Here is a 570447-nt window from a genome sequence, read left to right on the forward strand (position 1 = left end):
ACTAGGAAGATCTCCTAGTCTTTGACCAACTGTTTACTTTCTAAGCTTACTCTCGGATCCATAAATTACAGCCAGTTCGAACACTGTCTAGGTATAAGTTAGTTTAGTGTTTTGAATAATTTCTCTGTTATTCCATATAAATTTATTCAAATGGCTGGGACAATAATAGCTTTACTTATTCTTTTTTTATTTCTATATTTAATCTACATTTAAACAATTTTTCTATGCATGTCATAGAAAAGTTGTCGCATTAATTAATTTAATTTAACTTTTGAATATATGCAACAGATTTATTTAAGAAGATAATATCATTAGAGTAAACAGCTAATCATCATGGTAATTCTTTATTTAACTTAAATCCAACGAATGCTTCACATTTGAGGGAACTGTTAAAGAAACGTTAGCCTGATTTTTAAGCAAAGAACGAAGTGCTCTCTCCAGTGTGTTACTAGGGGCACACACACACACACGCACAACACGAAATAATAAAAATGAACGACCTGGTGACACCTTGTCCGTATAGAAGCCAGTGCTGACATGAAAAGCAATGACTCACTCTTCATGAATCAAAGTACGTGAAGGTGAAGGGTCACTGACTAATGTCGGTATCCTATAAACCAGTATTTCATTAACCTTTGACCTTCCGATTGAATGAAACATCGGATAGAAGGATCAATGCAGATAAGTGCAATCAGGACCGATAACTTTATAGCAGAAGAAAAACTTCACTTATGCAATAGTCCAGGTGGTGATTCCTTTTGTAAACTACGCGAAGAGAGGATTTAGGTCTTTATCCTCTTTTGCTTTCCGTAGGTAATCGAAATGTTACATGAAACGAACTTAGAATTCAATAACTGTTATCCTTAATGAGACTTGTCAAGAATAAACTAAAATATTTCATCTGTAGATTACATTAGGATTCTGGAATCTAACTCATATCCCACTCGTAGTGCTAATACTTTCACACTTTTCGTTGGTGGGATTATTACAATACGAAACAGCCGGAGACGGGGAGCCGAGTTCTTACGTGAAATCTTCTTACAATGTGGCATCAAAGCATACAAAAAACTGTGTGCTTTGATGCACAGCGAGTTGCGTAGCCAGTGGGATAATGCAATAGTTTTCACCTTCACGTCTGTTGTAATTGAGACTCTCTGAATAAATGTGTGATAATCTTTTATTTCTCTTTCATCTTGTCTTTTTTTTTCCCCTACGAAATAAGCAGGAAAGTGTGGAGGAAGATTATATGTCAAGTCTGCATGACAAAGCAAGACCACTTATTTTATTCTGCAAGATCAAGTACTTGATCTTGCAGATACTTCGCTTTAAACACTAATTCAAGTATTCACTAATTAAAGTATGGACGGCAAGTCTACGTTTGGTAAATGAGTCCTCCAAAATTCGATCTTTCCTAAGTTGAAAGAGTGAAATGATTCACCAACATTCATGAGGTTTCTCGTGAAGTAACCAAACAAGCACATCAATTCTTCTATAGTTTTCTACAGTTTTATAGTGCGATTAGCATCTTCTTTATCAGAAACACAATGACTAAAACTCAACGGTCTTTATGGGAACCAACCATGACAATCATCTCACACAATGCAGAGGGCCTTTCCTCTGTAAAAGATCTTATTGCAAAAATGTGATATTTTATGTCTACAGGAGACACACAAAGGACCGCAACAAGTCAGATTTAAATTACTGGAATGAAGCTCATAAAAGAAATACCACATGAAAAGTATGGAAGGGCTCTCTTCACTCGGCAGGAGCTCCAGGTTACAGGATGCCTAATCACAAACCAAATTAACATAGAAATCCTTGGAATAGATCTGGATAACATCAGTGTTTTTTTTTTTCTCAGTATATAAACCACCTAGTATAATCTTTTGCTTTTGAAATGTCCCAGTACTTGACACAAAAGAAATCTGTTATTATTATTATTATTATAGTCGACTTTAACAGTCATAGCACACAGTGGGGTTATAGTGAAACAAATGGGATGGAGAGTTAGTTGAACAGTTGGGTGAAGGTAATCAAATGAATCTTATATACGATCCTAAACAGCCATCATCGTTTAGTGAAAGATGGAAAAGAGGTTATAATCCAGACCTTGGATTTGTTAGTAATAGAATAGCTAATCTTTGCACTAAACAGGTACTTGAACAGGTCCCAAGTTCACAACATAGATCAATAATGCTGCAAGTTTTCCCACCAGTCCGACTTTAGGAGTTCCCACTTAGAAAACATTTTAATTTTAAAAAAGCTAACTGGAAACAGTTCTCAAGAGAATTAGACATAAACCTGACCAACATTTCACCCAAACCAGAAAATCATGGAAAGTTCATCAAAGCTATTAGACGGTCTGCTCCCAGGCACATCCCAAGAGGTTGTAGAACATGTTACATTCCAGGTTTTACAGAGCACAATGTGGAAATATATGAAAGATATTGTGACCTATATGATAAAGATCCATTTTCATCAGAAACAATTGATGCAGGAGCAGCAATATAAGCAGCAATGTCCTGAAAAAAGAAGTCAACAATAGGCAGAGGAAATTAAAAGCTTAGATATGAAGCACAGCAGCAGGAAAGCCTGGCTCTTACTCAAAAAATGATCTGGTGATCCTACAAGAGCAGCAACCGAAATTAATATAAATGCAAACCAAATTGCAACTCAGCTATCTCTGAATAGCAAAGCAAGTACCGAAGGAAAATGCCTAAAGATTACTGTATATTAAAAAAAGTTAGGGATTCAGAAAATAATCTCTTCGAAGACCATTTACTAAAGAGGAACTAGAAAATGCCCTAAAAGCCTTAAAACCAGGAAAAGCTGCCAGTATTGATGATATCAGAAACGAGATACTAAGGAATCCAGGAGAAAAGGCAACAGAGTGGTTGTTGGAATTTTTCAGCTTTTGTTGGAAATTTACTAAAATACCCAGCATATAGAGGCAAACGAAAGTAACACCTATCCTGAAACCGGGTAAACTTGCTGAGGATCCAAAGAGCTACAGGCCTATAGCTCTCCTATGCACAACACTGAAGCTGTATGAGAGGTTAATCTTGAACAGACTAAGTCTATTTCTGGACAAAGTGCTGATAAAAGAACTTAGGATTTAGACCAGGAAGATCATGCACTGGACAAGTATTAGACTTAACACAGTTTATTGAGGACGGCTTTGAAAGGGGGTTAGCAACAGGAACTGTATTTATAGATTTGACAGCAGCATATGACACACTAAATCTTACAAAGCTTATAATTAAAATTTACAGTGACAAACAACTATCGGTTAGTGGAGATATTTAGGTCGCTGCTGTTCAGCAGGAGATTCTTTGTTGATTTTCAAGGGAAAAAAAAAGAGCAGATGGAGTATCCAGAAAAATGGTATACCTCTTGAAGAGGAGGAAGAATATATACAGTATATATATATATATATGCAGATGACCGGGCAATATATGCAGATTATATGCGTTCTTATATGCAGATGCCCGGTCATCTGCATATAAGGTTCTTATATGCAGATGACCGGGCAATAGCTTATCAAGCAAAATCATTTGATGACATTGAGAAGCAGCTCACGCAAGAGCTAGAAACCCTTACAGTTTACTGTAAGGAAAACCAACTGAAACCAAATCCCAGTAAAACCCCAAAGTGTCGTTTCTATCTCAATAATAGGGAGGCGAGGAGAGAGTTGAATATAGAATGGAATGGTGTTGAAACTGATCAATTATCCAAATCCAACTTACCTAGGTGTTACACTAGATAGGACCTTAAATAATAAACGGCACATAGAGAAGAGCAGCTAAAACAAGCAGCTAAAACTCAAACAAGTAATAATATTCTGGGCCGAGTAACATCATCTCGGTGGGATGCAAATCCACAAGTACTGCACACCTCTGCACTGGCGCTCTGCTTTTCGACAGCCGAGTATGCTAGCCCTGTTTGGGAAAGATCATCACATGTCAAAATTATTGATAAGGTTCTTAATGAAACATGTCGGCACATTACCGGCTGCCTTAAGCCTACAAAAATTGACCATCTATACTTACTGTGTCTGGTATTGCATCTCCTCACATCAGAAAGACTGCACAGAGTAGATATGAGCGGAAACAACAACTAAATGATGAACGGCATCCTTTATATGGACATGTTGCCGTACATAAGAGGCTAAGATCAAGGAAAAGGTTTTATTCACTCAGTGGAACCGTTGGTTGATTCCATAAAAGCTACAAGGTTAACAATGTGTCAAGAACAATCTCCAGTGGCTCTGAACTTAAACTAATCTCTTCCTTCCGGCTTACATCTGACTGGCAAAGATGGAAGACAATGAATAGACTTCGTTCCGGAATGGGCAGATCAAAACAGAATATGGCCACATGAGACTACATAGACAATGACAGCTGCTCATGTGGTGGAACACAAACCATGGATCATCTTCTTCAATGCTGCTTAATAGACATTAATAATATACGTACCCGAGAAGATTTAATGCAGTGTAATGAAACAGTTTTAAAGTACAATCATCCCTCGACTTACGTCCGTTCGAGTTACGTCCTTTCGAAGATACGTCCGTAATCCCATAAGGGAATAAATAATATTTTCGGCTACACTTTCGAACAAGACGCAAGCGAGCGTAAGGTAAAGCATGCACAGTGGCAATAACGCTTTCATCAGCAACCTCCCTCGGCAGTCGGCACGTGTCTTCAACTGTTCCTCTGTTGATTTTGTGTTTGAAAAATGGGCTATTTGTGTATTTATCGTTAAATATTTCGCGATGTTTTGTGAAACATGGTCCCTACACGCACAATTAAAAAAACGTAGTGAAGAATCACAGAAAAACAGGCGAGCAATTGATCTTGAAACGAAGTTGCAATTATAAAGCAGTGTGAAGCTGGTAAACCCTTGACTTTGCTTCCATTTGGTAAGCCCTTGAAAGGATCTGCTTCCATTAAATCGGCGATAGTGACGAAGCAACGACAAGGTCCTATCGGTGATATGGAAAAGCTACTTGCATCATGGATAGAGGACCTGAACCAAAAGCGCATACTCCCTTAGCACTCTGACCATAATCGCTAAGGCACTAAGTCTCTTCAACATGTTGAAGAAGAAAGCAGGACCCCGATTACAACCAACCCGATTACAAATTCAAGGCTTCTTCCGGTTGGTTCATGAGATTCAAGCAGTGTTTTGCACTGTATAATGTGGAAATCTGCAAGTGCTGAGAAGGCTGCCAAGGAGTTTGTGGAAAATTGGATAAAATTATTTGCCACAGCAAATAATTAATATGGATGAGACCTCCTTGTTTCGGAAAAATATGCCCGAACGGACAATTCATCCACAAAATCTAAAATCTGTACCTAGTTTCAAAGCTCTTAATGCCTGAATTTCAATTCTGTTAAGGGTAATGAGCTAGATATAAACTGAAACATTTGTGATATAGCACAGTGAGAATCCACGAATCTTCAAAAGCATTAGGAAGCATACACTCCCAGTTCATTACTGGAGCAATAAGAAGTCGTGGATGACTCAAAATTGTTTCAGGATGCTTTAATCAACTGTTGATTGCGAGTGAAATAAAAAGTTATTGTGTGAAATAAAATGCAGAATTTAAAATTTTATAACTTGTAGATAATGCTCCAGGTCATCCGTCTTATACTTCTTATAGCGGTGATCTTCACCGAGTTCAAGGTCATGTTTCTCCCTCCAAACACTACTTCATTGATCTAACCGATGGGTCAGGAAGTTCTTGCAGTGTTTAAGGTTTATTATCTACGGAGAGCTTTTTCACAAGCCATTTCTGCTACTGAAGGAAAATGACCAGACTCTCATGCAATTCTGGAAAACATTCAATATTTATCATGCTATTAAAAATTGCTGTGGCATGGGACGAAATTACCTCTAAATGTATGAGTGGCATATGGAAAAATACATTAAAAAGATTTGTGCATGATTTTGGAAGTTTGTAATAGTGGGCCTAACAAACAATCGGAATCTCGAAGTGAATGATGACGACATAATTCAACTCATAGAAAGTTCCCCTGAAGAGATGACCAACGAAGAATTGGTCGAACTGGAGGAACAACTGTTGTAGAAGAGGAAAAACGAGAAAAGGAAGAGCGAAAAAAGAAACAGGAAGAGGTAGATAAACAATTTACAGTGGGGTCTTGCAGAAATGTTCTCTGCATTTAAGAGGAATAAGCAAAGAACATTGGACATTTTCATCAAAAAAAACAAACAAACAAAGGTTACACCAGAAGAGCTACAGCCTGATCGTTCGCACAGGTAAGGTAATGAAGATGTGATTGTGGAGGAAGATTTGGGTGATTTTCTCCTGTTTTATAGTTGCAGTAACACACAGTATAGTCTTATAATAAAGTTTAAAAATTAAAATGACAGTATAATTATTACAGTTAAGTCCCTAACCTCTGTAACTCTGTTGGTTTAATGTATCGACTTACGTCCTGCCGGGTGGAACGGAACCTGGACGTAAGTCGAGGGATGACTGTATATTTAGTCACTGGATGAGTGTAATTTGACATTTTATGTTTTTACTTAATATTTCATGCAAGTAACCTTTTTGTCTTTTAATGTATGCTTTTAATCCCAATTCTTTTAATGTTTGTTTCTTTAAATGAATGCATTTAATCATTTATATGTATGCTCTTACATTTTCTATAGTTAGCACACGAAATAAATAATAAAATTATTCAATTTTTTATTTTCAACCAAGTCCGAGTTAGCTTGTCTCAGATGGTGATGGCAAGGTTTTTTCACTCAGAAACTCCGGGTTTTTTTTTTACTCCTACTAAACAGACAAATTGGCCTTAGTGCATATGTGATGGATAGAAATAATTCCACCTCATAGCAAATTTCTGAAACTTCTAGAAGATTCCACATTGTCCTCTAAATTGCTAAAAAAAAAGAAAAACAGGAACATACATTGTCTTTAGAATTTGTTTGTATTGATGATATAATCGCTTATGATGCACATTAACATTCAATGTATATATACATTGTATATACATTCCTGTGTATGAACATAACATCCAGCAAATAATAAAGTTCATGATAAATAAAATAATTCAATTTTGCATTTATTTATTTATGCATAACATAAGTTCAGTCATTAATGAAATAATCTTATTTAGCAGTCAAATTTTTGCAAATTTCAGAACTCTACATCAAATACGGCATTTGATGGGATATCACTTTTTCAATAAACAGTTATCTACATTCTTGTACATATTAATGTAAGTATCTTTCGAAGGGAAATTATTCCTTTAGAGAAACGCAAAAGGATATTTTCATTTCAGTAATAATTTATGGCATTCCTTATCACTAATAACCGCTGTTAATATCAAGTGGCACTTAGCCAAGTTCTTTGCAGATGCCACTGAGTTTCTTAACCTGAGATGTATGACTGCACAAATCAGCTTGTTTTTAGTTGTACAATCCAGTCGCTAGTTTTTCTTTATAGACAGTTCAGAGATTTCTTACTGTATTTCGATCTGAAGAATTTCTAGGCCCCGAAGAAGTTAAATGCCGTTTTTCTTCTAAATTTCACTTTGTTTGAAGATCGGTATAATCGGTTCAATCGCATGATTTCTGTTCTAGCTGAAGATCCTTCTGCTACTCAAAACTGCCGTTCTGTAATTGGATCTTTCATTATCATGTCCATTTCCCCTCTGATATTTAAGTATCCATTCTCATCTTATCTTTTTTTTTTCCCTCTGAAAGATGAAATGAAATCCAATTTCGTTTTATAATTTTATTCGAAATTATAATGGCACTGAGTTGAAATATATGAACAGAAAGACTTTCTCCTCCATATTGTCGTAGGTATTTGGACAGGAAATCATTCAATATCTAGTGCAGAATGCATTAATAGTTATGTTTGCTTTGACTATCGAGTTCGTTGTTGATTATATGTCTGGACCGTGTTTCTGGTAATGATATTAGGAAGATGAATAATAATAATAAGAACGTCCAGCTTACTAAATTATCGTCCATCTCGCTTTGTTTTGTTTTCAGTTCAAAGGTTAGATTCTCTTCGCTGATTAGAAGAACTTTGCCTTTTCACCCGGTTCCAGAGTTATTCCTTATTCGCCACAGGTAGCGTGGGTCCCTCTCCTTGGAAACTCGAGTTTTTTTTTAAAGCGACTGTAGAACTCAAAATATTTCAGAGCTGATAATATATACAAGTTGCGTTTCATTACTATAGGCCAGGGGTGTTCAACCCGTCGATCGCGGAGCGATTTTTGGTCGATCTCTTGTGTATTCCTCCCTACTTACAAATTTAATTAAAACTGAAAACATAATATTTATAAGTCCGGGTAAATGAATTAATTTGGATCAGTGGAAGTCAAACAGCGAGCCGAGTGAATACGATTATAAGCAAAGTGTAAAAACTCGATTGCAGCTTAAATATTAAATATTCCAAAGCACATTACATCGATTTTTTACTTAGGTTAAATCCCATGTGAACATTGTAAAAAAATAAACTTTGTTTGTCTCGGTATAGTTTGTATTAGATGTTTTTGTAAATAACTCTTTTGCAGCTAACTGTATATAGTGCTTTAATAAGAATATGTTAGAGTGTTAAAAACAAAGGCAATGTTTTTGTCGCTGAAGCTGTACATGGCGGCATTAAAAAGATTGTTATTGAAACTTGTATGTATGAGAAAGGCTTGCAGGTTCTAAGTGTAAACATCTCCGAGGTCAGTCAGAAAGAGTTCAAACAACTTTCTGATGGCCAGCAACTTACAATCAAAAGAAAGCGGAGGAGAACAAAAGGCGTGCGTGCCGAACTTGAAACTTAAGATGAAAGACTCATACCGATTCTTTGGGGTTGTCAAACTTCATGCGAGGTCTCAGAGGAGGCCTAATAAAAAGGGACTGAAGCAAGCAGAAGGGGGTCCCGATTCCAGAATTGTTGTCAGAGAGGAGGTCGCCCGGTCCAGAGTCGCCGTCAGAGAGACTGCCTGGATACACGTTGCGAGAGAGAGGAGTTTCCTGCTTCCAGAAAGGAGCTTCTCGGTTCGAGACGTCGCTAGAGAGAGACTACTTCTAGGCCGCAGACAATGTTTCAAATTGCCGAAAGGAAGAGTTCCAATTACCGGAGAAAAGTTTCCAGGCCAGGTTAATGTCAGACATTCACCAGTGTGTTGCGTTTTCATTACAATTTGGTGAATCAAACGACTTCACTGATATTGCTCAGTTAATAGTATTTGTTCGCTTGGTATTTCAAGATTATTCAAATAAAGAAGAACTTTTGAAAATTATACCATTATTGGGAAGAACTAGGGTTTCACTCAACTATACCTATAACAGTGTTCTTATTTACCCTTATAACTGTGTTGAAAGCGTACGCTGTATATTTGTGATGTAAATTGAACTCGTATATAGAAATAATAGCGAAAAAATTCTTAAAATTGAGTTACGATATTCGCTTGTTTTGCTCTTGACAATAACACGTGGCGCGCATGTATATGTATATATATTAGTTATTAGTATTATTATATAGACATTGTCCTATATACGCAGTATATATTATCATCAACAGATTTCCGCTGTTGGACGAATGCCTCCCCATGCTTCTTCCATTTTGGCTGATCTTGTACATCTCTCCACCATAAATGTGCATAACATTGCCTGGTATCCGATAACCAGTTGTTGGTGTCCATTCTATTGTTCTCTTCCATCTGTTGTCACACATTCTGGTCACATCATCCTAACTCCATTTGGTGCCTTTTATTACTAATGCAATGTCCATCACCTTTGTTTTCTTCCTTATCCAAGTATTATTCTTTTTATCTAACTGGTTTTTCCCCAAATGGCTGTTTCCATGTTTCTTTGTGTTGTTTTCAGACTTCTCTAGGTGTTTTTTTTAGTCAGACTTCAGGTTTAACTACCATGGGTCAATTTTGGGAGTACACATTGGTTGGATCTTTCTTTCTTTTTTCGGTATCTGTCTATAATGGTTAAAAACTTTCTACTCTGCTCTTTTTGTAGCTATAGCTGAAGTTTCATTATCAACTTTATGGACGTTTGTAATGATTTATCTTATATATTTATATGAATTCAATATTTCAAGTTGTCTTTGATTTATTTCGATTTTTTTCGTTCTAGAGTATTTCCTCTATACATTTTTTTATTTATCCATATTTATCTGTAGGCGTATTTGTAGACTTACTTCATTTAATTCAATAATCATGTTCCAGTTCTTTGGGTGATGTTGCATCAGCGAATCGTAGATTGCTTAAGTATTCTCCATCAATATCCAGGCCTCTTTTTTTCCCCAGTTTAATTTTCTCATTTTGGTGAGATAGTCTCCTTATCTGACTCCTGTTTTTATTTGGGTTTCGGTTTCTCTTTCTTTTTCATTTAAATTTATTACTGGGGAACCTCTCTCATATACTTTAAATGCTTGCTATTTTCGCCATAGCAAATTTTAATACATTTTCTGCAGATAAGTAAATATTATCTACCAGTGTGCATAGTTGCTATTTAATTTTTAACAAGACGATGATTGATACGTGTAGCGAAAGACCTTACTTATCTGTGTCAAAGATCGACCGATTCGAGAACAATTAAAAAAAAAAAAAAAGAAAAAGAAGAAGCTTAGAAAAAGTTTGTTTACTCGGCGACTAGGATTGCACCAATAAGTGTCCCTTCTTGCAGTCTAACGCTATGGAGATAAACGCCATTTATAGAACCATCCATCATTTTCTAATATCTTAAAATTATGTTGTGAACATGCATTAAGCGTTACCATTGTTTTGTATTTGTCACGCTCCACTAACAAGATACTCACGTAGTCATTATATGAACAATCTGAGTACAAACTTCAATTTAATTAAAGTACAAACATTTGGATTTAATTCTCTGGTACCGTACTGTTCGGTTGGTTCATAAGAAACTGAATGAAAAATAAATCTCAGATTATATGAACTTTTCTTTCCCCACCCTACCCCACCCCAATCTATCACGAACAGCAAAAGAATAGATTGGAATGGGGAAAGAAAACTAAGTGTACACCTTTGGATTGACAGTTCAGTAAATCATGGCGTTTATTCAATTGATTTTGCTTTGCATTTATTCACCTGCGCCATAGAAAGTTTGCTACTCAGTTACTACAGTGGATTCAGTTTCCATTCATTATTTTTTTTTTCAACAATTGAAAAATTGCTTATGCAAGTATTCACAGTAATAATTTACATACGGTGTAATAATTTACACTCTAAGCCTATCACAAGTTCAGCTGTCTGATGAATTGTAAAGTCAAAAATCGTAAACCAGAGTAAGTGATCCACTGATTATGAATTTCAAATATGTAATAACATGTGGATGACTTTTACACCACAACGAAGAAAACTATAAATACTTAAAGAATAAGAAGATTTCTTGAAGACTTTATATGAAAGAGGTGAAAAAGAAAAAAAAAGTCTGAAAATCACGTTTCGTTACATCATGCAGCCATTGGGTTCAACTGTCCTGTGACTAAGCACATGCGTAAATATTTCAATATACTTTGATAGACGACGGAGACCTTTGAGGGCAGTTCATCACGTGCCGGGTACGTTGCTAAGGGTAATTCAAGTGCAAGATACATTGTCACGTGAGCTGTTGATGTAAGAAAAGGCAATAAAATCTGAAGATGAACTCAAATATTCGACCAGCTCTCAGAGAGACGAAAGTTCATAACGTATTGCTAAAGAGAAAATTCTTCACATCGAGGAGAGAGAGAGAGAGAGAGAGAGAGAGAAATACCCATACAGTGAAGTACTAAAATATCTTCTTTTGAATGGGATGCACGTATTCTTTAAGAATGTGATTACTGAAGCTCAATTTAGTCACTTTATAGTGTAAGATTGAGGAACCAAAACACACGAAATATAAACATTCATCTCTTTAAATATTATTTTTATGGAAATTTTTTTCATGTTACTCCTCTAAATTGATATCAATACTTATGGCTTATTTTGTCTAATTTCAAAAGGAGTACCATTTATATTAAATCATTGACTTTTTTTTTTTTTTACTCAAATTAAATTAAGACATTGATGATATTCACCTCTTCTCATTAAAAAAAAAAAAGCAGAAATAGAAGAATGTTCATTATATGTAATTTGTTGACCTTAACAGGAGACAGAAAGATGACCTGCTAAAGACTTTTTGGTTAGCGAATATATATTAAGTTGACTAAACCAAACCTACTATTATGTTATGGAATTAGTTACCAAAGAAGCGAGTTAGAATAATTGTAAGGAGATCATTTTCATTTTTCATTTTCTACAGATCGAAAATAAATAAAGAATTGATATACTATATAACTTGATTTTAGTAATACTGCTATTCCCGCTAACCTGGCCTTACCTTCATATTGTTGATGTTCCTGTACATTTGTTTTCAACCAAGTGGAACTCTATGCCCTACCTTCATATTGTTGATGTTCCTGTACTTATCCATAGCTGTTTGTTTTTAACCGACAAATGGAACTCTATGAAGTTATATAGAGTATACAGTTCTATTTAATTGGCAACAGAGATATTTCTTACCTTCAGTTTGAATAGTGGTGGCCCGTCTATTAGACTGCACGATTCTTGTAACTTGTGACGTATCGCACGACAACATAGTTCTCTGGCACCACTCTTTTTATTTCTTGGTACACCAGACACTGTTGTGCAGGGGCGAATTCTCCATGCTTGCTGCGCAAGCTCATTAATTGAGAAAGAAGTAATATTCATTTGTTAATAAATGCATGCATTTATAAGCATTCCATTTAGGCTTTTATTTTTGTAGACAGAAGACGTTTTAAGCTTGCGCGGCAATAATTGAGCTTTGCGTTGTGTATCGAAGGCCGATGCTTGCTCGTCTAGTCAAAGCTAGCTTGGCTTGCTCGGTTGTAGGAGCTTCCAGGTCCACGCTACACCACTGTGATTTCATGCGCGCGCATAGCCATTTCCGCTCCCTTCACGTCGTCTTAAACATAGGCCATGCGCAGTGAAAGTATCTCTAGCCAGTGAGCTTCAGCCAACCTTTACAAGTGTGCGTGTTGCTTGGGAAAATTAAGTTACAACCAACTTTTTTATGACGATGTTATTGACCAGTTCATAAAGAAGAACCGTAGGGTAGAATTTGTAATCAAGTAGCTAAATTGAAAAAGAGAGAATATCATTTGTAAAATAAATGTTGTATTTGTATGATTAAATGTACATAAATTTCTAAATATCTAGTTTTCAATGGTCAGTAATTCATTATTCCGCTAATCAGACTTCAATCACACTTCTCACTCCTTGAATGATAACAAGAGCAAGCGTGAATTTCAAGACCAGCATTCGCCCCTGCTGTTGTGTATGGCCATCCAAGAAAATAAATGACGTTCATACACAACATCCACGGCAACTTTTGTGATACATACATTTTGGGTTGGGTGGAATTAGGGACGAGTCACGAAGGAGAAACTGTCACATTCGTAAATAGTCAGTAATGCACTCACCTACTCATCAATATTTTTCTTCCAATTTTCACTCTTATTTCTAATTTTTCCACCATTGCCTTATTTATAGTAATCCATAGATGATACTTAAATATCTTGATTCATGTTTTTGTATAACTTATGAAGAATCTTCGCATAAAATCCATATATCATTCCTTTACCTCTTCGATATTTCTTTCTGTTTTTATCATGCTTTAATATTCTTCATAGTTAGTGCGATATGTCTGTAGTATATATTTTAGTAAATATTATATAACACGCCGGAAGTGTTATTTGTATTTCATTATTGGTGAAGTAAACAAATTTTCTCTGGAAATTATATTCACGTTTTATAATGAGGGTAGTTAACTTTACTATGAGTTGTTTAGATCGGGCAAAATTAGAAGGGGTCCTATCATAAACAATTGCCCCCTTCTCCCAAAGAAACTGTCAGGGCAGGTGGTCCTCAAAACTCTAATTTCCATTAATCAAAATTAATCAAAATGTTAATCAAAAGCTTACCCGTCAGTGAGACGTCATTGTCTTAAAGCAAACTGCTTAGACTGTTAAAAAAAAGCTTTGATCTAGTGAAATTCTCCTCGATATCTCCTGATCTAAACTTCTATCACTAGAGTGTGAACCTCTGAAAGTAGTTGAAGTTTTTATTATTATTCTGGCCCAAGACTTGTCCATTGAGTCCACCACCATTAACTTGTTAGATATATGAAGAGCCAAAGGCTTCAATTCGGCGACATATGACTTGTTTAAGTTAAGGGATATATATCCCATATCGTTTCTTAGCCGAATAAGAAACTCAAAGAGTTTCATGCCGAATATAAACTATATAAAGTTCGGCGATTCCAAGCGTAAGCAAATACCTGGATATACCTGGATACTGCAGCAACTGACCCTTAAGGTAGTGCAAGCTGAGGCAACTCATGTCTAAGATGGAGCAAGCTCCAATCACTATTCTTGATATTTACCCATAATGCGAACTTAGCTCCTAGGAGCTGTATTACTGTTCTACATTATGAGAGAAGGTCACTACCCAGACCGGTTTCAACCTTTATTGAGGTCTCATCAGTGAGTAGGTAGACCTAGTTAATATCAAGTTTGGAGCTAACAGAACTTACAACCCTATTCGAACTTACATCCCAGAACTTACATCCCATATCGTTTCTTATTCGGCTAAGAAACGATATGGGATGTAATATCCCTTAACTTAACCTAACCATTAACTTGTTTTCTCAATTATTTAAAACCATGCTATCATTCTATTCCTCTTGCTATTAATACGTAACCCACAGTTCCAGTTCTGTGTCACATTTGCCAAGAATCTTCCACAGCTCTTCTTCCGCTTCTGAATGTGTCCCAATCATTACATCATCTGCAAACACGTTGTTTCTACTTTCGGTAATTTCTTTGCTGTAGTCCATCATTTAGTGTAAACCATCTTCACCCAGCTCTTACATTTAAAATGCATACTTAATCAAAACTATTTATTCTTTTCCTTTGCTTATCTTTTCTAAACTTTACCAGAATATTCTCGTTGAACCTAGTTAGACTTTTTCATCTCCAGAAAAGCCGTAAATAGGCATTTTCTAAATCCTCAATATTTATCTGCTCTTTTCTTAGACCTTCCTGTTTTCTCCCTCTTTTAAATTTGTTGCCGTTATCCTTTCATAAATCTTTGCACAGTGTCACAATAATGTTATTCTGCTACAGTTACTACACTCCCCCCCTTCTCTTCATGAACCTCCTTTTATATGTTGGGACAATAACATCTTGATCTGTTAGCTGTATCCCTTAACTACTAGAAGCTCTGATCAGTCCAACGGGCAAATCACTTATTTATCCAAGGGTATTTACCATTCCTCAGCCTTCTAAACGAGTCTTCTGCCTCTTCCTGAACTATTATTTCTCTCAGTACGTGAACAGGTTCTAGATAAACTCTGCTCTAGAAATATTCTTTATCATACCACTGTAGGCCTTCTATAAGCAGTGTGCTTTCAGTAACAGCCTGTGAAGATACGATAAAAGTAATATTTTATATATAATATTTATATATTTATATATATATAAATATATTTATATATTTATATAATAAATATATATATTATATGATATTTATGTAATACGAAAGTACTTTTACGAAAAAAATTCTAGTTCTCTTAATTAGTGTGCGCTTTCTTAGTGCGAAACTGGAAAAATAATTTATACGCACGGGCGTATAAATTATTTTTCAATTCAAAAATTCAAGTATCATTCAAGCTGAGTTAGCCGATCCATAAAACACGTGTCTTTCAACCAGCATACACGCAAAATCGGCCACAGAATTCACATAATTTATAGCCAAAAAAATAATACTTATTATTATGCGATACTTCCAGGGAGTCTAAAGACTTATCGAGGGAGGACACCGACTCCACAACTCTCTGTCTCCACCAACTCAATTTACCAACTACAACAACCATCACCACCACTAGTATTTTCACAGACAAGCACAGACATCCATGTTCACGGCGGGATTCGAATCCGCAGCCTTTTGGCTGGAGAGCGGATACGCTAACCACTCGGCCAACCAGGCCATTATAATAATAATTGAGCGCTCCCACGATGAGTCTTTACATCGCATACTTTTTTTTTTTTCGCTTAGCATGTCTGCTTTCTAAAAGCAGACCTATAATTCATAGGCGGAAAAGTGCGGATTAAAGTACACAGTGGTCAGGTACTCCTGAAGTGGTGGGAAAATCTGAAGAAAAAAACCAGAGCGATTCGTTTACAAAGGAAGGGAAAGACAGACTTTAAGATGATATTTTGATAAAGAGCCCTCTTTACTAGACCCAATCAAACTATCCTGGTCAAAATTCTTTGAAAATATCAAAAGTCACATGAGTTTCTCCAAACATTTGTATAGCTTGTGCCTTCCCCAAATCAGGCTACATGCTGAATTACAAAGCTGGAAATTATGATCAACTTAGAAGAATACTATCTTTGGTCCCATGGTATCAGTTACTGAATGGGGAAAATGTCAGCAATGCATGGGAATCTTTGAAAAAGTGCTTGGATGAAGCGGTATCTGAATGTATCCCTAGTGTTCGAAGAATAAATAAGTTGGGAGTGAAATGGATGTGAAACCTTATTAAGCTAAAGATCCACAAGAAGAAGTGGATCAAGTGATGTGGAAAGAATATCGTGAGAATAAGAGTGAGAGGAGTTATGAAATATATAAAGCTCAGGCCAGAAAAAGTGACGAGTATTGTGAGAAAAGCTAATACGCAGTATGAAAAGAAATTGGCCATGAAAACTAAAGGCAACCCAAAAGAATTTTATCTTTATGTCGCAAGCAAAAGAAAGAATGAATGTGGAAGAATAACTTTATTGAATGTAGATGGTACACGAGTGTCGGAAGCTAAGGAGATTGTTCAGTAAACGAGTGCTCATTTTGCTAAGATATCAATCAAGTGTATGTAGCATGGTGCTACTGCTACGTTGGATGAAGAGTTAGAGGTTCATGAAAATGAGGTTGAAGAGCTCTTGGATAAGAATTTGTCAATAAGAACCTGGATAAGAATTTGTCAATAGGGACAGATGGAAGTTACATTTATCTGCAGTCAAGAAAGGGGTAAGAGCTAGGTTTTTCTCCCAGAGATTAGTGAGTGAGTGGAATAATTTTCCCTTAGGGGTAGTGAGTGCATCTAGTGTGAATAAATTCAAGGGTAGGTATGATAACTGGGTTGGGTAATTTACAGCCTCCTTCGATGAGTCCTTGACTCCCTGGAGGTCTCTCAGATAATAATAATAATAATAATAATAATAATAATAATAATAATAATTTTTTTTAAATAATATATATATTTTTATTGATTTCTAAAATATTTACACAATTACAATAATCATCTTTAGTGACATTCCAACTTACAATTTTTACAAAATTCAGCACTAAGTCATTTTCTACATTGCATTTCAATTAAAATTTTGATAATAATAATTTTTTTCATCTATATTTACAACACGTTCTTCTAATATTAACAATGAAGATTATATGGAATTTTTGAATAATGGATAATAATAATAATAATATGATAATATCAGAGATAAATTACATACATATATTAATAATATTTTTTTTATATGATAATATTTTTATTGATATGATAATATTTTTATTGATCTGCTAAAATATTTACACTTACAATGAACATCTTGAGTGACATTGAAACTTATAATTTTAGAGAATTCAGCACAAAGTGCTATATTTTTTACATTGGATTTCAATTAGAATTTTTTTTTACAAAATACTTTTTGCCTCTATATTATATATTTACAACACATGTTCTTCTAATATTTACAATAAGGATTATACATAATTTTTGAATTTAGAATATACATAATTATAATAATAATAAAAATGTATTTATTTTATTTATTTATTTATTTATTATTATTTTTTTATGTCTCAGATGAATTGCATACATAGTTGCTGTAGTAATTATATATATATATATATATATAATATTTATAACGCATTACAAGTGTGTATAACAGATACTTGGAAGTTAATAATTTTCTTCCTCGAAGCTTAGCAGAGCTTATCTGAGGAAGATAATAGATGATAGATGGTGGTGGTTTCTTGGTTATGTTCCTATACTGATCACAAGCCAGGTGTTGATTTTACTGTTTGTTGGTACGTGCTTGGAAGACTTCGACTGCTATTACAGTTTAACTTTTTTTTTTCTTTTATTTTTGTGCAAATAGGGTTGGATTTAGACATAGTGTGTTTGTTTCTTTGTGTTCTTGTAGTGATAGTTTTTGAGAGGGGGGTTGTCATAGGTGTGTGTGTATGTGCATGTGTGTGGTGGGGGGGAGAGAAACAGGAATTGCTCTAATTTTCATTCTCGCTATAATATTTATATAGTGCCTGTTTCAGCTCTCTGTATGTTCCTAGGTTTCTGTTGTCGAACGGCAGTTTGTTTATCATGTCAGGTACGTAGAAGTTTCGGGTGACTTTGCCGTGGTGATTGTTGTACTTATATATTATGTAGTTTGTTGACTGTGGTCTTGTTATTTGATATGTTGTTCTGGTTACTCTATATGTTGGGCTGTACTAGTATTTTAACATGACTGTGTAGTGGCATAAGTGTTTCACCTTAAATATTTTGTGTTTTGTCCGTGCTTCCTGCATAAGAATGGGTTTCCCAGAATATCAGTTTTATCATTTTATCTTGCAACCATTGTAGCCTGTTAAGTCTGTAGTCTGCGCAGAATGCGTATGATGTGATTGCATATCTTAAAATGTTTTCACATAATGCTTTATAGATTAGTATTTTTATGTGGGTTGGGGCAATGTCTTTTAATCTGTATAGTTTGCTTGCTATTATCCTAAGCTTGGTATGTAGGTAGTTTGTATGGCTATTCCAACTTTGATCAGCATCGAGTGAAGTCCAAGGTAGTGTGTTGTTTTCACCTGTGTGATGGTTGTGATTTTAGGTTCTGCACTTTGTGTATAGGAGGATGAATGTTTGATAGTGAGATATTTAGTTTCTATGGGCAGGGTTTGGGGGTGTTTGAATATCATTAGCTTTGTTTTTCCAGGGTTTATATATATGCCGTTTTCGGTTAACCAGTTAGTGATTTGATTGATGTCGTGTTGCATATTTGTGTAAGCGATATTTGCATTGTTGTGAATGGATACTATGGCCGTGTCGTCTGCATACTGGAAGATTTTACTTTTTAGGGGGAGTTGGCTTATGTCGTGTGTGTATATGTTAAATAGAATGGAAGATAGGACAGCTCCTTGCGGTACTCCACTGGTTACATGTACCTCTTTGCTGTATGCTGATCCTATATGTGTGATGTGCTTTCTGTTTTTCGTGTATGCTTTAAACCACTGGAGTAGACGACCTCCAATTCCGATATGGGTAAGTTTCGTTAACAAGGTTTTATGTGTTAGTGTGTCAAATGCTTTTGTTAGGTCAATGAATACCACTAATGTTATTCTGTTTTTATTCAATGCAGCGTTTATTAGATCTGTGAAATCTTTCAGGAGTGTTGCTGTTCCTTTATTTTTTTGAAAGCCATATTGTGTTTTGGGTATGATTTGAAATTTTTCAACGTATGTGGAGAGTTTCTGATGTACAATGCGCTCCACGATTTGATTGATTACAGACAGTGTGGCGATAGGTCTGTAATTGCTTATTATGTTTCTTTTTCCCTGTTTGTGTATGGGTGTGATTAATGCAGTCTTCAGTGTTTCAGGTATGTGTCCCGTTTCGAAGATTTTATTTAACAGTTTTTGTATAACTGGAAGTAGGTCGGTTGAGTGTTTCTTGATGTCTTGGTCTGATTCCGTATCCCCGGTCCTTTGTTAGGATTAATTTGTTGAATTGCCAGTGATAGTTCTTCTTTTGTTACTGTGGGGAACCACATCGACTGGGTTGCTTGTGGACCTAGCGGAGAATGTTCGTTTGTGGTTCTTGTAGCTTTTGGACAGAGTTCACGAAGTGCTGATTAACGTTGTTTGCCAACTGTTTGAGGGATTTGGGATCGCAGGCAAAGCTGTGTTTTATTGTTTCTGAGGCAGTGGTTCTGTGTATATTGTCCAGCATTTCATTAATCAGGTGCCAGGTTTCCTTTATGTCATTCTGAGCTGTTGTTAATTTGTTGCTGTAATAGTTTCTTTTTGCCATTCTAATCTGGGTTGTTAGGAGATTCCGTTTTCTTTTGTATTCAGCTTTTAAAGCGATATTGTTCGGCGACTTCTTAAGTTGTTTCCATAGGGCATCTTTTCTTTGTATGTCTGTTAGTATGTTGTCTGTTATCCATGGATTTTGTATATAATAATAATAATAACAATAATAATAATAATAATAATAATAATAATAATAATAATAATAATAATAATAATAATCTCTTCAGGTGTGTATAAATTATTTCTACAATTCCGCACTAAAAAGTCGAGCATGTTAAAGAACTGGAGACTTTTTTTTTTACGAAAGTAGTCTCGTTTCTTTTTTAAATAACGAAACCTGTGGTGCGTTCATAATTAGAAGAAACACACGTATAAACCACAGTGAAAATTATTTAATTGTAAATATTTCATCCTAAGTATCTTAGGACATCATCAGTACAGTATTTAAACAAAAATTAAATACAGCCATCCTAAATGGATATAATCCTAAAACAACTCAAAAAATCACCAGTCACTTCTGCATACATCAAACCAGACAGGAAGAAGTGCATAGGATTCCCATACCTTACGTTAAAGGCATCTCAGAACGTCTTTCTAAAATTATGAAGAAATACAATTTTGCCACTACTTACAAACCTATCAACCAAATTTACAACTTATTACCTTCTCCTAAGGACAAATTCTCACCCTTGATGTTACTTGGTGTTTATGAGATTCCATGCTCATGCAAATTATCTTACTTTGGACAGACAGGTAGGTCTGTTCAGAAACGCATCTCGGAACATCAAGACCACATTCGTCTTCTTAAACCGCAGAAATCTGGCCTCTCTCAACACGGAATTGAAAATCCAAACCAGGATCAATTTGGAAAAGGCTAAACTTTTACATAGATCTTTATTTAAACATGAACGTTTATATAAAGAAAGTTCTGAAGCCCTACTACACAGACCAAACCTAAACCGCAACGACTTCTTACTATTCTTAAAGTATGGGAAATTATCATACAAAACTGTGTTAAATAATTAACGTTTTTTTTTTTTTTTGTACTACTTTAGCACGTTATGCACGTTTTCATGAGATTCTATTGTAATCATGCGCCCTAACTGTATGTTATTCCTAATTTTTGTTTAAATACTGTACTGATGATGTCCTAAGATACTTAGGATGAAATATTTACAATTAAATAATTTTCACTGTGGTTTATACGTGTGTTTCTTCTAATTAGTCTCGTTTCGTAATAAAGCGTTTTAATAATCCCGAAAACAAACATGAAAACTGTTTCACACATCCACCACCCTTGTTACATCAGAAAAACAGTAATGTTACATTACAAGTGCACCAAGATTTATTTGTAGCCCAAATGTAGTAATCGTAATCTTATCTCCTGCTCATAATTGTTATTGTTATCTTTGGACAGGTAAACAGAAGCGTAAGCAATATTTAATCTAGTAACTTATCCTTTGTAACGAGATTGAAATAAATCGTGGAGTTATTTCATTTTGAGTGAATGATAAATTCAGTGCTGTTTGAATCAAATGAAATTGAAACCAAGACAACTCCTTACAGTGATGAACTTTAGACATTTATTAAGCGCTTTTATTCGGTGACATTGCACTCGGTTTGTGTTTGGGAAAAAAAAAATAATAATAATCTGTTGTTTATAGCTTAACCGAAAACGGACTGTATGCATGAATAATATCACAGAGAAAAATTTTCCGCCTATAATTCCTATCCTATCCTTCTCATCCGTCTAGGGCGAGTTAAGTCCCATCCTAATGAGGGGTGGATTACTGGCGTATTAATGCCAGCCGGTTCGCCACTCCTCTGCTGCATTCCCCAAGGGCAATATACATGACTGTATCCGTGTGTGTTCACGGGGTCGGTTTGCCTGCTTGCGGGATGAAAACCCCCAGATAAACTGGGGGAGGGGGAACCCTGCTCTCCACGCCCAAGACCGGCTACCTTAGCTATGGCTGAGGAAGATCCTTAAGCTCTTCACGTCGTCGACAGGAATCGAACCTATGCCAATCCTTCTCCAGGCATATGGTTGCGAAGCGCATAGCCATTTAGCTAACCGCGCGGACGCCTATAATTCATAGGCGGAAAAGTGCGGATTAAAGTACACAGTGCTCAGGTACTCCTGAAGTGGTGGGAAAATCTGAAGAGAAAAACCAGAGCGATTCATTTACAAAGGAAGGGAAAGACAGACTTTAAAATGATATTTTGATAAAGAGCCCTCTTTACTAGACCCAATCAAACTGTCCTGGTCAAAATTCTTTGAAAATATCAAAAGTCACATGAGTTTCTCCAAACATTTCTATGCTTGTGCCTGCCCCAAGGAAGATAAGGTCGACTCCGAGATTTGCTTTGGAATAAGAGTGGATGTCTCCATTATTGATGATCATTAATTAATTGATGGATATCCATGTGGAGAAGTGGTTGTGGATGTACTTGTGTATTTTTCGGGAGGATTGGATTAAAGTGATAGCATTGGAACGAATGAACAAACTTTTATATCCCTTTTTAAGGAGATGCTGGATAAAGGCTTGCTTTTATGATGTTAGATAGATGTTGGATGAGTATGACAACTTATGTATCCGATATAGGAGTGGTATTAATTCTAAAGTGCGAATTTTTTACTCATTCCAGCGATAGAATCTAGATCAGAAGATTTGTTGCGATTCTAACTTTAATAATTATGGGATACCTTTCTTGTAGAATTTATAGGATACAAGAGAATAGCATAGAATACGTGGAATCTGATATAGTTTAGATGTCGAAAAGCCGCAGATCTGCCGGTTTGGCCAAAATATCAGAAACCACTGACTCATGAATTTGATATACACCAGACTTAACAGCCAGACTGAACATTAAAACTTTTATTCTACGTGACTACACCATTCATCGTTCTCATTCTAGTCAGTTAAACAGACTTGCCAAACTGATAATGTCTCCACTTAGGATAAAGAAACCGTAAAGACCAAAAAAAAAAAAAAAAAAAAGCTTAAAACTCTATCATAACGATTCTCCTATATATATTGTATGATTTTTCCCAAATCCATAAAGCAGGTGTTTATTACGACCTATCTTTAACTGCTTAGGTTCAAATTGTTGCAAAGTCACGAAGCATCTCTCTCTCTCTCTCTCTCTCTCACACACACACACACACACACACACACACACACACACACACACACACACACACACACACACACACACACACACACACACACACACACACACACACACACACACACACAGGTAAATGTATGTCCTTTATCAAAAACAGTTTCGGTTTTAAAAACAAGATTTTTCCTCAGATATTATTCGTCTCCTTGATTTTGTCATCCACTTAAGCTTCTTCACTTCTCAGAACAAATTTTACTAGCCAATAGTGAGTCAGCCATGGATTGACCTCTTTCTCCTTCCCTCGTGAACTAATTTTTGCAACGGTTCGAATAGTGACTGCTCTGTAACATTCATCGTAGACCCTCAGCATATTACAGATACATGGATGATCTTGGCACTGTGACAAGGTTCCTATTTGAACTTCAAGACTTTCTCACAAAGGGCACCATTGTTCATCTAGAAAATTAAGATAGATGCTTATTATTCGTCAGGCAGATGGACGCTTTCTGTTTTTCTCTTTAGAAAGAAACCCATACCATACCATACCATACCATACCATACCATACCATACCATACCATACCATACCATACCATACCATATCGAACTTTATATCCATGCTCAGTCACACCACCGTCCTAGTCAAAAATTAGGCACCAATAAAACTCTTATTCATGGAGCCCGTTCAAACTGTACTTTGCTTAGACATTGCACAAGAATACTGTGCCTCATTGTGTTATGGTGTTGTTCCGCCACCAATCTCCCAAGAAGCTGCCAAAAGTATCGCCATTCCTTATGTCAAAAGACGCCGCTGAGCAAAACTCCAAATTACTTAATTCCATTAGTCTACCAGGGTAGTTTTTTTGACTGATTATAAACTTTTTCCATTCTCCTGTAAAAGAGCTTTCGCCTACTTCCTGATGTTTATCAAATTCTCTGCACATGTAGTTTATGATGCTTCTGACAAACTTGGCAGATTTGCGGCTGTTAATTGAGATGAATATCTTAAATTCCAAAATCCGAAATAATACGCACTTACTAAGGATGCCGTCTCTTCCAACGGATCATTTTGAAAAGATGGAAGCTCTGCGTAAATGCCGCTTTCTTGTTGTTGTTTTTATTATTATTATTATTAAGAGAGACCTCCAGGGAGTCAGAGACTCATCGAAGGAGGCCACACACTACACACACCAGCTATCATACTTATTCTTGAATTCATTCACACTGCTTGCACTCACAACATCCAATGGCAATCCATTCCGTTCACGCACCACCCAATGAGAGAAAAATCTAGCTCTCACCCCTTCTTAGTCTTCATTCTCAGCTTCTTATGTTTTTTAATTTTATAAAATTTATATAAATTTAAATGAAATAAATTTAGATATAAATTTTATGAAATTTATAAAACGTTTCTTATGAAACATTTTTATAAATAAAGTACTGCGTGCGTGCGTTCGCGCGTGTGTGTGTGTGTGTGTATATATATACACTGCTTGGAAAGAAATTAACAGACGTCCCCATGGACAAGTTGCATCGTGTCATGTAACGAGTCACGTGTTTGTAGCCGCTATAAATAGGCAGAATATGCTCCCAAGTCAATGCAACCTCTGTTGTGAAATGGTCGTAAGAAGAGAACTGGTGGAGTTTGAAAGAGGCGTTGTGAGAGGATGCCATGTTGCAAGCATATTTGTTCGGCAAATTGTTGACAAATTGGCTGTTTCAAATGGACGATTCACCACATTCGCCGAATGCGACCGTAGGGTGCTACGAAGGATAATATGTAAAAACCGCCATTCATCAGCTGACACATTAAATGCAGAGTTTCAAGCATTGACTGGAAAAACAAATTTGCCCGTAAACATTCGGAGTCGAGGTTCACAACATGGATCTCCATGGTAGGAGTGCAATATGTAAGCCCCACATTACCCGAGCCAGCATGCAGCTTCATCTTCAGTGGTGTAAATAGCGTAGTGGGACGAGGAAGCTTGGAAAGCTGGAGCAACTTCTTTTGGCCAACAAGAAAAGAACTTTTCTGGGTTGGTGAAAGTATATTATCGCTCCAGTAACACTGGTACCTCTTGTAGCTTCCCTTGCTCAGTTCAGTATTCAAGGTGCCGTTTGGTTAGAAAGATCTAGGTTCGAACATGTCTAGGAGAAAAAAGAACCTTTATCAGAGATTTTCAGCTGAAGCGATTAAATTAGCGGTCTGATGATATGGAGAAGGAATGGTTTTTCATCCCACAAAACAGGCTAACTGGCCAGAAGAGCACACACAATTTATAGCATAATACACTGACCTCATAGACTTAGTGCTTCAGCCATAAATCCAAAAGATTTTTTGAAAGCCTCTTAAAACAAAATAATAATAGAACCAAAAAAAGGATGAGCTGCAGCTAATATCAGTTACTAACCGTCAGTAACTGACAATTAGTAACTGATATTAGTTACTAACTGTCAGTTAGTTCATTCTGAAAATACTCCCAATGTCAGTTTTCTCCGTCTGCAGGTACAGGTAAAAAAAAGGGAAAAACGTGGTATTATGCAATGAAACTATGAATTGTTGCGTCTGTAATATTTTTAAAATGTGTAACAATTACAAAGTATCTAAAAGATAAATGACACTGGCCAACAAAAAAATTTTTTTTTTCTGCTGATTATGATCTGACACTTGTTTTTTACTAATTTGGGTGCGCTGATTTCAAATATCAAACCCATTTTTCTCTATCACGTGAGGTTTTTCCTCTATGGCATTTTCTTTTTGCTAATTTGTAAGTTTTTGATAGTTTTAAGGAGGCAGTACTATTTAGAGGATCAAAAAAAAATCGATTTTTTAATATTATTTTCTGAAAGTATGTACTTTTAAAAATCTGTTCCTAACTTTTTATCAAGAAATTCGAAAAATTCCCGAAGATATAGCCTATTATTCAAAGCGGTGCGCAGATCAGAATCGGAGCGCTCACCGCTCTCGCTTGTTAGTAAACGAATAAATGAGTAAGAACCTGCAACGGCACGTACTGGCGCTTTGAATGCGAGAAATCTTGAATACAAAAAAAAAAAAAAAAACAGAGACTTTATTCAAACGTTATAAGCGCTCATCATACTTTCACGATCGATTAACGATTGACTGATTTCGATCGTTCTTTGTCCGCTATGACGCATATAGCATTCATTTGTTTTAGGCAGTTGTCATCGCCTACTTTTCATCACCTAAATGTATTAGGTCGGTTATCGGCCTCTCTCGCATTCAAAGCGCTAGCACGTACCGTTGCAGGTTCTTACGCATTTATTCGTTTACTAACAAGCGAGAGTGGTGAGCGCTCCGATTCTGATCTGCGCACCGCTTTGAATAATAGGCTATATCTTCGGGAATTTTTCGAATTTCTTGATAAAAAGTTAGGAACAGATTTTTAAAAGTACATACTTTCAGAAAATAATATTAAAAAATCGATTTTTTTTTGATCCTCTAAATAGTACTGCCTCCTTAAAACTATCAAAAACTTACAAATTAGCAAAAAGAAAATGCCATAGAGGAAAAACCTCACGTGATAGAGAAAAATGGGTTTGATATTTGAAATCAGCGCACCCAAATTAGTAAAAAACAAGTCTCATAAAACTCATATAAATACAAAAGACTGATAATTATCAGTCTTTTGACATGCTGTTAAAGAGTTTATCTTACAAATCTTTCACATAAGTCTTTCACAAAATTTCACACAAATCCACATAAGCAAAAGATTATTGAAATAATAAAGATTAATTTCATATTCGCACTATCTTATATACGCAAATACCATTATTATTTAACTTCAAGCCTTCATGGTTCCAATCGGATCATTTTTAGTGGAAAAGCATACAAAGCGATAAATAAATTGTGTTGCAAATACCAATGAATTAATTATCTACAGTAGATAAGCCATAAACGGATCTTGGTTTAGTTGCTATAATAATAAATATGATAGCAATAGCGAGAATTATTGCTAAATGCCATTTTTATGCTTTCGACATATACTCGTTGATTGTGTTTGCATTTTGTGACATAAGTTTGGATTTTTTTTAATAAATTTGATACTAAAAATTTGTAATCGTTTCCTTTAATTTTTACCACAAAACGTAGTCTACTTTGAGCGAAAATTTTAGATTCCAAATACCAAAGAACGTCTAGCCAGAGGGAACTTTTTTAATTCTCTAATGTCTCAGAGGGATGACAGACTGCTTTAGTCTTAACTAACTTTTAATAATGAATGGGCAGCCAGTCCCCACCCTACAACCATCACTGATAATGAGCTGGATTCTGTCAATGAATCAAGAGTTTTCAAGGGCGAGAATACGGCAGACGATTGCTGCCATTCGGAGCATTTATATTATTGTTTGTAACAGTGCGAGTTCTACTGTCGGTTTTTGATTAATTAGGGATTTTAAATCTCAAGTTTCAAAGAAGAAGAAGAACCATATTTGCTGTGCCAGAGATCGACTAACTTGGAAATCAGGGGGAAAAGAAAAGAAAAAAAAATATTGACTAGAATTGAACCTACAAGTCTTCATATTATCTAGCATTATGCTATAAAAGCAAATACCATTCCCAGAGGACTGTATCTTCCCTGTTACTGTTTTAGGTATTATTTCGAATTGATTTAATTTACTTAATTTTATCTCCCACAATGGTCTGAATAAACCAAAACAAAAACCACAAATTTGAAACGATATTAAATGCGAATTTCATTAAATTCCTTTGAGTACAATGGACTCAAAGGAATCAGTCATCCTGAATCAAGTGGACTATAATGTGAAGAAAAATGACTACTTTTATTCACAATACAGTCCATAGCACTGTTTTCTACTCGAGAAGGAACAACGCTGTACCAACTGTCCACCTACAGAATGGATTCCAAGGGGGGGGGGGTGGATTCCAGCTAGAAGTGGCTGGTGATTTAGGGTCTGTCCAGCACTTGAATACTTGATTATTGTAAGTCTGAAGTCGTTGAAATGCTATGTTTAATTTTAGAATAGTTTTGAATCGCTTCACTTAACCCATCTTGTGACACAGGTTTTCAATCTCTTTTAAGGGATCAGAAAAGCTTAAAAAAATCCAAGTTCGTGATTCCGAGGTTTTCTAAAAGAGCGTATAAACAATAATGGCAAGTTTAGTTTATACTTATACAGGGTAGCCCATGAGTCACAGACCATAGGGCATGAACCACACCGTAAGGGTTCGTCTTTGTGAAGCAACTGCGTAAGTTTTTTAACATCATGTAAATGCCGGTTTTACAAAGACGGATCCTTTTTACGGATCCGTCTTTGTAAAACACATATACAGAGTGGTCCATTTATGGACCACTCTGTATATGTGTTATGATAACCTATTTACGAAATTTTTTTAAGTTATAGCACACTTTAATATACTGCCTGAGCTAAGGTTTAGATAGAAATGTTTATTAATCTAGAAAGAACTGAACATTTTTTCATGCTTGTCTGATTGGCCATTGAATTAACACTTCTCGCCATCGAACAAGTACTTTGGTTCGAATTCCATTGTGGACATGGATGTTTGCGCATGTCGTTAGGTGAGAGGTGAGTTTTATTGTCCTGTTTGTTGGTACCGCCGTATACTAATTTGTATTGTTGGATGTTGAAATTCCATTTCTGGTTCGAGAGAACGGTGTTTCCAAATGATGTAACCATTCACCAAGATAACTTTCAAGTTTTTATTTCGTGGAATTCACATTAAAATGTGTGAAATAAACAAATAAATGGCACCATTTAAGAACCGATTTTTATCAGGCCTCGTATTATGTTTGGGGTGGGACGGAAATACCAGGCGGGTGAAGATTTAAAGTACTTCCGCAATCTGTGGTCCAATCGTTATGCATCCCATACTCTTAAAATATTAAAACTGTTTTTAGGGATTACTCTCCCCCGATAAGATAACCTCGGATTCTTTCAACTCGTTTGCTAGCCACTTTCTCAAGTATTTCATTAAAAGATTTCCCTTGGTTACCAACTAATCTTATCTTCCTCTCATACTGCAGAGAAGTTAAGGTCATTTGATGTGTCTGCTTATCAACTAATATTCGACTCTTGTTCCTTTCGAATAGCTTTGATAACTGGAAAGACAGAATGAGAACCATCAGCGAATAATCTCTGTAAAAAATTGGTTGCCAGATATACGATTATTTTTGTAAATAATGAAACTTATGTAAAGACCAAAAAAAGTCAAACTTATGGCAGTGTTTCTGAAACGGTGTGCTGAGAGTGTCAGATTTCTCCCCCCCCCCAACAGTATTGTATTCAAATATTTCCAGACATGCTGTAACAATTCTGCTGCCACTTGCTACCACATAATTATGCGAATCAGCCTTTTCTAGCCCCACTCGAATTAAGACCAAATTCAGATCCGTACTGCAGTCAGTGGAACTAAGGGAGTGTTTTTTCCCCAATATTCCTTCACAAATAAAAAGATCTGCCGCCAAGCAGGCTCACATTTCACATTGAAAACAAAGCACTTCCACAGTAAAATTTAATTCCACTGGGAGATTAAATCCCTACTTTCCAATCACCCATCATTCTCCATGCAAAAATTCTACCTCTCACCCCCTTGCACACACACTCTCCTTATACAGCTTTCAGCCATTCTATGAAATATCTCATCCACGCTAATATGATAATTATTCATTACCAACTGATACGTCTCGATCCCCCCCCTCACTTCCTTGTATCCATTAGGCTTTGTAATTTGCATTCTCTCAATCTGTCCTCATATTCCACATTCCGGAGACCAGAAACCAACTTAGTCAATCGTCTCTGGATCCCCTCCAACATTTCATCATCCTATTGATCTTGCGACCAAATCTGTGTACAGTAATCTATATGCTGTCTGATCGAAGCCTTGTACAGTATAATCAAAGCCTTATAAGATGCTCGAGGTTACTTTTATTATGCTAAATGAATTAAATCACCTCTTATATTTAAAAATATGAGTAAAAGGAACTCTTTCATGGAGGCAAAAGGGGAGAATAAAGTTTGGAAAAATTGATGTCAACCAGTTTGCCTTTCCCGTCGAATATTGTAAGATCGTATTTAAGATATCTTAGCAAAACAATGCTAGGAAATATATTTGATAGAACATTTGGAAAAAATATATATCAGTCAGAGGTCGAATTTAAACAAATCCTCTCTCTCTCTTCACACACACACACACACACACACACACACACACACACACACACACACACACACACACACACACACACACACACACACACACACACACACAAAAATTGTCGTTTTCATTCGCAGTTTCGGATATAAATTTCGATTTCATTGATAAATTGACGAATTAAAAGAGCTTTCACATTTTGTAATATCAACCCGATCAACTATGTTTCGATAAAATAAGATTATCATCTCAGACAGTTGCAGTAATCTACAGTGAGTCACCATCATGACCACAACTGGGTCAGACTAATAAAATATGTTGAAGATAACTATTTCATGCAAAGCGAGCCTCTGTTTCCTAATCGATAAACACATCTTCCTCAGCCTATTTCATTAGGGAGAATCCTGTGTGATAGTAATTCATCATATGTGAAAAAAACAACTGAATTAATATCAGCAAAAGAGTGATTGCTATAGCCAAAGAAAAGCATTTGTCTGTTTTGTATTGGCAATCACGTGATTTTGGTTGGCAATCACGTGATTTTAATAAGAAATGAGACAAACAAACCATGAATGATACTTGTTGCTACCCGATTCTTGCAAAGCGCTATTAAGGAAAAATAATGAAGAATTCTTAACATAAATAAAACTTGTTTTGTAATAATAATAATAATAATAATAATATGTATATATGTATATTTTTTTTGTAACAATGAAATTCGTATAGATTTTGTTTTCTTTCTTTTCTTTTTCCTCCTGTACAATGTATTAATAATAATAATATAATGCAGCATTTATTCGTTTAACAATAAGTTATATATATTTATAATTTTGATTTTTTTTTTTTTTTTTTTTTTTTTATCTGGGATGAGATGTAATTCCTCAGCTTTCATCCTCGAAGCTTATTTGTAAGCTTATCTGAGGATGATACCAGTTAGTTATTACTTATTGGTTTGTTTGTTGTGTTGGGAAGTTACGAAATGAAATCCATGTTTAATAGGTTTGATTTCCACTGCAACTGTTGATTGAGAAATTCGCGCACGCACGCACGCACGCACGCACGCACGCACGCACGCACGCACGCACGCACGCACACACACACACACACACACACACACACACACACACACACACACACACACACACACACACACACACACACACACACACACACACACACACACACACACACACACACACACACACAATAACTTGGAATGTCTTGATTTCGTTTTCATAGTACGTTCAAAAGTTATTTACTGTAAATTAGAAAACAAGGAATATGGACCGATATCGATAATTACAAGTATTTGCAATGTTATATTTAATATTTCCCCGATTTTTTTATAGCGTGCAAGAAAGGTTCTTCAGCGTATACTGCCCTGGTAGTGTGGATCGGCAGAAAGTTGTGAGGAACGAAAGAAGAAATTTGGTGGTGGATTTGAACTTCTGCTAAATTGTACTCCTTAGGAAACAAGGTAAGGTTGTTACAAAGAATAGCAGTAGGAAGAAATAAACTAACATTGATGAACTAAGAATTGAACTCGTCTAAAAAAAAAAGAGAAAATTTATCTTGTTCAAAGAAAGAAAATATATTTTCTTTATTGGGGACTGGAGGGGAGGGGAGAGAAGAAGTTTTGCTAGCATTACAATAAAAAAAAATCTACTAACCTCTGAAGAATGGGTTAGTAGTAATTAGAATTTAGGATTGCAGTAAGTAGATATTATTATTATTACGTGATATCCCCCCAAGTAGTCAAGGACTCATCGAAGAAGGACACTCTACAGCTCTCCGTCACCACTATTTAATCCACTAACTACACAGAACCGCTACTGCCATCATCATCATCTACACACAACGCCATCTACTGCCCACCACCACTACTAGTATCTTTTGTCCGTAAATTGCTTGTATTTTCAAGGTCGATTTGCTTGTACACTGGATTAAAAACCCGAGTTTCTGGGTTTTTAATAGAAGTTTGTATTAAAAACCCCGAGTTCTTACCTGGATTAAAAACCCGAGTTTCTGGGAGAAAAAAAAATCTTTATATGGGAATTCAAAAATTCCCATATAAAAGATTTCTCTCATGATTTCTCGTGATGAAAATCGACCTTAGGCCTTTTCTAACCGAAGATCCCAACCTACCATCGTTTTTCCCAGTTGCGCTACGGAGTTGGTTGTATCTCATAAATTTTGTTGTGTAGTACTAGGTTTGTAGGATGAGAGGTGTGTAGATAATCTAAGGTAGATGAAAGAAATGGGACTCTGTAGATTGATTGCAAAGTTTGATTGAAAAGTTTTGGAAAAAGGTCGATTGCAAAGTTTTGGAAAAAGAAATCCATTACTATAACATTTAACTTATATTCAAAGAAAAAAGCACTCAACCTAGTTCTAGAAGTCAGAAGATAGATGCTTACTTAATAGGTTGGTACCAAACCCGATCAAATGCCGTGTGATATAAGTAAGGTCTCCTGTTGAACGACAATGGCGGGGCCATGCCGGCAACCGTTTATTAGAGAGAGAGAGAAATGGGGAGGATTCCCAGGCATTGTAGAAATTTACTGTTAATGGATTTTTACATTATGTGGGGTGTGCTAATTTCCAAGTTTAACCTCTGGATCAGAAATCGTACAAATAACTTGGGAAATGTAGAAGATAACTTTGATATTATGAGTTTAAAATCACAGAGGACATTTTGGGAAATCATCAGTACAAGAATTGGACAAAAAGTAAGAACTGGAAAATCTCTTTCCCTCGAATCTTCTAAAATCCATTTTGGGTATGTTTATGTTTTCGATTTGTTCCATTGTAGAATATAAGCATGCATATAATTTTCAACGATATTTTGATCCCCATTTCTCTGTCTGAATTATCTGCGTTTTCAGAGATGCTCACCTGAATACAAAGAAGAGAAGCGTAGTGACTGGATTTTTGTGGGATGATGTATCGGGGTGCAGAAGTTCATCATAGATTTAATACGGTGTGATGGCGACATTACTGTGATGCACAAAGCGTACATTAGTGAATTTGAATAAGTGTTACTGAGAAAGAACAGCTAATCACCTATCGAGATCAAAGACTGATGAATAAACGAGAGAGATTTGGGGTGGGGTGAATTCCAAATCACAAACTTAATATGATGTGACAGTCACACATGTGGCGATTCACGAAAACAGACCCATGATCATTATAACCATGACCAGCAATGCAACAACATGACGCTGTACAAATGTATTATAGTGAAATGCTACATGGTTAGTAGCAGTCCTTAATTCGGAGTAAACGCCGAGGATGTCTCCCAAAGTGGCGTGCTGCTGCATGACAACACCTATCATCATACGAATGTACCATACTTATTCCTCAGCTGTAACTCGACACTTCTGTTGGGGTTCAATACATGAAATTATTATTAAAAAAAAAAAAAGGAAAAAAAAAGTTCAGATTCAGTTTTTGTTTCATTAGGAATATTTGCACCCAAAATTTGCTAAAAACGCTTCAAAATTATGCAAAACACATTTGGTCGAAATGTTCACTGAGTTCGATTTTAATTACATACAAGTTATTTGCTTCGCAAAAACTGTCTAAAATGATAATTATAATGTATCCACTTATATATTCAAGGTTTTACTTTTTGTTTTTCAATTTCTGGATAAATAAATGCACTTATTATTGTTGTAACTTCAGTAATTATTAATAATTAACTTAGAATTTATATCTTCAAATCTGGCTTAAACTGAATAAATAAATCATTAGATAATAATATTTGAATTCTACCATTTCGTTGTCCAGTATATAGTAACTACCTAATTCACATGACATTACATACAACTCCAGTGCACATAACCACGTGATAAAGTGCGCGTGAAACTTCCTGTCGATTGACTCTATCAAAATAGCCATCGTGAGTTTCAAATTACCTTGTATACAGACCTAAGCGATACTTCCTGTAGTCGACTCACGAGACTCAGATAAGAAGTATCCAGAATTCTGCACACACACACACACACACACACACACACACACACACACACACACACACACACACACACACACACACACACACACACACACACACACACACACACACACACACACACACACACACACACACACACACACACACACACACACACACACACACACACACACACACACACACACACTCGAACGGGCTTAACCGATGTTGCTAAATGACATTTGTAGAGTTAGGTTGGGTTTTGTGTGAAATCTAACCCAATCCGATCCTCCAATGCAGTGCGCTATTCCGTATGGTACTAACTAACTAATCTTCGGTCGAAAAGTTCCAAGAAAGGTTCTTTCGTACTCACATTTGCAGAAGTGATAATAACTATCCTTTATTGACAGTAGTCATGGCAACATGTGCTATTGTCATCGTTATAATTATAATAAAATTGAACGTCATCGTCTATCATTACTGTTATTAGTATTTCAGTAAACACTTTATAAATTTACCCAAGTTTTACGCTTCAGTTATACTTGAATTTTGTGTAGTTTACGTTTATGTGCTCATGGGATATTCTTCTGTTATTCGTTTTTTATTCGTTTTTTTCTTCTCTTCTTTCTATTATTTTCACTCCATCTCATTCTATATCACTCTATTAATTAATATGTATTAATTATACTTTTATACAATTTATATTATTATATTATATAATTTACATTATTATATTAAATAATTAATTTAAAATGTTCATATAAAAAGTATATAAATTATATAATTTTTTTCTTATATTATTATATATTATAAACGCCTCCGTAGCGTAATTGTGCCCTTCCATTAAAAAACAAAAGCAAAAACGCGTTTGATTCTTGTCGTAACGAGAGAAATCTTTATGTTTTTTTTTTTTTTTTTTTTTCCAACTTGACGATGAATTAGGCGATCTCATACGGATGTAGCAGGGTTTTCCCTGCTGGAAACTCGGGTTTTTCATCCAGCTTATACAGGAAAATCTGTCATCAGAACACACACAATTTACGGACAAAAATACTGTTGTGGGCGTTAGACAGCACTGATGGAGAGTTAAGTAGTGGAGGAGATGGTGAGATGTGTATAGTGGAGTAGAGTAGAATACCCTCCCACGATAAGTCTTTGCATTCCTTGATGATGTCACGTAATAATAATAATGTTAATAATAATAATAATAATATCGCTCTTACGCCAGCATGCAGTTTTACTATTGTGATATTAATTAAATAACCTGTTGTGATGGTATTAATTACGATCTACTCTGAACAATTTGTAATAAGTGTAGTATTGCCGACTAAACTTTGATAAATTTTATTTACTTAAGAGAAAATGAAACTAATTTGATTTGCGGGGAAAAAAAGATTATTGTGAGTATGGCGTATATTCTATTCCTATATTTATGATTTAGAATTGTAGGTATAAAATAAAAATATATTATAAGCATTAAGAATTCTGTGACAATAAGAAATAAATTTCGTGGCACTAGCCTGCCATTCATCGAAAAATATTGAACTCCTGCACGTAGCACGTCGGATTTTCTCTACCCATCCACTGAATATATGACATTTTTGAAGAAGATATTTTTATATGATTAACTACTTCAACGAAGGATTTGTTTTATTTACGGGGTTGGTCTGAAAAGTTCTCGGCCTCAACCATAGATGGCAATACTATCGGCACGATTTTTTTTTCTAAGTTGATACATCTGTCATAAGCATCCATGTGAAATTGCAAGTCATTCTATCAAGTAGTTTGTTTCATACAGCTGTCTGAAATAAAAGTGTTGTCCGTATCCCTTGAAATGGATAAAATTGAGTATCGTGCTGTTATTAAATTCTTTGTAAAAGAAGGTATAACGCAAAGAAATTCATTCGAAGTTCATAAGAGTTTATGGGCACTCTTCTCCTTCGTTTTTGACAATTAAGAAATGGGCTGCCGAGTTTAAACGCGGCCATACCAACCTTGAAGTTGATCCACGTGAAGGACGTCCAAAAAGTGTAACAACACCAGAAGTCGTTGATCAAGTACACGATATGGTATTGGATGACCGGCGAGTTAAAGTGCGTGAAATTGCTGACGCATTTCAAAAGAACGTATAGGATATATTTTGCATGAAGAATTGAAAATGAAAAAGCTGCGCAAGATGGCCGCAAACGATTGCTCACAGCAGATCAAAAACGCACTCGCATGAAAATCTCTGAACAGTGCTTGGATCGTTTTAACAAGAATAAAACTGATTTTGTGCGTCGTTTTATTACTATGGATGAGACTTGAATTCACCATTACACACCAGAATCCAAACAGCAGTCAAAACAGTGAACAGAAGCCGGTTGTTCAGCACAAAAGATGACAAAGTCGGTTCCTTCAGCAGGAAAGGTCATGGCATAAGTATTCTGAGATGCTGCATTTTGTTTATTAATTATCTTGAAAAGGGTAAAACAATAACCGGGGAATGTTATTCCGATCTTTTAACCAGACTGGAGTAAAAATTCGTGAGAAAAGACGCAGTTTGCAGAAGAAAAAAACCATCTTTATCAGGACAATGCGGCTGCCCACAAAGGTGGTTTGGCAATGGGAAAATTAAGGGATCTGCACTATGAATTGTTGAAACATCCACTCTATTCCCTAGATTTGGCTCCCTCTGACTTCTGTCTCTTCCTGAAAATAAAACTGTTCATCGCTAGTCAGCTTTTTTCTTCGAATCAAGAGGTGATTGCAGCTGTGGAGGGGTATTTTGCAGATCATACTGAGAACCATTACAGGGACGGGATAATGGTGTTAGAACATCGCTGGAATAAATGTATTAGTCTTAAGGGAGATTATGTTGAAAAATAAAAATAATTTTGAAATTATAAATTCGTTTTTTCATTGTTAGGCAGAGAACTTTTCAGACCATCCTGTATAAGTTCAATATATACATACATATATCTTCAAGGCCCACTCTTCCTGATTGGGTTGTGGGAGCAACAGCTGCAAGAGGAACTTCCAATGGTCACGATCCTCTGCTGCCAAGCTCAGGTGTTCTGGTGGGATTCCCAAACGTGTCCACCCAAGGTTTTGGATATAATCTATTCAGCGAGTCCTTGGACTTCCACGTGGCCTCCCACCCTCTGGCTTGGCAAAGAGGGCCTGCTGAGGGAGCCTCTCTTGTGGCATTCTGACCAGGTGCCCGTACCAACGTAACCGTGATCTCTCAACACGGAGAAGCAGCGGTTGAGTATTGAGGGTTTCCCGAATTGCAGAGCTTCAGACTGTCGAGTTTTGTCAGCCCCGCAACCCCTCGAAGGAACCTCATTTCAGCCGCTTGGATTCGTGTCCGCATTCTTTCGGTCATTACCCAACTCTCATGACCATAGGTGAGGATGCGGACATAGACTGTATTGAAGACAGCCAGCTTTGCCTTTTGGCTTAACTCCCGCTTCAATACTACCGAGCGGCCAAGCTCCCGCAATATTGAGCTTGCTAAGCAAATTATCTATCTCTATGTCCCATTTTCCATCATTCGTGAATATGGACCCAAGGTATTTAAACTTCTCCACCTGCCTCATTGGGACTCCACTTACATTTAGAGTGGGATGGTTGTCTTGAGACCACAAATGTTTCAGTTTTGGCCACACTGATCTTCATTCCGGCGTTTGCACAAACAGCTACAAACCTATCCAGGGTCTGCTGGAGGTCATCTGTGGAAGAGCTAAGCAGAAGTAGGTCATCTGCAAAAACCAGACGTCCAATGCTACATTTTCCAATTCTGACACACTCACTGCCTCGGCTGTGCCTATCAATCCAGTCCATAAATATTATGAAAAGGAGGGGTGACTGAACACACCCTTGGCGGAGGCCAACGGAGACTGTGAAAGGTTCAGACTTTGTGCTGTTTACCCTGACACAAAACTCTGGGCATTCATACAGGGACTTGATGTCAGCTAATAGTTGACCATCCACTCCATACTCCTGTACTACTTGCCAAAGCTTATCCCGAGGAACCCGGTCATATGCCTTCCCCAAATCCACAAAACATGTGTAGACATTCTTGGCATATTCCCAAGATTTCTCAAAGACTTGCCTTAAAGTGAAGATTTGGTCAGTTGTGCTTCTACCAGGAGGAAAGCCACATTGTTCTTCCTGGAACTTTGACTCAACTATGCTCCTGCACCGTCTTTCCATGCACTTAGCATACACTTTCCCAGGCAGGCTGAGCAGAGAGATGCCACGATAGTTACTGCAATCCTTCTGGTCTCCCTTCTTAAAGACTGGTATTATTATGCCTGTCTGCCATTGCTTTGGTGCTCGCCCAGATATCCAAGCAGCCTGACACACTCGAGTCAGCCAGAGAACACCGTCTCGATTTAAAGTTTTTAGCATTTCGGGCCGAATTTCATCATCGCCAGCAGCCTTTCCCGATTTTAGCGATTTTATTGCTAAATGGACCTCTTCTGCTGTGAGACTAGTCATTGTCCTGATCTGCACCTCTTGGATGTCCACAACTGCTGGGCCACCTGGGTTAAGAAGGCTCTCAAAGTATTCCCTCCATCTGTGGAGGATATCCTTCCCGGTTGTTAAAATTGCACGAGCCTTAATTGCCCTTGCTGTGCACGATTTCCTCCCTCAAAGGCGGCGGATGATCTGCCAGAATACTTTGTTTGTATTTGCATAGGATGAGTCTAATCTTTCTCCAAAGGATTCCCAAGCCTTCTGCTTTGCTGTCTTTACTGCCTTAACAGCAGCTTTTCGTGTCTCAGCATACCGCAAACGCATCTCAGGTGACCTGACTCTAAGCCATGTTAGGTAGGACTCCTTTTTTGCCCGGACAGTTTTTCGGACTTCTTGGTTCCACCAAGGTGTCCTTTTCTCACTTCCCGTTGCCACGCTGAGCCGCTTTCTGCCACACCATGAGATTGCAGAGGCAGTGACAGCTGTTCTGAATAGCTTCCATTCCTCCTCAACATCTGCAGTATGGTTGGGAATCTCTTTGAACCTGGAGGAAATGTCATCTGCAAAATTCTTCCTCACAACCTCATTTTCCAATGTCTCCCATTTCACGCGGTATAGCTGCTTAGGCCTACCAGCGTTGATGGTAGCATCTGGTTTCTGAAGCCGTAGAGTGCACACAACAAGGTGGTGGTCAGTTGACAGTTCTGCCCCTCTTCTCACACGAACGTCCAACACTGAGGAAAATAGGTCTGCTGAGACTATAAAGAAGTCAATCAGAGACCTTTGTTCTAGTCTATAAATTATTGAATTTTTACACTAGAACAAAGGTTGAAATTATTGGATTTCTGCTGTACTAACAGCTTGTTCATAATGAATACCTTCTTCCAGCACCGAGAAGTCCATAAATATATCTGGTACTGGAAGAAGGTATTCATTATGGACAAGCTGTTAGTACAGCAGAAATCCAATAATTTCAACCCATTCGCGTTAAGGTCAGGGGCACCGTTCCTCCCAACCACAAGTGCAATATATATCATTAATAATTCTTATAAGACCTCCCACATATTCATTATGCAAAAAAATTAATTACAGGTGACCAGAAGTAATAGAACCCACATAAAACAAGCAGAACAATATTAATAGCGAAACGTGTTATGCAATGCAACTTGTATGCGGAACATAATATAATAAAATTAAATACTCAACAGAATTAATAATGAAAATAATAAAATAATGAAACTGTAGTGAATGTTGTTCTGTTAACCGTCTACATCAACTTTGATCACAGGAAATAATAATAAATAAAATTGAAGCTCGCAAAATTTTAACGTAAAGAAAAAATTAGCTTGGGTTACTTTTATTTGTAAAACTACATTGGCTTGTATTCATGAAATGCAAAGCTGAGAGACGCTAAGATATAAAATGAAAGCAGGTTATTATAATAACATTGAAATAGTTGATGAATTTCATCGTCCACTGAAATGTCTGCTTAGGAAAGCCTAAAATGGCTTGGGAAAAAGTCCCATGTCTGGTCTTTAGAACAGGCTTCTAATTATCTAACCTTCATTCCATCCACGTACCATATACTATAGGTTTATTACAATCCTCCGTACATGTGATTCACATTTAAAAACGTGCGGCATTTTTTGAAATATTAGCCCTATCTAACTTTTTTGGAAACTGAGGGAGAACTTTAACCTCCACCAATAGCCATTCAGAGATAGCTTGTTGAAAACTATCACTAATTATAAACGGCATCTGGTGAAGAGATGGTAGACAATTGCTGTCATCTCCTAGTTGTCTAAAAGTGTAGGTTCTTTCTACGGTCGATTTTCTTTACGGGAGGATAAAACCTGCTTCTTTGAGTGCAAACGTCGCTTTCACAAGACCACACAGGTCTAAATAAATATTTTAAACAATTAATTTTATCCTAAAGCAGATGTACCGAAAATAAAAATATTAAAAATAAAAATAAATCCCTTTTCTCATAAAATATACATACAGAAAGAACCTTCTCTAATATATTTCATCGAATCACATTTCTGAGTTTTTAAAATTACAAATCTATTTTAATGTGATGCTTATCATAGGTTAAACCGAAATATAATTAATTTAATTCTTTTAAAATAAAATGTATAATTTTTATGGAATGTAATATAGATTATTTTAAGAAAAATATCACAAAGAAGAAAGTTAGTTAACAGTAAAACAGAGGAGAAAAAAAAAGCGGTATAAAGACTTGAGTAGGAAGATAACAAGAGAGATAAGAAGGAAAAAAGGAAGAGTGGTTAGATGAATTAAGTAAAGATACAACAGCAAAGGCAGAAAGAAATGACATAAAAGGTGTTGATAAAAACATTAATATGATGACAGGAAGGAGAAAGATGCAAAGGACTGGAGCAGTCAAGAATGAAACAGGTGAAATTCTGATAGAAAAAGAGAAGATATTACAGAGATGGGAAGAATACGTAAGTAAACTTTATGAAGACAGAGAAAGAGGAGAAAATCAAAAAGAGCATAGTGGGCAGAGACTGTACATCATGAGGGAGGATTTGAATCTAGCAATTCAAAAGATGAAAGAAGGAAAACCCCTGGAATAGATGGTATACAGATAGAACTCATAAGGAATATGGGTGGAAAAGGTATGGAAGTGTTATGGCAAATTATTAACGGAATTTATGAGGGACAAGAATTACCAGAGGAGTTTAGAAGATCAATTTTTATCCCCATTTCAAAAAAGACGGGAGTTTTAAACTGTAACAATTTTAGAACGATAAGTCTTATAACTCACACAACAAAAATTCTGGCGCAAATAATTTTAGAGAGAATTAAGAATAAAATAGAAAAAGAAATGAATGAGGAACAGTTTGGATTCCGAACCAACAGAGGAAATAGAGAGACTATAACTTGTCTAAGAATTATTGAAAACACTAAACCATGGTGGAAAGTTGTTTTGGGGATTTCTAGATTTTGAAAAGGCATTTGACACAGTGAAACATAAAAGGCTTTTTGACATTCTAGAAAATATTGATATTGAACTTTATGACTCGGAAATTTTAAAGAGATTATATGGGTTACAAACAGCGTCAGTATGTGTAAATGGTGAGGAAACGGGAGAATTCTCTGTGGAGAGTGGAGTTAGACAAGGATGCAAGTTATCATCATTATTGTTTAAGCTTTATAGTGAACAGATGCTTAGAGAGGCACTTGAGGATGTAGAAGAAGGAATAAAAATAAATGGAAGAATCATTAATAATTTAAGATATGCGGAAAACAACAAATTGTTTAAAGAATTGAAAATTCTTGTAAAGAGTACGGACTAAGGATTAACACAAAGAAGGAGATAATGTAAAGATAAGATTTGGAAGAAAGATTTTAGAAGAAGTGGAAAGATTTCAATATTTATGTAGTTGGATCTCAGAGAAAGGAACTTCAGAGTTGGACATCAGAAACAGAATAGGCAAAGCTAAATCAGCATTTATCGAAATGAAGAGAATTTTAACAAACAAGAATATCAAAATAGGTGTTAGAATTGGAATAGTTAAAGCAACAGTTTGGAGTATTGCAAGTTATGGAAGTGAGTCATGGGCACTCAGAAAGAGAGATATGGAAAGAATTAATGCATTGGAAATGTGGTGTTATAGAAAGATGGAAAAGATTAGCTATACAGAGAGAATATCAAATCAAGAAGTTTTAAAAAGAGTTGGGATGGAAAGAACACTGCTCAAGAATATTATGCAAAGAAAGACCAGATTTGCAGGACATTTTCTGAGAGGTTCTTCTGGACACCTGACAAGAACTATATTACAAGGGAAAGTTGAGGGGAAGAGAAGACGTGGAAGACCAACTAGAGGGGTTCAATGACATCGTGGAATGGACTGGTTTAAGAATGACGGAGGTGACAGACAGACAGACAAAGAGAAATGGAGAAGAGCTGCTCATCTGTTGCAATCCTCTTGCTAGAGGATGCTACCGGACGACGACGACGAATATAGATTATTACTAAATTTTTCTACCATTATTTATTTATTTATTTATTTTGTGTAAAATATCATATGATATCATATCCGAGGTCATGTTGCCTTAAACAGTATGTATTAACAAATCACAAAAGTTGGAAAATCCATCCTTATCCCTTTCTTTAACTTTTGACAGATTTTGATGACGTTTGATATAATCTAACTGCCACAGTATAGCCTAACTCTCTTTAGGCAATTATAAAATTATAAAATCGATTTTATAACTTGCCATACATACTTTAGGATATGCAACTTGGTTCATATTTGACTATATAATGATACTACTAAATTGCATAGCCTGAAGTATGTATGGCATACTTCAATATCAATTCAATATAAAATTAATTTTTCCATTGCTGCATGTTTTTTATTTTTTATTATTTTTATTTTTATTTTTTTATAGCAAAACAGAAAGTCAACTGTAACATTTCGCATATCGCACTAAAAGTGCTAAAAGCGATCTATAAAATTTCACCTGTTTGGGGCAAGCAAAATTTAATTTTAATGTTAGTCCCATATACGAGAGATTGGTGATCAACCTATAGTATTCGAGTACCATATGGGAAGAAATTTGAGAAAGAAATATTTTTTACGTTTAATTTGAAGACCTGTGCATTGCTTTCTTTGAAAAACACATGGATGAGTGTGTGTGTGGGGGGGGGGGACTGTTTCAGAAAACAGCAGTAGGAAGAATGGAGGAGGAAGTAAAAACTTATTTTGTGAGTTTGAAGTTGACCCACGAAGGGTTGTTGAGTGAGTATGTGTGTGTGTGTGTGTTTCAATGGATTTAGTAGAGTGGAGTTTTTCATCGATGTAAGCCCGTATGAACAGTTGCCATGGAAGTATTGATAAAAGCTGCAGGAACCAAATACCTGGGTGAAAGTGGGTGGAGTGAATTAGCAGGTTGAAGAGACATATAAACAGTATGTGAGATTATGTGAATCTTGTGCATGTTACCATATATTAGATTAGTATCAGGAGGCAGCTTCTTAAACTCAGTCGGTATTGACGCCACCGTTTGTTTTGTAAAGACGTAGATTGGTTCAAATCCTTATAGGACCAAGAACCATCATAATTTATTTTTATTTATTTTTATTTTTTTTTAATCTGATGGTGAATTAGCTGGTCTCATAGTTTTTTTATTCCGGTTTTTCATCCCACAAAACAGGAAACCACTAGAAGAACACACGCAATTTTTACAGGCATAATACACGGATCTTATAGTCTTAGTTGCTTCCGCCATACTCGAAATAATAACAACGCTGCGTGTAGTATTGCGAATGGGATAAGTATCAAATGATTAATTGCTGAAAGGTTTGTACTTCACTGCTACATAAAAAATTTGAAAAAAAAAAAACGAAACGTTGAAGACTAATGCAAAAAAGCCTTTCACGAAAAACGACTGCTTAAAGCAATCGTGTAAGTTGCACATATTCGATGAAACTTAAATATTAGACGTCATCTAAGAATCCACTAAAAGCAATCAAACCGTAGTTATACAGGGTGTCCCAAAATTCACGCAAGAAGTAATTTTGATAGAAAACACAGGTTTTTAATTAAAAATTATAATTTCTTATTGATTCATAAAGTTTACAGTATAGGGTTATGCATGGAATAGCATATCGGGTAAATGGTCTCCAGGGCTTTGCTGGCACATACGCACTCTTTTGTCGAAATTTTCCATGACCGTTTTGCATAAATGTGGCTGAATTTCGTTGATACAGCGCTCAATTTCCCCCTTCAAGGTGTGGGTGGTCGTGGGCTTGTTGGCATAAACCTTAGACTTCAAAAAACTCCAAATAAAAAAGTCCAACGGCGTTAAGTCACATGATCTGGGCGGCCAATTCTGATCACCAAAACGGGAAATTACACGACCGGGAAATGACTCATGCAGTAATTGAATTGTTTCTCGGGCTGTATGGCATGTGGCACTGTCTTCTTGAAACCACATGTCGTCCACATCCATATCTTGCAATTTAGGCACAAAAAAACTGGATTATCATGTCGCAATAGCGAGCCCCATCAACTGTTATTGCCTTACCAGCCGCATTTTCGAAGAAGAATGGACCGATGATGCCTCCTGCCCAAAATTCGCACCAAACAGTGACACGTTGTGAATGCATTTGTTTCTCAACGATCACTCGTGGATTTTCTGAACACCAAATGCGACAATTTTGTCGATTAACGAAGCCATCAAGATGAAAATGAGCCTCATCGCTGAAGATGATTTTGTTCGAAAAATAAGCATCCACTTGTTGTTGTTCCATAATCCATTCAAGCTTTGTTCTTTCGTGTAGCGCTCCATTTTTAATAACCCTAAACTGTCAGCTGTCACGCTGTCTTTGTTTTCTCGTTGGCAACAATTTACCGCACAAATGGCGCTAAATTTAAATCTTGCGTGAATTTTGGGACACCCTGTATTTTTGTGTACAAGACTCTTTCGAAGCACTGCTTACTTTCCAAAGATTGTGTGATATTATAATTTTTACTTCAGGAACTAGATATCCAGAGCTCAGTCCTTAGCCCAAGTCACAAAAAATAAATAAATAGTTTTGTTTTTAGAATTCTAGTGGAATTTTTTTCTCTTTTCATAACTCTAATAGTGTGTTCACTTCTTCTATCTCATTTAAGGAAATTTATAGATTCTCTCAGAAAATTTTGGATTCAGCATGTAAACTAATTTTTTTTATGTTAGAGGACTTTTTCCAGCTGTTATTATTATTATTATTATTATAATTGATACACAGTCAAAACAAAATATCATATAAATAAAAATTTGACTGGCGATTCAGAACAATTCAGATTCTACCCAAGAATCTAAGAATAGTCCGTCAGGTAGCGTTTGGATTACAATTACTTGGAACAGTCCATATTTTATATGGACTGTTCCAAGTAATGTTGTTATTTGTAGGTCATATGGGGTCACTTTATTGATTTTTAATTGCTGTAAATAGTTGGACAGCTTCTTTGAAGTTGCACCAAGTGCACCGATAACTATTGGAATGATTTTGGTGCGTTTAAGCCACAGTCGGCCAACTTCGATTGCCAGATCTCAATATTTAGTAATTTTTTACAGTTCTTTGTTGTTGATGTTGTTATCACTGGGTACTGCAATATCGATAATCCAAACCTGTCGATGTTCGATAATTGTGATGTCTATTGTGTTCCAAATGCCGATCAGTTTGTATTCTAAAATCCCAGAGAATTTTTGCTGTTTCGTTTTCCAATACTGTCTCGATTTTATGCTGCCATCAGTTATCAGAAGTAGGAAAGCCATATTTTTTGCATAATGCCAATGAACTATTTTGGCCACTTGGTCATAGCGGTATTTATAGTCAGTTTGAGCTATTTTGCTACAGGCACTGATTAGATGTTCTGCTGTCTCATCTTTCTGATCGCATAATTGCTGTTATTATTGATGTTGAAAATTTTTGCTTTGATTACATTAGTTTGTAATGCCTGTTCTTTGTTCTTGAGCTAGAATAAATCCTTCTGTATCTTTTTTAATGTATCCTGTTGGAGCCATTGCCATGTCTTGTTCACGTCAATTTTGTCCTCAGTATCTCGAAGAAATTGGCCATGGAAGGGTTTATTTTCCAGCGTACATATCGGATATTTTGTTGTTCCTTTTTGTAATCGGATTTGTTTCCTGTTGCTTTTAGAAGGCCGTCTTGTGTAATTGCTTGAAGCATTGGCTGAGAGCTATTGTCGATGTAATTTCTTAAACCAATTTCTTCTTTTTCCACAGTCTGTCTCACTTGCAGCAGATCCCGTCCATCTATTCTCCTCGGTAGGTACAACCGGTCAACATCACTGCGTGGATGTAATGCATGATGCATAGTCATTAGTTTTCTAGTTTTGCGGTCTAGTTTTTCCAAGTCTTCTTTTGTCCAATTTATTATGTCAGCTGTGTATCGGATCACTGGTATAGCCCAAGAATTCATTGCTCTAATTGTGTTTAATCCATTTAGTTTTGTTTTCATAATATTTCTAACTCTTTTGATGTATTCTGATGCTGCCTGTTGTTTAACTTTCGAGTGGAGAATATCATTGGCTTCTAATATTCCTAGGTATTTATAGTGTTCGTCAGCTGAAATTGCTTTTATATATTTCTCTTGATCAAAATTGAAATTGCTAGTGTCATTACGTTTCCCTCGTTTAATAGATAAAATTGCGCATTTATCTAAACCAAATTCCATTTTGATGTCCTGACTGAAAATACGAACTACGGTCAATAAAAAGTATATTTACTGGGCCGATTTTCCATATAGTTTCAAGTCATCCATATACAACAGATGGGAAATTTTAATATTACATTTAGGAATTTCATATCCAAGTTTTGTTTTCTTCAGAATCATAGACAAAGGTATCAAAGAAATGTTGAAGAGCAATGGGGACAAGGAATCACCTTGGAAAATTTCACGTTTAATGCTGATATCTCCAAATAGTTCATTATTCACTATTAATGTTGTTTTCCATGATTTCATAGCAGTAACCAGAAACGAACATATGGTTTTGCTAATTCCAAATATGTTTAGTGATTTGAGGATCCAGGAGTGTGGGCGGGAATCGAATGCTTTCTTGTAATCTATCCATGCCATGTTTAAATTAGTTTTTCGTCTTTTTGAGTTTCTGAGAATCATTTTATTAATAAAGATCTGGTCTTTTGTTCCTCTAGGTTTTTGAAAATTGCCTTTTTGTTCAATCGGATAAATATTATTATCCGATAAGTAATGGTATATGGAATTTGCTATGATTGCAGTGAACAGCTTAAGCATAGTTGGTAGGCATGTTATTGGACGATAGTTACTTGGGTCTGCATCCTTATCTTTCATGAAGAGAAAAGTGCACCCAGATATCATCCAGTCTTCCACTGAGCCAGACTGCAACAAATAATTAAATTGTTCTGCCATTCGATCATGTAGACTGGTTAGATGTTTTAACCAAATGCCATGTAGTTCATCTTTGCAGGTGCACTCCAGTTTTTTAATTTTCTAGCTTGAGAACTGATCATTTCTTTAGTGATAATGACATTTAGCATTTGTGTTTGTTTCATTTCTGATTCTATTTCCTTATTCCATGAAGCATCTTTATTGTGTTCAATAGGATTATCCCAGATTGACTTCCAAAATTTGAGTGTTTCTTCTTTTCCGGGTGAATGATGGTATGCATTTGTATTTCTCTGGAGAGACTGAAAGAACTGACATTGGTTCTGTAGAAATTTCATATTTTGTACATATTGGTTTATTCTTGCTTCATATCTTTTAATTTTCTGTGCAGTCGCTGTAATTCTTTGTTTTTAGCTCTTCGGTAACTTCAGCAATTGTTTTGTTGACCAAATTATGTGTTAATCAGTTTGTTTTTGATGTTATTATTTTTCAACCGTCCTTCTTTAAAACTCTTTAAGTTGCTTAGATCAGCTCGAAACCTGTTACCCTTTCGTTCTAACTGGATTTTCCATGGTGCGTATTGTTTCATCCTCGACTTTTGCTCTTTCGGTTTGCGACCAAGCTTCACTGAAATGATATAGGCTGTGCTGTATAGAAACTGATTTGTTTCCTTTATACTGTTGGTTGTGATGGTTTCAATTACAGCATTTGCTTCTAAGAGGAGCTATTTTAGTTTAGATTGTTGTAAAGCTTTTAGAGGGGGTAGTCTTATACGGTCATTTATGGAGTACATATCCCTATCTTCATTTTACACTGCCCTTCTGTCAAAACATTCTGAGGTATGTCGTCAGCTTGATGTTTACTGAGTTGAATTCCAAATTTTGTATAGCTACTTCCTGATGATTTTCTGTTACTGGAGTTGTTGGTTTATTACGTAACTCTTGCAGCTCAAGTTCAGTAAATATTTTGTTACGGAAAATGAAATTCTTTTAGTCCAGATGTCTTTGTTCTGTTATTGCAGATTCTAGGAATTTTTGTTTCCAAATTAAATGCATACGCTTTCTGAAACCTCGTTTTTCTGGTGTTGATCTGTAAAAGCATTTCATAATTTCTCTGTTTTCTTCTACAGTCAATTTTTTACGTTTGGTTTCTTCCAGTCGCTTTTCAGCCCACTGCCATGATTCCCCAGCAAGGAGAGCTGGGTCCTGTAGCCCACTTGTCGCCAGATGTCCAGGATCCCCAACATCCGACGCAGTCCTTGATGATCCGGGCGTCGACTGATCCGGTATGGATCTCTTCTTCCTTTTCACCATTAAGATGGAGGATGGAACACTGTTAGTCTGGCTCCTCAGTTGAGACCTGCTGGCTGTTATGCAACCGCCTGAATAGCTCTCAACATCACTGAAGCACGCAAGCCCCACCGCCACGACAAGGCCGTGTTCCTTCAGGGGGATTATTATTATTATTATTATTATTATTATTATTATTATTATTATTATTATTATTATTATTATTATTATTATTATTATCTGAGTATTTGACACCTTTCAATCAGAATCTTTTGAACCAAGCAAAAAAAGAAAAAAAAAACAGAAAAAAGTATCAATTTTTATAGATCAAAGACGGCAAAATATTCTTGAGAAAGTCACAGACGTCAAAGTCTATACAAATAAAAAGCTCGGAAGATATAGATAGGTTGCCAGAGTGAAACAAAAGACTCCAACTTAGTTCAATAAGATCTCAACACAACAAAAATGAATGTTAACCATCAGATAGATGTAATTACACCAGAATACATCAGTAACTGTACTTTCGAATCGCTTGATGCATGGAAACAACATTACTTAGACACACAGTACAAGCGAGAGGTCTCTCAATCTTGCATATTAACATTAGAAGCATCCGAAAACATTGGTTATTGCTACAGGCGTATCTGAGGAATTACGCTGATATTATTGATATATTGATTCTAACAGAAGTATCCATAACTAATGACGAAACGACTGCTTTCCAAATTCCAGGCTTCCAACAACATAGATCATGCCGCCAAACAAAAAGAGGGGGTGGAATATTAATATTTATCAAACAAAAATTAATAGCAAAAGAAACAGCCTATCAGTTTGAGCATGCTGAAACCCTTTGCCTCAAAATCACTAATATCACCAATAGACAGCACCCCATAATACTAAAAGCTATTTACAGGCCACCAAACCAAAACATGATAAAATTCTTGCACGAACTCAATTGCTGGCTTTCACGCCAAGAAATATGCTCAACCGAATACCTAATGATAATTGGCGACATAAACATAAATATTGCAAACGAAAACCAGAACAACACTGCACAATACCTAGACACGCTATCCATGTATAATCTAATACCAATAATAACATATACTAGAGAAGAAATATTCGGAAATACTATCACTGCTTCCTGCCTAGATCATATAAACATTCAGGCACCACCAAATAGTTACACTGCATCAGTCATAAAGTGCAAAGTAGCAGACCATTACTTCACCGCTCTAACCCTGAACACCAAGACAATATCCATGCAATCTCCCACAGAAGAAAAGCGACAGAAAACAATAATAGACGAAGAAATAGTCAACCACAACATAAGAAAAACAGACTGGGAATACCTGGCATCAGATTCAGCAGATATCTTATACAACAACATTAAACTCACACTGGAGGAAATATACAAGAAAGCTACAAAGAAAGTCAGAATTCGTTCAAAAACAACACAAAATCCTTGGATAACACAAAACTTAATCCTAGAAATACACAGAAAAGAATTAAAGCGATATCCAAATAACACAGCTTTAAAAACTGAATATAAGATAACAAGGAATCGCCTTACAACACAAATCAGATATGCAAAAAGAAGCTTCTACAGAGACAAACTAATCTCTGCACAAAACAACATGAAACAAACCTGGCATCTGATCAGTGAGATGCTAGATTGTGTTCCCAACACCACCGCCTCCGAAACCATAAAACACAGCTTCATGAAAGACGCAAAACCTATCCAACAACTAGCAAATGACTTTAACCAATACTTTGCAGACTCCACAGAAATATTCCCCCAATCACAAAACCTGACCCTCCACTTCGACCACAACCATAAAAGAAGCAGAACCTCTCTCTCTGCAACATCAAATCAAACGAAACAAAAGCCCAAGAATTGATGGTATAAGACCTAAAGATATAAAGCAACATGCAACTAGTTTAAGTCCTATCCTACTAAAATGAATAAATAAAATATTTAAAACAGATATCAAGTATGCTAAAGACCGCCATAATCACACCCATATACATACATGGAAAAAGAAATTTAATCAGCAATTACAGACCCATAGCGACATTACCAATTCTCAATCAAATGATGGAGCGGATCATACTGAAGAAACTCACAGCATACACAGAGACCTTTCGTATTATCCTCAAAACACAATATGGTTTTCAGAAAAATAAGGGAACAACATCTCTCTTGGAAGACTTTACAGACGTAATTAATACCGCCTTTGACAAACACAAAATTGACATGGTAGTCTTTATTGATCTAACTAAAGCATTCGATACACTCACACATCAATCCTGGTTAGAAAAGTTGAGGCATGTTGGAATAGACGGGCCTCTTCACAGGCGGTTTACAAACTACCTTCAAAATATAAAGCATATCACACGTATCGGGTCAAACCGCAGCATAGAGCTACCAGTAACCTGTGGAGTACCACAGGGAGATGTATTCTCCCCCACTCTATTCAACACTTACACGCACGATATTAATCAGTTACCACTCAAAGGTAAGATATTCCAATACGCAGACGATACAGCAATAAATCCATCCATAATAACTCAAGCATAGCCCAAACAAATATGCAACATGACATAAATCTGATCATAGACTGGCTCACAAAAAACTCCATACACCTAAACTCAGAAAAGACAAAATTAATGATATTCATAAATCCGCTGACTCGACCAGTTGATAACAAAATATAACCATCCAACATCCACTTTCCAACACAAAAAACACACAGAACAGCAAAACCACTACAATCACTCAGGTTGAAACAATACGATACCTTGGAATTTACCTCGATGCAGATATGAACTGGAATAGCCACATAAACCATCTACACAACAAACTCCGAACAATAAGTGGCAAACTCTACAGGTTAAAAGACATAGTTCCCATACGCCCAAAAACACTAATATACAAAGCACTATGCCAAAATATAGTAAGATACGCTTATAACAACGTATGCTTTCTGTGCACCCTACAAATTAAATAGATTAATGTCGCTACAGTACAAAATGATGAAACTGATCTTTTGGGAAGAAAGAGAAAATAACGACCTTACGTACATTGCGATGTAAGAACACAAAATATTGACAGCAAAACATTTATGCAGCTTTGCTAAAACAATATTTCAATGCCAACTACAGGACAGTCAAATACATACCGTATAACAAGACCTCATACAACTAATTACGAGTATCGCATATAAATACAATAATCACTACGGAAAGGCCACGCGAAACTTCTACATCTCAGACATGATAAACAAATTGCCTTTTGAATACAGAAACCTTACAAACTACAATAGCCTGAAAAGAGCTCTAAGGACATACTATGAACAAGAAACACGCACCCAAAATACCATACAAACTTAATGAAACACAATATATTCGTTCAGGCTTCCAGTTCAGCGACGCAACAATACATTCCAAGTTATCGTGTGTGTGTGTGTGTGTGTGTGTGTGTGTGTGTGTGTGTGTGTGTGTGTGTGTGTGTGTGTGTGTGTGTGTGTGTGTGTGTGTGTGTGTTTGTGTGTGCGCGCGCGTGCGTGCGCGCGAGCGAATTTCTCAATCATAGATTTCGTAGTTCCCAACACAGCAAAAAAAAAACCAATAAATAATAACCAACTGGTGTGATCCTGAGATGAGTTTACATATAAGCTTTATGTAATGTATGTATTATATGTAAACAAATGTCTAATGTAAGTATCATATGTAAACAAATGTAAGTAATGTATCATATGTAATCAAATGTATGTAATATATGTAATAACTGTAACAAAATTATGCAATATAGAGTGATTATATCCATTGATATTGTATATATAGAGTGTAAAATTGCAAAGAAACATCTGTAATAATCATCATTATGAATATTATAATAATATACGTTGTGAACAGTTATTGTTATTATTATTATTTAAAAAAAAACTTTATGTACGAGAAAGTATTTGTTATGCATAATTGTCTTCATATAATGTATGTAATTTATCTGAGAAATAATAAAATGTTAAATAATAAAATAAAATATTATTATTATTATTATTATTATTAAATATTATTATCAAATGACAAAATAAAAAATGATGGTGATGGTTATTATTATTATTATTTTACAGCATTTAATGAAAGGATTTTAACCTTAGCCTGATTAACTCAGCCTGAGGTTTAACCCGATTAACCTCAGCTACTAACATAGCGAATTTTATTTGGTACTATATAAAAAAATAAAATAAAAAAATTAAGCAATAAATCGCGAATACAATATTTCCATATATTCATTGTGATCACAGGAGAGTCATATAATCTTTTCATAAGTTCTAAACACAGCACACTAGTCAACAGTAGTTAAAACACTGAACATGCTTGAACTCAAAAGAAAAGACACATTAAGACATATTCAAAAATGTTTATGGGTTTATGTAAATCATTAAGAAATTTATGACCACTTTGCAAAATTTTATATGGATTGCGTGACATTTTAGATCATACCAATGCCACTAGATGGCAGTACCTACAGAATGAAAAGAAATGGAAAAAAATCGGTATCTGATTCTGTGTGGTGCTTGTAATAATAAAATGTAATTACGGACATCTTGTATAAACATGTAATAATAAAAACATGGTTGGCAAACGCCACATCCACTGAGCTACACAGGCTCGTTGATTAATAAAAACAATAATGGATAAAAATACTCGTAATTACGGACATTATTATGCTTGTACAAAAACTAAAGTATGCCAAATAGTCATTATTAATTGTTGTTTAGATCGTTTGGCAGCTTAAAATGACACTTTAATTTAATTAAATCGCTTTTTTTTTTTAAACCAATGCTGAGTGACGTTTCACCAGACTAGCATTCATTTAATTTTGATCTTGATGTATGTAAATAAGGTTGGTAATATTCTTATTTAATTTAATTTAATTTTTTTATTTAAAAATTATTTTTTAATTAAAAAAAACCTACTATATTACTTTAGGCTAATTGTTAAAATATATCCGTAAAATTCTATTAGTAAGATGAATTGCTGTTTCTCACCTAGTTTAACGTAACATTTAATTAATTTTTTAAATAATTTTGTATTCGTTATGACAGCTTTGTAAATTGATAACTTGTGAATAAACACAAGATTTACATTTAGACTATTCACATTTTCTTTTTTGGTTTAGTACAGTATGTTATATAATATTTTTTAAATTTTTTTTTTATTGATTGCTAAAATATTTACACATACAATAAACATCTTGAGTGACATTGCAACTTATAATTTTACAGAATTCAGCGCTAAGTGCTGTATTTTCTACATTGGATTTCAATTAAAATTTTTAATATTACTTTTTGTCTCTATATTATGTATTTATAACACATGTTCTAATATAACAATAAAGATTATACAGAATTTTTGAATATAGAATATACAGAATTACACGATTAGAAACATTACACGATTTTCCTGTGTAATGTTTCTAATTTTGTTAGGTGACTGTTTGATGTGTTTGTATAGACTGTTATTCCGTATCTGAGTAGGGATTCGCAGATACCGTGATATAGGAGTTTTTTTATGTTGGGTGGAATAATGTCTTTAACTTGGAAGAGTTTTGCTGCGATGATCCGGAGTTTGGTGTGTAAGTATTCTATATGTTTTGTCCATTTAAGGTGTGAATCTATATAGAGACCGAGGTATTTTGCGTGTGTTACAGGTTTGATTTCGGAACATTGGCAGGTATTTTTGTTGTTAATGCAGCGGTATATGTGACAATGTATCGATAGTGATGCAGTGCGTATGATTCATGGGTTGTGTATTGGTTCCGTTGATTAGAATTGCGTTTTGGTGGAAGTATGTTGTGATTTCGTTTCGGTCTTGTTGTGCTTTGCAGAGAGCTGTGTTAATGTCTGTGTGGATTGCTAGTAGCGCAGTGTCATCTGCGTATTGAAATATTTGACATCTTATGGATATGTTATGAACATCGTTAATGTACGTGTATATGTTGAAGAGAGTGGGTGATAATATGGCACCTTGAGGTAAACCGTGTTTTATTTGTATACACCGACTGTGGCATGTACCTATTTTTGTTACTTGCGTTCTGTTTGAGAGGAAGTTCTTGAACCATGTATGCAGTGTTCCTCTTATACCTGTTGAGTATAGTTTGGTGAGTAGTATGTCATGTTCAAGTGTGTCAAATGCTTTGGTTAGGTCCAGCAGTATAAGGACGGCGTACTTGTTTTTGTCGAGAGCTTTGTTTATTGTGTCGGCAATGTCTTCTAATAAAGTAATGGTGCTTTTAGTTTTCTGAAAGCCATATTGGTTTTGAGAGATGATGTTGTACTTCTGTAAATAGTAATATATACTGTAGTTTTTTGTTGACTTTGTGTCGGTAGTTTTTTGTTGATCGTTGGTAGTTTGTCTTTTTTGAAATGTGTGATATTGTTTGTGAAGGCATTGTTGAATGAGTTTGCTAGTTCCTCTTGGTTTATGTCTTGACCGAAGCTTTTTGCAATAAAATCTTTTGCTGAAGTTTTCTTTTTTCGAGTTACTAGTTCGTTGAGTGTAGCCCATGTTTGCTTCATGTTGTCGTTATATTCCATGAATTTGTGGAAGACACTACTTCCAAAAATACTTCCAAAAATTCTTTTTGGAAGTAGTGTCTTTTTGCCCTACGAATTTTTGTTGTTAGTTGATTTCTTGTGTTTTTGTATAAGGTTTGTAAATGTGTGTTACTGGGTGAATTTTTGAGTTTTTTCCATAGATTTTCTTTTACAGTGACGCTATTTGGTATGGCGTCATTTATCCATGGATTGTTGTCTGTTTGTCGCCTCATTTGTGTAGGCTTTGTTGCTTTTTTTTGTATATTTCTGTGAACTTTAGTTGAAAATGCTCGTATACTGTTACAGGATCATTTATTTTAAGTAAGCAATTCCAGTCTGTATTTTTTACATGGTTATTGGCAATGCTGTTTAATACGATCGAGTTTTGTCGACTTTTGTGGTGGTGGGAGGGGGGGGGGGGTAGGAAGCGTAATAGAACGAAATTGAGACAAAGTAGTGATCGGCAATTTTTAAGTTAATTACTGATGATGCATATGTATGGATCATATGTATGGATACGTATGTTGATATGATCAATGCATGATTGTGTTAGTGTAGTGTTGAGTATTTCGTCTCTTGTCGGGGAGTTAATGGTAGGATTTATGTTGTACTGACTCAGGATATCAAGGTATCTGTTAGTGGTTGAAGAAGCGTGGTCAAGTATATTTATATTAATGTCTCCTATTAGGATGAGCCTGTATGTTGTACGGGGTTCGATGCCGCTTAGCCATGCTTCTAACTCATGAAGAAAGCTGACTGAATTATTATATGGGGATCTGTATATTGTGTTTATTGTGTATTTGATGCTATGTTTGTGGCTATTTGTGATTTCCAAAATTTGTGTTTCTGCATGTTCGAAGTGAGTTTGTTTTTCAATCACATTGTATTTTGCTTTGATAAATGCCACCACGATGCCTCCTCCTCTTTTGTTTGTTCTACATAAGTTGTAGGTTTTATTAATGTTGTATGCTTAATTTCTGTGTCATTTATTGCAACATCTATGTTTGTCAAGGTGTAATTGAGCAGTGTTGTCAATGTAAGCCAGGGTTTTTTAAATACTTCTTATGTTTGTGTGTATGATAGTGAAGTCGGTATTGGTGGAAATGTTGTCTGACCATTTCTTCATAGAGTCCAAGACCTTGAAGTTTATATTGTCTGACTGGATATGTTCGCCTGTGTTTGAGATCTCCATTTTATAGTTCTTAAGTAATTTCTAATCTTGTTCTTAAGGATGTGAAGAGTTAGTGCTTTATATTGGTAGGCTGTGTAGGTCGGATTCTCTTGTAATTATATAAACTCGAGTGTTTTCATTCTTTCTCATAAATATCTGTGAATCCTTAGTCCACAGGAACTTGTAGTTTTTCTCTGCTTTTTGTCTTTCTTGCTTGGTATAAAAGATTTTTAAAGTATGGGGTCCAGTGTTCAGTTATATAGATTGGTGTTGGGAGTTTCTTGTCAGTTAGGATCGATGTTGTCGGCCTTGTTTTCTTGATTGCTGCAAGAATTGAGTCTCTTAGACTTCTGCTGGTAAAACGAGCGATGATTGGTGGCGGTCTCTGTTTTTTTTTTTTTTTTTTTTTTTTTGTGGGCCTCGATTAATTGAGGCGATGTCTGTGGTTGCGACTTGAATGCCAATTTTGCTGCCGATCATTTGCATTATGTTGCTTAAATCTTCGGTCTTTTCTTTTGTTATTCCCTCAATTTGATAATAATATTTTTTTTTTATTTTTATTAAGAATAATAATAATGATCATTTTTAATAGTAATAGTAATTTATTAATTGCTAAAATATTTACACATACAATAGACATCTTGAGTGACATTGCAACTTATAATTTTACAGAATTCAGCTCTAAGTGCTGCATTTTCTACATTGATTTCAACTAACATTTTTAATAGTATTTTTTTGCCTCTATATTATGTATTTACAACACATGTTCTTATAATGTTAACAATGAAGATTATTCGGAATTATTTGTATAATAATTTTTTTTGTTTGTTTATATAATTTTTTAATTATAAGAATAATTTATTACATTATTTTTTCATGTTACATAAGAGTATTATTTTAATGATATTATAACATAATAATCCGTATCTTCTTTGGCTATAAGGATTACGTGTGGTTGAGAATAATAATAATAATAATAATAATAATAATAATAATAATAATAATAATAATAATAATTTTAACACAGTTTATTATCTTTCAAATAAATTACATGAGTGTAGCGTACATTTTGTTACATGTCATTAAAATTATTATGATTAGGACAATGTAATATTATAATGAATGTTAAAATTAATACTAATCCTAACAAAAACATTTTACAGTTATAGTTTTACATTAAAACAGTTAAACAGCTATTTTTGCATTTATCATTTACATTTTAATTTTACAATCCATTTTTATTCACACTTCACATTAACAATTACTTTTTTGTTGACATGCAATAGATAATGCTAAATGCATTCATTTCACTTTTCTCAATAATAATTAAAATAAAATAAAGATCGACAGCAACAATGAACAATGAGACTTGACAATTTTACAACTTTATAATTCTATACCAACCATGTGTACAATTCGGTACATGTCTTTACTTTCACTTATCATTACCTCTCAGAGAATGACATATATTTTATAATATTTAGGAAACTGTTATAATTTCTTACGTTACACTTTTTACTCTTAATATCTTTATAATTGCATAATGTGGAATTCATGTAACTGAATAATAACGATCACAGTAATCGTTTGCAAATATAGTTTACAGTTACACAAGGTAGTTGATATGATTACATGCTGCATTTTTATTTTATATATATATATATATATATATATATATATATATATTTCCTTTTTCTTAAAGATAACAAAGTGTTATCTTTATCATATGGCTATTTACATTTAGACTATCCACATATTATATTTTCGGTTTAGTACAGAATGTTATATAATAATAATAACAACAAAAACATAATAATTATTATCATCCTTGTTATTATCGGTTAAGGTATTGTGAAGGTATTTGAAGTTTATTGTAGTGATAGGCTAATGAGAATTATTTGATCGAGCCGTGCTAATTCCACCTACTTCGAAGCTAGGTTAGCTTTTATGAAGAGATAATAATTATTTATTTATTTATTATTACTTTTTTATTATTTCTCAGATAAATTACATACATTATATGAAGACAATTATGCATAACAAATACTTTCTCGTACATAAAGTTTTTTTAAATAATAATAATAACAATAACTGTTTACAACGTATATTATTATAATATTCATAATGATGATTATTACAGATGTTTCTTTGCAATTTTACACTCTATATATGCAATATCAATGGATATAATCACTCTATATTGCATACTTTTGTTACAGTTATTACATACATTTGATTACATATGATACATTACTTACATTTGTTTACATATGATACTTACATTACATACATTTGTTTACATATAATACATTCATTAAATACTTTGGTTTACATGTGATACGTACAATTGGTTACATATGATACATCTTGGATGAGAACTAATAATAATAATAATAATAATAATAATAATAATAATAATAATAATAATAATAATAATAATAATAATAATAATAATAATAATAATAAATGATTTCGATTATTTGACAAAAATGCTTATTATTAAGTGTATTACTGCATTGTTCAGGAACAATGGTTAGCAGTTCCCACTCGGAGTTCTTATAATACAGCTACTTAATACACACGATTTTTTAGATGAATCAACCATCCAGCTTCTGTGATTCTTCCGCTAATTTCCTGGAAGAAATTCGTTCAGCAGTTTACTCCCTACTAAATTCTTCAGAGAAAGATGAACAATCTCAAACAGAGACTGACTCACGTAACATCAGAACTTTTGTGGATTTGTACATCCGATGGACAAGTAAATCCCATACAATTAGTGATCCGGAGTATTATAAATTGATTTACTCTCCTGCCAAAGTGTGTTTCTGGAAGAATGTTGGGGACATGAGACTCGTAAAGAATATTCTGATGTGTTTGTATGACTGTGACTGTTTTCAAGGAATTCGCGACCAAGAACTAATTTATCCTGAAGAGATTCATCCTTTGTGGATATGGACTGGACATGATGTACTCAATTCTAAAGCAGTGCATGAGTCTCCAATGACCTACTTCCATCGTGTTGCCAATGCAAACAGATTGGTATTCGGTTCTGGTGATAGATTTGTAGATGTTATCTGTTACCGTACGAGAGGCGCCCCCATGTTGGGTCTTCCGTGGCTAAATCCCAGTCTGACATTTCTGTTGTTGAGACTTGGATGCAACTTAAATCCCAAGATCTGCACAGGTAATCCGTTTAGTATAGAAGCTCTTATATGTTATCATTTGCTGAACTGCTTGCAGGAGCTCATACTAAGCGAGGATAGTACACCCGAAGAGGACACGAGAGAGAATTTTGAAGAACGATCCATGTGTGTGAAATATTTTTTACGTGTTGCTCCCCAACTCACAATTGGAACTTTGGAAAGTGTCATCGTCAATTCTTTTATTGATTTATGGCAACACAAAAAACCCCAATGGCATATTTCTGCTGTTAACGTACTTGAGTGGGCCCAAAAGTGGACGCCTTTGCTGAAAAAACGATTCTTGAATCCATCCGAGTTAACTCACTTATGTAAATGTGTCATCAGAAATGCCCTACATGACAGCTGGCAGCTTCCAGAAGGTATCCAGAGACTTCCATTACCTCCACGTCTTCATAGTTATCTCGATCTTCTTCAGGATTAAGAGTTATATCCTCATTTGATGAATCTACCGCTTTGAGAGTAGCTGGTTGTACCTTTTGTTAAATGTATACGTACCTACTACAAATCTTATGCTACTGGATATGCTCAAACATGTTTTTGCTTTTATTTTTTTTATGTCTACTGTAATACATTATAATTGGATAGGTCTAATGATGAAAACTAGAAATACAGTTCTAATATACGTACGCTGTCCATCCTACAGCTCCAACTCAACTTTCTGATCAGAAATCTTTTTACATATTACTTTTAGCCACATATTAGCTGCAGTGGTCTCGGATTCTGGATTTCTTTTCTCCATTATAACGGGGACAATGCATTTACATTGTATGCTAAATATTCAAAAAAAACACTAGAGTGTATATTATTGTTTATTAATATCACACTTAAAAATATTGATCATTATATACCTAACTACCATCTTTGTGAGACCCACAATGCATCAGGGCAAGATCCATTCCCAGTTCTCTTTTTTGAAAGCAATTTGCAACACTTTCATCATCTTTTTTTTTTTTTTGTGTGTGTGTGTGTGTTTAATGTTTTACTAAAACACCTTATTTGAACACTTTGATTTAGTTTTCTGTTTGTATTAATTTCCACGCCACCGATCTATCTCATAAAGTCTCTGTATTGCTATTGAAGATTTTTATTTCGTTTTTTTTTTTTAAACTGTAATAACATTTTATTTATCATTATAGAGAGTATTTACATATATACAATAAAGTATATTATTACATTTTCTGCTCAGTACAAAATGTAGAGTACAGTGATTTTTTTTTTTTTTTTTTTAATATAAGCCGGCAAAGGTTGGTCGATTGGTAGAGCCTCTGCTACTAATGGCTCAGTTAAGTAAGTTTGAGAGCGGTTAGTAGTTGGAAGGAGTTAAATCGTTCGAGGCTGTTGGCACACTCATCCCTCGATGGGTCTTTGGACTCCCTGGAGGTGTCAAATAATAATAAATGTACATAATTTTATTTTTTTAAATATCAGTATATTCTTATTGTTATACACATTACTGACTGTTTTGTTACATAATCTTCAGTCTTTGATTATGAGGATTACGTGTAGATTAGTGAGGCTGATTAATCCCACCTACTTCGAAGCTTGGTTAACTTTTATGAAGAGAGTGGGATTAGCCTTCACTATTTATGTTGTTGTTGTTGTTACTGTTTGTGTATGAGATGTAGGCTTTGGATGCTGGTGATTTTTGATGTGTATATTGGTGTGAATGGTATGTTAACTTTGTTGGTATATTTTCCAGAGTTCGTGTTTTAATGTTCTGTAGTTATCTATGTGTTTTAAATTTCTTGGTAGGTTGTTGAGTAGCGTGGGTATCTGATGTGATCTCACAAAACAACCGTATGAGTTGTTGACGGGTGTAGGGATGTACAGGGTTGTTGTAGGTCGTGTTATACTATATGTGTCTCTGTTGTTTCGACAGGTGATGTTGAAGTAATTCCTTATTAATGTTATGTAGTGCGACACACAGAATCATGAGCATTGAAAACCTCAGGTTTTTAATGCTCATGATTCTGTGTGTCGCCATGTGCTGGTCGGATATTGGAAAATCACTCTTGACACAATTTTCCTGTGTAGTGTTTCTAATTTTGTTAGGTGGCTGTTTGATGTGTTTGCATAGACTGCTTTACCGTATCTCAGTAGGGATTCGCAGATACCGTGATATAGGAGTTTTTTTATGTTGGATGGAATAACGTCTTTTACCTGGAAGAGTTTTGCTGCGATGATCCTGAGTATGGTATGTAGGTATTCCATACGTTTTGTCCATTTAAGGTGGCAATCTATGTAGAAAACAAGGTATTTTGCATGTGCTACAGGTTTGATTTCAGACATTGGTAGTTTTTTTTGTTGTTAATGCAGCGGTATGTGTGATAGTGTATTGATAGTGGTGCGGGGCGCATGATTCTTGGGTTCTGTATTATCAACATCTGTGTGTTTGGTGCCGTTGATAACAACTGCGTTTTGGTAGAAGTATGTTGTGATTTCATTTAGGTCTTGTTGTTCTTTGGAAAGAGCCATGTTGATGTCTGTGTGGATTGCTAGTAGTGCGTTGTCGTCCGCATACTGAAGTATTTGACTTCTTATGGCCATATTATGAACATCGTTAATATATATGATGAATAAAGTGGGTGATAATATGGCGCCTTGAGGGATACCGTGTTTTATTTGTATACCCTGGCTGTGACATTTACCTATTTTTGTTACTTGTGTTCTGTTTGAGAGGTGGTTCCTGAACCATGTATGCAGTGTTCCTCTTATACGTATTGAGTATAGTTTGGTGAGCAGTATATCATGTTCAAGTGTATCAAATGCTTTGGTTAGGTCCAGCAGTATAAGGACGGAGTACTTGTTTTTGTCGAGAGCTTTGTTTATTGCGTCGGCGATGTCTTCTAATAAAGTGATGGAGCTTTTTGTTTTCTGAAAGCCGTATTGATTTTGTGAGGTGATGTTGTACTTCTGTAAATAGATCTGTAGTCTGGTGTGTGTTATATTTTCTAGAATTTTTGAAATTACTAGTAGGGTAGCTATTGGCCTGTAGTTCTGAGTATCGTTTCTTTTGCCGTGTTTGTATATTGGTGTAATTACTGCAGTTTTTAGTTGTTGTGGAATATTGCCAGTGTCGAATATTACGTTCACGAGTCTCAAAAGTATTGGATTTATTTGTTCAGAGTGTGTTATAAGGTCTGTGAGTCTTATTTTGTCTATTCCTGGAGTGGTCTTTGGTTTTTATTGTAAGAGTACGTCCTTCAGTTCTTGTTTTGTTACGGGTGGATAATATATACTGTAGTTTGTTGTTGACTTTGTGTCGATAGTTTTTTGTTTAGTTGAATGAGTTTGCTAGTTCCTCTCGGTTTATGTCTTGACCGAAGCTTTTTGCAATAAAATCTTTTGCTGAAGTTTTCTTTTTTCGAGTTACTAGTTCGTTGAGTGTAGCCCATGTTTGCTTCATGTTGTCTTTATATTCCATGAATTTTTGGAAGTAGTAATGTGTGTTACTAGGTGACTTTTTTAGTTTTTTGCATGGATTTTATTTTACAGTAATACTATTTAGTATGTCGTCATTTATCCATGGATTGTTGTCTGTTTATTGCCTCGTTTGTATAGGCTGTGTTGCTTTTTTTGTATATTTCTGTGAACTTTATTTGGAAATTCTCATAATGATGTTACAGGATCATTTATTTTAAGTAGGCAATTCTAGTCTGTATTTTTTTACATGGTTATCGACAATGCTCTTTAGTATGATCGAGTTTTGTCGACTTTTGTGGTGGTAGGAGGGAGGGTGGGGTAGTTAACGTAATAAAGCGATGTTGAGAGAAGGTAGTGATCGGCAATTTTGACGTTAATTACTGATGATGTATATGTATGGATGGAAGCCCGTATGTTGTTATGATTAATGCATGATTGTGTTAGCGAATTGTTGAATATTTCGTCTCTCGTTGGTGAGTTAATGGTAGAGTTTATGTTGTACTGACTTAGCATATCAAGGTATCTGTTAGTGGTTGAAGAAGCGTGATCAAGAATATTCATATTAATGTCTCCTATTAGGATGAGCCTGTGTGTTGTACGGGGTTCTATGTCGCTTAGCCATGCTTCTAACTCATGAAGAAATCTGAGTGGATTATTATCTGAGGGTCTGTATATTATGTTTATTGTGTATTTGATACTACGTTTGCCGCTATTTGTGATTTCCAAAATTAGTGTTTCCGCATGTCCGAAGTGAGTTTGTTTTTCTCTCACGTTCTATTTTTCTTTGATAAATGCCACCACAATGCCTCCTCCTCTTTTGTTTGGTCTACATAAGTTGTAGGTTTGGTAATTATTAATGTTGTATGCGTTGATTTCTGTGTCGTTTATTGCAACTTCGGTCAATATTAGTGCATCTATGTTTGTCATGGTGTAATTGAGCAGTGTTGTCAATGTAAGCCAATGTTTTTTTAATACTTCTTATGTTTGTGTGTACGACAGTGATTGGCGGAAATGTCTGACCATTTTTTCAAAGAGACCATTTCTTGAAGTTTATATTGTGTGACTGGATATGTTCGCCTATATTTCAGATCTCCATTATATATTTTTTAAGTGATTTCTAATCATGTTCTTAAGGATGTGAAGAGTTAGTGTTTTATATTGGTAGGCTGTGTAGGTCTGATTCTTTGGCAATTATATAAACTCGTGTGTTTTCATTCTTTCTCATAAATATCTGTGAATCTTTAGTCCACAGGAACTTGTAGTTTTTCTCTGTTTTTGTCTTCCTAGCTTGGTATAAAAGATTTTTAAAGTGTGTAGTGTAGTGTTCAGTTCGGATCGATGTTGTCGGCCTTGTTTTCTTGCTTGCTGCAAGAATGGAGTCTCTCAGACTTCTGCTGGTGAAACCAGCGATGATTGATGGCCGTCTCTGTTTGTTTTATGTTTTTTTGTGGGCCTCGGTTAATAGAGGCGATGTCTGTGGTTACGACTTGAATGCCACTTTTGCTGCCGTTCAGTTGCATTATGTTGCTTAAATTTTCTGTCTTTTCTTTTGTTATTCCCTAAATTTGAAGTTCTTTTTTCTTTCTTTTTATAGTATGTGTTCCAGTTGACACTTGAGTGTATTTACCTCTTTCCGCAGTTCTTCATTTTCGCGCTTGAGTGTTTCTTGTGTTTCTATCACTACCGTTAATTTTGTCTTTATTTCTCGCACGGTTCAACATTTCTTCAGAAGTCACGTTATTGAACTGTATGTAGTGTTTATACTCCTCAAATATTTTGTTGACTTTTTCCATGTGTGTATTTAGCAAGTCTTTAACCACGGGTTTGAATGAATCACAGTTTACTGTTATTTTAGGACAGGAAGCGCTTACCATGTGCGTCGTTGCTTTTCTTTGGTGTCTGTTCTTTGTTCTTCATTTTCTCACGGCATTGTAGACAGCACCATTCGGTCCGTTTTGCGGCTCTTTTTGCTTTCCATGTGCTTTCTGAGCATTGAAAGTGTTGTCTTTTGCCACATCCAGAACAATGCGGCCTTTCGTCCCCTTCGTCCCTTAATGGCTTATTGCACTTGTTACAGCTCATTGTGCTTGACATTTGCTGTCTCGGTGACCATTGTATTATATATTATTATTATCAGGGCCGGCTCTACCGACAGTGCAAGCCGTGCATTTGCACGGGGCGGAAAGTTTTTTTGGGGCGGCAAAGTTGGCATAAACTATACGAAAAATAAGTGAGAAGGGGCGGCAAATATAGTTACATGTTTATTATCAGCATTATGCCCATCTGTCTAAAATTTTTAACGTGTATGGTATGTTGATCATTTTAATTTTCTGAAATTTGTTGTCTAGGTTAAAACCATTTTTTTATGTTAGTGATGTTAGATAGTGATGTTAAATTCTCTTTTATTACCCTCTTTACACTTGTAACCTTATTTCATAATCCGGGTCGTGACCATGGTAAACAAGGGATATAAACATTAATCGCTAAACCATTATGTTGCTGTACAATAATACAACTTCTATTTACTTGATACATTTTTTTAAAAAATATTTGTACACATTCATAAGAAATTCCATATTATGACGGTAGGTTGCGCCACTCGATTGAAAAAGGCCTTAAGTTCGAGTCTTGTGACGGGAGGAATCTTTATATGTTATTATTATTATTATTATTATTATTATTATTATTATTATTATTTCTTTCAATTGAAGGTGAGTTAGATGATCTCATACGGAGGTAGCAGGGTTTTTCTTTTCTCCCGTAAACTCGGGATTTTCATCTCGCATACAGACAAATCAGCCTTGAGAACATACACAATTTACAGCCCCAAAATACTAGTGATGGTAGTTGTGAGCAGAAGATGCCGTTGGCATAGGTGATGATGGTAGTAGCGTTTGGTGTAGTTGGTGAATTAAGTGGTGGAGACGGAGATTTAAGCCCTTTTTCCAGTTTCTTCCAGCATATGATAAAAGTGATGTTTTCAGAGTTACGTAAAGAACATGATCAGGCCCAACATTTCTTTTTTTTTTTTAAGGAAAAACTCATCAGTTAAAACAGTTCACACACACACACACACACACACACACACACACACACACACACACACACACACACACACACACACACACACACACACACACACACACACACACACACACACACACACACACACACACACACACACACCAAGCACTGGATACTAGATATACTATTACTATTACTATTACTATTATTATGGGCAACTCCAGGGAGTCATTAGACTCATCGAGGGAGGCCCCAAATCATATTCATCACAACTATTTGACATTCATACAGTATCTATCATACCTCGCCTTAAACTCATTCACTGTCGCAGCATCCACCACAAACTCAGGGAGCGCATTCCACTCATTCACTACTCTAAAAGTAAAGAACCCAGCACTAACACCTTTACTAACCACACTTTTGCCCAGTTTCCATGGATGTCCCCTAGTCCTCCTACAACCAGCCCTGTTCTCAAAAATATCTTCTGAATTAATTTTATAGAAACCCTTCAGTAATTTGAATGTCTCAATCATATCTCCCCTCCTCTGCCTATCAACCAATTTTTGCAACCCACAAATCCCCAACCTGTTCTCATAAGGTTCATTCCACAGACCTGCTATCATCTTGGTCAATCGCCTCTGGATCCTCTCCACCTCCTCCCCATCAAGAAGAAACCTAGGTGACCAAATCTGAGCACAGTAGTCTAGATGGGGTCTTATCAAGGCTCGATACAGAGGAACAATAACCTGCTTGTCTCTGCTTGTCAACGTATTCTTCAGCAACCAAGTGATTTGATGAGCTGATTTGGACACTTTTGCAATGTGTCCCCGAAATTTCAATTCCTTATCCACCAACACTCCTAAATCTCGTGCCTCATCAATTTCCTGGAGCACGGTTCCACCAATGCAGTAAACTGCCGCCAATCTTTTCACCCCAAAATGCATAAACTTGCATTTTGCCACATTAAACTAACATCCATTCTCCTTAGCTCAGACCTCCAATCTATCCAAATCATCCTGCAAAATTTTGACGTCATCTGCATTCACTATTGCCCTACCCAACTTCGCATCATCCGCAAACAAATGAACTGTTCCTCTCAGATCCTTTCCTATATCATTTATGAACAAATTAAACAGCAGTTGTCCAAGAACAGATCCTTGTGGCACACCACTAGTCACAGGCCATCTTGTGGACTCTACTCCTGAGTAAACCACTCTCTGATATCTCTCCGTCAACCACCCTCCTATCCATCTCACCAACCCTATGTCCATTCCCATATGCTGCAATTTACTGATTAGAATTCCATGTGGTATCCTGTCAAAGGCCTTGGCAAGGTCCAGTAGAATCACTGTAAACCCATTATCCTTATCCAGTTCAGCCGTCACTGTGTTATAATACGTGAGCAAGTTACTGAGGCATGACCTACCCTTCACAAAACCATGCTGTCCCCGATACAGTATCCCATTTTCTTCTATCCAATCTTGTATTTTCCTCTTGACTATTTTCTCTAAGACCTTGATAATGATTCCTGTTATGCTGATTGGCCGGTAATTTTCAACAGCAGCCTTGGGACCACCTTTGTGCAGTGGAACTATTTTCCCCTCTTTCCACCTCCTTGGGACTGACCCAGTCCTGAGGCTCAAATTAAACAAAATGGTCAAGGGCACTGACAATTCTTTGGCCGCTTCACTTACGACACGAGCTAGTATACCATCCAATCCCACAGATGTATTGACATTGAGGTTCTGTAATAGACTAGTTACCTCTACTTCATTCATCACAATTCCAGTATAAGCTGTTGGTTCTTCCATTCCTGCAAAGTCACCACCTGGATGATATACTCTTGCAAAGTGCTCGCTCAGTAATTCCACAATATCGACTGATTTCGTTACCTCCCTACCCTCAGCATTTTTTAAGATCATTCTACCATGAGCATTTTTCCTTTTACTTGCAATATATTGAAAAAACTGTTTGGGATTCTCTTTAGCCTGCGTGGCCAATTTCCTTTCGTAATCTGCTTTTGCTTTTCTTACCACCCTTGTTACCATCCTGGCCTGAGCTTTATACTGTTCCTGCACCTGATGGTCACCCTTCTCCTTAAATTCCCTCCACAATTGTTTCTTTTTTTGCAGCTCAAGCTTAATAGTGTTATTCATCCATTTAACCCCTACTTGATTTATTATTCGGACTCTTGGTATACTAGACTGAACTTAATGGCAATGCTTTATGAGACTACTACGACTCTTTATGAATAACCTTGCAAGATGGAGAAGTCCGGTAATGATGTATGGGAACGGTGCTCAGACCACGATTTGCAGAAGAGTTGAGTGAAGTTCATATCAATCGTATATCAATATCATGGATACCAGTAAATTTTATAACCTTGGAGTCGCTTTGTTCGATACTAAATATCAATATCTTCAGTGATTTATTCAGAGAGTGAGAGAGAAATACATGTTGCCAATGCTACAGCAGAACAGACGCCGCGTCTGAGAAGCGCAAGTGTTTTCAACATGTATTTTTTTGTTTGTTTGTTTTTGTTTTTCCTGTATGCCAACCTGTGGTTTTGTTATTCAATGCCGGTGTTGTTTAAATTTCACATTTTTTAAAGTTTAATCTTATTTTTTAAAGCTTTAAGTCTATCCTTGCAAAGTCAAAGAGGCTAAACTGCGGTTTTAATGACGATCTTCAGAAAGAATTAAAATTTATTAAACTGTACAAGCTGTGTAGTGATGGAACAAAAGTGGTATACAAACATTACAATGTTCATTATTCCGTTGCTCATGGAGGTAGAAGCTACATCAACAAACATCTACGTAGCCAGATACATAAGGATGCTGAAAAGACTCTGGCTTCAATTAAAAACATCAGCTAAAAAAAAAAAAAAAATTGAAAATGTTAGTAGATTCAGGAGAAATTAATGAGGCTAAGTTTTTTGGGCTAGTTGAGAATTTCTATGAAACCGACTTAGAATATGTCAACAAGTGGAAGTGCAGTTTAGGAAACATTGAGAAATTCAAGTGGGTACTACTAAGGAAGACACCTGAATTGAAGGAAATGGTCCTCGTGCAGGACATCCTGAATGAGGAAGTCATCACACGTACAGAAACAGAAGAAACTCGTGTATTCGATCAGTGGACCCTCATAAAATCTATAATTGTGAGACAGTTGGATAAATGGAATAATGAAAACATTCCTGTATCTGATAGATGGTACAGGTTTTTCCTGAAATGAGCGAAAAGCGCCTAGACTTTTAAGACTTTTGTAATAGTGTAGAGTTTATTCTTTCTTTCAAGAAGGACAGCACCTGTTGAGAGAATATTTTCTGTTATGAACAGTATGTGGTCAAAGGAGAAATCTAGATTAAGTGTTGCGACAATGAGGGCTATGTTAGCTGTAAGACAAAATTGTGTCATGGAGTGTGAGAAGTTTTATGATAAGATGTTGAAAGACCGAAGTTTGTTGCATAAGATCACTTCATTGGAGAAATATTCATGGTACGGTCGTGGTGAAATACAGTCCCCCCCCCCCCCCCCTCTATGTCTACCTAAATTTTTGTATGGGTTCTGTCACTGAAGAATAATGGTAAGCTCAATATGTTTATATAATAAAACTTTTTTTTTTAATCGTGTTATTTTTTCATGAATACAGAATATTACACGTACATATCCCTGTCCCGTTTTTGCTATCCTAATGTCCCGTTTTTGTTTCAAGGAAATATGGCAGCCTAGAAATAAACAAGTTTGTGGTCTATAGTTTTATTAACAAAAGGACTAGGGCCTGTGTTTAAGTCCATTGAACAAAACGTTTCTCTTCAAAGTGTACTACGCATGTCTGCCAGCCAAAATGTGGGATTTGGTAAAAAAAGCATACAGTTGGATGGTTCAACAACCTGTGATCTTTGTAAAGAAACACTTTACCATATGATAGTTTAGTGTCAAAAAGCGGAGAAATCTGAAGTGCTGTGAAACAATGAATGTGATAGATTTTATTAAAAAATGAGAACTAGTTTTGGCTAAATGAGAAGTTAAGAATAGTACAAACAGCCATAATTATTATAACTATGTATAACATTTCGGTATATAGGTGTGACTATGTGTATGAAAGAAAAAGAGAGTGAAAATATCCTGACAAAATTTCATCAGCACTTTCAGATGCAATGCGGAACTCCACTCCTTTTGGAAAAGATAAAACAAGAGGAATGGATGGTCCCTGGGCGTTCATAGCAGACTAGCTAAGTCAATCACCTTAATAAGTCAAACAGAGAAACTTTTCGTATGTGTGTGTATGAGAGAGAGAGAGAGAGAGAGAGAGAGAGAGAGAGAGTCCCTAAAAAAATTAAAAAAAAAAAGAATAAACAAAAATCAACTTACAAGACAATTTCTGAAACACTAAGCGAACTTCAAGAACTCAAAATGTATAATCAAACAATCGTGTACTGAAATAATTAACAATTTATATTATTAATAATAGTAAAACAAACGAAACTGAATGTAACTAAGAAATTATCTTGGTTACAAAACCTTAATTAATTATGTGATATGAAATTTAATTCAGCTAAGCAGATGATCAATCATTATTTTAAGAGCCTGCCGGAGACGCAATGAAACTAGTTGTTACCTTTGCATTGCACTTTACCGTTGATACGAGTATCCTATTTTGAACGTTAATAATGGCAGTCATGTGATTCTATGTGCATCATTTGAAGGCTATTTTGGTCCTTTTGTTAAAGAAAATTATGTATCATAACGACTTACGAACGGAGTTGTGGCAGTGTGCCGCCACTAATATTTGTTCATTTTATTCAGAGTTTATAGTAATGAAATGTAAACAACATAGCTCTGCGTTGATGCAAAGATGAAATCCGTAAGTGGTCGTAGGAGTCACATGCCGTTCTGTTTAGTATGTTTGAGACAGACACAAACTGCAAATATCCATGCGTAAGTTAAATATAAACAATGGCTGGAGTTGGTTGGAACGAGTTTTTACGACAGTATTACTGGGTGAGCTTTCTTTACCTTTTCTTTAAATATCGGTTGAGTTGATATTTAAACTGACTTAAAGGTCACGGGGTTATGTGTTTCAGCTGTTTAGATGCTGAAAGTTACATATAGCCAGATGTCTAGATTAGTAACACTCATAATTCCTTTAACAGATAATTGCATGAAAAAAAAACAACTTCTTTCTTTTATATCTGGAGTAGATAATTTGCAATCTTGAGGTTTTTTGTTTCAAATAACACGTTTGCCCTGCATTTATCTTCATTTTGTTCCTTTCTTTCTTGCATCTTTCGTTTATTTTCCTTTATTTCGTTATTTAATTAATATAAATATCAGTTGGATAACGAAATAAAGTAAGTATGATAAGTATATTGACATTTTTTTTCCACAGAAGCCATTTAGCTAATTAAATTTACAAAATGTGAAAAGACATTTTGTAAATTTAATTTTAAAGGTAATTTTTCACGTTTGCACTAAACAGCTGCTTGTGTGTGTGTGTGTGTGGTGGTGGGGGGGATATGGTAAATTAAAAAAAAAAAACATTTAAGTAGAAACAAATGCTAACTACTTGCATTCCTCATAATAACAGTGAAGTATTCATTATAATGAATTTATGAATCTTTAGATGCGGTAAATTATTATATGTAATCGTGTGGTTCCACATTGTGCTACTCATTAATTTTGATTATTACATTAACTCTCCTGGATTAAAAAAAAAATCATTGAGCCTTATAATTCTAAGCTTAACAATTTATTCTGAATATTTTCTTGCATTTTGCATTCAGTGTGACTCACAAAAGGGCAATATATGCTGAAATAGAGTTGAAGAAAATTAGGGTGACCCCAGGGAAAATGTTGGGATTTTGTGTTAGGACCTGCTGTCTAACTTGTTAATGACATTTGGGATGTCCTGAAGAAAACATTCAATTATATGTTTGGGTCAGGGGACAAGGGACATATCTGATACGAAAATCCTTGCAAATTAACTTGAACAAACTGATTCTATTGGTGAATATTTACAAGTGTCAGTGTAATGTTCCTAATTGCAAGGTTCTGTATTTTGGACTTAAGATATTGCAGAAAGTGGTTGATGAAGGTAGAGATCTAGGGGATGATAGCAGAAGGTGGTTAAGACATTAGATAATTGCAAAATTGAGAAGTTAGTAGCAATACAAAGCCATTTTCCCAATTTATAGAAGAAACTTTGAAAAGACTGCATCTTGATTACTATTATTATCAGCATACCTCCATGGAGTCAAGAAATTCATTGTGGGAGTCCCATTCTTACATCCGCAGCTCATCTTACTTTGACTTAAACGCAATCACTGTCTCTGCACTCATCACACTCTCAGGCAGTACATTCCAATCACCCACCACTCTCCATGCAAAAAATCTACTCTCATCCCCTTGATCATACCCACCTTATACAGTTTCCAGGAATGGCCTCTTGTTCTCCCTGTTTCCAGACATTCAATGAAAAATCTCATCTACATTAATCTGGTAATTATCCCTTACCAACTTATGTCTCAATCATATCCCTCCTTTTCCTTCTATCCATCAGACTCTGTAATTTGCATTCTCTCAATCTGTGTTTGTTTAAACATGCTTTCAGTGTTTAAATGGTCACTTAACTCTTGGTGATCAGAAAACAGTGAAAAAAAAGATTCAGCACTAAGCAGCAAGATGGTAATTGGCCTGCAGAACTTTTTTTTTATGAAGACTAAAAGAATGTGGTTTTAAATTTTAAAAAATAGAGGATGTGAAAATTAAATTGTAGTCTCCATAATTTTACTGAAATGAATTGTGCATCTTTTTTTTTTTGGGGGGGGGGGGACTTTGAATTATCCTTAGAAGCTAAGTAAGGGAGTGATCAGGAAGTATACGAGAGTCAGTTTCTTTTCATAGCATATGTTGCCAGCAAGAGATATTATGCTCGGACCTTTGGTAAATGTTTTCAAAAAGCGGCATCAAGTACCCTAGTCATTATGTGATCATGAAGAGTCCCTGACTTCCTGAAGGTGCCTGTATTATAATAATAATAATATTACTGTAATTAATTAATTGTGATATGCTCCTAAGGTCTTGTAGAAGGTTGTTAGACTCCAAATTTAGGAATGGATAGATAGGAATATAATACTCTCAATACACATCTGTTAATCCTTTTATTGCCAGAAATTATAAGCTAGCCAAACTATCCTTGCTGGCTTAATTAAAAAGCACATGAAAAACTTCTTTTTTTTTTTTATATATATAAGTTGAAGTTATTATGTTTTATTGAAAATCTTGCTCAGTATTTTTATACAATGCTAAATATTCTGCATCATCTCCATTATTTCAGAATTTAGCAATTATACAATGTTATTTGAAACTGTGGATGGATGCAGAAGATACCCAAAATTTGTCACACACATCATTGTCATCATCATCTCTCTCTCTCTCTGTGCTTTCTTCTCTTCATATGAGATGTTTGGACACATAGCAATACCTTGTGGGATTTTTCTTGGGAGGAAGAATGAGGACTAGAAAGTGTCTTCCTTTCAATCTTAGGGGGAGGAATTAGTGACCGGATCCACATGATCCAATAATGTCTATGAAGCAAACACAGAAGAGAAGAGAAATTCACTTTCACTATCTATGGGAAGACACTGACCATGTGACATATCAGCTGGGACATTTCTTATAGGCAAAAGCACAAATATTTTCTCACTGACAGCGGATAAACCCAAGAAATTGAAATATATTCCAAGTTATTTTGGCAGTGATTTTTTTAAATGCAAGAGTGCACTTGAGTATACTGGAGCTCAGCAAGGATTTTTAAACTGCTCGAGATAACTTAAGCTTCTATGGGAAGTTTTCGGTATTGACACTGCATTATAATATAAATAAGGAGTTTATTAAAGATAAGCAATTAAAACCCGATATTTTGTGTGACATAAGACTTGCATCATCAGGGATAGTGATAAATGAAAGTTTTAAACAACAAAAGCCTATTAATAATTAATTACACATATTAGATGTTTTTAGTAACTTCACAACTGTTAAATATAATATATAATTGATAAACCAGAATACAAATGATAAATTCATTACTGTATGCGTGCTGGAGCATTGCTAGTTGTTGCTGTCATGTTCTGTGGTATCGCACATGCTATATCCTAGGTACGTGGCAGTTAAATTTTTGATGAAAGCAGTCCATACTTGATGTAAAATTAAGCCTTGATTTTTATTGCATTGGGTAGGGATCCTAAGCATTTGTGAGGCTCCTTTAAATTTTCTTGTGAAACAGTTATCAATATATGACATTTTTGTTTCTTGGCAGATTACTTGATGGCCAGTAGTGGTTGTGTAAAATGCCAGGTCTGATTTATGCTGTAGTCTTTTTTCGACATCTTACGTGTTCAGACATGCAGATCTCTCCCGACCTTCCTGTCTGGCCTACATAACAAATACCACAAGAGCAATGAATCTCATAGATGCCTGGTTTTTTTCATGAGATGATGTGGAGGTTTTGGTGGATGTAGGAATCTTGATATTTTTTGTAAAGTTAAAAAAGCCACTTTTGTTTTGTACTCGCAGAGCAATGCAGCCACTTTGTCTGTGACATTCTTGATGTAAGGCAGCATGATTGAAACCTTGTTTAAGTAAGGGAGTTGCATTAAGAATTTTTCTGATCATCTTGGGTTCAAAACCATTAAGTGCAAGGTTCTGTTTCAGGTAGTGCAGTTCTTCATTCCTTTTAACTGACGTGCTTGATAAATTGTATGCCCTGTCTCATAATGTTTTAATTATGCTTATCTTTTGCAGTGGACTGTGGTATGAAGTGGTATTTAAAAATCTTCTTGTTGTGGTAGGTTTTCTGTATATGGAGAAGGATAACTTTTTTTCCCCTCTTTGTTTACGTAGACAAGGATATCAAGAAAAGGTAATCTTTTGTATCTAGTTTGAGTGAATTTTATATTGGGATGTAAGTTGTTCAGATATTTTCATCATTTGGTGGGGAATGGCAGATGAGCTGATTGCTTTCAAAGATTTCTTAGCAAACAATTGTTGGCTAAGATTGGAGAAAAGAGGAGAACCCATGGCAAGACCTTTTTGTTCCCCATATTTGTTTTGAAATATGAAAAAAGTGTTTTCCATACAGTGTTTGAATAGTCCTACAGTGTCTCTGGCGGGAAAAGATTTACGCGTAGATCCACTGTGTCATATCTGGGTACGTTGGTGAAGAGACTGACTACATTGAAACTTACTAAGATGTTTGAAGTTCTATATTTATATCTTTTACTTTTTCAATGAAATGTAAACTATTCTTTTAAATGATTCTGTTTTTTTCTTTGGGGGCGATGATATCAGGTTTGACAGATATTTCACTAAGTTTGAGGTCGGAGAATCTCTCCCATCTACAATTGGCTGTAACGGAATATCCTTTATTTTTTGTGAATTTTTGGTGCGCCATAAATTTTTGGGACCAATGAAAGTTTTGATGATAAAGATTTTTTAAATTCTTCTGGCCAATTAGGTAACTTTTTGATGAAGTCCACTATTAGCTACTATCCATACCGGTTGGTTGTAATTTATATACATATTCTTATATAAGTAATCTTTTATTTTTATTTATTATTTATTAATTTTTTCGTAACATGTTGCTCTCCAGCCTTAATTTAATTTTGTAACCTAATAGATAACAATAATAATAATAGGACTCCAGCTTTGATGTAAGGTTTTTTTTTTTTTTTTTTTGCCAGAGGTCAGGCCAATAGTTGTAATGGTTGGTCAGTAACTTTAGCATGCCATGTAGATTGTAGTGCAGTTTGTATCTTTGTATATGTGTGTATACTCCAGATGATGACCTTAATGTAAAGGTCGAAATGTTGAGTGTTTATTTTGATTTATATTACACTAAAGTTTTACTCTAACACGGATTTTGTTTCCATAATTTTCATGATGTATTCTGATCACCATGTAAGCACAAAGGAAAGGATTTTTGATTAAGTCATTGGTTTTATGTGTGTGCTATGTAGGATCCCTGTCTAAGGATGAATAGACATTGGAATCTTCTAATAGACTGTTCATTTTTTTTGTATATTCATCTGAATTCATAACTACTGTTGTATTTCCTTTATTTGCCTTTACTGTTACTATGTTTTTATCTTGTCTTAATTCTTAAAGGGCTATGAATTCCAATTTAAGTAAGTTTCTCCATTGTAATTTACATTTTAGCAATAAGACTGAAGTTTGTATGTGGATAATATCTCCCAAATCTCTAGGAAGATTGTGGATTCCTTTTTAAGACAGGGATCCTTGAAAGTTTATTTTTCACTTGGTCAGACTATAATAAATTTAGTTTAATCCTAATGCATAACATTATACATATCCGCTAGGAGATGTGTTTGGCATTATGGGAGATACTGAGATAGGAGGGTTGGTAGCTTGCTCCACCTTTGCAAGGAGTCGCCGGTGTTGTACCACTTTACCACAGTCCTGAAGATACTTTCGGGCGCAAACTTTATTTGCACATTTGGATAAAGGATTAAACTAAATTTATTAAAGACAGGGATCCCACGTGGTGCACAAGTATGACAGCATTGCTTTTGCCATCATATTAGATCTTACATTAACAAATATTTAGCTGATGTATAAATACTAGTGTTGACTGTGTTTGGCTTGGAAGGGAGGGGGGGGGGATTATGCTAGCCATCTTCTTAATTCAAAAGACATAGTGGGGATGATCATATCACATGTAGTATAAAAAGAACTGTTAATTGATTTCTGAGAAAGAAGAAAAAATTTTTCCCATAAGGCTTTTACAGAATTTTCCACTGTTGGTATGAAAGAGTTTACTGAAATCATGGGTTGCATAAATATATTGCTGGCCTGGTTGGCTGAGTGGTTAGCATATCCACTCTCCAGCCAAAAGTCTGTGGGTTCAAATCCCGCCATGGGCATGGATGTTTGTGATTATCTGTGAAAATACTAGTGGTGGTGGTGAACAGTAGATGGAGTTGGTGTAGATGATGCGGTTCACTGTAGTTGGTGGTTTGAGTGGTGGAGACAGAGTTGTAGGATAGGTGCGCTCCCTTGATGAGTCTTCAAACTCCTTGGAGGTGTCACATAATAATAATATCAACAAAGAAGGAGCAATCAACCATAAGGGGCAATCATCTTGATTGTAAGGGAAGCGGTACTCCCATGGATCCCTAGCTGGATCTATCCTCTCCTTCTACTTTGAGGAAGATCCACTTACTTTAATCTTTCCTATAAAACCTTATCAGCCAACTCTTCTTATTTTATGACCCTTATGCTATTAGAGTATTCGAGGGCCACGGGTCTTTTCATTTCTGGCCTTACAACTATGCCCTCTCTATAAACCACACTATAATTCTTCTATAATCTACTCTTTCCCCTTTCAATATACCCTATTCCTCCTATGGGTTTAAATTCGTAAGAAGGTTAGTTCAGAAGCCTTAAGGTAGCAGCCCTACCACTGAACTATTCCATCGTCAGGCCAGTCCCCTGACATGGAGAACATAATTCTACTTGTAAGCTGACAGAAAAAGATAATCGGATTGAATCTATGGGAAATGACCCTGGAATGGAAAAGGTAAAACAAAAATGGAAACGACAAAATATAATACACATAGCAAATTGGAATGTAAGAGGAATAGCATATAAAGAAATAGAATTAGACCAATTATTAAATGAAAGAAATTTTAAAATAGCAGTAATCACTGAAACAAAAAAAGAAATTAAAAGGAACTATGAGAACCGAAAATTTTATGTGATATACAGTGGAGTCGACAGAGTCCAAAGAACACAAGCAGGAGTGATGATGGATTCATAACTCCCTATCAAAACAGTTAAAACATTATAAATTATGGAATGAAAGAATAATAGAAGCTAGAATTAAAATAGATAGATTAACAATGATTGGTTTATATGCCCCAGAAGAAGGAAGAGAACAGGATAATATTGATTTTTATAATCAGCTACAAAACATATATAATATAATAAATAAAAATGATTACGTAATTTTAGAGGAGACTTAAATGCAAGAATTGGAAAGACGAAAATTAATAACAAATATAGGAATACATGGAGAACATACTCTAAACAGGAATGGTAAAAAATTGATTTACTTTGTAGTTTATAATAACCTAAAAATAATGAATTCCTTCTATAAACATATATACATAAATATACTTGGGCAGTAAGAGGATGGAAATCAATATTAGATTATTTTATATTAAATGAAAAGACATCAAAATTTTCACTAGAAAATAGAAAATTAGAGTTCACAGAGTATATGAAATAAGCAGTGACCACTTCCTTGTTAAAATAAAATTAAGATTACTACCTAAATGGCTATAAGTAACAAGAATGGAAAGAAAAATTGAAACATTTGTTTATAAAACTAGACTATTGAATGACACAAATGTAGAATGGCTATATGAACAAAGAATTAACCAATATCTAGATAAACTAAAACAAAATGAAGAAATAGAAATAGAATGGCTTAATATAAAAGCGATATTAAATGCAGCAGCAAATGAAAACAAACCAAAAAATTCAATAAAAGGAAAAAACTGAAGATCTGGGATGATACAATCAAAGAAATAATCAAAAAAAAAAAAAAAAAAAGAAGCCAATCACAAATGGTTAAGCAGTAAAAGATTAGAAGATGAAATAGAATATAAAAGAATAAGAGCCATAGCCGAAAGAGAAGTCAGAAAAAGACATAGAGAATCATGGAACAAATTTGTTTTTAATTTAGAACATGATTTATATAAAATAAGACCCAATGTATATAAGATTTTGAAACACTTAAATGCAGATACCAAAGTAAACATAAAATTAAACAACGAATTGAAATTAGAAGAATTTCTAAATTACTACACAGAATTGAGGACAGACAAATATTTTAAAAAAGGCAACTTGTAAACAATTAATGAAAAGGAAATAACTGAAGAAGAATTAGAAATCAGCCTGAAAGAAACGAGAAACGGAAAATCACCTGGAGAAGATAAGCTAGGTTCAGAACTATATAAATACACAGGAACAAGATTCAAAGAAAGACTTTTATTATTTTTAAATAAAATTTATTCAACTGGTATCTCCCCCCCCCCCCCCAACAGAATGGAAAAAAGCAATTGTACTTCCTATCTTTAAAAAAGGTAATAGAGATGACCCTAAAAACCATAGAGGTATCAGTATACTAAATTCCTGTTACAAAATATATAGCAAAATCTTAAATAGCAAACTAATGAAATATTCCGAAAACTTTATTTTAGAAGTACAGAATGGATTTAGAAAAGGACGATCATGTATAGACCCGGCCTTTTGCCTAAAATTAATAATAGAGAAAAGAAGATTTAGAAACACGTATTGCATTTATTGACTTTGAAAAAGCATTTGGCAAAGTTAAAAGAAACATATTATTTAACATATTAAAAGAAAGACAAATACCAAATAATATCCTGAAAGCTATCACAAGTATATATGAAAATAATCAAATACACAGAAGATTAAATCACGAGCTATCATATACGAGAGAGACAAACCAAGGGGTTCGACAGGGATGTCCCCTCTCAGTAACTTTTTTTTAATATCTACTTAAATGAAATAATAATAAAATGGAATAAAAATTTACATCAAGGAATTAAACTTTCTCCTATAGTAAACTCTTAAACACTCTCCTCTTTGCCGACGACCAAATAATAATTACAAATTCTGAAGATAATTTACAGATTGCTATTTTAGATTTAAATGAGATAGCCAAAGATTATGTAATTAACTCTATATTTAAACCAAACTATCAACAGAAAAATCAAAAACTATGCCCTTTAAAGGACAAGATCCAGCAAGAACTAAAATAGTAATAGATAACAAGATCTTAGAACAGGTGAATTCATTTAACTACCTAGGATGTATGATCACATATGAAAAAGATATAAACATAAAAATTGCAAAATATTCAAAAATAACAGGTGTAATTAACTCTATATTTAAACCAAACCTAGTTCAAAAACAAACCAGACTAAAAGTATAAAATACATTAGCCCCACCAGTCTTAATGTATGGAAGCGAAATCTGGACAATAAAACAAAAAGACAAAGATTAAAAACTGCAGAAATGAAGTTTATGAGAAAAACTGCAAAGTGTACCCTATTTGATCACAAAAGAAATGAAGAAATTATGAAAGAATTAAACCAAGAACCAGTAATAGAAAAAATTAAAAAATGTAAACATAAATGGATGGAACACGTTCAAAGAATGAAAACATAGAGATTACCAAATAAAGTATAAGCCATTAGGAAAAAGAAAACAGGACGTCCTCTTAAATGATTCAACGAATGACGTCTAAGGCCGGAACAGGCCATGCTAGGCCTAAATCCTTGATACGCATGATGATGATGACAAAGAAGGAAATGATTGTAGACTATCCTTAAACAAAATATATTTTACAGTATCAGTCTTTTCTAATTATTATCACAACTATTACATCTGGGGATATTTTTTAACATAATGTGAATGATTACTTCTGGGGTTATTTTTTAACATAATGTGAATGATTACATCAGCGGATATTTTTTGACATAATGTGAATGATTATGTCTGGGGATATTTTTTAACATAATGTGAATGGAGATATAATTTTGTTTTGTCCAATTTGCAGGTAAAATGATGACATATTTTAATAGTGATCCTAAATGCCAATTTCATCTGGAATTATTATGGGGGGGAAAAATCTTTCTACATTCAGTAGCGAACATGTGACTGACTCAAAAAGTGAAAATTGCTGCACTATTCATTTCACTAAATACATATTGCTCCAGCAAGTTCTTTGAATTCTTTACATAAGGTAGTGTGAGAGTTGAATTTTCTATTTTTAATATTTCCTTTATTTTCATTAAAGGCTTTGCAGGCATGTGGAAGTAGTGAGTCTCCCAAATAAAGACTATTCTAAGTTCAGTTGTGGTTGCTGACTAGAGGAAATTTTTTTCTAGGCCACTCTTTGACCATTTCCCGAGTTAGTTGATCTGTGGCACAAGCAAGTTTTTTCCTCCCAGAAACATGGGTTTTTCATCCCATAAACTTGAGAGAATTGACTGTAGAATCCATACAATTTCAAACAATAATATATTTGCTCAGGATTAGGGACTATGACATGGGAGCACTTGTCTGCCCTCGCTTCACCAGATGCCATTTAAAAATTAGTGATAGTCTTGATTGTTCTCTCACCACTTATTATCAGAATAGATATACAAGGGAGATATTGTATAACAATATCTCCCTTGTATCCTGATAATCTCCTCTCACCAATTTATATGTGCCAGTCATATTACTTATCTTCCTACCTTCCTGCTCTTCAGGGCACATTCCCTCCTTACACCTCAACATTGTAGAGTTGTAAAAAAGTCCTAGTCACTTTCTTCTGCAATCTCTAACATTTCATTAACACACAGATATCCATTTAACTAGATATTATTATACAGATATGTCCATGGAATTAGAAGACTCATCATGGGAGATCCATTATTTTCACACTAACCATTTTTCACACAGTACATATCATACCTCTCCTTAAATGCATTCACTGACAAAACATGCACAACTACTCGTGACCCATTCACCATCCTCCAAGCAAAAAATCTAGTCCTAATGTTATAAACGTTTTATATTTCTATTATGTATTTCTCAACCCTGCTTTGACTGTGTTGCTCTACTTAAACCTTTGTGAATGGTCGATGGCTATTTATTTATTTCTACTGGATCTTATGTTCTCACACTCTATTATCTAACAAATTTGTTTTACTACTGCACCAGTTAGACTATGTATTGAGTGCAAGGTTATAAAATTTTAAACTAAAGACAAAGCAGATTTTGTTAATCCTTACCTTTAATTAGTCGTGGCTTGATTATACTTTATGTTATGCAGGTTTGAAAATTTCAGGATAGTGCATTGACAGAATCAGTTCAATGTGTTGTTCACAAACCAAGTCAAAAGGATTATTTACACAGTTTAATTCACATTAACATATATATATTGACCATAAGGTCATGTTATTGACCTTATAAGGTCATGACTTGGGAGGTGGCTAAAGGAGTGGAATTTACAATTAAGACAGGGTACATGTGGAATTACAAGGCTGTTAAGTATGACAAGCTTAGGTGTTTGCTTGGTTCAGTGCCATGGCATGTAAAACTGCAAGGGCTGGATGTTGATAGTGCATGGGAGGTGGTTAAGAAGTGTTTGCAGGAGGCAATGGTTCACTGTATACCAAGAGCCCGAATAATAAATCAAGTAGGGGTTAAATGGATGAATAACACTATTAAGCTTGAGCTGCAAAAAAAGAAACAATTGTAGAGGGAATTTAAGGAGAAAGGTGACCAGCAGGTGCAAGAACAGTATAAAGCTCAGGCCAGGATGGTAACAAGGGTGGTAAGAAAAGCAAAAGCGGATTACGAAAGAAAATTGGCCATGCAGGCTAAAGAGAATCCCAAACAGTTTTTTCAATATGTTGCAAGTAAAAGGAAAAATGTTCATGGTAGAATGATCTTAAAAAATGCTGAGGGTAGGGAGGTAACCGAATCAGTCAATATAGTAGAATTACTGAGCGAGCACTTTGCAAGAGTATATCATCCAGGTGGTGACATTGCGGGAATGGAAGAACCAACAGCTTATACTGGAATTGTGATGAATGAAGTAGAGGTAACTAGTCTATTACAGAACCTCAATGTCAATACATCTGTGGGATTGGATGGTATACCAGCTCGTATCGTACGTGAAGCGCTACAGAATTGTCAGTGCCCTTGACCATTTTGTTTAATTTGAGCCTCGGGTCTGGGTCAGTCCCAAGGAGGTGGAAAGAGGGGAAAATAGTTCTGCTGCATAAAGGTGGTTCCAAGGCTACCGTTGAAAATTACCAGCCAATCAGCATAACAGGAATCATTATCAAGGTCTTAGAGAAAATAGTCAAAAGGAAAATACAAGATTGGATAGAAGAAAATGGGATACTGTATCGGGGACAGCATGGTTTTGTGAAGGGTAGGTCATGCCTCAGTAACTTGCTCACATATTATAACACAGTGACGGCTGAACTGGATAAGGGTAATGGGTTTACAGTAATTCTACTGGACCTTGCTAAGGCGTTTGACAGGATACCACATGGAATTCTAATCAGTAAATTGCAGCATATGGGGATGGATGTAGAGTTGGTGAGATGGATAGGAGGGTGGTTGACAGAGAGATATCAGAGAGTGGTTTATTCAGGAGTAGAGTCCACAAGATGGCCTGTGACTAGTGGTGTGCCACAAGGATCTGTTCTTTGACCACTGCTGTTTAATTTGTTCATTAATGATATAAGAAAGGATCTGAGAGGAACAGTTCATTTGTTTGCAGATGATGCAAAGTTAGGTAGGGCAATAGTGAATGCAGATGACGTCAAAATTTTGCAAGATGATTTGGATAGATTGGAGGTCTGAATGGATGTCAATTTAATGTGGCAAAATGTAAGGTTATATATTTTGGGGGGAAAAGATTAGCAGCAGATTACTACATTGGTGGAACTGTACTCCAGGAAATTGATGAGGCATGAGATTTAGGAGTGTTGGTGGATAAGGAGTTGAAATTTAGGGGGCACATTGCAAAAGTGGCCAAATCAGCTCATCAAATCACTTGGTTGCTGAAGAATACGTTGACAAGCAGAGACAAGCAGGTTATTGTTCCTCTGTATCGAGCCTTGATAAGACCCCATCTCGACTACTGTGCCCAGATTTGGTCACCTAGGTTTCTTCTTGATGGGGAGGAGGTGGAGAGGATCCAGAGGCGATTGACCAAGATGATAGCAGGTCTGTGGAATGAACCTTATGAGAACAGGTTGGGGATTTGTGGGTTGCAAAAATTGGTTGATAGGCAGAGGAGGGGAGATATGATTGAGACATTCAAATTACTGAAGAGTTTCTATAAAATTAATTCAGAAGATATTTTTGAGAACAGGGCTGGTTGTGGGAGGACTAGGGGACATCCATGGAAACTGGGCAAAAGTGTGGTTAGTAAAGGTGTTAGAGCTGGGTTCTTTACTTTTAAGTGGTGAATGAGTGGAATGCGCTCCCAGAGTCTGTGGTGGATGCTGTTATGGTGAATGAGTTTAAGGCGAGGTGTGATAGATACTGTATGAATGTCGAATAGTTGTGATGAATATGATTTGGGGCCTCTCTCGATGTGTCTAATGACTCTCTGGAGTTGCCCATAATAATAATATATAAAATTGCATTATAATTCTTACTTATTGGGTAACTGGGTAGAATTCAAAAAGGATATTAGATGAATAAGATAATGAGACCGGAACAGACCAATATTGGTCTATATTCTTCATCATCATCATCATAACGCTAATTACGGATATAGACCAATATTGGTCTGTTCTGGTCTAATTATCTTATTTATCTAATATCCTTTTTTGAAGTCTACCCAGTCTTTTTAAACCATTTTGAGCACCTCCATTTCTTCGACCTCTATTCTCCCTCAAGTCAATGTCACATCCAGTATTGCAACCCCCAAATGGTACACTCCTGCAAATTCTAACATATAAGCTTAGGTGTTGACAGTTATTCATGACTTATTTTTAATGATATTAACAACACCAGAGAATTTTATCAAAAGATGTTTTATTAACTTCTTATATTTCACTGAATTTCAAATCAGCATCATCAGAGCACAATACAGCTTGTATATGTGACAATGAGTAAGTGAAACAATACAATTGTAATGGACAAAAGAACTAGTCCTATTTTGTAAAAAAAAAAAAAAAAAAAAAAAAAAAAAAAAAAAAAAAAAATTCAGCTATTATTATTATTATTATTATTATTTGACACCTCCAGGGAGTCCAAAGACTCATCGAGGGAGAGTGTGCCAACAGCATCGAACGATTGTCCCCTTTCTAACTACTAACCGCGCTCAAATTTACTTAACTGAGCTATTAGTAGCAGAGGCTCTACCAATCGACCAACCTTTGCCGGCTATGTGGAAGTTGATCTTAAGATAAGATAATAGTCTCCTAAATTTTTGACAAATTAATGCAACCATATTTGTTCAAGTTAGGAGAATTCTTCTGAGCCATGGCTGACTCAAAAAATAATCTTTCAGATCTATAACAACTTCTCAATAACACCTTCGTTTTCGTCCATCTAATCCTGTGTGAAGGGGTATCCAACGTATGGTTTGCTAGTGCCTTGCCATAGTAATAGTAGCGAATATATTTTTTATGTTCTTCCAGGCAGATGTTAACTGATCTTCCTGTTTGCCCATGGTTGGCCAAGACCAACCATGGGCAAACTTCATTCACTCCACGGTGTGCTGGAGGGTGAAGTTTGTCCTTAGGTAAGCAGATCAGAGTTGCTAGTTTAACATGAGGTTTGAATGTGGTACGAAGGCCATGTTTCATCAGTACTGTGGCTATCTTTTCTGATATACCTCTGACATAGGGAATAGAAATGGCAATGTTGTTCTCCTATGTATTAAGGGAGAGAGGGGTAATGGGGGCTATGTAGTATTTTATCTATTTTGTAGGGGATTGTAGCCATTGGTCAAGAAAGTATGGTGCAGATATTTGAGTTCTGTGGACAAAGCTGCATCGTTAGAACGAATGGCTCTGTATGTGAGTTTTTAAAATGCCATACTGTTGGACTGGATGATGATGTGATTGTTTATGTAGGTATCTTCCCGTGTGTGTTGGCTTTCTGTAAATGGAAAAAGATAGTGATCCATCTGAAAGGAGGCTGACTAATGTGTCAAGAAATGATAAACAGTTACTGGATTCATTTTCTACTGTGAAGTGGATTTTAGGGTGTTGGCTGTTTAGGTAGGTGACAAACACATCCAAAGTGTCTTGTCTATGGGGACCATATGGCAAACACATCATGTACATAGCATAACCACACTAGTGGTTTGTATGTAGCTGTGGTAAGTACTTTGTTTTCAAAGTGTTCCATGTAAATGTTTGCTAAGGGGGAGGAGGGGGGGGTGATCCATAGCATAGTACCATTAATCTGTTTGTAGATTTTTCCTCCCCATGTAAAGTAACCTGCATACATAGTCAATTTGAATACTTCACAGATATCAGGGGGAAATTTAGACTATAAGTGGGACATTGGTAAATAAAGAGGTGACATCAAAACTAACCATTATGTCTGAATTTTTAAGGATATGATTTTTAACTAGTTTTTTGGAATGGACCGATTTTTTTACAAAAGTAGAGAAGTTGCCAGTAAGGGAGCAAGTGACTTATTATTATTATTTGACACCTCCAGGGAGTCCAAAGACTCATTGAGGAAGAGTGTGCCAACAGCATCGAACGATTAGTCCCCTTCCAACTATTAACCGTGCTCAAACTTACTTAACTGAGCCATTAGTAGCAGAGGCTCTACCAATCGACCAACCTTTGCTGGCTAACTGTTGGGCCAATTTATACGTGGACGTATAAATTGGCCCAACAGTTATGCTACTGTTGGGCCAATTTATAGGGACTATCTATGCTACTGACTATGGGGCATACGGGGATGTTATGTCAGAAGTACATTAGAAAAGATAGCCAAAGTACTGATGAAACATTTGGTTCAATCTGGAAAAATAATAATTTCCTAAGTGATTACTTTTTCCAATTTCTGTGTATATTATATGGCTGTATTTAAAAATCATATCAAAATTCAAATTAACTGTCACACTCTAGTATTTGCCAATGATAATCTGAACTCATGATGAAGCGTAAACCCTTTATGCTTCTCACATAAAATGCATATGTGAAGCATAGCTATTGTTCATTTGACCTTTATGCTTTCCATATTTAAAATTATATTAATTGATAAATTAAAGTATTCATAGTTATCCTACCATTAATTGCATTGGACCAATTAAGATGAGTGTTCATGCTCTGTGCACTCTTAAAACTTTCATACATTGATAAAAATTCAATCTTACAATCAAATTGACGTGAATTTTGTAGCATAGTTGCATAAACCACACAACAGTACACCCGACCTAAACGGGCATACGATGCCACTGATATATATATATCTCCTTAACAGAAAATTCTGTATGTCTTGCAGTCTTCGAGGTAAAGACTACATGATTACTTTTCCAAAGCAGAGGCAGCATTGCTAGACACTGTTAAGTTCTCTGGTGCTATGATGAGATCCAGCAATCTTGAATTTCGTGTCCTCTCCATTACGTGCTGCCTGATATAATTATATCTCAGCAGCTGTATAAATTTTATTTCCTTCCCTCTCTATGACCATGCCTCCTAATCTATGCATGCATAGTTGAAATTCCCCATAATTACTCGACGTGAACTTATCATTCTAGTTTGCCATTCATATCATCTGCAATCCCCCTGCATACCTTCTGAATTATAACATAATCAACACTGACTCACAACAGTACTCACACTGACTTACTCACGATCATAGCTCTCTATTTCATCTTGCCTCTTATCATACCATGGCAACAGACTCATAGCTTTTACCTTCTCACTCTTCTTTTTCCCATGTACTATCAATTTTCATATCTTCTTGCATACCACACTTATCACTTGCTAAATCATTTGTGCCAATCAATCTTGCCACCAGGAAACACAATTTTGTTGCACTCTCCTCAAGCAGTCCTCTTACCAATATATGCATATAAATCTTGATATGACTTGATTAGGGCCTTATGCAGTATAAGTTATTCCACTTATACAGTGGAATAACTATCACTGTATTCCTATTTCATCTATAAAAACCTTTTCTGGGTGGAAGTCACATATAGATAACAAGTATATCACATGATACTTTATCAGATGCTTTAGCAGAATCCAGAAATATCACTGTATGAGGGTGGTCTGAAAAGTTCTCGGCCTAATAATGAAAAAACGAATTTATAATTTCAAAATTATTTTTATTTTTCAACATAATCTCCCTTAAGACTAATACATTTATTCCAGCTTCATTATCCCGTCCCTGTAGTGGTTCTCAGTAAGATCTGCAAAATACCCCTTACAGCTGCAATCACCTCTTGAATCAAAGAAAAAACGCTGACCAGCAAGGAAGAGTTTTAGTTTTGGGAAGAGATAGAAGTCAGAGAAAGCCAAACCTGGGGAATAGGGTGGATGTTCCAACAGTTCATAGTGCAGATCCCTTAATTTTCCCATTACCAAAACATCTTTGTGGGCAGGTGCATTGTCTTGATGAAAGATAATTTTTTTCTTCTGCAAGCCAGGTCTTTTCTCATGAATTTTTTTGTGTAGTCCAGTTAAAAGATCGGAATAATATTCCCTGGTTATTGTTTTACCCTTTTCAAGATAATTAATAAACAAAATGCCTTTAGCATCCCAAAACACCGATGCCATGACCTTTCCTGTTGATGGAACTGACTTTGTCTTCTTTTGTGCTGAACAACCGGCTTCTGTCCAGTGTTTTGACTGCTGTTTGGATTCTGGTGTGTAATGGTGAATCCAAGTCTCATCCATAGTAATAAATCAACACACAAAATTAGTTTTACTCTTGTTAAAACGCTCCAAGCACTTTTCAGAGATTTTCATGTGAGTGCGTTTTTGATCTGTTGTGAGCAAGCGTGGCGCCCATCTTGCACAAAGCTTTTTCATTTGCAATTCTTCATGCAGATACATCCTACATGTTCCTTTGATATAGTCTCAGCAATTTCACACACTTTGACTTCGCCAGTCATCCAATACCATATCGTGCACTTGATCAACGATTTCTGGTATTGTTACACTTTTTTTTTGGACATACTTCACATGGATCATCTTCAAGGTTGGTATGGCCGTGTTTAAACTCGGCATCCCATTTCTTAATTGTTGAAAAATGAAGGAGAAGAGTTCCCATAAACCTTTATGAACTTCGAATGAATTTCTTTTGGCATTAAACCTTCTTTTACAAAGAATTTTATAACTGCACAATACTCAGTTTTATCAATTTCAATGGATACAGACAACACTTTTGCTTCAGACAGCTGTATAAAACAAACTACTTGATAGAATGACCAATTTCACATGGATGCTTAGGACAGATGTACAACTTAGAAAAAAAAATCTTGCTGATAGTGTTTTTAATCTATGATTGAGGCTGAGAACTTTTCAGACCACAATCGTATGTGCAGTCTCTATCCAGTATGCTAATCACTGTATTATATAATGTAAAAGTTACTGAAGCAAGCCTTCCCCTGAACAGATATCCATTCTCATCAGTCGGGTATCTGTTCTGTCTGTGACTAACCTTTTCAAACCTTCACTACTATACCTGATATACAAATGCTGGTTATATTTGGACATCAGACTTCGATTTTCCCTTGTGCAGTAGCACAATTTTATCTTCTTCCCACTTGTCTATGAAACTGTTCCTTTTGCCAAATTTTATTGAACAGCTGAGTCAGCTTTTAGCACATTTCCTTAATAAACATAGTGATATCTCATCTACTCCCCAGAGCTTTATTAATTATTATTATTTTTATTACGTGACACCTCCAGGAAGTCCACAGAGTCATCAAGGGAGGGCACCTACTCTAAAACTTTCTGTCCACTCAGTCCATCAACTACAACGAACCACAACTACACAACTGCCATCTACTGCCCACCACCACTAGTACTTTTCACAGACAGTCGCAAACATTCATGCCCACAGCAGGATTTTAACCCACAGCCTCTTTAATAGAGAGCAGATATGCTAACCATTCGGTCAACCAGGGCTGGCACATCGAGGTTGCTTAAAATTTTAGTCTTCCCATTTTTGAATTGACCCTCTTTTATCTTCCTTCCTATTGTTATTCAACATTACTCCTAATCCCCTATATGAAATACATTAAGAACATATTCAATGTTAAAGATACCAAGCTATTTTTGAACTTGGTTTTACTCCATTTCCCAAGTAAGCAAACAGACAAACAAGTCAAGTTTGCTTACTTGGGAAATGGAGTAAAACCAAGTTCAAAAATAGCTTGGTATCTTTAACATTTATTATACCCAAGGTAAAATACTTTCTAAATATAAGAACATATTCATTGAACATTTTCACTAAACCTTCCATCTTCAAAAAAAGAAGCAAAGATCCATCTTCCATAATCATCCCTTCTTCTACTATCAACTTACCTCTAGAACTAGGATTTTCTTTTCTGCTCAAGTCATTCTCCTTCCATATGCCAAGTTTTTCTTCCTCCATGCACTCATCACTCTTCTAGCGTGTTCTATGTCTTATACTCTTCGTGATGCTGAGAGGCACCCTGCTCTTTATATATCCTCCATAACATCATCTTTCTTAGAATCTCCTGCATAATTCTATGATTCATCCATTTCACTCCCACTTTATTTACCCTCTTAACCTTAGGAATACAGCTTGACATTGCATTAAGTGAACAGCTTTCTTAAGTCCACTGCTGGATGAATGCCTCTCCATGCTTCTTTCATTTTTTTTGGCTGATTTTTTGCGTTTATCCACCATAAATGTGCATAGAATCTTATCTTATCGTCTCATCTTACTACTGATCTCCCTGGTTTTTGATAGCCAGTTCTTGGTGTCCATTGTGTTGTTCTCTTTATCCATCTGTTGTCAGACATTCTCATCACATGTCCTGCCCAGTGCCATTTGTTGCCTTTTATTACTAATGCAGTGTCCATTACCTTTGTTTCATTATCCAAGTATTGTTCTTTTTATCTAACTGAGTTGTTCCCAAAATGGCTCTTTTCATGTTTCTTTGTGTTGTTTTTAGTTAGACTCCAGGTGTGTGCTCTGGTTACTAATGATTTAAAGATTCTGCTCCTCCAAAGGTTCTTTAAACCAAGAATTGGAAATAATCAAAAATACAGCCATACAAAATGGATATAATCCAAAAACAATGCAAGAAATCATGTCACTTCTCGGCACATCAACCTAGACACGAACAAACCCATAGGATTCCCATACCGTATCTCAAAGGCATCTCCGAGCGTCTTTCAAAAATTATGAAGAAATATAAATTAGCTGCTACCTACAAACCAATCAATTGTTAGATCTGAAACGTGCAACCTCACTCTAAACAAGGTCACCTTTCCAGAGTCTAACAGAAGATATCCAAATGATATCTTCTGTTAGACTCTGGTAAGTCTCACTTACCAGAGTTTGGTAAGTGAGACTTATCATTTGGTACAATTTAACTATGTTTTAAAAGAAATAACAACTGACAAATTAGAATAAGAACTGTTGTTTAATTAGAATAAGAAAAGGGCTCACATGAGTAATTATCAGTGAATTTCTACACGTGAAAGAATGCCAATAATTCAGTAAGAAGGGGCAAAGGTCACCCAATACTACAATAGCAGCGTAAGCGTCCGTGGGTGCTACCTCTAAGAAAACATCAAGATGCGTGCATTCCCGGAATTGGAAAGCCCCCGTATAAGGATCGGTGAAGTCACCCAGTCAGGGACGAATCGGAAGGGCAAAAGGAGAGAAACTCGGAAAGGTGGAGCTCTTGGGGAGCATATAAAACCTGCAACACAGAATTGAACCCCCCCCCCCCGTTTTGTTTGTTCCTGTATTCTCACCGTGTGCTTCGAGTGGTCATCATGATTCAGTTCTTATCTTTAAGAGCTGATCTCTGAGAAATCCCAGTATGGCACTGCTACAGAGCATGGCAAATCTTGAATGCAGGCCATCGGTAAGGAATAGCATCGACATAAATCCTTAGTAAAGAAAGCAAGCACCCGATCCAGGGAGAGCACGGGATTCCCACGTGGCAAAAGAACCAAGACAACCAGAATTTTGTAAGAAGGAATGATGGAGGAAACCCCGAAAGAACCTAAGATAGAGTAGATAAGTACTTTTACGTATTTTAGCCCTTTAGAGAACTTGACTAACAGAAACGGAAGAAAGTGTATCTCGAATTTATGATCAGGATAAACATGAAGATTTAATATATGTGAATGACTCTATACCATTAGACTGAATTCTGAGAACTATTAACTTACTGGAGATTCTGTCGTGACCTACTCGAGGGAGATTAACAATGTGCCAAATACCTAGCTGGCTCCTATTAAGTTGTAAACTAAATATGTGATAAGTTGAAGGAATAGTGTTGTAGAGATTAAGAAATCCATGTTTATCTAAGAATGAGAAAGTGAGAGAAATGTAAGAGTTTTAACTTACCATTAATATCAATTTTGTCTTTGTATCGTAATTAATTATGAATTCATTAAATTTGTTTGTTACCTTCCATGCTTACTTTTCTGACCATGTTGACTGACCTAGACCCTTCATAAAATTACGAACCTGGTGATCATATATGTGCATGGGGATATCCTAAGTAAGAAAGGAAAGGGGGCACGACTGCAAACAGACAAAAGGAAAACCTACGGCTTCTGATTTCAAGCGAATTATATTAGTAGCATCTGATACTCTGTAACCATCCTTAGGCTGAGTTTGACTCTGTCCTTAAAGCCCAGGCTGGCGCAGGAAATAAATTTGTCTGAGCGAATGTGGATGACTTATAGAGATCAGGAAATAGGTATTTTCTGGGGTCCCAAAATTTAGAGATTGTCAGGTAAGCAGTAAGATCATATACTCAGTGTTAGGCAGACGATTTAGGGATATATAAGGTTTAAAGATAGCAGACAGAGGCCAGCATATATAATAAGGTAAAGAAAAGGGTAGTGATCGTTAAATCAAATAGCATTGTACAAAGGGGAGATAAAACAAGACATAACACAATCAAATCCACAATTGGTTACCTTCTCCTAAAGACAAACTCCTCTCACCTTTTATGCTACCTGGTGTGCGAGGTCCCATGCTCCTGTAAATTGTCCTACTATGGACAGACAGGTAGATCCATTAACAAATGCAGTTCAGAACATCAAGACCATATCCGTCTCATCAAACTGCAGAAATCCTCGCACAACATGGAATAGAAAACTCAAACCATAGGATCCATTGAAAGAAAACCAAACTTCTACATAGATCTTCATATAAATGTGAACGTTTATATAAAAAAGTGCTGAAGCTCTACATCACAGACCTAATTTGAACCGTAATGAAGTTCTTACTATCCCTAAAGTCTTGGAAATGGTCATTCTAAATTGTGTAAAATAATTTTATATGTTATCTCATTTTAATATAATTTTTTTTTCCATATATATTTTAAAATTTAATTCTATAACACGCTACTGCATGCATAGAGGAATTCCATTGCAAGCATGTGCCCTAACTGTATGTAATTCCTAGTATTGTTTGAATTAACTGTACTGAAGATGTCCTATGATACTTAGGATGAAATATTTACTTATTAAAAATCTTATTACTGTGGTTACGTGTGTATGTTTGGTCGTGAATGTTCCACGAGATCGTGGATGCATGCATGCATATGCCTAATAATACAGTTGGAGATTGTTTTTCTTTTTTAACTCATCTAGGCTTTAGACACTACATTTTTTTTTTTTTTTTTAATACCATTCAGATGCAGTTCCTTACTGGGATTCTTATGTTTTTTAGCACCTGAAGAAGTCTATGTTAGATGAAACTAGTTGGGCGATTAAAACCTTTTATGTTAATCTCGGTCTTTAGTCATTTAATACTTTTAACATGTTCCCAAACCGAGTAAATCTTCCTATAAACACACACACACACACACGGGAAGTTGAGCAGATGTTTGAGTGCTCATTCCCACAGTCTTATTAACATCTAATGTTAAGACTGTGGGACTGCATGTTTTGAGGGAATGTACCAGGGAGTTGACCTCTGCTTTGACACATGCCCGTTTCATATGAGCCTTACGTTAAGCCAAGTTCCAAAGTACTGCTTCTTGAGGAAGGTGACAGAACTCATGCTTCATATTATAAGCCAATCTGTGTGTCAGGTGTTTGTTGTGGTTAATGAAGAGGTTAGTCAGAGCCAAGATATAGAATTGGGTTGACAATAGCATCCCTTTGATGGACAGCAGAAATTTGCTAAAGGGAAGGTCATGTTTTAGTAATCTGCTTACTTATTACCTGACAGGTGCATTGGACAAGGGAGATGGATCCATGGTTGTACTTAGATTTTGCAAGGACTGTTGATAGATTGCCACATAAGTTGATAATTAAACTAGAAGGGATGGAGTTGGATAATGTTAGATTAGTGCATTGGATTGGAGATTGACTATCTCATAGGTATCATCAAGTTATGTATGGAGGAGCAATATCCCTGGAGAGGAAAGTCAATAGTGGTGTGTGCCTGCCACAAGGGTCTGTTTTAGGACCACTACTGTTTAACCTGTATGCTAATGACATCAGAGAAAGTTGGAATGAAGATATGAAGATATTCAGTTGTTTTAGATGATACATAGTTGGGAAGAATTATGAGAAGTAGAGCAAATATTGTGGCTTTACAAGGGGACTTGAGTAGACTTAGTGAATGGACACAGGAATGAGGATGTCCGTTCAATGTTGCAAAATCATGTGGAGGATACTGACTTGTATAAACAAGGAGATTATGGTTCTGTTGTAGAAGGCTTTGATTAGGCCACATATGGACTGCTGTGCCCAAATTTGGTTACCTGGTTTTAAAAAGGATGAGATATTAGAAAGTGTCCAGAGGCAATTGATCAAGGTGGTTTCTGTTCTTTGGAATGTTGAGTGTGAGAATGGTTGAGAAGATGCAATTTATAGAACTTAGTAGATATGTCATATAAGTTGAAAAGGGATTCTCATCAGATTAATGCTGAAGAGGCTTTCATAGATTGGGAGATGGAGGTGGGGGGAGGGGCAAGAGGTTATGCCTGGAAGCCATATAAGAAGGGTGTAAGCAGAAGAGTGAGAAATAGATTTTATTGCATGGGGAGAGGTGAACAATTGAAATCCATTGCTTGAGAGTATGCATCCACAGAGAATGTAATTGTATTTAAGGTGCAGTATAATAAACTGTGTGTGTGTGTGTGTGTAACAGAGCCCTTCCACAATGAGTCAAGGATTTATTGTGGGAGGGCTCTTCACTCCACAGGTCTACATCTACCATTTTTTCTGCACAACCTATACATTGATTCATTTGCAACCATTAGCATTGCAGCAGACTTAGTCTTCACTCTCAAGTTCTTCTTTTTTGCTTCTTCCAGTAACTCTTTCATATCTTCTCTCATATCATACTTTTCATCTTCTGAGAAATGAATTGTTTGGGTTGGCATTAATGCCAACCCAAACAATTCATTTGCCTTACCTTTTTTGCATCCTGACAGCTTCACTAATATTAATTTTTGCACCAGGGAAATGACTCACTCATGCTCTCATTAAGTACTCCTCTTATCATAGAATCGCCATAAAAATTTTCTCCTTACTTACTTTCTCATACATCCTTATTTCTTACTCTGAACTAGTTGCTGTTTTTTTCCCTTCTCATCTCTACTAGTCACTTAATGTTTCTGCAATATTTTTGAACTTGTGGTTTGTCCTGTGAAGGACTCGCATAGTGTACAATTTATTTTGTGAAGTCTTCCTTATTCTCCTGACCTTCCATCATTGCACTTTCAACAGTATCATTAATACTGGCATTTTCTAGACCTCTTTTAATGTTCTCTATTATCATTGTGTTTTTATTTCTCTACATGATTGTCATTTCCTCCCAAAATACTTCCTATGTTTTGGCTCCCCAATCTTGCTTTTCCTCTATAAATCTTTCAACATTTGATGGCGAATAAATCTTGCATACTGCACTAAACAAAATCTCATATATTCAAGTCTCCTAACTCTCCATTGTGCTGCTATGCATTGTACCATACCAACATTATCTTTAATACAAAGCATACAAGTTTTTTTTAACATCTTAACAACTTAATCTATCACACACTCATAAAAAAAATAAATAAAAAACTGCAACAAATGAACTTAATCTTATTAATTTAAGTTTGAAAAAACAAGTGCTTTTCTTTCAGTAGTACAACTTTAACACATTCCATCAGGATTTTGCCTCAGAATGTTTCATATACTTAGAAGAAATTTCAGATGCATGAGAATATGTTTTGATTACTTATTATTCAAAACATTCTTCTCATATACTTCTAATCCTTTAATTCTTCTCATATATTTCTAATAATGAAATCAGCTTTTCCAATAAAGTGATTTATTGGGGTATTCATCTTTACTATGTCATCTGTATTGGTCACTTGACTTCTATTTCTATCTAACAGGCTTATTCTTCTATAGTCATTTTTCCTCTGTCTGGCCATATTATGAAATAATTCCTTAGAATTTTCTTTGGATTTGCACATCTTGAGTCTCTTCTTAATCATTTTCTTGGCTTGAGTCTTAATATTATTCCTTATGCATTTGCATTTGATCTCACTTTTGATTGCATTGCCTCTTTTTTATTCTCTTTTTTTTCATCAGTCATCCATTTTTATACCAAAACATGTAATCTTTTTCTTCTTAAAGTATGCAACTTGCCATTGTTGTTGATAAATATTTTTTCATTTAGCTTCCTTGCACTGGTGATATCGTTCCTTTCCTATTCTTCCATTTGTAGAACCACCTTAAGCTGATTCTGAAGATTATTTATCATCACCTGCTGTTTAATTTCACATAAATTCCTTTTTCTTTGATGCTTCAACTTGTTTCTTCATTCTCTAAGTTCAGACTGCATCGGTCTAACCAACCAGGATCCAGGATGACATCTCAGCTCTTACAGTCTCAGATCTCTGATGTCAAGGACCAAATCCAAAACTCTTGAATTTCATGTTTTCTCTACTATATGTTTCCTAAGACATTTTTCTTTCAAGAATTCCAGAAATTTCATTCTTTTACTATTAAATGCCTTTTCCTCTTCTCAATTTATTTTGCTACTGTAGTTAAGATCTCCAGAACATCACTCATTTTGCACTTGCTAAACTAAACTGCCTAAACATTTTCTGTTCTTCTTGCTCTGTGTTTTCCAGCCTATAACAACATTCCTCTAAATATTCTTCTTACCTGCCTTCATCTTGTGCTATACACTTTTGAAATCATTAGTGCGATTTCCTTCCAAATTCTCCACTCTAAGAGGACGCAACTCATCACTTACATAAGTAACACTCCATCCCACCACCCTATTCATCTTTTCTATCCTGCTGAAATATGCTATTTGTATTCCTGGATTCACAGCTTCATCTTCTGAGAATCAAGTTTTGCTGATGCCTGCTGTCTTCAGACAGACAGACTGAGTCAGTACACAAGCTCATTTTTATTCTTAATGCTCCTGGCATTTATACATAGAAAAAGCCATTACATTGTCAGCATTCGTAGTCAATTTGATTCTGTGATATACCACACAATTTCCCATCTCCTAAGTGATTATTCCCACATGAGGACATCCCCCCCCCTCCTGCTACCATCCACAATTGCAACTCTGATTTTCCCCTAACCTAACACATTCTCCAGATTTCTACATATTCGTGTTCAAATGTAGCTCCTCTCTCTCTCTCTCTCTCTCTCTCACTCAGCTCTCTTGTCATCAAATGTGCTTCAAGCATTTTCATATTACTTTTGATACATTCTGTCATTCATTATTGACTGCTCTTTGGACAATATATGCTCACTGTCATCCCTCTTGTATTTTTCTGCTGCACATTCTCTAACAGTAGCTTCAGATAACCTGCGATCCAATTCATACTATCTCTCGCTTCATTCCAACAAGCCATCACTATAATCTTATTCACATTCTCACCTTGCTTCAATGCTATAATGACACTGTTATTCCTCCTGACAAGCACTCTTCTGACATCCTGTTCTGCATGCTAAGAATCATTGAATCACCACAAATTGCACCTCTCATTGATCTCTTTCTTGCTTTCTTGTTCACCTTTCACCCCCTCCCCCCTCTCTTCCTTCTCTGATCTCACCTACCTACCTTCCTGTCATCATCTTTCTCTCCTTGCTTCTGTACTTTCACTCATTTTCTCTGTTCTCTAGTTCTTTATCCTTTCTTTTTTTATCTTTCCCATAATGGAATCCATGAAACTTGCATATCAATAATTTTAAGTTTTCATTCAAGTCTATTTTGTATAATTTTTTTTTTTAGGAGTCTTATGATCATTCATATTTTCATATATTACCAATTGAAAATTAAAACTGTATAATTTTAAATTTTAAATTATTGTTACTTCATTGTCATTCAATTTATTATATTATTACAGGTAGTAGTATTAATAGTACTTGGAGTTCTTGGTCTGCTAAGTTTCATTGTGTGGGCATTTCTTAGATGTCGGTGAGTATAATGTTTTTCAGATAATAGAAAATTGATTACAGAATGTAGAATATAACTATATTTTATTCTATATATATATTTTTAGATTAAAAATTATATTTTTCTGATGTATAGAAAAAAGCAGTGTTTGATAGCCCATCTCTCTCTCTCTCTCTATATATATATATATATATACACCGAAGGTCTCCCAATGTAAAATTCTCCAACCATCTTTACTAGGCCATTCCTCCATCTTTTCTCTGGTCATCCAGATATTTGCCTTCCTTTATACAGCAGTTGTCTTTGTCTACAGATTTTTCATCTGTGTGATATGTCTTTTCCATTTTAATTTTAAAATCTTTTCCACTGTATTCATTCTATCATCTTTGTTTCTTTTCTTAATGTCCTCAATTTTTATTTTATTTGGTAGGCTAACATTTAGCATGGCTATCTCCTCTTTATGTTTGGTTTTTCTCATTTTATCCATGATTTGTTTTGTTAATAGCCATATCTTTACACTATATGTCTCAACCAGGAATATAACCGAGCACCTCTGTAGTGCAATTGAAAGAATGAAAGTACGTTGCGCCCTTCAATTAGAAAAAGCCTAAGTTCTATTCGTGTCATGACAAGAGGAATCTTTATGTAGGTTTTTTCAATTGAAGGTGAGTTAGCTATCTTATATGGAGGTAGCAGGGTTTTTTCCTCCCAGAAACTCGAGTTTTTCATCCTGTATATAGGCAAATCAGCCTTCAGAACACATGCAATTTACAGATAAAAATATACTAGTGGTGATGGTGGTGGGCAGTAGATGGCATTGGTGTAGATGGTGGTAGTGGCAGTTTAAGATACTGTAGTTGGTGGATTAAGTGGTGGAGATGGAGAGTTGTAGAGTAGGTGGCCTCACTTGATGGATCTTTAAGACTCATTAGAAGTGTAACAAAATAATAATAATAATATTGATTGAAAAGTTGGAATATGTTTTCTGCATGAGAAATTTATTTATTTATTTTTAAGATATATTTTTTTTTTGTTTTCCAAAAGTCACTTAGCCTAGCTGAGTTCTTTTTTATTTCTTTATATAGACTGTTTTTTTTCTGGATTGCAAAAGTTCTTATAAAAGTTCTAATCTCTTGTTTTTCATCCCACATACAGGCAAATCGGCCATGAGAACACATGCAATTTGCAGACAAAAATAATGTTGTTGGTGGCAGTAGGTGGTAGATGTGCATTGTGTGTTGATGGTAGTACAATAGACTTTCGACTATCTGGCCTCTGTACTATGCGGAGCCCAGATTTTATCACAGAGAATTATAATAATACAGTAATTCTCCATGATAAAATGAGGAATATGTGTAATTTACTTTGCCAAGACGTTGCAAGTGGGTGTCTGCTATAATCCTCCTACATGCCATGTGCATAACACAAGTTGAGACATGCAAAGTGCGGATTTCCTCGCTTCGTCAGTTGTGTATCGGATGTCCACAAGTGCGGAATACATTTGCCACTGTTCATGGTTATGTTAGTAAATTGTTGTTTGGGGTGCTTCGTTGTTTTTTTTATTAAAGATTACAAAATGGGTGATAAATGAAAAAAGGTTGTAGTGACTATAAAGTGACTAGACTCTGGGGTAACGGCAAAAAACAAAAGAGTTGGGAAAAGTACAGTTGGAGACTGGAAGAAAAATTGAGCAGAAATTGAAAAGTGGTGTGCTGCCCAAGCTAGTGGAAGTGGAATGAAAGTAAGAAAAACGATGCTGAAAGGTAAGCATAAAGAAATTGAGGAAGCTTTATTTTTGTGGCATGAACACTTAAGAGGAAAAGGCTTGCCTGTTGCTGGGCTGATATTGCAGGAAAAAGCATTTTAAGCGACAAATTTGCAATTTAAATTTGCAATTTAAGCGACAAATACATGTAGAAGGAGAAGATTCAGCCTCCCCACTTATGGTAATCTGGCGAATACTGAATCGCCAGATTACCATAAGTGGGGAGGCTTTATCTGCTGATAAAGAGGCTGTACCTTTGTTCAAAGACTATCTTTTTAAGCTTGTTGAAAAGGAGGGAATTTCTGGGGAGCAGTTGTACAACTGTGATGAGACTGATTTAAATTATAAGATGCTCCCTACAAAAACACTTGCGTCAAAAAAAGAAGCCGCTGCACCACGGTACAAGAAAAGCAAGGAACGAGTCACCATCTTGGCTTGCAGTAATGCAACCAGCAACCACAAGCTTAGGCTTATGTTAATAGGAAAATCAAAGAAACCTAGAGCTTTTAAAAACTGAAAAATCAGGAATTACTACCCCTATATTACACACATCAAAAGAAAGCATGGATGAATTCAGAAATCTTTAAAACCTGGTTCCAAAATGAATTCGTACCGACTGTAGAAAAACATTTGAAAGACAACAATTTGCCAAAAAAAGCTGTGCTACTTCTTGACAACGCACCTTCGCATCCTGCCAATGACGAACTCACAGATGGAGACATCAAAGCTTTATTTTTACCACCCAATGTGACTGCTCTTTGTCAGCCGATGGACCAGGGCCTCCTTGAAATGCTAAAGAAAAAGTATCGTCGGCATCTTCTCAGTTCGTTGATATCAGTGATTGATAATAATGAAGACTGCGTAACCACTCTGAAAAAGATTGACTTGCTAGATGTCATAAGGTGGTTGGTTGAAGCATGGGAAGAGATTCAAAACATATTACTATTACTATTATTACGGGCAACTCCAGGGAGTCATTGGACTCATCGAGGGAGGCCCCAAATCATATTCATCACAACTATTTGACATTCATACAGTATCTATCATACCTCGCCTTAAACTCATTCACTGTCACAGCATCCACCACAGACTCAGGGAGCGCATTCCACTCATTCACTACTCTAAAAGTAAAGAACCCAGCTCTAACACCTTTACTAACCACACTTTTGCCCAGTTTCCATGGATGTCCCCTAGTCCTCCCACAACCAGCCCTGTACTCAAAAATATCTTCTGAATTAATTTTATAGAAACCCTTCAGTAATTTGAATGTCTCAATCATATCTCCCCTCCTCCGCCTATCAACCAATTTTTGCAACCCACAAATCCTCAACCTGTTCTCATACGGTTCATTCCACAGACCTGCTATCATCTTGGTCACTCGCCTCTGGATCCTCTCCACCTCCTCCCCATCAAGAAGAAACCTAGGTGACCAAATCTGAGCACAGTAGTCTAGATGGGGTCTTATCAAGGCTCGATACAGAGGAACAATAACCTGCTTGTCTCTGCTTGTCATCGTATTCTTCAGCAACCAAGTGATTTGATGAGCTGTTTTGGTCACTTTTGCAATGTGTCCCCTAAATTTCAATTCCTTATCTACCAACACTCCTAAATCTCGTGCCTCATCAATTTCCTGGAGCACGGTTCCACCAATGCAGTAAACTGCCGCCAATCTTTTCACCCCAAAATGCATAACCTTACATTTTGCCACATTAAACTGACATCCATTCTCCTTAGCCCAGACCTCCAATCTATCCAAATCATCCTGCAAAATTTTGACGTCATCTGCATTCACTATTGCCCTACCCAACTTCGCATCATCCGCAAACAAATGAACTGTTCCTCTCAGATCATTTCCTGTATCATTTATGAACAAATTAAACAGCAGTGGTCCAAGAACAGATCCTTGTGGCACACCACTAGTCACAGGCCGTCTTGTGGACTCTACTCCCGAGTAAACCACTCTCTGATATCTCTCCGTCAACCACCCTCCTATCCATCTCACCAACCCTATGTTCATTCCCATATGCTGCAATTTACTGATTAGAATTCCATGTGGAATCCTGTCAAAGGCCTTGGCAAGGTCCAGTAGAATCACTGTAAACCCATTACCCTTATCCAGTTCAGCCGTCACTGTGTTATAATACGTGAGCAAGTTACTGAGGCATGACCTACCCTTCACAAAACCATGCTGTCCCCGATACAGTATCCCATTTTCTTCTATCCAATCTTGTATTTTCATCTTGACTATTTTCTCTAAGACCTTGACAATGATTCCTGATATGCTAATCGGTCGGTAATTTACTACAGCAGTCTTGGAACCACCTTTATGCAGTGGAACTATTTTCCCCTCTTTCCACCCGCTCGGGACTAACCCAGACCCGAGACTCAAATTAAACAAAATGGTCAAGGGTACTGACAATTCTTTAGCTGCTTCTCGTACAACACGAGCTGGTATACCATCCAATCCCACAGATGTATTGACATTGAGGTTATGCAATAGACTACTCACCTCCACTTCATTAACCACAATTCCCGTATAATCTACTGGTTTATTCGTTTCTGCAATGTCACCACCTGGATGATATACTTTTGCAAAGTGCTCACTCAGTAACTCAACTATCTCAACTGATTCAGTTACCTCCCTACCATCGGCATTCTTTAAAATCAATCTGCCATGTACATTTTTCCTTTTACTTGCTACATATCTAAAAAACTGTTTAGGATTCTCTTTAGCCTGCATGGCCAATGTTCTTTCGTAATCCTTTTTTGCTTTTCTTACCACACTCGTCACCCTTCTGGCCTGTGCTTTATACCGTTCATGTGCCTGCCGGTCACCCTTCTCCTTAAATTCCCTCCATAGTTGTTTCTTTTTTTGCAACTCAAGCTTAATGGTGTTATTCATCCATTTAACCCCTACTTGATTTATTATTCGGACTCTAGGTATACAGTCAGCCATTGCTTCATGCAAGCACTTCTTAACTACCTCCCATGCACTATCAACTTCTAGTCCTTGCAGTTGTACATGCCATGGCACTGAACCAATCAAACTCCTAAGCTTGTCATACTTTCCAGCCCGATAATTCCACATGTACCCTGTCTTAATTGAAAATTCTACACCTTTAGCCACCTCCCAAGTTAAGACCCTATGATCACTCTCACCGATTGGTGGCAATGTGGTCATATTTGTTACAGCCAAATCCTCAGATGTAATTACTAGGTCAAGCACTCTCTGACCCCTAGTATTTTCCATTACATGCTGTCGCAGATAGTTATCCCTTAATAACCGCATAAAATCCAGTTCCTTCCGTGTGTCCTCTCCTCACTCCAATCAATGCGACCATAGTTGAAATCTCCCATAATAATCACCCTCCTTCCACCCATTTCTTCTATTTGCTTGTGCATACTGTCACCACCATCTTTTCCATCACCTGGTCTATAGCAGCACCCAATTGTATATTTAGTTCTGCTAGCCACAATCTCACACCAAATGGCCTCAAATGTGCTCTTTTCTCTATCCTGCAATTCAACTTCTATTCTCCTTGGCTGGAGCTCATCAGCTATCATCAACAATACTCCTCCCCCCATTTTATTCTCTCTGTCATTCCTGAACACACTATACTCATCACATTCAATCCCACTAGTTATATCATCTACAGTCAGCCATGTTTCACTAATACCTATAACCTGTGGTCTGGAAGTGCCAACCATGGCCAAAAACTCTTCCTTCTTGTTCCTAATACTCCTAGTATTAGTGTACATGAATTTAAGACCCCCATTAGCCCCAACCCTACCTTGATGCCTTATATTAACTATCCCACTCAGATTTGTTGTCCTTATTTGCTCTGGCATATTATATTCATTCTTAAATTCAACTGCCTCCATAAGGACTGTATCTCTACTCCCCCCCCCCTAACAAATCTAGTTTCCCTGAGTTTGCACATCCACTACATTCAGCAACACTTTCTCAAGTCTTCTTACACCGTAACCATTCAAATGCAAGCCATCCATCTTGTATAGATCCTTTCGCCCATCAAACTCACTCCACACATCCACAAATTCCACACCACTCGTCATACATAACCCACACATAAAGTCATTTGCAATTATAGCCCTCCTTTTAAACATTTCACTGTCATACCGTGGCAAAAGACTAATCATTCTAACTCTCTCACTCTTTTCTTTTGCTACCTCAAACTTTTGCTACATAGCACTTGTAAAGTCTTGGAAAATTCTTTTGGACCATGAAGGTGGACATTTCAACCTTGAACCAATGTGTGAAACCGAAGTGGAAGATGAAAACGATAAACTTGTTTCGTTGCTCAAAAATGTACCGAGCTATGACGATGTCAATGCAGAGGACATTACAGAATGGATGTCAAACGACGAAGTTGATGAAATAACTGACAACGATATTGTGGAAATGATGACACAGGGGGAAGAAGAAGAGGAGGAGGAGGAGGCATCCTTAAATGACAGGATAAATCTCATCCCACATTCAGAAAGGTTCAAGACGGTTGAGACAGTGCTGCAGTACATTAGTGAAGGAGGAAGTGACGCCAACTGATAGCGGAAGATGGCTAAAAGGGTGAAGCAGTCATCTATCCAGGACTTAAATATAAAGAGCTAATAAGCCTCATTTCGGCGATATAAACATTATTTAAATTAAGGGGATATTAAATCCCACATTGTTTTAAAACCGAATAAGAAACTCAAAGATTGGAATCAGAGAGCTTCATGCCGAATATAGTAAAACTATAAAGTATCAGCGATCACTAGCGTGAGCTAATGCAAGTGACCCTAGTACGTAGTACAATACCGGACAACTCGCAGCAAAGGCGGTAAAGTGCTGATCGCTATTCTTAAGTATTTTCCATAATGTAAAAACACATTTCCTAGGAAATGTGTTTTTACATTATGGATAGTGACCTCCCACCATAATGTAATAACAGCATAGTGGGAGGTCACTACCCAGACTGGTTTCAGCCTTTTTTGAGGCTTCATCAGTGAGTAGCTAGACCAAATTAATACCAAAGTGTATAGCGAAAAGAACTTATATACTCTGCTATACGAGTTTCCAAACAGGTGCAACCATTGAGTTACTTAAATATAAAGAGCTAATAAGCTTCATTTCGGCGATATAAACATTATTTAAATTAAGGGGATATTAAATCCCACATTGTTTTAAAACCGAATAAGAAACTCAAAGATTGGAATCAGAGAGTTTCATGCCGAATATAGTAAAACCATAGAGTACCGGCGATCACTAGCATGAGCTAATGCAAGTGACCCTAGTACGTAGTACAATACCAGACAACTCGCAGCAAAGGCGGTAAAGTGCTGATCGCTACTCTTAGGTATTTTCCATAATGAAATGAAGCTTATTAGCTCTTTATGTTTAAGTAACTCGATGGTTGCACCTGTTTGGAAACTTGTATAGCAGAGTATATAAGTTCTTTTCGCTATACACTTTGGTATTAATTTGGTCTAGCTGCTCACTGATGAAGCCTCAAAAAAAGGCTGAAACCGGTCTGGGTAGTGACCTCCTGCCATAATGTAATAACAGCATACATTTCTTAGGAAATGTGTTTTTATCGAGTTGTCCGGTATTGTACTACGTACTAGGGTCACTTGCATTAGCTCATGCTAGTGAACGCCGATACTTTATAGTTTTACTATATTCGGCATGAAACTCTCTGATTCCAATCTTTGAGTTTCTTATTCAGTTTTAAAACAATGTGGGATTTAATATCCCCTTAATTTAAATAATCTATCAAGGACTTTTTCAAAAACTAAAAACTGTAAGTTTTGACTCTTTCATCTTAGGCCTACCTTTTCACATTTGTGTGAAAAGGTAGGCCTAGAACTCCGGCCTATCCAGCTTTTGTATTATCTGGCCTGCCCTTCCGCCACATTAAGCCGGATAGTTGAGAGTCTACTGTAGTAAGTTTAGTTGGAAGATTAAGTAGAGGTGGATAGTGAGCTGTATAGTGAAGTAGAGTGTCCTCGTGCGACGACTCCTTGGTGGTGTCATCGAATAGTAATAATAAATATGAAATAAAGTAAGATCATATCTTAACTATGTAAAAACTAAAATAATGACAAATATTAAAGGTAATAATAATTGAAGAACAAATACGAAGACAACAATAGATGAGAACAACTACAAGGAGAAAAAGCCCTGCTACCTCCATATTAGATCAGCTAATGCACCTTCAATTGAAAAAGCCATTTAAAGATTCCTGTTATTATGACAAGAATCGAACTCAGGTCTTTTCCAGTCGAAGGGCACAATTGTCCTGTTGTGCTACCTCCATATGAGATCAGCTAACTCACTTTCAATTGAAAAAGCCCATATGAAGATTTTAGTTATCATGACAGGAATCAAACTCGGGTCTTTTCCAATCGAAGGGCACAATGTCCTGTTGTTCTTCCATTCGATCTATAGAGGCAGTTACTGTATTTATGTTATTTCACATAAATTATTCAATGATGCAGTATTGGAAAACATCTGAGTTACCTAGATTGGAGTGATAAGGAAATTAATATCAATGATAAAAAAAAAAAATATATATATATATATATATAATATACTTGATGACAGGTAATAGCAGCATATAAAATGATGTTTGAAGCTAAAATATAAATTTCTGGAGCTACTAGTTGCCTTATTTATCATGTATAAACTCTTAACCGTGGAATTTGTCAGTGGAAAACATCATCAAACAATTGCCTAACTACTGCAGTAATGTAATGTAGTGTAATGTTGGATGCACTTACTGTGTTTTAATAAGTGTTTGGTATGTTAGTATACTGACATATTTGCATCTTAATATATTTTATATATAAATATTTTTATTTATGTAGAAAAATTTTTACCTTGGGTATACTATATGTTTACAATACCAAGCAATTTTATAAACTTGGTTTTAATCCTTTTCCCCAAGCAAGCAAACAGACAAGTAAGTCAGGTTTGCACCTGAACTATGCTCAGATCTGAGGCGACTCGTAGTAAAGGTGGAGTAAGATCTGATCACTTTCCCTTAATATCTCCCCTAATGCAAAGCACATCCCCTTGCAGAGATGTATGATGCTATGCATTAAAGGAAAGGCCCACCACCCAAAGGGATGTGCTTTGCATTAGGGGAGATACTAAGGGAAAGCAATCAGAGCTTACTCCACCTTTACAATGAGTTGCCTCAGACCTGAACATAGTTCAGGCGCAAACCTGACTTACTTGTCTGTTTGCTTACTTGGGAAAAAGGATTAAAACCAAATTTATAAAATTGCTTGGTATCTTTAACGTATATTTTTATTTAATACATGCATTCATTAAAGAAATCATGTTTTTATTTATTTATTTTATTTTTTTAAAAAATCTTAATGAAACCTTACTGGTGCTCGTGTGAATTACAATATACAGAACTGAATGCATATACATGTAACAAACAATTTTATCTGTCACCTCATATAGGAAGCCATTATTCATAAATTATAGTAGCAATTACTATTGTATTACATTACATTAAAGTGAAAGTAATCTGTAATTGATAATCATAAAATTATTCATTGTTACATTTATATGTCTTTTGTTCTATATATCAGGGGTGGCCAGGGTTTTTGCAGCAAGAGCCCTAGTTACCTACCAGAAATTGTTAAGAGCCACAAATTTACTTTTCTGTTAATTGTTAAGAGCCACAAATTTACTTTTTGGGACATTTTTAAGGGCAACATCAAAAGCTTGCTTAATATCAATGCCACGAGTACTATCCTTTAATGCTATTAAATCTAATAATTTTTCTTGCGTCACTCTGTCTTCAAGAACAAAACGAATAAAAATTACTAATTTTGGTTGGTCTGTAATGTCAGTTGATTCTTTTGTATTTTTTTAAATTTTCTGACAAGGTAATATAAATATAACTACATTGCCGAACAGCAATGTAGTTAATTGAAAAATTAAATTAAAAACAATAGAAAATTAAGAAAAATTATAAATATTTTTTATTTGTTAGTTGAGCCACAATAAAATTTAAGAAGAGCCACTTGCGGCTCGCGAGCTGCAGTTTGGCTACCGTGGCTATATATTATAATTCATGTGAGCACCAGGAAGGTTTCATTAGGAGTAAAAAAAAAAAAAAGAAAGAAAGGAAAAAAACATGTTTGTCCTAATGAATACATTTTTTTTTTTCAATATGCGGCCAGTGGAAGGAAGAATGATTATGGGAGGTTGATGTTGGTCAGTGATAATTGGAAAATGAATGATAAACACTGAGGAGGATATAGTAGAGGTATTAAATGAGCAGATCATTCAAGTTTTCCATCCTTGTGATTGTAACATAATGCAGAACTTGAGAGCAGTGGGAATGCAGGAGGAAAACCACTGATGGTAAGTGAGCAGGAGGTATATGAGGAATTTAGTAAATGTGATATCAACAAGGCCATGGGACTTGATGGTATGTCACCACGTGTGTTGAGAGAATGTTCCAGGGAGTTAAAAACACCTTTAATGTACATTTTCAACATAAGTCCTAGGTCCCAAAGAATGGAAAGATGGAAAAATTGTTCTGATTCATATAGGCCAATCTGCTTGTCTGGAGTTGTGATTAATGTGTTGGAGAAGCTAAGTGAGGACAAAGATTCAGAACTAGGTGAACAGCAGTAGCATTTCTATTTAATGGACAACATGGGTTTGCTAAAGGAAGATTGTGTTTTAGCAATCTGCATAATTATTATAACAAGGTGAAAATACATTGGATAAGGGGGGGGGATGTATATTACAGTAGTATATTTAAATTTTGCAAAGGCTTTCAATAGATTGCCACATGTTTTCATTCTTTGAACGTGTTCCATCCATTTATGTTTATATTTTTTAATTTTTTCTATTACTGGTTCTTAGTTTAATTCTTTCATAGCGCGGTTAGCGTGATTCGATGCTGTTGGCACACTCTCCCTCGATGAGTCTTTGGACCTCCCTGCAGGTGTCAAATAATAATAATAATAATTTCTTCGTTTCTTTTGTGATCAAATAGGGTATACTTTGCAGTTTTTCTCATAAACTTAATTTCTGCTGTTTTTAATCTTTGTTTGTCTTTTTGTTTTATTGTCCAGATTTCGCTTCCATACATTAAGACTGGTAGGGCTAATGTATTATATACTTTTAGTCTGGTTTGTTTTTGAACTAGGTTTGGTTTAAATATAGGGTTAATTACACCTGTTATTTTTAAATATTTTGCAATTTTTATGTTTATATCTTTTTCATTTTCGTATGTGATCATACATCCTAGGTAGTTAAATGAATTCACCTGTTCTAAGATCTTGTTATCTATTACTATTTTAGTTCTTGCTGGATCTTGTCCTTTAAAGGCCATAGTTTTGGATTTTTCTGTTGATATTATCATACGATAATCTTTGGCTATCTCATTTAGATCTAAAATAGCTTTCTGTAAATTATCTTCAGAATTTGTAATTATTATTTGGTCGTCAGTAAAGAGGAGAGTGTTTAAGTTTACTGTAGGAGAAAGTTTAATTCCTTGATGTAAATTTTTATTCCATTTTATTATTATTTCATTTAAGTAGATATTAAAAAGAGTTGCTGAGAGGGGACATCCCTGTCGGACTGCTTGGTTTATCTCTCTCTCGTATATGATAGCTTGTGATTTAATCTTATTTGTATTTGATTATTTTCATATAGCTTTTAGGATATTATTTGGCATTTGTCTTTCTTTTAATGTGTTAAAAAATATGTTTCTTTTAACTTTGTCAAATGCTTTTTCACAGTCAATAAATGCAATATGTGTTTCTAAATTGTATTCTCTTCTTTTCATCATCATCATCAAATTCCTGCCATGTACCCTCAAGGGGTGTACAGGATATGACAGTACTACATGAAAAAATTACATCATTACTAACTTCCTATCTACAATTTTCCTCCAAATCAGTCTGTTACTTGTCAAGACTCCAACATTATCAGATCTTATATTTCTATCGTCTAAGGCACTTTGTACCGTATCAATCCACCTATATCTTGGTCTTCCTCTGGGTCGTTTTCCTGCCAACCTGGCAGAGAACACTTGTTTTGCTAATCTTTCCTCACCCATTCTATTTAAGTGACTATACCATCTGAGATTAGCTCTGCTAACGCATTCCTGGATGCTGACAATGTCAAGTTCTTTCCTAATATCCTCATTTTTAATATGATATTGCCATTGATGCCATCTGTTCACGCCTCTAATCTTTCTCAGGACTCTCATATCTGTGGTCTCTAGTCTTTGGTCAAGTGTTTTACTTCTGACCCAGCTCTCAGATCCATAAGTTAAAATTGGTTTGAACACTGTCTTGTATACAGCTAATTTAGTGTTCTGACTAATTTCTTTCTTATTCCATATGAATTTATTCAATTGACTTCCCACGATACCAGCTTTGCTGATTCTGTTGTCTATTTCTATATTTAATTTACCATCTTCAGTAAAAATTGTGCCTAAGTAGCTGAAATGTTTTACTTGTTCCACAGGTTCTCCATTCACAACATAGTTGACATTTTCAATGATTCTGCCTATTTTCATTGTCTATGTCTTTTTATTGCTGACCTTCATACCATATCTATTACAACAGCTATTCAATTTAGTCAGAGAATCTTGCAGACTTGTAGCGGATTTATTTAGAAGTATAACATCATCCGCATAAAGCAAAGAGCTGACATTAACATCTCCAATTTTGATATCAGGTTTAATACCACATTCCTTCATAATGTGATCCATATAGATGATGAATAACAGAGGGGATAATGTACATCCTTGTCTCACACCAGATTTAACATTAAACCATCTTCCTGTACTTCCTTCAATTCTAACTGCTGACTCACACTCAAATAAAGACTAAGTATTGCTTGATATAATGCCCCATTGACACCATATAACTGCAGCGTATTGAATAGCTTCTCTCTTGGCACCTTGTCATATGCCTTTTCCAAATCGACAAAACTTAAATACAGATCTTTGTTATATTCCCATGCTTTCTCGACTATTTGTCGTAAAGTGAAGATCTGATCCTGACAGCCTCTATTTGGCCTGAATCCAGCTTGTTCTTCACCAAGCTTTTCTTCCACAATTCTTCTCAACCGTTTCTCAAGTATACTTGCATAGATCTTGCCAGGAACACTCAGTAGGGAAATAACTCTGTAATTCTCACATTCAGTTTTATTTCCCTTTTTATATATGGGTACTATGAGAGCTCTACTCCAATCATCGGGAATTCGTCCCTCTGTCCAGGCTTTCTGAACTATGCAGTGCAGCCACTGTAAGACTCTTATACCACCATACTTCAGCATTTCTGGTCGAATATCATCTACTCCTGCTGCCTTTCCACATTTCAAGCCTTTGATGGCTTTTTCGACTTCAAGTATGGATATGTATTCCTGACTGCATGTCTGGTCAGTGTTTTTTATCACTATGCTGTCATCACTGCTTGTTTCATTTAGCAGTTTTTCAAAGTAATTACTCCATACTTCAAGGATATCTTTTTCTCCTGTTTTCATTTCACCTTTATCATCTCTAATTCCTTTTACAGCACTCTTTCCTCCATTTCTAAGCTTCTTCAACAACCTCCAGAATATTTTGCCACCTTCTTGATATTTATTTTCTATATTCTTGCCAAAGTCCTCCCATGACTTTTGTTTAGCTAGTTTTACACACTGTTTAGCTTTCTTACATTTGTCTCTGTATTCTGTAAGAGTAAAAGCTGACTTATTTTCCAGGAACTTTTGATATGCTTTCTTCTTTTCCTTCACTGCCTCTTTAACTTCCTGTGTCCATCAGGGAGTTCTGATTTTTTTATCCTTGCACACAACGTCACCACATGCCTCTCTGGCAGAATCAATCAATGTTTCCTTCAGAGTTTGCCACTGAATCTCCAAGGTTTGATTCCTGTTCTCAAACTCTTTCATTTTCTTTTCAATAATATTTCTGTATTTTAGTCTACAGTTCACATCTGAGAGCTGCTCAACTTTTATTCGCTTTAAAACTTTCTTACATGTTATTCTTTTCAATATGAAATTCAATTTTATCCTGCTCAAGACTAAATAGTGATCACTTCCAATTTCAAATCCTCTGTACACTCTGGTGTCCTGCACCAGGGAGAAAACATCACTATCAACAATAACATAGTCAATGAGACTTTTCTTATTCCTTGCCTCTTCTCTCCATGTGAATTTGTGCACATTTTTATGTTGGAACATGGCATTAGTAATAACCAGCCCATATTCTGTGCAGAAATCCAACAGGTATTTGCCATTATTATTAGCTTTGCTCTTTTCTCCAAATTTTCCCAAAATATTTTTGTATGTCTGACAATCGTTTCCTACTCTGCTATTTAGATTATAACAAGGACCAACTTTTCCTTTTTCATTGTGTCAGTTGCTTTTTCTAAAGCATCAAAAAATTCCTCCACTTCTACCTTATTAGAACCTTCTGTGGGACCATAGGCACAAATAAGTCTCATTGTCCAGTTCCCCATTCTCATATTTGCCCACATCACTCTACTTGAGACTGCCTGCCATTCAAGAAGATTATGCTCGTATTTTGTGTTGAGTACTATGCCTACTCCTTCTTTTCCTTGATTGTCATTGCCTGAATATAACATTTTGTATTTATTGCTCAGAAAGATCTCACCAGTTTTGGTCTTTTTTGTTTCAGTCACCCCTATTATGTCAATCTGGTACTTATCTAATTCCTCGACTAGCTCCATTTCTTTGCCATTCAGCCTTCTTACGTTGATAGTACCGATCTTTAACTCTGGTGATGTTGAGTTGGGGTTTGTTTTCAGATTTGTTCCAGTAGCTGACTTTTTGCTGTTCGCCCTGGTTCCCTGGCGAAAACAACGGGGGCCTTGTTTAACCGGGCGACGCCCCAGCCGGCATGAAATTTTGTCATGTTGTACCCTCATTTTTTATTTTGGTTTAACCAATAAGAATACAATTTGGTCGGCTAAATCCCAAATTGCCAGCCCATCCTAGTTCGTTCAGTATCAAAGTAGATACCCAACAAGGTGCACCACGAGAAGGTGAGGATTGGACATTAGGTCAGAAGCCCTGGTCGGTTCTCCGCATTCCTTTAAAGGCTATGTGGAGGTCTCCTCTCAGTTATACAGCTTTGACCCTTAAGCACCCCTTCTCTTCTTTTCTCTATTATTAATTTTATGCAAAAGGCTGGGTCTATACATGATTGTCCTTTTCTAAATCCATTCTGTACTTCTAAAATAAAGTTTTCGGAATATTTCATTAGTTTGCTATTCAAGATTTTGCTATATATTTTATAACAGGAATTTAGTATACTGATGCCTCTATAGTTTTTAGGGTCAACTCTATTACCTTTTTTGAAGATAGGAATCACAATTGCTTTTTTTCATTCTAATACCAGTTGAATTAATTTTATTTAAAAATAATAAGAGTCTTTCTTTGAATCTTGTTCCTGCGTATTTATATAGTTCTGAACCTAGCTTATCTTCTCTAGGTGATTTTCCATTTCTTGTTTCTTTCAGGCTGATTTCTAATTCTTCTTTAGTTATTTCTTTTTCATTTTCATTAATTGTTTGCCAGTTGTCTTTTTTAAAATATTTGTCTGTCCTCAATTCTGTGTAGCAATTTAGAAATTCTTCTAATTTCAATTCGGTGTTTAATTTTATGTTTTCTTCGGTATCTGCATTTAAGTGTTTCAAAATCTTATATACATTGGGTCTTATTTTATATAAATCATGTTCTAAATTAGAAACAAATTTGTTCCATGATTCTCTGTCTTTTTCTGAGTTCTCTTTTAGCTATGGCTCTTATTCTTTTATATTCTATTTCATCTTCTAATCTTTTACTGCTTAACCATTTGTGATAGGCTTCTTTTTTCTTGATTATTTCTTCGATTGTATCATCCCAGATCTTCAGTTTTTTCCTTTTATTGAATTTTTTGGTTTTTCCTAAGCTTTCATTTGCTGCTGCATTTAGCATCGTTTTTATATTAAGCCATTCTATTTATATTTCTTCATTTTGTTTTATTTTATCTAGATATTGGTTAATTCTTTGTTCACATAGCCATTGTACATTTGTGTCATTCAATAGTCTAGTTTTATAAACAAATGTTTCAATTTTTCTTTCCGTTCTTGTTACTTGTAGCCATTTAGGTGGTAATCTTATTAATTTTATTTTAACAAGGAAGTGGTCACTGCTTATTTCATATCCTCTGTGAGTCTAACATCTAGTGAAAATTTTGATGTCTTTTCATTTAATATAAAGTAATCTAATATTGATTTCCATCCTCTTACTGCCCAAGTATATTTATGTATATATGTTGATAGAAGGAATTCATTATTTTTAGGTTATTATAAACTACAAAGTAAATCAATTTTTTACCATATCTGTTTAGAGATTCTTATATTATTATTAATTTTTGTGTTTCCAATTCTTGCATTTAAGTCTCCTCTAAAATTACGTAATCATTTTTATTTATTTTATTAGATATGTTTTGTAGCTGATTATAAAAATCAGTATTATCCTGTTCTCTTCCTTCTTCTGGGGCATATAAACCAATTTTTGTTAAATAGCCTCTATCTATTTTAATTCTAGCTTCTATTATTCTTTCATTCCATAATTTATAATGTTTTAACTGTTTTGATAGGGAGTTATGAATTCAAATCATGACTCCTGCTTGTGCTCTTTGGTCTCTGTTGACTCCACTGTATATCACATTAAAATTTTTGGTTTTCATAGTTCCTTTTAATTTCTTTTTTTGTTTCAGTGATTACTGCTATTTTAAAATTTCTTTCATTTAATAATTGGTCTAATTCTATTTCTTTATATGCTATTCCTCTTACATTCCAATTTGCTATGTGTATTATATTTTGTCGTTTCCATTTTTGTTTTACCTTTTCCATTCCAGGGTCATTTCCCATAGATTTAATCCAATTATCTTTTTCTGTCAGCTTACAAGTAGAATTATCTTCTCCATGTCAGGGGACTGGCCTGACGATGGAATAGTTCAGTGGTAGGGCTGCTACCTTAAGGCTTCTGAACTAACCTTCTTCCGAATTTAAACCCATAGGAGGAATAGGGTATATTGAAAGTGGAAAGAGTAGATTATAGAAGAATTATAGTGTGGTTTATAGAGAGGGCATAGTTGTAAGGCGAGAAATGAAAAGACCCCATGGCCCTTGAGTACTCTAATAGCATAAGGGTCATAAAATAAGAAGAGTTGGCTGATAAGGCCTTATAGGAAAGATTAAAGTAAGTGGATCTTCCTTAAAGTAGAAGAGGAGGAGGATAGATCCAGCTAGGGATCCATCGGAGTGCCGTTTCCCTTACAATCAAGATGATTGCCCTTTATTGCCCTGTTGGTCCACGAGTCCTTATTCATATATTCGGACCACCCCACCACACACACACACACACACACACACGTGGTGGGCTCCTGTATTTGCCACCCAGGGGACGTGCTCTTTAGGGGGTTACAGCCCACCCCCCGAGAGATTTATATGTATATAATATGTTCATTGTGTTCCCTTTAAAACCACACACTCTAGGCCCCAGTTTATCCATATATATATATATATATATATATAAAAATGACTACTAATATTAACTCGGAGTTGGGATATGTTCATTTTTATATTAACTGACTAAAAATCCGAGAATTATAACAAATTGGGATTTATTTGAAACGCAACATATTTCGTCGGGATCGACTTCATCAGGCGTTAAGAACATAGAAAGCTATTAAAAGACACTGAAAAAAAACATTGAGACACTGTAAAGCTATACAATTATAAAGTTATAATATTTGACTGTAAATTACAGTTATTATGAACTTGAGCTATAGTCAGTGTTAAAGTTCTATTGTTGTACACTTGTGCGTGTGTGGAACCACGAGATATTCAGATAGTAGAGCTGAAAGAGTCAGGCAAATTATAGCTGAGATTATCGTTCATATGAAGAGGGTCCAAGGTGATTTCTTTTGACTCGACAATGCGCCATTCTGCCTCTTCGTGGCAAATGTGTAGGTTTGAAGTTGTTGTCCAATTTACTTCATGTTGGTAGCTTTCGTAGTTCGTGTTTATTGAAAACAGGACATGGCTTGATAGAGTAGTAGCTCTGGTTCTCTTGTAAGCAATGTCTCTCTGGTGTTCCTCAAGACGTAGGAGGATAGATTTCTCCGTTTGGCCATAGTAAGGTTTTCCGCACTCACATGTGACTTTGTATACACCTGGGAATTGTAGAATGTTGTGAGATTGTTTGTAGTTGCTGAAACTTGATCTTATTTTTGGAAGAGTAGAGAAGCATGTTTGTATGTTAAATTTCTTTAAGATTCCACTCAGTGTTTTGGATAGTGTGCTGATATATGGCAAGGAGATATAACCTTTGGAGTCGTCCTGTGTCTCTACGTTGACGGTGGGATAATTGTTTGTTAATACTTTTTAAGGAGTAGCCATTGCTTTTAAAGGTCCATTTAAGATGTAGTTCTTTTTTAAGTTCTTCTTCATCTGACAGTGCAGATCTTGCACAATTCGCAAGAGTTGATATAATACCCAACTTTTGCGCTGGTTGGTGATGTGAGGACGCATGCAAATATCTGTCCATGTGTGTTGGCTTTCTAAATATAGAGACTTTTATTGATTCAGGCATCTTGGTGAGTTTAACATCTAGGAAACAGAGGGAACTATTTTCTTCAATCTCCATGGTCAATTTGATATCCTAATGGAGGTTGTTTCAGTGGTTGAGAAACCTGTGAAGATTCTCAATACCGTGTTCCCATATGAGGAATATATTGTCCACATATCTAAGCCAGTCTTGGTTTTAAACTAAAAGAGGAGATTGCCTTTTGTTCAAAATCCTCGAAAAAAATGTTGGCTAACATAGGAGAGAGGGGACTTCCCATAGCTAATCCTTTGACCTGTTTCTAAAGTTTACATTCGAATTCAAAATAGCCAGAGTTTACACAGTGAGATAGTAGAGAGAACATTTTATTTGAAATCTTGTTCTTTAAAATATGGAGAACATTCTTGTGTCAGAATGTTGGTAAAGAGTGCCACCATGTCAAAGCTCACCATGATGTCAGAAGATTTGAGTTTTAAGTCCTTGATTTTAGAGACAAAATCTGTTGAGTTTTTAATATAAGAAGAAGATTTTCCCGCATAAGCTTTTAACGATGACGCCAGATATTTAGATAACCTGTAGGTGGGTGAGTTAATGCTGTCTACTATAGGTCTCAGTGGATAGTTTTCTTTATGAACCTTAGGGAGCCCATATAGCCTTGGAATGAGTGGGTGTAAAGAACGGATGGAAAGCCGTGTATTTCGTGGAATTTCTGTGGTCTTTTGTAGAAGATTATTGGTTCTATTGTGTATTTCTCTTGTTGGATCCCTCTCAATTTCCGAATAACTATCTGACTCTAACAATGTTAAGATTTTTTCTTGGTAGTCTATTTTATCTAGAACTACAGTTGCATTCCCCTTATCAGCTTTTAAGATGACGATGTCCTTGTTAATCCTTAGATTTTTAGTTGCAAGTCTCTCACCAGGGGATATATTATCAGAAGGGGGTTTTGCATTGTTTTGCAAGAATTGCTTCTATGCGAAGTAAACTTGCGTATGCGGTAGGAAGTAGCGAAGCTTCTTTTTCCATCTTAGTTAAAAGTAGTTCTTTAGGAATGCATTTTGGTGCCAATATCAAATTTAGATCTTTTTCGAGAATTTTTTCTTAATTGGGACTTAGGCCGTATGACAATTTGTTAATCACCAAATTTTTAAGTCTGTTATGACAGTTATTTAGAGTAGACCTTTCTTGTCTTGACTTGAGTAAGTTGAACTTTCTGATTAGCTTGTGTTTGTTTAAGTTTTGAGATCGTAATGCACGGTGTGTACTTAATTCTTTAATATAATTCCAAGAATCAAGGTCTAAGCAGGCTGCTAATCGGTTTTCTAATGATGTTTTTTCTGTGAAAAGCAAAGATAAATTGCGTTTTGTATTGCAAATCCTCTCCGTTAAAAGATCTGGTTTAGCTTTAGTGTAAATTTGGTGTGCTCTTTCTGTAGTAATGATTTCTTTAAATTGTAGGAACTTCGGAATAATATATATATATATATATATATATATATATATATATATGACCTTACCATTGCAAACTGCATATCTAAAACTGATTAGCCTGACTTCTTGTGGTCAGAAAATAAACAAATAAATTTAGTTGCTTTAATATTGGTACATAAGTTGACATACTTAAAAAAAATTGAACATGGAAGCCTTACTTCTGGATCTGTGTGAAATAAATTTATTCGTTGTAAAATTTTTGCCTTTGTATATTAACTTTCATACCCATATTAAAGCAGATATTCATTTGTTTATTATATATATATATAAAATTTGGAAAATGTACATTGAAAATGGAACACCATATATAATTACAATTAAAGAATCATTTTCAAAAATTTTGAAAATGCAATTTGAAAATGGACATTAATAATAATTGGACATATTATTAATGTCCAATAATATAATAATTGGACATTATTATATTATTGCATTTTTAAAATGCAATAATATAATAATCAGGAATTTGCATAAAAATGTTATAATAATATTTCCCATAAAGGGATAACCAAAGGCCATCAGATCTGTTTAAGTTTTTCTTGGTGTAGAAAGGTCTTACAGCTCTCTTTAGATAAGTGCTCTACAAGGAATCTATTTCTATGTAAAAGCTTAGTTTTTCAAAAAAACTATGTTTGGCATGTTCTGCTAGGTCAGACTGTTCTGGTTCATGGTTAAGGATCTAAGATTTATGTTTCTCATGATGAATAGCTGCAGATCTACCAGATTGTCCAAAGGAAAACAAATCACAGGAGCATGGGATCTGGTAGATGCCTGGAAGATTGAGTGGAGAAAGCTTGTCTTTAGGTGAAGGAAGGAAGGTAGAAATCTTTCTGACAGGATTAAAGAACAGTGCAATATTAAGAGGTTGCAGAACTTTAGCTATACTTTCAGAAATCCCTTTAATATAAGAGAGTGTAATATGAGTGATATCTTCAGGAAGTCTAGAAACTGGTTGTCTCAAGCTCTTGAAAGGCTTTCTCAATAAAAGATTCAATAAAATTATTTTTCATAAAAGTAGATTTGATATAATCCAATTCTTGCCGTAAAAGGTCTTCAGTGGAACAAATATTATGAAAATGATGTAACGGGGTTTTAATAGTTCCAATCTCTTGAAGATTTCTACCCACTTTCTTTCATTTAGTACTGTCATGGTATCCTGTACATTTCTGGAATTTACATATCAGGAATTTGGTGATGAATATTTGTAACCCTTCCAAAGTCAAGTGCCATATCAATTGACTTTGGAAGGTGATAGTATGTGAATGAAGACTCTTGGTTTGTATCACATCTGCTTCATCAGTAAGTTTCTGGTAATTTTTTTCAGCATTAAAAGAAATAGAAAAAAAAAATTCAATTTTACATCTTGCAGCTATTTCATTAACCTGATAAGTAGGATTATGTACTCTCCTCTCACTTTTCAAAACAAAATTAGTTATGCAAACACACATTTTCAATCCTGAAGAATTGGACATATTAGTTAGTTTAATTTGTTTTGACATATATTTGTTAGTTTTGTTTTAGTTGTGTTACTACTTTTCTTGATAAAGAGATTAAGATAATTAAGGATATGAATTTGAGATAACACATTGAAGCGTTCTTATGCTTTGAAGAAGAAGCATGCTATCTGAAAATCAACTTGCCATGTGCAGTTGATGTTATTCTTTGACTAAATTGCAAACTTTGCATATTTAAATTTTGTTTCCCTTTACCTCTTTTTTTTTTCTATATGTATTTAGTGTAAGTTGAATAATGTATTTAAATGACATCTTATTGCTTTGTAAAAAGCACATCGTAATTTATTTGTTTTGGTTTTAATGAGATGAATGTCAGGCCAGTAATTAATATTTTATTATATTGGTAAGTAATGTTGTAAAATGTCCTGATTTACTAGTTTCTTTTGTAATTGATTTGGCAGGTTTCTTTCATATGTTTTCCTACCTCTAATTCAAAATGGGTATTGTCCTTTTTAAGTGCTATTCAAATATTGATGGGTACTATCCTTTCTTAGTCCTTCTTCCTTGTTCTCTTCTCACTGTATATTCACTTTCTTGTACCACCTGTTCTGCCTTCGATAGAGTATTTTTTATTGATTTTTGTTTCATCAGCAGAAAACTAAATACTTCTTTTAACTGAGCTGTTACTCATTGCTTTAGTAGTTGAAAAGATTCCAGTGTCTTTGGACAGCTTTTAAACTTATGCACTCTTTTTAATAAGCAGGATATGTCCAGTCTCTGTTTTTTTTTGAGGACTGTATGTTGGAAACCAAATAAATCAGAAAGGTAATGGTATTATTTACTAGAATAGTTTCTTAATAATGGTGATATATTTACACAGCATTTTCATTGCCAAACTCATGATAGTTGCACTTAACAGATTGATTTTCTTTTAAATTTGAAGCATTTAAATTTAAATCATATCTTCATTTGATTTGTCTAATTTGCTTGGAAATTATATTTCCTCAGAAGATAAGTAATAAAAAATGGTAATATGATCTTGTTATAACTGTGTGTTTTCAGTTTAGACTGATATGATCCAGATTATTTTTATTACACTTTCAGGAAGTGGAATATTATTTAGTTTGTGTCAGCTTTTAGATTAATTGTTTCAACTTTCTTGAATTTTTTCATTAGATTAAATTTGTAACTGTTTATTATTTTTAAATAGCAGATCTCTCTCTAGAGATCATTGTCTAGTGTACTCTCTCACTAGACAATGATTTCATTGTCTAGCGAGAGAGTACACCTTTCTTATTACAGATCTGAATGAACTGGAATAAGTGCTGTGTTTTGATATCTAGATTGGAATTCTTGGCCTATAGCATTATAGATTTCCAGCCTTTTATTATTATTACAGGTAACTCCAAGGAATCCGTAGACCCATCAAGGGAAGCCCTAAACATCATGTCAAAAACTATTCAATATTTGCATAGTATCTGTCATACTTTGCTTTGAACTCATTCATAGTTATGGCATTCACAACAGACTCTGGCAACCTATTCCACTCATTCACTACTCTCCAAGCAAAAAACCTAGTTCTAACACCTTTGCTAACTACACTCTTACTCACTTTCCATGGATGGCCCCTAATTCTCACACCAGCACATCTGTTCTGAAAAATTTCCTCTGAATTAATCTTGTAAAAACCCCCCTCAGTAATTTGTATGTCTCAATCATATCCCTTTTCTGCCTATCAACCAGTTTCTGTAACCTACAAATCTTCAACCTGTTCTCATAAGGTTCATTCCATACATCTGCTACCATCTTGGTCACTCGACTCTGGATCCTTTCCACCTTCTCTTCATCACCAACAACCCTGGCAACCAGATCTCCAGTAGTCAAGATGGTGTCTTATCAAGACTTGATAAAGAGGAACAATAACCTGCGTTTCTCTGCTTGTCAAAGTATTCTTCAGTAGCAAGTGATCTGATGAGCTGCTTTAGCCAGTTTCTATACATTTTTGCCCCTAAACTTTAACTCCCTATCCACTCCTAATTCTTTGGCTTCATCAGTTTCCTGGAGTACAGTTCCACCAATGTGGTATAAGGCTGGTAATCCTTTCACCCCAAAATGCATAACCTTACACTTTTCTACATTAAACTGACATCCATGTTCCTTTGCCCAGTCTGCCAATCTATCCAAATCATCCTGCAAAATTTTGACATCATTTGTATTAGTTCTACCTAACTTTGCATCATCAGCAAAAAAAAAAACAGTTCCTCTCAGATACTTTCCTATATTGTTAATGAACAAATTAAACTAGCGGTCCAAGAACGGAACCCTGCGGGACCTTACTAGTCTTTAATATTTCTACATCAACCACTCTCCTGTCCATCTCGCCAACTATTCATCCCCATGTGGTGCATTTTACCGATTAGAATTCCATGTAGTATCTCTCAAAGGCCTTTGCAAAGTCCAGCAATATCACTGTAAACTCATTACCTTTCATTTCAGCTGTCACTGTATAATAAAACGTGAGCAGGTTACTGAGACATGACCTACCCTTCACTAAACCATGCTGTTCCCTATACAATATCCCATTTCCATCTACCCACTCCTGTATATTGCTCTTGACCAACTTCTCCAATACTTTGACAACAACTCCTGATATGCCAATTGGTCAGTAATTTGCTCATCAGTCTTGGAGCCTCCTTTATACAATGGAACTATTTTCTCCTCTTTCCACCATTCCCCACCCTCGAGACTAACCCAGAGCTGAGACTCAGATTAAACAATATGGTCAAGGACACTGACAATTCCCTTGCCACTTCACATAAGACTTAAGCTGGAGTACTATCCATTCCCACAGCTGTATTCACATTACGGGCCCTGTAATATACTATGTACCTCCATTTCATTTACTTAATTTTCTGTATAAGCCTTTGATTCTCTCATTCCTGCAATATCACAACCTGGATGATATACTCTTGCAAAGTGATTACTTAGTAATTCTACTATTTTGGCTGATTCAGTTACCTTCCTACCATTGGCACTCTTTAAAATCATTCTGCCATATACATTCTTTCTTTTACTTGCAGCATATTGAAAGAACTGTTTGGGATTGTCTTTAGCCTGCATTGCTAACTTCCTTTCATATCCTGCTTTCGCCTTTCTTACCACGCTAATTACCCTTGTGCCTTGTACTGTTCATGTGCCTGCGTATCACCTTTCTTCTTAAATTCCCTCCACAGTTTTGTTTTTTGCAGCTTTTTTGAATATCATCAGCTTAACGAATATCATCATTAAACTGATGATATTCATCCATTTAACTCTCACTTGATTTACTCTTCTGACTCTAGGTATGCAGTCTGCCATTACCTCCCTCAAACACTCTTTTATCATTTCCTATTCACTGTCGACATCGAACCCTTGCAATTTTACATGCCATGGCATCGAACCGAGCAATTTCTTAAGCTTGTCATACTTACCAACCCTGTGATTCCACATATACCCTGTCTTAACTGATAGTGGGATTGTCATTACAAAAATAAATAAATAAAATCACTTTTGAGAGTGTTATTTTTTTGTGCTATATTATTTTTATCCAATTTTACTTGTTATTTTCATAGACTCTGCAACCTGATATGAAAGCATGTGTTCTTGTATGAAAGCATATACATGGTTAAAAAATGCTGCAAGACTTATTTAAAATTTTAGTTTGAATCTGCATGATATTTCTGAATACTGAGTTCTTTATCTGCAAACTAGTGTTGTAAAATAGTGTTCACTCTTTGACTGAAAACCACTAAATGAGAAATCTTGACATTGTCTTTAGCAAAATGTTGTCTTATACTTGACTAACAAAGTTAAATGTTTTCATTTAACTTTGTTAAATGAAAAATTTAACTGCTTCTTTTTCCCACAACTATCCCTACACTTTGTACTGATCATTCCATTCGGATTTACTACCTCACAAACTAAATCCAACTTTTTCCATCCACCCATCCACTCATTTGCTTTATTAGTATTTACATGCATCCCCCACCTAAATGAATCCTCCCTATTAGCTCTACTTTTGCCGTCTTTGCATTCCCAATCTCATATCAGTCAAAAAATTTATCACCATCTTAATAGGCACGCTGAAGATCTCGTTACACTTCCTTTCCTTGAAATTACAGCTATTTGACTCAAAATTGTAGTTCTTTCATAATATTTTACAGTGAGCTCATATGATTATGATTGACATGAGTTATATTTCCTAACTAAACAAAACAGTATATAGGAAAGTGCACAGTCAGCAATGAAAACATTTGCAGTGCAGTGATCCATAGAAAGGTTTGGAAATTGTCTACTGTGTTCTGCTAAAAAGTATGATGTATACTATTGTTCAATCTGAAAATTTTGTTTTATAGTGCTATCTGAGTGACTGAAGATGTCTTAGACAACATTTAACATAATAATTTGAGTCTTGCTTTCCATTAATATCATTATTAAAACTTTCTTTTATGCCATTTACAAATAGGAATTATTGAGGATAAATTATTATCAAGGCATCTCCATCACTCATTGTAAGAAACCTCCTCTAACCATTATTTATACAGTGCACATCAAACTTCTTCAGCTCATTCACTCATAACCACCTCTGGAATCCCATTCCATTCATTTGCCATTCTGAAGAAAAAATAATCTAATCTTTTTATGTATTGAAAAATCTGGTCCTCTCTCTCTCTCTCACACACACACACACACACACATGTTAACAACACTCCTCTTATACAGCTTTGAAGGATGATCCTTTCTTTTTCCCCTTTACACATGAGCATGTGTGTGCATGTGCACACACACACATAACATGTGTGTGATAATACACACATGTTTATGTACAGTATATCAGACCCACACACATGATGTTTCATAACTTGTTAAAAATTAAATGCAGTGTATAGATCGGTCATGGCATATTTCAAGTCATTTCTAACACACATTTATCAACTGTGAGATGGGTGCCAGCAGGCTACAAACATCCTGTTTTTTGCTGCTTAGAGTACATATTCAAATTCTTTACTTTTCTATACCAAGCAGTTATCCATTAAAGACTTGATTATTATGAGTGTTAGGTTTATGCTTCTGCTAGAAATAGTATACTTCGATGTTTGGCCTCCATCCATCCTTTATCATTCAATCAGAACAGTAAGCATTTTGAGTTCTTTGTCGCTTTACATTGAATCAAATGAACCATCACTCTCATTTTGATGTCTACAACTATCTTTGCAATATGCAGCTAAAATGAAATCCATACAGACCACACTCCATAATAGATTTTTTTTTTTTTGATTTGCATATTAAAGATTTACTACAAACTCTGATCATGGTAGACAATACTGCTCACATGTGACTAAACAAACACCAGTTCATCTTGGCATTTCTATATTCTCCTATGCAGCTTTTCTTTAAAAGGATTAGGGAACTATATCACTCCTCTCTCAATATCCTGATTTTCTACCTATCCACATAGATCTACTAAACCTGCTGCAGAGGGTTTTATTGGGTTTTTTGCTACCTTTCCTGCGAGCGTAATATCTAATCAGATCTGAATGTAGCAATTACACTGTTGAGTTGACTATGCAGTAACACTTTTCACTAACTATTATCAAACTAAAACTGTAAAAAAAGCTTGCATTATCTATAGTTATTTATTAAGTTTCCTACAGACAGGCATTAAGAAGTTTGGTATATCATCCACTCCTGGTGGTCTCTCAGATCCAACATCTCTCTCTCTCTCTCTGATGAGGCTCTAATTCTTTATTCATGTGGGGTCCCTTCCCCCATTCCTCGACCGCCCCTTAGGACTGGTTTTTCCCTCCTAATGAGGGATTAAGTATGTATTTTTGACTGTAGCCTGTGTGTTCACAGGGCCAGTTTGCATGCTTGCGGGATGAAAAACCCTGCTGTCCATGCCCAAGACTGGCTAACTTGGCTATAGCTGTGAAAGATCCTTAATCTCCTCATGTCGTCGATGGGAATTGAACCTAGGACACTCCTTCCCCAGGCATATGGTGAAGCACATAGCCACTAGGCTAACCATACAGACACCATTCATTGAAGTGAGAGACTAACAATAAACTCTACCATAAATAGACCTGAAATTTAGATTGTGGTAGGCCACTCTGCATAGAGAGAATCAATTTGAAGGAAGTGTTCTTGCTTGACTTTGCGTAAGCCATTATCATCTTACATATTCTTCCTATTGAGGGGTTGATAACATGCTGTATTTGAATACTAAGATTCTGTTTTAACTGTCCATCATGTTTTAATAGATTATCATCACTATTTTAATGAGCATAGTCATATTTTCATCACTTTTATCTCTCTGAAGCTTATTCTCAGATTTTAGCTGAGTTGTAATTTATCTTGGTTTTTAAATTTTTACAGCATATTAACATATATAATTTTATTTAAAAACATCATTAATAGCTGTATACATGCAATTTTATCATTATTTAATTGCTTTTTATATACAAAATTGTGTTCATTTTGTTCATTAAAAACTTATTTCTTGTTATTTTAAATATGCACTTGGTGCATAAGACTACTGTAGTTCATACCATAAGGTGCAAAATCCAAACCATCAGGCAATCGTAATTATCATTATTATTATATAATCAACTCCATGGAGTCTGTAGACTCATCGGGGGGGGGGGGGGGATTAACAATATGCCAAAACTGCCCAACATTCATGCAGTATCTATCATACCTTGCTTTGAACCAGGGGCACACCAGTAGTGTCTGGTGCCTGTGTGCAAAACTTTAGTTGGTGCCCCTATCCCCCCCCCCCCTCCAATAAAAAAATCACTTACAAAAAACGTTTTTTTTTTTTTTAAAGTATTTCTTCCTCTTTGACACCTTTACTATTATCCTGGTGCCTGTGTGCATCGCACACATTGCATATATGGCCGGTGTGCCCCTGCTTTTAACTCATTCACAGTCATGACACCCACAATAGACTCCTAGGGTACCTATTCCACTTTCACCATTCTCCAAGCACAAAATCTAGTTCTCACACCCTTGCTAACCACACTCTCGCTTAGTCTCCTCTGTATTGATCCTGTAAAAAGGGACAGGTACAGCGTCAGATACCAAGTCCTGTGGTATTGCACAGCACTGTTCATTTCCCTTTTCTTGATTATGACCTTCATCATCGCGTACTACTTTATTTATTTCATATCCAAACACAAGTGGTACAGTAGTAAGTAATTGGTACAACATTATTTACAATAAATTAGGATACATTACAAATGAGAACAGCTTAAATTTAATAAGTACTACTTCATGATGTTGTTTATTAAGCCAACTTGTTCTCATTGTCATCATCATCATTTCCATTTGCTCCATTTGTCTAATAAATTTACATTCATATTGTATGAAATGCATATGCAAAATTTCATGAATATCATGAACAAGCATTTCCTTTATGCAACTTAACTGGGCATTTCATTATGCAAAGCAACACTTGAATTTTTTCTTGAACTATCTTTATCTAACCTGTCATTTTTGTTATAGAAAGTGAGCAATTTACCAAGTCAGGACTTACCCTTCATGCAGTTGTACAGTGTGGGGAGACTTCACTCATTTATTTTATTTGTTCATATGGGGTTCCCCCATTTCCTTCACCATCCCTTAGGACTGATTGATTGAGCCCTCCTAGACGGATTAAGTATGTATTTTATGACTTCATGTGTGCGTGTGTGTGTGTATACACATTCTGTTCTGAGGGACGAAAAACCAGAGTTTCTGTGTAAAAAAAACCCCTCTACCTCCATATGAAACTAGCTAACTCACACCTTTAGTTGAAAGAGACCAGATAAAGGTTCCTCACATCATGGACAGGAATTGAACCCAGGTCTTTCCGACCAAAGGGCTTTATCTATACTGACTGAGTTATGGATGCTCTACTTCACTCATATACTTATGCACTTATTTCTGAAATGGCCTATTTAACTTTTCCAATATTGAATCATTGCTTCTAGATGCTTTATGCTGTCTTGAACCAAGAACTTTTTATTATATCAGACCCACACATGAAAGGCCAAGTTCTGTATCACATCAGGATCTTTTCTGCTAGAAATTAGACAAGATTACTTTGGTAGCAATGAAGTTTGTAAAGTTATCCTCACCCCACTGAAGAATAACAGTGAGGAATGGAGTGTACTGTCATTAGCAAAGCTGTTATTTTTTTTTTTCTCTATGTATCACTGTATATTCTGTATTAAATTTAATTTTCAGTTTCATATGGATGAAAGTAGGTATAGTTTCTGTAGCATATGTTTGGTCGAAGTTTGTTTATTGATGCTTTCAAATACTTGAGTACATTAGTAGCCAATTGATGTGGATGTTAGTGAGACAAAATCATGGGTGAGAGTATAGAATCCTGAGGCACTTTCTGCATTGGCAGAAAAACTAAAAAGAGGAAACTATTTACCATGATACATGGCAGATGGGTTTCCTCTCTACCTAGTTGGTCAGGTGGTTAGAATATTCATTCTCTAACCAACAGGCTTCAGGTTCAAATTCTGCCATGGATGTTTGCAGTTGTCTTTAGGTTGGAGATTAATTGCATTGCCTGGCGTGAGAGTACTGTTCAGCTTATTTTAAGGCATCATGTATCTTGAAAAAAATGTTCTGTCTTTGATTTGATTTCTGGATTTTGTAAAAAAAAAAAAAAAAAACAAATAAAAATACAAAAAAACTATAGAAAATTAAAAATAGCCCAAATCCTTCTCATTCACAGTTACTAATGTACTCTAGATTTACAGACTTTCATGAGTAGGAATCATATAAAAATTCGACTGTGAAAATGTGGAATGCAATGCCAGAATGGGAGGTGAGTGCTCTAGTGCTACATGTTTTCAAAGCAGTGTGTGTATGAGTTATTGTGGTCTGTGTGTGTTTGACCTCCCATGATGATTCTTCTTTAGACTCCACAGAAACTTGGAAGTAATATATTAAAAATAAAATACAAAAACATTATGAGTAGCAAGAGAGAAAGCTAACAACTTAATTGCAAAGAGTAGAAGGCTGGCCATGGTAGTTTTCTGAGCAAACTTCTGTGCTAAGGCCGATCAAATGCCTTAGAAATATCAAGGTGCACCACTTGAGTTTTTCCAAATCTATTCCATGTATTGTATCCAAAGGTGGGTAATGAAGACCAGCCATGGATTGAGAATGGCAGAATCCATATTGCTGGTAACTAACTCCACATAGCCTTTTAAGGAATGCAGAGAACCAACGAGGGCTTCTGACCTAATGTCCAATCCTCACCTTTTTCATAGTGCACCCTGTTAGGCATCTATTTCAATACCAAACAAATGAGGATGGGCTGGCAATTTGGGATTTAGCCAACCAAATTGCATTCTTATTAGCTTTAAACCACAATATAAAATGATGGTACAACATAACAGAATTACATGCCAGTTGGGGCATCACCTGGTTAAACAAGGCCTCTATTGTTTCAAGGCCCGAGCAGTTGGCTACTGGAACAAGTCTTAGAACACATCCTGATTCAACATCAGCAGAGTTCCAGATTGGTAATGTCAATGTTAGAAGCATTAATCGAAAAGAAATGTAACCAGCAGAGGAATTGGATAAGTATCAGAGATTGACATAATACGCATGTCTGAAAGAAAGAAAACCAAAACAGGTGAGATCTTTCTAGGCAACAAATACAGATTGTTATATTGAGGCAATAACAATCAGGGGAAAAAAGGAGGGGGGCTAGTATCAGAATGGGAAACTGGACAATGAGACTTATTTGTGCCTGTGATCCTGCAGAAGGCTCTAGTAAGGAAGAAAGGGGAATTTTTTGAGCCATCAGAGAAGGTATCTAGCATCGTGAAAGAGTAAAAGTTGGTCCTTGTTGGAGATCTGGTTAGATATCCCACTGGTTCAGGACACAAGTATACAGAGTAGGAAGTGATTATTATTTAGTTTTGAGCAGGATAAAATTGAATTCACATTGAAAAGATGAGTGTTGAAGAAAGTTCATTGTGTAAAATTAGCTAAACAAAAGTCTTCATGAGAAGACTTTGGTAAGAACACAGAAAATAACTATCAGGAATGTGTCAAAATATTCTGGAGGTTATTGATAAAACTTAGTAATGGAGGAAAGAATATGTAAAAGGAATTAGAGATGATAAAGGTGAGATGAAAATAAAAATAAAAATATTCCACATGTCTGGAGTAATTACTTTGAAAGACTGCTAAATGAAACAAGCAGTGTCAGCATGGTGGTAGAAAACTCCCAACAAGAATGCACTTAGAAATACTTTTATTTCAACACAAGCCTAGCACTCGTTTGCGGTCAGTTACGAGCTGTTAAACATGAACTGACTATTAATATACATCTGATTTCTAATCTCTGGAATTTTATCACCTCAACTGTAGACTCTTAACTTTCCAATATAGTTCTTGTTGTGGCTAAACATTCTCTGTGCTATTCATTTAATAAACATAACTGATATTTAGATTATAAATTCAGTTTCCTTGTCACAAAGTAAAGCACCTCATACTATTCCAAAAAATTGGGTAGTAAATATTTTGGTACGGCCATTAAAAGTGAAACCTTTAATGTAGCTGAAATGAAAGCATTATAATCCTTGAGATGCAACAGTCATCTCATTATTGCTAAATCTAACAAGGGAAATTTTACTGTTGTTATGGATTTGGCTAATTATGAAAGAAAGTCAATCTTTTATTACAGGATTAATCAACATACCAAGAATTGTTACAATCCCACAACTCAGGTAACTGAACTCCTTACTATTATTATTATTACCCAAGAATCCATGGAGTCAAAGACTCATCTAGGAGGTCCTTTTATCATGCATATAGCTCATCATACTCTACTTTAAACATGCTCAAATTCTCTGCAGACTCTCAGGTAAGGCATTCCAATTATTCACAACTCTGTATGCAAAAAACCTGCTTCTCACTCCTGTTCACACCCTCTTTATACAGTTTCCAGGGATTACCTCTGGTTCTCCCCTGATCTCACTGTTTTCTGTAGAACCTCTCCAACATTGATTCTATAACAACCCCATACTAACTCGTAGGTCTCTATCATATCTCCTCTCTTCCTCCTATCCACCAGACTCTGCAAATTGTATCTTCTCGATCTTTCCTCATATTTGACATTCCAGAGGTCAGAAACTACCTTAGTCACCTCTGAACCCTTTCCAACATCTCTTCGTCCTTCTGAAAACCAGGCGACCAAATCTGGGCATATTAGTCCCTGTGTGGCCTAATCAAAGCCTTATACAGTGGAACGAGAATCTCCCCACTTCTACAAGTTAATGTCCCCCCGCATCATTCCCAGAATTCTTTGTGTTGTCCTCACAATTTTAGATAAGGATCTGATGTGCCCTCTATCAGATCCTTATCCACTATCACCTCCAAGATCTCTTATTTCCTCCACCTCTGAAGTATATCCTCACCAAGCATAAATTCTGCATCCCATCTTGTTTCCCAAATTTTAAAACCTTACATTTTGCAACTTGTTGATACCTATCAGATAGTCAGTCTCCAATCCAATGCACAAATCTAATATCCAACCCCATCCACTCTAGTTTGACAAACAACTTATCATGCAGTAAACTATCAAAAGCCTTTGGGAAATCTAAGTATATTACTGTGTATCCTTCTCCTCTGTCCAAGGAAGCAGTCACCTTATTGTAATAAGTAAGGTAGATTACTAAAACATGACCTCCCTTTAGCAAATCCATGCTGTCCATCAAAGATAATACCATTGTTGTCAACCCATTTCTGGATCCTAATTCTCACAGGCTTCTCCAACAACTTAACCACAACACCTGACACACGGATAGGCCTATAATTTAATGCTTGTTCTATCACCTCCCTTATGAAGTGCCACAATCTTGCCCTCCTTCCACTCCTTAGGAACTTGACCCAATGCAAGACTCATATTAAAAAAATATGTCAAGGCAGGTGTCTACTCCTTGGCACATTCTTCAGAATACGTGGTGATATATTATCAAGTCCCACAGCCTTATTAACATTGGTTTGCTCAACTCCCTATACACCTCTTAGTCTCTCCATGAAGTCACATTCATAGGATTGTGAAAGACCTTTATCAACTGCTCATTAAGTATCTCACTACATGTTCTGCAACAGTTGTCTCTATACCATTTTCTCCAGTCAGTGTCATCCTTCCTAATCATTCTTTCTTTTGCTGGCTACATATCAAAAGAAAACTCCTTAGGATTCTTTTTGGATTTTTAGGATCACCTCATCACTCACAAGTGACCATGAGGTGATTACCTGGATGATACTAGATGAAGCTGTAAGCCATGATGGAGACACCATAGAAAAACTTAGAAGTTATTTTGTTAAAACCCTCAGGTTTTATGGTTTACCCAAGATACACACAATACACACACAAGAAAGACATTCTACTTTGTCCATTTGTGGACTGTATAGATTTACCTACTTATCAAATAGCCAAATTTTTAGCAGCTATTGAAAGCTCAGATTGGCAACTCATGCTCATTTTTTAAAAAAATTCTTTCAATTTTTTAGATAAAGTAAAAATGTTTCCCTACAACATGCTGATATAATTACCAGCTTTGATATAGAATCTCTCTCTTCACAAATATTCCTCTTGAGGATACACTGCATTTACTTTCGGAAGCATTTCCACAGAATATAGTTGAACTATTCAATTTTGTTATGCACTCTGGATATTTTATTTGCCAGAATAAAGTTTACAGTCAAGTTTGAAGGAGCTGCAATGGGAAGTCCGCTCTCCCTTGTGCTTCCTAACTTTTATTTAGAACATTTAGAAGACATCGTTTTCTCATCCATACACCCTCAGTCTTCATTTTAGGTTCATTATATAGATGTTTTTAATATCTGATTACCTAATTAGATAATTAATTCATTAGGTAATTAGATATATAATTACCTAATGAAGACACATTGCCTACTTTTGTATGAAAAATAAATAACTTACATCCACTATGGAAATGGAAGAAAACAACAAATTGTCCTTTTTAGATATTCCACTCATTTGTACATCTCATTAGGTGAATTAATTATTTCAGTTTATCAAAAGCCTACTTTCATTGGACCCTTATTCAGCAACAGTCAGCTCACCATCCATCACAGAAGACTGGAATTATAAAAACTTTATTGCAATGTGTTCGTACTATTTGTTCTACACCTCAGCTATCAGTAGGAACTCTTAAACATCAAAAGATACATGAAACACAATGACTTCTCAGAAAGGACCATCCAACAGCTTGTTAATTCCTGTAATCCTAGTTCAAATAACACAGAAAAAGTATGTAAGTTCAGATTCCTTACATTTCTGGAAATGCCAGAAATGTAAGGAATTGGAACCCGGAGCCCATTTCCAGAATTCTTAAGAAATACGATTTAGTGGCTACTTTTTTTCCTGTTCAACAAATTATCAGCATGATTTCTATCTTCTAAAGATAAACAGTCCCATGTAGTTCTCCCTCATGTCTACCAAGTTCCTTAGACAAACTGGATGCTCTGTGGAAAAGAGAATACAAGAACACTATTCTTACATTAGTAACTGTAAATCTGAAAAATCTAGCTTGGCAAAGCATGGAATAGATACAGACTACAACATCTTATGGCTGAAACACACACTTTGTCAGTATAAATTTGAACATTTACTCAAAGAAAGTGCTGAGACTTCACTTCACTGTTTGAACTTAAAAAAATTGGAATGACTGCCTCTCCTTATCTAAGATATGGGAAAGTCTTCATGAAGGTTGTTTTCTTGATCATAAATTAGTAAATAATAATATTTGGTTAACCGATCAAGTGTTGATCAAGTGTGGCGAAACTAGTTGGTTCAGTTAATTAATAAAATTGATCAACACTTGATCGGTTAACCAAATATTATTATTTATGGGAAAGTCTTATTCTAATCATGCATCAATATTTTTATTTTTATTATTTTTTTTAATACAGTTAATGAATTTTCAATATTTCCTTGTTATACCAATGAATTATTTTACATATATGATTATTAATTAACTTAAGGAATTCACAGTGTACACTAGAATATAAATTAAAATTAAACTTTAATATATATCTCCGATATTTTGGCAATGGTCACATTACCATTTTCAAAGGAACTTACAATAAAGACATATGCACACAGACACTACATACAGTAAATGAGGATGAAGCAGGAAGGTATTGTTTCTCCTAAAAGTCCTGATGCTGCCCCTAGCAGGCTATGTAAGTATTCTTTGCCGTTGGGCTGAATGTCTTATGATGTATGTCTCCGAAATTTGGGGTAGTCTCATGCAACCAAATTTGTTGAGGCTTGGCATGTTTCTTAGGGCTGAGGCTGATTCCATGAAAAGTCTTTCAAACTTGAACTTACTACTGTGTATTATTGTGGCTTTCTTCCACCATATTCTGTGGCGTGTATACTTAGCATGGTCTGCAAGACCAGAGTGGCTATGCTGGTGAAAACAGATGTAGTCCTTGTGTTCTGAAATTCTGATATTGATATAGCATATAAATTAATTTTAATTTATATTCTAGTGTGTGCTGTGAATTCCTTGAGTTAATTAATAATCATGTATAACCAGCGTATAAGCCTTTCTACGAGAATTTGCTATCATCCACAGAGATTCCATCACACGCAAGGAACGCCAATACGGTAAAATGAAGCTGAAGCTATCAAGACAACTGAATCGTCTGACCTTCCTAAAATACTGCCGGGATAATCAGGTAATCCCAAACTGTGTGAAATTCAAGCACCGTTTCTTTTTACAAAAAGCTCTCCGAATTTATAACCACGCCAGCTACACTCTGCTACGGGAACAAATTGCCGCTATGCTCATGCTCCTAGCTGTCGCAAACGAAGCTATTATGGCGCTTGAAGAAGACCTTTCTGACACGTTAAATCACGAGCTTTGATCAATTTTATATGACGTCTTGTGCATTGCGGCAGATAAAGAATTTGAAAATATACCGGGTTGACATACCAAGAAGTTTAAGAAATTAAAAAAGAACTCGACTTCCGAACCAAAACTTCCAACCAACACTGTAGTCAACCTTTCTTCAGTTATGTTGAAGCCTGCAGCACTCAGCGGCCTTTCACGTGGCCACAATTTCGGCATTGACCCCCAGAAAAATACCGGCCGAGGATATAATGATCCAGATTGAACGTGGGATTCGCCACCTTCCAAACCACATCGCCAACGATATTAGATTGGATGTAACTTGTGTTCTCAACAAAGCAAGACCACCAAAAACCAACATATCCAATAGTGAATATAAAGCTCTGCTGGAAATGAGAAAAAACAAAGAAATAATAATCACCAAAGCATATAAGGGAAATGCTGCCGTAGTTCTCCACCAAAAGGACTACACAGATAAGCTTAATGCTCTATCATTAAATCAGGCTACTTACCTCCCTATTGAATACAATCCCACCAACTCACACATTAGAAAACTCTCCATTGGCTCCTTAAGAAGGTCACTTCTTGGCCTGTGGAAGTTACTAACAAATTAAAACCGTTTAACTCTATAACCCCCCCCCCCCCCGTATTTATGGACTCCCTAAAATACATAAAGAAAATGTGCCATTACGTCCCATAGTGGATGGTCGATGGCATTGATTCCCCCACATAAAAATTAGCTAAACATTTGGCCAAAGCACTCACACACTATACTGGCAACACACAATCACATATAAAAAACTCAGCCCATTTCAAAGCCAACATAGAAAAACCTTACGCTCCAACATACTGACATAATGGTCAGTTTTGATGTCTCTTCCTTATTCACAAATGTCCCACTCAAACAAAAAAAAAAAATTAGGGCTAATCCAAGCTAAATTTCCTCCCGATATCTCAGCCCTATTTCAGTTCACAATGAACTCGGGCTATTTCGTTTGGCAGGGAAAATTCTAAAAACAAATAGAGGGGACAGCTATGGGTTCACCACTCTCCCCATCCTTGGCCAACTTCTTTATGGAGACTTTTGAAGAGAAATCCTTAAACTCTGCCCCACAAAAACTAACCATATGGCTATAATAAATTTAGTTTAATCTTTTATCCAAGTGTGAGCAAACTAAGTTTGCGCCTGAAAATATCTTCAGGACTGGGGTAAGGTAGTACAACACTGGGCAACTCGTAGCAAAGGTGGACCAAGCTAACATCACTCCTATCTCAGTATCTCCCATAACGCAAAACACATCTCCTTGCGGATATGTATAATGTTATGCATTAAGGGAAGGGCCACTACCCAAACTAGTTTCGACCTTTATTGAGGTAGAGACTTCAATAAAGGTCGAAAGTAGTCTGGGTAGTGGCCCTTCCCTTAATGCATAACATTATACATATCTGCAAAGAGATGTGTTTTGCATTATGGGAGATACTGAGATAGGAGTGATTGTTAGCTTGGTCCACCTTTGCTACGAGTTGCCCAGTGTTGTAGTACCTTACCCCAGTCCTGAAGATATTTTCAGGTGCAAACTTAGTTTGCTCACACTTGGATAAAGGATTAAACTAAATTTATTATAGTCTAACCAAGTGAAAAATAAACTTTTAACCATATGGCTTCGCTATGTTGATGATGTGTTCGCTATTTGGCCACATGGCTCTGATACACTCCTCTCTTTCTTAACACACTTAAACAACCAACACCCCAGAATCAAATTCACCCTGAAAAAAAGAGGAAAACAACAGCCTCCCTTTCCTAGACACACAAGTCACCTGCCAGCCTGATGGAACCTTGGTTTTCTCTGTTTATAGAAAACCCACCCATACAAAGCAGATATATTCACCAACAATCCCCCACCCCTCACAACAATATGGAGTTATTAAGACACTTTACAACAGGGCTAAACTAATCTTTTCAAATGACAATTCCCTAACCACTGAACTAAATCACATCCTGAACACTTTCCCAGTAAACCACAACCCTCCCCTCCCCTTCACAACAAGGATTACTCTAAATCCATCACCATTCCCTACATCCCAGGCACCTTGGAAAAAATTACCAAAATCTTAAAAAAAACATGACTTGACCTCTTGTTACAGATGACATAGAAAATTGGCATCCCTTATCCGCTCCACTAAAGACCAACCACTTCCCCTAGACCTACCTGGTGTATACCAGGTCCCTTGCAGCTGTCAGCTGTCCTACTTTGGCCAAACAGGCAGGCCAGCGAATATCAGAATTTCAGAACACAAGGACTACATCCGTTTTCACCAGTATAGCCACTCTGGTCTTACAGACCATGCTCTGGATACATGCCACAGAATACGTTGGAAGAAAGCCACAATAATACACTCTGGCAAGTTCAAGTTTGAAAGACTTTTCATGGAATCAGCCTCAGCCCTAAGAAACATGCTAAGCCTCAACAAATTTGGCTGCATGAGACTACCCCAAATTTTGGAGACATGCATCATGAGACCTTCAGCTCAACGGACAAGAATACCTACATAGCCCGCTAGGGGGGCACCATCAGGACTTTTAGGAGAAACAATAGCTTCCTGCTTCATCCTCATTTACTGTATGTAGTGTCTGCGTGCACGTCTTTATTGTAAGTTCCTTTGAAAATGGCAACGTGACATTGCTAAAGTATTGGAGATATATATTAAAGTTTAATTTTAATTTATATTCTAGTGTACACTGTGAATTCCTTAAGTTAATTAATAATCATGTACAACCAGTGTATAAGCCTTTCTACGAGCATTAATATTTTACATATAATATCACACTGTTCTTACTTTTTTCAAAATTTGTATTGTTTGTTCTGTTTTGTAATTAACTGTTGTCACCACTGAAGATGGCCTGTAATATTCACACTGAAATATATAGCCTTAAATAAATAGTATTACTTATCCCTTGTGTTTTTTTTTCATGTTAATTCACGAAAAGTTAGGAATGCATATATTCATACCTTATGTAAAAAAAAATCTTTAAAAAGCTGAAAATGTGGAAAGGCAGGTGGCATGGATGAAATTTGACCAGAAATGCTAAAATATTGGAGGTATAAAAGTTTTATGGTGGCTGCATTGTATAATTCAGAAGGCCATGTCAGAGGGGTCAAATTCCAGATGATTGGAGTAGAGCTCTCATAGTACCCATCTATAAAATGGGAAATAAAACTGAAATTAGAGGTATTTCTCTACTAAGTGTTTCTGGTAAGATTTATTGAGAAATGGCTAAGAAAAATTGTTGAAGGGAAGCTTGGTGAAAACGAAGAAGTTGGATTTAGGCCAAATAAAGATTGTCAGGATCAGCTTTTCATTTTAAGACAATTTGTTGAGAAATCTTGGGAATATAACAAGGATTTGTATTTAAGTTTTGTAGATCTAGAAAAGGCATACGACATGTTAATTAAAAAAGAAAATGAAAAAAAGCCCTATTAATTTAACCTGAAAGACAATTTTATTTTATTTAATGTCAATTAGACACATTATTTTAGTTTATGAAATAAGGGGTGCAAAATAACCTGACACCAACAGTGTTTATACTTCATATAAATCTGTTACAGACTTGCTTCTTTAGCTCTGTTCCACCAATTGTTTCTGCATTATGTCTTTTATATATACTGACATCTATCATTCTTCAGTTGATTCTAATGGCCTTAAAAATGCTGAAAGCTGTAATTGGTTGACTCATGGAGTCCAACCTTGAACTCACTAAGCATGCATTTTCTTTTCATCAGCTTTCTTTCCTTTTTTTTTTATCGACTTTTGATTGTAATAGCACTTCTTAAAGTGTTCTTCAAGGATTATAACTTGAAACTGTTATAGTAGAACACTAATGGATTAATTTTCTGTTCATTACTTCTTATTCCCATAGTACTAATGCATTAAAAGTTCTGCAGTCTTTGATAAGAGATTAATATATTAAAAAAAAAAAGGTCACTATAAGCATTGCTCCTCTGTACAAGCACCACGCGCGTGCACACACACAGAGAGAGAGTTAGATGAATATATGAATGTCAGTGTAATTTTTATCCATTTCATTGCCACACTAGTGTAACACCTTCTTATATCCCTCAGACATAGCTCTATGTGATTTTGATTTTGGCTTAAGAGAACTTTAAATGGTAAAAGATTTGATAACGTTGACATAACTAGTATGAAAGGTAGTTTGAACAGCATACTTAGAACTGCATTTGAAAAATGTTTCCATAATTAGTGGAAATGCTCAAATATATATATACAGGGTGTTCGGGATAAATTTGACAGTTTCGTAAGGAAAAAGAAAATCTTCTTTGTATCTATTAAATTTAATGAATTGACAAAAAAAACATTACAGGCAGAGTTAATTACAATACTATCAACAAGATTTACTCATAATAACCACCATTAGCATCGATCACAGCTTCAATTCTGCTTCGGAACCTCGAACAAGCTGATGCTACAGTCTCCCTGGGAAGGGCCGCAAAAACTGTTTTAATTTTATCCATTAACTGGGCTTTTGTATTACTGGAAGTGCGATTGGTGTCTTTTTCAACTGCGCCCCATACAAAATAATCCATGGGGTTAAGGTCTGGGGAGTTTGGAGGCCAAACATTTGGACTGGTGAAGTCGTAGAAATTTTCAGACAACCATTTTTGACTTTTCCCAGAGGTGTGGCAAGGGGCCGAATCCTGCTGCCATACATACGGCCTACCATTGGCTACCCTTGTTATCCAGGGCTTGACTACAGTTAGCAACTCCACGAACAAAGCCCGAATTCCAATGCCAGGGTTCTTCAACACCTGTTCCTGCAGATTTGCGAGGAATTCTGCTGTACGAACGCAATCAGATCGTCTGCTAGGGATCTTTCTTCTTGCTACATCCTCGTAGTCACCATTGCAAGTCTCTAGTTCATGCCTGATTGTTTTTACTGTATTCAGGGAGCATTGGGCAGCAGTCGTAATATCCTTATTTTGATGGCGGGCACGAATCATCATGATACAAGTTATTCTCTTCCATGATTCAGGTGGGTTCCAGCTATCCATCCTTTCTGACATCTTGTATATGAATGAAGAAGGGTCCAAACTTTTAAATGAAGAGAAGTGTGTGTTAATACATGTAACTTACGGAAAAATATAATTAATTATAAATATGTCAAATTTATCCCGAACACCCTGTATATATATATATTTGACCAGAAATACTCAAGTATGGGGGATATAAAAGTCTTACAGTGACTGCACTGCATAGTTCAGAAGGTCTGGACAGAGGGGTGAATTCCAGATGATTGAAGTAGAGTTCTCATTGTACCCATATAGAAAGGGAAATAAAACTGAATGTGAGAATTACAGAGGTATTTCTCTACTAAGTGTTCTTGGTATGATATAAGCAAATATGCTCGAGAAACGGTTGAGAAGGATTCTTCCAGAATTAACATTGGAGATGTTAATTCTGGAAGAATCAACATTGGAGATGTTGATTCTGGAACATCTTGGTGAAGAACAAGCTGGATTCAGGCCAAATAGAGGCTGTCAGGATCAGATCTTCACTTTACGACAAATAGTTGAGAAAGCATGGGAATATAACAAAGATCTGTATTTAAGTTTTGTCCATTTGGAAAAGGCATATGACAAGGTGCCAAGAGAGAAGCTATTTGAAACGCTACAGTTATATGGTATCAATGGGGCATTATATCAAGCAATACTTGGTCTTTATTTGAGTTGTAAGTTAGCAGTTAGAATTCAAAGGAAATACAGGAAGGTGGTTCAATATTAAATTCATCCCTCTGTTATTCATTATCTATATGGATCACATTATGAAGGAAAGTGGTATTAAACTTGATACAAAAATTGGAGATGTTAATGCCAGCTCTTTGCTTTATGCGGATGATGTTATACCTCTAAATAAATCTGCTACGAGTGCAAGATTCCTGACTAAAGTGAATAACTGTTGTAATAGATATGGTACGAAGGTCAGCATTAAAAAAGACAAAGACAATGAAAATAGGTAGAAACACAGAAAATATTGACTGCATTGTGAATGGAGAACCTAGAGAACAAGTAAAACATTTCAGCTACTTAGGCAGGATTTTTAGTGAAGGTGGTAAGTTAAATATGGAAATAGACAACAGAATCAACAAAGGTGGTATGGTAAGAAGTCAACTTTAAATTTATATGGAATAAGAGAGAAATTAGCTGTATACAAGACAGTATTCAAGCCAATTTTAACCTATGGATCTTAGAGCTGGTCAGAAGTAAGACAAGAGACTGCAGATATGAGGGTTCAATATTGAGAAAGATTAGGGGCATGGAGAGATGGTATCAATGGCAATATGTTATTAAAAACGAGGATATTAGAAAAGAACTTGACATTGTCAGCATCCAGGAATGCATTAGCAGAGTTAATCTCAGGCGGTATGGTCACTTAAACAGAATTGGCAAGGAAAGATTAGCAAAGCAAGTGTTCTCTGCCAGGTTGGCAGGAAAAAGACCCAGAGGAAGACCAAGATATAGGTGGATTGATACAGTAAAAAGTGCTTTAGAAGATAGAAATATAAGAGCTGATAATGTTGGAGTCTTGACAGGTAACAGATTGATTTGGAGGAAAATTGTAGATATGAAGTTAGTAATGATGTAATTTTTCATGTAGTATAGTCCCACCATGAAGGGAGAGACATCATTGGCAGTCTGCCAAGAAGAGTCAATTCATGTTGAAGGGGAGAAAGAAATAAGGCGATGTACAAAATGGTCACCAACATGCAGAATAATGTGCTTTATATGTAAAATTTTTCAACTGTTATACAAGCAAAATAGTTACCACTTTAAAAACTACAATATTCATTAAAGAGAGAAGTTAATTTTCAGACGTGTAATAATAAACAACTTATCCTATAATGCGGATTGATTACCCTATTATTGAAATGAATTCTCCTTCTTTTCACATGCACAGAAGTGTCCAAGGGTCTCGTATCTGTGGGCTTACTATACTATCATATCCTGTACACCCCTTGAGTATATATATCAGGAATTTGATGATGATGATATGTATATATATATATAAACATTTCTCTCTCTCTCTGTGTAAAATGAGTCTATTTTGAAGATATATAATCATCACTGTGCAAGAAAATACATTTTGGTTTTCAAAATGTTCATCTTAATAATTTTTTATTATTTTTTTTATTCAATTTTAATATATAAGATTTATTTATTTTGTCTCCTTAAACTGTTTTTAGACATTTAATGTTATTTAAATATAGGCGGCGGCTGAGATATGAATATACTGCTTTGGAAGATGAAGCATTTCTTCAAGATCGCCTTGAGATGGATAGAAAACTTCAAAAGGATGCTGATCGCAGTAAGTTATAAATTATATGATTATATGATTATAGAAATTAATTTTTGCAAAAATTGATATCATATGCTAATTTAAAGTAAAGACTATTACACTATCTTACTAGAATTTCAAGGCTTGCTGGAACAACCTGGGATTGTGGTGCAGAAGTCCTAAGGTCATCTGCACTAGCCCTCACATTCTCTGCAGCAGAATATTGTGCCCCTGTCTATGAAAGAAGTACACACACACTAACATTATAGACACCCAGCTAAACTCTACCATGCGACAATTAGTGGGACAGTGAAAAGCACCCCCCTCTCTCTCTCTCTCTCCTGGCTGCCTGTTCTAACATTGCTCCACCACACATACGGAGAAGATAAGCCTCGATTAAAGAATTTATGACCAGAATCTCATAAACCCACCTAATCTTCGCCTCAAATCTAGAAAGCTTCTCTGGTCCACGGACGAACTCTCTTCAGCTGCGCTGCCATCAATATCTGACATATGGAGAGAATACTGGTCCAACAATCTTCCAACAAACTGCTTCCTGGTAGAAGATCCCTGTGCTCCGCAGCCTGGTTTTGATCTTCCCAGGAAAATTTGGTCATCAATAAATATGATCAGAACTAGTCAGGGCAGATATGGCTACCTTCTACATAAATGGAGGCTGTCAGATCACCCTTATTGTGATTGTTCTCCCATGGCTCAGACGATTACTCATATTGTGTACGACTGCCCAAGGTGCCAATTTCACAATGGTGGCCTACAGGACATCCACAAAGTGATGGGTGAGGCCTTGAATTGGCTTTCCAGCCTGGACCTTGACCTGTAGTTAGTATGGTGGTGGCAGTAGTTATGGAGGAAACAGAAGATTATGGTCCCGTCTCGCCTTCACAATGTGAAATGGGCCTCCTCTAATTGATCAAGTTTTCTCACACAAGGCACAACTGCTCTCTACTTAAACCTCGGATACAGCTACATTTATGTTGTGAAGTGTTGTGAGAACATGCAGCCTTGTCATACTTGTTGCAGCAGGACAGGACAGTAATTGTCCCTGGCTTGATTATGACAAGTTACTTTTGCTTTATTTAAAAAAAAAAAAAGGAAAGACTTAGAAAGCAGGTTGTGCCTTTTATGTAATGAACTTTTATATGTTAAGATTTTCATCATTTGTTTCTGGAAATTGTGATTGTATTTTTCACTTACCAGTTTCATGTAGCCATAAGCATAAATAAATAAATAACTAGAATTGCATATTTTTTTCCCTCCTGAGACATCTATAGTAATGTTTTGTAAGCTAGCAAAATCATGTTCTTTTTAGATTAGGATCTATTTATACAAGATGACTGACTGCAACAAATTAGCATGTTTTGCAATTCAAGGTGCTTGTTTGAATTGTTATATCATGACCAAGAGAATAAATTCCATGGTACAGAAGCAGCGAACGAGATGTACGCTGCTGTTTATTTTAGAATTATTTGGTAAAAGAGAGTGAGAAACAATATTTGGTAATTTTGTCCTGGCATAATAACACTTTGTTCCCCTTCATAATAATGAAGCCTAATTTGGAAACAACAGATCATTGCTTCGTCTTTTGTAGTCTGGGGATTGTTAAGTGTCTTAATACCAAATTATTATTGTTATTATTATTATTACACCTCCAGGGAGTGTTCAAAAACTCATCAAGGGAGAGCACCTACTCTACAACTCTCCACCACTCAATCTACTAACTCTACTTTCATCATGTACACCAACCTATTAATTAAAATTAACCTATATTTTTTGTCATTCTTCCAAATTATTGCATTCTGATTTGAAAAAATGACAGAAAGGCATATATATATACAGTTGACCCTTCAACAACGCGGGATTAGGGTGCCAATTTTCCGTGTTGTTCGAAAATCCGTGTATGACTTTTAACTTGCCAAAAACTTTACTAACAGCATACTATTGACTGGAACCCTTACCAGTAACATAAACTGTCAATTAACACATATTTTGTATGGTATGTATGTATTATTATATACTATATTCTTACAATAATGTAAGCTAGAGAAAAGAAAATGTTATTAAAGAAAATCGTAAGGAAGTGAAAGTACATTTACAGTACTGTATTTATTGATACCATAAGTTTATGTTGTCTGTTTACAAGATCTAAACTTAAGATGTACCCATCAATATTGTCTTATATGATACAAACACTGTAGATTGTTATACATACTACTAATACTCTTCTTCTTTTCTTCTTCTCTTCTGTCTAAGACGGGTTGAGTCTTCTCTTGAGCAGGATCTTACAGTCTTCTCTATTCCTTGCTGTTCGAAAAAGTTCCTTATATGTTCTGCATCCCGAGATGTTCTTTATTAATTTCAGCCAGGTAATTCTTGGTCTTCCAGGTCTTCTTTTTTCAGTTGGAAAAGTATTGATTAGGACGTTAGGAAGTCTGTCTGCATCCATGCATACAGTGTGTCCAAACCATCTCAGTTGTTGTTTTCTAATTTTTTCTATTATTGTCTTTTTATACAATAGTTCTTGCCTGACTGTGCTATTTGTTTTCTTTTCTATCCAACTTGTTCTATTTATTTTCTTAACCATTTCATTTCAAATGCCAGCAGTTTTTCCTCCTCTCTTTTTTTAACTGTCCATGCTTCTGCTCCATAGATGACTGCTGGTATAATTATTGCTTCATATAATTTGATTTTGGCTTGCTTAGATATTTTGTTTGTTTTCTAGATTTTCTGTAATTTTCCAATGGTGGTCCATTGGTGCAATGTGAAAATTTGGTATATTGTTGAATAGTTTCCTTGGAAACCAGCTTGTTCCAAGGAAAACACCTATGAAGAAATGCCTATCATTTCTTCATAGGTGTTTTTTAATCTATTTTGTATAATTCTTATGAATATTTTATAGGTGTGAGTCAGTAAATTGATTGGTCTGTAATTTCTGCAGTCTCTTTTGTCTCCTTTCTTGTATATTGGGATGATCTCTCCAGTTCTCCAGTCATCTGGGATCCTGTTTCTAGTATTTTATTGAATAGGGTTGTTAAATATTCTATTGATATGCTGCCTCCATATGACCACAGTTCAGTAGGGATAGTATCAATGCCTGGTGCTTTATTGTTTTTCATCTGTTTTATTGTGTATCTAACTTCTTCTTGTAAATTTTTTGGGTGATCATTATTTTCTTCTATTGTTGGCATTGTAGTTTTGTTTCCTTGGTGGAAGATAGTCTTAAAATGGTTTGACCAGATTTTTCTTATATATTCAATATTCCCAGTTTCAGTCTTGTTGTTTATCATTGTGACTTCTTTTGCTGAGAATTCCTTTGTAATTTCTCTTACAGTATCATGGAAGACTTTTAGGTTGTTTTATTGGTATGCTTCTTGGCATTTCTTAGCTTTTTCTTCTAACCATTTTTCTTTGGTTTTTTTGCAGAGGTTATGAACTTTATTTTTAGTGCTCTGTATTTTTCTCTATTCTCTTCATTGTTTTGTTGGTTTACAAATATCTTGGCCTCTCTTTTCTCTTCTATTGTAGCTATGATTCCTTGGGTTATCCACTGTTTGTTTATTTTGGGTTTGGAACCTAGAGTGTCTTCCCAGTAAAAATACTGGGAAGACACTTCTGCTGTTCTGCAAGATGGAGGGTTTTAATTTCAAGCACATCTATTCCAAAAATTGACTTCTGCTTGATAGGTTGATGTTTTCTTCTTTTCTGATATTGTTTTTCCTTTTGAATTTTATCTTCACTTTGGCAGTTAATATTTCGTGGTCAGTGTCAAAATCAAAACTTCTTAATGTTTGTACATTATTTACTGATCTTTTCCATTGTTTGTTTATGATGATATAGTCTATGCAGTTCTTTATATTACCATCTGGGGATGTCCATGTTTATTTATTATTAGGGCGTTGATAGAACAATGTGTTTGTAATCATTAGATCGTTTGCTTTACCAAAGTGGAGTAATTGTTCTCCTCTGTCGTTAAGCTCTCCGTATCCAAATTTCCCCATCACATCTTTTTTTTTTTTTGTCTGCTGTGAACTGTCCTATTTTAGCATTAAAATCTCCCATCACTATCATGAGCTCTCTATTTTGGGGATTATCTATTTCCTGTTGTAGTTCTTCATAGAAATTTTCTATTTCTTCCTCTGAATGGTTACAGTCTGGTGCATATATTTGGATTATTTTAATTGTTTGATCTTTTTCTTTTGCTTGAAGTTTGGCTGTGATTATTCTAGGAGTTTATTTCATATTGGGTTTATTTCAATTACTGAGTGTGTAAGTTTCTTTTCAATTAATAATGTAACTCCTTCTCTGTGTATGTTATCTTTTCTTCCTGAGAAGTACAGTCTTCCTTCTGATAAATCCATGAATCCATCTCCACACCAATGTGTCTCTGATAAACCTAAAATACTCCATTTCAGTCTTTTTAAATTTTCCTGGACTAATTGCAATTTTCCAGGTCGGTATAGTGATCCTATGTTGAGGGTGGCTACATGTTTCACATCCTTGGCTGACCACATTGCTGATTTCTCATCTACTCTATGTGGTCTTCGAGTAGGTGCGTCAGTTGTCCTGTACGCAGTAGCACTATCTCGGTTTGTAGACTTTCTCCTGCTCATGAAAGTTACTGTCATAATAATGTAGCCAGCTTGCCATGTGCTGTATATAGCACTGTTCAGACCACACTTGTACTGTTGTACTCAGATCTGGTAACCTGGTTTTCAATGTGATGTGGAGACATTGGAGAGGGTCCTGAAATGAGTGAGTAAGACAATATCAGAAGTTTGGAATGCTAGCTATGGAGAGAGGTTGAAGAGATATGGATTGCTGAGTTTGGTGGATAGGAGGAAGAGAGATGATATGAAAAGTCACCATTGTAATCTCCTCTGGATTACAATGATTTGTAATCCAGAGGAGATTATAAAAAGAGTAGAAGGCGAGAGGGGAAGAACCAGAGGTCATTCCTGGAAGTTATGTAAAAGTGTGGTGAAGAAGGCTGTGAGGAGTAAATTTTTTTACATGGAGAATTGTCAATGAATGGAATGCATTACCAGAATGTGTTGTTAATGCAAGGAATGTTAAGGGCTTTAAGATTCTATATGATAAATATGTTGTTGGTTGAATGAACCTCCCACGATGAGTCTGTTGACTCCATGGAGGGTGTAATAATAATGATTATAATAATTTATATTTTTGTATATTATTATTATTATTATTTAGCACCTCCAGGGAAGCCAAAGACTCATCGAGGAAGGGCACCTACTCCATAATTTTCCGTCTCCACCACTTCATCCACCAACTACAACTATGGTTATCATTTACATCAATGCCATGTACTGCCATCTAAATAAATAAATTTATTAATTATTATTATTATGATTATTATTATTAAATTTGGAGAAAAGAGCAAAGCTAATAATGGCAAATACCTGTTGGATTTCTGCTCAGGACATGGACTGGTTATTACTAACACCATGTTCCAACATAAAAATGTGCACAAATTCACATGGAGAGAAGAGGCAAGGAATAAGAAAAGTCTCATTGACTATGTTATTGTTGATAGTGATGTTTTCTCCCTGGTGCAGGACACCAGAGTGTACAGAGGATTTGAAATTGGAAGCGATCACTATTTAGTCTTGAGCAGGATAAAATTGAATTTCATATTGAAAAGAATAACATGTAAGAAAGTTTTAAAGCAAATAAAAGTTGAGCAGCTCTCAGATGTGAACTGTAGACTAACATACACAAAGATTATTGAAGAAAAAATGAAAGGGTTTGAGAACAGGAACCAAACCTTGGAGATTCAGTGGCAAGCCTTGAAGAAAACCCTGATTGATTCTGCCAGAGAGGGATGTGGTGAAGTTGTCTGCAAGGATAGAAAAATCAGGATTCCATGGTGGACACAGGAAGTTAAAGAGGCAGTGAAGGAAAAGAAGAAAGCATATCAAAAGTTCCTGGCAAATAAGTCAACTTGTGCTCTTAGAGAATACAGAGACATATGTAAGAAAGCTAAACACTGTGTAAAACTAGCCAGAGGGACGAATTCCTGATGATTGGAGTAGAGCTTTCATAGTACCCATATATAAAAAAGGAAATAAAACTGAATGTGAGAATTACAGAGGTATTTCCCTACTGAGTGTTCCTGGAGATCTATGCAAGTATACTTGAGAAATGGTTGAGAAGAATTGTGGAAGAAAAGCTTGGTGAAGAACAAGCTGGATTCAGGCCAAATAGGGGCTGTCAGGATCAGATCTTCACTTTATGACAAATAGTCGAGAAAGCATGGGAATATAACAAAGATCTGTATTTAAGTTTTGTCGATCTGGAAAAGGTATATGAAAAGGTGCCAAGAGAGCAGCTATTCAATACTCTACAGTTATATGGTGTCAATGGGACATTATATCAAGCAATACTTAGTCTGTATTTGAGTTGTAAGTCGGCAGTTAGAATTGAAGGATGTACAGGAAGATGGTTTAATGTTAAATCTGGTGTGAGACAAGGATGTACATTATCCCCTCTGTTATTCATTATCTATATGGATCACTTTATGAAGGAAAGTGGTATTAAACATGATATCAGAATTGGAGATGTTAATGTCAGCTCTTTGCTTTATGCGGATGATGTTATACTTCTGAATAAATCAGCTACAAGTTTGCAAGATTCCTTGACTAAATTGAATAACTGTTGTAATAGATATGGTATGAAGGTCAGCATTAAAAAGACAAAGACAATGAAAATAGGTAGAATTGTTGAAAATGTCAACTGTGTTGTGAACGGGGATCCTGTGGAACAAGTAAAACATTTCAGCTACTTAGGCACAATTTTTAGTGAAGATATTAAATTAAATGTGGAAATAGAAAACAGAATCAACAAAGCTGGTATGGTAGGAAGTCAATTGAATAAATTCATATGGAATAAGAGAAAAATTAGTCAGATCACGAAATTAGCTGTATACAAGACAGTGTTCAAACCAATTTTAACTTATGGATCTGAGATCTGGGTCAGAATAAAGCACTTGACCAAAGACTAGAGACTGCAGATATGAGAGTCCTGAGAAAGATTAGAAGCGTGAACAGATGGCATCAATGGCAATATCATATTAAAAACGAGGATATTAGGAAAGAACTTTACATTGTCGGCATCCAGGAGTGCATTAACAGAGCTAATCTCAGGGGAGTATGGTCACTTAAACAGAATGGGCGAGGAAAGATTAGGAAAACAAGTGTTCTCTGCCAGGTTGGCAGGAAAACGACCCAGAGGAAGACCAAGATATAGGTGGATTGGTACGGTACAATGTGCCTCAGACGATAGAAATATAAGATCTGATAATGATAATATCAGAGCTTGACAAGTAACAGACTGATTTGGAGGAAAATTGTAATTAGGAAGTTAGTAAGGATGTAAATTTTTCATGGAGTACTATCACATCCTGTACACCCCTTGAGGGTACATGTCAGGAATTTGATGATGATGATTATTATTAATTTTTATTTTCCCAGAGGTCAGCCTTGGATAAACAATTAACAAAGCATTTAGATTTATAATAAAGTAAAATTTGACAGAATATCATATGGAAAACTATTACAAAACTGGATAGCATTGGAATGGATATGAGGCTAGTAGCATGGATAGGAGGGTGGCTGACAGACATCAAATAGTAGTATATAGTGGAGTGGAGTCTTGGACAATGATGGTAACAAGTGGAATACCTCAGGATTTGGTACTAGGGCCACTGTTCTCTAATTTGTATGTTAAGGACATCAGGAAAGATTTAAAAGCAGGTATTCAGTTGTTTGCTGATGATGCAAAACTGGGGAGAGCAATAGTGCAGTGATAATGATGCATGTTGAGGATTAAGTGCTGGGAGAACATCATGGGGAGGTTTAATGGATTATTTACAGTACTAAGAAAGGATTAAAAACTAATTTTAATGCTTCCAGTATTTCATCTGAGTTACCACTTAGGATAGGAATTTAGAATCACCCATGTTTCACTTAATAATTTGTGTGTGTGTGTGTGTGTGTGTGTGTGTGTGTGTGTGTGTGTGTGTGTGTGTGTGTGTGTGTGTGTGTGTGTTACAAAAGTTTTTTGTAATCTCTGAAGATGAAATATTGGAAGCATTAAAATTAGTTTTTAATCCTTTCTTAGTGCTGTAAATATTTCATTAAACCTCTAACATAATGACTCAATTTAATGTTGCAAAATGTAAGGTTATACACTTCAGGTTGAAAAGGTTGCATAAGGCAGGGCTTTCCAAACACTGCCTGTGGTGCAATTTTGTGTGGCCCACCTGTGGGTTTTGATTTTTATGAGCGAAAAAATAAAATAATTTGAAATGAATGTGTATTAGATATTTTAATTCTATCACTAATCGATAATCCCGATGTTGGTAATTTTATTTGGTGTTTTTACATCACTATATATCCATGTGTTTTTCAAATATTAGATGTGTCAGAGAAGCGTTCTTACACTGTATTGTTCCAACGCACATGCTCCGAGCGCTTATGGGGAAACGTGAGCACACAATTAGTATTGTTCGTTTGTTCAGCTTTTGAGGTTGTGTTGCTGCTGCTCACCAAATTACCAGCTATGCATCGTGATGCAGCCCTCGGATAAATCTTTTTTTTTTAATGTGGCCCTCGGATTACGTAAGGTTGGACAACCCTGTCATAAGGTGTATCACATTCATAAGGTGTATCACTAGTTTGCAGGAAATTGATGAGGCTAGGGACTTGGGGATAATGGTGGACAAAGAGGGCATATTGAAAAAGTTGCAACAGTGTTCAATGAATTACTTGAATGTTGACAAACACACTAACAAACCAAGATAAGAAAGTTATTATCCCTCTTTATGAAGCTATGATTTGGTCGCATCTTGACTATTGCACACAGATTTGGTCACTTCGTGTTTTTTTTTTTTGGGTACCAGGAAGTGGTCGAAAGGATTCAGAGAGATGAGTGACGAAGATGGTGACAGGTCTGCAGAATAATATCCCCCCCCCATGAAGATAAGTTGAAGTTTCGTGGGTTACAAACTTTAGTAGATAAGCGGAAAAGAAGAGACATGATAGAAACTTTTAAGATATTAAAAGGGCTTAATAAAATTGATAAATTGATTCTAGTGAAATTTTTCAATATATCACAAATAGTCAGAAAACTATGGAACTATCGATAGAAGTTATGTAAGTGGGTCGCTAGTAGGGGTGTGTGGACCAGATTTTTTGCATGGAAAGTGGTCAGTGAGTGGAATGGATTACCAGAATTGGTTGTGGTTTCCCTGACTGTGAATGGATATAAGGAGAGGTATGATAGAATTTGTGTGTGTTAGATGGTTAATTTGGGTCTCCTAAAATAAGTCTGGATTCGATGGAGATACTGTAAAATAATAATAATTTATGTTACATTTGTGTAGTGTTATGTAGCTTGTGTCCTGTGTACGTATTCCTGATGATGACCTTGATACAGAGGTCAAAACAAGTGTTATTTTCATAATTACAAGTAAAGTAATTACTTCAACATGTGTGTTTTTGTCTCCATTAATTCTTTGCTGTGAATGCTGACCCACTATGTAACCTTAAAAGAATAGTCATTATTGAGTTTTTCTTAATATTTAGGACATTCAATCTTCTGAATTATCAGAAAGGAAGTAATCATCATCATCATCATCATCAAATTCCTGACGTGTACCCTGAAGGGGTGTACAGGATATGATAGTACTACATGAAAAATTTACATCATTACTAACTTCCTATCTACAATTTTCCTCCACATCAGTCTATTACTTGTCAAGACTCCAATATTATCATTATCAGAGCTTATATTTCTATCGTCTAAGGCAGATTGTACCGTACCAATCTACCTATATCTTGGTCTTCCTCTGGGTCGTTTTCCTGCCAACCTGGCAGAGAACACTTGTTTTGCTAATCTTTCTTTGCCGATTCTATTTAAGTGACCATACCACCTGAGATTAGCTCTGCTAACGCATTCCTGGATTGCGACAATGTCAAGTTCTTTCCTAATATCCTCGTTTTTAATATGATATTGCCATTGATGCCATCTATTCATGCCTCTAATCTTTCTCAGGACTCTCATATCTTCAGTCTCTAGTCTTTGGTCAAGTGTTTTACTTCTGACCCAGCTCTCAGATCCATAAGTTAAAACTGGTTTGAACACTGTCTTGTATACAGCTAATTTAGTGTTCCGACTAATTTCTCTCTTATTTCCATATTTAATTTACCATCTTCACTAAAAATCGTGCCTAAGTAGCTGAAATGTTTTACTTGTTTCACGGGTTCCCCGTTCACAATGCAGTTGACATTTTCAACAATTCTACCTATTTTCATCGTCTTTGTCTTTTTAATGCTGACCTTCATACTATATCTATTTCAACAGTTATTCAGTTTAGTCAGGAATCTTGCAAACTTGTAGCGGATTTATTTAGAAGTATAACATCATCTGCATAAAGCAAAGAGCTGACATTAACATCCCCAATTCTGATATCATGTTTAATACCACTTTCCTTCATAAAGTGATCCATATAGATAATGAATAACAGAGGGGATAATGTACATCCTTGTCTCACACAAGATTTTACATTAAACCATCTTCCTGTAATCCCTTCAATTCTAACTGCCGACTTACAACTCAAATAAAGACTAAGTATCGCCTGACATAATGCCCCATTGACACCATATAACTGTAGCGTATTCAATAGCTTCTCTTTTGGCAGCTTGTCATATCCCTTTTCCAGATCGACAAGACTTAAATTCAGATCTTTGTTATATTCCCATGCTTTCTCGACTATTTGTCGTAAAGTGAAGATCTGATCCTGACAGCCTCTATTTGGCCTGAATCCAGCTTGTTCTTCACCAAGCTTTTCTTCCACAATTCTACTCAACCGTTTCTCAAGTATACTTGCATAGATCTTGCCAGGAACACTCAGTAGGAAATACCTCTGTAATTCTCACATTCAGTTTTATTTCCCTTTTTATATATGGGCACTATTAGAACTCTACTCCAATCATCAGGAATTCGTCCCTCTGTCCAGGCTTTCTGAACTATGCAGTGCAGCCACTGTAAGACTTTTATACCACCAAACTTTAGCATTTCTGGTAAAATATCATCTACTCCTGCTACCTTTCCACATTTCAAGCCTTTTGATGGCTTTTTCGACTTCAAGTATGGATATGTATTCCTGACTATATGCCTGTTGAGTGTTTATTACCACTGTGCTATCACTGCTTGTTTCATTTCCCAATTTTTTGAAGTAATTACTCCATACTTCAAGGATATCTTTTTCTCCTTTTCATGTCACCTTTATCATCTCTGACTCCTTTTACAGCACTCTTTCCTTCATTTCTAAGCTCCTTCAACAACCTCCATAATATCTTACCATCTTCTTGATATTTATTTTCTATGTTCTTCCCAAAATCCTCCCATGACTTTTGTTTAGCTAGTTTTACACAGTGATTTGCTTTCTTACATATGTCTCTGTATTGTCTAAGAGCAAATGCTGACTTATTTGCCAGGAACCTTTGATATGATTTCTTCTTTTCCTTCACTGCCTCTTTAACTTCCTGTGTCCACCATGGAGTCCTGATTTTTCTATCCTTGCAGACAACCTCACCACATGCCTCTCTGGCTGAATCAATCATTGCTTTCTTCAAAACTTGCCACTGAATCTCCAAGGTTTGGTTCTTGTTCTCAAACTCTTTCATTTTTTCTTCAATAATCTTTGTATATTAGTCTACAGTTCACATCTGAGAGCTGCTCAACTTTTATTCGCTTTAAAACTTTCTTACATGTTATTCTTTTCAACATGAAATTCAATTTTATCCTACTCAAGACTAAATAGTGATCACTTCCGATTTGAAATCCTCTGCACACTCTGGTGTCCTGCACCAGGAAGAAAACATCACTATTAACAATAACATAGTTAATGAGACTTTTCTTATTCCCAGCCTCTTCTCTCCATGTTAATTTGTGCACATTTTTATGTTGGAACATGGCATTAGTAATAACCAGCCCATATTCTGTGCAGAAATCCAACAGGTATTTGCCATTATTATTAGCTTTGCTCTTTTCTCCAAATTTTCCCAAAATATTTTTGTATGTCTGACAATCGTTTGCTACTCTGCTATTTAGATTATAACAAGGACCAACTTTTCCTTTTTCATTGTGTCAGTTGCTTTTTCTAAAGCATCAAAAAATTCCTCCACTTCTACCTTAGTAGAACCTTCTGTGGGACCATAGGCACAAATTTGTCTCATTGTCCAATTCCCCATTCTGATATTTGCCCACATCACTCTACTTGAAACTGCCTGCCATTCAAGAAGATTATGCTCGTATTTTGTGTTGAGTACTATGCCTACTCCTTCTTTTCCTTGATTGTCATTGCCTGAATATAACATTTTGTATTTATATTGAAAGGTAGTAATACGTCTGTATATATAGTTTGTTAGATGTTCACATTTATTTTAAAATCTTAAATAAGTTGATTTAAAATTTTGTGATTCTCATGATCTGCTTCCTTATTGTCACTGCATTTCACCATTGTATTTTAATAGCATTTCTGCTATTAAAATACAATGAAGGATATTCACTAGCACAAACATTTCATTGTAACAACTGTTCTTTTGAACTTTATGAGCTTGTTGTATTTAGAGAACTGACTTGATCTTCAATTATATATATATTTTTTTAAATTAATGCTGTTCATAAAAGATATTGTGAATAATAAATTACATGATAATCACAGCGAAAAGTCAGCTACTGGAACAAATCTGAAATCACACCCCAACTCAACATCACTAGAGTTAAAGATCGGTACTATCAACATAAGAAGCCTGAATGGCAAAGAAATGCTAGCTGAGGAATTAGATAAGTACCAGATCGACATAATAGGGGTGACTGAAACAAAAAGACAAAAACTGGTGAGATCTTTCTGAGCAATAAATACAAAATGTTATATTCAGGAATTGACAATCAAGGAAAAGAAGTAGTAGCAATAGTATTCTTCACAAAATACGAGGCTAATCTTCTTGAATGGCAGACAATCTCAAGTAGAGTGATGTGGGCAGATATCAGAATGGTGAATTGGACAATGAGATTTATTTGTGCCCTATGGTCCCACAGAAGATTCTATTAAGGTAGAAGTAGAGGAATTTGTTGATGCTTTAGAGAAAGCAACTGACACAATGAAAAAGGAAAAGTTGGTCCTTGTTGGGGATCTAAATAGCAGAGTAGGAAATGATTGTCAGACATACAAAAATATTTTGGGAAAATTTGGAGAAAAGAACAAAGCTAATAATAATGGCAAATACCTGTTGGATTTCTTCTCAGGACATGGACTGGTTATTACTAACACCATGTTCCAACATAAAAATGTGCACAAATTCACATGGAGAGAAGAGCCGAGGAATAAGAAAAGTCTCATTAACTATGTTATTGTTGATAATGATGTTTTCTCTCTGTTGCAGAACACCAGAGTGTACAGATGATTTGAAATTGGAAGTGATCACTATTTATTCTTGAGTTGGATAAAATTGAATTTCATATTGAAAAGAATGACATGTAAGAAAGTTTTAAAGCGAATAAAAGTTGAGCAGCTCTCAGATGTGAACTGTAGACTAAAACACACAAATATTATTGATGAAAAAATGAAAGAGTTTGAGAACAGGAACCGAACCTTGGAGATTCAGTGGCAAGCCTTGAAGAAAACCCTGATTGATTCAGCCAGAGCGGCATGTGGTGAGGTTGTCTGCAAGGATAGAAAAATCAGTACTCCATGGTGGACACAGGAAGTTAAAGAGGCAGTGAAGGAAAAAAAGAAAGCATATCAAAAGTTCCTGGCAAATAAGTCAGATTTTGCTCTTAGAGAATGCAGTGGAACTTGTGGAACAAGTAAAACATTTCAGCTACTTAGGCATGATTTTTACTGAAGATGGTAAATTAAATATGGAAATGGACAACAGAATTAACAAAGCTGGTATGGTAGGAAGTCATTTGAATAAATTTATATGGAATAAGAGAGAAATTAGTCAGAAATCTAAATTAGCTGTATTCAAGAGAGTGCTCAAACCAGTTTTAACTTATGGATCTGAGAGCTGAGTCAGATGTAAAACACTTGACCAGAGACTAGAGACCATGGATATGAGACTCCTGAGAAAGATTAGAGGCATGAACAGATGGCATCAATGTCAATATCGTATTAAAAATGAGGATATTAGAAAAGAACTTGACATTGTCAGCATCCAGGAATGTGTTTGCAGAGTTAATCTCAGGTTTTATGGTCACTTAAACAGAATGGGCGAGGAAAGATTAGCAATACAAGTGTTCTCAGGTTGGCAAGAAAACGACCCAGACGAAGACCAAGATATGGTGCAAAGTGACTTAGATGATAGAAATATAAGATCTGATAATGTTGGAGTCTTGACAAGTAACAGACTGTTTTGGAGGAAAATTTTAGATAAGAAGTTAGTAATGATGTAAATTTTTCATGTAGTACTATCATATCCTGTACATCCCTTGAGGGTACATGTCATGAATTTGATGATGATAATCACACTAACTAACTTTAATGAAATGAGTTAATTACTTAATTACTGTGGTTATCGTATAATTTATTATTTATAATCATGCCACTTGTACCTTCAAAGATTAAATATTAAAAGATATTGTGGTCTCTGAAATGTTAATTAAAACTAAAATTTTATAATGATATTCTTATGAAAGAATCATTTTTTGTTGCAAATGTGAATATTTATGTTTTTAGATATGGCCATGATTCATTGCCAGTACTATTTAAGAGGATCAAACAGATATGTTTTCACTAATCAACTTAATGATATAGGTATGTATATCTATCTATCTATCTATATATTTGAGAATTTTTTCAGAAGTTTCTTAATTATAGCTGGACTAGCCATGCTGGTATTTTAATGTCAGCATGGCTGATGCATGTTTATCATTGATTTGGCAGATCTCATGTAGCACCATGAACATTTATTCACTTTCAGAGGAATGTTATCAGTAGTCAACAGCATCCATAAAGTTGTATTATTGACTTGACAGTTTTTTTTATATAATTTTCTAACCATGGGGGACAAAAAATACAATAATAAATCTGTAATGGAGAATGAGGAGGGAGGATGGGAGATTATAAATATATTTTCTGTGGTTGTAAAACAATCACATTATAAACTCTAAATTATAATTTAAATCTTTTGATAATATATATCCCATCTTTCTACAGATTTCTTTTAAAGTGAGAACAGAGATTTAATCTCTGTTCTCACTTTAAAATAAAAAGGAAGTTGCATCTTTACTTTATACAAAATATGCACTATTTCAAAATTTATTTTACTGACTGTATTATGTAGGATGTTACTCATTCTTTTATCAGTGTTGTACAGAAAATCCTTAGGAGGAATGGGGTTCATTGTAAACTGCATAACCATAACCATTAGTTAAAACAAAGATGTTAATTACAATCTTTTTTTTAAAATCTAATGTTGAGGTAGACTAACTTTTTTGTATACTGGATACTTATTTCTATATCAGACAAATTTTTGTAATATTCTTTGCACTGATGGGTAGCAATTATACAATATCAAATAATTTCAAAGAGAAGAGTGCTGAATTCATGGTAACAAACTGTTGTCTTAGTCAACTAGTGTGTGTGTGTGTGTGAGTGAGAGAGAGAGAGACCTTCATTTGTTTTTACTGTTGGTCTAGTTTTTTGTATGTTTACACCTGAAGAAATACTATGTAATTAAGATGAAACAGAGTTGTTAATTAAAATAATTGCTTCCATCTTATTCCTGTGTTCTGCCTTATGAACTCTTACTTATTGTTTATTAGGCAAATGTGTTCACATGATTTTATTATTAAACTCTTACTTACACATTCGTGAAACTGGCAAATGTCTACATGCTTATATATATATGTACATTAGACATGTAACTGCCTAATAATAAGTTAACAAGTAACATGTAAATAAATCTGCTTGTTTCAGTATAAATTCACATCTTATTTGTTAACAAATAGGGACTATTTTTTTGTAATTAACTATGATTAAATTTGTGTGAATAGCTACCAATTTTTACTTGTATTTTTTTATTTATTCTAGATGTATTTCCTCTACTTGTTGCTATATGTACTGCTAACAGCATAATCAGAAGGTTGCTTAACATAAACCAACAAAAATAAAAAATAAATAAATAAACATTTTCCCAGCAGTTAATATCTGTAAGTTGAAAAGACTGGAATGATAATTTTAATCATGAGTATCATTATATTAAAAAGAGTCAACCTCAGAACATCCTTCAAACCAGTCAACAAATTACAAAGCTTTCTACACTCCCCTAAGACAAAGTTCCTTTTTATAAGTATCGGGGTATACAAGATTCCGTATTCGTGTGGAAAGTGTTGGTTTTATCTTTCATCCAAATCCAACTTTATATTTGCTAGTTGTTGGTTGACCCCACATTCAAACATAAAGAAAATTTTTATTATACCGTGCCACTCTGTGTTTGAAATCACACAGTTATTGTGAAGGAATCAAGCATCAAATAGCACAACAGCTACGTGAACTTATTACAGTCCAAAATTTTCTTACTTATACATAGGGTTTCCCGCAAGATTCGTATTTTAATGAGTGGTGCAATTAAACTGAAATTAGGCAAGCACAAGAATCAAGTTAAACAAGATATTTAATTCTCTCAAAATTATTTTTACATAAGAAACAAGATCTCTATTAAGATCAATACAATTAGAAAATAATTTACATTCTATAAAGTATTTAGATTCTACTCAGCTGAGTGCATTATTTACTGCTAGAACATATATATAAGGCTTTCACAATTCTTATCCATTAGGATTTCAACTTAGTTTCACCTTAAACATCAGCAATATTGAGCAAAACACTTAAAAAGTAATTCTTTTTAGTCTCATAGAATAATCACAAACTTCAATTTTTTCAAACACTTAGCTGGCATCATCAATATCTATCAGAGGATTAAAATAGTTCTTAAAACGCTCAGCCTTGCATTTACATATACATTGTGAGATAACGCATTCAGACACGAACTAATTCTTCAATGAGTTTCTCACATTATAAAACATTTCACAAGGAAAATGTTTTATAATATCACTCATTCAAGCTTGACTATCTGACTCCAGCAACACGAAATATGACCAAGTTCTCTGGACACAAGCAACACTATCACACATTAGTTATAGAATAGATATTCTTACCGGTATGATCATCGTAGCTTGCGCATTAAGGAAAACTCTTACAACACTTCCAGGCACTCGATAATCTTCCACTATAGGCAACACAAAACTTATAGTATCCCTGAGTTCAATAACTTATTTGTTAAGACTGGAAAATGTATTTTCTTGCTCGTAATAACTTATCTTATGATAAATCTCGATCATATTATTATCCTTTCACTCGGGTAAATTTCTTTACAAGGTGACAGGAAACTATAAATAAATATGAGTTTGAAGTAAGAATCATTAAAATCGGAACAAGTTTCCAAATATTTGTTACGTCGTACGATCCAGGTTAGATCACATCTCACGACCTTCCCACACTCTCTCCAATTTCCTTCTGGTTCCTTCTTCCTATATCTCATAAATCCTCTCTCTCTTTTTCGCCCAAACTTATTTTTCTCCGCTCTTTCAGTTTACAACGAAATTTCCATGTGATCGTTGTACAGTTCCCAACGCGAAGGCACGCGCTATCTCAAAATAACATAGTTTTCTGACAGCAGCCAATCAAATCACATTAACAGAGTCCCTTAGAAATACTTTCACTTTCAGTAACAACAAATAAAATGCATATATTACAGTTTGCTTAGGATACATTGACAAGTTGATATAAAGAATTTATATAAAATAAATAACTAAAAAAAATTACAAGTATTATTTCGATGAACAAAAACCAGTAAGTGTTTAAATTACAATTTACTTAGGAGCAAACTTAGCTCAGAAAATGCAATTCAGGTTAAATCATGAATGAAGTATTAATAATCATAAAATTCTTCATTCACAATTTAACAAAAGATATACGTAGGTCAGACTGGAGGAAGTTTCAAAATCTGCAACAAAGAGCATATAGGCGACATTGAAACCAAAAGGAAAGAAAAAAGTAGACTTGTAGTTCACATTCTCAAAGAACATCACATGGTAAATTGGCAAGCATCCTCCATGCATTGCTTAGAAGAAAATTACTTCGATAGGTTGGTCAAGGAGTCCTTCAAGGTCATTCACTCAAAAGCACACTAAATAGAAATCAAGGAATGATCCTTCACGACATCTAGAAGTCATTAATTAATAAGACTTCCCCTATGCCAGCAATCACAGACATAGTTTACACAACAATGTAGAGACTGCACATAACATACATTGTTAATGATACTCATGATTAAAACTATCATTCCAGTCTGCTGTTGCAAAACATTTTATTTGTTTTATTATTATTTATTTATTTATTTTTTGTCAATTTTTACTTATGCTAAGCAACCTCCCGATGATGTTATTAGTGATATAGACAGTAACACATGTAGAGGAAAATACATCTGGCGTAAATTTAAAAAAAAATGAGTTAAAACCTATTATTCAAGCAAATCTACTCCTAGTTAATTGCAAAAAATGAATCATCTCAACAGAGAGACAAAAAAATGTATCTTCCTTCGAAAAGAAAGTTTAAATGCAAGAAAATATTGCTTTCCTAACAATTAAAATTTTTTTGAAAAATTGCAGAGATAATTCTATAATTCCTGAATTTTTATGAATCAAAAGAAATATATGTTCTGTCGAAGCATGGTGGATATATAGAAATGCAAGTTTTACTCTTTTTACTCAAAGAAATACAAAGAACTAGATCAGACTTATTCTCAACTGAACAAAAAGCATATTCATTAATTCAATATCCCAAAATACATGGAATGTCATTGATAGCATACTTTTGAATAAGGTTTTCAAGAATAGGCAGAGATTGCAAACATAGACTGTCATTATCCACAATATTACTTAGTGCTTCAGTTTCATTAAACAGTTGCACATCAAAAAATAATTTCACAACTTTAGAAAAAGAAGTTTATGCAGCAATGAAGAAATCATTATATTGAAAGCAGACAAAGGGAATTCAACAGTCATTTTAAATAGTGCAGACTATGACATTAGATCACCTCCATGTTATTGGACTCTTTCACATATTCAGAAATGGATCATGATCCTACTTGGTTGTTATTACACTTAAAAACTAAATCATCTAATCTCCAGTACTTTTGAATTTACAAAAAACTTAAAAAAAACAACTGAAATCCAGACATCTAATCACTCCAAGATTATATGGTATGCCTAAAGTTCATAAGACAGGCATCTCTCTATGTCCAATAGTTGATGGCAGAAGCTCTTCAACATAACTTATTCTAGCCTCGCATCAGACATTCAAATTTCCAAATCAGATATATTAGCTGGTTTAGATACAGTTTTGTTATTTACTAACATCTCGGTTGAAGAATCTGTAGATAAACTTATTTCGTCTGGACATCGCTTCTCTTCATCATTGCCTAAAATCCTCATTCGTCACTTGGCAAGGAAAATTTTACCTTCTGATATATGGTTTTGCAATGGGCTCACCTCTATTGCCAACTTATACATGGAAAAATGTGAAGAATCAGCTATAGCTCAGGCAACCTTAAAACAACATGTATGGCAGTGATATGTGGATGACATGTTTATCACCTGAAAACACACCCAGAAAGACCTGGAAGATTTTTTTATATTTTCGAGGTCTAGGAATGGAAATTTTCCATTCCTAGACATCCTTGTCAACAAAAACATCACTGGACGAGTATCATTAGAAGTCTGTAGAAAAGAAACCCACACAGGCTCCTACCTACAAGCAACACCTCAACAAAAATTAGGTATAATCAAAATCTTATAAAATAGAGCTTTAAACATACTAAAAAATGATATCAAATTAAAACAAGAACTTCAAATCCTATTCATTAGTTCCTGCAAAATGGATACTCAAAAAAAGGTGCTAAAGAAACATTTATTTTATGACAAACCACTCCGTGATGACACAGAAATTAATTACAAAGGCATGGTATCTGTTTCATACATTGGAACAGATACCGTGAATCCAAAATATTAAAGGCAGTCAACATCAGAATGGCCTTCAAACCAGTAAACACCTGACAAAGCTTTCTATTTATCCCCTAAAGACAGAGCTTCATTTTATAAACATCTGGGTGAATACAAGATCCGTGCTCTTGTGGAAAAATGTACATAGGTCTGCCTAGGATAAGTTTCAAAACCAATAACAAAGAACACATAGGTGACATTGAAAAACAGAGAGAATAAAGTGGACTCATAGTGCACACCCTCAAAGAACATTGCATGGTAAATTTACAAGCATCCTCCATGCCATTTGAGTGCTTTTTCTGTTAATGGGTTCAAAGAGAGGTATGATAGATTGTGTGGATAGATTGGGTCTCCTGCGATGAATCTTCGGACTACATGGAGGTGCCTGTATAATAATAATAAATACTTAAAAGAGAATTACTTTGGCATGTTGTTCAAGGCACACTTAATAAAAATCAAGGAATGATCCTTCATGACATCTGGAAGTCATTAATTAATATGCCTAATGATACTCATTATTAAAACTATTATTCCAGTCTTTTATCAATTTATAGATATTAACTGCTGTTGGAAAAGTTTTTTTTTTTTTGTTGGTTTTTACTTATGTTAAGCAACCTCCTGATGATCTTCTTCTGCAGCTTGCCCACTTAAGCAGGATCACTGTTTTTGATGAGTCTCCTCCACATCCTCCTGTCTTGGGCTGTAACCACATCCAAGTTCTTTATCCTCAAGTCCTCTTCCACCAGCTCCCTCCATCTCTTATTTGGCCACCCGCACTTCCTCTTCCCCTGCACATCTATCTGCATGACCTTTCTTCCCACATATTTGTCCTCCCTCCTCATCACATGACCAAACCATCTCAACCTTGCCTCCTGTATCTTCGCTCCTAAGTTCATAACTTTCACTGTTCCCCTCACATAGTCATTTCTCAGACGATCCTTTCTGGTCACACCGCACATCCATCTAAGCATTCTCATCTCCGCTACCTCCATCATCCTACTGATGTTATTTTTCCTCAGGGCCACAGTTTCCATAGCATGTGTCATAGCTGGTCTCACTACTGTCCTATAGATTTTACCTTTCAGATTGATCGGCACCCTCTTATTGCATAGCACTCCAGCCATCTCTCTCTCTCTCTCCAGTTCCCTCCATCTTCCTTGTATCCTACATCCCACTTCCTTCCCAGCCTCTCCATCTTCTTCCACTGTTGAACCTAAGTATCTAAAGTCCCTCACCTTCCTGATGGTATTTCCTTCCAGTTCCAGATCTGTCTCCTGGCTGCCATCCACTTTGCAACACATTTACTCTGTCTTACTTCTGCTCAGTCTTACATCTCTCTCTCTTCCAGTACTTTCCTCCATCTTTCCAGTTTAGCTGCTGTACTTCTCTTGAATCTGCACACAGCAAGATGTCATCTGCATACAACATTGCACAAGGTGTGTTTTCTCTCATCTCTTCCGTCACCACCTCCATCACAATATCAAACAGGAACAGACTTAATGCTGACCCTTCGTGCAAGCCAACTGTCACTTGAAAATTTTCCGTCTGTTTCCCAGATTTTCCCAGGCAGGTCGGAACTCTTGTCTTCACATTTCTGTACATCTTCACCCACCTGACATATTTCTCTGGTACCTTCTTATCCCTCAGACACCCCCCCCCCCCCCCAGACTTCTTGCTTTGGCACTTTATTGTATGCTTTCTCCAGATCAATAAACACCAAATGTAGCTCCCATTGTTCAAGTCCACATCCCTCCAAAGATAGCATCTGTTGTTGATCGACCAGGCATGGAGCCAAATTTCTCCTTTGCAATCTCCACCTCCTTCCTCAATCTTCCATCAGACATCAACTCTATTCCTCTGTAATTCTTACAGTTTTTGCATCCCCTTTACCCTTGTAGATGGCGACAAGAGTACTTTCCCTCCATTCATTGGGTATGTTTTCCTGTTGGCAAACTTTCATGAACAGGTCCCACAGCAGGTCAATTCCTTCTTCCCCTGGTGCCTTCCATGCCTCCACTGGGATCCTGTCAGGACTCACTGATTTTCCATTCTTCATCCTCTTCATGACCTCCTTCACTTCCATCTACTGATGTTCTGCACCATCCCCTCAGAAGGCTGCCCATCTTCTCTGTGAGTCCTCGCATTTTCCTCATTGAAAAGTCCTTCAAAGTATATTCTCCATCTGTTTCTTATATCCACATCTCTTCATAATACCCTTCCTCCAGAGTCTTTGATGCCTTATTTCTACATTTTGTCAGTAAATTTTTCTCTGTCCTTCCTTTGTTTCTAATTGATTATAAAGATCTTGATATGCCATGGCCTTCGCCTGTGCCACAACTCTCTTGGCTTCTTGTTCTCTCTCTCTTTACACCTCTCTGTCCTCTTCCACTCATCCCACTTCTGCTTTGCCATCCTCATAGCCGTCACTGCTTCTTGTACATTATTATTTTACCACCAACCCTCCTTCTGCTCTAATCTTTCCAGATGTCTCACCAAGCATCTCGATTACACAGCTCAGAATTGCTTTTGAATTATGTTTCCACCAATCTTGTACACTTTCTACTCCATCCGAAATCCTCTCTAACACTCTCTCCCTAAAATGATTCCTCACAGTCTCTTCTTTTAAGCAAAACAACTTAATTTTCTTCATCCCATGGCTTCCAAAGGTTCTTATCTTCGATGTTATTTTAAAGTCTGCGCACAGTAGCCAGTGTTGCTGCGCCACTTGATCTGTAGAGATTACCTTACAATTTGTCATTTCATTAAGATGTTTTCTTCTAGTCAAAATGTAGTCAATTTGTGAATTGTTGTTAACACTTCTAAATGTTATCAAATGTTCTTCTCTCTTGCAGAAAAATGAGTTCACAATTTTCCCCTTCCTCCAGATCGTATGCTACTACAAAAGTCCACAATCCTCTCTTTTTCCTGGTTCATCATTCCCACTCCATGGCCGCCATGCACCCTTTCATAGTCACTATTCTGTCTCCCTATGTGTTCATTCAAGTCTCCTCTGACAATCACCATCTTATTTTCTTCCAGTTCCCTCATTTCTTCATCTAGCACATTCCAGAACTCATCTTTCTCCTCTGCTGTACAGCCAATTTGTGGGGCATATACACATAAGACAACCACAAGTCCCAGTTTCATTTGCATGATCCTGTTGTTTCCCCTACCCACTTCCAGTACTTCGCCCTTCATTCTGCCACACACCACAATTCTGACACCATTTCTTCCTTCTTTATTCGCTCCAGAGTAGAACAATTTATACCCATCTCCCAGTTCCTTCACTTTTTCCCCTTCCACCTTGTCTCCTACACACATAAAATGTCTAACTTCCTCTTCCTCATCATGTCTGCCACCTCTCTTCTCCTTCCAGTCATGCTTCCAACATTCAGTGTTCCCACTCACAACTTTCTCTCCACCTGCTGGGCTCGCTTCTTTAAACATCAACTAGTTTCATCATCCTAAAGTCACTGTCATCCTGATCTTCAGCAATTATCACTTGATCATTAGTAAACAATAGTGAATGAATGAATGAATGACACTGTTTCCAATCTTAATTCCCATAGCTCTGTGTGAAGCATTCCGACATGCCAGCACTACATCAAGGTAAATTTTAAACAGGGTTTGGTGACATCTCACATCCTTATCTCAGGTCTTTGGAAGTTACAAACTCCACACTTAATAGTTGCTCTGCACCTTCTGTATATTCTCTTAATCAAACTGATGATTGACTTGCTGACATTCATGTTCCTCATCAAACCCGATAGTCTGCCAATGGTAACTGAATCATAGACCTTTTGAAGATCCACAAAAATCAAGTGTTTTTCTGCTCTTTGGCAATTCTTTTTTCTATGATCTGTCTTTTATCTTTTATCAGTACCCAGTCTGTTCACCTGACACACAAAAGGAAATACTCTTCTCTAATCTTGAAGTTATAATTTTACTTAACAGTTTACTCATTGAGGCCATCCTACTAATGCTTCTGTAATTTGAAGGTTTATTCTTATTACTTTATTTTAAAGATGGGAGATTTATATATGATAATAACCACTCATCAAGAATTGCATCTCCTTCTTGAACTTAATTGAATATTCTTGTTGTTATAGCAGCTAGTCATCTCCATACTTTGACAATTCCTTAGGCCACCTCATCATCCAAAAATGGATCCATTAGTTCCTGTACCCTCAAATTACCATCTGTGTCTCTCTCAATGTGCTTAAAATAACTCATCCAGACTTTCGTAGGTATTAATCTTACTGGATGTGATCTATGACTTGATGTTCTCATGCACATAATGTTCTCCATGCCTGAGCTGACCTGTTATATCCTAATGAGTGATCAATCTCAGAACAAACTCTGTTCCAACATTCTTCCTTACTTACATAAGCAATGTGAATATTAGATCCAGCATTGTTTCAAAGCCAAATGTAGAAAACTATGAAAGTTTCATAAGGTAAGTTAACCAGCTCCCTGACATTCATGAATTCCCTTAGTTTGGAATATATATTTGGAATAAATAAATAAAATAATCCTATACTGATTATTATTATTTTTTTTTTTTTATGTTGAGCTCATACACAAGAGATTGGTTAATACCATGTATGGGTAGTGAATTGGGAAAGGAGAAACTTCTTTACATTTGATTTAATAGCATGTATATTATATTCCTTGGGAAACACTTAAGTGGGGAAGACTGTTCCACAATATAACTGTAGTAAGGTTGGAGGAGGAGGAAAATAAACTTGTTCTGTTGGTTTCAAGGTGCACTGTGATGGGATGTTGGGTTGCAGCCACACATGTTCCAATGAAGTTAGTACTGAGTGGGGGAATTATTGATGCTATTTCATATGAGCATTTGCAAGGAAATATTTATAGAAAACACATATTGCAGAAACTATCTATCAGGACCAGCAGAAGAATTTTCCTTAAAGGCAGCTTTAATTTTTGATTGATCATAATAAAGACAATCTGAACGCAATGGAGAATGATCAAAGCTTATTATTTAGCAGGATTTCAATTGCTTTTGTCTCAGTAATGCAATTATGTCTGGTCCAGGTACTTTTCCAGGTCCTCTGCAAGTTCTATTTCCTTTCAGTTAGTACTTGTTATATTAATGGTTCCTATCTTCATCTCTTCTTATGTTGGGTTTATTCTTCTTCTGGCTGTTGAATGGAGTTTGTCCCAGTGGCTGAGATTTTATTGTTTGCCCTAGTTTCCTGACAAAAACAGCAGGAGTAGATTTGTTTTGTTTTCATGCAATGCCCCAGCTGGCATGAAATCTCACCATGTTGTACTATTATATCATATATGTCATTGTGTCAATATGCTTTTGTGGTTTAATCCGGTAGAGAGTATAATTTGGTCACTTACATCTCAAATTGCCAACCCATCTGCATTTGTTTGGTACTCAATAGATACTTATTGGTGGGACAGTGGGGCAACCTATGTGAAGTTTGAGCATTGGACATTAAATCAGAAGCCCCAATCAGTTCTCCGCATTCCTTAAAGGTGATATCTCTTCCTAGTTATTTGCTTTAACTCTTAAGCAACACTGTTTTTTTCATTTCATCCTGTAATGTAAGCAGATACATATCTACATGCTTGTGTATTATTCCCTGGTAATGCCAATTTGACTTTAGTGTAATATTTGAGTCAGTTATTAAAAATTATTTGTTATTGTGTCTATGTCTTGTTCCTAAAAATACCAACATAGTTAATAATCAGCATATCAGTTTGCATAGGTTTCCTAAATGAACATTAAAATTTTCACCAAAAACTAAAAAAAAAACAATAAAAATACATACAAAAAAAAACACAAAAAAATACACATTCAGTAATATTTGCAATATGTAATGTCAACCTAAAATGTGCGTGATTTGACTTGCTATTTTTAGCAGAACCCCAACTGGATTACACAACACTATCTATCTACTCAGCTATCCACTTGACACTTCACATGATTATTTCCATCATATTAATGTTATATTAATATAACAAAAACCAGACCTAGAAATTCTCTTCTTGATTTGTTCTAGCTCAGAAGTTCCTTACTGCACTGTAGCATTCTTTTGGTGTCTTTTTTTTCCTCTTTAATTGAAATGACTGCTCCAACCACTGATTATTTATCTTGCTTTTCTGCAGTTCTGATATTTAAATCATCTTCCTTGGGGAATGCTAAAGAAGCAGTGGGAAGCCAGAAGAAATGCCAAAGCAGAATGATTGAACCAATTGCTCATCTACCCACTAGAATTCCAGATAAATAACCTTTCTAATGCCATTTCTCCTTTTAAATATATGTAGATTTCATCTTAGTAACTCAGATCATAACCTTCCATTGTCTATAGAACAGTTTTCACTCAGTCAGTCTGGCTTTTTGTCCTTTAGCACTATCACTGTCAGATAGAATGACCTTCATGACAGAAATCACAATGATAAAGCTGACAAAAACTGAAGGTGAGATAAAGATATTCTACAATATCTACAGGAATTCCTTTGAAAGATTGTTAATGTAATATAGTGATAGTAGTCATCTGATAGTCAGGCTTATTATTATTATCTGAGACACCTTCACTGAATCAAAGATTCATTGAGAGATATATCACTCACGCCATCTGTAATGATACCTTGTCTTACACTCATTCACATTAGATGCACTTATCACTTCAAGTAAACTGCTCAGTCACTGTTCTGTAAGAGAAAATTCTAAATTCTCATTCCTTTCTTAAAGTGCACATACTTAACTTTCATAGATGCCCTACATTCTCTCCTTACTTTACATCAGATCTCATTTGAAAAGTGTGTATGTATGATAGTAAATTACCAACGTTTTTAATAACATCAAGTCCTGTCTGCTTATTACAATATAAATATTTAAAAATATTGGAGAGCTGATACTTGATACTTGGTTTCTTTTGCTCTCAAAACTTCTGTCCAGTATTGAAGGTCACAATCATGACTATAATAAATATTTTATTATAGTCATGAAATGTTATTTTTTTATCTCTTTTAATTTTGAATTATCATTCCAGAAATTTAAATCCTCATGTTATCTCATTAGGAAGCCGTGTTGGTAAAAACTGGTTTCAAGTACGGGATACCACAACGAAAACTGAGCGCTTACTTACTATGACTCCTATACAAGAGAGCTGCCCAATTCGCTGCAGTACAACTACCAAAAAGGCACTTTTGGAGCTGTTTGTTGCACTTCAGCATCCCTATATATATCCAGTCCTAGATATTGATTTCAAAACACTGACAGAAAGGCTGTTTGCTATTGTTGTAATCCCATTTAATGATAAAGGTACTCTTAAGGACCTAATATACCATGTAAGCTGGATTTCTTATTCATAATATAAATTTGATTTTTTGTTTTAAATAAAAATCTGAATACATGTACAACAACAAAATGTAATAATATACATTATTATATACCTATTTCAGGTAATATGACACAGCAAAGATAATGGTTTTCAAGCAAAAAAAAAAATAATAATAATAACAATGGTGGACTTATGTTAGAATTTTATTTCCATGAAATTTTTACTCAAGTAATGACATTGTCAGTATGAAATTCCAGTGCACAAGTCACAAAAAAAATGTCAACAATGAGAACTGCTATAAATGGTATCCAGAAAGTTCACCGAAAACAATTTATCAACAGACAATTTAATGAATGACAATTTACTGAAAAGCAATTATCAAAAAAAAAAAAAAAAAATTAATCAAATAAACAATTTATTGAACAACAGTTCATCAAAAAAACAATTAATCAAAAAGCAGTCCCTCAAAAAAGCAATTCATCAATCAATAATTAATCGACAAGACAATTTACCAAAAGGCAATTCATCAAAAAAATCACAATTCACCGAATGAACAGTTTGTCGAAATATGAATCATAAGGCATGTTAAGTGAAGCTGTATTTATCAAAAGGAACTGCAGTTTTTATTGGATTAACATGTGATGCTTTTGAAGCTTAGCATGTTATTGATCTCTTTCCATGCAGAAGAGGAATGACATGCTAAGCTTCAAAAGCATCACAAGTTATTCCAATAAAAATTGCAGTTCCTTTTGATAAATACAGCTTCATCTATTAAAATGGGCTCCATAGTGTTCTTCACACTATGGAGCCTATTTTAATATGATGTAGGACTTCCTTTTAGTGTGATAAATGCAGCAATCCTGTGGAGCATACTTTCCACAAGTGTATGATAGTGATGTTGTGGGGCAGACATCCCTTGACTTCACTCAGTGCTCCAGTTTGTCCCACAGATGTTCAATAGGATTGAGATCAGGGCTCTGTGGACATGAATATCATGTCCACAAGCCATGCAGTTACAGCAGCAACAGCCTTATGACACAGTGCATTGTCTTGCTGAAAGAGACAATGGTCAGTTCTGTAGAAACACCATAAATCATTGCATTATCCAGAATGTTTAGATACCTCTCAGGATTCAATGTTTGTGGCACCACAAACAGAGTTCCAAAGCCAAAAGAGGAAAAACAGGACAGGACCATACTATTATGCTGCCACCTCTGAATTTCATAGTTGGGGTTTACACACTCCATAGTAAAAGATGTTCACCAGGTATCTGCCATACCCACATCCGCTCATCTACTTAGTAGAGGGTGTAATGTGATTCATTGCTCCATAGCACACAACATTCCAAGCTTCCATATTTCACTTTACACACTCTTTGAACCCCTGAAGATGACGCTGCATGTTCAGGTAATGTAGAGCTAGCATATTGCAGTCCTCCCATGGATGCCCATGTTGTGAGTTGAGGTTATGAATGTTTATGTGCAGATTCATGTTCCAGTCAATGCCCAGAATTCTGCATTCAACATATCGACCAATGAATTGCAGTTTACACATGTTATCCTTTGTATCACCCTATGGTCATGTTGGATGAGTGTGATAGGTTGTCTGCTGCAGGTAGCACCTACAGTTGACTCCTTGCGCTTCAATCCCAATATGGCATTACTGATTGTTGCCCAATTTGTTAAAAATTTGCCAAACAGATAGTCCTGTATCATGGCATCCTATCTTACCTCTTTCAAACTCCATCATTTCCATTCTTGCAGCTATTTTATTCAGACACAGTTGCAGACTTGGAAGCATCACATTTCTTCAATTTGTACCAGCTGGCACGATCCACCTTGCCCATGGGGGGGGGGGGGTCTATTAACTTTTTCTCAAGCAGTGCATATGTTATGTAGCTGTGTATGGCATTTTTTTAGGGGACAGAGGAATATTTTATTCAGTCAGTATATGCATTTAGTGTATTTTGTGTGTATTTGACAGAATCTGGAAAAGATTATGTAAAAAAAAATTTTCTCAAGACTAGAGAAGAGAAAAAGAGTCTGATGGTGAATGAGCAGGAGGTATGTGAGAAATTGAGTAAACTTGATGTTAAGATGGCTATAGGACTTGATAGTATATCACCGCATGTCTTGCAGGAATGTTCCAAGGAGTTAACAACAGCTTTATCTTTCCTTTTTAATACAAGTCAGATTTACACAAGTTTTAAAGGAGTATCCTTTGATAGATTGCTACATCAGAAACTAGTAATTAAACTGGAACTGATGGGTTGAATACTAGATTAGGTCACTGGATTGGAGAATAGCTGTCTGATAGGTTTCTGCAAGTTGAGTATGCAGGCATGATATTCCAGAAGAGGAAAGCCAATAATAGTGAGCCCCAAGGATCTGCTTGGTTGCCATTGCTGTTTAAAATGATATTGGGAGGATCGTGAAAGTTGATATACAGTTATTTGCAGATGATGCAAAGTGGGGAATAACTATGAGTACAATGGATGTTGTGGCCTTGAAAGTGGACCGAATAGAATTTCTGAATGGGCTAGTTCAATGCATCAAAGTGTAAGGCTTTAAAGTTCAGAAAGAACAGATGGAATGCAGAATATGAGATATGGGGAGATATCTTAGAGGAGAAGATGAGGGATGTGGGATATTGGTTGATATGACCTGAAATTTTGGAGACATTTTGCTATTTTGCCATAAAGCTTTGATCAGACTACTGTGCACCAATTTGGTCATCAGGTTTTCAAAAGAATCAGGAGATGTTGGAATTGGTTCAGAGGCAACTGACTAAAGTTGTTTCTGGTCTCTGCAATGCAGAGTATTAAGAAGGAATGCAAATTGCAGAATCTATGGGAGAGAAGGATGTGGTGTGTGTGTGTGGGGGGGGGAGACAGGATTGAGACATATTAGTTGGTAAGGGGGTTATTGCTGTGGATTAATGTGGATCATATTTTTCATAGATTGGATAGCAACTGGGGGGGGGGGGGAGCAAGAAGCCATTCCTTGAAGCTGTATAAAAATGGCGTGAGCAAATGGGTGAAGAGTAGTGTTTTTCATTGGAGAGTTGTGTGTGGTTGGAATGCGTTGCCTGGAAGTGTGTTCATTGGGAGACAGTGGATACACGGAAGTTATGATGAACTCTGTGTGTATGATGCAGAACATCCTGTGATGAGTCATTGACTACAGAAATATATAATAATAATAATAATACATGCATATCCTGGTCATATGACATGTTAGGGTTCCAGACTACTGTTGTATAATGAATTTTGTTGTATAGTACAGTGAATCAAAGCCTTCTCTATCACTTGTAAAATACATGTAATGGTTTAAGATTGTTTCAAGCAATCATGTATGTGCATAAATGACTTAAATGAAGCATTCTATTATGTCAGTTATGCAAAAGAAAAATTTAGAATTTTTGCAAACGTAAAAGTTATTCTAAAGGCTTCGCTTAAGGGAACACGGCAAACACTTTGGACATTAACCTAAAACATTAAATGTTTTTCCATTTCATCAATGAGATTGTTACGTTTACAGATAACTGTAGTATTCACTATTGTAGCACTTTTCACTTTACCTTTGCTATTAGCAACTATGACAACAGTCGTGTGAGGTAAGTTTAGCCTGGGTGGGGCCTCTCACAGTGTTCAATAGACGATCATCACTAAATTTAATGATTTTAATCTTAGTATATGATGTATCAGGTTTATGCATCTTCTTCTTTTCACTAAATGCAATGGTATCCTTATTTTGAATTCTATCTGTCATTATTAACAACAATAAAATTAAACAATAGTTATAAATAGTTTATAATTCACAGCGAAACACAAATGCAAACAGATGTAGCAAGCAAAGAACGTCATAAACAAACAGTCACGAAAACTGAGTATCGGTTGATTCACAGGATCGTCTTGTTACTTAAACATTCATGTGAGGTAATGCAGTGTTGTATAAACAGATCGTCATAAAATGAAGCAGTGTAGGCAGGTATTACTGTAATAATGATAGGAAGAAGAGTATAATAACTTGAAAAAACTCTTCATGTGTTGCCGGGAGGTACTAGTCTTGGGGCTAATAAATGCTTTGTGTATTATTGTTAAATTAAAACATAATAACTGAAGCCTTTTGGTTACATCAATTTAAAAAAAAAAAATAATAAATAATGTTTTGGACATAATGGCTTTCTCACAAGTAAACAAAAGAAGTTAGTTGTTAGAAGCTTTCCAAAGAAAGAGAAATATTTATCAGAACAAATTGTAAACAAAAAAGGTAGTTTCACTTGAATATAAATATACAAGTCTGTTTCTAATGGAAAGCCATTGTTTTCCTGAACTGTTTATTAACATACTTGTTTTCAATTAAATGGAGAATAACAACAACTCTTCCATCCAAAAAAAAAAAAATCATAATTTTTTGTACTGTTCCCAGAATAATAATTATTATTAATTCATTTAAAAAAAAAAAAAATCATTTCAAATTTTAAAATTCAGTGCAACTCAAAATGCCCATAATTAAAAAAAAAAAAAAAAAAAATTACAGCAAGCAGATAAGGTGCTCGCTCTGCTATGAAAATTTCACTTAACTCCTTTGTTAGCTTTTAAAGAGTTAGAGGAGAAAATAATAAAAGATTGCCAATAATTTTAACAATAACTAAATTGATAAATGATGGTTTAATGAATTGCAGGAGTATTGGCAGTTGCTAATGTTAGTGCTCTCCGACTTCTAGTTCACTTTCTTTATGTATCAAGCAATTAGTTGTTTTCTTTTCTTCTCTCTCTCTCTCTCTCCCCCCCCCTCCCCAAGCTCTTGGTATAACCAAACTTTTTTTTTTTTATTTATTTTTATTTTTTTATTTATTTTTTTTTGAGAATTCTACTTTTATGAAAATGCCATGTCACTTCAAATTGGAAAATCAAACTTCCTTCACACTGATTATTCATTCACTGCAGCAAATGGAATTACATTATGAATAGATTTAAAATAGATGCATATTGATGAATGAGTGTATCTAATCCATCATGCTGACTTGAATAATGTTCTTTTCCAGTCTTTTTACAAACAAAGTTCTAGTTTACAATAATCATATTATTGATATGTAGTGAACAGTTTAACCATGCTGCTGGCCAAGACGTCTATAGACATCAAGGTTATCATGGATGCAAAGTGCATATTAAAATTGTAATACTATTGATATTACGTTGAAATATATGATGGATACAAAGCTTACGAGGATGCATATTTGATCCATAATGGCCGGTGAGGTGGTTAATTGTGTGTATACCTGTTAAGTCAAGTAACTGCTAATGAAAGTTGCTTAGCAAACAAATCATGTTCATCTTTTCTTCCAAATTATTTCACTAACTTGCATCATATCACATGTAATACCATCAGAAACTTTGACTGTTATAATAGAAACATTTTCCTGTCAAGGCTGAGGGATATATCAATATTCAGAGGTAGGAACACTATAGTTGGGCCAGTGTCAGAAAGACACCAGTGACATGATATTTTATGGAAATTGTCACAGTGAAAGAAGGTGCATTTCTACGAATTTGAGAAAGGTGGTAGTAAAAAACTATGCTATCGATATGCACTTCGTCTCTGAAATCTTATATATCGCAACCAATAGGGAAATATGACACTTCAAATAGTGCTGATTTTAGGTACAATGCTTAAAAGCATGCCAATGGGTGCACTAAATTAATCCATAACCAAGCAAGTTATTTACAGTAATCACTTTAGGAAAATAGAAGTGTTATTTTTTCTGTTCAGCTGAAATGACCATAGATTTGCTCCAGAATGTTGGCATTTAAATGAATGCATATGATCTATCATGCTTTAGGCTCAAAGGGGGATGGCAAATTTAGAATTATGGTGCTTTTTAAAAGAACAACCCAAGAAATTTGTATAGTAAATGTTTACCTGCTCCTGCATCAGCACAGTCAACTCTACCATAATGTTGTAAACTCTACCATATTGTCCTAAAACGATTGTGTATCACGATTGAATTTAGCGCTAATAATCTCAATTCAGTTTCTTGATAAACTGCTGATGTGTCATTTTTCCATGTAGTTGCGATATGTAGATCTATGAATGCAAAGAATATGATTGCAATGAGCAGTCATATTCTTTGCTGTTGAGAGGTATTTACTGAATGGGGATAGGAGAGATTTTTCATATGCTAAAACTAGGGTAAGCAACAAGAACTAGAGGCATTCCTAGAAGTTGCACAAGATTGTGCTGAATTATTATATTACTTAGAGATGCATAAATAGAATTAAAGTGTGAATAGATTTACAATAGATTTGTTGATGAATTTGTGGACATTAAGGAGTAGGATGACCAACTTTAGAAATTCACAAATCCTAACATAATATTTTCTTACTAATATATCTGTAGGGAGTTCGCACTGCACTTATATTCAGCTCTCATGATAAATACCTGCCATATGATTCTGCACTGGTATTCAAAAATCTAATCGGAATTGTTTGTCATTCAGTAATGTGGGATAATTTGGATAAGGCATTTGATAGGATACCACATAAAAGGCAGTTGCATAAGCTGGAAAATATGGGTTTGGAATATAAACTACTTACTTGGATTAGTGGGTGGCAGATGGATAGATATCAGAAAGTGGTGTATGGTGAGTTTGAATCAGTCTTTGGACCATTGTTGTTCAATATATATATATATATATATATATATTAATGATAGAAAATGTGCAGTTGTTTGCTGATGATACAAAGATAGGCAGGATAATCAGGACTACTATGTTATACATTACTTACAAAAGGATTTTAATAACCTAGAACTATGGAAAATTGATAATGGCTATTAGTTCAATGTTAGTAAGTGTAAAGTTATGCATATAGACATGATGAGATTTCATGTGGCATATTATATTGGTGGGATTATGTTAGAAAAGAAATTGATAAGACTAGGGATCTAGCGATCAAAGTTGCATTATAAAAAACAAACATACAGTTTATTGGATAATTACAATGTAGAAACAAGTATTGATGTGTAAGGATAAGGAAGTTATTTGTCTCTTTTACTAAATCTTGATATGACAATACCGGACTACTATGTGCAGATTTGATCTCCTGATTTTATTTATTTTTTAATATAGCTACCACCAATGAAGGGTTTCAAACAAATCTATAGTACATTTGTACCATGGGTGCACTGATGATTTTTTTTATTTTTTCATCAATTTTATTATTATTTTCATATTTTTATTTATTATTTTTACATAGTTGTAAACCCTGCTCGAGACATGAAACTTTTGCAAGCAACTTCAGGACTCCAACAAGCAGAGCAGTGGTCTCATATCAGGTGATAAATTCAAATAAACAGGAGAAAGAGGAGTGATATGATAGAGGTCTATAAACTTCTGAAAGTTATTGGTTAGTGCTGCCCTTATACGAAACTTTTGCAAGCAACTTCAGGACTCCAACAAACAGAACAGTGGTCTCATATCAGGTGATAAATTCAAATAAACAGGAGAAAGAGGAGTGATATGATAGAGGTCTATAAACTTCTGAAAGTTATTGGTTAGTGCTGCCCTTATACCTGGGCAAGAAGGATGCTGCCCTGTGCTTTAGGAGACATGCATATTACAAACACCGGGAAATGAAATATTCAGAACCAATCTTATATCAAAATAAATTTTATATAATAAATATATAATAATTAATGAACTATTTATTGTCTTTATTTTATTACATGTGCAGACATTGGCAGCACATCAACCGAATATCCAGACATGCATGATAATAATTAAATTCTGCCATATTTGATAATTTGCTGACTCATTTAAAGACGATAACTTTACATATCTTTTCCAATTTTACCGTTATGAAAGTATATTTGTCAAGATAGAAGAATATAGCTTATTTTATTTAACAGTTTGTTATCTTGATTTATAAGTTTTAATATTTAGACCTAGGGTATAGTATGTGGGCATCCATTTTTACTCATGCCCTAGGCCTTGCAAATGTTTGGGAAGGACCTGTTATAGGTTATCAACTGATGAAATATATCTTTATATGGAAGGTGGGCAGAGGACATGGTGACATCTGTGGAAGTTAAGTTTGTATGCAGCTAGCAAAGGAGTGGGAGCTAGATTTTTCTCTCACAGAGCAGTGAGGGGAACAGTTGGAAATGATGTATGAATCCAGCATGAATGAGTTTAAGAGAAGGTATCATGTCTAGTGTAGGTGATTTACTCCTTCCATTGTTTCTTTTAGAATATATGTATTATTTAACATATATATATATGGTTTACATTTTTATTGATAGATAATACTATTAATAATTATAATTGGAGTCCTCTTACATTCTAATGAATAAGAGGGTGTGATCGTGACTTTCTATCAGTCTGTGGAACCTAAAAATAAGCGATGTAAAGATTGCTGCTTATTGCTGAAATCAATTATAACAATAGCTCAAACCAAAATCAATACTTTATTACAGGTTCTGGTTTACAAAATTCATTCCCCCCCCCCCCTTTTTTTTCCTTTAAGAATTTTTATGTTTTATTCAAAAATCTGGGATTTTAAGACGCGTTCTGGAACAAAGGAGAAGGATTTGAAACGACCTAGGTAAACCGGGACAATTGGCTATCCTACTAAGAAGGTTTGTTGTAAAAACTCTTCCTTCAATAAGTCTTTGACTCCAGGAGAATTCTGTTAATAATAAAAGTTATCTAGTATAGCAAATAATTAACTGGTTGTTTCAGGACGATCTTTGAAATTGGGCTCTCTCTTTTTTTTCTTTTCGAATTTGCAGAAGTTGTCAGAACAAGAAGCTGTCTGCATGGTTCAGTTTTAGTTCCTACTAGACTGGATCACTGTTATTATAACATTTTCGTAAATTTCAAAATGATATTAGCAATTCTGCTCCAGCTGGATGAAATTGAATGAAATTTTATAGTTAAGATATATATTAAAGTTTTAATTTCAGTCTGACTAGTGTTATTTGTGACAAAATTTGGTACAACAAAATTTGTTCTCTAGATAAATCACTATCTGCACAATGAAGCAGTATGTACACCTACATAAAATGTTTAAAATGCAACAAAATAATTATTAAGTTTCATTGGTCACTTACATATGTTGTCTATATCTTGAGTAATACTAGGTATTGTTACGGAACACTTTTAAACAATAGTTTACAAGAAAAATTACTTTTCGACGAATTATGAGAGAATTCATCAAAAAATTATCGGTGAATTGTTTTTGCAATGAATTGCATTTTCAACAAATTGTTGTTCGATGAATTTACTTTTTATCTATTTTTTCTAGCATTCGGTATTTTTTTGGGGTTGCATCAAACATAATAGAAGAAAGGCAGCTCTCCAGTTATTCTTCAACTGGAGAGCTGGTCTGATTCTCTGCAGTACAACTACCAAAAAACATGATACTTCAGGAATCCCTGCGCAGCCAGCAGAAGACCTTGCTGGCTATCCTAGACATGAAAACACTCCAGTAGTTTCAATATGGAATTCTGTGATTTGGCATAATCAAAAGAAATATATATAAAAAAACAAACATAATAGTATTGTGTTTTGGAAGCACTGAAGATAACAAGGTTGGTGTCACTTCAGAAAGATTCACTGAGATTAGTGTTTTTAGGGTGCTCCAAATAGTATTGCATGTGTGATTGTATTTTAAGTTATTGTCAAAGCAGAAGTTTATAGTTCATTGAAAATTTCCTTGAATATGTAAAGAATCTATTACTATATATTCCGTACTCTTTTAGTTTCAACTTAAACAATAACAACCATGTAAATGTCAAAAAAAGAGAAATATATTATCTGTGGATAAAGGCAACCATCACAGTCTTCCATGTTTGCTTCACAGATATCACAAATTTATATAGTTTCACTTCCAACTTCAACAATGCTCGTTTCTATCTATCTGCTAAACCACACCTACTGAAACAAAACTAATTTCAACATTTTCAAGGCAGTACATTCATCTTGTTTAAGCAAATTTCACAACCTGCTTTTATTATTGATATCTCAAAGGTGGCATTTATGCATATGTTTGCCTTGATAAAATCTATTTCTAATGTAGAAACATTAATGCTACGCCAATCATTGTAAACATTTCTCTAAGTGTAAAATCTATTTTTCATAATAGTAAAGTCATCTCCCCCTCCAAGATTTTATGTTCAGATTTCCATTTGGCTTTCCCTTTCCAAACTGCACTGGTGAATATCTAGAGATGCTGAGATATTTGCTATGACCAGATTATTCACATCTCAACCAAAATATTAGATAATACCAATTACTCTCCAAACACTCTAGTCTCTTCCTCACTGTACTTTTCTATTTATATATACTATGGATGTTATCTATCTTGTAGACAATTTCAGACCACAGTCGAGTATTGAATCATTTTTCATGTAGAACAACACTGCTGCTTTCATCTGCATTATAGGAATGCCTCTAGTAGAATGATCATAGTGACTTCTGTGACTCTTTTAATATCACTCCTACACACGAAGCCACAAGTCCTGTTATGTAGGAGTGTGTATATATATATATATATTTTTTTTAAAAATATAGATTTAATGACTTAAAAAACCGAGGTAATTTATAAAGTTTTTTATGAGAATAATTCAACTAGTTTCGGCTTATAACAGACTTCATCAGGTATTCATTAAAGGAAGAGAAAAGTAATAAACATTGAAGCATCTAAAAAACTGAAAATTACAGGTAAAAATTGCAACACATAATTGAAACAAAAAACATTGTATTTTTTAAGTTGTTCTAACTGGCGCGCTACTGTTTATTGCGTGTGTGCACGTGCAGGCTCTCGTGAACGCCAATATTGAACAACTGCAGTATGGCTATAGTTCGCCCACCGTTTGTAGGTCCCTGCTTCGCGTCTTTCCAAGAATAGTCGATTCATGCTGAAGGGGAGAAAGAAATGAAGGACGTCCGAATTGGTCGCCAACACGCGAAATTACGTGCTTTATAGGTAAAATTTTCCAACTGTTATACAAGCAACATAGTTAACTACAATAATCATAAAAGAGAAGTTAATTTTCCGAACGGTAATAATAAACAACTCATCCCACAATACGGACTGATTACCGGAATGGGTTCTCCTTTTTCTGAGATGCGCAGAAGTGTCGAGGGACCTCTAATCGGTGGGCGAACTATATCTGGGATGTTATAACTTAAATTGCTGTTTAAGTGTTCAGGATTCAGGATGATTTCCCTGGATTCTACAATTTTTCTTTCGAACTCATCACCACAGCGAAAAATATTTTCTGATTTATCCCAGCAAACGGAGTGACTTTGGAGATTATCATTAGGATTGTTTGAGAAAAGAACATGACTTGACAACGCAGTTGCACGTGATCTTTTATAAGAGGCGTCTCTCTTATGCTCCTCGATACGTTGTTGGTTTGTCTAAAATAAGGGATGTTGCAATCACACCATAATTTATATACACCTGGATATTTTAGGTTGTGATGAATGGGTTTTGGATGGCTGATAAGAGAACAGATTTTTGGAAGTGTGGTGAAGAACGTCCTGATGTTGTATTTTTTAAGGATCTTAGCCAATTTGTTAGAGACTGTGCTAATGTATGGGATGGAGATGCTACCTTGAAAATTATTATTAGTTTCTGTGGAGCACTGTCTAGGAGGATCCAGAAGAAATTTCTTAATCGTTTTTTCGGAGTATCCATTTTGTTTAAAGATAAGAGATAGGTGATTTATTTCTTTTTGGAGTTCATCCGGTTCATTCAAAAGAGACCATGCTCTGTATCCTAAGGTAGATATAGTTCCAAGCTTCTGTGGTGGGAAATGATGAGAATGACTATGTAGATATCTATTGGTATGAGTAGATTTCCTGTATGTAGAGATTTTTAATCTTTCAGAGCATCTTGTAATCATTACATCCAGGAAAGGTAAGGAGTTATTTTGTTCTAGATCAGCAGTAAATTTTATATTAGGATGTTGGTTGTTAAGATGATGAAAAAAATCTATGAGAGATGTGCTTCTGTGACTCCATATAATGAAAATATCATCAACATAATGTTTCCAAAGTTTTGGTTTAAATGAGAAGGAAGATATACCTTTTGTTTCAAAATCTTCTAGGAAAATGTTTGCTAGAACTGGGGACAATGAGTTGCCCATTGCCAGGCCTTGTTTTTGTTGGTAAATGGAGTCCCGATATCTAAAGTAACCAGAATGAATGCAATGTTTTAATAAAGCAAACAATTTTTTGGATAATTTTTCCTTTAGTAATGTAAGTACTTCGTCTGTAGGAACGTTAGTAAATAAAGAGACAATGTCAAAACTTGCTATAATATCATTTTCATTAATGGAAATATCTTTGATATGAGAAACAGAGTCTGTGGTGTTTTTGTTGAATGATGAGGATTTATTGGAGAAACATTTGAGGTGCTAGATATTTTGAAAGATTGTAAGTAGGTGAATCAATTCCTTCCACGATTGGGAGAAGAGGGGTGTTTTCCTTATGTATCTAGGAACTCCATAGATGCGTGGTATAAGAGGATGTAGTGAGTGTAAAGAAAGGCAATCATTATGAGGAAGTTCACTCGTAGTCTTTAACAAGTTGTTTGTACGGTTATATATATATATATATGTATATATATATATATATATATATATATATATATATATATATATATATATATATATAGTATTTATAGCAAATAAATGTTATTTGTAAGCTGGTGGAGTTAAGAGCAAAGTTGTAGATATCTTTCCTAAAGAGCTGGCAGTAGTAGTAGTACTTGGGAAATGGCTGTTCCACATTACTGAGGTAGATGGAATAAGTCAGTGAGTTAGCAGTTCAGCTTTACAAGGATGTTGGAGAAACTGTTGTGTTCCTGTGTAACAGACATGGGGTACATAGTGGATGGTAGTTCTGCTGAACAGCACTCATGGAAATATCCATAGAGGACTTACATTGCTACTGACTATCTGCAGGACGGTCACTAAAAAGTCTGTGAAAGAGGAATCATCAGTCATTTGAACTACACTCTTCTGAATGGTATCTAAAATTTTTAGAGAGGTCTAAAGGGTACACCACCTCAAAGGGAGAGCAACCTTCCTATGTTGGATGGATGGAGATTTGTATGCACTAAGCAACTGGACAGAAGAGAGGTAATGTCATAAAAAAGGAAGAATGCCAAATTTTTTGGGAGCTAAAGATACTGTAAAGGTTAGAGGTGATATATAAGTATGTCAGGAAAGGCTAGGAGTAAGAGTCAGCCTGAAAGAGAGATCTGGTCTTCACTTTTAAGTTGAGCATTATCAAGGATAAACAGACAAAGCTATGTTTTGGAAGCACTGAAGATGACTAGGTTGTTGTCACTCCAGTGAAGGATGTATTGAGATTACTGTTTAGGGCACTTATCATAGATGATCTTGAAACTTAAGATGTTTTTGGAAGTGCAAGGTCTGTCATATGAGTAGGATAAGTGGAGAGTGCTATCACCTGTAAAACTGAAGTTTTGAGATCAGTGAGAGCAAGTTATATACAAAGGTGGTTCCATAAGTTTCTGGCCTGACTATAGTGGTGATAGAAAGAAAACAGATGTGTCACTTTTCAACATAATCTCCCTTTATTTCAACACACTTTTCACATCTCTGAATTAACATTTCTATGCCCTTGAAAAAATAGTCTGTACGTTTGTCTGCAAAATGGCTTAAAACTGCATCTTTCACCTCATTGTTGTCTGCAAATTTTCTTCCTCGAAGGTCTTTCGAAGGTGCTAGATCGGGACTGTAGGGTGAATGTTCAATCTCCTGGAAGCCACCTTCACAACAATATCTGTATAATGTCATGGTGTTTGCCTGCTTTACAACAATGCTCATAGTGTTTGTGCAGGAGTGAAGCATAATATTCTGCATTTACGGTGGTATTCCTTCTCTTGAAATCAATCATGAGAATTCCCTGGATGACCTAAAAGATTGTTGCCATGATCTTCTTGGTGGACTGAGTGACCTTGGCTTTTTTCGGCAGTGCTTTGCCTGGTTTGCATCACTCCATTGACTCCCTTTTGGAAAAAGGATCATAATAAAGGACCATGGTTTCATCCTTGGTGAAAATGGATTCCAGCACTTCTTGATTCCCTTGGCAAAGCTCTAAAAACTTGCTGGAACAGGTCATATGATGCTCTTTCTGAATTGAAGAGAGAAGTCAGAACATTCACCTCGCACTGACTTTTGTCATGTGAAGCTTCTCTTGAATGATGCAAAAGACAGTTGTTATAGAAAGCCCTAATCCTTGCTGAGATTTCTTTGTACTTCAGTCATCTGTCAGTGAGCATAAACACCATCCAATCGCTGTTTGATATCACTTGGAGAAAGCCCTTCTTTGGTGAAAACCTTTATTACAGCACAGTACTTAATTTTTAACATTACAGCCACTTAGCATGCCATGTGTTAGTCAAATGAGTACCTGCGTCATTCACTCCAGCTGAATGGCGCAGTATCAACTGAATGGCACCAGTATCAACTCTCTCCAGGGAGAGAGTTGATACTGGTGTTTTAAAATTGTTGTGGATTTTGTATGTCAGGCCGGAAACTTTTTTTTGGAATCTACCTCATATATATATATATATATATATATATATATCTGATCACTATTCTTAGTGATCAGAGCTTTACCCACATCTCACTAAAGCACATGTAAAGTGAGATGTAAAGCACATCTCACTAAGAGATGTATACTGCAATACATTATGGGTGGGGTCACTACCCAGACCAGTTTCAACCTTTTTTGAGGTCTCCTCAGTGAGTAGATTTGGTAACCCTAATACATTATTCCCAAAGTAAAAAAACTTATTTACATCTGTATCTCCTCCAGAGATTCTTATTCAAAATAAAAACACCTTGTAGCAACTTGTATAGGTAAAGTTGATAAGGCTCTGTATTGCTAAAACCTTGGTCTTTAGGATCTAGCTACTCACTGAGGAGACCTCAAAAAAGGTTGAAACCGGTTTGGGTAGTGATCCCACCCATAATGTATTGCAGTATACATCTCTTAGTGAGATGTGCTTTACATTATGGAAAATACTAAGAATAGTGATCAGAGCTTTACCCACCTTTACAATGAGTTACCCTGATGTTGCACCACTTTTAGACTTGAACTACGTTCAGGCACAAACTTAACTGTTTGCTTACTTGGAATTAGGAGTAAAATAACCAAGTTTATAAAATTACTTGATAACCCTAATATATATATATATCAGGGGTGAATATTCCGGGTGTGCGGTGCTAATCCACAAAATATCAGTATCACCGATATTATATTTTTGCATTTATTCCCATTTTAGACTTGCTTAATTGTTTGCAGACTTCGCGTGATTCCTAAAATTGAACACAATATACTGTACTAATGCTTCATTGTCCTCTTCACGAGGATAATAAAACATTAGTGCTTCATGAAGAAGGCGCATTTCGCCACGTAAACATTGCATCACATTCTCGTTAATAGCCCGGGTGCACTTTCAAAATACATGCACCTTTGAGCCATTCGAAAAGATGTAAAGAGGGCACACTGTGTCAAATTCTTAGCTTTGTATTATTTTTAAACCGCTGAGAAGGCTTGACTAGGTGAGCTTAAATTTTGAGCCCACTCAGCACTTAGCAGCTGTGATTGGTTATTGTGTCAACCAATCCAATTGAATGTTGTCACTGTCATGAGTTGAGAGATTACTCAAATATATCCGACTGCTTTATGACAAACAGCTGTTACACGTTGTTTTCGGAACTGAAAATCTGAAAGTGGATGTTAGGAGAAAAATGCTAATTGTTTTTTCTTTTGCTTGTGCAGTATAGCATCTGTTGAGGTTGCAGAGTTTTTTAATGATATAGAGACATTTTTATTCTGGTCCTCATAAACAACAGACGGTAAAAAATATCTATTCCTGAATATAAATGAATATTCTGTGTATTATAAGACGTTGATCTACAACAAAATATGAGCATATGTGAGATTGATAAGACAGAAGAACTGCTGATACTAAAAAAAAAAAATAATAATGAATTTAAGGATTCCCCAAAAGTGTGGATAATTCCGATAATGATTGGATGTTAAGTATACTGAGTCTCAGTAAACAAAATAAAATTCTTGGAAAACGGAGTGAAATATACACAAACCAGAGAAATACACATAATATGTACAACAAATTTTACGACATGATTTGCTGCTCCATAAAACCATATTTATTTCTGCAATACTCTTTCTCATAAGTTTTTTTTTTTTTAATTATGCCGTCATAAATTCACTTATTCATGTTTAGAATTTATAGGATTGTGCTATTCGCTCTGCCAAGCAACTTATAGGACACCCATATCACATATGATAATTATTAATTATTTTTACCATTAATGAAAGTGTTTCTACTCACACTTATTCCTTCCTATTCTCACATGTCTTATAAATTTCAAATACTGAAACATGGCCTTTGCACCACTTTCAAGCCTCATGTCAAGCTGGCAACTCTGATCCGCTCGCCAAAGGATAAACTTCACCCTTTAGCACACCCAGGAGTGTATGAAGTTCCATATGACTGTGACTTGGCCTATTATGGGCAAACAGGAAGATCAGTGAACATCCGCCTGGAAGAACATGAAAGATACATTCGCTACTATTACTATGGCAAGTCGGGACTGGCAGACCACGCTTTGGACACTCCTTCACACAGGATTAGATGGAGAAAAACTAATGTGCTATTTAGGAGTCGTTATAGATCTGAAAGATTATTTTTTGAGTCAGCAATGGCTTTGAAGAATTCTCCCAACCTTAACAAATATGGTTGCATTAATTTGCCAAAAATTTGGGAGACGGTTATCCTAAGAAAAACTCCTGGATAACTGCTGCCTTTTTTTTTTTTTTTTTTTTTTTCTTTCCGTTAGAGGGCGCCAAAAATAGGACTTTAGATCTTTTGTCTTTTGCAATTATATTGTTTCACTCACTCACTGTCGCGTTTACATGTGTGTTGTGCTCTGATGATGCTGAGTTGAAAATCAGCGAAATATTAGCGTTAATAAAACATCCTTGTGGATAAAAGTGTTTGTGGTGTTGTTAATACCGTGAAAAAATAAGTCATGAATAACCATCAACGCCTAAGCTTATCAGTTAGATGTCTTATAAATGATGGTCACATATTTTCATCTTTGAGTATTTCAAATATACCAACCAAATATAGCATTCTCCTGCATTGTTGTTTTCTAATCAATCCTAAAACAGATTGTTTCCCTACTCTACGCAGAAGTATTCAAAGTTATCCTGCAATTAACTGCATTGGACCAATTAAGATGGGTACTGATGCACTATGCCCTCTCAACTTTCATACATCGACAAAATGCAATCCCACGGTCATGAGTGTCCTCAGGGGGGGACGGGGCACTCCCCCCTTGAGATCGATTAAAAAATTCCACAAATTATAATCTTAAAATTGATTGCGATATGTAATCTTATACCCTCCACTCTGGGAATGCTTTTCTGTCTTTAAATTTTATTATGGGTTGGCCTGTTGCTGGGTAGCCATAGAAAATGTGTTTTATTGCAATAATAAAATACTTGTCCCTGTTTTTAGTTCATCTTTTTCATTTTTGAACCATGACCGTTTAATTTGCCCTCTGTTTAGTAAGTTACAGAGTGAAATGTGAATTGTAAATTTATAGTGAAACAAATTTAAACAAAAAAAAATACATTTTTAAAAGGTAAGTGTATGTAATTTAATATTATTTTACTTGTTAGTTTTATGATTTTTTTTCCTTTTAAACTGAAATAATTTAATTTAGGATTAATTAATTAGTTGATTTTTAATAAAATATGCTGGTCAATTTTTTAATGTATGAAATTGTGCTAAAAACTATTAATTCTGAATACCTTTTTTTTCTCCCGAAGAATTAAAGATCATTAAAATCGATGCAAAATGAAAATCTGACTTTTGCTGTAGACTGTAATATATTTCTTGAATTCACATGACCCTCTGCCCTAAGCCCTGAATGCAGCTCTGATTATTCTGCTCAGCAATGATGCAGTATTTTGGAGTGAAGTCACTGCAAGAAAAAAAGTGGTATAGTTGCAGAGCCCCTTTTTACCATGTTGACCAGGTGAATTGGGACTTCAGCCTACTAGTAGGAAAGTTCACCCTTTGCCCTCAAATACTCTAATAGCATTGGAGCTATACTCTAATAGCACTTCTTTTTACGAGTTGTCCAGTCTTGAAGTTACTTCAGGTGCAAACTTTTGTTTCCTTATACTTGGATAAAGGATTAAACCAAGGATATAATTTCTTGGCATCTTTAATTTATATTACAAATATCACTATCTCAGGAGTAAGGAGCAAGCATGGGGGGGGGGGGAGAAGGAGCAAGAAGAAATGAATGAATGAAAGTAAGAAAGATGGGGAGGGACCAGTCTACAAATAATATAATACATGTATATTGCATATTGCATATGAAAAGGCATATGACAAGGTGCCAAGAGAGAAGCTATTCAATACGCTGCAGTTATATGGTGCCAATGGGGTATTATATCAAGCAATACTTAGTCTTTATTTGAGTTGTAAGTCAGCAGTTAGAATTGAAGGAAGTACAGGAAGATGGTTTAATGTTAAATCTGGTGTCAGACAAGGATGTACATTATCCCCTCTGTTATTCATTATCTATATGGATCACATTATGAAGAAAAGTGGTATTAAACATGATATCAAAATTGGAGATGTTAATGTCAGCTCTTTGCTTTATGCAGATGATGTTATACTTCTAAATAAATCTGCTACAAGTCTGCAAGATTCTCTGACTAAATTGAATAGCTGTTGTAATAGATATGGTATGAAGGTCAGCAATAAAAAGACAAAGACAATGAAAATAGGCAGAATCATTGAAAATGTCAACTGTGTTGTGAATGGAGAACTTGTAGAACAAGTAAAACATTTCAGCTATTTAGGCACGATTTTTACTGAAGATGGTAAATTAAATATAGAAATAGACAACAGAATCAGCAAAGCTGGTATGGTGGGAAGTCAATTGAATAAATTCATATGGAATAAGAGAGAAATTAGTCGGAACACTAAATTAGCTGTGTACAAGACAGTGTTCGAACCAGTTTTAACTTATGGATCTGAGAGCTGGGTGAGAAGTAAAACACTTGACCAAAGACTAGAGACCACAGATATGAGAGTCCTGAGAAAGATTATAGGCGTGAACAGATGGCATCAATGGCAATATCATATTAAAAACGAGGATATTAGGAAAGAACTTGACATTGTCAGCATCCAGGAATGCGTTAGCAGAGCTAATCTCAGGTGGTGTGGTCACTTAAACAGAATGGGCGAGGAAAGATTAGCAAAACAAGTGTTCTCTGCCAGGTTGGCAGCAAAACGACCCAGAGGAAGACCAAGATGTAGGTGGATTGATACGGTACAAAGTGCTTTAGACGATAGAAATATAAGATCTGATAATGTTGGAGTCTTGACAAGTAACAGACTGATTTGGAGGAAAATTGTAGATAGGAAATTAATAATGATGTAGTTTTTTTCATGTAGTACTATCATATCCTGTACACCCCTTGAGGGTACATGGCAGGAATTTGATGATGATGATGATGTATATTGCATGAAGTAAGGCATGATCCCTCATCAGGTACCTTGGGTTTGCCACTCCTGTACTCACTGAAGTGAGTCCTCAAGGTAAGTATGGTTCCAATAAACATTATTTCACTGCAATAAAACTAACAATCAAATCTCTATTCAGAGATTTGAATGTTTGTTTTATTAGTCAACTATCTCTTCTTGGAACAGTTCTAAGCTCTGTTCTTTCTTTTTTGACATAAGCATATTACAAATATCCTTATGGACATCTATAATGCCATGCATTATTGACAGGTCGGCACCCGGACTGGTTTTGACCTATATTGAGGTCTTATCGGTGGGAGTTCAGACCCAAAAGTGATACCAAAAGTTGAAGTTGCAGAAGTCATATTTTCATATGTGAGTAGTCAAAAGGTGTCATACCTTATTACTAAAATACCTGGATTAGGAACAGATGTTGGAAGTTTTTCCACTTAGTTAAACTACAAATTAAAGATGCCAAGAAATTATATTTTTGTTTAAATCCTTTATCCAAGTGTAAGCAAACAAAGTTTGTGCATGAAGTGACTTCAGGACTGGGAAAATTGTATATAGAAGCTGATGACTTTGCATCACTTGCCTTAGTGTCCTATAATGCAGCTGACTCCTATTGATGATACCTCAATAAAAGTCAAAACTGGTCTGGGTAGTAATCCCTCCCATAATGCATAGTATTATACATGTCTGTAAGGATATGTGCTTTCCATTATGGGATTCTAAGTCAAGTGATATGAAGTCATCAGCTTCTTTTTATGAGTTGTCCAGTCTTGAAGTTACTTCAGGTGCAAACTTTGTTTCCTTATACTTGGATAAAGGATTAAACCAAGAATATAATTTTTTGGCATCTTTAATTTATATTACAAATATCGCTACCTCAGCATCCAAAAAAGTATGTTTTTTGTTTTGCTCAACACATAACTTTATCTCCTTTTAACTATATTATCCTATTAAATAGCTATTAACTCTTATATAAATTGTAGATCCTTTCAAGTATTGAATACTGTTCTCATATTTGAAGTGCCCCTGAAGGCATGACTTGAGCAATAGGTGATTAATAATTCATTTCTTACTAGTTCATACCAGTCTATTTGATAGACATTCAGGTTTTGCTGAACAGGACTGTGTTTTCTGTAATTATTTGTATGGTTACTGTTCATCAGAATTGCCATCAATTATCACCCCCTCTGTTAAAATCTGTTAAACACATGCAATAATTATTCAATACTCCTTAGTTCACTTTCAAACTGTCAGAACAAATTTTTCTTCCTCATTGATTCATTCCTCTATTCAGTCTTTAGGAACAATCTTCTCCCTCTTCTTATTATCTGAAGAGTATAATCTACAAGTTTTCAAATCTAGTGTTGACAAGTTTTGTATTTTCTATCTTTCTGTTAATCCACAGAACTAATATATTAGAGGTGAAATATGTTATAGCTACTTCCAAGAAATTATGCTTTCTCTTTCACTGAAGATTATGTTACCAAACTCTATATAGATGATAGATTCTTTTAAACTCCTTAAAAATACTTCATTTAGTACAGAAGAGAGCTTCTTCAGCTTCATTCCCTCTCAAGTAGGGTTGCTACAGCAAATCAACCTCCTCCACTCAGTTCTGTCCAAGAACCATTTTCTCCTCTAGTCTGAGATCTTGGAAGTCCTCCCCCACACTCTCAAGCTGTCCAGCCTTGATTCTTTAGGTCTACCCCTTACTTATTTTGCCTGGTGGGTTCATCACTCTTTCCCACATAGCTTTTATCTCACTGCATAACATGACCAAACGACCTCAGCCTTGATTCCCTAATCTTGAATGATTATGGTAAGACGATGTTAATGATTTAAGTGGTAGAATGATAACTGCTGCAGAAGACATTGTTGAGCTATTCAGTGATCAATTTATAAGGGTGTTTCATTCTGATCAGAGTGGTAAAGTGTAGAGGACATGCAGAAGATGGCTTAATTGTGAGTAAACAGGAAGTATTTGAGGAAATAAATAAACTTGATATCAATAAGGTGATAGGATTTCATGACATATCACCACTCATCTTAAGGGAATGTTCCAGGGAATTGGCATGTCTATTTAATAAAAGTCTTACAACAGCATAGGTTCCAAGAGAGTGGAAAGAATGTAAAAATGCTCCAATTCTGTATATCTGGAGTTGTAGTGAAGGTACAAGAGAGATTGGTGAGAACTAGGATACAGAAATGGGTTGAGAACAGCAGTATATCTATGGTTGTCAGCATGTGTTTGTTAAAGGGAGATCATGTTTTACTAACTTACTAATATACTATAACAAATGACAAATGTCTAGGACAAGAGAGGAGCATGTATAGTGGTATACTTAGATTTTGCAAAAGCTTTTGATAGACTGCCACACAACAAGCTGGTAAATAAATTGAAACAGATGGGATTGGATAACAGACTTCTGAGTTGGATCAGTAACTGGCTGTCAGATAGGTATCAGTGGTGTACTGCAGGGGTCAGTTTTGGGACTATTGTTGTTCAGTTTGTACTTTAATGATATTGGGATTGGTTTAACTAGTGATGTGCAGCTGTTTGCAGATGATGCAAAACTGGGGAGATAATGCGGAGGACCCTGACATGGAGAAATAGAGAGATTATGATGCCACTGTATAAGGCCTTGATCAGTCCTCATATGGATTATTGTGCACAGATTTGGTCACTGGGTTTTTATGGTGATGAGGGTATGTTGGAAAGTGTCTAGAAAAGATTCACAAAGTTGGTTAGTGGTCTTTGGAGTATGAGAACAGATTGAGATAATGCAAGCTGCATAGCCACGTGCATAGGAGGAAGAGGTGGGGGGGGGGGCATTGAGACATAAGCTATTCATGAGTTGTTATCAGGTTGACATGGAAGAGATGTTTCATAGCATGGGAGAGGGGCTAAAACAAGAGACCATCCAGAAATTTCAAAATTCTAGAAACTGTATAAGGAGAATGTGAGCAGAGAAGTGAGAAGCAGGTTCTTTGCATGGAGAATGGTTGGTGAGTGGAATGCATTGCCTGAGTTTGTTGTGAATGTAGATACGGAGAATCAGTTTAAAGCAAGGTAGCATTATGTGCCATAGTGTGTATCTCCCATGATGAGTCTGTGACTTCATGGAGGTCAGATGTTAATAATGATGATAATTTTTTCCAGGTACTTACCTTCACTGTTCCCCTGATTAGTGAGTTTTTGATCTTATCCAATCTTGTTACACCACTTGCAAGTCTCAGCATTTTCATTTCAGCTATGTCCATTCTCTTCTCCATCTCTTGGTCATCTGCCAGGTCTCATTGCTGTACGTCAGTTCAGATCTTATTACCATTTTGTAGATTTTTCCTTTTAACTTGCTAGACACTTCTGCATCACACAGGATACCTGAAACCTTTTTCCAGTTTATTCATCCTGATTGGATCCTCCTATTGAGTGTGAGTCCAGGTATTCATCACGTCTGACACATGATCCTAGAATGTGAACCTGGACACTTGTGTTGTGCAGTGTTATACTTGCTTCACTACGTGTGTACTCTGTCTTATTTTTACTGCTCCTCAAGCCACTGTCTTCCAAAGCTTTCCTCCATTGTTCAAGTCTTTCTTCTGCTTCCTACTTTGTGCAAATCCACATCATGAGCAAACATCATCGTCCAAGGTGATTCAGTTCTTACTGTCTCTTTCAATTCATCAAGGGTCAACTTTGAGTCCCTTATTTGTTATGTTCTTGGGAATGACTAAGTGTTTCCTGTTTCACATTTCACCCTTTTTTTTTTTACTACCATCATACATGTCTTGTAAAAGATGTAGATACTTCTTCTGGAATCATTTTCTTCCTCATGCTTTCCCATATCTCTTTTCTTGGGACTCTATCAAAGGCCTTCTCCAAATCAACGAAGACTAGAATGGCCTTTATCCATCTGTAGATTACGTTCTGTAGATTACGTAATAATCTACATTCTGTAGATTATTACGTAATCTACAGAATGTAGATTACGTAATAAATCTACATTCTGTTATGTAGATTTATTACGTAATAAATCTACGTATAGATTTATTACGTAATAAATCTATACGTAATTATAGCGTATAATTACGCTATAATTATAGCGTATAATTACGCTATAATTATAGCGTAATTATAATTAATTACGTTAATTAATTATAACGTAATTAACGTTATAAATAACGTTATTTATAACGTTAAATAACGTTATAAACTTTATTAACGTTAATAACGTTAATAAAGGTTATTAACGTTAACCGTTAATAACCTTTATTAACGGTTAACGGCAACCGTTAATAAAGTCATGCTGAAATCACCTAGACATTTTCATACTTCTATGGGGACGATATCAGGTCCAACTGCCTTCCTGTTTTTCATCTTTTTGAGTGTTCTTCCTCCACTTCCATTCTTGTTATGTTAGGAATTGGTCCCATGACCAGATCTCCTTCATCCTTTTGTAAATCCCTATTTATTTCATTCATTAATTTCTCAAAATTTCTTCATATAGAATGGTACCATCCTGTCCCTTAATCATCCTGGTTTGATATATATATCTTTACTTTTCCACTTTTTTTTTTGTCTGGCTATCCTGAAGACAATTTTGATGCCTTCCTCATTATCCAGACTTTCATACAGTTATCATAGGCTTCAGCTTTAGATGTTGCTACTGCTCTCTTTGCCTTTTTTCTTTGCTTTTCTATATTCTGTTCTATTCTGTTATTCGCTATTCTCTTCGCCTACTCTGTCCCACTTCTGCTTGGCTTTTTTCTTTTCCTAATACACTTTCTTGAAATGACGAGGTGTACCTCGTCACTCCACCCACATTTCCTTTTCCACCTTAATGTTTCCTGTTGTATGACCCAGTGCCTCTTTCCCAATATTATCGATGTTTTCCAATTTTCCATCTTCTGTTGGTCCATATTTAGTAATCACTGCTTGTACCTTTTTGATGAACTCTTCTCTAAGATCACTTTCTACTAGCTTCCACCATTTTGTTTTGATGATCCTTTCTCTTGTTTTGTGTTTTACCCCTTTTATTTCCACTTGGCAGAGAGAAGCCTGTGCTGCTCTGCCACTTCCTCTCCTGGTATTACTTTACAATCACTTACCTCCTTTATATATTCTCTTCTACAGAGTATATAGTCCACCTGGGAGTGTCTCTCCCCCACTGCTGTATGTGTACCTGTGGTTTGGTAATTTTTCTGTAGAATGTGTTCAGTAAGCAAGATTCCTTTCCATTGCAAAAAAACAGCAATCCTATCACCTTCGTTATTCCTTTTTCCAGCTCCATGACTTCCTTGTATAATTTCCCTGTCTTTATTGCTGTCACCATTAATTTCACCACACACAAAGATCCATTCCTTTCATTGTAATCTGCTTATTATACATTCTAGGTCTCTCCAAAAATTTTCACTGATATTCACTTCTAGCACATTTCCTTTAAGTTCCTGATTGAGTACAATTCCCACTGCATTGCACTATCTGTTCATGTCACAATAAAATAACTCCTGTCCTTCAATCTTTAGTGCTGTTTGTCCTTTCCATTTTGTTTCTTGCACAAGCAGTATTGCCAGCCCCCCCCCTCTCTGCTGCATCAAGTCTACAACCTCTCAGCTCCTTCTATTGTGGGAGCCCACATTCAGGGTTCTGGTTTAGCTTTGCCCATTTTTTGTGAAGACCAGGCAAAGCCTACACACATTGCTTCTGGGATATGCCCTAGTCCCATCTCCTTCCTTGAGGTCTGTCCCCATTCAGATAATATAGCAAAGTTTTACAGCCGTGTGCCCTTGCTGATTCCAACCTTACAGGAGTTCAGCCTACTGGGGCTGAACAGGCAAACATTGGGAGAGAAGGCAGACTCCCACTGCATGAGACAAAAAGAAACAATAAATAGAAAGCTTCATCCTAGTCCTCGAATACTCTGATAGCATTGGGGGAAAGGAGCAAGAAGAAGAAGAAATAAAAAAAAAGAGGAAAGAAGGATGAAGAGAGGTCTGCAGATAATATAACAGATGTATATTACATGAAGTAAGGCATAGTTCAGCATCAGGTACCTCAGGTTTGCCACTCCTGTACTCACTCATGTGAACCCTTGAGGATTGAGTACAGAAGAGAGCATTTAGGTTAATTAGTGATCCATCTCTCACCAGTTTATTATGCTCCCCTCTCTTTCATTTTGATATTCAGTTTCTGATGCTTGCATTTTCTATAAATATTTTCATGGTTTTCCTGAAAAAAATTGTTGGATTAATTGATGTGTTTATCAGAGGAGAAACTTCTTTGGAACAGTTTCCCATCTTATGCATTTCTTAGAATTACAATTTGCAGATGCAAAACTGGATTTTCCTCATTTAGGTTTAGTAAAACACATTGCAATTACACATTGTGAATATAAACATGAATGCCTTTTCAAAGAGGTGACTGTTCTTGTCTGAACAGTCAAGAACAGTCACCTCATTAATGACACCTTCAGACTGTTCTTGTCTGAAGGTGTCATTAATTTATGCATTGTATTACTTTCTGTAACCATCACAGATTGATTAGTTAAAATATAGAGCTATTCTAAGTAATACATTTTGATAATGTAAGCATGGTATTCCGGTTACAAAATACAATAAAAAAACTTTCCATCTGTCAACATTTGTGATAACAGAACTTGTTTAGTCAAGGAAAAAGTTATATGAAGTAATTACTTTGGCATAATTCCTCCCCACCAACTGTTTTAATAAATAAGCTACTACATTATTTTACATTAAAAAATCCTTAATATTATTAGTATAATTATTACTTTTCACTGCATTTTTATATTATGAAAATATATATTAGATGCAAAGTCATCCTTAATTATATTTCATTTTTTAGAGTCATTGTCAAGATGATTGGAGGGAAAAATATCAGTATCATGGAGATGGCTTGACACAGTCACAAGTACAACGATTGGGAAGCCAGATTCTTGAAGCACTTTTATTCTTGAAAGATCGTGGGTTTCCATCATTTGGTCATCTTCATTCTGGAAATGTCATCCTTCAAAATGGGGTTGCAAGGTGCGTTTTTGGGATGAAATAATTTTAATAATATCTTTATAAATGGTGTAATTGGATAGTGATTGATGATAGTTGGTTGTTACTTTATACTTAATCATAAAACATTAAATTTGAATGTCGTCATCTGAACAATTTAGGTACAGTACATATTTTCTGAACAAAATGCGCCCCAGTTTCCGAACCGAATTTTGGTTCCCGAACAGCAAAACGGCAACCGCGTGCTGAGCTGTAAGGCAGGAAAGCATCAGTTACACAGCAGCCTTTGTTCAGTGCAGACACCTGCTCGAATATGTAGCGAGTTTTCTTGATTTTCTTTTTTTTTTTTTTCCATAAATTATTATTAAGTTAGCATGGGGCCGCAGAAGAATAGTGATAGCAACAAAGCGAAAAGAAAAGTTGTTAGAACCATGATAGAGATGAAACCCGAAAGACGAATGCCATTTTCATATCCGAACATGAAAATGGCATTCATGTCGCGAATCTTGCTGTGCAGTTCGGTATGACGAAATCAATGATATGTACAATACTCAAAAATAAAGAGGGCGATCAAGAGCGCTGATGTTGCAAGAGGAGTGAAAGTTCTTACTAAACAAAGATTGCAGACGATTGAAGAAGTGGAAAAATTGTTGCTGATTTGGACAAACAAGAAACGGTTAGCTGGTGATAGTGTTTCTGAGGCTATAATTTGTGAAAAAGTGAGGCAATTACATGATGACCTGTTAAAGAAGAACCCCGGTACGAATGCTGATACTGATGTGTTCAAAGCTAGTAGAGGGTGGTTTGAAAAATTTAAGAGGAGAAGCAGCATACATAGTGTGGTTAGGCATGGGGAGGCTGAGTTCGAACTGAGAAGCTGCTGAGAAATATGTGCAAGAATTTAGTGACTATGTAAAGGCTGAGGGTTTTCTTACCCAACAAGTGTTCAACTGTGATGAAACTGGCCTATTTTGGAAAAAATTGCCAAAGAGGACCTACATCACTCTGGAGGAAAAAGCATTGCCAGGACACAAGCCAATGAAGTACAGGCGGACTCTTTTGTTATGTGGAAACACAAGTGGGGACGTCAAGGTCAAGCCATACCTTGACGTACCATTCTGAGAATCCGAGAGTGTTTAAGAAAAATAACGTGATGGAAAGTAAATTGCCTGTTATGTGGAGGGCTAATAGTAGTGCTCGGGTAACCAGGCAATTGTTTATTGAGTGGATCCATGAAGTGTTTGCCCCAAGTGTGAGAAAATACCTTCACGAAAAAAATTTGCCAATTAAATTCCTTCTTGTAATGGACAATGCTCCTGCTCACCCTCCAGGCTTGGAGGACGAGTTAGTGGAGGAGTCTAATTTTATCACAGTGAAGTCCGTGCCCCTAATAGAACTCTAATTCAACCCATGGACCAGCAGGTCATTTCGAACTTTAAGAACCCCCACCAAAGCACTGTTTCAAAGGTGTTTTGAAGTGACTTCTGACACAGAATTAACACTCAGAGAATTCTGTAAAAATCACTTCAACATCCTCCATTGCTTAAGTATCCTTGACAAAGCCTGGGTGCAAGTGACTTACAGGACGATGAACTCGGCCTGGAGGAAATTGTGGTCAGACTGTATAGCTGACGGAGACATTGAAGCTGAGCATGTTGCTCTTGTCGATGATATTGTGTCTCTGGGCAAAAGCATGGGCTTGGAAGTTGACAAAGGGATCACAGGAATGAGCTCACCACGGAAGAACTGGAACACCTTCAGAAGGAGCAGCAAAAGATGTTTCTAGTTCTTTGATCAAAGAAATGTGTGCAAAATGGGGTGAGGTGCAAAGTTTTGTGGCAAGATATCACCCTTACAAAACTGTAGCAAACTGCATCATAAACCATTTCAATGACAGTGCTATGTCTCACTTCAGAAACATTTTAAAACACAGGCAAAAAAAAATGTCATTGGATAGGTTTTTAGTGAGACAGAGGCCCAGTATGTCTCAAGCAGAGTTGAGTGGTACCAAGAGACAGAAAAGAGAAAAACCACCAGAAGGACAGTCACCTGATTCTATGGAATCAGGTGACTCCCCCTTACTCACCTTCTTCCACTTACACCATCAACTCTCCTCCGTATGTATAGTTAAAGTGAAGTTAAATTTTCGTTTTTATTTTATCTATGTATTGTGTTTGTTCTTTTTATGTAAGATTTTATGCATTTTCATTATGTTTTTATACGATCTTATGCATGAATTACTGTTATTAAGGTTTAAATAAACAATCATCTGGGATTCGGGAACGGATTAATCCATTTTACATTAATTCTTATTGGAAAATGGTTTCAGTTTTCAAACAATTCGGTTTCCGAACAGCCTTCGGGAACGAATTAAGTTCGACAACCGAGGTTCCACTGTATAGCTTTTTTATGTGTTGTTCCTGCTCTGTAGATTGATCTTTCCATCTTAGTCTTGGACATCCACAGTCTCTTCTTCCTGTAGGTTTATATTCTAGTGCTAGTTTAGGAATCCTATTGTTATTCATTCTTTCTGTGTGGTGTACCCAATTTTGCTGGTATTCTTCTATTTCTTGTATGATGGTTTTGTATAATCATTCTCTTATTTCTTGTTTTTCTTTTTATCTAATCTAGTGAGTCCCAGGAGAGGTCTTAGAAACTTCGTCTATGCTTCCAATCTTGTCTTTTTGTTTTAGAATCAAAGTTTTACTTCCAAATTTGAGAGATGTTTTAGAGGTCATCTTAATAGAGTTTCTTTAGTCATTTGTTTTCCAAAATTTCTTTTAATTATGCCATTCATTCTATTGTGAATCAGTATTGAATTGCAAGATTATTTTTCCTAACTGTTTGAATTCTGTAACTTGTTCTATTATTTTATGTTAAGCATAATTTTGGCTTTTTGAATGGCATTTCCACACATTGCCATAGTTTTTGTTTTCAGAGATTTTCATTTTAAATCTTTTTGCTATTTAGTATAGATGGTTAGTTGCAATTTGGAGTTTATCCGCTGAATTTGAAATTAGTACTCGATCATCTGCATAAAGTATTGTATTTAGCTGTATGTTATTTCTTAGTTAAATTCCATCAAAGATGGAATTTAACTAAGAAATAAGTTTTCTATTATTTATGGAAAATCAGAACCTATAATTTATAATTATAGGTTCTGATAACGTTCTATCTGCAAATTTGATGTAAATTTTTATTTCTCTGTAGAGACTTTTTTATTGCGTGAATTAGTTGAGGATGTATTTTATCATCTTGTAATATTTTCCAGAATAGATTTCTGTTCAAGTTATCATATGCTTTTTCGTAGTCAATAAATAGCAGGAAAGTGGAGAGGTTAAATTCTTTTCTTATTTCTGTGATCTGTTGTATTGTGAAAGAGGTATCTGTGCATCCTCTACTAAAACTACACTGTTCTTCTTCTAAATAATTTTCTGTGTATTTAATTAGTCTATTCTTTAAGATATTTGCATATTTTAGATGCTGTTATTATTATTATTAAGAGAGAGACCTCCATGGAGTCAAGGACTCATCGAGGGAGGCCATATACTACGCACACCAGCTATCATACTTATTCTTGAATTCATTCACACTGCTTGCGCTCATAACATCCAATGGCAATCACGCACCACCCTACTAGAGAAAAATCTAGCCTTTACCCTCTTAGTGGCATTCATTCTGAGCTTTCAAGGATGCCCTCTTGTCCTTTTCTCACTCTCCATAAATTGAAAAATTCCATCAACTGAAATGACCAAAGTTTGTAAGTCTCAATCATAACACCCCCTCTTTCTCCTATTTGTTATCTGCAATCTTCAAATTCTCAATCTGTCTTTATAATCAGTATTCCACAATCCTGATATCATTTTTAATACTTTCCTTTGTATTCTCTCCAATATATCAGAATCACAACGGAAACAAGGAGACCAGACCTACGCACAATAGTCCAAGTGAAGTCTTATCAAGGCCTTGTAAAGAGGCAAAATGACATCCTCATCTTTACATGAGAATGTTCCTTTCAGCTTTGCAATTACACACAGCTTGTATGTTGCTTGTCAAATTTTTCCCAATATCATTAAGGACCAAGCAATGATCCTTGAGGTACACCACTGGCTACCTTAAATCTTGCGGACTCTCATTCCCTGTAAACCACTTTTTGATATCTGTCGGTCAGCCATCTTCTTATCCACCCTAATATTCTATAACTCAAACCCATATTCTCCAATTTTTGCAACAGTCTACCATGCTGTATTCTGTCAAAAGCCTTAGCAAAAATCCAAAAGTATCATGGTGTATCCATTCCCCTTGTCTAGTTCAATGGTAACTAGACAAGAGGAATGGATACACCAAGGGGTGTATCCATTCCATTCCAATCCATTCCTTGGTGTATCCAATCCATTCCAATGGTATCAATGGTAACTAGACAAGGGGAATGGTAATCCATTCCCCTTGTCTAGTTCACATCTATAACTATTTTCGATTATAGTTATAGATGTGAGCAAGTTGCTGAAACATGACTTCCCCTTAGTAAACCCACGTTAATCATTGCAAACTAGAGATTCACTGTCAACCTATTTCTGAGTGCAAGCCCTAACCAATTTTTCCAATCACCACTACTCCTGAGATACTAATTGGTCGATAGTTGGATACATCGGTCTTTGCACCACCCTTGTATAACGGAATTACCATGCATTCTTTCCATTCCGGAAGAATCTTTCCTGTTCTGAGACTCATATTAATCAGCCTTGTCAAAGGAATAGCCAGTTCAGCTGAGCACTCTTTTAGCACACATGCTGATTCCATCAGTCCCTATTCCTGAATTCTTATTAAGTTTGTGCAACACGTCTAATACCTCGTCTTTATATACTTGAGTTTCTTCATTCAGTGAAGAGGTAGGAGTGAGTTCAATATCATGTGCAACTGGTTGATAACTTTTAACAAAATGGACTCATTAGTTGAAAAACCTCTTCAGCATCTGTAACCCTCATATTATTTGTATTTAAAAGAGTTCATCATCATGATCAAATTCTTGACATTTGCACTAAAGGGTTGTACAGGATATGATAGTACTACATGCAAATAGTACTATCATTACAAAAATTTACATCATTATTAACTTCCTATCTACAATTTTCCTCCAAATCAATCTATTACCTGTGAAGGCTTCAACATTGTCAGATCTTATATTTCTATCTTCTAATGCACTTTTTACCGTATCTATCCACCTATGTCTTGGCCTTCCTCTGGATCTTTTTCCTGCCAACCTGTTAGAGAACACGTGTTTTGCTAATCTTTTCTCTCCCATTCTGTTTAAGTAGCCATACCACCTGAGATTAGCCCTGCTAACACATTCCTGGATCTAACAATGTCAAGTTCTTTCCTAATATCCTCTTTTTTTTAAATATGATATTGTCATTGATGCCATCTGTTCACTACCCTAATTTTTCTCAGTATGTGGTCAAGTGCTTTACTTCTAACCCCGCTCACAGATCCATAAGTTAAAATTGGTTTGAACACTGTCTTATATACAGCTACTTTAGTGTTTTGATTAATTTCTCTGTTATTCCATATAAATTTATTCAGTTGACTTCCTACCATACCAGCTTTGTTGATCCTGTTGTCTATTTCCATATTTAATTTACCATCTTCACTAAAAATCGTGCCTAAGTAGCTGAAATGTTTTAATTGTTCTAGAGGTTCTCCATTCAGAATGCAGTTGATATTTTCAATGCTTCTGCCTATTTTCATTGTTTTTGTCTTGTTATTACTGAATTTCATACCATGTCTATTACAACAGTTATTCAATTTAGGCAGGGAATCTTGCAAACTTGTAGCGGATTTATTCAGAAGTATAACATCGTCCGCATAAAGCAAAAAGCTAACATTAACATCTCCAATTCTGATATCATGTTTAATACCACTTTTCTTCATAATGCAATCCATATAGATAATGAATAACAGAGGGGATAATGTACTTGTCTCATACCAAATTTAATATTAAACCATCTTCCTGTACTTCCTTCAATTCTAACTGCTGACTTTCAACTCAAATAAATGCTAAGTATTGCTTGATTTAATGTCCCATTGACACCATACAACTGTAGCGTTTTGAATAGCTTCTCTCTTGGCACATTGTCATATATTCCCATGATTTCTCACCTATTTGTCATAAAGTGAAAATCTGATCTTGACAGCCTCTGTTTGGCTGAATCCAGTTTGCTCTTCACCAAGCTTTTCTTCCATGATCCTTCTCAACCGTTTCTCAAGATTTACACAAGTATACTTCTGTTAATCTTACCAGGAACACTCAGCAGTGAAATACCTCTGTAATTCTCACAATGAGTTTTATTTCCCTTTTTATATATAGTTATGAGAGAGCTCTACTCCAATCATCTGGAATTTGTCCCTATATCCAGGCCCTCTGAACTGTGCAGTTCAGCCATTGTAAGACTTGTATACTTCTATAATTGAGCATTTCTAGACGAATATCATCTACTCCAGCTGCCTTTCCACATTTCAGACTCTTGATGGCTTTTTCTACTTTAAGTATGGATATGTATTCCTGATTGCATGCCTGGTCAGTATTTTTTATCACTGTGCTGTCATCACTGCTAGTTTCATTTAGCAATTTTTCAAAGTAATTACTCCATACTTCAAGGATATCTTTTTCTCCAGTTTTCATATCACCTTTATCATTTCTAATTCCTTTTATAGCACTATTTCCTCCATTTCTGAGCTTCTTCAACAACCTCCAAAATATCTTGCCACCTTCTTGATATTTATTTTCTATGTTCTTACCAAAGTCTTCCCATGACTTTTGTTTAGCTAGTTTTACACAGTTTAGCTTTCTTACATTTTCCTCTGTATAATCTCTAAGAGCACAAGCTGACTTATTTGCCAGGAACTTTTGATATGCTTTCTTCTTTTCTTCACTGCCTGTTTAACTTCCTAACCACGAAGGAGTTCTGATTTTTCTATCCTTGCAGACAACCTCATCACATGCCTCTCTGGCTGAAAAAAAGGATAATGTGGAAGGAATACCGTGTCCATAAGGATGATCTCCATAATGAAAATTATAAGTGACTGGCTAGAATAGTCACATGTTGTATGGAAAGCAAAGTCTGAGTACAAAAAGAAACTGGGTCTGTGTACTAAAGTGAACCCACAAGATTCTATTGATATGATGCAAGTAAAAGAAAGAATGAGTATGAAAGAATAACTCTTAAATTCTGTCATGTTGTACCATTTAATATTGTGGTAATTCACATGGAGAGAAGACGCAAGGAATACAAAAAGTCTCATTGACTATGTTATTGTTGATCAATCAATGTTTTATTCTGAGCTTGCCACTGAATCTCCAAGGTTTGATTCCTGTTCTCAAGCTCTTTCATTTTTTCTTCAATAATTTTTGTATATTTCAGTCTGTAGCTTATATTTGAGAGCTGCTCAACTTTTATTTGCTTTTAAACTTTCTTTTTCTGGCATGTTCTTCTTTTCAATATGAAATTCAATTTTATCGTGCTCAAGACTAAATGGTGATCACTTCCAATTTCAAATACTCTGTACACTCTAGTGTCCTTCACCAGAGAGAAAACATCACTATTAATAATAACATAGTCAATGACACTTTTTGTATTCCTTGCGTCTTCTCTCCATGTGAATTACCACAATATTAAATGGTACAACATGACAAAATTTAAGAGTTATTCTTTCATATTCATTCTTTCTTTTACTTGCATCATATCAATAGAATCTTGTGGGTTCACTTTAACACACAGAGCCAGTTTCTTTTTTTACTCAGACTTTGCTTTCCATACAACATGCGACTATTCTAGCCTGTCGCTTATAATTTTCATAATGGACATCATCCTTATGCACATGGTATTCCTTCCATGTCATCCTTTTTTTATGAATCTCTTGCTTATTAAGATTACACATCCATAATGATTTTATGTTATTTTCGACCATATGAACTATGGAAAAGATTGACATCAACTGAGTACATATTGGTCAAAGTAATTTATTTGATACTAAATAAAAAATACTGACATGTTTTGCCAACTTAGCTGTTTGGCTTCTTCAGAGTGAATTAAATAGATACAAAACAACTTAAACACTAAAACTGTTCATGAAGGAATGAACCGAATACAATTGTATTTTTTACAAATACAGAAGAACGCGTACATCACACGCATGAAGCATGTATGAAATTAACTTTTGCTATGTAGGAACGTTCTGCAATTAGCAGCCAGAGATTTAACTCTGGCATGCTTAAAGATCTTATGAGGGTCTTCCAAATATCAGCCAGAATTAATCCTTGGTTTCTGTTGAGGTTGTGTTTAGGATTCGGGAGCAGAAATCTTTCTCTAAATAGGGCATGGAGCCTTTGTTTCATTCTATGGTATGGTTTGTCCTGGAGAAATCAAGTGTTAACCCCGAATTGTCTTCTCTATTGTTGTTTACATCTCCTATGTTCTTTTTTTCTGATTTCCAAACTTCTAGCAGTCTAACAATATAGTTTAATCCACAGGAATGTTATAGACACCGGCATATTTGAAGAAGGCATGACTGTCTTTCGGAGATCTTAAAAATTGGCAGATAGTCTTTAAAGGTTTAAAAGTCACTCGTATTTCATGTGGCATGAGGAGTGTAGCAATCTCTTTGGAAAGTGTCCCAGCATAAGGAATGGCGATGGTGGATTTCTAACGTATTTCTTCAGATTGTTGTTGTGGGAGGTTACAGAAAAGTATCTTATGGATCAATTTTTTTGGGTAACCATTGTCTATGAGGTTTTTTGTTATGTAGGCTAGTTCATCTTTGAGATCTTTATCTTCTGTAGTGATGAGAGCGGCCCTATTTTTTAGCATGTGTATGATGCTTAGTTTTTGAGAAATATGGTGCGAAGAAGTGAAGTGCAAGTATTGACCTGTGTTGGTTGGTTTGTGGTAGACTGCAAGGCTGATACGTGCATCCATTTGTTTCTTAATTAAAGTATCCAGGAATGGTAATTGTTTATCCTTCTCAATTCTAAGGTAAATTTTATTTTGTGATGGAAGGAGTTGATCTTGGTAAGAAAATCAAAAAGACCTTTTTTCTGTGTTGATCTTGGTAAGAAAATCAAAAAGACCTTTTTTCTGTGTTTTTCCATACAATAAAAATGTCATCCACATACCTCCACCACCATTGGCACACCCAGGGAGGGGGCCAAGGAGCCCTGGCCCCCCAAAAGAAAAAGGAAAAAAGACTAGAAAATTTTCCAAAACTCTTTTCCTAATTAAAATTCTTTTTTTTATTTTTATTTATTTATGTTGTGTCGCGTCCTCTATTTCTATACTACTTATGAATTAGCGGTCACATAAGGTGGGAATACTCTCAGGAATCATGGCTGTTTTGAACCCAAGGCGAACGAAGTAGTGCTCGAGCGATACTTTGTTTGTCCGAGCCGGGGCAGAGATCACTGATAACATGGATAACATATAGCCTTGCAGTCTATCGCAAACCAACACAGGTTGATGCTTGCACTTCACATCTTCGCACCACATTTCTCAAAAACTAAGTATCGTACGCATGCTAAAAAATAGGGCCACTCGCATTGCTACAGAAGATAAAGATCTCAAAGATGAAATATCCCACATATCAAAAAACTTCATAGACAATGGTTACCCCAAAAAATTGATCCATAAGATACTTTTCTGTGACCTCCCACAACAACAATCTGAAGAAATCCGTTATAAATCTACCATCGCCATTCCTTATGCTGGGACGCTTTCCAAAGAGATTGCTACACTCCTCATGCCACATGAAATATGAGTGACTTTTAAACCTTTAAAGACTATCTGCCAATTTTTAAGATCTCCGAAAGACAGTCATGCCTTCTTCAAATATGCCGGTGTCTATAATATCTCATGTTCATGCAGATTAAACTATATTGGTCAGACCTCTAGAAGTTTGGAAATCAGAAAAAAAGAACATGTAGGAAATGTAAACAACAACGGAGAAGACAATTCGGGGTTAGCACTTGATTTCTCCAAGAATGGGACAAAAATGCTCCATGCCCTATTTAGAGGAAGATTTCTGCTCCCGAATCATAAAAGAAGCCATAACAGTAATCCGTTCTAAACACAACCTGAACAGAAACCAAGGATTAATTCTGACTGATATTTGGAAGACTCTCATAAGATCTTTAAGCACGCCAGAGTTAAATCTCTGGCTGCTAATTACAGAACATTCCTACATAACAATAGTTGCTTTCATACACGCTCTCTCCATGTGATGTACTCATTCTTCTGTATTTGTAAAAAATACAATCGTATTCGGTTCATTCCTTCATGAACAGTTTTAGTGTTTAAGTTGTTTTCTATCTTTTTAATTCACTCTAAGGAAGCAAACAGCTATGTTGGCGTAACTTATCGGTATTTTTTACTTAGTATCAAATAAATTACTTTGACCAGTATGTACCTAGTTGATGTCGATCTTTTCCATATTACACATCCATTTTTCTCCTACCCTATTTATTCTTTTAACTCTCAGGACACATTCTGGTACTGCATCACTAAGTATTGTTTAAATGCTTCCCATGCACTGTTCTTCCCATCCATCAACTGATCCCATTCTACTTAACTCAGTATACTTCTCAGTTGGTCATAATTTCCTGCTTTGTAGTTCAGCATGTAATCTTTTCTGGATGGAACATTCATAAACTTAGTCATTTCTCAAGTGAGTACCATGATCACTGTCACCAACCAGAGGCAGAATAGTTTCATCTTTTACTAAAACACCCTCTTACATTATAATCAAATCTAACACTAAAACTTCTGCTGACTAGCTTTCTCAAGGTTATAACTGTGCTAATACAAATGCAAAAAATTAAATGAATACAGAAACGATAGTAACTGTCAAGCAGCTCCATTTCATATTTCATGTGGTGTAGTGTGCATGCATTCAGATGCTTCAGTCAGTATCAATACATGACTATGCATCACATGATTTTTTGCGAATTGTAGTTCTGTTGAGCTAATTGAATACATGAGGTTTTTCCATATATCTTTAAGAATAATACCCTGATTTCTATTTAAATTATTGCCTGTGCGTAGTACTACTGCTTCTTTGAGAGTTCAGTGTCTATAGTCATCTTCGATGTAAGGCATAGAGCTATTTTTCCAGTCTATAACGTGGTTGGAAGTTGAAAAACGATGAGCTAAACCTGATGTGATGATTCTGTTGTGATTGACATCATCCACATGGTCTTTCTGTCTTATTTCAAGACTTCTAGAAGTCTGTCCAATATAGGAAAGGCCACATGGAATTTCATACACTCCTGGATGTTTAAAAAATGGGACCTTATCTTTAGGTGATCTTAAGATCTGTCTGATCGTGGTAGTTGGTTTGAAAACCACTCTGATGTTATGATCTTTTAACATTCTAGCTAATTTTGTGGACACTGTACTAACATATTGTATGACTGCTGTGGACACATATTGGGACACCGTTTCATGTTGTTGATGGTTATTTTTAAACAGAAATTTTTTTTTAAATGTTTGTAGGGTAACCATTAAGAGATAGAGTATTCGTGATTTGAGACAGTTATAGACTGTCTCACAGTTATAGACTGTCTTACAGTTATATAACGTCTATAGACATTATAGACTGGAAAAACAGCTCTATGCCTTACATCGAAGATGACTATAGACACCGAACTCTCAAAGAAGCAGCAGTATAAATAGAAATCAGGGTATTATTCTTAAAGATATGTGGAAAAACCTCATGTATTCTCTTAGCTCAACAGAACTACAATTCGCGAAAAACCATGTGACACGTAGTCATGTACTTGATACTGACTAAAGCATCTGAACGCATGCACACTACACCACACGAAATATCAAATGGAGCTGCTTGACAGTTACTATTGTTTCTGTATTTAATTTTTTGCATTTGTATTCGCATAGTTACAGCCTTGAGAAAGCTAGTCAGCAGCTAGTGAAACCGGTTGGCTATTTGTATGATCTTTATTAAAAAGCTTATGGTCTCATTACAATAAAGTTATGTTTTAATATATTTATACCAAATATGAACAATTCAAATCTAACACTCTTCTCTTCGACCTCGAGTTCCTTTTGTCACATGTCGCTTGAGGAAGTTGTCCCACAACAGTTCAATAAATGCATTTTCATTCTTCTCATGAGATTCTACTGCTACCCAATCAATATTTGGATAATTAAAGTCTCCCATGATGATTACTCATTTCCTGCTCATCTTTTCTATTTGGTGATTCATTTCTTTATCAATAGCAACCGATCCACCAGTTGTGTAACAACATCCTGTTATGTAATTGATGACTTCAAACTCACTTCCACATGAAATACTGTTAGTAGTAGTACAATCATAGGTCTCAACTCTAACTTGATTCAAGTCATTGGATATCATTGGCAGCATGTTCCCTCCTCTCCTGTCCTCTCTATCCTTCCTAAAAATAGTGTACCCTTTACACTTGACACCAGTTAGTATGTCTGATTCTGATAGCCACGTCTCACTAATGCTTACAATCTGAGGCCCCAACATATTGACTAAGGCATCAAACTCTATCCCCTTTGTTTCTGATACTTTTAACATTTGTGAAAAAAATAATGCCTCTTATTAAAAGAGTAATGCCGCTATAATTTCCACATTTATCCTTGGACTTTTTTGTGAATATTTATTACTACTCTAGTTTCCCATTCTTTTGGGATCTTTTGATATTTCCAGATATTATTGAAAAGTTTAAGTAGGTTTTCTTTTAGGCTATTGTCTGCATATTTAAAGAGGTCAACGCATATATCGTCTAGGCCTGGGCTTTTCTGTTTCTCGATTTTTTAAATTATTTTTCTAATTCTTCCATTACTATTTCTTCTTTACTTTCTTGTATATTGATATCTTCAGTTTTGTGAGTTTTGTCATTGTTTTCTATTTCTTGTTTTTCATTCCACAGTATTTTGTATTGTTCTGTCCAATCCTCTTTGGAAATTAGGTTATTTCTTAATTTGCTATTTTTCTGTTGTTTGTAGTTGCCTGAAAAATTTAAAACATGTTCTTTGTGGTCCAGTGATATGCTCTAATGATTTAGAGCATATCACTACCAATCTTCTCTGTGTATACTTCTTGAAAGCATTCTGATTTCAGCCCATAATTTCTTATATTGTATACAGTCAGCAGTTTTGCTCTGCAGATAGATTTTAAAAATCCTGTTTTTTTCGCTTGATTAATTCCCTTAAGTCATTATTTCAAGTTCTGAGCATTTTTTTTTTGTTTTTCCATGATTTGTATCCTAAGCTTTCTTCTGCTGCTTTTAGTATGGTTTCCTTTATGTTTTTTCAGCCAGTTTCAATTTTGTTTGTGGTTGGTTTTATTTTATCTCTTATTCTACTTTTATTTAAGTTTCTAACACTCTGCTGTTTATTAACTGTTGATTCTTTATTTTTATTTTTTTTCTTTTGGAGTATGTGGTTTTTTTTATGAATTCAAATCTGCTTTCAACTAATGTGATCACTATCAATTTCGTTCCCTCTAAATAACCCTTGTATCCTTGATATTATTATTTAGTTTGTTGTAATGTAATTTAATAATGTAATCTATTATTGATTTAGTTCCTTTTGCTTCTCATATGTACTTATTTATGCCTGAAGAAAGTAGTGCTGATTTTTAGATTGTTAAATATGCAAAAGTCCCTTAATAGAATTCCATTGTTATTGATTACTGATTCTCCCTTTATCCAATGCACCCTGTCATTGGGTTACTTCCCACTCTATCATTCCACAAGAATTTTGTTTTTCCATTTTTTATTAATCCAAATTGCAACCCCAAATGAAGTCCATTTGTCTTCTGGGACTCCAGAGAAGATCATAACATAATTTTCCAGAATTTGAGACCTCTCCTTTTTCTTTTTTTGTTTAAGTTATTGCTGCTGTATCTATGCTTCTATTTTCTTTAGTTCTCTGTTAGCTCAGCAGTTTTGTGTGTGATTCCATGGACATTCCAAGTATTGCTGATTTTTAATTTTCGAAGAGAAATCAGTGTCCATTAGCCAGGTCATTTCTGATTAAATCCATCCTATATTTCTTCTTCAGAGCTTTGTGAGTAATGTAATTTAACCTGGATAGGCTACCAACCTTTTGTAGGGCGAGTTCGGTGGTGGGGCTGCCACCTTAGGGCCTCTGAACCTGCCTTTTGGATGGGAAAGCAGATTCCTACTATATGAGATGAAAGATAATAGTAAAATAGGAAAGATTTACCCCTAGCCCTCAATTACTCTTAATAGCAGGGGAAGAAGCAAAAGGAACTACAAGAAAGAAAGAAAGAAAAAAAGAGTAGAGACCAGTCTATAGATAATATACAGATGTATATTACATGAAGTAAGGCACCATCCAGCATCAGATACTTCGGGTTCACCACTTCCATACATAGTGATCCTTCACATAATACTTACCATTATACATGCCTGAAAGGAAGTGTGCTTTGCCATATGGAATACCAAAGCAATTGATGTGAAGGCATCAGCCTCTATATACAAGTAACCTGGCTATGAAGATACTTCACATGCAAACTTTTTTTTTGCTTATGCTTGGATAAAGGATTAAACAAGAATATAATTTCTTGGCAAGTTTAATTTAATTTGCCTGCATACATGTATCTTTACTTTTGTATTGTTCTCTGATAATGCTAATTTGACTTTGATGAAATCTACTTAATAATCATGCTATATTATACATTTACCTTGATGTTATCTCCATACTAAAAATACTATTATGATTATTTCACTCATCGTGAAAGTTTTGCAGAAAAATTTATTTTGATACAGATTGTGTGTATATTTAGAAAAGAACTAATTTCATTAAAATTACTGCACCAACCTTAATTAATTTATTTTTGTATATACTATATCATATACTTTTTGATAATCATTATATGTCTTTTTAGAGTAACTGGCTTAGAAAACCCACTTTTGGGTTTCTCATCACGCCTTCATTCTCTTCTTCCAAAACGTCTTCATGATAATAAAGAGGGTATTGACAGTATATGTTTTGGTAAGAATAATTTTTCAACATATTATTTTATTATTTTAATTAAGAATATTAGAGATGTATTGAATATTAAGTATTTTATTTTTCTTTGATTGTTATTATTAAATCTGTCTTCTTTGGTTTTTGGTTTTAGCATCTCATTTTACTTTAAAGGGTGGAAAAGATCTCCAGTATGGTTAAGAATTGGAGCTAACAGTAAAATTACAGAAATGTGATATTGACAAAATTATATTAAACTTGCACTCAGATAAAGGATTAACCAAGAAAATGACAAGCTTAATTCAATTTATAACCAAGCGAAAAAAACTTGCTATGCGAAAATTACGATTATTATTGTTATTATAAGGATCCAGAAAGTTAGGGACTCATCGAAGGAGACCACATATCACACATCACCTGCCATATTGTCTCTTGAATTCATTAGCACTATTTGTGTACTTGCCACCCAGTCATTAAACACTTTAAAAGAAAAAAATCTAGTTCTTAATCTTTCCTGACTTTCCTGACAGAGGGCATCCATGGAAGTTGAGAATTCATTCTCAACTTCCATGGATGCCCTCTCATCCTCTCCCTCCCCTCCATAAAATTAAAAATTCCATCTACTGGTATCCTATATGATCTTTTCAGAAGTTTGTAGGTCTCTATCTTATCAACCCCCTCTGTCATCTGTTATCTAGTGTCTGCAGTCCATATATTGTCAGTGTCTTCATAATCTATATTCCACAGTTCAATATGATCCTTAACATTCTCTTTTGCACCCTCTCCGCTGTACCACATCTCCTCAAAAACCAGAGACCAGATCAGCACATCAGGCCAAATAAATTGTATCAAATCCTTGTAAAGAAGTAAAACGACTTTCTTACTTTACTTATCAATGTTTGTTTCGGTATTGCAGTTATCCTCTGAGTTGTATTTGCAATCTTTTCTATATACCCCCTGAAAGTCGTCATCTTTCTATTTACTTAAACTTTAGCTTAACCTGGTCAGCTTCTTTTAGCATTATCCTACTACTATAATAAATACATCATTAGATATATTATTTGTTCAAAAGGGTCATGACGTTTCCATTCCCTTTGTCTAACTCTGGAAATGCTCTCGACATTTCCAGAGATTTTAATCAAGTCTAATATTGATACCTGCAAAAGAAACTGCCATCCTTTGGTCTATGGTCTACCTACCACCTTCTGTAATTGTTTTGCCAGCTTTCTTTCTGGTTGTTCACTGCATGTCATGCCTGATAGCTTCCTCTCTTCTAGCTTCACCACCAATGCAGGAGTACCTAACGACTTTTGCAGTTGCATTCCCTGGTCCGTCTTTTAATATAATTTAGTAACATCAACTATTATTTTCAGAGGATATATATATTTGTTAAAAATAATTTCAAAAATGGGTTCAAGAAAATGTAAAATTGCAGATGAAGTAAGGTTTAATGATGAATGGAACAGCAAGTACTTCTGTACCCTTGTCTTATTTGTCATAAAAGTGTTGCTGTTATGAAAGAATAGAATATCAGACGTCGTTACGAGAATGTCGTACTTTATCTTGTAATCTCATACTTTAAATATTTCTGTAGTTTTTAAGATTGATATAATAAAAATTGATAACTTAAGTATTTTTTTCACTCACTATTTTCTCTTAATTAAGTGCTTGCAGCCTGAATATTAAAAATAAAAGTTGAATGTGGGCTGTGAGTCTGAAAAGGTTGCCAACCCCTGAGCTAGGGAAATTCATTGAACAATTGGAAAAGGCATCTGACAAAAAAGGGACGTTGGAAGAACTAGTTATCATTATTGTAGTTGTACAGGCACCTCCATGGAGTCCAAAGATTCATTGCAGGAGACATAAACTACCCACACAATTTTTCATAACTCGCCTTGAAACCATTAATTGACAAACTGCTAACAACTGACTACGACAACCCATTTCACTCATTCACAATTCTCCAAGTGAAAAATTTAGTCCTCATGCCCATACTAACTATATTCTTATTCAACTTCCAGGTATGATCTCTTGTTCTGCACCATCTAGACAAGTGCAGAAACATTCCCTTCATTGAAACCCTTTAAGTAAATTAAATGTTTCTGTCATATCCCTTCTTTTTTGCCTATCAACCTACTTCTGTAGTCTACGCAATCTGAATCTATCCTCATAAGGAATATTCCACAGACAGCTCGCAATCTTGATTGCTCACCTCTGAATTCTATCCACCACTGCCTCATTCCTAGGAGACCATACCTGAGCACCCCAGTCCAGATGTGGACATATCAAGGGCTTATAAAGAGTAATAACAACTTTCTTATCTCTACTTGTTAGTGTGGTCTTCAATAGCCAAGTAATCTTATGAGCTATCTTAGCAGTATGTCCACTAAACTTCCACTCTGTGTCTGCTAGTTTCATCTATTTCGTGGAGTACATTTCCATCAATGTGGTATTCAGCTTGTAATCTTTTTATTCCAAAATGCATAACTTTAACATTTCTTCTCATTAAACTGATACCCATTATCTTTTGTCCATACTGACAGTTTATTCAAATCATCCTGTAAGCTCTCCACATTACCTTGATTCACTATTATTCTACCTAATTTTGCGTCATCAGCAAACAACTGAATATTTTCTTTCGAGTTATTTCCTATATAATTTATGTATCAATTAAATAGTAGGTGTTGTAGCAATGAACCTTGTGGCACACCACTAGTCACCTTCATTCTGCTCCTCCATATGCCACTTTTTTTTGTTTTCTATTCATCAACCACCTTTGTACCAGTGTATGTCTATGCCCATTTATTCTAATTTGCATAGCAGAATTCTATGTGCTATTTTGTCAAGTGCCATTGCACAATCCAGTGTAATCATTGTCTAGCTATTCTCTTTATCCAACTACGTTGTCACTCTATGATAAAAAGTTAGTAAATTAGGCATGACTGATCCTTCACAAAGCCATGTTGCACCTTATACAATATCATATTTTTATCCACCCATTCTTGAATTCTCTTTATGACCAATTTTTCCAGTACTTTTACCACCATGCCTGAGATACTGATTGGTCTATAATTTGCTACTGTAGTCTTAGAATCTCCCTTATACAGAGGAATAATTTTGTCCTCTTTCCGCTTCCTTGGAACTCTACCAGAGCTGAGACTTAAATTAAACAGCTTAGTTCAAGGCATTGTCAGTTCCCTTGCACATTCTCACAAAAACCTAGCTGATATCCCATCTAATCCCAAAACTGTATTTACATTGAGATTCTGCAATATCGTAAGAACCTTCAATTCATCTGCCTCTGTTCCCACATTAATGTCTGTTACATAGGTTAAAGTAGTAACTTCACTAGGAAGATATATGCCAAAGTGGTCACTCATTAACTCAATTGTTTTATCTGCTTCTGTCTCTTAGTGACCATCATCACTCATTAAGGTTAATCTTCCATAGTCATTCTTCCTCTTACTTGCAACATAACGGAAGAACTCTTTGGGATTTCTTTTGGTCTGCTCAGCTAAATTCTTTTCATAATCTGATTTTGCCTTCCTTGCCATGCTGGTCACCTTTCTTGCCTGAGCCTTGTACTGTTCATGAGTTTGTTGGTCACCTTTCTCTTTATATACCTCCACAGCATTTTCTTCTTCTGCAGCTCATGCTTAATGATATTACTCATCCATCAAACTCCTACCTGACTAACCCTCCTTACCTTTGTATACAATTTAATACTGCTTCCTCTAGATGACCCTTAAATATATCCCGTGCACTACTAACATCCTTACCCTGCAGTAAATTTAGTAAATTAGGCATGACTGATCCTTCACAAATTTAATGATATTACTCATTAAGCATGAGCTGCAGAAGAAGAAAGTGCTGTGGAGGGTATATAAAGAGAAAGGTAACCAACAAACTCATGAACAGTACAAAGCTCAGGCAAGTTTTATGCCATGGTACAAATTTAAACTTTCTCCTAAGCATGTCATAGTCACCTGCCTTGTAGTTCTACAAATACCCCTTCTTGATAGAATATTCCTCATGTTTTATAATCTCCCAAGTCAACACTGCATCACTTTCACCAATTGGAGGCAGGTCCATTACTCTCCCATCCCTGGTTTCCTCCATCACATGCTGCCTTAAGTAATTATCTCTCAGCAGGTGTATAAATTCTATTTCCTTTCTGCCATGTGATCTTTCTTTCTTCCTTCTAGTTTATATCTCCATAATTGAAGTCCCCCAATCACTTAACTTGTACTCATTGTACTAATTTGGCAATTCATGTCGTCCAGATCATCTGTAGAACTCCCTGGCCTATAGCAACAACAAGCTATATATTTTGTCTTATTGGTCTTAATATCACACCAGATTGCTTCAAATGAACAGCCACCCTCCTGCCTGTCTCCTCTTCTTTTTGGTTACAATTCATCTGCTATTATCAGCAGTACTCCTCCCCATCCTCAATCCCTGTAACTACATCATGTGCTGTTAGCCAAGTCTTACTAATGCCTATAGCTTTTGGTGTCTTATTATGTTTGGGGTCTGTTATTATGTGATTGGAATATTTAAACAGATTTCTACTGATCTGATTAAATGAAAAGTAACCAAAATTTTAAATTGCACAACTTCTTTAGATATAGAAACTCTGACTAGACTAATCTACACCTTTCATGGAGACAACAATTTATAGACTGCCAAAACATGACTTAGACTTTCACTACAACGTATTGTTTGTTCTATCATCTACATATACATAAAGATGCTGATTTATCTATATGTAAAGCAGCTAAATATTTGTCAAAAATAATTTCTTCAGATAATAGAACATATTAAGTCAAAATGACTTAATGATGAGGCTTTGATATTACTTCATTTTCCAGCCTGGTTGGTCAATTGTTGGTTTATTATTATTATTATTATTATTATTATTATTATTACGGGCAACTCCAGGGAGTCATTAGACTCATCGAGGGAGGCCCCAAATCATTTTCATCACAACTATTCGACATTCATACAGTATCTATCATACCTCGCCTTAAACTCATTCACTGTCACAGCATCCACCACAGACTCAGGGAGCGCATTCCACTCATTCACTACTCTAAAAGTAAAGAACCCAGCTCTAACACCTTTACTAACCACACTTTTGCCCAGTTTCCATGGATGTCCCCTAGTCCTCCCACAACCAGCCCTGTTCTCAAAAATATCTTCTGAATTAATTTTATAGAAACCCTTCAGTAATTTGAATGTCTCAATCATATCTCCCCTCCTCCGCCTATCAACCAATTTTTGCAACCCACAAATCTTCAACCTGTTCTCATACGGTTCATTCCACAGACCTGCTATCATCTTGGTCACTCGCCTCTGGATCCTCTCCACCTCCTCCCCATCAAGAAGAAACCTAGGTGACCAAATCTGAGCACAGTAGTCGAGATGAGGTCTTATCAAGGCTCGATACAGAGGAACAATAACCTGCTTGTCTCTGCTTGTCAACGTATTCTTCAGCAACCAAGTGATTTGATGAGCTGATTTGGCCACTTTTGCAATGTGTCCCCTAAATTTCAATTCCTTATCCACCAACACTCCTAAATCTCGTGCCTCATCAATTTCCTGGAGCACAGTTCCACCAATGCAGTAAACTGCCTCCAATCTTTTCACCCCAAAATGCATAACCTTACATTTTGCCACATTAAATTGACAACCATTCTCCCTAGCCCAGACCTCCAATCTATCCAAATCATCCTGCAAAATTTTGACGTCATCTGCATTCACTATTGCCCTACCCAACTTCGCATCATCCGCAAACAAATGAACTGTTCCTCTCGGATCCTTTCCTATATCATTTATGAACAAATTAAACAGCAGTGGTCCAAGAACAGATCCTTGTGGTACACCACTAGTCACAGGCCGTCTTGTGGACTCTACTCCTGAGTAAACCACTCTCTGATATCTCTCCGTCAACCACCCTCTTATCCATCTCACCAACCCTATGTCCATTCCCATATGCTGCAATTTACTGATTAGAATTCCATGTGGTATCCTGTCAAAGGCCTTAGCAAGGTCCAGCAGAATCACTGTAAACCCATTACCCTTATCCAGTTCAGCCGTCACTGTGTTATAATACGTGAGCAAGTTACTGAGGCATGACCTACCCTTCACAAAACCATTCTGTCCCCGATACAGTATCCCATTTTCTTCTATCCAATCTTGTATTTTCCTCTTGACTATTTTCTCTAAGACCTTGATAATGATTCCTGTTATGCTGATTGGCCGGTAATTTTCAACAGCAGCCTTGGAACCACCTTTGTGCAGTGGAACTATTTTCCCCTCTTTCCACCCCCTTGGGACTGACCCAGTCCTGAGGCTCAAATTAAACAAAAAGGTCAAGGGCACTGACAATTCTTTGGCCGCTTCACGTACGACACGAGCTGGTATACCATCCAATCCCACAGATGTATTGACATTGAGGTTCTGTAATAGACTAGTTACCTCTACCTCGTTCATCACAATTCCAGTATAAGCTGTTGGTTCTTCCATTTCCGCAAAGTCACCACCTGGATGATATACTCTTGCAAAGTGCTCGCTCAGTAATTCCACAACATCGACTGATTCAGTTACCTCCCTACCCTCAAGATTTTTTAAGATCATTCTACCATGAGCATTTTTCCTTTTACTTGCAACATATTGAAAAAACTGTTTGGGATTCTCTTTAGCCTGCATGGCCAATTTCCTTTCGTAATCTGCTTTTGCTTTTCTTACCACCCTTGTTACCATCCTGGCCTGAGCTTTATACTGTTCATGCACCTGATGGTTACCCTTCTCCTTAAATTCCCTCCACAATTGTTTCTTTTTTTGCAGCTCAAGCTTAATAGTGTTATTCATCCATTTAACCCCTACCTGATTTATTATTCGGACTCTTGGTATACAGTCAACCATTGCCTCCTGCAAACAGTTCTTAACCACCTCCCATGCACTATCAACATCCAGCCCTTGCAGTTTTACATGCCATGGCATTGAGCCAAGCACACACCTAAGCTTGTCATACTTACCAGCCCGGTAATTCCACATGTACCCTGTCTTAATTTTAAATTCGACTCCTTTAGCCACCTCCCAAGTCATGACCTTATGGTCACTCTCACCAATTGGTTGCAACATGGTCATGTTCGTTACAGCTACATTCTCAGTTGCAATTACTAGGTCCAGCACTCTCTGCCCCCTGGTATTTTCCAATACATGTTGCCGTAGATAGTTGTCCCTTAATAACTGCATAAAATCCAATTCCTTCCTCCCATATGCCCTCTCCTCTTTCCAGTCAATGTTACCATAATTGAAATCACCCATAATAATTACCCTCCTTCCACTCATTTCTTCTATTTGCTTATGCATACTATTCCCACCACCCACTCCATCACCTGGTCTATAGCAGCACCCAATTGTATATTTTGTTCTGCTAGATTGTATCTCACACCAAAGAGACTCAAATGTGCTTTTTTCCCCATCCTGCAGTTCAACTTCTATATTCCTTGGCTGAAGCTCATCAGCTATCATCAATAACACTCCTCCCCCCTTTTTATTCACCCTGTCACTCCTGAACACGCTATACCCATCGCATTCAATCCCACTAGCTTTATCATCTTCTGTCAGCCATGTTTCACTAATACCGACAACCTGTGGCCTGGAAGTGCCAACCATGGCCAAAAACTCTTCCTTCTTGTTCCTAATACTCCTGGCATTAGTGTACATGAATCGCAGAAGCCCATTTGTCCCATCCCTACTTTGATTCCTTATACTAACTACCACATTCTGATTTGTTGTCCGTCGTACTCGCCCTGGCATAATATACTCATTCATACACTTAACTGCCCCCCCTAAAGTCTGCATATCTACTCCCCCCCTCTTAATAAATCTAGTTTCCCTGAGTCTGTACATCCACTTCCACATCATTCATCAACACTCTTTCAAGTCTCCGTACACCAACTCCATTCAAATGTAACCCATCCATCTTATATAAGTCCTTTCGCCCATCGAACTCATTCCACACATCCACAAATTCCACACCACTCTCCATGCATAACCCACGCATAAAGTCATTGGCAATTATGGCCCTCCTAAACACTTCGCTGTCATACCGCGGTAAGATACTCACCATCCTAACTCTCTCACTCTTCTCTTTTGCTACCTCAAACAACTCCCTCACATCCTCTATCATTTCCATTTTGTCCTCTTTCAAATCATTCGTTCCTGCCACTATTATCATCTCTTTCACCCTCTGTTTTTGCAGTCGAATAGATTCGCTGACGTCCTTTATGTTTGCACCCGGCTGGTACGACTTCGTTAAACTCTCAATTATTACGCCTCTTAATAGCGAATCCTCATACAGCAATTATCTGCTCTCCATCTGGCATGCTGTGGATTTGTGTCCTCCCATAGGAATGGATGTTTTTGAATGTCTTTTGGTGGTAGACAAGTTTCTTGCCTGGAAATCAGTTCTACTCTTAGTAGAGGTTTAAATCACTTGTTCATGTTTTGGTATCTATAGCAGAGTTTCCAGATTACTTAAAAAATGAAAAAATAAACAAACCCAAAATTAGTAGAAATACCAAAAATTAAAAAAATAAATAAAAATACTAACATACTATAGGTTTTGTTAAACTTTGATAAATTGAGATTCCTAAGAATTCTAATTTTATCATTGTTTAGCAGGAAAAACCTTGTAGGGAATATGCTTGCTTCTAGGTATGTGCTGTATGCAACTGGTAAAATATAGATTATATTATTATAAAAAAAAAAGATTGTGAATATTTCAAGGAAGGAATACTTACTTGATTGTATAATGCCTGTGATACGTTATAAATTAATAATATTTTGTTAGAATTAATAATACAAGGTTTTGTAGTATGACTTGCATTAAGCTGCTGTGAACAAAAGTTCAAAATGATGAGCATGTGAATGAAAAGAAAGGTTGCCCCAAGACAGTCGTACACCCACGGCACATGCAGAAGCGAGTGGTCAGAAAAAACAAACAATACGAAACGAGACCCACGTGGGAGAAAATATACACGTTGGGTGAGCTATGTGAGTTATGGTGATTGCCGATAGGGGAGATGATATAAAAGGGTTAGGAATCCCCCTCAACGGAGCTTTTTTCCTCGTCTCTCTTGGCTGGCAGTCTTGTGTATTCTGGTGGATATACGGTTGCACAGAGCAGCGTCTCTGTCCAGGAGTGCTCGGTCGAGGGATCAGCGAAGGGTTCTGTTAGGAATCCCGAGGGCAGTAATAGGATATGCCGCTTACAAGCTGGAAGGATCACGCGCTCCTAATCGTACGATGAAAGAACACATCTCCATTCGACTGATGGGCAATCCATGGAAAGGGCTTAGCATCTAGGCAACCGACCTCACGGAAGGGAGATCTATCAGAGAACGGCAGTCTGAAGTTGAAGGAACAAGTATGAAGAGCGAGTGTGTACGGTAAGGTTGAAAATTCTTTCTCTATATAATGTGTAAGGAAATTAAGGTGTTATAAATGAGATTAAGGGAAATTGAAGATTGAGGACTTTCATATAATTAAGACAGGACTTTAGCACCTTAATATTAGAACGCATAGTGAGGCAACTCCTATATGGTTAACTAATGTGTATGTTTTTGAAAGTATTAAGAAGGTTTAGTCAGAGTAATGTGACATGATATGAAGATTAATGTGAATATTGCAATCAAGTGTCGTCAGTTTGTAAAATAACATATTGATGTTGCTTCTTGATGTCCTTACTTAATAATGATACCTATAATTTTCTCTGATTAACATTGAAGTTTTGAATTGAGTTTCTTTGTATTGTAAATTGTATTAATGTGTCAAATAAACCTTTGCTATCTTTAATCCGAGTGTCTGAGTATTAGAATCCGATGCACCACTTGCAAAAAGATATGAATCTAAGCAGGAGAAAATAGATTATGTTATAAGTCACGATTGCAGATCAGTAGTCATTATAGTACACCTTTGAGATCACTTCTTGATTAAGACATGTTTAACTTAATCTAATAGCTTAGGTGATGCAGCATTAAAAATATAAATATTTCTAATGCTTTAAGAGTAGTGAGATTTCAAAGACTTTGCCACGCTGGTTTTGGCTTGACCCCAAGGCAGTTCCTTTGTGTTTTAGAGGTACCACATGACTCCTTAGGAAGGACTCAGCATATAGTACGTATATTCATAGAATTTAAGAAAGTGGGACACAACATAAATCGCTCAGCCAACAGGATTGTAAAAAAGGAATTTTAAACATTTAAAAAATTTTTTTACATGTAGGTAGGTTTTGGATTCTAACTAAAAGTTTGAACATAGCAAAGGTTGAGTGTTAGAATTTTAGAATAAGTATTGTACTATTATGTTAACTTAGGGTGCAAGTATGTCTACCCCAAATAGTAGTTCAGGAATGAATGACAATGAATTCTTCAGGTGTATTAACTCTCAACAAGTGTTTCCTCAATTCTCGGGGGAGGAAACGGACGATGTAATTTCATTTTTTAATTATATAGAAGAGCTAAGAAAGTCTGGGGGATGGTCAGATTTTCAGTTACTGGTCCTACTCCGTAGCAAGCTGATAGGAAAGGCCAGAACCTTCCTATACTCCTCTCCCATCTTGAAAGAGACTTTGGAGTACTCCAAATTTAAGGAGGTCCTGATTTCGCAGTTCTCAAAACTGAGAAGTTTCGGGCCAAACTTATGGAAGCTCCAAAGATATACTCAGAAGGATAGGGAGAGCGTTTTGAAGTTTCAGAACAGAATTGTTGATGGTGACCAGTACTTTGAGTGTCTCTAGTGACAAAAGACCCCATTTGGATGTCTGTCTTCCAACAGTTCCAACAAGGAATCAGGCAAGAACTGAGGGAGACAGCATTTAACAAAAGAATAATAAACCTAGATTAGTGTTACAACAATGTGGTCAAAGAATGGGAGCAAATATTTGGGGATATCCATCCCACAACTGTTCCTGGGCTTGTCAACTTGGTTGCAGATGATCACATCCTAATCAAACAACATGAGCCAGAAAAGGGAGTGCAAAGAAAAGAGGGGGAAAGATCCAAGAATAAAAAGGGGAATGAGGGTAACAGCTGTGAAGCTATTAACAAACTGACAGAAACCTCTTCTGAGACATGTAACATTAAGATCAGTGTAAACAGGAAGTGGAACTTCTTCAGAAACCGGTATAGAGAAATTAGACGAGGTGATGAGACAACTGAGAATGATGTCCTTGAAGACCCCAGAACCGTGCAACTTCATTACTGAAGAAACCACAAGAATGATTAGAGAGGAGGGAAAAATTACAAAAGCCTCTTCTTGACAGGATGGATTTAGTAATGCAAAAACTGGTGGAGGTAACCTCCCGTGAAACTGGAACTCCCATCAAGTTCCAGATGAAACTATGATCCAAGTGATAAGAGGGAGCCTCCCAGATGTTACAATTGTGACATGATTGGGCACCTTGCGTGCAATTGTTTCATTGGAAAGAGGCGCTCTAATAGGAATCAAAATGAGGAGACCAGATCTTATATGTATATGAATAGGACCTGGAGCAGAGGGCAAAGAATGAGTGAGCACTCTTGTGGAATGATGGTAAGGGGCAGTGCCTGTGGAAGGCATTGTAATGCCTTAATGGACACTGAGTCCCAAACCTCCATCATTTCTGGGGATTACTTTAGAATGTTAGTGCCCTATGTAAGGAACAAGATCACATACCTTCAGGAGTCCGTGCAAATCTCTGGGATCTCAGCCTCCATAACTCATGCGACCAAGTCTGTACATCTAAAAGTTTACTTGCCTGAATTCAGGCTGTGTGTTTGGCATGAGTTTCTGGTTCTATCGAGAACTTCTCTCCCACACATAAAGCTAATTCTGGGCAATGATTTTTTGATGAGATATAACTTTAAATGCGATTATGCATGGAGGGAAATGTATCTTCTTGGAAGAAAGCGAATCACCCAAGAGCATTCTAAAGTACGATTCCACAAGAAGAGAAAGGATTCACTCGAATTTGAACATCGAAGAAGGAATAATGTAGGACAGCCTAGTAAAATGTACAATGAACCAGTGTGCGACATTTTGGATCGGAAGGATTCCCCATTGTCAGAAGAGACAGACCCTCAAATGAATGACATTTCACTAAATGAAGGGATACATAAAGAAAAGGATTCAGATAAAAGGTATTTAAACTTGGATGAGATTCAACATACTGTATTAGGAGTAAATTGTATTAGCATTGGGATGGAGAAGAGGAGGGAATCCAGAGAAGTGAGTTACATTCACAATAAAGCACATATTAGTAGAGCAAACCTCAGACACATACACGGTGTTTCTTTAATAGAAAACAGTTCACTGTGCACTGGGAAGGAAAGGAACAGGAAATCGTTGGCGGAGATCCCCCCCCCCAGTTAGAAATGAGGAACACTCAAGAAAATTTTTTAAGAAAAAATTTTAAAGGGAAGGGGGGAACCGTTGTTAAACTTTGATAAATTGAGATTCCTAAGAATTCTAATTTTATCGTCGTTTAACAGGGAAAGCCTTGTGGGGAATATGCTTGCCTCTAGGTATGTGCTGTATGCAACTGGTAAAATATAGATTATATTATTATAAAAAAAAAGATTGTGAATATTTCAAGGAAGGAATACTTACTCGATTGTATAATGCCTGTGATATGTTATGAATTAATAATATAATGTTTTGTAGTATGACTTGCATTAAGCTGTTGTGAACAAAAGTTCAAAGTGCACGGGCACGCGAACGAAAGAAAGTTTGCCCCAAGACAGTCGCACGCCCATGGCATGTGCAGAAGCGAGTGGTCAGAAAAAACAAACGAAACGAGACCAACGTTGGAGAAAATATACATGTTGGGTGAGCTACGTGAGTTAAGGTGATTGCCGATAAGGGAGATGATATAAAAGAGTTAGAAATCCCCCTCAACGGAGCTTTTTTTCTCATCTCTCTTGGCTGGCAGTCTCATATATTCTGGTGGGTATACAGTTGCACGGAGCAGCGTCTCTGTCCAGGAATGCTTGGTCGAGGGATCAGCGAAGGGTTCTGTTAGGAATCCCGAGGGTGGTAATAGGATATGCCGCTTACGAGCTGGAAGGATCACGCGCTCCTAATCGTACAATGAACACATCTCCGTTTGACTGATGGGCAATCCATGGAAAGGGCTTAGCATCTAGGCAACTGGCCTCACGGAAGGGAGATCGATCAGAGAACGGCAGTCTGAAGTTGAAGGAACAGGTATGAAGAGCGAGTGTGTACGGTAAGGTTAAAAATTCTTTCTCTATATAATGTGTATATGGAAACTAAGGTGTTATAAATGAGATTAAGGGAGATTGAGGACTTTCATATAATTAAGACAGGACTGTAGCACTTTAATATTAGAACGCATAGTGAGGCAACTCCTATACGATTAACTAATGTGTATGTTTTTGAAAGTATTAAGAAGGTTTAGTCAGAGTAATGTGACATGATATGAAGATTAATGTGAATATTGCAGTCAAGTGTTGTCAGTTTGTGAAATAACATATTGATGTTACTTCTTGATGTCCTTACTTAATAATGATACCTATAATTTTCTCTCATTAACATTGAAGTTTTGAATTGAGTTTCTTTGTATTGTAAATTGTATTAATGTGTCAAATAAACTTTGCTGTCTTTAATCCGAGTGTCTGAATATTAGAATCCGATGCACCACTTGCACAAAGATACGAATCTAAGCGGAGAAAATAGATTATGTTATAGGTCACGATTGCAGATCAGTAGTCATTATAGTACACCTTTGAGATCACTTCTTGATTAAGACATGTTTAACTTAATCTAATAGCTTAGGTAGCGCAGCATAAAAATATAAATATTCCTAATGCTTTAAGAGTAGTGAGGTTTCAAAGACTTTGCCACGCTGGTTTTGGCTCAACCCTGAGGCAATTCCTTTGTGTTTTAGAGGTACCACGTGACTCCTTAGGAAGGACCCAGCACATGATACATATATTTATAGAATTTAAGAAAGTGGGACACAACAGTTTACAATCTTTTATAAGGGAGAGTTGCAAAACCTGGTTTACCGACATCCTTTAACTCTTAAACAAGAAACTCACTATTAGTGTTTCATCCCCTCCCTTCCCACTGTACCCAAGCTCTGTGTGATATTGCATTCACAAATATGAAATATTTTTATGAATTCTATTTTAATATCTTAGTTATATCCACTATAGTGATTATCATTCTCCCATTTTCATCACCCACTATTATCCTTTCATAAACATTCTTATTTCTACTTGCCAGGTCAAAAGAAATCTATGTATTTTTTTTTTCTCCTTCTTGTTAGATAACTAACCACTACTGCACTTTTGCTACCTTATTTTAATGTAAGTTTATTTTATTTCAATGTCTATGAAACAAGTAACATAAGACATCTGCCTGTCTCCTTCCCCGCTCCTCCACACACATACTCTTTAAAGCAGATCATGCCCCTGTTGTCATGTGCTGTACTTTGGAATTATTGATATAGGAAATGGTTTGTGTTCAAAATTCAGAATCTGGATATTGACTGTGAGCTGCTAAAAGATCCCCCCCCCCCCCGCTTCCTTCCTTTTTTATTTTTTAAATCACTCACACATAAGAGAAGCAACAAACCCCAGCAGATTATTGCCATGTCTGGGCACAGTTGAAAATTATTATTATTATAAAGGCATGAAGTTAGAAGATTCCTTGTGGAAGATCCATTATTCACACATTACCTGTCATACCTGTCCTTAAACTCATTCACTGATGAAGCACTTACAACCTGAGGTAGTTGTGAGTGCTTCATCTTTTGTGAGCTATCATGCAAAAAATCTAGTCCATCCTTGCTAACCACACTCTTACACAATTTCCATGGGCAAACCCCTGTTCTCTCTCTTGTGGAAATATCTGTTGAAAAGACACAATGCAGATGCATTTTTGGAAATTATGGAGACAACTACCGTGTTTGAATAAAAACTTTAGTTTAATATTACTAAAATTTTTTACAATTCGACGTTTTGACCTTTATGTCAAGGTCATCTTCTGGAGCGTACAAATATACACAAGAAACAAGCTATACTACAATCATACTGGTTCGTTAAAGACACTGACTAACCGCTACCATAATTGTTGGCCTGACCTCTGGTGGGAAAAAAAAAATTATACATCAACGCTAGAGTCCTATTATTTGTGTTGTCTACTATATACATATATTAACATTATTCCAGCCAGTTGGAGTGGAATGGTTTCTAATACTAGCGGATTGGCTAGAGTCCTGACTTATGTTGAATCTTTCATATTAGGTTGGCTGAATGTGTGCCATCCAGATCCTTGGAATTTTCATACCATCTTTATTGTTGATATTTGGGTGGTCTGCTTCACCATAATGGTTATATTTAACCATTATGGTGCAGGCCTCTCAGACCATGCACTTAACACCTTACACCAAATCAACTGGAAAAGCACCTGCTCCTTACACCGCACAAAAACATGGTATGAAAGAAAATTTAAAGAATCCTACGAAATCCTGATAAACCACCCAAATATCAACAATAAAGATGGTATGAAAATTCCAAGGATCTGGATGGCACACATTCAGCCAACCTAATATGAAAGATTCAACATAAGTCAGGACTCTAGCCAATCCGCTAGTATTAGAAACCATTCCACTCCAACTGGCTGGAATAATGTTAATATATGTATATAGTAGACAACACAAATAATAGGACTCTAGCGTTGATGCATAATTTTTTTTTTTCCCACCAGAGGTCAGGCCAACAATTATGGTAGCGGTTAGTCAGTGTCTTTAACGAACCAGTATGATTGTAGTATAGCTTGTTTCTTGTGTATATTTGTACGCTCCAGAAGATGACCTTGACATAAAGGTCAAAACGTCGAATTGTAAAAAATTTTAGTAATATTAAACTAAAGTTTTTATTCAAACACGGTAGTTGTCTCCATAATTTCCAAAAATGCATTCGGATCACCGTGCAAGCCTAAAAGAAAGGACACAATGCAGAAACTTTCTATGAGACAGTGGCTGGGAGTCTGTGAGAGAAGGTTTGTTAAGTAACCAAAGTTTTGTTTTCTGAACTTCATCAAGAATTTTTACAGAGGTTTTAGAGCTTCACTGCTAATATGAGAGCCGTATTCCAAGTTTGGATTCATTTGAAATTTGTAGAGTTAGTGGCTGAATAGATATGTCTTGAATGAAAAAGGATGCTGTAGAAGTGATGTTTATGACAGGAAAGATTATGAATGTGTTAGTCTAAGAAGAGAGAGAGAGAGAGATCTAGTATATTGACTGTTAAGTAAAGTGTTTAAATAAAAGGAAAAAGAATTAAGACCTTTTTTTAAAAAAAAATTGAGAAAATGACAAAGTTGAGTTTTGGAAAGCATTGAAGGCGACTAGGTTGTCATTGCCTCATCGAAGGATGGATGATATGGGGGATCACTGTTTAGGTCACTGATTATAGATGAAGCTTTGAGATGTTGAAGACTTCAAGGTTAGTTGTACAAGTTGAAAGAACGAGATGACCACATTATTAGGAAAATGTGGTCATTTGTGCATATGATTTTAAGAGTGTTGGTGAAATAAGAGATCCCTGGGGAACATCTGCAGTGCTTTCAGAATTAGACTTGGTTATCATTGCTAGAATTGGAAGAGTAATACCAGTAAATCAGTCTGTCTTGTCTTTGGGTGATATGAGAGTAGTAGAAGCATGGACAGACAAAAGTTACACCTAATGGCCCAGAAAGCTCATCTGTTGTTTGGACAGGCAGCATTTCTCATCCAACCCCAATTTTCCCAGGTCATACCCATAATCGCTATAATCTCATCCACATTTTCACCCTGTTTCATTACAATTGCTACACTGTTTGTTGTTTTTTCCGGCAGCCACTCTTCTAACACTCTACTGGTCACACCTTGAATCATTGAATCTCCATACATCACACTCCGTACTGTGAGGGAAAACATTTCTAACTCTTTCTTCTTCTATACATTCTCTCCTTTCATCTCTCTCTCTCTCTCTCTCTCTCTCACACTCTCTCTCTCTCTCTCTCTCTCTCTCTCTCCCTCTCTTTCCATCTGTAACATTCTCTTTCCCATTCTTTCTCCCCCCCCCCTTGTTCTCATTATTACACCTTTCTTTTATATATAATCTTGCACCACCAGACACTACATTAATGGTCCCATACTAGTTCTTCAGTAGAAAGCTACACTGCCTAGTACAACCTTTATTGCTGCCATCCATGATGATATCACACAGGGAAGGTTTGTAGAACTTGAAAGGATATATATCCAGATAGGGATATCAAAAAGACTAAGCATTTTCTTGAAATATTTAAATTATCTTGGAATATCTAAAAGTTAGAAAGAATATTTTAAAAGCTATTAAAAAGAAAGTGAAGACATTCACAGAAATGTTTCTTTGGAGAGTAGTTTAAAACTAAAAAGGTTTTCATTGTCCTGCATAATTTTGTTATGTTACCAAATGAAGAGGGACCACTTATCCAGAGATATTTCCCATACATTTTGAGTCTATATATGTATGGGAAATATCTCTGGATAAATGGTCCCTCTTCGTTTGGTAAATAAACAGACAAAGCAAACACACAGATGAAAAGTGAGAATAGGCCAATGAGTATTTTGTAAAGTTAAGGATTGTCCTGGACTAATTAATTTTATTGCAGGATGATCTTTTACACTAGATACAATTTAAATAATAAAATTTTTGCAATACATCTACATATTGAAACTATGAAAAAAAAAAAAATACATGGCCAATTACAAAAATTGCAGTTGGCCATTTTCCAAGAGTCATGTTTGAAGAAGTTGTAGTTGCATTATTAGCATTCATTTTAGGAACATATAGCAAGTTTATATCTTGTATGCACAAGGGACCAGTGATACTAGTGCATAACTCTTGTTGGGAAATACTTATGATCCTATTTTGACTTATGATATTTTTTGTGCTGTAATAACCTCATGTTTTATTCATGTTTATGAAAAAAGCCCAAGTTCATCAGTAAAGTTGATTCCCTTTCTGCCATTTATCTGTGTAGTCTTTTCAAGAAGCTTGTAATTTTTGTCTTGTTTTGTTTACCTGTGAGAAAGTATTTAAACCAAAAATATTATTTACAGTCAACAGACTATATCATGCACAGCTATAACAAACTCAACTCTAATAAGAGGTCTCATAGGTACAATACTGTGCTAAAAGAAATTCACTTAGAAAACTATCCACTATAATAAATCACTTACTATAACAAACTATTTTTGTAGTCATTATCAGTTTTTTTTAAATTTTTTTTAACAATAATTCGAAACAACCGTAGCTTCCCAGTTGCCACTTTCTCACAGTCAGTGTATATTGGATTTTCTCTTTAATAGAGAACATGAATCAGTAGGTAACAAAAGTGACTTATATTTTTTAGTAATTATGTAATGTTGCTCTAAAGCAACATTGCCCAGATTTGACACAATAATTGCTGAATGTGTCTGACAGCATAATTTCATTTCTTTGTATGAAAAGCAACAAAACAATTTTTGTAGGCATTGAACACAAAACTAAATTACATATTGTACATCTTGCCATTGAAAATATGAAATATTTGGATTTGGTTGTGCCAAGACAGTTTCGACAGTTTCTTTTTTCCACAAAAAGAAACAGCATTAAATGGTAACATACCTTTGTTCTTTGCTTATAACTACAGTAGCAGGTAATTTCCCAGACAGTAATTGTAATGGCAATGCTAACTGGAAGCAACATTAGCAAAAAACACAATTTTCTCATTCATCTCTCTCTCATAGCAAAAAAAAGAAAACTTAGGAAATGATACTCAGCTGTTTATAAATCAAGAAAACACAGTAACACTAACTTTGATACACTTGCTAATTTGCAAAGCAAAAAAAATGTCAATGCTTCTCTTCCATTTTCCACTCCTCATCGCAGTGAACAGAGTAACCCATCTGTTGATCACAAAGTCATGTTGCCTGAGAGCAACACTGTCAGTTATAGGATTAATTTTTTTTTGTGAAGTAATTGCATAACATATTCACATTCTGAGATAACACAAAAGTATTTATTCATAAAAATATATATATATATATAATTCACTCACTCATTTGCTATGTTCATTTCAGGACACATACTATTTGAAATGTGTGCAGGCTATGAACTTACAACAGCACATCCTACTGATAAAAATTACAGTGATTTAGAAACTTGTCCACAAGTTGTTGAGGTTAGTATATAATGCATGTACGTTTTTTGGTCAACTTAGATGTAATTAGTTTGCACCAGTTTACATAAATTTCTCCCTGAAATCATCAAATTCCTGATATATACCCTCATGTGGTGCACATATACTGATAGTACAACATGGGAAAAACTTACATTGGTACTAATTTCCTATCTGCAATTTTTCTCAAATTTATTAACTGCATCAATCCACCTAGATATTGGTCTTCTTGTGGATTTCTCTTCCCCTCCCCTGCCATCTTTGCATTACCCACCTGCTTTGCTAATCTTCATTCTCTCATTCTGTTTATGTAATCATACCACCTTAGATTAGTTCTGTTCACACATTTCTGAATGCCAATAATTTTTAATATTATTCTACCATTGATGCTATCTGCTTATTCCCCTAATTTTTCTCAGAAACTTGCATATCTGTGGTCTGTAATCGACTATTTTTCTTTTAACCCAGCTCCTAGTTATACAGCAGGTTTAGTGCCCGATTTCTCTTATTCCATATAAATTTTCATTCGACTCCCAAACATGAGAATAAATTTGCATGGAAAAAGTTTGGAAATCACACAGTCACTTATTAGAATTATTAATGAACTTAAAGGGGGGGAGAGAGAGAATTATATGTTTGTGAAACAGAAAAAAAAAGTGGCACTAATATAAAGAAGACCAAAATGCACAAGATTTTTATATTTCAAAATAATATAGTAAGTATTCAGTAAATAATTAAGGGTTCTTCAGCTATGTGTGATGATTACAAGGAAGAAAGAACATTTGGGTAAAAAGGAAATGGAATTTATGCAGCAACTAAGGAATAAATTACCTAAGCCAGCATATGATGAAGGGCATCAAAATTTTGAGAGTGCTAGTTAGTAATTGTGTCATATGATTTGTCTAGTCATGATGACCATTACCACAAGTTGGTGACTTTTTCAGTTAAGTAGGGGAGGGTGCACATAGAATTATACAGCTGGTAATCACAACAAACTCAGACTACACTTGGAGTAGTGCAGCATAAGAAAAGGCTTCGAGATTAAAAGGAATATCAGATTGTATACATAGAAGGATAAATCAAATGGGATTTATGAGTAACATCATTAAGAAGTTGAAAAAGTGAGAAGTTTGTGAAGGGGATTTAAAGTGATGAATAGCAAGCACATGAGCAGTATAAAGCAGGGGCCAGAAAGATCCAAAAAGTGGTATATGGAGAAGCATAATGTAGGTGACTAGTGTTGTGCCACAAAGTTCTGTGCTAGGGCCATTATTGAATTTGTACATAAATTATATAGGAAGTAATCTGAAGGGAAATATTTAGTTGTTTGCTAATGATGCAAAATTAGGCAAAGTAATAGTTAAAGAAGGTGAAGTGGAGAGCTTGCAAGGTAATTTAAATAGGATTGTCAGCATGGGCAAAATATAGTGGATGTTGTTTAATGTGGAAAAATATCAAGTTATTTTGGGATAAATACATAACTTTATATTTTTCCACAAAATGTTCCATTTATACCATATACAGGTAACTCATGTTGCAGAGGAATGCATTCCAAGAAATCATTATAAAACAAATTTTCACATTAAACAGGGGATACTTTTTTTTTCCATGTCTTCTGGCTGTTTTTATCAAATGATTGAGTTTTTTCTTCTCTCATATTAATACAGTGTACAAAATATCTTGAAACAAATCATTGTTATTCAAAACACAATAAATTGTATTTAGAATAAAAATTGTAATTGTTGGGTAATGTTCTGCATACAAACGGCATGTGCATAGCAACATATAACAGTACCTAACATATGTATACAGTGGTTGTAGCATAGGTTTCTCTGGCTTAGCAGTTCAAAAGAAAGATTTCGGTGTTGCAAATTTGGCACCAAATTACTATACAAGCATAACATTAAAGTAGCTTTTCTACCACTAGAAAAAATATCAAGATTTCTACAGTCCCCTAAACCTCCATATCACTCTTTAAAGAAACCGGGTGTCTAAAATTTATCTGTTACATACGCCAGACAGGAAGATCAGGGGAAATTCGTATGAATGAACATCAAAAAGATATGCAAAAAAGGAGAGAACACAAATCAGGCCTAGCATCCAACACAACTTCCACTGGCAATAATGTACTTTGGCATAAAACGAACATGTCTTATATTGAAAAAAAAAAACTGTTTCACAAGGAAATTTAAGGAAGCAGCAAATATGCTTAGAATCCCAACACAATGCAACCAAAACCAGGGCCTAATTCTACACCAAGTTTGGTCAGCATTCATAAAAAATATACCTAAGTCAGACCTTGGACAGAATGAATGTGAACAACAGAACGTGACAACATCCATCATTGTTCAAACATAGCATGCATTAACGTATGTATCGATTCTGTATTCAGATTTTTTAATTTGATGAACAGTTAGACTTCCATAACAACATCTAATGGACTATTTTAAGTAATTTCTCATTTCTTGTGTGTAAACTTTTAGTTACCTTTAACCCCTGAAGATGTAAGTCAAATGACATACAAAACTTGTCGGGTTTGTTTATCTTTATTTATCTTAATAAATGTGTTTGCAATACCGAAATCTTTCTTTTGACATGTATACAGTGTTGGGGAAAAAACATGTAAAAATAAATCGAGGATTACCTGTAATTGTACAGTTATAATATAGAACAGCTTTTGTTTTGCACCTTGCTTGGATAAAGAATATAATTTCTTAACCAAGAATATAATTTCTTGTCATCTTTAATTTATAATGTAACCAAGTGAAAAAACTTGCAACATTTATCTCTAATCCAGAGTATTTTAGTAATAAGGTGTGACACCTTTTTGACTACATGTATTTGGAAATATGACTTTCTGCATTACCTCAACCTTGGCATCACTTCTGGGTCTGGCTCCTACTGATGAGACCTCAATAAAAGTTGAGGTGTGGGTAGTGGGCCTTCCCATAATGCAAAACATTATGCATGTCCATAAGGATATGTGCATTGCATTATGGGATACTAAGGCAATTAATGTGAAGTAATTAGCCTTTATATACAAGTAGCCCAGTTGTGAAGTTACTTCATGCACAACAGTGTTTGCTCACGAAGAAAGTTTGCTCACACTTGGATAAAAGATTTAACCAAGAGTATAATTTCTTGACATCTTTAATTTATAGAGTAACCAAGTGAAAAATACTCAGATTTTTTTTGCAGATTTGGATAATGAACAGTTATTCATTATCCAAATCTGCAAAACTCAGCTACAGCTTCTTAATAATAATAATGATAATAATAATGCAAAGTGGTCTTGATTATATTATTGCTAATAGTGATTCAGATCAGTTCAGAATACCACTAGATGGCACCTGTCTTATTCTGAGCAGTACATCAAAAAAGAGAGCGTGAAAGAAAGTCTGACATTAAGGAAGTGGAAGATAATTCAGGCCAAGAATCATTTGAAAGTTTTTCATGTTGAGACTCACATACAGGTAAACTTCAATATATGCAGTTTCGATGAATGCGAGTTAATAGTCACAAGTATTTATACCATTCTTCTATATATGCTCCTTTAAATTTTGAAGAGAGTGCAGCTGATTATGAAACAGAAAAATAAGACACCTAAAAACTGTCATTGTGAGATTGCACTTCTGCCACATCACTATGCTTCCATAAGCTCAGTTTTGTTTAGTTTCAGCAGTGTCTTCCCATTACTATATTTCACACTTAGTAATACTGTATTTAATATATACTCTAAAAGTTCACCATGCCCAAAAGGAAATATGATGTGTGAGTGAAATCTGTTAAGAAGAAACATAAAGTTATTACTTTGGATATAAAACTTGACATTATTAAATGGTTTGATAATGGTCAAAGCAAGGCAAGTATTGGCATGGTGCTTAGGCCTCAACAAGATCTATGGTATGATTAATTCTGTCCAAATGTAAGGAATACATAGAACAAGGTAAAGTTATATCGATATCACTCAGTATGCAGTGCACTAGGAACAAAAGTCCTATTTTAATTGAAAATGGAGAATCTTTTAATAACTTGGCTAGAAGATTGCAATCAAACACTGATTCCAATTGGTACCAGCCACATAATTGTAAAAGCACTTAAACTGTTTTCATTCATTGCTCAAAGAAAACAAATGCAAAAGGGTACACAATGATATTTTCTGTCAGCAGAGGGTAGTTTGAAAAGTTTAAAGCCCAAATTTTAATGCATAATGTCAAGTTATCAGAAAGTGCCAATAAAAATGCAACTGCCAAATTTCCTGCATGTTTAAAAAAATAATAGAGGAAAATGGTTATGATAACCACCAAATTTTTAACATTGATGAAACCAGCCTTTATTGGAAGAAAATGCTATCTAGAACTTTCTTAGCTAAAAATGAAAAATCACAGCCTGGTTACAAAGTTTCCAAAGACCACTTAATTCTTGAGTCAGTAAGGAAATACCATGAGTAGACATAATAATTAAAATTATAATAAAGGAATTAACTCACGTAAAATATTATTTATTAGTATAATTTTTGCCTGAGTATCACAGGCATATTCACTACATGTATAAAGCTAATTAAACAGTAAGTTACAATTTCAAAAGTTGCCATCTAAGTAGCTAATGTATCATCATCATCATCATCATCAAATTCTTGCCATGTACCCTCAAGGGGTGTACAGGATATGATAGTACTACATGAAAAATTTACATCATTACTAACTTCCTATCTACAATTTTCCTCCAAATCAGCCTGTTACTTATAAAGACTCCAACATTATCAGATCTTATATTTTTATCGTCTAAGGCACTTTGTACTGTATCAATCCACCTATATCTTAGTCTTCCTCTGGGTCGTTTTCCTGCCAACCTGGCAGAGAACACTTATTTTGCTAATCTTTTCTCTCTCATTCTGTTTAAGTGACTATACTATCTGAGATTAGCTCTGCTAATGCATTCCTGGAATGCTGACAATGTCAAGTTCTTTCCTAATATCCTCGTTTTTGATATGATATTGCCATTGAGATGCCATATGTCCACACCTCTTTCTCAGGACTATCATATCTGTGGTCTCTAGTCTTTGGTCAAGTGTTTTACTTCTAACCCAGCTCTCAGATCCATAAGTTAAAACTGGTTGGAACACTGTCTTGTATATAGCTAATTTAGTGTTCCGACTAATTTCTCTCTTATTCCATAGGAATTTATTTAATTGATTTTTTACCATACCAGCTTTGTTGTTTCTGTTGTCTATTTCCATATTTAATTTACCATCTTCACTAAAAATCGTGCCTAAGTAGCTGAAATGTTTTATTTGTTCCCAGGTTGTCCGTTCACAATGCAGTTGACATTTTCAACGATTCTGCCTATTTTCTATTGTCTTGGTCTTTTTAATGTTGACCTTCATACCATATCTATTACAACAATTATTCAATTTAGTCAGGGAATCTTGCAGACTTGTAGCGGATTTATTTAGAAGTATAACATCATCCGCATAAAGTGAATTGCTGAGATTAACATCTCCAATTTTCATATCAGGTTTAATACCACTTCATAATCTGATCCATATAGATAATGAATAACAGAAGGGATAATGTACAGCCTTGTCTCACACCATATTTGACATTAAACCATCTTCCTGTACTTCTTTCAATTCTAACTGCTGACTTACATCATCATCATCATCATCAAATAAAAACTAAGCATTGCTTGATCTATAGATATAATGCCCCATTGACACCATATAACTGTGGAGCATTGAATAGATTCTCTCTTGACACCTTATCATATGCCTTTTCCAATCGACAAAACTTAAATACAGATCTTTATTATATTCAAATGATTTCTCCACTATTTGTCGTATAGTGAAGATCTGATCCTGATATCCTCTATTTGACCTGAATCCAGCTTGTTCTTCACCAAGATTTTCTTCCACAATTCTTCTCAACCGTTTCTCAAGTATACTTGCATAAATCTTACCAGGAACACTCAGTAGGGAAATATCTCTGTAATTCTTACATTCATTATTTACCTTTTTATATATGGGTACAATGAGAGCTCTACTCCAATCATCAGGAATTTGTCCCTCTGTCCAGGCCTTCTGAACTATACAGTGCAGCCACTGTAATACTTTTATACCACCATACTTCAGCATTTCTTGTCGAATATCATGTATTCCTGCTGTCTTTCCACATTTCAGGTTTTTGATGGTTTTTTCTACTTCAAGTATGGATATGTATTCCTGACTGCATGCATGGTCAGTATTTTTTACCGCTATGCTGTCATCACTGCTTATTTTGTTTAGCAATTTTTCAAAGTAATTACTCCATACTTCAAGGATATCTTTTTCTCCAGTTTTCACCTCACCTTTATCATCTCTATTCCCTTTAGCACTGTCACCTCCATTTCTGAGCTTCTTCAGCAACCTCCAGAATATCTTGCCACCTTCTTGATATTTATTTTCTTTGTTCTTACCAAAGTCCTCCCATGACTTTTATTTAGCTAGTTTTACACAGTTTTTAGCTTACTTACATATGTCTCTGTATTCTCTAAGTGCACAAGCTGACGTATTTGCCAGTAACTTTTGATATGCTTCCTTCTTTTCCTTCACTGCCTCTTTAACTTCCTGTGTCCACCATGGAGTTCTGATTTTTCTCTCCTTGCAGACAACTTCATCACATGCCTCTGTGGCTGAATCAATCAGGGTTTTCTTCAAGGTTTGCCACTGAATCTCCAAGGTTTGGTTCCCTGTTCTCAAACTCTTTCATTTTTTCTTCAATAATCTTTGTGTATTTTAGTCTACAGTTCACACCTGGGAGCTGCTCAACTTTTATTTGCTTTGAAACTTTCTTACATGTTATTCTTTACAATATGAAATTCAATTTTATCCTGCTCAAGACTAAATAGCGATCACTTTCAATTTCAAATTGTCTGTACACTCTGGTGTCCTGCACCAGGGAGAAAACATCACTGTCAACAATAACATAGTCAGTGAGACTTTTCTTATTCCTTGCCTATTCTCTCAATATAAAAATGTGCACAAATTCATATGAATTTGTGCAAATTTTATGTTGGAACATGGTGTTAGTAATAACCAGTCCATGTCCTGAGCAGAAATCGAACAGGTATTTGCCATTATTATTAGCTTTGCTCTTTTCTCCAAATTTTCCCAAAATATTTTTGTATGTCTGACAATCATTTCCTACTCTGCTATTTAGATCCCCAATAAGGACCAACTTTTCCCTTTTCATTGTGTCAGTTGCATTTTCTAAATCCTGAAAAAATTCCTCCACTTCTACATTAGTAGAACCTTCTGTGGGACCATAGGCAAAAAATAAGTCGCATTGTCCAATTTCCCATTTTGATATTTGCCCACATCACTTTACTTGAGACTGTCTGCCATTCAAGAAGATTAGTCTTGTATTTAGTGTTGAATACTATAGCTACTCCTTCTTTTCCTTGATTGTCATTGCCTGAATATAACATTTTGTATTTATTGCTCAGAAAGATCTCACTAGTTTTTGTCTTTTTTGTTTCAGTCGCCCGTATTATGTCGATCTGGTTACAAAAAAAACTTTATTGGAAATTATAGTGGACATCTTTCACTACTTTTCTACATAATTTCTGCCATTGTTCAGGCACTTATCATAACGGGGCACCAAGAGTTGTATACCTTCATCATAGAAGGTTGTCGCCTGTGACGCAAATATTGACTGCTTCTTTGACCTCGTCGTTGTCTTGAAACCGCTGCCCACCAAGGAACGATATCAGATGTTAGAACAGGTGAAAGTTGCTTGGCATGAGGTCAGGACTATATGGGAGATGATGGATTGTTCCCAGCTGAAGGTGGTGAGAAGTGTTGTGTTATGTTGTCCTTGTGTGGGTGGGCATTATTATGAATCAAAACAATGCCCCTGGTAAGCATACCACTTCGTTTATTCTGGATCGTACAAAGCAGTTCCTTAAGAATATGGCAGTACGTACTCACATTGATTGTGGAGCCTTGATCCAAGAGAGGTTGCTTGCGACACCCATGTCTCATCCCCGGTGACAAGTCTGATCAGGTAAGCATTGCCATCCTCATGGTAGCATGTCAAGAATTCCAATGAACTGCCCAGCCGATTCACTTTGTGTTTTTTTGTTAGCAAATTCGGCACCCAGCATGCACACAATTTCTGATAATTCAGTTTCTGACACAATTTCATGAAGATATGAACGTGAAACTTCTGGAAATTGCAGTGAGAGTGGCGTCATAGTGAATCCCCTACTCTGTCGAATCAGCTCTTCAACTGAATGCACCAAATCATCAGTCACTAAAGATGGTAGCCAACTCCGTTCATTATCATGCACACCTGTCCTTCCTTCATTAAAAAGTCTTACCCATCTTTGTACATTGAATCACTCATTGCATGCTCTCCATAAACCTCAATAATTTGCTGATGAATTTCAGCTGCTTAACATTCCTCACATTCAAGAAACGGATAACTGACCTAATTTCATATGCGGCAGGCAATTTGATTTTACATGCGGCAGGCGATTCAATTTTCTTAGACATTATAAACACACACCAAGAAGCATACCCACTGGAAGAATGTCTGAAAATGGCACCAACGTCTTGTTAAGGAATCAACAAACTCGGCACGTGTGCTCACCATTGCAATCGCAGTCCTGCAGTGAAAATATTTAAAAACAGAACTTACTTTCTGGACTTCCCTCGTATTTTAAATGGCTAAATTAAGTCAAATGTTCCAAAACATCATGGATGAATTAGAATTTTTCCCAGTGGTTTTTAACTTACATATATGCAGTTTCATTATATATAGTACACTCATTGCATGAATTAATAACATATATTGGGGTTTAGTTGTATGCTAGTTGTTTGTAGACAGAAAGATTGCACATCGAGACTGAACTATCTGCTACTTCCATTAAGCAAGTGGAAATGAAAATTACTTTAATTTTTCATTAATGAAGCTTTACTTATTCATTAATTTTTCATTAATGAAATTTTTTATTAATTGAAATTACTTATTATATAAGTTCTCTATTGAGAATGCAATTGAAGTTTTCCACATTCCTGCTTATTTTCATGGTTTTGGTCTTTTTATTGCTGAATTTCATGCCAAATTTGTTTATGCTATTTTACACATTACATAATCCAGTATCACAGTATCATCTCCCATCCACTTATAGCATTTTTGTCTGTAATTTGCTTGTGTTCTCTAACAGTTGCTTTTGTGCAGTAGCAAAAGTCAAAGTTTCCAAGAAAGGGGGGGGGGGGACCCTGCTCTTTCTGCCTTCAGTTGAAAATCCATATAAAGATTCCTCTCCTCAAGATGAGAATTGAAACTTTCAAGAAACATCTGTTGTTCGTCTGACTGCACTATGGAGGCATTCAAAATAAAAGATAATAGATAAATACAGTTACAATCTGAGTTACGTAACATATAGTACCAGTGCCTCCAAGGGAGCAGTGCTGCCTACTTTGGGAACCACTACTTTAAACTTATTCATCTATGAGGTGTCGCACTGATTAGATCGTCAGCTTGTCGAGAGCTCCTGAAAAGATTAGTAGTATTTTGTGTTAACATTGGCAATTTTAAGTAGTATTGTTTGCTTTTTGTTTCTTGGTGTGTCTGTGCAATTTTTGTGTGTTTTCTGTTATTTTAATTATGATTTTTAAAATAAGATAGCGTACATATGGCACCGATAAAGAAAAACATGGCAGCCAGGTCGTCATGTTTGTTTAAGAGTTTTGATGTAAACGAATTTATGCAGTGTGCTGTCTGTGAGATGTATGCTTTGCGAAGTGCGGTGGGAGTCTGGTTAGAGGGTGATAGTGTGTGCAGAAAGTGTAAGGAGAATGCGGATCTCAAGTGTGTTTCGGGTGGCGAGAGTGATATCGTTAATGATAGTCAGAATGTAGAAAATGGCAGTGTGATAGAGAATTGCGTGGTAGTGCCAGATAGGTGTGAGAGTGTCGTTGAAAGTGTAAATGAAGGTAGAAATACAGAACGAATGGATGATTTGATTGATAATGAAAATGGTGAGATAAATGCGAGTAGTGAAATTGCGCGTTTGAACGGAGCGATACACAGAGCAAAAAGGCAACTGGAGCGTATGGAAAAATGCGTGCTGAATGTACCAACTAATAACTGGTGAAAGTCTGTGATGACAAATAATAGAATGTTCGTAAACGTCAATAAAATGAAGGAATGAGTGCTGTATGGGGATTTGCTATTAAGAGGTGTGATAGTTGAGAGTTTGACGAAGTTGTACCAGCTGGGTGCGAACATAAAGGACGTCAGCGAATCTATTCGAGTGCAAAAACAGAGGGTGAAAGAGATGATAATCATGGCAGGAACAAATGATTTGAAAGAGGACAAAATGGAAATGATAGAGGATGTGAGGAAATTACTTGAGGTAGCAAAAGAGAAGAGTGAGAGAGTTAGGATGGTGAGTATTTTAATAACAGTGAAGTGTTTAGAAGGAGGGCCATAATTGCCAATGACTTTATGTGTGGGTGCATGGAGAGTGGTGCGGAATTTGTGGATGTGTGGAATGAGTTCGATGGGTGAAAGGACTTATATAAGATGGATGGGTTACATTTGAATGGAGTTGGTATATGGAGGCTTGAAAAAGTGTTGATGAATGATGTGGAAGTGGATGTACAGACTTAGGGAAACTAGATTTATTAAGAGGTGGGGGGGGGGGAGTAGATATGCAGACTTTAGGGAGGCAGTTGAGTGTATGAATGAGTATATTATGCCCGAGCGAGTACGAAGAACAACAAATCAGAATGGGATAGTTAGTATAAGGCATCAAAGTAGGGATGGAACAAACTGGCTTCTGCAATTCATGTACACTAATGCCAGGAGTATTAGGAACAAGAAGGAAGAGTTTTTGGCCTTGGTTGGCACTTCCAGGCCACAGGTTGTTGGTATTAGTGAAACATGGCTGACAGAAGATGATAAAGCTAGCGGGATTGAATGCGATGGGTATAGCATGTTCAGGAGTGACAGGGTGAATAAAAAGGGGGAAGGAGTGTTATTGATGATAGCTGATGAGTTGCAGCCAAGGAGTATAGGAGTTGAACTGCAGGATAGAGAAAAGAGCACATTTGAGGCTGTTTGGTGTGAGATAGAATCTAGCAGAACAAAATATACAATTGGGTGCTGCTATAAACCAGGTCATGGAATAGATGGTGGGGATAGTATGCATAGGCAAATAGAAGAAATGAGTGAAAGGAGGGTAATTATTATGGGTGATTTCAATTATGGTAACATTGGCTGGAAAGAGGAGAGGGCACATGGGAGGAAGGAATTGGATTTCATGCGGTTATTAAGGGACAACTATCTGCGGCAGCATGTAGTGGAAAATACCAGTAGGCAGAGAGTGCTTGACCTAGTAATTGCAACTGAGAATATGGCTGTAACGAACATGACCATGTTATCACCAATTGATGAGAGTGACCATAAGGTCATGAATTGGGAGGTGGCTAAAGGAGTGGAATTTACAATTAAGACAGGGCACATGTGGAATTACCAGGCTGGTAAGTATGACAAGCTTAGGAGTGTGCTTGGCTCAGTGCCATGGCACATAAAATGCAAGGGCTGGATGTTGATAGTACATGGGAGGTGGTTAAGAAGTGTTTGCAGGAGGCAATGGTTGACTGTATACTAAGAGTCTGAATAATAAATCAAGTAGGGGTTAAATGGATGAATAACACCATTAAGCTTGAGCTGCAAAAAAAAGAAACAACTACTATAGAGGGAATTTAAGGAGAAAGGTGACCAGCAGGCACATGAACGGTATAAAGCGCAGGCCAAAAGGGTAACGAGTGTGGTAAGAAAAGCAAAAAAGGATTACGAAAGAACATTGGCCATGCGGGCTAAAGAGAATCCTAAACAGTTTTTTAGATATGTTGCAAGTAAAAGAAATAATGTATATGGCAGAATGATTTTAAAGAATGCTCATGGTAGGGAAGTAACCAAATCAGTTGATATAGTTGAGTTACTGAGTAAGCACTTTGCAAGAATATATCATCCAGGTGGTGACATTGAAGAAATGAATGAACCAATAGATTATACAGGAATTGTGGTGAATGAAGTGGAGTGAGTAGTCTATTGCAACACCTCAATGTCTGTACATATGTGGGATTGGATGTTATACCAGCTCGTGTCGTACGAGAAGCGGCTAAAGAATTGTCATTGCCCTTGACCATTTTGTTTAATTTGAGCCTCGGGTCTGGGTCAGTCCCAAGGGGGTGGAAAGAGGGGAAAATAGTTCCGCTGCATAAAGGTGGTTCCAAGGCTGCTGTTGAAAATTACTGGCCAATCAGCATAACTGGAAACATTATCAAGGTCTTGGAGAAAATAGTCAAGAGGAAAATACAAGATTGGATAGAAGAAAATGGGATACTGTATCGGGACCAGCATGGTTTTGTGAAGGGTAGGTCATGCCTCAGTAACTTGCTTACGTATAATAACGCAGTGACGGCTGAACTGGATAAGGATAATGGGTTTACAGTGATTCTACTGGACCTTGCTAAGACCACAGGATACCACATGGAATTCTAATCAGTAATTTGCAGCTTATGGGGATGGATATAGGGTTGGTGAGATATAGGAGTTGGTGATATAGGATGGTGGTTGACGGAGAGATATCAGAGAGTGGTTTATTCAAGAGTAGTCCACAAGACGGCCTGTGACTAGTGGTGTGCCACAAGGATCTGTTCTTGGACCACTGCTGTTTAATTTGTTCATTAATGATATAGGAAAGGATCTGAGAGGAACAGTTCATTTGTTTGCAGATGATGCAAAGTTGGGTAGGGCAATAGTGAATGTAGATGACGTCATAATTTTGCAAGATGATTTGGATAGATTGGAGCTTTGGGCTAAGGAGAATGGATGTCAATTTAATGTGGCAAAATGTAAGGTTATACATTTTGGGATGAAAAGATTAGCAGCAGTTTACTACATTGGTGGAACTGTACGCCAGGAGATTGATGAGGCCAGGGATTTGGGAGTGTTGGTGAATAGAGAGTGGAAGTTTAGGGGACACATCGCAAGTGGCTAAATCAGCTCATCAAATCACTTGGTTGCTGAAAATACTTTAACAAGCAGAGACAAACAAGTTATTGTTCCTCTGTATCGAGCCTTGATAAGACCCCATCTCGACTACTGTGCCCAGATTTGGTCACCTAGGTTTCTTCTTGATGGGGAGGAGGTGGAGAGGATCTAGAGGCGAGTGACCACGATGATAGCAGGTGTGTGGAATGAACCTTATGAGAACAGGTTGAGGATTTGTGGGTTGCAAAAATTGGTTGATAGGCAGAGGAGGGGAGATATGATTGAGACATTTAAATTACTGAAGGGTTTCTATAAAATTAATTCAGAAGATATTTTTGAGAACAGGGCTGGTTGTGGGAGGACTAGGGGACATCCATGGAAACTGGGCAAAAGTGTGGTTAGTAAAGGTGTTAGAGCTGGGTTCTTTACTTTTAGAGCGGTGAATGAGTGGAATGCGCTCCCAGAGTCTGTGGTGGATGCTGTGACAGTGAATGAGTTTAATGCGAGGTATAATTGATACTGTATGAATGTCGAATAGTTGTGATGAATATGATTTGGGGCCTCCCTCGATGAGTCCGATGACTCCCTGTAGTTGCCCGTAATAATAATAATATGACTTATGTAAATTCATAGTTACGTAATAAATCTACTAGCGTGTATGAACACATTTGCGACTTTGCGCAGGTGATTTTTGACAGCCTTATTGCAGTAAGTAGTAGATGCCTCATGCGGTTATCTCAGTCACTTGTTATCACTGCTAGTTTCATTATTTTTTTTACCCTTAAAATGGAATGCAAATGCAAAACCAAATGCACTGTTAATAAATCTAAAAAACAAAAGTCTGCAATTGCTTTAGAAGAAATGTTGAAAATAATTCGTATCTATGAAGGCTGGAAAATTCTATCAACAATAGCTCGGGAAATAAATTGACCTATTTCGACAGTGAATACAATAGTGAAGGATAAAGTTCGGATTGTTGAAAGCACGAAAGGTGCGGTAGCGTTGAAGGGCACAATTATTATCAAGAGGCCAGGCCCGATATCAGAGATGGATTAATTGCTTTTTCTGTGAGCATTTCCATTAATATTTGCTCCACTGAAATAGTCACCTCCATTTCCCCACCTTCTTCCCATCATGAACAAACATTGATAGCTACTAATCAACATTAACATAAGGTTCAACTTCAACCTTCTCATCCTCTTCCTTCATTACACATATTTCTCTCTTATGAAATAATTTTCCCCAGTGAATGCAACCCCCAACTCTTCAAGAAATGCATACTTCTTTTTTCTCTCTAATCACTTTCCATAGATGTTGCTGTCATGTTATAGGTCTTGAGACCTCTGGTGTGTGAGGTTGATATAATAAAATAAATAGGTATAGATAAGTTTTATTTTTATTTATTCATATGGGGTTTCCCTATTCATCTGCTATCCCTTAGGATTGGTTGAGCCCTCCTAATGAGGGATTAAGCATGTATTTTATGACTGTAGATCTGTGTGTGTGTGTGTGTGTGTGTGTGTGTTCACGGGCTGGTTTGCCTGTTCTGTGGGACAGAAAGCCCAAGTTTCCCTGTGAAAAAAACCCTTTAACTCCATATGAGACCAGCTAACTCACCTTTAGTCGAAAGAGACCAGATAAAGGTTCCTCACATTATAGGCAGAAATTGAACATAGGTCTTTCCTACCAAAGGGCTTTGTCTATACTGACTGAGATACAGAGGCTCTATATATAAAAGTGAAGATAGGAAAGTTGCTCTAGCAGTATAAAAGAAAAACAGAACTGTGTTGGTCAGGGAAAGGTTACATAACTGTGAAGAAGAATCAAATTCCATTTTTCAGATCTTAACTGTAAATTTCATTCATTAATTTGATTGTAACAATAATCTCTATAGAAACTATGTTTACAAAAATTATGCAATACATATGAGCAAGCAAGACCCTAAATTTTGATGTATGTAATTTGGGTATGTATTGTAGCTACAATACATACCTAGCATTGAAGTTAGGTTTTTGGCACTCTTGGCAGATTTGTAGTTACTTGTTTTTATTTATTTTTTTGTTTTGTTTTTTAAGTGTGACAAGTTTGATAAGTGGTAAAATATCCTGTTACTGACACCGACAACCTTGGCAATTGCCCCAATGCTACAGCATTTCTATGCCTTTATCCATACCATCCTCCATTGAAAAAACAGACTTGGTTAACTTTAGATTGGCAAGGGAAAAATCTCCATGTGATCTTTTATATATTTATTTTATTTTTTTTGGCTGATCTTGTACAAAGTATGCACATCTGTGATGTGCATACTCGTCTAGAGTAGATTGTGGTGTGGTACAGACCATCAGCTAGTAAGAGCAAAAAGTTAGACTAAGACTCTGAAAACTTCCAGGTCAGGCACATCCCACTAGATTGGATGTTAGAGTAATTCCTAATGGATTCACAGAAGAAGCATCAACGCTGTTGGATGATTTCTTGGAGACCAATAAGGAGAACTCACCAGAAATGCTTTGGGAAGGAGTCAGGGTGATAATACAGGCTACAGCGGAGTATCTCGGCCCAATAAGAAGACCAAGAGACCCATGGATATCATATTCAACATGGGAACTAATCAAAAGAAGGCAGTTGGAAAATCAAAGAGACGCAGGGACTGAAGAATATAAGAGATTACATAGAGAAGTCAGAAGAGCCATCAAGCAGGACAAGGAAAAGTTCTGCACTAATAAATGTGAAGAGATAGAGTTCCAGATGAGGAGGCACAATTATAAAGGGATGTTTTATTTAGTTCATGACTTAAATCAGAAGTTTAAGCCCAAATTGAATGTCATCAAAGACAGGAATTGAGTACTAACAGAAGATTTGGAAATCAAAAACAGATGGAAAGAATACTGTGAGAAACTGTGCAGCAGAGTGGGAAAAAAAAAATGTGGAGCTCTCTCACTAGGAAAATTTTATTTGTAACTTCCCCCACTTAGGCATGAAGTTGAAAGAGCAGTTAAGCAGCTTAACAACAATAAGGCCCCAGGTGTAGATGAAATCCCAGCAGAGTTGATTAAGTTCACAGGTGGATGGAGGGATAAGATTATTTCATAGATTGATTACAAGGATATGGGAGACAGGATCATGGCCTAGAGACTGGAAGAAGTAGGTTTTCATACCACTACATAAGAAAGGTGATATGAAGAAATGCAAGAACTATAGAACTATTAGTTTAATATCTCATGCAAGCAAAATTTTATTGAAGATCATGCTAAATAGGATTGAGGCCAAAGTTGAGGCAGAGATGCCCGAGGAACAAGCAGGTTTTAGGAAAGGTAAGGATACCAGACATCAGATCCTTTGCCTTAGACAGATCATAGAAGAATATAAAGAATTCAGACTCCCTCTGGTAATGTGTGTTTCTTAGATTACTCTAAAGCTTTTGACTGTGTTGACATGTGAAACTGTGGTAAGTAATGAAAAGAATGGGTTTTCCTCAACACACTATTAGGTTGATAGCTAATTTGTACAGGGAGCAAGAAGCCACAGTACGAACAGGTGTTGGATTGACCGACTGGCTTCAAGTTGGAAAAGGAGTTAGGCAAGGATGTTTACTTTCTCCTCGCTTGTTTAGTATATATGCAGAGGACATTATGCGATGACGCATTGGATGAGCTCAGGACAGGAATTAGGATAGGCGGTAGATTGATCAGTAATCTGAGGTATGCTGATGATACAGCACCCCTTTGTAATGACATTGAAGAACTAGAAATAATTCTTGACAAAGTTAACAAGATGAGTAATAACAGAGGACTTCAACTCAATCCTAGGAAGACAAAGATTATGGTTCTCAATGGAAATACAAACAGGGAAGCTCTTGAGAAACAAGTGTACCTTAATGGAGAAAGAATTGAGGAAGTTAACAACTTTGAGTACTTGGGATTCATTATTAATGTGAAGAATTGCTGTTCAGAAGATGTCAGAAAAAGGTGTCAGAAAAAAGGTTAGGAATGGCTATAACAACAGTCAGAGACTTGTCTAAAATCTGAAAGGATGGATCTATCTCCATGGGAACAAAGTTGAGGATTTTGGATGCAGTTGTTTTTCTAACAGCAACTTATGGATGTGAAACTTGGAACCCTAAAGAGTCAGATAAGAAACGAATATCTGCTTTTAAGATGTGGTGTTACAGAAGGCTGTTGAGGATATCATACTGAAAGTCATACAAATGAATGGGTGTTAGAAAAGATCAGTAGAACTTTAAGGCTCCTTAAGGATAATGACAGAAGAAAGTTAAAATATTTTGGACACATCGAAAGGATGGAAGGGAGACTTCTTAGAACAGTAATAGAAGGTAAAATTCCTGGAAAAAAGAGGATGGGGTAGACCATTAATGAGATGGATGGATGGTGTGTGTGGAGTGACTGATCTTTAGAGAGTTGAGGTCTCCAGAAAAGCAAACAACAGGACTACCTGGCAAGGCCTAGTGTGGCACATCACCAAGCATCGGAGTTACCATATGGCATCTGTAGATGCCAGTGAATATATAGATCTTGTACATGACCACATTAGTGCCATGTACGGATGTCAAAAAGTGAGGAGAAAAAAATGTGTTAGCATTGGATTTATACATTATATATTTTAGAAACTACATAAAAGGAGGAGACTTTTCCAAAACACAGTAGAAGAAATTAACAAAGAGGAAGAAACATTTGTAATATTTCCATGATCTGTCACAGTTCATCAGTTCTGATGAACCATGGCAATATTTGTAGGAAATGGAAACAAAAAAAACCCTGAATATATGAAAGTGGAGTGAATTGGTGAGAACAGAAAAGAGCAATTAGAAATGAATTCCTGATTGTTCTCTTTTGTACGATGACAAGTATTTTTAGGGAATACCTTAGGGCACACCTTCAAATGTGAGAACAAGTATTCTGTGAGTGAACAGATTTGTAATTTGTATAGAGTTAATAGTTATTCTTGGGTAAAGTAATACTGCCCTGAGCAAAAGATAAAACTTGTTTTGTTGTATGGAGATACTATTTGTAATGCATTTATGCCAAGAAATATTAAAGGTTGTCATAAGAAGAGAAATCTCATCTCATTTAATATCAAACCTTCTTTCTGTATACATTGTTTGATTCTGTATTGTATATAGAGGACATTATGATTTTAGTTAAATTTGCTAAATCTTACTATTAAATAATTGCTGTGACAAATTTATTATGAAAATCAGTAATACAAGACAAACTTGAAAACAGACAAGAAAATGGAAAATATTAACTTCCTTCTCACTAACTACCGAGAAGGAAATTTTAACCTATGGATCATGAAATACATTAGAAATAAAACAGTTTAATTTAAGGTTAGAAATATCCTACAACATTTAAATCATCCTGACAATTTAAATAATCTTGCAAGAGCTTGCAGGGTAATTTAAATAGGTTGACAGTATGGGCAAAACATAATGGATGTTGATTTAATGTAGAAAGTGTAAAGTTACGCAATTTGTGATACAAAGTTTACAAGCTGTGTACCACATTTCTCCAGGAACTGTTCTCCAGGAAATTGATGAAGCCAGGATTTTGGGAGTAGCAGTAGTAAATAGAGTTGAAGTTTAGAGAGCATATTGCTAAAGTAACCAGAGTAGCTCACAGGGTTATTTGGTTATTATAGAATACACTAACAAGAAAAGGTAAGGGAGTATTATCGTTCCTTTATAAAGCCATCTGGATTATTGTGCTGGTCACTGGGGATGAGGAAGTGGTGGAGAGAATCTAGAGGCAAGTAACCAAGATGGTGAGTGGTCTGTGGAATGCTTCCTATGAGGATAGATTGAGGGTTGTGGATTGCAAAAGTTGGTTGATAGGTTAAAAAATGAGGGATGTAATAGAAATATTTAAATTACTTAAGGGATTTTATATATTTGATGCTGAGGAAATGTTTTAACACTTTGCTGGGGGGGAGGAGAACAAGTGGTCATTCCTGGAAGTTGGGTAAGAGTGTGATTTAGCAAGGTGATTAGATTTTTTGCTTAGTGGTGACTGCATTGCCTGAGTCAGTTGTGAGTGCTTTGTCTGTTAATAGTTTCAAGGAGAGGTATGATCAATATTGTTTTGATAGTTTGGGTCTTCAATGATGAGTCTTAGGCTCCATGGAGGTGCCTGTGAAATAATAATAGTTTACAAGAGACTGGAGATTACACACATGAAAATCCTGAAGAAAATTAGGGAAGCAAATAGATGTCACCAGTATCAGAATCATATTAAAAATGAAGATATCAGGAATGAACTTGACATTATTATTCATGAGTCTGTAAGACTTTGCCACCTTTGGTTGGCCAAGTGGCTAGATGGAAGAATATATAAACACTTACATGATGATTTTTCCTCATAAACTATAGGTATTACAAGCAGTTCTATAATACTGTTAGTTATATTGCTAAATCTTGATAAGTTAGAATATTAAGATTCCATTTATCATTGTTTAACAGAGCTAACACCCTATAAGAAATATAAAAACGTGCTTGTCTTCTAAATATTTGCTATATACATGTGATATAAAATTATGTTAGCATAAAGAAAAGATAGTGTAATTTGTTAGAGGAAATAATAATTTTTTTGATTGTGCAAAGCTGTTAATAATGTATAAATTGAACAAAGATGTCCTAAAATTTGTAATACTTGTTGAGGAATGACTTCCTCAACGACATAAAATATTGTGAAAAAAAGTTCCAAAGGCACGCCAACAGAAGGAGAGATGGCCTCAGGCAATTGCGTGCTCACTGCACGTGGCGGAGCAGGGTCAGAAGAAAATCGAAAACAAACGGTACGAAGCGAGACTCACGTGGGTGAAGTGGTATGCATTGGGGGTGAGTTACGAAGGTTACAGTGATTACCGGTAGGGGAGATAGTAATAAAAGGATTAGGAAGACCCCCCTCACTCACTCTCGTATATTTTTTCTTCCCTTGGCTGGTGGTCGGGAGTCATCTGGCAGATAGAAAGCTGCACGGAAGAGCGGCTCTGTCCTGGAATGCTCGGACTGGGAACAGCGGTAAGCAGCTATGTTTGAAGTCCGGTGAACAATAACAGGAAATGCCGTCCAAGTGCTAGCGATGTTTTAGGCTCCTGACCGTATATTGAAGGAGTACATCTCCTCTAGTGTAGTCACAGTCCTTGAAAACACTCAGCCTCAAGATAGCAGGCATCGTGAAGGAGAAATCGTCCTATGCCACAGTTATGCCTGGAACAAGTCAGTTATGCCAGAATCGTGTGAAATTACAGAATGATAGGAGAATCCAAGGTACCGCATCGTCTAAGTTTAAGTGAACAAGAAGGAAGACCGACCAAAGGAAGGCAGTCCAAATTGAAGGAACGAATATGAAAAGCCTTAATGTATGGTAACGTTAAAATTTCTTTTGTCTATGTTATGTGTGTAACTTATTATGGTGTTAAGCTAAGTGAAATTGAGAGACATTAAGGATCGAGGACTTTGATTTATTTAGTGCAGGACTGTAGCATGTTAACATTAGAAAGTAAAGTACGAGTGAGCTCAAATACAGGTTAATTTAATGTGTATGTTTTAAAGAGAGCTGAGATGAATTAGCCTGAGTAACGAGATATATAATGAATGTTTAATGAAGAAATATGACTCTAGGATAACAATATTTGTGAATGAATTATTAGGAATGCTGTTTTTGATACTCTTGTTTCATAAAAGATATATGTAATCTTATCTGACTAGTATTGGATTTTAGAATGAATATTAATTGTATTGTAAATGTGTTAATATGCTTAATAAACCTTTGTTATTTTTAAACCTAAGTGTCTGAATTCTAGAATCCGATGCACCACTTGTAAAAGGTTCGAATATGAGCGGGGAAGAATAAGTTACATTGTGGGTCATGACTGCAAAAACATTAGTCACTTGTGTACATCTTGAAATCATTTCTTGGTTAAGATAACTTTACTTAATCTGTTTTAGGTGGCGCAGCAAAAAAAAATAAAAATTCCTAGAGCTCTATGAGAAGACAGATTTCAAGACCTTTGCCACTTAGGTTTTGGCTCGCTTCTGAGGCAATCCCTTTGTGTCTTGAAGGTACCACGTGACTCTTTAGGGAAGATCGAAAGTATAGATCACAAAATTTACAGTTTTGAAAGATTGGGACACAACAATATTTAGGCATGTATATTTTTCTCTGTCCACATGAGCAGGATTTGGCAGAATATCCATATTTATTGAAAGTTTTGAAAGTTTATAATAAACATCTTTCTCTAAATCCAAAGTAATTTAATAAAAAGGTGGCACACCGTTTGGCAGCTCCTATAGGAGGAGATGACTTTGCTAATGCTTCTGCCTGGTATCTCCACTTGGGCCTGGCTCCCACTGAAGAGACCTCAATAAAGGTCGAAACTAGTCTGGGTAGTGGCACTTCCCTTAATGCATAACATTATACATATCTGCAAGGAGATGTGTTTTGCATTATGGGAGATACTGAGATAGGAGTGTTGGTAGCTTGCTCCACCTTTGCAAGGAGTTGCCCGGTGTTGTACCACTTTACCCCAGTCCTGAAGACACTTTCAGGTGCAAACTTTGTTTGCACACACTTGGATAAAGGATTAAACTAAATTTATTATCTATATTTATTAAAATGACGATTTAGTTTTCTGTAGTTTTTGATTCTTAGGACTCCATAGAAGTGCATTTTTAAAATGTATTAGTTTAAATAAGTGTAGATAAGCAGTATTAGAAAGCACAAAAATTAAAATAATATTTCTCTCTCCAGGTATTAAAGTTCATATTTGAACGGCCATCATATCCTCGCATTCAGGAGGTAAGTACAATGTACAATGCAAAACATTAAAAAACAGGCATGTTCAACTCACACTATGCTAAACTTGCATGGACTAAAGCAGTGTTTCTCATCCTTCTTTCATGTCTGCCCCATTTTTTAATATTAGTTTTTGTAGCCCTTGCAATTCTTGTTGAGACACTGACAAAACCCATAAAAGTTAGCAAAACAAAAAAAAAACTAGAAATTCATTAAAATTTTTAGATATTCATACAAATTTAAATATGTCATCACATCTTTCAAAAATTGTATAGATTTATTATCACTGCACAGACCATTGAATTGTATTGGCCTTTCAGGAACATTTGCGATTTCATCACGGGAAATCTCAAATGTTCTGGAAAAGTTTCTGGTGAGTATAAATAAGGTTTGAAATGATAAGACGATAGTAACACTACAACAGTGACCAAGAGTGAGAAGTCGGTGGTTGGCGTTATTTTACTCCTGTTTGCAACAACTGTGATATATATATATATTTTTTTTTTTAAATAGATTTAATGACTATAAACTGAGATAACTTATTAAGTTTTAATGAGAATAATACAACTAGTTTCGGCTTATAACAGCCTTCATCAGGTATTCATTAAAGGAAGAGAATAGTAATAAACATTGAAGTATCTAAAAAACTGGGAATTACAGGTAAAAATTGCAGCACATAATTGAAACAAAAACGTTGTATTTTTTCAAGTTGTTCTAACTGGCATTGTCATTGTTTATTGCGCGTGTGCATGCAGGCTCTCGTGAACGCCAATATTGAACAATATTGGCGTTCACGAGAGCCTGCATGCACACGTGAACGCCAATATTGAACAACTGCAGTATGACTATCTGGGATGTTATAACTTAAATTGCTGTTTAAGTGTTCAGGATTCAGGACGATTTCCCTGGATTCTACAATTTTTCTTTCAAACTCATCACCACAGCCAAAAATATTTTCTGATTTATCCCAGCAAATGGAGTGACTTTGGAGATCATCATTTGGAGATTCAGGCTGATAAGAGAACGGATTTTTGGAAGTGTGGTGAAGAACGTCCTGATGTATTTTTTAAGGACCTTAGCCAATTTGTTAGAAACTGTGCTAAAGTATGGGATGGAGATGCTACCTTTAAAATTAATAGTTTCTGTGGCGCACTGGCTAGGAGGATCCAGAAGAAATTTCTTAATCGTTTTTTTTTTTGGAGTATCCATTTTGTTTAAAGATAAAACAGAGGTGATTTCTTTCTTTCTGGAGTTCATCTGGTTCATTCAAAAGAGAGCGTGCTCTGTGTTCTAAGGTAGATATAGTTCCATGTTTCTGTGGTGGGAAATGATGAGAATGACTATGTAGATATCTATTGGTATAAGTAGGTTTTCTTTCAATTAAGTGCTGCAATTTTTACCTGTAATTCCCAGTTTTTTAGATACTTCAATGTTTATTAGGGAAGTCTATTCTTTTCTTTTAATGAATACCTGATGAAGGCTGTTATAAGCCGAAACTAGTTGTATTATTCTCATTAAAACTTAATAAGTTATCTCGGTTTATAGTCATTAAATCTATTTTTTAAAAATGTATCACAACATCCGAGTAGAAGTCTATGATTACACACACACACACACACACACACACACACATATATATATATATATATATATATATATACACACACACACACATACAGGAGGTCGATTGGTCAACCTACAGTGCATTAGTACTGTGTATGGGTGGTGGGTTGGGAAGGGAGGAATTTGTTTACATTGGATTTGAATGACTTTAAATTGTATTCATTGGGAAACACAGCAGGTGGGAGCCTGTTCCACATAGTGCAGCAGTTGCAGGGATGAAGGAAGAGGAAAAGAAATTTGTTCTGTTTGTTTCTAGGTGTTAAAATCTCCTAGGGGGGGGGGGAGGTGAGATTTGGGTTTCTGCCAGGAAGAGTAGGTGGGGTTTGGTAGACTGACACTATTCAGGTTGGAGTTTAGGCCACAGATGTTGGTGAAGTGGATGTGTAGGGTTTTGTGGGATGTTTGTTGGACCGCATGTCTTGCACATTTCCTATGCGGTGGCTGCTAGTGGCATTACTTGGTTTTTTCACCAGTTTATCTTGTCTGTAGTTGATGGTCCAACTGTTGTCACCATTTTGATGTTTTTCTTCGAGTTGTCTTTGAAGCTGGCATCTTCGTTCTCTTTGTGCAAATGATAAGTCTGGTTGTGCACGTACATGTGATTGGGGCAGGAGTCTTGGAACTTGTTGTTGATCCCTGTTATTATTTTTGATGTGCTTGTTGGCGTGTCGCAAGTCACTTTTACTAAGCGCGGAAAGTTTGTACCGTCCTTCCTTTTATTTATAGGCCCGAAACGATGACACCTGATGATATTCTCGGGATCGATGTTGCATTTTTCGGCTAGTTTCTTGATGTCCTCTTGTAGTGATTTTCCATTTTCCGTCAGAAAGTTCAGAATGATGACACTGAGTTTTTTGTGTTCAGCCTCGATCAAGTCGTTTATCGTTGATGTGATTAGATCGCGAAGTTCTTTCACTGGCGGAGCGGAGCTTGCGTTGCGCTGGTTTTCGATTTGATCTAGCTTAGCTTTGACTGCATTGTCAGTAAAAGTTTCATTTAAAGCATTGATGTGCTGTTCAAGATTTTCGATATGTTTGCCTATGTTCAGAAGTTGTGGTATGAAAACAATATTTTCTAGCATAGAAAAATGGATACATTTTTAATTGGACTTAAGCAGGCATCTGATGACTGTAGAGCATCGACTTCAACAAATTCTGGTTCACAGGATATCACTCCGAAAGTTAAATCAGAAAAGTATGGAGCAGAATATTTACATTCTGGTTTTACAAAGACTGAAGTAATCATGAAGAAAGACCACTGTGTGTTATTTGTTCAAAAATTTTGGCGGCTGATAGCATGAAACCGGATAACTTAAAAGACATTTGAAAACACTTCATAAGGAGTATGTTAACAAACTTCAGAGGTCTTTGCTGCCAAACTGTAATGTTTTGAAAAGCAAAAATCTAGCATTAAAAAAGCTTTGTCTATAAATGAAAAAGCTTTACTATCTGCTTACAAAGTTGCATATAAAATAGCTAGGTGTGCAAAAAAGCCCCTTGCTATCGGAGAAAACCTAATTCTGCCAGCTGTGATTGATATTGTGGAAACTGTGCTTAGAGAAAGTTTTACTGAACAGCTACAGTCCATACCTTTATCAAATAATACTATTGCTCGGCCAATTGGTGATATATTGAAGATATGCAGCAACAACTTTTGTCGAAGCTTTGTGTCCAATTATTCTCAATTCAGCTTGACGAGGCAACAGATAGCAACAAGGATTGTCATTTAATTGCTTATGTTTGATTTTGTGATGGATTATCAGCAGTTGAAGAGTTATTGTTTTGTAAACCAATAGAAAGAAGAGCCACAGCACCTGAATTGTTTAAAATATTGGACGATTTTATATGCAAGGCAAACATACAGTGGAAAAATTGTGTTGGAATTTGCATTGATGGTGCTCGAGTTATGTCTGGAAGGTTTAAAACTTTACAAGTCCTTGTAAGGAAAAATCCCCACAATGTGTTTGGACACATTGCATGATTCATAGAGAAGTTCTTGCTGCAAAGGAAACGAGTCCTGGTCTAAACATTGTGTTAACAACAGTTATAACTGTGGTGAATTATATAAAAATCAGATCCTTAAAATCAAGACTGTTTTCTGAACTTTACAAAGACATGGCTGGAGCAGAAAATTCATCGTTACTATTTTACATGAATGTCACATAAAACGTTTCTTTGGTTTTATGACTTCAGTGCCCACAACATCAAAGAAGCTACGATGGTAATCCACTCACAAGGCGCTCTCAACTGAAATCAAAGAATCATTTTAGTGACATTTGAAAGTCACTTACTATATCTATCAACACACGAGACTTTAACTTTTCTTCAAACTATCATGCACGCCTGCTGAACAATGACTGACCCATGCCAGCCTCTGTGGTTCACATGTTTCTTTTTTCATTTTTGTGTAATGGTACCTACATATTTGACTTTTAGTTATATAATGGTTCATATTTATCACTTATTGTATATTTGTTTGTTCTTCCTAATTTAGAAGTAGTCACTAGCATATGTGGCAAAACTAGTAAGTTTAATTAAATATCTATTACGACCTATAAAACCGTGTTAGTTATTTTTTGTTAGTAAACCTGACTCTCGTGAATACACGTGGGAAAAAAAAAAAAAAATTCTCCATGCACCTACTTTGTTATTGTTTGAATTTCCCAATTTTATTTTGTTACATGGTTTAACAAACTTAAATCAAAATATTTGTATAATTAATTACAGTTCATTAAATATATTTCCATGGTGTTCACGTATATCTAGAGCTATATTAATAATCAAGTTTCAACTTCACCTCATTCATATAACTTTGATTTTACATTACCTTAAGATAAAACTGATCTACCAACATCTTAGTTCCTGCATTAATTAACTTTGATTATCGTCTCCTCTTTTTACCATTTTAGACATATCTTTTACCTATTTTTGGTTATTATTTAGAAAGATATGAGAAGCATCTATGTCAGCTGCTAATTCTGGAATTCTTCTCATATCTGTCTGATTTTTATTTATTCGTTATTCTCGTGGAAAGGCTTAGACATTGGTTATGCACTTTCACTATATAATTTAAGGAAATTACAACGTACTAGGATATACATTAACATAAATTTTAATATATTTCAGTATTTCGGCAACGTCACGTTGCCATTTTCAAGAACTTAAGTACAAGACACGTGCACGCAATCACAACAAAATGGTAAGTGAGGAAGCTATTATTTCTCCTAAAGTCCTGATTGAGCCCTCTAGCAGGCAATGTTGGTATTCTTGGGCGATTGGGCTGAAGGTCTTCTGATGTAAGTTTCCCAAATTTGAGGAAGTCTCATGCAGCCAAATTTGTTGAGGTTTGGATCGTTTCTTAGGGCTGAAACCGATTCCATGAAATCCCTTTCATATCTGTATTTGCTACGGTGTATTATCCTGGCTTTCTTCCACCATATTCTATGGCAGGTATCCAGCGCATGGTCAGCAAGACCAGAGTGGCTGTATTGGTGAAAACGGATGTAGTCCTTGTGTTCCGAAATTCTGATATTTGCTGTCCTGCCTGTTTGGCCAAAGTAGGACAGCTTACAGCTGCAAGGGACCTGGTACAAGGGACAGCTGCAAGGGACCCCCCCCCCCTAGACCTACCTGGCATACACCAGGTAGGTCTGGGGGGGGGGAGGTTGGTCTTTAGTAGAGCGGATAAGGGATGCCAATTTTTTATGTGGTCTGTAACAAGAAGTTAAGTTATGTTTTTTTAAGATTTTTGTCATTTTTTTCTGAGGTGCCTCGAATGTAGGGTATGGTGATGGATTTAGAGTAATCCTTGTTGTGAAGGGGGGGGGGGGGTTGTGGTTTATTGGTTTCAATATTTTTTGGGGGGGTAGCCATTGGCCGAGAAAGTGTTGAGAATGTGGCTTAGTTCTATGGTTAGGGCATTGTCATTCGAGCAGATAAGTTTAGCCCTGTTGTGTAGTGTCTTAATGATGAGGGGGGGGGAATTGTTGGTGAATGTATCTGCCTGTATGGGTAGGATTTCTATATACTGAGAAAACCAAGCTTCCACCAGGCTGGCGGATGACTAGTGTGTCTAAGAAAGGAATGCAGTCATTTTTTTTCCTCTTCCAGAGTGAATTTGATTCTGGGGTGTTTTTGTTTAAGTGTGTTAAGAAGGGGAGGAGTGCATCAGAGCCATGTAGCCAAATAGCGAATACATCATCTACATAGCAAAGCCAAATGGTTGGTTTTTGTGGGGCAGAGTTTAAGGCCTTCTCTTCAAAAGTCTCCATATAAATGTTGGCCAAGGGTGGGGAGAGTGGAGAACCCATGGTTGTCCCCTCTATTTATTTGTAGAATTTTCCTTGCCAAACAAAATAGCCTGAGTTCGTTGTGAACTGAAATAGGGCTGTGATATCGGTAGGAAATTTAGCTTGGATTAGCTCTAAGGACTCTTTGAGTGGGACATTTGTAAATAAGGAGGAGACATCAAAACTGACCATTATGTCAGTGTGTTTGAGTGTAAGGTTTTTCTATGCTGGCTTTGAAGTGGGCTGAGTTTTTTATGTATGAAAGTGTGTTGCCAGTATAGTGTGAGAGAGCTTTGGCCAAATGTTTAGCTAGTTTGTATGTGGGGGAATCAATGCTGTCCACTATGGGACGTAATGGCACATTTTCCTTGTGAATTTTTGGGAGTCCATAAATATGTGGGGGTGAGTATGGAGTTATATGGTTTTAATTTGTTAGTGATTTCCACAGGCCAAGAAGTGACCTTCTTAAGGAGCCTGTGGAGTTTTCTAATTTGTGAGTTGGTGGGATTATACTCAACAGGGAGGTAAGTAGCCCGATCTAACAATAGAGATTTGAGCTTACCTGTGTAATCTTTTTGGTTAAGTAATACTGTGGCATTCCCTTTGTCAGCTTTGGTGATTATTATTTTCTTGTTTTTCTTTAATTCTAATAGCGATTTAATTTCTTTACTGGGCATGTTGGTTTTAGGTGATTTAGCTTTGGTCAGAACACAAGCTACATCCCGTCTGATATCGTTGGCGACGTGGCTTGGAAGGTGTCGAATCCCGCGTTCAATTCATATCATGATATCCTGAAACCTGAAGCACTCGATGCCCTCGCACGTGGCCACAACTTCGCCATTGCGCCCAGAAGAATACCTGCTGAGGATATCATGATACGAATAGTGGATGGCATTGATTTCCCCACATACAAACTAGCTAAACATTTGGCCAAAGCTCTCTCACACTATACTGGCAACACCCCTTCATACATAAAAAACTCAGCCCACTTCAAAGCCAGCATAGAAAACCTTACACTCAAACACACTGACATAATGGTCAGTTTTGATGTCTCCTCCTTATTTACAAATGTCCCACTCAAAGAATCCTTAGAGCTAATCCAAGCTAAATTTCCTCCCGATATCACAGCCCTATTTCTGTTCACAATGAACTCAGGCTATTTTGTTTGGCAAGGAAAATTCTACAAACAAATAGAGGGGACGGCCGTGGGTTCTCCACTCTCCTCACCCTTGGCCAACTTTTATATGGAGACTTTTGAAGAGAAAGCCTTAAACTCTGCCCCACAAAAACCAACTCTTTGGCTTCGCTATGTAGATGATGTATTCGTTATTTGGCCACATGGCTCTGATGCACTCCTCCCCTTCTTAACACACTTAAACAACCAACACCCCCAGAATCAAATTCACCTTGGAAGAGGAAAAAAAACAACTGCATTCCTTTCTTAGACACACTGTCACTCGCCAGCCTGGTGGAACCTTGGTTTTCTCAGTATATAGAAAACCCACCCATACAGGCAGATACATTCACCAACAACCCCCCCCCCCCTCACAACAATATGGAGTCATTAAGACACTACACAACAGGGCTAAACTTATCTGCTCGAATGACAATGCCCTAACCACAGAACTAAACCACATTCTCAACACTTTCTCAGTTAATGGCTACCCCCCCCCCCAAAATCCTGAAATATTGAAATCAATAAACCACAACCTCCCCCCCCTCCACAACAAGGATTACTGTAAATCCATCACCATACCCTACAACCGAGGCACCTCAGAAAAAATCACAAAAATCTTAAAAAAACATAACTTAACTTCTTGTTACAGACCATATAAAAAATTGGCATCCCTTATCCGCTCTACTAAAGACCAACCTCCCCCCCCCCCCCAGACCTACCTGGTGTATACCAGGTCCCTTGCAGCTGTAAGCTGTCCTACTTTTGCCAAACAGGCAGGACAGCAAATATCAGAATTTCGGAACACAAGGACTACATCCGTTTTCACCAATACAGCCACTATGGTCTTGCTGACCATGCGCTGGATACCTACCATAGAATACGGTGGAAGAAAGCCAGGATAATACACCGTAGCAAATACAGATATGAAAGACTTTTCATGGAATCAGTTTCAGCCCTAAGAAACGATCCGAACCTCAACAAATTTGGCTACATGAGACTTCCTCAAATTTGGGAAACTTACATCAGAAGACCTTCAGCCCAATCGCCCAAGAATACCAACATTGCCCGCTAGAGGGCTCAATCAGGACTTTAGGAGAAATAATAGCTTCCTACTTCTTCCTCACTTACTGTTTTGTTGTGCCTGCGTGCACGTGTCTTGTACTTAAGTTCTTGAAAATGGCAACGTGACGTTGCTGAAATATTGAAATATATTAAAATTTATTTTAATGTATATCCTATACGTTGTAATTTCCTTAAATTATATAGTGAGAATTTTATTTATTCATATGGAGTTTCCTCCCCTGTCCCTATTGGGGGTGAGTTGAGCTCCCTCATGGGAGGGAAGTAAGTATTTATGGCTGTAAATTCGTGTGTTCATGTGGCCGGTTTGCCTGCTTGCAGGATGAAAAACCCCAGATAAACTGTGGGAAAAAAAACTCTGCTGTCCACGCCCAAGACTGGCTAACTTGGCTATGGCTGAGGAAGATCCTTATGCTCCTCACATCGGTGATGGGAATCGAATTCAGGACGCTCCTTCCCCAGGCATATGGTTGCGAAGTGCAAAGCCACTAGGCTAACTGCACAGACATATCTGTCTGATGATCTGTCGTGACTCATCTTTAATTGTATTAAGATAATTTAGCCAGAGGTGTCTTAATACAATTAAGACACCTCTGGCTTCAAGTTCTATATTTTCCTCCTCCTTCTTGCTGGTTTTTCCATGAGGAGACATAAGTTCTGTTTAGAATAGTTGAATTACCTCCATGACTTACTCATATTTTTATTTTCAAGTTGATTATGTCATTGTCACTTTTAAAAGAAAAACCATCTATGAAAGGTTTTAAATAAATTGAAATTGAGCAACTTAGAGTTGCGAGCTATTGTACACAAGTATACATAAGTTATTGAAGAAAAAAAATGAAAACTGAAAAGAAGAGCCATAAGAGTTCTATTTAATACCTTAGAAAGCCATTGACAAAATCTGAAGAAAACATGAACTGATTAATTGACTAATCCAGAAGAGCTAAGTTGTCTTGTAATAATAAACAATTTAGAACTTCATGATAGATCCAAGAAGTTAAAGAAAAATCATATCATAATTTCCTGACAGGTACATCTTATAAATTATTGAGAAAAATGTCAGAAAATATGTTTATGTAAGTAACCAAATAACAATCATGGGCAACTTTAGGGAAAATACAGAAAATAAATATCATGAAATGGCAATATGTTTTAGAGACTGTTAAAAAAAAAAAAGCTTAGAAAGAGAGAAGAGAATCACAAAAGGAACCAGAGATGATTTATTTGACATAAAAATTGAAAATAAGAATATTGCAATAATCACTTTAGATATTTGTAATAAGAAGACTACAAATGTCTGTAGTGATTATTTAAAAAATAATTAAACAGATTGTGTAACTGATGAGTAGTAAAAAATGTTCAAACAATGTATAGTTATGAGTACATGTCTGTATTTGAAGTGGAAATAGTAAAATGCAACTGAAGTAGATGATATTTGACCAGAAATGCTGTCTTGTTTCCATAGGAAGTAAGACATCGGCAATGACTGAAAAAAATGCAAACACTTGTTGTGTGTTGCCCAGAGAATTTTGGAGAGAAGAATGCCATGCAAAGCAAAGGGATGTAAATAATAGAATTAGAGAGATAACTAAAGCAGAGGATATTGTAAAGCATGTGAATGGAGATGGACAAAATTAAACAGTGAGTTAGATAGTAAGAGAAGGAACAGTCATCAGAGAACAACTTGGAGGGATGATGATCTATAAAGGTTTGACATTATCTGAGGTTAGCTATGGGGGAGGGGAAATGGAAGAGGCTGAAAAAGAACATCAAATATGGATGTATAAAAATTTTATACTTCTGAAGGTTAATTCAGAAACCTTGGGTAGATGTAGAGTTGCTTAAGAGTGAAAGCTAGATAACTCAGATGAGACCTACATAATCTTTAAGGAATGATGACAATTCTGATTGAGGATTCTGACCTTATGTCCAGTCTCACCTTGTTGAAGCGCTTTCCATTAGCTGGTATTGACTGTTACCGAATGAACAAGGACAGACTAACATTTGGAGCTTAACTGACAAATATGTACTCTCTGGCCTTAACATCAGCGGTGTTAAAGATATACACCATTAATATAAGTTGCAATAATGGTAATATGTAGAACTGGCAGAAGGATTAGAGAAGAGCCATTTCAACATAATTAGTGTTACTGAGCTAAAGACTAAAAGTGTGAGATTCTTCTAAATAATAATGAGGTCTTATATGCTTGCAATAGTGATCAAGTAATGATGTAAACAGGTTTCAAAAAATTCCATTTCTGAGGAAGAAATGGAGGAATTTTTTGAGTCATTAGAGAAGAGACAGCTGATATAAAGAAAAGTTGGTCCTTGGAAATACTCTGTTGTTTAAATTTGGAAATTTAAACAGCAGAGTAGAAAATGAATATCAGGCATACAGAAATGTTTTGTAAAAATGTGGAGAAAAGAAGAATATAGTGATGGTGGTCTGGAAAATAATAGGGTAAGCTAACATCATTTGCTTATCAAGTATCTCTGGCTTGAGATTGATTAGAATAAACTATAGCATTAATAGCATTATGCAGCATGCACTGACATAACATGTTTTGTTGATAGGTACTAACAGCTGTCATATCAATGAGGTACCTGGTGACTAATAGTTAGCATTAAAAAAATATATACATATAATTTTTGAAACTCATTTTTCTTTTGACAAGTTAGAATTTGCATATTTTATTATCAATAGGAAGGATAATTAGGTAGCAGATGAATTGATTAAAATTTACATCTGATTTTGAATGTTGCATATTTAATTAATGTTTGCTGAGTGCAAATGTTGTTAGCCTACTTGATAAGTAAAAACAAATTGAATTATTCTTCTTTTAACAAGATTCATTGCCTATCTGAAACAATAAGCTCTCTTTCATTATTTGTTAAGCATTTTTATTTATAGAGCCACATGTGTATAATCAGAAAACTGTAGGTTGATCTGTTTATATAATAAATATCTGATTTCTAAATCTTTGCAGATCTCTGGATTAGAATTTTTTCGGCATATTGATTTGCGGGAACTTCGTTCTCACATATCTCCTGTAAGTGGTTCACCTTTCCAAAAATAAAAATATATTGTCAGGTATATATTAACAATTTAAAAACATAATCTTGCAGTTGAATATTTAAAAAAAAATAAGTTAATTTAAAAATAATGGTGGAAAAATAATAAAAAATATCTTATCAGGTATGTATAAATTATAAGAAAAGGAATGTTGCAGTTAACAAATAATTCTTATCAATTGAACACACCTAGAGGTGTTTAAGGGGCAAAGCTTTAACTGAGAGGAGACCTCCACGTAGCCTTTAAAGGAATGTGGAGAACTGACAAGGCTTCTGACCTAATGTCCAATCCTCACCTTCTTGTGGTGCAGCATTCCCCCCCCCCCCCCCCAATTGTTCCGCCAGGGAACCAAGATGAACAGTGAAAAGTCAGCTATGCAACAAATCCTAATACACACTCCCAACTCAACATCACCAGAGTTCAAGATCAGTACTATCAACATAAGAAGCCTGTATGACAAAGAAGAATTGGATACGTGCCAGATTGACATAATAGGGGTGACTGAAACAAAAGTGAAGGTAAAGTTACTGGAGAAAGAGGCAGGGATAGACCATCAATGAGATGGATGGATGGCATGTGTGGAGTGACTGATCTTCAGAGAGTTGAGGCTGCCAGAAAAGCAAACAACAGAACTACATGGCAAGGCCTGCTGTAGCACATCACCAAGCATCAGAGTGACCATACGGCATCTGTAGATGCTTAATGAACACAGTAGTAGTAGGTAGTAGTATTTACTAGTAGTGGCCTTCTTTGCATCCATTTTTTTAGTAAGCTCCTTAAAATTAGGTATGTAATTAGTCAAAGCAGTTCTTATAAGCTCGTTATAACCTTGCCATGCATGCACTCACTTACTCTCGTGCCATCGCATCGGTCAAAAGTTGTGGCTCTTCTAAGTCTTATTGGAATTAAGACTTAGAAGAGCCCTGGTCTAGATTCTTAGTAAAGTCTTCTCATGGCTTTTATATAGCTAATTTTACACACAGATTAGCTCTCTGACATTTTTCTCTGTATTTTTTTTCAGGCATCTGCCAGTGTATTAGCTAGGAATTTTTTGGTATGCTTTCCTCTTTTCCAGGACTGCTTCTTCAATTTCTTGTGTTCACCATGGTGTTCTTATTTTTCAGTCCTCTTTTGGCAACTTCACCACATACATCATTAGATGATCAGTCAGTGTCTTCTTCCGAGTTTGTCACTGAGACTCCAAGGTTTATTTCTTATTTTCTGTTTGTTTCATTTTATATTCAATAATGTTTGTATAATCATTTCTATAAGTAACTGGTAAAAGCTGCACAACTTTAATTCTAAAACTTTCTTGTATTCTGTTTTTTTCAATGTATCCATTTCTATACTGCTTAGTACTAAATAATGGTCACTTCCAATTTCAAATCCTCTGTATCCTGAACGAGCATGAAGATATCACTATCAACAATGACGTAGTCAATGAGACTTTTGTTTCTTCTCTCCATGTGTACTTGTGCCCATCTTGGTGTTAGTAATGACTAGTCCATGTCCTGAGCAGAAGCCCAGTAAATATTTACCATTATCATTAGCTTGGCAGAGTCATATTTCCATATACAAGTACTTATACATGGAAATATGTCTTCTGCATTACTTTGACCTTCATATCACTTCTGGGTCTGGCTCCCACTGACGAAACCTCAATAAAGGTCAAAACCGGTCTGGGTAGTGACTCTTCCCATAATGCACAGCATTATACATATCCGTAATGATATGTGCTTTGCATTATGGGATACCAAGGCAAGGGATGTGAAGTCATTAGCCTCTATATATGAGTTACCCAGTCCTGTAGTTACTTCAGGCTCAAACTTTGTTTGCATATGCTTGGATAAAGGATTAAACCATCATTATCAAATTCCTGACATGTACAAGGGGTGTACAGGATGTTATTATTATGTGACACCTCCAGGGAGTCCAAAGACTCATCAAGGGAGAATGTGCCAACAGCATCGAATGATTGAACCCTTTCCAACTACTAATCATGCTCGAACTTGCTTAACTTTTTGCATGAGCCATTGGTAGCAGAAGCTCGACCAACCTTTGCTGGTGTATTATGATAGTACTACATGAAGAACTTGCATCATTACTAATTGGTTTAATCCTGTCATGTTGTACCACCACAAATAAAATGATGGTACAACATAACAGGATTAAACCAAGAATATAATTTCTTGGCATCTTTAATTTATAGTATAACCAAGTGGAAAAATGTTCAACATCCTGCTATTAATATTTTGTAATTCTTCATAAAACTAGAATTCTCTTTCCTGCCTTCTTCAGGGACATATACTGCTATGGTATTTAAGTAGCTTCTATTTGTTTTTAATTTAACTGTTATAATCTGATCATTTTACAAAATTGTAGTATTCTATTTTTACATTTATTTATTAAATCATTACATTTATTACATTTTATCTATTAAAATGGTACGACTAGAAGCTCTGATATGCTATGTTGGTCCACTCTACTGTATAGCATAGTAAAATTATCTATATCTTTTGTTCCCTTTAATTTCTTTTTTGTATTATTTTCTGTTATCATGGGTAGATTAATATTCTTAGTTTTTAGTTTTACTAATTCTAATTTACTAAAAAAAATTCTAATATATTTATGATATTCCTTCCTTTTTAAGTAAAGAATACTTGTTCTTAATGCTGTATATTAACTCTGCACAACAGAATGAGTTCCTAAGGTATGGAAGGAAGATGAGATAGTTCCATTACGTAAGGGTGGGTGGCAGAATGGAAGTATAAAAAAAAAATGGAGTGGTTGTACACAGAATTGGACACTGGAAGATAGATAGGAAGGAAGCAAGGTATCTTGGATTGATGGCGTAGTACATAGAAATTTGAAGTTCAGAAACATATTGTGAAGATAATCCAGAAGATTGTTGAATGTACTGAGGGGAATGTTGATCAGCAGAGATAAGAGGCTGGTAATCCTAACAAAGCCTTGGGGAAAAAACCACTGAATTATTTTTCTCAACTCTGCTTACCAGGATTTTAAGAGAGTGATGTAGAGGTAGATAATAAAACTTGTTATGGGGTTTAATAGAATAAATACAGGATATATAAATTAAACAACACATTTAATCATTTCTGTATTTTATCTCAGTCACTGAGACACATCAGGGAAACAATATTAAAATTGCAAAACACACACACAGGTATTCTTTCTTTTACACTTACACGGTGATCCAAATGCATTTTTGAAAATTATGGAGACAACTACCGTGTTTGAATAAAAACTTTAGTTTAATATAACTAAAATCTACATTCATCAGTATCTTTAACAAACCAGGTTGATTGTAGTGTAGCTTGTTTTCTGTGTATAGTTGTATGTTCCAGAAGATGACCTTGACATAAAGGTCGAAACGTCGAATGTAGATTTTAGTTATATTAAACTAAAGTTTTTATTCGAACACGGTAGTTGTCTCCATAATTTTCAAAAATGCACACACAGGTATTAATATTATTTCTAATGATGGACTGTGATGAAATATGGGAATGATTAAATGTGTTGTTTAATTATTTATATGTGCTGTATAATTTATTTGTTTACATTGGTTCTGAGGGTAATCTGCAAAGTATAGTGGAAAAGAGGGTGAAAGGATGATATGAAAGAGAGACTAAACTGTTGAGAAGTATTTACCATATTAACACTGGTGAGACAGGTTAATTTGATAAATTGGTAGTTGAATTGCATATGGATGTTGACTTGCTTATGTAGGTTATGTGAATTTTTGATTTATATATTATTATAATAACTGTTCAGAGGTAAAGTAATGATTTGAGTATAAAAGAAAATCATATTTAGTAATGGAGCTCCCCCTATATTCAAACCTAAGGCTAAATTCATGTCATAATAAAATGAACTTTTTTTACAAATTGTATTAAAAGTATTTAAATGACATATCTGAGTATGTACTTTTATGAAGGCAGGGATCATATGATGTGTGGTGCCAAACTTGATTGAGCTAAAAAATTAGGTTAAGAAAAAGTTGAAGAAAAATAAAAGGTTTTTGAAAATTTATAGTACATTAGTTGGGCTGAGGATTTTTTCCATATTTATTAATATATATATAAATAAATAAATATAAATATTTAATTAATTTAATATAAATTTTTACATAGCCAGAAGCATACTCTAGAGACAAACATGAAACTTTTTCAATCCACTTCAAGCCTCCAGTGAACCAGCAGTCGTCTCTCACTAGGTATTGAAATTCATTTCTCACCTAAAGACAATTACAAACATCCATGCCCATAGCAGGATTTAAATCCACAGCATGTTGGTTGGAGAGCAGATATACTAACCACTCGGCCAAAAACAGTGCTATCAGGTAGAGCCAAAAAAAAGTTAAAAGAATGAAACATGTAAAATATATATAAAATACATTTATATATTTATGGGGTGCTTAAGGGTCAAAGCTGTATAGCTGAGAGGAGACCTCCACATAGCCTTTAAAGGAATGCGGAGAACCGACCAGGGCTTCTGACCTAATGTCCAATCCTCACCTTCTCGTGGTGCACCCTGTTGGGTATCTACTTTGATACTGAACGAACGAGGATGGGCTGGCAATTTGGGATTTACCCGACCAAATTGTATTCTTATTGGTTAAACCAAAATAAAAAATGATGGTACAACATGACAAAATTTCATGCCGGCTGGGGCGTCGCCAGGTTAAACAAGGCCCCCGTTGTTTTCGCCAGGGAACCAGGGCGAACAGCGAAAAGTCACCTACTGGAACAAATCTGAAAACAAACCCCAACTCAACATCACCAGAGTTAAAGATCGGAACTATCAACGTAAGAAGCCTGAATGGCAAAGAAATGGAGCTAGCTGAGGAATTAGATAAGTACCAGATCGACATAATAGGGGTGACTGAAACAAAAAAGACAAAAACTGGTGAGATCTTTCTGAGCAATAAATACAAAATGTTATATTCAGGCAATGACAATCAAGGAAAAGAAGTAGTAGCCATAGTATTCAACACAAAATATGAGGCTAATCTTCTTGAATGGCAGTCATTCTCAAGTAGAGTAATGTGGGCAAATATGAGAATGGGGAACTGGACAATGAGACTTATTTGTGCCTATGGTCCCACAGAAGGTTCTACTAAGGTAGAAGTGGAGGAATTTTTTGAGGCTTTAGAAAAAGCAACTGACACAATGAAAAAGGAAAAGTTGGTCCTTGTTGGGGATCTAAATAGCAGAGTAGGAAGTGATTGTGAGACATACAAAAATATTTTGGAAAAATTTGGAGAAAAGAGCAAAGCTAATAATAATGGCAAATATCTGTTGGATTTCTGCTCAGGACATGGACTGGTTATTACTAACACCATGTTCCAACATAAAAATGTGCACAAATTCACATGGAGAGAAGAGGCTAGGAATAAGAAAAGTCTCATTGACTATGTTATTGTTGATAGTGATGTTTTCTCCCTGGTGCTGGACACCAGAGTGTACAGAGGATTTGAAATTGGAAGTGATCACTATTTAGTCTTGAGCAGGATAAAATTGATTTTCATATTGAAAAGAATAACATGTAAGAAAGTTTTAAAGCGAATAAAAGTTGAGCAGCTCTCAGATGTGAACTGTAGACTAAAATACAGAAAGATTATTGAAAAGAAAATGAAAGAGTTTGAGAACAGGAATCAAACCTTGGAGATTCAGTGGCAAACTCTGAAGAAAACATTGATTGATTCTGCCAGAGAGGCATGTGGTGAGGTTGTGTGCAATGATAAAAAAATCAGAACTCCCTGGTGGACACAGGAAGCTAAACAGACAGTGAAGGAAAAGAAGAAAGCATATCAAAAGTTCCTGGCAAATAAGTCAGCTTTTACTCTTACAGAATACAGAGACAAATGTAAGAAAGCTAAACAGTGTAAGAAAAAAGCTAAACAAATGTCAGAAAGCTAAACAGTAAGAAAGATAAACAGTGTGTAAAACTAGCTAAACAAAAGTCATGGGAGGACTTTGGCAAGAATATATAAAATAAATATCAAAAAGGTGGCAAAATATTCTGGAGGCTGTTGAAGAAGCTTAGGAATGGAGGAAAGAGTGCTGTAAAAGGAATTAGAGATGATAAAGGTGACATGAAAACAGGAGAGAAAGATATCCTTGAAGTATGGAGTAATTACTTTGAAAAACTGCTAAATAAAACAAGCAGTGATGACAGCACAGTGATAAGAAACACTGACCAGGCATGCAGTTAGGATTACATATCCATACTTGAAGTAGAAAAAGCCATCAAAGGCTTGAAATGTGGAAAGGCAGCAGGAGTAGATGATATTCGACCAGAAATGCTGAAGTATGGTGGTATAAGAGTCTTACAGTGGCTGCACTTCATAGTTCAGAAAGCCTGGACAGAGGGACGAATACCCGATGATTGGAGTAGAGCTCTCATAGTACCCATATATAAAAAGGGAAATAAAACTGAATGTGAGAATTACAGAGGTATTTCCCTACTGAGTGTTCCTGGCAAGATCTATGCAAGTATACTTGAGAAACGGTTGAGAAGAATTGTGGAAGAAAAGCTTGGTGAAGAACAAGCTGGATTCAGGCCAAATAGAGGCTGTCAGGATCAGATCTTCACTTTACGACAAATAGTCGAGAAATCATGGGAATATAACAAAGATCTGTATTTAAGTTTTGTCGATTTGGAAAAGGCATATGACAAGGTGCCAAGAGAGAAGCTATTCAATACGCTGCAGTTATATGGTGTCAATGGGGCATTATATCAAGCAATACTTAGTCTTTATTTGAATTGTAAGTCAGCAGTTAGAATTGAAGGAAGTACAGGGAGATGGTTTAATGTTAAATCTGGTGTGAGACAAGGATGTACATTATCCCCTCTGTTATTCATTATCTATATGGATCACATTATGAAGGAATGTGGTATGAAACTTAATATCAAAATTGGAGATGTTAATGTCAGCTCTTTGCTTTATGCGGATGATGTTATACTTCTAAATAAATCTGCTACAAGTCTGCAAGATTCTCTGACTAAATTGAATAGCTGTTGTAATAGATATGGTATGAAGGTCAGCAATAAAAAGACAAAGACAATGAAAATAGGCAGAATCATTGAAAATGTCAACTGTGTTGTGAATGGAGAACCTGTGGAACAAGTAAAACATTTTAGCTACTTAGGCACAATTTTTACTGAAGATGGTAAATTAAATATAGAAATAGACAACAGAATCAGCAAAGCTGGTATGGTGGGAAGTCAGTTGAATAAATTCATATGGAATAAGAAAGAAATTAGTCGGAACACTAAATTAGATGTATACAAGACAGTGTTCAAACCAGTTTTAACTTATAGATCTGAGACCTGGGTCAGTAGTAAAACACTTGACGAAAGACTAGAGACCGCAGATATGAGAGTCCTGAGAAAGATTAGAGGCGTGAACAGATGGCATTAATGGCAATATCATATTAAAAATGAGGATATTAGGAAAGAACTTGACATTGCCAACATCCAGGAATGCGTTAGCAGAGCTAATCTCAGGTGGTATGGTCACTTAAATAGAATGGGAGAGGAAAGATTAGCAAAACAAGTGTTCTCTGCCAGGTTGGCAGGAAAACGACCCAGAGGAAGACCAAGCTAGAGGTGGATTGATACGGTACAAAGTGCCTTAGACGATAGAAATATAAGATCTGATAATGTTGGAGTCTTGACAAGTAACAGACTGATTTGGAGGAAAATTGTAGATAGGAAGTTAGTAATGATGTAATTTTTTCATGTAGTACTGTCATATCCTGTACACCCCTTGAGGGTACATGGCAGGAATTTGATGATGATGATGATGATGATTATATATTTATAGCCATTTATATATGTTATATGCTTTGTTTCTTTTTATTCTTTTAACTTTTAATATCCGAATTTTTTAAATTCTTAATTTTCAAATTCCAGTCTATTCAATCCGTTATTATTATTATTATTCTTATTATTATTATTCCTGATACCTCCAAGGAGTCCGAAGACTCATCGCGGGAGGACATCTTCAACTGTCTCTACACCTTACCTCTACTACGAATCAACGCCTTCCAACGCTTATCTCTCTGCTATGTTCCACTTTTTTTTTTTAAGCTGTTGAATATATACTGTATCTCTACATTCATATATTCAAAGTTTTTTTCTTATCATGCATTTTTCGGCTCAGTCAAGTTTGGTTTCTATTAGACACTATTCATATCTGTCTTGGCACCAAATATCATGTCAGTCCTGAATTCTTAAAAGCGCGCACACACACACACACACACACACACACACACACACACACACACACACACACACACACACACACACACACACACACACACACACACACACACACACACACACAGTTATTTCATTTAAGTATATTAATATAATTTGTAAAAAGTTTTTTTTTTTACAAATTATTATAAATTTGTAAAAATTTATAATATGTAATATGTACATAACAGTTGTTGAGATCAGAATTCAGAGTTGTTGAAATTAATAATACGTGACAGTTTGGTGATTTATGTAGTTCAGCAAAATTGTGATTTGGATATTTGGACAGAGAAGATCATTGATACATTTTACAAGATGAGGAAATGGAATGTCAGAATTACTTTCAGAGTTTGAGGATGAAGATGTATCCACCAAATAATATAAGCATCCAGATAGAAAACTGGTAACCTAGATGTAGAAGGCAGAAGACAAACATTAGGAGCTTACTTAATGGTATGTCTGGACTCATGTTATATGTGATGAAGATAAATAGTAGGTAATCTTTATCCTCAAACTTTATAGCTAAGTATGGTGTCTACAAAACTACTCCGGTTGACTGCACAGTTTTCTGATTGATGTAGTCTGCATCTCTTTTGACAAACTTTACTCTGTGAAAATTGGCAAATTTTTGTGAACATGAACATCTTCAAATCCGAATTATGAATTCTGTCTAATTTCATGGGGCGAAAAAAGCAACAATTTTCTTCTGTGCTTGCTTTTGGCAACAGTCATATTTGTAGATAAGATGACTCTACTCTTGTTGGATCCTATTTCATCTTAACCTATACCTTGGATCCGTCATTTTGTTACTGCGATGTTCTTAAACAAATAATAGGTTGCTAGTTGATTTCTAATCCAAATATAGAGAAAATTTGTATTTATTGACTGCACCACTCTATATCTGAATTTGTTCAATGTTTGAAGTAAAAACCAACTTTCAACTAATTCTTTCTATATGTTGTTATTATGTATACAGGCCAAGTTTATTTAACTTACTTATTTCTCCCACTTTGGTTCGAATATTTTATGAACGGTGCAGTAAAAGAGATTCAGGCAAAATACAACTTTAGATCAAATAAACAAACATTTAATTTAGGCTTACAATTTATACACTTTAGTTTAAATCACTGAATAAGGTATTATAAACATTTTAGCTCATCTGGTAATACAGTCATACTATCTCAGGCGATGGTTAATCTGGTTAATCTGTTGCCCGAAATACAGCCTTCACAAAGTTCATTTAACTATTTAATAAAGTTCAATGTCATAAAGTTCCTTAGTGATCAATTACATTAATATTTCATAGTTACTTAAGTTCCAAATACAATAAAAGGGCAGTAACACTTCTTCACAAGTATACACTCTTAAATCCGTACTCCAGCTAATCTCCACAGTAGTTACTGTTAATATAGGGATATTCTAGGAAGAAACACACACATATCTCCACATAGGAATATCAATAGTTGGATGATTCTTACCAGTAATCTTCCTTGTTCATCTACTTATATACGAACATTTCTTATAACTGTATACACTTAAAACAATTAACAACTCATTAAAACAAATCTTCTTAGTAATAACTGAATAAATTAATGGTTGCAATTCACATAGTTAAATTTTCTTGCTCAGATTACAAGGCTTGTACTACCTTTGCCATCACTTGACCAATTTAGTATTCTACTAATAACTCTTGAACTAAGGTAACATGTAGTAATTCTTTAACTTGAAGTTTTTATGCACAATTGCCTATACTTTTGGCATTTAATTAATCTTTTAGGCACTATATCTCTTAACACAGCTATCGTTTAAATTCAACCTTGCTGCCTTTACTTATTCTCTTGGTTACTCCGTACTAAGCTTCAAGTTTCCGTGTGTCCCTGAAAAGTCGGTCCTGAATTTAAATGCCAACTAAACTTTTAAGTTAGCTAGTAAGTTGTTCTACAACTTACTAGCTAATTCGCTCCTCGACTAGTAAACTTTAATTAGCTACTTGAGTGACTTGCCGACTCGCTGTTATCTCACTCTGATTCCCCGAATCAATCATCCGAATGAATTGTTTTCTCTGTTCTTCGCTTATATATCCCTTCTTCCCACCGAAATTGTTCTTTTGCTCTACTTCTACTAAAATCATTTCCAGTCTTTTAATACCAATCTGCCACGCTCTGTTCTAAACTCGTGCTAGCTATCTTACGTACGTCTCCATGACAACCAAAACAAAATATAATAAAACTGAGGCATTGCATAACGTTATACCTCTACATACAGGAACAAATAAGGAATATTTACACTGCAATTAATAACCAGTTAAAATGTTGAATACAAATTCTTATAATATTAATATAACAATAAATAAAATAAACTTAATATTTTAATACAGTCTTTTCACTATTAATATATATCCTTGATTAATTAATTAAATATTAATAGAACTTAATGGTAGTTACATGAATATTAATTTATAAGCAAGTGATTTACATTAAATAATAATTACAAGTCTAGCCCATGTGATGGAAGATCATGTTGGATTCTGAAGCAAATATTAATTACTAAAATCTCTATATATTCAGAATCAAACACTCTGCAATCTTTCTTGACATGAATAATACAAATAATGCTCCCCTCCTAAATCCCAGAAATCAGTTTTTTTTTTTTTTTTTCCCCCCCCACTTAGGGCATTACTTTACTTTTCAACAGTTACATTTTCTGTTTCTTGCTTTTCTTGGAATATTTCTATTAGACACTGTTCATCAGTCTTGACATCATTGATATGTGTGATTTTCTTGAAATTTGTTAAAACACAGTGCTGCTGTTCCTTACAGTTCATCTTCAAATTCAGGGAATAAATTTCTTCTTCATTTTCAGATTCATTCATTCATTCATTTCTTCTGCCTCTGTCATTTGGAAGTGTCCTGTTGTGTATTTCCTGAATTGTACAATCTCGAATCTTCAAATTAAATGTTGAGAAGCTTCTTATTTCTTTTTAACTTTCTACCCACCCACAGTCCTAATGTACAATAAGTTCAGCTGCCTCTCATTTATGGAATTATCATAAAAAATAGAAAGCACTGTTCAACCATTTTCACCAAATTTGTAAATGTATATATATATATATATATATATATATGTATATAAAATACTGTATATTATATTTTTTTTAATATTAGAAACTCTAATACAAGAGTGTCATGTAAGTTGAGGAAAGATATGTTTCTTGAACATCTAAAGATTGTAGTCTTAGTGAAAGTAGTAAGGATGGCCTCTAGAATAAAAGAAGCTGAATTGTTGAACTGTATATGGATGTTGACTAGGTTTGTGTTATTTGCATGTTTAGAGGAGTGATGATGGCTAGTTCAGTTTGCAATTCCCACAAAATTACCTATAGTAAATATCTTGTGACTATAGAAAATGCAATGGAATGTGTTTAAGAAGGTGATTGGAGTGAGTCCTGTGAGATGGGCGAAAAGTATTTTCTAGAATAGTACAATACTTTCTACAATACTAAGTTTTTTTGGAGACTAAAGAAGTTCTCAATGTGGTAATGTTTGTGCCTTTGCCTTTTCTATAGTCACAAGATATTTTCTATAGATAATTTTCAGATTTGTGAAAAATTATATAACTTGTAGTTTCTAATTAAGTTAATAGTTTTGGAAGAGACAAGAAGTAAGATCCTTCCTACAAGAAATAAGACTGCAGTAATTTTCAATAGCATTTAAGTTTGCCAGAATATCCTTACCCCATTGGAATAGTAAAGGAAATGAGTGATTAAAATATTGATTTATAGAAGACTTTGATGCTTAAATCATTTATCAACTACTAAGTTTGTCAAATGTGAAGAAAAAAAGTAGAGTGTACCATCGTCATTCAGCTAAGCCATCAACAGGCTTTTGATGTTAGTGAGAGAAGCTTGTTTATATATAGGAGTAAGGGTCATAAAAAGTACAGAGCCTTGCGATATTTAGACCAGCATTGGTACTGAAATCTGAAGGTGGAGATATCTGAATGCTAGAGAAGAAACTAGAGCCAGTTGGAAAGAAGACCATAAGATGGTAGCTTAGCATTGGCCTTCTAACCTAAACTTATGAATCAAACTTATCACCAAAGCAATCCTTACCAGCATGGAAACATACATTCCCCACACTACTCTGAACTGCCATCCCTCTAAATAAACCCTGGTTCTCCAAGATGTGCCAAGGCTGTACAAATAAAAAAAAAAAATCAAGCATACCACAACTGGCTCTGGTTCTTACATCAAGAACTCCATCCTTCTTTAGTGCTTTTACTCAAGCCTGAAATAGCTGCAAGAAAACTATCAATGCTTTCAAAACAGAGTTTGAAAGTGCAAAAAAGCAGAAAACTTGCAGCCTGTCCAAACCACAGTTGAGCCTTTTGGTCTGTTGTCAAAGAAATTGGCCATAACTTTTACCCACCACTATTCTCACCCCTATAATACCTAAATGGCTCTATTGCATCATCGCCCACCAAAAAAGCCAATCAACTTTGCTACCCATGTACACATAACTGACAGTGGTAAATGCTGCCCAACCATTCCAGATCCCCAGTATACCCTTTTGCCAGAAAAAGATCAGAAGAATATTGTCTAAAAATTGTCCAACTCTCCTGGCCCTGATTGCATTCCTCCAATTATCCTGAAGGTTTGTGCACTAGAACTGACAGCTATCTTATGTTGCCTGTATAAATTCTCTTACTCCACTTGACAATTCAACCCATTCTCAAGAAGGACAACAAATCACTGCTGTCAAACTACTGCCTTATCTCACTCACCTCAGTCCTATCTAAAGTAATGGAGAGAACTATAAATTCCCAACTTCTACACTACCTCAAAAGGCACCCAGCTAATAAATGACCACCAGTATTGATTCTGTCGCTGCCAATCAACTGGAGATCTACACACACATTTCATCCATCTCTGAGCAAATGCCATGGAGAAGTTTGGTGAATCTCAAGTGGTTGCACTTGATATCTTCAGAGCTTTTGACTGGGTCTGTCATGAAGGCTTACTAAGCAAACTCCCATCATTTGGTCTGTCTCAGGATGTCTGCAGTTGGATTTTCAGCAATCTGTCTGAAGGCACATTATGTGTGATGTTGGATAGTTTATCTTCTCACCATTCAACTAATGCAAGGGCTCCGCAAGATTCTGTTCTCTCACTAACCCTCTTCTTTCTTTATATCAATGACCTTCTTTAGTTGACCTCCAACCCAATATACAGTTTTGCAGATGACAGCACATTGCACTCCTCCTTTTTTATTTGATAAACCTTACTCCACACCCTCGAAGGAACTGTTGAGAGAAAGAGAGGAAGACAAAGACTCGAGTGGATGAAAAATATAGAAGACTGGACCTATCTCTCATATGAGGAATGCAGCAGAGAGGTGCAGAATAGGACATGGCGGAGACACATGGTAGTCAATCTCCTGGAGGGAGAAGACACCTGACAGGACAGGCCTCCACACAACTCACCTCAACCTACAGAACATCAACTGCCACTTCCCTCAATTCTGATCTACAAGCCATCCTCCAATGGGATTCAGATAACCTTGTCAATTTCAATGCTAGTAAAACCCAGTTTTGTCTTAATTCTCACAAAAAAGAATAATTTTTACCCGGTATTGTTTTTGACAACACTCAGATTTCCAGTCAAGATTAGATTTCTCTTCTTAGAATTGCACTGACATCAAGCCTCTCCTTTCATAAACACACCACAATTGCATCCATATCTTCTAAAAAACTAGGCTTTCTATTTTGCTCAAGATGTTATTTCACCTCTGAACAGCTGTTAACCTTATACAAATCACAAATCTGCCCATCTATGGAATACTGCTCTCACGTTTGGAGTGGGACTCCTAAAGAGGGCAATTAGATCGATTAATACTCATCTCTTACCAACTCACTCCTGCCACTTTTGCACAATTCGTTGGTTTCTTTGATATGTGTACTTTATAAATATCTCCATGGCAAATGTCATTCTGAAATATCAGCAATAATTCCTATACTCAATACTAAGTCCTTTGGAACATGTGCTACTGCTACCTTCTGTTCAGACCTCAAATGCTCCAAAAATGCCAAGAGCAACATTCAAATCTCTCTCTCTCTAAAATTTTCATCACTCATTTCTAAAAATAATGCCAACTAGGAAGACCTAATGTGGAGTAAGAATTGCAGAATTCATATTGGTGATCACTAATTAATTGGACTATAAACAGTGAAGAATTTTTAAATAAATGACTTAACTGCCATTTAAACAGGTAGTTTTTTTTTTTTTGCATTTGGCTCATTCAGAGTTTGATATATATACAGTATATGTATGTTTCAGGCTGCAACATAAGCTGAGCATTTCTGAGTGGTCTGATTCTACTTTAATTATGTTGAATTTTTATCTTCTACTACTTTGGTGCAAACCAAATCTCAGATGGTGGTTGTGTATTTTGGATGAAGTAGCAAATAAAGGGCCAGCCTGGTTGTCCTAGCTGTTAGCATATTCACTCTCCAGCCAAGAGGCTGTGGGTTCGAATCCTGCCTAGGAATGGGTGTTTGTGATTGTCTTCTACCTTTATACATTCATTCATACGAGTGAATAAACACTCTCCCAAGATGGAGTGGGTCACCTTGGGAGAAGCCTTAACTCCAGCAGTGGGGAAAAGTTACAGGCTTATTAAAAAAAAAAAAGAAAAGAGGCAAATTATTAGTATTATGTGACATCTCCAGGGAGCCCAAAGACTTATCGAGGGAGGGCACCTACTCTACAGCTCTATCTCCACCACTCAATCCACCAACTATAACCACCACCATCATCATCTACCCCTGAGGTCAGCACCTGCTGCTCCTGAGCTGCATATGACTCTTTTCATTATTAAACAATCTATTTTTGAGTAATGCAAAATGAATGTTATGTATTAAATTAGAAACTAAAAACTCTAAATATAGCATTTGCAATAAATTAAGGACATTTTATATTTAATCAAGGACATTTTACATTAAAAGTCAGGGATATTTTACAATTGAAAATAGTACATGCGATGCCGAATAATACTTTCATGTTACTATTATTACTATTACTATTATTATGGGCAACTCCAGGGAGTCCTTAGACCCATCGAGGAAGGCCCTAAACATCATGTCCACACAGCTATACGACATTGTCACAGTATCTATCATACCTTGCCTTGAACTCACTCACCGTCACAGCACCCACAACAGACTCTGGCAGCTTATTCCACTCATTTACCTCTAAAAGTAAAGAACCCAGCTCTAACACCCCTGCTAACCACACTCTTAACCAGCTTCCATAGGTGTCTCCTAGTTCTCCCACCACCAGTCCTGATCTCAAAAATATCCTCTGAATTAATCCTATAGAAACCCTTTAGCAATTTGAATGTCTCAATCATATCTCCCCTTTTCCACCTATCAACTAATTTCTGCAACCCACGAATCTTCAACCTGTTCTCATATTCATTCCATAGACCTGCTATCATCTTAGTCACTTGCCTCTGGATCCTTTCCGCCTCCTCCCCATCAAGAAGGAACCTAGGTGGCCAAATCTGGGCACAGTAGTCAAGATGAGGTCTTATCAAGGCTCGGTACAGAGGTACAATAACTTGCTTGTCTCTGCTCGTCAAGGTATTTTTCAACAACCAATTGAGTTCATGAGCTGATTTAGCTACTTTTGCAATGTGCTCCCTAAACTTCATCTCCCTATCCACCAACACTCCCAAGTCCCTGGTCTCATCAATCTCCTGGAGTACAGTTCCACCAATGTGGTATACTGCTGCTAATTTTTCATCCCAAAATGCATAACCTTACATTTTGTCACGTTAAATTGACATGCATTCTCCTTAGCCCGGAACTCCAATCTATCCAAGTCGTCCTGCAAGATTTTGACATCTTCTATACAAAATTAATAACGGAAAAAACTCACGTACAAAGATTATTTAATAGTATAATTTTCGCCTGTGTGTCACAGGCATCTTCAGTACATTAAGCTCAAATTAAACAATAACTGACAATTCCAAAAAGCGCCACCTAAGTATCTGGTGTAATACAATAAAAAGTTAGGAAAGATTACCTGATTTGTAAAGTACCATCTCCCATAAAGGGGATAGATGAGCCATCGGATCTGTTTAAGTTAGGAGAATGAAGTAGAGTTTCACATGTTTCTTTATAAAGGCGTTTCATGAGAAACTGACTTTTGTGAAGAACTCTTGTCTTTTTCCAATGAACTCTGTGTCTAGTGAAGATGGCTTGTTCTGCAAGTCCAGACTTTTCAGGTTTAAAGTATTCAATATAAGATTGGTGTTCTTCTAGCCGGATAGAGGCAGATCTTTCCTTTTGTCCGAAATAAGATAATCCACAAGAGCACAGAATCTGGTAGACACCTGAATGATTAAGATGTGGAAGCTTGTCCCTAGGAGAAGTGAGAAAGGTGAAGATTTTTCTAAATGGTCGAAAGGCAACAAAAATATTCAGTGGTTTTAAAACTTTTGCTATACATTCACTGATGCCTTGTACATGAGGAATAGTAATGCGTGTTATTTCTTCTGTGTTTGAAGAGGAAGACATATTAAAAGTACTCAAAGTTCTTTTAATGAAGCAATTCTTATAACCATTAGATAGAAAGGAAGAAGTTATATATTGTAGTTCTTTCTGTAAAAGATCGTCTGAAGAACAAAACGAGTGTGCCCGATGAACCAGTGTTTTAATAGTTCCTGACTTTTGACTGGGATGGTGATGAGATTCTGCATGGATATAATGGCCTGTATGAGTCTTCTTTCTGTAAACTGAGAAATGTAGGTTACCATCTGGTTGGCGAAGAATTAGAAGAATTAGAATCTAAAAAAGCTAACTGCTTATTTGATTCTACTTCTAGGGTAAACTTGATCCTAGGATGAAATGCATTTAACTTAGTGAAAAATTGTTGAAGTTCATCTGAAGAGCCATTCCATACAGCAAAAATGTCATCGACATATCCGAACCAATGAGTAGGTCTAGGAGAAATGTTGTCAAAGATACATTGTTCAAAATGTTCCATAAAGTAATTGGAGATAGCAGGAGAAAGAGGATTACCCATTGCTGTTCCTTCAATTTGTTGATACAACTTATTTTTAAAGGAAAAATAACCAGAATTTATTACAAAATCAAATACATTTACAGTGTCTGAAGGAAATTCCTGTTGTAGTAATTCGATGCTTTCCGAAAGAAGCACATTTGTAAATAAAGAAACAACATCTAAACTGATCATGATATCAGAAACTTCCAAATGAAGATCTGAAATTTTATTTTTGAAATCCAAAGTATTTTTTATATAAGTATCAGTTCTTCTAGTTGAAGAGGAGAGTAAATTTGATAAAAATTTTGAGATTTTGTAAGTGGGGCAACCTATACAATCTACGACTGGTCTTAATGGAATGCCTGGTTCATGAACTTTTGGAAGACCATACAATCTAGGTGGACGACCGAAGAAGGTTCAAAAGTTCAGAAACCAGGCATTCCGATAAGACCAGTCGTAGATTGTATAGGTTGCTCCACTTACAAAATCTCAATATTTTTATCAAATTTACTCTCCTCTTCAACTAGAAAAACTGATACTTATATAAAAAATACTTTGGATTTCAAAAATAAAATTTCAGATTTTCATTTGGACGTTTCTGATATGATGATCAGTTTAGGTGTTGTTTCTTTATTTACAAATGTGCCTCTTTCGGAAAGCATTGAATTACTACATTCAATGCTTTCCTTCACAATTTCCTTCAGACATTGTAAACGTATTTGATTTTGTAATAAATGCTTGTTATTTTTCCTTTAAAAATAAGTTGTATCAACAAATTGAAGGAACAGCAATGGGTAATCCTGTTTCTCCTGCTATCTCCAATTTCTTTATGGAACATTTTGAACAACGTATCTTTGACAACATTTCTCCCATACCTACTCATTGGTTCGGATATGTCGATGACATTTTTGCTGTATGCAATGGCTCTTCAGATGAACGTCAACAATTTTTCACTAAGTTAAATGCATTTCATCCTAGGATCAAGTTTACCCTAGAAGTAGAATCAATAAGCAGTTAGCGTTTTTAGATCTTCTAATTCTTCGCCAACCATCTGGTTGACGAAGAATTAGTTAACCTATATTTCTCAGTTTATAGAAAGAAGACTCATACAGGCCATTATATCCATGCAGAATCTCATCACCATTCCAGTCAAAAGGCAGGAACTATTAAAACACCGATTCATCGGGCCCACTCCTTTTGTTCTTCAGACGATCTTTTACAGAAAGAACTACAATATATAACTTCTTCCTTTCTATCTAATGGTTATAAGAATTGCTTCATTAAAAGAACTTTGAGTACTTTTAATATGTCTTCCTCTTCAAACACAGAAGAAATAACACGCATTACTATCCCTTATGTACAAGGCATCAGTGAATGTATAGCAAAAGTTTTAAAACCAATGAATATTTTTGTTACCTTTCGACCGTTTAGAAAAATCTTCACCTTTCTCACTTCTCCTAAGGACAAGCTTCCACATTTTAATCATCCAGGTGTCTACCAGATTCCTTGCTCTTGTGAATTATCTTATTTCGGACAAATGGGAAGATCTGCCTCTATTTGGCTAGAAGAACACCAATCTTATATTGAATACTTTAAACCTGAAAAGTCTGGATTTGCAGAACAAGCCATCTTCACTAGACACAGAGTTCATTGGAAAAAGACAAGAGTTCTTCACAAAAGTCAGTTTCTCATGAAACGCCTTTATAAAGAAACATGAGAAACTCTACTTCATTCTCCTAACTTAAACAGATCCGACGGCTTACGTCTCTCCCCTTTATGGGAGATAGTGCTTTACAAATCAGCTAATCTTTCCTAACTTTTTTTTTTTTCAGGAAAGTTATTGACTTTTTAGTTATCTTACACCAGCTACTTAGGTGGCGCTTTTTGGAATTGTCAGTTATTGTTTAATTTGAGCTTAATGTACTGAAGATGCCTGTGACACACAGGTGAAAATTATACTATTAAATAATCTTTGTACATGAGTTTCTTTCATTATTAATTTTGTATCGATATGTCTACTCCCGGTATACCTCTTTTAAAACTTATTGTTTGACATCTTCTGCATTCACTATTCCCCTACCCAACTTTGCATTATCAGTGAATAAATGAACTGTTCCTCTTAGATCCTTCCCTATATCTTTAATGAACAAATTAAACAGCAGTGGTCCAAGAACAGAACCCTGCGGCACACCACTAGTCACAGGCTGTCTTTTGGACTCTACTCCTGAATAAACTACTCTCTGATATCTCTCCATCAACCACCCACCTATCCATCTCACTAACCCTATATCCATTCCCATATATTGTAGTTTACGGATTAGAATTCCATGTGGTATCCTATCAAATGCTTTAGCCAGGTCCAGCAGTATCACTGTAAACCCATTTCCCTTATCCAGTTCAGCCGTCACTGTCTTATAAAACTTGAGCAAGTTACTGAGGCATGATCTTCCTTTCACAAAGCCATGCTGTCCCCCATACAGTATCTCATTTTCATCAATCCATTCCTGTATTTTTCCCTTGACTACTTTCTCCAAGACCTTGACAACGACTCCTGATATGCTGATTGGTCGGTAATTTGCAACTAGTCTTGGATCCTCCTTTATGTAGTGGAACTATTTTCCCCTCTTTCCACACCTTCGGGACTAAACCAGACCTGAGACTCAGATTAAACAACATGGTCAAGGGCACTGATAATTTTTAGCCGCTTCACGCAAGACCCGTGCAGGTATACCATCCAGTCCCAAAGATGTATTCACATTAAGGTTTTGTAATAGGCTATTCACCTCCACTTCATTCATCACAGTTCCTGTAAAAACTAATGGTTCCTTCATTTTTTCAATGTCACCACCTGGATGATATACTTTTGCAAAGTGCTCGCTCAGTAACTCCGCTATATCGACTGATTCAGTGACCTCCTTACTCATCGTCATTCCTTAAAATCATTTTGTGGTGTACAGTTTGTTTTTTGCTTGCAGCATATTGAAAGAACTGTTTGGGATTCTCTTTAGCTTGCATAGCTAGTTTCCGTTCATAATCCGCTTTTGCTTTTTTTACCACACTCATTACCCTTCTGGCCTATGCTTTATACCGTTCGTGTGCCAGCAGGTCACCTTTCTCTTTAAATTCTCTCCACAGTTGTTTCTTTTTTTGCAGCTCAAGCTTAATGGTGTTATTCATCCATTTAACACCTACTTGTTTTACTATTCGGACCCTAGGTATACAATCAGCCATAACTTCCTGTAAATGCTCCTTGACCACTTTTTATGCTCTATCGATGTCCAGCCCTTGCAGTTGTACATGCCATGGCACTGATCCAAGCACTCTCCTAAGCTTGTCATACTTGCCAGCATGGTAATTCCACATATACCCTGTCTTAATCGAAAATTCCACACCTTTAGCCAACTCCCAGGTCAAGACCTTATGATCACTCTCACCAGTAGTTGGCAACATGGTCATATTCATTACAGTCAAATTCTCAGATGCTATTACCAGGTCAAGCACTCTCACACCCCTAGTATTTTCAGTTACATGCTCTCTCAGATAGTTATTCCTTAATAATTGAATAAAATCCATTTCCTTCCTCACATGTGTCCTCTCCTCCTTCCAATCAATGTTACCATAGTTGAAATCCCCCATAATAATTACCCTCCTTCCACTCATTTCATCAATTTATTTATGCATACTATCTCCACCATCTATTCCATCACATGATAATTGCAGCACCTATATTTCTATAGCAGCACCCAACTGTATATTTTGTTCTGCCAGTCTCAATCTCACACCAAATAGCCTCAAATGAGCTCTTTTCACTATCCTGCAATACAACTTCAATTCTCCTTGGCTGCAGTTCATCAGCTATCATCAATAACACTCCTCCCCCATTTTATTCTCTCTCTGTCCCTCCTAAACACGCTATAACCTACACATTCTATCCCACTAACTATATAATTTTCCGTCAGCCAAGTTTCACTAATGCCAATAACCTGTGGCCAGGAAGAGCCAATCATGGCCAAAAATTCTTCCTCCTTGTTCCTAATACTCCTGGCATTATTATACATGAAGTGCAGTGGTCCCTTTGTCCCACCCCTATCTTGATGCGTTATTCTAACTATCCCATTCCGATTTTTTGTCCTTAGTACTGGCTCGGGTACATTATATACATTCTTCTACTCAACTGTCTCACTGATGTCTGCATATCCACTTTCCCCCCCTCCTTGGTAGTTCTAGTTTCCCTGGTTCTGCACATCCATTTTCACTTCATTCAGCAACACTTTTTCCAGTCTCCACACACCAAATCCATTCAAACGCAGGCCATCCATCTTGTATAAATTCTTTCGCCCATCAAACTCATTTCACACATCCACGAATTCCACTTCACACCGTCTGCATAACCTGCGCATAATGTCATTTGCGATTATGGCCCTCCTTCTAAACTCCTCTCTGTCATACTGCGGCAACAGACTCACCATTATAACTTTGTCACTCTTTTCTTTCACTACCTTTAACAATACTTTCAAGTCCTCTCTCATAAAAAATTTATCTCCTTTCAATTCATTCGTACCCACCACAACTATCAATTCTTTCATCCTCTGTTTTTGCGCTCTAATACTCTCACATCCTTAAATTTCACACCCGGTAAGTACGATTTAGTTAAACTCCCATCTATCACTCCTCTTAATAACAAGTCACCATACAACACTCTTTCCTTCATTTCAGAAAGTCTCCCACTCTTACGTTTATTTTTCCTTTGAAACACTTGTTTATTTGTTAGCCGAATCACTCTGGAAAGAGTTTTCCAGTGCTCTAATTGCCGCTGCGCATTTTGTATCGCTGCGCGCAACCTAGCGATCTCACTCCCTACAAATAATTCATTCTTTTTTTTCATCATTTAAACCATTTTCTCTCTCTGTATAAAAAATACGATGAAGATGGGATGTTTGAACTCTTTGAAATCATATGCGATAATCCTTCTTTACATTCATCTTGGATTATCATGGATAATGAAAGAATTCATAATCCCACTGATGTGGCAAATATTTGTTTTAATTTTTTATGCCAATTAAAATTACTGAAGTAATGTTTTATGCTGTTTTAATTTATTAAACTAAATATGTCACGCTAGGCTAGCACATGCAGCGCTGCGGTAGCGCTTGCCTTTCTGGACGTGCCCATTGTCTTCGTATATAGTGCAGCTGTGGTCTGTAAATCTGCTTACTTTGTTAAAATAAGTTAACGTTTTGTAGCGGATGTTGTAGTGCTTTCATTTACTGGTGATTGTGTTAGGTAACATGAATGTTGTAACATTAAATTAAATATTAACAAAATAAAAATATTTTTATAGTATTTAAAATGTCAGCAAAGAAGAGAAAGATAGAACAAGAAAATCGGGAGTTTAGAAGTGAATGGACCGAAACCTATGCATTTGTAGCAAATACAGCAGGATTTCCAATGTGTTTAATATGCCATGGAAGGCTTTCAAACAATAAAAAATCAAATATACTAAGACATTTTTTAAATAAACACAATACATTTGACAAAGCATATCCACGGGGAGATGAAAGAAAAAAAGGCAGTAGAAGAGTTGCAATGCAAAGTAAACCTAACTAAATGATCATTTTCCAAATGGATAAAAGCACCAAGAAATACAACTATTGCTAGTTTTGTGGCCACTCAAGAAGTTGTTAAATGAGGAAAACCTTTTACGGACGGCTATTATGTGAAAGAATGTTTTATTAAAATGTTCGAATTTCTCTTCTGCGATTTTAAAAGCAAAGCGAAAATAATTACAAAAATAAAAGACATGCCATTATCTGCTAAGATTGTAAGGGACAGAACTGTATCAATGGCAGAAGATATAACAAATCAGTTACAGATCTAAATTCAACACTAGGATTCTCCATTGCCTGTGATGAATCATGCAATGTGGATGACATTGCACAGATTGTACCTATTTGTAGATACGTAAACTCTCAAGGACCTCAGGAAGAATTACTCGATATACTGCCACTTACAGGAGAAACTTATGGAGAAGACATTGAATCTGCTGTTACCACTTGCTTGAAAAGTAAGGGTATTAATTACTAATTATATGAAGAGCCAAAGGCTTCAATTCGGCGACGTGAAATTATTTAAGTTAAGGGATATTACATCCCATATTGTTTCATAGCCGAATAAGAAACTCAAAGAGCTTCATGCCGAATATAGATACTATATAGAGTTCGTCAAGTCTAAGCGTAAGCAAATACCTGGATAGTGCAACGCATAACCCATTTGGTAGTGCAACACTGAGCAACTCATAGCAAGGTTGGAGCAAGCTCCGATCACCGTTCTTGGTATTTAGTCATAATGTGAAACCCAGCTCCTAGGAGTTGTATTACTGTTCTACGTTATGAGATTATGAGAGGTCACTACCCAGACCGGTTTCAACCTTGATTGAGGTCTCATCAGTGAGTAGCTAGACCTAGTTAATACCAAGTTTGTAGCAAACAGAACTTGCATACCCTACTATAAGGATTGCCAAGAAGGTGTCCTATGTGCTCGTTTCCTATTATATATCCTGTCGCTGCTGCGATATATTGTAGTAGTTTCTTTCTTTTATATTCAGGTGATGCTGCGGCAGTGTAATATTCCTGGCACTTAATATTCTAGATTCCTACCTTCTGTATTCTATACTCCTTCTACCCGAGAGCAATGGAAATATTTATTTAGATTTTATGACTGCACCATCCATGCCTCGATATCATGCAAGAAATGTAGTACTTCCAGTAGGTTATTAAATCTTTCACAACAAAATCTCTTTATCGTCCCCAAGTTATCAGTTTGCTTTCAGTCCTGGCCCTTTTCTCACTTACTATTTATATCAACGTTTCCCACTTATGTTTGATTTTTATTTAAGATCAATGCATTGCAATTAAAAATAAGATCAGGCAAAAGCTTCGTTTAAAATGCAACATAGGATTTAATAGTCAACAAACAGGCATATATTTTACGCTATAAGACAGAGGGTGATCCTCTGTAATTCTCAAAAAAAAAACTAAAAACAAACTTGTATATATATCTACTTCAATTAGTACAAGGCACACATCATGTTATCAATCTAGCTTAAAGAATTATCATCAATAAATTTCTCAATACCTGCATATATCTCTCTTCAATTAATACATGGCACACGTCATGTTATCTATCTAGCTTAAGGAATTATCATTTAACAAACCTCTTAATACCTGCATATATCTCTCTTCGATTAATATAAGGCACACACATCATGTTATCTATCTAGCTTAAAGAAATATCATTAACAAACATCTTAATACTTGAATAATCAGCGTTAAGGACATGTTACGATTAATATAACATATTATAAACTTAGTTAAGAAAAATCATACAAGATTATATACAGGTGTTAGATAAAAATCATAACCCAAAATATTTCCTAGGAATTAGCTATACTCATTCTTAGATGCAGTCATCAAAATTCAGACATAACAAGTCTCTAAAAGTTATTCTGGCTATTAATGCCCCTCTTACATTCATTTTTCCAGTTCTACAACCTATTCTTATACCGTCACAGCCTAAATAAAACAATATTTTAACTCACATGGGCTGTCTTCTGTTGAGTTGCACTTTCCAATTCCATTGGCTGTGACTTCCTATGTTTCCTTTTCTTCGTCTCAGGTTTTGGATCTCTCTTCCTTCAGGTCTTTGGGATACCAGCCATCATCAGGTTGGCTCGCGGGATGTGGGTGACGATTCATCGGCGTGTTAATACATTGGCGAAGGGTCACGAATTGGCAAGGCCTTCACGGACTTAGATAAGCGGAACGGCTCATAGACAAGTTCGGCTGCTCCTCAGCTGATTCGTCCCCTGGTCATCTATGCTTCTGGGCTAACTGATGGCTCGTGGCATGGCTTCCCTCCTCTGGCTTCCTCCTTGACACGTCAGGAATTCACTCTAAGGCTTTCTATCACATCGTCTCCTCGTATGCTCGTTTCTTCTCTGTGCGAAAAAAACTCCTTGTGTCTCTGGAAGTCCCATCTTATATTCCATCAGTTCCGAGACCCTGGGTTCAGTTTTCTAAACCCCGTGCACTTACGCGAACCCCTTACATTGTCATATGACTCCTAGTTTCTGGAACCTTCAACAAGCTTGTCTTCTGTCTTCGTGTCCTAATCTCATTAAGTCACCCAGCAGAACATCCGTTTGAATTTTTGCTGTCCCTTTTTTCATTGACCTTGAGGTCACTTAGGGTTGAACTCGTAAAAAAAATTTCAAACAGTGTTCCGACTGCAGAGCGTTTCCCTTAGCCTTGAAAGTTTTACATCTTTTGTTCAAAGAGATAGCTCATTCCCATTGGGCTGTACATATGTTACATACAATACAAAATGTTAAGAGAAAAGACTATTTACGGGTGTTCTGGGCTCTGCCTAACTGTAAAAACTTGATGCGTTCGTTATACAAAATTTATTCTTGTTGTATCGAATTTTTACAATGGCCCACCCTTCCTAAAAAAAAAAATTTCATACATTGAAATGTGGATGACAATTTTTTTATCGACGTGTTTTTAGGTTGCAGATCGAGATTTTTCTGGGGAGTATAGCACTCTGTCAACTTGCTCTCACTCAAGATAGGAAAGCACTCACTTCGTAACATGGGCTTGCTTCATTTCAATTTACTTTTGTAATAATGAGTGCTTAGGTCACTCCCTCGAAGTCCTCCTTCAGTTCTTTTCTTGGCTCTAACATCATCCTTTCTCATTCCAGCATCTTCAATGTTATTACTGCCCTTTGTCCTTAACTTGGTGTGACTAGGATGTGTATGGAGCCTGGTATCGCTCCCTCCTCTTATCTCTATAAAATTTGTCTCAATTGCATCCTTAATTGGTGCCAGCTCCCTGTCCTTTCCTGGATTTAATGCCAACCTTTCGCTTGAGCAATAAAAGCCCCCTTCTACTTCTATCTGGGACATTCTCAGATTCTGAAGGACTAATTTTCTTTTTGCTGCTCACAGCCTTGCCTCGCTCGGTTCTGTTGTCGCGAATTCTTTGATTGTCACCTCCCACCTGATTCCCATTAGAGAAATTTCTTGTGTATAAAAATCACATTGGAATTTATGTCCCTTTAGAAAATCCGTTCCCAGTATTATTCGGTTCCAATATCGAGAGGTTTCTGGTAGAATGAGCAATTCATGCATGACATTTAATTTGAAACCGGGCAACCACAAATTTACCTTTAATTGGTCTTGAGCATAAATGGGGAGGTTTGTAATTCCACTTAGCTCCACAGGCCTCTCAAGTGTTCTTATGCAGTCAGATACCCTAGACTTCAATTTTCTGAATAGCGAACCTGTGATTACTGAAACTTGGGATCCAGTGTCAAGTAGAACTTCACACTGTATTCCCCTTATTCTGCCTTGGAATACAGTTAAGAGCTTAGTGTGTTGTTCCCTACTTTCTCCTCTTAGTCTCCTCGACATGTTCCTGGTATGGCGGCTAGTGTTCAGCATATTTGTATCGAATTGCCTGTTACTATAAGGCCTTCTTTTACTTTGGTAGCAGTATCTGGCTATGTGCCCGAATCTGTTGCAATTATAGCATTTTGGTGCTTCCCTTCTTCTTTCCCCCCCACATTATCTACTCGTTCCTGACTCGCGCTCTCTATGGATGGCTTTTCTCTGTTTTCTTGTAGCTGCTTTAAAACAGAATCGAGTTTATCCATCAGGAGTTGATATGCTCTTTCTACCTCTCTTTTGATCATAGAGTGTATCTCCTCCTTTATGAGAGAATCTGTATCACTTGAGGTGATCACTCCATCCCTTTCCACCTTGTTAATCTCGCTTGTGCTATTTTTGTTTTCCATTCTTTCTATTTGTTGCGAGTTTATCCATCAGGAGTTGATATGCTCTTTCTACCTCTCTTTTGATCATAGAGTGTATCTCCTCCTTTATGAGAGAATCTGTATCACTTGAGGTGATCACTCCATCCCTTTCCACCTTGTTAATCTCGCTTGTGCTATTTTTGTTTTCCATTCTTTCTATTTGTTGCTCTTTCGTTTTCCCCTTTAAATTTTCTGGAGTCTTTTCTCGTTTTTCGTCTTTTCTTGATTCGGATTCTTTATTAACAGTGTGAATTTGATGAGTGCCCAACATGGGACGAAAATCTCCTAGCCTTTCTTCCTTTTCTTTCACAGCTAGGTAGCATTCATTTAAATTATTAATCTTCTTTTTATGTGCCATTTTCCTAAATTCTTCCCTGATCCCTAGCCTGAACTAGCGAAAAACTGCCCAGTCTAGATAGTTCCTATCTTCATTTGATATGCTTAAGCTGTTAGCTACGGTTAGTAATTTATTGTAATATTCGGCCACGCTTTCTTTTCTTTCCTGGATACACTTTTGTAAGTGCCATAGGTTCGGATCTACACTTCTGACCTTGAAAAACTGGGCTATCAGGGTCTCTTTAAACTTGTTGTATACTCAAATGTGTCTCTTAATATGGGAGACGAATACAAGAAGTTTTTAGCCCTGCCAATCAGTTTATTCCTCAGTATTATCAGAAGCTGAAAGTCCGACCAATTACCGATATTTTTCAATTCTTCCACGAATTTGAAAAAAGACAGAACATCATCATGATCTTCACTGGAGAATTGTGGGATGATGAGGTGAGGATTAATCATCCTGAAAAACTCTCTATCACCCATTGTGTGCGTGCTTGTAGCTTCCGAATTTGTGTGATCCACATTCATGGTTTGAAAATATTTTTTCTTACAAACTTATACTATAAAACACTTATTATTCACTTTTATTGGCTTAGCCTGATCTTATATGCAAAATTGATCCAAATCCACCCTTAAATTGTGTATTTTATCTTACCGACGGCTGCGCCATTGCAATATTTTGTTGTTCTTTATAATTAGTAATTTATTAGGACACCTTCTTGGCAATCCTCATAGTAGGGTATGTAAGTTCTGTTTGCTACAAACTTGGTATTAACTAGGTCTACCTACTCACTGATGAGACCTCAATAAAGGTTGAAACCGGTCTGGGTAGTGACCTTTTCTCATAATCTCATAATGTAGAACAGTAATACAGCTCCTACGAGCTGGGTTTCACATTATGAGTAAATACCAAGAACAGTGATCGGAGCTTGCTCCACCCTTGCTATGAGTTGCCTCAGTGTTGCACTACCAAATGGGTTATGTGTTGTGCTATCCAGGTATTTGCTTACGCTTGGACTCGCTGAACTTTATATAATTTCTATATTCGGCATGAAACTCTTTGAGTTTCTTATTCGGCTATGAAACAATATGGGATGTAATATCCCTTAACTTAAATAATTTCACGTTGCCGAATTGAAGCGTTTGGCTCTTCATATAATTAGTAATTTATTAGGACACCTTCTTGGCAATCCTCATAGTAGGGTATGTAAGTTCTGTTTGCTACAAACTTGGTATTAACTAGGTCTACCTACTCACTGATGAGACCTCAATAAAGGTTGAAACCGGTCTGGGTAGTGACCTTTTCTCATAATCTCATAATGTAGAACAGTAATACAGCTCCTACGAGCTGGGTTTCACATTATGAGTAAATACCAAGAACAGTGATCGGAGCTTGCTCCACCCTTGCTATGAGTTGCCTCAGTGTTGCACTACCAAATGGGTTATGTGTTGTGCTATCCAGGTATTTGCTTACGCTTGGACTCGCTGAACTTTATATAATTTCTATATTCAGCATGAAACTCTTTGAGTTTCTTATTCGGCTATGAAACAATATGGGATGTAATATCCCTTAACTTAAATAATTTCACGTTGCCGAATTGAAGCGTTTGGCTCTTCATATAATTAGTAATTTATTAGGACACCTTCTTGGCAATCCTTATAGTAGGGTATGTAAGTTCTGTTCGCTACAAACTTGGTATCAACTAGGTCTACCTACTCACTGATGAGATCTCAAAGATTGAAACCGGTCTGGGTAGTGACCTTCTCTCATAATCTCATAATGTAGAACAGTAATACAGCTCCTAAGAGCTGGGTTTCATTATGAGTGAATACCAAGAACAGTGATTGGAACTTGCTCCACCCTTGCTATGAGTTGCCTCAGTGTTGCACCAACAAATGGGTTATGTGTTGCACTATCCAGGTATTTGCTTACACTTGGACTCGCTGAACTTTATATAGTTTCTATGTTCGGCATGAAACTCTTTGAGTTTCTTATTCTGCTATGAAACAATATGGGATGTAATATCCCTTAACTTAAATAAGGGTATTAATATTAACAAAATAATATCTATTGCGACCGATGGGGTGCCAAGCATGAAAGGTATAAAAAAAGTTTTGTTTCTTTATTTAAAAAACAAATTTTGCATGATGTGTTTTCCTTTCACTGCATAATCCATCAAGAGATACTTTGTGGACAAACTTTTCCAAAAGAAATAACAGTAGTGATGGATTTGGTTGTAGAAATTGTTAACAAAATAATGGCAAGACTGCTACATCATCGGCAATTTTTTGAACTTCTTAAAGAAATCGATTGCGAATATTCCGATCTTCTTTTGCATAACAGAAAAAGGAGTTTATGCAGGTGGCAAATCGCATCAACATGCAGTGTTGATGCGATTTGCCACCTGCCTTGGAGAGTTAAGTTGTTTCTAAGACAAAGAGACCTTGAACATGCATAGTTAGAAGATACTCGGTTACAAAAATTCTACTTTATGGTGGATATGACTTCCTATTTAAGCGCACTAAATAAGAAACTACAGGGAAAGGGAAATACAGCAGGTTTGCTTTTAGAAGAAGAAGTGATTTCGTTTGAACAAAAATTATATTTGTTTGTGACAGACTTAGGGCACATTGTTATATTTTCCTACGTTGAAGAAATATCAACAAGAACAAGCTGATAATAATTCAATAAATTTAACCTTTTACAAAGAAATTGTGGTAAATATGCGATCTGAATTTAATGGGAGATTTGAGGAGTTTAGAAAGAACAAGGCAACTATGTCATTTTTATTGCGATCACTTAAAATTACGGTGTATTCGCCGCATATTGTGAAACTATCCCATGAAGTTCAATCGCAAAAGTTGCACTAAGAAGATATTTTAAATTTAAAAAATTAAAGAAATAGGTATGTTATTGGATTTTATACATATGTTTTTGAAAGGAGGAGGAAATCTTTGTTTTATTATTTAATATTTAAAAATATCATATCATATAATTTTGTGTGACATGCCACCCCTGTGTTTTACAAATGTGATAATGTGTTACTGTAAAAAAACTGAATAAATAATTTAATTATAATATTTTTCAATGTAGTTTCTAAATTTAAAGCAGTGATGAGCAATTAAATATTAAATCAAATACTCAGTTCGATCCACATAAAGAATATTTTATTTTTCTTTGATAAGAAAGTATGAATTTATTTTCCATTATTTAGGTATATTTTAATTTTTTAACCTGCACAAATAAATCCACATGTAAAAATCCACATTCATAAAATAAGATTTTTAATTAAAATATACTAATTCTGCCGTACAAAAGGAACTGTTACTTTGTTGTTTCTCTCTAATTTCTTATTTTATATACTTCATTAACCTCTATTATCTTTTCTTGTATGTAGCTTAACTAGATTCCACCTAGGGATATTTTCTTTTCAAATACAGGCAAATTTGTATTTTTACTGCGCCAGCCTGTATCCTGTAACAGGAGTTTATTCAAATTCAGGGAAATATTCCTAGATTCACTGACATACTCTCTAACACACAGTTAAATAGATATCAGTACTTTGCAGTCATGACCAATGATCTATTACTTAAACATATATATCTAAAATTTCTCCCGCTATGGTTCTAATTTTATAAGTGGTAATTTGATATCTCGAATTCAGGCATGATTCAGGCATATGCAATAAAACATGTTTATTGGAACTAAATGACAATTACAACTAAATTGAATCAAATTACTAAAACGTCTAAATCTCTTGCTAAGTTAAATCTCATGCTAAGATAATTAAACAATTCTAAATTAATAAAGTTCACCTAGACAGATCAAATTGTTAATCACACAGAACAATAGAAAGCAATGACAATATTACACTAAATAAAGATTCTCTCATGCATGCTATTCATAGAGTACATACTATACAACTTGTTGCTTTCTCAGTTAAGGTTATCTACTAAACAAAATACACTTATTACTTCAGTCACATACAATTAGATTCGTTCCTGACAATTCCTTGTCCAACAGAATTTGCTGTCTCAAATACGAAATCTTATCCAAGTTCTCTAAAGGATTGTCCACGTTACTTAATCAAACATAAATTTCAATCTTCTGTCACTTCTGTAACATATAACAAAGATCTCTACGTTACCCAGTTCTTTCCGAAGGTCTATTAACTACCATGTGTTGTTCTGGTCATCCTTCGATCGGCTATCTCAGCGCCTGGCTTTTGGCTACGTCGTCTTTTCTACTGCTGCCGGACTCGAACTATTTTCTTCCGCGACTGAGAGCTATCTCTGCTCCTTTCTGATGGGACATCCAGCAACTGGCACGATTTCTGCATAGGCTGATGATTTGTGTACAGCTCCACGTGGAATCTTGTTCAGCATAATCTGGGAAACGGCCCACTGTCCAACATCATAGAACCCTGGCTCATCCTTTCTCCGATCACGAGTCAAGAATCCTCGAGATGAAATCCAGAACAAAAAGTCTTGCAATATGGCATGCATTGCCTTATATTCTATATTCTAGCGCCCTCTTTTTGCTGTATCCTTTTTTTGCACGCCCCTTAAGGTGATCCTTACTGTCCCTATTGCTGTTAGGTGCTGTCTTCGAGGAAAGCCCTTGCGTTATTTTCTGCGTACGCTAAAATAACGTAAAATAAAGTATGATAGGGCATGTATCGGTCGTAACGCCGGAGGCTAGGTTACGACCGATACGTGCATTTCAGACGTGACCTTTGCACTGTTACTCATTACCTGTCTGGCGACTTACGTTATTTGAGATAGCTTAATAGTACACAAATTTAAGCTAATATTTCTTTTACATAGAATCATTAATCTGACATAATTCTCTAGTTTAGTTTTCCGTTTTTGACTACAAATATTTCTAATACATTTCACATATTAATACACATTCTCTTATATTCACATTAATATTCACATATTAATATGCATTCCCCCCTTTAAGGAAAAAAAAAAGTTTTAAGTTCTCTGGGGTTGACTCACACTCTGCCAGATACCAGCATAGTTAATCACCAGTATATTCTCATTTGTTTCACACACATCCCTGTCTGCAACACCTTCATCTGATTGTTTCCTTTCTTCTGCACGGTCTAATATATCAGGTTTCTTTGAGACCAATATTGAAAAGGCAGCACTCTGTTCTGAATTTGTGAACTCTCTATGCACACCGTCTCCCTCAGTTGTTCTGGGCCTTCTCTCTCTCTGGTGTTTTCCATGCATATAAGTACCCCCTCTTTTCTGTGCTTGTGATCCCCTTCCAAGCTCTATGATTTTTTTTTTCTTTTGAAGCAAACTTCCCTACTAGCATAATTACAGGAGAAACTGTACTTAGATAGGAAATCATTTCCCAGGATTAATCCTAAATGAGGGGAAGAGTATTTTGGCAAAATTAAAAAACTGTGCCAAACTCACATGCCAAATACAGGTAGGTTGATCTTCAGTGTTACAGACCTCGTAGCTTGGGTAGTTGTGGAGGATATTCACAAAAGTTTCATGTGCTCTCTTAGAAACTTTATCCTCCCTTTTACATAGGGTTCTAATTCCCTGAAACAGTATTCTGATATGATCAAAGCCTGTGAACCAGTGTCAATTAATGCTCTGTTTTCTTCTGCATACCCTTCCTTCAACCGTCATCTCAAGGTTGTCTCTAATCCTCTCCCTTTTTCTCCCCTCTTCTTGCTTACTGCAAACATGAGACTTAGCTTCTGAGAAATCTCTATTTGTTTTGCCTTGTCTGATTAAACAGTTTCTGGCTATATGTCCCAGCTTGTTGCAGCTGTAACACCTTGGGGCTTCTCGATGGTATCTCCTTGCATTCTCTCCATCCGAGGACAAAGGAAGATTGCTTTTGCACTGTGCAGATAGCTAAGTTAGTCTATTCATTATAGAGTCCATTTTGCTAAGTAGTGGTTCTTGCATCCTTTCAACCTCCTTACGAATTAAGATAGTAGTTCTATCATCTTGGGAGTGAGAATTCTCTGTATTTTCCATAGAGCCTGACTGTAGTCGGTTAAGCACCGCATCAAGATGCTCCATTACTGGCTGTTGCAATCTCTCAACCTCCTGCTTAATTATGGAATGGATTTCGTCTTGATCGGGAATGCCTGTTGTGATCTGACACACTGACTTAACTCTACTCTCCTCACTCCGTTTTTGTGCTTTCTGTTGCTGACCCTTTTCCTTATCTCCCTTTGTAGTGCTCATGTCTTTACCATTATCTTTTTCTTCCTTAATTATCCTGACGTGCACAGAAGCAGCTGCGGGACTAATATCTCATAGCAACTGTTCTCGTTCTGTTACAGCCTTGTAGCATTCAGCTAAATTGGATATGCCTTTTCCAAAGGCTGTCTCTCTCAACTGCTGTCTCAGGCCTATTCGTAAATATTGAAGACTGCCCAGTCTAGGTGACGCTTGTCTTCACTGGGGACGTCATAGGTATTTAAGAGAGTGAGTAGTCTGTTGTAAAAATCCGATACCTTCTCCCTATCCCCCTTGTATCATCTTTTGCAGCTTCCAAAGGTTTGGCCCTACATTTCTCACTCTGGAAAATTGTGAGATTAAGATCTCTCTAAATGTAACTTAATCACAAATTTCATTCAGGATTGGCAATGATTGAAAGTAAGTCTTGGCCTTCCCTACCAACTTGCTGCGTAACAGCATAAGAAGTTGGAAGTCAACCATCTGCCAATCCTTCTTAGTTCTTCTACAAAATCGAAAAACAAGACCACATCATCGGTCTCTTCCCCAGAGAACTGTGGAATTACTTGCTGGGGATTTATTATTTTGAAAAATTCCAAATCGTCCAATTCAGAACTGTTGGATGAGACATACCTGCTATCAGCTTACAATTTACTAAATTTAACCTTTTCTCAAATTTTACAATTCCAATAACTGCCTGATGCGAGTTCAAGACCAACTTACAGTGCTTTAGGATCTATTCAGTTAAATTTTAGGGGCCCTAAACACATCCTACCAGCTGCGCCATTGTTATGTTTGTCGTTGTTTCCCTCTATTTGATATATTTTATGTACTTCATTAACCTCTATTATCTTTTCTTGTGTGTAGCCTAACTAGATTCCACCTAGGGATATTTCCTTTTCAAATACTGGCAAATTTGTATTTTTACTGTGCCAGCCAGTATCCTATAACAGGAGTTTATTCAAGTTCAGGGAAATATTCCTAGATTCACTGGCATACACTCTAACACACACTTAAATAGATATCAGTATTTTGCAGTGGTGACCAATGATCTATTACTTAAACATATATATCTAAAATTTCTCCCGCTATGGTTCTAATTTTATAAGTGGTAATTTGATATCTCGAATTCAGGCATGACTCAGACATATGCAATAAAACATGTTTATTGGAACTAAATGACAATTACAACTAAATTGAATCAAATTACTAAAACTTCTAAATCTCTTGCTAAGTTAAATCTCATGCTAAGATAATTAAACAATTCTAAATTAATCAAGTTCACCTAGACAGATCAAATTGTTAATCACACAGAACAATAGAAAGCAATGACAATATTACACTAAATTAAGATTCTCTCATGCATGCTATTCATAGAGTACATACTATACAACTTGTTGCTTTCTCAGTTAAGGTTGTCTACTAAACAAAATACACTTATTACTTCAGTCACATGCAATTAGATTCGTTCCTGACAATTCCTTGTCCAACAGAATTACTTGCATTGTAAGGAGGTATAAAAATCATAACCATGTCACCAACATGGTCATGATTAGTGACATGTCACCAACAGTAAACACAGTCTGCTTTTCGAGAAGGAACTTGATAGTGGCCCTCATCATCATCATCATCATCATCAAATTCCTGCCATGTACACTCAAAGGGTGTATAGGATATGATAGTACTACATGAAAAAATTACATCATTACTAACTTCCTATCTACAATTTTCCTCCAAATCAGTCTGTTACTTGTCAAGACTCCAACATTATCAGATCTTATATTTCTATCATCTAAGGCACTTTGTTCCGTATCAATCCACCTATATCTTGGTCTTCCTCTGTGCTGTTTTGCTGCCAACCTGGCAGAGAACACTTGTTTTGCTAATCTTTTCTCTCCCATTCTATTTAAGTGACCAAACCACCTGAGATGAGCTCTGCTAACGCATTCCTGGATACTGACAATGTCAAGTTCTTTCCTAATATCCTCATTTTTAATATGATATTGCCATTGATGCCATCTGTTCACGCCTATAATCTTTCTCAGGACTCTCATATCTGCGGGCTCTAGTCTTTGGTCAAGTGTTTTACTTCTGACCCAGCTCTCAGATCCATAAGTTAAAACTGGTTTGAACACTGTCTTGTATACAGCTAATTTAGTGTTCCAACTAATTTCTCTCTTATTCCATATGAATTTATTCAGTTGACTTCTCACCATACCAGCTTTGCTGATTCTATCAGTCTATTTCTATTTTGAATTTACCATCTTCACTAAAAATCATGCCTAAGTAGCTGAAATGTTTTACTTGTTCCACAGGTTCTCCATTCACAACACAGTTGACATTTTCAATGATTCTCCTATTTTCATTGTCTTTGTCTTTTTATTGCTGACCTTCATACCATATCTATTACAACAGTTATTCAATTTAGTCAGAGAATCTTGCAGACTTGTAGCGGATTTATTTAGAAGTATAACATCATCCGCATAAAGCAAAGAGCTGACATTAACATCTCCAATTCTGATATCATGTTTAATACCACTTTCCTTCATAATGTGATTCATATAGATAATGAATTACAGAGGGGATAATGTACATCCTTGTCTCACACCAGATTTAACATTAAACTGTCTTCCTGTACTTCCTTCAATTCTAACTGCTGACTTACAACTCAAATAAAGACTAAGTATTGCTTGATGTAATGTCCCATTGACACCATATAACTTGTAGCATATTGAATAGCTTCTCTCTTGGCACCTTGTCATATGCCTTTTCCAAATCGACGAAACTTAAATACAGATCTTTATTATATTCCCATGCTTTCTCGACTATTTGTCGTAAAGTGAAGATCTGATCCTGACAGCCTCTATTTGGCCTGAATCCTGCTTGTTCTTCACCCAGCTTTTCTTCCACAATTCTTCTCAATCGTTTCTCAAGTATATATACTTGCATAGATCTTGCCAAGGAACACTAAGTAGGGAAATACCTCTGCAATTCTCGCATTCAGTTTTATTTCCCTTTTTATATATGGGTACTATGAGAGCTCTATTCCAATCATCTGGAATTCGTCCCTGTGTCCAGGCTTTCTGAACTATGCAGTGCAGCCACTTTTTTAACACTTTTATACCACCATACTTCAGCATTTCTGGTCGAATATCATCCACTCCTGCTGCCTTTCCACATTTTAAGCCTTTGATGGCTTTTTCTACTTCAAGTATGGATATGTATTCCCGACTGCATGCCTGGTCAATGTTTTTTACCACTGTGCTGTCATCACTGCTTGTTTCATTTAGCAGTTTTTCAAAGTAATTACTCCATACTTCAAGGATATCTTTTTCTTCCAATTTCATGTCACCTTTATCAGTGGCCCTACATACCTCTATGCTCAGACTCCCTTCGAGCATTGTCTGGCAGAGCAAGTCACTTTTTATAATGAACCTGCACATGAAAGGTCAAGAGATTTATAACACCACAATGGCGTTGTGAATAAGATTAAGGAGAAAGAAGTAATCTGTTAATACATTTCTTAAAGAGTTGGTGGTTGTACTCAGTGGGAAAAACAGTTTGAGGGCAAATGTTCCAAAGAACAGAGGTGGATGGAATGAAGGAAGATGATAAGATGTTTATTTAGTATGTTTGGAGTTGAACAGTCTGTGGATGTTGGCCAGTGGGCTGCTGTAGTTCTTATATGATTAGAAAAAGTGGGCAGTACACCACAGCAGTACCTATGAAAATACCAATAGAAAAGGCATAGTGCAGAAGCAGAGTGCCTATGGGGAAGGTGACTGAAAGGAGTGTGTGAGAGTGGGATCATCACCTATTAATGTGATTGCCCTTTTCTGTATATCATCAAGAATTGATAAGGAGGTTTTGATTGCACCACCTCAGATGTGCAAACAGTATTCCAAGGTTGGTCGGATCTGAGACTTCTAAAGTGTTATGAGTTGATTAGAAGAGAAGTAATGTTTTGAATGAAAATTAATACCAATGTTTTAGAGGCTGAGGATGCTAAGGTTGTATGGATGTTATAAAAGAAAGCTGATCTTGAAAGGATATTGGAATATTATCAAAAGTGAGTGGAAGTGAAGTGAGACCTATCTTGTATGTGATAACACAGGCCTGTGTTTTTATGGCATTAAAGTTCACTGTTGTCTTCACCCCATTTGAGGATGGTGAGAAGATTAGTGTTTAAGTCATTGGTTATGGAACATCTTGAGGCTTCAATCGTTTGGATACTGCATGGTTTCTTGAATGAGGAAGAGGAATGAAGAGTGCTAACATCAGTGAAACTGTGAATAGAATTTTAAGTCAGAGGGAGAGAGAGAGAAGATCATTAATATAAATGAGGAAGAGTGTCAGTGAGAGTACAGAACTCTGGAATACTCCAGCATTGGTAGAAAATCCAATGAGAGGAAGCCATCCACTATTATGAGCAAAGTGACCAAAGTGACCAGTGAGGAAGTTGGCAATCCAATTGCATAGCACAGGAGGGAGACCATAAGATGGTAGCTTTCTCGTGAGGCCTTATGCCAGACATGATTAACTATCTTTGAAATACTGAGAGCAGTCACATGGGCTGTGTCCAAAGGTGGATAAGATCGGGGAGGAAGTCGCTGTGGAATTGAGAATGGCAGAGCTCATATTGGTGATCACTAATTAATTCGTCGGCCTCCAGTAAAGATGCTAGTTGTTGATGACCTTCTCCATCACTTTTGAGAGTACCAAGGTGAGAGCAATAGGACAATACTTTGATGGCTTTTAGTGTGTTGTGCGAGGTCAGATCTGTTTTGTGCAAGGTCAGATTTCTGTGGTTTGATAAGATGGTCTTGATGTTCTGAAATGCATTTGCTAATGGATCTACTTGTCTATCCATAATAGGACAATTTACAAGAGCATGGGAACTCGTACACACTAGGTAGCATCAGAGGTGAGAGTTTGTCTTTAGGAGAAGGTAAGCAATTGTAGATTTGGTTGATTGGTTTGTAGGTAGCAGCCAACTTATATTTCTTCATAATTTTGAAAGACTTCGAAATGCCTTTGATATAAGGTATGGGAATCCTACAGGTTTGTTCTTGTCAGGTTGATGTGTGGGGAAGTGGCCGATGAATTTTTGAGTTGTTTTTGGATTGTATCCATTTTGTGTGGCTGCATTTTTGATTATTTCCAATTCTTGGTTTAAAGATTCTTCAGAGGAGCAGAATCTTTGTGTGCTCTGGTTACTAATGATTTCATGATGCCAAATTTTTGAGATGGATGATGAGCCGAAGAATTGTGAATGGAGCGTCCTGAAAAAGTCAGCTCGTGATAGACAGAAGTGGAGATGAAACCAAAGAATAGCAATGGGGTCTCCCTTATCCCCAAGCTTAGCCAACCTTTTTCTAGAACACCTTGAAGAAAAAATTTTCACCTTTAATCCTAAACCAAAAATCTGTCTATGATACATTAATGACGTTTTTGCTGTCTGGGGTCATTCTGAACAAGAACTACACTTGTTTCTAGATGAAATCAACCTTCTTCATCCTCACATCAAATTCTTGCTAGAAAAAGAATCTCCACAGGGTATCTCCTATATGGTTGTACACATCCTAAGAAAAGAAGATGGTTCGAAAGTGTGTTACAGAAAGCTAAGTCAGAGTATGAAAAAATCTTTCTCTGGAAGCTGAAGACAAACCATGAGAACCCTATCAATATCCTGCAAGTAAAAGAAAGAATGAATGGAAAGAATAACTCTACTGAATGCAAATAGTATGTGGGTAATTGATGCAGAAGTGATTGTTCAGCTAATGAGCAGCCATGACATTTTTGGATTTTGTTGAGGCTTTTGATGGAATACAGCATGGAATACTGTTGCATAAATCAGCAAATAATTATAATTGGATTATAAACTATTGGCATGGATAACAGGATGTCTGACTGACAGATATCAAAACGGGGTATATGGGGGATGTAAGTCTGCAAGATTCAAGATAACGAGTGGTGTGCCTCAAGAATTAGACCTTAATCCATTGTTATTCAATCTATATATTAATGATATTGGGAAGGATTTGACATGTGACATACTGTTATTTGCTAATTATTATTATTATTATTATTAAACAAGACCTCATTGAGTCAAAGACTCATCTAGGAGGTCCTTTTATCTTACACACACATCTCATCATACCGTGTCTTAAACACATTCAAACTACTTGCAGACACCACGCTCTCAGGCAAGGCATTCCAATCACTCACAACTCTGCACGAAAAAAACCTGCCTCTCACTCCCTTACTCACACCCTCCTTATACAGTTTCCAGGGATGACCTCTGGTTCTCCCCTGATCTCCCACTATTCTCTGTAGAACTTCTCCACCATTGATCCTATAACAACCCCTTACCAACTTGTAGGTCTCTATCATATCTCCCCTCTTCCTTCTCTCCACGAGACTCTGCAAATTACATCTTTTCAATCTTTCCTCATACTCAACATTCCAGAGGTCAGAAACTACCTTAGTCAGTCGCCTTTGGACCCTTTCCAACATCTCTTCATCCTTCTGAAAACCCGGTGACCAAATCTGGGCACAATAGTCCAAGTGTGGCCTAATCAAAGCCTTATACATTGGAACAAGTATCTCCCTACTTCTACATGTCAGTGTCCTCCGCATCATTCCCAGAAGTCTTTGTGTTGTCTTCACAATTTTGGCGATGTGTCCCCTAAATTTTAGATCCTTATCCACTATCACCCCCAGATCTCTTATTTCCTCTACTTCCAACAATATATTCTCACCAAGCATAAATTCTGCATCCCATCTTTGTTTTCCAAATTTTAAAACTTTACATTTTGCAACATTGAACTCACATCCCCATTTGCTTGCCCAATCACTCAATTTATTCAAGTCTTCTTGCAAGGCCACAACATCTTCACTACTCTTTATGGTTCGTCCCAACTTTGCATCATCTGCAAACAACTGAATATCTCCATCCAAATCTTCACCAATACCATTAATATACAAGTTAAACAGTAATGGCCCTAAAACAGACCCCTGAGGCACTCCACTAGTTACTTTCCTTTTCCTGGATATTAGGCAGGGTAATCAAAAGTGCTGCTGATATGCATAATCTCAGAATGATTTGAATCATTCTGAGATTATGCATTGTGGAATTGTGGGCATGTGAAAATGGCTGTCATTTCAATGTTAATAAATGTAAAGTCATGCACATTGGTGTGATTAGAGCTTGAAGAAACTGATGAGGCTAGGAATTTTGGAGTTTTAGTACACAGTGTTAGATCCTGAATAAAGTGTATGTAAGAATATATGTTCCTCTTCATGTAAATTATTAACATTCAATGTCTATTCAAAAAAATCAAGTTGAGAATTTGTGTGTAAATATTAATTCATTAAGACAATTTTGTATGCAGTAAATGACTAAATAAGTTGTGAATGGCAGTCCTAAGGTCGCCTGTGAGCCGTACAGGTTGAGCATAGGGCCTGAGGCAATGCCATACGCGGCAGGTAACTTTAGTTTGCTTTCCGGGAAAAGATCACTCCAAGAGCAGAAGAAGAGTAAGGGATCAACCAGGGGCAAGATCGAGAAGTGCTATGTGAAAAAATGCAAAGAAATAGGGGGCGCAAGGAAGTAGGAATAAAAGGTGATATGTGCCATTTTACAAGCCTTTCTTTTTACTCCTGGGATCTTTTGGACCTTTCTGTTAGAAATGGACGTGAGACGGTGCAGATGTTGGACAGTGTGCCTATTCCTAAAGATGCTTGATAAATTCCATATGGAGCTGAACGTGAGATGTTGGCATCTACAGTTTCAAGCCTTCGCTAAATGTCCCATCAGAAAGGAGTGGCGAACGTTTCCTTAGAGGCAATTCCTTAGCAGATCAAGGACAATGCAGACACGACACAACGCCAGGTGTGGAGTATAGCCTAATCAGAAGACAACCAGACCCTACACGTGGACGCGATCGGATGGAAATACCGAGTCGTGCTTAACAAAGGTAGATAGATCTGGCAGACCTGATTTCCGGCATGGAGTTGGTAAAGTACAGAAAGTTTGTTATATGATATTCAGTTGTGTTAGAGGAAAGAAAGTAGTTGTGTAATGGTTGAAGTTGGACAGTTTACTAGAGAACTTTTAGTGATTATTCTAATTTGTAATAGCTGGTTTCCATTAGACAAATTGTCTGGAAATGATTATATATGAGTGTGACAGAATTCAATATATAAGACTAGTGTTGCAGACAGAATCGGATTGGAATTTCTTTAATGTTAAATTTGTGTATATTAATGAGTAACTTATGGAAGAGAATTATTGCTTATATTGTAGTGTGCTTATTTGCTTTATCTAGTATTGTTTGGTACGACTTTTGAATTGACTTAGTACAACTTAGTATGAATTGATTTTGCATGACCTTGAGTTCATCGAATGCGTGATATAATATAGTCGTATGTGTCTTAAGATTCCAATAAACATGTTTTATTTCTTACACCTGAGTTTTGCCTGATTATGAAATCAAACTGCCACTCATAAAATTGAACTTAAGCGGGAGGAATTGTAGGTTTATAAAGTTAGATCAGAGGTCACGGCTGCTAGCTGAAATTTTCATAGCCATAGTTAAGAGTTTTGTTAATGAGCATATGCATAAAATTCTGGTAATGTCTCTCTGAATAAGAGTCCCTTCTATTATAGGATTTGGCTGGCGCAGCTCAAAAATATAAATTTGTCAATATCCAAAAAGGAGACTGCCCAAAATAGATAATTCTTAGGCCCGATTGTAGAATACAAGAATAGTGATCAAAGGGAAAATAAAGGTAAAATATAGGGGAAAGCAACGACATAACAAAAATGTAAATGCAACTTAGAAAATACTGGCAATCCTGAAATCAACCTTGACATGTAAAGATAAGGAAGTTGTTTTGCTTCTTTACAAGACCTTGATAAGACCTCACTTGGACTATTGTGTGCAGGTCTGGTCTCTGTGGTGATTGTGATACATTGGGGGGTGGGGGGGGGGGAGCACAAAGAAGAATGTCAAAAATGATATCAGGATTGGAGTACTGATTATGAAAACAGATTGAGAATTTCTAGGCTGGAGACACTAGCAAACAAGAGAAAGAGGGGGTGATATGATTGAGACAATTTTGATATTAAGCAATAGTTTACTAGACGAACACTAGGAAGATTTTTCAGATGGCAGTGCAGTGGAAAGGATTACATGGACGTAGTCCTCTTCTCTATCCCTGGATGTTTGCAAGAGAATGATAAGTTTTTTTTGGCATGGCAAGTGATAGTTGCAGATTGTACATTGCCTGAGAAATGGTGAGAATACAAACAGTAGAGTTTATGGAATAGTGTTATAGACTTTGCGACATCTAAAACACATCTCCTTTGATGAGTCCTATGATTTTAAATTGATAATTTCTATACCAAAATTATAATGTAGATCTGTTTGCTTTAAAAAAGAAGAAAATTATATTCAGCTATAATCTAGTTGTTAATATGAAACTAGTCTTGTCCTAAAATTAAGCATGATCATTTCAGAAAGTTAATAAACATTTTTATATGGTTCTAAAAATAATTGATTTATGTGTAATTAAAAATTTATAGCCAGTTTTTCAAGCCAAGCTCAGTCCTGCCACCCGCAATCTTTTAAGGGAAGTTCGGCGCCATCAGCGTGGTCGAAAGTAAGTCAAAGTATGATCGAGCATACTATAAAATTTTGCAGTCATTTTCAACTTTTTTTTTTTTGTGGTATTTGCTATACTATTTCAGAACCAAATTTATAAAAATTACTATTACTTATTCATTATTAATGAATTTAGCCTTTTTTTAATTATATAAATTTTGCAAGAAAACAGTAAATGAGAAAGTAAATATCTGAAATTTGTAAGAAATTAAATACAGGTTACTTAATTAACATACACACAGACACATCCATTATTCATTGAATTTTAACTCAGTATTTTGTGAAGAACTTTGGTATTACGGATTTAAAAGATAGAACAGTAACACATAATAGAAAACCTCATGATGAAGTTTAATAAATATATTGTTCCAAGCATATCAGGGCAACATTAAACCACAAAAGACAACCCAAACAAAAGACTACCACAAGTTCAGGAAGTACATAGTAGAGACTGAATGGACTATTAAGAACTGTTACATAAATGATGACTATATTGAGTTTATTAATAAATTCAACGAGTGCAAGAAAAAATCAGAAATTCCTGTGAAACAAAAGAAAAGAGAACAATTCTCACCTCAAACTATAGAACTACTGAAAAATAGAAAAGAACTGAAGAAATCTGAAGAAAATTTTCTTGAATACAAAATTATCTGTAAGTTACTAAGGAAAAGAATTCCAGAAGACTGCAAAGCTTTCAGGATACAAAAACTGAGAGAAGCAGTGCAGGCAAAAACTAGCCTGAAAAAAATAGAGAAAGACTTAAATTTTAAACAGTCAATTCCATCTGCTTTACTGGATTGAAATGGAGAAAAACATACTAATAGAAAAAGGATAGAAGAAATTGTGCAGAATTTTTATAATGATCTCTCTGTGCAACTAAGTGCCAAGTTTCAGAACCTATCATTCCAAAACCAAGCAATATACTAGATGTACTTCCAGAAGAAATAGAACATGCCCTTAAGAAAATGAGTAAAGGTAAAGCTTCAGGACTTGATCATGTTAAGGCTGAAATCCAACAAGGTGGACCAATTATTTTTAAAGCCTTGGTTGCCAGATTCATGTGGTACTTCAAAGAAAGAAAGAAAGAAAGATTCCAGAGGAATGGAAAACCTCAAAAGCCATACTTCTATTCAAAAAAGGAACAAGGAAGACATAACAACCTATCGTCCAATCTGTCTACTCTCTCACATATATAAAATCATGAACAGAATCCAAAACACTTTCGAAGACAACTTCAGTAGAGAGCAGGCAGGATTTAGAAGAGGCTTCTCCACAATAGATCATATCCAGGTCATTTCACAACTAATAGAAAAATGCAGAGAATACCGAATCCCTCTATATTTCCTCTTTATTGATTTTAAAAAAGCATTTGATACCATAGAACACAATGCAGTTATCAGTGCCTTACTGGAAATAAATGTGGACCCTACTTACATCCACATGATAAAAGAAATTAACAAAAATCAGACCACACAAATAACCCTATTTGATCAACCTATAAATATAGTTATAAAGAGAGGGGTCCACCAAGGCGATGTGATCTCCTCAAATCTATTTACCATCACTTTAGAATACATTCTGAAAAAAATAGACCTAAATGGAGGAATAAGCATAGATGGTGAAAAACTACAAATCCTTATGTTTGCTGATGATCTAGTACTGATATCCCACAACCAAAAGACCTAGAAGAAATGGGTGGAAAAAAATATACACAAACAGCAGTAAGATAGGCTTGAAATGAATCTAGAAAAAACAAAATGGATCAAAAACATCTGCACAAGTGACAGTCACCTATGTATTGATAACATCCCTATAGAGCAAGTTGACTCCTACAATTACTTAGGACAAACAATAAAAATGAATAGCACTTTATCTGAAGAACCAGCAAAAAGAAAGAAAGTTGCATGGCTGTCGTTCAACAGACTAAAAGAAACATTTACTGATCCAAATCTTGACATCTCTGCGAAGTCAAAACTATTTAATAGTGACATTCTTCCATCACTCACATATGGATCAGAAACATGGAACACAACAAAAAAAGAAGAGACTCTCAGAATAACTCAGTGTGCAATAGAACACAGGATTTGCAACATCAGCAAAATGGAACATGTTAGAAACATGGAACTAAGAAAGAGATCAGGCATAAAAGATGTGGTAACTGCAGAATATGAAAGCAAGATGAGATGGGCAGGTCACATAGCCAGACTCAGGGATAACAGATGGACATATAGAATACTCAACTGGCAACCAAGAATAAAGAGAAAACCAGGAAGACCATCTATAAGATGAGAAGATCCACTAGTGAAATCTATGCATATAACATGGAGGAGAGAGAGACTCAAGATCGAGATCGTTGGAGGCATCTTTGTGACCTGCACTCATGGAGAAATCCTTAGTGAAACACAGGTCCATCAAGGTAATTGTTCCAAGCACTTTTTAAAATGTGTTCATAAATAGAATCCAGTACAGAGTAATATACTGTGTGTGTGTGTGTGTGTGTTGGAAATCAGCAGCTGGCACTGAGGGATGTACAAGAGAAAATGGTTTATTATGGTTAATTTAAATTGTGGATAAAGCAGGATAACCTCTCTCCAGTATTACAGTATTTATAATCTGTAATCACACATCATTATATAGAATAGAGAGTATATGATTATTAGTTATGTACTCTATGTAAATTATTCTTTTTAATAAATCTGAATGTGTTAATGAATCCCACCAGGCATATAGGAACATTTTGTGAAAATTTGAAGAAAAGGGCAAAGCTAATAATAATGTTAAATATTTGCTAGACTTCTCCTCAGGATGTGAATTAGCCATTACTAACACCATGTTTTAACATAAAGATGTGCATAAGTTCATGTGGAGAGAAGACACAAGAAATAAAAAAAGCCTCATTGGCTTTGTCATTGTTGATAATGATATCTTCATGCTCATTCAGGATACATACAGAGGATTTGAAATTGAAAGTGACCGTTACTTTGTCCTAAGCAGGATAAAAATGGATGCATTGAAAAAAAACAGTTCATAAGAAAGTTTAAAAAGAAATAAAATTTAGCAGTTTTAGCAAGTAAATTGTAGACATGACTATACAAACACTATTGAAGAAAAAATTAAACAAATTGAAAACAAGAACCAAACCTCAGAGTCTCAGTGGCAAACTCTGAAGAAGACATTCATTGATTCAGCTAGTGAGGTATTTGGTGAAGTTGTTTGCAAGGATAGAACACAATAGTAGACACAAGAAGTTAAAGAAGCAGTCCCGGAAAAGGAGAACGCATACCAAAAGTTCCTAGCAAAAAAGTCAGCAGATGTCCTAAAAGATTATAGAGGCAACTATAAGAGAGCTAAGTTGTGTGTAAAAGTAGAATATTTACAAACATCATAGGAAGACTTTGATAAGAATGTAGAAAATAAATATCAGGAAAGTGGTAAAACATTCTGGAGGCTATTGAAAAAGCTCAGAAATGGAGGAAAGAGCATTGCAAAAGAATCAAAGATGATCAGGGTGACATGAAAACTGAAGATAAGGATATCCTAGATGTCTGGAGTAATTACTTTGAAAGCTCTTAAATGAACCAAACCGTGATAAAACCACACTAGAAAATTTTCAAGAGGAATGCAAAGAGGATTGCATATCAATATTTGAAGTAGAAAAAGCTGTCAAAAACTTGAAATATGGAAAGAAGCTGGAGTAGATGATATTCGATCAGAAATGCTTAAGTATGGAGGTATAAAAGTTTTACAGTGGCTATACTGCATAAATAAGACGGCCTGGTCAGAAGGTCAAATTCCCAATAATTGGAGTAAAGCTCTCATAGTACCTATCTATAAAAAAGGTAATAAACCCGAATGTGAGAATTACAGAGTAATTCTCTACTAAGTGTTCCAGTTAAGATTTATGCAAACATACTTGAAAAGAGTTGAGAAAGATTGTGGAAGAGAAACTTGGAAAAGAACAAGCTGGGTTCAGGCCAAATAGAGGTTGTCAAGATCAGATTTTCACTTTAAGACATATAGTTGAGAAATTGTAGGAGGATGACAAGAATCTATATTTAAGTTGTGTAAATCTCGAAAAGGCATATGACAAGGTGCCTGGAAAAAAAGCTTTTCAAAACAGTACAGTTATATGAGGTGAATGGCACATTATACAGAGCAATACATAGCTTATATTTAAGTTGTCAGTCAGCAGTTAGAATTGAAGGCAGTACAGGAAGATGATTTGATGTAAAATCAGGGATAAGACAGGGATGCACATTATCTTCACTCTTATTCATCATCTATATGGATCACATTATGAAAGAAAGTGACATCAAGCCTGATATTAGAATTGGAGATGTCAAACTTAGCTCTTTGCTTTATACAGATGATGTTATACACCTAAACACATAGTGAAGTCTCCAGGATTCACTAGTTAAGTTGAATAACAGCTGTACAGATTTGACATAAAAATCAGCAATAAAAAGGCCAAAACAATGAAAATAGGAAGGAGCATAAAAACTTCAGCTGCATTTTGAATGGAGTTCCTATAGAACAAGTAAAATATCTCAGCTATTTAGGCACAGTTTTTAGTCAAGATGGCAGGTTAAATCTGGGAATAGACAACAGAATAAGCAACACTGCTATGGTGGGTAGCCAGCTGATTAAATTTATATGGAATAAGAGAGAAATTAAACAATAAATTACACAATAACGACAATAATTAACTTTAATGAAATGAAAGTACAGATATTGTGTTATCGTGTAATTTATCGTTCATAATCATGCCACAGGTACCTTTAAAGATAAGAGAGAAATTAGCCAAAACACTAAACTAGCAGTATACAAGAGAGTGTTTAAACCAGTTTTAAGTTATGGATCTGAGTGTTGGGTTAGAAATAAAGCACTTGATCAAAGACTACAGATATGATTGTTCTGAAAAAAAATTAGGGTAGTGAACTGATGGCATCAATGGCAGAATCATTTTATAAATCAAGATATTAGAAAGGAACTTGACATTATTAGCATTCAAGAATGTGTCAGCAGAGCTAATCTAAGATGGTATAGCCACTTAAATAAAATGGGTGAAGAAAGGTTAGCAAAAGTTTGATTTCAAGATGGCAGGAAAAAGACTCAGAGGATAACCAAGGTGAAATAGATACTGGTGTGCTCACAAGTAATAGATTGATTTTTAGGAAAATTGTTGATGGGAGATTCATAATAATGTAAACTTAATCATGTAGTTTTGTCATAGTAACCTGAACACCCCTTGGGGGTACAAATCAGGAAATTGATAATGATGATGATAAATCAGGTAAGGTTTTCAAGTCTTGATCCAAATTAAATATGTAGTAGTTATCACATCTGCCTTATATGTAGAGGCTCTCTGATTCAATTTCAGTCAAAAACAACTTGTCCAATTTTATGAGAGAAGGATTTTCTGAGTCCTCCCACAAAGTCCTCCTTCCATTGTATTGAATGTGACATCTGCATGATACCTTTATGATTGCTTGTCTAATATCCCACCTGCATCCTGCACAGTGGCTATCATTCACCAGCTAGTATCATCTTTTCATAATCATTCTTTTATCTACTGACCAAATATCAAAAGATTTCTCTTTTTTTACATCACGAGCTAACAGCTGCTCATGCTTCATTTTTCCTACTCTTACCGAATAAGTTAGTTGTCTTACTCATTTTCTCTTTGTACTCTCTTGCAACTGATTATTACCACTCATCTTATGCTGAAACTATATGATGCATGTCTAACCTCTTCATTCATTCATTTCACACCTACCTTATTTAACTAACTCTTGGAATATGTTCAGACATTACTTCTGCTAGATATCTCATGAGTAGGATCAAAGCAGCATCGATCTCCTTTCCAAATCCTCATTCCATGATATAGCTGTAAGTGTCTTCTAAACTTTCTAATCAGGAAGTTGCTATGATAAAAATGAATTAAAAAGAAGGGTTATAATGGGAAATGATTCGATGCGTAGGCTATGTAGAAGGAATGGATGTGAGTTTTTGGATGTGTGGAGTGAGTTTGAGGGAAGATTGGATTTGTATAAGAGGGATGGCCTACACCTGAATGTGTTTGGTATCAGGAGTCTAGAAAAACTAACAACTGGTATGAAACCTAACACAGAGAGTCAGGGAAACTAAATTATAAAGGGAGGAATGGTGTGAATGTGAATGTAAGAGCGACAATGTTATATAACTGTATTAATGATGGAAATGGGCTTTGTCATGGAAATGTTGACAAAGAGAGAATGATTTTGGGTTTGTGTTCATCTGGGTTCAGACCCATCATATGTGTGCAAAGGTGTCTACACATGTAAGGCATTAGAGAATAATAGAGATCTGCAAGTTGTCCAACTGTGTCAGGCAGACTGCAGACAAGACAATACAAAAGAACAAACAGGTAGATTATTATTGTCTGTACACGAACGCTAGGAGTATCAGAAACAAAGGGATAGAGTTTATTGCCTTAGTCAATATATTGTGAACTCAGATTATAGGTATTAGTGAGACCTGGCTATCAGAATCAGACCTACTAACTGGTATCGAGTGGACAGGGTATAGTATATTTAGGAAGGAGAGGAGGGGGGCATGCTGCTAATGATATCGGATGACTTGAATCCAGTTAGAATTGAAACCTATGATTGTTTGTAATACTACTAACAATATTTCATGTGGCAGTGAGTTTGAAGCCATCTTTTGTGAGGTGAAATCTAACAAGATTAATTACGTAAGGTGTTGTTACAGACCTGGTGGATCGGTTGCTAGTGATGAAGAAATGCATCACCAAATAGAAAAGATGAGCGTGAAAATAGTAATGGGAGACTTTAATTATCCAAATATTGATTGGGTAGCAGTACAATCTCATGAGAAGAATGAAAATGCATTTATTGAGCTGTTGCGGGACAACTTCCTTAAGCAGCATGTGACAGAAGGAACTCGAGGGCAAAGAGTGTTGGATTTGATTATAGTGTCAGAGGGCGTTTCAGTTAAAGACATAACTATTCTGCCTCCAATTGGTGATAGCGATCATGTGGTACTCACTTGGGAAGTGACTAAGTTTATGAATGTTCCATTCAGAAAAGGTTACACGATGAACTACAAAATAGAAAATTATGACGAACTGAGGAGTATACTAAGTTCAGCAGAATGGGATCGGTTGCTGAATGGAAAGAATATCGAGAGTGCATGGGAAGCATTTAAACAACACTTGAATGATGTGATATCAGAATGTGTCTCCCCGAGAGTTCGAAAAATAAATAGAGTAGGAGTCAAATGGATGTGTAATGTTATTAAGCAAGAGATTTGTAAGAAAAGGATGATGTGGAATGAATACCGTGTGCATCAGGATGATGTCAGTTATAAACATTATAAGCAGCAGGCTAGAATAGTCACAACTGTTGTACGGAAGGTAAAGTCTGAGTATGAAAAGAAACTGGCTCTGCGTGCTAAAGACAACCCACAAGAATTCTATCAATATGCTGTAAGTAAAAGAAATGATGTGTTAAATTGTTGTTAATTAAATCAATTTCGGCTGTGGCATTGTAAAATATTAACTTAATTATTTATTTTAACTTAACTTTGCTTTACTTTGTTCAACTTCACTAAGTTAGGATAATCATTTGCTTTAACATAAACTTCTCAAGGTTAATCCTACCGTGACCAATTTCTGTTTCCCCCTTGCTATTAAACAAACTTTGAGTTCTAAGTTTAATTAATGTATGCAGTTCCCCACTCTCACACAAATCAGTTAGAAAATTTATTTTATTTTCGATTGCACCATCTAATTTGAGTAAATATTGTTTGAAAGTTAGGGTGAGGAAAAACAGGAATTAATCATTAACTACCTCCAAATTCTTTACTTGCAAGTTCGCTATTTTTTGAAGATAGTGCAGTAGCTAAAGAACAGGTCAGGTGGTTACTAAACAAAAGCATTTATTTTAAACTAGACAAGAGGTACAATACACATGAAATTATTTCACCCATCCTTTTTACAAGCAGGGAATGTAATTTATGTAACCAAATTCACAATGCACACAATAACTGGGTTAACTCGCTCACTGCATAAACAAGTTAACAAGATTCTTCCCTTAAATACTGACTTAATAATTGCCTAAATAAGTATAATTTCTCAATAGCACTGTTGCCTATATTATAACTAAGCACACATTCTGAATATACAAGTTAACAAACAATCTTCCCACAAAACTTGTGACAGCACCTGTTAACAAACGATCTCTTGTAAGCACATTCACAATTCAGAGATACACTTCCTTAACAATTATAAAATTACTGCCTACCTTACATTTTTACCATGAATAAAGAGTCCAAACAAATTACAGCATACTTCCTCAAAATAGTAGCATCTTTTTCTGGTTAACTTTCTTGCTGCTTGGACATCACAGGCAGTCTCTTGTAGATCTTTTCTCCGTCAGAAATTTCAATTTGCTCTCTATCTGAAGTCAATAACTGGACACAATAACTGGTCTTGAGACTTGAGAGCCATCGACGAGGAAACTGGCCTGCTGATCTGGAGACAAAGATCCAACAGCGCTCGATGGGAAGAAAATCCACGACAGGAGAGCCTAAACGAAGAGAAGGTAAAAAAAGCCACTAACTCCTTTTATGCAAAATCTTGCTCTTTGTTCTCTACGGTATATTTTCGGGATTAGCTTTTAGGCGATGACGTCATTGCTGCCTATTCCGTCAACATCGGTTGACCTTGCGACCTTTGGTTGGTGTTTCGTCATCGCTAATCTGGCATTAATCCCTACTTACATGCAGTCAATGTTTATGTACTTTTACAGTAACATTCTATTTAGTACATTATATTTCCAAAATTACTAAATATTGAGGGGAAAAAAACTGGAAAATCGATTGCAAAAAATTTATCAAGGTTAAATTTTTCCACGAGAGATTTTACAAATTTGTAAATATATGTTAATTAAAGTCAATGTCGGCCGCTCCTTTGTAAAATTTATGTTGATTAAATATCTGTCTTAATTCAACTTTGTCTTGACTTAATGTTGCTTTACTTTGTTCAGTTTCACTAAGTTAAGACTATCAACTGCTTTAACAAAAACTTCTCAAAGTTAATCGTACCGTGACCAATTTCTGTCCCTGCTGCTATTAAACAACTTTGTGTTATAAGTATATTTAATGTATGTAGTTTCCTGCTCTCATACAAATCAAATTATAAAATTTATTTTATTTTCGACTGTACCATCCGATTTGAGTAAATATTGTTTGAAAGTTAGGGTGAGGAAAAACAGGAATTAATCGCTAAATATATCCAAATTCTCTATATGCAAGTCATGATTATTCATATTCAAATGTGATGCAGGTTCGCATTTTTTTGGAGATAGTGCATTAGCTAAAGAACAGGCTAGGTAATTACAAAACAAAACATTTATTTTAATTAGACAAGAAGTACAATACACATGAGATATTGTGCGATTATCACACTCAATCTTTTTACAAACAGGGGAATGCAATTTATATAATAAAGGTCACATTGCACACAATTACTGGGTTAACTCGTTAGACATAAACCATGCACAAACTCGTTCAATGCATAAACTAGTTAACAAGATTCTTCCCTTAGAGACTGACTTAACAGTTGCCTAATTACATATAATTTCTAAATAGCACTGTTCCCTAGACAATACCAACCTGAAGAAGTATGCTGTAATTTGTTTTGGACTCTTTATTCATGGTAAAATTGTAAGCAGGCAATGTTTTTGTAATTAGTAAGAAAGTGTATCTCGGAATCATGAATGTGCTTACAAGAAATTGTGTGTTATCAAGCAGTGACTAAGTGCACATTCATACTCTAAATAAACTAGTCAATAAATAATCTTCCCACAAAACTTGTGATTTAGTCACCGCTTGATAACACAATTTCTTGTAAGCACATTCATGATTCCGAGATACACTTTCTTACTAATTACAAAAACATTGCCTACTTACAATTTTAGCATGAATAAAGAGTCCAAAACAAATTACAATATACTTCTTCAGGTTGGTATCGTCTTCTTTCTGGTTAACTTTCCTGCTGCGACATTACAGGTGGTCTTTTGTTAGAACTTTCCTTTCGGAAATTTCAATAGGGAATCTGCCATAGTTACTGCGAGGCTTGCATACAACTGCTCTCTATCTGGATACTAAGACTTGAGAGCTATCAACGAGGAAAATGGCCTGTTGCGATCTGGAGATGAAGATCCAGTGCTTGACAAGTAGAAGGCCTATGACAATGGGAAGACAAAAGGCCTTAATGACGAGAAGGTGAAAAGCCAAGAGCCACAATCTCCTTTCATGCAAAATCTTGCTCTTTGTTCTCTATATGAAGTGTTTTTGGGAGTAGCCTTTAGTGATGCTGCCCGTTCGGTCAACATGGTTGACCTTGCGACCTTTGGTTGGTGTTTCGTCATCGGTAATCTGGTATAATCCCTATTTACAGCTTTACATACAGTCAATATATAGGTACTTTTACAGCAACATTCTATTTAGTACATTATATTTTAAATATTACTAAATATTGAGAAAAAAACTGGAAAATCGATTGCAAAAATTTAGCAAGGTTAAATTTTTCCGGCCAAGATTTTACAAATGAATATGAAAGCATAACTCTTCTAAATCCTGTTGGCGTGAGGATTACAGATGTAGAAGGGATTGTTCAGTTAATGAGCGCGAATTTTGTTAAAAGCTATCAACCTGGTGTGGGCAACATTGAGCTCACTGTTACCTCTTCACTAGATGAAGAAACACAGGTGTATGAGGACGAGGTATTAGAGCTGTTGCACAAATTGAATAAGAATTCAGCAATAGGGACTGATAGGATATCAGCACATGTGCTAAAAGAGTGTTCAGCTGAACTGGCCATTCCTTTGACCAGGCTGTTTAACATGAGTCTTAGAACAGGAAAGATTCCACAGGAATGGAAGGAATGTATGGTAATTCCATTGCACAAAGGTGGTGCAAAGACCGATGTATTCAACCATCAACCGATCAGGAGTGGTGGTGAAGATTTTGGAAAATTGGTTAGGGCTCACATTCAGAAATGGGTTGACAGTGAATGTCTACTTTGCAATGAACAACATGGGTTTATTAAGGGAAGGTCATGTTTTAGCAACTTGCTCACATTCTATTACAATGTTACCATTGAACTAGACAAGGAGAATGGATACACTATGATTCTTTTGAATTTTTGCTAAGGCTTTTGACAGAATACAGCATGGCAGACTGCTGCATAAATTGGAGAAAACAGACTAGGTTATAAAATATTAGCATGGATAAGAGGATGGGTGACTGACAGATATCAAAAAGTTGGGTTACAGGGGGATGTGAGTCTGCAAAATTTAAGGTAACTAGTGGTGTACCACTAGAATCAGTGCCTGGTCCACTGTTATTCAATCAGTACATTAATGATATTGGGAAAGATTTGATGAGCGACATACAGCTATTTGCCGATGAAGCAAAGATAGGTAGGGTAATCAGTAATGTTGCTGATATGCAGTACTTGCAGAATGATTTGAATAGGCTGGAATTGTGGGCATGGGAAAATGGGAAAATCAGTACAATGTCAGTAAATGTAAAGTCATTCACTTTGGATTGATTAGATATCCAATGTCATATTATATTGGTGGGATTAGGCAAGAAAAAACTGATGAGGCTAAGGATCTTGGTATTCATAGATAGGAAGTTGAAGTTCAGGGGTCATGTAGCAAAGATTGCAAATACAACTCAAAAGATAATTGCAATGCTGAAACAACGTTCACATGTAAAAATAAGAATGTCATTTTGCCTCTTTACAAGGCCTTGATAAAACCTCACTTGGACTACTATGTGCAGGTCTGGTCTCCTTGTTTCCATTGTGATTCTAATATATTGGAGAGAGTACAAAGGAGAGTGTTAAAAATGATATCAGGATTGTGGAATACTGAATATGAGACAGATTGAGAATTTGTAGACTGCAGACACTAGCAGACAGATGAAAAAGGGGAGATATGATTTAGACTTACAAACTTCTGAAAGGGTCATACAGGATTTCAATTGATGAAAATTTTCAATTTATGGAGGGTGGGGTAAGGATGAAAAGGCATGCTTGGAAGCTGAGAATGAAGGCTGCTAAGAAGGGGGGGGGGGTGATTGGAATGGATTGTCATTGGATGTAGTGAGTACAAGCAGTGCGAATGAATTCAAGAATAAGTATGAAAGCTGGTGTGTGTAATATGTGGCCTCCCTTGATGAGTCTCTGACTTCCTAGAGGTCTCTCTTAATAATAATAATAATAATAATAATAATAATAATAATAATGGAAATGGTATTTCATACTCTACTATTACCTCATGGGTGCATGAGATTGCATGGGTAGCCCGATTTGGTTGCCTCGAACCACTGCCACTATTTCCCTCTGATATCTCTATCTTGGACTGGCCTAACTCCTCTGCTGTCATCATCTGCATTCCTTCTCCGTTTCTGCTCTGACCTCTTCATGAAAAACCTAATAGAAAAACCTTCAATCTCAGTTTTCCTATTAGGAATATAGAAGGAAGGGTATGTTTTTCATGAAGATAAATAGATAGGATATCCAACCACATCTTACTTATTCTGTCAATTTTTAGTTAAATTAACTCAGACTTGGTTTCTCATACCCCCCCCCCCCCAGCCAGTCATCTCTCCTTTATCATCCACCCCACAACCCTCCTCACACACACACATGCTCTGCCCACATACTAGGCCATCCCATTCCTTTCTTGTCTACTTGCACATTCACTTCTGCATCATTTGCAATTTTCCGTGTTTACATATCACCCTGACTTTTCACATTTCCATAAGTAGGTTGCATTTCTGGTCTTTCATTCTCCTGACATATTTCTAATTTTTCCATTCGTAAGCAGTCACTATTAAATTATCTAAGGAATTTGCAACGTATACTGGAATATTAATTAAAAAAAACTTTAATGAATACTTCCTATATTTCGGCAATGTCACATTGCCATCTTCATCTTCTGCGTGCACGTATCATACAAATATGATGCGTGCACGCAGTAACTACAAAAAGCAAATGAGGCAGAAGATAAGAAACTACTCTTTTCCTAAAGTCCTAATGGTGCCTCCTAGCGGGCTATATTGGGTTGTCTTGGCCGTTGGGCTGATGTTCTCATGATGTAAATCTCCCAAATTTGGGGCAGTCTCATGCATCCAAATTTGTTGAGGTTTGGCATGTTCCTACAAGCAAGCCCTGAGTGGCTCTACTGGTGAAACCGGATGTAGTCTTTGTTTTCTGAAATCCTGATATTCACTGTCCTGCCTGTTTGGCCAAAGTAGGACAGTTTACAGCTGCAAGGGACCTGGTATACCCCATGTAGGTCCAGGGGAAGTGGTTGGTCTTTGGTAGAGTGGATAAGGGATGCCAACTTTTGATATGGTTTGTAACAAGAAGTTAGGTCATATTTTATAAGGATTTTGGTTATTTTTTCGAAGGTGCGCCGGATGTACAGAATGGTGATAGATTTAGTGTAACCTTTATTGTGAAAGGGGGGGTTGTGGTTTACTGGTTTTAATATTTTTTGGGGGGTTGTACCCATTGGCTAAGAAAGTATTAAAGATGTGGTTTAGTTCCGTAGTTCAAGCATTGTCATCTGAGCAAATTAATTTCGCTCTGTTATATAGTGTTTTAATAACCCCATATTGTTGTGTGTGTGTGTGTGGGGGGGGAATTGCCGGTGAATGTATCTGCCTATGTGGGTTTTCTACAAACAGAGAAAATCAAGGATTCATCAGGCTGGCGGGTGATTAGAGTGTCTGGGAAAGGGAGGCTGTTGTTTTCCTCTTTTTCCAAGGTGAATAGGATTCTGGGGTTGTTGGTTGTTTAAGTGTGTTAAGAAGGAGTGGAATGTATCTGAGCCATGTGGCCAAATAGTGAGCACATCATCCATGTAACGAAGCCAAATAGTGGGTTTTTGTGGGGCAGAGTTTGAGGCTTTCTCTTCAAAAGTCTCCATAAAGAACTTGGCCAATGGTGGGGAAAGTGATGAACCCATGGCTGTCTCCGCTATCTGTTTGTAGAATTTTCCTTGCCAAACGAAATAGCCTGAGTTCATTGCAAACTGAAATAGGGCTGAGATATCGGTAGGAAATTTGGCTTGGATGAGCTCTAAGGTTTCCTTGAGTGGGACATTTGTGAATAGGGAGGAGACGTCAAAACTGACCATTATATCAGTATGTTGGAACGAGAGGTTTTCTATACTGGCTTTGAAGTGGGCTGAGTTTTTTATGTGTGATGGTGTGTTGCTTTGGCTAAATGTTTGGCTAATTTATATGTGGGGGGAATCAATGCTATCCACTATGGGATGTAATGGTACATTTAATTTATGTATTTTTTGGAAGTCCGTATAAATGGGAGGAGGGGGGGGTCTAGAGTTAAATGGTTTTAGTTTGTTGGTAACTTCCACAGGCTAAGAAGTGACCTCCTTAAGGAGCCTATGGAATGTTCTAATTTGAGAGCTGGTAGGAATTATATTCAATAGAGAGGTAGGTAGCCTGATCTAATAATAAAGCATTAAGCTCACCTGTGTAGTCCTTTTGGCTGAGAACCACAGTGGCATTACTCTTATCCACTTTGGTGATTACTATTTCCTTGTTTTTCTTCATTTCTAGTAGAGCTGTATATTCGTCTTTGGATATGTTGGTTTTTGGTGGTCTTGCTTTGGTGAGAACACCGGCTACATCCAGTCTTACATTGTTGGTGATATGGTTGGGAAGGTTGCGGATACTACGTTCTATTTGGATCATTATTTCCTTGCAGGTATTTTTTGAGGCGATAAGGCGAAATTGTGGCCACGTGCAAGAGCGGTAAGTGCTTCAGGCATCAAAACAATGGAAGAGAAGTTGACTACAGTGTTGAGTGGTTGCTGTTGTTATATTTGCTCGGCTGTGCCTTTGTTATATTCTTGTCTTTAGTTCTTTATGTTCTATCTTAAATCCTTGTCGTACTAACTAAGCCTGAAATCTCTAACTTATCTCTCAGGGGCTGCTTCTCTATTCGGAACGCTGACAAAATTTATTTATTTTCGCTGCGCCAGCCAGAGTCCTAGTACAGAAGAATTCTTGTACAAACAAACTTTCCCAGAGTTTAAGTATTACCTAATCTTATTAAAGTATTAAGTGCCTATAGAAACTTCAACATTGCAGTCATGGCCTAAACTTTCTAAACTTTCTTTAATTTCCCCTTATTCACAGGTTTGACTTCAGAATGTCAGACAAACTCAGACTTACATAGAAAAAACATGTTTATTAATTATCAAAAATTCATACATATCAAGGTATGTCTTATCAGAACTCTAATTCATTAGCTGAGCTATAAGGAACACATTAATTATCTAAACGCTCTAAATTTTACATCTCTAGATTACGTAAGCACATATTTATCATGAAATAGTAATTCAAAATTCTAAGTAAAACTTGCTAACAAAGGTCAATTCACATTCAACTAAGTGTTGCATACTCTAAGGCTCTCAGACTACTAGTCCAATATGATTAACATGTTACTGAGCACAAAAGTCACTTAAAAGTTCTCTTTCCTTTCAATTAGAAATCTGTTCTTCTCTTTTTGCCCCAATACTAATCGTTACAAGAATAAGGAATTTAGTCCTTTGTATTCAGATGTGGGGTGGAAGGGGTGGTGAAGCGCAATACATAGCCTCTCCCACTCAAATGTCAACCTCACCTTCACGTGGTACATCCTGTTCTAAAAGTACAAACGAGGCACTGGCGACCGAGTATGGGCGGTATAACCTTAACACCATAGCAGAGTAAATGCTGTTAGATCTGCCTGTCCAGAGGCGTTAGGTAGCAGCCCTACCACTGGACTTACCCAGCGACAGGTTAGTAACCTGCCCTGGGGAAATTCAAAATACTTTCAAGTTTCATGCAAAGAAAAGCCGGACGGACTGTCAGGGAAAAGACCACAACCCAGGAAACGGTAAACGAAATTGGAAAAAGGAACACATAATGAAGATTGCAACATGGAATGTGAGAAGCATTGCACACAAAGAAGAAGAACTTGATAAACAACTAAACCAAGCTAACATAAAGATATGTATAGTAACAGAAACAAAGAAAAAACAAAAAGGTACAAAAGAAACAAACAACTATATACAAATCTACAGTGGGGTAAAAAAAGAAGAAAGAGCAAAAGCAGGTATAATGATTATGGTACATAAATCCCTAAAGAACAATATTGTATATTACAACTATTTGAATGAAAGATTAATAGAAATTAGACTCAAGACATTAAGAGGCCACATAACAATAATTGGTGCATATGCACCAGAAGAGGGAAAAGAAGAAGACAATAATATATTTTATAAAGAATTACAGAATGCCATAGATAAAACAAACAAAACTGACTATTTACTGCTAGCAGGAGATTTAAATGCCAGAATAGGAAACAAAAAATACAAAACAAACATAGGTAAATTTGGCAAAGATACATGTAATCAAAATGGTCGCAGATTGCACGATTTTGTCATTTATAATAATATGAGAATAATGAATTCAATGTTTAAACACAAGGAAATACATAAATATACTTGGTCAGCCAGAGGATACAAATCAGTAATTGACTACGTTATCACAAATTTTAAATTAGCGGAGTTAATTTTAGACGTAAGAGCATATCGAGGCTTTGAATTAAACTCTGATCATTATATGGTATCAGCAAAAATTCGATTTAAACCAAAGTGGCTAAAAACACATAGAATTGAAAATTCTTACCAGCCGAGCTACAAAATTTCTTCATTACAGGATCCTCAAGTTAGACTACAATATCAAAAATGCACAAACTTAAAAACAGAAACCACACACGAATCAAGTGACATAGAAGATGAATGGGAAAATTTGAAACAAATTCTCACAAAAGCAGCAACAGAAACCTTAGGAATAAAGCACAAATGGATTAGAAAAAGAGGACTACGAGACTGGAACAAAGAAATAGAAAATATAATAAAAACCAAAAAGGACAGTTACCAGAAATGGCTAAATTCCAAAACAATAGAAGCAGAAATAGAGTATAAAAGAAATAGTGCAATTGCAAAACGAGAAGTAAGGAAAAAACATAGAGAATGATGGAACAATTTCGTAACAGAACTAGAAAAGGATTTAAGCCACAACCCAAAACCTATAAAGTAATAAAATACATGAATAAAGAAATAAAAGAAAAGATAAAAATACAAACAATAGATTTAGAAAAATGGGTGACCTATTTCCAAAATCTCTGGACAGATGAGAACAATGAATTAAAATTTTATAAGACAAAGAATGACCTAATAGAAAATATCACTATGTTAGAACTGAAAAATATAATAAAGAAGATGAATAATAGGAAAACGCCAGGAGAAGACAATATAAATATAGAACTATACAAAAATGCAGGTGAAAAATTTAATGAAAGACTTTTGAAATTTTTTAATATGGTTTGGATGACTGGAAAAACCCCTAACTCTTGGAAAAAAGCACTGGTCATCCCAATCTATAAAAAAGGAAATAAAGACAATTGCAATAATTATAGGGGAATTAGCCTGCTGAATACAGGATATAAAATATATGCAGGAATATTAAAAGAGAAACTAAGCAGCATTGTAGAAAACAAATTACTAGAAGAACAAAATGGCTTCCAAAAAGGCCGATCCTGCATAGATCCAATTTTTACTTTAAAATTATTAATAGAAAAGAGAAGAGAATTTCAAAAAGAAACACATGCGGCGTTTATTGATTATGAAAAAGCATTTGACAAAATTAGTTGACAAAAATTGTTTAAAATATTAACCAATTTAAACATACCAAACCAACTTTTACAATCTATTCAAGAAATATATACAGGAAATAAAATAGCAGTTAAATTAGAACACACCTCAGAATGGAAAGATATACAAGAGGAGTACGACAAGGATGTACCCTCTCACCTCTGCTTTTCAATATATATATAAATGAAATATTAACAATCTGGAAACAGCATAACCCATTTGGTATACAAATGACCCCGCAAATGAAGATAGATACACTACTATTTGCAGATGATCAAATAGTATTAGCTACATCAGAAGATGACTTACAAAGATCATTAAAATCATTAAATGATATCTCAAAGCAATATAATATGACAATATCCAAAGAAAAAACAAAAATAATGGCATTCAAAGGAGAAAAACCAATAAGAAGTAAAATAGTGATAGATAATACAATACTAGAACAAGTAAACACTTTCAGATACTTGGGATGTGATCTATCATACGAAGAAGAAAAAGACATAGACACTAAAATATCAAACTTTGTCAAAGTAAATGGCATAATAAATAGTATATTTAAGCCATCCCTGGTACAAAAACACACTAGAATCAGACTATATAATGTCTTGTCAAAACCAACTCTACTATATGGAAGCGAAACATGGACCATGAAAAGGAAAGATGAAAAACGAATTCAAACAGCAGAAATGAAGTTCCTCAGAAAAACAGCTGGATATACCAAGTGGGACCACAAAACAAATGAAGAAATCTTACAATCACTAAAAATCAAACCAATTAATTACTACATAAGACAGTATAAACAAAAATGGCTAGAACATTTAAATCGAATGGACAATAGCAGACTACCAAAAATATTATACAGATACAAAATAAGTGGAAAAAGAAGAATCGGAAGACCAAGAAAGAGATGGCATGAGACCGGAACAGGCACATGGCCTATATTCCATGATAGGAAGAAGAAGTATTCAGATGTCTTTCTGCTTTATCGAGTCGCGTCCACGTGGAGATTATGCTGATTGACGCAAATCGCCATTCCTTGCACTTTGCTGTATATACGCTCGTCTACTGGATTGATATCGTCATCTCGGCAGTCCTTTTTGGGGAACTTATTCCGCTGTTTCGCATCGGTAAACTTTTACTGATGGCCCTAGTTGGTGTTTGCCGTCATCTCACATATAGCATGCCTGACTTCTTCAGCTAGCAACCAGGAAGGAGAATACTTCCAGCGCCATCAATCGGTCAGCGCTCTGCTCGTCCACATGAGAAAACAGGAACAGAAAAAATGTGGGGTTCAAACCTGAGTGAACTTACTTTTTATTCTTCTTTTTAGCGCCCTCTTTTCGTAATGAAGGATCTCTCACTGTGCTCTCCTATTCACCCCTACGCGATTGCATCACACTTCTGCTCCTTGAAGAGCACTCATTTGGCCGAACGCAAGTTCCACGCGCCTTCCACAAACGCTTCCGTTGCTCCATGACGTCATCGTAAGCAGTTAGCTAGCAACCTTTGAACCTTTGTTTGCACTTAGATTTAGATTCTTATACAGTATAATTTACACATCAATAATTTTAACAATATAATTCTATTTTGACATACAATTTTCTCCTCAACTTTACTTCTTTCTAAGGTAATTGTAACAGTTTTTCTTTTATATTTTTCTTAATTAACCAACAGTGCAAGTATTTCTAGCTCAGAATTTTGTTCTTGTTAAATCTTGAATGAATGACTTTTTGTTGAAAGAGTCCCCATTCAAGCTCTAACACTCTGGTATGAGGTAGAGTTCTTTTTCAGGTTATCAAATTTCTTTTATGTGCCGACTATGAATTTTTTCAAATTCTTTTGTTGCAGAAGCGCACAAGACTTCATAAAGAATTGTCCAATGGTCGTGGTTCAGCGTGCTTGAAAGCTCCTCCTCTAGCTCCCGTAAAGCTTTGTTTACGTCAGCTAGGAAAACACAGGTAGTGGTAATTTGTTCTCGTAGTAGGGCGAAGCTAGCGCAGTTATAAATCCGGAGAGCCTTCTGTGAAGAGAAACGGTGTTTAAATTTAACACAATTTGGGATTACCTCATTATCCTTGCAGCATTTTAGGAAGGTCAAACGATTTAGTTGTGTAGATATCCTCAACTTCAGTTTGCCATATTGGCGGGCCATGTGTGCAGTGGAATCTCTGTGGATGATAGTAATTCTTGTAGAAAGGCTTATATGTTGCTAACAAATTACTATTAAATTAAATAGTCATGTGTTTAATAGTAACACATGACTATTAAATTATTTAAGGAATTTGTAATGTATACTGGAATATTAATTAAGAGTAACTCTAATGAATACTTCCTATATTTCGGCAATGTCACATTGCAATCTTCATGGGAACATACAAATATGACACGTGCACGCAGGAACTACAAAAAGCAAATGAGGCAGAAGATAAGAAACTACTATTGTTCCTAAAGTCCTAATGGTGCCCCCTAGCAGGCTATATTGGGTTGTCTTGGCCGTTGGGCTGATATTCTCATGATGTAAGTCTCCCAAATTTGGGGCAGTCTCATGCACCCAATTTGTTGAAGTTTGGAACGTTTTTTAGAGCTTAGGCTGATTCTATGAATAGTCTTCTGTACTTGAACTTGCTGTGGTGTATTACTTTGGCTTTCTTCCAATGTATTCTGTGGTGGGTGTCCAGAGCATGATCTGCAAGCTCTGAGTGGCTGTACTGGTGAAACCGGATGTAGTCCTTGTGTTCTGAAATCCTGATATTTGCTGTCCTACCTGTTTGGCCAAAGTAGGACAGTTTACAGCTGCAAGGGACCTGGTATATCCCATGTAGGTCCAGGAGAAGTGGTTGGTCTTTGGTAGAGCGGATAAGGATGCCAACTTTTTATATGGTTTGTAACAAGAAGGCAGGTCATATTCTTTAAGGATTTTGGTTATTTTTTCTGAGGTGCACCAGATGTAGGCAATGGCGATTTTTTGGGTGTTGTAGCCATTGTCTAAGAAAGTATTAAGGATGTGGTTTAGTTCCGTAGTTAGAGCATTGTCATCTGAACAAATTAATTTTGCCCTGTTATATGGTGTTTTAATAACCCCATATTGTTGTGATGCAGGGGGGGGGGATTACTGGTCAATGTATCTGCCTGTATGGGTGGGTTTTCTATAAACAGAGAAAACTAAGGATCCATCAGACTGGCGAGTGATTAAAGTGTCTAGGAAAGGGAGGCTGTTGTTTTCCTCTTTTTCCAAGGTGAACAGGATTCTGGGGTGTTGGTTGTTTAAGTGTGTTAAGAAGGAGTGGAGTGTATCTGAGCGATGTGGCCATATAGTGAACTTAGTTTACGGGTTTTACGAAGCTTTATGGGCGCTAGAGGGGGAGCTTTCAAGCATGCTGAACCATGACCTTTGGACGATTCTTTATGACGTCTCGTGCGCTTCGGCAACAAAAAAATTTGAAAAAATATGTAGTCTGCACATCAAGAAATTTGATGACCTGAAAAAGAACTCTACCTCCGTTTCACAGCAACCTCTCTTTCATTGTTTTGAAGGCTGAAGCACTCACCGCTCTTGCATGTGGCCACAATTTCGCCTTGTCGCCTAAAAAAAAAAAACCTGCCGAGGAAATAATGATCCAAATAGAACGTAGTATCTGCAACCTTCCAAACCATATTGCCAACAATGTAAGACTGGATGTAGCTGGTGTTCTCACCAACACAAGACCTCCAAAAACCAACATATCCAAAGATGAATATACAGCTCTACTAGAAATGAAGAAAAACAAGGAAATAATAATCACCAAAGTGGATAAGGGTAATGCCACCGTGGTTCTCAACGAAAACAACTACACAGGTAAGCCTAATGCTTTATTATTAGATCAGGCTACCTATCTCCCTAGTGAATATAATCCTACCAGCTCCCAAATTAGAACACTCCATAGGCTCCTTAAGAAGGTCACTTCTTGGCCTGTGGAAGTTACCAACAAACTAAAACCGCTTAATTCTAGACCTCCCGTTTATATGGACTTCCAAAAATACATAAACTAAATGTGCCATTACGTCCCATAGTGGATGGCATTGATTCCCCCACATATAAATTAGCCAAACATTTAGCCAAAGCAACACACCATCACACATAAAAAAAACTCAGCCCACTTCAAAGCCAGTATATAAAACTTCTCTCTCCAGCATAATGGTCAGTTTTGATGTCTCCTCCCTATTCACAAATGTCCCACTCAAGGAAATCTTAGAACTCTTCCAAGCCAAATTTCCTCCCGATATCTCAGCCCTATTTCAGTTCGCAATGAATTCAGGCTATTTCGTTTGGCAAGGAAAATTCTACAAACAGTTAAAGGGTAAAGCCATGAGTTCGCCACTTTCCCCATCCTTGGCCAACTTCTGTATGGAGACTTTTGAAGAGAAAGCCTTAAACTCTGTCCCACAAAAACCCACTATTTGCCTTTTTACATAGATGATGTGTTTGCTATTGGCCAAATGGTTCAGATACACTCCACTCCTTAACACACTTAAACAGCCAACACTCCAGAATCCTCTTCACCTTGGAAAAAGAGGAAAACAACAGCCTCCCTTTCCTGGACACTCTAATCACTCACCAGCCTGATTGATCCTTGGTTTTCTCTGTTTATAGAAAACCCACCCATACAGGCAGAGATACATTCACCAGCAATATCCCCCCCCTTACAACGATATGGGGTTATTAAAACACTATATAACAAAAATTAATCTGTTCAGGTGATAGTGCCCTAACTACGGAACTAAACTACATCCTTAATACTTTCTTAGCCAATGGTTACAACCACCAAAAAATATTAAAACCAGTAAAATACAACCCCCCCCCCCCTTTGCAATAAAGATTTCACTAAATCTATCACCATTCCATACATCCGGTGCACCTTCGAAAAAATAACCAAAATCCTTAAAAAATATTTAAAAAATATGACTTAACTTCTTGTTACAAACCATATCAAAAGTTGATATCCCTTATCCCCTCTACCAAAGACCAACCACTTCCCCTGGACCTACATGGGGGTATACTACTACCTCAACAAACTCTTGTGGTCACTTACTCCTCATGTTCATTATCTCAATCCCTCTGTTTATTCTACTTCCAGGAAAAGAAAATATATATTGTGGTTCTTCTCATTCATCTCACTGCTAATTATTGAATCTCCACATAGTGCTCTTGAATCATTCGTTATGTTTTTGTATGGCCATCTTTTATTTCATTTTCACTCTTCTATGCATATCTAGTTCTTCTCGTTTCACTCTGCATATACTATGCTTCATCTTTTGCCTCATCTTCACAAACTTTGCTTTCATATCTTGCATCATTTTCTTACTGCCATTTATACTAGCTACTTTGCTGTGTAGGAGATTATGGTTCCTTTGTATAAGGTCTAGATCAGGCCATATATGGATTAGACCATCCAAATGAAGTTCACCTCTTTCTTGTACAGTCTCATCTTTTTATTGTGAACAGATTTGGTCATTTGATTATCAGAAAGATGAAGAGATATTAGAAATGCTCTAGAGGCAATTGATAAGATGTTTTCTGGTCTCTTGAATGTAAGTATGAAAACAAATTGAGGAAGTGCAATTTTCAGAGACTGGCCAATGAGAGGAGGGATATGATTGAGACATATAGGTTGCTTAGCAGGTTATTACCAGATTAATGTGGAGGAGTTTTACCTTGAATTGGGCAAGAACAAGAGGTCATCGCTGGAAGCTGTATAAGGAGGGTGTGAGAAGGGCATGTTTTTTGTATGGAGAGTGTTGGATGATTGGAATGCATTACCTGAAAATGTGATGAGTGCAGAGATTGTGAATGCATTTAAGGTATGGTATCTTGCTGTCTCTCGGTGAGATGGCGAGACCCCTATGATAAGTTTTTTGACTCCATGAAGGTCTACTGATGATATGCAAACTAGTCAGTTAGAAGAGAAAATACTTCTTGAAAAACAAGATTAAGTAATAGTGGTTTGAAGTTGGGCATGAGATGTTTGGTCTCCAAACTTCTCCCCCCCCCCATGCAGTGTGAGTGCTACCTTTCAGAAGCATGCCAAACCTATTTAGCGACTCAAACTTCCTTCATTTGAAGGATACATAAGTAAAAATTATGGTAATACACATGCAACCAAATAGTGAATGGATCCAAACCTGTCAGTTACAAGTTAGGAGGCCTCCAGTCAACTGGTGCTTAATCCCATTGCCATACTCTGCTGGGTCATGCTTGGAGATGGAATCCAAGTAGTATGTGGGAGGTACTCTCAAGACCACATTATGGTAATGAGACTGGTCTGGTTGCTCTGTGTGTCATGTCCAAGAGTAGTTCTCGCTACATCTCCCCACTCTCTCTCCTTTTATATATTCATAAATGAACCTATACTGAATCATTCAAACATTAATAGTGATAGTGTGATGAAAGCAAATCTCCTTCAAAAACCAATCCCAATAAAAAATACTAAGTACACCATCCAAATCAGGCTAGTCAGTAACAAATCAGGCAACATCTTTTGCCCAAACAGAAACATGAATGACATTCACTATCACTTACAGTCATCCATACCAGACTTCCTACTCTTGATAGAAGTTTAGATTGCAGTTAGATCCACTACTGTCCATCTTCGATGCCCTGTTTACACACTTCACAATTCCTTTTGCCTCATAGGTGGCACCTGTAACTTTGTGAGATCCAGTGTAGTTTGCCAAAGAATGACTAATTTAGAATCTCTGATTTTGACCTCCTGTGGCTCAGGGTTTCCTTGTTCCATTTAGAACATTCATCTGGTGCATTTACTAGTTTTCATATTCCAAAAGCCAATCTGACCTCTTCACCTTTCTGTGGATCGTGATCCCATATGGGGTTGTGTGACTGAATGTAGGGGTCCTGAAAAATTTGGTAACAGTAAAAGGTTTCTGAACATGCAATGACCAAAAATTAATTCAAAATCAAATGCATAATGAATCTAAAGTGTTTCTGGCAGCGCTCATCCTTGTTGCATCATGTGACTTCACTGCAGCCTTGGTTCTGAACGCACAACATGCGCACTTTGCAATGCCAACGAACGCTGCCAGAAACACCTCGGCTCAGATTCAAGACTACTGTATGTTATGAACTGCTCTTACAGAAACATAATAGTTTAATTACGGAAAATAAAGACTTTTAATATTTTCCTACCGTCATTCATGCTATCAAAACCGAAAAAAATTTTTTTTGGTTATGGATAAGTGGCTAAATTTAGACAGAAGAGGTAAAAATACTGATGACAATGCAGCAGAGTTACTACCAGGTTGTAGTACACCTAAATTGACAAGAAATAGAAAATGTGTCAAATCATTTTTGCAATATGGATTTACTTCTAATAATCATGATGGTGTGGAAATACCACTTTGCTTAATTTGTAATAAAGTTTTGGCTGCAGAGAGCATAAAACCAGCTAAACTAAAACGACATCTTAATACCAAGCATGCAGCATACTGCAATAAACCAAATTGAACTACTTTTAAAATCTTCAAATAAAGAAAAGTAGTGTTTTGAGAAATTTGTTACTGTCAATGAAAAGTATTTACTTGCATCTTACGAAATTTCTTATTTAATTGCAAAATCTAAAAAGCCCAATAGTTCATGGTAAAAAGTATGGGAATGAAATTTGCAAAATTCCTTTATTGAATAATACTGTTTCCAAAAGAATTTCTGAAATTAGTAATGACCAATTCCAGCAGCTTATTACCAGGTAAGGACAGCCCAAAGTTTGCAATTCAGTAAATTTTTCACAAATGAAGGTTTACAGTGGAAAAATTTTGTGTTGGAGTCTGTACAGATGGTGCTGGAGCAATGATGGGCAAGAATGTTTGATTTGTAGCAAAAGTTAAAGCTGGTGGTAGTGAACATATCACTTTTAGTCACTGCATGATCCATCGGGAGGCACTCGTAGCCAAAAAATATCACCTGAGTTATGTTGTACTTCGCGATACTATCAAACCATTAACTTTATTAAAAGCCATGCTCTTAGCAGTTGTTTGTTTTCAAATCTTTGCAAAGACATGGACTCCGATTACAAAAGCTTATTACTACATGCAGAGGTAAGGTGGCTCTCCAGAGGGTGAAGTTTAAACAGATTATTGAAATTGAAAGATGAATTTGTTACATTTCATCTTTCATACTGAGCAGAAATCCGATTTTGTTAATTTTTTTCATAATGACTTATGGCTTTCAAAACTGTGTTATTTGTCGGATATTTTCGAAAAACTCGATGATTTAAACATGTCGCTTCAAGGAAAAATTATAACATATTTATGTCATCATCATCATCAAATTCCTGCCATGTACCCTCAAGGGGTATACAGGATATGATAGTACTACATGAAAAAAATTACATCATTATTAATTTCCTATCTACAATTTTCCTCCAAATCAGTCTGTTACTTGTCAATACTCCAACATTATCAGATCTTATATTTCTATCGTCTAAGGCACATTGTACCGTATCAATCAACCTATATCTTGGTTTTCCTCTGGGTCGTTTCCCTGCCAACCTGGCAGAGAACACTTGTTTTGCTAATCTTTCCTCGCCCATTCTGTTTAAGTGACCATACCACCTGAGATTAGCTCTGCTAACGCATTCCTGGATGCTGACAATGTCAAGTTCTTTCCTAATATCCTCATTTTTAATATGATATTGCCATTGATGCCATCTGTTCACGCCTATAATCTTTCTCAGGACTCTCATATCTGCAGGCTCTAGTCTTTGGTCAAGTGTTTTACTTCTGACCCAGCTCTCAGATCCATAAGTTAAAACTGGTTTGAACACTGTCTTGTATACAGCTAATTTAGTGTTCCGACTAATTTCTCTCTTATTCCATATGAATTTATTCAATTGACTTCCCCCATACCAGCTTTGCTGATTCTGTTGTCTATTTCTATATTTAATTTACCATCTTCAGTAAAAATTGTGCCTAAGTAGCTGAAATGCTTTACTTGTTCCACAGGTTCTCCATTCACAACACAGTTGATATTTTCAATGATTCTGCCTATTTTCATTGTCTTTGTCTTTTTATTGCTGACCTTCATACCATATCTATTACAACAGCTATTCAATTTAGTCAGAGAATCTTGCAGACTTGTAGCGGATTTATTGAGAAGTATAACATCGTCCGCATAAAGCAAAGAGCTGACATTAACATCCCCAATTCTAATATCATGTTTAATACCACTTTCCTTCATAATGTGATCCATATAGATAATGAATAACAGAGGGGATAATGTACATCCTTGTCTCACTCCAGATTTAACATTAAACCATCTTCCTGTACTTCCTTCAATTCTAACTGCTGGCTTACAACTCAAATAAAGACTAAGTATTGCTTGATTTAATGCCCCATTGACACCATATAACTGCAGCGTATTGAATAGCTTCTCTCTCTTAGCACCTTGTCATATGCCTTTTCCAAATCGACAAAACTTAAATACAGATCTTTATTATATTCCCATGATTTCTCCACTATTTGTCGTAAAGTGAAGATCTGATCCTGACAGCCTCTATTTGGCCTGAATCCAGCTTGTTCTTCCACAATTCTTCTCAACCGTTTCTCAAGTATACTTGCATAGATCTTGCCAGGAACACTCAGTAGGGAAATACCTCTGTAATTCTCACATTCAGTTTTATTTCCCTTTTTATATGGGTACTATGAGAGCTCTACTCCAATCATCGGGAATTTGTCCCTCTGTCCAGGCCTTCTGAACTATGCAGTGCAGCCACTGTAATACTTTTATACCACCATACTTCAGCATTTCTGGTCGAATATCATGTATTCCTGCTGTCTTTCCACATTTCAGGTTTTTGATGGTTTTTTCTACTTCAAGTATGGATATGTATTCCTGACTTCATGCTTGGTCAATGTTTTTACCGCTGTGCTGTCATCGCTGCTTGTTTCATTTAGCAGTTTTTCAAAGTAATTACTCCATACTTCAAGGATATCTTTTTCTCCTGTTTTCATGTCACCTTTATCATCTCTAATTCCTTTTACAGCACTCTTTCCTCCATTCCTAAGCTTCTTCAACAGCCTCCAGAATATTTTGCCACCTTCTTGATATTTATTTTCTATATTCTTGCCAAAGTCCTCCCATGACTTTTGTTTAGCTAGTTTTACACAGTGTTTAGCATTCTTGCATTTGTCTCTATATTCTCTAAGAGCATTAGCTGACTTATTTGACAGGAACTTTTGATATGCTTTCTTCTTTTCCTTCACTGCCTGTTTAGCTTCCTGTGTCCACCAGGGAGTTCTGATTTTTCTATCCTTGCACACAACCTCACCACATGCCTCTCTGGCAGAATCAATCAATCTTTTATTCAGAGTTTGCCACTGAATCTCCAAGGTTTGATTTCTGTTCTCAAACGCTTTCATTTTTCTTCAATAATCTTTGTGTATTTTAGTCTACAGTTCACATCTGAGAGCTGCTCAACTTTTATTCGCTTTAAAAAAACTTTCTCACATGTTATTCTTTTCGATATGAAATTCAGTTTTATCCTGGTCAAGACTGAATAGTGATCACTTCCAATTTCAAATCCTCTGTACACTCTGGTGTCCTGCACCAGGGAGAAAACATCACTATCAACAATAACATAGTCAATGAGACTTTTCTTATTCCTAGCCTCTTCTCTCCATGTAAATTTGTGCACATTTTTATGTTGGAACATGGTGTTAGTAATAACCAGTCCATGTCCTGAGAAGAAATCCAACAGATATTTGCCATTATTATTAGCTTTGCTCTTTTCTCCAAATTTTCCCAAAATATTTTTGTGTCTCACAATCATTTCCTACTCTGCTATTTAGATCCCCAACAAGGGCCAACTTTTCATTTTTCATTGTGTCAGTTGCTTTTTCTAAAGCCTCAAAAAATTCCTCCACTTCTACTTAGTAAAACCTTCTGTGGGACCATAGGCTCAAATAAGTCTCATTGTCCAGTTCCCCATTCTCATATTTGCCCACATTACTCTACTTGAAACTGGCTGCCATTCAAGAAGATTAGCCTCGTATTTTGTGTTGAATACTATGACTACTCGTTCTTTCGTTCGATTGTCATTGCCTGAATATAACATTTTGTATTTATTGCTCAGAAAGATCTCACCAGTTTTGGTTCTTTTTTGTTTCAGTCACCCCTATTATGTCAATCTGGTACTTATCTAATTCCTCAGCTAGCTCCATTTCTTTGCCATTCAGGCTTCTTACGTTGATAGTACCGATCTTTAACTCTGGTGATGTTGAGTTGGGGTTTGTTTTCAGATTTGTTCCAGTAGCTGACTTGTCGTTGTTTGCCCTGGTTCCCTGGCGAAAACAACGGAGCCTTGTTTAAACGGGCGACGCCCCAGCCGGCATGAAATTTTGTCACGTTGTACCATCATTTTTTATTTTAGTTTAACCAATAAGAATACAATTTCGTCGGCTAAATCCCAAATTGCCAGCCCATCCTCGTTCGTTCAGTATCCAAATAGATACCCAACAGGGTGCACCACGAGAAGGTGAGGATTGGACGTTAGGACAGAAGCCCTGGTTGGTTCTCCCATTCCTTTAAAGGCTATGTGGAGGTCTCCTCTCATTTATACAGCTTTGACCCCTAAACACCCTTTAACATATTTATGTTAAAAGATAAAATTGAAAGTTTTACTAAAAAAGTTATCATATGGAAGAATAGGGTGGAAAAAATGGTTCTTTAGAAATGTATAGAGCTACAGATGATTTTATGATTGAAAATAACCTTCCAAAAGATTTAATTGTAAGAGTTATAACTGATCATCTGAAGTGCTTGGAGACACAGTTTCAGAAATACTTCCCTCCAAATTTTGATTCTAAAAAACTAAATTGGGTTCATAAACGATACTGAATTGAAATCAAAATGTCAAAATCATTTGCCATAAAAGTTCAAGAAAAATTTGCCAAGTTATCAAACGACACAGGTTTAAAACTTGAGTTTCCTAAAAAATCATTAAATGAATTTTGGCTTGGGATTAGGACAGAATTTCCAACCATTTCTGAAATGGCCCTAAACATACTCATGCCATTTTGTACTATGTATTTAGCGAAGCAGCATTCTCAACATTGACGATCATAAAATCAGAATATTGATCAACTCTGAAAAATGTTGAAGATGCTCTGCATCCTGCAGTATCAAATATTAAGCCAAGATTTAATTCTTTATATAAAAATAAACAAGCACATCCATCTCATTATTATGCAAATTTGCTTTCATCTTTAATAAATGGTAAAATTATATGTATACCAAAAATTGTTTTAAAATAAATTTCTTTATGATTTATTATCAGTAAATGTTTGATTTTGTATACTTGTTTTATATACCTATATACCTGGGGTCGCACACAAATTTCTTGGGTGAAAAGGGGTCGTGAGTGGAAAAAGTTTAAGAAGCCCTGTTCTAGGTGACCTTAACAGCCACAAAACCAATTTGCTCTCCCTTTTGCTATAAGCAGTGACTTAATGCAAATTCTGCATCTACCTACCTGAAAATCATTTACTGCCCAGGCAACTCAGATCACAATTTTATGCAAGTTTCTTCTTTCCCAGAATATCATTGTGTCCTTTGGCACTACAAAGATGTCAGGTCTGACTATTGCTTCCACTTCTCTCAAACACGTACTTCGAGCAAGTCTCAGAAATTATCCTCACTGGCATTCATTCATGCCAGTGAGGATAATTTCAGATAAGCACATCAGATTCATTCCCCGTTCTACCAAAATTCTCATTCACTTTCCAAGCCCTAGTTCAACTGAAAATGTACCAAAGCTGTTAAAGAAAAAAAAAAAAAAATCACTCTCAGCACATACTGTAGCGTGCAGTAAATGCAAAACAGTTCAACAGATCTAAATCTGACTTCATAAATTCAATAGCAGAAAACTTGCTTCCTGTTGAAATGAAAGCTTTGCCTTCTGGTCCCTTGCAGAGACCATTGGATGCAACTTCTGCTAATCTACTCTTCCACCTCTCTCTTTCTCTCTCAGATCCAGATGGAACCACTGTTATAGCATCCAAAGTCAAAGCTGAATACCTGACATCACTCTTTCTTTCCAACTCCTTCATGGATGACCAAGGATGAATGCCTCTTACCTGACTGAAATCTGAGCATTGTTTGTCTCTCATTTTCTTTGGCAAAAAAAGACATCAGTAGAATGCTAAATTAAAAGTCTTCTGGTCCTGACAGCACCTCTTCATTTGCACTCAATTATTTTGCTCAGCGTTAACACTTGTCTCAATGTGGAAGAATTATATATATCCAGCCTAATCCAAAAAAGGAAGATAGAAGTCTACTATCAAACTATCAGCCAATCACCATTGCTTTAATCCTTTCCAGAATAAAAAAAAAAAAATGAAAAAAAAAAGCCATCAAGAGTCAGCTTCTCCACTACCTAGAATTCTACTATTAATCAGCAACCACCAGTACAAATTCCCCTATTCAAAGTCCATGGCTGACCTCTTGGCTTATATGAGCACATACCATGGAAAGGTTTAAACATCTGCTATCACTCTTGATATGATTGCTCGGGCAGCATATATTATGTGCATTTTTAGCCTTCTTAAGATCTCTCAAAGAGCAAAAGCTGAGTCGTGTAACTCTCCATATTGCAGAACAAGTGCACATATTCATGTTTGACCATTTACTTTGCATGTGAAGAACTTTTCCAGAGGATATAAAACTATGTCACATTACATCTCATCTGGTAATGATTGTGGAAACATAATAGCAACTTCATCTTTAAGGATTTGCCCCTTCATTCTGAATCCTATTGAGCATGTGGTTGAATGAGATATTTATATTAACCTGTTCCCAGCAAATATGATGGTACTGCAAGAATTCGTTCTGTATTCTTGAGGATAGGATACTTGTATAGTATTTCCAAAATCCTCTTTATTATAAGTTATTATCCTGCATAATCCTCTATATTATGAATTAATGGCCTGTCATAATTGAGGTTGTTCTGAAAATGGCAGTCCAACACACTATTAGATGTGTATATGTGAGAAACTGGCCAATCATAGTACATAACTGTGAGCATTAAAATAGAAGTTCAGCAGATGATCAAAGACTGAAAATCATTGATACAAAAGTTTTGAGAAATTTAGAGATTAATCAAGTGCTGATGGCAGAGCTGTATTAAAAATGAAGATGTTTTGAAGGAATAGAACATTATTGATATTCAAGATTGTGTAAGGAGAACAATCTATGTGGCATGTTGTTTAAATAGAAGAGAGATGAAATATTAGCCTTACAATTATTTGAGTATTACAAGTGGCAAACATTTGACTCTTATCTGAAAATATGCTGTAAAAGTAGCTTGATGTCATGAGAAATTGATGAAGCAGGCACATTTGTAGAACTTTTTGAAGAAAGCTACAAGTAATCCTGTTAGCAGTCATCACTTGTGATGATGCAGAATTAGAATTATGCTGGGCTGATATGTGTATCTCTTTCTGTCTCTGGTTTGATGAGCTTATATTGATCTTTCTTACTTCTACTCTATTCCTTATGGCTCTTCTGACTTATCAAATGGTAATAATATTCTTCTTTGCCGCTTAATAGTGAACTTTAGTAAAGAGTTCCATACTAAAATATTTGCTATGTATAAAATATATTTTATACTTTTTAATCACATAAAAAATGCTTTGTTAGCAACTATAAGTAAAATTTTTGAAATTTATATATTTATATTCAAATGGCATATCAATAAAGATTGCTGTTTATGATATCAGTGATGAATATAGTACAATGTTTAGTTTATAATTTATATGGTTAACAGTGACCTTTAAGTGAAATCTAATGAAACCTAAAATATGTAGTAAAATGCTTTCAGAAGTTTTGTACATTCCATTTATAAGAATATGTTTTGCCTTCTTATTTCACATGGGCAGTTCTTTCAGTTAAAATGACTAACTTAAGGAAATAACCATTATTTCCTTAAGGAAATAACCATTATTTTGTAACTAAATGGTAAATGATAATTATTGTTAAAAGCTAAAATATTACTATCATTCATTAGAAAAACATTTGACATCGTAACCTGGATAGCATAGATAAACCAGCTGCCAGTTTCTTTTTAATTTTTCAGGCACAGTAAACGTTCTCAGTCAATGTCTACTTTAGAGACAACCTCTTTAGATAGTAAAGATTCTATTGAGAGTAGGTAAGTTTGTTAAATGGACACTGTACTTGGAAATTTGGTGTGTGTATTTTGAAAATTATCAAATTGCTGACTAACTAGTGTGAATTATTTTCCTCTTAAATTAAAAGTAGCACTTTTATAGCCATAATAATAATTATAAACAGTAGCACTAATAATAATAGTAAGTACCTATTGAATTCTGCTCATGATACAAACTAATTATTGTTAACCTTATGTTCCAACATAAAGATATGCATGAGTTCACATGGAGAGAAGACACAAGAAATAAGAAAAGCCTCAATGACTATGTAATTGTTGATAGTGATATCTTCATGCTAGTTCAGGATGCAAGAATATATGGAGAGGATTTGAAATTGGAAGTGATCATCACTTAATTTTAAGTAGGGTAAAAATGAATACCACATTAAAAAGAACAATATGTTTAAAAAAGTGTTAAAAAGAATTAAGTTAACAGCAGACTCAACTATATAGTTGAATTTTCTTCAAGAAAACAACTATAAAGAAGAAAATAAAACAGTTTTAAAATGCTAAAGAAAACATTGATTGATTCAGCTAGGGAGATTTGGTAAAGTTGTCTGCAAGGATAGAACACCATGGTGACACAAGAGTTGAAGCAGTCCTGGAAAAGAAGAAAGCATAATCGAATTATTTCGGTTTTGTGACCACATTTTTATTAAAAAAGACTGTTTTTAAAACTAAACAAGTACGAAAAAACAAACCCGACAAGTTTTTTTAGTCGTCAGACTAACACCTTCAGGGGTAAAGAGAACTAACAGTTTAAAGCACAAATTATAAAAAAAAAAAGTTCATTTGTTGGTATTATGAACAACCCCAGTACAGAAGGAAAGTGGAAAGAAGAAATACAATGCTTAACACAGATCCTACAACTGAATGGTTTCAGAACTAAGATAATTAAGAAAATTCTCAATACAGCACCTACAAGAAACTTAAATAAACAAGATCTCAAGAATGCAGTCACCCTTCCTTATATCAAGAATGCAACAGATAAATTAGCCAAACTTCTCTACAAGTACAACATAAAAGTGACTTTCCTACCACTTGAAAAAATATCATAATCTCTTCCTCCGAAACCTCCACATCACCTAATGAAAAAACCAGGAGTTTATAATATTCACTGTTCCTGTGGCATCTGCTACGTAAGCCAGATGGGGAGAAATCCACATGAGCGAACATTAAAGGACGTACAAAAAAAGAGAGAACATAAGTCTGGTTTGGTATTTCACATAACTTCTACTGGTAATGATGTACTCTGGTGGGACAGAACAAACATGTCCTACATTGATAAAAACTGTTTCACAAAAAAATTCAAAGAGGCGGCAAATATGATTAAAATTCCTATGCAATGCAACAAAAATCAAGGTTTGATTTTAAATCAAGTTTGGTCAACGTTTATTAAAAATTTACACAGTTCAGACCTCACACAGAGTGAAAGTGAACCACAGAACACGACATCAAATAGAGCTGTTTCCAGCTCACATGTATTAACGGTTGTATAGATCTGTTATTCGGTTTTTTAACAAACTTTTTTGATGTTCATAATACCAACAAATGAACTTGTTTTTTTTTGTAATTTCTTATAATTTGCGTTATAAGAAATTACAAAACTGCTTTAAACTGTTAGTTCTCTTTACCCCCCCCCCCCCCCGAAGATGTTAGTCTGACAACTAACAAAACTAGTCAGGTTTATTTTTTAGTACCTGTTTAGTTTTAAAAACAGTCTTTTTTTAATAAAAATGTGGTCACAAAACCGAAATAATTTGATTGAACTTCTTAACCACAGAAACCTCTGTATGATTAAGAAGAAAGCATACCAAAAGCTCCTAGCAAACGTTGGCAGCTGCCTTAAAGAATACACCAAAGTGAAATGTAAGATAGCTAAGCTATGTGTAAAAGTAGCTAAATAAAAATTCATAAGAAGACTTTGGTAAGAATATTAAGATAAATATCAGGGATGTGGAAATGTTCTGGAAGCTATTGAAAAAGTTTAGAAATGGAGGAAAGTACTGTAAAAGGAGTCAAAGATGATAAAAAGGTATAATAAAATAAATTAAAGATACCAAGAAATGATAAAATCACTTGGTTTAATCCTTTATCCAAGTGTAAACAAACAAGTTTGTGCATGAACTATTTTCAGGAACTGGGATAACTCATATAAAGAAGCTAAGACTTCACATCACTTGCTATAGTATCCCATAATGCAAAACACATCTTCTTGCAGACATGTATAATGGTATACATTATGGGAAGGGTCACTACACAGACCAGTTTTGACCTTTATTGAGATGAAAACGTAAAGGGTTGCACATCATAGGCCTAGAGTAGTTAGTATAAGGGTGCAAGAGAGCCTGATAGTATTAGGAGAAAGAAAGACAGACATATAGATAACATGAGAGATAGAGAAAAAGGTCTCAGCTCTTTTATATCATCATATAGCTATCAGTTTTTCTTTTTCACCAATCTCATATAGGTGAACAACCAAAAGATCAATTGAAACTAAAGTGCAAAGATGACTGATACCCAGGTGGTTAGCCCCATCTGGATTAACTGCCTCGAGTTGGCCTTCTCTGCCTGGGATTGCTCTCCAGTCATCCCTGCAATTGACTATAAGACCACATTGAATTAAGAAGATGAAACTATTTAAAAAACCTCTCATAGCAAGAATGGACAGAATTTTATCTCCCTCTGGTGAATATTGCATAATGGGTGGTCTACACCATCTAGTGATAAATTTGATATCTTCTAGAATGCTTCCTTCTAAATAATACAAAAATCGTCTGACTGAACAATAAAATTTCCACAATACAATATTATGAAGCATTTGGATGTCATTTTGCTGGTTTTCAAATCCATATTTCTTTCTAACCTTCCATAAATGGTATTTTAATTCATCATCATCATCAAATTCCTGACATGTACCCTCAAGGGGTGTACAGGATATGATAGTACTACATGAAAAATTTACATCATTACTAATTTCCTATCTACAATTTTCCTCCAAATCAGTCTGTTATTTGTCAAGACTCCAACATTATCAGATCTTATATTTCTATAGTCTAAGGCACTTTGTAATGTATTAATCCACCTATACCTTGGTCTTCCTCTGAGTCATTTTACTGCCAGCTTGGCAGAGAACACTTGTTTTGCTACTCTTTCCTCACCCATTCTGTTTAAGTGACCAAACCACCTGACATTAGCTCTGCTAACACACTCCTGGATGCCGACAATGTCAAGTTCTTTCCTAATATTCTCGTTTTTAATATGATATTGCCATTGATGCCATCTGTTCACGCCTGTAATCTTTCTCAGGATTCTCATATCTGCGGTCTCTAGTCTTTGGTCAAGTGTTTTACTTCTGACCCAGCTCTCAGATCCATAAGTTAAAACTGGTTTGAAGACTGTCTTGTATATAGCTAATTTAGTGTTCCGACTAATTTCTCTCTTATTCCGTATGAATTTATTCAGTTGACTTAATATCATACCAGCTTTGTTGATTCTGTTGTCTATTTCTATATTTAATTTACCATCTTCACTAAAAATCGTGCCTAAGTACCTGAAATGCTTTACTTGTTCCACAGGTTCCCCGTTCACAACACAGTTGACATTTTCAATGATTCTCCTATTTTCATTGTCGTTGTCTTTTTATTGCTGACCTTCATACCATATCTATTACAACAGTTATTCAATTTAGTCAGAGAATCTTGCAGACTTGTAGCGGATTTATTTAGAAGTATAACATCATCCGCATAAAGCAAAAAGCTGACATTAACATCTCCAATTCTGATATCATGTTTAATACCACTTTCCTTCATAATGTGATCCATATAGATAATGAATAACAGAGGGGATAATGTACATCCTTGTCTCACACCAGATTTAACATTAAACCGTCTTCCTGTACTTCCTTCAATTCTAACTGCTGACTTACAACTCAAATACAGACTAGGTATTGCTTGATATAATGCCCCATTGACACCATATAACTGTAGTGTATTGAATATCTTCTCTCTCTCTTGGCACCTTGTCATATGGCTTTTCCAGATTAACAAAACTTAAATTACAGATCTTTGTTATATTCCCATGCTTTCTCAACTATTTGTCGTAAAGTGAAGATCTGATCCTGACAGCCTCTATTTGGCCTAAATCCAGCTTGTTCTTCACCAAGCTTTTCTTCCACAATTCTTCTCAACTGTTTCTCAAGTATACTTGCATAGATCTTCCCAGGAACACCCAGTAGGGAAATACCTTTGTAATTCTCACATTTAGTTTTATTTCCCTTTTTATACATGGGCAATATTAGAGCTCTACTCCAATCATCGGGAATTCATCCCTGTGTCCAGGCTTTCTGAACTATGCAGTGCAGCCACTGTAAGATTTTTATACCACCATACTTCAGCATTTCTGGTCGAATATCATCTACTCTTGCTGCCTTTCCACATTTCAAGCCTTTGATGGCTTTTTCTACTTCAAGTATGGATATGTATTCCTGACTGTATGCCTGTTGAGTGTTTTTTACTACTGTGCTACCACTGCTTGTTTCATTTAGCAATTTTTCGAAGTAATTACTCCATACTTCAAAGATGTCTTTTTCTCCTGTTTTTATGTCACCTTTATCATCTCTAACTCCTTGTACAGCACTCTTTCCTATATTTCTAAGCTTCTTCAACAACCTCCAGAATATCTTACCACCTTCTTGATATTTATTTTTCTATGTTCTTGCCAAAGTCCTTCCATGACTTTTGTTTAGCTAGCTTTACACAATGTTTTGCTTTCTTACATGTGTCTCTGTATTCTCTAAGAGCAAAAGCTGACTTATTTGCCAAGAGCTTTTGATGTGATTTCTTCTTTTCCTTCACTGCCTCTTTATCTTAATGTGTCCACCATGGAGTCCTGATTTTTCTATCCTTGCAGACAACCTCACTACATGCCTCTCTGGCTGAATCAATCAGGATTTTCTTCAAGGCTTGCCACTGAATCACCAATTTTTGGTTCCTATTCTCAAACTTTTTCATTTTTTCTTCAATAATCTTTGTGTAGGTTAGTCTACAGTTCACATCTGAGAGCTGCTCAACTTTTATTCGTTTTAAAACTTTCTTACATGTTATTCTTTTCGATACGAAATTCAGTTTTATCCTACTCAAGACTAAATAGTGATCGCTTCCAATTTCAAATCCTCTGTACACTCTGGTGTCCTGCACCAAGGAGAAAACATCGCTATCAACAATAACATAGTCAATGAGACTTTTCTTATTCCTAGCCTCTTCTCTCCATTTGAATTTGTGCTCATTTTTTATGTTGGAACATGGTGTTAGTAATAACCAGTCCATGTCCTGAGCAGAAATCCAACAGGTATTTGCCATTATTATTAGCTTTGCTCTTTTCTCCCAATTTTCCCAAAATATTTTTTGTATGTCTCAGAGTAGGAAATGATCTTACAATCATTTCCTACTCTGCTATTTACATCCCCAACAAGGATCAACTTTTACTTTTTCATTGTAGTTACTTTCTCTAAAGCCTTAAAAAATTCGTCCACTTCTACCTTAGTAGAACCTTCTGTGGGACCATAGGCACAAATAAGTCGCGTTGTCCAGTTCCCCATTTTGATATTTGCCTACATCACTCTACTTGAGACTGCCTGCCATTCAAGAAGATTAGCCTCGTATTTAGTGTTGAATACTATGGCTACTCCTTGTTTTCCTTGATTGTCATTTCCTAAGTATAACATTTTGTATTTATTGCTCAGAAAGATCTCACCAGTTTTTGTCTTTTTTTTTGTTTCAGTCACCCCTATTATGTTGATCTGGTACTTATCTAATTCCACAGCTAGCCCCATTTCTTTGCCATTCAGGCTTCTTACATTGATAGTACCGATCTTTAACTCTGGTGATGTTGAGTTGGGGTGTGTTTTCAGATTTATTCCAGTAACTGACTTTTCGCTGTTCGCCCTGATTCCCCGGCGAAAACAACGGGGACCTTGTTTAACTGGGCGACGCCCTTGCTGGCATGAAATTTTGTCATGTTGTTCCATTATTTTTTATTTTGCTTTAACCAATAAGAATACAATTTGGTCAGCTAAATCCGAAATTGCCAGCCCATCCTCGTTCGTTCAGTATCCAGGTCGATATCCAACAGGGTGCACCACGAGAAGGTGAGGATTAGACATTTTTTCATTAGGACAGAAGCCCTGGTTGGTTCTCCGCATTCCTTTAAAGGCTATGTGGAGGTCTCCTCTCAGTTATACAGCTTTCGCTTTCCATTGATGACAGGGTGAGATTGTAAAAAAAAAAAATAATGTTTTGTTGTAAGTAATGGAATGCCCAACACATTACATAATCTGTCCCAAATATGCAGGGCAAGAGGGCAGCTGTAGATGCATGTTCTACTATATCCAATTGGTAATAGATGTTACATATTGGATCTCCAATGTTAAAGTACCGACATTTGATGGTATCGACTGGAAGGCTGCCATATGCAATTCTCCAAGCAAGATCCCTCCTGTTAGCTTACCCTTAGAACTTCAAGTTATGGAACAGAATATTGTTGTCTTCACCTAACTGTGGAACTTTGCAGCAAAGGAGATTAATGATTTCTTTATACCAAATTTTACTTTTTTTGAATGAATGAAAATGGAGAGAGTGTTTTTAACAGTCTTAGAGTTAAGCACAGAGTGTTGTAGTATTCAGGAACAATCTCAGCTTTTGGACTTGTATAATCATTAACTCCAAACAGGGGAAGATGAAAATCCAAGTAGTACCAGAAGGTCTGCACATGTGTGATCAAGATATTATATACTTGGCTTAATCCTTCATCCAAGTGTAAGCAAACAAAGTTTGTGCCTGGATGACACAACTTTATACGAGTTGCTCAGTCCTGAAATATTTTCAGGACTGGGCAATTCGTATAAAGAAGCTAAGACTTCACATCACTTGCCTTAGTATCCCATAATGCAAAGCACATCTCCTTGCATAGCATTATACATGCCTGGACTGGGGTAACTCATTATACACTACCAGGACTGGTTTCAACCTTTATTGAGGTCTCATCAGTGGGAGCCAGACCCAGAGGTGATAATTTTAAGATGTGATACTAAATAATGCAGAAGTCTTATTTTCATATACAAGTAGCCAAAAGGTGTCACACCTTATTATTAAAATACTCTGGATTAAAAGTTTTGGAAGTTTTTTCACTTGATTACACTATAAATTAAAGATACCAAAAAATCATGTACTTGGTTTAATCCTTTATCCAAGTGTAAGCAAACAAGTTTGCACCTGAACTATTGTCAGGACTGGGGTAACTCGTATAAAGAAGCTAAGACTTCACATCACTTTCCTTAGTATCCCATAATGCAGAGCACATCTTGCAGACATGTATAATGCTATGCATTATGGGGAGTGGTCACTGCCCAGACCGGTTTCGACCTTTATTGAGGTCTCATCAGTGAGAGCCAGACCCAGAGGTGATACTAAGGTTGGAGTAATGACTCCCACTGATGAGACCTCAATAAAGATCTAAAACGGTCTGGGGGTGACCCTTTATCCAAGTGCAAACTTGTTTGCACTTGGATAAGGGATTAAACCAAGTATATAATTTCTTGGTATCTTTAATTTATAATATAACCAAGTCGAAAAACTTCCAACAATGATAAAAAGATGAAAACTAAAGATAAAGTTATTCTAGAAGTCTGGAGTAATTACTTTGAAAGACTATTAAACAAAACAAGCAATGGGTGGCAGAACAGTGTTAGAAAAGTTTTAAGAGAAAGCAAGCAGATACATATCAGTACTTGAAATGAAAAAAAGCAATCAAAAACCTGAAGTGTGGAAAGGTAGCTGGAGTTGATATCTGACCAGAAATGCCCAAATATGGAGGTATAAAATACTGATATGTATCTGTTTGCTTTCTCTTAAAAATTTTCTAACACTGTTCTGCCACCCATTGCTTGTTTTGTTTAATAGTCTTTCAAAGTAATTACTCCAGACTTCTAGAATAACTTTATTTTCAGTTTTCATGCCATCTTTTTATCATTGCTGGAAGTTTTTCCACTTGGTTATATTATAAAATGCCAGCCTGGCTGGCTGAGTGGTTAGCGTATCCACTCTCCAGCCAAAAGGCCGCAGGGTTCAAATCCTGCCGTGGGCATGGATGTTTGTGATTGTCTTTGGAAATACTAGTGGTGGTGGTAGATGGCATTGGTGTAGTTGAAGTCAGTTGGTGGATGGAATGACGGAGACAGAGTTATAGAGCAGGTATCCTCCCTCGATGAGTTTTTGGACTCCCTGGAGATGTCTAATAATAATAATAAATGTTTAGTACTAGTTACGCCACATAGTTCAGAAGGCCTGGTCAGAAGATCAAATTCCAGATGATTGTATTAGCTCTCATCATTCCCATCTATAAAAATTGATTGTAAAAAGAAGGATGTTATTTGGTATGGTTGACTATCATAAAACATTTGAAGTGGATGTGCAGAATCAGAGAAACTAGATTTAATAAGGCCAGGGGGGGGGGGAGTAGATATGCAGACCTTAGGGAGGCATTTGAGTGTATGAATGAGTATAATATGCTCGAGCGAATAAGGACAACAAATCAGAATGGGATAGTTAGTATAAGGCATCAAGGTAGGGATGGGGCTAATGGGGGTCTGAAATTCATGTACACTAATGCTAGGAGTATTAGGAACAAGAAGGAAGAATTTTTGGCCATAATTGGCACTTCCAGACCACAGGTTATTGGCATTAGTGAAACATGGCTGACTGTAGATGATATAACTAGTGGGATTGAATGTGATGAGTATAGTGTGTTCAGGAATGACAGGGAGAGTAAAATGGGGGGAGGAGTATTGTTGATGATAGCTGATGAGCTGCAGCCAAGGTGAATAGAAGTTGAATTGCAGGATAGAGAAAAGAGCACATTTGAGGCCATTTGGTATGAGATTGTGGCTAGCAGAACAAAATATACAATTGGATGCTGCTATAGACCAGGTGATGGAAAAGATGATGGAGATAGTATGCACAAGCAAATAGAAGAAATGAATGGAAGGAGGGTAATAATTATGGGAGATTTCAAGTATGGTCGCATTGATTGGAGTAAGGAGAGGACACATGGGTGGAAGGAATTGGGTTTTATGCGGTTATTAAGGGATAACTATCTGCGACAGCATGTAATGGAAAATACTAGAGGTCAGAGAGTGCTTGACCTAGTAATTGCATCTGAGGATTTGGCTGTAACAAATATGACCACATTGCCACCAATTGGTCTTGACTTGGGAGATGGCTAAAGGTGTGCAATTTATAATTAAGACAGGGTACGTGTGTAATTATCGGGCTGGTAAGTATGACAAGCTTAGGAGTTTGATTAGTTCAGTGCCATGGCATGTACAACTGCAAGGGCTAGAAGTTGATAGTGCATAGGAGGCAGTTAAGAAGTGTTTGCATGAAGCAATGGCTGACTGTATACCTAAAGTCCAAATAATAAATCAAGTAGGGGTTAAAGGGATGAATAACACCATTAACCTTGAGCTGCAAAAAAAGAAACAACTATGGAGGGAATTTAAGGAGAAAGGTGACCGGCAGGCACATGAACGGTATAAAGCGCAGGCTAGAAGGATAACGAGTGTCTTAAGAAAAGCAAAAACAGATTATGAAAGAACATTGGCCATGCAGGCTAAAGAGAATCCCAAACAGTTTTTTCGATATGTTTCAAGTAAAAGAAAAAATGTATATTCAGAATGATTTTAAAGAATGCCAATGGGGAGGTAACCGAATCAGTTGATATAGTTGTACTGAGTGAGCACTTTGCAAGAATATATCATCCAGGTGGTGATATTGCAGGAATGAATGAACCAATAGATCATATGGGAATTGTGGTGAATGAAGTGGAGGTGAGTAGTCTATTGCATAACCTCAATGTCAATACATCTGTGGGATTGGATGTTATACCATCTCATGTCGTACGTGAAGTGGCTAAAGAATTGTCAGTACCCTTGACCATTTTGTTTAATTTGAGTCTCAGGTCTGGGTTAGTCCCAAAGGGAGTGGAAAGAGGGGAAAATAGTTCCACTGCATAAAGGAGGTTCCAAGACTGCTGTTGTAAATTACCGACTGATTGGCATATCTGAAATCATTGTCAAGGTCTTGGAGAAATTAGTCAAGAAAAGAATACAGGATTGGATAGATGAAAATGGGATATTGTATGGGGGACAACATGGTTTTGTGAAGGGTAGATCATGCCTCAATAACTTGCTCACGTTTTATAACACAGTGATGGCTGAACTGGATAAGGGTAATGGGTTTACAATGATTCTACTGGACCTTGCAAAGGCTTTTGACAGGATACCACATGGAACTCTAATCAGTAAACTGGAGCAGATGGGGATGGATATAGGGTTGGTGAGATGGATAGGAGGGTGGTTGATGGAGAGATACCAGAGAGTGGTTTATTCAGGAGTTGAGTCCAAAAGACAGCTTGTGACTAGTGGTGTGCCGCAGGGCTCTGTTCTTGGACCACTACTTTTCAATTTATTCATCAGTGATATAGGAAAGGATCTGAGAGGAAGTGTTCACTTGTTTGCTGATGAGGCAAAGTTGGGTAGAGCAATTGTGAGTGCACAGGATGTCAAAATTCTACAGGATGATTTGGATAGTTTGGAGGACTGGGTCAGGGAAAATGGATGTCAGTTTAATGTGGCAAAGTGTAAGGTTATGCATTTTGGGGTGAAAAGAATAGCAGCACTATATCACATTGGCAGAACCATACTCCAGGAGATTGATGAAGCCAGGAATTTTTGAGTGTTGGTGGATAGGGAATTGAAGTTTAGGGGGCACATTATAAGTGGCTAAATCAGCTCATCAAATCACTTGGCTTCTGAAAAATACTTTAAGAAGCAGAGACAAACAAGTTATTGTTCATCTGTATCGAGCCTTGATAAGACCCCATCTAGACTACTGTGCCCAGATATGGGTGCCAGGGTTTCTTCTTGATGGGGAGGAGGTGGAGAGGATACAGAGACGAGTGACCAAGATGATAGCAGGTCTGTGGAATGAAACTTATGAGAACAGGTTGAAGATTTGTGGGTTGCAAAAATTGGTCGATAGGCAGAAAAGGGGGTGATATGATTGAGACATTCAAATTACTCAAGGGTTTCTATATGATTAATCCAGAAGATATTTTTGAGAATAGGACTGGTTGTGGGAGGACTAGGGGCCATACATGGAAGCTGGGCAAGAATGTGGTTAGCAAGGGTGTTAGAGCCGGAGGTTTTTTACTTGGAGAGTGGTGAATGAGTGGAATAAGCTGCCAGAGTCTGTTGTGGGTGCTACGACCATGAATGAGTTCAAGGCAAGGTATGATAGATACTGTGTGAATGTCGAATAGTTGTTCTTGACATGATGTTAGGGCCTCCCTCCAAGAGTCTGTAGACTCCTTGGAGTTTCTGGAATAATAATAATAATAATAATTCCATTGATGAGCAGGTTATAATGTCAAGTTTTCCTGGATCAAAAATTAAACTATAGTGCAAGTAATTGAAAAACAGAAAAGAAAAACAAAGAGGTTGTGATTCTGGTAGGTATCGAGGACTTAACTAAGGAACTAGAGAAATTTAGCATGGGAGAGGATATGAAAAAGTTGCTGGAAGAAGCAGGAGTGAAGAGTGAGAAAGCAAAAATCATTATTATTATTATTACGTGACACTTCCAGGAATACCAAGGGACTCATTGAGGGAGGGTACCTGCTCTACAACTCTCTGTCTCCACCACTCAGTCCATCAACTACAATGAACTGAAACTACCATCATCTACACCATTGCCATCTAACCCTTCCCCCCCCAACCACCAATGGTATTTCCACAGATAATCACAAACATCCATGCCTATGGTGGGATTTGAACCTGCAGCCTTTTGGCAGGAGAGCAGATATCCTAACCACTCAGTCAACCTGATTGGCATATTACCTAGATATGATGGAAATATGGAGTAGGACTAAGATGGTAAACAGTTTGATGTTTAGGCTGTGTAGAAGGAATAGATATAAGATTTTTGAATGTGTGAAGTGAGTTTGAGTGAAGATTAGATTTGTATAAGAGGGACAGCCTACACTTTAATGCATTTGGCATTAGAAGTCTTGAGAAATTATTAATTGATATAAGACCTAACACAGAGTCTGGGAAACTGAATTCTGATGGGAGGAATAACAAATATCTTAAAGTTGTTAAACTGTGTCATGGAGACTACAGACAAGAGTATACAAAAAAGCATCAGGTAACTTATTATGTCTGTACACGAATGCTAGGAGTAGCAGAAACAAAGGAATGGAGTTTGTTGCCTTGGCTAATATTTTGGGATCTCATATTTTTGGCATTAGTGAGACCTGGCTATCAGAAGTTAACATACTAACTGGTATCAAGTGTAAAGGATATAGTATTTTTAGAAAGAATAGAACAGGAGGGGGGGGGGGAAACATGCAGATGGTATGTGGGTGACTGATGTAGAAGAGATTGTTTAATTAATGTGCAGCAGCAGCAAATGGTGGTCTTGAAATTCATGCTTGCTCTTGTTATCATTCAGGGAGTGAGAGGTGTGATGGAAGTCTGATTAGCAGAATAATGAATTACTGATCATTTAAAACTATATATTTAGAAATTTATGTACATTTAATCATACAAATACAACATTTATTTTACAAATGATATTCTATCTTTTTCAATTTAGCTGACTTACTTGAATACAAATTCTACCCTATGGCTCTTCTTTATGAACTGGTCAATAACATCGTCATAAAAAGTTGGTTGTAAATTAATTTTCCCAAGCAACATTTTCTCGATAGATAAAAGAGCTAACGATGACAGTCTTTCTTGTCCTTGGGTTGACCTGTATTATGTATTAATGTGCCTTAGCGCTGAAAATGAGCTTTCCATGGAGGATGTCATGGCAGGAATACTTACTACCAACTTTATGAGTTTGAAAACCTCAGGCATACCAAGTGCACTTTATTGGTGTGCATGAAATTCATTAAGTCTGAAATGCTTCTGTCTTTGAATTCAGACGATGCATACATTACACTTAGTTCAGCCTTTAAGCGAACTATATAGAATAATGATCCATAGGTTTTTTGCAGATATATTACATTACTATCAGGGAATTTATTTCTGTAGATTTCAAAAAATCACAATTAAGGAAAGAAAAGAACGGAAAATTTGCAATAGATTTGAGGCGCTCTCGAATTTGTAACATGATGTTGTCCAGAATTTCATTGAATTAAATCTTAACTCTTCTGAGTCATCACACACATATGACGTTTCTTGTGACTTGGTTTCCCTTCACAAACATTAGTATCACGTGCAACATTGTCATAAATACCCATGAAACCTTCCTCTCTCATAGTCTGAATACTTAAAGAGAATTCTTCAATTATTTTGGCACAATGCCTTATATCTAGAGATTTGGTTTGCAAAATTTTAAAGACAACATTAGAAAATGAGAAAATCTTTGAAAATACTACGTAGAAATTGAGTGTTAAACTTATGTAAGAAAGTTAAAAAAAACCTTGTGCTTTCTAAACTGTGTCACTGTCCCAGTAATCTGGAACATCCAAAATGTGTTGAAAGAAAATGCCTCTATCATACCATAATTCTCTTTCACAGTGTTCACAATACGTGAAGTGAAGTTCCATCTCGTTGGCACTGCAGTGGACAATTTCCTTTCAAGAAAGTTCTTAAGAGCAGCTGTCCTCTTTGTAGACTTTGAGAACAAAGCAGTAAGACCCCAACATAGTTTGAAAGAGCACTGTACACTTTTTGATGTTGGAAGCAGATTGCTGTAGTGTTAAATTCAGCAAATGGCTGTAACAATGCACGAAAGTCTTGTGCAGATACTGTTCTTGGATCCATTTGTTTAAACCACTCACTTGACCAGCTAAGACAGCAGCACCATCATATGTCTGCGCCATGAGTTTTTTCTCACACATGTACTCCTTCAGAACTGCACTTACATGTTCGAAAAGTGCTGCAGCGGAGTGATCTCGGCTCACATCAGTGAAACCCAGAAATTTTTCGTGAACTTTATTGCTGCCGTCAATGTAACGAAGAACAGTCGAAAGCTGAGACTTGTTTATGATGTCAGAAGTTTTGTCCATAATTAGTGCCACAAAGTCCATTTGCTCAATCTCTTTCTTTATCCTCCTTAATTACTGATAATTGCAGCAATCAAGTTGTTCTGAATGGCTGAAGATGTACCTTTAAAAATAGAGGACTCCTTCAAATGAGTTGCCAAAAGAGGATCATACTGACTTATTAGATCAAGAAGTTGTACATAATTTCCTCTGTTTGCAGACATCAGGGACTCGTCATGACCACGAAATGGTATCTCTTGCTTTGATAAGTAATGGACAACATCTATTAAGCGTTTCAGAATTTCACGATTTTTTTCTCACCTTTTCATTATGCAGTACAGCACTGACATGTTTCTATTCATCAAGCTGGTGATCAATTCTTGTTCTTCTAAAGCTGTTTAATTGAAGAAAACACTTAATATGGTTGGCAGATTTTTCGTGCCTGGTAATAGACAATGTCAAAGTGTTTAAGTTGCTAAAACCACTTTTGCACCAAACCTCATTATCACCAGAAAACAGAAGACAAGACCAACAAGACAGCTTATTCAATTTCTTCGATCCCACTAATCATTGGATATTCTTGTACTGACCCTCACTGAATGAGCGAACATATTCTCTGTTTTTTTCCTTGTGATGAGTTTTTAAATCTGGCAGTGACAGGCATGGCCTGCCGTTCTTTACAATATCATTTTTCTCCTGAACACTCCTCTGGGAAAAAGGATTTCTTAATAAACTCTCAATAACACACACTTCTAATGACTGTCTGGTATCCATCTTAGCACCTCAAAATTAACAGAAAATTAATAAATGCAGCAGTTTACATACACAGTTCCCCGCAAAGCAGTTCACTTAAACATCACGCACACTTGTAAAGGCTGGCGGAAGCTCACTGGCTAGAGCTACTTTGACTGCATATGGCCTGTGTTTAAGCAACAGGGTGAGATGATGTGGAGTGAGCGGAAATGACTATGCACATGCATGAAATCAGTGCTGCAGCGAGGACCTGGAAGCTCCCACAACTGAGCAAGCCAAGGTAGCTTGACTACATGAGCAAGCATTGCCTTCGATACACAACACAAAGCTCATTTATTACCACACAAGCTTAAGATGTCTTCTGTCTACAAAAATAAAAGCCTAAATGGAATGCTTATAAATGCATGCATTTCTCAAGTAATGAGTTTGCGCAGCAAGCATAGCAAGCTTGGAGAATTTGCCCCCAATGAGCAGCCATTGTATGTATATGTAACATTGAACTCACTGCTACCTCTTCACTGTATGAAGAAAGTTGTGTGTATCAAGAAGTACCAGAACTTTTGCACAAACTGAATAACATCTTTTGCAATAGGAACTGAGTGGGATATTAGCACCAATGTTAAAAGAGTGTTCAGCTGAACTGGTGTTCCTTTGACGAGGCTATATAATTTGAGTCTCAGAAAGGAAAGATTCCACAGGAGGGGAAAGAATGTATGGTAATCCCATAGCACAAGAGTGTATCTAATTATGGACTAATCAGTATCTCATGAGTGATGATCAAGATTTTGGAAAAGTTAGTTTGGGCTCACATTTAGAAATGGGATGACAGAAATCTCTATTTTGCAATGAATAGCATGGATTTACTGAAGGAAGGTCATGTTTTAGCAACTTGCTCGTATTCTATAATAATAGTAACTGTGAGTTACCCAAGGGAAATGGATACACCATGATATGATACTTTTAAATTTTGTTAAGGCATTTGATAGAATGCATAAAGAAGGATGGCTGATTGACAGATATAAAAAAGTGATATGTGGTGGGGGGGTGAATCTGCAAGATTCGAGGTAACCAGTGGTGCATCCTAAGGATCAGTTATTGGTCCATTTGTTATTCAGTTTGCACATTAATGACTTTAAGAAAGATTTGAAATGAGACACAGCTATTTGCCGATGATGTAATGATATGTAGGTTAATCAGGAGTGATGCTGATATGCAGTACTTGCAAAATTATTCGAATAGGCTGGGATTGTAGGCATGTGAAAATGGCTGCGAGTTCAATGCTAATAAATGAAAGGTGCATAACCTTTCATTTATTAACATTGAACTGACAGCTGACAACTACTGACAACTGACTTTGGTGTGATTAGATATCCAATGTTGTGTTATATTGATTGAATTATGATAGAAGAAATTAATCAGGCTAGGGATCTTGGAGTTTTAGTAGAGAGGAATTTGAAGCTAAAGGGTCATATAGCAAAGATTGTAAATACAACTCAGAGAATAATTGCAATTCTGAAATGAACCTTGACATGTAAAGATAAGGAAGTGATTTTGCCTCTTCACAATGCCTTGATAAGACCTCACATAGACTATTGTATACAGCTCTGGTCTCATGTTTTGCATGGTGATTCTGATGGAGTGGGGGGGGGGGGAAGAGTGAGAGAGAGAGAGAGAGTGCAAAGCAGATTGCTAAAAGTGATATGAGGATTGTGGAATTCTGATAATGAAAACAGATTGAGAATTTGCAGGCTGCACACAAGCAAACAGGAGAAAGGGGGTGATATGGTTGACTTGCAATTTCTGAAACGGTTACACGGAATTTCAGTTGAGGGAATTTTTTATTTTATGTGGAAGGTGGGGAAAGGATGCAAGAGCATCCTTGGAAGTTGAGAATGAACCCTGTCAAGAAGAGGGTAAGGGCTAGATTTTTCTCTCTCAGTGTAGTGCATGATTGGTATGGATTGCCCTTATTTATTTAGCATATGATGATACAATGGCCATGAGGCCCCTTTTATGGAAGTATGGCACCATCTCAATTCCCCCTCTCCTATTTTATCTGGGCTCAGGACTGGCATATAGCTGATGAATCAGACCTATGGCTAGGTCTTATGTATTCCTGACTAATCTGTGTGTGTTCATGGGAGCCGGTTTGGCTGTACTTGCAAAATGTTAACTTTTGCTATCCGGCTAACTCCTCTTTAAAAGGTTCCTCACATCACGGATGGAAATTGCACCAGGTCTTTCCGACAAAATGCTTCCTCTATACCGACTGAGCTACAGAGGCTCATGGATTGTCCTTGATTGTTGTGCATGCAAGTGGCTTGAATGAATTCAAGAACAGGTATGGCAGCTTGAGTGAATAGTATGGCCTCCTTTGAGTTCCTGACTCCCTGGAGATCTCTCTTAATAATAATAACAATAGCTAATAATAATAAAAAAAGGGGGGAATAAAGCTGAATGTGAGAATTACAGAGCCATTTATTCAGTAAGTGGTCCAGGTAAGATTTATGCAAGCATTCTTGAAAAAATTCCTGGAAAAACTTGGAGAACAAGCTTCAGGCTGCATTCTTATTTGAGAAGTTGTGAGGATTATTGTAATATTACTAAGAATGGTACTATAATAAGTTTAGTTTAATCCTTTATCCAAGTGGGAGCAAACAAAGTTTGCACCTGCCTGAAAGTATCTTCAGGACTGGGGTAAGGTAGTGCAACACCAGACAACTCGTTGCAAAGGTGGAGAAAGTTCTCATTACTCCTATCTCAGTATCTCCCATAATGCAAAGCACATCTCCTTGCGGATATGTGTAATGCTATGCATTAAGGCAAGTGGCACTGCCCATACCAGTTTCGGCCTTTATTGAGGTCTCGTCAGTGGGAGCCAGGCCCAGTAGTGGAGATACAAAGGCAGAAGCAATGAGAGGTCATCCTAACCTATAGGAGTTGCCAAAGGGTGTGCAACCTTATTATTAAATTACTCCGGATTCAGAGAAAGATGTTGAGAGTTTATTTTTCACTTGGTTAGACTATAATAAGTTTAGTTTAATCCTTTATCCAAGTGTGAGCAAACAAAGTTTGCGCCTGCCTGAAAGTATCTTCAGGACCCCAGTCCTGAAGATACTTTCAGGCAGGGATACTTTTCATTATGGAGATACTGAGATAGGAGTAATGAGAGCTTTCTCCACCTTTGCAACGAGTTGCCTGGTGTCGCACTACCTTACCCCAGTCCTGAGGATACTTTCAGGCAGGCGCAAACTATATTTGCTCACACTTGGATAAAGGATTAAATTAAACTTATTATAGTCTAAGTGAAAAATAAACTCTCAACATCTTTCTCTAAATCTGGAGTAATTTAATAATAAGGTTGCACACCCTTTGACAACTCCTATAGGTTAGGATGACTTCTCATTGCTTCTGCCTTTGTATCTCCACTACTCGGCCTGGCTCCCACTGACGAGACCTCAATAAAGGTCGAAACCGGTATGGGTAGTGGCCCTTGCCTTAATGCATAGCATTACACATATCTGCAAGGAGATGTGCTTTGCATTATGGGAGATACTGAGATAGGAGTAATGAGAACTTTCTCCACCTTTGCAACGAGTTGCCTGGTGTTGCACTACCTTACCCCAGTCCTGAAGATACTTTCAGGCAGGTGCAAACTTTGTTTGCTCACACTTGGATAAAGGATTAAACTAAACTTATTATAGTCTAACCAAGTGAAAAATAAACTCTCAACTATAAGAATGGTACTACTTAACATTTGTGAATTAGGAAAAGGCATATGATAAAATGCCCAGTGAAAAGTTTTCAAAAGGTTATAATTACATGTAGTAAATGGAACCTTACACAAAGCAATGTGCAATCTATATTTATCTTTTAAGTTAGCAGTTAGAATTGAACAAAATACAGGAGAATGTTTTGATGTAAAACAGGCATATAATAATGGTGCACACTATTCCACACTTATTCATTATTTATGCATTATTACTAAACACAGTTTTTAGTGAGGACAGCAAATTAAATATGGAAATACACAACAGATTATGGCAAGGAACAGTTGAATAAATTTATATGGAATAGGAAAGAAATTAGCCAAAACACTAAACTGGCAGTATATACAAGACAGTATTTAATAAGTCTTTCTCTAAATCCAGAGTAATTCAATAAAATGGTGGTGCACATGTTGGCAACTCCTATAGGTAAATATGACCTCTCCTATTGCTTCTGCCTTAGTATCTCCACGTTTGGGTCTGCCTCCCACTGACGAGACCTCAATAAAGGTTGAAACCGGTCTGGGTACTGGCCCTTCCCTTAATGTATAGCAGTATATATGTCTGCAAGGAGATGTGCTGTGCATTATGGGCTGAGACAAGGAGTGATGAGAGCTTGGTCCACCTTTGCTCGGAGTTGCCTGGTGTTGCACTACCTTACCCCCACTCCTGAAGATATTTTCAGGTGCAAACTTTGTTTGCTTACACTTGAATAAAGGATTAAACTAAATTTATTACAGTATTTAAACTACCGTATTTTTCCGTGTATAAGACGAACCTTACTTTTTCGAATCCAAAATTAAGAAATCAATATTTTAAACATAAAACAGAATGCATTTGATATTTTTTTAAATATTCAAAGTATATTTAGTAATTAAAATTTTAAGATACATACTAAGATGCATTTTGTGGGCTAACTTGGTTTGTGTTCTCATGGCCAACCCTTCTCTCTCATGAAGTTGAAGCACCATTTTGCCTTTCCTGTGAAATCAACAATGTTCATTTCTCTTGCAAACCATTTTGCCTCATATTGAATAAGCTTGGTTGACACACACATCCCACTCTGGTGCTGCTCCATAATCCAAGTCTTAATCCTCTGCTCCAAGTTGGGCCATTTTGCTGGTTTTCCTCTTAAGGCCCTCTTCTTTTTTGGCATCTTGAGTAGTTGTTCTTCCTGTTATCTCCACTGCCTAATCATACACTCAGTAAGATTAGCAATTTTAGGTTATGGATCTGGGAGGAGGTCCAAACTGTCTCTCTGAAGCTTTATTTCCATGTTCTTTTGTGTAATTGATGACTTTTAACTCGAATTTTGAAGAATATGGAGATTGTTTTTTATTTTCGGACATTTTTATGGGCTAGTGCTCAAAATATTGTTCATACATTAACTTACCCCACCAACGAGTTGCAGATGTATTAATGCTTTTAGAGTTATGTCATGTTGGAGGCTTAATGGATTTTTTACAACACTCAAAAAGAATTAAAATAGAATTTAATACTTCCTATATTTCGTCCTAGTCACTAGGACATCTACGGGGATTACAAAAACAATTAATGTAACATATACGCAAATAACAAACAATTCTAAGCCCAATCACGTGGGTGACACTAAAGTCCTATCTAGGTAGAGCACCCTCTAAGGGCAGTAGTAGGTGGCCTGGAATGTAAGGTGGGAACTCTGGTGATGAGTGTTTCCCAAATCTTCAGAAGCTTAATGCAACCGTATTTATTGAGATTTGGTTGGTTTTTGAGAGCTGCTGCTGCTTCTAAGAAAAGTCTCTCTTTCTTGAATTTGCTGTGGTGGAGCATGGTGGTTTTCTTCCATGATACCCTGTGGGTGGTGTCCAAAACATGGTCAGCCAAGCCTGAATGGCCATAGTTGTGTTTGAAGATGTAAGACTTGTGTTCCTCTAGACGGATGGATGCTGATCTGCCTGTCTGTCCAAAGTATGCCAGCTTACAGGAACAGGGTACTTTGTAAATTCCAGGCAGAGAGAGAGGAGGGAGCTGATCTTTCGTAGAACGGATAAGGGTAGCCAGTTTGCGTTGGGGCTTATGTGCTGTGTGTGTAGGTTGTACTGTTTTAGTATCTTGGCTATTTTTTCGGATGTGCCACGGATGTAGGGTATATTGATGGCATTTTTAAAATCTTGTTGACGAGAAGGACGGGGAATGGGGGAGGAGTTGATTATTTTTTTGATACTGTGATCGCTGTAGCCATTGGAGAGGAAAGTGCTGTGTATGTGGTTAAGCTCAGTAGTGAGGGCGGTTCCACTGGAACATAGATTGTGGGCTCTCTTGGTAAGAGTTTTAATAATGATATATTGTTGAGAGGGGTGGTGGTGGGAGAGTTTGTGAATGTATCTGCCTGTGTGTGTGGGTTTTCTGTATACGGTGAAGGTAAGTGTATCATTAGGCAGGCGTGTGACTAAGGTGTCTAGGAAGGGTAAACAATTGTTCTTTTCCTTTTCCATAGTGAACTGGATTCTTGGATGTAGACTATTGAGATGACTGAGGAAGGAGTCTAATGTGTCTGGCCCATGAGGCCAAATAGAGAACACATCATCTACATATCTTAGCCAGATAGAAGGTTTGAGCGGGGCTGAGTCTATGGCTCGTCTAAGATGTCGGAGGGGAAAAACGTTTTCTAAGAGAGATAAGGTGTCAATTAAGGGATTATTGGTAAACAAAGAGGAGATATCAAAGCTTACCAATATGTCTGTCTTATTCAAGGTTAAATTTTCTGTGAGGGCTTTAAAGTGGGTCGAGTTTTTTATATACGAAGGGGACCATCCGGTGAGGGGGGTCAGAGAGTTGGCCAGCTGTTTAGATAGTCTATAGCAAGGTGCATTGGTGGCATCTACTATAGGCCTGAGTGGGGAATTGGGTTTGTGGATTTTTGGTAAACCGTATATTCGGAGGGGATGGGAGCGGAAAGGTTTAAGTTTTTTCATGACGTCAAGGGGCCAGGAAGATACTTTTTTGAGTAAGATTTTTAGTTTCTTAACTTGTGTTTTTGTGGGGTCGTGTTCTAGTGGGATGTAGGTAGCACGATCGCGGAGGATAAGGTTCATTTTACGATTGTATTCACTGGTATTAAGAACGACTGTGGCATTACCCTTATCTGCTCTTTTGATGATGATACTTTTTTCTTTACGTAGTTTCAGGAGAGCCGTGCGTTGGGCATATCATAAATTACTTTTTGGCGGCGAAGAATGCGCGAGGATGTTGGCTACGTCAAGTCTGATGTTGTTAGCTATCTCCGATGGTAAGCGACCGATTCCACGTTCGATGTTCACCATTAAGTCAAGCACCGGCAAAATTACGGCCGAGGCAAAGGGCGCTGACGGCATTGTCGGTGAGCCTTTTGGAAGAGAGGTTTATTACTGTCTGGAGCAGTTGAATTTGTGGTTGTGGTTTGTTTTTCACAAGGTTGCTATATTTCTTGATGTGTTTATTTTTTATTTTTTGGAATTCTCTCTGTGCGGAAGTTTCTGAAATGCCAGAGAGAATCGACCAAAGTTCAGGGTTAAGAACGGTGGAGAGCTCTGAATGTAAGGAGCCAATGGCGGCGTTCATCACTGCGAGGGTAGCACGTGTAGAGGCGATTTGCTCACGGAGTAATGCCCGGCTGGCACGGTTATATATACGAAGTGCTTTTTTGGAATGGAAATTGATCTTCATTTTAACGCAGTTTGGTATCACTCTTGTGTCCCGACATCGTTTTAAAAAGGCCAGCCTATTTCGTTGCCTAGATAGTCGTAGTTTTGACTTACCGTATTGCTTAGATTTGCGTGCTAATTCTTCTCCATGGATGATTAGGATACGTGTGTAGAGGCTTAAGTGCTGTGAGGACATCATGTTTGAGGCTTAATGGATTTTTTACAACACTCAAAAAGAATTAAAATAGAATTTAATACTTCCTATATTTCGTCCTAGTCACTAGGACATCTACGGGGATTACAAAAACAATTAATGTAACATATACGCAAATAACAAACAATACTAAGCTCAACCATGTGGGTGACACTAAAGTCCTATCTAGGTAAAGCGCCCTCTAAGGGCAGTAGTAGGTGGCCTGGAATGTAAGGTGGGAACTACATTCCAGGCCACCTTACATTCATCTCACCTCTGAATGTAAGGAGCCATTGGCTCCTTACATTCAGAGCTCTCCACCGTTCTTAACCGTGAACTTTGGTCGATTCTCTCTGGCATTTCGGAAATTTCCGCACAGAGAGAATTCCAAAAAATAAAAAATCAACACATCAACAAATATAGCAACCTTGTGAAAAACAAACCACAACTACAAATTCAACCGCTCCAGACAGTAATAAACCTCTCTTCCAAAAGGCTCAACGACAATGCCATCAGCGCCCTTTGCCTCGGCCGTAATTTTGCCATCGCTCCAAAGGAAGTGCCGGTGCTTGACTTAATGGTGAATATCGAACGTGGAATTGGTCGCTTACCGTCGGAGATAGCTAACAACATCGGAATTGACATAGCCAACATCCTCGCGCATTCTTCGCCGCCAGAAAGTAATTTATCATATGCCCAACGCACGGCTCTCCTGAAACTACGTAAAGAAAAAAGTATCGTCATCACCAGAGCGGATAAAGGTAATGCCACAGTCGTTCTTAATACCAGTGAATACAATCGTAAAATGAACATTATCCTCTGCGATCGCACTACCTACATCCTGCTAGAACACGACCCCACAAAAACACAAGTTAAGAAACAAAAAATCTTACTCAAAAAAGTATCTTCCTGGCCCCCTGACGTCACGAAAAAACTTAAACCTTTCCACTCCCGTCCCCCCTGAATATACGGTTTACCAAAAATCCACAAACCCAATTCCCCACTCAGGCCTATAGTAGATGCCACCAATGCACCTTGCTATAGACTATCTAAACAGCTGGCCAACTCTCTGATCCCCCTCACCGGAAGGTCTCCTTCCTATATAAAAAAACTCGACCCACTTTAAAGTCCTCACAGAAAATTTAACCTTGAATAAGACAGACATATTGGTAAGCTTTGATATCTCCTCTTTGTTTACCAATATTCCCTTAATTGACACCTTATCTCTCTTAGAAAACGTTTTTCCCTCCGACATCTTAGATCTCTTTTCCTTTGCCATTAACTCTGGGCATTTCTCTTGGAACAACAAAATCTACAAGCAGATAGAGGGAACTGCCATGGGTTCCCCCCTCTCACCCCCCTTTGCCAATTTCTATATGGAAGATTTTGAAAAACGAGCCATAGACTCAGCCCCACTCAAACCTTCTATCTGGCTAAGATATGTAGATGATGTTTTCTCTATTTTCCCTCATGGCCCAGACACATTAGACTCCTTCCTCAGTCATCTCAATAGTCTACATCCAAGAATCCAGTTCACTATGGAAAAGGAAAAGAACAATTGTTTACCCTTCCTAGACACCTTAGTCACACGCCTGCCTAATGATACACTTACCTTCACCGTATACAGAAAACCCACACACACAGGCAGATACATTCACAAACTCTCCCACCACCACCCCTCTCTACAATATGGCATTATTAAAACTCTTACCAAGAGAGCCCACAATCTTTGTTCCAGTGGAACCGCCCTCACTACTGAGCTTAACCACATACACAGCACTTTCCTCTCCAATGGCTACAGCGATCACAGTATCAAAAAAAAATCAACTCCTCCCCCATTCCCCGTCCTTCTCGTCAACAAGATTTTAAAAATGCCATCACCATACCCTACATCCGTGGCACATCCGAAAAAATAGCCAAGATACTAAAACAGTACAACCTACACACAGCATATAAGCCCCACCGCAAACTGGCTACCCTTTTCCGTTCTATGAAAGATCAGCTCCCTCCTCTCTCTCTCTCTGCCTGGAGTTTACAAAGTACCCTGTTCCTGTAAGCTGGCGTACTTTGGACAGACAGGCAGATCAGCATCCATCCGTCTAGAGGAACATAAGTCTTACATCTTCAAACACAACTATGGCCATTCAGGCTTGGCTGACCATGTTTTGGACACCACCCACAGGGTATCATGGAAGAAAACCACCATGCTCCACCACAGCAAATTCAAGAAAGAGAGACTTTTCTTAGAAGCAGCAGCAGCTCTCAAAAACCAACCAAATCTCAATAAATACGGTTGCATTAAGCTTCCGAAGATTTGGGAAACACTCATCACCAGAGTTCCCACTTTACATTCCAGGCCACCTACTACTGCCCTTAGAGGGCGCTCTACCTAGATAGGACTTTAGTGTCACCCACATGGTTGGGCTTAGTATTATTTGTTATTTGTGTATATGTTACATTAATTGTTTTTGTAATCCCCGTAGATGTCCTAGTGACTAGGACGAAATATAGGAAGTATTAAATTCTATTTTAATTCTTTTTGAGTGTTGTAAAAAATCCATTAAGCCTCAAACATGATGTCCTCACAGCACTTAAGCCTCTACACACGTGTTTTAGAGTTATGATTGGTTTATTCAGAATCGGCCGTTAATGACACCAATCAACAGAGTTAACAAAGGCTAGTGATTGGCGGAAGCCTGTTTGTAGAGCAAGGTACCGCAGTTTCGCCACGGCAACCACGTGTCTCTCAACTGGTTACCTCCCTGTGTATAAGATGACCCCTGATTTTTGGCCTAAAAATTTTAGAAAAAAGTATCGTGTTATACATGGAAAAATACGATAATTTTAAGTTATGGATCTGATTTGAAAAAAGTACTTTTGATCAAATACTAGTAACCACAAATAGTTCTGAGAAAAATTAGGGAAGTGAACAGACGCTATGGTAGAATCATTAAAACGAGGATATAGGAACTTGACATTGTCAGCATTCAAGAATGTATGGTTTCTTAAAAAGAATTATTATTATTACTACAGGCTACTCCATGTAGTGCTTAGACTCATGATGTTTAGGGAGGCCCTAAACATCATTTGCACAGTATCTCTCATTCTTTGTTTTGAATTCAATTCACAGTAGTGTTATCCAAAAGAGAGTCTGGCAACCTATTCCACTTATTCACCACTCTCCAACTAAAAAACCTTGTTCTAAATCCTTGCGAACTACACTCTTGCTCAGTTTCTGAAGATGCTCTGCCCCAGTTCTCCCACCACTAGACTTGTTCTGAAAAATTTCCTCTGAATTAATCTTATCTAAATCATATCACCCCTTTTCAACCTATCAACCAGTTTTTCTGTAATCCATAAATCTTCAACCTTTTCTCGTAAGGTTCATTCCATAGACCTACTACCATCTTGGTTACTCACCTCTGAATCCTGTCCACCTCTTCCTCATCACCAAGAAACCCAATTGACCAGATTTGCACAGAGTAGTGAAGATGCGGTCTTATCAAGGCTCAATAAAGAGGAATAATAATCTGCTTAGCTTTCGCTGCTCGTCAAAATATTCTTCAGTAACCAAGTGATCTGATGAGCTGCTGTAGCTACTTTTTGCTATGTGTCCTCTAAACTTTAACTAGTCCGACTAACACTCCCAAATCTCATCTTTGTCAATTTCCAAGAATACAATTCCATCAGTGTGGTATGCAGCTGGTAATCTTTTCACCCCAAAATGCATAACTTTACAATTTGCCACATCAAACTGATATTCATTCTCATTTGTCCTAACAGTCTATCTCAGTCAACCTGCAAAAGTTTAACATCATCTGTATTAATTAATACTCTACCCAACTCTGTATCATCAGTAAACAACTGAACAGTTCCTCGCAAATCCTTTCCTATATCATTAATGTACAAATTACACAGCAGCGGCCCAAGAACAGGAGCCTGTGGCATGCCACTAATAATATCACTCATAAAATAGATTTATTTCCCATGCAAGATGTAACAAACTTTCAAAAGAAACGTTAGATTTATTAAGAAAATGCAGATATATAAAAAGAAAGACATGCTACAATTAAAAAAAAAAAAAAATTGTACTAACACAAAACAATCAGAAAAAAGAATATGACATATGAAATCTGATATTTTAATACCAGAAAAATAAAAGAAACTATTGAAAATAATAAAAATGTGAAAGTTCTGAGAAGCGTTTGGCAGTGGATGTGCAGGGGGAGGATTATTGTGCTAAAAGGGAAGGATGATAAGAAATTCCACAGAATTTCACACAAAAATAAAAGACATCCAACTGTCAGAAACAGACATTCTAATAAGCTTCAACATTCTCTCTCTCTCTCTCTCTCTTCACTAATATTCCTCACAAGGAGACAATAGAATTTTTAACTCAAAAATTTCATCCAATATTGTGGAACTGTTCAAATTTGCTATCACATCTGGATACTTCACATGGAAAGACAAAATGAACCAAAACTATGACTTCAATATGTTGATGACATCTTTGCAGTCTGGAGTCAGCATGAACAAGAACTATACTTATTTCTAGATGATATCAACAACCTTCATCCTCACATCAAATTCACACTAGAAAAAGAATCATCGCAAGGTATCCCCTTTCTTGATATACACATCCAATGAAAACAAGATGGTTCCATTTCCACTTCTATCGAAAACTAACTTTTTCAGGTCATTACATCCACAATTCATCTGCTCATCATCCATCTCAAAAATAAGACATCATAAATTCACTGATATCCAGAGCAATCAAATTTTGTTCCGCCAAAGAGTCTTTAAAACAAGAATTGGAAATTATTAAAGATACAGCCTTATTAAATGGATACAACCAAAAACAACTCAAATCATCAGCCACTTCTCTACACATCAACCCAGACAAGAAGAAGCCCGTAGAACTCCTATACCATATATTAAAGGCATCTCTGAAAGTCTGCCAAAAATTATGAAGAAATACAAACTTGCTGCTACTTATAAACCAATCAGTCAGATCCACAATTTGCTACCTTCTTCAAAAGATAAACTCTCACTATGATGTTACCTGGTGTATACGAAGTTCCATGTTCTTGTAAGATGTTGTACTACGAACAAACAGGAAGATCTATAAGTAAACGCTACGTCACAGACCTGATCTTAACCGTAATGACTGTCCCACTATCCCAAAAGTCGGGAAATTATTATCCTCAATTGTATAAAATAAATTTATCAGATATATTTTAATTTACAGCCATTTAGTCCTCAAATATGCTACTGTATGCATAGAGGGATTCCAATGTAAGCATGTGCACTAACTGTTCCTTTGAATGTAATTCCTAGCATTGTTTGTAATAATTGTACTGATGATGTCTTAAGATACTTAAGATGAAATATCTACACATTATTAAAATTTAATTACTGTGGTACATGTGTGAATTTTTTAGTTAGAATCTTGTATATCCACTTGATTAACATCTGTGGTCTCAACTCCAACATTAATAGTGTCCACCACCATCTTCAGTCTACCAAACTCCACCTACTCTTTTTGACAGAAATCCAAATTCACTCCCCCCCCCCCTCAGCACTATTCATCTCACCCTTCCAATCTACATGCTCTTCAACTCTTTTGAATCCAACAGTGGATTCTGCACTTCAATCCAAGGGTGGCATCTTGCACATATATCTGCTCTGACATACCTTGCTAGTGAGCACCGAACTTAGAATCGCCCAACTTTGACCTTCTTTGGATTAAAATATCACTTCCCAACTCAGTTCAATTCATTTGCTGTCTCTATCACTCCTCTAATACCACCAACAACTCTGAGCCCTTTAATTTTCTCTTTTTAAAAATTGATTTTCTCCAGTCCCACTTTCCCAAACAGTGAAATCATCCTCATAGGAGAGTTTAATGTCTATAACACCAACTGGCTTTCCTCCTCCAGTTGTACATATCTTGAAACATTTGCAATCACCAATGCTTTACACAAATTGTTCAAATGCCAACCAGAATACCAGATAACCTGAACCGCACCCCCAAATATTCTAGATCTCTTCCTTACCAACGATCCCTCCAAATATGCAGCGAATGTAGTGAGTCCCCTTGGTAATTCTGACCACAATCTAGTGCTCATCTCCTCCCCCATATAATGACGCTTATATAGCTGCTCCCATACAAGAGTAGTAGGACAGCCTTCATGATTGCTCTGCTGCATTCCCATGGTTGGACTATTGTTTCTGACCTTCCAACTGAAACATATGCACTGAACATATTACCAAAGTAATCCTCATTGGCATGGAAACATAGATTCCTCCACACTACTCTGAACCTAACTAATCGCTGGATCAAAAGATGTGCCAAAGTACAAATAAAAAATCAAACATACCACAATTGCCTTAGAACAAGAACTCCATACTCCTTTAGCGTTTATACTCAAGCTTGAAATAGTTCCAAGAAAACTATCAGTGGTTCCAAAACAGAGTTTGAAAGAGTAAAAAGCAGAAAACTAGCAACCTGTCCGAACAGCAGCGTAGCCTTTTGGTCTCATTGCCAAAGCAATTGGTCACAACTTTTGCTCAGTACTATTCTCACCCCTATAATACCCATATAGCTCTATTGTATCAACACCCATAATGTTGATACAGTAGAGGAGGATACAGTAGTGTTGATACTATAGAATAGTAAAAGCCAATCACCTGGTTTCATACTTTGCCTCCATGCATAATTGATGATGGTGAATGTCCTCCAATCATTCTAGATGTCCTTTTAGCCAGAAAGAGAACAGAAAAATATTATCCAAAAATTGTCCAAGTCTCCTGGCTCTGGATAGCATTCCTCAAATTATCCTGACAGTTTTTGCACCAGAACTGACTCCTATCTTATGTCGCCTGTATAAATTCTCTTACTCCATTGATATTTCTATCCCACAGCCTGGAAATCAACCTATATTCAACCCATTCCCAAGAAGGGCAACAAATCACTGCTATCAATCTACCATGCTATCTCACTCACCTCAGTCCTGTCTAAAGTAATGGCAAGAACCATCAATTGGACACACACACACTATGTGTGATGGTAGATGGTTTCTTATCCTCTCGTCATTCAACTAATGCCAGTTTTTCACAAGGTTCTGTTCTCTTACCAACCCACTTCCTCCTATACATCAATGACTTACTTCAGTTGACCTCCAACCCAATACACAGTATTGGGTTGCAGATGACAGCACATTACACTCCTCCCTTTTCAGATAACTTTGTCAATTTCAATGATAGAAACCCAGTTCTGTCTTAATTCTCACAAAAAAGAACCAGTATTATTTTTGACAACACTCAAATTTCCAGACAAGATGATATCTCCTCTTCTTGGAATCACCCTTAGATCAAGCCTTTCCCTGACATAAACACATCATGTCATCCTCATCTAAAAAACTAGAATTTATCTTTTACTCAAGACATTACTTCACCTCTGAACAGCTGTTAATCTTATACAAATCACAAATCCACCCAGCTATTGATTACTGCTCACATTTGGAGTGGGGTCTGTAAGAGCTCCCTAATTAATGACCTATCTCTTACTAACTCATTCCTCCCACTTTTGCACAAATCTTTGGTTTCTACAATTTCCACCCAACATCCCTCCTTGAAACCCATAGAACAAGTTTCTTTTCCTCTTCCTTCATCCTTGCTACTGCTGTATTGTGAAACAGTCTTCTCCTTGATGTGTTTCCCAAGGAATACAATATACAAGCTTTTAAATCAAATGCAAATAAGTTTCTCCTTTTCCAATGAATTACCCATATACGGTACTAATGTACTACAGGTTGATTAACCAACCTCTTGTGTATGGGTTCAACATAAAAATATATATATAACAAAAAAAAAATTCCCTTGAGTTAACCTTGGCCTGACAGCCACTCTCCTCTCATACTGCACCTTTTATTTCTTTACCATGCTCATCTTCTTAGCCTGCACTTTATACTTTTCATGGATCTGATCACCACCAACTGTCTTGTACCTCTCCATAGCATTTTCTTTTCTAACACAGCTTGCTCGATTTCACTGTTCATCCATTTCACTCCTACTCTATTTACTCACTTAACCTTTTGTATGCAGTTATGCAATACTTGTGTCAGATACTGCCTTGTGCATTTCCATTCATTGTCAACATTTCTCCTGCTCAGCTCATCTACCCAATGTACTAATTCTGACTACATCCTGATGAGATAGATGAGAGCTTCCCATAATCACCCACTTTATATTTCCATATATATCCATTTTTGGCATATATGTGGAAATATATATGGAAGAAGGTGAAACTTTTCTTGTTTCACCTTCTTCCCAAACAAGTACCTCATGATCACTCTCACCAACTGTCAGCAGTATCAACACCTTGTTAACAACTATATTTTGCGAAGTTATCAACAAATCCAAAACATTAATGTCTCTAGTTGCTTTGGTCATATGCTGCTTAAGATATTTATCTCTCAGAAATTCAACAAACTCGCTCTCCTTGTTTGCATACACTATCTCCTCCTTCCATTCTGTATTTCTGTAATTAAAGTCTCCCATCAGGATTACCTATTTTTTTATATGCCCAACCAATTTGCATAAACATTTCACAGTCCATATTCTCTATAACCCCTGGTCTAAAACAGCATCCTATCAGATATACTAGCCTGTTAATTTCAACTTCACACCACACAGATTCAAAATGTATGCTTTGTGGGCACAATTCCTCTGCAATCATTAAACCCCCCCCCTCTTCTTTTGCCTTTCTGTCATTCCAGAAAATTATATATCCTTTGATTTCTATTCTCAACATCACAACTTCTTCAGACAACACCAAGTTTCACTTATTTCAATTATCTTTGGACATTCTGACTCAATCAATACAACAAACTCAGCTCTCTTTTTTGAATACTCTTTACATTTGTGTACAAACATAACAATCCTTGTCTGTTTGAGGCCATTCTACCAGCATCAACATTCTCTATTCTAGCTGCTATACCACACCTCTCTGTTCAGTCTGACCACTTCTTGATCAGGGAAACGCAACTGTTTCTGTGATCCTGACTCTGATTTCCATTCCTACCTGTCTCATCCTCAACTTGTGCTGCTGCATCCATTTAGTTGTACTATCCTGCTTCACAAGTAGACTCTGATCATTTACTATATTAACTTCTTGATTCTGCACCTTCTCAGAAAACAATAGCCTTACTAAATGCCCAACACCAAACCCATTCAAATGCAATCCATCAATTTTAAACCATTTCAACTTTCCTTCAAATTCACTCCACAGAATTACATATTGAATCCCCTTTGCCTCACACAACTCAGCCATCTTACTATTCATTATCTCTGCTCTCCTTTCAATTTACTATTGTCATGTCTGGGCAAAATGCTAACAACTTTTCCAATAACACAGTTATTCTTTACCAGCCACAACAACTTCCTCAAGTCTCTATCAACATTCTTTTTTTCCCGACTAAGTCACCTGTGACTACCACTAATTTCGATGCTGAGTCTTTCCTTTTCTGGAATGCATCAGTTATTTGTTTCATGTTCCACCAGAAAAGCATTTTTTGTGCACTTTATTAGTCATCACACTTCTAATGATCAGGTCTCCATATGATGATATCCAACTATCCTCTGATTCTTGCTTCATAATACTAACTTCCTCCTTCTCATTCTCAACAGAAAATCTCTTCTTTAAATGTTTAATATTCTCTTCCAGATGTTTCATTTCACTTTTCATTTTCAATAACTCTTGCCAAGCTCCTCTACTATGGTCCTGACACTTGCTCCCATTTCTAATCGCTCTAATCCATCAAGACATTTTTCACATATGTTAATGCTTTTCTTTTTTCCATTTACCCAAACAGTCCACAAATATTTCACTTTTTTTTGGTGTATACATAGAGCAATTTTATAATGCATCCACCGTGAAAAATACATGGCGGAACTCGATCTTCATGCTGAAGCTTTCTGTGCTGCCAACGTGCGTTTTTATTAATGCTATTTTCAGAAGCAGGAAAAAAAAATTAGCAAAACACAATATAAACAAAAATTCCAACTACAATACTACTTAAAGGACACTTGTATCCAATCTGAAAAAAATGCATCACAATTGGAGGGAAGACAGTGGTTAATTAATTATGGTTATAGTGGTTAATGGCAACTTCACATTTTGTATGAAATAGAGAAAAATCCCAGAAGCATGGAACATTGCATTAATAATAATTATTTACAAAATAGGTGAAAAGGGAAATATCAAAAATTGTGTGTCCATTACTTTATTATCAGCACTATACAAATCATTTGCAATAGTAATAAATAACAGAATAATGCATTGGTTTAAATATATGCAATTGAAAGATCATACAGGGTTTAGATATAATTGTAGTACCATCAATCATATCTAACTCAGACAAACAAATATAATAAAACTCTGATTAGCCTTTATGCAATTTCAAAAAACATTTGAACCATCAAAACTTCAGCTATCCTAAAACAACAACAACAATCATTATTAAAACAGAGAATAGCAGAAACATGTATATAAACTTTGAAATATGGATATGCCACCTCTGTGTTTTATCTGCATGTGAAAGTGAAAATTTTCCAATACATAGGAGAATTAAGACAAGAAGTTGCAATATATCAAAACTCTTTACATTTGCCTTAGAGGAAGTTTTTCCTGAAATAAAATATTGAAGGAGTTAAAATTAACACAAAGATTCTGACTCTTCTGTGTTTTGCTGATGGCATATTGTAGTACTCTATATAATACATAAAATAATCTAAATAAAATTAACAGAATTAACTCAAAACATCTAGTCAAACTGACTAGACACTTTGACTTGAAGAATAAATTTAAACAAAATGAAAACAGTGGTGAATGATAATTTAATGCCAAAAAGAATTATAACGATCAAGGGAAAAAAAGGAGTAGCCATAGTATTCAACACTAAATATGTGGCTAATCTTCTTGAATGGCAGGCAGTCTTAAGTAGTGATGTGGGCAAATATCAGAATGGGGAACCAGACAATAAGACTTATTTGTGCCTATGGCCCCCATAGAAGGTTCTACTAAGGTAGAAATGGAGGAATTTTTTGAGGCTTTAGAGAAAGCAACTGACACAATGAAAAAGAAAAAGTTGGGAATCTAAAAGCAGGGTATGAAATGATTGCCAGACATACAAAAATATTTTGGGAAAATTTGGAGAAATGAGCAAAGCTAATAATAATGGCATATACCTATTGGATTTCTGTTCAGTATATGGACTGGTTATAACTAACTCGATGTTCCAACATAAAAATGTGCATCCTTTCTTTTAATGTGATCCACATTCACTTCAGGCAAATTATGGAGACTACAACCGTGTTAGAAATAATTACCTTAATTTCCCCGGTGTTTTGACCTTCATATTGAGGTCATCATCTGGAGTATATATATATATATATATATATATATATGCACACACAGAGACAAGCTATATTATGTAAATAACTATTTGGGAACATTGATCAAGTGCAAACAGATAAGTATTTTAATTATTTTAACTTAAGCTATATTATGTTTCAAACAGTATGCTAAAGAGACAATAATTTGATCAACAGTTATTCTACTGGCCTTACCTCTAGTGAAAAAAAAAAAAATTAAAATAAAATAACTACATCAAAACTATATTCTCTTTATATCATCTTTTGAGAACAATTTCATATATATAGTTTTATTACAGCAAAAGAGGTCTCATAATGTAATGGGAGTTGTTATATTAGAGTTAAGATCCTGGATTACATACAGTCCTATTTATAATTAACTCTTAGATGGAAAGGTTATGCGAGTAGAATATGCGCTTTCCATATTCTTGGGATTTTTAGACCATCATTATTGTTAAGATTAGGATGGTTGATAAGAATTTCAGAGGCCTCCTTAAATTTATTCATACCATGTTTCGGTGTGAATGTAAACAACAGGTGCCTTTCCAGTCAGTTCTATGTAGTGTATTCAGGTCATGATCAGAAAGTCTGGATTTATTAAATGTAATGTGCCATTTATGTTCCTGTTTTTGGATAGGAATTGTGTGTCCTCTTTCACCTGTATAGGACAAATTACAGGTGCAATAATACTGTATACTCTAGGATGGGCCATTGGAGGAAGTTGGTCCTTGGATGAGTTGAGTAAGTTCTTTAATTTTGCAAGAGATTTAAAGATGGCATTAAGGTTGTATTTCTGTAGTATTCTATTTATTTTATCTGATATCCCTTTAATGTATGGAATGGTTGCATTTTTATTGTAATCTAGTTTATTTTTGTTTTTAAGTGAGGTCTTCTAAAGAAGTTTATTAATAGTATTTTGACTGTAGCAATTTTTCAGGAAGTATTGCTAATAACTTTTAATTTATCATTAACTGCTTGTTCATTGGAGCAAATCTTCAAAGCCCTGTTTTTTAGTGTGTTAATGACACCTTGATTTTGTGTTGGGTAGTGGTGAGTTTATGTGTATATATTGGCCAGTATGTGTAGGCCAATGATGAGAGATGAGAGAAAATTAAAAATGTTGCTGTTTGGAATGATTGAAGGAAAGAACAAAAGAGGAAGACCAAACAGAGACTGGGACAATGACATTGTCAAATGGTGCAGAAATTCTATACACAAATTGAGTCATCTTGCACAAAACAGAATGCAATGGAAGAATCATATCAAGATGGCAGCAGGCACCTACGGGCATTGGACCCATGGTTGTTGATGATGATGTGTAGCCTTCCGGTAAACAGTGAAGGAAAGACTGCCAGAAGGAAGATTTGTGACAAGTGTATCTAGAAAAGGAAGTGTGTTCTGACTTTCAATTGTGAATCGTATGCATTTGTGTTGTTTGTTTAGGTAACTGAGGAAAGTGACTAATGTCTGGCAGCCATGGGACTAGATAGCGAAAACATCATCAACATAAGCCAGACTTTTTGTTTTTAAGTAGAAGAATCTAGAGCACATTGCTCAAAAGCTTCCATATAAAAGTTAGCAATTGGGGGAAATAACAGTGAGTCCATGGCTGTGCCTTCTTTTTGTAGGTAGAAAGTGTTTTGCCACACAAAATAGCCAGCAAGTAGTACAAGTGCAAAGAGTGCTGTGATACAGGGAGGGAGGAAATTTGTTCTGTTAAAGAAGAATTGTGTCATTGATTAGGGCATTTGTGAAGAGGTCAGAGATGTCAAAACTAACTAATAAATCTCTTTTTTCCAGTGTGATGTCTTTAATTTTGTTTACAAAGTGGTGTGTGTTTTTAATATAGGAGGGGGAATGACCTACCAACTCCTTGAGTGTTGATGCTAGTTTCTTGGCTAAATGATAATTGGGGCTGTCTATATCTTCAACTATCAACTAGAGCGGTACGTTGTTTGTGAATCTTGGGTAAGCTATAAATGCTTGGGGAATGATCATAGTCTGGAAGTATGTTGAAAGTTTATTTTTCACTTGGTTAGACTATAATAAATTAAGCTATAATAAGGATTAAACTAAATTTATTATAGTCTGGAAGTAGTTTTTTAACTGTATCTTCAAGCCAAGAAGTGACTGATTTAAGTAATTTTTAATTTTTCTTTTTTTATCCAATTAATTGGGTTATAGTTAACAAGTTGATAGGTGCTGTTGTCTGAGACTAATTGATTCATTTTTTCTACATATGTTGTTCAGTTTAAAATAACAGTGGCATTGCCTTTATCAGCTCTAGTGATTATGATGTCCAGATTTGATTTTAATGATTTCACAGCTGCCAATTCAGATTTAGTTAGGTTGCTAATTATTATTTTCGTATTATTTAAAAATGTTTACAAATTCACATGGAGAGAAGATGCATGGAATAAGAAAAGTCTCATTGACTATGTTATTGTTGTTAGTGATGTTTTCCCTGTTGCAGGGTTGCTAGAGCGTACACATGATTTGAAATTGAAAGTGATCACCATTTAGTTTTGAGCAGGATAAAATTGAATTTCATATTGAAAAGAACATGCAAGAAAGTTTTAAAGTGAATAAAAGTTAATCAGCTCTCAGATGTGAACAGTAGAATACACAATCATTATTCAAGAAAAAATGAAAGAGTGTGAGAACAGGAAACAAATCTTGGAGATTCAGTGGCAAGCCCTGAAGAAAACCTTGATTGATTGATTGATTCAGCCAGAGAGGCATGTGGTGAGCTTGTCTGCAAGGATAGAAAAATCAGAACTCCATTATGGACACAAGAAGTTAAAGAGGTACTGAAGAAGAAATCATATCAAAAGGCGAATAAGTCAGCTTATGCTCTTAGAGAATGCACCGACAAATGTAAGAAAGATAAACACTGTGTAAAACTAGCTAAACAAAACTCATGGGAAGACTTTGGTAAGAACATAGAAAATGAATATCAGGAAGGCGGCAAGTTATTCTGGAGGCTGTTGAGAAAGCTCAGAAATAGAGGAAAGAGTCTATAAAAGAAATTAAAGATAATAAAGGTGACGTGAAAAATGGAGGAAAAAAAGATCCTTGATGAGCGCAGTAATTATTTTGAAAAATTGCTAAATGAAACAACCAGTGAAAACACGTGAAAAATGGAGGAAAAAAAGATCCTTGATGAGCGCAGTAATTATTTTGAAAAATTGCTAAATGAAACAACCAGTGAAAACACAGTAGAAAAACACTCAACAGTCATCCAATCAGGAATAAATATCTATACGTGAAGTAAAAAAAGCCATCAAAAGCCTGAAATGTGGAAAGGTAGCTGTAGTAGATGATACTCGACCTGAAATGCTCAAGTATGGAGGTGTAAAAGTCTTGCAGTGGTTCCACTACATAGTTCAGAAGACCTGATAGAGTGATGAATTCTAGTTTCCCTACTGAGTGTTCCTGGCAAGATGTTGTAATAGATTTAGTATGAAGGTCAGCAATAACAAGACAAAGGCAATGAAAATAGGCAGAAACATTGGACATATCAACTGCATTGGGATTGGAGAGCCTATAGAACAAGTAAAACATTTCAGCTACCTAGGCACAATTTTTAATGAAGATGGTAAATTAAATATGGAAATAGACAACAGAATCAACAGTGCTGGTATGGTAGATAGTCAACTGAATAAATGTATATGGAAAAAGAGAGAAATTAGTCAAAACACTAAATTAGCTATGTACAAGACATTGTTCAACCCAATTTTAACTTATGGATCTGAGAGCTGGATTAGAAATAAAACATTTGATCAAAGATTAGAGACCACAGATATGAGATTCTTGTGAAAGATTATTAGCATGAACAGAATGCATCAGTGGCAATATATTAAAAACGAGGATATTAGGAAAGAATTTGACATTGTTAGCATTGTAGAATGTGTTAGCAGAGCTAATCTCAGGTAGTATGGTCACTTAAACAGAATGGGAGAGGAAAGATTAGCAAATCAAGTGTTCTCAACCAGGTTGGCAGGAAAAAGACTCAGAGGAAAAACCAAGATGTAGGCAGGTTGATACTGCAAAAAAGTGCCTTAGAAATATAAGATCTGATAATGTTGGAGTCTTGACAGGTAACAGATTGGTTTTGAGAAAAATTTTAGATAGCAAGTTAGTAATGATGTAAGTTTTTCATATAGTACTGTCATGCCCTGTACACCCCTTTCTGGGTACATGTCAGGAATTTGATGATGATGATGAAGAAGAATTATAAATAGAAGATGGAGAAGTGGACAGAGTGGATCCATATGTTTATCTTGGACAAATCAGAAAAAGCAAAGATAGACAAATAGAAGAATTGAAGGAGGATATAAGGTGAGTACAAAAGATATCTTTAAATAGTGGGAATACCCATTAGTTTGAAGGATATTCAAAAATTGAAGGGGAATACCCATTTGGCAGATTTGTGAAAGCATCTTGGAAAGTAATGAATGAATGAATTTATGGAAAACATCTTGGAAGTAATGAATAACAGTGCACAAAATATGAATGAGAGTTTGAAGGAAGTCGATGAAAGTAATTTAGATGGTGAGATGCCAGTATGGAAAGAAATTGATGCTTATGTAGACTCCTTCACAGGACAAAATATGAGTTTGAGTGACTGGATAGAACAATAGCCTGTGGTCTGATCAGGGTCTTATACAATGGAATGATAACTCCTAGCTCTGCAGGTCAGCGTTCTTCTCAGTATTGCAGCAATCTTCTGGGTTACCTTCACCACCTTTGCAGTATGTTCCCTGAATTTCAGTTTTCTGTCAGTCATCACCCCAGATCTCTTGTCTCCCCTACTTCCTTCAGTACAGCTCCTCCAGTCGAGTATGCAGCCTCTCATTGATGTATCCCAAACTTCAAGACTTTGTTTTGTTGCATTAAACTGATATCCCCATTCATTTGCCCATCTCTCTAGTTTACTCAAATCCTCTTGCAGGGCTGCTACATCTGCAAATAACTGAATATCCCCCTTCCAATCCATTGACAATGTCATTATAGATCAATTGGTAAAAGTACTGGAAAAATTGGTCAAAAAGAGAATTCAAGAATGTTGAATTAAAATATGATTCTGTATGAGGAACAACATGGATTTGTGAAGGCTCAGTTATGCCTTAGTAATTTACTAACTTTTTATTAATATAGTAACAAGTAAGTTGAATAAAGGAAATGGCTATAGAATGATTCTGCTGGATTTTCCAAAGGCGTTTGACAGAATACCAAATGGAACTCTGTGAAGAAAATTAAAACGTGTGTGTGGGAGGGTTGGATATGACACTAGTAATGTGGATAAGAGTGTGGATATTGGACAGATATCAAAATGTGCTATATAAAGGGGCAGAATCAAGGCATAACAGGTAACTACTGGTGTGCTGCAAAGTATTAATGACACCTAGTTTTTGTGTTGGGTGGTGGTAGGAGTTTATGTGTATATATTGGCCGGTATGTGTCGATTTCCGATAAACAGTGAAGGAAAAACTTCCAGAAGGAAGATGTGTGACAAGTGTATCCAGAAATTGAAGTGTGTTTTTTTTTTCAATCTCACTTGTGAACTGTTTGTTTAGGTGGCTAAGGAAAGTGTCTAGTGTCTGGCGGCCATGGGACTAGATAGTGAAAACATAATTTTTTTCAGTGAAGCCGCGGTACGACAGTGAAGAGTATAGGAGGAGGGCCATAATTGCAAATGACTTTATGCGTGAATTATGCAGGACGAGTGGTGTTGAATTTGTGGATGTGTGGAGTCAGTTTGATGGGCGAAAGGATTTATATAAGATGGATGGTTTACATTTGAATGGATTTGGTGTACAGAGACTTGAAAAGGTGTTGTCAAATGTAGTGGATGTTCAGAATCAGGGAAACTAGAGTTATTAAGGGGGGGGGGAGTAGATATGCAGACTTTAGGTAGTATATGAATGTGTGTAATATGCCCAAGCGAGTACGAAAGACTACGAATCAGAATGGGATAGTTAGTATAAGGCATCAAAATAGGGATGAGACAAATGGGCTTCTGCAATTCATGTATACTAATGCCAAAAGTATTAGGAACAAGAAGGAAGAATTTTTTGCCTTGGTTGGCACTTCCAGGCCACAGGTTATTGGCATTAGTGAAACATGGCTGACAGAAGATGATATAGCTAGTGGAATTGAATGTGAGGGGTATGGTGTGTTCAGGAGTGACAGGGAGAAATAAAATGGGAGGAGGAATGTTATTGGTGATAACTGATGAGCTACAGCCAAGGAGAATAGAAGTCGAACTGCAGGATAGAGAAAAGAGCACATTTGAGGCTATTTGGTGTGAGATTGAAACAAGCAGAACAAAATATACAGTTGGGTGCTGCTATAGTAGACCAGGTGATCGAATAGATGGTGGAGATAGTATGCATAAGCAAATAGAAAAAATGAGTGGAAGGAGGGTAATTATTATGGATGATTTCAACTATGGTAACATTGATTGGAAGGAGGAGAGGACATATGGGAGGAAGGAATTGAATTTTATGCGATTATTAAGGGATAACTATCTACAACAGCATGTAATAGAAAATACTAGAGGTCAGAGAGTGCTTGACCTAGTAATTGCATCTGAGAATTTAACTGTAACGAATATGACCACAATGTCACCAATTGGTGAGAGTGATCATAGGGTCTTGACTTGGGAGGTGGCTAAAGGTGTGGAATTTACAATTAAGACAGGTACATGTGGAATTATCGGGCTGGTAAATATGACAAGCTTAGAAGTTTGATTGGTTCAGTTCCATGGCATGTAAAACTGTAAGGGCTAGATGTTGATAGTGCATGGAAGGCAGTTAGGAAGTGTTTGCATGAGGCAATGGCTGAGTGTATGCCTAGAGTCCGAATAATAAATCAAGTAGGGGTTAAATGGATGAATAACACCATTAACCTTGAGCTGCAAAAAAAGAAACAACTATGGAGGGAATTTAAGGAGAAAGATGACTGGCAGGCACATGAACGGTATAAAGTGCAGGCTAGAAGGATAACGAGTGTGTTAAGAAAAGCAAAAACAGATTATGAAAGAACATTGGCCATGCAGGCTGAAGAGAATCCCAAACAGTTTTTTCAATATGTTTCAAGTAAAAGAAAAAATGTATATGCAGAATGATTTTAAAGAATGCCAATGGGGAGGTAACCGAATCAGTTGATATAGTTGAATTACTGAGTGAGCACTTTGCAAGAATATATCATCCAGGTGGTGATATTGCAGGAATGAATGAACGAATAGATTATATGGGAATTGTGGTGAATGAAGTGGAGGTGAGTAGTCTATTACAAAACCTCAATGTCAATACATCTGTGGGATTGGGTGGTATACCAGCTCGTGTCTTACGTGAAGCGGCTAAAGAATTGTCAGTGCCCTTGACCAATTTGTTTAATTTGAAAATCGGGACTAATCCAGACCCGAGTTAGTCCTGAGGGGTTGGAAAGATGGGAAAATAGTTCCATTGCATAAAGGAGGTTCCAAGACAGCTGTTGTAAATTACTGACCGATTAGGATATCAGGAATCGTTGTCAAGGTCTTGGAGAAATTAGTCAAGAGAAAAATACAGGATTGGATAGATGAAAATGGGGTACTGTATAGGGGACAACATGGTTTTGTGAAGGGTAAATCATGCCTCAGTAACTTGCCCACGTTTTATAACACAGTGACGGCTGAACTGGATAAAGGTAATGGGTTTACAGTGATTCTATTGGACCTTGCTAAGGTCTTTGACAGGATACCGCATATAATTCTAATCAGTAAACTGCAGCATATGGAGATGGATATAGGGTTGGTGAGATGGATAGGAGGGTGGCTGATGGAGAGATATCAGAGAGTGGTTTATTCAGGAGTAGAATCCAAAAGACGGCTTGTGACTAGTGGTGTGTTGCAGGGTTCTGTTCTCGGACCACTACTTTTTCAGTTTGTTCATTAACGATATAGGAAAGGATCTGAAAGGAAGTGTTCACTTGTTTGCTGATGATGCAAAGTTGGCTAGAGCAATAGTAAGAGCACAGGATGTCAAAATTTTGCAAGATGATTTGGATAGTTTGGAGTTCTGGGCTAATGAGAATGGATGTCGATTTAATGTGGCAAAGTGTAAGGTTATGCATTTAGGGGTGAAAAGATTAGCACCAGCATATCACATTGGTGGAACTGTACTCCAGGAGATTGATGAGGCCAGGGATTTGGGAGTGTTGGTGAATAGGGAGTTGAAGTTTAGGGGGCACATCGTAAAAGTTGCTAAATCAGCTCATCAAATTACTTGGTTGCTGAAAAATACTTTAAATAGCAGAGACAAACAAGTTATTGTTCCTCTGTATCAAGCCTTGATAAGACCCATCTAGACTACTCTGCCAGATATGGGCACCAGGGTTTCTTCTTGATGGGGAGGAGGTGGAGAGGATCCAGAGACGAGTGACCAAGATGATAGCAGGTCTATGGAATGAACCTTATGAGAACAGGTTGAAGATTTGTGGGTTGAAAAAATTGGTTGATAGGCAGAAAAGAGGTGATATGATTGAGACATTGCTGAAGGGTTTTTATAAGATTAATTCAGAAGATTTTTGAGAATAGGACTGGTGGTGGGAGGACTAGGGGCTATACATGGAAGCTGGGCAAGAATGTGGTTAGCAAGGGGGATAGAGCTAGGTTTTTTACTTGGAGAGTGGTGAATGAGTGGAATAAGTTGCCAGAGTCTGTTGTGGGTGCTGTGACTGTGAATGAGTTCAAGGCGAGGTATGATAGATACTGTGTGAATGTCGAATAGTTGTTCTTGAAACGATGTTAGGGCCTCCCTCGATGAATCTGTCGACTCCTTGGAGTTGCCTGAAATAATAATAATAATAATTATTATTATTATTTCAAAGAATATCATCTGTTTTTATCTTCTTTATATTGGTAACACCAACTATGTCAACATGGCATTTCTGTAATTCTCCAGCTGGATACAATAAAAAATTGCATTGATGCTTTTTTATGTTAATGAAAACTGTATTCAAGTCCATTGAGTTGATTGTCATTCCAGTAGCTGACTTTTACCATTTCCCCTGATTCTCTGATGAAAACAGCTGGGTCTTGTGTACTTCATATAATATCTCACCTTAATCTGCCCAATCTTCCAGCACCCTAGTGGTTACCTAGTTATGAGACATACTACAGAAAGGTGATGGTGACACTGGATGAGGTCCTTCCCTTGTTGGTTCTCTACATTATATTTTAAGCTTACATGTTGCTGTAACATTATTTTAATAAATTAAAATAGAACAGAAACACAATTTACGAGGAAACTTTAAATTTATTAAAGACTTTACAACTAATATTTCTTTAATATAGCACTATCATTATTACAGCAGACACAATGAACCATTAACGAATATCAGATCACATCAGTTAGATAATTATGCTGGAAATGCAAAGCAATTGTTTTCCTTTCTCTCTCACTATCAAATCAATTATACAACTGTTATTTTATATTATTATTTTTGAACAAGGGAGAGCGAGAGAGAGGTCACTTTGCATTTCTAGCATAATTGTCTGCTTGACTTGATTTGAATATTTGTTAACAGTTTTTATGATCATTGTGTTATCTATGACAATGCTAGTGTGACATCAGAGAAATATTAGTTGTAATTGTATTTAACAAATTTAAAATTTTCAATTGAATTATGTTTCTTTCCATTTTAAATCATTAAAATAAGGTTCTCTTCATTCTTTTTAGGCTCTGTGGACATCTCCTCCAAGTTATCTAGCTTTCACTCTCAAGTGATCCTTGGAATTAAATGGAAGGTACATAATATTAAATTAGAACACATTTAGGAATATTTTACATAGTAAAATGTTTAAATTTATTCTTAAAAAATAAATCTTAAAAGCAACATCATAGTTGTTGGATAAGTATTGAATAATAATAATAAACTTGGGAAAGCAGATCTGATGAATCATTTCATAAATTTTATGGTAAAATGCAAAGTGGCTAATACTATTAAAATTATAAAACAAAGTTTGAAGTTTGGTTAGCTGGAAAAACTAAGATCATTTCTAAAAATTTTATAGATATGTAGAAAAGAGAAAAATATGTAGAACCAGAGTTAACAAAATAAGTTGGGCAGAAGTTACTTTCAAAAACTTGTTGATAGTGAAGAAATATGTTTAATGATATAATACAGGAAGAGGAGGAATAAAGTTATTTTGAATCATAAGACTGGAGCAAAATTCTCACAAAGTCACTTTAAATATAATTATCAGTTACAAAAATTGAAATAAATCACATGGGAAACAAAACTGAATGTGGAGGCCATGAGAGTAGCCAAACAACAGTGTACTCATGATAGTTGCAATAATGGAATATCGATTAGTGAAAAATTTAATGGATTAGCACAACACAACAGGTTAAATATTTTACTTCCAGTAACTGAGACATTTTTGAGTTTCATAACAAAACAAAGTATAATTTGAATAAGAGCAAGAATTTTCAAGCAGATATTCAAATATGGGTACAGTCAAAAGCAGTTGGTTTTTGATTTAGGCAGAGGATGAGAGTTTCCTAAATATTTAGCAATTACATTTATTTAAATTTAGTCGTGAGTTTGACACTATCTGTTCATTATTATCTCGCTTAAGGAAATCAATTAGAAAAATGTTCTATCTGACACTGCACTTTTTATTTTTTCAATTAGTAATGTAATCAATGTGTCCGTGCGGTTAGCCAAGTGGTTACTCTCTCCACAACCATATGCATGGGAAAGGAGTGTCCTACATTTGATTCTAGTTGCTGATGTGAGGAGCTAAGGATCTTTCTCAGCCATAGCCAAATTAGCCAGTCTTGGGTGTGAACTTCAGGGTTTTTCTCCCTAGTTTATTTGGGGTTTTTCCTCCCACATAGAAGGTAAACCAGTCTTAAGAACACAACGCTTCACAGACAATTACACATGGTTGAGCATGGGGGGTAATGACCCCACCTCGTAGTGAGTTATGAAACCCAAAAATGAGAGGCCAAGGCCCTACATGGACTGTAGTGCCAAAGAAGAAGAAGAATGTAATCAATGTATTTCATGTGACATAAAGACCTACCTCCAAATCAAAGATATGACTATGTGCTCTCTGCACTCACCACCACTTATAAACTAAACTTTATGTTTGAATAAAAAAGTGATAAGCTCTTCTTTGCTGCAACTCTTCTCATGAATGCACTATGTTGTTGTTGTTAATAAGTAGTAATGGATATAATCCTTAAAACTGGTTTCCCACATCTACTCTCCTAATTGTCAGTGCCATGAGTGTACAGTATACATGGCCACTGCAGACCCTCTTATTGTGGAAAGGTGGTAGATCTGCAGCTAAATGAAGAGAAGAATACCAAAGTTATATAATTATGAATCAAAAGAGAAAAGTGGACTAGTGACCATGTTTGGTAACATTCATGCAGTAAGATTTAGAAAAACCATTACCCTCACAAAACTCCACTTCAAAAGTGAAAGATTATTCTGGGAATCACCATATGCCATACAGAGAACACTTATAATTTAAATGTTTGGCTGGAAAAAACTACAAATAAATATTCAGGCAGATATCATCCCCTCTACCTCTAACACACACACACACACACACACAAAAAAAAAGACTTAGACTTCTCTCATAGGGTGTAGCTAGCCAGAATATTTGAATATTGGCTTGAATTTTTTGTTCTTATTCAATTATGCTTTTGTTAGCCTTTGTTAATACAGTATTAACTTTCAGAACTTCTCAGTTACTCGAGATGAAATAATGGATGGAAATATTTAATTTTTAACCTATTATGTTGTAGTAAGTCATTAAAATTGTTTTACTAATGCACATCTCTGAATCAAAAAAATTAGAATAATCAAAGAAAATACGTTGAATTATTTGCAGTTCTAATTTATTGCATAGAAAATAATTATTACCAATTATGAATCAGTGTGATCTAAATCTATGTACTTTGTAGATTACATAACCATGTAAACACATAGAAATGTAATATAAAAAAACTGTTATTCGAAAACATTCACATAATTAGAACAATTTTTAACATGGTTCAAAATATTAGAATATTTCAAATTTTTCGGATTGGCTTTGAGGAAAACATAGAAATAGCATATATTTAAGTAGCAGCAGGACTGACTCTTGTGTGAGGAATTGTTTGTGTGTGGATTTCAGTTAATCATTTGCTAAACATGGTTGAATGAGTGAACATATTGGAAGCTAAGAGGTTTCGTATGGTGTCTACTCCAAAAAGGCCAGACTTAGTTTATAGCTAAGGAATTGAAATGTTCTGAAGCAAGTGTGAATAGAGTATTGAGACAGCATTCTGATAACCAGAGTTTTCAAAATAATCACTTCATTAGCAGTCAAAAGGTAATAACAACATCAAGAGATGAGAGGAGATTGAAGAACATTGTGAAGAAAAACCACTTCTGAAGTATAAGGTATTTTCACAGGAGATGGAAAGAACTAGGTGTGAATGTGTCTAAATCTATGACAATGAGACTTCAAAAGTTGGGTTTTAAATCATGTGTGCTAAGACGTTGCCACTTACGATTTCCAAGCAAAAGGTAGCTAGAGTGCGATGGTGTAAGCAAAGGCTGTAAAAAGGTACTTTTTTAGTGATGTTTTGTGTGTCCTATAATCAAGGGATACATGTTTTGGCTTGTTAATGAAGAATGCATGAAAAATTCAGTGAAATTTGCAACTGCTGTCATGGTATGGGCTTGTATGACTGTAGATGGTCCAGGTAGGGTGTATATGCGTGCGCGCGCATGAAAGAGTCAATTCCAAAGTTTAATCAAGAAATTCTCGAGCACTTTATATTACTGGCAGTGATTTCCTTTTTTCAGCAAGATTCAGCTTGTCACACTTCCAAGACCACTGCTAGCTGGCTCAAAGAATTACAAATCAATGTACAGTGCCCCCCCCGATTAGTGTGTCATTTTTTTTCGATACCCAAATTTGATTAGTGTGCCTCTAAAATTCGATTAGTGTGCTTATATGCATCTTAAAAATAGATGTTACAGATTTTAAAAATTTTCTATCTATACATTTTTATGGCTAACTATTTTAAAAAATCACTCACCAGAATAAAATAATTTAATTACCGATTTAAAATATTTTACAAAGTTATTTAAGCACCTCTTTGACCCTTAAGGGGTGCTTAAGGGTCAAAGCTGTATAACTGAGAAGAGACCTCCACATAGCCTTTAAAGGAATGCGGAGAACCGACCAGGGCTTCTGACCTAATGTCCAATCCTCACCTTCTCGTGGTGCACCCTGTTGGGTATCTACCTGGATACTGAACGAACGAGGATGGGCTGGCAATTTGGGATTTAGCCGACCAAATTGTATTCTTATTGGCTTAAACCAATATAGAAAATTATGGTACGACATGACAAAATTTCATGCGGGTGGGGCGTCGCCCAGTTAAACAAGGCCCCCATTGTTTTCGCCAGGGAACCAGGGCAAACATTGAAAAGTCAGCTACTGGAACAAATCTGAAAGCTCACCCCAACTCAACATCACCAGAGTTAAAGATCGGTACTATCAACATAAGAAGCTTGATTGGCAAAGAAATGGAGCTAGCTGAAGAATTAGATAGGTATCAGATCAACATAATAGGGGTGACTGAAACAAAAAAGACAAAAACTAGTGAGATCTTTTTGAGCAATAAATACAAAATGTTATACTCAGGAAATGACAATCAAGGAAAAGAAGGAGTAGCCATATTATTCAATACAAAATATAAGGCTAATCTTCTTGAATGGCAGGCAGTTTCAAGTAGAGTGATGTGGGCAAATATCAGAATGGGGAATTGGACAATGAGACAAATTTGTGCCTATGGTCCCACAGAAGGTTCTACTAAGGTAGAAGTGGAGGAATTTTTTGATGCTTTAGAAAAAGCAACTGACACAATGAAAAAGGAAAAGTTGGTCCTTGTTGGGGACCTAGATAGCTGAGTAGGAAATGATTATCAGACATACAAAAATATTTTGGGAAAATTTGGAGAAAAGAGTAAAGCTAATAATAATGGCAAATACTTTATAATAAATTTAGTTTAATCCTTTATCCAAGTGTGAGCAAACAAAGTTTGCGCCTGAAAGTATCTTCAGGACTGGGGTAAGGTGATACAACACCAGGGCAACTCGTTGCAAAAGACATCTCCTTGCGGATATGTCTAATGTTATGCATTAAGGGAAGGGCCACTACCCAGACTAGTTTCGACCTTTATTGAGGTCTCTTCAGTGAGAGCCAGGCCCAAGCTGAGATATCAGGCAGAAGCATTCGCAGGTCATCTCTACCTATAGGAGTTGCCAAATGGTGTGCCACCCTTTTTTAATAAATTACTCTGGATTTAGAGAAAGATGTTGAAAGTGCGGATATGTCTAATGCATAACATTAGACATATCCGCAAGGAGATGTGTTTTGCATTAAAGGAGATACTGAGACAGGAGTGTTGGTAGCTTTTGCAACGAGTTGCCCTGGTGTTGTATCACCTTACCCCAGTCCGGAAGATACTTTCAGGTGCAAACTTTGTTTGCTCACACTTGGATAAAGGATTAAACTAAATTTATTATACTCTAACCAAGTGAAAAATAAACTTTCAACATGGCAAATACTTGTTGGATTTCTGCTCAGGACATGGACTGGTTATTACTAACACCATGTTCCAACATAAAAATGTGCATAAATTCACATGGAGAAGAGGCAAGGAATAAGAAAAATCTCATTGACAATGTTATTATTGATAGTGATGTTTTCTCCCTGGTACAAGATGCCAGAGTGTACAGAGGATTTGAAATTGGAAGTGATCATTATTTAGTCTTGAGCAGGATCAAATTGAATTTCATATTGAAAAAAATAACATGTAAGAAAGTTTTAAAGCGAATAAAAGTTGAGCAGCTCTCAGATGTGAACTGTAGACTAAAATACACAAAGATTATTGAAGAAAAAATGAAAGAGTTTTAGAACAGGAACCAAACCTTGGAGATTCAGTGGCAAGCCTTGAAGAAAACCACATGCCCCTCTGGCTTGATTCAGCCAGGGAGGCATGTGATAAGGTTGTCTGCAAGGATAGAAAAATCAGAACTCCATGGTGGACACAGGAAGTTAAAGAGGCAGTGAAGGAAAAGAAGAAAGCATATCAAAAGTTCCTGGCAAATAAGTCAGCTTGTGCTCTTAGAGAATACAGAGACAAATGTAAGAAAGCGAAACACTGTGTAAAACTAGCTAAACAAAAATCATGGGAGTTCTTTGGCAAGAACATAGAAAATAAATATCAAGAAGGTGGCAAGATATTCTGGAGGTTGTTGAAGAAGCTTAGGAATGGAGGAAAGAGTGCTGTAAAAGGAGTTAGAGATGATAAAGGTGACATGAAAACAGGAGAAAAAGATATCCTTGAAGTATGGAGTAATTACTTCGAAAAATTGCTAAATGAAACAAGCAGTGATGACAGCACAGTGGTAAAAAAACACTCAACAGACATACAGTCAGGAATACATATCCATACTTGAAGTAGAAAAAGCCATCAAAGGCTTGAAATGTGGAAAGGCAGCAAGAGTAGATGATATTCGACCAGAAATGCTGAAATATGGTGGTATAAAATTACAGTGGCTGCACTGCTTAGTTCAGACAGCTTGGACAGAGGGACGAATTCCTGATAATTGGAGTAGAGCTCTAATTGTACCCATGTATAAAAAGGGAAATAAATCTGAATGTGAGAATTACAGAGGTGTTTCCCTACTGAGTGTTCCTGGCAAGATCTATGCAAGTATACTTGAGAAACGGTTGAGAAGAATTGTGGAAGAACAAGCTGGATTCAGGCCAAATAGAGGCTGTCAGGATCAGATCTTCACTTTACGACAAATAGTTGAGAAAGCATGGGAATATAATAAAGATCTGTATTTAAGTTTTGTCGATCTGGAAAAGGCATATGACAAGGTGTCAAGAGAGAAGCTATTCAATACGCTACAGTTATATGGTGTCAATGGGGCATTATATCAAGCAATACTTAGTCTTTATTTGAGTTGTAAGTCAGCAGTTAGAATTGAAGGAAGTACAGGAAGATGGTTTAATGTTAAATCTGGTGTGAGACAAGGATGTACATTATCCCTTCTGTTATTCATTATCTATATGGATCACATTATGAAGGAAAGTGGTATTAAACATGATATTAGAATTGGGGATGTTAATATCAGCTCTTTGCTTTACGTGAACGATGTTATACTTCTGAATAAATCCGCTACAAGTTTGCAAGATTCCTGACTAAATTGAATAACTGTTGTAATAGATATGGTATGAAGGTCAGCATTAAAAAGACAAAGACAATGAAAATAGGTCGGATTGTTGAAAATGTCAATTGCGTTGTGAACGGGGGGAACCTGTGGAACAAGTAAAACATTTCAGCTACTTAGACATGATTTTTAGTGAAGATGGTAAATTAAATATGGAAATAGACAACAGAATCAACAAAGCTGGTATGGTAGGAAGTCAATTGAATAAATTCATATGGAATAAGAGAGAAATTAGTCAGAACACTAAATTAGCTGTATAGAAGACAGTGTTCAAACCAGTTTTAACTTATGGATCTGAGAGCCACTTGACCAAAGACGAGAGACTGTAGATATGAGAGTCCTGAGAAAGATTAGAGCCATGAACAAATGGCATGAATGGCAATATCATATTAAAAACGAGGATATTAGGAAAGAACTCGACATTGTCAGCATCCAGGAATGCGTTAGCAGAGCTAATCTCAAGTGGTATGGTCACTTGAACAGAATGTGCGAGGAAAGATTAGCAAAACAAGTGTTCTCTGCCAGGTTGGCAGGAAAACGACCCAGAGGAAGACCAAGATATAGGTGGATTGATACGGTACAATGTACCTTAGACGATAGAAATATAAGATCTGATAATGTTGGAGTCTTGACAAGTAACAGACTGATTTGGAGGAAAATTGTAGATAGGAAGTTAGTAATGACGTAAATTTTTCATGTAGTACTATCATATCCTGTACTTGAGGGTACATGTCAGGAAATTGATGATGATGATGACAAAGTTATTTTTAATGGCATACGACACTACTTCCATGTACACTATGTATACTATGTTCCAAATTTTTACCGCCAAAATTTATGTGTTATCCTCTGCTATGGTACTCCCACAGATTCGAGACCCTTTGACACTTCTGCGCATGTCACAAAAAAGAGAATCTATTCTGATAATAGGGTAATCACTCCTTCTTCTGGGATCAGTTGTTTATTATTACATGTTGGAAAATTAACTTCTCTTTTATGATCATTGTAGTTTTTAAAGTGGTAACTATATTACTTGTATAACCGTTGGGAAATTTTATCTGTAAAGCACGTGATTTCGCTTGTTGGTGACCAATTCGTACATCCTTCATTTCTTTCTCCCCTTCACTGATAACGTCCAAGAGTTAATTAAATCTCATTCTTAAGAATTGTGTGATTCTGACCTTCTAAATTTAGATGCACAGCAGGAAGATCCTGAAGAATATGAAGAAAATTTAACCACTGATAGTCAGCCAAAAGAGATTTCACAGAAACGATTTGAAAATATTTTTCATACAATGAAATTTGTTAAGCAGCAATGTTTAGAGGCTGACCCTAATGAAGAGAGAAGCTGTAAAATTTGCAGAAGAGTAGAAGAGGCAATAGGGCCATACCATCAGTTGTATGCAAGAAACAGAAACAAAATGCCCGCTAAACTACGTTAGCTGAATTCTTTGTTAAGAAGTAGAATAATAAATTTATGTTCTGAATATGTTCTGAATATTTTTTTATTTTCTTTCAGCTTCATGGTTTCCCTTTAACTAGACCCTGAGACATACTCTAATTCTTGTATAAAAAAAAAAATAAGAGTCAAAATAGAAATCTGAGGAATGAATTATACATTTTCCCATAGGTTATTATATTTGATTAGTGCATTTTCGATTAATGTGCCTGTTTTAAAGAATGCATTAGGTGCACTAATCGAAGGATTGCTGTAATTCCTTGACCAGCAAACTCACCAGATTTAAACTCCATAGAGAATTTGTGAGGAATTTTGAAGAAACATCTTCAAGAAGTTACCCCAAGAGACAAAAATAACTTGTTTCTAGTCTGCATACCATATGTGCATGTTTTGATAAAAAAAGACTGTGAACCTAATGGTTCACAGTCTTTTTTAAGACTGTTCTTTTTATAAGACCATTCATAAATAGTTGGGAATAATATTCCAACTATTTATGAATGGTCATAAATACTAAGGGGGATGCAGCAAAGTACTAATTATTATGTTGTTTCCCTTTGACTGTAATTTTTTTGCATTTATTTTTGCATTATTCTAATATTTTGAACCACATTAAAAATTATTCCAATTTTGTGAATGTTTTCAAATAACAGTTTTCTTATAATATATATTACATTTTTATATGTTTACATGGTTATATAATCTACAAAATAAGTACGTAGATTTAGATGATGTTAATTCATATTTGGTAATAATTATTTTCTATGCAGTAAATTAGAATTGCAAATCATTCAACACATTTTCTTTGATTATTTGATTTGGAGGTATATAGCCAGCATAAGTTATAAATTTAATACAAAACTATTTCATTGGATAATGAAAGGAACATAATCCTGTGATGACATAATCTCTACATACTGCGGAAAATGTTGACCTTAAACTGATTTCATGCAACTCAAAATGATCTTCTACTGAACAAATGATGTTTTCTTAAACATAGTGTTAGTGCTGGAACAGTAGGGAATTCATTTTTATATTCAGCATATACAGTTATGCTGTATATGAAGAATGCCATTGATTGAATATGTTGTTATTTTCTGAATTAATTATATCACATGGACAATCAATATATTATGCCACAGAGAATGCCTTATTAATTTATTTAAACATTATCAGTGTAATCATACAGCAAACAGAAGGGGGGGGGGTAAATGTAAAAACATTGACAATTCATTGAAAAAAAAAATAAACAGTGTTTGAACCAAGTAATAATTCACAACTAATAATAGCTTTTATATATATAGTAAAATAGAATTGAGTGGTCATAAATACTAAATAATACCAATAATATTTGTATGTATATATATATATATATATATATATATATATATATGATTAGTACTATTAACTCGGGGTTGGGATATGTTCATTTTTCTAAATTAACTGACTTAAAACCCGAGAATTATAACACAATGACATTTATTTGAAAAAACGCAACATGTTTCATCAAGAATGACTTCATCAGGCGATAAGAAAATAGGAAGATATTAAAAGACACGAAATTAACACGAAATTTAATATCTTTCTATGTTCTTATCGCCTGATGAAGTCATTCTTGATGAAACATGTTGCGCTTTTTCAAATAAATGTCATTGTGTTATAATTCTCGGGTTTTAAGTCAGTTAATTTAGAAAAATGAACATATCCCAACCCCGAGTTAATAGTACTAATCATCATTTCCCTTCTGACGAGGGTAATTGTGCACTTACGAAAGCATATCAGAAGACACTAAAGAGCATTGGAATTAATATCAACAGACTTATCTTCTTGAAGAAATGTAAGTTTTCCTCAATTATTCCAAAGTTCCTACAATTTAAAGAAATCATTACTACAGAAAGAGCGCACCGTATTTACACTAGAGCTAAACTTGAACTTTTAATAGAGAGAATTTGCAATACAAAACGCAATTTATCTTTGCTTTTCACAGAAAAAACATCTTTAGAAAACCAATTAGCAGCCTGCTTAGATTTGGATTCTTGGAATCACATTAGAGATTTAAGTACACACCGTGCATTACAATTTCAAAACTTAAACAAACAGAAGCTAATCAGGAAATTCAACTTTCTCAAGTCAAAACAAGAAAGATCTACCTTAAATAATTGTCATAGCAGACTTAAAAATTTGGTGATTAACAAATCGTCATACGTGCTAAGTCCTGATGAAGAGAAAATTCTCGGAAAAGGCCTAAATTTTGTGTTGGCACCAAAATGCATCCCTAAAGAACTACTTTTAACTAAGATGGAGAAGGCAGCTTCACTACTTCCTACCGCAGACGCGAGTTTACTTCGCATCGAAGCAATTCTTGCAATCAACAATGCAAAACCTCCTTCTGATAATATATCCCCTAGTGGGAGACTTGCGATTAAAAATCTAAGGATTAACAAGGACATTGTCATCTTAAAGGCTGATAAGGGGAATGCAACTGTAGTTCTAGATAAAATAGACTACCGAGAAAAAATCTTAGCACTGTTAGATTCAGATAGTTATTCGGAAATTGAGAGAGATCCAACAAGAGAAATACACAATAGAACCAATAATCTCCTACAAAAGACCACAGAAATTCCACGGAATACACGGCTCTCCATCTGCTCTTTACACCCCCTCATTCCAAGGTTATATGGTCTCCCGAAGGTACACAAAGAAAACTATCCACTGAGACCTATAGTAGACAGCATTGACTCACCCACATACAGGTTATCCAAATATTTGCCGTCATCGTTAAAAGCTTATGCAGGAAAATCTTCTTATATTAAAAACTCAACAGATTTTGTCTCTAAAATAAAGGACCTAAAACTAAAATCTTCTGACATCATGGTGAGCTTTGACGTGGTAGCACTCTTTACCAACGTTCCGACACAGGACGTTCTCCATATTTTAAAAAACAAGATTTCAAATAAAATGTTCTCTCTGTTATCTCACTGTGTAAACTCTGGCTATTTTGAATTCGAAGGTAAACTATACAAACAGGTCAAAGGATTAGCTATGGGAAGCCCCCTCTCTCCTGTGTTAGCCAACATTTTTTTCGAGGAATTTGAACAAAAAAGCAATCTCCTCTTTTACTTTAAAACCGAAAATTTGGCTTAGATACATGGATGATATATTCCTTATATGGGAGCATGGTACTGAGAATCTTCACAAGTTTCTCGACCACTTAAACACCCGCCATCAAGATATAAAATTGACTATGGAGATTGAAGAAAATAGTTCCATCTGTTTCCTAGATGTTAAACTCACTAAGATGCCTGAATCAATTAAAGTCTCTATATTTAGAAAGCCAACTCATACAGACAGATATTTGCATGCGTCATCCCATCACCATCCAGCGCAAAAGTTGGGTATTATATCAACTCTAGCGAATCGTGTAAGATCTGTACTCTCAGATGAAGAAGAACTGAAAAAGGAACTACAACATCTTAAATGGACCTTTAAAAACAATGGCTACTCTCTAAAAAATATTAACAACCAATTATCCCACCGTCAACGTAGCAACGTAGAGACACAGGATGACTCCAAAGGTCATATTGTCTTGCCATATATCAGCACACTATCCAAAAAGCTGAGTAGAATTCTAAAGAAGTTTAACATAAAAACGTGCTTCTCGACTATGCCAAAAATAAGATCACGCTTCAACAACTATAAACAACCTCACAACCTTCTACAATTCCGAGGTGTATACAAGGTCACTTGTGAATGCGGAAAGCCTTACTATGGGCAGACAGAGAAATCTATCTTACTACGTCTCGAAGAGCACCAGCGTGACATTGCTTATAAGAGAACAAGAGCAACTGCTCTGTCAAGCCATGTCCTGTTTTCAATAAACACGAACAACGAAAGCCACCAACATGAAATAAACTGGCCATCAACTTCAAACCTACACATCTCCCATGATGAAGTAGAGCGCCGCATTTTCGAGTCAAAAGAAATCACCTTGGACCCTTTTCACATGAATAACAATCTTAGCTATAATTTGGCTGACTCTTTCAACTCTACTATTAGATACTGGAAATCGCGTGATTCCACACACGCACAGGTGTACAACAATAGAACTTTAACTCGGACTGTAGTTCAAGCTCATAATAACTGTAATTTACAGTCGAATATTATGGCTTTATAATTGTATAGCTTTAGAGTGTGTCAATGTTAATTTCGTGTCTTTTAATATCTTTCTATGTTCTTATCGCCTGATGAAGTCATTCTTGACGAAACATGTTGCGTTTTTTCAAATAAATGTCATTGTGTTATAATTCTCGGGTTTTAAGTCAGTTAATTTAGAAAAATGAATATATATATTAGTCTGCTACCACACATACAACAAACAATGGCACGTAAAATAGAGCAACTTGAATGTTAATACAACTTTATTTCAATTATGTACTGCAATTTATCTGTGCTTCTCCCTTTTTTAGAATCTTCAGTTTTTATTATTGTTTCCTCTTCCTAAAAAGATACCTGATGAAGACTGTTAAAAGCTGAAACTAGTTGTGTTTTTTATCATTAAAGCTTTTAATTAATTCTCTGTTTTTTAGTCATTAAATATCTTTCTAAATGTAACAAAGTAACCGAATCAGTGCTCATGAATACACACACACACACATATATATATATATATATGACACCAATAGGTGGCAATATATATATATATATTGCCACCTATTGGTGAGAGTGATCATAAGGTCCTGACCTGGGAGGTGGCTAAAGGTATGCAATTTGTGATTAAGACAGGGTATATGTGGAATTACCGTGCTGGCAAGTATGACAAGCTTAGGAGATTGCTTGGATCAGTGCCATGGCATGTACAACTGCAAGGGCTGAACGTCGATAGAGCATGGGAAGTGATCAAAGAGCATTTACAGGAGGTTATGGCTGATTGTATACCTAAGGTCCGAATAGTGAAACAAGTAGGGGTTAAATGGATGAATAACACCATTAAGCTTGAGCTGCAAAGAAAGAAACAACTATGGAGGGAATTTAAAGAAAGGGGTGACCTGCAGGCACACGAACGGTATAAAGTGCAGGCCAGAAGGGTAACGAGTGTGGTAAAAACAGCAAAAGCCGATTATGAAAGGAAACTAGCTATGCAAGCAAAAGAGAATCCCAAACAGTTCTTTCAATATGCTGCAAGCAAGAAAAAAACTGTACATGGCAAAATGATTTTAAGGAATGACGATGGTAAAGAGTTCACTGAACCAGTCGATATAGTGGAGTTACTGAGCGCGCACTTTGCAAAAGTATATCATCCAGGTGGTGACGTTGAAAAAATGAAGGAACCGTTAGTTTATACGGGAATTGTGATGAACGAAGTGGAAGTGAAGAGTCTATTACAGAACCTTAATGTGAATACATCTGTGGGATTGGATGGTATACCGGCACGGGTCTTGCATGAAGCGGCTAAGGAATTATCAGTGCCCTTAACCATGTTTAATCTGAGTCTCAGGTCTGGCTTGGTCCCGAAGGCGTGGAAAGAGGGGAAAATAGTGTCACTGCATAAAGGAGGATCCAAGACTATGGTTGCAAATTACCGACTGATCAGCATATCAGGAGTCGTTGTCAAGGTCTTGGAGAAAGTAGTCAAGGGAAAAATACAGGAATGGATTGATGAAAATGAGATACTGTACAGAGGACAGCATGGCTTTGTGAAGGGTAGATCATGCCTCAGTAACTTGCTCAAGTTTTATAACAAGGTAACGGCTGAACTGGATAAGGGAAATGGGTTTACAGTGATACTGCTGGACCTGGCAAAGGCGTTTGACAGGATACCACATGGAATTCTAATCCGTAAACTACAACATATGGGAATGGATATAGGGTTGGTGAGATGGATAGCTGGGTGGTTGATGGAGAGATATCAAAGAGTAGTTTATTCAGGAGTAGAGTCCAAAAGACGGCCTGTGACTAGTGGTGTGCCACAGGGTTCTGTTCTTGGACCACTGCTGTTTAATCTGTTCATTAACGATATAGGGAAGGGTCTAAGTGGGACAGTTCATTTGTTCGCTGATGATGCAAAGTTGGGTAGGGCGATAGTGAATGCAGATGTCAAAGTCTTGCAAGATGACTTAGATCGATTGGAGTTCTGGACTAAAGAGAATGGATGTCAATTTAATGTGACAAAATGTAAGGTTGCATTTCGGAGTGAAAAGATTAGCAGCAGTATACCACATTGGTGGAACTGTACTCCAAGAGATTAATGAGGCCAGGGACTTGGGAGTGTTGGTGGATAGGGAGATGAAGTTTAGGGGGCACATTGCGAAAGTAGCTAAATCAGCTCATCAACTCACTTAGTTGTTGAAAAATACCTTGACGAGCAGAGATAAGCAAGTTATTGTACCTCTGTACCGAGCCCTGATAAGACCTCATCTCGACTACTGTGCCCAGATTTGGTCACCTCGGTTCCTTCTTGATGGGGAGGAGGTGGAGAGGATCCAGAGGCGAGTGACTAAGATGATAGCAGGTCTATGAACCATATGAGAACAGGTTGAAGATTTGTGGGTTGCAGAAACTGGTTGATAGGCGGAAAAGGGGAGATATGATTGAGACATTCAAATTGCTGAAAGGATTCTATAGGATTAATTCAGAGGATATTTTTGAGATCAGGACTGGTGGTGGGAGAACTAGGGGAAACACCCATGGAAGCTGGGCAAGAGCGTGGTTAGCAGGGGTGTTAGAGCTGGGTTCTTTACTTTTAGAGTGGTAAATCAGTGGAATAAGCTGCCAGAGTCTGTTGTGGGTGCTATGACAGTGAGCAAATTCAAAGCAAGGTATGATAGATACTGTGAGAATGTTGAATAGTTGTGTGAACACGATGTTTAGGGCCTCCCTCGATGAGTCTAAGGACTCCCTGGAGTAGCCCTAATAATAATAATAATAATGACATAATGGATTTACTCAGCTGAAAGACATATTTTTTAAAATTATTTAATGACTGGAAGCCGAGAAATAAAAAATAAAAAGAGAAACAACCAACAGGAACTGTAAAGGAATAAAGTCTAAACCACAAAGCGTTAGCTTGAAAAAAACTAAACATTAAAGCGTTATCGTCTGAATATTTAAAGCTATTCTCTGTATAACCTCGTTGGGCTTGCACATGCGTTCAAGATCTCGTGAATGCCAAAGTTGGATAGCAGCACAATGATAGTCTGAGAAATTACAGCTAAGGTTGTTGTTAAGATGTATTGGATTAAGGAAGATTTCTTTAGATTCTACTATTCTTCTTTCCAGTTCTTATCAGAAGAATCACTGATAATATTTTTTGTAGCAATGAAAGATATTATCAGATTTGTCCCATAAAACTGGGTGGATGAGGTTTTCCTCAGTGTTAGAATTCAGAACATGGTAAGACAGAGCACTAGCTGTTGTTCTGTTGTATGTAATGTCTCTTTGATGTTCTTCAATGCGCAATTCGATGGATTTCTCCATCTGGCCAAAATAAGATTCATCACAGTTACACTAGATCTGGTAAACACCGGGATATTTAAGATTGTCATGTCTTTGTTTTCATCAGCTCAGTAAGGAACAGAGTTTTGGAAGAGGAGTGAATTAAGTCTGGATGTTGTATTTCTAAAGAACTTTGGCCAATTTTGGTGAAACAGAGTTGATATATGGTAGAGAAATGTGGCCTTTCTCACTGTTTGTATCTACTATGGTGAGGAAGTGGATTGAAAAGTAATTTATTAATCATTATCTTGAAATAGCCATTCTCTGTTGAAAAGTAGTATGAAGAAACTGAAGTTCTTTTTGATATCTTCTTCACACAGGAGTGAGAGAGCACGATTGCCTAGTGTAGAGATGATTCCAAATTTTTGAGATGGATAATGGTGGGACTGCACATGGAGGTATCAATTTGAATGAGTTGGTTTCCTGCAAATTGGGATTTTTAACTTTTCAGAGATGCGACTTAGTCTAACATCTAAGAAAGGGAGAGAGCCATCAACTTCTAGCCATCAACAATGCTAGTTTTTTCTCTTCTGCCTCATTTGCTCTGTGTAGTGCTTGTGCACTTGTCATAGTTTTATGTTCCCATGAAGATGCTAATGTTACATTCCCGAAATATAGGAAGTATTTATTAAAGTTTCTTTTAATTGATATTCCAGTATACATTGTAAATTCCTGAAGCATACAGTACTACACTATTTCCATCAACAGTATGTCCCAAATTTAATACCAAAATTTGTCATCTGCTAATTACATAACATTTTGATGATTATCTCGTGCCTTCTTTGCAATTGTTTTCCTTACTTTTTTTTCAAGTATTTTCCCAAGCTTTAATCATCAGTAAAAGAATTAGTGAGCAAAAAAAGTGGAAATGTGAAAAAGATTCGACAAGTAATCTCATTGGAAGAAAAACTTAAAATAATAAAGAAAAATGAACAAGGTGAGTCCAGAGCAAAGATAGAACAAGAACACAAAAACAGGTGAATCAACTAGAAGAGCAATTTCAAGCAAAGCTGCTGAATACAAAGAGAATGCTTTGTGTTCATCATGCATGTAGGCCACTCGAAATCAAAGTAGTATAATGATTGAATTAGAGAGACTTCTTTATACATGGATCAAAGATTATAACCAAAAATGAATCCTGCTAAGCACTGACCTTATTAAATCAAAAGCATTAAGTCTCTTTGCAACCTTGAAAGAAAGGACTATGAATGATGGAAAAGAAGAATTCCATGCTAGTGCTGGCAGGTTTGAGTGTTTCAACAAGAGAAATAGCCTACATATGTTCTAATTACAGGTGAAGCTGCAAGTGCAGATAAGGAGGTGGCTGCATTTATCCAGAGATTTTGAAGAAAATTGTGGAAGAAGGGGACTATTGTGACCAACAAATATTTAATGTCGATGAAACTGGCCTTTTGTGGAAGCAAATGCCTTCCAAGACTTTTCTGGCCAAATTGGAGAAGTCTCAGCCTCTCAACCAGAATGAAATTACTGCTAGCAATATGCAAGTTATTTGGAAGCACATTCTTCCACATTGTGCAAATAGTTAATTAAATCTCATTCTGACAAACTGAGTGATTCCAACCTGCTAAATTTAGATGCATAGTGGGAAGATCCTGAAGAATATGACGAAAATTTAATCACTGACAAGCCCAAAGAGATTTTACAGAAACAATTTGAAAATATTTTTCATATAATTGAAAATTTTAAACTGCAATGCTTAGAGGCTGACCCTGATGAAGAGAGAAACAGTAAAATTTGCAGAAGCAGTAGAAGAGGCAATATGGCCATACCGTCAGGAAACAAATGCCCACCAAACTACATTAGCTCAATTCTTTGTTAAGAAGTATAATAATAAGTTTATATTCTGAATATGTTTTATTGCCTTTCAGCTTCATGGTTTTCCTTTAACTAGGCCCTGAGATATACTCTAATTCTTTTATATAAAAAAAATGAATGGTCGAAAAAGAAATTTGAGGAACGAATTATACTCTTTCCCATAGGTTATCATATTCGATTAGTGCATTTTCAATTAATGCGCCTGTTTTAAAGAACTCATTAGGTGCATTAATCCGAGAGATTGCTGTATATATATATACATATAAAAGACATTCATTGTTTTGAATAAGTGACTTTTGGCATACTGCAAGATGTTCCATTGGCTTGGATAAATGATTTCTAAATGTGTCATGTATAATCGAAACTTGCTGTTAAGTTTGTTTTGCAAGCACACTATTTCATTATCCTTTAAGCAAAGTAATGTGAAACTTTAAGCAAAGTAAAGAAATCATGAAACCATGAAACATAATTTCATGGTTTTTGAGTTATATATACTAGGATACTTCTGGAAGAGAACAAAGAACAGACACTGAATGATCTTAAAAGGTTTCGAAGTTTCCCATTTCTTATATAGCAGAGGGGATGTGTTTTCGCTTAATTCTTAAGAACTTTTTAAACACTGCCTTCACCCAACTACTTCAGATGCAAGAGGACCTTTAATAAGATATGTGTTAGATATGTTCTTTTAGTCCCCACCAATTGCAGTTCTGAAAGTTTGTGAGTTACAATGTTTAGATGATTAAGTTAATAAAAGAGTTTTACAGAGTAGAAGCTAACCAAAAAATTTTCAGTACATGATTGGATGGGAGAACAAAAGTCATCCCTTTAAGTTGGAAAGGATTTGATTGTCAACATTGAGAAGACTAGATTTTTTGTGTAGAGAATAGTGAATGAATGTAATTAGTTACAGTCATTATTCTCCACACAAATATCTAGTCTTCACAACTTGGTTAACCAAATCCTGTACTAACTGTCATATGCTAACTATTGTTTTTCTATCCAGTCATTACATGACTTAATAGAAGAACAATGGTCATCCTTGGAAGTTAGTACATGACAGTTAATACAGGATTTGGTTAACCAAGTTGTGAAGACTAGATATTTTGTGTGGAGAATAGTGAATGAATGGAATAGGTCATCAGAATTTGTCATAACTGCTCTGCAGTGAATGTGAGTAAGTTGAAAGTTTTTCACTTGGTTATAAATTACATTGAAGATACCAAGAAATTATATTCTTGTTTAATCTTTTATCCAACTGTAAGCAAACAGTATGCACATGAAGTATCTTCATGACTAGGCTACTTATATATAAAGACTGGCTTCATATTAATTGCCTTAGTGTCCCATAATGCAAAGCACACATTATCTCAGGTTTGTATTATGCTAAGAATTATAGAAAGGGCCACTACCCAGACATGGGGTCTTATGAGTGGGAGCCAAACTGAGAAGAGATAGAGATACCATGGTTGAAATAATGCAGTTATATATTTCTCATATGCCTAGTACTGAAAAGGCGAAACACCTTATTATTAAAATACCCTGGATTAGAGCATGTTGTTGAAAGTTTTTTTCACTTGGTTATAAATTAAATTAAAGATGGCGAGATATGATTTCTGGGTAGTGTGGTGCTTAGCATTATACACATTAATGATGCTTAGCATCAGTGGCAGCCGGTGAAAATTTTAAGTGGGGGTGCTGCATATACAAAATAAAAAAACTTAAAAAATTCTTTTTTTCCTAATCAGTAACCAATTTATTAATAAATAAATTTACATATTAACAAATTGCTTTATTAAAAATATTTCACCCTTACCACGAACAAACACCAATAATAAAAGTTTTGTATCTCACTGAAATAACGTGCGCATGCATGCAATTTATCTGTAAGCAACACTGCCCAAACGAGCAGTGTCGGAATCGCTTGTAACGTGCAATGACAAGCATAAATGAATATCGGCGAGTCTAGCTGCAATTGACACGATAATTCTCACACTGTGTTAGATCGCAGTACATTTTTTTTGTGTAACGATAATTGAAAATATATAATTCTTTTCATATTTTCAACAGTGACACTCATCATAATTCAGTCTTGTATCTATAATAAATAAATAATTATATGTTATTTTAATAAAATAAAATAAGATTTACAAAAAATAGTTCACCTTCACCACGAACACGCACCAATAATAAAGGTTTCTTATCTGACAGAAATAACGCGCGCAAGCATATGATACACTGCCCAAACGAGCAGTGTCAGAATCACTTGTAACGTGCAATGAGAAGCGCAAATGAATATCGGCGAGTCTAGCTGCAATTGGCCGAATGTGATAATTCCGACACTGCGTTAGATTGCAGTGCATTTGTTTCATAATCTAAAGTGTTAATTGAACAATTCCAATTATTAACTATTCACTCAATGTCAAAACATAAGCTGTAACCTTTAACATGTTGTAAGCATTGTTATTATTTATAAACAAACAAAATTTAATTTTTTCATTTTTTTTCCTTGGGAGTGCTGCAGTGCTTATGTACGAGCCACCACTGCTTAGCATTATACACACACGAAATGATGTGTGCTTTGCATTATGGGATGCTAAGGCAGTTAATGTGAAGTCATTAGTCACTATATATATGTAGCCTGGTGATGAAGTTACTTCACATGCAAACTTTGTTTGCCAAGTTTGGATAAATGATTAAACAAGAATATAATTTCTTGGCAGCTTTAATTTAATAAGGAAAGCTATAATAGCATTATGGTTTTAGGACTGCTACAATGAGTCTTCAAACTCCTTGGTTCTAATAATAATAATAATTTGCAGTGTGGTTAGTGTATCTGCTCTCCAACAAGCAGACTGCAGGTTCCAATTCTGCCATGGGGATGGATGTTTGTGATTGTCTTTAGATAGAAGATGAATTTCATTTCCTAATGTGAGACCATCACCTGCTTATTGGAGGCCTGAAGTGGCTTGAAAAATCCTCAGTCCACTCATGATATGAATGTGCTATAATAAGGTGCAAGACCTGGATTCATAAATAAGAAAATGGCTGATGTAGTTAATTATCAGTCTTACTTGGATTTTTTTTTATTGTAAAAATTTTATGTTAGCTATTATGATATTTATTTATTTCTACTACAAGAGGTCAGGCTAGGCTAGTTAAGCAGGTTTAGATGTGATGTAGTTTACTACGGATGTTGCTAGTTGCTGTAATGTAGTAGTGCGTATATAGATGTATATATTGCAGTGTGGTTAGTGTATCTGCTCTCCAACTAGCAGACTGCAGGTTCCAATTCTGCCATGGGGATGGATGTTTGTGATTGTCTTTAGATAGGTGAATTTCATTTCCTAATGTGAGACCATCACCTGCTTATTGGAGGCCTGAAGTGGCTTGAAAAATCCTCAGTCCACTCATGATATGAATGTGCTATAATAAGGTGCAAGACCTGGATTCATAAATAAGAAAATGGCTGATGTAGTTAATTATCAGTCTTACTTGGATTTTTTTTTATTGTAAAAATTTTATGTTAGCTATTATGATATTTATTTATTTCTACTACAAGAAGTCAGGCTAGGCTAGTTAAGCAGGTTTAGATGTGATGTAGTTTACTACGGATGTTGCTAGTTGCTGTAATGTAGTAGTGCGTATATAGATGTATATATTCCTGAAGATGACCTAACATAAAGTTTGAAACGTGGAATTTTCTTACTAATGTTTTTATCTCAAATAGTAGTTAACTCCCTAAATCAAATATAATGATTGTGCTATCTTTACAAAAAACCTTTCCTGGGTGAGAGCCACATAAAATAAATCATTACCAATTTTCTGATATATACCTCCCAAGGGTTACTATGACACACTACATGATTGAGTTTGCATTATTATTAATCTCCTTAATAATAATTAAAGCTACAAAAAGCCATTTTGTAAATTATATATAGAAAACTATCATGTGCCATCACAGAAATGCATTCCTTCTACACTACAAGGTGTATAAAAACAAATAAAATGTCCTCAAAGATGTTAATTGAAAGTCAAGAATGAGAAGTGACAAAAGGCAAGAAGGCATGTGATTCTGATTGTGGGACCAAAAGAAGACCAGAATAATAAAAACTAAAATAATAATAATATTGTTTGGTAGTAGAGTTTACAAGTATCTTGAATAATTGCTTTTCTTAATGGTGCCTTCATAAAATCAAATCACTGCTAAAATAGAAAGAAATGTCCAACTTCCCTTTCTAGACATAATTAAAGAATAAAAATGAAATGGGGTATCACTTGATTTTGTAGAAAATCTACTTGATCATCATGCTATCCTCATCGCCCTTGACAAAAAACTAGCATTGTTAACAAGCTAAAAATGTTCATTTATATTTTAAGAAAATATTATGATAAAAAGAAAAAAAAATCTTAATTTTCTCTACAACCAATTTACTCTTAATGACTATTGAAAAAAAATGTTTTGTAAATTATTATTATGATGATGATGATTCAGGTTTCCATGGAATCACAAGACTCATCATAGGCTCGCCCTAGAAAATACAAAGTCTATCATACCACTCCTTGAACCAATTGACCATTCATTCTCTCACCACTCTATCAGGCAATACATTTCCTGGTTCAATCATCCTTCATGCAATGAAACCACTCCTTAGAAAGAATGGCCCTTGTCCTCGCTCCTTCTCGCTGTTCTACCAAATGAGAAGAACTCCCCAGTGTCAACCCTGTAACTACATCTCAACATTTAAAAGTCTCAATCATATCACCTCCCCATCTGCCAAACTGTACAGTCCACATTCCCTCAGCCTATCCTCATTACTAACATTGTACAGTCCAGATATCATCTTTGTTATCCACCTCTGCATTCTTTCCACATTTAATTTATTGTCTTCAAATCCTGGTGACCAAATTTGAGCACAATAGTCCAGGTGTGGTCCGATCAGGCTTTATACAATGGAATGACAACTCTTTTATCTCTGCAGGTCAGTGCCCATCTCAGTATTGCAGCAATTCTTTGAGTTACCTTCACCACCTTTGTAATATGTTCATTGAATTTCGGGTTTCTATCAGTCATCCCCCCCCATATCTCTTGTCTCCCCCACTTCCTCCAATACAGTTACCCCAGCAGAGTATGCAGCCTCCCGTAAACTGATACCTATTCACTTGCCCATCTGTTTGGTTTATTCAGATCCTCTTGCAGGGCTACCAAATCTGCACTATTACTAATAACCTTCCCAGCTTCACCTTATCTGCAAACAACTGAATATTTCCCTGCAATCCATTGGCTTATTTAATATATGATATTAAATATCATATATTTCATTAATATAAAAGTTAAATGATACAAGTCCCAGTACTGAGGAGAGGTTATAGAATACAAGATCCAAACTCCACAGACATAACAGTAATTTTAATACCTTTTTTACCTTAGTTAGTGCCGTTATCCCAGTTGTCTCTAATTGCACTAAAGAAATATATTACACCGACAGCAAATGTCTCTGTACTTTATTCAGTGGTACAATAAAACTACTTTTTTTTTCTTGCATCTGCAATATAGTGGCAGTTGGAGAGGGCATGTCGTTTACCACGGGAAGCGAGTTATCACCCCGTCGTATATTCAGCGATACAATAAAGCTACTTGCAATTGAAGTATGGTGTGTTTGTGTGTGTGTGTGTGTGTGTGTGTTGGGGAGAGGATGAAATTATCACTATAGAGGGAAATTTTCATTCCAGTCTTGGGAAAGAATAGGCATAGCGAGCAAAAATCAGTTTTTTGCTCACTATGCCTATTCTTTCTTCTCACTCCCCTGCTCACATCCTTCTTATACAACTTCCAGGAATGACCTCTGGGTCCACTCTGATCTCCCACCATTTGCTGTAATACCCTTTCAACATTGATCCTATAACAATCTCTTACTAACTTGTAGGTCTCTATCATATCACCTCTCTTCCTCCTGTCTACAAGACTGTAAATTGCATCTTCTCAACTTTTCCTCATATTCGACATTTGAGAGATCAGAAATTACCTTAGTAAGTTGCCTCTGGAGACCATTTCCAACATCTCTTTGCCCTTTTGAAAACAAAGTGACTGACCAAATTTGGACAAAATAGTTCATGTGTGGCCTAATCAAAGCCTTATACAATGGAACAAGAATCTCCTTCCTTCTACAAGTCAGTGTCCTCCACATCATTCCCAGAATTCTTTGTTTTGTCCTCACAATTTTGGCAATGTTTCCCCTAAATTTCAGATTCTTATCCGCTATCACCCCAAAATCCTTTATTTCCTCCACCTCCAATTATATATTCCCACCAAGTGTAAATTCTACATCCCATCTTTGTTTCCCAAATTTTAAAATCTTACATTTTGCAACATTGAAATGACATCCCCATTGCTGTGCCCGTTCACTCGATCTTTTCAAGTCTTCTTGTAAGGCCACAACATCTTCTCTACTCTTCATAGTTTGTCCCAACTTTACATCATCTGCAAACAACTGAATATCTTCATCCAAATCTTTGCCAATATTATTAACATACAGATTAAACAGCAATGGCCCTAAAACAGACCCCCCCCCCTGAGGAACACCATTAGTGACTTTCCTCTTCTGGGATATTGTTCCCCCATACACAACTTGATACCTATAAGACAGCCAGTCTCCGATTCAGGAATGACCTCATTTCTAAAACATGACCCCCCCCCCTTTAGCAAATCCATGCTTCCCATCAAAGATAATACCATTGTTGTCAACCCAATTCTGGTTCCTAGTTCTCACAAGCTTCTCCAACAACTTAACCTGACACACAGATAGGCCTATAATTTGATGCCTGATTTCTATCACTTCCCTTAAGAAGCTATACAATCTTGCCCTCTTTCCACTGTTTTGGAACTCAATCTAGTGCATGACATGACTCATATTAAAAAAATATGCCAAAGCAGATGCCAACTCCCTGGCACATTCCTTCAGAATACGTTGTGATATATTATCGAGTCCCACAGCCTTATTAACATCAAGTTTGATTAATTCCCCATACACCTGCTGCTCACTCACAGTCAGTCAGTCTGTCCTCCCCATCAGCAATGGTTCTCAATCTCTCCATGATGTTACATTCACAAGAAAATAAAAGAATTTTACGAACTGCTCATTAAGTATCTCCACTATATCTTCCACAGTAATTGTACTTATACAAGTTTCTGCAATTTATGTCATCTTTCCATAATCATTCTTTTTTTTTTTTTTTTTTTGCTGGCTACATTATCTAAAGAACTCCCTAGGATTCCTTTTTGGCTTCACTAGCCAACTGTTGCTCATACTTCATTTTTGCTACCTTTACCAACCAAGTTATCCTCCTTGTCTGGTCTTTGTAATCCTCATGGAACTGTTTTTTACTGCTTCACTTATGCTGCCTCCATAATGCCTTTTTTCTCTGTATCACATGCTTAATCTCTTCATTCATCCATTTCATGACTACCGTATTGTATTTACTATTGTATGTACTATATGTAGTGACAGTTAATAGAAATTGGAGATAACTGGAAAGAACATGACTCTGCATGATGACTCCTCAAATAATGTTATGTATTTATCTTGATTGTCACATCCTGCTTCAATTAAAATGCATGAACATGATAAAAAATATGTGAGACACACACTGATATTTTCTATTCTATTTAATTAAAAGGAAAACAAAATTGTTTTGACCCACTTACCTGACTTCATGACCCCGTACAGGGTCAGGACCAGCAATTTGAAAAACATTGTTATATATTGTATAAGCTGGCATTAAAAAAAAAAGAAAACACTTCTAAATCTATTTTCAAATTTTGTGATACTTGCCATATAATATTATCATAAATTTTACATTTATTTCTGACAGCTTCTTGGTTATTAATTTTACTTGAATATGGCTTAGCTGTTGCCTTAGGTTTTTTCTTTACTGTAATTTATGCAAGATGTCTTCTCATGTGAGACAATTGGAAAATTGTTTGTTACGTTTATACCGGCTTCAGTTTTGTATATTGCAATTTGTATGATCACCAGTAAGTTTTCATTAAGATTTAAATGAAAAAAAAAAAAAAATCCTACATGCTTGCTCTACTGAATACATTTATATGCAAAGTATATTAATATGCAAATACACCAGTATATTAAAATACCAAAAGCTTATTAGAACACAGTACATGTGTCTAACATAACACCACTATACTGTACATTACTGCAGAAGTTACATGTTTGCTTGATGAGTTTTTCAATGTCTAATTCAAAGATTCAGATATCTTATATGCCAATATATATATACAGGGTGTTCGGGATAAATTTGACATATTTATAATTAATTATATTTTTCCGTAAGTTACATGTATTAACACACACTTCTCTTCATTTAAAAGTTTGGACCCTTCTTCATTCATATACAAGATGTCAGAAAGGATGGATAGCTGGAACCCACCTGAATCATGGAAGAGAATAACTTGTATCATGATGATTCGTGCCCGCCATCAAAATAAGGATATTACGACTGCTGCCCAATGCTCTCTGAATACAGTAAAAACAATCAAGCATGAACTAGAGACTTGCAATGGTGACTACGAGGATGTAGCAAGAAGAAAGATCCCTAGCAGACGATCTGATTGCGTTCGTACAGCAGAATTCCTCGCAAATCTGCAGGAACAGGTGTTGAAGAACCCTGGCATTGGAATTCGGGCTTTGTTCGTGGAGTTGCTAACTGTAGTCAAGCCCTGGATAACAAGGGTAGCCAATGGTAGGCCATATGTATGGCAGCAGGATTCGGCCCCTTGCCACACCTCTGGGAAAAGTCAAAAATGGTTGTCTGAAAATTTCTACGACTTCACCAGTCCAAATGTTTGGCCTCCAAACTCCCCAGACCTTAACCCCATGGATTATTTTGTATGGGGCGCAGTTGAAAAAGACACCAATCGCACTTCCAGTAATACAAAAGCCCAGTTAATGGGTAAAATTAAAACAGTTTTTGCGGCCCTTCCCAGGGAGACTGTAGCATCAGCTTGTTCGAGGTTCCGAAGCAGAATTGAAGCTGTGATCGATGCTAATGGTGGTTATTTTGAGTAAATCTTGTTGATAGTATTGTAATTAACTCTGCCTGTAATGTTTTTTTGTCAATTCATTAAATTTAATAGATACAAAGAAGATTTTATTTTTCCTTACGAAACTGTCAAATTTATCCCGAACACCCTGTATATATATGATAATTATAGAAATTGGTGACAGTTTCTATAATTAAACAGTTTTTTTCTCTTGGTGTCTTGTCATGTCGTTTCCAGATCTACAAAACTTGCTTGCATAAAGTATGTTACTGAAACACTCGGGATGGAAATTCTCCAATTCTCACATTCAGTTTTATTTTCTTTTATAATTAGAGATGGGTACTATCAGAACTCCAGAAATACAACTTAAATCTATTAGCCATAAAAATATTTTGCTCAGCCAAGGTACCGATATACTATATATAAATGTTCTTAAAGGCAATTTTTAAAAAACTAAATGTTATGACTGATGACAAAACAAATACATTCTTTAATTCTCACTATACATTACACATAGTTATATGGAAATATGCTTTCTTTTAATGTGAGTTTAAAATGTATGCCACAACACCAACTCATCAAATTCAGTCTTTATTTATTGTTCATAATGAAGGATTAATTTTATATAATTTCTCCATAAACATTAATTTAATAAGAAAGACAAATAGCATCCACAAAAACAAGAAAGTAGGTAGCATTTGCTTGTTGTGGAGTAACTCACTTTTCACGACGCATTCAATCACATGATCAGGTCTTTGACTTATTTTTGCAAGATAATTGTATTTTTTTAAATAACAGCATTAAAAAGCATTTTCACTATGTAAAATTTTGCAAGCTTTAATTACACTAAGCTAATTCATGTTAATACTATACTATTCTATAATTGTGCACCTACTTAAGGGTAAAGTTTTTGGAAGAATAAGATATATGGAATCACTCGTTGCTTTTTTTGGGGATGGTACAGCGTACGAGTCCTCTATTAGTTAACAGTGACACATGAATGTAATGGTTTTATTCAACTTTTCAGCTAGTAAATAATGTGAACTGGTACCTATTGTTTTCCAAAAAAAAACATTGGTTGTACTACAGTAATTAATTAGATTGCCAGTTTTAATTTGTATTTATAATTACCAGTTTATTATGTTTATGAAATTATAATGAGTAAAGTACACTTTTTTATTGTTTAACAGATAATAGAATGAATAGAATAGAATTATATATTAATATTATATAATATTAATATATAATTATATTCTATTCATTCTATTATCTTCTATTAATAATAATATGTATGAATCCCATTGACTGCATAGTTTTTTGAGCCTCTGTAGCTCATTCGGTATAGACGAAGCCCTTTGGTTGGAATGTGAAGAACCTTTATCTGGTCTCTTTCAACTAAAGGTGAGTTAACCAGTCTCATACAGAGGTGGAGGGTTTTTTTCTCCCAGTAACTCAGGTGTTTCATCTCTCAAAACAGACAGGCAAATCAACAGAATGGGAGAGGAAAGATTAACAAAAGGTGTTCTCTACCAGGTTCACAGGAAAAAGACCCAGAATAAGACCAAGATATAGGTGGATTGATGCAGTAAAAAGCCTTAGAAGACAGAAATATAAGATCTGATAATATTGTAGTCTTGACAGATAACTGGTTGATTTTGAGAAAAGTGGTTGATAGGAAGTTAGTAATGATGTAAGTTCTTCACGTAGTACTATCATAATATCCTGTACATATCAGGAAGTTGATGATGATGTCATGTCTAATCTGTGGAATGAGTTTGAAGGATGAAGTTTACTGAATAAGAGTGATGGACTGCATTTTACTGATTTTGGTATGAATCACTTGGAGAGACTGCTGCTGGAAGGTAGGGGGAGCGAGTGCAGAAAACGAATCTGATCAAGTGGGAAGTGATGTCAGAGAATGGGAGAGTAGGACAGGGGAACACAACATGAGAAAGGTTGATACTCCAAGAGGATGTAAATGCATGTGCAGGCAAAAAGGGAAGCTTAGGTTAGGATGACCTGGGATCAAGGGAAAACAATTGGATTTGAAGATTGTTTTAAGATGAATAAGGAGAAAAAGAAATGGCTAAAGTTAAGCATGGAGAAGTCGCATCAAATAAGTGGTGTCAATGGAGTCTATAATGGTGTCTATAGATCCAGGAATGAGCTGCTATGTTTGTATACAAATGCTAGAAATGTAAGAAATAAGGCAAATGAAATGGTTGCATTAATTGCATCTGTTCACCCAAGAATTGTTGGAATAAGTGAGACATGGTTGGGTGAGGATGACATCCTGACATGAATAGAGATGGAAGAGTATGATGTGTTTTTTGACGATAGAAAGGGTAAATAGGGAGGGGGAGTGCTGTTGATGATAGAGAAAGCGTATACAAGAAGGAAGTAGTGCCAATGGTTTTGAGACAGTATGGTGTAAGATAGAGGTGAATTGAATAAAATACTTAGTCGGATGTTGTTATAGACATGGTAATGGGGATGGTAGTGACTATGAAATGTATAATGTAACTGGTCAAGCGAATAAGAAAAGAGCGATCGTTATGGGTGATTTTAATAATGGCATTATAGACTGGGATGATGAGATAGCAACTGGAAGTAAAGAAAATGAGTTTCTTGAGTTTTTGTGGGACAACTACCTCAGATAGTATGTAACAGAGGGTGCACGAGGATGAGGTGGTCTTGGATTTGATCATCTCATCAGAGAATGTAATTATAAAGTGTCAAATCATCCTCAAGTTGGGGAGAGTGACGTGAAGTGATTACCTGTGTGGTTGCCAACAGTGTGAGGACCTCTATGAGAAAAGGGTATATGTGGAACTACAAGGCCTGTGATTATGAGGAATTCAGGAGACAGCTTGCTGGTATAGTATGGAATGAGGAGTTAGCTGGAAAGGAGATCAACGCAGTTTGGGGAATGTTCAAGAACTGTCTATTCAAGGGTCAGAAGGTTAAATAAGGTAGGTGTGAGCAGTGGCGCACTCAGGATTTAATCTTGGAGGGAGGGGAACCGAGCACTCAAGATTTAATTTTTGTGTGTGTGTGTGGGGGGGGAAATCTGACTGAGCATTTGCAGTGATCGCCAATACACGATACCCATGATCTCCTCTGGCCCGATTCAGGCAAACGAAGTAGCGCCCGAGCACTACTTTGTTCACAGCATCGAGGATTCCAGAGCGCTATAGGGTATTCCCACCTTATGTGACCGCTAATTCATAAGTAGCATAGAAATAGAAGGACACGACACAACATAAATTAAAAAAAAAAAAGAATTTTAATTAGGGAAAGAATTTTAGAAATTTTTCTAGTGTTTTTTCCTTTTTCTTTTGGAAGGGGACAGGGCCCCTTGTCCCCCCCTCAGTGGGTACACCAATGGGTGTGAAAATGGATGAATGGAGAGATTAAGCATGCGATACAGAGGGAAAAGGCATTATTACTATCCCAAGCCCTCATCTGGGAGGTCCTTTTATCACACACACACACACACACAGCTCATCATACTGTGTCTTAAACACACTCAAACTCCTTGCAGACACCACACTCTCAGGCAAGGCATTCAAATAATTTACAACTCTACACGAAAAAACCTTCCTCTCACTCCCCTACTCACACCCTCTTTATACAGTTTCCAGGGATGAACTCAGGTTCCCCCATGATGTCCCACTATTTTCTGTAGAACTTCTCCAGCATTGATCCTATAACAACCCCTTACCAACTTGTAGGTCTCTATCATATCTCCCCTCTTTCTTCTCTCCACCAGACTCTGCAAATTACATCTTCTCAATCTTTCCTCATACTCAACATTCCAGAGGTCAGAAACTACCTTAGTCAGTCGTCTTTGGACCCTTTCCAACAGCTCTTCATTCTTCTGAAAACCTGGTGACCAAATCTGGGCACAATAGTCCATGTGTGGCCTAATCAAAGTCTTATACAATGGAACAAGAATCTCCCTACTTCTACACGTCAGTGTCCTCCGCATCATTCCCAGAAGTCTTTGTGTTGTCTCCACAATTTTGACGATGTGTCCACTAAATATTAGATCCTTATCCACTATCACCCCCAGATCTCTTATTTCCTCTACTTCCAACAATATATTCTCACCAAGCATAAATTCTGCATCCCATCTTTGTTTTCCAAATTTTAAAACCTTACAATTTGCAACATTGAACTCACATCCCCATTTCCATGCCCAATCACTCAATTTATTCAAGTCTTCTTGCAAGGCCACGACATCTTCACTACTCTTAATGGTTCGTCCCAACTTTGCATCATCTGCAAACAACTGAATATCTCCATCCAAATCTTTACCAATATCATTAATATACAAGTTAAAACAGTAATGGCCCTAAAACAGACCCCTGAGGCACTCCACTAGTGACTTTCCTTTTCCCGGATATCGCTCCTCCATACACAACTTGTTGATACCTATCAGATAGCTAGTCTCCAATCCAATGCACTAAGCTAATATCCAACCCCATCTGCTCTAGTTTGACTGTCAACTTATCATGAGGTACTCTATCAAAAGCCTTCGCAAAATCCAAGTATATCATGCATATCTCCATAGTTTGCATTATGGAGGCAGCATAAGAGAAGTGGTAATAATCAATTCCATGAGATTTGCAAAGAACAAGCAAGAAGGCTGACTTGATTGGTAAGGGTAGCAAAAGTGAAATATGAACAGCAGCTAGCTAGCTAATAACAACACCGGGCAACTTGTTGTACCACCTTACCCCAGTCCCGAAGATACTTTCAGGCGCAAACTTTCTTTGCTCACACTTGGATAAAGGATTAAACTAAATTTATTATAGTCTAACCAAGTGAAAAATAAACTTTCAACATCTTTCTCTAAATCCAGAGTAATTTAATAAAAAGGTGGCACACCGTTTGGCAACTCCTATAGGTAGAGATGACCTTGCTAATGCTTCTGCCTCGTATCTCCACTTGGGCCTGGCTCCCACTGAAGAGTGGGAGCCTGGCTCTGACTCAATAAAGGTCAAAACTAGTCTGGGTAGTGGCCCTTCCCTTAATGCATAACATTATACATATCCACAAGGAGATGTGTTTTGCATTATGGGAGATACTGAGATAGGAGTGATGTTAGCTTGCTCCACCTTTCCAATGAGTTGCCCGGTGTTGTACCACCTTACCCCAGGCCTGAAGATACTTTCAGGTGCAAACTTTGTTTGCTCACACTTGGATAAAGGATTAAACTAAATTTATTATAGTCTAACCAAGTGAAAAATAAACTTTCAACAACAGTAGGTAATATTTTAACATTTATTCTGATGAAGCCTTGGGAATAGCAGATTATGTTAAACTCTGAATGAGATACTATTATATTATAATTCTTCTCATTCAGAATTTAACACCAGCTAACAGTGGGAATTTCAATTCATAGTAAGTTAACAAGCACAAGAAATATAATATGGAAATATAATATCGCATAATGAACTTTTAAATGCAGTTTTATTGCAGACTCCATTGTTGCATATGCAAGGAATAGAGAGGAGAGGGAAAGAAAATAAGAATGACCTGCATAGCTTCGATTACCGAAAAGTATTACGCAAGTATCATTGGTCGACTTATTGTTGGAAATAGAAACAGCATCATGGACGTAATAAGTCACTAGTCAACTTATAAAAATTGCGATCTTACGCAGTATTATTATTATTTATTCCACATCTTCATTTCATTCACTTTCATTTTGCCCCCCCCCCCCCCAAAAAAAAATCTGCCCTGTGCAAATACATGCGTTGCACCATCGGTAGAGCCGGCCCTGTCTACATGGATTGAAGACTGGATATCTACAATTTAATTTCTTGAATGTAAATTAAATCTATGATTTAATTTACCTTTATAGAGTGCAAGAGCATGTAGCTTGGTTTCCTATATACATGTATCCTTCTGATGATCTCAATACAGGGGTCGAAACATCAAGTGTTATTTTATTAATAACAAGTAAAATAATCATTTCAACACATGTGTTTTGTGTCCCTAAATTTGGAAATATGAACTGTGTTATTTGTTCGAAAATTTTGACAGCTGATAGCATGGAACCAAATAAACTTAAAAGACATTTGGAAACACTTCATAATGAGCACGTTAACAAACCTCGAAATCTTTGCTGCCAAACTGAAATGTTTTAAAAAGCAAAAATCTAGCTTAAAAAAGCTTTGTTTTAAATGAAAAAGCTTTACAAGCTTCTTCTTACAAAGTTGCATGTAAAATAGCTAGGTGCAAAAAAGCCCCACACTATCAGAGAAAACCTAATTCTGCCAGCTGTGATTGATATTGTGGAAACTATGCTTAGAGAAAGTTTTACTAAACAACTATAGTGCATACTTTTATCAAATAATACTGTTGCTTGGTGAATTGGTGATATATGTGAAGATATGCAGCAACAACTGTTGTCTAAGCTTTGTGACAATTATTCTCAATTCAGCTTGATGAGACAAGAGATGTTCAATTTTGCGATGGATTATCAGCATTTGAAGATTTATTGTTTTGTAAACCAATAGAAAGAAGAGCCACAGCACCTGAATTGTTCAAAATATTGGAAGATTTTTATATGGAAGGCAAACATGCAGTGGAAAAATTATGTCGGAATTTGCACTGATGGTGCTCGAGTTATGTTTGGAAGGTTTAAAAGTTTACAAGCCCTTGTGAGGAAATAGTCCCCAAATTGTATTTGGGCACATTGCATGATTCACAGAGAAGCTCTTGCTGCAATGGAAAGAAATGAGTCCTGGTCTAAATATTGTGTTAACAGCAGTTATAGCCGTGGTGAATTATATAAAAATGAGACCCTTAAAATCAAGACTGTTTTCTGAACTTTGCAAAGACATGGCTGTAGTGGAATATTCAGCGTTACTATTTTACTGTGGGTTTTCTGTAGTAGCTACCTTAAAAACAAAATATAGCTCTCCGTTAAATTTAGAAAGAGAACTGATAGTGTCAATTTTCAATGTATCACCATCATATGAAAAACTTTATTTGATCCATAGAAGCCATTAATTTTTAGATTCATTGTTGTTTAGTTTTAATTAGTTGCTCAGTATATTTTGCAATATTGATATGTTCTCGTAAGCATAACTAGTGTATTCAATACAGTGGATTTTATACTTTTATTATTTTATTTTCAGAGTGTATTTTATGTTTTTGTATCAATAAATATTTCATTAAATGCTTTTGTTTCAGTAAAGTAGTTTTTCCTTTGATTTCAACTTTCTTCGCTTTCTTTGCACTCCCCAAAGGGAGCATGTTCCATAGGTTGAGAATCACTGTTTTAGACAATGCACCTTATCACCCTACTTCTCGATTCATTATGTGAGAACGTTAAAGTGATATTTTTACTGTGAAATACAGCTTCTCTTATACAACCTATGGACCAGGGGATTATCACAACCTTTAAGGCATACTACCTGAGAAGAACAGGCAATAAAAGCAATCCATTTGGAAGCACATTCTTCCACATTATGCAATTAATTTTAGAGGCTTTTCAAATGAAATGGATAATGTTGCTGAGGAAATTGCCAACATTGGACATGAACTGGGTTTTGATGAGATTGACAGTGATAACATCCAAGAGTTAATGAAATCTCATTCTGAGGAATTGAATGATTCCAACCTGCTAATTTTAGATGCTCAGCAGGAAGATCCTGAAGAATATGAAGAAAAAATAACCACTGACAGTCAGCCAAAAGAGATTTCATAGAAACCATTTGAAAATATTTTTCATACAATCGAAGTTTTTAAGCAGCAATGATTAGAGGCTGACCCTGATGAAGAGAGAAGCATTAAAATTTGCAGAAGAGTAAAAAAGGCAATATAGAACCATACCACCAGTTATGTGAAAAAAAAAGAAAACGGAACCTGCCAAACTACGTAATTCTTTGTTAAGAAGTAGAATTATAAATTTATATTCTGAATATGTTTTATTGTCTTTCAACTTCATGGTTTTCCTTTAACTAGGCCCTGAGACATATCCTAATTCTTTTATTTGAAAAAAAAAAAAAAAAAAAAAATCATTCCTCAAAAAGAAATTTGAGGAAGAAATTATACTTTTTCATAGGTTATTATATTTGATTAGTGTGTTTCAAATTCATACACCTGTTTTAAAGAATACATTAAGTGCATTAATTGAGGGATTGCAATATTCATCAAATTAATCTTGCATCTATGTACTGTTAATGATAGATGGAGAAGAAATACATGGACTTAGTATGCTGTTATATCTGTTCATTAAATGGGCAAAATATTGCATGATAATCCAAAACTGAATGTGGACCATATTATGAGAAACAGAAATTTAAAAGTGCTATCTCTATTAAGAAACACACCAGAAACACCTTGGCCACCCCTCTGGGTGCGCCACTGGTGTACTATATATTTACAATCTGGCATACATGAAAGTTACATAAAATTTTTTTAAAAAAATTCTTCAAAGAGTTAACGCCAGCAGATATGTAACCTGAATAATGCAGTGTTTCATTTATTGTGGCAGTTTTACAGAACAAACTCATGTGTTTTCAGTATCTCTTTCAATGCAATTGTAAACAGATTATAATGCAGGATACTGTTATGGCATTGACTTGTATATTCCCAAAACATTTCAGCTGCTTAGGCATTTTTAGTAAAAGTGGGAAATTAAATATAAGTTGGTATAGATCTGGAGTCAGCAAACTTTTTAGACCATCGGCCCCTTCATGGAATCCTTGATCCCTCGTTGATCCCCATCATGTTATATAAATGAATAAATGTTATCAGTAATAAATTTCTCAATTTAAAAATAATTCCTTCACTTTTCATTGTTTCATTGGTAAATGATGGTATAAATCCAATTTTTAAATACTCTTGCAAATACTGGCAGCATTTGCAAGAGTATTTAATGTCTAGATGCCGCCATTATGGGCACTATAACTTTAAAAAAAATTACATAGTAAATTCAAAGTTATCAGATCATTGAACACACACCACTCTGATAGCTGTGGGCGATAAATGCGCACTAGCCCTGATTGTCTCTGTTCTAGATGTCTTCATCAGGGAGAGAGTGCACTTCTTCATTGGCTCAGCCGATCAACCAGTTGGCATTGCATGTTACTCAAAATCATTTTAGGTGTTTATTGACCTCTTTTTGATCCTAGACATTTATTGATTCTTGGATAGCCACATCGACCCCAGGGATCAATATTGACCACTTTGCTGATCCCTGGTATAGATGAAGCCCTTTTGGTTGGAAAGACCTGGGTTTGATTCCCGTCCATGCTGTGAGGAACCTTTATCTGGTCTCTTTCAACTAAAGGCGAGTTAGCCAGTCTCATATGGAAGTGGAGGGCTTTTTCTCTTGGAAACTTGGGTTTTTCATCGCTCAGAACAGGCAAACTGGCCCCGTGAATACATATTTCTACAGACAAAATACCTCCCCCCCCATGTCAGGCTCTGTGACAAGTCAGTTGGGATTGTGCTCGTATGGTTGCATCATATAAAAAGGCCGACCCAAAATAGATGGAATAAGGCACAAGAGGAAAGAGAAGAAGAATAAGCAATGCTTACTGGTATGGTGTGGGGAAAATTTATAGAGTATAAAAGAGAAATTAACCATAATGCTACTACCAAATTGGTTATAATCTGTTTAAACCAATGGATCTGGGAGCTATGATAGAAAATAAAACATTTAATCAAAGACTGGGAATCACAGATATGAGAATTCTGAGAAAAATTAGAGATGTAAATAGTAACAGTTCTATCCATTTTGCATATTCATGGTGATCATATATTTATAAAGTACAGCAGGTTACAACCTTTCATGATAATTCTTATTTTTCTGACCTCCATGGTGTCACAAGACTCATCATGGGAATTCAACCATACCACTCCTTAAAATCATCCGTTGTCTGCACATTCACCACCCTCTCAGGCAATGCATTCCATGCTCCTACCACCATGCAAAAAACATGCTTCTTATTCTTTGTCACCATCTTCTTTTTGCAACATCCAGGGATGGCCCCTTGCCCTGTTCCTTTCCCTTGTTCTACCATATGAAAAATCTTCTCAGTGTTAATACAGTAATAACCCTTCAACACTTAAATGTATCGATCATACCCCTCCCTTTGCCTTCTATCCACCGAACTCTGCAGTTCTCATGCCCTCAGTCTATCCTCATAATCAATGTTGTTATCTGTCTCTGCATCCTCTCCAAGATTACTTCATCCCCTTCAAATCTTGTTGACCAGATCTGTGCATAGAGATCCAGATGTAGTTTCATCAAAGCTTTATAAAATGGGATCAGCACACTTCTCTCATGGTCAGTGTTCTTCTCAACATTGCTGCAATTTTCTGAGATGTCTCCTCAACCTTTGCAATATGTTCTCAGAACTTCAAATCTCTTTCCACAATTACTCCAAGATCCCTTACTTCCTCTACTTCTTCCATTATAACTCCACCAAGTGTGTATGAAGCATCCTATCTGTGGATCGCAAATTTTAAAACCTTACATTTAGTTGCATTAAACTAACCCCCATTTATTTGCTCACATTTCCATCTTATTCAAATCCTCTTGAAGAACCAAAATATCAGCACTATTACAAATAGCCCTCCCAAGCTTCACATCATCTGCAAAAACTGAACACCCATCCTTTTATTCCTGTGACAATATCATTGACATAAAGATTGAACAGTAATGTTCCCAGGACTGAACGTTGCCTCCATCTTAATAATCCAATAATTGTTCCTTTTTTTTTAAAAAAAAAGGTGGGGGGAGACATCAGTGGGAATATTAAAAACGAAGTTTTCCAGACCTCCATGAAGTCACAAGACTCATCATGAGAGTTCTGCTTCACACAACACAGTATCATACCACTTTTAAACTCATTCACAGATAATGACAGGGCATTAGACACATCAGTTTTTGCACAACTCATCAGCACAACATAGTGTGTATATATATGGAGATATTCTATCTGCTTCTATTGCCAAATTCTTACCTAGGCTATACAACAGCTTTTGAACCTCATACTTGTGTATCTTTAGCTCTTCATCCAATGTATTGGGAAAAATCTTAGCAAAGTGAACACTTGTTATTTGAACAGCCTCACTAGCTTCTGACATAAGTGTATCATCTGCATTCAGTAAAGTTATTCTTCTTATTCATTCATGCTCATTTCTTCCTTTTCTTGTGGCATAACAATAAAATTCTTTTAGGTTGGTTGCACAGCCAATTTATTTTCATCCTCTTATTTAGCTTTCTATGAATGCTAATGAGTGCTCACTTTATAATACTTCTAACTTTTCTCTTCTGCACTTTGTATATTTTACAACTTCTCAGACTCTTATTCTCATGATATTTCTTGTGTATCATCATCTTCTTATGGATCTCTTGCTTAATAAGGCTGCATATCCATTTTGCTCCCATCTTCTTTGTTCTCTCAACTGTTGGGACACATTCAAACACTATCTCCTGTACGCAACTTTTCAAAGCTTCCCATGCATATATGATATCCTTCCCATTCAGTAACTGATACCGTGGGACCAGAAATAGTGGTTTCTCAGTTTATCATAATTTTCAATATTGTAGTTCAATTCATAACCTGTCCTGGAACATTCATATAGTTAGCTACTTTCCCGGGCAGTACAACAGCATCACTGTCTCCAACCGGCAGCAAAATAGTCACATTATTAAGTGGGATCCCTTCTGATCTATGATCATATCTAGAAAGTTGTCTCACAACAGCTAAATAAATTATTCTTCATTCTTATCATAAGATTTCTCTTCTACCTAGTCCTTCCTAAGATTATTGGCATTGGCAAAACCTAGCTTTCAGTCACATGTAGTAACTGGAATTGAGTGTGCACAGGATATAGTATTTTTAGGAAGGACAGAAAATATAGGAGAGGTGTGTATGTGTGGAGAAATGGGGGGGGGGGGGTTACTACCACTACTGATGATATCAGATGATTGATGTTCAGTTAGAAAAGAAACTCATGAAACAGCAGTGAGTTTGAGGCTATTTGCAAGAAAATTTGCAAAAATCCAACAATTTCAAAGAAAATTGTTGATAGAGAACTAGTAATTAGTATTCTGTACATTGTGTGAGGGTACATGTAAACATATCAAATCATCAGGATTTGATGATATGTTAATTTCATACACTGCACTACATGAACACATGTACTGACAACAGTGTGTGTGCGAACTTATTTACTGATTTCTACTCCATTTTGTTAGTATGTGTTTGAATGGATCATTATAACACTCATATTTGGATATGCAGAAGCCTTGAAAATCAGAGGACAAATATTGTTGCTCCAATGATGACCGGGTAAAAATCATAATGTTAAAACAACTACATACATGAGCATTTATCACAACTGCATTATTTTGATTCAGAAGACAGTCAGGCATGTAGTGAATTAATGATTCATTGCATTAGACATCCCAGAAAATGATGCTCTAGATTCAAGAAAATACATCTTCTCTGACAACAATATTTGAAAATGCGTTATGCCAAGAATTATGTTATTATAATAACATAATTCTTGGCAGAAGAGTTGTGTATGTTTTTTTTTTTATCCCTGCCTTAGGCTAAGATGTTTTCTGTGAATCATTCACAGTATCTTTATGTATTGCATTTGTGCATTAGTATCATTTATGGCCATTATGAGAATTAATAGTTTTGATCCTTAATGTTTCAGAAGTACTAGAAGAAAAAAAAAACGAGCCATGTCATCCTCCGAAACAACTCCTGCAGCATTATGTATTTCAGAGACCTATGTCACTCCACCATCCCAAAAATTGGACTCCTCACATAATGCAGGATCCCTTAGCCACAGTGGTTCTGTGGAGTACTATACACCTCCATCCACTCCTCTTCCTTCAAGGGACTTGACAGGAGTTGCACTTCACAGTGAGAATACTGCTGCTGAGCCCCACTCTCCACAGTTACTGATGGAAATTAGGCATGGTGGACGTAGACTAAGAAAAACAGTTTCAGAAGAAAAGCCTCCAGAGGTATGACTGTCCTTTTATCCATTTGTGTCCATTGAAATCAAGATCTGTGATTGCTTCCTGGTGATAACATGCACATAGACATTCCAGAATACTGTAAAAAGCAATTATTTGCACAAAAGTTTCTTATAAATTTCTTTCTATTACCACCAAAAGCAGTTATCAATATTTTATAGTGTTTGAAGTGTGAAGTCATTTAAGAAAATGTGTATGTGTTTGTTTAGTACTCTGTGTTTTTTAAGTTCTTATTTAGATAGTCTCTTTAAAGATAACATGAAGAATAGCATTAGTTGATTCTTTAGCATCATCATATGAAAAAATTGTGATAAAAAATGCTTAGTAAAAAATAATTTTATTTTAATCACTTTGCCATATAAAAGAATTTTTTATATACAGTATATATAATTTTTGTTGTGAGATGCTGCAGTTAAAGCAGTGTGATAATCTAAATTCAGAATGATGACAAGCTTAAATGGGAGAATAGTACCTCATAACTATGACATACGGGTATTGAAATACTCTTCAAAATATTTTGAAGTATCTGTACGTGTGATCAGTCAACTTTTTCTCTTTTTGTCTGTATATTTGTTGTTTCATCTACACCAATAAAATTTTTTTAAAAAAATGTACAGAGTATCCATAGCTTTGAGGTTTTGCAAACTATTTTTCTCACAGGGAAGGGGTTGTATATTTATATGTATTGATAGTTCATTATTTCAGCTACATAACTAATAGTTCAAAATAGTATTCAGAAGCATCCGTGCTTCAAGATTTGCAAAAATATTTTTACTAGGAACTGTTTAAAGGCTATATTGTTAGTTTTTAAACTAATTTAGCAATGAGTTCTTTAATGGCATACAAGTATCTGTATTGGTTGAGTTTTTTTTTTTTCTCCCTGCTCGATGTTTATTTGTATAGTGGTTTGGTATAGATGTAGCTTAGGACAGGAATTTGAAACCACTAACCATCTTGTACTTAAACATCTTGAAAGAATTTGGTGATAAAAAAAAAAGAACAAATTAGTCTTCTAGATTTCAGATTTCAAATTCTAACAAAATCGGATATGTAAAAGAACTTTAGGAGTAAATTATACTGGCCTCATTGGCTGAATGGACCTCATCTCCAGCCATCAAGCTGAGATTCCCACTCACTTGTTTGTGAATGTCCACTGCTTAGTGATGGCCTGAAGCAGCTTGAAAAAGTTCTATATCTGATCTTTAGAATAGAATTTTCATCTTTATTTTCTCATGGTACTAATAAACTATATGTTGGAAGCTTTTTTACTTCGTTATACTATACGAGGGTGGTATGAAAAGTTCTCGACCTAACAATGATAAAACGAATTTATAATTTCAAAATTATTTTTATTTTTCAACATAATCTCCCTTAAGACTAATACATTTATTCCAGCGACACTCCAGTGCCATTATCCCGTCCCTGTAGTGGTTTTCAGTAAGATCTGCAAAATACCCCTCTACAGCTGCAATCACCTCTTGATTCGAAGAAAAAGAAAAACGCTGACCAGCGAGGAAGAAGTTTAGTTTTGGGAAGAGATAGAAGTCAGAGGGAGCAAATCTGGGAAATAGGGTGAATGTTCCAACAATTCATAGTGCAGATCCCTTAATTTTCCCATTGCCAAAACACTTTTGTGGGCAGGTGCATTGTCCTGATGAAAGATGATTTTTTCCTTCTGCAAACCGGATCTTTTTTCCCGAATTTTTTCATCTAGTCTGGTTAAAAGATTGGAATAATATTCTCCGGTTATTGTTTTACCCTTTTCAAGATAATTAAACAAAATGTCTTTAGCATCCCAAAAGACTGATCCCATGACCTTTCCTGCTAATGGAACCGACTTTGTCTTCATCTGTCCAGTGTTTTGACACTGCTGTTTGGATTCTAGTGTGTAATGGTGAATCCAAGTCTCATCCATAGTAATAAATTGACACACAAAATCAGTATCAGTTTTATTCTTGTTAAAATGCTCCAAGCACTGTTCAGAGATTTTCATGTGAGTGCGTGTTTGATCTGCTGTAAGCAAGAGTGGCACCCATCCTGTGCAAAGCTTTTTTTCATTTGCAATTCTTCATGCAAAATATATCCTACACGTTCTTTTGAAATGACTATAGTCTCAGCTATATCATGCACTTTGACTCGCCAGTCATCTAATACCATATCATGCACTCGATCAATGATTTCTGGTGTTGTTACACTTTTTGGATATCCTTCACGTGGATCATCTTCACGGCTGGTATGGCCACATTTAAACTCGGCAGCCCATTTCTTAAATGGCGAAAACGAATTAGACAACTGCCCATAAACTATTTTGAACTTTGAATGAATTCCTTTCTGTGTTAAACCTTCTTTTACAAAGAATTTTATAACTGCACGATACTCAATTTTATCCATTTCAAGGGATACAGACAACACTTTTGCTTCAGACAGCTGTATAAAACAAACTACTTGATAGAATGACTTGCAATTTCACACAGATGCTTATGACAGATGTACCAACTTAGAAAAAAAATCTTGCCGATAGTGTTGCCATCTATGGTCGAGGCCCAGAACTTTTCAGACCACCCTCGTAAATTAAAGATACCAAGAAATTATATACTTGGTTTAATCCTTTATAAAGTAAGCAAACGGAGTTTGTATCTGAAGTATTTTTTGGACTGGGGCAACTCCTATATAAAAGCTAATGACTTCACATCACTTGCCTTAGTATCCCATAATGCAAAGCACATATCCTTGTGAACATGTATAATGCTATGCATTATGGGAAGGTTCATTACCCAGACTGGTTTTGAACTTTATTGAAGTCTCATCAGTGGAAACCACACCCAGAGGTGATACTAATGTTGAAATAATGCAGAAGTCATATTTTCATATATGAGTAGCCAAAAGGTGTTACAACTTAGAATACTCTGAATGAGAGTATTCTGATTTCTTTATACTGGAGATTTATACTAACTCACCTTCAGTTGAAAAGTCCTAAAGACTCTTGCATCCTACAGGGGTGTTTGAATCTAGGTCTTTCCACCTGAAGGAAGTTGTCAAAATCAACTTAGCTATGGAGGCTCAAATTAGAATCAAGTCATCTATAAAATTGGGAGTAAAATCTGTTTTAAGAAACATACATTAAAAAAAAGTGCTGAAATTAATGAAGGTTAAATGAAAAAGATAAATTATATTTTCTCTAGACTTGGGTAACCTTGAAGCCATGTTGGTTCCAAAAAACTTGGGGAGCAAAAATGACACTCTCACTTACTGTTGAATTGTCTTCTTTTTTGTGTAATTTAATTTTTTTAATTTATTTTTTCCTTTCTTTATTTTATTTTTAATGTCAAAACCTGTCCATGAAAATTGAAAACTCTATAGTACACCAGTACAAGTGGTGAATAGGGTAGATTTCCTGGGAAATATATTGTTGGGAACTCCTCTAGAAACTAGACAAGTTTTTTTGCTGCTCTTTGTATCTTTGTATTCAAACGACTTTGTATAGTTTGAAAATTATCTCCCATATATATCAAAAAGAAGAGCCAAGAAGCTTCCTTTTGGTGATGTCAAAATAAATAGAAATTGGGATGGTAGAGATCCATCTTGATCTTCCATAGCTCAGTCGTTATAGACGAAATCTATTGGTTGGAAAGACCTGGGTTTGATTCCCGTCAGTGACATGAGGAACCTATATCTGGTCTCATATGGAGATAGGGTTTTTTTTTGTTTTTTTTCACCTGGAAACTCAGGTTTTTCGTCCTCCAGAACAGGCAAACTGGCCCTGTGAACATGCTCATCTACAGACATAGAGCACACCAGGAAGCATAGAGCCAACCACCTTCTCCTCAAGACAGTTGCAAGATTAAAAAAACGTCAACGCCCTAAAAGGAAAAAGAAGAGGAGGGTTAAGAAAGAAAGAAAGAGATCCTTCCTTATTTCATAGTGGAATAAATATAGAAACTGAAACTTTCAAAAACTTGATCAGAGAGCTTATGAAGATATAATCCTTATCACTGAAGTTGCCTAAGCTTGCATTATTTATGGCATGAGTGCTGTCCGAGCACCTGTGCATTCACCTTTTATTACTGCTTTTGATTAGGGCTTCAGTGTCCTGACAGCTGTTTCAAACTGCTTTTATAATTTTCGTCAGAGACTAGGCAGAAACCTTAAGAAGGCAAAAAACCTCATTCAGTACCAAAGCAATCCACATAGCTTTATTTTTCATAAGTTAATTCTTGTCAGTATATAACTGTAATCAAAAAGAAGAGCCAAGAGGCTTAATTTTGGTGATAAAAAATAAATAGAAATAGGAGATATTAGAGATCCATCCTTATTTCATAGCCAAATAAATACAGAAATTTTGAAAGTTTGAAAAATTGATCAGAGAGCACTTATGGCAATTAGACAGCACTTCTGTCTATTCTGTCTTCTCTGATGAGAACTAGCAGTTTGAAACAGTTATCAGGCCAGTGAAACCTTAAACAAAAGTACTAATAAAAGGCAAACATATGGTGCTTGGGCAGCACCCATGTCTTTTAAGTAATGAAAACTTTAGGCAACTCTGATGCCAAGATTGCATTCTCATAAGCTCTCTGGTCAATTTTTTCAAAACTCTCAAAGTTTTTATATACATATGTTTGGCTATGAAATAAGGATGGAACTCTTATATCCCCTATTTCTATTTATCACCCATATGCTTCCACAAGAGAATATATATTTTATGCATATATTAAATGCTAACATGATTCCCTATTGATAATATACACTTGAAATATGTTTTGATAATATTTAATTGCCCAGCTTTTGGTGACATATAATTTAGAAAAATAATTTTTCTCATTAAATGCAAAGTCAGGATGATTATAAATAACTTATAATAATTACTTCAATGGAGTATTACTTCTTTTTATAGCAGATTGTGGTTTTCAAGCCTAGATTTTTGTTTTGACATGAATAAATTATAAGTTTTCCTGGTTTCTCAAAAAAGGCTTATGACATTATTCAAGTGTTTCCCATACCTTAAGCCAGTTTCCAAGGATGATCCTGAGTTCTGCCTGCATCAGCCATAAGCTCTGCAAAATCTCATTTGTATGTGTGTGTGTGTGTGTGTGTGTGTGTGTATATACACTAGTCTTTCCTCATATGCAGTTCCATAGACCAGTGATCTTGATCATCTGCCTCTGGATATTCTCAGCAGTCATCCCATCATCTCAGAAATCATGTATCTGTACTCAGTAGTCTAAATGTGGTCTTATGAAAGCCTGGTAAAGTGAGAGATCCTCACGTTTATTTCTGACATTTCTTACATTAGTGTATATACGTGCAAATCAACCACTAGACTGTGTTTTCAGGTTAAAATCTAGGAACTAGTCTTAAAACATGACTAGTTCAAACAAGGAAGTTGCAGTTAATCCCTCAACAAAATTCCGCTTCCTCATTTCCACTTTTCTTTCTTGACAAAACTAGTCCTGCATTTGCTTTCTCTTATAATTTAATTGCTACATCTTTCATTTAGTCACCCAGGCATATCTTGTTTCCCTGACTATTCCACATTCACTCTTTCACTGAACAATTCCTTGAAGTACCTGATACTAAAATCACTCAAGTACAATTCATTTTGCAAGTCAAAATCCCTTTCACATATCCAAGTCACCCCATGCATTAACATGCTGTATACTATTTCTCCTGCATAATCTATTTAATCATTTACAATAGCAGCAGCTCTTCACTTAATAACTCTTTTACATAGTTTCTCATACCAAGAGAAACTGTATGAAATATAGTTTCTCTTGGTATGAGAAATGCTTTCCATGCTTCTCTTTTCAAGCATTCCAAACAATTCAGTCATATCATCCACTTGTTCTACTTATATTGCTTCTGTTATGTCATACAGCTTTGCTCCAAGAAAACACTATTGTCATTCACTCATCTAGTACATCCCTGATCATAGAATCACTATATATCCCCCCTCCCCCCTATTTCTTTCTGCTTTCTTGAGCTTTCCTTTACCTCCTTGCATGTTTTTGCCTTTCTGAGTTTTTATGCCTATTGGATTTCTCAATGCTAACTATGAAGCATTTGCTGAAGCCTTGAAATTTCCATCATTCCATACTCTTCAGATATTTGTTTGTTTGTTTCTTTATTTATTTTCTATTATCTTTCTCTCTCTCTTGTTCATATTTCATCTAGCAAGCATCACTACTTGCTGCACTACCTCATTTTTTCCCTCATTTGAAATTTTGCCCACATTCAAGATTTCAAACTCTTCTGTCAGCCTAATCAGCACATGTTTCTGGCATATTCTTGTATTGACGTGATCATCACTTTCTGTTCATAAATGAACTACTTATATTTACCAATGGATATATTTCCCCCCCCACACACACACACAGACAGTCTTGTAAAGTTTTTTGTATCAAATTTGGATAAAGGCTTACCATCTTCATTGTTTTTTTTTTTAACATGTGACTCCCACCCACAAAAATTATTAACCTATGGTATATTAGTACTATGGACAGACCAAGATTTTTTAATAATTTTTTGAAGTTTATTTATTTATCAAAACTCTTCTCTAGAGACCAAACCAAGCTTTTTTCTCTTCAAGACTCCTATTTGCCACACCAGGCAGTGAAATCCATCTCCTCTCTGTGGGTATAACCAGTGGTGAGCTATAAGGGGATCACACAAGCCTTTGTTAAATTTTTCTCAAATTTGCAAGCCCCTTGTTTACTTTTTATTTTTTCAAAAAAAAAATTTTTTTTTTGACATATTAAGTGACAAACTCATACGGTAATCTAACAAAAATTAGTCTGTTCAGCAGTGTATAGATTATTTGGAATTATTGTTTCAACTCCTCTATAACGAATGCACCCAAGTTTGAAAATAAAATAAGCGCATGCTATATCTTTACCCTTCTCCCTTCTGGTAGCCAATCAAATGGTTTATAAAACATTTCATTCTTATTATATTTTGATAGTTAAAAAATGCTTTTCTTATGTAAGATAAATTAACACAGTTGATTGTGTGCAAATATGTTTAAAAATGATAGCCTTTAGAGGTTGATTGTCCTCTCATACTTTTTGATTGGAATTTGTACACAAGCTGTATTAATAAAAGTTTTGTGTGAAATACGGCTTTTTTTTTTTGCTCGACGATGCGAGCCCTTTGTTAACATTTCCATAGCTCACCACTGGTTATAACCCACCTACCTTATCATTGTATATAAATAACTATAAAAAATAAAAATTACTTGCATATGTAGAGTTGTTGTTTTTTTTTTTAAAAAAAAAACACTTAAAAACGATCACGTTTATTAGTGATCATTTTAAGCAATTGAAAGTGATCACTAATGAAAGTAAAATATTAAAGAACAAAAAATAACTTATCTTTACAGTGGTAACTATGAACACACGTGATACAAACAAAACTATCTAAGCCTTAACTATCTATCATACAGTACTCTAAAATTTTACCAGATGTCTAAACTGAAAACTAATCTAATCATTAATGCAATGTTGCAGTTTTAACCTTCTCCCCCCCCCCGTCAACTTGGAAAGCAGCAGTACTGTTCACACAGTTATCTATGTCAGCAACAACAGTGCCGTAAACTGCCATAGGATGTTCTCTATAATTCTTATGTACAAATGAAGTTCATGTCCTTCATAAGTAATAATACCTAAAAATACAAAAGAAAATAAGATCTTAAAAGCTAAAAAAGTCAGGTGGATGACAAAATATATTCCTTTGGTTTGAAAAGATCCACTTTCTGAATATTTCATCAATATGTGAAACATTATTAGGACTCAATTGAAAGTGAATTAGTAGCCTAATTCATCAACGTCATTCTCATTGTCATCCCCCCCCCCCCTTCAAACTTGATTCCCTTACACAACAACAACATTTGCAAAGCAGAGTACGTGTATTTAATGGGTGGAGTGGTATCTGCAATGAGCATTGGAACTCTGTGGAGGTGCAAAGTAATAATAATAATAATATAATTTTACTGAAAACTATTTTATAAAACTACAGTCAGTGTTCTTTAAAAAGAATGTGAATGAATAATAAAATGCACAGATCTGATCATCTAGTTTTCAAGGGGTTGAGGATATCTTAAGAATCCTCAGAGATGATTCACTTTCAACGTTGGGTCTTTGGAATCTGGGATATGATTGAAACATTAAAGGAGTTGTTACCAGATTAGTGTAGAGATTTTTCACAGAGTTGAGGGAAACAAAGGTAGAAACCATCCATGGAAGCTGTATAAGGAAGGGGATGAAAAGCAGATTCTTTGCCTGGAGAGTGGTTGATAAGTGGAACATTGCCTGAAAGTGTAGTGAGTGTAGAAACCGTGAACAGATTTAATGCATGGTTTGATGATTTTTTTATGTTTCTTAACTTTCCATGATGAGTATTTTGGCTCTTGGCAATCTGATGTTAATAACAAAATTTATTTAACACGTTAACCATTTTTATGTATTTTGTGATTTTTACTTATTTTTTTAATATTAATCTCCCCAGTGAAATATTGGCAATGTTGGGTAGATTAAGGGAATGCCTTTGCTTTAGAGACCATATATGATATTTGGTCGCTCCACTTCAGACCTGTGTTGAGCATGGTGGTTATTTCACACTGTGCACTGAAAATCATCTTTCACCTGAAGACATTCCAAAGCATCCTTGCCATGGGATTCAACTCAAGAATAAATATACCTAAAGACCATGCCACATATCATCAGTGGTTATAGGTTTGGCATTTCTTGTGTACAGATTTGGTCATCTGATTTTCATGCTGATGAGGATATGTTAAAAAGGTCCAGAAAAGATTTACAAAGGTGATCTTTGGAATACAAGGACAGATTGTGAATAGGAGGAGGGGGGGGGGATATGATTTAGACATATAAGCTAGTCAGGGATTATGGAGAAGATTTTTCATAGAATGAGGGAGGGGGTGAGGGAAACCATCCCTGGAAGCTGTATAAAGAGGGTGTAAGCAGCGTAGTGAGGAGAAGGTTCTTTACATGATGAGTGGAATGCATTGTCGGAGTGTATTGTGAATGTGGACGAATTGAATCAGTTTAAGGCACGGTTGGATGAGCTTTGTGTGTGATAGTGTGTACCTTCTACGATGAGTATCTGACTCCATGGAGATTTGATGCTAATAATAATAATAAAGTCCTTCCCTGCCTCCTCTTGATTATTTTTCTTATCCTTTCTAAGTTTCTTTAAACATTTCTTGATTTTTTTTTCTAATTATCTGTTTGATCATCTAATAATGTTTTAATCAGGATATTTCAAGTTAATCTTGCTTATATTATCAGCATCAATGTTTCTGCTCAGCCAATTGATTTTGCAGTGTCATTTTGCAGATTGTTTCATTGTGGCTCAAGTTTTTGTTGCTAGTTTATAGTATATTATTTACTAATAGTAGAAAAAGTTCTTTAAAGATAGTTGAAAAATTTACATATGCCACTGAGACATATACACAAACAATATGACAAAAGTCCTTTCTCTGAAGGAAAAGTCCTAGCAGAATAAAATTGGAAAGGGGGCAGGAAATGGTGTTGCTACACCAATAGATTAAACTGTAAGTAGAGATGTCAATAGTATATTATAAAATTGATAATTTTATTATTGATTTCTAATACATAAATTAAAACCTTTTTAAATTTAAACATGTATGTGTTCATGTGCATGCGTAATGTATATTATGCATCATATAGATATTAATGTATTATATTGCCTTTATAAAAATATTGTTTTTTTATGTGGTGTACACTTTGGCTTTTTCCAGTGTAGCTTGTTATTTGAAATGTAAGAATTATATATATATATGTAAAGTTCAATGTATATCCATTACTGAATAACTGTAATGAAGCACACTTAATCCCACCTATTTCAGAATCAAAAATGTAGGACCATATAAATTGGTGGATGAATATTATAACTTATCCATATCAGTCTTTTGACATTTGAGAAATGAAATTTGTTAAAAATCAGATGTACTATCATGACACAAGCTGGTGAGTCTTGAGACATTTGGATTCTGAAGAATCAATATAGTATTGGACAAATTGAGTATATTATAGATATTTTAAAAAAGGGGATAGCATTAATCTTGTTTTAAAAATGGATTATAATTGGAGGGCAGAACAGTAACTTTCCATTTAACAGGAAGTTCTAAATTGGTGGAATGTTAAAGACATTCTTTGAGCATAACATTAGCTGGAATAATTTTAAAAAAAAAAAAGTGGGGTAGAATTAGAAATAATATCAGTTTTTGTCATGATAATGTTAATTTTTTCTAGAAATCTGGTCGTACCAAATGTTTTAATATTTAATAACCAGTTACAATATTTTTGAAACTGGTTAACTGTAGAAGTAAACTATAATATAATAAGGCAACAATGTTAAATAAAAAACTTAGTAACAATGTTAAAATAACAGATGTTTATTTAAAAATATATGATATATTTGAATTAGGATCTTGTCCAAAAAGTATAGAATGAATTTATTCTTTGTTAGTATATCACACTATACACATATTTTAATTGTTAATTCCTGTAAATATATTTATACCTATAAATATATTTAATTGAATGTACAAGCAATTCTTTTGTGATAATAGTATCATATGTATCTACAGGGTTCATTTTGTATATAAATTAGTCAGAATTTTATTAAAATGTTATCTGTTTTTTAGGTAAGAGCATTTTCAATGCAGTTACTTTATTTTATGCATAGCATTCTACCTAATTCATATATGACTAGTATGCACATATCCAACTGTGCATAATATTTATTTAATTTTTGAAACATTAGGGACAAAAGGTATCATTATTTCATTTGATCAGGCGAAATTAATAGTCCACGGAATTTCTATTATAGTCCAAATTAATAATTCACTGAAATTTGTTGGGGAAATTGAAAAAAAAAATTATGATAAAGCTCTATGTTAGTGATGATATCAATGACTGCCTGGTGCTTGTGATTTTGCCTTTCTATCATGACCACCTATTTTCTTGAACTCAGCTCACTGTTTTTAAAGTTAATGTTTAAGAAAATTGCTAGTATATTTTAAACAATATTACTGCACCTAAGCCATTTTAAAATATTAAATATATTCACTGTTTCTGTTTTATATTGTTTAAGTGCCTTACTGTTTAAACTTCAATGCTTTTTTTTTTCAGTGCATACATATTTATATCTATGTGTATATATCTTAATTTTTCAGAGGGAAAAATAAGCAATAGATGATATTTCTTTATCTGTGTAATAGTAATGTCCAAATGTCAGCAGCATATTGGTAATTGAAAGTGATGAAAACAGAAGGTGACTCTGGGCTGAAGAGAATTGTAAATATGTATGGAAGAGTGAAGAAGATGAAAATGAATGATGTTGGTATGAAAGAGATAATGAAAGATTCGCAAGTAGCATTGTATGGGGATTCAATTATTCGTGACATGATGAATGAGAAGATTCACAAGGTATGTTTTCCTGCAGGTAAAATGAAGAGTGATTGAGGCATTTGGATATGAGGAGCAAGCAAGGAACAAATGACTTGATGGAGCACAGGGAAAAAGTAAGATTGGATATCAGATGGTTGCTGAGAAGTATAAAAGATAATAGTGTGATAGGAAAGGTAGTTGATAGTGTGTTGCCCAGGTACAACAGTAATGAGATGAGGAGATCAAGGATTATGAATGATATGTTAGTGGAAATGTATGAAGAAAAAGGACTGCAATTTGTTAATGTGCAGAATGAGTTTGAAGGACAAATTGAACTATATAAGATGATGGACTGCATTTGAATGGTTTTGGTGTGAGTCATTTGGAGAGACTGCTGCTGCTGGAAGGAAGAGCAGTGAGTGCAGAGAATGAATCTGAGCAAGTAAGAAGCGATGTGAAAGAGTGGGAGAGTAAGGAAGAAGTGATTGAAGTGGTGCTTTTGAATGAAGAAGTGTGTGTGGGGGGGATTATCATGAGTGGAGAATGAGAGAACAAGTATGCAAGATAAACAGAAAAACGAGCGACTCAGGGTAGACAGGGAAACACAGCATGAGAAAGTTTGATGTCAAAGAGGATGTGAATGCATGTGTAAACAGAAAGGGAATGGGATGGTGTGGGAAGTAGGGAAAAACAGTTGGATTTAAAAAAAAAGATTCCTCTGGGATGAGTAAGGAGAAAAAGAAATGGCTTGAGGAAGGTATGGAGACATTATGTCTAATAAGTGGTATCGCAGAAACTTGTTATAAATCCAGGAATGGGCTGTCATGTTTGTATATGATTGCTAGAAGTATGAGAAACAAGGGAATTGAAATGGTTACATTGAGTTCATTCATCCCAACATTGTTAGGATAAGTGAGACATTATTGGATGAGGATGACATCCTGACAGGAATAGAGATAGAAGGGTATGATGTATTTCATGAAGATAAAAAATGTAAAAAGGGAGGTGGAGTGCTATTGATGATAAAAAAAGAGTTATGTCCATACAAGGTAGAGATGCAAAGAGGAAATAGTAGCAGTGGTTTTGAGGCAGTATGATGTGAGATAGAAAGAAATACTTTATTGGATGGTAGTAACCATGAAATGTGTGAAATGTATAAGCAGATTAGCCAAGCGAATAAGAAAAGGGTGATTTTGGCAATATAAATTGGGATGATGAGATAGAAATCAGAAGTAAAGAAAATTAATTTCTCAAGTTTTGAGGGACAACTATCTCTGGCAGTATGTAACAGAGGGCACATGAGGATGCAGGGACCTGGATTTGATCATCTCATAAGAGGATGTTATTATAAATGAGGTGAAATCTTCCTCTAGTTCATGAAAGTGACCATAAAGTACCTGGGTGATAGTTGCCAGCCATATGAGACTTCTGTCAGGAAAGTGTATCTGTGGAACTAAAAGGTTGCAAGCTGTCTCCTAAGCAAATATTTAGCAAACCTATGCTGTCCATCTTTGATGGACAGCATAGATTTGCTAAAGAAAGATCATGTTTTAGTAATCTATTTACCTATTACAATAAGGTGACAACTTCATCCTATTAAATATCCTTTCTGTCCATCTCCATTTCACATCATATGCTCTCAAAACCATTAGTGCCATTTTCCTCCAAATTCTCCACTCCAAGAGGATATGGGAAATCCATTCATCACTACCACATCTCCACCATTCACCCTTTCTGTTTTGCCAAAATATGCTATATCCTTTTACTTTCATTCCTGTGAATATCATCTTCTGTCAACCATGTTTCGCTGATCTCAATAATCTTTTGATAGGCTGAGGCTTGTCAATGCTGCCAGTTCATTTCCTTTATTCCTGATTTTCTTTGCATTCTAATAAAGAAATATCAGCGCATGGTTAATATTTCTGTACCTGTTATTATTCTCTCCAATCCTCCTATTTCCTAAGCAACTATTCCCACAAAAGGACCACCTCAGCCACCATCTACCCTGACAACTCTAGGTCCCCTGCCCTAACACAGTACATCATCATTTACATTATGCATTCAAAATGGAGATGGTCTGGATACATTGCAAGATGCTATTGGCAAAATATAACAAAGATTACCTAAATTATTGACAGAATGGAGACTATAAATAGTGGTAGGCAAAGGAGAAGATCAAGGAAGAGATATCAAGATGAAATTGTTAGGATTAACGGAATGCAATGGTTAAGAAATGCTGAAAATAAATTAGAATGGAGAAAAGCAGCAAACTGATTCAGGTAGAAGAGGAAGAAGAACACTTGGCCAGAGAATAACAATCTCTTCAAATACCTACATCCTTCCATGTTCACATAAAGTCCATTTCTCTCTCTTCTGTTCTCAAATGCACTTCAAGCATCCACATAATCCAAACATCTCTCAACATGTTATCATATCATTCATTATTGCTACTCTTCTCCTCAACTTTGCATTATCATATCTGGGTAACAAACTCACTGTCTTCCCTCTTACACTCTTCTGCTATACAACCTCAAACATTAACTTCAGGTCTCCCACCACCCATTTATGTTGTCTCCCCGGCCATTTGTACTCACCATTATCTCATCTACATTTTCACCTTGCTTCATTGCCATAGTCATACTTTTGTTTCTCCCGGCAAGTACTTCTCTAGCATTCTGTTTTGCACCCACAAATCATTGAATCTCCATACATCACAACTTTTACCGATCTGTAATTTTCTTGCTCACTCGCATCCCTCTCTTCTTTGACACTTTCCCTCCTTACTCATTCACTTATTTGCCTTTCTCTCATCCCTCTATCCATTTTTCCTGCGTTATCTCTCTCTCCTTCTCATTTTCTCTCATCTGTGGTTCTCCCATTCTTTCCCTCTATCATTTCCATCTCTCTCTCACACACATCTCTTGTTTCCATCACATCAGTTAACCTTCCACTCTCCTCATCTCTTCCTTCATGCTTCTCAACTTATTTTTATACCTTACACTTCTCTCTCCAAACATCCTGCCCTCGCTCAACTGCACAATTTTACAGCCACCTAAACTACCGCATCTGCTGTTGAATAAAGCAGGGCTATACAAGATCTTCTGCTCCTGTGGCATTTGCTGTGTAGAATGGCCACTCAGGAGAAATCCACATGAAAAAATACAAGGAAAGAAAAGAGCACATAAACTGGCAAGAAATTAAAATAGCTTACAATATTCATAGAGATATCTGCACACAGTATCTTCAAAAGCAAGACAAATTTTCAAAGGTACTTTTGACACAGATGAATAATAAGAGACATATACACAAAAAAAGAGGCTTATTGAATGTTATGAAGTTATCGTAAAATACAATATGAATGTAGTCATATTTTGGACTGAATTTAAGAGTCCATTAGTGGACACAAGTACTGCATGCTGCTACTCACTTATTTCTGTCACATGAATATAGATTTCACATCCACAGGAAGGGCTGTGAACTAGAAATATACATCTGACTAGTTAAGACATAAATAGTGGCATAACATGGTTTAAAAAAAAAAAGTTACTTGGAATTTTCCAAACTTTTGGTAAATAATAATCTATGGTACTTACAGGCCAGTAGAATTTTGTTCCAGATTAGCTTTTGTAACCATAATTTTAAGATAAGGTGTTGGCTAGTCACATGTATAAATAGTGTGTATGTGTTCTGGGTAGTTTTACAGATTGCAGGATGAAAATCCTGAGTTTCTAGGAGAAAAAAATCCTTTCAATTGAAAATCTCCAATAAAAGTTCTTTACATGATGGGATTCAAACCCAGGTGTTTTCCAGCCAGGCACCTTTAGCAAAACTCACTGAGCTTTGGTCTCTTTATACTTTTGATTAAGAAGGAGGGAGAGAGAGATGTTCTGATTTAGATTAGTTACATACAGTGGTGTATGAATGCTATGGCATTCAAACAGCTGTCAGGGTTGTTGGGTGTCAGAAGGGTGCTGCCAGTGGTGTGATAATTATTGAGATTGTCACATTAGTGACAATTTGCCAAGGGTACAGAAAACCTGCCAATGCTCCTGATTAGATGTAGCAAAGTAAATTCAAATGCATCCATCTTGGTCACTACTATTTAAAACAGAAATGTAGGACTAGTCTCATTCATTTATCCTCAACCGTCTCTTTGCAGTGCATGGATAATATTTTTGCATTCTAGCTACATTCAGAAAATTCACTAATTCCTGGAACAGATTAATAAGGTTTATTACTGAAACTAGTTCACTATAGAATAAGAAAAGGATAGAAACTTGGCCTCCCTAGATAATCTTTCCAAATTAGATCTTCACATGTAGATGTATTCAACATAAATTTGGTCAATCATTCAGCCCAAAGTAAATTCCAGAGGATTCATCACACCCTACAATCCAGTCTTTGTAACTCTGGTGTTGAATTTCTTGTGATTATAATCTAAGATAATAAGTATTTAGAGAGACTGAAATGTCAAAGTATAAGCAGTATCATCTGCATATAGGATTATTGAAATCAGCAGTAAGCAAATAATAAAAAAAAAAAGCAATAAAAACTATTAAAACTGTTCTTTTGAAAAATTATTGTAGAAACTTTCCAAGTTTTTAGTAGTGTTAGTGATGAAAGATTGAAACCTTATAGTACACTAATATCATAGATAAGTAGAATTCTGCTTATCTATTCCTTGTGGAAAAGAAAAGATAAGCAGGTTTCCCAACATTTTTGTCCATTCAGACTTCAGTAATTAAGGTAGTAGTAGTGTCACCACAGTGGGCATCAAAAATCATCTACTTCTTAATATTTAAAACACTCAAATAAATTTTGAAGAGTATCACTTTATCTGGAAAAGTTTATATATATGTGAAGATTCAATCCACAGCCTATCAGTGAAAAAGTCCAGGGTTTTACTTACTACTCCAGTGAGGCCAGCTCAGATTTTTATCATTGATCTGAATATTAATGCATAATCCTTCTGTCATATTAGATTAAAAGTAGTTTAAGGAAAATTATTACGATTATGCAACTTAATTATTATGGTTGATTGTAGCTTAAAACTGTCATAATTTTTCATTAAATTTCTTATGTCAAAAAACTTCCAGAATACATGTATTAGGGACCAAAGTTCACATACTTAAATACTGTGTGAAACTAAAATTGCTCACTGACATAAGAGTGATTTCTATAAATATATCATTGTTATTTAAATTTGTTTCTCTTCATGTCTAACTTCAGAATTTTTTTTAACTTTCTAATAGAATTTTTTAATAACAGAAGTAAATTAGGAGTAATATTATTTGATTTCATCATGTAAATTTTGAGATCCATAAGAAGAGTTTTTATAAATATTCTTGTCAAATGTGTGTAACCAATTTGGTCATTCTGATGAACCCTTCTTTTTCTTTTTTTAATGCACTCTGTGCACAGATCGATCATAAGTTGACATTATGAATTCCACCAGAATTGTGATTTCTGTGCTTCCTTTATTTGTAGAGCTGATTCAAGAAGAGAATTTGTTTCCTTGAGGTGATCATTCAAAGGCTATGTATAGATATTGTCTTACAAAATACCATCTTCTTATTATTGTTCATTAGCAGATTTGAATGGAAGGGACAGTAATAAAAAAAAAGAATGAATATTTTGATTAGTATTTAGCACTGATGTGAGGCATTAATACTGATTCCACATTTATTTTGGAACAGTTGCATCCTGATCAGTGACAGCTGAGAAAAAGACTTAACTACAAGTAATCAAACACAATATATATATATATATATATATATATATATATATATATATATATATATATATATATATATATATATCAAGCAGACTGTGTAAACATAGGGCTTCCATTTAGCTTTCCATGTTATTAAATAAAAATGACATCAAACTGTTGTAGCACATGGAAAGATACCTTTGTGATGTTTCATAAAAAATACATATGCCACTGTTGATCATTGTTTAGCACATGTTCTATATCATAAGGAGCTGTATGAAATCTTGAACTTAAGTTTTGCTATCCTGAAAGGGACAGGAAGAAAATATGCATGAATATTTACTTCTGCATGATTGTCCTCTATTACTCAACAGTTTTATTGAGATTAGTTTGTGTAATTGCTCTAATAAAGTATTTTGATGTGCTTTATTGTTGCCTAATTATTTATGTGCATGTTCATGTGTACAGTTTAATCTGGTGGAGTATCCATCTGCTTATGGTCAGTCTGTTCATAAATTTCCATTTTGATCAGACTAACTCTGACTCAGCCATTTTTACTGTAAAGATTGTGTATAAAATAATCATTGAATTTTTGCTATAGATGTTTATTTTAAAATCTCCCACAATTTTAATCCAGTTCTATTAGCTATACGCACACATTTTCTACCTGTATATTTGTCTCTACTTCTCAAGATCCATTCACACATGCCACAAGTCAAAAGTATTACAATGGTTCTAGTGAGAGAGTTTATGTAAATATGACTTGTGTTTGAGACAGCGACACAAATGCTGCTGAATTCCAGAAAATTGTCAGTTTTTATTTTTTACTTAATATTTTAATAAAAAAATATACAGGTACTTGCATTACTTTATTGAAATTTATGCTCATTCCTTCAGTTTTTGTTGATCTTTAACTAATGAGTATTTACTGATTATAAATACTGTGGTGTTGGACTGATGTTCTTTCCTAAAATGTTAATTCTTGGTTTCATTGTGTGTATTTGAATTACTGTCATTTAAAGAAAACTCTAAGAGTATCAGAAAGCTGATAAATCAGTATGAAAGCTTTCAAATGAGGGGGGGGGGGGCAATCAGATAAACCAAGGTTTAATATTTAGAAAAGGATGTAGCATAGTAGTACTTCTTTTGTATTGTAAAATATCATTCAGATTGTAAAACTGTATTTATTTTCTCTTTATACATCATAGAAAGCTTAATGTGTTTCCAAACAGTACTTCATTATACCAGTTATTAAAAACTGAATGGAGAGAATTGATAGACTAGTTCAGGGATTTATGCTTCTAGGGAGCTTAATGTCTAAATTTATTAAGCGTAGTTGTCCATATTGTTGTCCTTCCAATGTGAAGCAATAAGTATGGCTGTTGAATGTAGAGGTATCCTAACCTCTAACCTGTTGATGCTAAGTAAGGAAATATTGTTATTTTAGAATAAATATTTACAGTTTTGAATTCTTGTCTGTTGAGTAAAAAACAATAAAGTAATGTTTCATCATATTTTGTCTTTTGAATGTTGTTTACAGGCACAACAAACATTTTCTTTGGGGTGGGGGGATATATACATACACACACACACACACATATATACATATATATACACACATATATATATATATATATATAGAGAGAGAGAGAGAGAGAGAGAGAGAACAAACTAGTTAGTTTATTTAATACATCCTCCAGTTAGTTTATATAATATTTCTTTAAAGATGGAAACAAAATGTTCACACTTCTATACAAGAAGTGTGAACAATTTGTTTCCATCATTAAAGAAATACATTCTCAAAGGGCTGAAATTAGTAAGTTTGTTATCATTTCCCGCTTTACTAATGTTCCCACTGAAGAAGTTGTGGTTCTTTTATAAGATGCCACATGATAAGCTGATATTTAAGTTGCAACACATGGGTCTGGATGTCAGATTGGTCAACTGGATTCATGATTGGCTGTCTGATAGGTATCCGAGAGTTGTGTATGGTAGAGCAGTTTCAAGGAGACAGAAGGTTACAAGTGGGGTCCCACAGGGCTCAGTACTAGGACCTATATTGTTTAACCTTTATATCAATGACATTGCCAGTGGATTTTCAGTTGTTTGCAGATGATGCGAAGCTGGGAAGGATTATTAGTAATAGTGCAGATGTGGTAGCCCTGCAGGAGGATTTGAATAAGCTAGATAGATGGGAAAATGAATGGGGGTATCAGTTTAATGCAGCAAAATGTAAGGTCTTGAGGTTTGGGAAACATCGATGGGATGCTGCATACTCTATGGGAGAAGTTATACTGGAGGATGTTGGGGAGACAAGAGATCTGGGGTTGATGATTGATAGAAACCTGAAGTTTAGGGGACATATTGCAAAGGTGGTGAAGGTAACACAGAGGATTGCTGCAATTATGAGAAGGACACTGACCTGCAGAGATAAGAGGGTTATCATTCCATTGTATAAGTCTCTGATCAGACCACACTTGGATTATTGTTCTCAGATTTGGTCCCCAGGATTTGAAGGGGATAAATTAACTGTGGAAAAGATACAAAGACGGATGACAAAGATGGTCTCAGGACTGTACAAGGATAGTTATGAGAATCGGCTGAGGGAATGTGGACTGCAGAGTTTGGCAGATAGAAGGAGAGGTGATATGATTGAGACTTTTAAACTGTTGAGAGGTGGTTACAGGGTTGACACTGGGGAGTTCTTTCACTTGGTTGAACAGCGGGAAGGAGTGATGACAAGAGGCCATCCCTGGAAGTTATGAAAGGAAACTGTGAGCAAGAGGGTGAGGAGTGGTTTCTTTGCATGGAGGGTGGTTGAGCCGTGGAATGCATTGCCTGATAGAGTGGTGAGGGCGAGAATGGTCAACGAGTTTAAGGAGTGGTATGATAGACTTTGTGTTTCTTAGGGGGAACCTCCCCTCGATGAGTCTTGACAGACTTTATGTTCTTAGGAAGGACCTCCCACGATGAGTCTTGACTCCATGGAGGCCTGAATAATAATAATAATATACGATAAGTTATCTAAAAAAGTTATGACCGTACATTCTATAAATTCAGTTTACTTTTTTGTATAGGGACGCTATTACAAATAACTTTGGCTTAGCCATTGGTAATCTTTTGTCTTATGTACTTTCGAATATCTATTTGGAAGTACAGAATATGATATCTATTATATATTATCTATATATAAATTTGATTATTGGAACATCCAAGAATCAAATTTATCACAGAATTAGAAGTTAACAGTCCTCTTCCCTTTCTAGATGTCAAACTTACTCATTCATTTTAGACAAACTAGTTTTATATTTGCATAAAACCTACTCGCCCCAACAGATATCTTCATGCTCGGTCTCATCATTACCAACACCAAAACCTAAGTATCATTCCTACATTGAGAATCCCTGGCTGCACTCTGATTATGAAGAAATTTTCAAAGCACCAAAGTTCAATCGGCCCGCATGCCATGTTTAAGATAATGATGTTATGAAAGTTTATATTGCTCTCCTGTACATTAGCTGATGTATGGGAAAGAAAATTTTCAAGAAATACAAAATCAAAACTACATTTATGTTTCTAACCAAGCTCCATTCCTTGCTTCATCTAGTAAAACCAAAACATGACAGCTAGTCTAGGCATGTACTGTCTTTAGTGTTACTTATTATGGACAGTCAGAAAAATCCATAAAACTTCATATGGAGGAGCATTTTAGAGACATCTCATATGGAAGATTTAGGGCTCATCCTCTATCTACTCATGTTCTTTACTCTGCTGATCCCATTGACAACCAATCCACCACACATCCAGTGAACTGGAATAGATTGGAAATTATACATAGATGCTATGATGAGCTTAACAGAAAAATATTGGAATCAACAGATGTTCTTAACTCTGTTTACCTTAATTTAAACCTCAGTTTCAACTGATACTGTTACTGTTTTATTCAACTATGGCAAAGTCAAGACCACCACATTCACATGCTCATCAGTACAATTAGATCCAGAATTACTTAAAATGACAGCAGCTCATTTTGAATATAATGGCAGTTATATTCTTGTAAATGTTTAATGCATTTCTCTGATTTTGTTTTCCTTTTCTATGTTTATGCACCTCTCTTCTAGGAAAGACAAAACAATTTGTGCAATTTAAAGAATGAGTTCATTATGAATGTCAATTTAATGTGGCAAAGTGTAAGGTTATGCATTTTTGGGTGAAAAGATTACTAGCTGTATACCACATTGGTGATTCATTCTGGATGTCAGTTTAATATGGCAAAGTGTAAAGTTGTGCATTTTGGGGTTAAAAGATTACTAGCTGTATACCATATTGATGGAACTGTACTCCAGGAAATTGACAAAGCCAGAGACTTGGGAGTGTTAGTGGATAGGGAGTTAAAGTTTAGGGAGCACATAGCAAAAGTGGCTAAAGCAGCTCATCAGATCACTTGGTTACTGAAGAATACTTTCACGAGCAGAGACAAGGAGGTTATTATTCCTCTTGATAAGACCCTATCTTGACTACCCTGTGCGGATCTGGGTGCCAGGATTTCTTGGTGATGAGGCGGAAAGAATCTGAAGGTGAGTGACCAAGATGGTAGCAAGTCTATGGAATGAACCTTATGAGAACAGGTAGATTTGCGGGTTACAGAAACTGGTCGATAGGTTGAAAAGGGCGGTGATATGATTGAGACACAAATTACTAAGGGGGTTTTCACAGGATTAATTCAGAGGAAATTTTTCAGAACAGGTGTGTTAGTGGGAGAACTAGGGGGGGGCATCCATGGAAATTGAGTAACAGTATAGTTAGCAAGGGTGTTATAACATGGTTTTTTGCTTGGAGAGTAGTGAACGAGTGGAATAGGTTTGCAGAGCCTGTGACTGAATAAGTTCAAAGCAAAGTATGATAGATTACTGTGCAAATGTTGGATAGTTCTTGACATGTTTAGGGCTTTCCCTCAATGTTTAAGTCTAAGGACTGCTTGGAGTTGCCTGTGATGATGATAATTATACTTTTTTTTTTTTTCCTCCTCTCGGCATAATACATACTTCCAATTACACACACACACACACGTGAAATAGGACACTTTTGTGTGTGTGTGTGTTTGAATATCAGATTAATGGATTAGATTGGCAACTGGCTTTCTCATAGATATCAAAGAGTTGTTTAAGAGGAGCAGTATCAGAGCTGGTGTTTTGACTCAAGAGAATTCCAATGAGCTAGAAAGGTGGGTTGATGAATGGTGGCATCAGTGTAATGCAAATTAAATGTAAGGTTTTGAAATTTGCGATCTATGAATTGGAGTTATATCTGAAAAAGTGGAGACCACAGGATTGACTGCAGACAGAAATTGAAGTTCAAAGGTTGTAAAGACAACTCAAAGAATTTCTGCAGTGTAGAGAAGGACATTCACCACCAGAGATTAAAGGGTGGTGGTAGTGCATTGTATGGGGCTTTGATTATACCAAATTTGGATTTCTGTGCTTGGATCTGGTCACTGGAATTTGAAGGATGTACTGCTTTGGACAGGGTACAGAAATAAAAATGATACGAGGCCTGTACAATGTTATTTATGAAATAGATTGAAGGCATGCAAACTACAGAATTTAGTAATAAGTAGAAGATGAAGACGAGTTTGTTCCTGTTTAAAGTGATTAAATTTCTTAATGAGAGACAATTTATTGATGTGTTGCGATCTAGAAGCACGGTGCGAGCTGATATTTTTATCATTCCAAGATGAGTTGTCTAAAGATTAAATCAGGCTATTTTCTAATGCATCTATTTTGGAGAATGCTGAAGCTAAAATATATTTAGTGTCCGCAATCCTTTCATTTAACAGTTCAAGTTTAGCTTTCAGGTCAATATTATGTGCACGTTTTGTGCGAATAGATTCTTAAATTGTAAAAACTTGGGGATGATAGAGTGGAATTTACATCTTTTCAAGAAGACTAACCTGTTTATGAAAAGTCCAATCTTTTCCAAAATCTTCTGATACTCCTTAACGCATTGCAGAGTAACCTCGTCAGAAGATAAACAGATATTGTAACTGTATTTACTCGGATTGTAAACATTTCAAATCATAATTTTACCAAGTAGGAACACCGGGATAAGGTAAAATAAAAACATTAATATGAGAAGTCCATGTTTTATCTTGCTATTTTTTAGTTAGTGGTAATTTGTACACCTGAAGAAGTCGGTTTTCCTACGAAACTAGAAAATAGCACAAACTGGAAAATAATGAACCGTCTCGTGAAAATGAAAATAATGAACAGCCTATTTTTCTACCCATGGCAGGGTGAAGGCCTTCACATTGAGGGAGGGAGAGTGGTTTGGGTCTACTACTCCCATGGTGACCCAGTCCATATTGGGAGAGTGTACATATAATTGGGGGAATGAATATGTAAAGATGGAAGACAATAATAAACATCCATGTCTATGCGGGATTCAAACCCCCAGCTTCTTGGCTGGAGAGGATATTCTAACCACTCGGCCAACCAGGCCAATATAGTATAATATTATTTATATATATATATATATATATATATATATAATCAATAAAACGATTTATAAATATCTCTAACTAGCTCAGATAGTCAGGAGTCCACACCTGTTATTAAGTGTACCTGTTTTGTTGTAGTAAGAGGAGATGAGTCTAGAAAGCCGACAGGAGTTACAAAGCACTGTCCTGTATGCATTTATGCATTCCTTCATCCACCAGAATTATCTCCCAGAAGAGAAAATATCCTATCTTTAAACGAAAATAAATAAAATGATAATAATATTAATAATCTGCTATTCCTCAATGATGTGTATCATTGAGGAATCAATGATTAATTTTCATGTAAATATCAGAAAAGTAAGCAGTTGTATTCGTTTGACTTCATTCACTAATCAATGAGTTTGGGAACCCGCTGATCTATATTTTATGTCCAAGGTTACATTCCATATGATCTGAGTTGATTAATCAATAAACTTCGTTGCGTAATTTCGAGGCTGTAAACAAACCGCTAGGGGCCTACTGTTCTTTTCAGGTACCAGGAAGGGAGAGTAAGAATGCAAAAACTTTATGAAGCAAGAAAAACATTTTTGCATAATGTTGACTTCGCTGTCTTAATTGAGATATATTGAGACAATGAAGTCAAAAGGTGTACTCTTTTCCACACCACCTCTGAGGTAGAGTATTAGGCGCGCTTTTTTTAACGTGGTATTCCCAGTAGGCCTAATCCACGAAGTGATACATTTAAAATTTTATCGATGGGCCAAGGACTGATCCCTGATCTCGTGCTGAATCCTGTGGAAGGCTTCAACAAAGTTCACCATCATCATAGTGTAACCATTCACCTAATCTTACTCAACTGTTTTACTCAATTATTATGAAATGTGAGCAAATTACTCAAACATGACCTATGTAGACCATACTGTTCATTGCAGAGCAAAGAACAACCTGCTGCTGCTGTACGTGATTTTTTACCACACTTTCAAAATCTTCACCACCACTCCAGAGATAAGATAATGATATATCGACTGTTAGACACATCAACCTTTGCATGACCCTTCTGCAATGGGATTATTATACATTCTTTCATCGCACAACCTTTATATAGTGGGGTTATCATATCGAATTCTTTGAGAATCTTCCCATGTGCTTAGACTCAAATTATACAACCAGGTAAAAAAAAAAAAAAAAAAAACAGTTCATCTGACTGTCTTTCAGTATCCTTGTTCACATCCCTTCCACCCGTATTGCAGAGTTCATATTCCATTCATGGTACTCCTCAATACTTCCATCTCATATTATTATTATTAGTCGATCTCTGGTAAGAGCAAACGGATTTTTCCTCCCGTAAACTCAAGAAAATGGGCCGTCGAACCCACACTATTTTCAGACATGAAAAATAGTATGTTAGAGTTAGGGACCATGAGATGGCGGCACTCTCTAGCCGCCTTCTTCACTGTGTGCCGTTTAATTAGTGATAGCCTTGGGCCAGCTATCTCTGATTGACTACCAGTGGAGATCGAATTGTCCACTCAGTCTCTAAAAGGGCCTCGCATCCTCCCTATTCGGAACAAAAAAGGCGTTAGCTGATTTTTTTCATTGTTATTATTATTATTATTATTATCTGAGATCTCCAGGGAGTCAAGGACTGATCGAGGGAGACTATAAATCACGTACATCATCTATCATACCTTCCCTTGAATTCATTCATACTAGATGCAACCACTACACCTAAGGGCAAATTATTTCACCCACTCGCTGGGAGGAAAACCTAAGTCTTACCCCTTTCTTGGCTGTGAACAAAGTTAACTTCCATGGATGCCTCCGTGTTCTCTCCTCACCTTCAACATAACGAAAAATATCATCAGCTGATATCCTATAACACCATTCAAAAGTTTATAGTCCTCGATCATATCATCCCTCTTTCTCCTGTTAACCAGAGTCTGCAATCCACATACTCGCCATCTGTCCTCATAATCTAAATCCCATAATCCGGATATAATCTTTGTAACTCTTCTTTGCACCCTTTCCACAGCTTCGTTATCCCCTTGGAACCCGGGAGACCAAATCTGCTCTTAATAATCCAAGTTAGGTCTTTTCAAAGCCTTATAAAAAGGCAAATTGACTTCCTTATGTCAAGGTTCGCTTCAACATCGCAATTATCCTCTGAATCGTATTTACAACGTTTGCTATGTGACTTTTGAACTTTAAATTCTTATCCACCAATACACCAAGATCCCTTGACTCTTCAGTTTCTTGTAGCATAATCCCCTCTCATATAATATGCCGCTGGAACTCTAATCACGCCAAAGTGCATAACTTTACATTTACTAACATCAAACTGATGGCCATTTTCGTTTGCCCAAATTTCCAGTCTATTGAAATCATTTTGTAATTGCTGAATATCAGCAGCATCCCTGATTGCCCTGCCTATCTTCGCATCATCATCATCAGCAAACAATTGCACATCTGATGTTAGACGCTGTCTGATATCATTAATGTATAGATTGAACAATAATTACCCAAGGACTGAACCCTGAAGTATACCACTTGTCGCCTTAAATCTAGTAGATTCACACACAGTGTATATCACTTTTTGATATCTGTCCTTCAACCATCCCCCTGATCCAAGTCAAGAGATTAAATTACAATCCCATATTCTCCAGTATATAGCAGCCTTTCGTATGCTATCCTATCAAATGCCTTAGAAAAATCCAACATTATCATAGTGTATCCATTTCCTTTATCCAACTCGGCCAAATCATTTTTATATAATATGAGCAAATTGCAAAAACATGACCTTCCTTTAATAAATCCATGCTGTTCCTTCCTGAGTATAGCATGTTTGTCTACCGCTTTCTATATGCGCGTTCTTACCAACTTCTCTAAAATCTTCACTACCACACCAGAGATACTGATAGGTCAGTAATTAGGCACAACCGTTTTTGCACCACCTTTGTGCAATGGAACTATCATACATTTCTTCCATTCCTGTGGTATCACCCCTGGACTGATTCAAGTTATACAAATGTGTGAAAGGCCTAGCCAATTCGGCTGAACGTTCCTTCAGCAAACGGGCTGATATTCCATCTCTCCCTATAAACAAATTCTTATCCAGGTTATGCAATCAAACTCATTTTCGTTAACTTCTAACCCTTCATGCAACGGAGCAGTAGCTCTGTGCACGATGGTCTATCTTGATATATCTTAGCAAAGTGAGCACTCATTAACTGAATAATCTCATTAGCGTCTGACACTCGAATACTATCTGCATTCAATAAAGTTATTCTTTCATATTTGTTCTTTCTTTTGCTTGCGGCATAACGATAAAATTCTTTTGGATAGCTTTTAGCTTGCATGGCCAATTTCTTTTCCTACTCCGATTTACCTTTCTTCACAATACTCGTTACCTTTCTGGCGTGAGCTTTATATATTTCATAACTGCTCTCACTCTTATTCTCACGATAATCTTTCCACATCATCTTCTTCTTGTGGATCTCTTGCTCAACAAATTATCCCTAGTTCTTGGAACTAGGGATAATTCAGATACCGCCTCATGTACGTACTTTTTCAATGATTTCCATGCATATCTGACATTTTTCCCATTCAGTAACTGATACCATGGGAGCAACGATAGTATTGTCCTAAGATAATCATAATTTCCAGCTGTGTAGTTCAGCATGTAACCTGTTTTAATCGCAGTATCAATACAATTAGATACTTCTCAAGAAGGTACAGCATGATCACTGTCACCAGTTGGTAGTAAAATAGCCATATTATTGACGGAGATCCCTTCTAATGCTATGACCAAATTCAACACTCTTTGAACTCGAGTTCCTTCTTTCACATGCTGCTTGAGAAAGTTGTCTTGCACCAATTCAGTAAATTCCACTTCTTTCTTATCATTAGATTTTTCATCTACCCAATCAATGTTTGGAAAATTAAAGCCACCCATAATGATCATTCGCTTGGTACCCATAAGGCTAAATTGGCGATGCATTTCTTCGTCCCTAACAACTGAGCCGCCACGTCTGTAGCAACACCCCCACCATATATTTTATTCTGTTAACTTCCACTTCACACCAGATAAACTCAAACTCAGCGCTACATGAAACATTTCTTACAATCATGGTTTTCTTGTGTTTCTACCCTAACCGGACTTAAGTCATCTGATATCATTAGCAGTACTCCTCCTGTCTTCTGTAATTACTAAAAATAGTACACCCACTACACTCGATCCCACTTACCATATCTGATTCTGATAGCCAGGTTTCACTAATGCCAACAATCTTAGGTCACATCGTATTCAATAAAGCAACGAACTCAACCCCTTTGTTTCTAATGATCCTGGCATTTGCGTATAGACATAAAAAATCGCCACCGAGCCAATTTTTATACATTAGATATGAAATCTATTGGGTCTTTTTCTAGTTTCTATTTTCCTCCCCAGACATATTTAAAAGATATGAACCACCCCCTTCGCCACATACATGACCATGTTCGAAGACATTCATATCTTTATCATGTTTGAATACCATAGCTGGACTTTCACTGATATTTTTCCCGTTACTCCCTTGATGATATAGATTTCCCTGACTCTCTGATATATCTGAGTAACTTCTACCTCAAAGCTACCTCTACAGCGATAGAGGTAGCTTTGAGGTCAATGTGACATACACCAGGTCGATACATTTTATCAAAATGACACTCATTTGTTGAGCAATGAGCTTTCTTTTGCTCAGTAATTTCTTCCTTAATAAGATTGCACATCGATTTCAATCTCGCCATGTTCATTCATCGATCTTCAGGGACACATTCCAATGTTGCATCAGTCATGCGTTTTTACAAATACTTCCCATGCACTGCCGTTATCCCTTCTTATCTAGCAACTGATACCATAAGAACGAACCTAGTGTTTATCTCAGCTGACCATAATTTCTTGAGTTAATTATGTAACATTTTTTATAATTGGAATTTCTATGCACTTAGCTGCTTCCCAAGTTAGAACACCATGACTGTTTTCAGGTAAAATATGCTTTGACATCCGAGTTCACGAGTTCTTTCAGTCACATACGTGTTAAAGAAGTTGTCCGGCAACAGCTCAATAACCTCGGCTTACTTCTTTCAACGATATTTCACCGCTACCCAGTCAGTGTTAGGAAAATAAAGGGATTAAAGTGAAATACGAAGTACATTTACATTTGTAGAGTAGGGTAAAATATCAGTATAATTATTATATTTTATAAGACGTTATAACAAACAGAAATTCTGCTCTAGTTTTGTAAAAGGCTTACGAACTATGGGATTTTTGTTTAGTATACTTAATATTACTATTATTATTACTATTATTACGGGCAACTCCAGGGAGTCATTGGACTCATCGAGGGAGGCTCCAAATCATATTCATCACAACTATTTGACATTCATACAGTATCTATCATACCTCGCCTTAAACTCATTCACTGTCACAGCATCCACCACAGACTCAGGGAGCGCATTCCACTCATTCACTACTCTAAAAGTAAAGAACCCAGCTCTAACACCTTTACTAACCACACTTTTGCCCAGTTTCCATGGATGTCCCCTAGTCCTCCCAAAACCAGCCCTGTTCTCAAAAATATCTTCTGAATTAATTTTATAAAAACCCTTCAGTAATTTGAATGTCTCAATCATATCTCCCCTCCTCCGCCTATCAACCAATTTTTGCAACCCACAAATCCTCAACCTGTTCTCATACGGTTCATTCCACAGACCTGCTATCATCTTGGTCACTCGCCTCTGGATCCTCTCCACCTCCTCCCCATCAAGAAGAAACCTAGGTGACCAAATCTGAGCACAGTAGTCTAGATGGGGTCTTATCAAGGCTCGATACAGAGGAACAATAACCTGCTTGTCTCTGCTTGTCATCGTATTCTTCAGCAACCAAGTGATTTGATGAGCTGTTTTGGTCACTTTTGCAATGTATCCCCTAAATTTCAATTCCTTATCTACCAACACTCCTAAATCTCGTGCCTCATCAATTTCCTGGAGCACGGTTCCACCAATGCAGTAAACTGCCGCAAATCTTTTCACCCCAAAATGCATAACCTTACATTTTGCCACATTAAACTGACATCCATTCTCCTTAGCCCAGACCTCCAATCTATCCAAATCATCCTGCAAAATTTTGACGTCATCTGCATTCACTATTGCCCTACCCAACTTCGCATCATCCGCAAACAAATGAACTGTTCCTCTCATATCATTTCCTATATCATTTATGAACAAATTGAACAGCAGTGGTCCAAGAACAGATCCTTGTGGCACACCACTAGTCACAGGCCGTCTTGTGGACTCTACTCCCGAGTAAACCACTCTCTGATATCTCTCCGTCAACCACCCTCCTACCCATCTCACCAACCCTATGTCCATTCCCATATGCTGCAATTTACTGATTAGAATTCCATGTGGAATCCTGTCAAAGGCCTTGGCAATATAGATGATCTTGAAGACTGAAATTTCTGAGCACTGAAAGATTTCTCTCATTTATCATCAGCAAAACAGAAATTGGAATAGTATTCGATGTCAGTGAGAAAATCAGAAGAACGGAGGTGAAATAAAAGAATCCTGATGAACACCTGCTTGAAGACGAATATGAAAAGCGAACCCCTTTCGCCATTACAGGAAGCGAACAGCCTGAGAATTAAAAACTGATTTTTCTTTATTTATTCAATAGAGACTTCCTAAGAATCATTTCCTAAGTATTAATATTACATATTAATAACTACGAAATTATTTTCCGACCAGGTCTTCGTATTTCTCGCAATTTTTCAAATCGTGCGAATGTTTCAAGTAATCATTTCCCACAAAATTTGGGGGGGGGGGGAAGGAGCAGAAGGAGATTTCCACAACATTTCTAGAAATTATCTTTGTAATCTTTCCCTCTCATACACTGTGTGTGTGTGTGTGTGTGTGTGTGTGTGTGTGTGTGTGTGTGTGTGTGTGTGTGTGTGTGTGTGTGTGTGTGTGTGTGTGTGTGTGTGTGTGTGTGTGTTTTGACATTGAGAAACCTGAGCCACAATAGCTCAAATTGCTAGAACGCCGGAAAAAGTATGTACTTTAGATAATTATAATAAAAAAAAATATTTTATGCACACAAAATTAATAAGACGGGATTCTTAGGAACAGTACTCAAATTTCCATGTTCTTGTAAACTACATAATTAAAGTTATTTAAAAGAGAAATAAAAATAAACAAATAAATTGAAATTATATTTATCTCGTATACTTCCCAGAAAACCACAAATGCTTTATTCGGAATTTTGACACAGGCGGCGTGATTATTGGGCACTTTGATCCATCCCCCCGTCCCTCTTTGAGATGGCAACCTCTTTCATTAATACAAAATGTCATCCATCTGCAAAAGAATGAAGTGCATACAATGTAGTAAAAAAAAAAAAAGATTAAACACATGCAAAAACGCACCCCAATCATTCAAAGTGGATAATAAAAACAGGAATAATAAGAGGAAATATCAAAAAGAGAAAGAAGGCATAAATAAAATCAATACAAGGGAAATCGTGCGATAAGTTCAAAACTAACAGCAGATCAATATCTGAATATTTATCATCAATCGCATAAGGGGAAGTTTCCTGGAACTTCCCACCCTGAATTTGAGGGTAACGACATCATTTGCAACGCAAAGTCCGATGAACATTTTTTGTCGATGTTTGTTTTTAATTTTTGCTATTTGCTCGTTAACCTTGGTAGAAAATTGTAGATAAATACGTGTTAGTTAATTAATAATATTTTATTGTATTTCTTCCTTTAACGATTAGTTAATAAAAAAATGAAATATGAAAAATTTAAATCAGAGAAATTATTTCTTCTTTAATTTATATAAATTGAGGATTATAAAGATATTCCAATAAAAGCCTAATGCATTTATACACTTAATGAAATTATATTATTTAAGATAATATTAATAGTATTGTTAAAATTCCGTTAGATATTTAATACACCTTTTTAGTAATATAGAAAAGCTGCTATAAGTAGTTATAAGTAGAAAGAAAATTGCTTGGGCCCCATGTGGTGGCCGGGTTAAGAATAGCGCCACTGCAACCCATGCATGTCGTAAGAGGCAACTAAATGGACGCAGAGTTTCGAGAGTTCGCTCTCTCAGGTTTCTTCCGAAATTTTGCTCCCCGTGAGGGGGGATTATTTCGGGGGAGTTGCCCTGGGAGAGCATTTTGAGTCTCAGGGGACGGAGTTCTCCTGTATGGCCCGTGAGGGCTTTGTCGGTGGATGCTTTTCCCTGGAATATGAGCGGTTCTGCTCGGTGGTGGGGGTCTGTCACTGAGCGGATCTAATGCTGAGTTGGACAATCTTTCGACCACTATTGAGTGGTCTAGGGATCGTACTAATTTTATACAGGACTTTACTTAAGAATCGCCCCACTGTAGCCCATGCATGTCGTACGCGGCGACTAAAATGGATACTCAGGGAGGGTAGTGGATGGCAATGCTGTAGCAATGAAGTTTTAACTGAGACCTGTTAAAACTTCATTGCTGTTGCTGTTACCCTCCTGCCATGATCACAGCTTATAGCGCTATATTACCCCATCCATATTTTCTTCTACAGATAACGGGGAATGTGAAAAGCATTCTTGCTTCTAGCAAAAAAAAAATTGCTTGGTATAAATTTTCTTTCATATAACATCACATTTTTGAAAAATATATTTAGTATTAGGTAACGCATTTCTAAACATAATAAGACACAGTTTTTTTTTTCCAAAAACGATCGAAGAAAAGGTTATTTTTAGTAGTAGTTAATAAATCACAGTAATTTTCGAATAGTAATTGTACTATATATAGCATTTGTCTTAATAATCTATACATCAATGAAGATAATCAAACAATTATTTTATCGGATTCAATAACGAATAAAATAATACTTCTAACCAAAATGCATTATGTAGAATACGTTCATTTAAATTTAATTTGCAAAGATAACAAATTGTTTTATTTGGGTTTCGTAACAGTGCTTGACCGTACCTTTGGAATCCTTTCATTTTAAAAGAAATTAAGCAAAATCCAAATTATTCTAAACCCAATTCTCTAATTCAGCAATTTTAAATGTATTAATCCACTCCCATTGTGATAATGCTGCAACACGGAATCAATAAATATATTTGGAACATTCAATATCTCCTACAGTAATCGGGAGTCCACGCCTGTTGTTATGTGGACCTGTTTTGTTCTGGTTGTAAGAAGTGAGTCTGGAATGCGGACTGGAGTTACAAAGCACAATCCTGTCCGCATTTCATGTATTCCCTCGTCCACCAGAACTTTTAAACAATAATAAGTAAAATTCTACCTTTGCAATAATAATCTATTATTCCTGAACGATACGCATCATTGAGAAATCAATGGTTAATTTGCATGCAATTATCAGAAAAGTCAGCATTCGTATTCGTTTGGCTTAATTCACTAATCTTGAAATGGAAATCCAAGATTGGAAAAACCTGGTAAATGTTGCTGATGTCATAGACGGAATTCGAACCCGGGGCGTTTTCAAACGAAGAATCCTTCTATACTAACTGCGCTGCAGGACTCTCTATTGATCCTCCCCTTCCTAACATACTTACGTGACAGCAACACTCATCAAAAAATGGAAACTTCCATCCTGGTTTGGTTAAACCAAAATCCTCATGAATCCATGGTATCCTCCTGCCATCCAACCTTGACATCTCGTAGATGGATTCGAACTGTGATTAAATAATAAGCGTGCTAATTAAACATTTCTACAGCTGATAGTATTTGGAGCGTTTGCTTCTGATACGCGGCATGTTTTTTTTTTTTATTTCGATTTCATCAAAAGTGTCGCAGCGAATGAAGTAACAATTAGAAAGATATGAACAATGAAAGAGGATTCTGCTATTGGAACAATTATTTTTGTCGTTTAAGTTGTTTAACATTCAACAATATGTCAATAGGCTTTGTTTAATAGACGCATCCTAGAACCAGAGACTATGCGAATCATTATTCGATATTAAGTTAGTTTATACTGGAAATGAGATTTTTTCTTTTTCGTTTCATTCCATATATGAATTGTTTACTTATTTTAATTAAAAAAAAAAAAAAAAAAAAAACATCGTAAGATTTGCTGTTCATGAGACAATAAATCGATCGAAAGGGCTAATTTTTGAATAAAGCGTTAAGCTGAATCGATGATGCTCTCTTTTACAATATTTTTTAAATTATCGGAAAATAATAATAAAAAAAACAGACATTAGACATTAAATTATACATATTTTTTGGTCGTAAAATGTTAAATAATATAAAACTTATTGATAAACTGACCATAGATTTTTAATTCGAACGTATGTTCGTACAATATTGCCTACCAGTTTCGCTAGCAACTGTCTAGCTTTCTCAACGCTTGCACAGTACAAAAAAATGATAAATGCAAAAAAGGTTTAAAAAAAAAACGTTAGTACCTGTTAGGTAGCTAAGGTAACACGTTCGCGTGATATGTCTGCAGGGCTGCCGAGAGGGGATGACATCTGAGACTTTTGCCACGGGCCCGGCATCGAAAAGGGCCCGACCGTCGGGTCCCGACGTGTCACATAACTGTGTTTATAATGCATGGTTTTAATTCTCGTAATAATACAACAATGATAAATAATAATGGCATATCGAGAATGATACTGTGTTTTGTTTTAGACAGACGGCTACACTCTTTAGCTCGACTTGAGTGTCCGGAAGACACTGATTCTCTCGGCGCGGATCGCTGTAGTTATAGCAGGTGATGACGTCAATAGCGTTCGTACAAGGTTGCTGCAGTCGGCTGCGCTACGCTAGCTAGTAATTGCATTCACGGTAATGTTCCCTGCCAGAACGCTTCGTTCTTGTTAGTATTTTGATAGACGAAGGTTTTGCGATTGTTTGTAAAGTGTGGAATTGTATAGTTTAGGCCGTGCACTAAAAAATAAAAGGAAGTATTCTTATTAATTTGATTTTTTAATTATTAAAATTATATTTTTAATAATAAAAATTTGACCAACAGAAATGTATCCTCATAAATCTGGAAATCAAAAACGAAAGGAGAAAAGGGATCGTGAGAAGGCAAAAGAAGATTTAAAAAATAAGCATTTACTACTGAAATATTTGAAGATGGAAGAACACCAAGATATTGAAACACCAAGATTTTTTTAAATAAATGTTTAATGTTTTATATGACTTTTTTTTATTAAACAAAAGTGATGCACTTTTTTAAGTGGGGCCCGGACCACAGACTTGTCACCGGCCCGAAAATTTCATTCGGTGGCCCTGCATTCTGTATGAATTGTGACATTCTACTAAGCTAAGTATCATGAACAGGCGTGACATGCAAACGCATAATATGATTATTCGCGTACTGTAGTTCTGTTGAACTGAGAGAATTAATCAGATTTTTCCAAGTATCGTTCTGTATGACCTCTTGATTTCTGTTAAGGTTGCTGCCTGTACGTAGCACTACTGCTTCTTTGAATAATCGATATCTGTAATCTTCGTCTATATAGGGCATAGAGCTGTTATCCCAGTTTATAATGTGGTTCGAAGTTGAAAAGTGATGTGCTAACCCGGAGTTGATCGTTCTATTGTGATTTACATCGCCAACATGTTCTTCCTGTCTTATTTCCAGGCTTCTCGAAGTTTGTCCAATGTAGGAAAGACCGCACGTGCATGGAATATTATACACACCTGGATATTTATAAAATGGAACACTGTCTTTAGGAGATCTTAGAACCTGTCTGATGCTAGTAGTTGGTTTAAATACAACCCTAATGTTATGGGCCTTTCACAATCTCGCAATTTTGGTGGAAATTGAACCCATAAAGGGGATGACTGCTGCTGAAATTTGCTGGGAGACTGTTCTTTCTTGTTGGTTATCTTTGTATAGAAATTGTTGATGATGTTTAGGGTAACCATTTTACGATAGTGTTATAACAATTTGGGACAGTTCTGTCTGAACTTCTTCATCGTCGGAGATAAAGTTTCTGACTCGATTTCTCAACATGTGGATGATGCTCTGTTTATGTGACCTATGATGGTTTGAAGAGTAATGTAAATATCGTCCAGTCTCCGTAGGTTTTTTATAAATGGACACTTTGAAATTGTTACCTTGTCTTTTAATTAGTATGTCCAAGAAGTAAAGTTGTTTGTTGTTTTCTACTTCTAGAGTAAATTTGATTTTATTGTGGAGTGAGTTGATTCTATTAACAAACATATGTAGGTTTTCCATGTTGTCCTGCCATATGATGAAGATATCATACACATCTCCACCATATTGAAGGTTTGGAGTAATGTTGGTGAAGATTTCATTTCCAAATTTCTCCATGGAAAGGTCTGCACATGGTGGTGACAGAGGGCTGCCCATGGTTAGGCCTTCTAATTGTTTAAACAAATTCTCAACAATTTGTTGACAACCTCAAAAACGTGACGATAACACAAACAGACACAATGGCCAGTCTAGACGTAGTATCCTTATTCACGAATGTACCAGTAGAAGAATTCATGAACATTATCAAAGATCTCTTTCCTGCTGATATTGCAAAGATGTTCAAGCACTGCCTACAATCAAATTTCTTCAAAGTTAACCAACAATTAGAAGGCTTAGCCATGGGCTAGGCCTTCTAATATATATAATTTTACCCAAGTGTCTACTAAGTTAAGCGTAAAAGGTTTCTTTGTTTAGTACCTTAAGTGAATTGTCTTAGTGAATATGTGGAGAGTCAGGGACGTGATATGTCCTATTGCTTATGCATATTAATTGTCTAGTTAAAATAAACATGTTTGGTTTTGATAATAGTTTGCTTGATCTTTGTTAGCCAATGCACTGTCTCATAAAAAAATAGAACTTGTGTGACCAAAGTGAGGTAGCCACCAGGACTGAGTAATTTGGAATTGCTTGAGACTAAGATTGATTAAAGGGTTATTATACGTGCTTAGCTAAGTCATTCTCATGTATGTAAAAGAAAAAAAAATCTTTTATACAATTCTTAATGGTAAAGTCGTAAACTAAAATAAAATTTTAAGGATTAATACACTTGAACTACAGCAACCTAGATTGAGGGATTTGCTCCAAACAAAGGTTTACCCGCAATCTACGTTACTAGCACGTGTAAGAGTATACATACTTTACGACAGGGCTGTCCAAAACGCCGCCCACCTGTGGGTTTTCAAGCGAAAAAATAAAATGACAGTTTGAACAGAATGCGGATTAAAAAAATCAACTAACGCCTTTTTATTCCGGCATACGGGGAGTAGGCGAGGCCATTTAGCTCTATCTAACTTTTGGAGACTGAGTGGGCAGTTCAATCTCCACTGGTACCAATCAGAGATAGATGGATATCACTAATTAAGCGGTACACAATGAAGAGAGACGGCTCAAATGTGCCGCCATCTCGTGGTCCCTAACTCTAACACAATATATTTAATGTCTGAAATAATGTGGGTTCTGCGGTCGATTTTCTTGAGTTTACGGGACGAAAAACCCGAGTTTCAGGGAGGAAAAACCCGCTTGCCCGTGCCAGAGATCGACTAACTCGGGAACCGGTCGAAAAAAGCCTTAGAAAAATTTCCTCTAGTCTCCGACTAGACTCGAAACCAAGTCTTCCTTCGTGCGGCCAAGCGCCGTGGTATGCAAACGCCACATCCACTGAGCTACACAGGCTCTAGAATTATGCGGATTAGATATTTTAATTCTATCACTAATCGATAATCTCGATGTTGATAATTTTATTTGGTATTTTTACATAACTATATACCCACGTGTTTTTCAAATATTAAATGTGTCAAAGAAGCGTTCTTACAATGTTTTGTTCTAATGCGCATGCTCCGGGCGCTCACAGGGAACGAGAGCGCCCTTAGTGCGTAATTAGCGTTGTTCGTTGGTTCAACTATTGAAGTCGCTGCTGCGCACTAAATGGCTAGAAATGCATTGGATGTGGCCCTCAGATAAATCTTTTTTTTTTTTTTTTTTAATGCGGCCCTCGGATTACCTAAGGTTGGACAGCCCTGCTTTACAACATTGAAAAGGGGAGGGGGCAAGCAAAGTAGATTAAGGACGGACTGAAATAGGTTAATAGTATTATAAGTGAACTTGAGATAACAGCAAAGAAGTAATTTTGTATTATCTCAAGCAGACAAGAAAAATAACGAAATAAAAGGAAAAATATGAAAATAAAAAAAGCAATTATATACATAAATAACTACATTATATAAAAATACGTATATAAAAACGTTACACTCACACTGTCTAAGATATCGAAAATCTTAGTGTTAAGTCAGCATGTGAAAGATTTGATAATTTTTGGAAACGTTTTGCTACACAAAACTAATTCCCCATTCGCCTACTGAGGTTTTCAATATTTTATTTTATTAAAACAAAATAAGAGAATTGTGTGTGTGTGTGGGGGGGTTAAAATAGTAATAATATGACTCAATTTGACCCATTTAGGTGTTTTGACTAGAAGGCTGTTGTTGAAACGGTCATTTGACTTTTCACTCTTAAAAGGACAAAAAAAACTTTTAAGTAATTAAAAAAAAATATAACTGAAAAAGAAAGCTGATTAGGTTAAATATCTTAATATATAACCGGACACATTTTGCATAAGAAATAATAGAAACATATCAGTGCATTCTCTAAAATTCTTCAAGATAATCACATAATATTCATATACCATAATCTTTTTTGTATACAAAGAGTCCTTAAATGAATCAACACTCTTTGGAAAACTTATGACTTCCAGGGTAATAAATGGCAATGCTAGCCAATGAAGTTTTAACTGAGGCTCGGCTATTGCAGTTACCCAGCCATGACTAGGGCTTTTTAGCTCAATAACACTCCATCCACACAGATTTTATTCATTCAGATGACGGGATAAAGAGTCAAGGACTCAGTCCATCGCCCAGTTCTTATAAGAACTATAAGAACTTGCATCGTATGTAACTGGAAAACTTATATTTATATTTATAATTTAATTGGGATACCAATTTTGCTGTGTTTTAGCGTACCGTCCAGTGTATCCAGTCGATGCCCCCGTAGATGAAAGCTGCTGTTTCCAAGTCGTGGTTGGTAAGATCTTTTTTTGCTTCGTGCCTTTAGTAAGTCCGCCTCTAGCTTGCCTAGTCGGAGATTTCTGCTAAAGGGGAACACTTGGAGACTCTATGTCGTTTTGCTAGTAGGCTTTTGATCTACTGATTTCTTTTTTTTTTTTTTGTGCTGGTAGGACCTCTTCCTACGGGATTTTCTCTGTCTACTCTACCACCACGGTCACAGTCCCCTACGCTTTTCATCCTTTGACTTATTCCTAGGACTAGCTATGACCTCTCTACTTCCTAGGGTTAGAACGCTTGGGTTCGATACCGAACCCACTCTGCATAAGAGGTATATCTGTCAAGCACTATGCGAGGCAGTAGGCTCCTCATACTTCTATGGATTTACCCGTACGGGCCCGGAAAGTACCAGGTAATCGTCAAAAACAACGAAACAAGGGACAAACTCCTGGAAGGTTTCAAATGTGGGGAGATTGAAATCAACCCCTACTTAGTGGGAAGCCTGTTGAGAACAGTGAAGGTTAGCAGATTCCCCCTTGAATACATCGGAAAAAGTGATGATGTCATTCACAAGGTGTTCTCTAAATGGGGAACAGTCAAGAACATAAAACTGGGAACCGATCCCGACAAACCGGAATGGAAATCAGGAGACGTCGCCTTCACAATAGAGATGAAGACGCCCGTTCCGAACTGTGTCACTATTGGCTCAGCTAGAGTTATGGTTAATTACCCAGGTGTGAAGAGGCAATGTTTTAGGTGTGGTTCCTATGAATACCTGGGAGCAGAATGCGGTAAGGTAAAATGTAGTAATTGCGGTGATTCTGGGCATTCCCTATAACAATGCAATAACCCTTGCAAAAAATGCCACCAGGCAGACCACAGGTTCAACATCTGTACACAGAGATCATTAGCAGAACGTGCGGGGGGGTGCGATACAACCCCCCTCCCCCCATCCCAGACAATACGGAAACACCTATAGAATGCACGTCCGCTTTTCCTCCTCAACCCACATCAGGGTCCAAATCTAAAGGGGGGGGAACAGGAGATTTTCAAACAGACCATACTGGTGCCAAGAAACAAGCCTAAAAGCCAAAGAAAAGCAGAAAACAAGAACCCCCCCACAAACAGAGACGCAACCGAAGACACACAGATAGAGGAAATGGAAACCTCCACTGTCAAACGCCAGAGGGAGCATGCGGAAGAGGAGCAGGCTACATGCAAAAGACTGCCCGTTGGGGGAAATCCAATCACCCCCCCCCACACACACAACTGACACAGGAACAAACCCCCGTCCATTTCCCAGAATAATAAAAGGGGGAGCTGCCATTCTCCAACTCGTTCAAACAGACCAAGAAGGTCATGAAAGGTTTGCCACCGCTATAGAAAGGGGCGGCGAGCCACGTTTCTCTACCCACTACCAGGAGGGTGCATCCAAACCTCGTGTTAATCTGGAATGGGGAAACTTCGTCGTGCCTGACATTCTTAGCGAACAACAGGACTCCTTCAGGAACACCATCATAGCCAGTAATCTGGGCTTACACGAAAGTGACATAACATCACTACACCAAGCAGTAATTGAAATAGCAAACGGGGAGGTACTAAACCTCAACCGTACCTTCTAAAACTCAACTATTAACATGAACAACAAATTTCGCGTCGCCACTCTCAACATTAACGGTCTGCGCTCCGTCTCCGCACAACGCGCTGTTTGGAGCCTACTCTTACTGCATGAGGTTCATGTACTCTTTCTTCAGGAGACGCACTTTTATCAGTACTGGAACATAGAAAACTTCTCCAGAAGCTTCCTCGTTCAGAGCTTCTGGTGTTTCGGAGAGCGCTGTGCGAGGGGGGTGGGAATCCTTGTTCGTCAGCCTATTCTAGGTGGGTTTTTCAATGTACAGAAAGATGCCGCAGGACGTCTAGTCTCTCTAGACTGGAAGTTGGGAGGTAGAGTCATCCGCTTCCTTAATGTATATGCCCCCAACAACGCCCACCAGCGAAGCGGGTTCTTCACGTCCCTAGAACCCTATTTACACGGGGCTTCTTTCAGAACCCATTCCCATACGCAGAGGGGTTCGGCAAGGCTGCCCCCTTCTTTTCTCTTTAGTACTAGAGCCTCTTCTAAAAAAAATTGATGAGACGCGCGCAGTAAGAGGAATACCGCTACCCTTAGGCTCCAAACAGAGCAAAACTGTCGCATATGCCGATGACATTGTCGGAACCCTCAGGGATTCCGAATCGATTTACATCTTCTTCGGCATACTGCGAGAGTTCAGCTTGCTCAGTGGTCTTCACACCAACCCAGAAAAAACAAGAATCAAAATTTATGGGAAATTCGGCCCTGCCAGTCTTCCGTATGGTCTGAAACCCACAACCGGCCCATTAACAATACCAGGAATTCCCTTCCTAGCGACCCCAGTGTTACAAACACAAAACTTAATAGAAATATGTGGCGAAAAACTCAAACCCTTTCACCCCAACTACCTATCATTCGAAAGTAGAGCAACAGTTATCAAAACAGTCCTAAAACCGATGTTACTGCACACCATTAACCTCACAAACATCACAGACACACAAGACAACGCCATTCACAAACATATCACTAACTTTTTCTGGAACAACAGGAAACACGAGGTGCGCAGGGCCTTACGCCATCTTCCCCCCACACAAGGGGGATTCACCCAGCCAATCCTCAAATACTGCCACCTAACCAACACTGCTCAGACCATACGGAAAGCACTGGCATCAAATCACCCTTCCGGCAATCTGATTAAATACTTCTTAGGATTTTTCCTACCCTACTTCGGGATCACTGGCCATGCCGGACCATGTGCGGAGACGGTGCCTGAGTGGTACTACACAATATGCAAACTTTTCAAAAAATTGGCAACGGATGGAGTCCGAGTGCTTCAGCTCAGCCCAAACAAGCTGTACTGGAAAATTTTTGACAACTTTGACTGGGAAAAGCCCGATCTGGGCACAAACGAAGAGGTGCTGTTCACCAACATAAAAAACAGCTGGGGACAACCATTTCACCGGGACTTAGCCTGGAGAATCGCCTACGGCAGACTCCCGGTGAAACTGGTAAAATCAGCCTACAACCCGCGACCGTGCAACCCCTACTGCGACGTCTGCGGCGCAACCTCTTCTTTCGCTGCCCGCCAGCACAGCGTGTTTGGCACAGACTGACTGAGGTGCTTGCGATCCCAGCGCTCACATTCGCCGAAATAGTCTTTCTACAGTTTCCTCCCTCAGTAACCAAAAACAAGAAACACCTGATTTTCCTAATAAATGTGATTAAACATCACATTTGGAAAATCAGGAAAAAATACATTCTTAACGAGGGGGATCGCATCTATCTCTGTGTTAAGAACTGTCTCTCAGCCTACCTCCGCCGCTTCCTGGAGCAGGAAAGGTACTTAAGGGGAGAAGAGCAGTTCCTGAGGAGATGGTGCGATCCACCAACCATCTGTCAGATCATACATGGGGGAATCCGGTTGTGTCTGCACCTATAACACCTTCAAGTTGTAGGTGTTGACGCTATCTCGATCTTCCTTCCTGATCAGCGTTTACCCCACAGGTATGTCTAGTCTTTTCGCAGTTGAAAGTTTTTCTGTCCCCAGGTTGGGGTTGACCTGAACAAACCCGGACTGCGAAGGCCAACATCGAGGTGGTCCCAAGCCCTTTTCAGGGTGGGGTCTTCCGGGCCAGGTCTTCTCCCTTCTTTTCCTGGTTATACAGTTCTGGGTTTGCTCGGCAAACTCATTCCTCCATAGAATTGTCTTCCACATAGTCTTTAGATTTATTTACACTTGTTAAATTTGCTTAGTGTCTCCTTTTTTTTCCTTTTCAGGATTTTTCCTTTTCAAAAGTGAAAAATCAACGACCGTTTTAGAAACACCCCTGGGGGGTCAACAGCTAAAACAGGTCAGCTGAGGCCTCTCTCATCTACTCTACTACTATGCACTCTATCTTTATTTCCTCTCCTACTATCTGCTGAACCTCAGCCTATCTTACTCCACAGGCCAATGATGAGATACGTTGAACTCACAAATTATTATTATATATATATATATATATAATTTTCGTGTAGAGTCTCCGTAGTTCCGTCGGTATAGACGAAGCCATTTGATGAGAACTTTCATCTGATCTCTTTCGACTAAAGGTGGGTGAGCCCGTCTCATAAGGATGTATAGGTTTAGTTTATCCGTAAACTCGGGGTTTTCGTCCCTCAGAACAGGTCAACCAGCCCGTGAACACACACACAGATCTACAGTCGCAAAATACATACTTAACCTCATTAGGAGCTCAACTAGTTCTAAGAGACGTTTGAGGAAAGAGGAATTCCACATGAATAAATAAAATCTAATTTTCGCGATGCGCTGGTAGTTTAAATTTTATAACATTTTTAAATGATATTCTGCATTAATATGAGGGTCAGCTGAATGTCACACCTTAGAGATATGTAATATTTACAACTACCAAGAAATGTGTCGATATTCAAACTGTTCTCATAAAGAAGAAAAACGCATTTTATGAAGGGTGTTGCTAATAACAGCACACACTGAAGTCTTTTTTAATAGAGATGACAAACCAATTAAAGGAACCCAAGCACTGCGATGTGTATTATTAGCCAATCTCTATGTTTCTTTATACACACCTATAGACGGTGAGGTATATACAGCAGACTGAGGTGAATTCTTTGAATATTTTCTTCGTAATATCTTAATTCATAAAAGAATTACAAGTCTGTTGTATAATTAATATTTGAAATTTTATGAAAGTATATCCCTCAGGATATTTTAATACTTTAATTTTTTATGGAAACTAACAACAGAAATGTATTTTGCGTGGTCACGCTAGATGATAAATAAGTAAACATGAATATTTAAATGAGTAATATTTGACAAAATCAGAAAACTACAAAGACCAATGCGTATGGACAGAAATTACGAGATGCCTTGAAAGAGAAAAAAATAAAATAAAGCGAATTAGAAAAACGTGCATCATTAGGCTTACCTTATCATTTACGCGGAAAATGATTTAAATAAAAATACTCATATCAGCATTACAATAACAGAAACAAAAGTGTGAAGGATCAATACGCTGAAGTGAAAATAACGAACAATTAAAATAACTGAACATCCACTAATTTTGAAGCCTGAAGAATAAGAGTCAATTCCAAAAAAAGAAAAAAATAAACGTTTCTTGTTTCAACCAGGCTCCTTCTCACCTGAGTTGTATGGGTTCCACTTCTGAAAAGATCAAAATCAAGATAAGATAAGGAATTGTGATGTCATTGGTTGTTCAGATGATGACATCATTGTGTGTGTGACGTTATGAGTTTGGAATGTTTGGAATTTTTCTGGTGAACATATGTGTGGGTGACGTCACGTTGTTTGTTTTGTTCGCGTATGAAATTATGGGTGATGTTTGGAGATAAGGATTCATGTTATGATTGGTGGGACACTTTGAACAAGATCAAGTTAAGACAAGGAATCGTGTCGTGGATGTGTGTTGTTATTAGATGAAGATAAGTGACGTAATTTGAGGTAAATAAGTGACGTTATTGTTTTGAATGGAAAAGGAAGATATATCAGTGGATAAGGATTCATGGTGTGATTGGTGGGACACTTAAAACAAAATAGGGGTAGGGTGAATGGAGGAAGATATGTCAGTGTCATGGATGTGTGATGTTATGAGCTGTAGATAAGTAAATGGTTTGTGTATGACATTATGGGTGATGGATAGTGATAAGGTAGAGGATGGAATGTTTGGTATTTCCCTGGGGGCCCCAAATATGTCAGCGACATCACGTGGTGTGTTTGGTTCGCAAATGGCCTTGTGGGTAATGTTTAGAGATAAGGAATCGTGACGTTATGTGTTTGGAAATTTCTGGGGGACATATGTCTCAGTGATATCACGTGGTGCTTTTGCTTTGCCTATGGAATTGTGGGTGATATTTAGAGATAAGACATCTTGGAATTTTACAGGGTGACATACATTCGTCATTGTCATCAAGTTTTGTCTTTGGTCATCTATAGGTGGTGGCACGACTTTTCCAATAAGTGTGTGATATTTCTTTCCTTAATATGAGAATTCTTAGAGTAGACATGAGAATGCAGCAGCGTTCAGACCTTTTCACAATAATTAATTATATGCTGGTGTCCACTCAAACACACACTTTTTTTCCTCATATACATAACTCATCCGAATATTTTGATTTGTCTACATTTAAGATCTTAAACTTCATTACTTTTCTAATTAACATTATCTCTTTTACAAAATGTTTGGCTATTGGTATTTTTAGTTTACAGTAAAAGAGAAAAACCAAACGGCATTTAAAAAAAAAATAAATTAAAATAAACAGAGACCTAAATAGACTACAACAACTTTTGTATGCAGTCTAGAAATTCTAATGCTAATTTAAAGCACTTATAGTCTTTCTAGAATGGCTCTTCTTAATGTGAATAGATATTCCAAAATATATATCCACAGCACAACACACGCACACACAAAACATATGAGTTGAAAGCACGAAATTTCTGTAAATAACCTGAGATCTAGTTGACTATTTCTTCTTTTAGATTTATGTCCATTACTCTGGATTAATTGCATTCGCACAGTGTCTCATGCAAATGACATCATAGAGTTGAAGCTACGTGCGACTTCCTGGCTTTGAATTCTGGTAGATTTGTTATTAAGACTTGTAATTTTTTTTCTCTATTTTACTTTAAAAATCAGTTAACTACATTTTCTAGCCAGCATAAGTTAGCAATAAATAAATAAATGTGTGTGATTTTCCCCCACACACACCGTTGATTTTTTCATTAGTCTTTCTTGAAAATTACTCATTAATTTCTGGTCTTAGTTTTTGGTCCTCTTTCAGTCTATGAGAAGTTTAATTAGTCATTTTGTAAACAACTAATCACATTCTGTATTAGATAACTTGCAGTATTGTTCAAAAGGTACCATTTCCCACATGATGAGACATATCCTAATGTTATTCATTCCTGATTAAGGATTTTATACACTTTATGTTTTCGAGTAGATGGGGTATTTGTTTATATTTTGTGCAGCTAGTAAAGTGGAATTTGATCGCATGTGAACGATGATGCACAAATGTTTGTAGAGAAAAAAATATACCACTCTTTATTTTGTAAACTAAGTTTTCTGTCTATTTTCTTTCTGTAAAATAACCAAATTTTAATAGTCGTGCTGTTAAAATTTAGTATCAGTGTTTTCTTCTAGTCTGGTGAAATAAATAAATAAATTGTGTGTGAATTCACTGTGACTTCAAAAAAAAAATAAATATATACATGTAAATAAGTTTTTTTACCTTGGGAATAATGTATATTTATTAGGGTTACCAAATAATTTTATAAACTTGGTTATTTTACTCCTAATCCCAAGTAAGCAAACAGTTAAGTTTGTGCCTGAATGTAGTTCAAGTCTAAAGGTGGTGCAACACCAGGGCAACTCATTGTAAAGGTGGGTAAAGCTCTGATCACTATTCTTAGTATTTTCCATAATGTAAAGTACATCTCACTAAGAGATGTATACTGCAATACATTATGGATGGGGTAACTACCCAGACCAATTTCAACCTTTTTTTGAATGTATAAGTGAAACAGGCTCTAAAAATAAGACGATCGTGAAAGCTCACCCAACTCTGCATTGTTCCACTCAATGACAGGCTCACCCTGTCACCAAGAAGAACTTCTCAGTATTGGCTCACCCCACCACAGAGCAGAGCCATAATCTCAATGGTGGCCCCACTCAGAGACATGCAAAAACTATCCCCAAGGAGAGCCTCATGGAGCCGCCCACCAGTTTCAATCTTTTTTTGAGGTCTTCTCAGTGAGTAGCTAAACCCTAAATACAATAAATACGATGTACAATGGTTTTAGTAATACAGAGTCTTATCAACTTTATCTATACAAATAACTACAAGGTGTATTTATTTTAAATAAGAACCTCCGAAGGAGATATAGATATAAATAAGTTTTTTATCTTGGAAATAATGTATATTAGGGTTACCAAGTAATTTTATAAACTTGGTTATTTTTCTCCTAATCTGAAGTACTTGGTAACCCTAATATACATTATTCCCAAGGTAAAAAAAACTTATTTACATCTATGTCTCCTCCAGAGATTCTTATTCAAAATAAAAAACACCTTGTAGCAACTTGTATAGGTAAAGTTGGTAAGGCTCTGTATTACTAAAACCTTGGTATTTTAGGGTCTAGCTACTCACCGAGGAGACCTTAAAAAGGTTGAAGCTGGTCTGGGTAGTGACCCCACCCATAATGCATTACAGTATACATCTCTTAGTGAGATGTGTTTTACATTATGGGAAATACTAAGAATAGTGATTAGAGCTTTACTCACCTTTAGAATGAGCAATGAGTTGCCCTGATGTTGCACCATCTTTAGACTTGAACTATGTTTGGGTGCAAACTTAACTGTTTGCTTACTTGGGATTAGGAGTAAAATAACCAACTTTATAAAATTACTTGGTATATATATATATATATATATATATATATATATATATATATATATATATATATATATATATATATATATGTATGTATGTATGGTTTTATTTAAATTTGCATAACACATCAATGACACCCAGTCGTTCATTTAAGGTTACACATTTTATTTGACTGTAATATTATTTACAATGTTGTCTTTTTTTTTTAAATTTAACATTCGGAAATTAAATAAAGTGAAAATGCATTCTATTTTAGTTGCTTACTATTATTGTAGCATTAGCAGTCATAGGATATGATTTCCCATGCTTTTGCATAAGTTTTTTCATTTCTGTTCTTGGGAACTTGTTACTTTAGTAAAATTAAGAATGTTTACAGATAACTCAAACAATGTCAATAGGTAGCATTAGACAATTTTCTAAAATAATTACAATATATCAATTTTCCCCACTTTTTTTACAACAATCAAACAGAATTGCATTCAGGTATAAAGTTATGGATTTATATCAACATGTAATCAGAATAATGGAGTAAAGGTTTCCTATGGAAAACACAACCAACACACATATTTGTTCATTTAAGTTACAAATGTATATTTTATATTGCTGAAATATTAAATCACCAAATGCTGAGAGTCGAACTTTTATTCCAAACTGATGAACAAATATACTAGCATGTTGGTAACACCTACAGATATAGCAAAACACTGTCACTATTTCATTCATTTGTACTTTATTCATTTCTGTTCTTGGGAACTTGTTACTATAGTAAAATTAAGGGTCACATTTTTATTTTTTTAAACTAATACATATATTTTTGTGCATTATTATAAGCACAGAATCGTTCGTTATGTTTCCAAAAGCATTTAACACATTATGTTTTCCCGTTTTGGTCATCCAATTTCATTTAAATCAAGAACAGGCCTCCCTATTAACCTTGTTAATGTTTTTGATTTTTCTCTTCCTTTGGTAAGCAATATTTGATATTTGCATGTTGATTCTATTATCCAATTTCTTAGTTTGTCCAGAGATAGTGAACCAATTTCCCACTTCCGTTTTTTAACTCTTTCAGTTAATTCATTCCAACTACAAGTTGATTTTTTCAATGGATATCTTACAATAATTCCATCAGAAATACAAATTTCTTTAGGAAATAAATTTGAAGTCTTATTCAAAAGAAATTGTACATCAGTTATACCAATGATAACCAAAAATTCTTATTTTTCATTCACTGTGGATTTTTCATAATCGTTTTCCTTCATTCTTCTTCTTCTTAGATTACTTCAAATAGCACCACAAATAAATAGTTATTTATTATTATTATTATTTCACTGATTATTAGCTCTGATCTTATATTTTATGTTAACTTTCTGTTACAAAATTCTAAACGATTAGAGATTTACACAAAGAAAATTTCAAAGAATTTTGTGACTCACCCATTCTTTTTATTTTACAGGACACAAAACACCACAACACAATACAGTATTGCAATGGATGAACGATTACCTTAAGTCCATAGTCACTCGACTTGTTTGTTTTTCCTTATAGTACTGTTTACTCTACCCTAACCTATCCTGACCATTCCTTCAAAAATCAAACTTTTATGCACATGACTCAACAGACATGTTTTCACATGTTGGTGGATATGCTTTGATGTGAGTTTGTGGAGATGCTGTTGATCTTACTTTATGTGGGAAAAGCCAAAATTTGTATTTGTGTTATTTGCAGAGTACAAACCTTTTTTCTATACCAAACCATTTTATGAGTTTCAGTTATGTTTTTGGGTTAAATTATCTGCTGTCTCTCTGTAAAAATCACCAAATTCTAACAGGTCAGATTTTTTCGAGTATGTGAACGAAATGTTCACAGATAACTCAAGCTATGTCAAATAGGTAGCATTAGACAATTTTCTTAAATAATTAATTACAGGATATCAGTTTTCCTTATTTCCCCACACATTCCTGGCATTAATTTCACAGTAATGATTTTTTTACAATAATTAAACAGAATTGCATTAAGATATAAGTTATGGATTTAAATATCAAATTCTAATCAGAATAACTGAGTAAAAACTTCACTGTCAAAAAAAACAATAACAACACACATCTTTGTTCAATTAAAGTTTACAAATGCATATTTTATTTTGCTGAAATACTATTTACAGTACATTCACAGAGAAAAATTTGAAATATATCAATTTATTTAGAACAATTTATAACAATTATAAATTGTTATAAATAAAGACATTAAAATAAAGACATTAAAATCTATAACGATCTTGTTATGAGATAGGTCGAGAATGTTTTATGTACGTTGAGGCGTTAGAATGTCAACTCAATTCTGTTTACATAGAGTTAATGTGAGAGCTAAAATGCTCGTTTGTAAGAAAATTAAAAAACAAATTCCGACGGAAGTAAAATTAGTTGATGGGAGTAGTTCATTAGCAATTCCGGAATCGGAAATTATTTGGTGGCAATGGTATTCATTGCGGATCCATCGAATACAGTAAGGCTACAAAATACGAAACATATTTTAAAGGGTAAAGAGCATTTAAAGCAGCGATTGCCAACTATTTCAAATCATCTCATTTGCCAATTGAATTATTGATATTTTTTCTTGATCTACTCAGAGTGTCCAAACACACTCCTAGAAAGTTAACGTAATTAATTTATTTCTCATTCACGATTCGTGTAATGGGACAGAGTTAATTAGATGGAATGAATAATGCATCTGTAAACATGACATAGAACATAACTCGGGAAATTAGAGGAGAATCATAAAAGAGAAACGTAACTACTTTCATTTCTCAAATTTAACCTAAAATCTTCACTGATTTATTAACTTCATCATTGACACACATAAAAACCGAAGGTGAATTACTCATGCGGTGGAGAAAGGATTTATCATCCACAAAACTCAGTTTTTCATTCCTCGTATGAGATTATTTATCATCCACGAAACACGAGTTTTTTATTCCTCGTATGAGACAAGCCGATCTGAATCACTACATCTACTATTTGAGGTCAACGGATTGTAAAATCACACAATCCCTCAGCTATTATAGTCCTTATAAGGACTGGCTTAAAGGGGCGAAGCAAGAATGCTTTTCATCTTCCCCGTTATCTGTAGAGGACAGTGTAGCGATAAGGTGTTATTGAGCTATTAATTAAAGCTCTGATCATGGCAGGAGGGTAACAGCAACAGCCGAGCCTCAGTTAAAACTTCATTAGCTACAGCATTGCCATCCATTGCCCTCCAAGGGTATTGGATTGAATGAATCAATCACCGCATCTCACGGTCGATTGATTACCCTTTCCCCTCAGCTATTCACTTCCACCTAAGTCTACTCAACTTGGAATATTTACAAAATATCGAAACTTCGAAACTCATTTTATAAGTCTTATTTTGAAAAAGAAATACATTTTAGTGAGCCAAGAACTAATAAGCTATGATAGGTAATTTTATCGGAAAATAAATGCCAAGTTAAAAACTTGGGACTTAATAATGAAATAAATTTAAGGACTTAATAATGAAATTATATAGGAAATAATATGGTGTATGTGCTATTTTATTTTTAAAATTTTAATACAATTGAATATATTTAACAAATATGAAATTTTGATATATAATTTATATTTTAGAAAAATTTAGAAAATACTCGCTAAATAGAGGCTGAGAAACTCTTTAGACCCAATGATATCATTCACATAATTCAGATGACGATTTTTTGATGAACGATCTAAGTAATTAATATAGCGAGGCAAAGCCAACTAGATAATCTTATCTTTCCATAAAGATTAATTTTTCTTTCAGATTTATATTTATGATACATTATGAAGCATTAATAGTTTACCCGAGGATTAATTTTTCCTAAAATGTAAATCAAGCCTTTAGCAATTAAAAATGAGATAATTACGTTAATAGTTAATTAAAAAAAGAGTTATTTCATGGAATATTTATATGAAAGTCACCACAGTTGTCAATTTCGAAAGTTAATCTGGAAAACTGAATTCTTAAGAATTATCAGCAGGATTCCAGAATGCAGATAATAAACTTGGTTCATTAATAAAGTTTGCTGAATTTTGAAACATGAGTATGCGCCTTTTCAATTCGAGTTATCTATCCAAATACATATAATAACTTCGTTCTTTCTAATCAGATTTTATTGTAGACAGCATTCAAGATCTTCAATAAAATTTTGAAGTCATTTTAACCTGCCTTCAATCCAACCACATTACTGAACGAGTTAGATAAAACAATAAGAAATTATATCTGACATTAAAAAGTCAGTTAGATACTATGGGCAATGATGATAAACCTCAGAAATATTCATCGCAATCTAAAAGCAACCGATAAAATATTATGATCTAAAATTTAAAAAAAAAAGAGGCGTTTTTAACTTGGCATTTATTTTCACGATAAAATTACCTATCATAGCTTATTAGTTCTTGGCACACTAAAATGTATTTCTTTTTCAAAATAAGACTTATAAAATGAGTTTCGATATTTTGTAAATATTCCAAGTTGAGTAGACCTAGAAATTCTGTAAGTAGTAATGGTAGCATTTTCAGTTTTCAATTTCAAACTTTTTAATTTTCCTACAGAAAAAATCTGTACCAATCCGTATCACCAATCCCAAATAAATAATTTTATCGACTTCTGCCATAAAACTAATGATCGAATTTAACACTTTCATTGCCAAGCTGAAAATTGGAATTTCGTGTGGTGGCCAAATTTTTATTATTTTTTTATTTAGTTAGCGACGTCAACGCGATAATGCGTGATCGGCCGTTTGGTGAGAACTCGCATCCCGCGATATCGCGTGATTGGCAATGAACATGTTAAACAAAAATTGAGGTTACTCGCCAAGTGTAGTAAATATCCTAAATACCTCGTATCTCATTCGGTATAGATGAAGCGCTTTGGTTGAAAATACGTGAGATCGGATCCCGTTAGGGACGTGTAGACCTTTATTAGGGTTTTTTCACTGATTATGATTTATTTGATTTTTTTTTGTCGGAAACTCAGATTTCTCGTCCTACAATTAAACAAACCACCCAGGAGAACGCATGCGTTTCATATACCAAGAATACTTATAGAAGTAGGATTAACCACCTTAACCTAGAATCGTGGTTACGAAATCGAAAGTTGGAAGGTCCTGGGCGCTTAAGTGTATTATAACCACTGAGGATGAGGATGATGAAGAGATGAAAAAAACAAATAAATTATTTCAAATTTAATCAAAACGACTTGAACTCTCCACCTGTAGAGGCATCTGCGAAGGTTCCTTTTTAGCGTAGTTGCGCGATGTTTGTTGATTTTGAATTACGACAGAATGAACCAAGGCTGTAAGGCCACTGTATTACGTCCTAAACTGCGTTTGTTCCTCGGGCAAATTTCTTTTCTTTTGCGGGATGCATAGTTGCAATCCTTGTGAAGAAAACCTTCCACCTTCGGATGAGACCGGTCAACTCTCCTTCAGTTGAAAAAAAATGAGATACTGTATCAACCAAAGGGATACTGTCGACACTGACTGAGCTACGGAGGTTGTAGACGAAAGGACTCTGCAACATGTGTAGGAATGACCTAGGAGACAAGAAAGTTCTTTATTTCTCTCTTTTTAAAGTGAAGTTTAGTTACATCTCTCTCTCTCTCTCTCTCTCTCTCTCTCTCTCTCTCTCCCCCATACGGAGGTGGTATAATTTTTCTCGGGGAAATCTCCGGTTTTTTATATCGCAAAGCAAACAAACTCGACAGAAGAATTAGCGGCTAACAGACATCATGTCGGCTCACATCCTATTTTGTTGATTGTAATTACAATCAATCAACGCCAAAGTATTATTTTATTTTTAAAATACTATTCTTTAAGTAAATGCAGTTAGAACTTCCCATTTGGCTCCATGGCATACCACTATTGAGCAAACGTATGGTGTGGACTAATAAAATTATTAACTTATAAGCGAAGTTACAGAGATCGAATTTTGGTACTAATGATTGCTCTTATAAGAGTAATCAATGCGCGATCGAGAACGTGGTTTAAGCGCCATTGATTCTGATTATCGTCAAGAAATTTTGATTTTTGTTGTCTTCACGTTTCAAAGTAAGCTAAAGTTCCTTATAATGATTGAACCAGTAATTCTCAGTCTATGTGGCGCGTTCTTTTTTGGGGCGCTAAATACCTAAAGGGGGAACGAAGAAAAAACGAAGAAAGTGGAAATCAAAGGAAAAACTGAAAACCTACTTTACTGAAACAAAAGTATTTAATGAAACTATTTATTAATACAAAAACAATCTAACAACAAAAAACATAAAATAAAATAAATAAAACAATAAAATGTATAAAATCAACTGTATTGACTAAACTAGTTACACTTACGGGAACACATCAGTATTGCAAAATATACCGAGCAACTAATTAAAAATTAAAGAAGAACAATGAATCTAAAAAGTAATGACTTCCTTGGTTGGGACTGGGTTGAGGAGCACCGACCCAAAATTCAAACAGCGATTTAAATACAAATTGTCTTTTGATTTCGGCGCTTGACGTGAAATCAAAAGACAATAAATTGTTCTTCTTCTTCTTCAATTGAGAAACCCTTCAGGAGTAATTTGAAATGGGTTTTTAATCCATTAGTACATTGCCATTACGTTATTGTCGATATAAAATAGTTTCTAAAATTCTTCGTCAACATTGTTAATTGGTGATCAATAGTTAGAAACAAAACTTTGATGTGTTGCTCTTCTGTCTTGTATTTAAATTATTCAACGGTTGCAAACATTTCTAATTTTTATTGCTTCACCTTTTTGTTCCATAACTCTAGTTTTTTACAAAAAGCATTAACTTTGTTACTCATTTCTTAGAATATGTGTATTTTTTCCTTGGAGTTGCAGGTTTAATATATTTAGTTTCTCGAATATGTCCACCAAGTAGCTCAATTGCATCACATATAAGTAGTCACTAAACTTCGCTGCTTCTTCGGGGTTTTCCTCTTTCAAGAAGATTGCTATTTCGTCTCTTAATTCGTAAACACGTGGTGTACATTTTCCCTGCGGTAACCATCTTGTCTCGTAGTAAAATAGTAACGCTGAATGTTCCTCTCCATCCGTGTCTTTGAGAAGTTCAGTAAATAGTCTTGGTTTAATTGTCTCATTTTTTATATAATTCACCACAGTTATAACTGTTGTTAAAAATATTTAGATCAGGACTTATTTCTTTTGCAGCAAGAGCTTCTCTATGAATCATGCAATGTGTCCAAGTATATTGTGATAATTTTCCCCTCACAAGGGCTTGTAAACTTTAAAACCTTCCATGCATTACTCGAGCACCATCAGTGCAAATTCCAACACAGCTTTTCCGCTGTCTGTTTGCCGTGCATATAAAATCGTCTGATATTTTGAAGAATTCAGGCGGTGTCGCTCTTCTTTCTATTGGTTTACAAGACAATAACTCTTCAACTGCTGATAATCCATTGCAAAATCGAACATAAGCAATTAAATTACAAACCTTGTTGCTGGCCGTTGCCTCATCAAGCTGAATCGAGAATAATTGGTCACAAAGCTTCGACAAAAAGTTTTTACTGCATATCTTCACATGTATCACCAATTCGCCGAGAAACAGTATCATTCCATCGAGGTATGCACTATAGTTTAGTAAAACTCTCTCCAAGTATAGTTTCCACAATAATCAATCGCGGCTGGAAGAATTGGGTCGTCTCCGACAATGTGGGACTTTTTTCACCTGGCTATTTTATATGCAACTTCCTAAGAAGTTAGTAAACCTTTTCATTTACAGACAAAGCTTTTTTTTTTAATGGAAAATTTTCGCTTTTCAAAATACATATTTCAGTTTTGCAGCAAACAAAGACCTCTCAACGTTTGTTAACCTACTCCTTATGAAGTGTTTCCAAAGGTCTTTTAAGTTTATTCGGTTACATGCTGTTAGAGCCAAACTGTTCGAACAAATAACACACAGTGATTGATCTTTCCTCATCATTTGCTTCAGCCTTTGTAAAACCGAAATCTAAATATTTTGCTGCATACTTTCTGGATTTTATTTTCAGTCTGATATTCTATGAACCTGAATTTGTTGACGCGATGCTCCAGAGGCGTCAGATGTTCGCTTACGTGCAATTAGAATGTATCCATTTTTCTACGCTAGAAAAGATTGTTTTTAAAGCGTGTATCACAATCGTTGCGAATAGGAGTAAAATAACGTCGACCATCGACTTCTCACTGTTGGTCACTGTTGCAGTGTTCTTGCCATTTCAAGCCTTATTTGTACTCGCAGAAACATTTCGAGAACATTCGAGACTCAGCGTGATGAAATCGCCAATGTTTCCGAAATTCCGATACGATTTAACGGCCTGTGCAGGGATGCCAGATCTATACAATGTTCGAAAGATTTGATGACGTATTTAAATTTGTATTTAAATATTTAAAACTTTTAATTAATTCCTATTTCTTTTTTCTCTAACTTTTATTGGATTTGTCTGTTTCTCAACACAAGAATTGTGAGGTGGGAGAAGTGAGCGGGGAACGCTACTAAAACTAATATTAAAAAATGGGGCACACACATGAAAGAAGGTTGAAATACTGACTTAGTACATTACTTACAATATCACTTTATTGTTTACATTTAGAGATGACTGACAACCAACCAGCTCTGATCTGAGGTGTGTACTGTTTAATTTGACTTCCATTTTCACCAAGATTTTTCAAAGTAACATCATATGCAGCTTTCTGATTTTCAGAAAGATTTCATGTTTGATTAACTTGAAACTTACTTCATATTAAATATTGTTTGCTTCCTATTATTTAGAGAAGAATTTTTAACATTCTGAGAATTTGGCCATTAAAAATTAATTTTCCAAACTCCTGGTTTCAACTGATTATAATTTGGCCATTAAAATTAATTAAAAATTAAATTTAAGAAATAATTAAAAATTAAAAATTGAATTTGGCCATTAAAAATTAATTTTTCAAACTCCTAGTTTCAACTGATTATAATTTGGCCATTAAAATTAATTAAAAATTAAATTTAAGAAATAATTAAAAATTAAAAATTGAATCTGGCCATTGAAAATTAATTTTTCAAACTCCTAGTTTCAACTGATTATAATTTGGCCATTAAACTTAATTAAAAATTAAATTAAATTAAATTAAAAAATTAATTAAAAACTAAAAATTAAATTAAATTAAATTAAAAAATTAATTAAAAACTAAAAATTAAATTAAATTAAAAAATTAATTAAAAACTAAAAATTGAATTTAGCCATTAAAAATTAATTTTCCAAACTCCTAGTTACAACTGCCTCATTCCAAGTACTTCTCTTTGGTTGCATGCCCCGATCTCAGAGGTTTTTCCATGATTCCATTCCATTAAATCATGTCAAAACGACTCCCTTTTGGCTAGATCTTCGGGAAGAGGAAAAATGTTGTAGGTGCGAGGTCAGAAGAATGAGAGAGCTGATTATGGGACTGTTGTGTTTTTGGAAATCAGGAATTGTCAAACAACGAGTGATGTTTGGGACCAGTCGTTGTTCTTCCACTTGTCTGGATTTGCACCGAATATCGCTTCAAAACTTCACAGAAAAAATTGCCGTTGACAGTTTGACGAGGAAGGAGGAATTCCTTGTGGACAATGCCTTGCATGAAAAAAAAACAAAATGTATATTGACATGCCATTGCTAGCATTATTGCCAAACGCTTCCTTTTAGTAGGTTTCTGAAGCAGTTTTTCTGACCTTGAAACAAAGGTTGATGCAGATTCTTTGCTCCTTCAAGTTTATCATTTCAGTTGGAGAAGTGAAATTGCTAAACCACTAAAACATCGTAACAAAAACGCATCTAAACCAAAGAACCAACCTCTCAGCTTGTGCTGATTCAAAAATGGTACCTGTTCGTCCCTTATTGTGGGGAAGGCATTACTGCAACCGCTTCGCACGCGCCATTCAAATTCCCCAAACTTTTGGGTAACAGTTTGTAAATCAGAACTGAAGACAAAGAGTTATCTATTTGCTGTGAGGTGACCATAGGTCACCTCATAGCAACCAACGTGTGTTTTGTGGCACGTTTGCATGTTATGAGAATTAAACATACAGTATCTGTGAATGGAATCGTCTAATTCATTCATCTGGATTGCACTGGATACAAATTCATGAATTCTAACAAACAAAATGAACAGAAGAGTGGGTCCATAAAAATTTTACATTCGCTGTATTAGTGCATTATATAATTTGGAAACAAAAAGTGCCATTGCAGTGCTGAATTTATAGAGTCAGGTACTCAACTACATAATCAAAAGATCCGGACTGAACTGTGAGTCCTTAGTTCGTCAACAGGTCAACATATCTACGTACAGTTATAGGAAGTTCAAGCTTTTGGATCCCATCTGGAAGCTGCCAATTTTCATAAAGGCGATCTCTGATGACACATCTGCACAGGTGTGTCAGTCTAGATGGATTCAGACATCGCTGTTTCGGCAAAAAATCCACTGATCTATCGTGTTAAGCACATCTGTAGGAGAGCAATTCCAGTCCCACATCGTTATTTCTCCAAAAATAGAAGACTGCTTAAATTCGTTGAAGACATTGGCTAATGTTTCAGCTGTAACTTGAGGAAGAATACGGAACACAAGATCAACGCACTCCAGTGGTTTCTCTAAAATATTTATAGTTGATTCTTCGACTTCGTTTCCAAAAATGAGTTCGGACATGATCATTAATACGCCAGCTAGGAGAAAGTTTTCATTTGTCGAAAATTCGAAATTCATCAGAGGTTTGCATAGTCTGGCCATTAGTCGCAACTTTGAAAGACAAATCTGGATCAAACATTAAACTGACAATCAATAGGATGTCGTCGTGATTTCCGAAACAAAAGCTTTGATAAATCGTTCTCGAGTATTACCAAACACCAACCGATTTTCGTTGGCAGCTCGGTTAAGGTAACTTGCAAAAGATGCCAGGAAACGTTTTTCGTTAGGATCAATGATATTGGAATAGCCTACCATCAGCCAATGGAATTTTTCAAGTCGATCGCATTTGTACATGCAGATAAGAACGTCAACGATAAGACTTGTATCAGCGATATTCTTCAAAATGCACTCCTTAGCGAGTAAGTAAATCAGTCCTCTTTTGTATAACTGCCGTACGGCGTCTTGAGCCCTTGCGTCGCTTTTCCACCTGGAATATAAATCCAAAATAGTTCGGACTTTGTGTTCATTGATACGTTTTTGAGATTCTTCACCATCTTCTTCCTCGTCTTCTTCTTCGCTATCTGAAGGATGTAAAAAGGCATTAAAAGCTGTACCAATTTCCACTGAGAAATATTGAAGAATATCATAGGAACTCCTATCACTGAATTCTTCTCTCTTTTTTTTTTTGCCTGGTTGTTATTCTAAGCCGAATTTGGTTTGTCTACATTTTCTCATTCTGACTTATTGTTAGAAGTTTTATTTTTAACAAGTGGATGCGTTTAACAGTGTAAGTTCGTTAATGTCATAACTGTTTCGTTAAAATAATAGAATGAAATAAAATAAAATAAAATAAAAATTGCAGTTTTGACCATGCGCGGTGAGACATACCAGAGATGGGTCATTGCGATTTTCTTTTCTTTTTCCTCAAATGAAGATAATATTTTAAAGGCAATTAACTACAGAATGTTAAATTTTTATTTAATTGAAACAATTAAACAAAATAATAATTTGATATAACTTGATAGTAGTCGGGCAGAGATACTGGAAAACTATCACAATCAGAATAAGTTATTTTTCAAATGGGATTAACACTAAATCTGGTAGTTAGGTTTTTCATGGCTTCCATCTCAGGGTTGCCATCCGTCCATGTGGATATGGATTGTCCATATTTTCTAAGGTCTCTCCAGATTATTGGTCAATAAATATATACTTATTTGTGTATATTTATCATTTTAATCGTCACATAAAATTATTCGGTGATTTTGCTATTAATAATTAAAAAACAAAAAACCTCTTACTTCCTTAATGTCTGCGAATTAAAATCGATCCCAATCTTATTACATTATATACTAATCAGCACGAGAATCAGTATGTGATTTTTCTCTGTGATTTTTATAGAATAAAAAGGTTGATTTTTTTATACAAAATATTTACGTAACAAATTTAAATATTCAAAATACTGAAAATATGTTTTTTTTTTCCCTAATCCTCACTTGGTAACTATAGCATTAATTTTTTTAAACAGTTTTGTTGAACTTTAAGTAGGATAAATTAAATTACTTCCAGTTTATGACGGTAAAAAAGTTAATCCACCAGGAAAGGAAATACTGTAAGAAGGTAAAGGATTTTTTCAGATTTTTTAATTAAATCATATATATACACACACACACACACACACACATATACAGCCAGAAAACTCTAAATCCTGCTGTAGCGACCAAACACGTCGAACGTTTTCAATCCACTTCAGGGATTCAATAATCGGTGCGGTGGTATCACACAAGCCAGTGAAATTCATTCCCACCTCAAGACAATCACAAACAACCATATATCCCGGAACCTGTTCGTTTGAGAGCGAATACCCTAATCAGTCACTCGGCCAACCAGAGGATAGATATCTATTGCCATTAAAATTAATCAGGAACTCAATAAGACCAACGGTTTTCGGTTATTAGACACCTATTCATGGTCTAAAAGTGCTAGTTAATGGTTTGAATGCAAATTCAGATAAGATTCGTGATCTTGAAATTCAAACGGATTACTTATAATGAGGAAACAAGCATTTTCATACGACAAGATTAGAAAACCACAGATTTTCTCACCATATTTTACGGAGAGGATAATATTTTAATCCCAACTCATCATAAATTTACGGTAACATCAAGCTCAAAGTTATTGGACTAGTTTTCTTAGATGGCACTAGATGGCGGCAATTGCAAGCAATCACTCTTCATATCTGCAGTTCGTACTGGTTATGATGAAACGTGAGGAATTTGAAGTAAGAGAATTCTTGACTTGTGCCCCTATCCTATTAACAAAATTATGAACACCCGAACTATAGTTTTTCATGCTCTTTTCTGAGATTGATTACTAAACGCTTGCCCAAGCAGAATGACAACATGCGACCCAATAAAATAATCATCTGCACAATAAAATGTAAATATTCCACCATTCGAAGTTCGTTTCGTATTCAGCATGATACTGTGGTAAAAAAACATCCTGAACCATACATCGTTTGCACTTTATTTAAGAAATATCGAAATTCAATGACTGTAAATGTAATTCAGTTTCTGTTCTTTAGATATCCACACTGATACTTTAACCAGTCTGAACTGTTAGAATTTAAGGAATAAACAACAACAATATCATTTTAAACACAAACTAAAAGAAAACATGAAAATTATGTTGGTGACAAAACACACACACACACACACACACACACACACACACACACACACACACACACACACACACACACACACACACACACACACACACACACACACACACACACACACACACACACACACACACACACACACACACACACACACACAGAAATTGTAAATTTTGCAGGATGAGAAATTCACTATTATTTTATTGGAAAATTTAGATTTTGGTGATTAACTATTACATTCTAAAGCTTAATTAATTTTGTTTCATTTGAATATCAAATTATATAAAAACAGTTTTTATAAACTAAAATATATTATTTTATAAAATAAAATTATCTATTATTTCCCTTCTTTTTTATATTTTATTTGTAATCAAATAATATCCCAATTTTTGTTAATATATGACAATATATGTTCTCTGGTGATGTAGGAAAACGTAATAATTTAGTTGCCTTTATTGAAATTAGGCAATAATACTGCGAGGGTGGTCTGATGTTCTCGGCCTCGACCATAGGTGGCAAAATCAGAAAAAAAAAATCTCGGCAAGATTTTTTTTTAGTTGGTACATCTCTCATAAGCATCCATGTGAAATTGGAAGTCATTCTATCGAGCAGTTTGTTTTATACAGCTGTCGGAAGCAAAAGTCTTTCTCTGTATCCCTTGAAATAGATAAAACTGAGTGTCGTGCGGTTATAAAATTCTTTGTAAAAGAAGGTTTAACGCCAAAAGAAATTCATTCGAAGTTCATAAAAGATTATGGGCACTCTTCTCCTTCGTTGTTGACACTTAGGAAATGGGCTACCGAGTTTAAACGTGGCCGTACCAGCCTTGAAGATGATCCATGTCAAGGACGTCCAAAATGTGTAACAACACCAGAAATCATTGATCAAGTGCACGATATGGTATTGGATGACGGGCGAGTCTGGCAATAGGAAATTAAGGGAACTGCACTATGAATTGTTGGAACATCCTCCGTATTCCCCAGATTTGGCTCCCTCTGACTTCTATCTCTTCCCGAAAATAAAACTCTTCCTCGCTGGTCAGCGTTTTCTTCGATTCAAGAGGTGATTGCAGCTGTAGAGGGATATTTTGCAGATCGTACTGAGAATCACTACACGGACGGGATAATGGCACTGGAGCTTCGCTGAAATGAATGTATTTGCCTTAAGGGAGATTATGTTGAAAAATAAAAAGAAATTTGAAATTATAAATTCATTTTTTCATTGTTAGGACGAGAACATTTCAGACAACCCTCGTATACTATAATTGTACAATTAGGTTTTGTGTGTGTGTGTGAATAGGAAAAAAGTGTAGAATTTGTAGTGAGATTGGGAGAAAATCAAAATTATTGGAAGTACGATCTACGTTAGAAGTTGGCGGGATGTTCCAGTAACACCTTTATGAAAGTATTAATGTTGCAACAACAATTTGAATCTGGATTTTTTCCAGATTTTTAATTAAATCATATACACGCACATATGCAACCAGGAAACCCTAAGCCCTGTTCTAAAGACGAAACACGTGGAACTTTTTCAAGACACTTCAGAGATAAGATAAACGTGCAGTGGTTTCACACAAACCAGTAAAATTCATTCCCACCTTAAGACAATTACAAACAAACATATATCCCGTTGGTTGGAGAGCGATACCCTAATCAGTCACTCAGCCAACCAGAGGATAGATATCTATTGCCATTAAAATTAATTAGGAACTCCATAAGACCCATGGTTTTCGGTTATTAGACATCATTATACATGGTTTAAAAGTGCTAGTTAATGGTTTGAATCCAAATTCAGATAAGTTTCTGTTGAAGTAATTATAAATTTTATGATCAAGATATTAGAAAAAGAAATTTTGGGAACTAAAATTAATATCAAAATGTTAGAAGGACTGCGTTTCTATTTGATGCATTACCGAAAGAAAGGAGGAAAGAGAAATTACCAAGGGATAAATTCCACCGCTTCATTTTCTAGCAATGAAACTTCCAATCTCAGTGGTTCTTATAAAGAGCTTCACAGAAATTCTTTCCAAGGTTGCTTCAATAAAAATAAAAAACCTAGAAAAGTTGTCGATTCACGTATACTTTGGAAAAACATTTTAACCGGGAAATTTTGTTTTTCATTCATCATTAATTTGGTGTGTAATTTGTCAACTTGGTTGGCCAAGTAGTTAGCGCATCCACTCTCCAACAAACAGGACCCGAATTCGAATCCTGCCTTAAACATGGACGTTTTTGAGTATGTTTAAGTGGAAGGTATCATTGCCCGGTTTGAGACTGCGGTTCCCACATATTGGAAGCAAATTCGGATTCAAAAAAGTTCCATGTTTAGTCTCGTGAGCAAGGTTTCCCTAGGTAAGAACTACAGGTGATGGACAAAAAATGAAAACAGAGACACTTTTCAACTAATATGGCGTTAGTCCAGATGAGGGTGTCTAGAACAGCCTGTCTTCTTCCAGGAAGAGACTCTGTCAGTGCTTAGAACTCAACAGGAGGAATTTTATACCAATCGTCCGACAGAAACTGAATCAGTTCACCTTTGTTCTTTGGAGGTGGGAAACGTTGACTGAGAGCTCACTCTAAAATGTCCTATAAATGTTCTGAAGGATTTAAGTCTAGCGATTGTAATGGCCCTCGCAGACAGGACACCACCTCACAAACCACTCGGCGACCACATTTGCTCTATGAATTTGAACATTATCCTGTTGAAAACGTCTGGCTGCGTAGGAGAAAGTGTCAACATGGTATAAAGGTAATCAGTTATGATTGAAAAATAACATGCAGCATCCACAATGCTTTCCAATACAACAAATGGACCCAAGCCATGCCATGAGAATACGCCCGAGATCATTACAGTACCACCGAAACCTTTCACAGTTGGAAACAAGCACTCTGGCTGGTTCGCTTCCCTCAGCTGACGCCGCACACGTATTTTTCCGTTTAAACACGTATTGCTGTCGAGTCAAATATTGTGAATTCTACTGTCGATTTTATATGTGAAACTGATATTATTCTTTGAAATGTTACTTTAGAGGATGAAGACTTACAGGTGATTAAAGTGAAAATCAGTCGCTATAGTTATTTCGGAAAGATGCTCAAAGATAAATTGAAACGTATTTACAAAAATAAGCGACTTTCAGTCCATTATTATCGCCTCTTTATCGAGCATCCACAGGTTAATCGGTATGGAAAATGTTAGTTGATTCAAAGTACCCGGGATTGAATTCCGCTTAAGATGCAGAGAACGTTTAGAAGGGCTTTCCTTCCAGAAAAACTCAGGGTTTTTATTCGCCAAACAGACACCTTAGCTAGAAGAACAAACATCCAATTAATAGACATAAAAAGTTGCGTTCAGTAACCTTCAGCTCCATCGGTGGTAATTTTAAAACATCAATATCCGTGTCAAAACACCCAATTTGCAAATCAATCATGTCTTAAATCAGGAAAGCCTCCGTAGTTCAGTCGATATCAACCATGCCTTAGAGTAGAAAGAACTGGATTCATATCCCGTCTAGGATATGGTACCAAGAACCATCACAACCTTTTCAATTGTAGGTGAATCAACAGTCTGTTATGGAAGTGATGGATTGTTTGGAACAAGCCCATCGCATCCATATGTCTGCATACTGAGTTTGTGTTCTCCGGCTGGTTTATCTCTGGTAGAATAAATCCCCATGTTTCTAGACGGACCAACTCAATATACAGATAATAATCTGCTGGTTTCATTGTCATTCTTATCTCGACCGTAATTCTCAACAACCCAATCATAAACCTGGGTTTTCATTATTCATAATTATTACCAACGCTTAGTTTGCGAGTGCGTTGAGAGAAGAGATTTTGCATTTGAGAAAAAGGGAAGGTTTCTATTTCGTTTCACCTTTTAATTTTTACCCAGTTGTTTTGCATATTTGGTAGTTTTTTTAACATTAAAAATCATCATCATTCATTACTGTGAACAGGTGCAAACTAAATGATGAATTTAATGTCAGTAGAATATCGAGATATAGCAGCACACTTCAACCCCAATAAAGACGATAGTCGTTGATGGTAGATGTTTGAACGACTAACACCAACTCGATTGACATTTATCACAATGGCTTTTATAATATTGCGGAAAGTGCAATTCTAATATATTAAATTTTAACAACCCAAAAATCAAGAGGGAAAATATTAAGCGATGCTGTTTATGAACACGTTGTGACTTTAGTGAGAGAGAGAGAGAGAGAGAGAGAGAGAGAGAGAGAGAGAGAGAGAGAGAGAGAGAGAGAGAGAGAGAAAGAGAGAGAGAGAGAGAGAGAGACGGTTTGAAGACGGTTGCAAGGTTTAATCCATTCTCAAAGTCAGCTAACAGAAAGGAATATTGACTTATTTTCGAGTGGCATAAGAAACAACGAAAAATATCTACATTTTCTCTTTGCACAATTCCTGCCATGATAAATCATGGTAGGAGGGTAACAGCAATAGGCGAGCCTCAGTTAAAACTTCATTGGCTACAACATTGCGATCCATTACCCTCCCTGGGTATCCATTTTAGTCGCCTCTACGATATGCATGGGCTACAGTGGGGCGATTCTTTTCATGGCCACCACACGAGGTAGAATTAATTAACCTCATTAAATATTTTATTTCTTGAAAAATATAAAATATTTAAAAAGGTGTTTAATTACTTTAAAGGTTTTTTCCTTAAATTCTTTTGAAATTAAAATATTTAAAATATATATATTTAAATTTAACATAATATTTCATCAGAAACTCGCTACAATGGAAATTGAATGTTGGTTTTAAAATATCATGAAATGCCCACATTTTACTTTCACAGCAACACAACAATAAACAGTTGGTAGCATTGCTTCTACTGCTGCTGATATCAGAAGTATGCAAACAAACATAAAAGGAATGAGCAATTTTATTCTTACTGTATTTTAATAAGAATACAGTAAGCTAGTAAGCTTAAACTACTAGTTATCCTAGCTTAAGAAAATGCCTGCGTTTCATAGTGCACAATGTATCACACAATGCAAAAAAATCTTCGATAGGAATTAAGTTCCAGAGAACAGAAGAGAAATGACATCACACATATTGCATTAGATGTTGGACTGAAGAAAATAAGAAAGTATATGAACTTGTTTTTATTCAAGAGTTGTCGAATGTCAAATATTCTCATACTTGGTTTTTTCCATCACAGTTGATGGCAAATTAGTTTGCGAATGCGTTGAAAGAAGAGATTTTCCTGCGCAAGTAGGAAAAGTAATCCTACCCAAATAGAACTTCTTTGTGGTAGTTGTGATAATGAGAAAATGATAATGAGAAATATTAACCCAGCCTCCAGATCCTCTGCGAGCATCTCAAGTTCACTTAAGGGATTTTTAAATTTAATTTCAAAAATGCAATTTGTTCAGTTTCCTTCCCCCCAATGGGCTGTTATTAGTTTTGATTAGAATTTCAATTCGCAATTTCTGATCCAATGATCAATGACCTGTTATTCCATGGTTAGCAAACTCCACTTTAGAATCGCCTTTAGACTTGTACCTTCACTTTAGAATTTTAAGATCTCTTAAAAGCTGCATTGCTATAAAGAAACGTATGGATTTTAATAACCATTATGTGTAGAAATATCATTGTACTCTACCATCATCACAATTCAATTCTGTCAAAAACATTTCAGTAGAATCGCTTTTCATACAAAAGTATGGAGCAAGAGTTAGCTTACAAACTCTTTATCGATCTCCTACAAAGTAAAACTCGTCATGCGTGTAACAGGGCATGTCCTGTATGCCCACATAAAAATAATAAGCCATAATATATCTTGCATGCCTTCATTGTTTGCACAGAACAGCACGATCCTCTGGTGTTTGAAATCTTGGACTTCATACAACGTCTTTAACACAACATCATGTCTTGGATGACACGCAAATGTCATTCAAGACATGGTGTTGGCTGGAGAACTGTACTCTTGACCAGAATAAATAAATAAAATTCTTCCAGCAAAGGTAAAAAATAAAGAACTCATTGATGCCTTTCAGCTGTCTCATATAGAGAAGAGATCTAAAAGCAGTGATCGGATTGAACACGAGCTAACAGCTTAACTTCTGACATCTTAACTGAAATGCTGCATCTCTCAGCGCACTGTTCCTATGAGAGATTTCTAATCAGAAAAAAGTTTCCCACAGACTTTCTTGCATTCTATTATAAAAGAATTTATAAAAGTAGTATCCTTGAATAAGAGTTTAGTAAAACTATGAAACCCAAATATTTCCGGACAGCATCTCACTGGCCATCCTCATTGGCATCCATCCATCCAACTCCCTTTCGTCCTTAGACTGATCGATTCCCGTGAATTAAACAATCTGAATTCAGGAAGTAAAATCCTTTCACCTCCGTATGAGACAGGTCAGTTGAGAAGTCCTCCATCACTGATATAACAGGCAACATAAGGAATGCCCCTATTGCTTCTAATATACAATTTGATATGCAATTTATTTCATATATACTTTATTTAATAACTGTGGACAACTAAGATATTTCCTTTTGCTTGATTCGATTACTTTTTAAAAATTTTTAATCACAAATTCTGCACTTGTTTACATGATATTGAAATATTTTTCACTACTCCAAGTGTGATGCTATACGTGGCTGTCTCTTCATATTCCAATTCAGTAACCGTACAAAATATTTGCACATCAGGAAAAACTCTTGTGGAAATTCTAACAATGAAGAATCAGACAAACAGACATTTGTCATTATACGTTGAATAACTGGAAAGAATAGCGATACCTAATTCCTCATGAGTATCACTAACTGCAGAAAATTATGTCTGGCCAAAGAAATAGGGAATTAATTGAAATCATAAATTAATTACAATTTTCTTTAGATTATTAGTGTAGAGAGAAGATGAATTTTCTTTACAGCTGTAACAATATCGTTCAACTTATTTGGAAATTTAAGGATGACTGACAATTTTTCATGTCCATTCTAAACAAAAATAAAGGATTATGTAAAAAAAAACCATCTTATTAAATATCTTATTTAAATTTAAATTGTAAAAACATTTCAGATTCCCAATAATAAAATCTTGGTTGTCTTCTTACTTAATGTTTCCATTTTCATCCAGTGCATATTGCTAACAAATAATCTGTTTCTTAAAATTGATATATACCTCGCTAGATGGCAGCACTATGTACTCATTCATATTATTGACAAGAATAGCAGATATACCACTGATTGTGCCGTGCTTCTTTCAAATTGTTGTGCAATTATAACTGTAATGTTCTATTATCTTTTATTCTTAACAGAAAGTGAGTAAGCAAATTATTTAGTGTTAGTCTAAAACGAATGCTGCATAATATAATTATATGCTTATAAGACATTAAACCTAAGAAGCCAGAAATTTGTTTCTATATTTTCTATATTAAATAAAAAATTCTACACATCTTTTAAACTTCAGTAATATCTTGTTTATAACTCTTCGGATTTTTTTAGCTTCAAAAATATTCTGGGTTGTATCGTTTTGGATTATTCTTTCAGATATAATTTTGAAAAGTGAATAAATGGCACAATAAATTATTTTGAAAATAAATATTACGGTTGAATAATAATAATACTAATAATAATAATAATAATAATAATAATAATAATAATAATAATAATAATAATAATAATTACTTTCTAGTTTTCTATTTGGAAATATACATTTTAATTAGGACTGCCCATATTTACACGAGATATCCATCGCTATTAATACATAATTAATATTTTGATTAAATATTACAAACTGTGATAGTTTACTAAATCTGATTGCCACTCATCATGATGTAAATGATTTTATAACAATTTTAACAATTCTTTTAAAATGATTACTAATGAATTTATGTTAATTATCTTATGAAGAAAATTAATGTTTATCCTTAGAACCTTTCTTGGATATTTATAGAACATTTTTAGTTTCAGTATGCTCTTTTACATTAAAAACAGTACATTTCAAGCTCTAATCCAAACATATTTTTAATTTTATGAATGTTTTTTAACAGCTTTATATTCGCTTTCTCCACGGGAATAAAACCCGTCGTCTGCGTCTGTTGAATTCAAAAAACGTCCACAACATTAAGCAGCATCTGATCTGCAAATACTTCTGTTTAGTATATTTTGTCTCACCAGAAGCGATCCTTGTGAATTTAGAAGCGTTATTCTAATTAATCTAATTAATTCTAATTAATAAACAAAAAAGCGTTAATCTACCCTAATTATTCCTTTATATCTTCTTTTTAGTCATTTTCTAATTAATATATCCTCAAAAATAATTATAAGCCGTCATATATATTTCAAGAAGATTTATTAAACCTTTCATCCCAGCGTCGGTACATATTTTCATTTGTTTACTTAAAATTTTAATAATTCTTCCTCTATCTTGCGTTAAATTTCTTCCTGTATCTTATCTTTAGATTTATTAAACCTAATAGTAAGAACATATCAGAACATCTGACTACTTTTCTCTTTTTTCGCTCATATTTCTGTCTTGTAACGCCTTTTATCACCACAGGGAGTTGGTGAGGCTGCTTCGACTTTGTAACGTTCGGATACTAGCCAACACCATCCTTGGTCACCCAATACCATCCTTGCCCAATCATCTAAAGTTGTCCCAAGACTATCAGGAGATTTTAATTGGCATCCGGGAAGGAGTGTAGGGCAGACAACTTCGACCATCTGGTTATCCCGAACAATACGCATTATTGTTTGAAATAGTGTGAGTTCTAAAGTCGATTTTCTTGAGTTTAGAATAAAAACCTTAAGTTTCCGGGAGAGAAAAATGGCCGTGCTAGACTAACATGGGAGCCAATCAAAGAAAGGCTTAGAAAAGTTCTTTCTATAGTCGGGACTGCAATCTAACCGACAAGGGTATTCCTTTAGGACGCCTAACTCTACAGATGCAAACATCATTTCTACAGGACTACATTTACTTCTATAGGAAATATTTAAGGTAAAAATTAAAAACTAAATAATAGAAATAAGAAAAATAAGCAATGCATTTTTCTTGTATCCCTGATAAAGAGATCTAATCCTTTTTTTATTTTATTTCTGTCATACAATCATCAAATACGACCAGATTCTTAATGTTGAATCGAAGCTGTCAACATGTTATTGTTTCAAAATTTAGACAGAATAATAATACCTTGTAAATGGCTTAAATAATTCGTGTAGCATGTGTGTAGTCTTTCATTCTTGAAAGACTAGGAATTTTGTATTACTATTATCTTCTTTTTCTTCATTATCATCAAAAGTGTACTTACCTTTCATGTGTTTCATATTTTTGTTCATTCTCATCTTTAGCACAAATGTGTAAGTTAAGGATATTTAAATAATCAGAACTGAATGAGAAGTTTCATTTTCTGCAGCCCAATGAAATCAGTTAAAAATCAGAATTGGTGTATAAGAAATAATGGAATCTGATCAGGATCCACCTGGGACTCTACACCTGATTTTTTATCTTAACTATTTTTATTATTAAGGCTATTTTGGAATTCAGTAGACCAATCACTGAAAGAAAATAAAGAAATTAGGAAACAAAACCTATAAGCAATATAAAGTGCTTTAAATAATATACCTTAGAAATATTCAACTAAAAATTTAGCCTTGATTTTGATTCCGACTTGATATTGATTCTTCTTCTTCAATCTTTTGGTTCTGTCCACTGCTGGACGAAGATCCCCTCGTCCCCATGATTTTCGCGATCACTCTGTTTTCTGCCTCTCCCATCCATCTCACTCCTGCAATTTGTTCCAGTTCATCTCTCCACCTTCTTCTCGGTCTTCCTCTTTTGTCTTGCTCCATCCATTAGTCTCCACTCTGTTGTTTTTCTAGTCCATCTCCCGTCACTGCATCTGGCAATATGGCCAGCCCATCTCCACTTAGCCTGTTTACTGTATATTGCAATATCCATGACACCTGTTTGAGATCTTATCCAGGTATTTGTCTTCCTCTCTTAATGTTATTTTTAGCATACTTCTCTCCATGCGATGTTGTGTTGTTCTCAGCTTTTTGTTCAGGGCTTCTGTTAAAGTCCAAGTTTCTGCTCCCTATGTTAGGACAGGAAGTATACACTGGTCGAAAGCTTTCCTTTTTAGACTCATAGGGATATCACTTCTGAATATGTCTCTCATTTTCCCATAAGCCATCCATCCAAAGTGAATTCTTCGTTCAATCTATTTTCTTTGGCACTCCTCAAAGGATAACAGTTGGCCCAAATATATATATGAAGTAACTTGTTCTATTTCATGGTTTTCAACTTTGACAGTTCTATGGTTAATATATTTATTCATCATTATTTTTGTTTTTTCTCTATTTATTTTTAATCCAATTACTCTGGAGGCTTCGTTTAGCTGATTTAGCCTTTCTTTCAGATCTTCAAGATTATCTGCTATTAGGACAATATCATCTGCAAATTTCAGATGATGCAGCATTTCTCCATTTATGCTTATTCCTTTTGTTTCCCAATCAAGGCTTGGTATTGATTACTTGTAACAAAAGAAATTGAGACTACCATTACACTTGGTCGAATGTTATGTAAATTAGAAACATAAAAAAGTAGGAAATTGAAGCAGCCAGATTGTATAGTTTGTAATATGCGAATGGACAAGTACACGTTTTTATCTTAAACGCATAGATAGAATATGAATCTAATCAATTGAACTCTCTACTGCTTATTTAATGTTAAATTTGGCATAAAGAGTTTTTACTTATTATTTAGAAAAACATTTCTCGAAATAAAATTGTAAACATTTCATTTATATATAAAACATTTACCAGATTGCTCTGTTGTCCGGAAACAGGTCGAGGCTGGCTGTATCCCGCTGGGGTGTCGTTCTCGTGGACATCACGCGATCTCCCCATTTCCATCGAAAACACCTTCACTGCCAATTCTTACCTGAGAATTGTTTCTGACTAGGTGTTTCCGTAGGTGATGACAACGTGGTCTTGTGGACCTGGACTCTTCCAGCCTCAAATCCCATTGTTAGAAGACACGCATTGTTCAAGCATAGTTCGAAGAGCACATCCGAGCATAGCGCGTGCTCTCCAATCCGCCTAATTCACCTGATTCGAATCTCATCGAACATTTGTGTGATAATGTAGAACGTAGCATTCACCCGTCGACCTCAGCCAGTAACTCAATCGGTCGCTGACCAGCGGGACATCATTCGGTCTAGTGGGGGTTCAGAATACTTCAGGACACCTACTAAGTATTAATTGATTAATATAAATTATTAATACTATTAATTATTTTTCTTAATTAATGTTATAATGCATTTAAGTTTCAGTTGCTTGTGGTCAAACCAACAGACCACTGTTTGCTTTTTACTTAATTTCTATAAGAATTCACTTTGCATATTGTACTTATAAAGATCAGAGTGGTTGAACAGAACGTATCAAGTCCCATTGGCTTCGGTATAAAAGTAACAATTCCTTAAATTTTGTAGCATTTTTATGACGCTCCCCTCTCGGATGAGAAGAAACGTAATTCTGATTACCGTACGTGGGCTAAGGGTTATATTTAAAGTGGAGTTATACGATCGACAAATTCAACACCGATAATCCATCGTCAGAACTAGATTGTCGGTGTTGAACTAGATAAAGAGAATATTGACATGCGATTGAAGTCTCAAATGCAAACACTCTTCCATGATGCTGCTGCTGTACATAACGTTTTCGTGAATTCTAGCAGGAGAGAGAGAGAGAGAGAGAGAGAGAGAGAGAGAGAGAGAGAGAGAGAGAGAGACTGGAATTCGTACACGATGCCACAGTGATAGCTTCATTTAACCTCATTCAACTGTGCAGAAGAACCCAACAAATTTACAGACATCAGGAATGATATCTTGAGTCGCCCTTTCACATCTCAGGTGTTTGCTTGTTTGGCAGAAACGGCCATGATCTATCTACAATCTCTCATCATCTGCGATTTGTCCTTCCAACAACTTTCAGATTTGCTTTTCGGCTTCGACAATAGAATGCATGTCGTCATTTTCAAATAATTAAATTAGTTTAGTTATAAAATAAAGATTTATTTATTATTATTTTATAGTGCACAGTAATACTTGTTTATTATTTTGGCTAGAATTTTCAAACTGCAATAGGTCATTTTTAGAGAATTAAAATAAACTTTACACACCTTATATTTAAAAACATCATATTATTAAAATTTTGCACTTGCAAAGAATTAAATTTTTTATATTCCTTTGTTTTTATAAATATAATCGGGATTGATTTTTGTTTCCAAAAGATTTCGTTTTTTCTTCTTATTTATTTTTTGCAAGAACTGGAGTTTGAATTAATTGAAACTTTACTAATGTTTATTTAACTATTTTAAACTCCGGCTGTTCTATGTAACTTACGGTTGTATAACGCATCTTCCAAATATTTCTCTTGAGTATTGATATTTTTGCATACAATTTCCCCACCCAGAACGTCGTCAATTTTTAAACGAATATTTCAATTATGCAGCGAAAAAGAGCTAATTCTGTCCTCACCCTGAACATAAATATTTGAAAATAATTCTGTATATTTGCATGCACCATTCGATAATAAAACGTAAATTCGTCAACTGGGCCACACTAACTAGAAAAGTCTGTGATTATAAAGTAAGGAATGCTCTATCGCATAAGAACGCTCCTCGTTCTTGTTGACTCCAGGAATGTTGAAGGTCAGAAGATGCTTTTTTCATGTTAATCAAGTAATCGTGAACGCTGCTATTCTGATCTCTGCACTGCACTATTTCAAGGCATGTGAGGAACACAGAGTAAACAGCCGAGCGGATGAGAACAACCTGCAACTTTGGAAACAACTACGTCGTGCAAAGTATTAATTCACTTCTTTTTTTATTGTATTTAACTATTTTCTTATTATTTTTTTCAACTTATTATAAAATTTTTCTGCCAATTATATTAATGATATTGTTAATGTACTTACAGTTTCTAAGTACAAATTAGAAGTGAAAATGCACACAAAACCGTTGAACAACTTTGCGATCGACATGAAGTTGTGTGTAATGATTTTGTTTCGTATGAAAGAATCTTGCATACGAAGTAGCCGCAACCAGAATGCACAATGTATTTCGATCGTTACAAATAGGAAGATTATTACACTTGTAAACAGGAAATCGATTAATTAATTTATAATTCACGATTATTATCATCAGACAGACTTAATTAAATCGACGAAGAATGCGTCTGTAAACATCACGCAAAACAACTGTGGAACTGCTCAACAATAAAATAATGTGTTTTGCGCGTAACTTGTTTCATTTCTCAAATTTAAGCTAAAATTGAACTGTGGGAAATTGATTAAAAATTCCATGTTTCTCAGATTTTTTCGTAATTCGTCCACTTCTTAAAAAAATCAAAGGAGAATGCAAATAACGAGATTACTCCATCTTCCGACACACACACACACTGACGAATTGAAAATGTCGCGTTTATGTATATTATTTTGCTTTTTAATAAAGTTGCATCCTTTTTTTAAAATAACACACTATATTTTTATTTATAGTATAAAAATATATTTTCTTACCTTCATATTTTATTCTTCTTTATTCACTTGTAGATAAATCGAACTCATGGAAGACTGGGCACATAACATTAGTGTCTTATAATAGCGTAAAGTAATATGGGCCCAAGACCAATCAATGGAGTGCAAAAAATATCTTTAAAATAATCGAGTAATATTTGAAACACATTTCAACACGTTAATAATTTATTCTTTTTAATATCGCTAATATCAACAATTTAGAGGGAAAATAACTGATTTTTTCAGAAATCACTTGTTAAGTACGATGACCAGATAACAGTTACGAGAAGAAAACTAAACAATACACCAACTGACAGTACTACACGCAGAAGTACGTAGAACGTTACTGATTTCGCGGGTGAAGCAGGTTCTAAGATGAATACCCTTGGAGGGTAATCGAATGCAGTGCTGTAGCCAATGAAGTTCTAACTGAGGCTCGACTATTGCTGTTACCCTCTTGCCGTGATCAGAGCTTTAATAGCTCAATAACACCTTATCCCTACACTGTCCTCTACAGATAACGGGGAAGATGAAAAGCATTCTTGCTTCGCCCCTTTAACATGTTCATTGTCAATCACGCGATATCTCGCGATGCGAGCTCTCACCAAACGGCCGATCACGCGTTATCGCGTGGACGTCGTTAACTAAATAAAAAAATTTGGCCAGCACACGAAATTCCAATTTTCAGCTTGGCAATGAAACTGTTAAGCCAGTCCTTATAAGGACTATGGGTGAATCACATATGTTTTTCGCATTCCCTTTTATCTGTGAGGGAAGTTCTTTGAGTGGAGTGTTATTGAGCTTTAAGCTCGCCTGTGTGGGCAGTGAGATTAGCTGTGTTAAGCTGGGAATTAGATTGACTTGGGTCTTTTGTATTTGTAGCATTCTGCTTCATTTTGTATTTGAAGCTTGTTTGATCAGCGGGTTTGGACGGTTACTTGTCTTGATGTTTCCGCTAGATCATGGAGAAGAGAAGAGATGTAAGGAACGTTGACTTCTCTGTGAATCTTGGAGTTTCTAATAAATCATGGGGGGGGTCCAGAATCATCTTCCGGCATTTGTTCTGTATTCTCTGCAGTTTTTGAATATTTGTATCCGAGGTATGACTCCAAGCAGGAGATGCGTAAATGATGATTAAGTGTGTTACCATCTTATATATACGTAGTTTGTTACGTATATTCATTACACTTCTGCTGTTGACCATGGGACAGAGTTGCGCGATTACTTTGGATGTCTTCGAGCCTACGTGTTTTATATGATTGGTGAATCGAAGTTTTTTTATCTAGCAGCACGCCGAGATATTTGACTTCAGTCTGCCATGGAATATTAGCTCCTAATAGACGTATGTGCTCTTTGTTCTCGATCTTCTTTTTGGAAAACAGTATAGCTGAACTTTTTTGGGGATTTACTTGGATCTCCAGTCCATCAGACACTTCTCCAGTGTATGAATACTGCTTTGGAGTGTTCTAATTGCCATTTGGGGACTGAGAGATCTTGCTAGTAGAGCCGTATCATCTGCATATGATGCAGCGATGGCTGTGCTTGGGTTTTGAGGGGTATCAGCTACGCAGATTGAAAATAGATGAGGAGGGGAGGGACAAAAGTAAGCTCTGTGGCACACCTGCCAGGATTTTGCGTCTCGGTTGATACAATTTCATTGATTTTAATTTGCATTGATAATTTTATTAGCTTTACTGGCATATAAAATTCGATGAGGTTATAAAGGCCTTGATGCCGTACCTTATCAAAGTCTTCGCGGCATCTACGAAGACTTCAGCGGTCTTCATAGAGAGATTCCAGTTGAAGCCTTCTGTGATATGTTCAACCAGTTGATGAATCTGTTTTATAGTGCTATGATCCTTTCTGAATCCGTATTGCTCATTTGGAATAATCCCCAGCTTATCCGTTTCAGATTGGATCCTTGTGAGGATAACTTTTTCTGCAACCTTATCAAGGCTGGATGAAAGACTGATAGGTCTGTAGCTTTTGGATGGTTGAGAGCTCTTTACAATCTTTCTATCAGAATTATTTCCTTTTCCTTATAAGGACTGGCTTAAAGGAGCGAAGCAAGAATGCTTTTCATCTTCCCCGTTATCTGTAGAGGACAGTGTAGGGATAAGGTGTTATTGAGCTATTAAAGCTCTGATCATGGCAGGAGGGTAACAGCAATAGCCGAGCCTCAGTTAGAACTTCATTGGCTACAGCATTGCCATTCATTACCCTCTAAGTCCAGAATTAAATTATATTTAGTATCTAAAGTGTCCGTATAGTCCTTATAAGGACTGGCTTAAAGGGGCGAAGCAAGAATGATTTTCACATTCCCCGTTATCTGTAGCGGACAGTGTAGGGATAAGGTTATTGAGCTATTATTAAAGCTCTGATCATGGCAGGAGGGTAACAGCAATAGCCGAGCCTCAGTTAGAGCCTCATTAGCTACAGCATTGCTATCCATTACCCTCCAAGGGTATTGGATTGAATGAAACAATCACCGCGTCTCACGGTCGATTGATTCGCTTCCAAATAATTCTTAAATATAATTTTCATATTGGTGTTTTAAAATTTTATATATTTTAAATTGTTATATTATTTTCATATAATAAAGTTATTTAAATTGAATCTGTTTTAAATTATATCTTAATTCAATTGTATCTTAATTATAAATGCGGTAATGAAATAGAATGAAAAGTAAGAACTGTGATCTACAATTTTTGATTGATTTCTTGTTAAATAAGTTGTTTAATGTACCACAGAGAAAGTCAGCAAATAGATTAGTTATTGTTATTGGTAGGTGGTTAGTAGGCATATTCATTTTAGTGTATACTTTTAAGATTTAGGTGAGTTGTTCTGATAAAAGACGAACTGTGTGATAATTATCTCAGTAGGAAGATTATGCCGATCGTATGCTCAAGTATAGTGCAAAGTAGTGGAGATAATCTTTGCTTTATTAATAACAATCAGTTGTTTTTTGTTTTTTTTTTATCGGAGACGAGAAAAAAAAGTGCTGGCATTAAAATCTATAACGATCTCGTTATGAGATAGGTCGAGAATGTTTTGTATACGTTGAGGCATAAGAATGTAAACTCAATTCTGTTTACGTAGAGTTAATGTAAGAGTAAAAATGCTCGTTTGTAAGAAAAATGTAAAAAAATTCCGATGGAAGTAAAATTAGTTGATGGGCGTAGTTCATTAGCAATTCCGGAATCGGAAATTATTTGGTGGATTATTTGGTTTGAATTATTGATATTCTTTCTTGATTTTTTCTAGAAGTGTCCAAAACACCTCTAGAAAGTTAACGTAATTAATTTATTTCTCATTCACGATTCGTGTGATGGGACAGAGTTAATTAAATGGAATGAATAATGCGTCTGTAAACATGACAAAAAATAACTCGGGAAATTAGCTGAGAATCATAAAAGAGAAACGTAACTACTTTCACTTCCCAAATTTAAGATAAAATCTTCACTGATTTATTAACTTCATCATTGACACACATAAAAACCGAACGTGAATTATTCATGCGGTCGAGAAAGGATTTATCATCCACGAAACTCAAGTTTTTCATTCCTCGTATGAGACAAATAGGTCAAAATAACACCCCCAATTAACAGACAACGTAATGGTCTTACAACACCTTCTTTCAGTTTTAATTTGAAACGATCCAACCCGACTCGACCACAAAGTAATATCCTGTGCAGTATCGAACGTTATCGTCAATCCTATGAATATTTTTTATTTAACATCAATATACATAAAGCAAATTATAAAGAAAATTGAAGAAAAAAGCTGGGTTGCTATTAAATTCAAAATCTCTCTCTAATCCAAAACTGAATTGAACACGTATTTGAAACAAATTGCAGTGAAGAATAATTAAATAACATTGGTTTTACTGAATTTCGTATACTAATAGGCAGACAGAGTTTAATATAATCTTAATAAAAAATCTATTCATTTCGGATCCATTCCATAAATTCATTTCGGATTTTTAAAAATATTTTTCTGTGTTTCAAGATAAACAAACATGATAAAATATTTATTTCCAATATCAAAATTTTCAGCCATTCAGTTCTAAAAAGGACTGGGAGATGACTGAGTCCTTGACTCTTTATTCCTTCGTCTGAATGAATGAAGAAATCTGTGTGGATGGGGTGTTAATTAGCTATAATGTCCAGTATTGGCTGGGTAACGGCAGTAGCTGAGCCTCAGTTAAAAAACTTCATACAGGATTGGGATTGTAAAATCACACTACACCTCAGCTATTCAACAACAACAACAACAACAACAACGTTACTGGCTTGCTGGGTGAAGCATAAAATGCTTTTTGTTTTCCCCCTTTATCTGTGTCGAGAATCTTGATGCGGGGGGGGGGGGGGGTTTGTGAGCCTTATGCTCGCACTTTGTGATTGTTAGCTCTGTTCTGCTGAGAGCAGGATTGCCTTGGGTTTTTTATGTTTGTGATAGTCATGTTCACTATAACTGAGCAAATACCTTATTTATTTATATTTATAGGTTTAGGTTGGGATGAAAGTCATCCCCCAGCTAATCCTTAGTCCTTATAAGGACTGGCTTAAATGGGCGAAGCAAGAATGATTTTCATCTTCCCCGTTATCTATAGAGGACAGTGTAGGGATAAGGTGTTATTGAGCAACGAAAGCTCTGATTATGGCAGGAAGGTAACAGCAACAGTCGAGCCTCAGTTAGAACTTCATTGGCTACAGCATTGCCATCCATTACCTTCCAAAGGTAATGGATGGCAATGTATGGATAAAGTGTTATTGAGCAATTAAAGCTCTGATCGTGACAGGAGGGTAACAGCAATTGCCGAGCCTCAGTTAGAACTTCATTTTCTACAGCATTGCCATCAATTACCCTTCAAGGGTATTGGATTGAATGAATCAATCACCGACTATGTAATTAAAGGTGAAATCTCAAAAATACCGACGATCTCTAGGCCACTCCATAGTGGCCTAGAGAAAACAGCCTCCAGTGATTTTGACGCCAGTTATATCCTGTGGTGACATATTCCACTAATCTGAAAATCTGTTGTGTGGTGCTGTGCAATTGACGGAACCCAAACATTCTCCTCAGGAAGAATGTTTAGGTATGCTGATTCTTGGAGTCTGGTGAGAATAACTTTCTTAGCAATTTTTCCCAGATTAGAGATAACGCTGATAGGTTTGTAACTTTGAGATAATCGCGGATCGTTTCCTGTTTTATGGATTGTGATTATATCCGCCAGCTTCAAAGGAAATATTTGTAGTGTAGGATGAAGTTTATTATGTTAGTCAGATATACAATTGCTTTTCGAGGTAGTAGTTTTATCACCTTGTTGGTGATTTCTTCAGGTCCAGGAGTCTTTTTATTCTGTAACTTCTTGATTATGTCATATATTTCTGCAGGTGATGAGGGTGCAATTAGACTAGAGTATGTGATAGAAGACTTGAGCGTAGATCTGACCTGTCGGTGGATCTTGTATATGTGATTGAAGTCGAGGTGGTCGTAAGAGGGTTTACATTGGCTCTCTAGATTTCTTGGTATTGCCTCGGCTTTATCTGCATCGGTATGGATGAGGCCAACTTCTGTTTGGAGAAGCGGAAGCGATTTGTTTTTGTTCTTGATCTTTCTGATTAGATTCCATATGGAGTGGTTATCAGGAGAGATAGAAGTCAATTTTTCCTCCCAAATTTGACTGCTATGCACTGTGAGGGCATCTCTTACTGCGGAGATGAATCTATGCGATATTCGCTTATCTTGAGGTGCTCGGGTGTTGTGATATCTCTTTCTTGCCCTGTTCTTCTCTCTGATCAAAGTTGATGTCTTTTGGCAAGTGATTTGGTCTGCGGGTAGTTGTGTAAGTAATAACTGCTGAAACGGCTGTATTAATTTGTTTAATTAGATCCTTTACAGCTATTTCAATTTCATCTGTTGATTTTATTATCGGAAGTGCCTTCAATAGCTTGTCCCAGGGTATGAATGAATGTGGCAGGGGAGGGAACAAATTGTCTTGGTTTCCCAGCTTTAATAGAATGGGATTGTGGTCGGACGATAGATCATTGAGTGTCATTATACTGTACTGTATTCTTACATTTTGTAGGATAGCTATGTCTAACACATCAGCCCGACCGTATGTGTTGTGATGGGTAGGCTCGGTGGGGCCCGCCACAACCACGTTGTTGGATTCCGAGTAGTTGGCTAGTATTTGTCCATTTTTATTAATAGAACGGCTGTTCCAGTCAGGATTCTTAGAGTTAAAGCTGTCGAGCATGGTGACAGGCTCTCTGTTGTCGAGTATGGCATTCAGATCTGAGAACAGTAATGTTTTTGAGGAGGATTGTAAACTGCGAAGAGTTTTAGATTACTCGCCGAACACGTTTGAATTTCAATGCTAGTAATCTCAAGATTAGTGGTGGATGGAATATTTATAGAGTGATGATTGATGTAATTCTTTATGTAAATGGCAGTGCCACCATTTCTGCAGGATAATCTGTCTGTTCTGTACAGCTGGTATCCACAAATTTTGGGATTATCTGATGGTCACAGATGAGTTTCATTTGGCAACAGTAGATCTGGATGATGTCTTTGGGCAAACTCCTGGAGCTCCAAGACCTTATCCATTAGGTCGTTCGCATTCCACGTTATGATCTGCAAAGAATCTGGTTTTAATTTATTTCGGTTCATTGGTGAGCGCTGAGATAATGACTTGTGTATCCTTTAGAAATCTATTAGTAGAACTTGGTGAAGGGTTGGATCTGCTAAAATTCAGCAGCGTATTTGCGAGAGAAGAGGTAATGATAGCTGTCAGATTTGTAGCGTTGGCTGTTTCCGGGATGACTGTTTAGTTATATTCGTATATGTCCTAGACTGTTGTGGTTGTCTTACCCTTTATGTTGATCTTCAGGAGGCTATGAAGTAATCTCTGAAGTAGGTGTGCTAAGTGAGAATGAAAATGTTTCTACTTCTGTTTTTTGATTTCTTGGATAGTGAGCGCATCCTTTGTAGCTGGCAGTGTGAGGACCGCCACAATTGGCACATTTAGCCTGGGTAGATTTTGGTTTAGTGCATGTATTGGTTGGGTGGCCGACCCCACATTTTAAACATTTGAATTCAGCCTTGCACATTTTCTGGGCGTGGCCAAACCTTTGACATCTATGGCACTGCCCTGTTGAAGCTCTTTTTCTTAATGGTTCTATAGTAATTTTCAGTCCACAGATGGATGTCAGGTCATACATATGTTTATGAGCTTGACTGATCTCTACTAGAACCAGTGGCATTGTAGTCTTGTCTTTTTTGGTCATTCTGCTGACCTTACCTGGTGGTAGGTCTTGCTGGTGTAGATCCGCAGCCACTTCGTCTGTGAATACGTCTTCCAAAACACCTCTAATCACTACCTTGAGGTTTTTCTCTGATCCTAGTGAAAAGGTGTGGTACTGTATACCTTTGACATTTAATTCACGTTAATCTTCGATAATTCATCACTGACCTAGGCTGAATTTTAATACAATCTGTGACATTCTTCGCTTGACTGTATGAAATCTATAGATTGGACATCACAGTCCTTAGGGAAATCCATTTTTTCTTTTCTCGCAGAATAATCGGAGGTATCTTTTCTTTCGAGGAGGTAGGTAGGAGAATCCGGGACAGGACCGTCTTCTTCCATTCGATCCGCTTTGGGTGGTTCAGAGGCTGCAGTTTTGCGAGGGAGAACTTCCTGATAATCACTGTGATCTGCAAGGGAATTATCACCAGCAGTTGTTGCTATTTCGCTGGAGCTGTCTTGGGAGATGCTGGGAAGTAATGAGAGTTGAGGTTCATCTGTATCTCTTTTATTTGATGAATTACACCTCTTTTATTTGATGAATTACGACTTTACCTGCCCATTTAGTGTGCAGTAGATTGCCTACATGCTTGAAGATAGCCAGAAGTTCTTTGAAATTACGTTCTTCATATGGTCCCTCCATGGTTAGCCCCAAACTTTGTTCTGTGGGGCAGGACATGCCCTTCTCAACAGCAGTAGGCCTAGCTTATCGCCCTTGTTATAAATTCAGTTGACTTACCTGGGTAAACCTCTTTGAAAAATAAACCGTCTTCTGTTTATGGTAGTAAAACAATTCACTACTAGTACTAGTGAATTAACTAATCAAAAAACTTCTTAAATCACATTTTACCATATCTCAGCATCTCAAAAAAAGACTATATATAACATAAGATAACATAACATACAAGCACTCCCTTTCATGTATCTATCGCCATCAACACGAGATCGCTTTCTTTCACTCACCCAACGAATTTTGTTTATCATTTCTTTTTTAAATAATCTTTTACAAAATTAAAATAGGTGTATGATATATTTTATTTAAATATTATATTAATTTCAAATTTATTAAAAATATTATTAAAATATCAAACTGCTTTAAATAACTAACAAGTTATTTAATAAAAAAAATTATGATTTTCTTTCTACACAAAAAATTTTAGGCTTAATAACTGACCGAAACATTCTCTTAAACAGCTACCCAATAGTTTTCGATAGCTTAAATTACTGAGCTTCAATCTTACCTTCAAATAGACATGAAAGCCTCTTTAAATCATATAAGAACGTGTTTGTTGAACGAACTTTATTTCTCTATAATTATCGACTATAATTTCCATACTTATTTATTTCCCTCGCTTTTATATGAAGTGAGTTGGCCAATTTTACTGCACTGTTATCTTGAGCATTTTTATTTTAAAGAAACGAAATAATACTTCGTTTGTCGGCTTTTTTAAAAAACACTTTAAATGTCATATGACGTCAAAGTATATTTAAAAACAGAGAGGCACTTCCGTTAATTATCAAAGAATGGCTTTCCGATTACAGGGTCTCTCTGGATCTATCCTAGTTGGATCTATCCTCTTCTTCTTCTTCTTCTACTTTGAGGAAGATCCACTCACTTTAATCTTTCCTATAAGGCCTGCTCAGCCAACTCTTCTTATTTTATGACCCTTATGCTATTAGAGTACTCGAGGTCCATGGGGTCCCTCCATTTCTGGCCTTACAACTATGTCCCCTCTATAAACCTTTACTATAATTCTACTCTTTTCTTGTATAATCTACTCTTTCCCCTTCAATATACCCAATTCTTCCCATGGGTTTAAATTTGGAAGAAGGGTAGCTCAGAAGCCTTAAGTTAGTAGATATACCACTGAACTATTCCATCGTAAGGCTAGTCACTTGACATGGAGAACATAATTCTACTTTTTAGCTGACAGAAAAAGGTGACCCTGGAATGGAAAAGGTAAAACGAAAATGGAAACGACGAAATATAATACATATAGAAAACTAGAATGTAAGAGGAATAGTATATAAACAAATAGAATTAGACCAAATATTAAATGAAAGAAATTTTAACATAGCAGTAATCACTGAAACAAAAAATAAATTAAAAGGAATTATGAGAACCGAAAATTTTAATGTGATATACAGTGGGAGTTGACAGAGACCAAAGAGCGCAAGCAGCAGTCATGATTTAGATTCATAACTCTCTTTCAAAACAGTTAAAACATTATAAATTATGGAATGAAAGAATAATAGAAGCTAGAATAAAAATAGATAGAGGTTATTTAACAATAATTGGTTTATATGCCTCAGAAGAAGGAATAGAACAGGATAATATTGATTTTTATATTCAGCTACAAAATATATATAATAAAATAATTAAAAATGATTACGTAATTTTAGAGGAGGCTTAAATGCAAGAATTGGAAACACGAAAATTAATAATAACATAGGAATACATGGAGAACATACTCTAAACAGGAATGGTAAAAATTGATTGAATTTGTAGTTTATAATAACCTAAAAATAATGAATTCTTTCTATAAACATAAAGACATTCATAAATATACTTGGGCAGCAAGAGGATGGAAATAAATATTAGATTACTTCATATTAAATGAAAAGACATCAAAATTTTCCTTAGATATTACAGTTCATAGAGGATATGAAATAAGCAGTGACCACTTCCTCGTTAAAATAAAATTAAGATTACCACCTAAATGGCTACAAGTAACAAGAACAGAATGGAAATTTAAAACATTTGTTTATAAAACTAGACTATTAAATAACACAAATATACAATGGCTATATGAACAAAGAATTAACCAATAACTAGATAAAATAAAACAAAATGAAGAAATGGAAATAGATTGGCTTAATATAAAATCGATACTAAATGCAGCAGCAAATGAAAGCTTAGGAGAGACCAAAATATTCAGCAAAAAAACAGTGCGGATTATCACTCGTAACGTGTGAATGCACAGCTACTCATGACTTCCAAGCTATACACTGAATTGTGTAAGAATATTTATATTAAACATTTTGAATGTATCTGTCAGATTTTTAACCCTGATGAGCTGCGAGCTCGGCAGCTCATCAGGGTTAAAGGCGCGTTAATCAAAACACTTGCACGAATATCAAGGGATTGCGGCAATTAATTTCGCCGCGTTATTAAAAAACCGCGTTAAGCAAGGGATACCTTTATTTATTTATGATCCATATTTGAGTGAAGAAAAATACGCATCTTAAAGATCGTATTGTTTCCGGGAATGGAGAAACTTGAATATCCAGCTTGTAATAGGTTCATATACTTTATGAACCAAAATATCATTGAATGTACCTGGAATTTGTTATATGGGATGTCTCTCTGCATCGGAGCAGCTCTTTTTGCTGTCACAAACCAAGTGTTTAGAAAGTTGAGAAGTTTTACTGTGTTGGTGAAGTCAGTAATTTTGTCTTTTCTTTTTTCTTTCTTTTTTTTTTTTTTTGAATATTTCGAGATCCAGTACGGCATATTTATAAGTAGTTTTTAATCGTCAGTGCTAAGTAGAGATAGGGGAGTTGATTGCTTTATCTTCTATTGCTGAGAAAGCACAGCAGTAGTGCACATGATCAGTATGGAGGATGTCGTGATAGTATTTTTGTTTTTAGATGACCTTTAATCAACCTCTCAATATTTATTTGCTTCTTGGTATCTTATCTACTGTGGACACCCTCGAACATGGGAGAATCACCTCGACAAGAAGAGTCATGTGGGGAAACCTCTGATGTCTGAAGCATGCTTTATTTTCCATTTTGTGACTCATTTGGTAATCAAGTGATGATATTATTCGCTTTGAAATGTTGCTTTAGAGGATGAAGACTTACAGGTGATTAAAGTGACAATCAGTCGCTATAGTTATTTTGGAAAGATGCTCAAATTAAACAGAAACTTATTTACGAATATAAGCGACTTTTAGTCCATTATTATCGTATCCTTATCGAGCAGCCGGAGGTTAATCGGTATGGAAAATGCCAGTTGATTCAAAGGACCCCGGTATTGAATTCCACCTAAGACGCAGAGAACATTTAGAAGGACTTTCCTCTCAGAAAACTCAGGATTTTCATTAGCAAAACAGACAACTTAGCTAGAAGGCACACATCGAATTAATAGTGTTAGATCCTGAATGGAGGATTTTCTAAGAAGTTGCTCATTCAGAATCTAACATGAAAATTTTAACTAATTCAAGATAATACCTGCACACCAGCAGAAAGTATGAAAGACCTTGTTTGTTGTATATGAGAATGTGCATTAATATGCGTAATATATTAGAAATATTTGTCGTCGAACGGATGACTAAATTAGAGAGTTATGTCAAATTAGTGATTCTATGTAAAAGAAATATTGGCTTAAATTTGTGTCCTATTAAGCTATCTAAAATAACGTAAGTCGCCAGACACGTAATGAGTAACAGTTCAAAGGTCGCATCTGAAACGCACGTATCGATCATAACGTCGGAGACTACAATTTACGCAGAAAGTGACGTACGCACACTTTCCATGAAGACAGCACCTAACCGAAAGTAAACGATCATCTTATGGGCATTAAAAGTAAAGGGTCGTGTGAAAAAGGATACAGCAAAAAGAGGGCGCTAGAACACAAAATATAAGGCAATGCGAGCCATATTGCAAGGCTCTTTTCCGGATTTTCATCTCGAGGATTCTTGACCGGTGGTCGGAAAAAAGACAAGCCTGGGTTCTATGATGACGGACAGCAGACCGTTTTCCTGATTATGCTGAAGAAGATTCCAGGCGGAGCCGTACGCGAATCATCAGCCTATGCAGAATCGTGCCAGTTGCTGGATGTCCCATCGGAAAGGAGTGGAGATAGCCCTCAGTCGCGGCAGAAACTAGTTCGTGTCTGGCAGCAGTAGAAAGAACAACTTTCAAAAATTTTGGCTACGACTTTTCGTAGCCAAAAGGCCAGGCACCAATCGAAGGATGACCAGAACGACACGTGATAGTTAATAGGCTTTCGGAAAGAAACTGGGTAATGTAGAGATCTTTGTTATATGTTACAGAAGTGATAGAAGATAGAAATTTGTGTTTGATTAACTAATGTGGATAATCCTTTAGAGAACTTTGATCAGATTTCGTATTTTGAAACAGCTAATTCTGTTGGACAAGGAATTGTCAGAAACGAATCTCTAATTGAATGTGACTGAAATCATAAGTGTATTTTGTTTAGTAGATAACCTCAACTGAGAAAGCAACAAGTTATGTAATATGTACTTTATGAATAGCATGCATGAGAGGATCTTAATTTAGTGTGATATTGTCATTGCTTTCTATTGTTTTGTATGATTAACATTTTGATCTGTCTAGGCGAATGTGATTAATTTAAAATTGTTTATTTATCTTAACTTGAGATTTAACTTAAAAGGAGATTTTAGAAGTTTTAGTATTTTGATTCACTTTAGTTGTACCTGTCTTTTAGTTCCAATAAACATGTTTTATTGCATATGCCTGAATTCGAGATATAAATTTACCACTTTTGAAATTAAAACCTTAGCGGGAGAAATTTTAGATATATATATTTAAGTAATAGATCATTGGTCACGACTGCAAAGTACTGATATCTATTTAAGTGTATGTTAGAGTGTATGACAATGAATCTAGGAATATTTCCCTGAACTTGAATTAATTCCTGTTATAGGATACTGGCTGGAGCAGTATAATACAAATTTGCCAGTATCCCTGGATAGAATCAAGTTAGGCTACACACAAGAAAAGATAATAGAGATTAAGGAGGTATATAAGTTCAGAAATTAGAGAGAAACAACGACATTAACAATAGACATAATAAGTTGGGTTCAGTAGCCTTCAGCTCCATTGGTGGTAATTTTAAAACAACAGTATTCGTGTCAAAAACAACCAATTTGCAAGTCAATCATGTCTTAAATCAGTAATGCCTCCGTAGTTCAGTCGATATCAACCATGCCTTGTAGTAGAAAGAACTGGATTCATATCCCGTCTAGGATTTCAAGAACCATCACAACCTTCTCAACTGTAGGTGAATCAACAGTCTGTTATGGAAGTGATGGATTGTTTTGAACAAGCCCATCACTTCCATATGTCTGCATACCGAGTTTGTGTTCCCTGGATGGTTTATCTCTGGTAGGATAAAACCCCCATGTTTCCAGGAGGACCAACTCAATACAGACATAATCTGCTGGTTTCATTGTCATTCTTATCTCGACCGTAATTCTCAACAACCCAATCATAAACCTGGATTTTCATTATTCATAATTATTATGCTGGGCGGCAGGATCTATGCTGCAGATAGCCTGGAATTTGGGAGAAAGTTGCGTCATCGTTAGTAACGGACACTTCTGTTAGGACCAATATGTCAATAACACCATGTAATCCTTCAGATAAGCCTATAACATTAAGTAATGTTTTCGAATGCTTCTGTTGTTAATACGCAGATCGTTTGATCTGTGTGTTCTTTCCATTCACCGAACAAGTCAAAAGTACAATTGTTGACATATTCTGATGTTATTACATATGTCTAATGTTTACATTCATGGTTTGTTGTGTTGAGGTCTTCTTTTTTAACTAATTAGGAGGCTTTTGTTTTCACTGTGGCAGCCTCTCTATGTCTTCCGAGCTTTCGATTTGCATCGGCTTTAAAGTTTGTGAATTCCTCAAGAATATCTTGACATCTCTGATCCAAAAAATTGGTATTTTTTCTGTTTTTCCTTTTCTTGCTTGGTACAACAGATTCTGTAGAACAGTGTTAAATACTTAGACAGGAAGATTGGTGTATTATCTTATGAAACGTTCAAATCCTTCGCATATCTTTTTTTTTTTTCAATCTACTGGCTTTTATGAGATTATCTCTTGCAGACTTGCTTGTGAGACGAATTATGAGTGGAGCGGGTCATGGCAGGCCTTGTCTTTTGCTCTTCCCGGAAATCCGATTTACGGTCTGAATATCGTTAGGCTATAGAGTGATGTCAATAACATGGCCTAAATTTAATTCAAATGAAATAGACATTTACAATGAAATATATTTTTATTTATTATTGGGTATTTTGATAAGGTACTTGGTAATAATGAAAATTAAAGAAATTAAAGAAACACGAATATCTGAAGTTTCAGAAACACTGATCTATTTAAATATTTATAGTTTTCTGAAACAGGTGTATATTACACTGTTCGTTTTCTTAAATTCCGCTTCGAATTTGAATAAACGAATACGTGAAGGATGCATCAAGATCTTACACCACACCTTAACATTACCGTGGAGGGGTAAACCCCTCCACGGTAATGTTAAGGTGTGGTGTAAGATCTCAAGGAGGAGCGGTCCGCAATAACAAAAATTGGAATCTCGAAGAACCGGTCTTCACTAAGTAGGTTTGCCACTGCATTGCCATCTGTTAACCTGTGAAATGCAACGAAGTTTCAACTTTCAATTTTATTGGCTTAAAGGGTGAAACAGATGCTTTTCATATTCCGCGCTGTCTGATGAGGAAAATTGTGAGAGGAAAAATATTAATGAGCCTGTTGCTCGCCCTGAATGGGCCTGAGGATTAATCATTGAGGTTGCAGTTTAAAATAGCTTTTGGTCTTTTGTACTTGATATCTGTTGCGTCGTTTGATATCTTTTGTACTTGGTGTAATCTGTTGCGTTGCAATTTGCAGCTAGTTGAATTAGATTATTAGGATGTACAGATGCTATTGAAAAGAACTTAGTTGCTATAGTCTGCATGAAGGTAAAAATATAGGGGACTTCTGTGTCCCGGTGAAGTTGCACAGTGCGTGTGAACCATGGTGTATTCAGGATTATTCTGAGACATTTATTCTGCACACGTTGTAGTTTGAGGATATTAGTATTAGCAGTATGACTCCAAGCCGGAGAAGCATAGATGAGTGTAGGACGAATCATCAATTTATATATAAGTAGTTTGTTTCTGGTGCTCAATTTGCTGTTTCTGTTTATTAGAGGATAGAGCTGTGCAATGATTTTTGATGTCTTTAAACATTGAGACTTCATATGGGAGCTAAACGTCAATTTTCTGTCCAATAATATGCCAAGATATTTGATCTCAGACTGCCAAGGGATTTCTGTGTTAAACAGGAGAACGTGTCCAGTAGGAATCATTGATCTTCTGGCGAACAGTACGGCTACGCTTTTCTGATGATTTATTTTGAGTCGCTATTTGGTCAAATATTGTTCAATTATCAGTAGATTTTCCTGCAGTCTTTTGATTGCTAGGTGCGGTTTTAAAGATCTGGCTAACATCGCTGTATCATCAGCATATAAAGCTTTGATAGATGAGAGTGGGTTGTGCGGAATATCACACATATAAATGGAGAAAACAGTTGGTGCCAGTAGTGATCCTTGTGGGACACCAGCCAAGATGCGGTTTTGTATGGAGAGTGTGCCATTTAACTTAACTTGCATGTGTCATAGAGGTATGATCTGATCAGGTGAACCACTTCCAATGGTATTCCAGATGTTATCATTTTATATAGCAAGCCGTAGTGCCAGACTTTGTCGAATGCACTGGCTATGTCAAGGAAAACAGCCCCAGTGAATTGACGCCAGTTAAATCCCGTGGTAACATATTCTACCAATCTGTATACTTGTTGTGTGGTACTGAGAAATTGTCGGAATCCAAATTGCTCCTCAGGAAGAATGTTTAATTTGAGCACTGGTTCTTGGAGTCTAGTGAGAATGACTTTCTCGGCAACTTTGCCTAGGTTGGAGATGAGGCTAATTGGTCTGTAGTTTTGAGGTGATCGCGGGTCTTTTCCAGGTTTATGGGTTGGGATTACATCTGCTAGTTTCCAGTGGGAAGGAAAATATCTGTAATGTAAGATGGAGTTTATAATGTTAGTCAGATGCACAATAGCTGTGTGGAGTAGTAGTTTTATCACCCTGTTTGTGATTCCATCAGGTCCAGGAGCCTTTTTGTTTTTAAGCTTCTTGATTATGTAGTATAATTCTACAGGTGATGTGGGTGCAATTTGACTAGAGCATGTGATAGAAAGTTTGAGTGAAGATCTGACATGTCAATGAACCTTGTATATGTGATTGAAGTCGAGATGGTCATATGAGGGTTTGCATTGCTTTTCTAGAGATGTTGCTATTACCTCTGCTTTGTCTGCGTCGGTATGGATAAGGCCAGTATCTGTTTGGAGAGGAAGAAGAGGTTTGTTTTTATTCTTGATAAGATTCCATATGGAGTGATTGTCAAGAGAGATAGAATTCAATTTTCCTTCCCAAATTTGATGTGCGCTGTGAGGGCATCTCTAACTGCAGAGTTGAATATGTTCAAGATTCTTTATCTTGAGGTTGCTCGCGTGTTGTGATATCTTTTTCTTGCTCTGTTCTTTTCTTTGATCAAGTCCATAATGTCTTCTGGCAAGTGGTTAGATCTGGGGGTAGTCTGGAAATAGTTACTGCTGTAACGGCAGTGTTGATTTGTTTAGTTAGATCCTTTATAGCTGTTTCAATTTAATCAATGGTACAAGACCAATATATTTTGGGAATACTTTAGATAGCTAATCCGAAGGTATATATGAGTGGGTGGGACAGGTTATCCTAGTTTCCCATCTTTAATAGAATGGGATTGTGGTCAGATGGGCTTCTTACCCTTTATGTTGATCTTTACGAGGCTGTGAAGTATTCTCTGATGTAGGTGGGCTAAGAGAGGAAGAGTATGTTCCATCTTATGGTTTTCTATTTCTTGGATTGTGCGTGCATCCTCTGTAGTTGGCAGTGTGAGGCCCGCCACAGTTGGCACATTTAGCCGGGGTGGATTTTGGCTTAGAGCATGTACGTATTTGTTGTGTGGCTGACCCCACATTTTAAGCATTTAAATTCAGCCTTTCACATTTTCTGGGCGTGACCAAACTTCTGACACCTGTAGTATTGCCCTGTTGAAGCCCTTTTCCTTAATGGTTCTACAGTGATTTTCAGTCCACAGATGGACGTCAGATCATATATGTGCTTGTAGGTTTCACTGATCTCTTCTAATAGTAGTGGCATTGGAGTCTTGTTTCTCCTGGTCATTCTGCTGACCTTTACGGGTGGTAAATCCTGCTGGTGTAGATCTGCAGTGATTTCTTCTATGGAAACATCTTCAGATACACCTTTAATCACTACTGTGAGGTTTTTTCTGATCCTAGTGAACAAGTGTGGTACTGAATACCTTTGGTATTCAATTCAGAGGTTAACCGTCGTCGATAATCCATAGATACCCAAGAATAATCATGGGTATCTTTTCCCTTGAGGAGGTAGGAGAGTCCGTTACAGGGTCATCTTCTTCAATTTCATCCGCATTGGGTGGTTCAGAGGCTGTATTTACGTTTTTTGCTAGCGCGAACCTCCTGATAATCGGTGTGGTTAGTAAGGGAATTATACTCAGCAGTTGTTGCTATTTCGCTAGCTCTGTCTTGAAGAAGTTCTAAGAGTTGAGAGTCATCTGTATCAACTTCTTTTATTTCATGAACCTACAACTTTTCCTGACCATTTTGTGAAGCAGATTGCCTACGTGTTTAAATATTGCCAGACGCTGTTTAAAATTAAGTTCTTCGTATGATGCATCCATGGTTAGACCCAAGCCTTGTTCTGTAGAGCAGGACAAGACTTTCCCTTTCCGCAATAAAAAAAAAAAAGTAGACAGTTTCTAATGAAATAAATGAAGCAATGAAACAAGGGCGATGCTAATGGCAGTAGGCGTAGCGTATCGCCCTTATTTTGAAATTTGTTGACTTACCTACTTACCCTTTATAGTTCGCCCACCACTTCTAGTTCCCTTCTTGGCTTTGTGCCAAGAATAGTCGATTCATGCTGAAGGGGAGAAAGAAATGAAGGATGTACGAATTGGTCACCAACATGCGAAATCACGTGCTTTCTTGTCTGTCGCTGTACTAGTACTAGCTTGATTTTTGTTGTTCTCTTTTTGCATTATTTTTTTATTATTAATTTGTATGATGGATCCAGTACAGTCAACAAGTTCTATTGTTACACGTATCAGTAGCTCTTGCAAAAGAATATTGAATAATGTGCTGACATTCTGCGAAAAAGAATCGTCAGAAGGCCGTCTTCTTGTTCCCCTTTCTCAAGTCATAAAACGTGCAAGTGCAATTGCGGGCGTATCGGGGTCGACTGTTAAAAGAATTCGTAGGGAATCAAAAGGTGAAGGTAAGCCAAAATTTAAATCTCCTAAAAAAAAATACAATTTGCTAACGTAGTAAATTACGTTACTACTTGCAACGAATTTGTTCATTATTTCTTTTTTGAATAATATTTTTCAAAACTGAAATAGGTGTATTATAATTTTATGAAAATATTAGAATATTTTTATACTTTTTAGAAAACTATTTTATAATTGAATTGCTTTATATAGTTAACATAATATTTCATAAAATAATTATTTTTTTTAAAAAAGAAAAAATTCTACGCGTAATGACTGACCGAAGCTTGAATCAATTAATATCGGAATATAAACTTCATCGAATATTTCGCAAACAGATCCGCGATATTTGAGAGCAATACACTACAAAATACAATAAAGTTCATAGTTATCAATTAAAATAACATTTCCTTCTTCTTTGCTAGTGATTTCGCCCTGCAGTAGACATGGTTACGAATCACACTTTTTATTCAGAACTGAACTGCAAACAACAATTCATTTTGTATTTTTAATTTATTCCCTTAAAAGAGCTACCAATAGATTTCTATAGCTTAAATTACTCAGCTTCAATCTTACCTTCAAATAGACATGAAAGCCTCTTTAAATCATATAAGAATGCGTTTGTTGAACGAACTTTATTTCTCTATAATTATCGACGATAATTTCCATACTTATTTATTTTCCCCGCTTTTATATGAAGTGAGTTGGCCAATTTAACTGCGCTGTTATTTTGAGCAATTGAAAAAAAATTAAAATAAAAATAAAAAATAATAATAATACTTCAAAATTGTTGATTCTTGACCACAAAGATTAATGAGAATAAACTATTATTTAGATATTGATCAAGTGTAGGCGAATAACTATTTTAATTATCAGCTAGTTTCGCCTACAAACATGCAGGAGTTTACAACATCCCTTATTCCTGTGGTCTAAGTTACATTGGTCTGACATCTAGAAGCTTCGAAGTGAGACAAAAGGAACACATCAACTATGTTAGAAACAACAGACAAGATATTTCTGGCCTTTCTTCCCACTTCTCTACAACCAACCACATTATTGAATGGAATAAAAGTCTTATGCCATATACAGAAGAAAACTACCATTCCAGAATCTTCAAAGAAGCTGCTACAGTCGCTCCTTCCACAAATAACCTCAACAAGAACCAAGGTTTAATTCTACCAGATATATGGAAGACTTTAATTAGAACAATAAACACACAAGAAATATGTAGTATGGTAAGAACTTCAGTGCATACTACAAAATGCATCTCAACAAGTAACTCATCATTACTTTGAATCTGCACTCTGATTTTTAATTTTAAGAATAGTCAGGCGGCCAACTGTTTAGTATGAACTATTACTAATAATTTCTCTTTTCTTTGTGTTTTAACTTTAAGTTACCTTTTACCCTGAAGATGTAAGTCAAACGACTTACGAAACTGGTCGGGTATTTTATTAATTCATTGTGTTTTATATAGCTTATTATATAAAAAAAATATAATCCAATTACCGGAATACACCATGTGAAGTAAATCATAATTCCGGGACACGCGTATTGTTTCACGCGCACTATTTTGTTATTGAAATAGAATTGCCAGTTAACGTTTAGCTTGTAATTTCGTTTTCTTTGCTTTCCTGATTGTACCCTGAGGAAGCCAACAGCATAAGCCGGCGAAACTAGTTGGTAATTAAAATAGTTATTCACTTACACTTGACCAATATCTAAATAATAGTTTATTCTCATTACTACTATAACAAGCCAAAAGGCTATTTTACCGGCGACATAAGTTAAGTTTAAGGGAGATGGTAAATCCCGTATTATTCTACAGCCGGGTACAAAACTCGGATCGAAATCCTAGAGTTTCATGCCGAAAAAACCATCGGCGAGCCCAGTGTAAGTAATCACTTACACTTGGGCTCGCCGATTTGTACTACCCAAGTGATTACTTACACTTGGGCTCGCCGATAGTTTTTTCGGCATGAAACTCTATGATTTCGATCCGAGTTTCGTACTCGGCTGTAGAATAATACGGGATTTACCATCTCCATTAAACCGGTAAAATAGCCTTTTGGCTTGTTATAGTAGTAATAACAATATATAAGTACACCAGTTTAGCAATTCGTTAGTAGAGGTATATGTAAGTTCGGTTCACTTAAAACCTTGATATTCCAGGTCTACTTCTGATGAGTTCCAGTCCTAACCAAGACTGCAGTACCTGTTCATGATCCAGTTTGTGAGGAGTGCCCGATCCAGCGAACCTGATAAAAGAGAGCTGCCTGTTCCAGTCCTGCTTCCAGAAGCTTCCAGCCTTGGTGAGACCTTTTTTATTAGTTATTTTTGTCCTTTTCGTTTTGCCTTGTGCCTGCTTGTAGTCTTCCGCCTCTACCTAGTGTAGCAGGAGATTTCTGCAAACGAGGAACGCTTGGCCCTGGTTTAAAGGTCTATCCATTTTTCTGGGACTTAATTCCTAGTGAGATATTTTGCTCTCTTCCAAATGACTTCATTTCTGCCGCGAGTGAAGACCCTCGGTATAGAGGCAGGCGTCAACATACCGAAGATGACGTTAGCAAAATCTTTCGCCGACATAGTAGGGGCACAAAAAATATTTGGTTTTACCCCTTATGGAGCAGGTAGATACCAGGTAGTTGTGAAAGATATAGAAACCAGGAATAAATTAATGGCAGGTGTAGAATGTGAAGGGAAAAAGATCTATCCCTTCGTAGTAGGAAGTCTACTGAAGAAACTGCGAATAGAAAAGTTCCCTGTAGAATATCTCGAGGAAGGAAGTGAGATAATGAAAAAGGTTTTCTCAAAATGGGGAGACTGGAAGACTGGAAGACTGGCGAGGTGACCTTACTTATGGAAATGAAGGCCAAGGTCCCCAAATTTGTATTTCTAGGCTCTGCCAGGGTAGTAGTCAACTACCCTGGTGTAAGAAAGCAATGTTTTCGGTGAGGATCACTCGAACACCTAGGCGCAGACTGCCTCAAGAACAAATGCAGGAACTGAATGGCAGCAGGACATGCCCTAGCTCAGTGTGAGGCACCTTGCCTGAAATGTGGAAATACAACCCACAAGGTAGACGTTTGTCCCAACAGGACACAAGCAGAACGAATAGGAGGAGTTATATCGCCAACCCCAACAACCACTCCAGTAAATAAACCTGAACCCACAAAACAGGACGACATTCCAGCTATAGGCAAAACAGCAGAGGAGCCTAAAACAACGGAGCAGGAAGACTCTCCAGTCATCCAACTCCCAGCTATCGTGACAGTAACAACAGGAATTCAAGCCGCCACCACGAAAAACTCAGAATGGAAAATAAAGGGAAAAAAAAGAAACGTAACGCAAGGAAAACTCACATCGAGACCGAAAAGACCACCAATAAAAGCACAGAAGTAGAAGAAATAGAAGCCAGCAACAACACAGAAAAAAGACCAATCAGCCCTGAAGAAGAGAACAAAACCAGACAACAGATGCCCAGAAGAAGTATCTGACTCTGAGCAAGAGGAAGAAAGGGAGATCAGAATAGAAAACCAAGAAGAGACTGAGGAATCAAGAAAAGGCAACATTACTCCAGCCGAGGAATCGGAGGAAGAATCCATCCCCGCCGTGGACGCCCAAATGGTTCTAATGCGCTTAATCCCAGAAGACTCCGAGGCGATCCTCCAAAGGGCAATAGACAAAATAGGGGCACCGATGCTCCTTCTCACAGGTCCTGAGACCATAAGTTTCGAATGAAAAGACCTCTATATAGAAAGACTAAGTGAACTAAACCCAACACAGATAAAAGGAATCCCGGAACTAAACGAAGAAACGGAAATGAGGCTGTATAAATCTCTTCACCAAATAATAAGTGGCCGGGAAAAAAACAGTAGCTTCTCAAATCTTGCAGAAGCATACAACAAACAAAGAGTTAAGGGCAAACTGAAAACTTGTCCTCCTTTCAGGATCAACTAAATACTTAGTTCTATTGTACAACTTATTGGTTCTCTAGTCCACTAAGGAGGGGGTAGACCTGAGAACCCGAGCTGCGAAGGCTTACAGCGAGGCGGTGCAGCTCCTTGTGGGCTGCATCACTCGGGCCGGGTTCTTCCCCAACTCTCGGCTCTCTGGTTGATAAAGTCCACCTCAATACGGATCCCGCTATCGCAGTTTTTTTGCAGTTGTAAGGCATAGTTTAAGAATAATCTAAGTTTCAAATTTTAACAAACATTTTTCTTTTTTTAGGGGTTACGAGATGACGTCTCCAGACACCTGGATTAATCTAATCTAAAGTTATGTTTTTCGGGTAAAGTGAAGTGTAAATTTTAAGTTTTTTTTTAGAACAGGTGTAAGGAGATTATGTTTTATAGACCTTTTAGCCACAACCTCTGGGTTATACAGCTAAACAGGTTGACTGAGGCTTCTTTTTACTATCCTATTCTACCTTTCGTAACTTCCCCTATTACTACCTGCTGACCCTCAGAAATCTTTATACTCCAAAGGCCGATGATGAAAGACATGAACTCCTATTCCATCTACTCACTAATTGCCAGAAGTTCCTATTTCCAGCGACCCTGAAGGAGAGCTCCATGTTCCAGAATCCTGATCCTAGTGGTAAGATCGTTTGCAATCTTTTTTTCTACTTTTGTCGAATTTTGCCATGAGCCTGTTTTGCAGTCTTCCGCCTCTAGCTAGTCTAGCAGGAGATTTCGGCAAACAGGGAACGCTTGGCCCTGGTTTTGAAGGTTCTTCCTTTCTGGGACTTAGTTTTTTTCTCTAAAATCATGATTTCTTTTTCACCGTGAGGCAGGACCCTTGGCTTCGAAGCGGGATGCCGACATACCGAAGAGGACGTTAGCGAAAGCTCTTAGCGAAGCAGTAGGGGCAGAAAATATAGTTGGCTTTACCCCTTTTGAGGCAGGCAGGTTCCAGGTAGTAGTAAAGAATGTGGAAACCAGGAACAAGTTAAGTAAAGGAGTAGAATGTCAAAGGAAAATTTTTTTTTCCCTTGACATTCTGAAGTTTTCAAGAGTGTTTTCAAGACAATAAGGATAGAGAGGTTCCCTGTAGAATATCTTGAGGGGGGAACCGAAATAATCAACAAAGTGTTTTCGAAATGGGGAGTCGTACGCGACGTAAAAATCGCTAACGATACAGACTTCCTCGACTGGAAAACTGGCGAGGTAACTTTCGTATGGAAATGAAGGCCGAAGTCCCCAATGTTGTCTTTCTAGGCTCTGCCAGGGTAGTAGTTAACTACCCTGGAGTTAAGAAACAGTGTTATAAGTGCGGTTCTCTGGAGCATCTAGGTAAAGACTGCCCCAAGAACAAATGCAGGAACTGCATGGTGGCAGGACATGCCCTAGCTCAGTGTGAGGCACCTGGCCTTAAATGTGGCACCATGGATCACAAAGTAGACACCTGCCCATCCAGAAACCAGGCAGAAAGGATGGGAGGTGCTATCATGCCAGCCACAGCAACACCAGTAGTAAATATTAATGCCAGAGAACGGGAAGACTTCCCAACCCTGAAGGCTGCACATAGCACAATAGCAACAGGGAATCATAAACGCAGTAAGAAGGAAGCGCCCGTAACTAAGAATGCAGAAACGACCAGCAAAGAAAGAACAGAGGACCAAGGATCAAGCCACCACCCCAGAAACCGCAGTGGAAGAAATAAAGGAACACAACCAACAAGAAACTACCACTTTAGATAGAGAGAAGGAAAACGAAGCAGAGGAAGAATGCGAAACGGAGGAAGAAATGGAAACTACTAAGGAAGAAGGTACACAAAAGCTTTTTCTTTTTTTTTTTTTTTTGGTGAGGGGGGATATGGACTGAGTCCTTGATTCTTTATCCCTTCATCTGATTGAAGAAAACGTGTGGATGGGATGTTATTGAGCTATGGTCATGGCTGGGTAATGGCAATAGCCGAGCCTCAGTTAAAACTTCATTGGCTACAGCATTGCCATCCGTTACCCTGAAAGCGGAAATCGCCTTTGCTCTCACTGTACTAAGGTTTTTTTTTTTTTTTTTTTTTTTTTTTTGGCTAGATGGGTGAAGCAAAAACGATTTTCATGTTCCCCGTTATCTGTAAAGAAAATGCATGGTTAGGGTAATAGAGCTATAGGATCTGATCATGGCAGGAGAGTAACAGCAACAGCCGAGTCTCAGTTAAAACTTCATTTTCTACAGGATTGCCATCCACTACCCTCCCTGGATATCCATTTTAGTCGCCTATTACGACATGCATGGGCTGATATCTAAGTAAAGCCCTCTCTAAAAATTAAGACGATCCCCCAGGACCATTCTCTACGAGCGACCGAAAGGTCATCCAAATCAGCGTTGGTTCCACTCAGTGATGGCCCTCCCCACCACTGAGTAGAACCGCTCATATTGCAGAGAAAACCATTCACTGACAAGGCCCCTTACGGGCCACGCCGGAGAACACCCTCCCCAGAAACTCAAAATGCCCTCTCTGGGCAAACCCCCCGAAATCTAAGCCCCCCTCTTACTGGGAGAAAAATTCCAGAAGAAACATGAGAGAGAGCGAAAGTCTCGAAACTCTGCGTTCCATTTTAGTCGCCTCTTACAACATGCATAGGTTATAATAGCGCTATTCTTATCCCGGCTACCACACAAGGTTGTACTAAAGTTTTTTTTTTTTTTTTTTTTTTTTTTTTTTTTTGAGATGGACTGAGTCGTTGACTCTTTATCCCTTCATCTGATTGAAGAAAATCTGTATGGATGGGGTGTTATTGAGCTAAGGTTCTAGTCATGGCTAGGCACCGGCAATAGCCGAGCCTCAGTTAAAACTTCATTGGGTACAGCATGTAGAAAACATATATATCTTATATACAAGTAGCCAAGGTGCTAGAACTTATTAATAAAATTCTCTGGATAAAAGAAAAATATTGAAAATTTTAACTTGTTTCTATTACACATTAAAGACACCAAGAAATTATATATGAGTATTTTAATACTTTTAATACTTTACCTAAGGAAGCAAAACAATGGTTTGCGCGTGAAGGCTTAAAAAAATAAAAAAAGAACTTTCTACATCTTTCTCTCATCCAGAGATTTTTATTAATAAGGTTGAGAACCTTCTGGCTACTTGTAGGTGAGATATATATGACTTCTGCATTAATTCAACTTTGGTTCCTCTCTCGGGTTTGGCTCCCGCTGATGATATCTCAATAAAGATTGAAACCATGATGGGTAGTGATCGTTCTTATGATGCACAGCATTTGACACGTCCGAAAGCGTATGTATTCTTTGCATTATGGGATACATACTAAGGCAAGTGATACGAAGTCCTCAGCCTGTATATACAAGTAACTCGGACGTGAATGTATGTAATTTCTTGGTATCTTTAATGTATAGTAGAACCAAGGTAAAAAAAAAAAAACTTTCAACACACACACACATATATATATATATATATATATATATATATATATATATATATATATATATATATATATATAAGGAATGCGAGGAACATCGCAAGAGGGCTCTCTACTATACAAATATTAATTATAATAAGTTAATAATAATAAAACATATAAAGATTCCTCTCGTCAAGACGCGAATACAACTTACGCCTTTTCCAATCGAAGAGAGAAATGTTCCGTCGTTCTTTCAATTACACTACGAAGACAAAAAACATATTGGTGTATTTAGTTAATATTCTTTAAAAATAATCTAATTACCACCCACTCTACATTGACATACTTAGTTAATTTATGTGACTAAAATATGCATTTCAAACTCGTGCAGCATTGTTGTAAGGCTTTTGTTGTTTGTTACTTAATTAGTATAATATTATTTAAGATCCAAATAACGGAATTTTAAAAAATGCAGCAATATTAAAGCTGTAGACTATATATTACTGTTTTTTTCCCTAACAAGATCCAGCTATGGTATTGATATTTAAAGAACCAATATAAAGATACCTTTCGTAATTATAATAATCGAATTCATAATATGCAAATTAAATTTAAAATTTTCACAATAATATAAGGATTTATTGTGTTGACAATGTGGATACAAGAATTCCAGTATTTTGAAATGCAAATGTTTACAGGGAACATTAAGATATAGCAATAAGAAATATTGTTGAAAAAAAGTTTAATGGACAGCTTGATAAATATCCAACCTGTAATCATAGCTACAGCGTTTCTAATTTTGTGGTCTGCTGTATACACTCAATAGAACATTAGAGATAGGGGTGATGGGAAGTTCACACTGGCATCTCCACCGCAAAATGAAATGTCCAAACGCAGACGCCAAATAGGCAGAAATCCTGGTTTCCCAACAGTGTATTGCAATCGACGAACATGGATAAGTGTCGTGAACTTAGTGACTTTGATCGTGGACATATTATCGGCGCAAGACTGATGGGTCATTCTATCACCCAAGTGGTAAGAAACCTGGAGTTCTCCAGGGCAAACGTATCAAGGGTGTACCGTGTCAACAGACGTACTAGCGCCCAGCGAGTAAGTCCATCGACCACACGCCATTGATGACTGAGATCGACGTAGACTGTCCAGGCTCGTACAGACTAACCGCAGGTCAATGGAAGCACAAATGACATCCAAGTTCAATGTCGGAGGTCCAAGCAGCGTCAGCAAGCGAATGGCAAGGAGTATCCTGCATGCCATGGGCTACGCGAGCAGACACTCTAATTGTGTGCCCTGTTGACACCTCATCATCGGGCATTGCGCCTCGTCTGGTGTCGGAACCATCAAAACTGGACCTCTGCAGAGTGAAGACCAGAGTCGTGTGGTCTGATGAATTCCGTTTTCAGTTGTATCGAACTGACGGAACTCTCCGGACATATTCTGAGAACTGCGATCTCAGAATATGTTCGGAGAGTTCGAAGAATAAATGGATGTGTAATCTTATTAAGCAAGAGATTCGTAACCAAAGGATGTTGTAGAAGGAATACCGTTTGCATAAGGATGATATACGTTACGATAATTATAAGGAGGCCAGAAGAGACACAAGTGTTGTAGGGGAAGCTAATGTGTATGAAAAGAAACTCAATCTGCAATTTAAAGACAACCCAGGGGAATTCAACCGTTGTTCTGCAAATAGAAGAAAGAATGAATTTGAAAGAATGACCATAGTAAATGCAGACGTATCCGAGGAACTGATGCAGAAGAGATTGTTCAGCTGCTGTGTAGTCATTTTGATAAAACTATCAGCCTGTTTCAGTGGTGTAGCTAGAGCTTTTGACGCCCGGGCCGATCCTTGAGTTTGCCGCCCCTCTCAATACACACCAAAAATACTACAGAAAGTCAAGACGATGTAACGATGTATAGAGAAATCAATTAAAACACTATGTTTATTTTTGAAGTAAAATTTTAATTTCAACATTCTGAAATGTTATTTTTCTTGCATTTCTGTTAGCAAAATCGTCGATGACATTGGCGACGTCTATTTCATAGCAATGTAGGTAATTCTTAATCAATTTTATTTAGAAAAACTCCTCTCACAACTAGTAACACTTACAGCAATTGTGAGGAAAATCGAGACTGTATTTTAGAATTAACTGCAAAAGTTCAAAAAGGTTCAAAGCGCCTCCCGGGGCTCCCCCCACCCCACCCCCGCTACGCCACTGGCCTGGTTTATTTAACATGCGATACTTCTTCACTATATGAGGAAACTCATGTATATGAGGGAAAGTACTAGAGCTGTTGTGCAACTGAATAAGAATTCTGCAATAAGAACTGATGAGGCTATCAGTCCATCTCATTCAACTGCTATTTCCTATTTAGGATGTTTTTTATATATATTTTTTATTTTTATTTTATTTTTATGGTAAAACTAGTAAAATTTATTTGTAAGCTTCCTACAATAATACAAAATGTTGAACAATCATATGTGTAACCTAAGAGCAAAAAACTCATCCAGGTTACGATATGCATAAAGTTACAAAAATTTATGCAGTGCATTTTCTTTATATATACATATGTACATTCATATAATATACATATTACAATATAATTACATAATAAAATCGTAGAAGGTATGCTAATATATACAAAGAAAGTTGCATAACAATTAATTAGAAACAAAATAAAACAAAGCAGTTAAATAGCATTTAAATTTTTACGTTTCACCCATGAGACTGGATCTTTGAATACAAACATGCTAAAAACCAATAATTTATTCAATTATTTTGAACAGAGATTCCTCATTTCTGTGGGAAAATAAATACTCTTTGATTAGAGTTATGTATTTCTTTAGGTTAGTTTCATTTCTTATTGTTAAAAGTAATGTGTTGAATACTTTTGGCCCTAAATAAGTACAGTGTAATGTTTGTTATTACTTCTTTATTTGCTCTTGGAACTGAATATTTTAGGCCCTTATGTCTACTAAGGAAAGTATCTTGTTTGATATTTACGTATTCGTTGTCGTTTTATATGAATAATAGTACCCTATAGACGTATAAATATCTAAGGGGTAGTATGTTTAGTATGATGTATTTATTACGGATTGTAGTATCCTTAGTTTCTAGTTAAGATTTTAATTACTTTATTCTGAGTCGAGACTAAAGGTTTCAGAGTAGTGCGATAAATTCCTCCCCAACTTAATATACCATATTGTAGTGCGCTTTGAACCCAGGCAAAATATAATATTTTAGCATATTTAAATTTTGTGCCATGTTGACTACCGTGATATGAATAATGATTAACCATGGGCATTACGACCTGTGGTGAGGAACCAATCTCTTCCACATATTTAAAGTATTCGTGGCGGTAAATCCTTGCGTGTTCACTTAGCCGGTTTGCCTGTTCTGGGAGACGAAAAAAATTCGATTTTCCAGGTGAAAAAAATATTTTTATAAGACTGGCTATTACACTTTCGTGGAAGGTCCTCACCTCATGGAGAAGAATCGAACTCAGGTCTTTCCGACCAAACGGTTTCGTCTGTACCGACTGAGCTACGGAGGCTCTGGGATATGAGCAGGGATGCTAAAAGAATGTTCAGCTGAACTGGCTATTCCTCTGACCAGGCTATATTAATTTGAATCTCAAGACAGGGAAGATTCCATAGAAATAAATAGAATGTATGGTAATTCCATTGCACAAGAGTGGTGCAAAGACCGACCAATCAGTCATGTCAGGAAGATGGTAAAGATTTGGTTAAGACTCGCATTCAGAAATGGGTTGACGAAGAATCTCTATTTTGCAATGATCAGCATGAGTCTACTAAGGGAAGGTCATGTTTTAGCAACTTCCTCACATTCTGTAATAATATTACCTCTGAGTTAGAAAGGGGGGGGGGATGTATACATCATGATGCTTTTGAGTTTTGCTAATGCTCTTGACAGAATGCAGTGTGTCAAATGCGCTTCACTGCGGACTCTACAAAAACTTCAATTATATATATATATATATATCCTTAAAAGGACTGGCTTAAAGGGGCGAAGCAAGAATGCTTTTCGTATTCCCCGTTATCTGTAGCGGACAATGTAAGGATAAGGTGTTATTGAGCTGTAAAGCTCTGATCATAGCAGGAGGGTAACAGTAATAGCCGACCCTCAGTTTAGAACTCCATTGGCTACGGAATTGCCATTCATTACCCTCCCTGGGTATCCATTTTAGTCGCCTCGTACGACATGCACGAGCTACATTGGGGCTAATCTTATTACGGCCCATTGCAGGCATCGAATTTTACTTAAAATTCGCAATTTACTTTCTATATATGGTATATTATTTAACATTTTTCCATTAAAAAGTAATTCTGAAATGTAAAAGTAAGATTTCTTTTAATTTAATATTTTTATTTAATTGAACTAATATTTTATTTTTTAAAACAATAATAAATATTTGTAATTACCCTTCGTTAAATAGTAGTCTTAGGTGAAAATATTGAAACTAGGATTGAAGGAAAACAAAAATGTTCGTAGTTTCTTTCCTTGAGCGAGCACATTGCAGTAAAACAATAACGTCCCATTTTCTTTTTCTTTTTTTTTATTATTTCTTTCCTGTCAGATCACATTAGGTAGCAGATGATTTTCGTTGCCCATAAGGCATACCATATAGAAAGACTTGAAGAACCATGTTACTAATAGAGTGAAAGGGTTTCAAACCATTCGCTCCCCCACCCCCCCCCCCCCCCACCCCCCCCCCCCCCCACCCCCCCCCCCCCCCACCCCCCCCCCCCCCCACCCCCCCCCCCCCCCACCCCCCCCCCCCCCCACCCCCCCCCCCCCCCACCCCCCCCCCCCCCCACCCCCCCCCCCCCCCACCCCCCCCCCCCCCCACCCCCCCCCCCCCCCACCCCCCCCCCCCCCCACCCCCCCCCCCCCCCACCCCCCCCCCCCCCCACCCCCCCCCCCCCCCACCCCCCCCCCCCCCCACCCCCCCCCCCCCCCACCCCCCCCCCCCCCCACCCCCCCCCCCCCCCACCCCCCCCCCCCCCCACCCCCCCCCCCCCCCACCCCCCCCCCCCCCCACCCCCCCCCCCCCCCACCCCCCCCCCCCCCCACCCCCCCCCCCCCCCACCCCCCCCCCCCCCCACCCCCCCCCCCCCCCACCCCCCCCCCCCCCCACCCCCCCCCCCCCCCACCCCCCCCCCCCCCCACCCCCCCCCCCCCAAATTAGTTTGCTGGTAATATTTAAAATTCTAAAAATTTCAACTTATTTAAGAATTTTCATAATTATTATTATTTATTATTATTTGATAGTTATTAGTCTTTTTCATATTAGAAATTTTTTCATTCCGGTATCGGTGAAAAATCGACTAGCGGTATATTTATATGATAGGTTTTCAGAAGTCGCTATTAGCGATAAGTCGCTAATAGCGACTTCTTTCTAGTCATTTTGTAATTAATAAATCGTCAAAAATAATTATAAGTCGTCATGTATATTTCAAGAAGATTTATTTTATCTTTCATCCAAGCGTCTGGTACATATTTTCATTTGTTTACTTCAAATTTTAATAATTCTTCCTCTGTCTTGCGTTAAATTTCTTCCTGTATCTTATCTTTAGATATACTGTATTTATTAAACCTAATAGTAAAAATATATCAGAACATCTGACTACTTTTCTTTTTTTTTTTGCTCATATTTCTGTCTTGTAACGCCTTTTATCACCATAGGGAGTTAGTGAGGCTGCTTCGACTTTGTAACGTTCGGATACTAGCCAATACCATCCTTGGTCACCCAATACCATCCTTGCCCAATCATCTAAAGTTGGCCCAAGACTATCAGGAGATTTTAATTGGCATCTGGGAAGGAGTGTAGGCCAGACAACTTCGGCCATCTCGTTATTCCTAACATTACGCATTTTTGTTTGAAATAGTGTGAGTTCTAAGGTCGATTTTCTTGAGTTTAGGATAAAAAACTTAAGTTTCCGGGAGAGCAAAATGGCCGTGCTAAGAGTAACATGGGAGCCAATCAAAGAAAGGCTTAGAAAAGTTCTTTCTCTAGTCGGGACCGCAATCAAACCGACAAGGGTATTTCTTTAGTACGCCTAAACTCTACAGATGCAAATATCATTTCTACAGGACAACGTTTACTTCTATAGGAAATATTTAAGGCAAAAATTAAATAATATAAATAAGAAAAACAAGCAATGCATTTTTCGTTTATCCCCTGATAAAGAGATCTAGTCCCTTTTTTATTTTATTTTTGTCACACAATCATCACATACGACCAGATTCTTGATGTTGAATCGAAGCTGTCAACATGTTATTGTATCAAAATTTAGACAGAATAATAATACCTCGTAAATGGCTTAAATAATTTGTGTGTAGTCTTTCATTCTTGACGGGAATTTTTATGACTATTATCTTCTTTTTCTTCATTATCATCAAAAGTGTACTTACCTTTCACGTGTTTCATATTTTTGTTCATTCCCATCTTTAAATAATCAGAACTGAATGAGGTTTCATTTTCTGCAGCCCAATGATCACAGTTAAAAATCTGAATTGGTGTATAAGAAATAATGGAATTGATCAGGATCCATCTGGGAAGCTACCTGATTTTTTTTATCTTAACTAGAGTTATTTTTATTTTTAAGGCTATTTTAGAATTTCGAAGACCAATCATTGAAAGAAAATAAATCAGTTAGGAAACAAAACCTAAAAGGTGCTTTAAATAATATACCTTAGAAATATTCAACTTAAAAAAATTTAGCCTTGATTTTGATTCCGGCTTGGTATTGATTACTTGTAGAAATTAAAAAAATTGAAACTACCAATACACTTGGTCGAATATTCTGTAAATTAGAAACATAAAAAAGTAGGAAATTGAAGCAGCCAGATTGTATAGTTTGTAATATGCGAATGGACAAGTACACGATTTTATCTTAAACGCATAGATAGAATATGAATCTAATCAATTGAACTCTATACTGCTTATTTAAAGTTAAATTTGGCAAAAAGGGTTTTTACTTATTTAGAAAAACATTTCTCGAAATAAAATTGTAAATATTTCATTTATATATAAAACATTTACCAGATTGCTCTGTTGTCCGGAAACAGGTCGAGGCTGGCTGTATCCCGCTGGGGTGTCGTTCTCGTAGACATCACGCGATCTCCCCATTTCCATCGAAAACGCCTTCACTGCCAATTCTTACCTGAGAATTGTTTCTGACTAGGTGTTTCCCTAGGTGATGACAACGTGGTCTTGTGGACCTGGACTCTTCCAGCCTCAATTCCCATTGTTAGAAGACACGCATTGTTCAAGCGTAGTTCGAAGAGCACATTCGAGCATAGCGCGTGCTCTCCAATCCGCCTAATTCACCTGATTCGAATCTCATCGAACATTTGTGTGATAATGTAGAACGTAGCATTCACCAGTCGACCTCAGCCAGTAACTCAATCGGTCGCTGACCAGCGGAACATCATTTGGTCTAGTGGGGGTTCAGAGTACTTCAAAACATCTACTAATTATTAATTAATTAATATAAATTATTAATACTATTAATTATTTTTCTTAATTAATGTTATAATGCATTTATGTTTCAATTGCTTGTGGTAATTCCAACAGACCAGTGTTTGCTTTTTACTTAATTTCTGTAAGAATTCACCGTGCGTGTTGCAATTATAAAGATCAGAGTGGTTGAACAGGACGTATCAAGTCCCATTGGTTTCGGTATGAAAACAAAAGATTATTTAAATTTTGTAGCATTGTTATGGAGGTTCCACTCTCGGATGAGAGGAGAGGTAATTCTGATTGACGTGGGTGGGCTAAGGGTTATATTTAGAGCGAGTTATACGATCGATAAATTCGACACCGACAATCCACCGTCAGAACCAGATTAAAGAGAATATTGACAAGCAACTCAAGTCTCAAATTCAAACCCTGTTCCATGATGCTGCTGTAAATCACTTTTTCATGATTTCTAGAAAGAAAGAAAGGAATATATATATATATATATATACTCGAATTAGTACAGGATGCCATACTGATAACTTCATTTAACTTCATTCAATTGTCCAGAAGAACCCAAGAAATTTACAGACATCCGGAATGATATCTTTTGAGTCGCCCGTTCACATCTCAGGCGTTTGTTTGTTTCACAGAAAGGAAAACTTGAGTTAAAGACGATCCGTCTTCTTCGAAAACCGATTTTTCTTCTACAGTAGGAAAGAGGTTACGGCCATGATGTTTCTACGATCTCTCATCATCTTCAAGAATAAAGATTTATTATTATTATTATTATTATTATTATTATTATTATTATTATTAGACCTCCAGAGAGTCAAAGTCATCGAGGGAGGGCACCTCCTCTACAACTCCGTCTCCACCATTCATTCACGAACTGATTGAAACTCCCCCAACGCCATCTACCGCCAACCACCACAGGTATTTCCATAGACATCTATGCCCACTCACAGCGGGATTCGAACCCGCAGTCTTTTGGTTGGAGAGCTGATACGCTGTCCACTCGGGCAACCAGGCCGGCAAAATAAAAAAAATCCTGTTGAAAAATCTCCGGCACAGTCAACGTCGAAGGTTCAGAAAGAGTTCGTCTAGTCGGCGACTAGAATGGAACTTCAGCTTCGACAATAGAAAGCATGTCGTCATTTTGAAATAATTAATTTAGTTTAGTTCTAAAATAAAGATTTATTTATTATTATTTTATAGTGCACAGTAATACTTGTTTATTTTTTTTCTAGAATTCTTAAGCTGTAATGGGTTATTTTTAGAGAATTAAAATAAACTTTACACACCTTATATTTAAAAACATCATATTATTAAAATTTTGCACTTGTAATATTTTAATCTCTTTGTATATTCCTTGTCTATAAATAATAGGGATTGATTTTTATTTTCAAAAGATTTCGTTTTTTTCTTATTTTTTGCAAGAACTGGAGTTTTAATTAATTAAAACTTTACTAATGTTTATTTAACTATTTTAAACTCCGGCTCTTCACTGGATGTTCTATGTAACTTACGGTTGTATCAAGCGTGTTCCAAATATCTGTCTTGAGTATTGATATTTTCGTATACACTTTCCCCACCCAGAAGGTCGTCAATTTTTAAACGAATATTTCAATTATGCAGTGAAAAAGAGCTAATACACAGGAATATCGGAATGGTCTAATACTGTCCTCACCTTGAACATAAATATTTGGGAATGATTCTTTATATATGCATGCACCATTCGATAGTAAAGCGTAAATTCGTCAACTGGGCCACACTAACCAGAAAAGTCTGTGATTGTAAAGTTCAAGGAATGCGATATCGCAGAAGAACGCCCCTCGTTCTAGTTGACTCCAGGAATATTGGATCAGAAGATTTTTTTTTCATGTTAATAAAGTAATCCTGAACACTGCTATTCTGATTTCTGCAGTGAACTATTTCAAAGTCGTGGAGGAATAGAGCGCCCGAAAAGCCCACGCGTATGAGAACAATCTGAAACTAATTTCGCAAACAATAACGATGTGCAAAGCCTTAATTAACTTCTTTATTTTATTTAACTAATTTTTAATTATTTTTTCAAGTTATTATAAAATTCTTCTGCTGATTATATTAATGATATTTTTAATGTACTTAACAGTTTTTAAGTACAACCAGGAAGTCAAAATACACACAGACCGTGGAACATCTTTGCGCTCGACATGGAATTATGTGTAATGTTTTTGTTTCGTATGAAAGAATCTTGCATACGAAGTAGCTGCAAGCAGGATGCAAAATGTATTACGATCATTACAGACAGGAAGATTATTACACTTGTAAACAAGGAAATCGATTAATTTATTTATGATTCACGATTCGTGTCATAAGACAGACTTAATTAAATCGACGAAGAATGCGTCTGTAAACATCACACAAAACAACTGTGGAACTGTTCAATAATAAAAGAATGTCTTCTGCGTGATTTGAGAAATGAAATTTATGAAAATTTCATTTCTCAAATTTAAACTAAAATTGAACTGTGGGAAATTGATTAAAAATTCCATTTCTCAGATTTTTTCGTAATTCGTCCACTCCTTAAAAAAATCAAAGGAGATCTCGTTATTTACGAATGTAAATAACGAGATGACTCCATCTTCCGACACACACACACACACACACACACACACACACACACACACACACACACACACACACACACACACACACACACACTGACGAATTCAAAATATCGTGCTTTTGTATATTATCTGCTTTTCAATAAAATTGCATTATTTTTTAAATAATACACGTTATATTTTTATTTATAGTATAAAAAAATATATTTTTACCTTCATATGTGAATCGAACTCATGGAAGACTAGGTACATAACAGTAGTGTCTTATAATAACTTAATGTAATGTGGTCTTGAGAAATCGTTTTAGGGAGAGGGTGTTAGAGAGGACTTCGGATGGACCGGAAAGTGTACAAGATTGGTGGAAACATAATTCAAAAGTAATCCTGAGCTGAGCAATCGAGGTGCTTGGTGAGACATCTGGAAAGATTAGAGAGCAGAAGGAGGGTTGGTGGTGGAATAATAATGTACAAGAAGCAGTGATAGCTAAGAGGAAGGCAATGCAGAAGTGGGATGAGTCAAGAGTGGAAGAGGAGAGGGAGGTGTACAGAGAGAGAAAACAAGAAACCAAAGAGAGTTGTGACGGAGGCGAAGGCCATAGTATATAAGATCTGTACGATCAATTAGCCACAAAGGAAGGACAAAGAAAAATTTACCAAGTAGCAAAATATGGAAATAAAGCAGAAAAGGACATCTTACATGTGAGGCAGATCAAAGACGCTGAAGGAAGAGTATTATGGAGTATGTGGACATACGAAACAGATGGAGAATACACTTTTAAGAGCTTTTGAATGAGGAAAATGCGACGACTCACAGAAAAGATGGGCAGCCTTTTGAGGGAATGGTGAAGAACATCACTAGAGTGGAAGTGAAGGAGGTCATGAAGAGGATGAAGAATGGAAAATGGGTGGGCCCAGACAGGATTCCAGTGGAGGCATGGAAGGCACTGGGGGAAGAGGGAATTGACCTGCTGTGGGACCTGTTTATGAAAGTTTGCCAACAGGAAAATATACCCGAGGAATGGAGGGAAAGTACCCTTGTCCCCATCTACAAGGGTAACGGGGATGCACAAAACTGTAAGAATTACAGAGGAATAAAGTTGATGTCCCACACAATTAAAATCCTAGAAAGTGTTCTTGATGGAAGATTGAGGAAGGAGGTGGAGATTGCAAATGAACAATTTGGCTTCATGCCTGGTAGATAAACGACAGATGCTATCTTTGGGTTAGGGCAGATGATGGAAACGTTTCGAGAGAAACAACGAGATCTACATTTGGTGTTTATTGATCTGGAGAAAGCATACGATGGAGTGCCAAGACAAGAAGTCTGGAGGTGTCTAAGAGAGAAGAAGGTATCGGATAAATATGTCAGGTTGGTGTAGGAAATGTACAGAAATGCTAAGACAAGAGTTCGGACCTGTCTGGGACAGACAGAAAGTTTTCCAGTAACAGTTGGCTTGCATCAAGGGTCACATTAAGTCCATTTCTGTTTAATATTGTGATGGAGGTGGTGAAGGTGAGAGAAGACGCGCCTTGGACAATGTTGTATGCCGATGACATCTTGTTGTGTGGAGATTCAAAAGAAGAAATGGCAGCTACACTGGAAAGATGGAGAAAAGTACTGGAAGAGAGAGGTATGAGACTGAGCAGAAGTAAGACAGAGTATATATGTTGCAAAGTGGACGGCGGCCAGGAGACAGATCTAGAGCTGGAAGGAAATGTCATCAGGAAGGAGAAGGACTTTAGAAACTTAGGTTCTACAGTGGAAGAAAATGGAGGGGGCTGAGAAGGAAGTGGGATGCAGGAACTGGAGTGCTATGCGATAAGAGAGTGCCGATCAATGTGAAAGGCAAAATCTATAGGACAGTAGTGAGGCTAGCTATGACGTATGCTATGGAAACTGTAGCCCTGAGGAAAAATAACATCAGCAGGATGGAGGTAGTAAAGATGAGAATGCTTAGGTGGATGTGCGGTGTGACCAGAAAGGATCGTCTGAGAAATGACTATGTGAGGGGAACAGTGAAAGTTACGAACTTAGGAGCGGAGATACAGGAGGCAAGGTTGAGATGGTTTGGTCATGTGATGAGGAGGGAGGACGAATATGTGGGAAGAAAGGTCATGCAGATTGATGTGCAAGGAAGGAGGAAACGTGCGCGGCCAAGGGAGCAGGTAGAAGAGAATTTGAGGATGAAGAACTTGGATGTGGTGATAGCCCAATACAGGAGGATGTGGAGGAGACTCATCATTAACAGCGACCCTACTTAAGTAGGACAAGCTGCAGAAGAAGAAGAATGTGGGCTAAAGAAAACCAATCAACAGTGTGCAAAATACCTTTAAAACAATCGAGTAATATTTGCAACACATTTCAACACGTTTAGTAATAATTTATTCTGTTTAGTATCGCTAATATCAACAATTTAGAGGGAAAATATCTGATTTATTCAGAAATCAGATATTTGTATTAATTTAGCGTTATATAAGTTGTTTGATATATCACAGAGAAAGCCACCAAATGAATTAGTTATGGTTATTGATAGGTGGTTAGTAGGCATATTCATTTTAGTATATGATTTTAAGTATGTAGATGAGTTGTTCTGATGAAAGACAAACTGTGCGATAATTTTCTCAGTATTAAGATTATGCCGATCGTATGCTCAAGTGTACTGCAAAATAGTAAAGATAATCTTACCTTTATTTATAACAAATAGGTTTTTTTTTTTTTTTTATCGGAGACTGAAAAAAAAAAAAAATCAAGTGCTGGCATCAAAATCGGTGACGATCCCGTTATGAGATAGGTCGGGAATGTCTTATTTACGTTCAGGAATAAGAATAGTAACTCGATTCTGTTTACTTACAGTTAATGTAAGAGCTAAGATGCTCATTTGTAAGAAAAATTAAAAAAATTCCGATGGAAGTAAATGAAGTAAAATTTGTTGCTGAATAGCAATTCCGGAATTATAAATTATTTGGTGGCGATGGCAATCATAGCTGATCCATCGAATAAAGTGAAGCTTCAAAATATGAAACATATTTTAAGGGTAAAGGGTATTTCAAGCAGCGATCGCCAACTGTTTGAAATAATCTCATTAGTCGCATATTTGCTAATCGAACTATTGATATTTTTTCCGGGATCTACTGAGAGTGTCCAAACACTTCTAGAAAATTAATCTAATTAATCTATTTCTGATTCACGATTCGTGGCATGGGTCAGAGTTAATTAAATGGAATGAAGAATGCGTTTGTAAACATCACATAAAATTAACTCGGGAAATTAGCTAAGAATCAGAAAAGAGAAACGTGACTACTTTAATTTCTCAAATTTAAGCTAAAAGCTTCATTTTTTTTAATAATAACGTCATCATCTGACAAGAAAACGAAGGTGAATTACTCATGCGATGGCGAAATGTTTTGTCACCCACGAAACTCGGCTTTTTCGTTCTGAAAAAGAGTCAAACCCGTCAGCAAAATACGCCCAATTAACAGATTTTAACGTAATTGTCTTACAACAGCTACTTTCAGTTTTAATTTTAAACGATCCAACCCGACGACCATAAAGTGATATCCTGTGCAGTATGGTACGTTATCGTCAATCTTATATTTTTTTTTATTTAACATCAATAGAAATAAAAATAAATTATAAAGAAAACTAAAAAAAAAAAAACAGGGTTGTTATTAAATTCAAAATCTCTCTCTAGCTTGAAACTAAATTGAATGACGCAGTTGAAACAAGTTGCAGTCAAGAATCATTAAATAGCATAAATCAATAATATTATCCAAATATCGTACAGAGTTTACTGATTTTCGTATACTAGATAGACAGACAGAGTTCATCATAGTCTTAATCAAAAACCAGTTCATTTCATAAATTCATTTCGGATTTTTAAAAACATTTTTCAGTTTCCTTTTAACTTTAAAATTTAAATTTAAAGCAAAAAACATGATGCAATGTTTATTTCGAACATGAAATTTCTCAGTCATTCACAGCTATCTGTTGCTGTTACAGTGAGGATGACATTTATGAGCAGTTTGCTCTCCCTGAATTGGCATGGAGATTATGAATCGCTACAGGAGGTTAAAATAGCTTTATGGCTTCCATGTTTGAATATGTCCGTTGCCTCGTATGCTGCAACTTGCTGAACCAAATCGGTGGGGTGTATCGACATCTTCAGGAAGAACTTAGATGCTAAAGATTGTAGGAAAGAGAAAATATGGGGAATATTTGTATCTCTATGAAGTTAATTGTTTCTAACATACCATGGGGCGTTCAGAATCATTCTCAAGCACTTGCTCTGTACTCGTTGTATTTTGATAATGTTAGTATTAGAGGTGTGGCTCCAGGCTGGATTCTGTTACTTAGCTTGTTATTTCTATTAATTAGCGGATAGATCTGAGCGATGGCTTTTGATGCCTTTGCTCACCCAGACTTGATGTGTTGGTTGAAAGTTAGCTTTTTGTCGAGAATTACACCCAGGTATTTTGTTTCTGTCTGCCAGGGAATTTTAGTATTGAATAGTAACATATCTCCTTCAGGAGATATTGGCCTTTTCGAGAAAAGAATGACTGAGCATTTGGGGGCTTGACTTCCAATTTCCATTTGGAGAACCAAACCTCCAGGTTTAGAAGGTTTTCTTGAGACTTTCTGGTAATGAAATGTGGTCGGAGAGATCTGGTTAGTATTGCTGTATCGTCCGCATATAGGGCCATGATGGAAGACATCGGATTGTGTGGTATGTCCGACACGTATATAGAAAACAGCAATGGAACTAGTAGGGATCCCTGCGGCACTCCAGCAAAGATATGGCGCTGGGATGAGGTAGAACCATTGATTTTGACTTGTATTGATCTATTCTGAAGATATGAACGGATTAGATGAACCATTGTTAGTGCGATACCGGCTGAGATAAGTTTGTGTAGGAGTCTGAAATGCCAGATTTTGTCAAATGTTTTGGATAGGTCTAGAAAAACAACTCTTGTGAATTGGCGCCAGTTATAGCTGGTGGTGATGTATTCTACAATTCTGTGGATTTGCTGGGTAGTACTATGGTGTTGCCTAAAATCGAACTGTTCTTTAGGGAGGATGTTTAGGTCATTTACTGAGGTTTGGAGTCGTGAGATGATGACCTTCTCCGCAACCTTACCCAGGTTGGAGATAAGATTGATTGGATGATAATTTTGCGGTAGGTATGGGTCCTTGCCTGGCTTATGTATAGGGATTACATCAGTCAGTTTCCAGGTGGAAGAAAAATAGTGAAATATTAAGATTTCATTTATTATAATGGTCAGGTGCACTGCAGCTTTTCGAGGCAACAGCTTGATCACCCTGTTTGAAATGCCGTCTGGTCCAGGAGCTTTTTTGTTCTTTAAGTTTTTAATAATATTATATATTTCACCAGGTGATGTGGGTACAATATGGTCAGTACTGGTATCAGGAAGTTTGAGTGAGTGTCTTACCTGTCTGTGAATTTTGTATGTGATTGAAGTCTATATTTCCATATGCAGGTTTGCACTGCTCTTCCAAATTTCTTGCCATGGCCTCCGCCTTGTCCGCATCAGCGTGTACAAGGCTGTGGTCAGAGAGTATTGGAGGAAGAGATTTGCCTTTGTTTTTGATATTTCTTAGCAATTTCCAGACAGAGTGATCAGTAGGTGAGATAGATGCTAACATTTCTTTCCATAGATGGTCTCTATGAGCCTTGAGTGCATCTCTCACAGCCTCAGTAAGTTTGTTTAGATTTGTTTTATCTTGTGGCGCACGAGTATTACGAATTCAAGTTCATAATGTCTTCAGGCAGACGACCAGGCTTGTGGACAGATTTGTAGAAGATGGATACGTTATGGTGGAGGTAGTTATTTGGGAGAGGCTTGTAACTGCAGATTCTACATCTTCTGTTGTACGTATGTGAGGAACAGGGTCAATGCTATCCCTAGGCACTTCCGACAATCTTTCCTACAATTTATAGGAGTGAGGGGGAGGAGGCAGGTATTCTTATCTTCCTATCTGAAGTAGTATTAGGTTGTAATCAGATGACAACTCATTTAATGATTTAATGATCTTAGGCTGTACTGAAGATTAATGTCCCGCAAGATAGCAATATCCGGGATGTCCGCAGTTGCAAACGTACTAAGATGAGTTGGTTCGGTGGTCCTGCCACAACAGCATTGTGTGATCCTATGAAGTTGGAAAGGATGCAACCGTTCTTGTTGGTGGATCTACAATTCCATGCAGGTTGCTTGGAGTTCAGATCCCCGGCTATAATGGTGAGTTCTCTGATACATAAGATGGCATTTAGGTCAGAGTGTAATAGAGTTTTTAGGGATGTGTTGTAAGCACAGTAAATTGTCAGTCTGCCAGACGAGCTAGTGAACACCTCGACGCCCCTGATCTCAAGATAAGTGGTTGGAGGGCTGTTCACAGAATTGTGCTTGATGTAGTTTTTAATGAAGATGGCAGTGCCGCCAGCTCTGCAGACCAATCTGTCATTTCTGTATAGGCGGTAATTATTTTATTTATCTAAGACCCTCGGATAACCCTTATTTTAGGGTTATCTGAGGGTCTTAGAAGTGATTCACTGATTAATATAACATCTGGTTGATATCTGTTGGTGAAGTCTTGACGCTCCAGGATTTTGTTTCTTAGGCCATTTGCATTCCGTGCAATGATCTGCAAAGAGGCTGGAATAAGTTTGTTTCTACTCATCAATTAGCGCTGTGAGGATGACCTGTGTTTCACGGAGAAATCTTTTGGTGGAAGTTGCTGAAGGGTTTCACAAGCTGAAGACTTGTAGCATGTTGGCTAGAGAGGCTGTAATAGCTGTTAGGTTTGTAGGTGCTGATTTGTTTGTACGGACCACGTCAGCATAACTTCTTGTTTGCTTTTGGTTCACTCTATCTTTGAAGGTCTCTGACTGTGGACACTGAGCCTCTGGTTATGGTGCAGGGACCTCTGGTGTTCTTGTACTAGAGAAAGAGGACACTTACCGGGGGAAACGTATAATAAAGTTTCACCTTTCCTGGCCAATTTTTGTTGAGTAGTTCGCCCAGTCTGATAAATTCCCGATATACTTCTTCAAACGTTGTCTCGTTTGGCTGCTGTTCCATATCTGTCAGTGTGGACCGTAAAAAAAAAAAAAAAGTAGCCTAAACGGCATAGGACTCTGAACTGTGTTTTGGTAAGAGCACTGAATCAAAATTGCATGAACTTCGAGACACATAATAAACGCAAACCAAAACTCCAAACCCGAATTCCTGATATATCTCATAATAATCATTCACATCCTTATAAGGACTGGCTTAAAGGGGATAAGCAAGGATGCTTTTCATCTTTCCCGTTATCTGTAGAGGACGGTGTAGGGATAAGGTGTTATTGAGCTACTAAAGCTCTGATCATGGCAGGAGGGTAACAGCAATAGCTGGGCCTCAGTTAGAACTTCATTGGCTACATCATTGCCATCCATTACCCTCCAAGGCTATTAATCACTGCATCTCACGGTGGATTCTACATCCACCTAAGTATTTTATAAATTACAATTATATAAAAAATAATTTGGTATGTAAGCTATTTTCTTTTTTAAATTTAAAAAATGAAAAATTAAAATTAAAAAAATCAAAATTTTTATACATAATTTATAATTTAGAAAAATATAGAAAACATTCGCAAATTAGAGGTTGAAAAACTCTTTAGAGCCAATTATATTATTAACATAATTTATATGCTGATTTTTTGATGTGAATGATCTAAGGTAGCGTTTCTCAAATGGTGGATCACGGCATCGGGTCACGAAACCTAAATGCCGGGTCGGCTAAAAAACTCTCGAATACCTCTCGAAAGTCGAATCGGATTTAAGAATAGAGATATCACCAAACCTGAAGTTTCTAGTTAACACACTTCTCATTAATAAATTACTTGGCTTTAGTTTAATTTCTTTATATTTTTGTACGAGTAAATGCTTCTTTATTATAATAGTAATAATAAATGAACACTCTATGAACATTCAAATCTGAATTTTGGCCATAAAAAGTTTAGTGGGTCACGAAGATGAAGTATTAAAACAACCGGGCCACGGAAAACAAAAGTTTGGGAAACCTTGATCGAAGGGATTAATATAATCACGCAAAGCAAACTAGAGAATCCTATCATTCAATAAAGTTAATTTTTCTTTCCGATTTTTACTTATGATACATTATGAAGCATAAATAGCTTACCCGATGATGGGTTTTTTCTAAAATGTAAATCAAACCTTCAAAAAAAGTAAAAAGAAAGGTAATTACGTTAATAATTAATTTAAAAACTAAGAGTTATTTCATGTCATACCAACATGAAAGTCACACAGCTGCCAATTTCGAAACTCAATCTGGAAAACTGAATTCTTAAGAATTATCAGCAGGATTCCAGAACGCAGATAATGAACGTGGTTCATTAATAAACTTAGGTGAATTTTAAAGTATGAGTTGGCGTCTTTTCAATTCGAATTATCCATCCAAATACATATTATAACTTCGTTCTTTCTAATCAGATTTTATTGTAATCAGCATTCAAGATCTTCACTAAAATTTTGGAGTCATTGTAACCTGCCTTCAATCCAACCATATTACCGAAATAGTTAGATAAAACAATAAGAAATTATACCAGACATTAAAAACCCAGTTAGACACAAAGAACCAATATGATGGTAAATGCTCAGAAATATTCAGCGCAATCTAAAAGCGACCCGCGAGATATTGTGGTCTAAAATAATAACAAATAATAATAAAAAAGAGATGTTTTTAACTTTTCATTCATTACGATATAATTACCTATTATAGCTATTGTTTCTTGGAACACTATAATATATTTCTTTTTCAAAATAAGACTTATAAAACGAGGTTGGTTATTTTTTTTAAATTCTAAATTGAATAGACTTGGAGAGTCGGTAAATAGTAATGGGAGCATTTTCCGTTTTCAGTTTCAAACTTTTTTAAATTTAAAAATTTTGTCCTAAAGAGAAAAATTGCACCAATCCCAAATAAACCATTTTATCGAATTCTGCCGAAAACTAATGATCTAATTTAAACAAAATTGAGGTTACTCTTGGGTTGAAAACGTGAGTCCGAATTCCGTCTGGGACGTGTAGACCTTTATCAGGATTTTTCCACTTAATATATTTATATGATTTATTTTTTTTTCTCTCGAAAAGTCGGATTTCTTATTCCACAATCAGACAAACCGCTCAAGAGAACGCACGCAGTTCATATACCAAGAATACTTATACAAGTAGGTTCATACAACTTATACAAAACCACCTTAATCCTGGAATCATGGTTACGAAATCCAAGGTTGGAAGGTCCTGGGCGCTTAGTCGTGATATAACCACTGAGGTGATGATGGTGATGATGATTATGATGAGAGGAAAACAGGTAAATTATTTCAAATTTAACCAAAACGAGTCGAACTCTCCACTTGTAGAGACATCTACGAAGGTTCTTTCTTCGCTTAGTCGAGCAGTATTTGTTGATTGGAATTACGACAGAATCAACCAAGGCTGTGAGGCCACTGTATTACGTCTCTAAACTGCGTTCTCTAAACTACGAAGATGGAAGGTTTTCTTCCCGAAAACTGCACTTCTGCATCCCGCAAAACAAAGAAATGCAGTGTTCGGGAAGAAAATCTTCCATCTTCGTATGAGACCGGCCAACTCTCCTTCAGTTGAAAAAATGGTTCTTCGAGTCGTAGATTGGATAAACACCCAGATTATTTCAACCAAAGGGATGCTGTCGACACTGACTAAGATACGGAGGTTGTAGACGAGAGGACTCTGCAACTTCGGTACGAAGGGCGTAAATTCGAATGTCGTCTAGGAAACAACAAGTTCTTTATTTCTCTCTTTCTAAAGTGAAGTTTAGTTACTGCGCTCTCTCCTACGCAGGTGACATAATTTTTTTTTTTCGGGGAAATATCCCGTTTTTTATTTCGCCAAGCAAACAAATTCGACAGAAGAACAACAGACATCATATCGTAGGCTAACAACCTATTTGTATCGAGTGTAATTGAAAACCATCAGTGCAAAAGTATTATTTTATTTTTAAAATGCTATTCTTTAAGTAAATGCAGTTAGCACCTCCCGTTTGGCTCTAGGGCTGTTGCTTACCTCTATTTACTATAAGTGAAGTTACAGGAAGTCGAATTTTGGTTCCAACGATTATTGTAATAATCGTTGGAACCAAATCGCTTCGATCAAGCAAGTGTTTTAAGTGCCATTGATTCTGGTTAACGTCAAGAAATTTAGATTTTTGTTGTCTTTACGTTTCAAAGTAAGTGAAAGAAAATTCTGTATAATGATTAAACTAGTGATTCTCAACCTACGGGGCGCGTCCTCTTTAGGGGCGCAAAATACCTAATGGGGAGCAAGAAGAAAGCGAAGAAAGTGGAAATCAAAGGAAAAACTGAAAACCTACTTTATTGAAACAAAGGTATTTAATGAAACTATTTATTGACACAAAAACAAAAACATAAAATGCACTCTGAAAGTAAAACAATAAAATGTATAAAATCAACTTATTGACTAAACTACAATTACGGGAAAACATCAGTATTGCAAAATATACCGAGCAACTAATTAAAAGTAAACAATAACAACGAATCTAAAAATTAATGGCTTCCTTGGGACTGTGTTGAGCAGCAAAGCTCAACAACACCAACCCAAACTTCAAACAGCGATTTAAATACAAATTGTCTTTTTGATTTCGGCGCTTAACGTGAAGTTTATAAATTCTTCTTCTTCTTTAATTGAGAAACCTTCAGGGGTAATTTAAAATGGATTTCTCATCCACTCCTACATTGTAATTATGTTGTCGTCGGTTATAAAATAATTTCTAAAATTCTTCGTCAATATTGTTAAATGCTTTTTAATAGTTGCAAATAAAACTTTGATGTGTGGCTCTTCTGCCTTGTAGGTTTTGATAACTTCATCCACATTTGCAAACATTTCTAATTTTTCTTGTTTTATCTTTCTGTTCCATAACTCTAGGTTTTTTACAAAAAGCATTAACTTTGTCACTCATTTCAAAGATATGTGTATTTTTTCCTTGGAGTTGCAGGTTTAATATATTTAGTTTCTCGAATATTCCCACCAAGTAGCTCAATTTCATCACAAATAAGTGGTCACTAAACTACGCTGCTTCTTCGTGTTTTTCCTCTTTCAAGAAGTTGCTATTTCATCCCTTGATTCGTAAAAACGTTGTGTACATTTTCCCTGCGGTAACCATCTTGTCTCGTAGTAAAATAGTAACGATGAACAATTCGCTCCAGCCATCTTTGAGAAGATCAGAAAACAGTCTTGATTTTAAGTGTCGTATATAATTCACCGCGGACCATGACTCATTTCCTTTGCAGCAAGAGCTTCTCTGTGAATCATGCAATGTGTCCAAATATATTGTGGGGATTTTTCCCCTGACAAGGGCTTGTAAACTTTAAAACCTTCCATGCATAACTCGAGCACCATTAGTATAAATTCCAACACAATTTTCCCACTGTATGTTTGCCTTCCATATAAAAATCTTCCAATATTTTGAACAATTCAGGTACTGCGGCTCTTCTTTCTATTGGTTTACAAAACAACAACTCTTCAACAGCTGATAATCCATCGCAAAATCGAACATAAGCAATTAAATGACAATCCTTGTTGATATCTGTTGCATCATCAAGCTCAATTGAGAATAATTGGTCACAAAGCCTCGATAAAAGTTTTTGCTGCATATCTTCATGTATCACAGTTCGCTGAGAAACAGTATCATTTGATGATTCGATTATGTAATGTAGATCTTTAGTAAAACTTTCTCCAAGCATAGTTCCCACAATGTCAATCGCAGCTGGCAGAATAAGATCTTCTCAAATAGTGTTTTTTTTTTGTTTTTTTTTTGCACTTGGCTATTTTCTGTGCAACTATGTAAGAAGCTAGTAAACCTTTTTCATTTAAATACAAAGCTTTTTTTTTTAATGCTAGATTTTCGCTTTTAAAAACATTTCAATTTTACAGCAAACAAAGATCTGTCAAGGTTTGATAACACACTCCTTATGAAATGTTTCCAAAGGTCTTTTAAGTTTATTCGGTCACATGCTATCAGACGCCAAACTGTTCAAACAGATAACACACAGTGGCTTTTCCTCATCATTTGCTTCAGTCTTTGGAAAACCGAAATCAAAATATTCTGTTGCATGCTTTCTTGATTTTAATTTTGGAGCGGTATTCTATGAACTTGAATTTGTTGTCGTCGATGCCCCACAGTCGTCAGATGCCCACTTAATTCCAATTAAAAATTTATCCACCTTTCTGCACTAGAAAAGATTGTTTTTAAAGCGTGTATCACAATCGTTGCGAATAGCAGTAAAATAACGGCGACCATCGACTTCTCACTGTTGGTCACTGTTGCAGTGTTCTTGCCATTTCAAGCCTTATTTTTACTCGCAGAAACATTTCCAGAACATTCGAGACTAAACGAGATGAAATCGCGAATGTTTCTGAAAGTCCCATACAATTCAATTGTCTGTGCAGGGATACCAGACCTATACAATTTTCGAAAGATTTGATGAAGTATTTAAATTTGTATGAATATTTAAAACTTTTAGTTAATTCCTAGTTTTTTTTTGCTAAGTTCTAAGGGATTTGTCAGTTTCCCAAGACAAGAATTACAAGGGGGAAAGTGAGGGGGCAATGATACAAAAACTAATATAAAAAATGGGGCACACATGAAAGAACGTTGAGAAATACTGACTTAGGACATTCTCTTTCAATATCATTTTATTGTTTACATTTAGAGATGGCTGACAACAAACCAGCTCAGGTCTGATGCGTGTACTGTTTAATTTGATTTCCATTTTCATCAAGCTTTCTCAATAACATCATATGCAGCAATGGGCTTAAGAAAGATTTCATGTTTGATTAACTTGAAACTTACTTCACATTAAATATTGTTTGCTTCCTATTATTTAGAGAAGAATTTTTTACGTTAGGGGAATTTGACCATAAAAATTAATTATCCTAATTCCTGTTTCAACTGTCTCATTCCAAGTACTTCTCTTGGGTTGCATGCATGATTCCATGCATTGTTTTTTTTTCCCATGATTCAATGCATCTCCGGAAGTCTTCAGGTGTGTGTGTGTGTGTGTGTGTGTGTGTGTGTGTGTGTGTGTGTGTGTGTGTGTGTGTGTGTGTGTGTGTGTGTGTGTGTGTGTGTGTGTGTGTGTGTGTGTGTGTGTTGAGCATCTCCTATGATAACTCCAGGTTCTGTCAAAATCACAGCTTTTTAGTCAGAATTTCACCTTGCGGAACAGGAAAAATGAGGGGATTAATAATGGGACTGTTGTGTTTTTGGAAATCAGGAATTGCCAAACAACGAGTGATGTGTGGTCTCAGTAGTTGTTCTTCCACTTGTCTGGATTTGCAGTGAATACGGATTCGAAACCTCATAGAAAAAAAATTGCCGTTGAGAGTTTGAAGAGGAAGGAGGAATTCCTTGTGGACAATGCCTTGGATGAAAAAGAAAATCTACGTTCACATGGCATTGCTAGCATTATCGGCAAACGTTGCATTTTAATAGTATTTTTCTGAGGTTGAAACAAATTTTGATGCAGATTCTTTGCTCCTTCAAGTTGATCATTTCAGTTGGAGAAGGAAATTGCCGAACCACTAAAAACATGACGTTACAAAAACGCACCTAACCCAAAGAACGTAGCCTCTCAGTTTGGTGGCATACTAATTCACAAATGGAACCTGTTCAACCCTTATAATAGGGAAGGCATTACTACAATCGGTTCGCACGCGCTATTCAAATTCCCTGAACTTTTGGGTAGCAGTTCGTAAATCAGAACTGCAGAAAAAGGGTCGGGTATTTGCTGTGAGGTGACCTATAATCACCCCGCAGTGACCAGCCTATGTTTTGTGGTAAGTTTGCATGTAATGAGAAGTAAAAAAATACAGCATCTGTGAATGGGATCGTCTAATTCATTAATCTGGATTGGACTGGATACAAATCCAATTTCTTTACAAAGAAACTACCACTCAGTTAGAAGGCGCTTCAAATATGGTAAAGTAAGATGATATGTGATATTATTAAGTCAATGATTCTAACAAACAATATAAATTGAACAGTGGGATACATAAAAATTTCACTTTCTGTATATTAATTCAGTATATAATTTAGAGACAAAAATTGCCATTGCTCTACTATATTTATAGAATCAGGTACTCAACTACTTAATTAAAAGGATCGGAACTGAAGTGAGCTGTGAGTCCTTAGTTCGTCAACAGGTCAATATATCTACGTACAGAGAGAGGAAGCTCAAGCTTCTGGATGTCATCTGGAAGCTGCCAGTTATCATAAAGGAGATCTCTGACGACACATCTGCAAAGGTGTGTCAGTCGAGACGGATTCAGACATCGCTGTTTCGGCAAAGGAGTCCACTGATCTATTCTGTTAAGCACATCCACAGCAGAACAATTCGAGTCCCACACCTCTATTTCTCGAAATATAGAACACTGCTTAAATTCGTTGATGACATTGGCTAATGTTTCAACTGTAACTTGAGGAAGAATACGGAACACAAGATCAACGCACTCCAGTGGTTTCTCTAAAATATTTATAGTTGATTCTTCGACTTCGTTTCCAAAAATGAGTTCGGACATGATCATTAATACGCCAGCTAGGAGAAAATTTTCATGTGTTGAAAATTCGAAATTCATCAGAGGTTTGCGTAGTCTGGCCATTAGTCGCAACTTTGAAAGCAACAAATCCGGATCAAACATTAAACTGACAATCAATAGGATGTCGTCATGATTTCCGAAACAAAGTTCTTTGATAAATCGTTCCCGAGCAGTTCCAAACACCAACCGATTTTCGTTGGCAGCTCGGTTAAAGTAACTTGCAAAAGATGCCAGGAAACGTTTTTCGTTAGGATCAGTGATATTGGGATAGCCTAACATCAGCCAATGAAATTTTTCAAACCGTCGATCGCAATTGTACACACAGATTAGAACGTCAGCAATAAGATTTGTATCAGCGATATTCTTCAAAATGCACTCCTTAGCGAGTAAGTAAATCAGTCCTCTTTTGTATTGCGGTCCGGCGTCTTGAGCCCTTGCGTCACTTTCCCACCTGGAATATAAATCCAAAATAGTCCGGACTTTGTGTTCATTGATAGGTTTTAGAGATTCTTTGTCTTCTTCTTCTTCTTCGTCTTCTTCTCCTTCGCTTTCTGAAGGCTGCATCAACGCATTAAAAGCTGTGCGAATTTCCAGTGGGAAATGTTGAAGAATTTCCAAGGAACTCGGCTCCCTGAGTATTGGTAACATTTTTTGCCTGGTTGTTACTCTGAGCTGAATTAGGTTTGTCTACATTTTCTCATTCTGACCTATTGTTAGAAGTTTTATTGTTAACTAGTGGATGCCTTTAACAATGTAAGTTCGTTAATACCATAATTGTTTCGTCCTAAAAATAAAAAATAAAATAAAATAAAATAAATTGCAGTTTTGACCATGCGCAGTGAGACATACCAGAGATTGGTCAGTGCGAATTTTTCTATTTTCCTAAAATGAAGATCATATTTTAAGACTAATTAACTTCAGAATGTCACATTTTTAAATTTTATATAATTCGAACAATTAAAAAAAAATAAGACGACAGAACTTTGATAGTAATTAGGCAGAGATACTGGAAAACTAACAAAAGTGGAATAACTTCTGTTTCAAAGGGGATTAACTCTAAATCTAGTATTTAGGTTTTTCACAGCTTCCATCTTAGGCTTGCCTTTCGTCCATGTTGACATGGATTGTCCATATTTTCTAACGACTGTCCAGATTATTGCTCAGGCTTGATGTAGACGTATGTTTGTTCATATTTCAATAAATATATACTCATTTGTCTATATTTGTAAATTTAATCGTCATATAAAATTATTCTATTATTTTTCAGTTAGTAATTCAAAAACCACTATTATTTCCTTACGGTCTGGAAATTAAAATCGATCCCAAACTTATTACATTATTAACTAATCAGCACGAGAAATCGTACGTGATTTTATACAATAAAAACGTTGCTTTTTATAAAAAATCAACGTAACAACCTAAAAAATATTTACGTAACAAATTTAAACATTCAGCATACTGAAAATCCCCACTTGATAACTATAGCATTAATTTTTATAAACATTTTTGTTAAAATTTAAAAATCTCTAGGATAAATTAAATTACTTCCAGTTTATGACGATAAAAAAGTTACTCCACCAGGAAAGGATGCTGTGAGAGGGTAAAGGATTTTTTTTTTCAGATTTTTAATTAAATCATATACACGCACATATGCAACCAGGAAACCCTAAATCCTGTTCTAGACACCAAACACGTGGAACTTTTTAAAGTCACCTCAGGCCTCCAATAAATGGTGCGGTGGTATCACACTAGCCAGTGAAATTCATTCCCACCTCAAGACAATCACAAACAATCATATATCCCGTTGGTTAGAGAGCGAATACCCTAATCAATCTCGCGGCCAAACAGAGGATAATATATTACTCAATAATACTCACGTTTTTCAGTTATTTGACAGACAACTATTCATGTTCTAAAAGTGCTAATTAATGGTTTAAATGCAAATTCACATAAGATTCGTGATCTTGAAATTTCAACGGATTACTTATAATCAGGAAATAAACATTTTCATAAGGCAAAATTAGAACACCACAGATTTTCTCACCATATTTTACCCAGAGGATAGCATTTTAATCCGAACTCATCATGAGTTTTACAGTAAAATCAGGCTCAAAGCTATTGGACTAGTTTTCTTAGATGGCACCAGATGGCAGCAATTACAAGTAATCTCTCTCTCTTCATGTCTGCAATTCGTACTGGTTATGATGAAACGTGAGGAACATGAAGGTAAGAGAATTCTTCACTTATCTCCAGTGGCGTAACTAGGGGGTGGGGTGGGGTCAACCCCGAGTGGCACTTTGAACCTTAGCTCTATACGTCGTTTTGACTTTTTGTAGTATTTTTTGTGTGTTTTGAGAGGGACGGCAAAAGCTCTAGCAAAGCCACTGCTTATCCTCCTATCCTATTAACAAATTACGAACATCCCAACTATAATCTTTCATACTATTTTCTGAGATTAACTAATAAAACGCGTGCACATACAGAATGATAAAATGCGAGTGAAAGAATACAATAAAATAATTAGATGCACAATAAAATGTAAATATTATACCAATCGGAATTCGTTTACTATTTAAGTATGATACTGGGGTAAAAAAAATCCTGAACGTATATTGTTTGCAATTTATTTAAAAATATCGAAATTCATCGACTGTAAATGTAATTCACTTTCTATTCTTTAGATATCCGCATTGTTACCTTAACCTGCCCGAACTGTTAGAACTCAAGGAACATACAGCACCGACATCATTTTAAACACAAACTAAAAGAAGAACATGAAAATTATGTTGGTGACAAATACAGCATGCACACACACACATTACAGCAGGATGCAAAATTTACAATTATTTTAATGGAAAATGATCTTTGTGAATAAATATTATATTTTAAACTTTAATTAATTTTGTTTCATTTGAATATCAAATTATATAAAAATAGTAAAAACAGTTCTTGTAAACTAAAATATAATATTATTTAAAATAAAATTATCCATTATTTACCTTCTTTTTATATTTTATTTGCAATTAAATAATATCTCATTTTTTTTAATACGTGAAAATATATGTTCTCAGGTGGTGGAGAAGAAACAGAATAATTTAGTTGCCTTTATTGAAATTAGGCAATAATACTACACGGTGGTCTGAACCGTTCTCTACCTCGACCATAGATGGCGACACTATCAGCAAGTTTTTTTTTTTTTTTTTGGTTTGTTTGTTTTTCTAAGTTGTACATCTGTCATAAGCATCCATGAGAAATTGCGAGTCATTCTATCAAGTAGTTTATCTAGTAGTTTGTTTTATACAGCTGTCGGAAGCAAAAGTGTTGTCTGTATCCCTTGAAATGGATAAAATTGAGTATCGTGCGGTTATAAAATTCTTTGTAAAAGAAGGTTTAACGCCAAACGAAATTCATTCGAAGTTCATAGAAGTTTATGGGCAAACCTCTCCTTCGTTCACGACAAATAAGAAATGAGCTGCAGAATTTAAACGTAGTCGTACCAGCCTTGAAGATGATCCACGCGAAAGACGTCCAAAAAGTGTAACAACACCAGAAATCATTGATCAAGTGCACGATAAGGTATTGGTTGTCGGAACAGTCAAAGTGCGTGAAATTGCTGAGACTATAGACATTTCAAAAGAACGTGTAGGATATATTTTGCATAAAGAATTGCAAATTCTTTACGCGGCACACATCTTTTGAAACAGCTTTCACAAGATGGGTGCCGCGCTTGCTCACAGCAGATGAAAAACGCATTCTCATGAAATTCTCTGAACACTGCTTGGGGCGTTTTAACAATTATAAAACTGATTTCTTGCGTCGATTTATCCAATTATATAGAATCCAAACAGTCAAAGCAGTGGACAGAAGCGTGTTGTTCAGCGTCAAAGAAGACAAAGTCGTTTCCATCACAGGAAAGGTCATAACATCGGTGTTTTTGGATGCTAAAGGATTTTTTTTTTATTAATTATGTTGAAAAGAGTAAAGCAATAACCGGAGAATATTATTCCGATCTTTTAATCAGACTATACGAAAAACTTCGTGAGAAAAAACCCTGTTTGCAGAAGAAAAAAATCATCAGGACAATGCACCTACCCACAAAGGTGTTTTGGAAATTAGGGGATCTGCACTATGAATTGTTGGAACATCCACCATATACCCAGATTTGGCTCTCTCTGACTTCTGTCTCTTCCCAAAACTAAAACTCTTCCTCGCTGGTCAGCGTTTTTTTCGAATCAAGGTGATTGCAGCTGTAGACGGGTATTTTGCCGATCTTACCGAGAACCACTACAGGGACGGGATAATGGCGCTGGAGCATCACTGGAATAAATGTATTAGTCTTAAGGGAGATTATGTTGAAAAATAAAAATAATTTTGAAATTACAAATTCGTTTTTTCATTGTTAGGTCGAGAAACAGACAACCCTCGTATAGTGAATGCTACAATTAGGTTTGTATGTGTGTAAATAGGAAACAAGTATAGAATTTCTAGTGAAATGGGGGGGAAATCGGAATTATTGGGAATGTCATCTACGTTATAAGGTGGTGTGATTTCCCAGTAACACGTTTATGAAAGTATTAATGTTGCAACAACATTCTGAATGTAAGATATAAACAATAGGTATTTTTCTGTTGAAGTAATTATAAATTTTATTATCAAGATATTAGAAAAATAAATTTTGGAACAAAAATTAATAAGAGATAATTCCACCGCTTTATTTTCTCTGAAGTGAAATTCAAGATTCAGTAGTCCTCTAAAGAGCTTCACAGGAATTCTTTCCAAGGATTGATTCAAAAAAAAAAATCGTGAAAAGATGTTACGATTCATGTTTAATTTTGAAAGACAACATTTTAACTGGAATTCTTTTTTTTTTTTTTCATTTATTATAGCATTGATTTGGTGTGTATAAATAAATAAAATAATAATCCCAATTAAAATGTTTTCTTTAAAAAGCAGCCGGGTAGGGCGAGTATAGTTAGCGTATCCACTCTCCACCAACCGAATTCGAATCCCGCCTTGAACATTGATGTTTGTGAGTGTGGTTAACTGGAAGGTGAAAATCATTTCCCGTCTTGAGACTACGGTTTCCACATATTGGAGGCAAAAGCGTCTTGAAAAAGTTGCATGTTTGGTGTCGAGAGCAAGGTTTCCCTACGTAAGAACTACAGGTGATGGACAAAAAAAATGGAAACAGTGACACGTTTCGATTAATATGACGTTGGTGCGGACGAAGGTGTCTAGAACAGCCTGTCATCTTCGAGGAAGAGACTCTGTCAGTGCTTAGAACTCAACAGGAGGAATTTTATACCATTCTTCCGACAGAAAAAGGATCAATTCGCGTTTGTTCTTTGGAGGTGGGAAACGTTCACTGAGACCTCACTCTAAAATTTCCCATAAATGTTCTGTAGGATTTAAGTCTGGCGATTGGGATGGCGATTGCAGACAGGACACCGCCTCAATGTCATGTTCCACAAACCATTGGGCGACCACATTCGCTCTATAAATGGAAGCATTCTCCTGTTGAAACCTGTCTGGCTGCGTAGCAGAATTTGTGAACATGTGATGAAGATAATTACTTATGATTGAAAAATAACGTGCAGCATCCACTTTGCCTTCCAATACAACAAATGGACCCAAGCTATGCCATGAGAATACGCCCGAGATCATTACAGTACCACCAAAACCTTTCACAGTTGGAAACGAGCACTATGGCCGGTTCGCTTCCTTCGGCTAATGCCACAAGTATTCGTCCGTTTAAACACGTATTACTGTCGGGTCTGAAATACTGTGATTTCTAGTATTGGTTTTATAATATGGGAAACTGATAATCCCGAAAAAATTCCGGAAAAATCCTGCTTGATTGTGTGTTATTCTATTGACACTCGAATATGTAGAAAAAAAGAGCCTGGAATAAGCTTCTTTGGTCGGAAACTGGAATCGAACCGAAAATAATCTTTCTTCTGGGGTACATTACTGTGCAGGAAACGTTGTTACAAACCTACACATGTACCTTTGTAATCCCAATGTGGTGATTTTGTTGCTACTTGTAATTAATAGGTGATGGGAAGTGTTTTATTACCTACCAATTGTAGGTATGTATTGTAGTTGCCTGTTTTGGGCATGAAAAACTCGAATATACTGGAAAAACAACCCTGCCATCTTCGCATTCGATCGTGCTGGAAGTGTCGTAAAATGTCATTTTGAACTGCACCATATATAATCCCCCCTTCCCCACAAATGTTTCAAGCAGATGGTTTGAAATATAATTTCAATCTGCATAACAAAATCCCAATTTTTCACGATATGCAGAAACGAAAAGTTTCAATTCAGCTTTACGCAACGAATTATGTTTATCATTTCTTTTTTAAATAATCTTTTTTAAAATTCAAATAGGAGTATGATATTTTTATAAAAAAATTATAGAAATTTCATATTTTTTGAAAAATTTATTTTATTGTTCAACTGCTTTAAATAGTTAACATAATTTGATTTTTTTTTTCAAACAAAAAAATTCTAGGCGAAACTAACCGAAGCCCGAATCGATTAATATCGGAATTCAGACTTCATGGAATATTTTGAAAACACATCCGCGATATTTGAGAGCAATCCAGTAGAAAATACAATAACGCACATAGTTATCAATTAAAATAACACTTCTTTCTTCTTTGGTAGCTATTTCGCCCTCCAGTAAACATGGTTACGAATCTTGCTTTTTACTCCGAACTGAACTCCAAACTTCAACTCTTTTGGTACTTTTAATTTATTCCCTTAAACAGCTACGCAATGGCTTTCGATAGCTTAAATTACTGAGCTTCAATCTTACCTTCAAATAGACATGAAAGCCTCTTAAAATCATTTAAGAATGTTTTTGTTGAACGAACTTTCTTTTTCTATAATTATCGACGATGATTTCCATACTTATTTATTTCCCCTGCTTGTATGTGAAGTGAGTTGGCCAATTTTACTGCACTGTTATCTTGAGCATTTTTTTAAAGAAACGAAATAATACTTCGTTTGTCTGCTTTTTAAAAGAAAAACACTTTAAAAGTCATATGACGTTAAAGTATATTTAAAAACAGAGAGACACTTCCGTTAATTACCAAAGAATGGTTTTCGAAATACTTATTAAAGATCACCTACTGGTGCTAACGGAGCATGCGCGCTGGTTTGAGTCAACTGGGAATATTTTTGTTACGCATTTGGAGCCAGTTTTGCAGTTGGAAGACGGAAAGCAATTTCCTAAACAGGAAAGAAGAAAGTAGAAATATCATGGATTCTTTCGAACTCGTAAGAATAGTAGAATAATTTCTGACAATTCCTTTGAAATTTCACCGAAGAGTGTCTGTAGAAAAGGGAAAAAAAAATGAACCAGACTGAGATATGCAAATAAATGTAATGAAAATCAACGACCAGTATTTGAAGAGGGGAAGATTGCAAATTGTCTGCATGTGAGAAATAAAGAGAACTGGGCGTGATATAATACAGACAGTAAACGAAACACAAAGAATAAAATAAGCAATCTGTAAGTACAGAGTATTCAAACAGGCGAGAGTACATAATATGTACTCTCAGTCGGAGTCATTATAGCGAATCTAACCATTCATGATTTTAATTGAAAATACCTGGAAAAGACCGGATAGACAGCTGACGAGGAAGAGCAAAGGCTTAATGTATGATTATTCGTATTTTTCTTTCTTTTTTGAATCATGAGAAATTTTGGTAGACGGAGGATTCTTTGTCAATTAATTAAGATTTATGTCGTCAAGAAAACAGTGAATCTTAAGGGAGAGAAGGCATTTGTTTTTCGAGTATTTAATTCTGATTCATATTTGAGTGAAGAAAAATATGCATCTTAAAGATCGTGTTGTTTCAGAGAATGGAGGTACTTGGATATCCAGCTTGTAATAGGTTCATATACTTTATTAACCAAAATATCATTGATTGTACCTGGAATTTGTTAAATGGGATGTCTCTCAGCATCGGAGCAACTCTTTTTGCTGTCATATACCAAGTGTTTAGAAAGTTGAGAAGTCAGTAATTTTTTCTTTTCCTTTTTCTTTCTTTCTTTTTCTTTTCTTGTTTTTTATAATATTTCGAGATCCAGTACGGCATATTCATAAGTATTTAATCGTCAGTGCTAAGCTTTGATAGAGATAGAGGTGTTGATTGGTTTATCTTGTATTGCTGAGAAGATAGCACATTAGTCGTGCGCATGATCAGTATGGAGGATGTAGTGATAGTATGTTTGTTTATAAATGACCTTTAATGAACCTCTCAATATTTATTTGCTCTTGGTATCTTATCTACTGTGGATATCCTCGAAAACGAGAGACTACATCACCTCAACAAGAAGAGTCATTTGGAGAAACCTCTGATATCTGAAGTATGCTTTATTTTTCATTTTGTGACTCATTTGGTAATCAAGTGATGATATTATTCGCATTGAAATGTTGCTCTGGAGGATGAAGACTTGCAGGTGATTAAAGTGACAATCAATTGCTATAGTTATTTCGGAAAGATGCCCAAAGATTCATTAGAAACTTACAAAAATAAGTGACTTTCAGTCCATTATTATCGCCTCTTTATCGAGCATCCGCAGGTTAATCGGTATGGAAAATGCCAGTTGATTCAAAGGACTCAGGATTGAATGCCACCACCTAAGACGCAGAGAACTCTTAGAAGGGCTTTCCTTCCATAAAACTCAAGGTTTTCATTCGAAAAACAGATAACGTATCTAGAAGAACACATATCCAATTAATAGACATAAGAATTGCGTTCAATTTTCAGCTCCATCGATGGTAATTTTAAAACAAACTCCGTGTCAAAACACCCAATATGAAACTCACTCATGTCTTAAATCAGGAAAGCCTCCGTAATTCAGTCGATATCAACCATGCCTTATAGCAAAAAGATCTGGATTCTTATCCCGTCTAGGATACTAAGAACCATCAAAACCTTCTCAACTGTATGTGAATCAACAGTCTGTTATGGAAGTGATGGATTGGTAGGAACAAGCCTATCACTTACTTATGTCTGTATACTGAGTTTGTGTTCAATGGCTGGTTTATCTCTGGTAGAATAAAAACCCCATATTTCCAGGAGGAACAATTCAATATACAGACATAATCTACTGGTTTCTACTTACCTCGACCATCATTCTCAACAACCCAATCATAAACTTGGGTTTTCATTATTTATAATTATTACGAATTCTTAGTTTGCGAGTGCGTTGAGAGAAGAGATTTTGCATTTGAGAAAAAGGGAAGGTTTCTATTTCGTTTCACATTTTAATTCTTACGCCGTTATTTTGCATATTTGGTAGTTTTTTTAACATTAAAAATCATAATCATTCATTACTGTGAACAGGTGCAAACTAAATGATGAATTTAATGTCAGTAGAATATCGAGATATAGCAGCACACTTCAACCCCAATAAAGACGATAGTCGTTGATGGTAGATGTTTGAACGACTAACACCAACTTGATTGACATTTATCAGAATGGCTTTTATAATATTGCGGAAAGGGCAATTCTAATATATTTAATTTTAACAACCCAAAGATCAAGAGAGAAAATATTAAGAGAATCAGGTCATGTGATTTTAGTGAGAGAGACGGTTTCAAATGTATAAGGTTTAATCCATTCTCAAAGTCAGCTAAGAGAAAGGAATATTGGCTTATTTTCGAGCGGTACAAAACAGAGAACAATACATCATTTTTTCACACACACACACACACACACACACACACACACACACACACACACACACACACACACACACACACACACACACACACACACACACACACACACACACACACACACACACACACACGCGCACAAAATCTGGATAGTTTGAGGAGTTCAGAGATGTGTTGATAATGAACAAACAGTTGGAAAAAAATCTTCGATAGGAGTTAAGTTCCAGAGAACAGAAGAGAAATGACGTCACATATACGGCATTAGATCTTGGACTACAGAAAATAAGAAAGTATATGAACTTGTTTTTATTCAAGAGTTGTCGAATGTCAAGTATTCTCCTACTTGGTTTTTTCCATCACAGTTGATGGTAGATTAGTTTGCGAGTGCGTTGAAAGAAGAAATTTTCCTGCGCAAGTAGGAAAAGGAATCCTACCCAAATAGAACTTCTTTGTGGTAGTTGTGTAAGAAATCAAAATGGCAATGAGAAATGTTAAACCAACCTTAAGATGCTCTGCGAGCATCTCAAGTTTACGTAAGGGTCTTTAAACTTAATTTCAAAAATACAATTTGTTCAGTTTCCTTCTCCCCGCTGGACTGTTATTAGTTTTGATCAGAATTTCAATTAGCAGTTTCTGATCCAATGATCAAAGACCTGTTATTCTATGGTTAGAAAACTCCACTTTAGATCCGCCTTTACAATTCTAACTTCACTTTAGAATTTTATGACTCTCAAAAGCTGTGTTGCTATAAAGAAAATTTTGGATTTTCATAACCATTATGTGTAGAAATATCATTGTACTCTACCATCATCACAATTCAATTCTGTTAAAAACATTTCAGTAGAATCGCTTTTCATACAAAAGTATGGAGCAAGAGTTAGCTTACAAACTCTTTATCGATCTCCTACAAAGTAAAACTCGTCATGCGGACATGTCCTGTATGTCCACATAATAATACAAACCACAATATATCTTGCATGCCTTCAATGTTTGCACAGAACAGCACGATTCTCTGGTGTTTGAAATCTTGGACTTCATGCAACGTCTTCTTTATGGAATTAACCACATTAACACACAACATCATGTCTTGGATGACACGCACATGTCATTCAAGATATGGTGTTGGCTGGAGTACTGTACACTTGACCGGAATAAATAAATAAACAAAAAAATAAAATAAAATAAAATTTCCTATCATGTGCCGAATTACGAAATCCAAATATTTCGGGACAGCAGCTCACTGGCTATCTTCATTGGTATCCAACCACCTAACTCGCTTTCGTCCTTAGACTGGTTGACTCCCGTGAATTAAGCAATCTGAATTCAGGAAGTAAAATCCTTTCACCTCCGTATGAGACAGGTCAGTTGAGAAGCCCTCCATCAGTGACATAACAGGCAACATAAGGATGTTGCCTCTAATATACAATTGATATACAATTTATTTCATATATACTTTATTTAATAACTGTGAACAACTAAGATATTTCCTTTTGCATAATTCGATTTCTTTTTTAAATTTTTTAATCACAAATTCTGCACTTGTTTTCATGATATTGAAATATTTTTCACTACTCCAAATGTGATTCTATGATTCTATACGTGGCTGTCTCTTCATGTTCACATTCAGTAGCCGTACAATATATTTGCACATCAGAAAAAACTCTTGTGGAAATTCTAACAATGAAGAATCAGACAAACACATTTGTCATTATACGCTGAATAACTGGAAAGAATAGCGATACCTAATTCCTCACGAGTATCAATAACTGCAGAAAATTATGTCCGGTCAAATGAATAAGCAATTAATTGAAATTGACTAAATTAACTAAATAAATTAACTAAAATTTCTTTATATAATTAGTTATAGAGGGAAGATGAATTTTCTTAACAGCTGTAACAATGTCCAACTTATTTGGAAATTTAAGGATGACTGACAATTTTTCCTGTCCATTCTAAACAAAAACAAAGGATTATATAAAAAAATAAAAATAAATATTTAATAGAAATGAGAGGTTGGAAGCTCTTTCATGCACTAATGTGCTATTAGTTTTAATTATTCATAGGTAGTAGACATTTCCGCCTCCTACCCACGTGGCTATGTTTCTGTCTCATGGAAATATTAACGGGGTAAGTAATTCTTTCTATGCTGTTAAATATTCATTCAAAGAGTTACTTTATCGAATAATATAAAATAAATGAATGTCTGTCGTGATTATACATAAATTGTGTGCACGAATTAGACTGGAGGTCGTTGAGGAAAAATAGGGTTTGGGCTACAAAATTTGATAAATTTCAATTGCTAATAAACTGGACGTAAAGATTGCAGTTCTGAATTCTTTTATGGTGTTTTTTTTGTTTTTTTTTTTATTTCTGTCGAAAGCATAACGGAAACAATAATTAACCTTAATTCATCTATACTTGATTAAGATAAGTGGGTTATTTTCAATAATATTTTAGTAGGAAATTAAGCTAAAAAACCATAATCACCATAAACAAACTGTAAATAAAAAGCATATAATTATGTATATGATTTTTCATTGATTATTTTTCTTTGAAGGCGATGTTTTGTTTTTTTAAAATACAGTTTGTACTAGCCATATATCTTATTATCATTATCAGAGTTTCATGTTAAACTTCATGTACTCCAATTTATGCTAAAGGAGTTTATCCTCAGGAGAGTAGATCAGATTCGCTAATTTAATATGCGGTTTGAATGTGGTGCGAAGGTTATATTTCCTTAGTACTTTGTTCGTGCAAATATTTTCCTATGTGTGTGTGTTTTGCTTTCTGTAAATGGAAAAAAATAGTGATTGATAAAATAGTGAGTTCTCTACTGCGGTTGGACCCGATGTGTGTGATTTGGTTCCTATTTTGAATGTAGTTTCTAAACCACATGTGCAGAGGCTTATCTATGCCATCTTTTTTTTCTAATAAAGTTGATGTGTGTGTGTCAAATCTATACAGACTACCATGACAAATTTGTTTTTATCTAAGGCAGTATTAATTACTTCCGTAAGATCTTCCATGACAGATGCTGTTCCCTTATTTTTCTCATAACCGTGCTGTGTTTTGGGGATAATATGAAATTCTCTGCATTATGTTACGATTTTCTTAAGCATGATCTTTCATACTTTGATTGATAATTGGTAGTGTTGCTATGGGTCGCTAATTATTGATTAAATTTCTTTTCCTATGCAAATTGAGTGATTATGTCAGTCTTCAACATTCTTGCTATTTTTAAGGTTTTAAATATTTTATTTATTAATTTTAGTAGGATAGGACTTAAGCTAGTTGCATGTTGCTTGATATCCTTAGATCTTATACCATCAATTCCTGGGCCTTTGTTTGGTTTGATATGACGTATTGCAGAGAGAAGTTCTGCTTCTTTTATGGTTGGGAACTATATCGTCTGGTTTGATTGTGGTCCAAGTGGAGGATCGCGTTTTGAGATTGGAGGGATATTTCTCTGTAGTTCTTGGATGGAGTCTGCAAAGTATTGGTTAAAATCATTTGCTAGTTGTTGGATAGGTTTTGCGACTTTCATGAAGCTGTGTTTTATAGTATCAGAGGCGGTGGTGTTGGGAGCACAATCTAGCCTCTCGTTGATCAGGTGCCAGGTTGTATCCTGTTGTTTTGTTCAGAGGTTAATTTGTCTCTGCAGTAGTTTCTGTTTGCAATTCTTATATGCGTTGTAAGGTGATTCCTCGTTATCTTATATTCGGATTTTAAAGCTGCGTTATTTCAATATCGCTTTAACTGTTTCCATAATATGTCCTTTCTGTGTATACCTAGGATTATGTTTGGCATTATCCAAGGATTTTGGCTTGTTTTTGAACGAATTCTGACTTGACTTTTGTTGCGGCTTTCTTATATATTTCCTCCAGCGTGAGTTTAATGTTCTTGTAAGATATTTGTTGAATCTAGTAATGCGATGTGTCCCCAGTAGGTTTTCCTTATTTCGTGATTGACTATTTCTTCGTCTATTATTGTTTTGTGTTGCTTTTCATATGTGGAGCATTGCGTGGATATTGTCTTGGTGTGCAGGTTTAGAGCGGTGAAGTAATGGTCTGCTACTTTGCACTTCATGACTGCTGCAGTGTAACTATTTGGTGGTGCCCCAATGTTTAAATGATCTAGTGAATTTTTTCTGTTTTTTGATTTTCTTCTTGCTTGGTACAACAGATTCTGTAGAACATTGTCGTTTCACACATCACATTTTTTTTTCAATCTACTGGCTTTTATGATATTATCTCTTGCAGACCTCCTTGGGAGACGAACTATGAGTGGAGTGGGTCGCAGCAGGCCTTGTCTTTTGCTTTTCCTGGAAATCCGATTTACGGTCTGAATGTCTTTCGGCTGTAGAGTGATGTCAATAACATGGCCTAACTTTAACACTACGTCTCTGAAATTTCCTGTAGGTGAAGTTTCAGAGAGACCGTTTATGACCACATATTCTTTATACTGTTGTTGATTTAAACGTTTTGTAGTTTTAGGGAATCAAGTACTTGACGGAGGACAGATGTCTCTTTCACCAGATTATGTTGCCTGGCAGTTAGTAAGTTAACACTCATTTTGATATCTTTTACCGTTTGGAAGACTTCTTACACTGCTAAATTATTATATTTAACAAAATCCTCATACACTCTAAATTATTTTGTTTCTTGCTCGTTCTGCTTATCAAAGAGATCTTGGACAAGAGCTATTAGGCTGATTTTGTATTGTTTCTAAACATTTTTCTACTAGTATATTTAAAGAATTCAAATTATAGAACTCACCTGTACTTATTATTATATATTATATTTATTTATATATTTTATTTATTTATTTATTTATTTATTTATTTTATTTTTCACTTTTTGCTGTTCAGGCCATCGTCTCATTCTGACCCCGAGTTAATCGGCTGCTTTCTTCACCCTTCGGCATACCCACCTCCATTCCTCGCGTTTTGTATTGGATTTAGGCTGCGGGTTGTGTCTGAGAGGCCGGCACATAATAATATATAAAATAATATATAAAATATAAAATTATTTTAGATAACAAAATAACAATAATACAATCTTCCTATACGTATGTATAGGATGTACAAAACTACCAGCCCTGCTCAACTCTTCAACATAGAGAAGTTTAGTTCGTGAATGAATAACGATTGAATTATAATATGTATGTTGATGAATTTTAGAACATCAACGCTCGCTTGAATGTCGATGCGCAAAATTGAGAACTGGGATCGAATACGTGTAAGTATAAGTAAATAAGCAACCACGCACGTGTTGCAATCTCGCTCCCACTGCGCCGGCCGGCAGGAACCACCGACATCTGTTTATTGGTAAAACGTCATTTTGGCCTACATCATTGGCCTCTGTAACTATTTTCATGCCCTTTCTCCATCTTGCAAGTCCTATTCATGTCACCGTTCCCACGATTCACTCTTAATTGCGTTGTCATTCAGGATGGAGGTAATCCAAGTTAACCGAATTAAATATTACCAGTACAATGATGTCATATTTTTTTCTATCGACCCCTAACAATGTTATATCTACCCCTGGGGGTCGATATCGACCACTTTGGCGACCACTAGTCGAGAGCTTTGTTTATTGTGTCAGCGATGTCTTCTAATAAAGTGATGGTGCTTTTTTTTTTCTCTGAAAGCTGTATTGGTTTTGTGAGATGATGTTGTACTTCTATAAATAGTCTTCAGTATTCGTAACACTGCAGGGAAGAGACTAGTTGAGTTTTTATGCAGAGAATTCTTTGTTTGTTGCTAATACCTGCTTTAAACAGCACAAAAGAAGATCGTACACATGGATATCACCTGGTGGACAAAACAGAAATCAAATTGACCATATACTTGGACAAAGAAGATGTAGAAGTGCAATTCAGTTCAAGACTTTTCCAGGTGCAGACTGTGGAACAGACCATGAGTTATTAATGGCTACGATACATGTGAAGTTACGGAAACTGAAAACAACACAAATGTCGATCAGATATGATCTTGGAAACATACCAGCTGAATACAATATTAGCATACAGAACAGATTCAACACACTCAAATTTGTGTGAAAGCGAACCAGATGAACTATGAGAAGAGATTAAAGATATAATTAAAACGGAAGCAAAGAAAAATATTCCAACAGTTTGTAAGAAGAAGAAATCCAAATGGTTGTCAGAAGATGCCATCAAAACTGATCAGGAAAAGAGGAAATGAAGGCCACACGAAATTTTCAGGAAGTACGGCATTCGAATGCAAAGTTTCAACGACAAGCCAGAAGAGACAAGTAAAAATACTTTAATCAGGAATGCCAACAAATAGAAGACCAAAACAAGAAAGGAAAAACAAGAGATATTTACAAAAAGATCAGAGAACTAACAGGGAAGTTTAGCGCCAAGGTGACAATATTGAAAAGCAAACACAAAGGATATCTTACAGAAGCTGCAGACATCAAAGAAAGATGGAAAGAATATACAGAAGCCCTTTACAGAAAGGACTCCAAAATTACTGAGAAATTTGAAGAGCAGGATTATACACAGAAACCAGTACCACTAGAGAGTGATGTGTGGTGGGCACTGCAACAGCTATCCAGTAAGAAAGCGCGAGGAGGACATGGAATACCCATGGAGTTGCTCAAAGCCCTGGGAGAAGAGGCAGTTAAAACATTTTAACAGCTCAGCGAATCTGGATTACAACTACATGGCCTAGGGAATGGAAAAAATCAGTTTATTTACCTTTATTGAAGAAAGGCGATGCAAGAGAGTGCGAAAATTACAGAACTATAGCACTGATCTGATTTCTCATGCAAGTAAAGTCTTAAGATCATTCAGAAAAGACTGGAACCATTCATGAAGAGAGAAATGCCAGATGAACAGGCAGGACTTTTGAAAAGGCAGAATAACAAGAGATCAGATCGCCAATGTGAGATGGAAAGAGCACAGGAATATCAAAAGAATGTCTATCTTTGTTTCCTTGACTATAGCAAGCTCTGTAGATCATATGAAACTGTGGAATGTGTTAAGAACAATGGGAGTCCCAGAGCGTTTCATTATCCTTCTGAAGAATCGTTGTTATGAAAAAAAAGTTACTGTCCGAACAGATCGTGCAGAAACTGAGTATTTCACAGTGGGTAAAGGGGTGTGACAAGGATGTATTTTATCTCCGTACCTATTTAACTTGTACCGCGAATACATTTTAAAAATCGCAGGGCTGTAGGAGTCTTCAGTTGGAATTAAAATTAGCGGAAAAAATATTAATAATTTGAGGTGTACAGATGATACCACCTTGCTTACAGAATGCAAAGAAGATTTGAATGAACTTATTATGAAAGTTAAAGAAGAGAGTTCTAAATGTGGTCTTAAACTTAACCTCAAAGTGACAAAAAGTTATGGCAACATGTGAACTTAAGGATTTTGCAGTGGATGGGGAGAAAATGGAAGCAGTTAACAATTTTGTGCTCACAGGATCCCGAATCGATAAAAATGATTATTGTACTGAAGAAGTTAGAAGAAGATTATTACTCGGAAAGAAAGCAATGACAAATTTAAGTAAGATCTTCAAAGATATTAGCCTCGCAACAAAATCAGAATCTTGAAAGAAATGGTATTTCCTTTGGTACTATATGAATGTGAAAGTTGAACCCTGAGAAAGAGTGAAAGAAGGAAGATAGATGCATTTGAATTATGGGTTTGGAGACGCTTACTAAGAATAGCATGAACTGCAAAGCAAGCCAATAAATCAGTGATAGACAGAATAAAGCCAGATTGCTCCCTCGAAGCTAAGAACATCAAGCAAAAATTGTCATACTTTGGACATATTATGCGAGCAAATGACAGTCTGGAGAAGATGATGATGATGCTTGCCAAAGTTGATGGAAGCAGGAGAAGAGGAAGACCAAGAATTAGATGTGTGTATGGAGTTAAAGAAGCAACTGGTGTGCGCTTGGAAATTCTGAAAGACATGATCAGGGATAGATCTGAATGGTGAATATATGCTCATAGGATCATCAGAAGTCGAAAACGACTCGATGGAACATAACTCAACACTAAATTACTGTGATATCTGCTGCTGAAGATGCGAAACCGAAATATCCGGCTTTATTCTGTGTTCTTCTACTGACACTTGTATGCTTCCTTCACTAGCCTGAGTCAATATCTTCAGAAACTCCTCGGAGCACCACTTTCAAATTTTTTTCCAAGGAAAGTGGGAAGGTATGATACTGAATTCTTCTGGCGTCCATTTCGTTTGATTAATTTCTGTAGTCTGTCACCGTGGCGGGGTGAATTTTGATTCCCTCGTGTATCTTAAGGCTATCCAGCTCTGCTTTTCCCTTAAGATGATTGGGGGCACTTTCTCATTGGAGGAGGAAGCAGAGGAGTCTGTATTGGGAGCATCTTAATCCATGCCAATAACATTTGTTGGCTCTGAGGCCAGAGTTTTGCGCTTCTTGTGTACGTGGGTCTGTCCTTGATCAGAGGAAGTAGAGGCGGAGACCACTAGATTTTTCCTCCGTTTGAGGAGTGTCTTCATTTTCATCATCTTCATCCCCGGGTAAGGAATAGAAATTTAGGAAGACGGGCCATTGAAGCTCGAATTTTTTAAGAAGCTGCATGCTATCCCTTTATCGAGCGAGTCAATGATGATGATGATGTCAGGATCGATCATGCCTGCAGGCCATTTAAGCTTGAACTTTTTTTGAAGCTTGTTTATGAAGATAAGTGCCAGCTCCTCATCGAGCGAGTCTATGATGGCGTCTATATCGGACACGTTCGTGTTGGTTGTTTTGCGTGTAAACATAAGTAAATCCTGCAAGTCTAGGGACCTGATAGCAATAGTTCTGTAGACTGAGATAGCCTACTAGCAAAGTTAATGCGAAAGAGTTAATGAACGTTGTGGGAAGATGCTGTGAAACGGCTTGGTTCAGCTCGTATTTCCTACCTCCCTAAAACCATACATCCCCCACTGGTCATCGATTGCGGGTGGGGCCTACGCGGTCGACCTCATGCACGTTTAGTACAGAGGGGGAGAGAGTAGGAATTCGGGCAGAGTTTGAGCCAGTGCAATGCAAGATTCACGGAATGCCTCCGTAAGTGGTGAAGTACAGCCTAAAAAAGCACAATGAATAACAGTAAAATAAAAACACTTCTGTCAAGCACGAAATCCAAATTCACCAAAAACATCAACCAATACCAATCATCAATTTACAATTCTTTCATGATGTCGATAGTCCTTATAAGGACTGACTTAATGGGGCGAAGCAAGAATGCTTTCATCTTCCCCGTTAGAGGACAGTGTAGGGATAAGGTGTCATTGAACTATTAAAGTTCTGATCATGGCAAGAGAGTAACAGCAATAGCGGAGCCTCAGTTAGAACTTCATTGGCTACAGCATTGCCATCCATTACCCTCCAAGGGTATTAATCACAGCATCTCACAGTCGATTTTCCCTCCTCCTACCTAACCCATTATAACCCATTATACAGCATTGCCATCCATTACCCTCCAAGGGTATTAATCACAGCATCTCACAGTCGATTTTCCCTCCTCCTACCTAATCTATTATAGCCCATTATGTCGATAGTTCTTATAAGGACTGGCTTAAAGGGGCGAAGCAAGAATGCTTTTCATCTTCCCCGTTATCTGTAGAGGACAGTGTAGGGATATGTTATTGAGCTATTAACGCTCTGATCATGGCAGGAGGGTAACAGCAATAGCCGAGCCTCAGTTAGAACTCCATTGGCTACAGCATTGCCATCCATCACCCTCCAAGAGTATGGTGTCCATCTCTGGATCTGGATCACCATTCTATTAGAACTCCATTGGCTACAGCATTGCCATCCATCACCCTCCAAGAGTATGGTGTCCATCTGTGGATCTGGATCACCATTCCATCACCATTCTATGTCGATAGTCTATAAAAGTAATCTTAAATAATTCTTAAACATAATTTTATTATTGGTGTTTTAAAATTTTATATATAGTTTTAAATTATTATATAATTTTAATACAATAAATTTATTCAGATTGAATTTGTTTTAAATTTGTATTTTAATTATAAATACGATAATTAAAGAGAATGAAAAGTAAGAACTGTAGTCTATAATTTTTGATTGATTTTTATATTATATTACTTGTTTGATATACCGCAGAGAAAGTCATCAAAGAGATTAGTTATTGTTATTGGTAGGTGGTTAGTAGGCATATTCATTTTAAGTTTTTACAAAGGATGAAGTAAGTCATATATGGCATCTCCGCAAGGTAAAAACCTTTCAATATCTATATATAAAACTTTCAGTATATATATATTTTTTTTTTTTTTTCAGTAGATTCCAATTAATTGGGGAAACGGTAAATCGGGGTATTCGTTTATTTGGGAGAAATATTGAAGAACGGAAGCAAATCGAGAATTATTATTATTATTATTATTATTATTATTATTATTATTATTATTATTATTAAATAATTATAATATTTAATGTTCTTGTTGTTCTAGTTCCTCTAGACAAGTGATGAAATATTTCATCTGCATCTATCCTATAAAATCCATTAAGCAACTTAAATGTTTCTATCATATCCCCTCTTTTTCTCCTATCAACCAACTTCTGTAATCCACACATACACTTCAATTTATCCTCATAGGGAATATTCCACAGGCCACTCACCATCTTGGTCACTCGCCTCTGAATCCTGTCCACCACTTCCTCATTCCCAAGAAACCCAGGGGACCAGACTTGAGCACAGTAATCCAGATGTGGCCGTATTAAGGAGGCCTTATAAAGAGGAATTACAACTTCCTCATTTCTACTTGCTAATGAGTTCTTCACTAGCCAAGTAATCTTATGGGCTAATTTAGAAAACTTAGCAATATGTCCTACGTGTTAACTCTCTGACAACCATCACCCCTAAATCTCTAGCTTCATCTATTTCCTGGAGTACAGTGCAAGCAATGTGATGACACAGCTTGTAATCGATTTTCCCCAGAATGAATAACTTTACATTTCTCGATATTAAACTGACACAAATAACCTTTGTCCATACTGATTGCCTATTTAAATTTTCTTGAAAGCTCTCCACATTGCTTGATTAACTTTGACTCTACTTAATTTCGTATCATCATCAAACAACTGAATATTTCTTTTCCGGTTATTTCCTATATCATTTATGTACAATTTAAACAGCAATTGTCCCAGCACTGAACCTTGTGGCATACCAATGGTCACCTGTTTTCACTTCGATTCTGCCCCTCTGTATACCACTTTTTGATATCTGTCCAGCAGTCATCCTCTTATTCACTTAACCAGTGTCATATCCATCCCCATTTGTTCTAATTTGGGTGACAGTGTTCCATGTGGTATTCTGTCAAATGCCTTTGCAAAATCCGACAAAATCATCATGTAGCCATTTCCTTTATCCAGCTCAGCTGATACTCTATTATAAAAAAAAAGTACCAAATTACTAAGGTATGACCGACTCTTCACAAATCCATGTTGATCCTCACACATGCAGCTCGTGCTTAAAGATATTACCCATCCATGCAACTCCTACCCGATTACCCTTCTTTACCCGAGATATTCAATTTAATATTGCTTCCTCTAGATGACCCTTAACTATATCCCATGCACTACTAACATCCTTACCCTGCAGTGTTTTATGCCATGGTACAGATTTACGCTTTTTCCTAAGCATGTCATAATCACCTGCCTTGTAGTTCCACAAATACCTTTCTTGATAGACCTCATGTTTTACAATCTTCCAAGTCAAAATTTCATGGTTACTTTCACCAATTGGACTCAATATTTTTAACATGGTCGTTAACTGCCATGTGTTCTTTCTTCCTCCCAGTCTTTATCTCCATAGTCGAAGTCCCCCATAATAATCACTCAACCTGTACTCATTGTACTAATTTGGTGATGTATGTCTTCCAGCTCATCTGTGAAACTCCTTGCCCTATAGCAAGAACTAACTGTATATTTTATCTTAGTGGTCTTAACTCACACCAGATTGCTTCAAATTTGCTCCTTTTTGGTTGCAATTAATCTGCTATCATCAGCATGATAGATCATCAGGGTCAGGATACAGATTTAGGAGGACGCGCGTTTTTTGACAGTGTAACGATTCTACTTACAGTGACTGCTAGGTAGCGTACTTTTGATTAAATCAGGTGCGTGTTAATATTTTACTGAAAAGTGTAACTAACAGTGTAGCGATTTATTTTTTTTATATATATATAAGGCACCTGTCCAGATCCGAGGATCTAACGTTATCAGATAAAATCTCCTTACTTGAAAAAATAAAAAGCCGACCGTCTAACACCAGTCATCGACAGCTGGAAGAGTTAACAGGTGTGTTCCAAAATCGACAACGTACGTTTGTTATGAAAGCAGGAGAAATTGCGAGAAGAATGGGAAAATTTCCCTGTTGTCCATGACGCGATGGACAACAGGGAAAATACCATAAACGGAAGCGAGAGAGAGAGAGAGAGAGAAGTCAAGGATCCAGACGTTGAGGAGGCTCAATCAATGGTTCTCTATTGAAATTGGGCGACGTGTGTCTGTT

At 36.0% G+C, this 570447-nt stretch overlaps 1 protein-coding gene across 3 annotated transcripts; it reads left to right on the plus strand.

Moving 5' to 3' along the window:
* The first annotated feature begins 71204 nt into the window (after positions 1-71204).
* Slob (Slowpoke binding protein) lies at positions 71205-423995 on the plus strand. Of its 3 annotated transcripts, XM_090415606.1 has the most exons (14): positions 71205-71493; positions 98639-98709; positions 142253-142350; positions 157103-157180; positions 169550-169818; positions 196313-196494; positions 211417-211523; positions 230668-230768; positions 252580-252627; positions 263780-263842; positions 307230-307306; positions 340241-340315; positions 383982-384049; positions 423102-423221. In XM_090415606.1, exons 1-13 carry the CDS (start codon positions 71449-71451, stop codon positions 384010-384012), a joined length of 1245 nt encoding a protein of 414 aa, XP_090271732.1. In that variant the 5' UTR covers positions 71205-71448; the 3' UTR covers positions 384013-384049; positions 423102-423221. The 3 variants fall into 3 exon arrangements, with proteins under 3 accessions (XP_090271732.1, XP_090271715.1, XP_090271723.1); XM_090415589.1 differs by lacking the exon at positions 383982-384049 and having other exon boundaries at positions 423102-423995; XM_090415597.1 differs by lacking the exon at positions 383982-384049 and having other exon boundaries at positions 340241-340311; positions 423102-423415.
* Positions 423996-570447: the final 146452 nt, after the last annotated feature.

The sequence above is a fragment of the Typopeltis vanoorti genome, chromosome 1 (genome assembly GCF_054136105.1).
Source record: "Typopeltis vanoorti isolate ZY-2024b chromosome 1, IOZ_Tvanoo_1.0, whole genome shotgun sequence".
NCBI lineage: Eukaryota > Metazoa > Arthropoda > Arachnida > Uropygi > Thelyphonidae > Typopeltis > Typopeltis vanoorti.

What these genes read in the sequence shown, in the direction of transcription:
- Slob (XM_090415589.1), top strand. Translation starts at nt 71,449, where the DNA reads ATGGCTGGAGTTGGTTGGAACGAGTTTTTACGACAGTATTACTGG. An exon ending in TTAAGGACCTAATATACCAT is followed by an intron (nt 169,819 to 196,312) that starts GTAAGCTGGATT and finishes TTCATTTTTTAG; the next exon opens with AGTCATTGTCAAGATGATTG. An exon ending in CATATCCTCGCATTCAGGAG is followed by an intron (nt 252,628 to 263,779) that starts GTAAGTACAATG and finishes AAATCTTTGCAG; the next exon opens with ATCTCTGGATTAGAATTTTT.